At 46.6% G+C, this 576716-nt stretch overlaps 9 protein-coding genes, 2 long non-coding RNA genes, 5 other non-coding genes and 4 pseudogenes across 27 annotated transcripts; 10 read left to right on the plus strand and 10 right to left on the minus strand.

Annotated features, from left to right (window-relative positions):
* The first annotated feature begins 321 nt into the window (after positions 1 to 321).
* LOC140208511 (NACHT, LRR and PYD domains-containing protein 3-like) lies at positions 322 to 49251 on the plus strand. Its single transcript, XM_072277234.1, is given in 15 exon segments — positions 322 to 414; positions 23728 to 23820; positions 25216 to 25553; positions 30959 to 31130; positions 31231 to 31296; positions 32669 to 32835; positions 34565 to 34736; positions 34836 to 34901; positions 39112 to 40846; positions 42187 to 42273; positions 42429 to 42599; positions 46808 to 46978; positions 47134 to 47304; positions 48588 to 48755; positions 48911 to 49251. Coding segments are annotated over 14 exon segments (3630 nt in total). The 5' UTR covers positions 322 to 414; positions 23728 to 23759; the 3' UTR covers positions 48996 to 49251.
* An 18749-nt stretch (positions 49252 to 68000) lies between these two features.
* On the plus strand, positions 68001 to 68072 carry trnae-cuc (transfer RNA glutamic acid (anticodon CUC)). Its single transcript has one exon. It is a non-coding gene; the product is annotated as a tRNA-Glu (tRNA).
* Positions 68073 to 77022: 8950 nt separating this feature from the next.
* Positions 77023 to 77104, minus strand: trnas-uga (transfer RNA serine (anticodon UGA)). The gene has a single exon. It is a non-coding gene; the product is annotated as a tRNA-Ser (tRNA).
* A 79624-nt stretch (positions 77105 to 156728) lies between these two features.
* On the minus strand, positions 156729 to 425668 carry LOC140207837 (uncharacterized). The gene is made up of 4 exons (XM_072276392.1): positions 425086 to 425668; positions 224056 to 224748; positions 223721 to 223971; positions 156729 to 157349 (listed from the first exon to the last, which is right to left on the minus strand). The coding sequence occupies exons 1-4, from the start codon at positions 425666 to 425668 to the stop codon at positions 156900 to 156902; spliced, it is 1977 nt and encodes a 658-aa protein (XP_072132493.1). The 3' UTR covers positions 156729 to 156899.
* Positions 163281 to 169685, minus strand: LOC140208562 (uncharacterized). The gene is made up of 3 exons (XR_011888825.1): positions 169491 to 169685; positions 164636 to 164864; positions 163281 to 163312 (listed from the first exon to the last, which is right to left on the minus strand). It is a non-coding gene; the product is annotated as an uncharacterized lncRNA (long non-coding RNA).
* LOC140208514 (NACHT, LRR and PYD domains-containing protein 3-like) lies at positions 170632 to 197108 on the minus strand. Of its 3 annotated transcripts, XM_072277239.1 has the most exons (14): positions 197006 to 197108; positions 196652 to 196765; positions 190476 to 190627; positions 187737 to 187832; positions 184944 to 185225; positions 183450 to 183616; positions 181373 to 181544; positions 181219 to 181284; positions 175438 to 177163; positions 172552 to 172638; positions 172226 to 172396; positions 171904 to 172074; positions 171579 to 171746; positions 170632 to 171439 (listed from the first exon to the last, which is right to left on the minus strand). In XM_072277239.1, exons 4-14 carry the CDS (start codon positions 187744 to 187746, stop codon positions 171352 to 171354), a joined length of 3108 nt encoding a protein of 1035 aa, XP_072133340.1. In that variant the 5' UTR covers positions 187747 to 187832; positions 190476 to 190627; positions 196652 to 196765; positions 197006 to 197108; the 3' UTR covers positions 170632 to 171351. The 3 variants fall into 3 exon arrangements, 2 of the variants coding, with proteins under 2 accessions (XP_072133340.1, XP_072133341.1); XM_072277240.1 differs by lacking the exon at positions 196652 to 196765 and having other exon boundaries at positions 197006 to 197105; XR_011888804.1 differs by lacking the exons at positions 170632 to 171439; positions 171579 to 171746; positions 171904 to 172074; positions 197006 to 197108 and adding an exon at positions 173420 to 173525 and having other exon boundaries at positions 172308 to 172396; positions 196652 to 196997.
* LOC140208537 (uncharacterized) lies at positions 233146 to 288186 on the plus strand. Of its 5 annotated transcripts, none has more exons than XR_011888814.1 (4): positions 233146 to 233230; positions 244585 to 244655; positions 260446 to 260568; positions 288075 to 288186. XR_011888814.1 is itself a non-coding variant. In XM_072277283.1 (2 exons), the coding sequence occupies exon 2, from the start codon at positions 245132 to 245134 to the stop codon at positions 246185 to 246187; it is 1056 nt and encodes a 351-aa protein (XP_072133384.1). In that variant the 5' UTR covers positions 233146 to 233230; positions 244585 to 245131; the 3' UTR covers positions 246188 to 252019. The 5 variants fall into 5 exon arrangements, 1 of the variants encoding a protein (XP_072133384.1); XR_011888812.1 differs by lacking the exon at positions 288075 to 288186 and adding an exon at positions 260917 to 262488; XR_011888815.1 differs by lacking the exons at positions 244585 to 244655; positions 288075 to 288186 and adding an exon at positions 260917 to 262488 and having other exon boundaries at positions 233195 to 233230.
* On the minus strand, positions 262417 to 290458 carry LOC140208522 (NACHT, LRR and PYD domains-containing protein 3-like). Its single transcript, XM_072277262.1, is given in 10 exon segments — positions 262417 to 264124; positions 264271 to 264438; positions 264594 to 264764; positions 264920 to 265006; positions 265454 to 267191; positions 288068 to 288118; positions 288219 to 288390; positions 289308 to 289474; positions 290330 to 290440; positions 290443 to 290458. Coding segments are annotated over 10 exon segments (2769 nt in total). The 3' UTR covers positions 262417 to 264036.
* LOC140207390 (uncharacterized) lies at positions 273318 to 286830 on the plus strand (annotated as a pseudogene).
* Positions 311516 to 351279, plus strand: LOC140208518 (NACHT, LRR and PYD domains-containing protein 3-like). 4 transcript variants are annotated; one of them, XM_072277257.1, is made up of 12 exons: positions 311516 to 311794; positions 323247 to 323411; positions 331124 to 331215; positions 333015 to 333181; positions 338574 to 338745; positions 338843 to 338908; positions 343221 to 344976; positions 345589 to 345675; positions 345831 to 346001; positions 346157 to 346327; positions 346482 to 346649; positions 347798 to 351279. In XM_072277257.1, coding segments are annotated over exons 3-12 (2769 nt in total). In that variant the 5' UTR covers positions 311516 to 311794; positions 323247 to 323411; positions 331124 to 331205; the 3' UTR covers positions 347799 to 351279. The 4 variants fall into 4 exon arrangements, with proteins under 4 accessions (XP_072133358.1, XP_072133357.1, XP_072133360.1 ...); XM_072277256.1 differs by having other exon boundaries at positions 311517 to 311794; positions 346813 to 351279; XM_072277259.1 differs by lacking the exons at positions 311516 to 311794; positions 323247 to 323411; positions 331124 to 331215; positions 333015 to 333181 and adding an exon at positions 340436 to 340569 and having other exon boundaries at positions 338652 to 338908; positions 346813 to 351279.
* A 36239-nt stretch (positions 425669 to 461907) lies between the features above and the next one.
* Positions 461908 to 462090, minus strand: LOC140208770 (U2 spliceosomal RNA). Its single transcript, XR_011888925.1, has one exon. It is a non-coding gene; the product is annotated as a U2 spliceosomal RNA (small nuclear RNA).
* A 6653-nt stretch (positions 462091 to 468743) lies between these two features.
* On the plus strand, positions 468744 to 468878 carry LOC140208796 (U2 spliceosomal RNA; annotated as a pseudogene).
* A 5080-nt stretch (positions 468879 to 473958) lies between these two features.
* On the plus strand, positions 473959 to 474139 carry LOC140208856 (U2 spliceosomal RNA; annotated as a pseudogene).
* Positions 474140 to 481492: 7353 nt separating this feature from the next.
* On the plus strand, positions 481493 to 509747 carry LOC140208557 (uncharacterized). Its single transcript, XM_072277305.1, is given in 4 exon segments — positions 481493 to 481532; positions 489020 to 490686; positions 492759 to 492762; positions 507831 to 509747. Coding segments are annotated over 3 exon segments (2475 nt in total). The 5' UTR covers positions 481493 to 481532; positions 489020 to 489397; the 3' UTR covers positions 509013 to 509747.
* Positions 509748 to 511329: 1582 nt separating this feature from the next.
* LOC140208560 (uncharacterized) lies at positions 511330 to 544267 on the minus strand. 2 transcript variants are annotated; one of them, XR_011888823.1, is made up of 4 exons: positions 544127 to 544267; positions 542424 to 542526; positions 517896 to 518037; positions 511330 to 511761 (listed from the first exon to the last, which is right to left on the minus strand). It is a non-coding gene; the product is annotated as an uncharacterized lncRNA (long non-coding RNA). The 2 variants fall into 2 exon arrangements; XR_011888822.1 differs by lacking the exons at positions 511330 to 511761; positions 517896 to 518037 and adding an exon at positions 527592 to 528046.
* On the minus strand, positions 518299 to 527478 carry LOC140208542 (uncharacterized). Of its 2 annotated transcripts, none has more exons than XM_072277287.1 (2): positions 527210 to 527450; positions 518299 to 521349 (listed from the first exon to the last, which is right to left on the minus strand). In XM_072277287.1, the coding sequence occupies exon 2, from the start codon at positions 521024 to 521026 to the stop codon at positions 520154 to 520156; it is 873 nt and encodes a 290-aa protein (XP_072133388.1). In that variant the 5' UTR covers positions 521027 to 521349; positions 527210 to 527450; the 3' UTR covers positions 518299 to 520153. The 2 variants fall into 2 exon arrangements, 1 of the variants encoding a protein (XP_072133388.1); XR_011888817.1 differs by lacking the exon at positions 518299 to 521349 and adding an exon at positions 526231 to 526762 and having other exon boundaries at positions 527210 to 527478.
* LOC140208757 (U2 spliceosomal RNA) lies at positions 537775 to 537957 on the minus strand. The gene has a single exon (XR_011888912.1). It is a non-coding gene; the product is annotated as a U2 spliceosomal RNA (small nuclear RNA).
* A 347-nt stretch (positions 544268 to 544614) lies between the features above and the next one.
* On the plus strand, positions 544615 to 544805 carry LOC140208865 (U2 spliceosomal RNA). The gene has a single exon (XR_011888959.1). It is a non-coding gene; the product is annotated as a U2 spliceosomal RNA (small nuclear RNA).
* A 5820-nt stretch (positions 544806 to 550625) lies between these two features.
* Positions 550626 to 556267, plus strand: LOC140208546 (uncharacterized; annotated as a pseudogene).
* Positions 556268 to 561986: 5719 nt separating this feature from the next.
* On the minus strand, positions 561987 to 564347 carry LOC140208530 (uncharacterized). The gene has a single exon (XM_072277271.1). The coding sequence runs from the start codon at positions 564021 to 564023 to the stop codon at positions 562566 to 562568; it is 1458 nt and encodes a 485-aa protein (XP_072133372.1). The 5' UTR covers positions 564024 to 564347; the 3' UTR covers positions 561987 to 562565.
* Between the last annotated feature and the right edge of the window lie 12369 nt (positions 564348 to 576716).

A 576716-nucleotide genomic window follows, 5' to 3' on the forward strand; every position in this document is an offset into this window, starting at 1 on the left:
GATGACTGCACCCTCTGTCGATCTGTTTGCACGATACGCAAACACATATATCTAAACACGGCTACAAGCTCTGTGCTATATTCGCATGTTCTTATATTTTTTGTTGTTAGAATCTCAGCTGACGGCGAACGTTGCAAAATCTTGCAGAATTTCATGGACGCACATGTGTGTGAAAGTCACGTGAGCCCCTTTCCCGCTCCTTTTTCACCGCAGATCTGCCTTGTTCCCGAGGCTCCGCCCCCAGCTCTGATGACGTAAATTACAGTCCTGACTTTCCTTCAGTTCTGTGTTGGAGCGGGTCGGCGGCGGCGGATCGTCTGTAGGATGCAGATTGGGAGAGGATCATCACTCCCGGAGTCGAGAATCAGGGGGAAGGGTTCACTGTCCGAGCGTGAAGAGAGCACGTTCTCATCGGTGAGTATTGAGGCTGGTCCCGAGGGTGGATGTCTAATGTAAGGTAGTGAATGCAGTTAACTTCCCCGGATCTGGCAGCCTCTGTGCGCTCGCTGGAAGAACCTGCCGGGGTCGGTCTGTGTTGTAGGACCTTCAGAACATACCGACTGAGATGAGCCACCGCTCAGCCCCTCTTGTCCTGGTCCTAGGAGCGTGATGGGGTGGTGAAACCGAGACTGCACTCATCCATTGAGGTTTATCCCGGGAACATTTCCTCCATCACCCAGCCCCGCATCGGGTCCAAACCTCATCTGGATCGATAGCCACAGTCTACAATTGTTTTAAATCATTCCAGGGCCCGTCCACCTGTTGTGTTCTTGCAGACAGAGAAGGTTAAACCGGGTAATCGCACCTTCGGGACACTGTTCCATCTGCCTCAGTAGATCCACCTTTCACCCGTTCAGACAAGGCAGTGAGATCCAGATCTCTCACGACCTCTCGTTTTGGGTGGCCATCGTTGTGTTTATTTTTGTTGAATCCATGCCACCGTTCCGACTTGCCGAAGTGCAGCCAATGTTTCCGGTTTTTTAACCCCATTAAATGCGAAAAATAAGCCTTTTCGATGTATCTGGGCTTCTCGAATTTTCTAATCTTCAGTTAAGCCTTCCTTCAACGGGTGTTGCATATCATCCACACAGATCAATATAACAGCACATCGAGGTGATATAAGGTAAAACAATAACAGAGTGTAGCAAAGCGTTATGGTTACAGAGACAGTGAAGTGTGCATCGAGTTAGACGGTGAGATCCAGGGTCCAACTTATCATACTGGGGAATATTCAATGTGCTTACAACAGCAGCTTGAAAGGTTTCCTGGAGCCTGGTGCTGTGTGTTTTCAATGTTGTTTTAAATCTTCGACCCGGCTGAGAAGAGAGAATATCGAGGGTTATGAGGATCTTTGGTGTTGCCTGCTTTACTGTTGCAATGGGAAGTGCAGTCACAGTCCAGGGAGGGGAGTCTGGTTTCTGTCATGTCCTCAGCTATGCCCACAGTTTTCTGTAGTTCCTTTCAGTCAAATGTAGAGCAGCAGACTTATGAAGGCGTTATGTAGACGGATGGGATACTTTCTACGGCGCTTTGATAAGGTTTGGGGAGGGGCAATGTGCCTAAGCCAAAGTTATTGTTGTTTGATCGAGGTTTGTCATTTTAGGATCTCTTTCTATCCTATTATTCAGTAGCCGTACATTGCTGCATGGCCACCAGTGACTGTCCTTGATCCCTCACCCACATGGTTCCATCTCCTCAATCACTCACATCTTGTGCAACCTCTCTCCAGCCCGTGTGTACCCACCTCATTGAGGTACAGTGCTTCATCCAACATTTGACTTCATTGTGAAATATTATCTTGCATCTCCTATCTCACTGAGCTTTCCAGAAATCGTTTTTCGTTAGCTAGAACTACCAGAGGTTTAATTAAATGCAGCATCTGGTAGGGTAAGACGCACAAGCTACGAGCCACGGTTATGACCAGAAAAATTCTAGCATGGATAAAGAAGTAGTTGGTAGGTAGGAGATAAGGGGTGGGAAAAAAGCGAGTCTTTACCGTTTGAAAGAATCCAAGGTAAATTACACAGGTGCAGGTGGATGGGACATTGCAGGGATTGGCACGGACGGGCTGAAAGACCTGCTTCTGCGCTGTAGGAGAATGAATCGAAATTAGGCGTTTCACTAACGTCCCAAATGCTCAGAGGAAACATGTTGTCGGGCCCTGGAGGTTTATCCATCCCAATGCGCCTCAACAGAGCAAGCGCCTGTTCTGTAAACTGTATACAATCCGTGACTTGACGAACGTTTCCACACTTCTATCGTCTCTATATCTGTCTCCTCAGCACATGTAGACACGGAAAAGAAACACTGAAGGTCTTCCCCATCTCGTTTGGTTCCTTGCATAGTTTAGCACTCTGATTCTCAGAAGTTCTTTTGTCCAGTTAATCGGGCAGGAAGGGAACCACAGGTTTTTATTTTCTTATTTATCTTGCCACCAAGAAGTTTGTTACTCATGGAAATGTTTTGATCCCAGTAGTTCTTCACAAAGTCTACAAGAAAGATTCTTGGAATGAAAAGCTTTATCTATGTGATACATTTGTTGTCCCTGCGCCTGTTCTCAAAGGAGGGATGGGGGCGCTGGGAGTAGGAACCTCACTGAAACCTACCAGATACTGATGTTTCGATAGAGTGGACGGGTGAAGATGTTTTCATCAGCAGTGGAGTCTAGGAACTGAGAGCCATTCAGCTGTATCTAGAAAAATTTTCTCCTCCATCATTCTATCCAGTCGCAGGGGCCAAACTTGATTGTATTGTCAAATGTAGTTTTACGTTATTCAAAGGTACAGTAATTTGATAGAATTTTTAATAGCTTAACTAAGCAAAGACGAAAACTTCATTAATATCACCACAATATAATGTACTTTTTAAATAACAGATAACCGACGTTTGAAGCAGACTTATCGTATTGAACGAAGTGCTTTATTTTGGAACAGCTTCTGCACTGCTGAAGTTCCGTAGAGTTGGAACTACCAGCAGATTTACTGGATGCACCTCGACAGGGTTAAAACAGCAACTGGTATACTAGTTTCACCATTACAAATTGGCTGAGTGTTCAGTACTCACTGTGGTCATAATGAAACTCAGTAAATATGAGGTTGAATGTTGCTTCCTTTTTCGTTAAGTTCTGGTGGGTCTCTTCCTCAGTCACCAGGGAAACAGCCCACCAAAGCTTCAAGGAGTGTTGAGGATTTTTATCACTCTGTAGTCAGAGCCCCTTAGCGGAGAGACAGTGGCCTCAGGATTCAGTGTGGTTTCGAGGATTTACTGTCTGGAATATATGATGTCTGTGCTGGAATAAAGAGATGACTAATGAACGTTGGGATTGTATTTATGCAAATCTATTTAGAAGGTCACAAACATCTTGCAGTCAGTCAATATTTGTGAATTAAAAGAAGAGAAAAATCTCTATACTCTGTTTCCAAGGCTATATTTACTGCTCAATACTAAAATATAATTTTCCTGTTCCACTACGGGAAAAGTGGTGGCTAACTGACCTGGTGTAGATCCCATCCAATAATAAAATAATCATCAATATAATCAATTTATCTGTGGAGACAAACAGAAGGCAACAAAAGTTGTTAAAAAAGTAAAGGTACAGTCGACGTTTCAGGCCGAGGTTCTCGGCCTGAAACGTTGACTGTACCTCTTCCTAGAGATGCTGCCTGGCCTGCTGCGTTCACCAGCAACTTTGATGTGTGTTGCTTGAATTTCCAGCATCTGCAGAATTCCTGTTGTTTGTGTAAAAAAGTAAAGGTAAAATACCAAAGTAAACGAGCCAATAATATTAAGGAGGTTTCTAAATGTTTGTTCAGATACATTAAGTGTGAAAGAGAGGCATGGCTGGATATCAGAACGCTGCAATACGTTACCAGGGATGTAGTAAATGGGGACAAGGAATGGCGGACGAACTGAATAAGTATTTTGCACCAGTCTTCGTGCAGGAAGACACTAGCAGGATACCTGAAACTCCAGGTGTCGGGAACATCAAGTGTGTGATGTTACCATAGCTAGAGAGATATTTCTTGGGAAACTGAAACGTCTGAAGTTAGATATCTCACCTGAACTAGATAGCCTGACCGAGAATTCTAAAAGCGGGGGCTGCAGATATGGTGAGACATTAATAATGTTCTTTCAAGAATCACTAGCTTCTGTAATGGTTCCGGAAGACTGGAAAATTGCAAATGTCACTTCACCTTTAAGAAAGGAATAGGACAGAAGGGAACCCATATGCCAGTTTGTCTGACCTCAGTAGGTGGGAAGATATTGGAGTCGATTATTAAGGATGTGGTCTCAGGGTACTTGGAGACCCGTCATTAAATAGGTCGTAGTTGGCATGATTTCCTCAAGGGAAAATCTTGCCTGACAAATCGGATGAAGTTCTTTGAAGAAATAACAAGCATGATTGACAAATGCGAATCGGTTGATGCTGTGTATTTGGATTTTCAGAAGATCTTCGTTACGCTACCGCACATAAGGTTGCTTAACAAGTGACGAGATCACGGTATTACAAGAAAGATTCTGACATGGATAAAGCAGTGGTTGATTGGCAGGGAGAAAAGCGTGGGAACAAAAGAAACCTTTTCTGAATTTCTCCCAGAGACTAGTGATATTCCACAAGGGCCTGTGTTGGGACCGATTCTTTTACGTTATATGTCAAAGATTTGGACAATGGAATTGATGGCTTTGTTGCAAATTTTCAGACAGTATGAAGGTAGGTGGAGGGGAATGTGGTTTTGAGGAATTAGAAAGGCTACAGAAGGACATGGACAGATTAGGAAACTGATCAAGATGTGGAATACAGTGTCGAGAAGTGTATGGTCATGCTCTTTGTTAGAAGAAATGAAAGGGTTAGCTATTTTCTAAATACAGCAGAAAACGGAGGTGCAAAGGGACTTAAGCGTCCTTGTGCAGGATTCTCTAATGATTATTTTGCAGGTTGAGGCAAGGTGAGGAAGGCAAATGCAATGTTAGCATGTATTTCAAGTGGAAAAGAATATAAAAGCAAGGATGTAATGTTGAAACTTTATAAAGCACTGGTGATGCCGCACTTGGAGTGTTGTGAACAGGTTTAGGCCTCTAAATGTCGAAAGAAATGTGCTGAAATTGTATAGGGTTCAAAAGTTGTTCACGGAAATGATTACACGATTGAATAGCTTGTCGTATGAATAGCGTTTGATGGCTCTGGGCCAGTATTCACTAGAATTCAGAGGAATGAAGGCTGACCTTATTGAAACCTATCGAATGGTGAAAAGCCTTGATAGAGTTGATGTGGAGATGATGGTTCCTCTGGTGGGTTAGTTTACCTCAGAATAATAGGCGCCCTATTAGAACGGGGTGAGCAGGAATTTATTTTGCCATGGCATGTCCAATCTGTGGATATTTTTTTTTTTTTTTTTTTTTTTTGCACAGGCAGCTGTGGTGGCCAAATCGTTGTGTGTATTTAAGACAGAGTTTGATAGATTCCTGATCGTTCAGAGCATGAAAGGATAGATTCCTGATTGGCCCCTTAGCGGAGAGACGGTGGCTTCTGGTTCCAGTGTGGATCCAGTATGCTGTGAGCATTTACTGTTGGAATATACAATGTCTGTGCTGGAATGAAGAGATGATGAATGAATGTTGGGATTGTATTTTTTCAAATCTTTTTATAATGTCACAAACAATTGCAATCATTCAATATTTGTGAATCAAAAGAAAAGAAAAATCTCGATACTTTCTTTCCAGGGCTACATTTATTATTTAATGTTAAAAATATATCATTCCTGTTCCGCTACGGGAAACGTGGCAGCTAAATGACATGGTGTAGAACCCGCTCAACAATAATATAATCAACAACATGTCCAATTTATATGTGGAGACAAGCTGAAATGTATCCCGGGCCATTTTTGAACCACGGGCCGGAACACAACCTCGACCCCCGTCCAGACACAGGTTCCTCAGGTTACAATTCGGTCACGGGTTGGTGTAGGAGTGTTAGTGTTTGAACTGGGAATAGCTGAGACACCGCGGCACATTAGCGGCAGTAAAGAGTCCTGGGAGTGCTGGCCCATTCGTTATAATCCTGGGATGGGGGTCCAGGAATATGGAATTCCCACTGTTTGGATTTCCCCCGAGCTCACTGCTTCTACAGATGACATTGGGCATTCCTCCTTCCGCAATGAAGCAGACGACTCGGACAACAGTTTGCGAGGAATTCTGATTACACTATCCTGTGTGAGACAGGGGGTAGACTTGCGAAAATCTTGGGGGTGGGTTGGGATCCAGTGAGGACGGATCCTGGAATACCATACAGGTTTTGACACATATATAATGGAACCGTCTTTCAAGCTGCCCAGGCGTATGAAATGATGCGTTAGTATTAATGTTTTGTGCTCAGATGTTTGGCTCTGGAGTTCCTTTGGAAACAAGAAGAGAATGAGTTGCCATTCCTTCCCTCACAGTGAGAGGCTGTGAGTTAATGGGCTGTTCCATGATTGCAGCAGTAAACATGGACCCGGGGTTTAGTGTTCAATCCGTGTTTGGAAAGTCCCTCTTACTGTCCCCTGTCTGTCAGCTAGTGGGAGTCAAATAGAAACTAAAGAAGGAGAAGCTAAAGACAGACCAATTGATATTACAGAAGTAGCAGCATTACAATGGTGGGAACTACAGAGGCATGAGAGGGGAATTTGCCAGAATTGATTGGAAATGATGAGATGCCAGCAGAGCAGCAATTTGTGGGAAGTTGGAGGATTTGTCCTGACCGAGGGTCTCGGCCTGAAACGTCAACTGTATTTCTTCCTAGAGATGCTGCCTGGCCTGCTGCGTTCACCAGCAACTTTGAATGTGTTGCTTGAATTTCCAGCATCTGCAGATTACCTCGTGTTTGGGAACCTATATGCCAGTTTCTCTGACCTCAGTATTTGGGAAGATATTGGTGTCGATTATTAAGGATGCGGTCTCAGGGTACTTGGAGACCCGTCATAAAGTGGGCCATAGTCTACTGGATTTCCTCAAGGGAAAATCTTGCCTGATAAATCTGACGGAGTTCTTTGAAGAAATAACAAGCATAATAGACAAAGGAGAAGCAGTTGGTGCTGTGTATTTGGATTTTCAGAAGGTCTTCTTTACTCTGCCACATATAAGGTTCCTTGACAAGCGACGAGATCATGGTATTGCAAGACAGATTTTGGTATTCTTAAAGCAGTGGTTGATTGTAATGGGGCAAAGCGTGGGAATAAAATAAACTTTTCTGAATTTCTCCCAGTGACTAGTGATATTCCACAAAGGCCCGTGTTGGGACCGATTCTTTTACGTTATATGTTAAATATTTGGGCGATGGAATTGATGGCTTTGTTGCACAGTTTGCAGACAGTGTGAAGAAAGGTGGAGGGACATGTGACTTTGAGGAATTAGAAAGGCAACAGAAGGACATAGACAGATTAGGAAACTGGTCAAAAAGTGGAATACAGTGTCAAGAAGAGTATGGTCATGCACTTTGATAGACGAGATGAAAGGGTTAGTTATTTTCTAAATACAACAGAAAAATGAGGTTCAAAGGTACTTGGAGGTCCTTGTGCAGGATTCCCTAATGATTAATTTGCAGGTTGGGGCTGTGGTGAGGACGGCAAAGGCGATGTTAACATTCATTTCAAGAGGATTACAATATAAAAGCAAGAATGCAATGTTGAAACTTTATAATATCCAGGCCACACTTGGAGTATTGTGAGCAGTTTTGGGCTTCTTAACTTCGAAAGGAATGTGCTGAAACTGTATGGGGTTCAAAGGCTGCTCACGGAAATGCTTCCACGATTGATTGGCTTGTCATATGAACAGCGTTTGATGGCTCTGGGCCAGTGTTCACTGGAATTCCGAGGAAGGAAGGGTGACCGTATTGAAACCTATCGACTGGTGCAAAGCCTTGACAGAGTTTATGTGGAGATGATGGTTCCTCTGGTAGCAGAGTCTATGAGCAGATGACTCTACCCCAAAATAGAGGGGCGTCCTATCAGAACGGTGTGAGCAGGAATTTATTTTGCCATGGAATGTCGAATCTGTGGAAGTTTATTTTTCCCCCACAGGTAGCTGTTGTGACCAAATCTTTGTGTATATTTCAGACACAGGTTGATAGATCGCTGATTGATCAGGCCATGAAAGGGTGTGGTGAAAAGGTAGGAGACTGGGAATGACAGGAAACTTGGATCAGACATAATGAAATTGTGGAGTAGACTCGATGGGCTAAATGGCCTAATTCTGCTCCTATATGGTATGGTCGAATGGAGATAGAACATCCCATGGAACATAGAATAGTACATCACGGGAACACGTTCTTTGAAATCAAACCTGGAATCATTTTCCTGAACCGCCTTTTAATCCTCTCCATTTTTAACACATTTTTCTCATGTTAGGGGCTCAAACCTGCTAAGAATACTCTAAGGGTTGCCTCATCAGGACTTTATAAATTCTCAACAGTCCATCCTTTCTTTTATATTACAGTCCTCTTCAAATGAATGCAAAGATCGCATTTGCCTTCTCCACCATCAACTAAACCTGTATATTAACCTGTAAGGAAATTGCACAACCACTGCAACCCTCTTTGCAACTCAGTTGTTATTGTTTTTTTTTTTTGAATTTTGGGCCCAGCCTGTCCATAATCTCCACACAATTCAAATAGGAAACCTGCTTATTATTCTCATGTACCGAGGTGCAATGAAAACCCTGTTTAGCATCTCATCCATACAGATCAATAGAGCACAACAGGACATTCAGGTGATATAAAGTAAACAATAACAGAGTGTAACAAAGCATTATGGTTCCAGAGAAACTAAAGAGCAGGTAGCCATGTGGTGCAAGGTCGTAACAAGTTACATTGTGAGGTTAAAGTCAAACTTATAACCTCGGGGACCATTCACATATTTTCTGCTCCAGTTTGCCGCATTTCCATCTGTTATCTAACTCATTAATATCAATACCTGCAGCACTCCGCGAGTCTCATGCCTACGTTCGGAGAGACAACCATTTGCAAGCACTCTGTGGCTTCTGCACTCGCTTCATCCTGAATTCTAAGGACCTTTCCCTTTTGGACCAGCCTCCCATACAGAACTTTTTTCAAACGCCCTGTTAATATCAATGTAGGCAATGACACCCACATTACCTTCATCAAACTTCTTGATAACTTCCTCAAATATTTGAATAATTTGATTAGACATGACCTGTCAGGCTGACTATCTCTCATCAGGCCCGGTCTTTCGAAATTTTATAAATTCTGTTTATTAAAATACCTTCCAATGACATACCCAAGACTGATGTCAGGATCCAATGACAGACCCAAGACTGACGTCAGGATCCAATGACAGACCCAAGACTGATGTCAGGATCACGTGCCTATAATATCCCTTCTTACCTTTCGAGCCTCTCTGGCCTAAATGAGCAAAACCAGCTATCCTCCCATCCTCTGGCATATCACTCATAGCTCTGTACATTTTAAATGTCTCTGCCAGTGTTCGAGCAGTTTCTGCAGGCCTCCCACAGGGTCCGAGGTACACTTTGTCAGGCCCTGGGGATTTAACTTTTCTAATTCAGCAAGCACCTGTTCCGCAATCTGTATACAATCCATAACAAGATTAACGTTTCCCGATTTCTATATTCTCTGTATCTCTCTCCCAAATAAATACAGGCAAACAAAAGGTATTGAAGATCTACCCCATCCCTTTCGGTTCCTTGTCTAGATAGCACGCTGATCTTTTCTGACAGTTAATTGGGCAGTGAGAAATATTTGGCTCAATAAATTATTCTGCCACCAAATTGTCTGTATCCCTGGAAAAGCACCCATTACAGTTGTTGTTTACAAAGTTCACAAGAGTGATTCTGGAATAAAAAGTTTTATGTATGAGGAGCATTTGGTGTTTCTGGGCCTGTTCTCAATGGAGGGGTGGTGACTCTCGGAACAGGAACCCCAATGAACTCCAGAGGTCTAGATAGAGTGGATAGGGTCAAGATGTTTTCAACAGCAGGGGAGTCTAGTAACTGAGGTCACAATTTCAATCCATTCAATTGTACCTGGGGACCTTCCCTTCCATCATTCTGTCCAGTAGCCACATCTGAATTGAACCTGTATCAATGCCTGCGGTCGATCATTGATATAAGCTATTTGCAGACTCAAGAATATAATGGCATTTTAACCACTTAATTGAACAAACAATTAAACTTTATGGTTATCAACATGAAGCATTGTGTGACATCTTTTGTAAATATCCCATAGTTGCCATCTGGAGTGGATAGGCCGCATCCAACAACGTGGATTTGATTTTGGAACAGCTTCTGCACTACTGGAAGTTCTGTGGAGATGGAAATACCAACAGATTTACTGGATGCACCTCGAGACAGGGTTAAAACAGACATTGGAATCTTAGCTTCCCCATTACAAAATGGCTGAGGGTTCAGTATTCATCTTTGTCATAATGAAACTCAGAGCATGTGAGTTGATCCTTATTTCCTATTTTCAGTTAGTTCTGCTGAGCCACTTCCCCCATCACCAGGGTAACAGCCCACCAGAGCTGCAAGGAGTGTTGAACATTTTATCACTCTCTGGTCACCGCCCCTCAGTGACCTCAGAAACCGGTGTGGATGTCTGGATGCCTTGAGCATTCACTGTACGGAATATATGATGTTTCTATTGCAATAAAGAGATAACGAATTAATGTAGGGATTGCATTTATGCAAATCTCTTCAGGATGTCACAAACATCTTGCAGTCAGCAATATTTGTGCATAACAATGGCAAAAACCTGTACTGAGTTTCCAGTGATTTATTTTCAATTTTATATTAAAAGCATTTTCTTATTGTTTCACTGTGGGAGATGTGACGGTGAATTGCACTGATCCAGGTCCCGCTCCGCAATAAGTTAATAAATATATGTGCTCAACTGACCTGCTGGAGACAAGTTAAAATATATTCCCACCCACTGGTGACCCATGGTCCGGGTTCCCCACCCGGTTAAATCATTATCGGGTTCTAGCCCTGTTATGGGATGGAGCGGAGTGTTAATTTTAGAAGTGGGATTACACGAGACACTGCTGAATATTACTAACAGGAAAGAGTCCTGGGAGTGTTGGTGCTTGGGCTATAATCCTGGGATGGGACTTCCGGATTACGGAACTGGCACAGTGTTATCCAAAGAGATATTACATCTAAACATATCCTTACCTTCCTCGCTCGCTACCGCCTTCTTCCTTCAACAGGGATCACTCCCTCCACAATTCCCTTGTTCATTCATCCCTCCTCTCTAATCTCCCTCCATCCACTTATCCCTGCAAGCGGCCTGAGTCCTACACCTACCCGGACACCCCCTCCCTCACCTCCACTCAGACACAAAACAGTCCTTCCAGGTGAGGCAACACTTCACCTGCGAATCTGCTGGGCTTATCTATTGTGTCCCGTGCTCCCGATGCGGACTCATTTACATTGGTGAGTGCCGCCATAAACTAGGATTCCCTTTTGTTGAGCATCTCTGTATTATCTGGCACATGGGGGATTTCGCAGTGATCAAACAATTTAATTCTGATTCCTATTCCCACATCTCGATCGGTGGCCTCCTCTTGTGCCAAGATGAGACCGTCCTCAGAGTGGAGGAGCAACACCTTATATTCCATCTGGGTACCCTCCAAAATGATTGAATGAATATTAAATTATCCTTGCAGTAAACAATTCCCATCCTCCCCCAAAAAAAACTCCTCTATTCCCCAATCTGAACTTTAACTTACCCTCACGAAACTATTATTTCTCCCTGGATCCTCCCCCCGCACCCCCCCCCCCCCCGCTTCCCTTTCTCCTATTGACAAGTCTCTGATTCTTTCATCTCCAGCCCTTGACCTGTCCTACAGTTGCCTTCACCTGACACCTTCCAGCTCGCCTCTCTCCCCTCCCTTACCTTTTTATTCAGATATCTTCCCCCTCCTCCTCAGTAATGAGGAAGGCTCTTTGCCTGAAATGTCGACGGTTTACTCTTTTCCATAGATACTGCCTGATGTGTTGAGTTCCTCCAGTATTTTGTGTGTATTGTTTGGATTTCTAGCGTTTGCAGGCTTTCTCATATTTAAGTGTGGTAATTACCGTAACAATTGTTTAGGCTTTGTTGAGATTATATCTGGAATATGGTGTTAAAATTCTGCTCCCCATACTAACACATTTCGTTATGTAGACCAAAGAACAAACTGCCGGAGGAACTCAGTGGGTCGGGCAGCATCTGTGGAGGGAAATGGACCGTCAACATTTCGGGGCGAGACCCTCCCTCTGGACTGAGAGTGGACGGGAAATAGTCAGAGAAAAGAGGTGAGGGGTGGGGATGGGGCAAGAGCTGGGGAGTGAGAGGTGGATCCAGGTGAGGGGGAGGTGGGAAGGTGGAAATAATGATGGGTGGGAGGTGAGTAGTTGGGGCAACACGGGGTTGCCGAAGATGGATTTTAATTCCATGGAGGATTATCAAGGAGATTAGAGAGTATTTGTTTTAGAGATTCAGCAGACTGATCCCTGGAGGACGATGATGATCACTGATCGCCTTGACATGAAACAGGTCGGCAGATGTGTGCAGACTGAAGGGATCGAGGAAATGAAGATTGGGCAGGAACGTATGGCTGAGATGGAAGAGCAGCCGTCATCTTGTTGATGGTTGGAGGGGCTGACTAGCCAACTTCTGCTGTTTCTCACTTGATGTTTCAGTGTTCCTGTCCAGTGAGGCCCCAGAGGAATGTGAATAGAAATTAGTGTTTATGAACATAGAATTTGGTTGAATGAAACTTGCACAATATCCATTCAGGTCTGAATTGTGTGTCAGATGGGGATGGAAATCGAACCCATAACTCTGAGACGGGTTGGGGTGTGGAGAGCGATGGGGACGGCGAAAGTACCATGGAAACATTAAAAGAAATGTAGCTGGTGTAAATATGAAATAATGTATAAAATGCGGCAGGTAGGTCAAGCATCGTTTAGAGCATGGGGGGCATCACTGGTACAGTCAAAGCTATTTTCCCTAACGCAGTCTGCAATGCCGTTGATGCCCAGTCAAATAGACCAAGGATTGTTCCCCAGGGTTGGGGAGCCCAAAGTCAAAGGGCACAGATACAAACGAGCGTAGAGATCAGAGAGACCTGAGAGGTAATATCAGTACACAGAGCGAATGAGTATCTGGAACAGGCTGTGTAGTGTTTGCATCGTTGGTTATCTACCTCGGGTTCAGTATTTTCACCGTGTCTGGAAGTTCCCGCTCCTGTCGCCTGTCTTTGAGCAGCTGGAAAATAAAGAAATATTCAAGTTGTTCGAGACCTGAAATCAGATCCGAAAATGTTTGAAACCATTCCGACACAGGGAGTTGGAGCTGAAGCATTAACTTTTATCCTCTTTATCTGTAGTGTTTCTTGTATTTGCAGCATTTTCAAACATTACGTTGAAATGATTTAAGTCTCCTGGGAAATAGACTTGTGTAGGACGTTCAATTTAAATTCGTTCCCTTTCAGCACAGAAAGAGGGCTTTCGGCCCATCTAGTCTGTGCCTTCCTCTGCCTGAACCCATCCACATGCACCCAGACCATATCCCTCGATACCTCCTTCATCCATGTACACATGCAAACGTCTCCTAAATACTGCATTTGAAACCTGCATCCGCATTCGTGCCACCCTCTGAGTGAAATAGTTCCTACTTCGATTCCCTTTAGATATTTCACTTTTTACTCTAAGCCTATGACCACACTGAGCATGAAGGGCAAAAGCCTGCCAACATTCACCCTATTTACACCATCATAGGTTTGTTTACCTCCAGCAGGGGTTCCCAACCTGGGGTCCACAGATCCTCCCGTAAATGGTAGGGGTCCATGACAAAAAAAAATGTCTGGGAACCCCTGCTAGCATCTCCCCCCTCATTCTCCTGCGCTCCAAGGAATCAATAGATTATCCTGCAACCAGCTTGTCTGCTATTCATGGAAATGTGTACATAACAGTTTTACAAGAGTGATTCTGGAATGAAAGGTTTTATGTATGAGTGGCATTTGGTGTCTCTGGGCCTGTTCGCAATGGAGGGGTGGCGACTCTGGGAACAGAAACGTGAATGAAATCCCGAGGACTGGATAGTGCGAAAGGGGCAAGATGTTTTCAACAGTAGGGGAGTGTAGGATCTGAGTCACAACCTCAATCTATTCAGTTGTATCTGGGGACCTTCTCTTCCATCCTTCTGTGCAGTAGCAGGATCTGAATATCACCTGTATCAATGCCAGGGTTTGATCGAGGTTATAGGGTATTTGCAGACGCAAGAATATAATGGAATTTTTAACCACTTAATTGAACAAAGAAGAACACTTAATGGTTATCACCACAATGCATTGTGTGATGTCCTTATGTAAATATCCTATAGTGACATTTGGAACAGACCGGCCGCATCGAACAATGTGTTTTGATTTTGGACCAGTTTCTGCACTGCTGAAAGTTCTGTAGAAATGTAAATACCAACAGATTTACTGGATACACCTCGAGACAGGGTTAAAACAGCCATTGCAATTTTAGCCTGCCCATTACAAAATGACTGAGAGCTCAGTATTCATCGTTGTCATAATAAAACTCAGAGCATGTGAGGTTGAGTTCTTTATTTCCTATTTTCAGTTGGTTCTGCTGAGCCACTTCCTCCATCACCAGGGTAACAGCCCACCAGAGCTGCAGAGTGTTGAACATTTTTTATCACTCTCTGGTCACTACCCCTCAGTGGCCTCAGGAGCCGGCGTGGAGGCCCGGATGCCTTGAGCATTCACTGTCTGGAATATATCATGTTTATATTGCAATGTAGAGATAACTAATGAATGTAAGGATTGCATTTAAGCAAATCTGTGCAAATCTGTTTCGGATGTCACAAACAGGGGTCAACAGGGATCACTCGCTCCACAATTTCCTTGATCATTCATCCCTCCTCACTAATCTTCTTCCAGATACTTATCCCTACATACGGCCTGAGTACTACACCTACCCGTACACCTCCTCCCTCACATCCATTCAGAACCCGGAACAGTCCTTCCAAGTGAGGCAACACTTCACCTGCGAATCTGCTGGGATCATCTATTGTGTCCCGTGCTCCCGATGCGGACTCATTTACATTGGTGAGTGCCGCCATAAACTAGGATTCCGTTTTGTTGAGCATCTCTGTATTATCTGGCACATGGGGGACTTCGCAGTGGTCAAACAATTTAATTCTTATTCCCATTCCGAAGTCTCGATCGATGGCCTCCTCTTGTGCCAAGATTAGACCACCCTCAGAGTGGAGGAGCAACACCTTTATATTCCATCTGGGTACCCTCCAACCCGATTGCATGAATATTGAATTATCCTTCCAGTAAACAATCCCCCCCCCCCCCTCCACACACACACTTCTCTATTCCCCACTCTGAACTTTCATTTCTGCTCACCAGCCTATTACTTCCTCCTGGATCCCCTCTTTCCCTTTATCCTATTGACAACTCTCTGATTCTTTCTTCTCCAGCCCTTGACCTACCCATCACCTGAATTCAGCTATCACCTTCCAGGTCGCTTCTCTCTCCTCCCCGACCTTTCTATTCAGATATCTTCCCCCTCCTCCTCAGTAATGAAAAAGGCTCGTGGTCCAAAAAGACTCGTGGTCTGCCTGTTGTGCTGAATTTCTCCAGCATTTTGTGTGTGTTGTTTTGGATTTTCAGCATTTGCAAGCTTTCATCATGTTTAAGTATGGTAATTACCATAACAATTATTTGTGCTTTGTTGAGATTGTACCGGGAATATGGTGTAAAATCCCGCTCCCCATACTAACACGGGTTATACAGACCAAAGAACAAACTGCCGGAGGAACTCAGTGGGTCGGGCAGCATCTGTGGAGGGAAATGGACCGTCAACATTTCGGGCCGAGACCCTCCCTCTGGACTGAGAGTGGACGGGAAATAGTCAGAGAAAAGAGGTGGGGGTGGGGATGGGGCAAGAGCTGGGAAGTGAGAGGTGGATCCAGGTGAGGGGGGAGGTGGGAATGTGAAAATAGTGACAGGGGTGGGAGGTGAGTGGTTGGGGCAACACGGGGCTGCAGAAGATGGAAATTATTTCCATACAGGATTATCTAAGAAGTTAGAGAGTGTTTGTTTTAGAAATTCACCGGGCTGATTGCTGGAGGACGCTGAAGTCCCACTGATCGTCTTCACATAAAACACAGATCGGTAGATGTGTGAGGACCGAAGGGGTCGAGAAAATGAGGCTGAGATTGGAGAGCAGCCGTCATCTTGTTGATGGTTAGAGGGGCTGAATGGCCACCTCCTGCTGTTTCTTACTTGATGTTTCAGTGTTCCTGTCCAGTGAGGCTCCGGAGAATGTGAATAAGAATTAGTGTTTATAAACATCAAAGTGATTTCAATGAAATCTGAACAATTCTTGTTCGGGTGGGAATTGTGATTCATACCTGGATGGGAATCCAACCCGTAACTCTGAGAACCGATAGACGGAGAGATGGGGACGGGAAGATACAGAGGGAAAAATTTCAAAGTTAGCTGGTGTAAATATGAAATAATGTGTAAAATGCTGCACAAAAACTCAAGATGCTGGGGATCTGCACCAAAAACGGGACATGGTTGAAGCCATTCTGACGAACGGTTGTGAACCCAAATCGTTAACTTTGTTCCTCGGGAACTGGGCCTGTGCTTAGTCACTTGTTTTAAAATACTTAGAGGAAGAAACCACATTTCTCCCCTGCAAATTATCCTGGTACCACATTCCCAGTTATTCCCGGAAATATGTTCAGTACAACTGTTGCTCACATGATTCACAACAGTAATCCCTGTAATGAGAGGCTGTATGTACGACAAACATTTGATGACCCTGGACCTGTACTCTATGGAGTTCAGAAGTACAGAGGTGGACGGGGTCTTATTTAAACCGACGGAATGCTGAACAGCCTGGATCCAGTGGACATGGAGGGATGTTTCCAACAGATGGGGAGTCTGTGGTCTGAGAGGACAGCCTCCGAATAAAGAAGTTTCCCTTTAAAACTGAGATGAGAGAAACTTCTTCAGCCAAAGAGTGGTCAATGTGTGGACTTTGGTGCAACAGATAGTGATTGAGGCTGCCACTGGGTATATTTACGGCAGAGGTTAATATATTAATGATCATTTTTGTTAGCCAGAACTACTAGAGAATTAATTGAATACAGCACGAGGCATGGTGAAAAACAGCCTTTACAATTTTAGTTTCACCGTTACAAAATGGCTGCACTGTTAACCTTTGGCATAATGAAACTCGCCGCATACAATGTTCAGCTTGTTATTTCCCTTTTCGGTTTCTTTTGGCGAGCCACTTTCTCCGCTTCCAGGGTAACAGCCCACCAGAGCTGCAAGAAGTGTTGCATATTTGTTTTTATTTCTCTTTGGTCACCGCCTCTCAGCGTAGAGACAGTGGCCTCGGCAGCAAATGTAACAGAATGACAGTGGGAGGAAAGGTTGCTGTGAGTATTGACTGTATGGAATGTATACACCAGGGTCCCACTGAGCTCAGAACTAACAAACCGGTGGGGATGGGGGGACATTTACACAGTTTGGGGTGTTGCTGATATTTTGCAATCAGTTACTATCTGTGCATTAAAATGAAGAGGAAAAAAACTACAGTTACAGGAAATTTAAAGTAAAAAAAGTGAATGCTGGAAATATACAGCAGATCGCAGCACCTTGGACAGTCTAATTCTGTAACTGGGTCTTACACATTTCTCCTTTCACAGAAGTACCCTAATGTACTGAGTTTAAAGCAGTTTCTATTTTATAATTTTACATATTGTTCCTGCTACACTGCAGGGAAACATGACAGCCAACTGTGCTGGGCAAGATCCCGCCCAGCAATGATATTGTGATCAAATGTGCTCTGTTGAGTTGATGGAGACAAGCTGAAATTCCAAACAGCAGAAGAAGACAGCAAAAAGGAAAATATCGACCAGTTAGCCTGACCTCAGTGGTTGGGAAAATGTTGGAGTCAATTGTTGAGGATGATGTGATGGAGTACTTGGTGACACAGAACAAGATAGTATATAGTCAACATGGTTTCCTTCAGGGAAAATCCTGCCAGTCAAACCTGTTGGAATTCTTTGAGGAGAGTACAAGTAGGATAGACAAAGGGGATGCAGTGGATGTTGTATATCTGGACTTTCAGAAGGCCTTTGACATGGTGCCACACATGAGCCTGCTCACCAAGATAGGTGCCCGTGGTATTACAGGAATGGTACTAACATGGTTAGTGCATTGACTGATTGGTAAGAGGCAGCGAATGAGAATAAAAGGATCATTTTCTTGTTGGCCGCCAGCGACTAATGGTGTTCTGCAGGGGTTGGTGTTGGGACCACTTCTATGTATGCTGTATTTAAATGATTTAGATAATGGTATAGATCAGAGTCAGAATCAGGTTTATTATCACCGACATGTGATGTCAAATTTGTTAACTTAGCAGCAGCAGTTCAATGCAAAATATAATCTAGCAGGGGGAGAAATAATAAACAAAATAATAATAACTAAACGAGTATTACAATTACGGCATACTTATATTGAATAGATTTTTTTAAACAGTGCAAAAACAGAAATACTGTAAAAAGTGAGGTAATGTCCAAAGATTCAATGTCCATTTAGGAATCGGATGGCAGAGGGGACGAGCTGTTCCTGAATCGCTGAGTGTGTGCCTTCAGGCTTCTGTACCTCCTATCTGATGGTAACAGTGAGAAAAGGACATGCCCTGTGTGCTGGAGGTCCTTAAAAATGGACACTGCCTTTCTGAGACACCACTTCCTGCAGATGTCCTGCGTACTTTGTAGGCTAGTATCCAATATGAATCTGACTAGATTTACAACCTTCTTTTGGTCCTGTTCAGTAGCCCTTCCATACCAGACAGTGATACAGCCTGTCAGAATGCTCTCCACGGTACAACTGTAGAAGTTTTTGAGTGTATTTGTTGACATACCAAACCTCTTCAAATGCCTAATAAAGTATAGCCGTTGTCTTGCCTTCTTTATAACTGCATCGATATGTTGGGACCAGGTTAATCCTCAGAGATCTTAACACCCAGGAATTTGAAACTGCTCACTCTCCCCACTTCTGATCCCTTTATGAGGATTGGTATGTGTTTCTTCGTCTTACCCTTCCTGAAGTCCACAATCAGCTCTTTTGTCTTACTGACGTTGAGTGCCAGGTTGTTGCTGCGGCACCACTCCACTAGTTGGCATATCTCACTCCTGTACGCCCTCTCATCACCACCGGAGATTTTACCAACAATACCTGTGTCATCAGCAAATTTGTAGATGGTACTTGAGCTCTGCCCAGCCACACAGTCATGTGTATATAGAGAGTAGAGCAGTGGGCTAAGCACACACCCCTGAGGTGCGCTAGAATTGATCATAAGCGAGGAGTATATGTTATCACCAATCGGCACAGAATGTGGTCTTCTGGTTAGGAAGTCGAGGATCCAATTGTAGAGGGAGGTAAAGAGGCCCAGGTTCTGCAACTTCTCAATTAGGATTGTGGGAATGATGGTATTAAGTGCTGAGCTATAGTCGATGAACAGCATCCTGACGTAGGTGTTTGTGTTGTCCAGGTGGTCTAAAGCCGTGTGGAGAGCCATTGAGATTGCATCTGCCATTGACTTATTGTGGCGATAGGCAAATTGCAGTGGGTTCAGGTCCTGGCTGAGGCAGGAGTTCAATCTAGTCATGACCAACCTCTCAAAGCATTTCATCACTGTCGATGTGAGAACTACCGGGCGATAGTCATTAGGGCAGCCCACATTATTCTTCTTAGGCACTGGTATAATTGTTGCCCTTTTGAAGCAAGTGGGAACTTCGGCTCGTAGCAGTGAGAGGTTGAAAATGTCCTTGAATATTCCCGCTAGTTGGTTGGCACAGGTTTTCAGAGCCTCACCAGGTACGCCATCGGCACCTTCTGCCTTGCGAGGGTTCACTCTCTTTAAGGACAGCCTAACATCGGCCTCTGAGACAGATATCACAGGGTCATCAGGTGCAGCAGGGATTTTCACGGCTGTAGTTGTGTTCTGCCTTTCAAAGCGTGCATAGAAGGCATTGAGTTCATCTGGTAGCGAAGCATCGCCGCCATTCACGCTATTGTGTTTCGCTTTTAGGACGTACAGACCCTGCCGGAGTTGCTGTGCATCCGAAGTCGCTTCCTACGTCTTTCGAAATTGTTTTTTCGTTCTTGAAATAGCCCTCCCCAAACCATACCTGGTCCCTGCACAGGCCTGGGTTGCCAGACTTGAATGCCACAGATCTAGCTTCAGCAGACGACGTACCTCCTGGTTCATCCGTGGCTTTTGGTTTGGGAATGTACAGTCAGTCTTTGTGGGCCACACTCATCCACACAGGTTTTAATGAAGTCAGTAACAACTACAGCATACTCAAAGATGAATCCCTGAATACAGTCCAGTCCGCCGATTCAAAGCAGTCCTGTAGGGGCTCCTGTGGTTCCCTTGTCCAAACCTTCTTGGTCCTCACTGCTGGTGCCGCAGTCTTCAGTCTCTGCCTATACTCAGGGTGTAGAAGTACAGCCAGGTGATCAGACTTCCCGAAGTGAGGGCGTGGAGTAGCACAGTAGGCCTATTGATGGTGGTGTAACAATGGTCCAGTGTGTTGTTTCCTCTGGTATTGCATATCATCTGTTGATGGTAGTTGCTTGGTGATGTTTTTCAGACTGACCTGTTTAAAATCACCCAAAACGATATTTTGTTAAGCAGATTTGTCCCTCGCCATTTATGGAATTCCCAGCAGTTCAATATTGTAGTTAAAATTGTGAAGTGTTACGGATTTGCAAGAAAACATGCTTCTTTTAATGCTACATCTCACAATAATATTTAAAATATATGTTTAAAATCCGGCAGTATTTTTAGCGATCGGTCAATAACGTTGGTGTCTATTTCCCAGTTAGAAACCCAACACTTCTGGGATCAGCAAGAGTGAGATGCAGAGATATTTCGTGTTGCAACTCGGGGCTTCATTATGGCCAATTCTCTGTTTCCACAGCAAGCGTTACTAACAAGGCCATGAACCGAGCACTGTCAAAATGACTGTGGGGTAATCTAGACAGAACGTGTTAAGAACACTAGCTGTGAAGCACATTGCAATCGATGCACGTTAATTGCGGTTAGCCAATATTTTGGAACATGGCCTATAGCACGGTCTCATCAAGAATGATGAGTTCGGAGAAGGACATAAAGATGCGGAAGGTGCTGGCGTGGAGGGCTATGATTGAGATGAAGGAAATCTGGATGTCGAACCTGACCAGAGGGCTTAAAAAGAGGATTTTCATAGCAGTCATAGAGTCCATTCTCACGAACGGATGCGAGACATGGACACTCACCAAGACTATACTAAAGTCTGTAGATGGTTGCTATACACAAATGCTCTGAATGGCTCTTGACGTGAGTTGGCAACAGCACATGACGAACGTCGAGCTCTATGACGACCTACCGATGCTCACCACTAAAATCCAGGCGAGAAGACTGCAACTAGCGGGGCACTGTCTACGCCACCCCGAGCTACCTGCCAGCCTATCATCATATGGGAGCCCAAGCACGGGAGGATGAGCCCTGGGCGCCCTCCCAAGACTATGGTCAACATGCTGCTAGAAGACAGCGGCGCGGCTAATGTGGATGAACTGAACACACTGATGAGGGACAGGGAGAAGTGGAGAGTCCGTTATCGTGCCCGACGCCGGCCCCCTCGGCCTGAGTCGACGTAGTGGTAGTAGTAGTAGTAGTAGTAGTAGTAGTAGTAGTAGTAGTAGTATTAGTACTAGTCGTACTATAGCATGGCTGAATAGAATGAACAGAACTCCTTCACCAGGACATTCTCTAATAACGAAAAGAAAATGAATAGCACACAAAATCAATTTGCCTCACCAGGGGGAATATATTGAGGGGCGATGCAGCTTATGAGCCTGAGAAGCCATTACTTACAAAATCCAAATATTCTGGTAGCTTTTTATTTCCAGAAAAATAACATTAACAAATTGATAGATCGTTAACGCTGTTGCTAAGTTAAAGAGTGAATTATATCTATAGGCTTCAATGGGTACATTTAATGTCAGAGAAATGTATGTTTCTTCGCAAATATCCACGAGAACAGAGGAGTGCCCCAAAGTATGAATGACAGTCAAATGTTAGAAACTCAAAGACAACCCGCAGCTCCTCTCACTCACGCATAAACAGCAGCAAAACAACGACCGCCCCTCCCCACCAGCAAAAAAGCATCCGCACACTCCACCGAGCACTCAAGCGTTTGGCAAAGCATCAGTAAAGATACAGACAAAGCCTACTCGTTCACCCGGTAATTCGACATACCACAGGCTCTCTCTGTCCCTAATAAGGGATAAAAAGAGATGTCCCTGTTTCGCAGCGAGAGGAGAGACATAACAAACAACTCGCTGATTTCCGATGTTAAAAAAGTCAGTTGTGTTGCTTTTTCCGAGCTCTGTGCCCAAAGAACTCGAGTCCCTGGCACACAGTCATCTTGTTGCTTCTGATCCTCCATCTCCCACGACACACCAGTCATCAGAGGGAATGCAAATCATCCTTTCACTGTCAGGTTGAACGTTGTAAACATTATCTCCAGCACAAACTTATCCAGCCTGGAAATGTCAAAATTATCCCCAGCCTTGTCTTCAGAAAGTAGGAAATACTGCACAATATTTATTAATTTGAAGAACCCAGTCAATAACCGAGGTTTGAATTTGACTTCCACAGGTTCTGAACCACGATTAGCACCACTACAATTTGAATGTGCAAATTCCTAGTTTGGTAAATTAATGGACCGCGTGCAAAAGGAAAGGCGAACTCAAATACTCAAAGTTCACAGTCCCATCTGCAGCCTTTCATTGATTCCTGGAGGCAGATTTCATTACAGTAATCGCTGTCCCCCTCCCTCTTCAGTGGATCATCAGATAATAAACAAGTCATGCATTAAAATTTAACCAAATGCATTAAGTGTAATCATGATGCATGGTATCGCACTAGTCCACAGGATGAGCTGTTTTTTTTTAATATATATGAAGGTCAGATGTAAAGGTTGGTGAAGGTATAATCACTGTTAGTAGGCACAGATTTAATAAAGGCGAGGAAATGGTGCAAATCGTTTCATCAAAGCAAATTGCACAAAAATTAATCCACTGAGACTTTAGAAACCTTCTAACATCGCTCCTGTATTTAACTTCATGGAAACTTGCCAGTGACATCCATGTTAAAATGAAAGGAGAATCAGGTGTGATTAAGAAATCTGCGCAATTCCGCAACAAGAGGAATGGAAGTCGCATGGTCAGCAGGAGTGTTATGGGTTTCGCTGTTGTTACAGACGTCCGTTGATCATCACAGCGCCACCAGTGGTGGGAGGGTCAAAGCAGTGGGTACTGTCTGCTCAGACTCTCCAACCTGCATTGAAATTCCACCGATCCACAATTCGGTATGACACCACTCCGGGTCCATGCCACAGGACTGGTTCCTGAAACTTGTTCTTGCTTTGAACAGCGTGAGCAGATCAGCCGGTAATGCGGCCAACGTGGGTACTCCAGGGATTGTGTGATTGGGGGTGTGAATGTGTGCAGAAGGATCAGGCCATATCATGACTGCATTGGATATGAACATGTTACTGTCAGTGTGTAGCTGAATGGACATGGCAAAGTTCTCCTTTATGCCTTAATTGATGTCTGACCCGTCTGTTAATTTTGCTTGTTACAGAGAACCAGAAGCTGCCCACACTTATCCTCAAAATGGCTGAAGTAGCAAGTAAGGGAGGGGTTCCAGAAGCTACAACATCAGGAAAACAGATGGGTATGTAGGAATCATTTTGTTGACACCAAATTGGGCAATCTCATATTCAGCATCTGCTCTGTACCTGACATGTATATCTCAACTTCCCACACCGGTTCAAATCAATCATCAGAATTTCTTCAGATATAACCACTGCATCCAGATTTGTCTCATAAACAAATGTGGAGATGTCACAGTTATCTCCATAGTCAAAATCGCCATCTGAACAGCGCGGGTCCTGGCACTAATTCCAGTGACCCACAGGTCACTCCCTGCCATTTGGAAAGCAACCCATTTATCCCTACTTTATGTCATGTTGACCAACTAATTCCGTATCCATATAAATACTTTATCCCCAGCACCTGGTGGTTGAAGTTTCCCGATGAATCTCCAATGTGGGATGTTACTGAAAATCCAAATGCTCCACATTCTCTGGTCTCGCCTTAACTATTCTGCTAGTTGCATCACCAAGAACATTCCAGTGGATTCAGTCAGCTTAATTTCTCCTTTACAATTCATTGGTGGATTTGTTCGATCCTTTCAACTTTCTCCTGTCATAGTGTTTACTATGGCTGAACATTATTCACACCACTGAGGTCAAACTAACCAGAATACTGTTCCTAAATTTTACTCTAACTTTTTCTTATGCAATTTTAAGTATATCAAACCATTCAAACTGTCTCGGTTTACCTGTGCCTGTAAGGTTTTCGGGACACCATTTAGAGCAGCATTTACCCGCTGAAGGCAATTTTTTGAAGTAGGTAAATGCAGGTGGAATTACTGAGAACTGAGTGTCTCCAAAGCTGATCCATGTTGCAACTGCACACAATACTCGAACTACGACTCGCGAACGACCCCTACAACTCCAAAATGACATACCAATTTACCTATTCAACTGAGACGAGACAACCTGCAGAATCGGGAATTCTAAGCAACGCACACAAAATGCTTGAGGGGCTCGGCGGGCCAGACATCAGCTACGGGAAAGAGTAAAGTGTCGACGTTTTGGAAAGGGTCTTGGCCCGTAACATCGACTGTAGACAGATTTCCACAGTTGCTGCCTGAACTGTCGAATACTTACAGCAGTTTCTGTACGACTCTACTCACAGTTTGACTTATAAAATCCAATGTACCGAATATTTCTTTACAACCCCAACTGCACGTGACACCACTTTCAATAAACTAAAATCCCTGGCGTCATATCCATGTTCGTCAGTGCACTACTCACTACCCTGACTTTCACTGTGTAATTCCTTCTCTGATCTGTCCTTCCAAAGTGTAACACGTTTTTGTGTCTGTTTCAGATTGTGTTCGGCGACGTGCTGCACAAAAACCCCGTCTTTAGGATCCAGAGAGAAATTTGCTGTCCAATAGGTGTTCGATAATGTCTTTAATTTCCCCCATTTTCCTTCACAGGTCCGAGCTCAGTGATCACCGAGCTCCTGGCAAGCTGTGACGATTTCCAGCTGCTGCTGTTGATGGATTTCTACCAGGACAGGCTGGAGCAGGCGATGCTCCCGGATCCCAGTACAGATCCCTGGCGGCCGCTCAATGCTCACAGCGAGTGGAGCAGTTCACAGTTCTCTGACGCTGGAATAAACGAGTTTAAATGGAAATACGGCAGGAACTTTAGTTTCGGGAAGACTGTACCGTGTGACGGCAGGATGTCAGCGAGGACTGGGACATCATCAGGGGTGCACGGAGTGAGCCTGGCGTTAACGGCCGAGAATCAGTTCAGTGGAGAGGAACATCGGGTGAGTGGGAGGGAGAACGTGTTTGAATTTTCGCACATCACAGCACTGATGGGTGTCGGAACTCTGATTAATAGGGATATCAAAGCATAAGAACAAATCACAAATAAATATATATAATTGTTAAAAATGTTACTCTCAAGCAATGATTGAAAAGGTTGTAAATACCTCTGGCGGCGGCTCAATCATCAGAGCGAGGGGAGTATCTCACAATTCTGAGGTAGCAATAAACGAGTTTAAATGGAAGTACCGCAGAAACTTTTATTTCGGGAGGACTGTATAGCGTGACGGCAGGATGTCCATGAGAACTGGGGCGTCATCAGTGGGTGCCACAGGAGCTCGGGTGTGTTCTGTTCTGGGTGATGATAATTGTGTTACAATCTGTAACTGCAAGGCTTATTGAGAAAGTAAGGAGGCATGGGATCCAAGGGGACATTGCTTTGTGGATCCAGAACTGGCTTGCCCACAGAAGGCAAAGAGTTGATGTAGAAGGGTCATATTCTGCATAGAGCTCGGTCACCAGTGGAGTGCCTCAGGGACCAGTTCTGGGACCCTTACTCTTCGTGATTTTCATAAATCATCTGGACGAGGAAGTGGAGGGATGCGTTCATAAGTTTGCTGATGACACAAAGGTTGGAGGTGTTGTAGGTAGTGTTGAGGGCTATCAGCGGTTACAGCGGGACATTGCTCGGATGCAGAACTGAGTTAGAAGTGGCGGATGGAGTTCAACCCAGATGAGTGTGAAGTGGTTCATTTTGGTAGGTCAAATATGATGGCAGAATATAATATTAAAACATAGAACATAGAATAGTACAGCATATTACAGGCCCTTCGGCCCACAATGTTGTGCCGACCCTCAAACCCTGCCTCCCATATAAGCCCCCACCTTAAATTCCTCCATATACCTGTTTAGTAGTCTCTTAAACTTCACTAGTGTATCTGCCTCCACCACTGACTCAGGCAGTACATTCCACACACCAACCACTCTCTGAGTAAAAAACATTCCTGTAATATCTCCCTTGAACTCCCCACCCCTTACTTTAAAGCCATGTCCTCTTGTATTAAGCAGTGGTGCCCTGGGGAAGAGGCACTGGCTATCCACTCTATCTGTTCCTCTTATTATCTTGTACACCTCTATCATGTCTCCTCTCATCCTCCTTCTCTCCAAAGAGTAAAGCCCTAGCTCCCTTAATCTCTGATCATAATGCATACTCTGTAAACCAGGCAGCATCCTGGTAAGTCTCCTCTGTACCCTTTCCAATGCTTCCACATCCTTCCTATAGTGAGGCGACCAGAACTGGACACAGTACTCCAAGTGTGGCCTAACCAGAATTTTATAGAGCTGCATCATTACATCGCGACTCTTAAACGCTATCCCTCGACTTATGAAAGCTAACACCCCATAAGCTTTCTTAACTGCCCTATCTACCTGTGAGGCAACTTTCAGGGATCAGTAGCCCTGTATCCCCAATTAATTGTAAGGCACTTGGCAGTGTGGAAGATCAGAGGGATTTTGAGGTCCGAGTCCACAGAACACTCAGAGCAGCTGCGCAGGTTGACTCTGTGGTTAAGAAGGCATACGGCGTTTTGGCCTTCATCAATCGTGGAATTGAATTTAGGAGCTGAGAGGTAATGTTGCAGCTATATAGGACCCCAGTCAGACCCCACTTGAAGTACTGTGCTCAGTTCTGGTCACTTCACTACAGGAAGGATGTGGAAGCCATAGAAAGGGTGCGGAGGAGATTTACAAGGATGTTGCCTGGATTGGGGAGCATGCCTTATGAGAATAGGTTGAGCGAACTCGGCCTTTTCTCCTTGGAGTGAAGGAGGATGAGAGGTGACCTGATAGAGGTGTATAAGATGATGAGAGGCATTGATCGTGTGGAGAGTCAGATGCTTTCTTCCCAGAGCTGAAATGGTTGCTACAAGAGGACACAGGTTTAAGTTGCTGGGAAGTAGGTACAGATAAGATGTCAGGGGTACATTTCTTTTACGAAGAGAGTGGTGAGTGCGTGGAATAGGCTGCCGGCAACGGTGGTGGAGGCGGATACGACAGGGTCTTTTAAGAGACATTTGGATAGTTACATAGAGCTTAGAAAGACAGAGGGCTATAGGTAAGCCTAGTAATTTCGAAGGTAGGGACATGTTCGATACAACTTTGTGAGCCAAAGGGCCTGTGTTGTGCTGTAGGTTTTCTATGTTTCTATGCAAACAGTGTGAATCTGGGAATACTGCCATGTTGTAATGTGTAATCACTGAATAAACCTCCACTGGAAAAGGCAAAGGAAAGGCATCAGGTGTCAGCCGGTAATCCGCTGTAACTTTGGACACTGGCGGACTGAGGAGATGAATCACATCTTCTTTTCTGCGACTGTTCACTCTGTTATAAAAACCTTCTGACTTCTTTCTTCCTCTGTGATCGTTACTTGTCTGGTTTCTGTTTTACACCGTCAAATCCGATGAGGAATTATTTATGGATTTGGAGCCACGTCAAAGAAGCGGTCACAGACTAGCCAGGATCTCATTGAAACATAGAAATATAGAAAATAGATGCAGGAGTAGGCCATTCGGCCCTTCGAGCCTGCAACACCATTCAGTATGATCATGGCTGATCATCCAACTCAGAACCCTGTACCTGCCTTCTCTCCATACCCCCTGATCCCCTTAACCGCAAGGGCCATATCTAACTCCCTCTTAAATATAGCCAATGAACTGGCCTCAATTGTTTCCTGTGGCAGAGAATTCCACAGATTCACCTCTCTCTGTGTGAAGATGTTTTTCCTCATGTCGGTCCTAAAAGGCTTCCCCTTTATCCTCAAACTGTGACCCCGCGTTTTGGACTTCTCCAACACAGGGAATAATCTTCCTGCATCTAGTCTGTCCAATCCCTTTAGGATTTTATACATTTCAATAAGATCCCCCCGCCCCCACAATCTTCTAAATTCCAGCGAGTATAAGCCTAGTCGATCCAGTCTTTCATCATATGAAAGTCCTGCCTTCCCAGGAATCAATCGGGTGAACCTTCTTTGTACTCCCTCTATGGCAAGAATGTCTTTCCTCAGATTAGGGAACCAAAACTGCACACAATACTCCAGGTGTGGTCTCACCAAGGCCTTGTACAACTGCAGTAGTACCTCCCTGCTCCTGTACTCGAATCCTCTCGCTATAAATGCCAGCATTCCATTCTCCTTTTTCACCGCCTGCTGTACCTGCATGCCCACTTTCAATGAGTGGTGCACAATGACACCCAGGTCTCGTTGCACCTCCCCTTATCTAATCGGCCAGCATTCAGATGATAATCTGTTTTCCTGTTCTTGCCACCAAAGTGGATCACCTCACATTTATCCACATTAAATTGCACCTGCCATGCATTTGCCCACTCACCCAACCTATCCAAGTCACCCTGCATCCTCTTAGCATCCTCCTCACAGCTAACACTGCCACCCTGCTTCTTGTCATCCGCAAACTTGGAGATGCTGCATTTAATTCCCTCATCCAAGTCATTAATATATATTGTAAACAACTGGGGTCCCAGCCCTGAGCCTTGCGGTACCCCACTAGTCACTGCCTGCCATTCTGAAAAGGTCCCGTTTATTCCCACTCTTTGCTTCCTGTCTGCCAAACAATTCTCTATCCACATCAATACCATACCCCCAATACCGTGTGCTTTAAGTTTGCACAATAATCTCCTGTGTAGGACCTTGTTAAAAGCCTTTTGAAAATCCAAATATACCACATCCACTGGTTCTCCCCTGTCCACTCTACTAGTTACATCCTCAAAAAATTCTATGAGATTCGTCAGACATGATTTTCCTTTCACAAATCCATGCTGACTTTGTCCGATGATTTCACCGCTTTCCAAATGTACTGTTATCGCATCTTTGATAACTGACTCCAGCATTTTCCCCGCCGCTGATGTCAGGCTAACCTGTCTATAATTCCGCGGTTTCTCTCTCCCTCCTTTTTTAAAAAGTGGGGTTACATTAGCCACCCTCCATCCTCAGGAACTAATCCAGAATCTAAAGAGTTTTGAAAAATTATCACTAACGCATCCACTATTTCTTGGGCTGCTTCTTTCTGCACTCTGGGATGCAGACCATCTGGCCCTGGGGATTTATCTGCCTTTAATACCTTCAATTTACCTAACACCACATCTCTACTAACATGTATTTCGCTCAGTTCCTCCATCTCACTGGACCCTCTGTCCCCTACTATTTCTGGAAGATTATTTATGTCCTCCTTAGTGAAGACAGAACCAAAGTAATTATTCAATTGGTCTGCCATGTCCTTGTTCCCCATGACAAATTCACCTGTTTCGGACTGTAAGGGACCTACATTTGTCTTAATCAATCTTTTTCCTTTCACATATCTATTAAAGCTTTTACAGTCAGTTTTTATGTTCCCTGCCAGTTTTCTCTCATAATCTTTTTTCCCCCTGTCCTAATTAACCCTTTGTCCTCCTCTGCTGGACTCTGAATTTCTCCCAGTCCTCAGGTGTGCCGCTTTTTCTGGCTAATTTGTATGCTTCTTCTTTGGAATTGATACTATCCTTAATTTCCATTGTCAGCCACAGGTGCACTACCTTCCTTGATTTATTCTTTTGCCAAACTGGGATGAACAATTGTTGTAGTTCATCCATGCGACCTTTAAATGCTTGCCATTGCATATCCACCGTCAACCCTTTAAGTATCATTTGCCAGTCTATCTTAGCTAATTCACGTCTCATACCTTCAAAGTTACTCTTACCCAAGGGGCCTCGCACAATAAGATTGCAATCTAACTCTTCCTCATTGCTCAACACCCAGTCTAGAATGGCCTGCTCTCTAGTTGGTTCCTCGACATGTTGGTTCAGAAAACCATCCCGCAGACGTTCCAAGAAATCCTCTTCCTCAGCACCCTTACCAATTTGGGTCACCCAATCTATATGTAGATTGAAGTATCCCATTATAACTGCTGTTCCTTTATTGCACATATTTCTAAATTCCTGTTTAATGCCATCTCCAAACTCACTACTACTGTTAGGTGGCCTGTACACAACTCCCACCAGCGTTTTCTGTCCCTTAGTGTTATGCAGCACTACCCATATCGATTCCACATCCTCCAGGTTAATGTCCTTCCTTTCTATGGTGTTAATCTCCTCTCTAACCAGCAACGCTACCCCACCTCCTTTTCTTTCACGTCTATCCCTCCTGAATATTGAATATCCCCAATGTTAATTTGGTGGAGCAGATTCACTGTGAATGTGCCTCCATGTGCTCTGCACTCAGAGTGTACAGTCCATGTCCAGACAGGATCAGCACCCGTCCGGGTGACTGCTCAGTGTGATCCCGTTACAGAGCACATCATTTATTTCTCATTCTCTGTGTGAATCTGTCAGTCCCCAATAAGTTCACTGTTACTCTTCACAGAAAATCTCTGATCTTGCTGATAAGGGAGAGCGGGCAGACAGTTCTAAACTCCTCCTGAGCCTGGTGATGGAGAAAGGCTCCCGCGCCTGGAGGGTGATGTGGGAAACGGTTGTGAAAATGCGGAATTGTGTCCCAACGTTTGACGAAATACTGAAGGAAATACAGGAATATGGTGAGAAAATATCAGAGATTAATTTAAATTTTGGATCGCATCACAGCACACTTTACAATTTTACAAAAATGATTTCCTCAATTTGTTTAAATTTAATCAGGTTGTGATCCTTCCCATCGGCCAAGTCCCGCTCAACTTTCACTAAAGGGTCTCAATGAGCTGAACGGTAAGTGAACGTGCATTGAACATTGCAGAGTATAACACAGGAATAAGCCATTAGGCATATCATATTGTGCCAAACCAGCTAAGAAGTAAATCAAATGTACCCAAACTCTAATCTCTCCTTCCTACACCATGTCCATATGCACCTATCCTCCTTACATCCATTTGCCTGTCCAAACGTCTCTTAAAAGCTTCTAATAGTTTGCCTCTATCAGCTTATAAGGCAGTGCATTCCAGGCAGCCACAACTCTCTGATTTAAAAAAAAAAGCTATCCCTCACATCCCCTTCATTCTACACCCTCTCACCTTCAATATATTCCCTCTGGTAATAAACACTTCAACTGTGGAAGACCGATTCTCTCTCTCCAATCTATCTAAGCCTCTCATAATGTTGTCAACCTGTGTTAGAGCTCCCCTTGGCCTCCGATGGTCCAGAGAAAACAACCAATTTTTTCTCCAGCCTCTCGTGATAGCACATACCCTCTAAACCAGGCAGCTGTCTGAAGCCTCAACACCCCTCCGGTAGTGGGGTGATCGGAACGGTACGCAATGGCCCACATGTGGCCGAAGGAGAGTTTCTAAAATTGAAACTTGACGCCTGTTTCCACCAACGGTTGTAAATTGACTTAGGTAATGTTAAGTATCTCAAACCGTTCAAACTGTCTCGGTTCATCACTGCGTGTCAGGTTTCTGAGGCACCATTTGCCCGTTGAGGGCAAGTTTCTGAAGTAGCTAATCGCAGGTGTAATTACTGAGAACTGAATGCTTCCAAAGCTGATCCAAGATGGAACTGCACACAATAATCCAAATTAGACCTTGCGAATGACCCATTAAACTCCAACATAACATGCCAATTACTCTACTCAGCCGAGAAGAGATAATCTGCAGATTCCGGTAATCTAAGCAATGCACACAAACTGCTGGAGGAACTCAGGGGGTTAGGCAGCAGCTGTGGGAATCAACGTTTCGGGAAGCGTCCCGGCCTACAAAGTCGGCTGTATACACATTTCCTTAGTTGCTGACTGCCTGCTGAAATTCTCCAGCACCTTGTGTGTCTATCCTCAACAGTTAGATTTATAACATCAAATGTATCAAAGCTTTCTTTACGACCCTTTCTCCACATGACATTACTTTGAATGTAATTAAATTCCTTTGTGCTGTATCTACTTTCCTCACTGCACTGTTCAGTGCCCCGTCCCTCGCTGTGTAATTCCTTCCCTGACTTGTCCTTCCAAATTGTAACACATTTGTGTGCCTATTTTGGATTGTATTTGGTCACCTGCTGCACAGACACCCCGTCTTTAGGTTCCAGAGAGAAATTTTCTGCCCAATAGGTGTTGGGAAATGTCTTTAATTTTCTCCATTTTGCGTCACAGTTCGGAGCTCAGTGATCACCGAGCTCCTGGCAAGCTGGGACGATTCCCAACTGCTGCAGCTGACGGATTTCTACTGGGACAGGCTGGAGCAGGCGATGGAAGGAGGGGTGCACGGAGTGAGCCTGGTGTTAACGGCCGAGAATCAGTTCAGTGGAGAGGAACATCGGGTGAGTGGGAGGGAGAATGGGTTTGAATTTTCACACGTCACAGGACTGATGGGTGTCTGAACTCTGACTCATTGGATAATAAAGCATAAAAACATTTCACAAATGTATATAATTCTTAAAACTGTAAATGAGAAGCAATGATACCCCCAGAGGCAGCTGAATGTTCAGAGCGAGAGGAGCAGATAACAATTGAATGAGGTTGCAATAAATGTATTTAGATGGAAATAGAAACATAGAAAACATAGAAAGCCTACGGCAGAATACAGGCCCTTCTACCCACAAACTTGTGCCGAACAGGTCCCTACCTTAGAAATTACTAAGGTTACCCATAGCCCTCTATTTTTCAAAGCTCCATGTACCTATCCAGAAGACTCTTAAAAGACCCTATCATATCCGCCTCCACCACCGTTGTTGGCAGCCCACTCCACGCACTCACCACTCTCTGTGTTTAAAAAAAACTTACCGCTGACATCTCATCTGTACCTACTCCCCAGCACCTTAAACCTGTGCCCTCTTGTGGCAGCCATTTCAGCCCAGGGAAAAATCCTCTGACTATCCACACGATCAATGCTTCACATCATCTTATACGCCTTCATCAGGTTGACTCTCATCCTCCGTCGCTCCAAGGAGAAAAGGCCGGGTTCACTCAACCTGCTCTCATAAGGCATGCTCCCCAATCCAGGCAACATCCTTGTAAATGAGGCCACCAGATCAGAGCACTGTACACCAAGTGGTGTCTGACCAGGGTCCTATATGGCTGCAACATTACCTCTCGAATCCTAAATTCAAGTCCACAATTGATGAAGGCCAATATACCGTATGCCTTCTTAACCACATGGACAACATGCGCAGATGCTTTGAGCGCCCTATAGACTCGGACCCCAAGATCCCTCTGGTTCTCCACACTACCAAGAGCCAACATATTTGACCAACCAAAATGAGCCACTTCACACTTACCTGGGTTGAACACCATCTGCCAATTCTCAGCCCAGTTTTGCATCCTATCAATGTCCCGCTGTAACCTCCACACTATCCACAACACCACCAACCTTTGTGTCATTAAATATGGTAGGAACTTTTATTTTGGGAAGACCGTGCAGCGTGACGGCAGGATGTCAGTGAGAACCGGGACATCATCAGTGGGTGCCACAGGAGCTGGAGTGTGTTCTGTTCTGGGTGGAGATCACTCTGTTACAATCTGTAACTGTAAACAGTGTGAATCGGGGAATACTGTCATGTTGTAATGTGTAATCGCTGAATAAACCTCCACTGGAAAAGGCAAAGGAAAGGAATTATGTGTCAGCCGGTAATCCGCTGTATTGTTGGACACTGGCGGACTGAGGAGATGAATCACATCATCTTTTCTGCAATTTATCTGAGACTGTTCACTCTGTTATAAAAACTTTCCTGACTTCTTTATTCCTCTGTGATCGTTATTTTCTGATTTCTGTGTTACACCGTCAAATCTGGTGAGGAATTATTTATGGATTTGGAGCCAGGTCAATGAAGCGGTCACAGACCAGCCAGGATCTCATTGACTGGTGGACCAGGTTCACGGTGAATGTCCCTCCGTGTGCTCTGCACTCAGAATGTACAGTCCGTGCCCAGACAGGATCAGCACCCGTCCGGGTGACTGCTCAGTGTGATCCCGTTACAGAGCACATCACTTACTTCTCATTCTCTGTGTGAATCTGTCAGACCCCAATATGTTCACTGTTACTCTTCACAGAAAATCTCTGATCTCGCTGATAAGGGAGAGCGGGCGGACAGTTCTAAACTCCTCCTGAGCCTGGTGATGGAGAAAGGCTCCCGCGCCCGGAGGGTGATGTGGGACACCTTTGTGAAAATACGGAATTGTGTCCCAAATTTGGACAAAATACTGAAGGAAATACAGACATATGGTGAGATAATATCAGAGATTAATTTAAATTTGGATCGCAGCACAGCACACTTAAAAATTTTACAAAAATCATTTCCTCAATTTGTTTAAATTTAAACAGGTTGTGATCCCTCCCCTCGACCAATTCCTGCTCAACTTTTACTAGAGGTCCTCAGTAAGTTGAAAGGTAAGTGACCGTGCATTGAACATTGCAGAGTATAAGATGGGGATAAGCCATTCGGCCTATCACATTGTGCCGAACCAGCTAAGAAGTAAATCAAACACACCCAAACTCTAATCTCTCCTTCCTACACCATGTCCATATGCCTCCATCTTCCTTATATCCATGTGCCTGTCCAAACGTCTCTTAGAAGTCTCTAACAATTTGCCTCTCCCACCTTACCAGGCAGTGCATTCCAGGCAGCCACGACTCTCTGATTTAAAAAAAAAACTATCTCTCACATCCCCCTTAATCCAACCCCCTCTCACCTTCACTGCAGGCCCCTAGTGATAGACATTTGAACCCCAGGAAACCGATTCTCTCTGTCCACTCTGTCTAAGCCTCTCATAATTTTGTCAACCTGTGTCAGATCCCTCGGCCTCCGATGATCCAGAGAAAGCAATTCATTTTTCTCCAGCCTCTCATGATAGCACATGCCCTCTGAACCAGACAGCATCCTGGTAAACCTCTTCTGCTCCCTCTCTAAAGACTCAACATCCCTCCGGTAGTGGGGCAATCGGAACGGTACGCAATGGCCCAGATGAGGCTGAAGCAGAGTTCATAATGTTGAAACCTGACCTCTGTTTCCACCAACGGTGGTACTTTACGTCGGGCGGTTAAGTTGTTGAGCCACAAAGATCTGACCAGGTAAATGTTGGCACTGTGACAGAGAACACAGTGAGACACAGGGAAACGTGTTTGCTAGAGGGAGAGTTTTCAAAGGACACTTTGAGGAAAGAGGCAGAGAGCTGGCGAGTTTGACTAAAGTGGTCACACCGCTCTGGGACCTGCAACCACAGATCTCCACCGGAGTCTGGCTGGAGAAGGGGGTGATCCAGAGAATAGAAAAATAAACGCACCAAAAAGTCAAAACCTTCTCTTGCCAGCCACTGCCCCCTCCTGAACAGCCTCATCCTTAACCATTTTCTAAACTCCCCCAGTTCCTGCAGATTATCCTTTCTTAGAGTTGGGCGTCCGCTGAAGTTCCAGTCACAGAACAGTAATAATAGCATCACTTTAATTAGAAAAGCAGGTAACATCCCAACCGGTCTGTTCAACCACAGAGCAGCATATGAACACCGCTGTGTTCACATCTGCACTCCCCAGTACAAACACTGTTACAGTGTTAGAGAGGGTGAGATTGGGGGACAAATTCCTCAGCTCAGTCCACAGAAGCTGAAATTCATGACTGCCGGTGTTGTGTGATGGACACTGTGGAAGGGTCAAAGATGGGAATTAGGACAGAGAAACCGAGCGTTGTGGGATCGCGGCATGGAAGGTGCTAAGAACTGAAAATGTCTATAAATAATATTGCAATTAGTTGAATTGTGACCGTCTGGATGGGAAGCTCACTGCATCCATAAGCCCATCATGTCAGTGAAAATAGAGCCCGGGGCAGTGCATGAGCTCAGAGATTGTGAGGCTTCATCATTGCAGACTGAGTTGGATCACTCAACTGCATATTTAACAGAGGAGAGAGCGTAGGAAAGACAAATATCACAAAATTTATTAATATTGCATCAGCGCATGTTTTAACTGATTATTCGAAGCACTTAACAGAAATATAAGGAATCTCGGCCAGAACGCTGGTTCAGTCTCTCTCATTTACAATAACAAATCCCAAAGATAATAATTTAAATATGGGATCAGAGACAGACGAATCAGGAAGTTTACAAACTACTAACGTCTCTGTCACCTCTGTTAAAGCTGTTCTAGTCCACATCCGGTCAATGAAACCCCTCAGTTTCCCTGCACCATTGATTTGGTAAATCGCTACAAGATTCTTCTTCACTATTCCTCATGTTGTTTGCCGAGGGAACAGACACGACAGTGAAATTCCCACAACCATTTCTGAATACGAAACAGATACACTCCTTGATTATTGAAGAGCATCATACCTACCACTGTCACATTCTCTAAAGTAAATATGTACACAATCAATGTTTTCCTATGCTCCCAATCACAGCCAAATACATTGAATGGAGACCCACACACGCCTGACAGGGTCCTGTCACATTGTGAGACACCACACAACCAGGGCAGGGTCCAGGCACATTATGAGTCCCTACACATCGCTGGCAGAGTCCTGGCACATTGTGAGACCCCACGTGACTCTGACAGGGTACTGACACACTGTGAGACCCCACACACCCCTGACACGGTCCTGACATACTGTGAGACCCCACACACCCTTGACAGGGTCCTGACACATTATGAGACCTCACATACCACTGACAGGTTCCTGACACACTATGAGACCCCACACACCTCTGACACGGTCCTGACATACTGTGAGATGCCACACACCCCTGACAGGGTTCTGACATACTGAGACTACACACACCCCTGACAGTGTCCTGACACACTGTGAGACTACACACACCCCTGACAGGGTCCTGGCACACTGTGAGACCCCACACACCCTTGACAGGGTCCTGACACATTATCAGACCTCGCATACCACTGACAGGTTCCTGACACACTATGAGACCCCACACACCTCTGACACGGTCCTGACACACTGTGAGATGCCACACACCCTTGACAGGGTTCTGACATACTGAGACTACACACACCCCTGACAGTGTCCTGACACACTGTGAGACCACACACACCCCTGGCAGGGTCCTGGCACACTGTGAGACCCCACACACCCTTGACAGGGTTCTGACATACTGAGACTACACACACCCCTGACAGTGTCCTGACACACTGTGAGACTACACACACCCCTGGCAGGGTCCTGGCACACTGTGAGACCCCACACACCCTTGACAGGGTCCTGACACACTGTGAGACCCCACACACGCCTAACAGGGTTTCTGACTCACTGTGAGACCAGATCTTATCAGGGAGATTAATGCAAATGTACCCTTAGGAGGCAGCTAGGGACTGTATAAAGGAAATAGAAACAGTATATAACGTAGCGAAAGTGAGTGGGAAGTTAGTTAATTGGGAAGCTTTTAAAATCTAACAAAAGGCAACAAAAAGCATAAAGGAGGGATGAAGGCAAATGAGTTGAAATTATAGACTAACACACATAGAATGATGGAGAAACCCAACAGACCAGGAAACATCTATGGTGAAAGTACAGTCAACGTTTCGGGTCGAGAACATTCTTTTGCATAACTGTGGCGGACTGGAAGTCTCTACAAAGGCCAGCCAAAACTGCCCAACGCATCACCAGCACCCCTAGCCTTCCTTCCATCAGGCACGTATATACAGGAAGGCTTCAGAAAATGGCCAGCAGCATCAGGAATGATCCCACCTATCCCGCCTATGGGCTGTTTGCCCCTCTCCCACGAGGCTCCTGTCTGAACCACTTGAAGTCAGAGTGGCTCCTGTATCATAGGTATCTACATTGATTGTGTTTTTCATTGCGTTCTTAGTTTGAGTTTTTGGTGCTGCATCAGATCCGGAATAACAACTATTTCCTTCTCCTTTATACTTGTGTATCTTCAATCTTGAATCTGTTGAGCATTTGCAACACACACTCCTTAAGAGACACAAGACTGCAGATCTGCCGTCTCAAGCCATTTTCTGGAGGAATTCAGTGACCTGAGCAGCATCTGTGATGATGGAATGATGGAACGGGGAAGGGGGGGTGGCGGAATTGTCTGCGTTTTGTGTCAAAATGCTGACTGTCTCAATCTCCTGAACAAGACATGGACATTTTCTCCCCCAACCGCCCCTCCCTCCACCCCCCAATGTGCACGTGCTGATCAGCAAAGCAACTTCTTTGCATTTTGAATCAGTGACCCTGGGAGGGAAAGCTGTGATTCCCTGATCTGTTCCTTTGACAGAATGCCCATTTTCCTTTTCTCCATCTCCATCTGCTACATCAACACTGGGGATTAAAAGTTTCTTCCACAGGAACCATCATGTCTGTGGCGGTACTTGGGTTTGTCCAGTACGGGACAGTCGGGAGTCAGTAAACTACCAAGAAAAATAAAACGTTCACAGCACAATTAATGTGGAAATGTGATGATCTGGTGTTTATCAAGATCGCGCCTCTCTGTCTAGTTTGGGGTCTGTTAATCAAAATTTACTTCACTGTACGAACATCCATTGATTAATGCAATTAATGCAATAGTGTTGAGCTAACTCTTGCGTACTTAAATACTTAATTCTGAGTTGAGGCATCTAACAGTTTGTCCACTGTCTGTTCCCATGGAAGATGTTCAACAGAAACACAAGGAGACTCTGCGGGCACATACTGAAACACTGAGAGTGAACACGATCCTGATGAGGGAGAAGGTGAAGGTTTTCCAGCTGGTTGATCGATACGCTGAGCTCACGGTCATTTCTACTGTTCGAGATCGGAGACTGGTGGAACATGAGCTGCTGGCAAGAGGCAGAGACCACGAGGAGTGAAGAGTGAAACATCTCCGCAGAGAGCTGGAGAAACTCCGGACAGATCGGTTGTTCCAGAGCAGCTTTTCCCGGAGTAACTCCAAATCTGGGAGTTCGGCAGCAGTGGCCGGAGTTGCGGGGATTGGAAAAACAACAATGGTTCAAAAGATTGTTTATGACTGGGCCACAGGGAAAATATACCAACAATTCCAGTTTGTCTTCAGTTTCAAGTTCCGGGATTTAAACTCTATTAACTGCAGAATAAACCTGAGGGAACTGATTCTGGATCAGTATCCTCACTTTGGGAATTTACTCAGAGAGGTCTGGAAGAACCCAGAGGGATTGCTGTTTATATTGGATGGTTTGGATGAATTCAAACACAGAATCGATTTTGCTGACAGTCGGAGAGATACAGAACCCAAGCACCAGTGCTCAGATCCAGAGTGGTGGTGTGAAGTGTCTGACATTGTGTACAGTTTAATCCAGGGCAAGCTGCTCCCAGGGTGTTCAGTGCTGGTGACCACCCGCCCCACTGCGTTACATTTATTGGAAAAGGCTGATATCTGTGTCTGGGCTGAAATCCTGGGATTTTCTGGTGAGGAACGGAAGGAATATTTCATCAGGCATTTTGAAGATCAGACGGTGGCAGCAGCTGTTTTCAAACACGTGAAGGAGAACGAGATCCTGTACACCATGAGCTACAACCCCTCCTACTGCTGGATCCTCGTTCTGGCACTGGGCCCCTTCTTCACACAAAAAGTCAGGGACCCGCAGCGAGTTCCCAAGACCATCACCCAACTGTATTCCTACTATATTTACAACGTCCTGAAAAACCACGGCCGTGAGATAGAGAACCCCCGTGATGTGTTACTCAGGGTTGGTCAGATGGCCTTCAGAGGAGTGTTCGATAAGAAGATTGTGTTTACAGATGGAGATTTGATCAACTACAATCTGCAGCCTTCCCAGTTCCTGTCCGGGTTCCTGATGGAGCTTTTGGAGAGAGAGGATTCTGTCCGGAGTGTGGTGTACACATTCCCACACCTCACCATCCAAGAGTTTGTAGCTGCAGTCTCACAATTCCTGAATCCACATCCCGGGGATATTGTGAAATTCCTCACTGAAGCCCACAGCACGACAGATGGGCGATTTGAGGTATTTCTCCGTTTTGTTGCTGGTCTCTCCTCCCCAATGACAGCTCGGGGCCTGGAGGAGTTTCTGGGCCCATTTCCTCATGAAACAACCTGCCGGGTGATTGACTGGGTGAAGGAGGAGGTTAAACGCCAGAGTGGAAACAGCAGTGAAGCTGGTAAAAGGAGCCTCCTGAACACATTGCACTACCTGTTTGAGTCTCAGAATAGTGGACTGGCTCAGGCCGCACTGGGATCTGTGGAAACACTTTCATTCCGTGAAATGACACTGAATCCGGTTGACTGCGCGGTCCTGTCTCATGTCATCAGATTCTGTGATACAATAAAACTGCTGGACCTGTTTCGCTGCCACATTCAGTGTGAAGGAATCCAGCGGCTGGGACCCGGGCTGTACAAGTGCCAGGAGCTGAGGTATCTGAATTTATCTCTCAATCTGAACTGTGAAACTGTTCCATTGTGTTGTTTCAATGTAAGGAACTGTGACAAATGCCCAGGGTTCGGTCAGTAAATCCCCAACGACGGGACGGTTCTGTGGTTCCTTGTGAAGGGATGTTGGAGACTTCATCAGATCAGTGAACAACGACCATTGGTTTAATGGTAATAAATCACAGGAATGGCCGTGTTTCTCGCTGCCTGTGACACGTCCATCGACAATGTTCCTTCTCACTGTCACTGACACCCAGAGTGACACTGACTGCAGCAGGTGGGTCAGAGATTCACACCCCATTCCGGAGAAAGACAAACGTCCGTACAGACTCTACATCCACTTCTCGGTGTTTGACGGGAGACCATCACCGGTCTGCCCCAGCTTTACAACGTCTTCCCGGTCAGAGAAAAGAGACCATTAGCGGACCATCCCAGTGAGAGGGAGAGACTTACCTCTGTGAGATTATCCTCCTTCTGCCCTTCCCCGTGTGTGACTATCACCATCAGTCCACCTGTGTGACTATGTGCACGACCCCGCCCCAGATGTCCTCTGCTGATTATGGGCTCTTCAGCATACAAGCGACCTACCTCAGCATCCGATCCTCTTAAGCGATTTCTCTTCCCCAACCCTTTCCACTTCGCCATCCCCCTTCCTCCTGTGGGATCTTTCTTCCACATCCCCGCTTCAATATGTGGAATCTTCCTTCACCATCCCCTTCCTGCCAAGGTATATCTCTTCCTCACCCCGTTTCTCCTGTCGGATAGCTGTTCCCCATCCCCCATTCTCCTGTGGGATTTCTCTTCCCCATCCCCCTTCCTCCTGTGGGATCTCTCTTCCCCATCCCCCTTCCTCCTGTGGGATCTCTCTTCCCCATCCCCCTTCCTCCTATGGGATCTATATTCCCTATCTCCCTTCCTCCTGTGGGATCTCTCTTCCCCATCCCCCTCCCTCCTTCAAGTTCAGTCTTCCTATCCTTTTTCCTCAGGTGGGGTCTGTGGACATTTCCCCATTGACAAATCTTCACTGTGGGACTTACTCCCCTTCAACCCTGCATCTTCCGACCCGCTCACGTCAGGAACACTTTTCTAACCATTAGGGAATGGGACAGAATATGTGGAGTTTACAGGGTCACACCGACAGACTAAATTACTGACATTCGGTGAATACCCTGGAGCTGGGCAGTGAGGGACATTGACAGTGATGGGAACTCCGATCAGTGATTTACTGAAGGGTTTAATGTTTCCTGAAATATCCGAGTGAGAGAAATTCCCTCAGACCCACAGTTTGAATCACTTTGTTCATCAGTTTGTCTGTTTGTGTTTAGATTTGGGGAGAATAAACTGGGAGATTCAGGAGTGAAACCGGTGTCTGCGGCTCTGAGGAACCCGGAGTGTAAAATACAGAAACTGTGGTAAGTACCAGACTGTGGGAGACTGTGTTTACAGTGACTGGGTGTCTGACACTGAACATTAATGTGATCAGTAATTGTGTTACTGATAAACAGTGGGGATCTGTACCGTCTTCTGTCTCTATGTGTCCTTCACACTCACTCTCTTTTATCTGCAGGCTGGATGAGGTTGGTCTCACAGATTTTGGTGCTGAGGATCTCGCGTCTGCTTTCAGTACAAACCCATCACTGACGGAGCTGAACCTGAGTGGTAATAAACTGGGAGATTCAGGAGTGAAACTGGTGTCTGCGGTTCTGAGGAACCCGGAGTGTAAAATACAGAAACTGCGGTAAGGGCCAGACTGTGGGAGTTTGTGTTTATAGTCACTGGGTGTCTGAACATAGAACATAGAACATAGAATAGTACAGCACAGCACAGGTCCTTCGGCCCACAATGTTGTGCCGACCCTCCAACCCTGCCTCCCATATAAGCCCCCAACTTAGATTCCTCCATATACCTGTCTAGTAGTCTCTTAAACTTCACTAGTGTATCTGCCTCCACCACTGACTCAGGCAGTGCATTCCATGTACCAACCACTCTCTGAGTAAAAAACCTTCCTCTAATATCCCCCTTGAACTTCCCACCCTTTACCTTAAAGCCATGTCCTCTTGTATTGAGCAGTGGTGCCCTGGGGAAGAGGCGCCGGCTATCCACTCTATCTATTCCTCTTATTATCTTCTACACCTCTATCATGTCTCCTCTCATCCTCCTTCTCTCCAAAGAGTAAAGCCCTAGCTCCCTTAATCTCTGATCATAATCCATACTCTCTAAACCAGGCAGCATCCTGGTAAATCTCCTCTGTACCCTTTCCAATACTTCCACATCCTTCCTATAGTGAGGTGACCAGAACTGGACACAGTACTCCAAGTGTGGCCTAACCAGAGTTTTATAGAGCTGCATCATTACATTGCGATTCTTAAACTCTATCCCTCGACTTATGAAAGCTAACATCCCATAAGCTTTCTTAACTACCCTATCCACCTGTGAGGCAACTTTCAGGGATCTCTGGACATGTACCCCGAGATCCATCTTCTCCTCCACACTACCAAGTATCCTGCCATTTACTTTGTACTCTTCCTTGGAGTTTGTCCTTCCAAAGTGTACCACCTCATACTTCTCCGGGTTGAACTCCATCTGCCACTTCTCAGCCCACTTCTGCATCCTATCGTGTCTCTCTGCAATCTTTGACAATCCTCTACACTATCTACAACACCACCAACCTTTGTGTCTTATGGATCCTTGTCAAATGTCTTACTAAAATCCATATAAATCACATCCACTGCACTACCCTCATCTATGTGCCTGGTCACCTCCTCAAAGAACTCTATCAGGATTGTTAGACACGATCTGCCCTCACAAATCCATGCTGACTGTCCCTGATCAGAGCATGAATCTCTAAATGCCCAGAGATCCTATCTCTTAGAATCTTTTCCAACAGCTTTCCCACCACAGACGTAAGGCTCACTGGTCTATAATTACCCGGACTATCCCTACTACCTTTTTTGAACAAGGGAACAACATTCTCCTCCCTCCAATCCTCCGGTACCATTCCCGTGGACAACGAGGACATAAAGATCCTAGCCAGAGGCTCAGCAATCTCTTCTCGCGCCTCGTGGAGAAGCCTGGGGAATATTCTGTCAGGACCCGGGGACTTACCTGTCCTAATGTATTTTAATAACTACAACCCTTCCTCTCCCTTAATATCAACTCCAACCCTTCCTCTCCCAGAACATCAACCTCACTCATATTGTCCTCACCATCATCAAGTTCCCTCTCATTGGTGAATACCGAAGAGAAGTATTCATTGAGGACCTCGCTCACTTCCACAGCCTCCAGGCACATCTTCCCACCTTTATCTCTAATCGGTCCTACCTTCACTCCTGACATCCTTTTTTGCTTCACATAATTGAAGAATGCCTTGGGGTTTTCCTTTACCCTACTCGCCAAGGCCTCTTCATGCCCCCTTCTTGCTCTTCTCAGTCCCTTCTTAAGCTCCTTTCTTACTTCCCTATATTCCTCAATAGATCCATCTGAGCCTTGCTCCCTAAACCTCATGTATGCTGCCTTCTTCCTCCTGACTAGATTTTCCACCTCACTTGTTACCCATGGTTCCTTCACCCTACCATTCTTTATCTTCCTCACCGGGACGAATTTATCCCTTACATCCCGCAAGAGATCTCTAAACATCGACCACATGTCCATAGTACATTTGCCTGCAAAAACATCATCCCAATTCACACCCACAAGTTCTCGCCTTGTAGCCTCATAATTTGTCTTTCCCGAATTTAAAATGTTCCTGTCCTCTTTGATTCTATCCTTTTCCGTGATAACTATAAAGGCCAGGGAGCGGTGGTCACTGTCTCCCAGATGCTCACCCACTGAGAGATCTGTGACCTGACCCGGTTCATTACCTAGTACTAGATCTAGTATGGCGTTCGCCCTGGTCGGCCTGTCCACGTACTGTGACAGGAATCCATCCTGGACACACTAACAAACTCTGCCCCATCTAAACACTTGGAACTAATCAGGTGCCAATCAATATTAGGGAAGTTAAAGTCACCCATGATAACAACCCTGTTATTTTTGCACCTTTCCAAAATCTGTTCCTCTGTATCTCTGCTGCTACCAGGGGGTGTATAGAATACCCCCAGTAGAGTAACTGCTCCCTTCCTGTTCCTGACTTCCACCCATATTGACTCAAAAGAGGATCCTTGTACATTACTCACCCTTTCTGTAGCTGTAATAGTATCCCTGACCAGTAATGCCACCCCTCCTCTCCTTTTTCTGCCCTGTCTATCCCTTTTAAAGCACTGAAATCCAGGAATATTGAGAATCCATTCCTGCCCTGGAGCCAGCCAAGTCTCTGTAATGGCCACTACATCATAATTCCATGTATGTATCCAAGCTCTCAGTTCATCACCTTTGTTCCTGATGCTTCTTGCATTGAGGTGCGCACATTTCAGCCCCTTCTACCTTACTGTCTTTACACCGTTTATTCTGCTTATCTTTCCTCAAAGCCTCTCTGCATGTTAGATCTGGCTTTACTCCATGCACTTCTTTCACTGCTCTATCGCTCTGTGTCCCATCCCCCTCGCAAATTAGTTTAAACCCTCCCGAACCATGCTAGCAAACCTTCCTGCAAGAATATTGCTCCCCCTCGAGTTCAGGTGCAACCCATCCAATCTGTACAGGTCCCACCTTCCCCAGAAGAGATCCCAATGATCTAAAAATCTAAAACCCTGCTCCCTGCACCAACTCCTCAGCCACGCATTCAACTGCCATCTCCTCCAATTCTTACCATCACTGTCAGGTAGCACTGGCAGCAATCCTGAGAACGCCACCCTTGAGGTCCTGCTCTTCAACCTTCTGCCTAATTCCGGAAACTCACACTTTAGGACCTCATCCCTCTTCCTGCCCATGTGGTTGGTGCCAACATGTATCACGACTTCTGGTTGCTTTCCCTCTCGTACCAGGATGTCGTGCAGCCGGTCAGAGACATCCCGGACCCTGGCACCCGGGAGGCAGCAAACCATGCGGGTGTCCTTCTCACGTCCACAAAATCTCCTGTCTGCTCCCCTGACTATAGAGTCTCCAATGACGACAACTCTCCTCTTCTCCGTCCCACCCTTCTGCACCACAGGGTCAGACTCAGTGCCGGAGGCCCTGCCACCATGGCTCACACCTGGTCGGTCGTCCCCGCCAACAGTATCCAGGATGGTAAACTCACTATTCGGGGGAATGGCTAAAGGGGTGCTCTGCACTACCTGTCTGCTCACCTTTGCTTTCCCCCCCTCTGACTGTCACCCAACGACCTGCTTCCGACAGCCTAGGTGTGACTACCTCCCTGTAGCTCTCATCTACGACTGCCTCATTCTCCCTTATGAGTCGAAGGTCATCCAGCTGCTGCTCCAGATTCCTTACATGGTCTTCCAGATCGCCCAGCCGTATGCATTTCTGGCAGATGTGACTCTGCGGGAGAGGGGCGTTCCCCCAAGACTGCCACATCTCACATGAAAGGCACATCACCATCTCAGGAGACATTGTAAAAACTAACTGCGAGCTAGCTTGTCCTCCGCCTCTTCTCGTCGAAGACTCTCGTGTCGAAGCCTCAAAGCTCCACTCCTTCACTGGCCCACTCACGCTCTGGCCGCTTCTCTTGAGCTATCCCTCTATTTATCTGTTTGAGCTTTTCAAAATGTTTGGTCACCTGACAATCAGCTGCTTTCTGCTGAGTCTGAGCTATTCAAATCTTGATTGTCTAATCAACGGCTTACTGCTGATCTATTCAAATCTTGATTGACATGATTGCACAGACCAACTGCCAAAACTGCCAGAACCTCTCGAGTCAAAGCCTCAAAGCTCCATTCCGTCACTGGCCCACTCACGTCTGACACTGAACATTAATATAATCAGTAATTGTGTTACTGATAAACACTGGGGATTTGTACCGTCTCCTGTCTCTCTGTGTCCTTCACCCTCACTCTCTCTCATCTCCAGGCTGAGTAATGTCGGTCTCACAGATTCTGGTGCCGAGGATCTCGGCTCCGCTCTCAGTACAAAACCATCACTGACGGAGCTGAACCTGAGTCGTAATAAACTGGGAGATTCAGGAGTGAAACTGGTGTCTGAGGCTCTGAGGAAATCAAAGTGTAAAATACAGAAACTCGAGTAAGTACCAGATTGTGGGAGATTGTGTTTACAGTCACTGGGTGTCTGACACTGAACATTAATGTGATCGGTAATTGTGTTACTGATAAACACTGGGGATTTGTACCGTCTCCTGTCTCTCTGTGTCCTTCACCCTCACTCTCTCTCATCTCCAGGCTGGACAATGTCGGTCTCACAGAATCTGGTGTCGAGGATCTCGCCTCCACTCTCAGCACAAAACGATCTCTGACGGAGCTGAACCTGGGTGCTAATACTATAAGAGATTCAGCAGTGAAGCTGGTGTCTGTGGCTCTGTTGAACCCGGAGTGTAAAATACACACACTGCGGTAAGTACCAGACTGTGGGAGATTGTGGTTCCAGTTACTGGGTGTCAGACACTCAACATTAATAGAACATAGAACATAGAAAACCTGCAGCACAATACAGGCACCCAGAAAGCTGTGCTGAGCTCATCGCTACCTTAGAACTACCTAGGTTTTACCCATCGTCCGCCATTTTTGTAATTTCCATGTAGCCATCCAGGATTCTGTCAAAAGATCTTATCGTTTCCGTCTCCACCACCGCCACCAGCAGCCCATTCCACACAATCATCACTTTCTACGTAAAGAAACTTACTCGTGATATCTCCTCTGTACCTACTTCCAAGCACCATAAAACTGTGCCCTCTCATGTTAGCCATTTCAGCCCTGGGGAAAAGCCTCTGACTATCCACATGATCAATGCCTCTCATCATCTTATACAACTCTATCAGGTCACCTCTCGTCCTCCGTCGCTCCAAGGAGAAAAGGCCGAGTTCACTCAACCTATTCTCATAAGGCCTGCTCCCCAATCCAGGCAACATCCTTGTAAATGTACTCTGCACCCGTTCTATAGTTTCCATGTCCTTCCTGTAGTGAGGTGACCAGAATTGAGCACAGTACTCCAAGTGGTGTCTGACCAGGGTCTTATGCGGCTGCAACATTACCTCTCGGCTCTTAAACTCAATCCCACGATTGATGAAGGCCAATAAACCGTATGCCTTCTTAACCACAGAGTCAACTTCCGTAGCAGCTTTGAGTAACCTATGGACTCGGACCCCATGATCCCTCTGATCCTCCACACTGCCAAGAGTCTTACCATTAATTCTATATTCTGGCATCATATTTGACTTACCAGAATGAACCACCTCACACTTAACTGAGTTGAACCCCATCTGCCACTTCTCAACCCAGTTTTGCATCCTATCAATGTCCCGTTGTAACCTCTGACAGCCCTCCACACTATCCACAACACCCTCAACCTTTGTGTCATCAGCAAATTTACTAACCCATCCCTCCACTTCCTCATCCAGGTCACTTATAAAAATCACTGTGTTGGGGTCCCAAAACAAATCCCCAAGGCACACCACTGGACACCGGCCTCCACGGAGAATATGAGCCGTCTGCAACTACTCTTTGCCTTCTGTGGGAAAGCCAGTTCTAGATCCACAAAACAATCTTCCCTTGGATCCCATGCCTCCTTACTTTCTCAATAATGTGATCAGTAATTGTGTTACTGATAAACATTGGGGATTTGTACCGTCTGCTGTCTCTCTGTGTCCTTCACATTTCCGCCTCTCTCTCATCTCCAGGTTGCACAATATCAGTCTCACAGATTCTGGTGCCGAGAATCTTGTCTCCGTTCTCAATAAACTCCCATCACTGACGGCGCTGGACCTGAATGCAAACTTCCTCCATGTTGAATCTGTCCCCGCTCTCCGCCGCCTCATACTGACCCACCCGAGTCTGACGTGGATCCAGTGAGTGTTTGTGTTCATGTTCAATGTGATAAAGTATCAGGGGATCCGCGGGGTTTCTGCTGATATTTGTCTGTGAGTGTTGTAGAATGATGAACTCCAGTCCCCTCTCACTGACACTGCTATTTATTTCATTTTTATTCATCTATCTCTTTCAGCATGTGGAACAATCATGCAACTGGCGGGAGGGAGGAACTGGAGTCTCTGCAGAAACTCAGACCCGGAGTGAGAGTGCAATATTAGATCTGAATATGTGAACATCCGCGCCCACGGGATGGGGACGTTTTGGCCGATTTCCCGTCCTCCCCTTTAATGTTCACGCTCCGGGTTTAATTCCAAATGGTTCTAAAGGAACACGCTCCAGCAGAGCGCTCTCTGACTCAGAAGTTGTCCTGCAGTGACGTCCTTCTGCCTCCTGTATGGTGCAGCTGCTTCTGCCGTTTATCTGGGTCCGAGATCTTCCCCAAGTAGGACCCCGTGGAATTACATAGAAAGAGAACGGTGGTGGGGGGGGGGGGGGGGAGGCTCAGTCTGGGACATCGGTGTCCCGGGGTGGGATTATTCGGGGAGAGAATCCTTCTGCTCACTTTGCTGAGGACGGTGCATTCGGCAGTCTGGCTGATAAAATGATGTTAACTCGACAAATATCTCGGCGGTAACCCTCGATCTGCAGCGATATCGGACATGGCCCTGAAATGTGATTTTATAATTATCCGCGATGCAGAGTGACGCTGAGAAACGGGACTGATTATTCAACGTGTCATTCGTTGTCGCCGGTCAGTTAATTGTGTGTGACTCTGGGTGAGTCGGAAGCAGGTTATTTATTCCCGCACCGTCAGCAGCTCACACATTGTTTAATTTACATTTGTCATGATGAAATCAATAAATCTGTAACTTCCTGTCTTGGTGTCGGACTTGAGTCTCATTTGAGGTTTCTGCTGCCCCCTACACCCTGTGCAATCAACAGTGGGTCGGAGCTCCTCACACTGACACAGTAGCGTCTCAGCTCCAGACTGAGGGAGGTCGGACTGCGAAAGTCTGGGTGCCCAGGATCTCATCTCCACCCAACCCACTTCCTGGCTAACTGACCCTCTCCTGCCCCTCGCAGACAGTTAAAATTGACGTGATTCCACACTGTCAACGATTAATATCAGACGTGAGTCCACTGAGGTCCCAAGTACGGGAGGGATGGGGGATGGAACATCGGCGTTAAACACGGAGTAAAGCTCCCTCCACACCGTCCCATCGCACACTCCCGGTGTCAGACACAGAGTGAATCTCCCTCCGCACCGTCCCATCACGCACTCCCGGTGTCAGACACAGAGTGAATCTCCCTCCGCACCGTCCCATCACGCACTCCCGGGGTCAGACACAGAGTGAATCTCCCTCCGCACCGTCCCATCACACACTCCCGGGGTCAGACACAGAGTGAATCTCCCTCCACACTGTCCCATCACACACGCCCGGGGTCAGACACAGAGTGGAGCTGTGCTGACTGAGCTGGGAGAGATCGAGGCAAAACTACTGGATAAAGTTCGTGGAATACTTTGGAGGTGGCTCTAAAAGTCTCTTGGACAACTGAGTGAGTGACGGCGTTGGTGTGGAAGCTCGGTGTGGAGTTTTACTGCCGGTTTGGACTGGGTTTCTCGGCGGCTGCTAACTGCGTAGCTCCCAGCTGCGGCCGCTGGCAGCTCGCCAGGAAGCCGGTTCGCTCCATTGACATCGGGGCAACGTTCCTCCTCCTTTATCTCCCTGATTTTCGTCCGGTGTCAGAGCCGGAGCATCTGAAAGGACGTTTCGACCTCTCCCGGCCTGGGTTTCTGCAAGTCCGACGGAGCCTTTCCTGGCGCCGAGCCAGCGAGGAACTGTCGACTGCAAACTTTCCCGGTCAGTTATTGGATTCGTTCCAGGACTTCTAACCGACACCGCTGTAAAATTCGCGGACTAGAAACAGCTCCAGCATGCCGGACCGGTCTCCAGGGAGTCGCGGGCCTGCGGGGAGTTACGCAAGGGCGGCTGCCTCCCCGGCCTCGGACAACGCCCTGTTTCGGTCGGTGAAGGTGGAACGCGGGGTACAGTGTATTTTGCGCCCGGGAATGACACTAGAAAAATGTGCGGAGGCCATGGTGGACCTTGTGGGGAAAGGCGGCATTTTGGCCACCGAAAAGGAGCTCGGAAAGGCGGTGTTCTATCTGGCGAATGAAGAGCTAGTGCACCGGGCCCTAAGCAGGGGACTCACGGTAGACAACATCTTTTTACCGATGTAGCTGGTGACGGCCCCCACGCAACGTATCGTGCTTGGGCATGTTAAGCCTTTCATTCCGAATGAGGACCTGCTTCCCCCACTGGCCCGTTTAGGGTAAGTAAGGTCGGAGATCACTGCCATCCGACACAAATTTAAGAGACGCACCCTCCGCACTGTAATCTCTTTCCGGCGTCAGGTATTCATGCAGCTGGAAAGAGAGGACGATGTTGAGGGCCGGTTTACTGTCTGGCACGAGGGAGTAGATTATCAGGTGTACTGGAGCTCCGAGAGCCCACGGTGCCATGCTTGCAGGGAGGTGGGGCACTTTCGGAGGGACTGTCCTACCACCCGGAAACCGAGGGACCCCACTTCGGGCACCAGTGCCCCAGCTACCTCTGCCCCTGATCCTACTCCTGCGCGTGCACCTGCGCCTGCATCTGACCCTGCCCCCGCCCCTGATCCTACCCCGACCCCTCACCCTGCCCCTAACCCTGTCCCTACTCGTATGGTTGGGTCGGTCCCTGCTCCTCTCCCTGTGGTTCAGGTGGGGGACGGGGTGGAGTCTGTGCGGAGTAAGAAGGCAAAGAAGAAATCCAAACACACTTAGAAGTCGGCCTCTGAGGCCGCAGAGCTCACGCCCATTTGCCCTGAAGTGGAGCGTGGGGCTCGGGAGGTGCGCAAGCAGACGGGGAGATGGAAACAGAGAGCACCGCCCCATTGGTGAATCCTGCACCTGTCTGCTCCTCAGGCGTGAAGAGGAGAAGGGGATGTAGATGCGGGGGAGTCCCAGGAAGAGGTGGGAGTCCGGGCGGATGTTAGTTCGAAACCTGAGTCCCCAGATGTAGCCACCAGTCCTGGGGTAGCTGGTGTGGTTGTGCAAAAAGCTTGTGACAGCCCTGTTTGCACAAATGAGGCAGCCCTGGAGGCCTCCACCCAGGACTTACTAGTCAGCGCCTCCCTGGAGGCAGGTGAACCGAATAGTGTAAGAGGAGACGAGACAAAGCTCTCTCACTCTCAGCACCAGGCTGCTTGTGAATCCCTTGGACCAAAGGTGCCGGGTTCCCCTTTATACCTGCCCCCTGGGGAGGGCGATATTCTGTGCACGTCGACCCCAACAATAAGTGTCTTGCAGGGAGTCCCTGGGGATTGTCCCTCCACCGTCGCAAATGTGGATGAGGCTGATGCGACGGTGGAGCGGGCAGGTAAGAGCGAGGTACCCGCTGCGCAGTGTGGGTCACAAGCGCGGCCATCTATTGGAACATGCGGGGAGGCCGATGGGGATTCTGTCTGCAGTGAAGGGTTGGAGGGGGACTCCTTCGATAGTGAAACAATGGACATCCTCACCCCTCCTGAGAAATCCCCATTGATACCTGTAGAGGAAATTAAGCATATCATTCTCACCTCTGAGGGTGCCAAGCACCGGCCTCACCTAGCCTCGCTTCGCTGGCCCAGCATGCCGAGGCTGGTGAAGTCCCTGCGAGTCATCCTCAGACGGAAGGGAAAGGGGAAGAGGAATGCGGTGTCGGGGAACGGCAGACGGCAACTAAAATCTTTCCTGGATGACCTGGTAAGGGACATCAGAGGGAGAAGCAGCCTCCCTCCTACGGGGGATGGTGAGTCACAGGGTGGCGTTGGTACCGCTCGAGCCCGGAAAGCAAAAAGTATCCTTGCTTTCTTTCCGGACAGTGTGGTGGAGGGCGCCTCCGCTCTCACCGAAATGGACACAGCTGCTGAGGCCTAGTGTGCTCCCGCCATGAAGCTTACCATAGCTAGTCTCAATGTAAACGGCAGCAGGGGTCCTCTTCGCAGGCATAACAATCTCTCAGTTCTCAGAGATGGGCGGTATGCGGTGAGTTTCCTGCAGGAAACCCATACCATCCCTGGGGACGAGTCTGCTTGGCTCCTGGAGGGGCGGGGCGGGGTCTACATGAGCCACCTCAGCTCCAACTCTAGCGGGGTGGCGATCCTGTTGGCTCCGACCTTCCAGCCAGAAATCGAAAGGGTCCAAGACGTTGTGCCTGGCCGTCTGCTCCACCTGGCTGTGCGCTTGGATGGCGTACCATTGCACTTTATCAATGTGTACGCTCCGAGGTGCGGGGTGATGCAGACGCGCCTATTCTGTCAGCTGTCCACCCTGCTGAGCTCCATCGATCCTGGGGACTACGCCATCCTCGGGGGAGACTTCAACTGTACCCTCGAGGCGGAGGACCGCTCGGGCCTCCAACGCGACCCAGCATCGGCAAAAAAGTTAAAGGAGCTAGTCGGCTTCTTTGACTTGGTGGACAGCTGGCGGAATCTTCACCCCGACTCTAGCGCCTTCTCGAGAAGGTCTAGAGAGGGAGGTTCCAGGATAGACCACCAGTCTATCTGTCGGGCTTCTGTCTCCCGTGTGTCAGCGTCCTCCATGCGGCCAGTGTCGTGCTCGGATCATCACCTTGTGTGGATGGAATTTATTCCACTACACCCTCGGGTGGGATCCGGGTATTGGCATTTTAACAACCGGCTGCTGGAGGACAGCCGATTCCGGGATTCGTTCCGAGCGTTCTGGGTCTCCTGGAAGGAGAGGCGGAGAGAGTTCTGCTCCCTACGGCTGTGGAAAGCCCACATCCGGTTTTTGTGTCAGGAGTACACTAGGGGGTCGACAAAGAGGCGGGGCTCTGAGATTGAGCAGTTTGAGAGAGCATTGCTTGACCTGGAGTCCCGCCTCGGTCCGACCGCTGGAGACCAACAGCTGTGGCAGGAATACCAGGAGAAGAAGGACGCACTAAGGAACCTGCAGCTCCAGCGGTCCCGAGGTGCGTACGTGAGGTCACGGATCCAAATGCTGCAGGATTTGGACCATGGCACACCCTTCTTCTACTCGTTGGAGAAGTGGCGGGGAGTTCAAAAGCAGCTAGTGGAGTTGCTGGCTGCCGATGGCTCCTCCATCACGGACCCCGAAGGAATTAACAACGAAGTCCATTCATTCTATCGGTCCTTATTCTCGCCTGATCCGTCAAATGCGGAGGCGTGTAATGAGGCCTGGAAGGATTTGCCTAAGGTCAGCCCAGAGGACGCAGTGCGTCTGGATGCCCCCCTGACTCGGGAGGAGCTGTCCACTGCCCTTCCGCAACTCCGGAGGGGTAAGTCCCCTGGCTTAGAAGGACTGAGTGTTGAGTTTTATCGGGCTTTTTGGGATGTCCTGGGGGATGATTACAGCCTTGTTCTAGGGGAGAGCCTAGCCACCGGAAAAATGCCCCTCTCATGGCGAAGATCTGTTGTGGTCCTGCTGCCCAAGAAGGGAGACCTCCGCCTGCTAATGAACTGGCGGCCGGTCTCCCTCTTGTGCGCGGACTACAAGATCTTCGCCCGGGCAATGGCTAACCGTCTGGGTTCGGTAATTGGACAGGTGGTCCATCCTAACCAATCTTACACAGTCCCGGGCCGCTCCATCCTGGACAATGTCCACTTACTACGGGACCTGATCCACCTGCTCCAGGAGACTGGGTCCCCGGCAGCGTTTCTTTCTCTTGACCAGGCGAAGGCGTTTGACCGAGTGAACCACAGTTTCCTAGTGGGCACCCTGGAGGCTTTTGGGCTCGGACCACACTTTGTGGCCCGAGTTCGGCTCCTGTACTCTTCCGCAGAGTGCCTAGTTAAGATTAACGGATCATTGACAGGACCTATTCCCTTCCGAAGAGGAGTGCGTCAAGGGTGCCCCATGTCTGGTCAACTGAATGTGATCTGTGTCGAGCCATTCCTCAGCCTTCTTCGGCGAAGGCTGACAGGTCTGGTTCCGCGCGAACCGGACATGGAGGTCGTCCTCTCGGCCTACGCCGATGACGTACTCCTCATGATGACAGACCCCTGTGACCTGCGGAGGATGCGCGAGTGCCAAGATGTTTTCTCGGCGGCATCCTCCGCCAGGATCAACTGGGCGAAATGTTCCGGACTCTTAGTAGGCCAGTGGCAGGTGGACTCCCTGCCGGAGGAGATGAGAGCTTTTGAGTGGAGCACCAGACGTCTTCTCTATCTGGGAGTCTACCTGAGTCCTTCTGGGGAGACCTGGCTGGCGAACTGGCAGGACCTGGAGACAAAGGTCATGGCCCGGCTGGGGCACTGGTCAGGCCTTCTCAGGGTGCTTTCCTATCGAGGCAGGGTGATGGTCATAAACCAGCTGGTGGCCTCCATGTTGTGGTACCGGATGGTCACCTTGGCCCCCCCCTGCCCCTTTTGTCGCAAGAATGCAGATGAAGCTAGTGGACTTCTTCTGGGGTAACAGGAAACACTGGGTCTCTGCAGCGGTTCTGAGTCTCCCAGTAGGAGAGGGCGGACAGTCGCTGGTGTGTGTACGCACACGGCTGGCGGCTCTCCGCCTCAGGACTCTGCAGAGATTCCTGTACGCCGAGCACCCTCCCAGGTGGCACGTGTTGGCGACTTTCTTCCTCCGGAAGGGCCACTCTCTTCACGAAGATATGCAGCTACCACCGGCGGGCGTCAGCCGTGCTGCTTTGCAGAGGCTGCCCGGCTTCTATCAGGACCTACTGAGAGTCTGTAACATGGTTGCCTCAGGCCGGGAATCCCCTCCTCTGGCAGAGGGCGGGGTCCTGGCCGACCCCTGCCCTGCCTCAACGGATGTCGGTGCGGCTCAGGTGTGTGGATCGACTCAAGTTGAGCTGCTCGTCGGGCCCAGGCCCCGCAGCCTTACCCGAGAGACGAATCCACACAACTTGAGCCGTCTTTCATCGACACCCACAATCCCATTCAGGGATGCAGGCAGGAGGTACCTTTATGGGCTGCTGCTCCACACCCTCCACTTCCTAACATTTGTCCACCGTCCCGACACGTCATGGCGGTCGGTCTTTCCACCTGGAGGTGAGGGGGGTCCCCAATGGAAGTCCCTTTACAAGGGAGTCCTTCCCATGCACCTTGGGGATCTCGGTTGGAGGGTGCTGCATAAAGCGGTGCTTTGCAATAAGTTCTTTAGTTTGTACACGGATCTCCCAGCCGCGTGTCACTTCTGCGGGCTGGAGGAGACCGTGTACCATATGTACGTGGAGTGTGTGAGGCTGCAGCCCCTTTTCGCGTATTTGCGTGGGCTGCTTCTCGCCTTCTGGTTGCATTTCAGTCCCACCCTATTCATATATGGTCATCCAGTAAGGAGGGGGGCACAGAGGGATGAGGATGTCCTTGTCAACTTGCTCCTGGGGCTGGCGAAAATTGCCATCCGTGGCTCCTGGAAAAGGGTGCAGGAGGTTCTCCCCGGGCGGACTGCCTGGCTATGTTTAGGGGGTATGTTCGTGCCCGGGTGAATATTGAAAAGGAATACGCACAGTCCACGGCGACCGTAGAGATGTTCCGGGACCGTTGGGCTCCGCGGGGTGTAAATGCCATCATTGATGAGGATGGCAATATATTGGTTTAACATGTATTGTCTGTTTGTACTGTAGTAAATGTGTTAGTCACTGGTTTTGTAAAAATTTATAGCACCGACATTTGTAATAAAGAATTTTGTTTAAAAAAAAAGGGGTCAGACACAGAGTGAAGCTCCTTGCACATCGTCCCATCACACACTCCCGTGGTCAGACACAGAGTAAAGCTCCCTCCAAACAAAATCATCCATCACTCCCGGGATCAGACACAGCGAGGAGCTGTTCTGCTTCAGCAGGGAGAAATCGAGGAAAAACTGCTGTATTAAGTTCGTGAGATACTTTGGAGGTGGTTCGAAATGTCTCTTGGACATCTGAGTGAGAGGCTTGTTTAGTGTGGAAGCTTCGTTTGGAGTTTTTTTGCCAGTCTGGACTCGGTTTGTTGGCGGTTGCTAACTGCGTAGCACCCAGCTGCGGCCGCTGGCAATTCGCTGTGCAAACTTTTGCGTCCGGTTACTCTACTCACTCCAGGACTTTATAAACGGTACTGTCGCATATTTCTCGATTCGGACATAGTGCTAGCATGCCGGACCGGTACCCAGGGAGTTATGCAAAGCCGGTTTCCTCTCCAGCCGTGGAGAATACCCTGCTTCAGTCGGTGGAAGATGAAAGCGGGGTGCAATGTATTTTGCATCCTGGCGTTACTCTGGAACAATTTGCGGAAGTCATGGAGAACTTGGTTGGGAAAGGTGGTATTTTGGCCACCGAAAACGAGTTCGGGAAGGCAGTGTTTTATTTGAAGAATGAGAGTTGGTGCACCTGGCTCTCAGTAAGGTGATCACTGCGGAAAACATCTTTATGCAGATGGAGCTGGTGGCAGCTCCCACGCAACGAATCGTCTTCGGTCACTTCAAGCCTTTCTTCCCCAATGAGGACCTGCTTCTTGCACTAGCCCACTTGGGACAAGTAAGGTCGGAGATAAATGCCATCCGTCCCAAATTTAAGAGGCGCACCCTCCACATCGTAATCTCTTTCCAGCGTCAGGTATTCATGCAGCTGGAAAGGGAGGACGAAGTTGAGGGCCGGTTTACTGTCCGGAACGAGGGGGTAGATTATCAAGTGTACTGGATCTCCGAGCGCCCACGGTTCCATGCGTGCAGGGAGGTGGGCACTTTCGGAGGGACTGTCCAAACACCAGAAACCCGAGGGAGCCCACTTCGGGCACCAGTGCCCCAGCTACCTCTGCCTCGATCCGACTCCTGCGCGTGCACCTGCTCCTGCCCCTGATCCTGCCCCCGGCCCCTCACCCTGCCCCTACCCCTGTCCCTGCTCCTGCCCCTGCCTTTCAGGTGGGGGACGGGGTGGAGCCTGTGCGGGGCAAGAAGGCAACGAAGAAATCCAAACACCCTAAGAAGTCGGTGCCCGAGACCGCAGAGCTCACGCCCATTTGCCCTGAAGTGGAGCGTGAAGCACGGGGAAGTGCGCAGTTAGACGGGGCGATGGAAACAGAGAGCATCGCCCCATCAGTGAATCCTGCACCTGTGTGCTCCTCCGGCGTGAAGAGGAGAAGGGAATGTTCCCGCAAGAGGGCAGGAGATGTAGATGCGGGGGAGTCCCAGGAAGGGGTGGGAATCTGGGCAGATGTTGGTTCCAAACCTGAGTCCCCAGATGTAGCCACCAGTCCTGAGGTAGATGGTGTGGTTGTGCAGAAAGCTTCTGATAGCCCTGTTTGCACAAATGAGACAGCCCTGGAGCCCGCCACCCAGGACTTAGTAGTAAGTGCCTCCCTGGAAGCAAGTGTATCGAATAGTGTAAAGGGAGAGGAGACAAAGCCCTCTCATTCTCAGCATCAGGCTGCCTGTGAATCCCTTGGACCAAAGGTGCCGGGGTCCCCTTAATACTTGTCTCCTGGGTAGGATGATATTCTATGCACGCTGACCCATCAATTAATGGCTTGCAGGGAGTCCCTGGATACTATCCCTCCACTGTCGCAAATGTGGATGAGGCTGATGTGACGGTGGAGCGGGCAGGTAAGAGCGAGGTACCCGCTGCGCAGTGTGGGTCACAAGCGCGGCCATCTATTAGAACATGCGGGGAGGACGATGGGGAATCTATCTGCAGTGAAGAGTTGGAGGGGGACTCCTTCGATAGTGAGACAATGGACATCCTCACCCCTCCTGAGGAATCCCCATTAATATCTGTGGAGGAAATTAAGCATTTCATTCTCACCTCTGAGGGTGCAAAGCATCGGCCACAACTAGCCTCGCTTCGCTGGTCCTGCATGCCGAGGCTGGTGAAGTCCCTGAGAGTCATCATCAGACGGAAGGGAAAGGGGAAGAGGAATGCGGTGTCGGGGAACGACAGACGGCAACTGAAATCTTTCCTGGATGACCTGGTAAGGGACATCAGAGGGAGAAGCAGCATCGCTCCTACGGGGGATGGTGGGTCACAGGGTGTCGCTGGTACCGCTGGAGCCCGGAAAGCAAAAAGTATCCTTGCTTTCTTTCGGGACAGTGTGGTGGAAGGCGCCTCCGCTCTCACCGGGATGGGCACAGCTGCTGAGGCCTAGTGTGCTCCCGACATGAAACTTACCAGAGCTAGTCTCAATGTAAACGGCAGCAGGGGTCCTCTTCGCAGACATAACAATCTCTCAGTCCTCAGGGATGAGAGATATGCGGTGAGTTTCCTGCATGAAACCCATGCCATCCCTGGGGACGTATCCGCTTGGCTCCTGGAGTGACAGGGCGGGGTCTCAGTGAGCCACCTCAGCTCCAGCTCTCGCGGGGTGGCGATCCTGTTGGCCCCGACCTTCCATTCGGAAATCGTAAGAGTCCAAGATGCTGTGCCCGGTCGTCTGCTCCACCTGGCTGTGCGCCTGGATGGTGTACCATTGCATTTTATCAATGTGTACGCTCCGAGGCGCGGTGTGATGCAGACCCGCCTATTCTGTCAGCTGTCCGCTCGGCTGAGCTCCATCGATCCTGGGGACTGCGTCATCCTCGGGGGGGGGGGGGGGGAATTAGAACATAGAACATAGAATAGTCCAGCACAGTACAGGCCCTTCGGCCCGCAATGTTGTGCCGACCCTCAAGCCCTGCCTCCCATATAAACCCCCACCTTAAATTCCTCCATTTACCTGTCTAATAGTCTCTTAAACTTCACCAGTGTATCTGTCTCCACCACTGACTCAGGCAGTGCATTCCACGCACCAACCATTCTCCGAGTAAAAAACTTCCTCTAATATCCCCCTTGAACTTCCCACCCCTTACCTTAAAGCCATGTCCTCTTGTATTGAGTAGTGGTGCCCTGGGGAAGAGGCGCTGGCTATCCATTCTATCTATTCCTCTTATTATCTTGTACACCTCTATCATATCTCCCCTCATCCTCCCTCTTTCCAAAGAGTAAAGCCCTAGCTCCCGTAATCTCTGATCATAATGCATACTTTCTAAACCAGGCAGCATCCTGGTAAATCTCCTCTGTAGCCTTTCCAATGCTTCCACATCCTTCCTATAGTGAGGTGACCAGAAATGGAAACAGTACTCCAACTGTGGCCGAACCAGAGTTTTATAGAGCGGCATCATTACACCGCGACTCATAAACTCTATCCCTCGACTTATGAAAGCTCACACCCCATAAGCTTTCTTAACTGCCCTATCCATCTGTGAGGCAACGTTCAGGGATCTGTGGACATGTACCCCGAGATCCCTCTGCTCCTCCACACTACCAAGTATCCTGCCATTTACTTTGTACTCTGCATTGGAATTTGTCCTTCCAGACTGTACCACCTCAAACTTCTCCGGGTTGAACTCCATCTGCGACTTCTCAGCCCACTCCTGCATCATATCAATGTCTCTCTGCAACCTTTGACAATCCTCTGCACTATCTACAACACCACCAACCTTTGTGTCGTCTGCAAAACTGCCAACCCACCCTTCTACCCCCACATCCAGGTCGTTAATAAAAATCACGAAAAGTAGAGGTCCCAGAACAGATCCTTGTGGGACACCACTAGTCACAATCCTCCAATCTGAATGTACTCCCTCCACCACCACCCTCTGCCTTCTGCAGGCAAGCCTCTTCTGAATTCACCTGGCCAAACTTCCCTGGATCCCATGCCTTCTAACTTTTTGAATAAGCCTACCGTGTGGAACCTTGTCAAGTGCCTTACTAAAATCCACATAAATCACATCCAGTGCACTACCCTCATCTATATGCTTGGTCACCTCATGAAAGAACTCTATCAGGCTTGTTAGATACGATCTGCCCTTCAGAAATCCATGCTGACTGTCCCTGATCAGACCATGATTCTCATTCTCTAAATGCCTATAGATCCTATCTCTAAGAATCTTTTCCAACAGCTTTCCCACCACAGACGTAAGGCTCACTGGTCTATAATTACCCGGACTATCCCTACTACCTTTTTTGAATAAGGAGACAACATTCGCCTCCCTCCAATCCTCAGGTACCATTCCCGTGGACAACGAGGACATAAAGATCTTAGCCAGAGTCTCAGCAATCTCTTCCCTCGCCTCGTAGAGCAGCCTGGGGAAAATTCCATCAGGCCCCGGGGACTTATCTATCCTAATGTATTTTAACAACTCCAACACCTGCTCTCCTTTAATATCAACATGCTCCAGAACATCAACCTCACTCATATTGTCGTCACCATCATCAAGTTCCCTCTCATTGGTGAATACCGAAGAGAAGTATTCATTGAGGACCTCGCTCACTTCCACAGCCTCCAGGCACATCTTCCCACCTTTACCTCTAATCGGTCCTACCCTCACTCCTGTCATCCTTTTTTGCTTCACATAATTGAAGGATGCCTTGCGGTTTTCCTTTACCCTACTCGCCAAGGCCTTCTCATGCCCCCTTCTTGCTCTTCTCAGCCCCTTCTTAAGCTCCTTTTTTGCTTCCCTATATTCCTCAATAGACCCATCTGATCCGTTCTTCCTAAACCTCATGTATGCTGCCTTCTTCCACCTGACTAGATTTTCCACCTCACTTGTCACACATGGTTCCATCACCCTACCATTCTTTACCTTCTTCAGCGGGACAAATTTAATCCTAACATCCTGCAAGAGATCTCTAAACATCGACCACATGTCCATAGTACATTTCCCTGCAAAAACATCATCCCAATTCACACCCACAAGTTCTAGCCTTATAGCCTCATATTTAGCCTTTCCCCACTTGAAAATTTTCCTGTCCTCTCTGATTCTATCCTTTTCGATGATAATGCTAAAGGCCAGGGAGCGGTGGTCACTGTCCCCCAAATGCTCACCCACTGAGAGATCTGTGACCTGACCCAGTTCATTACTTATTACCAGATCTAGTATGGCATTACCCCCTGGTCGGTCTGTCCACATACTGCGACAGGAATCCGTCCTGGACACACTTAACAAACTCTGCCCCATCGAAACCCTTGGAACTAAGCAGGTGTCAATCAATATTAGGGAAGTTAAAGTCACCCATGATAACAACCCTGTTATTTTTGCACCTTTCCAAAAATTGCCTCCAAATCTGCTCCTCTGTATCTCTGCTGCTACCAGGGGGCCTATAGAATACCCCCAATAGAGTAACTGCTCCCTTCCTGTTCCTGACTTCCACCCATATTGACTCAAAAGAGGATCCTGTTACATTACCCACCCTTTCCGTAGCTGTAATAGTATCCCTGACCAGTAAAGACACCCCTCCTCCCCTTTTTCCGCCCTCTCTATCCCTTTTAAAGCACTGAAATCCAGTAATATTGAGAAGGCATTCCTGCCCTGGTGCCAGCCAAGTTTCTGTAATGGCCACTACATCATAATTCCATGTATGTATCCAAGCTCTCAGTTCATCACCTTTGTTCCTGATGCTTCTTGCATTGAGGTGCGCACATTTTAGCCCCTTCTACCTTACTGTCTTTACACCGTTTATTCTGCTTCTCTTTCCTCAAAGCCTCTCTGCATGTTAGATCTGGCTTTACTCCATGCGCTCCTTTCACTGCTCTATCGCTCCGGGTCCCATCCCCCTCGCAAATTAGTTTAACCCCTCCCGAACCATGCTAACAAACCTACCTGCAAGGATATTGCTCCCCCTCGAGTTCAGGTGCAACCCATCCAATCTGTACAGGTCCCACTTTCCCCAGAAGAGATCCCAATGATCTAAAAATCTAAAACCCTGCTCCCTGCACCAACTTCTCAGCCACGCATTCAACTGCCATCTCCTCCAATTCTTACCATCATTGTCATGTAGCACTGGCAGCAATCCTCAGAACACCACCCTTGAGGTCCTGTTCTTCAGCCTTCTGCCTAGTTCCCGAAACTCTCACTTCAGGACCTTATCCCTCTTCCTGCCTATGTCGTTGGTCCCAACATGTATCACGACTTCTGGTTGCTTTCCCTCTCGTACCAGGATGTCGTGCACCCGGTCAGAGACATCCCAGACCCTGGCACCCGAAGGTAACAAACCATGCGGGGTCCTTCTCACGTTCACAAAATCTCCTGTCTGCTCCCCTGACTATATCATCTCCAATGATGACAGCTCTCCTCTTCTCCGACCCACCCTTCTGCACCACAGGGTCAGACTCAGTGCCGGGGGCACTGGCACCGTCGCTCACACCTGGTCTGTCGTCCCCGCCAACAGTATCCAGGACGGTAAACTTATTATTCGGGGGAATGGCTACAGGGGTGCTCTGCACTACCTGTCTGGTCACCTTCGCTTTCATCCCTCTGACTGTCACCCCAACGACCTGCTTCCGACAGCCTAGGTGTGACTACCTCCCTGTAGCTCTCATCTTTGACTGCCTCATTCTCCCTTATGAGTCGAAGGTCATCCAGCTGCTGCTCCAGATACCGTACACGGTCTTCCAGATCGCCCAGCCGTATGCACCTCTGGCAGATGTGACTCTGCGGGAGAGGGGAGTTCCTCCAAGAATGCCACATCTCACATGAGATGCACATCACCGTTTCAGGAGACATTGTAAAAACTACCTGCGAGCTAGCTTGCCCTCCGCCTCTTCTCTTCGAAGCCTCTTGAGTCAAAGCCTCAAAGCTCCTCTCCTTCACTGGCCCACTTCAACTGTACCCTCGAGGTGGATGACCGCTCGGGCCTCCAACGCCACCCAGCATCGGCAAAAGAAGTTAAAGGAGCTAGTCGGGTCCTTTGACTTGGTGGACAGCTGGCGGAATCTTCACCCCGACTCTGGCGCCTTCTTGAGAAGATCTAGAGAGGGAGGTTCCCGGATAGACCGCCTGTATACCTCTCGGGCTTGCATCTCCCGCGTGTCGGCGTCCTCCATGCGGCCGGTGTCGTGCTCGGATCATCACCTTGTGTGGATGGAATTTATTCCTCTGTGCCCTTGGCTGGGATCCGGGTATTGGCATTTTAACAACCGGCTACTGGAGGATAGCCGTTTCCGGAATTCGTTCCGAGCGTTCTGGGTCACCTGGAGGGAGAGACGGAGAGAGCTCTGCTCCCTGCGGCTGTGGTGGGATGTGGGCAAAGCCCACATCCGGTTTTTTATGTCGGAAGTACAGTAGGGGGTCGACAAAGAGGCAGGTCTCTGAGGTTCAGCGGCTTGAGAGAGCGTTGCTTGGCCTGGAGTTCCGTCTTGGTCCGACACTGGAGACCAACAACTATGGCAGTAATACGAGGAGAAGAAGGACGCATTAAGGAATCTGCAGCTCCAGCAGTCCCGAGGTGCGTACGTGAGGTCACGGATCCAAATGCTGCAGGATTTGGACCGTGGCTCACCCTTCTTCTACTCGTTGGAGAAGTGGCTGGGAGTTCAAAAGCAGTTATTGGGGTTACTGGCTGCCGATGGCTCCTCCATCACGAACCCCAACGGAATTAACAAAGAAGTCCGTTCATTCTATCGGTCCTTATTTTCGCCGGATCCGTCAAAAGCAGGGGCATGCAATGAGGTCTGGAAAGATATGCCTAAGGTCAGCCCAGAGGACGCAGTGCGCCTGGACGCTCCCTTGACTCGGGAGGAGCTGTCCACTGGCCTTTGGCAACTCCGGAGGGGTAATTCCTCTGGCTTAGATGGACTGTGTGTAGAGATTTACCTGGCGTTGTAGGATGTCCTGGGGGTAGACTATACCCCTGTTCGAGGGGAGACCTTTGGCACCGGGGAAATACGTCTGTCATGGCGTACAGCTCTCGTGGTCATCCTGCCCAAGAAGAGAGACTTCCGCCTGCTAAAGAACTGGCGTCCGTTCTCTCTATTGTGCACAGACTACAAGATCCATTATGACCAATCTTACACAGTCCCGGTCCATTCAGGACAATGTCCATCTCGTCCGGACCTGATGAACCTGCTCCAGGAATCTGGGACCGCGGCAGCCTTTCTCTCTGTTGACTAGAAGACCGTTTGGCATCGCGGGGCATTAGCGCTGTCATGCACAGAAATGGAAAGATTTTCATTTAATGTCGTTTGTTTGCTAATTGTGTCTTATTTACTTTGTATATATTGTAGCATTGAATTTATAATAAAGACATTTTCTTAAATAAAGGTTGAGATGCCACAGAGATATGACACAGAGAGAAGCTCTCTCCGCACCGTCCCATCACACACTCGGGGGGGGGGGGGGTCCGACACAGAATCAAGCTCCTTCCACAGCGTCCCATGCCACACTCTTGAGTGAAAGATACAGAGAAGCTCCTTCCATACCGTCTCATGACACAGGGCCAGGTTCAGACACAGAGTGAAAGGTCCTCCGCATATTACCTTCCAAAGACCCGGGTCTGACAGCGAGTGAAGCTCCCTGTGCACTGTCCCATCTCACATCCCGATGTCCGTGTCACCGGAGTACTGATATGGCCCAATTGCGGAGGGAGAAACTTTGAAACGGGTCGAGAATTCACAGACTTTTATGCGACCCGTGATAGAGTGAAAGGAAAGCAATAAACGCACGGCCAAGCAGGGCCGTTAACTAAAACGCTCAAATCGAACGAAGCCTATACTGCGGATGAAGAGAACAACTAAATATAAAACTAATTCCGCTGGTCTTCAGAATCAGTTGACTCGACAGTCCTATTTCTCAGGCAAGGACGAATGCAAGCAGCGAGCGAAGCGTTGCTGTGCTGTGCTGTGCTCAAGTCTCGACAAGCACTCGACGGAACGAATTGAGTTAAATACTATCACAATGAAATAATAATTAGCAAACACTTGGATCTTCACGAGCACTATTGCCGTATCTGCTGCGCTGCCGAATCCGTGTTTGTGAGACGCCCCACCCGCACAAAGCGCAGCCCCTGAGGCGCCACAGCCCTACGCCCGCTGGAAGTCCCTGATGAGTGTCTTGTTCAAGAGGTCCCTCGCTGGGATCTAAGTACGTTCTTCTGAACCATACCTTTCCCAATCCACAAGTACCACGTGCCCAGCGAGATGCCAGGAGGCGCCGCACCGTGTAGACAACGGAACCAATTACCAGGGGAGGAGAAGGGGGAGGTGGGGTGACTGGGGCTAGGGGAGAGGTAGTAACCGACTTGAGCTGGGAAACATGAAATACTGTGTAGGTCTTCAGTAAAGCTGGTAGAAGCAATCTTTCCGACTCCTTGTTGACAGCCTTGTCTACTACAAACGGTCCCACTTAGCGCGGTACCAAATTGCCGCTCTCGACTTTCCTCGATGACAACCAGGCCTCCTCCACTGGTTTGAATGGCCTTACCTGTCGACGGAGCCGATCAGCCTGCCGGGAATGCTGTTTCTGGGCGTGCAGCAGAGAAGCCCTGGCTCGCCTCCATGGGCGCGTGTAGCGCTGGATCAGCTGTTCAATGATGAACTCCTACGTCAATCTCCCGATCAGGGAAGAGCGGGGGCTGGAATCCTTTCTGGCATTCAAAGGGAGACATACCCGTGGAGGAAGAATGGAGGTTATTGAGGGCGATCTCTGCCCAAACCAACTGGGAGCTCTAGGACGGGAGTTTGGAAGAGGCAAGGCAGCGCAGGGTTTCTCCAACTCCTGGTTCACTCTCTCAGTCTGACTATTGGATTGGGAGTGGAAAGCAGATGAGAGGCTGGCTGTGGCTCCTAAAAGACAGCAGAACACCTTTCAAAACTGGGAATTGAACGGAATTGAATTGAACTGATCAGACGTTACGTCCTGAGGAAAGCTGTGAAGACTGAACTCAGGCTGAACCATGAATGCGGCGAAGGGAGCTTGGGGACGGCAATGAAGTAGGCAGCTTTGCAACATCGATCCACAGCAGCCAAAACAGTGGTGTTTCCATTGAATGGGGTCCGCCCAGTGATGCACTCTACATAGAGGTGGGACCAGAGGCGTTGGGGCACTGACGGTGGACATACCAGGACCGCAGGACGTTGACGTGGTCTTGCTCTGAGCGCAGGTGGGACACGCAGATACAAAGTTGTGGACATCCTGGGACACTGATGGCCACCAAAATGTTCTCTTTATAAACTCCAGGGTCCGTTGAATTCCCCGCTGCCCATCCAGACGGGAGGAGTGACACCATTCCAACACTTTGGAAGGCACCGCAGTATGGACAAACATCCGGTTGGGAGGTCCCCCACCCCGGCAGTGGTCCCACTGTTATGCAGCCTCACCTCTGCCTCCCCAGATCACCCGCGAAGCAATACACAAGCGAAGAAGAACAGGCTCTGGATCGGCATGTCCTCGGATGCGTCGAACTGCCAAGAGAGAGCGTCGGCCTTGGTATTATTGTTGCCGGGACGATAGGTGAGGATGTAATTGAACCGTGAGAAGAAGAGAGCATACAAGGTTCGGCGAGAGTTGAGTCTCTTTGTATCCTGAATTTAGGAGCGGTTCTTGCGATCTGTTCAGACAAAGAAAGGATGGTCTGCCCCATCCGGCCAGCGTCGTCATCCTTCCAGGGCCTCCCTGACATCCAGAAGTTCCCAGTACCCAACATCGTAATTCCTCTCGGCCGGAGTCATGAAACGGAAAAGAAAAACACAAGCGTGCACCCGGCTATCCGCAGACTAGGGCTGAGAGAGGACTCGACTCGACTATGAATCGTTGTGATGTGTGGCTAAACTTGGGATCAGGGGGTATGGAGAGAGGGCAGGTACAGGGTTCTGAGTTGGATGATCAGCCATGATCATACCGAATGGCGATGCAGGCTCGAAGGGCCGAAGGGCCTACTCCTGCACCTATTTTCTATGTTTCAATGTTTGGTTGTTTCAGCACCGCCAAAGTAGTGAAACTACGCTTTAGCTCCGAAAATACTTGGTCGGCACCGTGTGTCCAATGCAATCCTGCCGATGTCTTCCCGGTGATGCATTTGTACGAACCGCGTTAGAGCCGGAATTCTGTATGAAGCGGCGATAAAAGTTTGCAGACCCAATGAAGCGCCGTACCTGTTTGACTGTAGATATTTTGGGCCACTGTTTAACTGCCTGAACTTTACTGAGGTCCATTTCAACACTGGCCAGGGTAACTTTATTGCCCAAATAGGACACTTGATCGAGAGCACGAACACTGATTCCTTCTCACCCATCACTGAAAATAAACCCGAGTGGATAACCTCACTTAGTCCATCACTGAATTGATTCCACAACCCACTGACAACCTTCAACGACGGTACAGCTCACTCATTTATTTATTTTAATTATCTATATTCTAAAATTTAATTTGCATTTTCCTTATTGGATAGTTGTCTATCGTTGAGCGTGGTATTTCGGCAGTTTCCCTGGTGGTCTAGTGGTTAGGATTTGGCGCTCTCACCGCCGCGGCCCGGGTTCGATTCCCGGTCAGGGAATTAGAATATTTCTAACTGTAATTTATTGCGTTTATTGTAACTTATCGTGTTTATTAACTTACTATCACAACAGCAGCATTTTTGTCTATGTTTCGTCTACATCCACCTAATTCAGGACCATAATACCATATGATACAGTAGAATTAGGCCGATTCGCCATTTCATGATGGATGATCCATTTTTTTTACTCAGCCCCATTCTCCCTGTATCCTTTTATGTGAAGTCAAGTCAAATCAATTCGCTTCTGTTGTCATTTCGACAATAAGCCGCTGGTACAGTACACAGTAAAAACGGGACCATGATGCTACGTAAAACAACACAAGACTACACTAGACTATGTGAGACAGCACAAGGCTACACTAGACTACATAAAAACAACATAAAATCTGCACTAGAATAGAGAACTGCACAGGACTACATAAAGTGCACAAAACAGCGCAGGGCAGTACAATAAATAATAAACACACAATACGCACAGTAGAGGACAAATTACAATATAATAATAAATGATGTAGATATCAGTCTAGTCTCTGAGTTTTGAGGAGTCTGATGGCTTGGGGGAAGAAACTATTGCACAGTCTGGTCGTGAGAGCCCGAATGCTTTGGTACATTTTGCCAGGTGGCAGGAGGGAGAAGAGTTTGTGTGAGGGGTGCGTGGGGTCCTTCGTAATGCTGTTAGCTTTGCGGATGCAGCGTGTGGTGTAAATGTCTGTCATGGAGGGAAGAGAGACCCCTATGAACTTCTCAGCTGACCTCACTGACCGCTACAGGGTCTTGCGATCCGAAACGGTGCAATTCCCCGAACCAGGCAGTGATGCAGCTGCACAGGATGCTCTCGATACATCTTCTGAAGAATGCGGTGAGAATGGGGGGTGGGAGATGGACTTTTCTCAGCATTCGCAGAAAGTAAGGACACTGCTGGGCTTTCTTGGCTATGGAGCTGGTGTTGAGGGACCAGGTGAGATTCTCCGCCAGGTGAACACCAAGAAATTTGGTGCTGTTAACGATCTCAACGGAGGAGCCTCCAATGCTCAGCAGAGTGTGGTCGCTCCGTGTCCTCCTGAAGTCAACAACCATCTCTTTTGTTTTGCTCACATTCAGAGACAGGTTGTTGGCTCTGCACCAGTCTGTCAGCTGCTGCACCTCCTCTGTGTGTGCTGACTCGTCGTTCTTGCTGATGAGACCCACCACGGTCGTGTCATCGGTGAACTTGACAATGTGGTTCGAGCTGTGTGTTGCAGCACAGTCGTGGGTCAGCAGAGTGAACAGCAGTGGACTGAGTACACAGCCCTGGGGGGCCCCCGTGCTCAGTGTGAAGGTGTTGGAGATGCTGCTTCCAATCCGGACTGACTGAGGTCTCCCAGTCAGGAAGTCTGGGATCCAGTTGCAGAGGGAGGTGTTCAGGCCCAGCAGCTTCAGCTTTCCAGTCAGGTGCTGAGGAATGATTGTGTTGAACTGAACTGAAGTCTATGAACAGCATTCGAACATATGTGTCTTTTTTGTCCAGGTGGTGGTGGAGATGGCGTTGTCTGTTGAACGGTTTTCCTGATCAATGATGAATCGTTCAACCTCTGCCTTAAATAAGCATACAGGCTTGGCCAGACTTTGTCTGTGGTAATGAATTCCACAGATTCACCATTTTGGCTAAAGAACTTACTCCTCATCTCTGTTCTCAGAGGATGTCCTCTATTCTGAGGCTGCGTCCTCTGGTCTTAGCCTCTCGCGCCATAGGAAACGTCCTCTCCACATCCACTCTATCAGGGCCTCTCACCATTCCATAGGTTTCAATGAGGTCGCTCCTCATTCTCTTGAATTCCAATGACCACAGGCCGGAGCCAGCAAACGCTCTTCATATGAGAAGACATTCAATCCTCGAATCATTTTCATGACCCTCCTTTGAACCCTCTCCAGTTGCAACACGTACTTTCTAAGATAAGGGACGCAAATCTGCTCACGATGCTCCGTGAGGCCTCATCAGTGCTTCATAAGGACTCTAAATCACATCCTTGCTTTTATATTGTATTGTGTTTGGAATGAAGACTGACATCGCATTTGCCTTCCTCACCACAGACTCAACCTGCAGAATAACCTTTAGGGAATCCTGCACAAAGACTCTCAATTCCCTTAGCCCCTCTGTTTTGTTTTGCATTTTCTCCCCATTAAAAAAAATGTCTACTCTATCACTTCATCTACCAAGGTGCATGTCCATATATTTCCCTGCACTGCATTTCATCTGCCATGTGTTTGACTGTTCTTCCACGGCCCTTCAGAGGATCCCATTTTGCTTTCGCTCTGAAGAACCTGTGTTTGCTGAGTGGAGTGATTCGACCATTCCTGGTGCCTGACCTGGAACTGTTGGAATGTTTCATTAATCAAGTTGTTTTAACGGGATCAAAGACTGTTTAATGACAATATTCTGTATCCATTTAGCGCTCGAGTAAGCCTCTTCATCTGATCTATTTGCCATCCATCTACATGTGCACCAGCCGGACAGGTTAATTAGAAAGAGGGCAGTCAACATGCCTGTGTCCATTCTGATTCTGACTACTGGTGATTGATCAAAGTCTTCTTGTTTACACGTTCGTCCCGGTGATGAAAGCACCACGTGATTCCACTGCTCTGCATGGCTCAGAAGAAGCGGAAAGTGAGTCAGAGACAATATCATTGCTCAGCAATATGGCAGTATCTCCATCGCCTGATCAGAGCGGTACTTGGCTTCGTAACCAAGCATTCTCATTTACCATTGACTTCCATGTCATGTCTGTCCAATGATAACTGTCGCATCCCACTGATAAGAGTCGTGAGGAAATTATAACCATCATGACCACCAGCGAGTCTCAGTTTCCCGCGGGAGGCCCATATTCATCCAACCCCCGGCCTTCGTGAAACTGTTATACCTGCCTAATCTACTTCTTCTGGCAGCTCATTCCACACATCCACAAAACTCTGTTAAAATGTTGCTGCACAAGTTCCTTTCAAATCTTCCCTTCTCACTCTAAATCCATCTCCCGAGTTTTAGTCTCCCCTGCACAGGGAAGACTTTTATTGGCCTTATCGCTGCCTTTCATCATTTAAATCGCATTCTCCTCATATTGTAATGAGCAAATGCCAAGCTTGAACAAACCTTTAATATAACCTGGTTCTTCCTGCCCGGACAACGTCATTGTATAACTTACTTCCACTCGTTCCAATTTGACGGGATATTTTCTCTAATACAGCGTCCGAAACTGTACATAGCACTCTATCCACAACCTCAACAACGAGCTATACAGCTGCATTGTAATGTCCCAACTTATGTTCCTTCCTGCTGCCCTGGACCAGGAAGGCCGGGGTGAGACAACGGCTTTTCAATATTCTATCGACCCGTGACGCCGAAATCAGCGAACTGTGCACTTGTGCCGCTGGGTCCCTCGTGTCAATTGCACTCCCTCATGCCCTGCCATTTACAGCACAAGTGCTTTGCAAATTCGATTTCCAAACTGCACTACATTATACTTACCTGCACTGGGATCCACTTGCCACACCTCCGCCCACATCTCTATCTGATCTACATACGCCTGTAATATGCAATAATCGTCAACAGCACCGCCTAAACTTGCGTCATGCAGAAACCTCCTGATCAGGACGTGATTTCACATCAAAATTGCCGACATGAAGGACCAATAAGGAGCAACAGCGACGACTGTGGCATACATCAAGTGTCCGATATCCAGCTGACTATCACACCTCCTGGTCTGCACTCTCCAGTTCCTTCCCAACTCTTGCCCCATTCTTAGCTCCCCATACTGGTCATCTACCCTCTACGGTCAGTTCAGCGTAAGTGTGTGGATCCGAAATGTGTGCCGTCTATTTCCGTCCACAGATTCTACCTGACCTGCCGTCCACTGTACCTGGAGAGATTTGTTCTATGTGTTAGATAAGAAGAGCATGAATTTGAAAAATATCCGATGTGCAGAATCAATAAACCTCAAAATAACTGTGTGAGGTCTTACAGACAGTAATTTTCAAGAAAACACGTTTGATCTTCTTCAGTACTCACTGCATCTCAATCCCTCGCCGATTAAACACACACAGAGATGCTGTCTCTCTGTAGAAGAGGGTGACCATACATTTCCCATATTGAACTCTAGTCCTAATCACTCAGTTTGACTGCATCACCTTGACTCATCTGGACGTGATCATCGCTGCTCAAAGCTCAGTGAGTATTGTCTGGTCCAGTCGGGTTTATTGCTGTGTGCCCAGGGACGGTGAGGTACAGGTACAATGAAAAACTTGCAACATCATTGCAGGCTCGAAGAGACAGAGACATAAATCATACATACAGACAGTCTCAATAAAGCCCGAAAGAGCTGTGCGAGGTCTTACAGACAATTACTTACAATAAATACAATGTATAATTTGATCTTCATCACTACTCACTGCACCTCAATCCCTCGCCTATTAAACACACTCAGAGATTCTGTCTCTCTGTAGGAGAGGGTGACCATACATTGCCCACATTGGACTCTAATTATAATTGCTCAGTTTGCCTACATCATCTGGACTCATCTGCTCAAATCTCAGTGAGTATTGTCAGGTGCAGCCGAGTTTATTACCGTGTGCACAGGGACCGTGAGGTACAGGTACAAGGAAACATCATTGCAGAAAGACAGTACGCAGAACATAAATTATACAATGCTGCATCATTAACAAATGATAGATATAATTGTGTACCATTTTCAGACCCGGACATGATTCCTCGACCAGACTATTGACATAGATTGGGAACAACTCATCTCCAAGCATCTGTCCCTATTATATCCACTGGGATAGCATCCGGCCCAAGAAAGGCCTGTCTATTGCTTTTCTTTAAACACCCAGACAACAGAAAGAAGGTCAGGCCTCTCGCCCTCTTCAGCCAGCCCTGGCATTCAATAAGATCATCCTGGCCCAAACTTACCCTCAATCCTCCTCTCCATTCCACACTTTCCGGTTAAAAGTCTTCCGCTGTTCTCCACCAAGTCTTCTTCCTTCTCCGTGGGTGAAAAGAGATAAACTTCTTTCTTCCGCCTTTAATTCGATGTACTCACTACGCCCCCAACTTTGGACAGATGCATACGGATATAAATGTCAATAAAAAAACGGGACATTGTTAAGTTTTGCTCAGGATTGACTGGACTTAAGGGAGGCAGAAGCAGTCAGGGTCTGCGGGAGAGAACAAGCCCCGGGTAAAACCATTTCCGCCATTGGTTAACACATTAGATTGACATCTGCACACACCAATTGGAGTAGGCAGGTTGCACATCATCTGAGGGGGGTTGGCTTGTGGGTTGTTGGCTGCTGACTGGTCCGTGCGCAGCCGGTGCACCGCATCAGGGACAACCTGCTCGGGTGATATTGATGGAAGATCAGCGAACCTGCCTGCGTCAGGCAATAGGCGGGGTCGCTCTCTGCCCAAGGGAGCAATGGAGAGTCTGTAGAGTGAGTGAAATGAACCGTTCCTGCTTGCACCAGTCTGCGCAGTTCAGCAACAGAGTCATAATCTCAACATCCCGCTCCCCCTCCACCTCGGCTGGACAGCAGTTCTTATTGAAATATGTGAATAGTTTATTGGTTCAAAATCCAAGCCTTTTCAGCTAATCGAATTTCACACGGTGGTCGTCTACTAACGGAGCACTGAACCAAAGTTCCGGGAACAGGTTTGTTGGGAAAACGCGAGTCCTTCATGCCCTTTCTCCTGTTCTCCCCGATATTTCATCAGCAGTTCACACCCTCTCTCCTACACTCTACCCCCGCTGTCTTGTAGAAGAATACCCATAAATTCCCACTCCAATCACGCAGCACTTTCACCGAACACCGACATTGCTCGCTAAACTTTTCCCTCAACTTGTGAGGAAACTATGGGTGTCAGAAGGAAATGAGCGAGAGAACGAGAGAGAGGGAGAGAGACAGAGAGAGAGAGAGAGAGAGAGAGAGAGAGAGAGAGAGATGTGCGTACCCGTGTGTGTGTGTGTGTGTGTGTGTGTGTGTGTTAGAGAGAGAGCGAGACATGGAAGTAAGACAGGAAAGAGAGGCACATCGTAGACATGGAAAGATTGATAAATGGAGGAGTGTGAAAGGCAGTGGGTGGGAGAGGGAGAGGTACACGGCAATTTCCCAATTTCATGTTCACATTGGGCCACTGTTTTCCGCACTGCTCTCTTGACCATCAGAGAGCAATATTTCATCCCAACAACAAAAAGTAGTGCTGACGAAGGGTCTCGGCCTGAAACGTCGACTGCACCTCTTCCTAGAGATGCTGCCTGGCCTGCTGCGTTCACCAGCAACTTTGATGTGTGTTGCTTAACAAAAAGTAGTGGATCTTTATGTCCCTTTATTCAAAGTCGGAAGCTGGTGGGCTCGTAAGTATTGTCACCCTTCGGACTGAGGAGGGGAAATGGTTCATGCGTTTACACATGACCGTCCAGCAGAGGGAGCAAGAGATGGCGACACGATACAGTTACTGATACCACTTCTCCCAGTTTCTTCAATTATAAAAGAAATTAACATTAAATTGGTGTCATTAATTCTTAAAATTCGTAACTTCGTGCTGCTTTGGATGCAAGAATTCTGCTCAGTGCGGTAAATCGTCCGCAGTCTAACTGAAGGAAGTAGGTTGGTGAACGAAGTGAGGCGCTTTGTATCCATACAGCTGTAGAACCCACCGACATCAGTCGCTCTGTTTCTACTCAAAATCAATCGTTAGACACTCGGTTGCGAAACAAAAACATCGTAGCTAAATACACTGTTTTGGCATGTCCATTTGGCTCGTTTCCTCCTGTCCCCACCCATCAGCAAGTAGATGTTTCATCGCACTTGTGTGTACACTAACATAAATTCCAGTTCACTTTGAAGTAATCACCAATTACGCGTAATACACGTCCCCCTCGATTAGATCCGTCACCAGATACGGGTGAATTAAATGACTGTCATTAAATTTTCTGCAGTAGGAGCTCACCGGGTCGACCAGCCTCTGAGGGTGTGGTGTGGAGGGGTGCGTGGAGGCTGTAAGAAGTATTTAATATTTTGCGTTGTAACACTGAATCAGGACCTCGGTAATCTGGTGTTGAACTGACAGAAATATGGGATGGTTATCAACTCCACAGCTTCTCGAATCTCCCCAGCCGAGGGAACAGGATTTATTGAAGAACGTGTTACCGGCTCCAGTGTTGCGTTGGAAATCAGTACATCGACATTCTGTCGGTAATGAAACTCGGATCGGGAAAGTGCCGCGTCGGGCAGAGCTTCCACCTCACAACCTGAGACACCCAGGAAAACTAATACCTGGTGCCATCCGTGTCGACGTTGTTCTTTTGCAGTTTGGAAGAATTTTGATCGGGAAGCGTCAGGATGGTTCACTATTGTCGCTCATTAATGAGCTGTACTTACTGCTGAGCGTGTGAGGCTGATGACGTGACGTAGCCGGACAACGGGCTGCAAAGAGAATATTTAGGCTCCGATTGGTTAGTTCAGCGAGGGGCTCAAACAGTATTTATTGCAGGAATGTGTGAGGTCATGTATTTCGGTGGGGTTGATATTAAATAAGGGACGATAGGTTGCGGTGAAACTATCAGAGGAAATTGTTCACGAAACAGAGATGGCGAGCCGGTGAGTGGATCAGGTATTTTTCAAAGCAGCTGCAGATTGTAGTTTATTTGAACTAGATTGGAAATTTGAAATAGAGAAACCATTGTCATATATTTGTACGGGGTTGCTGAGGTCGGCGCTGGTGCGGTGACGATACTTTTACTTCGCTTATTTGCTGAAGGGTGCAGTCGCACTGGAGAGGCTCGGAACAATTTGACTGACCCACCTCCCGTGATGAATGCACGTGCTCTAACGAACAACTGAATTTAAAACTTACTCTGTACAGTATAGAATTAGGGCTGAATCTAGGGTCATGGCTGAGACGTGCCGTCTAGGAAAATTAGTTCAAGTATGAGAAATTATCATTTAAAACCGAGTTAAACCGGAATAACCGCGCGTACCTTACTGATACCATAAAATACTCCACGAGATATGGTTGCGGATATTATAACACAGGATGCCACTTTACATAGGACATGAGTGCATTTCTGAAATATTAAGGACATCTTGGATTGTGAAAAAGGTAAAGACGACAGTTTGAAACGTGGTGAAGTGCAGCCATGATCATACCAGATAGCTGGACGGAAGCCATCTGTAACTGGCGTGGTCCCCCAGACTGGAAGGAACGTTCCAGAATTTTCTATTCAGCAGCTAATTAAACTCAAGGGACTGACCTCCCCGGTTGACGTTCGTGCAGAACGGCGATTAAAATGCCAGGACCCTATTATTAATTAAATGCCGTCAGGCTGACGAATAGTATCTTTGTCAGGAACTGTACTGCATGAAACCTCAGGGTTTGGGGCATCTGTAGTCAATGACACTGTTTGTCACTCGCCACACATTGCCCGCTTCTACCGCTTGCTGCCCGTGATCGGCAATATTTCCGGGTGCAGAGACGTACCGGAGATTTAATCAGGGGGATGCTACTGCTCTTGTAGCTGAGGGAGACGCTACTGCGCTTGCGTGGATTCTGCCAGAACTACAGTAATTGATTAAGGTCAGAGTCTGACAGAGGATGAGAAGACGTCACCATGTGTATCGTAGAGCGAAATGCTGGAGTCCGCTTCTCCCCGCTGACGCTGAAGAATCTGCTCTGCATATTTCATTCTTTCAGTTTTATGAGACGCAGAGAGTTTAAGCTGCCTCAAGGAGACTGATCAGAGTTGGATAGAAATGAACTCTTCACGCTGAGTAGAAATGCATTGGACTGAATTGTACTAAAGAGTGTAAAAGCCTAGAAAAGCCTAGTCTTTGCAGGCGTCAACTCAGGGAAGATGCGGCGCTCAGACAGCAGACAGAGGGTCAAATTTTATTGGCAGGTATTTGGATTTCTGTTCCTTCATAGCGCTGCGAGCAGGGCTCGAACCTGCGTGGGGAATCCCCATTGGATTTCAAGTCCAACGCCTTAACCACTCGGCCATCGCAGCTCCATCTATGTTAGTTACCCACCGCAGCATTGCAGCTGAAGCGAGGAATGAACGTGATTTATTTTCAGTAATGGAACTGATGAATCATCATTCCGATACGAATAGCATAATTGGACAGTTTTGGAATTTGTTTCAACACCGTTAGGTCAGAGTTTGAGTGTCAAGGAATAGCATTGGCGTCAGTGTCGTAAATGAAGGAGATTTCCACGGTTTGAGATAAAAGTCAAGATCAGAATCAGTTTTATTATGACGGACTTTTTTTTTTTAGTTTTATAGCAGTTTTATCTTGTAACACATATAGAATAATTATATAAGATCATAAGTCCATAAGACAAAAGACCAGAAACAGGCCATTCGTTCCATCGAGTCTGTCCCGCCATTGTCGTACAGCTGATTTATTATCCCCCTCAAACACATTCTATCGGACATTGGCATTGACAACCTTAACAATGAATAAGTTATCATCTTCTGCTTCTAACTCCCAATGCCTTGGTCTCCATAGCCGTCTGTGACAACTAATCCCTCAGCTGCACCACCCTCCGGCTAAAGATATTCCGTCTCATCCCTGTTCTAGACCATCATCGTTCTCTTCTGAGGCCCTGCTCTCCAATCCTAGATTGCCCTACGAAAGGAACCGCCCTCCGCACTTCTACTCCAAGTAGGCATTTCAAAATTCGATGAATTTCAATGAGATACCCTTGCAGTGAGCACAGACACGGAGCTATCAAAAGCGCCTCGTTTGAATGCGTTAACCCATGCGTTCCCGTGAACCTACCCTGGACCCTCCAAGTGTCTTCTGACCAGTATCCTACATCTGTCAACATTACATTGTTGCTTTTATATTCTACTTCTCCTGAACTGAATATTAAAATTGCATTTGCCTTTCTTTACCACTGACTAAGCCTGGAAGTAAACATTTAGGGAATATTGCACAAGGTCTCTTTGCACCTCTGATTTCTGAAAACTATCATCATTTAGAGACGTTTTTTAAATTTTTTTTCTTCCAATACGCATCACCATACTACACGATTATCAATTTGACAAATCTTCGTCCATTCTCCTCAACTGTCTTTGATCTCAAATGTGCTTTGAATCTTTTGAATTTTTGAACACGTTAAAGGTATTACCTGGCATATAATTTCCTTTTTTTTAGCCTCCCTTCCTTCTTCCAGAGTGGAGTGAAAATCGCAATTTTCCAACTATCAGGATCTATTCTAGAATGTAATGATACATGAAGAAGTACTACAAGTGCCTACAGAATCTCTTCAGTTACCACTTTCAGAACCCTGGGGTGTGGTGCAACTGGTCCCGATGACATATAACTTCAGACCTTTCAGCTTTACAGGCACCTTCTCCAGAATCATAACATCTACTCTCACTTATGCCCTCTGACACATGTTTATCGGTGCCACTATGCTGGTGTTTTCCACAGCGCAGCTGGAAGCAAAATATTCATTCAGTTCGTCCGCCTTTTCTTTTTCCCCCATTACTACTTCTTCCGTGTCATTTTCCAGCTTTCTGATATCCACTCTCGCATTCCTTTTATTCTTCATATGTCTGAAAAATGGCATTTTCTCCATTATTAGCCATTTAATCTTTACTATCATCAATTTTTATTTGCCTTCTTTTGATTTTTGAAAGCGACCCAAACCTTCAGCTTCCCACTAATGCATCCCAAAAGCCCTCACTTTTGCCTTTAATCTGTCTTTACTTTCCAGTGTCAGCCACTGTTGTCTCATCCTCCCTATCGAATATTTATTCTTATTTGTGATGCAGCTATCCTGCGCCTTTCCAGTTGCCCCCGGAACACCAGCCCTGCTGGATCTGCCGTTAACCCTGCTGGTGCCCCTTTCCAATCCATTTGGACAGCTCCAGACCTAGGTCGCTGTTGTTTTCTGCGAGTGACGGGGTCGAGGACTGTTATCCTCCCTGATTTTATTTCTGTGAGTGATGGGGTTGAGGGCTGTTATAGTCCCTGATTTTTAAATTTCTGCGAGTGACGTGGTCGGGAACTGTTATTGCTGTTGTTTTTCCATGCGGCTGACGGGGTTGAGGACTGTTATCGTCCCTGATTTTTTTTTCTGCCAGTGACGTGTTCGGGGACTGATATTGTCGCTATTTTTTTTTTTTTTTTTGCTGCGGAGGAGCAGGCACTTTGGGGTCTGCGAGATTTGTTTCTCTTTTTTTTTCGTGCTGGGGTTGATGTTTGTCCGTACATCAACATCCATGACCTCTCTCTATTTAATTGCTGTCTGGAGCAGACAAATATCAGAGTTGTATTGTACATGCAGGCTTTGACAATAAAACTAACCTTTTGAACCTTTTTATTCTCTTCACTCGTGCCACTGCAGTTCCTCTTACTGCAAAAAATACTCATACGTCTAATTTTAGCTTCTCATTCTCGGACTGCAGGATAAAATCGATCATATTACAATCACTACCTCTCAAGTATTCCTGTATATTAATCTAACTGGTCAAATCACAACGCAACACACAATCCACAATTGCCTTCTCCTAATGGGCTCAACCACAGCGTGTTTTTAATTAGCTATCCTGTAGGTATTGCGGAAATTACCTCTCTGGGGATCCAGCGCCCACTAGACTTACCCAAACCACCTGAAATCTTACAATGATCATCGTAATATTGCCGTTTTTACATGCCTTGTACGTCTCCCGTTGTCATTTGTACTCACAAAGTCGACAGCTCGAGGCCTGTATATAACTTCCGACCTCTGATCCTCTGTTACCTCTCTCTAAGGATTAAGATTATGAGGACACGCCGTCCCCTTTTTTATTGTTATTTGGTAATACATGCATTAAGAAATGATACAATGTTTTTTTCCAGAATGATATCACGAAAACACATGACAAACCGACTTAAAAACTAAAAAAAACCCACATAATTATAACATATAATTACAACAGTGCAAAGCAATATAGTAATTTGATAAGAACAGACTATGGCACAGTAAAAGTCTCAAAGTCTCTCGAAAGTCCCATCATCTCACGCAGACGGTGAACCTCCAGCGCCGCCAACTTGCCAATGCAGCATCCTGGAAGCATCCGACCACAGTCCGACTCCGAGTCCGTCCGAAAACTCCAAGCCTCCGACCAGCCCTTCGACACCGAGCACCGAGCACCATCTCTGCCAAGCGCCTCGACCCCGGCCCCGGCAACAGGCAATAGGCAAAGCTGAAGATTTGGGACGTCGTCTCCGGAGATTCTCGATCGCACAGTAGCAGCAGCAGCGAAGCAGGCATTTCAGAAGTTACTCCAGATGTTCCTCCGCGCTTCTCACGTCTGTCTCCATCAAATCCGGATTGTACACAGCGTCCTACTTAACAAATTCGATATTCATTCTGAACGGAATCGATTTATTTGCAATATATCACCATAAATTACACTAAAATAAAGGAAGTAGATATTTACAAAGGGAATTGTTAGCGAGTGTTCATGTGTTGAGAAATGCCTAAGCAGAGGGGAAAAGGCTCTTAATAAAATAAAAAAGATTTTCTATTTTCAGAATACTATTTCCACCACCCCACGCCACCCAACTCCCCACCCCGAGGGTAGTAATGGTGTTTGGTCTGGTGAAGGTCCCGAATGACGCACGCAGCCTTCTTTTGGCACCGTATTTCTAACATGCCCTCGATAGTGGCGAGGCGTGCCCGTGGTGGAACTGGCTGAGGATACAGCCCTCTGTTCCTTCTTCCGATCCTATGCATTGGAGCCCCGACCCACACCAGACTGTGACGCAACGACTGACAAAGCTCTCCACGTACGTCCATAGAAACTCATTTGATTCTTTGACGACGCTCTAAATCTCGTTAGTGAACAGTAATGGCGTCTGGTCCATGTCGGGACCAGGATAGATCCTTTGAGATGTTGACCCCCAAGAACCTGAAGATATTCACCCTTCTGAACCCTCAGTGAGGACTTGCGCTTGTTCTTCTGACGCATTAATTCTCACTTGACAGTTAATTCCTTGGTTTTACTGAAATTGATTAGGTTGTTGCTTCGACTCCACCCGACCAGTGTATCTATCTGAAGTTTGTACGCCTATTGGTGTCATTAGAAACGGGATTGCATGCTCAGTGAACACAAACTATGTGTTCCTTCAAGTTCCGAGTGGTTATCAGGGAAAACCACTGCCCCTCGGGTGCTTTACCCGTCCCAGTCATTCCTAAGCAGTACAGTAAACACATTGGCTGTTCCTCTGGTCTACCCGGTGTGAATGACTGTGAGTAGTCTGTTCTCCGTCGTTGCTGAAATGGTTCAGTATCTACAGAATGGAGCAACGAGAGGCGTCACGGGGAACGACACGCTTCATGACGGGTTTGCACATTTCATTGCAAACGCAAGATGGGCTGAGATTGACGTTCACGTGAATGGTTTTAGCTCGTTATGTTGTCAGATATTACTGGTATTCGACTCAGAGTTGGCTTATTATTAGTGATCACACCCGCAGCCTCCAATTGGAACACAACCTAGTCGTGGTTTGAAGGCTTGCGTGCCTCAGTAACCTGGACAGCGAAGCTGGCTGGCGTTAGGAGTTAATGCTGTGGCTCTTGGTCGGGTCACTCATGCCAAACAGGTCAAATGGTAGAGGGCAGATTGAGAGTGCTCCACCGGTCCTACAGTTTCGAGGTTTGAGCTCAGAGATAACAAGCCGAACTGGTCAAAGAAAAGTTTAGGGGAAAAAAAATGAAGAGTCCGTCTACACATGTATCCGTCGGTATTTCTGAAACGCTACCCGGGATTTGGCTGGCAATTGTGCAAACCGAGAGGAAGCTACTGACACGATGAATGAATCCCTGAACATCGCCGACTGACAGGGATGGAGGATCTTCATTGCTGCCGGGAAAAGCCAGCGGCGAGACTGGCAGTAAGTTATGAAATTATTCAGCTCCGCCACGGGGACAAGCCTCCGTTGTATCCAGGACGGAGATGGGAGAGAGAGTGGTAGGTGTAGAGGGAAGTGAGAGACGGGGAGGGGGGCGAGAGACGTGAGAGGCAGGAGAGGGCCTCCCAGGCGGCGCTGCGGGGAACCTCCTGCTAAACGCAGGCGCGGTGCCGACCGCAGCTGGCACAGGCGCTTCTCCTAATCGGGCGGCGGCGAGTTAGGGCTGATCCCGTGGTTGTGTAAATCGGGGGTTACATCGGGAAAGGGCCGGGCCCGAGCTTGCCGTCCGAAGCAGGGGTGCAGTGCCAGTTATTTAGGTGCCGGAGCTGTACAAGGGGTGATGATAAGTTCGTCTATATATATGTGTGTGTGTGTGTGTGTGTGTGTGTGTGTGTGTGTGTGTGTGTCTGTGATTATATATATATATATACGTGTATGTACACACTCACACATATGTATACATATGCATGTATATGTAACGCTCAGCTATATCGACTCGTATTTATCTCGGAGAAACCTTGTCCGCCGCCCAACCGTGTCTCCCGGTTGCGTCCTTCGCTGTGTAATAACACCTGGTACAAAGAATGTGTATAAAAATAAGTAACAGATTGGGTACGAGGGGGAGGTGGGGCATTAGCGGAAGTTAGAGAAGTCGATGTTCATGCTATCAGGTTGGAGGCTACCCAGACAGAATATAAGGTGTTGTTCCTCCAACCTGAGTGTGGCTTCACCTTTAGAGTAAAGGAGGCCGTCGATAGACATGTCAGAATGGGAATGGGATGTGGAATTAAAATGTGTGGCCACTGGGAGATCCTGCTTTCTCTGGCGGACAGAGCGTACATGTTCAGCAAAGCGGTCTCCCAGTCTGCGTCGGGTCTCGCCAATATATAAAAGGCCACATCGGGAGCACCGGGCACAGTATATCACCCCAGCCGACTCACAGGTGAAGTGTTGCCTCACCTGGAAGGACTGTTTGGGGAACCGCTAATGCCCCACCTCCCCCTCGTACCCCATCTGTTACTTATTTTTATACACACATTCTTTCTTTCACTCTCCTTTTTCTCCCTCTGTCCCTCTGAATATACCCCTTGCCCATCCTCTGGGTCCCCCCCCCCACATCCTTGTCTTTCTTCCCGGACCTCCTGTCCCATGAGCCCCTCGTATTCCTTTTGCCTATCACCTGTCCAGCTCTTGGCTCCATCCCTCCCCCTCCTGTCTTCTCCTATCATTTTGGATCTCCCCCTCCCCCTCCAACTTTCAAATCCCTTACTCACTCTTCCTTCAGTTAGTCCTGACGAAGGGTCTCGGCCTGAAACGTCGACTGCACCTCTTCCTAGAGATGCTGCCTGGCCTGCTGCGTTCACCAGCAACTTTGATGTGTGTTGCTTGAATTTCCAGTATCTGCAGAATTCCTGTTGTTTGCGTTAAGATAGATAGACAGTCAGATAGATAGACAGTCAGCTAGATAGACAGTCAGACAGATAGACAGATAGATAGATAGATAGACAGACAGATAGACAGTCAGCTAGACAGATAGATAGATAGACAGAGTGATAGATAGAGAGATAAATAGAATGAGAAATAGACAGATATACAGACTGATAGGTAGATAGACAGATAATTTTATCTTGAGTCAAATTAGGGTGGCTAATGTTCAGATACCAGAAAAGTTGTCCAAGCGAACCTTGTGGGAGGCAGGTCCATTAATTTGGGGTCTTGGCTGAGCTATTTAAACGATGTTTAATCGCGGTTAAGAGACAGGGTGAACAGCTATTGTCATGTTTTTTCTGCTCGGATTCTGTCAGGAAATTACTGGCCTGTGAGTCTGACGCCAGTAGTGGGTAAATTATTTCAAGGTACTCGAAGGGACAGTATATATGTGGTAGGTATTTCGATAGACACGACATTATTGTTGAAATTCAACGCGGCTTTGTGAGTGGTACGTCCTATCAAAGCAATTTTACAAACTTTTTTTCTAGGAGTTACCGGAAAATCTGATGAAGACGTGGCAGTGGATCGCGTTGACTGGGACATTAACAAGGCTTTTGACAAAGCCCACATGGGAGGTTAGTCCAGACGGTTCAGTCCCTTCCTTTCAGTGGGATGTAATAAACCGGATTCAACATGACTACGGTAGAAGCTTGAGAGTGAAGTTAAATGGTCGCCACTCTGAATGGAGACTTGACACTAATGGCGTGGTGCAGTGATCACCGCTGGCTCTGTTGTTAATGCAGACGTGTGGGATGTTGCACCCTGGGAGGACTGACCAGCGTAGGACGTGCACATGGAATAGTATGTCACTGAGGAGTGCAGTGGAACAAAGCAGTCTGTGAGTACAGACCAATAATTCATTGAGAGTGGCGCCGTAGGTAGTTTGGGTCGTAAAGCGGGGTTTTGGGAAGTTAGGCATTGATAAGTCAGACTATTCAGTTGCGGATGTAATTCTGAAGTTGCATTGTACGTTGGTGAGGCTCCCTTTGGAGTATTGTGTGGAGTTCTCATCAACTACCTGCACACAGAAATCACTGCGAGTGAACAAACACAGAGAAAGTTTGCAAGGTATTTGTCGAAACTTGAGGACCTGATTTCTAGTGAATGTTTGAAAAGGTTAGGTCATTGTTTTTTTTCCTTATTTTGAGCGCAGCAGAATCTGAAGAGATTACATAGCGGCACGCAAATTATGAGGGGTAAGCGGAAATAGGCTTCTGTCACTATTTGAGTGAGACTAAAACAATCGTTCATAGATTAGGGATGAACAGTAAAATATTAAAGGGAAAACTGATGGGGGGTTCTATTCTAAGAGTGGGGAGAGTGTGCAACTAGCTGCCAGCCAAAGTGGTGACGTGGATTTGATGTAACATTTCAGACAAATTTGGGTAAGTACGTGAATGTAACGGTATGGAAATCCCGGCAGAATTTGTCACGAACTGGATGGGTCCAGGTCTTTGTGCTGTGGTACACTATTTCTCTGACTCCTCTAAAATACATTGAATGAACATCGAATCCATTGTTTGTCATGCCCCGCGAAGAAAAAAGTGTGTTACCCAATGTCACAATGAGTAAAAATAGACTGAAACAAGCACTAGTTGTTTGTTCACGGTCCTGTAGCTAATCTGACTAAAGGGACATTAATTGGCTTAAGGGACATTCCTTCTGGTGTATAAGAGCTCACTGAACCAGCGCTTCTGGACAATTGGCACCTTTCGTAAAACTGATCGCCGCTTCTGGCAGACAATGGGATATCCAGCAATTTATTACATCGTCTCCATTTACTATCCCGTACTGGCAGCCGTTGGGATTCCAGGTAAGGTCGCAGAAATGCCGAGATGTGTGACATACTGTGGTCTTTAAATTATGCGCTGCTATTTAGAGCAGACGTTGTTTTGATGTTCAAGTCTTTTCATATAAAATCACTTAGGAAATAATGAAAAAGAAGCACGTTTCATCGATTTGTTTAAAATATGACTTACGTGACTTTGAAGCCATGATTATTTTTTCTTTGTTTTAATGTACTGTATCATAACCTTACACATTTATGTTTTGGAGGTAATTAAACGAGTCTGGTTCAGACGCTAATACACCGTGATTGTGTTTGATTCACGATGTCCTCGGCCTGGAATAGTTAATGTAGCTGTCCTGTGTATTCAGCCAAATGGTATCTGCTGTCCTGGTTGTCAGTTCACTGGAAAGTTGTTATCTGAAGGGTCATAGGAGATACAGGGGAAAAGTAAAATTACTCCAGAGAGAAAAATGTTCTATGGAAATACCCTGAATTTAGGATTGACGAGAATCCTAATTTATTTTGGAGGGATAGAGTTATGCAGCACAAAAAAGAGATATTTGATCCAAAGGTTCCATGCCAAATAAGATGCCGGGCGATGGTTCAGCGTTCGCCTCACAACCTTTCAAACGCTTCATAACCATTTACCCGTCCAACTGCCTTTTATCATTGGGCCTGCCGCAGCCACATCATCGCGCAGCATATTTCACCTAATTGTCTCATTTGTATACACGTTGCCCCTCAAATACCTATTGAGCCTTTCCCACTGTATTTATAGCCAGGCCGGCAGGATCAGAATTCCTCAACCCTGTAAAAATAGACTGGGTGAATTTATACTGTCTCTGTCCCTGGTGGTTTTCTGTGCTTCTGTGTGTTTAACTCCCATCTACCTGCGCTGCAGCGAATAATGCCCGGCTCCGATCAATCTCTCTCTGCAAAGCAGTTTCTAAAGTCCTGGAAACATTCTAGTAAATCGTTTCTGGACTAATTCAGTGTGAGTCTTTCCAACTATAATCTGTCCACAATGCTCACAGTTCTGTGTGTACAGGTGTAGCAGAGTCGTGCGCATTTGAATTTCCATCCAAACTTTTCTACTCAATTACTTCACTGATGAATCCTATCGATCCTGGTTTCATAACCACCCTGTCCACCTTATGTTCCACTTTCAGTGAATCATGTTCCTGAAATACACACACCTCTATTCTCGAGACTCCACGGAGCCCTAATGTTCACTGAGAAACTCCTACCTTGCTTATCTTCCCAAAAAAAACCCTCCATGTGTCCCAATTAAACTCCACCATTCCATTCTTTCAACAACTTACTGAACTGATGAAGATAACAACCTAATGCTTGATAGCTGACCTCGCTCTCCACTAGACAATCTATTTTGTTGTCGTCTGTAAATTTATTCCCCGGGTTTTGAACCAAGTCTCCGATATTGATGACACATGACAATTGGCCCAGCAAGAATCCTGAACAAATCACTATCAGCTAACTCGCGATCCCAGAAACAAATTTCCACCATGGTTTTCCTCTTCTACCATCAAGGATTATCATTATGGAACTGACGGCTTTGTGGCAAAGTTTGCGGATCATACGAAGACAGGTGGATGGGTGGGTATTGCTGAGGAAGCAATGCGATTGCAGCAGTTCATAGACATATTGGAAGAAAGAGCACAAAAGCGGCAGATGGAATGCAGTATTGGGAAATGTACGATAATGCATTTTGGTAAAACGAACAATAGTGTGGACTGTAATCTAAACGGCTCGATATGGACTACCAGCCTTACCACGCACGCAACGTCACACTGAGCAATCGAGATACATTATGAATAACTGTCTCACTCTTTCTCTCTCTTTTCTGAGTTAATTTAGCAGCGATTGTGATCCTGTCTCGCAGAAATTGTGGGCTTTCCAAATGTATCACTCGCTACCTCGTGGCCATGGCGGTTGCAGATCTGACGGTCGTTGTCCTTGGTGTTGTATTGAACAAAATCAATGCTCTCTATTTGTATGCTGATTTTCTGGTGAAACCCCCACTGTGTGGTGTGGAAATTATTCTGGGGATTGCAGCCATGGATTCTTCCGTTTGGCTGACTGTCGCTTTCACTTTCGATCGCTACGTCGCGATCTGCCTTCCGAAGCTGCGGACCCGATATTGTACGGAGAGAACAGCGACCGTGGTGATCGTGGTAGTGGCCATAGGTAGCTGTGTTCAGTCATTTCCATTTTACTTTGCAAGTGAACCAGGGGAGTGCATTCCCAAACCCGAGTACTATACATCATCCCTGTGGAGAGGTTACGAGCTATTTGACACAATCATAACCCCGTTATTACCAGTTGGTTTAATTCTGCTGTTCAATGTTTTAACCGCCAGATCTATTATAGCAGCGAATATGGTTCGCCGTGGACTTCGGAGCAATACTGACAACAAAAGTGATCCAGAGGTTCAGAACCGGAGAAAGTCAATGGTTTTGCTGTTCGCTCTATCTGCCAATTTCATATTATTGTGGATAACCAATATTGTGCACTCCATGACCTGGGCAGCGGTAAACGTGTTTTTCACTGACAAATATTACAACACGCCTATATTCATCCTACAAGCGTTCGGGGAAATGTTGATGTTGCTCAGCTCCTGCACCAACACGTGTATCTACGGACTGACACAGAGGAAATTCAGGGAGGAGCTGAAGAATGGGGCGAAGTATCTGTTTACACTAAATGGGAAGCTCTCTAAATAAAATGTAAATATAATTATCCCTAATTGTGTTTTACCATAATTATGTAGAATATTTTACTTCTGTATCGCTGTTCAGTGGCTGTTTCAGCTCTCGCTCTATAACTCATTGTGTTTTGCATGGAAACGAGACCAGGAGATTAAGCAGCAACAATGTGATTATTATCTTTGCGCACCACGTGACTATTCAGACCTATAACATTAGGTCAAAGTCCTCTGTGGTGGATGAAGAACTGAAACTCAGAACTAAGAATGACGAAGTTCAAATATCAGAGTAGTTTTATAGAATAAGTACACCGATGACCCGAGATGTGACAATGAACATACAAAAGCAGACAAAATGTACAAACCACTGTGCGTCTGTAGAAGTTTGTAAAAGTTTAAATGCCGAATCTGGAGAGGCTTATATGAATATACTTGTAACACAACCTCGCAATAGGTCGTCTCAAATCCAACCACATTACGTTACTCTGACCTCTGCTGACTTCTTTTCCATTCCGAATGAGGTCGGGTGTCACAACTGCAAATTTCCTTCCATAGATGCTGCCTGGCTTGCTTAGCTTTCTGTTGCGTGTAAAAAAAACACCTCGGCTGAATCCAAAACGCGAGCTGTACGTCAGGGTCTCTTATGCATTTGCTGATGTCAATGATGCCTATGTCACGTGCTAATCTTCAGTAGTATGACGTCAACACCTATTCATGTTGGGGGAGCGGGGTGTGACTGGGGACATCCCGTTCCCTTCACAAACACGTCATAAGGATTTCAGGAATTTATGACCATGTACGGGTTTCAGGCACCTGTAGGATCTCTACCCAGTGCCTTTCGTTGTTCCGTCTTTTTTCCCGCGTTTATGCAAACTCATTGGGAATATAGTACTGTGTCACTTAGTTTCCTTCCATTAAATCTGATCTAGCTATGTTGTAGTCCAGGAGTTTCCGAAACTTTTTATGTCATGTACTCCTATCATTAACAGAGGGATACGTGGACCCCAGAATGGAGACCTCTATTGCAGCAGAAAATATTCCTGTTCAGTCTTGCATTATGTTCACTGGATTTCAAAGCAGAGCATGCTCCCTTTTACATTTCCGTGAGCAAGGGACGGAAGCAATCTTTCATTGCCCTGTGACCGTTGCAGCTTTGTCACATATGGTCGTATAACTGTGGACCAGGGGAAAACATTGTATGTATTTTCCCGATTTATTTTGTAATTGAAACTGGTCCAAGTATTGTTTTGCAGCACCTGAGGTCAAAGTGTCCATCCATATCCGAACAAAGTACCCCGGCGATAAATACCCTAGACGAATCCTAAAGAAGAGCCGCAATCAGAAACATCGTCTGTTCATTCACCTCCAACATTTTGAGTGAATTTCGCCAGATATCCGTTATGTGCCTATTCTATTATATTTCAGATATAATCGGCATTATAATTGTTTGATTTTGAGAGCATTCTGTATGCAATCATTTATCACTGAGAGTGGCCACTTCAAGCGCATGGCTTTGCGGATTTCTCTGTACGGGTGTTATTCTCCGGCTCCGGGATGAACTAAATGCCTAGCAGTCTATGCTTAAGTAGCAGTGTTATCCTCTTACCAGGGAACTGACCCGGCAGCACAGAAGTCTTTGTAAAACACAACCACCTTGCTAATTCCTAGGATGTAATTAATACTCCAGGCTGTAAGTTCTTCCTACAAAGGATAATCCGTTTATATCTGCATTTTACCTGAGTTTTGAAGAATCAAGGGCGATCTTGTTCAAAATGCAGGTTTGAATTGAGACAGGAAATATGTTGAATAATTTTCATTTGTCTGTCACGCATGAACAAGAGACGTTTTTTGTATAAAATCTGATCTTAATTGGATTGTATTAACACAACGTACTCTGTAAGCCAGATCATTAAAAATGTTCCATGCGCGTTAAACAAACAATAAAACACCAACTGAAGTCAGAGCTCTAGCGAGCGTTTCGGCACTGGCATCAAAGGACTGTACACGCCGGCACAGATCAGCCATTACTGAGACCAATACTAACGGAGGCGTGTGAGGCCCTTTGGCCCACTGCTCGCGCAGTCTTCCTCTGTTCTGCCTGCCTCTCCTCTCCATTCGTATTGATGAAAGCTGGAAGCTGATATGAAAGAGAGCACACCGACTATGTGAATGACGTCAAATGCATTGAAAAATAAAGGTCAGGGGTCATTTCTGAAATGAATAGCATCCCTAGTTAATAAATGTTATGTAGGGGAGAACAAGGGTAACAAAATGCTAATCCAGCTGATTAGTATTTGGACAAGAAGGATCAGTCATGGACATGTCTGATGGGATTTTAATGCAAGCAAGTGCGGGGCGCTGTACATGGGGTTCTAATATAAGTGAAAATATGCCATTAATGACAGATCGTTAATAGAATTGTACACTATTGCTTTAAAGAGTATCTGTCCGCCTAAACATAGAGATCACAGACAGTGTGTACACAAGCTGGCAGGATGTTAAAAGCACAAATGACATGTTTGCCTTCAGTGGGACGGCCAGTGGGTGGAATAGTCAGGAGTTCATATAAACCTTTGGTAGAACTCCAGTTATAGTTTTCTATACAATACATTGTGATATAATACGTATAACATTACAGCACATTACAGGCCCATCGGCCGGCGACGATGTCCAGACGCTTCAATGTACTCTAAATTCAATCTAACCATCCGCGACAACACAGCCTACTATTTACATAGCCAATCTGCCTAACTAAGAGTTTTTAGATAATAATCCTCCACGCTATCGACGACTCAGTCAACTTTCGTCTCATCTGTAAAGCTTCAAATCCCCACTACACCAAACAAGTCGTTTTTAAATATCTCAAAGAGCAGTGGTTTCAGAACAGGTTCCCCTGAAGACAGCAATGGTCACAGTCCTCCAAGCGGAATAGTCTCCCACTACTAACATCCTCTGGTTTCTCCGCGAAAGCTAATTCGGTATCCACACAGCCACATTTTCTGGCTCGCATGCCTTCAGTTTTTATTAAGGACCCTACAATGGGGAACCTTATCAAGTGCCTTACTAACGTCCACAGGCACCACATCCACTGCTCTACCTTCATCAACATCCTTCGTCACATCATCAAAGAATTCAGCCAGACTCGTGATTCATGACCTGTTCCTTACAAAGCCATGTTGACTGTCCTTAAGCGGACTATATTTCTTCATGTACTAGTAAATCCTGTCTGTCCAATAATTCAGCCACGGCTGAAGTAAGACTCTGGTCTGTGGTTCTCAGTTTTAACTTCTCCCCATTTCCTGAAGAAAGGAATAACATTTGTCACCTTCCAATTGTCTGGTACTCCTGTGGCAAATTAGAATTTGAAAGAGTGCTTTACCAGTGTGTGACCGGGAAAACAAGGAATCAAACTACAGGACCAGTAGTTCAGGAAATCCCGTGACTTTCGGAGACGGGATTGCAGAATGTGAACTGTGAAAAACCACAGAGGAATAATCGACCGAATGTCATGTGTCTACTTGGAAGGATTTGTTGTGATGCGTCCGACCAACAGTCTCCGCGTTTTTCCGCATCGTGAGTGGCTCAATGATTCAATTGGGCACTCTGAGATCGGGCATCACATGACGAAACTGGCATGGCGGGTGCCTGGACTGTGGGCAATTCCATCATCTCAGTTATTCAGGCTATAAAAGAGAAATCTGGACCCCTTGTGAAGCTTACTGTGGGAAATATGGTGCTCCCGTTACTGCGTCACTGTGAAGAGATTCACCCTCAAACATAATGTCTGTTTCACTGTTAAATATAATGAAAATACTACCCCCTTGGTCCGAACATTCAGACATTTTGTTCGTATCTAACTGGCTCCAGTGCAAACCCTTCAGTTGCCCCCTGTTTCATGCGTTCCACGTAGTTACAGCATGTTTCAAAATGAAGTTACAAAATGTTTCCCATGATCGGGGAGCCTAGTACGAGGGGGCATGACTTAAGGATTGAAGGGCGCTCATTCAGAACAGAAATGCGAAGAATTTTTTTAGTCAGAGGGTGGTGAATCTATGGAATTTGTTGCCACGGGCAGCAGTAGAGGCCAAGTCATTGGGTGTATTTAAGGCAGAGATTGATAGGTATCTGAGTAGCCAGGGCATCAAAGGTTATGGTGAGAAGGCGGGGGAGTGGGACTAAATGGGAGAATGGATCAGCTCATGATAAAATGGCGGAGCAGACTCGATGGGCCAAATGGCCGACTTCTGAACCTTTGTCTTATGGTCTTATGGTCTTATTCTCTGCCCAACTGACTTGTCCAGTGATTTGCATTTTTTTCCTCAAATGCAACGCATGTTAACCTGTACATGCTGATTTGCACATAATTTACTGTCACTGTTGCAAAATATTTCCCTACACTCTAGTTGGAAAATTGTCTGAAATTTCTAGTTTTGGGAAAAACTCCCTCATATTTCCGGTATCACTCCCGAAATGATTTATTATCCAAATAGGTCATCGGAATTGAGTGCAGCGCTACTCTCGACAGTGGCAGGAGGAGAGCCATCCACCATGTGGGAAGTCTGATCCAAGTTCACAGTAGAACGGGGTTGAATGAGAAAGATTCAAATGTGTTGGAACTTCAACGAAACATATCTTTGTTTCCGGTTCAGTGATGCTTTATTATTGTCGGGGCCAAAACCAGACTGAAATGCTCCATAATCACAGACGCTTTATCGGCCCGCGGTGCTGGAGCCCAAGATGCCAAAAGCGTTTTCCGCATTGCTCCGTCTGGTCGCCATTTCTTTGCCGGGTGCTTTGCTGATTCGCCTCTGATATTGTCTCCAGCTGTTTGCATTCGGGTCTGATGACCTTGCTGTGTGGAATAGTGATTCTAAATTCCTGCAAATCTGCTGATATTTTATTATCATTCCTGAAGCTGAAATAGTCTGAATTGATAACGTGTGACAGCTTCTGTGTTATTTTGAGGTGCACCGCCGTTGTGAGACGTTGCGTTATTACAGGGTGGTCCTCATTCGTATAAAATCCATCGCTATTAGGAGCAGAAAATCAGAAGTGATGCTTTTTCGTTTATTTTGTGCTGAATTTTGTTCCTGAAGAAACTGTGATTCCAGATGATTTTCTTCTTTTTCACATTCTCTCCGACAACGGAATCTCCAAAAACACGTACGGCGTGAATTATTTCTGAATGATTCACTGGTCCGTGCGTCTCCATACATTTCAAATTTTCAAATATTTAAAACCCAATTAATTCAGCAGATGCTGGGAATCCAATGCGACACACACACGAAATGTGGGGTGAATTCAGCAGGGCGGGCAGCATTTATGGAAATGAATAAACTGTTGACGTATCGGGTCGAGATCATTGTTCAGGTCTGGAGAGTCAGGGGGAAGTCGTCAGAATAAAATGGCGGGAGGAGAGGAAAGTGATGGATGAAGCGAGGTGAAAGGCGAAGGGCTGGCGGTGAAGGAATCTGATAATGAGGACGGTGGAGTACAGGAAACCGGAAGCATTTTGGGACGCCGTGTGAGATGATAGGCGGGTGAGAATAGGCATGAACCCGGGGTGGTGAATAGAAGAAGAGCGCAGAGAGGGGAATCTTTTTTTTCTCGACGTTCATGCCACCAGGTTGGCTACCTAGACGGAAAATAAATTGTCGCTCCTCCATCTTGAGGGCAGCCACACTGTGGCACAAGAGGAAGCCATGAGCCGAAAATGTCGGAATGGGAATGGGAATCAGAATTAAAATGTTTGAACGCCGGGAAGCTCTGCTTTTCACGGATGGAGCGATGGCGCTGAACGAAATGAGACCCAGTTTATCACAGGTCTCAGCAACGTAGCGAAGGCCGCGCCAGAAGCCCCAGACACAACAGACGACCGCAGCAGATTCGCAGGTGAAGTGTTGCCTTACCTGGAAGGACTGTTTGCGACCCGGACTAATGGTGAGGGAGGAGATGAATGTGCCGTTGTGGCGCTTTGGGTGCCTGCAGGGATAAGCGCCGGGAGGGAGATCGGTGCGGAGGGCTGAATGAGACAGGGGTTCATGGAGGGAGCGATCCCTGCGGAAAGCGGAGAGATGGGGTTGAGAGGTAGTGATATCTTTGTTGGTAGCATCGCTATAAAAGTGGGATCGACCCGTCCACACTCACCAAGTCTCCCGCCAGTTTAACGGCGATGGAGTTCCTCTTGCTGTTACCTACCGCTCCACGGCGTTACAACCCTAAAATTCATAATTTCCGATTTCCACCCTCTCCAGACAAACTTATCGTTACCTCTCCATCACCGCCCCCGCCCCCCAACCACGCTCCGCTTTCCACAGGACGGCTTCCTTCGTTATTCCGTTTTGTTTCTGACCCTCACCATTCACCTCCCTGCCGGCGCTTACCCCTGCAAGCGGCCACAGCGCTACACCTGTCTACCCAACTCCCACATCACCACCAGTCTTTGTCCCCAAACAGCCCTTTCAGATGAGACAACAATTTGCCAACGAATCCACTGGGGTAGTCGGCGTGTGCAATGTTCCCGAAGCAGTCTTCTCTACATTGGCAAGACCCATCGTTAATCGGAGGACCACTTCGTCGAGCCGCTCAGCTCCAACCGCCGAAAAAAGATCTTCCCGCAGGCCAAGCATTTAAATTCCGATTTCTGTTCCTGTTCTGACATGTCGATCCTCAGCTTCCTCTCGTTCCACGATGAGACCATCCTCAGGATGGAGGAGCAACATCCTGTATGTTGTCTGGGCAGCCCCCAACCTGATGGCATGAATATCGATTCTCCTTGCGGTGGAAAGAATGATTACCCTTCCCCTGTTGTCCTATTCGCCAATCTGGCCTTTTACCTCTTCTCACCTGCCTATCACCTCCTTGTCAGTCCTCCCCAACTTCCCTTTCTCCTGTGGACCATTCTCCCGTCCAATCAGATTCCTTCCTCTCCATCGCTTTAGTTTTCCCGGCCACCAGGCTTGACCTATCACCGTCCAGCTATCCTTCCCCTCCTCCGTTACCTTTTCATTCTGGCGTCTCGCCACTTCGTTTCCGGTCCTGAAGAAGGGTTTCGGCCCCACACTTCGGCTGTTTATCCATTCCCATAGATGCTGCTTGACCTGCGGAGTCCTCTCGCAGTTTGTTTGTGTCGCTTTTAGTATTTTTGCTGTGAGGCATCGTGACGGAGGGTGCGAGTCAAACGTGTTATTACAATGTTTTTGAGCCATTGATGCCTCACTGCGTTTCAATAATGACGTTGAATTAAAAACCGGGTGGCCCGTAATGTCCCGGTTATCAATGACTCCGAAAACTTGTACTCAGATAAAGCGATTTAAAGGCCAGGAGCTTTCCATCCTTACAGCTACAAACACCTGGAACTCGTTACTCTCATAAACGTCAAGCTGTCATTGCTCTCACGATGTGATTTTGAGATGGTCATTGGTCTAATGATTCATTAGTAGATTTGTAGGTCTACAGTGTTGAATTTATCTTTCAGCTTTATGGCTCCGATTTGTGACTATCCCATTAACGAGCTGTATGTTATGAGGAAGTTTATTAGGTCGTGGTGTTTATAACACCAGAACGTTCAATGTGTTTTAACAGCAATATTGCAATGTGTTCCATACTTATTTTGTTTATCTTCGTACGTTTCCAGTGTTATAATTTGGGGGTTATGCCGCAGAATGTATGTGGTTCTAGTGTACTGTGTGCGATGCATTCGAGAGGCTACCGAGTGTTTCAGCCTCATTCACGAAATGAACAAAGTTGCAGATGACAATAGAGGAGGTTGGTCGGGATCCTCAGGGAAGAGTGAGGGACATGACGTGTTGAAACTAGAGAGTTGTGTCCATCCATCCAGGGAGAATTTGGAGCAACACGGATAATCATTGGACAACATTCCGACCTTCTTCTGGAAAGCAATAGAGAAAGACACTGGTCACATAGACCATCAGTGTCGAATCCTTTTCACAATGAGTGCCGGAGGAGAGTTCAACACCTCCTTCATCTGCTCCCTGAGCTTAGTCTGACAGACGAGGTAAAGAGCACAGATGTTGCAGCATGGAGCACAGTTGATTGAAAAATGAAGGTATCTTCAAACAATGTGGGACGCCCACTGCATCAGTCATCCTGTTCCCGATAGCCATCACCGATACAATGCCCACACAGGGTGAAATTTTCCGAGACGATCAGTAGTAAAACGAGGGACTTCCTGCTACTCCGCACCTCCGGGTCTCTGGAACTCTGACCATTGCTGGGACCCCAGAGTCAGCGGTGGACTCTACTGGCCAGTAGAACGATGGTGATGGTGAAAGGATTGAGCAGGGTAATAACAACCAATGGGGTAATAGTGATGGTGATGGTGAAAGGACTGAGCAGGGTAATAACAACGAATGGGGTAATAGTGATGGTGATGGTGAAAGGACTGAGCAGGTAATAACAACGAATGGGGTAATACTGATGGTGATGGTGAAATCATTGAGCAGGGTAATAACAACGAATGGGGTAATAGTGATGGTGATGGTGAAAGGACCGAGCAGGGTAATAACAACGAATGGGGTAATAGTGATCGTGATGGTGAAAGGATTGAGCAGGGTAATAACAACGAATGGGGTAATAGTGATCGTGATGGTGAAAGGACTGAGCAGGATAATAACAACGAAATGGATAATAGTTGAAAAGACTGAACGAAGGACATCCAGTACAGTGACACCTGAAATTGCCAACTCCGCAGGCAAGGCCACCCTATGTTAGAAGAAGAATATATATCTTGGACCATGAAGAACCAGAAAATGTTCTTTAAACGACTCAGTGAAGCCACAAAGATCAGAACCACAGCCGTCGTCCTCCCAGTTCAATACTAAGCGTTTAGATCCTGGAAGCAAATGCCCACAAATCTGGTCTGGTTGGAAAGTGGAGATAGTAGACATGAGATTATTTTACTAGTGACTTTTGTGGTTAGACACAAGAACGGTGGCTCTTTTGATTTAAAGCAAATTAAATACGTATTTTAAGCAACATACTTGGGATTGTGGTGATATAAATACTTGTTTTGATTTATGCAATTTACTTTGTTTATTTGAGCGTGGTTTATCGGAGGATGTAAGTAGTTGTGCGTTGTGTGTGCTGGGTCGGAGAAACGTTGTCTCGTTTGTCGGTGTGCAAGTGTGCAGTTAAATGACGACAAAATTAAGTTGACTTGAATAAGTGCTGGAGGAAGCTAAGAAATCAACCTCTGAACCCCACCCCGCAAAAAAGAGCCCACTTGACCCGCAGTAGAAGGCGATTTTGGATTCCCCAGTGGAGAAATGATAATGACAGAGACAACGTTACCAATAGAAAGTGGTTAAAGGGGAGAATGTAAGGCTGCCAATGTGGGGCATCCCGTTAGCATGGTGATTTTGGAGAGGTTACTATGTGCACACAGAAAACAGGAGAAAATGAAACTTTATATCCCGTTTCCTTGACACATGGGAATCATCTGCTGGTACAGACTTGCAGAACCACTCTGCGCTAGCAGTACAAACGGAAACTGCATAACGACATTTATCAGAGATTAAGGGAGCTAGGGCTTTACTCTTTGGAGAGAAGGAGGATGAGAGGAGACATGATAGAGGTATACAAGATAATAATAGGAATAGATAGAGTGGATAGCCAGCGCCTCTTCCCCAGGGCACCACTGCTCAATACAAGAGGACATGGCTTTAAGGTAAGGGGTGGGAAGTTCAAGGGGGATATTAGAGGAATGTTTTTTACTCAGAGAGTGGTTGGTGCATGGAATGCACTGCCTGAGTCAGTAGTGGAGGCAGATACAGTAGTGAAGTTTAAGAGACAGGTATATGGAGGAATTTAAGGTGGGGGCTTATATGGGAGGCAGGGTTTGAGGGTCAGCACAATATTGTGGGCCGAAGGGCCTGTACTATGCTGTACTATTTTATGTTCTATGTTCTATTATCAAAGACCGCTTATTCTGACATGCCGGCCTCTGATACATTCCTATTGTTCCGCCCGATACACTGAAACATCTCAGCCGAGCAATCACCAAAAGGTTCTTTCCGTGCTTAAAAGAGCAGGGACTCTTTCTTTCACCGGACACATCTATTATCGTCCAGAGGGCATAGTGGCAGAAGTGTTTTTGAGTGAAGAACAGAATGAGCGATTTAAATTGCCAAACCTAACCTCTCATATCACTGGAGCCATCAAACTCCCCGCAAATCCTGAACTACTTGGACCCGTGCTTCAGACTTTACAGGAGTTAAACTCACGCAGTGTATAACTCTGCCTAATACTAATGCTACTCGGCAACTTCATTCCGCTCAGGCTGGTTGAATAACATTTGCCCCTTACATCGATAAAACTAAGTTTGACCTGTCAGTGCGTCCTGCTTTGCCTGAGCATATTGCACAATTGTTGTTATTGAAGATACCTCCCTCCCTGTGGGCGATAAACAAAGATCATGTGGAACTCGTATATTCCGCCCCGCCTCACGAAGACCAGTGCTATACGATCCTCTGTACGGCAATATAATTTGTCACCGGCGGCAGGAGAAGTTATCAAGTCTGTCATTGAATCAGGAAGGTCTGGTACCAACCTATAGTCCCTGTAATTCTCCTAGTTTACCAGTTCCGAAAGCAGGTCGTGATAATGAGTGACGATTTGTACAAGAACTAAGGGCTATTAACAAGAAAGTTGTATACCTCTTCCTCCCACCGTAGCCAATACTAACGTCATCTCCATATTCCTGCCGCATCTGCATGTTTTTTTTTCTGTTATAGACCCTGTTCTGCCTTTTTCTCCATCCCTTTACATAAGGATAGTCAGCATTTGTTTGCTTTCACTTACAGTGCTGGACAGTGATCTGGGACCAGGTTGCATCATGGGTAAACTGACAGCCCCTGGGTTTATGCCGCAGCGGTCACAGGAGATTTAAACACCCTCCGGTTGCCAGGGCAAAGTAGAATTTTACAAAGTGCCGATTATCTGCTTATTCTCTCCCCTGTCCCCGTTAATTGTGAAAAAGATATTGTTGCTTTATTGACAAACCTGGCTGAAAAAGGACACAAAGTATCCCTCAATAGATTGCAGCTTTGTCAGCCCACTCTACAATATTTCGGACACACGCTTTCTCAAGGAACAGAGCAACTTACCAAAGAACGAATTGCCGCTTTTATTAATGCACCGCCTCCCTGCACCCGAAGTGAAATGCTTCCTGTTTTGGGAATGGCCAATTACTGTAGACATTGTATTCCTGAAGATCGAATGATGGAGTCTCCTCTTCGACGAGCCTCATTACCGAACATGTCTGCCGAAATACAGTGGACTCAGGAAATGAACACAGCCTTTCAAGCTCTTAACACCGCTTTGTCAACCCTCCCTGCTTTGGGCATATCTGACTATCCAGCTCTTTTCCAATTAATTGTAAATGAAGAGCAAGGATTTCATTAAAACCTGTGTGGATGAGTGTATGCCTGCTAAATCTTACTGATGAAGGTGTCTAGGACCTGACCTGCTGAGCTCTTCCACGATTTTTTATGTATTACTCTGATTTCCAGCTCTGCACATTTTCTCTTGTTTGTGATGAGACAGACGGCAATTAACGAAAGAAGGACATGAGCTGCATACAGACAACACAGTCAACCTCAGGTTATTACCATCTGTGGAATGCGATGGACTAGTCATTTAATCTTACCAGGTAGTTATGCTGTAGTCAGTAAGCCACTCAATCTGATTGGGTTTCAATGAGCCAAAACTGGAATGAATGTTTGGCAGTGTGGAGGATCAATAGACAATAAACAATAGACAATAGGTGCTGGAGTCGGCTATTCGGCCCTTCGAGCCAACACTGCCATTCACTGTGATCATGGCTGATCATCCACTATCAGTATCCAGATCCTGTCTTGTCCCATAACCCTTTGATTCCGCTATCTTTAAGAGCTCTATCCATCTCTTTCTTGGAAATATCCAGAAACTTGGTCTCCACAGCCTTCTGGGGTAGCGCATTCCATATATCCACTACTCTCTGTGTAAAAAAGTCTTTCCTCAACTCCGTGCTAAATGGCCTACCCCTTATTCTTAAACTGTGGCCTCTGGTTCTGGACTCACCCATCAGGCATGCTTCCTGCCTCCAGCGTGTCCAATCCCTTAATAATCTTATATGTTTCAATAATATCCCCCTCAGCCTTCTAAATTCCAGAGTATACAAGCCCAGTCGCTCCAATCTTTCGACATATGACAGTCCCGCCATCCCGGGAATTAACCTTGTGAACCTACGCTGCACTCCTTCAATAGCAAGAATGCCCTTCCTCAAATTTGGAGACCAAAACTGAACACGATACCCTAGGTGTGGTCTCACCAGAGCCCTGTATAGCTGCAGAAGTACCTCTTTGCTCCTATACTCAATTCCCCTTGTTATGAAGGCCATCATGCCATTACCTGATCAAAGGGATCTTGAGGTCCGAGTTCATACGCCACTCAAAGCTGCTGCGCAGGTTGACAGTGTGGTCAAGAAGGCATACAGTGCATTGCCCTTCATCAACTGTGGGACTGAGTTTAGGATCCGAGAAGTAATGTTACAGCTATATAGGACCTTGTTCAGACTCCACCTGGAATACTGTGCGCAGTTCTGGTTATCACACTACAGGAAGGATATGGAAACTATTAAACAAAGGTGCAGAGGAGATTTGCAGGGATGTTGCCTCGATTGGGGAAAATGCCATATAAGAATAGGTCGAGTAAATTTGGCCTTTTCTCCATGGAGCGACTGAAGTTGATTGGTGACCTTATGGAGGTGTATAAGATGTGAGGCACATTGATCGTGTGGATAGTCAGAGGGTTTGTCCCAGGGCTGAAATAGATAACTCGCGGGGGCACAGTTTTACGGTGCTTGGAAGTAGGCGCAGAGGAGATATCAGCGGTAAGTTTGTTACATCGTGAGTGGTGAGTGCGTGGAATGGGCTGCCCGCGACGGTGGTGGAGTCAGATACGACAGAGCCTTTTAAGAGACTCCTGTATGGGCACATGGAGCTTGGAAAACTAACGGGCTATGGGTAATCGGAGGAAACGTCTAAAGTAAGTACACGTTTGTGGAGTAGGTTTACTCCGTCTGCATGTTTCTAAGGCTCTTGGAATTGAGACTGTTATTGCGTTCACGTGGTGGTCGGAGATGGGATTTAATACTTCCGTATCATTGCAAATATTATTAATTAGAAATTGTTGAGTTACTAATAACTGGCCCATGGTGCGCAAATCTATTCTGCGCTCGAATAGTTACCCGTCGTGTCAACTTCCGTCAAACCTCGAGCGAGAATAATCACAGCTGATCGGTTGCAGGACAGACATCAGCGAGACGGAACTGGAAATGCAACAGAGGGAGTAGTGTTCCGTCAGAAAGCGGTACAGCACCTTGTAAAGTAATTCAGCGGCATTTTTTTTGGCTTGCCGCATCAGATAATCAATGTAAAAGGTACACTGTTCTAATCCTCAGACACGAGGTATCTGACCTTTTTATTTACCCTTGTGATGAACGGTAAGCATAGATGACTGAAATATTAATGAATATTTTAACCCACCGTATCTTACAAGCTGAGCGTCTCCGGTAATTTATGTTTCAATTCGAATTTCCAGTATCATTCTTTTTCACCAAAAATCGATTATACTTTCAGATAGAACTGAGTTAGTTCAGAGAGAGAGCGAGAGAGAGGGGGAGAGAGAGAGGCAGAGAGACAGAGAGAGAGAGAGAGAGAGAGAGAGAGAGAGAGAGAGAGAGAGAGAGACAGAGAGAGAGAGAGAGAGAGAGAGAGAGAGAGAGATCAAGGGAAATTTTCCCGTGGCTTTGGAAGTTCTCTGAAGTTTTGCATGCATTTATTATCAGTGTAGATATATGTTCCTACCTACTGCAATGCGGATTATTTTGTTCAGTAGAGCATCAGACAGGGAGAAGCATAGCACAGAAGGAGAGGGAAGGAAACAGACTCTCACGCGTCCTTGGGATGGGAACAGAGATGCAGACGGAGTTATGCGCGGACAAAGAGGGAGCAGTCGGCAGATGGAGACAGAAGTTAAAAAAAAAGAAAACAAAAACACATTTGAGCCGCTATGTTGCAGTCGGAACATGTCTCCCTCATGGTGAAACTCACCAATCTAAACTGGTGTAATGTATCAGTGTGGGAGAAGAACTAAGCGGGGGTGTTTATGGGGGATCACGTGCATCCTGAGAGAGATTGTGAATAAAATACTGGGAGCGTCACTAACAGAGAGAATCAGAAACAGTGGAGAGGATGGAGAGAAAAGACCGGATCCATCTTGACTGGACAATCCCGGAGCAAAACGCTGTGACCATCACCTGAAGGAAGAATGAGAATAACGGAGAGAATGAAAATAAAACGGGAGGGACTTGACTGGACCGTCCCGGACAGTTTCCGAGTTCTACAGAGCGTCCATCGGGGTCAATTACAGCTGCGATGATCCTTACACATTTGACATGAATGTGATGAGGGGCAAATGTCATTTCTACAGTATAGACAGCGAGTGAAATATATCACCACTAAATGCACGCGTATTTCAGAGCGCTCAGTTGTTAGCCGTGGTTCTGCCTATCGGCAAGTGGATAGCTTATAGAGGAAACATGACGATTGATTTAATTCCATTGCAGAAACCAGCTGGTTGCTCTATGATTTAACGAATTTGGGTAACAGTTTCAGCGGGTATTTCACCGCGTTCTTCAGCTGCTGTCTGAACTTGCTCTGAGTCACGGCGTAAATACACGTGTTGCTGCAGGAGCTGAGGATCTGCAGCATCGTCGCCGCGGACTCTGCGATGTAAATCGGATCAATGTCCGAATAAACGGTAATGTTTGCAATCCGTCGGTAGATATCAAATACCAGCCGCGTTAACCATAGGAATATAAAACTACCGGTTATACTGAATAGCAAAACGACCGATTTCCTGCGGTTCTCCATCTCCGGGTCCTTGTCTTCCTTTCCGTTGCTGCGGCCCCGGAGCCCCCTCCGGACTTTACTGGCGGAAAAGATCCGTCTAACTGTCAGAGAATTGAACAATAAAATCAGAATAAATGGCAGACAAGGCATGAAAATGCGATGAATAATCTGAAGTGCGGCCCACGAGGGGGACGTATAGAAGCTCGCTTTGGTCAAGCAGCCATAGGAAACTCCATTAATTATCAACGAAGACTCAAATGTAAAGTAGAAAGGGATACTTTCCAAACACCCCAGCACACTGACTGTCCCGATAACCACAGCCGCCGTTCTTTCGGTACAATATTTTGTTTTCAGCTTTTCACAACAAATGGCCACAAATCTGTCAAAGGTGAACGCGATTGTCAGCCAGACAGAGATCCCGGTGCTTGCTAAAAGTAGACAACAAACGACCCTACAAACGGGAGTCCTATTGAGAATAGAATACTTAAAGTATATGTAAACAGTCCATTTCAGCAGAGGGTCAGAGATAACGACCAGGAGATCGGCTGCTGCCATTCCCAGCAGGTAGCGAGTGATACATTTGGAGAGACCGCACTTTCCTCGGGCCAGGATGACAATCGCCACTACGTTCACTGCAAGAGGGAGGGAAGGAAGCAGAGAAATTACTGACTAGTCAGGGAAATAGAGCAGCAGTTTGTCAGAATCTAATTAGACCTTATATTATTTTTCTTCCAAGGTGGAAACCGAACCCAAAACACATGAAGCCGCTGACAGTGCGCATTATCGGCGCGACACAGAATTTGCCGCGAGTTTTGTAAATGGGTTAAGTCTGGGGGAATTTCCAAAAGCGACAGGATAGCGGCTTAAGTGCCCCATCGGCGCAGTAAGGGATTGACATTAAATATCAGCATCATTGCCTCTGAGCAGAACAGGAATGAAATGAAATCCACATCTGCACTTCCTTCTGCTCACATCTCTAAAATAAATGTGCCTTTCGCGTTGTCCCATCACCCAGTGACGCAATTCACAGGCAGTTCCTACCGACAGAACTACAGAGGGACGGCTGGTTCCCACACATGTAGTGCAGCCCGGTGTCCTCGTGTGCAGACATTTCAATTCACAGTTATTCCATGACATCCAGGCAGCATAAGGAGGCACCTTGGCTTCAATATGCAACGATGTCTGCTGCTAAAGCAATGGGATTAATATAGTCAGCGCCTTCCGCCCATGACTGAAATGCGGGCACTGGACAGGTGTCTGTGGAAACAAGTAGCGAGAGAAACACTTCAGCACATCGGAATGAACTCTCAGTTTCTGCTGTTTGCAGGTGTGACAGCGGTTTACCGGGAATTCCAACGGCTGAAATAACTGGGTGGTAAATGTCTTCAATCCGCCAGATTACCGGATATCCCATTTGAGTGAGGCAGTGAACGCTATTGCTCTGAATTCCACAGCTCGACAAGACACTCTGGGCTGACGTACTGCAACAGGCTCTGATTTATACCGGGGATCAATCTCCAGTGACAAGGTCCCACCTCTGCCCATTGTTACTGATCAAACAAATTACATCACCGGCAGTGTCTCAGCTTCAAATGCTGTGGGCATGTAACACGAACACGTCAATACCATTAACATTAACTCAGTCAGATCCCACTGTGTCATTCCATCCAATGCGCAATGAGACCAGCAGGTGAACAATAAGTGGCTTCATTCACAAAGTTTACACAGTTGTATTGGCAGTGGTCAGGACTGCTCTTATTTTCCAACCAGAAACTTTCACTGTGGTTCTCTTTCCACAAGCATTCCGGAATCGATGTTTCCAGCATTTGCGGCAATTTTCACTGTCACGCCTGCTGTTTCATCTACAAATAAATCCCGCTTCCCCTCAGTGTGCTCTGGATCCGGGGACACATGAAAATCCCTCTCAGTCTCCTCCTGCTGAACTCAGGTCAATGTCATTCACTTTCTTCTTTTCATTCAGCAGCTCCACTTTGGCCTGTCAGCTATTCAACCCACCCCATCCCGTCCCACTATGTGCCACCATATAAAACATACCCGCTGTGTACACAGTGAACACAGACACTCTGTCCAGTTCTCCATCAGGTATAAAACATACCCGCTGTGTACACAGACACTCTGTCCGGTTCTCCATCAGATATAAAACACACCCGCTGTGTACACAGACACTCTGTCCGGTTCTCCATCAGACATATAACATTCCCGCTGTGTACACAGACACACTGTCCGGTTCCCCATCAGATATAAAACACACCCGCTGTGTACACAGACACTCGGTCTGGTTCCCCATCAGATATAAAACACACCCGCTGTGTACACAGACACTCTGTCCGGTTCTCCATCAGATATAAAACATACCCGCTGTGTACACAGACACTCTGTCCGGTTCTCCATCAGATATAAAACACACCCGCTGTGTACACAGACACTCTGTCCGGTTCTCCATCAGATATAAAACATACCCGCTGTGTACACAGACACTCTGTCCGGTTCTCCATCAGATATAAAACACACCCGCTGTGTACACAGAAACTCTGTCCGGTTCTCCATCAGATATAAAACACACCCGCTGTGTACACAGACACTCTGTCCGGTTCTCCATCAGATATAAAACACACCCGCTGTGTACACAGACACTCTGTCCGGTTCTCCATCAGATATAAAACATACCCGCTGTGTACACAGACACTCTGTCCGGTTCCCCATCAGATATAAAACATACCCGCTGTGTACACAGACACTCTGTCCGGTTCCCCATCAGATATAAAACACACCCGCTGTGTACACAGACACTCTGTCCGGTTCCCCATCAGATATAAAACATACCCGCTGTGTTCACAGACACTCTGTCCGGTTCCCCATCAGATATAAAACATACCCGCTGTGTACACAGACACTCTGTCCGGTTCCCCATCAGATATAAAACATACCCGCTGTGTACACAGACACTCTGTCCGGTTCTCCATCAGATATAAAACACACCCGCTGTGTACACAGACACTCTGTCCGGTTCTCCATCAGATATAAAACATACCCGCTGTGTACACAGACACTCTGTCCGGTTCTCCATCAGATATAAAACATACCCGCTGTGTACACAGACACTCTGTCCGGTTCCCCATCAGATATAAAACACACCCGCTGTGTACACAGACACTCTGTCCGGTTCTCCATCAGATATAAAACATACCCGCTGTGTGCACAGACACTCTGTCCAGTTCTCCATCAGCCCTGGACGACATCAATGATTACGTCACTTGATCAACTTCCCCGGCATAATACTTATTTTCGATCAACTGAATTCGGAGATTTCCATGGTTCCCTCCATCTCTCAAACCATCTTCTCCACATCTGTAGTATCTGTGTGTGTGTGTGTGTGTTTACAAGCACCTATTACACATTCTTTTAAGCAAAGGAATAAAATTTCCGACTAGTGCCGTGGATTTTGAAGCGGTGAAGTAACGGAGAAAGGCGCTGCTGAATCTACCTGAGGAACGGTTGGAGGCTGAAATACTGCGGCGTTTAATTAGCTGTAGAAATATAATGGGCTGATAAGGCTGCATTCCCTGGCCTGTGGGTTACGAGCACCAAAATCAGCACGTTTCTGTCCAGTGTAAATACCGGCATGATATTTTCGATCATGTATAGATTCAACTCCGTAAACAGATGTCTTCATCTCCTGCTTATCATAAAATAGCTGTGTGCTTGGGATTATCTCCACAGTGCCCTGCTAGTAATTCATGTAATACCGCCAACAATGGCCACACACCAAATAAATTTAAATTAGAAACCATTATCACCACACACATACACACACACACACACACACACACACACACACACACACACACACACAACTCACAATTAGAAACATACACACACACATACACATTTTCTCCATCTCTCTCTGGAACACACAACTTCCTCAGTCTCTCATATATATCCTCCATCTATCTTTCTCTCTAACTCTCTCTCTCTCTCTCTCTCTCTCCCTCTCCCTCTCCCTCTGTCGATCTCTCCCCAGTTATTCGCCGATGGCCCTGCTCATGCCTTTATATCCCGTCACTGAACGCGTTAAACAATATATTTCACGGTTGGGTCTGCATATCATTCAAGGGACAGAACAAAAACCCGAAGTGACATTGAAACAGTCGCAGGTCCATGTTACAGAAACAGGAGATATTCACAGCAGAATGAGAGATAAAAAAGAGCAATAAGTTGGAAGAACATGGAGTAATAGCTCAGTCTGCTGGCGAGAAAAGGATTCATGATGCAATAGGTTTTAAGCAGATAATGAGGAGAGGATTGACATGAAATTCACGTAAATCACGGATTAGTGAGAGAGAACGACAGCAGTGCAGAGACAATCAACAAACGGGAGACATTCAGTCGGATAATACGAGAGTGTGTTTTCAGTCTCTACCTGCTTGTCGCAGGTATAGTGCGGTTCATACAGAACCCACCGATCTCAACGCACTGTGAGAGTGTGGGGTTCATTCTGTAGAAATCAGACCCTGTTACTGACTGAGAGGGAGTGGTTCGGTAGTTGTCACTCTCTGGTTCAGTTGGAGTGTATGCATTTCATTCTGTATCTGTCAGTCTCTGTTATAGTGTGAGAGTGTGGGTTTCATTCTGTATCTGTCAGTCTCTGCTACAGTGTGAGAGTGTGGGTTTCATTCTGTATCTGTCAGTCTCTGTTACAGTGTGAGGGTGTGGGTTTCATTCTGTATCTGTCAGTCTCTGTTACAGTGTGAGAGTGTGGGTTTCATTCTGTATCTGTCAGTCTCTGCTACAGTGTGAGAGTGTGGGGTTCATTCTGCATCTGCCAGTCTCTGCTACAATGTGAGAGTGTGGGTTTCATTCTGTTTCTGTCAGTCTCTACTCAAGCATTAAGTGAGTCGTCTCAATCCTGTACCTGTGAACCTCTGGTTCAGTCTGAGCGTGTGTATTTTTATCTCCATTTCCCGCTTCTCCTCAAATCTAGTAAATACTCTTAAAATAGATTTTGTATTCCGTGAGCTATTTTTAAAAGAAGAGTCTTCTGCAGATGGTTTGTAAGACAATGAGACCATAAAATATAAGAGCAGAAGCAGGCCATTCGGCCCATCGAGTCTGTTCCGCCATTCAATCATGAGCTGATCCAATTATTCCAATCATTCCAGCTCCCCTGCTTTCACTCCATATCCTTTGTGCTCTGGCTAATCAAGAACCTATCTATTTCTGCCTTAAATACACCCAATGACTTGGCCTCCACAGCAAATCGACAGATTTACCACGCTCTGACTAAGATAGTTTCTCCTCATCTCAGTTCTCAAAGTACGTCCTTCAATCTTGAAGTGGTGCCCTGTTGTCCCAGAATCCCCTATCATGGGAAATAACTTTTCGGTATCTCATCTGTTCAGACATTTTTAACATTCGTAATGTTTCTATGAGATTCCCCTTTCATTCTCCTGAACTCCAGGGAATACAGCCCAAGATCTGCCAGACCTTTCTCATAGGGTAACCCTTTTATTCCTGGAATTATTCTCGTGAATATTCTCTGAACCCTCTCCAATGTTAGTATATCTTTACCAAAATAAGGAGCCCAAAAACTGCACGCAATACTCCAAGTGTGTTCTCACGTGTGATTTATAGATCCTCAAGATCGCATCTCAACATCACACCTGCTTTTTTTATTCTATCCCTCTAGAAATTAGCGCCAGCATTGCATTCGCCTTCTTCATAACCGACTCAACCTGGAGGTTATCCTTTAGGATATCTTGCACAAGGGCTCTCAAGTCCCTTTGCATCTCTGCATTTTGAATTCTCTCCCCATCTAAATAACAGCCTGCCCGTTTATTTCCTCCACCAGAGTGCATGAGCATGCACTTTCTATCATTGTATTTCATTTGCCACTTCTTTGCCCATCCCCCTAAACTATCTAAGTCTCTCTACAGGCTCTCTGTTTTCACAACACTACCCGCTCCTCCACCTATATTTGTATTATCCGCAAATTTATCCACAAATCCATTAATACCGTAGTCCACATTATTGACAGACATCGCAAAAAGCAGCGGTCCCAGCACCGACCCCTGCGGAACTCCACTGGTAACCGGCAGCCAGCCAGAATAGGATCCTTTTACTCCCACTCTCTCTTTTCTGCCGACCAGCCAATGCTCCACCCACGCTGGTAGTTTCCCCTGTAATATCATAGGGTCTTATCTTGCTAAGCAGCCTTATGTGCAGCATCTTGTCAAAGGCCTTCTGAAATTCCAAGTACACCTCGTCTACTGCATCTCCTTTGTCTACCGTGCTTGTAATTTCCTGAGAGATTTGCAGTAGGGTTTGTCAGGCAGGATTTGCCTTTCAGGAAGCCATGTTGGTTTTGGCCTATCTTACCATGTGCCTCCAGGTACTCAGTAATCTCATTCCTAACAATCGATTCCAACAACTTCCCAATCGCTGATGTCAGGTTAAAAGGTCCATAGTTTCTATATGTTAAAATGGTGAGATGGACCATGCATTATGAATGATGACGTTTTACGGAGCAGCACATTCTGCGTAATAGAGTGATATGGCAAACAGACTGTTCGGCCCGACCTCATTCTGCACGTTATTCGTTGCTCAACCTCATCGAGCCAATTGGGCAGCGCCTGATCCATAAATTTCTACGGCTTGACAACACAAATTCTCAAATGTTGAATTAAAACAAATAAAATAAATAAATTAAATTATTTAAATAAATAAGTGCGTAACTATTTTCATAATTTAATCGAAATAAATCTCAGAATCAGCGCGTTTCATGTTCCAGCAGCATTTATATGAATACATTTCTCTCAGCAATTCTAAGTTGCTCCCTTCACCGTGTATCTCTGCACTCTTATGTTTGCCGGGTCTGTTATCCGTTCCACTGTGTGCACCAGAGTTTGAGTTTATTCGAGCGACGTCCCACTTAAATAATATAATATTCATTTCGATTTTCTTGTGACAGCTTCAGGCTGGTCTGCAATATGTCTTGTATATTTTTCATGGAGTGTGATGGGACGGTGCGGAAGGAGCTGCACTCTGTGTCCGACTCCGGGAGAGTGTGTGATGGGACAGTGTCGAGGGAGCTTCACTGTTTTCGGACATCCGTGATATACTGTATTTAATGAAGCAGCTAATGCTGTCGAGCCCCTGTCATCTATCGCGATTGCATTACTGTGCTGGACCTATGCCGGATCCTCGGAGATATTGTCGCCCGAGATTTTGACACTTCTCTCCGTGTCCACTGCTGAGCCATCAAGGAGGGTTGCTGTTTCCTGCCGGATTCCTCTTCCGGAATGCTGCCGTCAGTCCCGCAGTCATTCTGATGTTGTTGTGCGGGGTGTGCGTTTCCGCAGCAATTAAGTGGTCGGACCGGTCTTGGACGGTTCGCTGATAATCTCTAAAATGCTGATGGGTTTACTTTCCGTGTTAACCGGGGAGCTGCAAAGGGATAGGGAACATATATGGAGTGAAGAATGGGGATTTGCGTAATGGGGCATGACTGTGGAAAATAGAAAAAAAATGAAAAATAGAAAACCCACCGCACAATACAGGCCCTTCGGCCCACAATGCTGTGATATTACCCAGGGTTACCTATAGCTCTCTATTATTCTAAGCACGATGAACCTACCCAGGAGTCCCTTAAAATGGTTTGGAATAAATTTACATTTGAAATCGCTGCAAGTAGATATCCGTTAACCCGTGAGGACCTCAGCGCAGTGTATGATTCCACGTAGGTCATGCATGTGAAATGTTAACTTTGCTGGAGGGGTTTGGGTCCGGGTTAACGTTATGAAAATTTATGTTATGGACGTATTTACTCTGTACGATTATTTGCTTCGCTTGGTTAGAATTCCTGTCACGTAACACTCAGTATGTTTGTGCAGATCTATCAGTCCGAGGACTTGAGGTAATTGTGGACGCTTCAATATATTCGATACAATATCGTCAGGTTCCTGTTGTTCTCATCTGTTTGAAGGGGGTCATCTTGTTCTGCTACTTTAGGAAGAATTCCCTCATTCATTGTTTTGTACGGGTCAGGGAGATCCACTATTTGAACTCATCTGGAAATTTTGAGCTGAGTTATTCCTGGTTTTCTCTAGGGACAGAAGGCTGAATTAGGTGGAGGTTTCGGGAGATTATACATAGAAGCTATTTTTGGCATTGCATGGTTCTTATATTCTTATATTCTCTATCATTCAGATATATTTCAGAGACAATTTATCTGCATTCGGCACTGTGTTACTGCAAAGTGTTTTCTCGGAGAGAAATGTCAACATTCAATTTATTTTCAATGGTTTGTCCGTTTAATATTTCATCTAATAATCCCGATTTATAAAGCTGCGATTTTAAATTTCAGATAGTTTGCTGACATAATTCTTTCTACTGTTTGATGAGTTACCAGGCTGCGTCTCATGCTGAGAAGAATTGTGGTTCAGCGTTGCTATATTATCACCACCGCGCCATCATTGTGAGCAAATTCATCACTTTTTAGGAGTTTAAAATGGCACCTGATCGGCTGTTTACTTGTGTCATACCCTTGAGTGGTTTGTTCTTGAGAGGGGATTATCTTTTTTGTTTATTTAGTATATTTGCCGGTTTTAAGATTGTATCGGACATTGTATACGGAGAGAAAATAATGACTGTCATTACACTGTTCAACTAGACTCTGCATCCAGTATGCTCAAGCAGCTTTGTGCGCGGTGTTACATGCACAATGGGGCAAGGCACAGAGATACTGTGTTTATTTGGAGAATGGCCTGCCTGACGTGTTAGAATTTTGAATGTTTGAGTTGTATTCTGAGTCTCGTACATTGTTTGACTTCAATTCACATCGAAGTATATTCTGTATATTACGGTACCAGGGTCACGGTTTATTAGGGGGAGATCACTAATAATGCTGTGATGTGTGATTTTCATGTCCTCTTTGGCCCGAACAGTTATACAACTTCAACTAACGTGTTCTATCGGAGCCTTGTTTTATTTGTTTCATGTACCGTCAACTTTTGTTACTGTTGTGGGCAATGCCAGACTGCAATATAGATGCTTTATCGGCAATTTCTTTGCCGGGTGCATCGCTGATTCGCATTTGATCTTGTCTCCATCAGTTTGCATTCGGATCTAATGATCCTGACCTGTGGCTCAGTAATTCTGAATTTCACTGATTTTCTCAGATTCACAACTATTTATATGTATTTAATTGCGACTTCAGAAGCTGAATTGTCTGAATACAGTGCATTGGCCTTCATCAATCGTGGGACTCGGTTTAAGAGCCAAGAGGCAATGTTGCAGCTGTATAGGATCCTGGTCAAACGCCACTTGGAGTACTGTGCTCAATTCTGGTCGCTCACTACAGGAAGGACGTGGAAACCATAGAAAGGGTGCAGAGGAGATTTACAAGGATGTTGCCTGGATTGGGGAGAATAGGTTGTCTGAACTCGTCCTTTTCTCCTTGGAGCGACTGAGGATGAGAGACGAACTAATAGGGGTGTACAAGATAATGAGAGGCATTGATCATGTAGATAGTCAAAGCCTTTTCCCCAGGTCTGAAATGGCTAGCAGGAGAGGATATAGTTTTAAGGTGTTTGGAAGTAGGTACAGAAGAGAGGTCAGGGGTAAGTTTTTTACTCAGAGTGATGAGTACGTGGAATGGGCTGCTGGCGGTGGTGGAGGCGGAAACGATAGGATCTTTTAAGAGACTTCTGGATGGCTACATGGAGCTTAGTAAAATAGAGGGCTATGGGTGAAGCCTAGGTAGTTCTAAGGTAGGGACATGTTCGGCACAGCTTTGTGGGCCGAAGGGCCTGTATTGTTTTGTATGTTTTCTATTTTTTTTCGAAAGATAAAATATGACTAGTTCTTTATTATTTTGGGGTACACCACCGGTGTGAGGTCTTGTATTACGACAGGGTGCTTTGTCGTTCAGATAAATTCCATCACTGTTGGGAGCAGAAAACCAGACGGGATATATTTTCTTTATTTTTGTGCTGAAATTTATTCCTGCCACAATTTCTTCCTTTCACATTTCCCCCGACAAGTTAATCTCCTAAATCACATGCAGTGAGAAGCATTTATTAATGATTCTCTCATCCATGCGTCTTCAACCATTTCAAATTGTCAAAAAAAAATCTTCATATTTTAAACATGTGAAATTCAGCACATGATTGAATCCAAAACAACGCACAAAATGCTGGAGGAACGAAGCAGGTCAGACAACATCTCTGGACATGAATAAACAGTTGACGTTTATTCCATCATCCAGCCAAGACCTTTTTTTCAGGTCTGACAAGTAAGCGGGGAGACGCCGGAATAAATGGCGTGGGGAGGGAAAGGGTGATAGATGAAGAGAATTGTGTATAAAAGATAAAGCGTTGGAGCGGAAGGAAACTGGTACGAGAGGATAGAGGAGCACAGGGAAAACGGAGCAGGACGGGGACGAAGTGTGAGGTGATCGGCGGGTGAGAATAAACATGAGGCCAGAGCGGTGAACAGAAGTAGAGGGGAAGAGGAGGGATTTTTTTGACTGACATTCATGACATCAGGTTGTTGCTCCTCCGTCTTGAGTGCATCCTCACCGTGGCACAGGGATAAACCATGGACCGAAAATATCGGGTCGGGATTGGGAATCAGGATTCACATGTCTGGACACCAGAAAGCTCCGCTTTTCACGGCTGGAGCGCTGGTTGCTCGACGAAATGAAGCCCAGTTCATCACGGGCCTCGCCAATGCGGAAAAGGCCGCAACAGATCAGGTGAAGTGTTACCTCACCTTGAAGAATTGTCCGGGGGACCGGAATAGGAGGAGGTGAGTGGCAGGTGTAGTAGGCTGGCCGCTCCGGGAAAAGGACCGTGAGGGAGATCAGTCGTGAGGGACGGATGACAAAGGGAATCACGGAGGGAGCGATCCTTTCCGAAAGCGGAGTGATGAGGATGAGAGGGAGTGATATGTTTTTTTGAGCGACCCTTTAAAAATATGGTCGACCCATCCGCACTCACCTAATCTTCCCGTCGCCTGAACAGCGACAGTGTTCCTCTTGTCACTACGTACCACCCAATGTCACCCTGCATTCAACATATTCTACACTGACTGCTCCTTTTGTCCTTATCTACCACTCAATGTCACCCCGAATTCAACATATTCCACGCTGCAATTTCCACCATCCTACGAAGAAAGTTAAGCTTACCTCTCCCTCACCCCCGACTCTCCGCTTTCCGCATGGTTCAGGCGCAAAGATTTTTAATTCTGTCTGGGAAGTCTCCAACCTAATGGCGTGAATATTGGGTCTCCTACCGTTAATAACGCTCTCTCTCCGCTCTTGATCTATTCTCCACACTGGCCTCTTCTCACTTGCCTATCACCCCCTCGTGGTCCCCTCCTCCTTCCCTTTCTCCTGTGGTGCATTCCCCTCTCCCATCCGAGTCCTTCCTCTCCAGCCCTTTAGCTTTCCTGTCCGGCTGGCTTCTCCTATCACCTTCTTGCTATTCTCCTTCCCCTCCACCAGCTTTTCTATTCTGCCGTCTTCACCCTTCCTTTCCAGTTCTCAAGAAGGACCTTGGACAGAAACGCCAACTGTTTTATTTTTCCACTTCCGTGGATGATATCTAATCTGCTGAGTTCATCCTGCATTTTGCGTGTGCTGCCTTTAATTTTTGGTGGTGAGATATCGTGCAGGAACATCCGATTCAAATGTGTTACTGCAATGTTCTCTTTGAGCCAGTGATGCCTCGCTGTATTTCAATGTTGAACTTGCTTTAAAAATCTGTTCCCTATAATGTTCATGTTGCTAATGACTAATGAAACTTACACTCATATAAGGTGTTTCAGAGGCCGGGAACTTTCCATCTTTGCAGCTACAACAATTTGGAACTAGTTACTCTCACGAATCACTGTGTGATTTTGAGATGGTCATTTGTCTGATATTACATTGCAGGAAGACAGTGTTGAATTTATTTGTCAGTTTTACGGCTCCGAGTTGTGACTCGGAAAGGAAAGGCTGCACCTGCTTGAAACAATTGGGCTGCTTAAGGTACTGAAACCAAATGAACAGAGTTGCAGATGGCAAAGGATGAGACTGTATCAGGGCAGCGTGAGTGTCAGGAAGTGTTGAAACCAGAGAGTTGTGAACGTCCATTCAGGGAGTATCTGGAGCGACAGGATAATCAAAGGACAACATTCCATTGAAAGTAGAAGAGATGGATGCTGGTCAGATGAACCCTCAGTGCCAATTCCGTTTCCGAATGAGAGTGAGAGGAGAATTCAGCACCTGCTTCAGCTGCTGTCTGAACTTAGTCTGGCTGACGGCGTAAAGAGCGGTGTTTGTGCAGCAGCTCAGAAGTTGCAGCATGTAGCACAGTTCATTGAAAAATGAAGGTATCGTCAACCAATATGGGACGTCCACTGCATGAAGCATCCTGTTCCAGATAGCCATCACCCCATACAACGCCCATAACAGGATGAAATTTCCCGAGACGATCAGCAGTAAAACGAGGGACTTTCTGCGGCTCTGCATCTCCGGGTCTCTGGAACTCTGACCACGGCTGGGAGCCCGGAGTCTGCCGCGGGCTCTACTGGCCAGTAAAACGTGTGTGATGGTGAAAGCATTGAGCAGGATAACAACGAGAAATGGGATCACAGTCGAAATGACAGAACGTACGACATCGATTACTGTCCAAAATAGTGACTCAAGTAATTCCCATCTCCGCATGCAAGGCCACCATATGTTAGAGGAAGTATATATATCTTGGACCATGAAGAACCAGGAAATGTTCTTTAGACAACTCAGTGCAGTCACTGTGCTCAGAACCACAGCCGCCGTTCTCCCAGTGCAATACTTAGCGTTTAGATCCTGGAAGCAAATGGCCACAAATCGATCAAAGGTGAAGGCGACGGTGAACCAAACAGAGCAATCTGTGGTGGCCTGCAAAAGGAAGACGTGGGTTCTGCACACGCGGACATAAAACAGGAAGGAAAAGTCATCCGGAAAAGCCTTCGGAATTTTCATCAAGATGACGTCGAGGAAAACGACCGCTAGGTCAGCCGCTGACATGGCCAGCAGATAGCAGGTGACAGTTTTAGAGAGTCCGCACTTTCCCCGTGATAGTATGACTATCGTCACCACGTTCACTGTGAAAAGCAGGACAGAAATTATACATCAAACTGAGAGCATCGTTGTATAATTTGCTAAGAACAAAATCAAATACTTGCACGCGTCAGAGGTAGAAGAATTTATCGCGGATTGGATACAGTTTTTGGGTCAGTCAGGAATTAATATTCAATACGAATGCTAATTAGTGAAAGTGACGTATCCCACTGGACAGAAGACGCTTTGAAATCCGATATCTGAGTGAGGACAACAATGAGCGGATGTCGTTTGCATCATTTCTCTCCCCAAATAAAATATACAGTCTGAGAGAAGCAGCTAATATGAAGTTCAACATGAACCAAATTCAGTCGAACAAATGGAGCTGATACTTGCCCCGGTTCAGTGCAGTATCACCGATCTCCGCAAACGAGACTGCAGGAGGGTATGTTGCCTCCCTGGTGCATGGTTCAGGGATGTCTCTGAGCGGCTGCAAGACATTCTGGAGTCGGAGGGTGAACACTCAGTGGTCGTGGTGCACATAGGTACTAACGATATAGGTAAAAAACGGGATGCGGTCCTACAAGGTGAATTTAGGGAGTTAGTAGATAAATTAAAAAGTAGGAACACAAAGATAATAACCTCTGGATTACTACCAGTGCCACGTGCTAGTCAGAGTAAAAATAGGAGGATATTTCAGATGAATACGTGACTTGAAACATGGTGCAAGGGGGAGGGTTTCAAATTTCTGGGGCATTGGAATCAGTTCTGGAGGAGGTGGGAGTGGTACAAACAGGACAGTCTGCACCTGGGCTGGACTGGAACCAACGTCCTAGGGGCAGCGTTTACTACTGTTGTTCAGGAGGATTAAACTAACGTGGCAGGGGATGGGAACAAGTGCAGAGAGACAGAGGAGTGTAAAATGAGGGTAGAAGCAAAAAGTAGAAAGTTGAAAAGTAAAAGTGACAGGCCGGCAAATCCAGGGCAAGAACCAAAAAAGGCAACTTTTCAACATAATTGTATACGGGCTAAGTGTGTTGTAAAAGCAAGCCTGAAGGCTTTGTGTGTCAATGCAAGGAGCATTCGTAACAAGGTGGATGAATTAAATGTGCAGATAGTTATTAATGAATATGATATAGTTGGGATCACAGAGATATGGTTCCAGGGTGACCGAGGATGGGAGCTCACCATTCAGGGATTTTCAATATTCAGGAGGGATAGACATGAAAGAAAAGGAGGTGGGGTGGCATGCTGGTTAGAGAAGAGATTAACGCAATAGAAAGGAAGGACATTAGCCGGGAGGAAGTGGAATCGATATGGGTAGAGCTGCATAACATTATGGGGCAGAAAACGCTGGTGGGAGTTGTGTACAGGCCACCTAACAGTAGTAGTGAGGTTGGGGATGGCATTAAACAGGAAATTAGAATTGCGTGCAATAAAGAAACAGCAGTTATAATGGGTGACTTCATTCTACATATAGGGTGAAATAAATTGGTAAGGGTGCTGAAGAAGAGGATTTCTTGGAATGTATGCGGGATGGTTTTCTGAACCAACATCTCGAGGAACCAACTAGAGAGCAGGCCATTCTAGTCTGGGTATTGAGCAATGAGGAAAGGTTAGTTAGCAATCTTGTTATGCGAGGCCCCTTGGATAAGAGTGACCATAATATGGTGGAATTCTTCATTAAGATGGAGAGTGATATAGTTAATTCAGAAACAAAGGTTCTGAACTTAAAGAAGGGTAACTTTGAAGGTATGAGACGTGAATTAGCTAAGATAGACTGGCAAATGATGCTTAAAGGGTTGACGGTGGATATGCAATGGCAAGCATTTAAAGATCTCATGGATTAACTACAACAATTGTTCATCCCAGTTTGGCAAATGAATAAACCAGGGAAGGTAGTGCACCCGTGGCTGACAAGGGAAATTAAGGTTAGTATCAATTCCAAAGAAGAAACATACAAATTATCCAGAAAAAAGCGGCACACCTGAGGACTGGGAGAAATTCAGAGTCAAGCAGAGTAGGACAAAGAGCTTAATTAGGAAAATAAAAAAAAGATCATGAGAGAAAGCTGGCAGGAAACATAAAAACTGACTGTAAAACGTTTTATAGATATGTGGAAAGAAACGGATTGGTTAAGACAAATGTAGGTCCCTTACAGTCAAAAACAGGTGAATTGATCGTGGGGGACAAGGACATGGCAGACCAATTGAATAACTACTTTGGTTCTGTCTTCACTAAGGAAGACATAAATAATCTTCTGGAAATTGGAGACCGAGGGTCTAGTTAGATGGAGGAACTGAGGGAAATACATATTAGTAAGGGAGTGTTGTTAGGTAAATTGAAGGGATTAAAGGCAGATAAATCCCCAGGACCAGATGGTCTGCATCCCAGAGTGCTTAAGGAAGTAGCCCAAGAAATAGTGGATGCATTAGTGGCAATTTTTCAAAACTCTTTAAATTATGGATTAGTTCCTGAGGATTGGAGGGTGGCTAATGTTACCCGGCTTTTTTTAAAAAAAGAGGGAGAGAGTAAGCGGGGAATTATGGACCGGTTAGCCTAACATCTGTGGAGGGGAAAGTGCTAGAATCAGTTATCAAAGATGTGATAACAGCACTTTTGGAAAGAGGTGAAATCATTGGACGAAGTCAGCATGGATTTGTGAAAGGGAAATCATGTCTGACGAATCTCATAGAATTTTTTGAGGATGTAACTAGTAGAGTGGATAGGGGAGAACCAGTGGATGTGGTATATTTGGATTTTCAAAAGGCTTTTGACAAGGTCCCACACAGGAGATTAGTGTGCAAACTTAAAGCACACGGTAGTGGGGGCATGGTATTGATGTGGATAGAGAATTGGCTGGCAGACAGGAAGCAAAGAGTGGGAATAAACGGGACTTTTTCAGAATGGCAGGCAGTGCCTAGTGGGGTACCGCAAGGCTCAGTGCTGGGACCCCAGTTTACAGTATATACAAAGTCTTAGGCGAGGGAATTAAATGCAACATCTCTAAGTTTGCGGATGACACGAAGCTGGGCGGCAGTGTCAGCTGTGAGGAGGATGCTAAGAGGATGCAGGGTGACTTGGATAGGTTAGGTGAGTGGGCAAATTCATGGCAGATGCAATTTAATGTGGATAAATGTGAGGGTATCCACATTGGTGGCAAGAACAGGAAAACAGATTATTATCTGAATGGTGGTCGATGAGGAAAAGGTGACGTGCAACGAGACCTGGGTGTCATTGTACACCAGTCATTGAAAGTGGACATGCAGGTACAGCAGGCGTTGAAAAAGGCGAATGTTATGCTGGCATTCATAGGAAGAGGATTCGAGTACAGGAGCAGGGAGGTACTACTGCAGTTGTACAAGGCCTTGGTGAGACCACACTAGAGTATTGTGTGCAGTTTTGGTCCCCTAATCTGAGCAATGACATTCTTGCCATAGAGGGAATACAAGGAAGGTTCACCAGATTGTTTCCTGGGACGGCAGGAGTTTCATATGATGAAAGACTGGATCGGCTATGCTTATACTCTCTGGGATTTAGAAGATTGAGGGGGAATCTTATTGAAACGTATATAATTCTAAAAGGATGGATAGGCTCGATGTCGAAAGATTGTTCCCGATGTTGGGGAAGTCCAGAACGAGGGGTCACAGTTTGAGGATAAAGGGGAACCCTTTTAGGACCGAGATGAGGAAAAACTTCTTCACACAGAGAGTGGTGAATCTGTGGAATTCTCTGCCACAGGAAACAGTTAAGGCCAGTTCATTGGCTATATTTAAGAGGGAGTTATATATGGCCCTTGTGGCTAAAAGGATCAGGGGCTATGGAGAAAAGGCAGGTACAGGGTTCTGAGTTGGATGATCAGCCATGATCATACAGAATGGCGGTGCGGGCTCGAAGGGCCGAATGGCCTACTGTTGAACTATTTTCTATGTTTCTATGTTTTTATCATGGTAACAAACGGCCAAAGTCAATAAGGCAGAGGTTGACCGTTTCGATCGATTACCGTGGCTGCATGCAAAATGGTACTGGGGTCAATAAAATTCATAACATTTCATCTTGACATGGTTCGTTTAACCATATAACCATATAACAATTACAGCACGGAAACAGGCTATCTCGGCCATTCTAGTCCGTGCCGAACGCTTAATTTCACCTAGTCCCACCAACCTGCACTGAGCCCATAACCCTCCATTCTTTAGTGTCCAGATAGCTAACCGATTGAACTTTAAATGACAATATCGAACCTGCTTCAACCACTTCTGCTGGAAGCTCATTACACACAGCTACCACTATCTGAGTAAAGAAGTTCCCCCTCATGTTACCCCTAAACTTCTGTCCCTTAATTCTCAACTCATGTTCCCTTGTTTGAATCTCCCCTATTCTCAACAGTAAAATGCTATCCACGTCAATTCTATCTATCCCCCTCATAATTTTAAATACCCCTATGAAGTCCCCCCTCTTCCTTCTACGCTCCAAAGAATAAAGATCCAACTTGTTCAACCTTTCTCTATAATTTAGGTGCTGAAACCCTGGTAACATTCTAGTAAATCTTCTCCCTACTCTCTGTATTTTGTTGACATCTTTCCTATAGTTCGGTGACCAGAACTGTATACAATACTCCAAATCTAGCCTTTCCAATGCCTTGTACAATCTCAACATTACATCCTAATTCCTATACTCAATGCTCTGATTTATAAAGGCCAGCATACCAAAAGCTTTCTTCACCACCCTATCCACATAAGATTCCACCTTCAGGGAACTATGCACCATTATTCCTAGATCCCTCTGTTCTACTGCATTCTTCAGTGCCCTACCATTTACCATGTATGTCCTATTTTGATTAGTCCTACCAAAATGTAACACCTCGCATTTATCAGCACTAAACTCCATCTGCCATCTTTCAGCCCACTCTTCTAACTGGCCTAAATCTCTCTGCAAGCTTTGAAAACCTACTTCATTCTCCACAACTCCACCTATCTTAGTATCATCTGCATACTTACTAATCCAATTTACCACCCCATCATCCAGATCATTAATGTATATGACAAACAGCATTGGACCCAGTACAGATCCCTGAGGAACACCACTGGTCACCGGGCTCCAATCTGACAAACAGTTATCCAGTTATCCACCTCTACTCTCTGGCGTTGCCCATCCAGCCACTGCTGAATCCATTTTACTACTTTAATATTAATACCTAAAGATTGAACCTTCCTAACTAACCTTCCGTGTGGAACCTTGTCAAAGGCCGTACTGAAGTCCATATTGATAACATCCACCGCTTTACCCTCGTCAACTTTTCTGGTAACCTCTTCAAATATTCAATAAGATTTGTCAAATATGACCATCCACGCACAAATCCATGTTGACTGTTCCTAATCAGACCCTGTCTATCCAGATAATTATATATACCATCACAAAGAATACTTTCCATCGATTTACCCACCACTGACGTCAAACTTACAGGCCGATAATAGCTAGGTTTACTCTTAGAACCCTTTTTAAACAATGGAACAACATGAGCAATACGCCAATCCTCCGCTCCATCCCCGTTTCGAATGACGTTTGAAATATTTCTGTCGGAGCCCCTGCTATTTCCACACTAACTTCCCTCAAGGTCCTAGGGAATATCCTGTCAGGACCCGGAGACATATCCACTTTTATATTCCTTAAAAGTGCCAGTACTTCCTCTTCTTTAATCATCATAGCTTCTATAACTTCCCTACCTGTTTCCCTTAACTTACACAATTCAATATCCTTCCCCTTAGTGAATACCGAAGAAAATAAATTGTTCAAAATCTCCTCCATCTCTTTTGGCTCCACACATAGCTGTCCACTCTGATTCTTTAAGGGACAACTTTTATCCCTCACTATCCTTTTGCTATTAATATAACTGTAGAAACCCTTTGGATTTATTTTCACCTTACTTGCCAAAGCAACCTCGGATCTTCTTTTAGCTTTTCTAATTTCTTTCTTAAGATTTGTTTTACATTCTTTATATTCCTCGAGCACCTCATTTACTCCATGCTGCCTATATTTGTTGTAGATATCTCTCTTTTTCCGAACCAAGTTTGCAATATCCCTTGAAAACCATGGCTGTCTCAAACTTTTAAACTTTCCCTGCAACCTAACAGGAACATAAAGATTCTATACCCTCAAAATTTCACCTTTACATGACCTCCATTTCTCTATTACATCCCTCCCATAAAATAAATTGTCCCAATCCACTCCTTCTAAATCGTTTTGCATTTTATTAAAGTTAGCCTTTCTCCAATCAAAAGTCTCAACCCTGGGTCCAGACCTATCCTTCTCCATAATTATATTGAAACTAATGGCATTGTGATCACGTGCTCCCCAACACGTACCTGCCTCACCTGACCTATCTCATTCCCTAACATGAGATCTAACACTGCCCCTTCTCTACTTGGTACCCCTATGCATTGCTGCAGATAACTATCTTGCACACATTTTACAAACTCCAAACTATCCGGTTATTTTACAGTATGGGCTTCCCAGACTATGTGTGGAAAATTAAAATCTCCCACAAGCACAACTCTGTGCTTACGACAAATATCTGCTATCTCCTTACAAATTTGCTCCTCCAATTCTCGCTCCCTATTTGGTGGTCTATAATGCACCCCTATAAGTGTTACTATACCTTTTCCATTCCTCAAATCCACCCAAATATCCTCCTTAGACGAGCGCTCTAATCTATCTTGCCAGAGCACCGCTGTAATATTTTTCTCTGACAAGCAATGCAACACCTCCCCCTCTTGTCCCTGCGATTCTATCACACCTGAAGCAACGAAATCCAGGAATATTTAGTTGCGCAACCTTTGTGTTTTCTACTGATTTCGCTCCTGCGTTATCAAATCAGACGTTTCACAAAAAGGCACGGATCGAACAGTATATTATACTTGAACATCTCCTAAGTTCCTTTGTAAGGGCAGTGTTTCGGGTGCATAGAAAAGCTGAAAACAGTAGAGTACTGCAGTCTGATGTTTCAGATGGGAGTAATGCTGAGAAACACTCGGATATAGTTCCTGCGGAAACTGTCGGACGCTCATTGAGCGCCTCGGCCATTAGACCACAAGTGGAGTATATTTTGAGAGTGATTGAAAGCATTAATACCCAATGAACACACGGGTACACAATGAGAGTGTGAAAAGGCTGCAGAGAATCGAAACTGGCGGCATGAACAAAAAAACAAGAATATTTAGGTCAACCCAAAGTGTAAAATAAAATAATCAGGTAGGGGTCGAGAGTAAGGCAATGTGACCAACAGCAACTTAGGTACGGGTAGATTGAACGTGCAGTGAACGCACTGTGAATGGCTGGGGTGGTCTATTTCAATTTCCTCAAAGCCACCGGGTCAAGAAAATGACAACATTAGTGAACCAATAAGCACGAGTTTTAATGTGGCGGGATACAGGTTACGTAGTAACTTCACTCACTGAATAGATGGTTTTCATTAATTCTAAACCCATTGATTTTCCGTCTCACCCACTGTCGTCTTGCATTCAGTTGCAGATCGACCGTAATATCCCAAACTCTCTAACCTCCCACCGCACCCACCCCCGGACTGATCGAGCTGTTATTTCTGGGCCATTTTACTTCTTTCGCTAAGGTTAATAATCTGTGTATACTAATCTTCCTGATTTGTTCCACAGCTACTCTTTCTGCGGATAGAAAATGTTCGACTGGTTTGTCAGTGGTGCAGATGCCATGTACTGTGTTCGTTTAACCCTGTCAGAATTTGCAACCCGTGTTTTGGACTAACAAACCATAGAAATGCAGAATGGGCTATTTTTTTCTCTTCACTAATCACTATGTGCTCCGGGCTGAATACAGTGCGTGCCTGACCGGCCTTTAGCGAGAAAGTCAGACATGGCCCACGTCTTCGTGAGGAGCAGAGTCTGAAATGCCGCACAGATATTGGTCAGAGCTTCGGGAGGGGGACAGAGTGTAGATGAGACTTCTCTCTCTCTCTCTCTCTCTCTCGCCGAAGACAGGAATTGAATCGGGAATACGGGTTCATCGTGCCCGGTGACAGAGAGCATGAAAGTCTTTATTAGCCGAAGGCGTTTGATTCTACAGAGGAGGCGCTGATCTGTGGGGTTTACTTTGAATATTGAGTAATGGAGAGGACAGAGACTTGTACTGAGCCCAGAGTTAAAAACAAACAGGCAGATGAAGACGTCCATTGTAGCTGTGTGTGATATTTATGGAAGGTTAGTGCAGCGGGCAGGGATAGAGTTTGGAATCGACGCGAAGGTAAGTTTACATTCTCGATAAGTAAAAAACAACACAAAAAAAGAGAACGGCGCATATCTCTGAAAATCGGCGGTAATTGGTTCTGTCTACACGAAACGCTAGAGCAACTCAGCAAGGCTTGTTGACGACTTCCTAACCTACGACAGCGACCATCTAGAAGTTCGGGAGCAGCACAGCATGGGGATTCCGCTGCCTGGACATTTCCCTCTAAAATACGCCATTCAAAATCGAAATTCCCTCACAGTCTCTGAGTCAGGACCCTGGTACTGTCTCCCCAACAGCCATGCGGGATACCCAGTCCTCAAGTACATCAGCTGTTCCACAAGACAACTGGCACACCCGTTCTCAAAGACAGGTCGGGATAGATAATGCAATGCCGGGTCAGCTTGAGAAATTCACCGCTCTTGAGCAAGTAAAACTGAAATTGAATGTAAAGATTTGACAGCATCCTTAACTGTCGGAAAAGACAATAAGTCGTCAGTCTGTCACGGGCGTTTTCAACATTTACCGACTATAAATGCTGAGTTACGAATATATATCAAGCAAACAAAAAGGACAGTGTGTATTTGTGGGTAACATGGGGAGTAGTGGACGTGACATGCGTGTTGTTTGCGATAATAAGACCTTGGTACAGCTACCGCTCGAAATAGTTTCAACATGAGACTTCGACTTACCAGGGATGGCAACGACAGCAAGAATTGGATAGTAAATCGGCGCGAAGTCCAAGAGCGCAATGTGGATCCTTCGCGATAATGTGAGGTCATTTGAATGAGTTTTGAAGTTAGCATCCCCATTGAAACGTTCCGATCCATTGGTGTAACTTTCCACTGAACCGATCGCAGATTCCGACCCATTCTTGAACTGTCCCGCTCTACTCTCCAGGATCGGTGTGTCGGAACTCCGATTCCCAGGTCTGTTGAACAATGTCATTACCGGAGGCGTTGCTCGTACTGACAATCATTGTAGGCGACCCCTATTTGTACTAAAGAAGCACACTCCGATGACGCAATCAGACCCCGTGGATGTTCACTTAATTAATCCCAAAGCATGAACAGGTGCAGTTAACCCCTGCATAGACAGTGAAATAAAGCGGCAGGGATAGAGTGGAGGGAACAGTATGTAAGGAGCGGGGTTTAACGCCGGATGTCATTGTCATCTGGTAGAGAAAACTATCACCGGGACTGATACACCGAACATTTTCTCCAGACGGCTGGAGCATCAGATAGTTGTTTCTTTGTTTGTCTGTTTGGCTTGCGCCGTCTGTAGTCGGCTTGTATAAGCCATCGGTGATAAACTTTCTAAGGCTCAAGGTCGAGATCAAAACCTCAACTTTACAAACGTACAAACCGATAAAAAGCCACAACTTATAAAAAGAGAAAGGTTGGAAGCAATGTGGCGCCTTTGAAATTTCGATGTCGAAACATGATAGAGTATCTGGCGGAGAGTGATGCTCTAATGAAAATATATTGCATTCTCCGATTATAATTTATCTTGTACACTTGGATCTATACTCGGCATCATCCCCACCTCCCACCACGTTCACTTTTCATAAATTACGATGCCATTTAATTACATCTTTTAAATCACCAAGCGAGGGAGAAGTAACAATTTCTTGTCAATTACTTTGCACCATCAGAAGCTTCTGATTATATTTCTCCTCCCTGAATGGGCATTCTTTACAACGACGAGAAAATCTGCAGATGCTGCAAATCCAAGCAGCACACACAAAATGCAGAAGGAACTCAACAGGTCAGGCAGCATCTATGGAAAGGAGTGAATAGCCGACGTTTCAGGTCGAGATCCTTCATCGGGACTGGGAACAAAGAAGCCTGAAGTCCCACAGCAGCGGGCCGAAGAACGATAACTTCACTTTACCCATTCGATTCCCAAACATGTAATTAATTCTGTTCAGCAGCACTGTTCCCAACTTTGCATTAAAATGGACTGAGTTTTATTCTAATTGTCTTTGCTTGGAAAATCTGTGATTAATTTATGCATGGTTTATGTTGTTCCTTTTTTTGTGGCGAATGCTGTTTGAATGATGTTGCGTGCCTGTAATAACCGTGATACTGCCGGAAATAAGTTTATATTTGCAGCTGCGCATACACGTAGCTCTCCACACAACTTTAAGCTCAGATTGCTACTTCCGAACTGTCACATACCTTGAGACCATAAGATATCGGAGCACAATTAGGCCACATCGACTCCGCTCCGCATTCCCACCATGGGCGAGTCATGAGCCCTCTCAACCTCTATCACCAACTTTCTCCCCCGATACCTTTGACATCCTTACTTATCCGGAACCTATCAATCTCCGCTGTAAATATACCCGATGACCTCCCCTCGACAGTCGTCTGTGACAACTAATTCCACAGATTCAGCACCTGCTGGCTCAAGACATTCCTCCCTATCTCTCGTTCAAAGGGGCGGCCTTCTATTCTGCGTCTGTGCCCCGTCTCCTGGACTGCCCAACATCTGTGCCCCCTCTCCTGGACATCCCCACAATAGGACACATCATCCTCATCTCCACTCTAAGTTTCCAATATGTGATGGATTTCAATGGTTCCCCCGCCAACTTCCATTTGTTTTCTAAATTGTCAGTGAATACACGCTGTGACCCCTCAAATGCTCCTCATAGGCTAACTTTTTTCATTCCCTAGATCATTCTCGTGAGCCTAGTCTGGACACTTTCCAACGCCGGCCCATATTTTATTTGATTAACGGTTTCAAATTGCTCACAATACTCCAAGTGTGAAGAGTCCAATGACACCTATGATGCCGTACGGCAAGAGGTACAGCAGAACACGGGCAAGGACTGTAGGAGGAGAAACAGTTTTTTTTCAGTAAGACTACTGAAATATCTGCCATGTCACATCACGTACGATGCCTCTGCACCGTTACGTTATTTACTTTTTTATTTGTATCGTATATACATCTCATAATTTGTGAATTTATGTGTGTAACATTACTTCAGTGCTGAGAGTGTGTCACGGGTATTTTGTTGTGCACCGTGATCTGGAGGAACGCTTTCTCGCTTGGCAATACACATATGCACAGTTGAATAAGAATAACCTTGAACATAATTGTTTCCGTATTCCATGTACAGTAAATGAATGCTAACTTTTTTTTTGCCTTTCTAATCACCGACTCAAGCTGCAAGTTAATCTGTCAGAAATCCTGCATCAGGTTCACCACGTCCCTTTGCACCTGTGATTTCTGAATTTGCTCCCCGTTTAGACAACAGGCTGCGACTTCATTCAATTTCGCAAGTTGCGAGAGCATACACCTCTCTACACTGCATTCCATGTGTCGCTTCTCATCCATGTGCTATCACAGAATCTGTCTAAATCCCTCTGCAGACTTCCAGCTACCTTGAGCATTACCAGCCCTGCACCTATCTTTCTCTAATGCACCACCCTGACCACAAAACCATCATCTCCATGTTCAATATTACTGACATTTACCGGGAAACCCCTCATGAACATAAACCTCTCCAGAAGATCACATCTTCCAATTATCATTATTATTATTATTAATATTATTATATTACTACTAAAACTACTGCTACTGCATTTCCGCAGCTCAAGCTGGTAAAGCATCAGGTACGGGCTTAGCCAAGCACATTCATTTATCCATTGCTGGGAACTTCCGGGGTATTCTGGTGGTTTTTAGTATTGTGGCTTCCTGAAGATCCACATAAGTATTTCTAGGCCTAATTACCTGAATGCTATTGTGCAGTGATTCTGTGACGATAACAGTTGTAGGTATTTCTATTGGGACAATCTATGCCCTGTTCATGTTCCACAGTCTTTCAATTTTCTCTTTTAATTCAGATTATTCTGGTGCTTTCTACTTTTTGATTCCTGCAGGTTAAGTGTGTTTGGACTGACAGTATCGATTAAGTGAATTGTTCTTTCTGGTTTATTGTCTAACAATACAACTGAACGGTTATATCTTATCTATAATAATTGTTCAGGCGTAATGTAATTTGAAGGACTCAACTGCGTGACTTAAGCAGGCATGTGTGTTCAGTAGGATATGCTGTATTTTATTGTTGAATTTGGAAAATATGTTTAGCATTTAATTGAATCCACAAAAGTAAAGTGAGTTTGTTTATTATTTATTTATGGAGACAGAGAGTGGAACAGGCACTTCCGGCCCATCGAGCCACACACACCGCCCAGCAATCCACTGATTGAACCCTAACCTTATCACGGGACACTTTACAATGACAAATTAACCTGTCAATCGCTTCACCTTTGGTATGTGGGAGGAAACTGTAACACCTAGAGGATACCCACGCGGTGAAGTGGGGAACGTACAAACCTCTCACAGGCAGCAACAGGAATTGAATCCCCATCGCCTGTACTGTAAAGTGTTCTGCTAACCACTACGCTACCGTACCCAAAATATACAGCGTCCTCCAATAAATCCACTGTAATCGAATAACGCCAGGTAACAATCATTATGAAGCTCTCTGGACAGCTGATAATAACAGCACCAATCCTGCGACACAGGGCACTCACTAATACGGCTACCTACAGAATCGCTCTACGAGAAATGCCATGGCATCTGTCAGAATCTGTCCCTGCCTCAACTCGTAATCAAGGAGACATAGAAACATAGAAACATAGAAAATAGGTGCAGGAGTAGGCCATTCGGCCCTTCGAGCCTGCACCATCATTTATTATGATCATGGCTGATCATCCAACTCAGAACACCGCCCCAGCCTTCCCTCCATACCCCCTGACCCCCGTAGCCACAAGGGCCATATCTAACTCCCTCTTAAGTATAGCCAATGAACTGGCCTCAACTGTTTCCTGTGGCAGAGAATTCCACAGATTCACCACTCTTTGTGTGAAGAAGTTTTTCCTAATCTCGGTCCTAAAAGGCTTCCCCTCTATCCTCAAACTGTGGTCCCTCGTTCTGGACTTCCCCAACATCGGAAACAATCTTCCTGCATCTAGCCTGTCCAATCCCTTTAGGATTTTATACGTTTCAATCAGATCCCCCCTCAATCTTCTAAATTCCAACGAGTACAAGCCCAGTTCATCCAGTCTTTCTTCATATGAAAGTCCTGCCATCCCAGGAATCAATCTGGTGAACCTTCTTTGTACTCCCTCTATGGCAAGGATGTCTTTCCTCAGATTGGGGGACCAAAACTGCACACAATACTCCAGGTGTGGTCTCACCAAGGCCTTGTACAACTGCAGTAGTACCTCCCTGCTCCTGTACTCGAATCCTCTCGCTATAAATGCCAGCATACCATTCGCCTTTTTCACCGCCTGCTGTACCTGCATGCCCACTTTCAATGACTGGTGTATAATGACACCCAGGTCTCGTTGCACCTCCCCTTTTCCTAATCGGCCACCATTCAGATAATAATCTGTTTTCCTATTTTTTGCCACCAAAGTGGATAACTTCACATTTATCCACATTAAATTGCATCTGCCATGAATTTGCCCACTCACCCAACTTATCCAAGTCACCCTGCATCCTCTTAGCATCCTCCTCACAGCCAACACCGCCACCCAGTTTCGTGTCATCCGCAAACTTGGAGATGCTGCATTTAATTCCCTCATCCAAGTCATTAATATATATTGTAAACAACTGGGGTCCCAGCACTGAGCCTTGCGGTACCCCACTAGTCACCGCCTGCCATTCTGAAAAGGTCCCATTTATTCCCACTCTTTGCTTCCTGTCTGCTAACCAATTCTCCACCCACACCAATACCTTACCCCCAATACCGTGTGCTTTAAGTTTGCACACTATCTCCTGTGTGGGACCTTGTCAAAAGCCTTTTGAAAATCCAAATATATCACATCCACTGGTTCTCCCCTATCCACTCTACTAGTTACATCCTCAAAAAATTCTATGAGATTCGTCAGACATGATTTTCCTTTCACAAATCCATGCTGACTTTGTCCGATCATTTCACCGCCGTCCAAATGTGCTGTTATCACATCCTTGATAACTGACTCCAGCAGTTTCCCCACCACCGACGTTAGGCTAACCGGTCTATAATTCCCCGGTTTCTCTCTCCCTCCTTTTTTAAAAAGTGGGGTTACATTAGCCACCCTCCAATCCTCAGGAACTAGTCCAGAATCTAACGAGTTTTGAAAAATTATCACTAATGCATCCACTATTTCTTGGGCTACTTCCTTAAACACTCTAGGATGCAGACCATCTGGCCCTGGGGATTTATCTGCCTTCAATCCCTTCAATTTACCTAACACCACTTCCCTACTAACATGTATTTCGCTCAGTTCCTCCATCTCACTGGACCCTCTGTCCCCTACTATTTCTGGAAGATTATTTATGTCCTCCTTAGTGAAGACAGAACCAAAGTAATTATTCAATTGGTCTGCCATGTCCTTGCTCCCCATAATCAATTCACCTGTTTCTGTCTGCAGGGGACCTGCATTTGTCTTTACCACTCTTTTCCTTTTTACGTATCTATAAAAGCTTTTACAGTCCGTTTTTATGTTCCCTGCCAGTTTTCTCTCATAATCTTTTTTCCCCTTCCTAATTAAGCCCTTTGTCCTCCTCTGCTGAACTCTGAATTTCTCCCAGTCCTCAGGTGAGCCACTTTCTCTGGCTAATTTGTATGCTTCTTCTTTGGAATTGATACTATCCCTAATTTCTCTTGTCAGCCACGGGTGCACTACCTTCCTTGATTTATTCTTTTGCCAAACTGGGATGAACAATTGTTGTAGTTCATCCATGCAACCTTTAAATGCTTGCCATTGCATATCCACCGTCAATCCTTTAAGTGTCATTTGCCAGTCTATCTTAGCTAATTCACGTCTCATACCTTCAAAGTTACCCCTCTTTAAGTTCAGAACCTTTGTTTCTGAATTAACTATGTCACTCTCCATCTTAATGAAGAATTCCACCATATTATGGTCACTCTTACCCAAGGGGCCTGTCACGAAAAGATTGCTAATTAACCCTTCCTCTTTGCTCAGAACCCAGTACAGAATAGCCTGCTCTCTAGTTGGTTCCTCGACATATTGGTTCAAAAAACCATCCCGCATACATTCCAAGAAATCCTCTTCCTCAGCACCTTTACCAATTTGGTTCACCCAATCTACATGTAGATTGAAGTCACCCTTTATAACTGCTGTTCCTTTATTGCACACATTTCTAATTTCCTGTTTAATACCATGTCCGACCTCACTACTACTGTTAGGTGGCCTGTACACAACTCCCACCAGCGTCTTCTGCCCCTTAGTGTTACGCCGCTCTACTCATATCGATTCCACATCTTCCCGGCTTATGTCCTTCCTTTCTGTTGCGTTAATCTCTTCTTTAACCAGCAACGCCACCCCACCTCCCCTTCCTTCATGTCTATCCCTCCTGAATATTGAATATCCCTGAACGTTGAGCTCCCATCCCTGGTCACCCTGGAGCCATGTCTCCGTGACCCCAACTATATCATAATCATTAATAACAATCTGCACTTTCAATTCATCCACCTTATTACGAATGCTCCTTGCATTGACACACAAAGCCTTCAGGCGCTCTTTTACAACTCTCTTAGCCCTTATACAATTATGCGGAAAAGTGGCCCTTTTTAATGCTTGCCCTGAGACGTGTGTGAGAATATTGTTTGTGAATTTTATTTCGGCATTCAAATCGGTTGCGTCATCGACCAGGTTGAAGAAGCTCCCACTTCCCCTTCTGAGTAGACCACCGTGCAAATGGGTGTTGGACTTCCTAAACAACAGATCTCAGATAGTCAGTGTGCACAGCAACTCTCGCTTTCCTTATTTTTCAGAAATGGTGCTCCAGGTCCCGGACTGTGTGCTGAGTCCAGCGATGTACAAACTGCGCTCATCCCTGCATGAAAAGCACCCGAGTAATGGCGTTGTTGATATCGCAGATGACACGACAGTGGTGGGGTTCATCGTCAATAACAATGAGGAAGTAGAGGTGACCGCAGCTCACCGCCAGGCAGATAACTTCAGCCTCACTGTCAACAAGGCAATGGAGATGGTTATCGCCTTCGGGAGTCCCCGCACCACTCCTACCCCTCCAGAAATCTGCGGCACAGCAGTGGAAATTGTGTGTGGTCTCAAACGCTTTGGGATGCATATATTGTACAACCCCTCATGGTGCCAGGTAAAATCCTACGCAATTCAGAACGCTCATATACGCCTTTCCTATCTGAGGAGGACGGATGGTGTACATCAACCATCAGGACCACTGGCAGGTGTGTCGTGGAGGCCGATCCTGGCAGTAGTCTATTTGCCACGTATACAAACAGCCTGCTGAATAACTGTGTATCTCACCTCCGTCGTGGATCAGGCTACGGAGCTTCCACGCCACCATGACTGGACTCAGTAAATTACTTTCCCCATGCTGTAAAACATCAAAATTTCCACTCCACAGCGTACCTTCAAAACCGCAACATAGCTAGTATTTTACTATTTCCTGTCAGACACGTTATCCAAATAAAATAATGATACTGATAATATCATGATAACAAGAGAAATAAATGAATAATAAATATTGAGAACGTCAGCTGACGATCCTTTAAAAATGGGATCTCTAGTTTGTGGGAACAGGTCAGTGATGGGGCGAGTGAATCTGTGTGAAGTTATCCCCTCTAGTACAAGACTCTGAGTGTTAAGGGGTAATAACTGTTCGTGAACCTGGTGCTGTTGGTCCCGAGACTCCTGCAGCTTTTTCTGATGGTTATGGCGAGAACTGAACATCGCCTGAACGGCGAGCTCCGTGATGATTTATACTGCTTTCCAGCGCTCTGTTTAGATGTGCTCAACCTCGGGAGTTAGGCTTTTTCAGTGATGGACTGGGCCGTGTCGAGTACTTTTTGCAGGGTTTTCCGTTCACAGGCTCTGGTGATTCCATTCATCCGTGAAGCAACTGACTGTCCACCACACATTAATGTCAAAGTTTGAGATGTCATGGCCAGGAAATTATAGTTACCTGAAAGGCCGTGAATGTTGTCCACATGGACTTTCGCAAGGCCTTTTGCCAATGACCCGCTTGGGAGTTTGCTCAATCAGTCCCAATTGTCATTCAGAATGAGGTAGTAAATTTGTTTAGTCAGTGGCCTCGCCGGAATAGCCAGAGAGGGGTTGTAGATGGGTGTTTCTCTGACTGGAGGCCTGTGACTAGCGTTGTGCTGAACGACACTGCTTTGCGTCCATTGATGCAGGGCATCTGTATCAGCGATCTGGGTGATGAACCGGTAAACTGAATCAGCCAATTTGTGTATGACACCAAGACGTGAAAGGCAGTGGACAGCAAAGCGGGCTGTCAAAGCCTGCAATTTGGGAAAAGAAAATTCCCAAATATGGGAGATGGAATTTAATGCAGACAAGTGTGAGGTGCATCATATGGGTGGAAAAACCAGGTTAGGAGTTGTATGGTTAACAATAGGGAACTGAACTGAAGGGTGTGGTAGAACAGACCGATCGGTGAGTACAGATATATAATTCATTGAAAGTGCCATCAAGATTAGGTAGGATCGTAAAGACAGCTCTTAGCGCATTTGCTTTAATAAATTAAGGACAACACAGCAGATCTGCAAGACAGCTGTAAATACCTAGGGATCCTGCAGACGCATGGAAGCCACGATAAGGACACAATAAATAATGAAAAATCCAAGACCTCCAAAGAGTGAGACAGGTTGTAAAAGGTCAGCTGAATGGGAAGAGGAAGATCGGAGCCATCAATACATTCGCCCCAGCGGTTATAAGATACCCCGTCACAATATTGTGCTGGCCAAGGAGCGAACTGGAAGCTGCTGATATCAATACCCGGAGACTACTAACAAGACATGGAGGATTCTATCCAAAGTCCATCGTCGAGCGACTATACACCCACTGGAATAAAGGACGACGGGGACTTGGAAGTGTCAAGGCCACAGTCATGGAACAAATGAGAAACACCCATAAATATGTCAGGAAGATGGTCCCTGAGGCACCTGGGGGAATACCTCACACAGCAGGCAGGGGATATGGAAGTAGAAGAGGGTGAACCAGAGCCAGAGGACCAGAGGCCATGGAAGGACAAGCCGCTGCACGTGTGATGTCCCATCGCCAGATATCAGAGGCGGCTGACGTAAGCAAGTCCAGTCAATGACGAAATGGCCGGGCTGAGGGGCAGCACAGAGGCGCTACTCATGGCGGCACAAGAAGAGGAGCCGAGCACACGAAGTGTGTCGAAACCTGAAGAGCGAATGGATGGACAAACCTCTGGGCGTCCACAGCCTTTCACAGGGTCTTCTGAGAATCAACGCCTCTGGCAAAGATAGTTCCACATTCGACAGAGATCGATGACGTACCAGAGGACGAGAGGATTCCTGTTATTTCTGAAGGAGGAGCTAGGGAACTGAGGGCCAGTGAGCCTCATATTATAAGTGAGAAATGCATAGTAAGGATTCTGAAGAGCCGGAATGGGCGATAATGTCTCGCGAATTGAACTGAGTTTATGAGCAGGTGAACAAACAGTTAGAAGCATATATGGTGCTAGGCATTTAATACCCGAGCATTGGCAAGTCCCCGCAAGATGGTCTGCTCCAGGATGTTACAATACATAGTGTCCAGCAATTAACATCGTGCTAGGTGGCACAATGTGCTGGTGGGATGGGGGGTGTCATTATTTAGGATTGCAGGCCTGTGACCAGTGATGTGCGGCAGCGATCGATGTTGGGTCTTCGATAAATCTCTTTCCAGGTCCTAAATTATCGGTCCCGCCTTCAATACCAGGGAAGCATGACTTGCAAAAGGATTCACTGTTACAAAACAACCTCTGAAATAGAGTCTGTAAGGTTTCTGGCGGCCCAAAAGTATGACATTGTTTCATGTCAAAACAGCGGAGGTTTAGATGCGAACTGCTCGCGTTTTGGAATTTATGAATTGTATTGTCACGCTGAACACTGAAAGATTTAACAAAACTGGAAATTTTATTAACCAAAGTGAAAAAAAAACAAAACAGTAGAAATTACACATTCTTGTATAATTCAAAATAATTGAACCATAATGTCATCAGGCAAGGACGGTACGACGGAGCCCCGAAGGGTTAGCACCGCCACTTTAAATGCACTCCAGGGTACAAAGGAATCTGTGTCCAGCTAAGTAAAACCCCGACTCGTGACAAGCGTACAGGTAAACATTGTGATAAGCGACAAAAGTCCAAGCATACTGAATTGCGCACCCGCAAAGTCCCGAGGAAAGTTAATTGGTGCTACCCGAGGACAATGGCTACTGAAATGGAAACGACCGAAGACCCAACTATAACACGTTAAAACACGGAACAATATATTATAACTGCCATTATTAAAACTCAGGAAACACACGCCCAAAAAATTTTTTTTAAAAAACACACGAAACAGGAAGCAAGGTTAGAGCTGTCAGAATCCTCCGTCGACGACCCGAGATTGTGACAGAGCCCGTCCCCCTATGGTCGGCACCTGACAGCCCAGCACTACATAGAATGTACCACGGAATCCTGAAGTAAAGCCAAGATCCAAAATACCTCTGGTTCCTCCGGACCCTGTCAGTCCCAAACTATTGTATTGTCGGAGTCCCTTTTACTTCGTGAATTAAACAGTCTATGGATTGTGTAAACACTTGCACTGTCTAAGCTCCTAGGTGGAGTGTGTGACTTGGGATTCCGGGTCAATATCAATGTTTCAATGTGGATACAAGAAAGGTGGGATGAAATCTCATAGAACGGGAAGTTGTAACGGGTTAATTTTCCAAATGAATTTAATGCACTGATAAAGCGAGTCGCTAGTTTACGTGATTCTAGTTTGAGTGGAAGATAGTTATTTCAAAGCCAGATTGCTGACCGGAGCTTGGAAGTGAATTGAGCACCTCAGTCCCAAGCAGTATCAATGGGAAACTGTGTATACGGAAAGCCTGGTGTGTGAGATGCTCTGCGGTTTGTCCGGCTGATGGTACCTTGTTTAGAGGAATGAATCAGCAAGACCTGAAAAACCTATGGGGCAGAGCTGAAATAGTGGTGAATGAAAGTGACTGAGGCAGACTGGCAATAGACCAGGGGCGTGAAGGACAAGGTAGAGGAATGGGTGCTGCTCCGCACGACGGTTCCTCCAGTTTCCGGCAGTCGGCAGTATAAGTCAACGTCGATTGGATGAGCAAAAGCCAGGGTTTCCAAGGCGATAAGAGTGAAGACCATCGAAATCAGAATGAGGACAAAGATGAGCAAGTAAAACGGTCAGTTTTCGGGGGTGAGAATCCCTGTCCGCCACGGAATTAACCCAGTGAACTGTAAACACGGATGTCATCAGCCCCATAGTCTTTTCGCGGACAAATATAGGATCCACCTCGAAAACTCGGCTCCCTGTCTTTGCGTTGCCTTTAAAGTCTCCTGGTGAACCTATCTCCATTACAGTACCGGGCAGCGCTTTCCAATTCACAACCAGTTATTCTTTGTAAAACACATCGTGATGTTCAAGACACCATCAACCCCACTCCCGCATTCATCAGGCCCGGAAAGCAACAGATTTGGAAAGGCCATCGAAGAGGAAGAAAAATCGCTGCGGAACACAGAAAATGGGATAGAACTTCGGCGCTGATACAGGGTTTCGATTCGAAACGTCGACAATTACTTCACCCTACAGATCAAGCTCGATCTGACTCCTAATTGAGGTTGTATGCTGCCATGGAAATCTCGACCCTGGCCTGCGTATTGCGTCCGATAGCACGCATAGTACCTCAGGAAATACAAGGAAGTTCCCGGACTGTACCTTCTTGAGCAGCGGAGTTCACACTTTGTGCAGAGTCAGTTCAGGATGGATCGTACAAACAAAACAAGAAGCGTTTGAACGGGTGCGAATCGGATGACGGACCGGAGCACTGCTGAGAACGTGGAAATCTGCGGAGTCAGTGGGAGCTGGTGGAAGAAATATGGTGTTCATTGAAAGGTGGAAGGTTCATGGTGTCATGGAAAACCTATGGGGAAGCGGGCAACCCGTTGAGTTTGGTGGCGAGGTGTAGGGTCATTGGGAAATGTCGGTATGAGTAGGGTTAGTGGGCACTAGTCGGGATGTGTTGGGGTTGTTGTCCAGTGGGGAGGTATGGTTTCAATGGAACTATCACGAATGTGCTGTGGTAGAGGAAGCTGTTGGAGAGGAGGTTTCAGAACGGAACAGTTTGTCGAGGATTGGGTTAGTAAGCAATATATTTGGAGGTGTGTGGTTGGTAGAGGGTCTGGTGGAATGTAGGTCAATGAAGCGGCCGATGTGTGATTGCCCGATCAGGGGTTAATGTGACGGCGTAGCTGTTGGAACGATTAGGTCAGCGGAAAATCTGATGGGAAGGAATGGAGTCACTGTCATACGTCGATCATGAAGACGTAGATTCTGAAGGAAAGCTCAGTGAATTGCTGTGATAATTGGGCTTGTGTAAAACTTCTGGTGTCCGTGATTTCAGTGGCAAGGACCCGTGGTTATGGAATGGACTCATTGTGTTTTGCTCGACAAGGTTCCGTCTCACTGGGAAGAGATCTTACAGAGAGTTGAGGTCAGTGGGAGCAGGTGGAGGATGGGTGTGTTCAGTGTGAGAGCGTGTGTCAGTGGTGGAGGCTTGTGGAAATTTCTGGATCAATGGGTACCGGTAGCGTGCAAGGCGTTGGGGGATTGGAAGAGGCTTGTGGAGGAGTTGTGCTGTCTGTTTTGTTAACTGAAGCCGAGCCGAGGTCAATGTGTCTCGTTGCAAACATGAGTCGTCAGTGCTTGAATGTGGTACAAGAGGCGTGATTTCATTGGGATTCATAATACAACACTGCTCAGTCCTCAGTGTTGAATTTTAAATGCCATATTTCCCGTTACTCTATTACTCGTCCTGCATCACCTGGTTTTGCAACTCCAGACTTACTCAGCTCTTTATTAATGTTACGAGCAACAAAGTTCTGCTGCAACTGATCTCTGAGGAAATCCAGTGTAACTGTTCCACCTTCCAGAAAAAGGAAACATACCAGTGTTCTGTTTTGTTTCTGTACAGAAGCAGTTTCTATTATCCCAAGATATTTAATCTTTCTGACAGTCAATTGTCTTGCATCATCTTATATACCTTTTGGAAATCGGGACCTATCCCATTTGTTTATTCATCCACTGCATCATTGGAGGATTCTATCCCGTTTACTTCTTTTTTTTAGTTTTGGAAGCGATTTCACTTTAGAAATTCAAATTGTCGAAGTGACGACCGATAGAGACCCTTTGCGGCATTTTATTTCTCTGTTTGGAAAGCTGCTTTGATTCGAGGCGCATTATTTGTGTTTACCCGGTACTGACCATTCACAATGCGGCCCGTTGTTTCTGCGCTCCTTTTTTTTTAATATTCCCTGACAGATTCTCTCTCATCTTCCATCATTCAAGGATAATCTAACCTCTATCCTTCCGAACTTTTCATATAAATGAAAGTCAACTGATTTTAGCAATTGTATTGGAAAATTTTGTTTAATTGGCAAGAAAAGAAAGTTTAACATGAGTAGTAACACTTAATATTGTAATTTACCTTACTAAGGCAAAATTGGCAGGTATACGTTAGTTCCGCCGAAGATAATGTGAAATACCAAAAAGCATCCATCTTCATAACAATGAATGACTCATGACTGCCGCCTTCAGGAATAGTTGGAGTAGCGCTTGTTCCATTCATCCAGTGTGGTCACAGGCGACAGGTTCATTCTCCTGCTTCCATTTCATTTCATTTCCTTCAGCAGACTGGCAACAGCTACAGTTGTAGAATAAGTGGATCAGCTGCAGAACTTCCTGCTGAAACTTTGACAGTGTGGAATATAAACATCTATAAATCCACTTTGATTGTCCTACTCACGAATCATGGTGGAAATGTGTTTTTATTCCGTCATGCTGTTGGCATGTTTGAGTATCGAGGAATTTGTTCACAATTTAACAGCGTTTCTGGCAATTTGAATTAAGCTCAGTAAACCAATAGAATACCCCCCCCCCCCCCCCCGCCCACTTAGTTAGGAAAGCTAGTTCCAGAGGGACATGTGGTTGTATTTTCCAGTTGGGTCACTGGGGAGGTTCAGCTGTCTAAACCTACGGTCCGGCCTGGTCCAGCCCATCAAAAAGGTGAAGACATTCACTGCCTACTGATATCTACAAACACTGTACTCAGTTCATTTGTAATTAGGCTCTGTGATCGTTGCCGACCCTGTCAGCGATACCGCACCCCGTGACGGGAGGTATGGATCAATGACATTGGAGAGCAAGGAACGGGGAGAGTAAATACAGGAGAGCAAATAACTCCGGAAAATCTGAATTTCATTCATTTTATCTTCCTTCAATGCCGGATTAGAGATCAGATCGCCATTGCCAATATGATTATTATACAGTCTGCAGATTTGCTGAAAATCTATCAGTTTTAATTGCAACAAACACTCTAATGTAATGGGTTTACCTCTGTTGGCATCACAGTGATACTCGTTATCTCCAAACACTACTCCCGCGGATAAACTCTGAGAGAGGGTCTGCATTACCACCGACAGATCTTTTGATAAATTAGTTTAATGTTAAATAAGCATTCATGGCTAAATGAGATTTAGCCCCACTGGGCCATGACGCAGCACCATTAGAGATTGTTCTCGGCTCATTTTACTGGGTGATCATAGAAATATAATTATAAAAGAAGCAGCGGGAGAGCCAGCAGCTTCCAGTAGCCTCAGTAATACACAAGTGAGATACGGCTTTGTCTGTCAGAGACGGATTCTCACGTTTGGATCCAAATACGCAAATTCAAATGTCTGAATTTGAAAGCATTCATCAAATTGTGATTTCACCCAGAAGCAGATGGGAGTTCCGGATTGCTAAACTGAATTTACACCAAACACACCCTGTCTACACCATTTCGTTTAGAAAAGGCTAATGTGAAAGAAAGTCGGGTAACCTGTGCAACAATTTCGAGACGGTTGTGATATTTAAGCAGCTGGAAACTACTTGTTGATTACTTAATGTTTTTAAAGTGATATAGCAATTCTGGATTGTACAGTACGTTTCCAGACATCTCGAATTAGACGAAGGGGCAGCTGCATCGTTATGTACTCCATCAAACGGCCAGGTCAATGGGACATGGGGACTGATGTGTTGTCAAATTAGAGCAAAATTGGGCCGAGCACGATCACATCTCATTCACAGTGTGGGTTTCGATTTGTGCTGAAACTAGAGAAGTTCAGTCAGACAGGAAAAAAAGGCAAAAAAAAAAAAAAAAAACGTCTCCCAGTAAAATGGTGATTATAGTAAGGAAAATGAAACATTAACTAAATGGAAAACTCCGAACAATACAGAACGGGATTGGATGTCGCGATTGGCAGCCACGGCCAGATCACTCCAAAGGCTCAGGTAATGCAACTTCGAGAATGGATCGATGCGTTTTCAATTTTGGATACTTGGGTGTGTTAATGTGCAAGGTAAAACACATTTTACTGAAGGGAGATAAACAAACAACTGACAACTATATAGGACCCTGGTCAGACAGGACTCGGAGTACTGTGCTCAGTTCTGTTTACCTCACTACGGGAAGGATGTGGAAACCATAGAAAGGGTGCAGAGGAGATTTACAAGGATGTTATCTGGATTGGGGAGCATGTCATATGGAAACAGGTTGAGTGAACTTGGCCTTTTCTCCTTGGAGCGACGGAGGATGAGAGCTGACCTGATAGAGGTGTATAAGATGATGAGAGGCATTGATCGTGTGGGTAGTCAGAGACTTTTACCCTGGGCTGAAATTGTTGCCAAAGAAGGATACAGGTTTAAGATGTTGGGCAGTAGGTACAGAGGAGATGTCAAGGGTAAGTTTTTAACTCAGAGAGTGGTGAATGCGTGGAATAGGCTTCCGGCGATAGTGGTGGAAGTGGATAGGATTGGGTCTTTCAAGAGACTCCTGGATGGCTACATGGAGCTTAGAAACATAGAGGGCTGTGGGTAACCTGAGGTAATTTCTCACTAAGTACATATTCGGCACAGCTTTGTGAGCCAAAGGGCTTGTATTGTGCTTTAGGTTTTCTATGTTTCTGTGTAACTTATAACAGGAAATGAGAGTCTTTTACTGAAAGAAAGGGAAAGCTGAACTGTTGGGAACAAAAGTATTGTTTGAGGACAGGAACGTTTTCACAGAGTATAATTTGTTCATATGTTTGCAGAGCAGATGTGGATTTATTTTTTCACGACACACGCCGGTGATAATAAACCGGATTCTGATTCCGAAATGGGGAAGTTATTTGACTCTTTCTCCTGCGGGTACGGACTTCCAAACAATTTCAAAACTAAATTAGCGGGAGAGAGCAGAAGAACTTTCAACTGCCCTCTGAATCTGGTCTGGGTCACTCCGTAAATAAATGTATTTGTGCAAGTGCTGAAATTCTGAATCACAGAACCCCAAAACTTTCTCCATCTCTCGCATTGTATCCTGCTGATATATTTTGCATTTTGTTAGTCTCATTATACCTTTCTTTATGCTTAATATTCTGCACGTATCTAATCCGAAGATCATGTTTATAACGTCAGAAAATAGTTCAACTATTTGAATTAATTATGTCAGTTTTATTGACGAAGGAGCGTATAATTTCAAATCGCTCATGCATAAAAGGTATGCCAAGGTCTAATTCAGATTGTTGCTTTTGATTTGATTACCAATTTTAGTCCGTTTTAGTAAATGAGAGATCTACTGAAATTTGATTATCGCCACAGTAGTTTACGGCAGACACAATCTCAATGGTTCCTCACATGGCCTTAGATCACCTGGGGGGGGGGGGGGAGCCTCTGTGTCAGGATGCTGTTAGTTGAATATAGCTCAGCGTTTAACTCCATCATACCCACAGTTCTGAATGATAAACTATATAATCTGGGCCTCTGTACCACCCTCTGCAATTGGATCCTGGACTTACTAACCGGAAGACCACAATATTGGAAATAATACCACTTCCTCCACCACCCCCAACCCCGCTAATGATCAGCATGGCGCGCCTCTGGAGTGTGTGCTCAGCCCACTGTTCTAGTCCCTCTATACACACGACGGTGTGCTAGGTATAGTTCAAATACCGTCTATAAAATCGCTGATGACACAACATTGTTGGTAGAATCTCAGAGGGCGTACAGGAGCGAGATATACCAGCTGATTGAGCAGTGTCGCAGCAACAACAATGTCAGTGAGACGAAAAACCTGATTATGAAGTTCAAGAAGGGAAAGAGAAAGAAACACCAACGGATCCCCATAGGAGGGTCAGAAGTGGGGAGATTGAACAATTCAAAATTGCTGGGTGTTAAAGTCTCCCAGGGTCTAACCTGGTCCCAACATGTCGACAGAACAATTAAGAGGGGAAGACAGTGGCTATATTTCATCAGGAGTTTGAAGACATTTGGCTTGTCACCGGAAACACTCGAGAACATCTACACTCGTACTGTGGAGACCGTTCTGACAGGCTGCAGCAGAATAATTGAAGTTACAAAGAATTGTAAAATTAGTCAGGTCCATTTTGTTTTCTAGCCCCCACAGGATTCAAGACACCTACAAGGACCGGTGCATCGTAACCCAATGTCCATTACTAATGACCTACATCACCCAGGGCATGCCGACCTCCCATTACTGCCGTCCGGAAGAAGGTACAGAGCATGAAGGCACACGTTCAGCGATTCAGGAACAGTTTCTTCCCTTCTGCCAGACATTGAAACCACGAGGAAGCACTTGCTGTCTTGAGACAAATTAGCGTGGATCAATCCACAGATCCTGACAAAGTGTCCAGCGGACCCAGTGGGAAGCGAGAGATGAAATTGGACTGGCCTTGGTAAAGGAATTTTATATATCTTTAGCCATGGTTGAGATGCCGGCGGAATGGAGTTTTGGAGGATAGCTAAAGTTGTTCATGGATGACTGTAAGAAGTAGCTTGGTAATTATAAGCCGCTGAGCCGGACCTGACTAATATAGAACATAATAGGTAAATATAGGTAATATAGAACATAAAAGGTGACTAATATAGAACATAATAGGTAAATATAGGTAATATAGAACATGAAAGGTATACTTAGGGATATGAAAGACAGTGTCTGATTAAGGATTGCCAACAGGGCTCCGAGCGCGGTAGCTTGTGTCTAATTAATCTTATGGAGTTTTCCACGAAGTTTACCAGGCGGATTGATAAAGGAAGAATAGTGACGGGTCCGTTGATGTTTATTAACGATCGAGATGATAATGAGGTAAATTTGGTCAGTAAATTTGTGGATGATACTAAGGCTGGAAGCGTAATGGACAACGGGGAAGGTTGTTAAGGATAGCAGCGGGATCTTGAACATCTGGAAAAATAGGAAGAAGTTTACAGACGGAATATGCAGAATGAAGATGCTTTTTGAACACGGATTCTGGGTCTGCCCACAACGAAATGACACTTCTGGAGTGGGCGTCATGTAATGAACCAGATTTGATTACAGTAAAGGAACTCCTAATGAGACAATGAGCATAATATAATGGAAGAGGATTCATCCTGTGTTCTGAGAGAGACGAGCTAAAATTAGATGTGTCGGTATCATAGTGGAATCAAAATCAATTCAGAGGCATCCGGAAGTATCTGAGGAAAGGAAGGAGACAACAGCAGGGATGGTGGCAGAGCATCAGTGGCTGGAGTTTCAGCCAGCAGTTCAGATGGCGCAGGGTAGATTCCTCTATAAGAAGATGTGTTCTAAAGGGAGGATGAGGTACCCATGTCTGACAAAATAACTCGTGTCTCTGTTATTCCCCACGACAGCATTGAAGTGTTTATAAAAGCACAGACTGTTCTGTTTATTGAACTAAAGTGTCATTTTGAACGTCCAAATTATGGATTTGACGGCTCTAACAATTCAGCATTGCATTCAGTTAATGTCGGGTCTGCAGACCTCTCCAATCCCGGTGGTAGCGCTCCAGGAAGTCACAGACACGCGGTCAGTATGCCGAGTTGAGAGTTTGTACCGATCCGATAGGAACTGATCCACGTCCTTCCCCGTCTGCAGATCAGCCTTGATTTGATTCCCTGCTGCGTACAGACTCACATTCACGAGTCTTTAAAACGCACCTTCTCAGTATTAGGATTCTTTGCAGAGTTTGTGGGGATTTTGTGTACATCAGTTGTTGCAGCGTTTCTCTGTTTATGTATGGCAGTTCGGAAAAGAAACGTTTATTTTCCTTCCTCACCCTTCTGTAAAAGTCAGCAAAGAAAAAGATCTGAAGATAGGATATGAAAATACATACTGACTTTGATGATAGTCTTACTTTGAACCGGTAATTTCTGAAGTATCCTGTGATTCGAGCAACACAGGGATTCGTATTTTCATTGAAGATCGTTTAATAACTTGTCTTAATTTGATTTTGCGCAAACGGATAACTGAGTAGTTCATCCCTGTAGTTGCACACTTTGCCTCTTGATGGAAAATTAACAATTTAGTATCCAGACTAGGGGGCGGGCATTTAGACTTAAATGTAATATCAACGCGCCGAGTGTGCTCGGATATTCAGTCACTATCCGTGGTCAGTGATGATGGTGTATTGCTATTGACAGTAAAATTGTGTTAAATGACGAGTTTAAATATGAACATCGCTATTACGTCCAAGTTAGGACAGGAAATGTAACGACAGTGTTAGTTTAGTGAGGGAAGTTCTGAATGAGCAAGGAGATGATCTGCGCGGATATTCATGGAACTGATACAAACATTTCTAACATGATTGCCGAAGTTGAGGGAGCGAGCTCGTCTGTGTGGTCAGTGATCGGTCTGGATAGGCAGTGATAATACCAGAGTGGTCAGTGACGCGCCGCCAGCCTCGTGATTGTTCTGTTTACTGTGTGTTGAAATGATGGGTCACTCTGAATGAGGAAACCCTGCCAGCGATCTCACTCACGTTCGAGAAGCGCAATAAAATTAATCGTTAATCTTCACGCTCGATGGTGAAAGTTTTCTGTCATTCATGAAATACCTGAATTTGCAACATATTGTTTGCGTGAGGTCGCGGTAACCTGTCGAGTGCAGGAAATTGTTCGATATGAACAACTGGGGATGAAGGAAATCCCGGCTGACGTCATAAAGATTAATGCGAAGGTGTTTATTTTCAGCATAGCATGGGCGAGCAAACGCTGGTGGAAAGTGCTGGTACCGCAGGGGGACTCTACGTGCAATCTAAACATAGAGTAGAAGTTATGGTAAAGGACACAAAATTAATACTCCCCGTCGATACTCGTCAGGAAAGCGGTCTTTACAGTTGCAGTATTCACTGAAGGGAAGGGGAAATTCTGCTGCTGTTCTCCACACATAATGTTGATATTCTCATGTCTGTAAATAAGAATAAATTTCCCGAACTGAGAGAGATCGTATCCCATGGTGTGTGTGGTAGGCTGGGTGGAAATTTCTAAAGACACGGAGAAACACAGCACAGGAACAGGCCACTCGGCCCGTGTAGTCATGCTGAACTATTCTGCCGGGCCCCATCGACTTGTGCCACGACCATAGCCCTGCACGCCACTCCCGTCCATGTACTTACCCTAACTTTTGTTAAATATTGTAATCGATCCGGCGCTCGTCACTTCCTTTTTTTTTGATTTTTTTAATTTTATTTTTATTTGGATAATGAATTCACAAATATCATGTACTTTTTTCACACATATAACCTTTTCCAGCCTGTTCCACTCTCGCCACCCTCATGTTCCTCTTAATCATTTCACCTTGCACCCTTAACCGATGACCATAAGACCCACCCAACCTCAGTGGGAGATTGCCTGCTCGCACTTACCCTGTCTATACCCCTCAAAATGTTATACACCTATATATCAAATCTCCCATTATTCTCCTACGATCCAGGGAATAAAGTGATAACCTATTCAAGCTATCATAAATCTATCCTCAAGACCTGGAAACATTCTCGTAAAATGTCTATGAACTCATTCAATCTTATTGATATCTTTCCTTCAGACAGCTGAGCGTAACTGCGCACAAATTCGGGCTCACAAACTCCAAAATAACATCTCATCTCCAATACTCAATACCTTGACTTATGAAGGTCTATGTATGTACCAAAAGCTCTCTTTACGACCCTGTCGACCTGTGATGCCGCTTTCGAGAGATTATGGATCTCTATTCCCGGATCCCGCTGTTCCACCGCACTCATCGGTGACCGAACATTCAACGTGTAATTCATCCCAAAGTGCAACAGCTCGCAGATACCTGAATGAAATTCCATCCACCACTTTCCTGCCCATTTTGCCGGCTGGTCCATTGACCCTAAATGACCTTAATAGATCTGGGGAAGTCTGGCAAGTTTAGAACACACGCCAATGACATTAGGTCTGTGCTAAGTCTGAAGGAGCAAGCCGTTCCAGAGTTTTAAGTCTGTAGATCCCTATAGGTAAAACACCAAAGTATGTGCGCTGTATTTCCCCCGTATTTCCTGCACTTTGAAATCCAGCAACTTGTCTGTCCTTGCCATCCCCCGCGGCCAAGTTGGGGCTTCAATAAAAAAAAACTACAGCAATTGCACCCCGAATGGCGGACTGACATTTGCATTTCCACAAAATTAACATCAATTTTTTTCAAACTTCAGTTAACATTGAGATTGCAAGGTGTTTCTTGATCAGCGATATCCGGGAAACGAGACAAGAGCTTACCTCCAGTCTCGAACAGCGAACTGGGGGGACTGGGCTGTTAAACAGGAGAGGTTTCGGGAACACAGAATCGCACGCTGGAGCGGTGCAGTGCATCCGAACCAGGCGGACAGTGGGACTTGCAAGACAGAACTGCGGGCCACAAGGGCGTCACTGATCTACACTAACAAACGTAGGTCGTTCACTCGGTAAGAGAGGGGTATGTAAACGAGTGAATGCAGAAACTAAAAACGATTGAAAGGATCGTCAGTTGAGCTGGAGTGAAGAAACATGCGCGATAGTAAGGCGAGTGAGGAATGAGAAGACCACGTAATTACGCCGGTTCCCATTGGTGCGGAGTTTGCCTGCAATGACTGGTGAATTAGTTGGGCCAGTCTGCGAAACATCACTAATTCATCACATCCTCGCAGCAATGAGAGCCAGGGGATGTTTTATCGCGTCCTTCAGTTGCTCCCTGAACTTGGTCTGGGTGACGGCGTAAAAAGCCGTGTTTGTGCAGCAGCTCAGAAGCTGCAGCATCGAGCCCAGTCCTCGCAGAGAATCAGGAGGATGCAGCAACGCAGAGCAGCAGACGAAATTGCCAGAGATGACCAGCAGTAAAACGAGGGATTTCCTGCGGCTCTCCATCTGCGGGTCCCTGTCACCCTGTCCCTTGTCAGCACGCCGGAGTCTGCTGCGCCCTCTGCTGGTGACTAGAACATGCCGGACGGTTAGTCCATTCGTCAGGAGAACCAGCAGGAATGGGATTACAGGATGAGAAGGTAATTAAATAATTCCATTGGTATTGAGACGGTACCCATACAAATAAATGGATGAATTATCATTGCATAACGCCCTGGGAGCCGAAAATACCAGTAGGTGTTTCTTAAACAGCTGATTGCAGTCACTGCCCCCAGAATCACAGCCGTAGTTTTCCCTGTGCAATATTTTGTTTTCAGTTTCTGGCGACAGATGGCCACAAATCCATCAAATGTGAAAGTGTCGGTGAACCACACCGGACAATCGGTGGCGGCGTAAAGCAGGACGGCGTGGATATTACACACCGGTGTATCCGCAGCCCAGAGGAAAAGTTCCATTGATGCGGGATCCTGCTCAGTATTAGGTCCAGTGCAACGACCATAAGATCCGCCGCTGCCATGGCAACCAGGTAGCGAGTGACAACTCTGGAGAGACCGCACTTTCCTCCCGACAAGATTAAAATCGTCACCAGGTTCACTGCGAGGAGCATAGAAAATAATCAGCAGACACACATCAGGGAGCCTTCTCTGTGAGGTGGGCATACAATTTATCAGATTTGTTTTCTGTCATGTTAGTAAATCATTGCTCCTCAGGAAGTCTATAGAGAAAATTAACTACTAGATTCAAATCCTAGGTGAAATTAGCGAAAAAATCAAAGGCAAAATTTGCCGACAGATATCACCCAAGAGCAGCAGCGAATAACACAGATGAGGATCACTGATAATTTCGCAACTTCGGGCGTGTTTGGGGAGAAGACGTAAATGGGACATCAAACACGAACTCTACAGAAACTTAAATAACTTTCCGGAACAACGACTGCTTACATCAACGGCAGGCTTGCGCCACTGATCACTATACCCGCCGTCCTGCCGTGCAACAGTCTTTGGCACATATATATAGCTAGGGAGCCTGAGAATATGACACAGTCCCGTGTTGTCAACGTGGAGTGGAGAACCGGCTTGCAAATCTGGCGGGAGAAAACTATGTTGCGAATTACTGACAATTACAAAATGTCTCCCTGGTGTTTCCCGCTCCCTCCACTCTCCCTCCCGCTTTTCTCAACTATGAGCCCCTCTCCCTGATCCCTTCCCACTCTCAGTCCATAGCAGAGACCCGTATCAGAAACAGATTTGTCATCAACATCTTATGTCAAGAAATTAGTTATTCTTGCGGCAGTAGTACAGTGTAGTACATGCAATTACTACGGTACTGGGGAAAGGTCTCCGGCATCCTCGCTATATATAAAATACTGTCACCGATCATCCGATCTGCAGTAGCTCCAGTGAATTCGCTCAATGAGCGAGTGATTCGGAGAAGCGGAATCTATCTAAGTTTTACACTGATTCGCAGCTGCCGACCTAAAACTCGGAGAAACTGGTCGACTCCCTAGGACACGTTGAGCAGGAGATCTGACTTTGCGGCGGCGGAGGCTATGTTCACAGGCCGAAAGTTAACTGGGATGGTGATATTCCTATGATTTTTTTCCTCCAAGGTTCTTTATCCCCTTCAGTTACTCCTGCCCTTATTAAAGAGATTTTCCTCTGTTTCTCTGCATTTATTCCATTCCAGCTGAAATTTTACTTACCCACAATAATGTCCTCTTTTATCCCCAAAGCAATGCATCGCAGCCCATTAGTAATTTTTCAGTTTGCGGATTTTTGTGTTTTTCTTTTCGCTTCAGAACACCGACAGAGTTCACAGTCAACTGCAAACATCCACATAGTTAACAGCATTCTGAAAGACCCCACGCACCCCTCATACAAACTCTTCTCCCTCCTGCCATCTGGCAAAAGTCACCGAAGCATTCGGGCTCTCACGACCAGACTATGCAACCGTTTCTTTACCCAAGCCATCAGACTCCTCAATACCCAGAGTCTAGACTGACACCAACCTACTGCCCTCTACTGTGCCTATTGTCTTGTTTATTATTTATTGCAATGCCTGCACTGTTTTGTGCACTTTATGCAGTCCTGGGTAGGTCTGTAGTCCAGTGTATTTTTGTGTTGCTTTATGTGTTCCAGCCTAGTTTTTGTATTGTTTCCTTTTGCACCATGGTTCCGAAAACTTTGTCTCGTTTTTACTGTGTACTGTACCAGCAATTATGGTCGAAATAACAATAAAAACTGACTTTACTTGACTTGACTTGAAATGCTGACCATAATAAAATAATTAGTGATGAATGTTTTTGAATGGAATCAGTTTGTACAAAGACTACTCGAAATCACTGAGATCACTGTCAAATGCGCTGGCCGAGAATTAAAAGAGAACAACAGTAAGGACATTGGCATTTTATAATAGTGGAGTTCTAATTGTAGAATGACATCTGATACAGACATCGTTTGGCGGACAGTCAGAGGAGAGCGAATGATCACGAGAATATTTTAACGATAGTATAGTACAAATCGAGATGCCTTTCCTTTCTTTTTGAATAAAATGCCAATGGAATTCAAGTAAGAATTCTAAACCTCAAACGGAATTGCGCTATTCAGTCCATACAGCCAGCTACATTTTCTGCTGCACAATGTTATTCAGATGAATATTGTTTGAAATGACCACAGAATAAGAGAGTCGGGATTATAGTCACCATAATGTAACTTCTCTCAGGAGAAGACAGATAATGAGCCGTCTCTCTTTATCATTATTATAACCCAATTCTGAGAAAGCCTCAGAGTGACATTTGAAAAGCGAATGAAGGATTGTTTTAAATTACGTGAATTACCAGAGGAAAGGGCAGAGGTGGAACAATTCAGACATTTGCTCACAAATTCCGGTAATGCGGAGATGGAGCTGCAGCGGGACGAATGCCAGTGGTGAACCGTGAGGAAAGGATCACGGATTCCCTGGACACCCGGGGGTTTTAGAATAGACAGTCGGTTCTGGGAGAAGTGGGAAGGTTGGATGTTCTGTTCGATGACGTGGCAGGCACGTACGGAGCTGGGCGGTGCTGGGTGAGCGGTGACGTTGGCGGCTGGTTGATAGTCAGACCGGTTGTCTGCGAGAATAATCCGCACTTGGAAGTCAGATTGAATTCCGTTGCAAACACAAGGAGAGGAAGCAACTTGATTCAAAGCCGATATTTTCGAACGGAGGATGGAGCCACTGAAAGAAAGCAACGCTTCCAGAGGCAAAATATTAAACCTCGTTCATGAACTGATGTGAGCAACGGTTGAACGGAGTTTACCGAATGGATCATTGGCCATTGCACCCGCACAATTACAAGAGCCACAGTGAAGAGCATCGTTGCAGAATTTGAACTTTCGGAGATTTCTTACCTGGAGGGCACGACAGTAGCAATAATTTCAATTGGGTGATAAACATTAGAAAGCAGTTAGGTATTGTTTTATAGTTGAACTTTGGAGAGAGACTCACCGGGAAGAGCAATGATAGCGAGACCGGGGTAGTAAATAACTTGAATGACTTTTAATTTGTGCGTAATTCGAAGATCCAAGGTCAAAGTTGCAAAGATAAATTGAGCAGCCCAGACGATATTCTTCGGAATTTCTGCCACATTCCACTCTGCTGTTCCCGGTCTCTGCTCGATTACGGAACCAGAAAACCTTCCTTCCGCAGAGTGTGCTCTCCCTGTCCGCTTTGAAGATCAGCGAATCGCTGTGAGTGTCTGAGCGGCTGCTCAGTGAGAACTCTGTGATTCAGATGCTATTTAATAGGAGAGGGAAACTCTCTTGTGACGCCAGAATCCTTCGTGGATATCGGCATTTAATGAAATGACACATGCATTTAATTATTTCTGCATAGTTCCTGAGCAGCAGGTGTGGTGAGGCGCTGTTAAATAATTTCCAGCATTTCGAAACAATTTTGTAGATTCAGCGAAAATGAAGCTGAGTAAAATTCAAAGACAAAGATAACTAAAATGTGCAGTTTTTCGTTGAGAGGAAGATGAAATTTATTTCAAAAGCTTACTTTTGAATATTGTTAATGTGTCATAGTCTGGTCTGTGAAGTCCGCATTCCGGTTCACGGTTCGGTCCGTGGACTCAGGACTCTGGGTCTTCCAGTTGTCCCTTGTTTAGGTTGAGTTAATCATAGGCAACTGATTCCTATCTTGGGGCTTGGAATATCAGCAGCCTTGGGGTTGAGTGTGGGCTGCTGGTTTGTCTTGTCAAGATCCCCTGGGAGCAACCTCCCGGTGGAAGACCAGAACGGCCACTTGCCATCTTTAGGCCGCGGTGGGGAACCATCCCCTCATGGAGCCTTGCTGTCAGTAGTCGCAGCTGTCTTTGTGGTATGGATTCGGCCGTTTCCTGGGCCAGCTGAAGGGCCGTCAGCCACTCCGAGCTAGGTAAGGATCCGGCTGTTTCCGTAGCCAGCCGAGGTCGTTGGACGTAACTGCAACTCGGAGCAACCCCGAAGCAGGGATAGAACTGTCTATTGTTCTTCGATGTTTGTCTCTTCTTGCCTTCGCCTCTGTGGAGTAAGTCAGGCCGTTCTGCAGTTGCCCTGCAGGGGGATCTGTCTTGTCTTGTCCTCGCCTCCGTTGGGTAAATCAGGCCGTTCAGCCTTTGCCCTGCGGGGGGACATGTCTTGTCTTTGTCTCTATTAGGTAAGTCCGGCCATTCTGCCGTTACCCGACGGAGGGACCTGTCCCATCTTGGTGTGGAGATAAAGTTGAGTCCCGGCTTGTCTAAGGATAAGTCCCGGCTCTATGTCTATGTACTGTCCAGTCTCGTGTTCGTGTCGTGTTAAAGATGAGTCCCGGCTTTTCGAATGATAAGTCCCGGCTCTATGTTGATGTTCAGTTCCCAGTCTGTCTCTGAGCTCCAGCCTCCGAATTATCAGACTCCGCATTTCAAGACCCGAGACCCAGACCCCAGCCTCAAGTCCCAGACCCCAGCCTCAAGCCTCAAGACCCAGACCACAGCCTCAAGCTTCAAGACCCAGACCCCAGTCTCAAGCCTCAAGACCCAGACCCCAGCCTCAAGCCTCAAAACCCAGACCACAGCCTCAAGCTTCAAGACCCAGACCACAGCCTCAAGCCTCAAGACCCAGACCCCAGTCTCAAGCCTCAAAACCCAGACCGCATCCTCAAGCCTCAAGACCCAGACCACAGCCTCAAGCTTCAAGACCCAGACCCCAGCCTCAAGCCTCAAGACCCAGACCCCAGCCTCAAGCTTCAAGACCCAGACCTCAGCCTCAAGCCTCAAGACCCAGACCCCAGTCTCAAGCCTCAAGACCCAGACCGCATCCTCAAGCCTCAAGACCCAGACCACAGCCTCAAGCTTCAAGACCCAGACCCCATCCTCAAGCCTCAAGACCCAGACCCCAGTCTCAAGCCTCAAAACCCAGACCCCAGTCTCAAGCCTCAAAACCCAGACCGCATCCTCAAGCCTCAAAACCCAGACCCCAGCCTGAAGCCTCAAAACCCAGACCCCAGCCTGAAGCCTCAAGACCCAGACCCCATCCTCAAGCTTCAAGACCCAGACCGCATCCTCAAGCCTCAAGACCCAGACCCCAGTCTCAAGCCTCAAAACCCAGACCCCAGTCTCAAGCCTCAAGACCCAGACCACAGCCTCAAGCCTCAAAACCCAGACCGCATCCTCAAGCCTCAAGACCCAGACCCCAGCCTCAAGCCTCAAGACCCAGACCCCAGCCTCAAGCCTCAAGACCCTGACCGCATCCTCAAGCCTCAAGACCAAGACCACAGCCTCAAGCCTCAAGACCCCAGGACTCCAAGCCTGTCTCTAAGCCTCAAGACCCTAAGATGCCAAGCCTGTCTTCAAGCCTCAAAACCCAGACCGCATCCTCAAGCCTCAAGACCCAGACCCCAGCCTCAAGCCTCAAGACCCAGACCCCAGCCTCAAGCCTCAAGACCCTGACCGCATCCTCAAGCCTCAAGACCAAGACCACAGCCTCAAGCCTCAAGACCCCAGGACTCCAAGCCTGTCTCTAAGCCTCAAGACCCTAAGATGCCAAGCCTGTCTTCAAGCCTCAAGACCCCAGCCTCCAGTCCTGCAGTCATGTCATGTCCATGCCTGGTTCTAGGGCCCGAGCCCGAGGCAAGATCCCGGTTCTGGGTCCTTGTCCAATCTCTGGCTCTGCGTTCAAGCCCAAGTCTGCGTTCTTGTCCCTGCTTCTTATCTGTATCCTGTCACGTCCCTATTCTAGTCAAGCTCTGCTCCTGGTACTTCAGTGTCTGTGTCTTGCATTTGGGTCCGCCATCTACCAGCGCCTCCATTGTGACAGAATGTAAAAAAGAGTCACATAAGTATTTGGCTTAGAGAGACGGGGAGAGAGGGGGAGACAGGGGGAGTGAGAGGGAGATAGTGGGAGATTTACCTCCACCATACTTCTCACACTCAACGTCACCGTTCAGGTGATGGGGGAAAGAGAGGGAGACGGCAGAGAGAGAGAGAGAGAGAGAGAGAGAGAGAGACGGGAGAGAAAGCGCTCTGGGATAGAGAGTCTGGAGGGGGACTGAGAGTCTGGGGCAGACAGACGGGGGTGAGGAGAGAGTGGAGGACCCTGGAGGAAGAAAACCCTGTCTAATTTCCATCAGCAGATATATTTTAGTGATTCTATTATGGTTATTATTTTATGTTGTTTTTTCTGTGTATGCCTGCAAGAAACTGACTTGTTCGGCACAGCTTTGTAGGCTGAACTGCCTGTATTGTGCTGTAGGTTTTCTATGTTTCTATGTTCTATGCTTTTAGAATGAATCTCAGAGCTCTATGTGGTGACATGGATGTACTTTCATAATAAATTTGCTTTTAACATTGAAAGAGACTGTTGGAGAGAGAGAATCTGGGAGGGCAGAGAGAGAACGACTGGGGAGGGAGGAGAGTGAGACGGGGAGGGAGGAGAGTGAGACGGGGAGAAAGGCCAGTGAGGGAGAGGGAGAGACCAAGACGGGAGATAGACCAGGAGGAGAGGGAGATAAATCGTAGATGAGAGAGCAGCCGGGGTGAGGGAGAGATTTGGGATGAGACCCGGGATATAGAGACGGGGCGAGGTGGCGTGGGGGAGGGTAGAGAGACTGGGGGCCTAGAGAATGATAGAGGGTAGGAAGAGACGGGTGGGAGCAAGAGGGGCAGAGAGAGAAAGGGATAGGGACAGAAGGAGAAACGAAATAAAGGCTGGTGAGAGGGGCTGGAGGACAGGGTGGGGAGAGAGAGGTGGGGGAAGAGATAGAGAAGGAAAAGGGGACGGGGAAGAGAGGGGAGTGAGGGAGAGAGACGCTGAGGGAGTGGGTAATGGACGACGAAGAGGCGATGATGGTTTTACTCATCTCGTCTCCCCTCCTCACCTTTTCTTTCTCCCCTCCCCTCCTCAATCTGATCCCTCCCTCTCACCCCGCCCCCTGCTAACCAGCCCGCACCGATAGACCTCGCCTCCATCTTCTCCAGCGAGCCCGCGCCCACTCCTGCCTTTGACGGGCCTCAGTGACGTCACGTGCCCCACTGCACGGGACAGCCTGAAGGATTCGGGCCGAGCGGCCTGAGGGGGGGAGGGGAGGGAAAACAGTGAAGGCGGTATTTTGGAGATGGGAAGGGGTGGTAACGGTGCCAACCTCTTCCCGTACCTACATTCCTCCCCAGTGTTCCAGCTTCCTTGTTACGAGTCGCCCTGTCCCACCCTCGGCATCCTGTCACCCCTGACACACTCCGCTCTCTGTCCCCTCTTTCACCGCCCATCTCACCCTGGCTGGCGGCCGTTCTGTGATGATTACCATTGACAACTGCTCCCCCAGCATCGTAGAATGAAGCACACCCTTTTCCTCACCTTCCACTCACTTCCCTCCCTGTTTATTCAATCTCAACTCCTCATTCCTCCTCTCCTTTCCCTCGGTGCCCGCTGTTGCAATTCTCTATTTAACCTTCTGCCGACAGCCATTTTGTGACAGTGTATGACCCCCCCTCCCACTTCCTCCACCACGAAATGTGTCACTCCCTCACACTCATCATCTCGTCACCCTATTTCCCATCCCATCACCCGCAAACCCATTCCCGCATACAACTCGCTTTCCTCTCCCCACCACTTCTATGTTGTGCATGTGCACTTTCTGCTGGGTGGCCACCATTTTGCGATGTTAATTTCCGCCTCTCCTCGTCGCCCTCTCTCTCTCTCTCTCTCTCTGTTACCCAGTGAGTCACTCCCCAACTCTCCCCGTCACCCCAGACACCCTCCCCTCTCTGTCCCCTTGTCCTTTCTTCCGCCACCCACCACATCCTGGGTGGTGAACATTTCCATATGGGAAATTTCGCTCCCCCACCCGATCCCTTCCTTCCGTCGTTGAGTGAGTTTCTCCCCTCTCCCTCCGTTACGACACTCAACTCTCCGTCCCATCAGCCCTGACCGCGTCCTAACCCCTCGCTCTCCCTTTGCCCCTCGAGCACACCCCTCCCCTTTCCTGCCGTCCGTCTTATTAGCGAAGGAAATATCACCACCCACCCTTCATCCACTATTGAGTAAGTCACCCCTCCGCACTCCCCATCCTATTACTTCCCACCCTGTCCTATCAGCCCCCTGCCTCCCTTCAAATTCTATAACTTCCCCTCCCTCCCCGTCCCATCACTTCCCCTCCCTCCTCGTCCCATCAGTCCCGCTCCTTTCCTGACGTTTCACTCTTCCTCACCCCGACTTTATCTTCTTCATGTCGGCCACCAGTTTGTGACAGGAACTGTCTCCTCCCCTTTTCGTCCCCTATTGAGTCAGTGACTTTGCCACGGTCACCGTCTCATCAGTCCACTCCTCGTCCCGTCACTCCTCTTCCTCCCAATCCCCTCACCCTTCCTCCCCAAAATCCACAGTTATATGTGTATGTGTGAATATCTGAGATATATACATAAGTTTATTCAATGACAACATTATTAGAATTAAAACATATATACAATGCCTAAGACTATATAAAACACAAATTAAAATACTGTTATTACAATCAATAAGACACTCGATCCCCGTATTGTATCCACGGGCACCGCATGTTCCTTCGCCATAGATTCTGTGAGCGACAGAGGCCATTGTAAGGCAGTGTCTCACTCCATCCCTGGCGACCACATGAACCAAGGATTCGCCCATTTTAAATCAGCGCCTCCCTCCCTCTCTTATGCTCACTTCTACCAAAGCCGCCACTCCCTCCCCAGCAGACATTTCCAGTGAAGCGTCGGCCATTCGAGGTGTGGTGAGCAGCAGCAATAATTGCAGAGTTCAGCACCGACAGTCACTCTCGAAATTGCATTCAGCAACAGTGATGGACAAATACCCAGCATGCAGCTTATTGAAACTTCCTCCCAGTGTGAACACGGTAGTGTGTCACAAGGTTAGATGACTGAGCGAATCCCTTCCCACATTGAGAGCAGGTGAATGGTTTCTCCCCAGTGTGAACTCGCTGGTGTCTCTGTAGGCTTGATGACTGAGTGAATCCCTTCCCACAGTCTGAGCAGGTGTAAGGCCTCTCCCCAGTGTGAACTCGCTGATGTACCTTCAGTTGAGATGAGCAAATGAATCCCTTCCCACAGTCTGAGCAGGTGTATGGTCTCTCCCCGGTGTGAACTCGCTGGTGTGTCAGCAGATCGGTTGACCAAGTGAATCTCTTCCCACAGTCTGAGCAGGTGAACGGTCTCTCCCCAGTGTGAACTCGCTGGTGTGTCAGCAGATGGTATGACTGAGTGAATCCTTTCCCACAGTCTGAGCAGATGAATGGCCTCTCTCCAGTGTGAATTCGCTGATGTACCTTCAGTTTAGATGAGCAAGTGAATCCCTTCCCGCAGTCCGAGCAGGTGAACGGCTGCTCCCCTGTGTGAACTCGCTGGTGAGACATTAGGTCAGGTGATCGAGTGAATTCTTCCCAACAAGTTCAGCAGATGACCAGCCCCAGCCCAGGGTGAACTGACTGGTGTGTCCACAGGTGGGAAGACTGCCTGAATCCGTTCTCACACACAGAACAGGTGAATGGCCTTGTCCCAGTGTGAACTTGCTGATGTACCTTCAGTTGAGATGACCGATTGAATCCATTCCCACAGTATGATCAGATGAATGGATTCCCCTCTGTGTAAAATGACGGGAATGCCAGTCGGTCTGATGATCGAGAGAATCCCTCCCCACAGTCTGAGCAGGAGGGATGATTGAGTGAATGCATTGCTCCACTTCTTCCACTGTATGGTGCAACTGTAACGAAAACCAATCTCCCCCGGGATCAATAAAGTATGACTATGACTATTAAATATCTGGACAGAGACAGCAAAACTGGCGTGTTCTGTTCGAGATTCCAGTAGACAAATTCCTTGTCATTTTTAACCTGTAAAAAGATTTACAAAATCCATCAATTGGTATTGGAAAACCTTTCAGATGAGGTCACTTGAGTTGTCAAAGTGTATTCCTGCATCACACTATTACAGTGAAGTTCAACACAAGTTGGAGAGAAATCATCTTCTAACTGGGCACAGTGCTGGTATCTGGAATGACCATCAAACTCTCTGATGCTCTTCCTGTCTCTATAAGAATGGGGTATTTCTGCCGTCTCCAATCTGTGACCTGGCTCAGTTTGACTCTCTCCATTGGTATTATTCCCTGTTCCCACTGAGCTACTTGGAATCCTGGCCCCATGGTAACTGAAACACTCACACAAATAGCCAGCGGTCCATTCCACACGCCAACCACTCTCTGTGTAAAAAACTTACATCTGACATCCCCTTGGTATCTATTTCCAAGCACCTCAAAACTATGCCCTCTCATGTTAGCCATTTCAGCCCTGGGAAAAAACCTCTGGCTATTCAAACGATCAATGCCCCTCATCATCTTATACACTTAAAAAAGGCTCCAAACATAAACAAGAAAATTATACATTGCTTTGAGGATCTGTTAGAAGTATATAAAAGTATGAGGGTATAGATAGGGTAAATGCAAGCAGCTTTTTCCACTGAGGTTGGGTGGGATGACAACCAGAGTTCATGGGTAAGTGGGGAAGGTGAAAATTTAACAGGAACATTGAGGAAAGCTCTTTACTGAAATGGTCATGAGTGTGTGAAATGAGTTGCCAGCACAAGTGGTGAATATGAGCTCAGTTTCACCATTTAAAAGAAATTTGGATGGGAGCCTGGATGGTAGGGGTCTGAAGGTGAAAGTCCCACTGCAGGTAGTTGCAGTAGAGACCTTAAATGTTTTTTCCAGCATTGACTAGATGGACCAAATAGCCTGTTTCTGTACTGAACCTCTCCATGTTTCTATGACAGAGAAGCTGGACAAACTTGTTTGGAAGGGAAAAGGTCGGAGTGACAACGGAGCAGCAATGGCTGGAGTTTCTGGGAGCAATTCGGGAGATGAGTGATCGATACATCCCAAAGAAGTGGAAGCATTGGAAAGACAGGAGGACACAACTGTGGATGAAATGAGAAGCCAAAGCCAATATAAAATCCAAAGAGAGGGCAAACAAAAGGGGAAAAACTATTGGGAAACTTTTAGAAACCTGTAGAAGATGACAAAAACAAAAAGTCGGATGAGCTCAGGGTGTGGAATTATGATATTGTAGTCATTAATGAGTGTTAGTAGCACCCAACAGTCTGAGACATTTAGAGCTACAAAATATCCGGGGCCTCAATATCTCTTGAAACCCAAGGTTCCCTGCACCAGTTACCTTTCAACTTTTATTTTGGCAGGCACATACAAACTCTACACCCTCAAAATTTCACTTCAGAAGGCCTCCTACTTACCAAGTACTTCCTTGCCAGAAAACAGCCTGTCCCAAACCACACTTGCCAGATCTTTTCTGATACCATCAAAATTGACCTTTCTCCAATTTAGAATCTCAACCCGTGGTCCAGATCTCTCTTTTTCCATGTTTACTTTGAATCTCATGGAATTATGGTCACTAATTTTTGTCACCAGCCCTGGATCATTTCCTAACAGCTTATTGCACACTTCTACGTTGGGAATTCTATGTACTGATTAAGGGCATCTTTGTTTGTTGGCATGGTCTGCGATCACTCTACAAATTTGTTCCTCTAAATCCCTCAGACTGTTGGGTGCAACCAAGTCCCAATAATGGCTACAATATCATAATTCCTTGTCCTGAGCTCATCTGGCTTTCCTATGATGATTCTTGCATTGTGATATACACAGCTCAGCACATTCATCGCACCATGCTCAACCATTTGATTGCTGACTCTATCTGAGGTCTGAACACATCTGACTGATGTTAAGAAAACAAACTCTCCCTCATGGTCCCAAAAACAAAGGAGCTGATTGTGGACGACAGGAGGAATGGAGACAGGCTAACCTCTATTGACATCAATGGATCTGGGGTTGAGAGGGTGAATAGCTTTAAGTGCCTCGGTATAAACATCACTGAGGATCTCACATGGTCTGTACATACTGGCTGTGTTGTGAAAAAAGCACACCAGCACCTCTTTCACCTCACACGGTTGAAGAAGTTTGGGATGGGGCCCCAAATCCTAAGAACTTTCCACAGGGACACAATTGAGAGCATCCTGACTGGCTGCATCACTGCCTGGTATGGGAACTGTACTTCCCTTAATCACAGGAACCTGCAGAGAGTGGTGCGGACAGCCCAGCACATCTGTAGATGTGAACTTCCCACTATTCAGGACATTTACAGTGACAGGTGTGTAAAAAGGGCCCAAAGGATATTGGGGACCCAATTCACCACAACCACAAACTGTTTCTGCTGCTCCCATCCAGGAAACGGTACCACAGCAAAAGGACCAACAGGACATCATCTTCCACCAGGCCGTCAGACTGATTAATTCATGCTGATACAATTGCATTTCTATGTTATATTGACTGTCCTATGTACAAACTATTTATTATAAATGACTATAAATTACACATTGCACATTTAGACGGGGACATAATGTAAATATTTCTACTCCTCATGTATATGAAGGATGTATGTAATAAAGTCAATTCACCCTCCCCACTATCTGTTCTGTCATTCTGGCTCCCATTCCCCCTACAACTTATTTGAACCACATCACCCTCTCCCCACACTAGCACTAGCGAGCCTTACCACTGGGATATTAGTCCCCCCTCACCCCTTTGACTTTCCTCTGTCAGTGATCCCCCCGACAGTGTCTAAAGTGGGTCCACCTGTTGTTGTGCGGGACGGACACAAGATTACTCTGCGATGGCCATTTCACCTCATTCCCCTTCCCGACTCTCACCCAGTTTCCCGTGTCCCGCACCTGGGGTGTACCTCACCTCTCCTCATCTCACATGGGGGCAGAACAAAGGTGATTTTCTCAACAGCTGATGTCAAAGATTTTGTTCCCTCGGAGGGAAATGGAAATAAATCAGAAAGCGGACATTTACTTTGGGATTTGTTCCGCTTTGACGGAGAGAGGGACGCCAGGTTGATTCAGCGGGGTAACGCCCTCTCAGCTGGTCCACCTATACTATTGGTTGTAACCAGAGATTGACGTCGCTTCGCACCAATGGGAATAGCGCAGCTCCTGTATCCTCTGTTGACAGCGGTGGGGGAGGGGCTGGTCACGTGATTAGTAGCCCAGCCGTTGAACGGACAAAGCTCGAGCTCTCCAGCGCGCGGGTGACGTAAGACACGGCGCACGTGAGGACAGATCCCGGTGTGGGGGAGCCCATGTGTGACGTCAGGCGTGTGCGTGCACCTGTGTGACGTCACCTGTGGGGGAGCGCTCGTATTTAAAAACACCTGAATGGACGTTTCTGATGATTTCGGTGGGACAACAACATTAATCACGGGTTTCATCACTGAATCCAGTGTTGTGAGATGTAAAGTCCCCTGTTATGTGTCCGGCTGTGCCGTGTTGTTGGTGGAGTGGGCAGCCTGGTGTTTGTCTCGATTCGGGTCACAACACCAGAATTGCCAGCGGGGTCCACACACAGTGTATTAGTCAACAGAAAACCTCTCGTCCCTGCAGTCTCTGTCTCCTGGTAAACTCAACACCCTGACAATGTGGACCAGAGACACCCCTTCCTCTCAGAGTCAGGGGATCACTCAGACAGCTGATCACTGAGAGGAATTATATTTATTGGTCATTAAAGTTCACCCAGATTGGTTTGGACGGATTTGATGTGGAGTTCGGGGTGTCACAGTGAAAGGGCCGGACGGCTGAACTCTCTCCGTTGTCCAAACATCCTTCCAGGTGAGGCGACACTTCACCTGTGAATCTTCCGGGGTCGCCCGTTGTGTCCGCTGCTCCCGATGCGGCCGCCTCGACACTGGTGACACCAGACCCTCCGCAGTTGTGCGGGGTCGGGTTGTGTTTTTTTTGGGGGGGGGTCGATGTTAGTGTTCCCTTTTGTGCGGGAGGGGTGGGTTTTGGGGGTTGATGATCGGGATGCATTTCTTTTTGATGTAGGGGTGGGCTGGGAGTTTGATTTTTCTCTCTGAACGACTTTCATGTTCTTTCTTTGTTTCGTGGCTCTCTGGAGAAGAGAAGAAACTCTAGAGTTGTTTACGGATACCTGCTTGATAATAAATTACCCTTTGAACCATCCGCTTCAAGCAGGGCGTCTCCGTGTCCAAACATTTTCATTCCGATTCCCATTCCCGTTCCGACGTGTCAACCCACCACCTCCTCTTGTGCCAAGATGAGGCCACCCTCGGGGTCCAGGATCAGGACCTTATATTCCGTCTGGGTAACCCGCTCCCCAACCTGATGGCATGAATATCGATTTCTCCTTCCGGTGAACAAATCTCCCCCTCACCTCTCCCTCCCACTCCCTCTCTTCCTCTCTGACTTTCCACGTCCTCTCACCTGCTGATCACTTCCCTCTGGGTCCACTGCTCCATTCCTTTCTCCTATTCTCCACTCTCCTCTCCTATTAGATTCTATTTTCTTCAGCTCTTCAGCTATCCCACCTACCTGGCTTCACCTATCACCTTCCAGCGAGACATTTCCTCGCCCGCACCGATTTTATTCAGATATTTCCCCCATTTCATCTCAGTCCTGAAGGTGTGTTCAACTGGAAAGGTCGACTGTTGACTCTTTTCGATAGATGGTGCCCGGCCTGCTGAGTTCCGCCAGCATTTTGTTTGTGTTGCTTTGGATTTCCAGCGTCTGCAGACTTCGTCGTGTTTGTGATTTACCTCTCGTTGTCGATCCGGCCTCCGGCCACTGGTGGCGCAGCATGGACCTCCGGCCACTGGTGGCGCTGCATGGACCTCCGGCCACCGGTGGCGCTGCATGGACCTCCGGCCACCGGTGGCGCTGCATGGACCTCCGGCCACCGGTGGCGCTGCAGGGACCTCCGGCCACCGGTGGCGCTGCAGGGACCTCCGGCCACCGGTGGCGCTGCAGGGACCTCCGGCCACCGGTGGCGCTGCAGGGACCTCCGGCCACTGGTCGCACTGCGTGGACCTCCGGCCACCGGTGGCGCTGCGTGGACCTCCGGCCACCGGTGGCGCTACCGCGAACGTCCTGCCAAACGCATGCGCGGTGCCGAATGCCGCTGCCGTTGGCGGTTCTCCTGTTCGGGCGGCGATGAGTGGAAACAAATCTCGGGTTTGTGTGAATCGGGGCCGGTGGATCGGGAAAGTCCCGGGCCCGGGCTCTGTCTGCCGGCTGGAGCAGGGGTGCAGTGACAATCTTTTAGGTGTCGGAGCTGAACGAGCGGTGGTTGATAAGTTCGTGGCCTAAGTCAGAAGGCCTGAAGTTTACAGCTGTCGTTACATGTACGTGTAGTTCCGCTCTGTGAGTGATCATGCAGAAAGTTTGAAGTTAATAACTGTTGTGGTATTTCTGTGTCAGATAATTGAAAATTGACTGGTTTTCTAAAATTTACCCCTTCCACCTTAGGCCACGAACCTATCAATCACCCCTGGTATGTCGCACCCAGTGTGTGTACCTGCTCATTTCATGCACTGGGCAACTTCCTTACCCACTGAGCAGGTCTCTCTGTCTCTGTCTCTCTCTCTGTCTGACACACACACACACACACACACGTGTATGTATTTATGTACACATACACACACACATATGAATATGAATAGGGTTTCTTATAATGTCAAGCACTAAAGCAAGATGAAAGAAATATATGAATTCCAGAGCTCCACAGAAATATGGTGATAGTTAAGACATTAACAAACTTATAGCCTATCACTACATTTCTGTGTATAACTGGTACAATTAAACATGTAATACTTAATTTAATAATTTGACAAAGTATTGCACAGTTGTACTCACTAATTATCATAAAATATAATTATCAAGTAAGTAAAGTAACATTGTTTGCTTAGAAGCCATAGGGCTGTTAGTGAGTAATCCATGGACCACCACATATGTAGCCTTACTAATACGACTGAGTCAGAGCAGACAGCAGGGCCCACAGCGCTTAGCAGTGTTCCTAAGCAGGTATAAAAATAACAGAAATAAAGCAAGTAAGTTTTTTACAATTTTAGCCACCTAAAATGGAACCAAGTAATCAAGTATGAAAAAAGCTCGTCGACTGAACTATTGCTAAAGCTATGAATATTGCTGAATATCAGTATCAAAAGCGGAAGGTTGGTAACTCTGCCTCGTACCGTTTCTCTCACAGAAATGTTTGGACAGGAAGTGTATCTGTGAGTGTCGATACTGACAATATCCTCACACGTCGGGTATTACCTTGTTAGACCAATACAGATTCTGTTTAGTCTTTAAATATATAAAAAGTTAAAGAAGCTTGAATCTTTACATAAAGATCTATCCAATCTATATGAATAGAAAATATCGTATTTTTGAAGTGACAAATGTTAACGGGAGGAGAGCAGCCATTTGGGAGGTTTGGAAATGCGTTTCGTCTCGTTCATTGCCTCACTAATTTACTCTTTTTCCTATCAACACAAAGAGACAAACAGCCTCTTTCCAATCAACTGTAGTTGGTGGAGCTCGGCCAAGGGGTTGACCTGCTATTAATGATAGTTGAAATGACGTAAAACTAGCTTATAGCCTAGAAATGTCTTTTTTTTCCATTTGGCTTGTTAAAAAAAAAACTAAATTTATCCAGGTGTAGAAGAGGATTTTGGATGATTACCTTGAATATTTCTTCAAAATCAGGCTGAAGATAAGCAAGCAGTCAATTTTTCTTTCATTATTTTCAACTTTTAAACTTAGGTTTCGAAGTTCATTCCTTGCATAATATGGCTCCTTCCTGAAATCCAATGGCACCCATTGGAAAGAGCGGAAAAATGCTCACACTTGTGTTCAGGTATTTCCCAGCTTCCTGGGACAACGGGTCGAGCGAGGAGGAATTTCACAAATACCTAAATAAGAAACAGTCACAGCTCCAGGATTTCACAAAACACGATCAAATATCCTAATGTTATTAGAGATATTTTCCCCAACAGCCAACTGCCCCCTCTCCCCAAACCGTGCTTCCGTAAAATTCCCTCTATTTAATATGCAGCCGCTGTTAAATTCCCTGCTTGTTAATTTTATCTAACTCTATTTTTGTCTGTTTCTTAAGTTTAGCCAAGTAAGATGTTATCTGACCTCGCAAATATGCTTTGAGTGTATCCCATATAATCAATTTCGAAACATCTCCGGTATTATTAAAAAGAAAGACATCTTTTATCTGAAACTCTATAAATCTAACAAAGTCCGAACTTTGCAATAAATTTTCTGGAAAGCGCCAAGGCAAGTTTACATTACTAACATCATTTAACTCAAAAGTTAAGCTTAAAGGCTCATGGTCCGAGACTGCAATAGCATCATATTCACATTTCTGGACTTTTGGACAAAAATCGGAAATCAGCTATAAATTAATCAATTCTCAAATATTTGAATAGAAAGAATAATCTCTGTCATTAGGATGTAAATTTCTCCAGATTTCTATCAAACCATAATCAGTTAAAAAGGAATTAATAAGTGTTGCCGGATGACTCGGAAGCTGCTGATTGGTTGAACTCTTGTCAATCAAAGGGTTTAAACAACAGTTGAAGTCACCGCCCATCAGCAGCGTATATTCATTTAAGTCTGGTAATAAACCAAATACATTTTTAAAAAAAGGATCATCTACATTAGGTCCGTAAAGATTAACCAGGACAATTTTTCTATTACAAATTGTTCCTTTGATAATTAAAAATCTACCATTATTATCTGAAACAATGTGTCCTTGAATAAATAAACCATTAGATTTAATAAAACTAGATACCCCCTTTGTTTTATTTTGACAAGTAACATGGTATTGAAGGCCCTTCCATGTTTTAAAAAATCTATTTTGATCACCCGTTCTGATATGCGTTTCTTGAGCAAAAATTATATCGGGCTGGAATCAATTAATAACTTTAAATGTCTTCTCTCGCTTGATAAGGTGATTCCAGCCATGTACATTCCAGCTAATAATGTTTATCTGTTTAAGTACCATTGGATATTATTCTTAAACACGACAGTACACACATACCATCGTGGGCTAATCAAAGATGGTGGTGATGAACATAACCAAATAGAAAACACACATAATGGGAAAAAAATACAAAAAGTGTGTGCGGAAAAAAAATCCCACAATAAACCCTAAAATACAAAAATACCACCAAACCTCCCACCATCCCCAAAGAAGGAAATCCGGCAAAAGAGAGAAAAAGCCGGAACGCATCCAAGAAAAGAAAAGAAACATAAGAACGGAATTCGGCGTGCCGCTGAATTTAAATAATTCCTTTGATTGGTTGTGTGGAAAACAGCAGAAATGGATGTCAGAGACTTTCCGAAATCACCAGACCTGGTGACTGAAGTTTGCTAAAAGGTATGAGTTGCGGGACATTGCTAAAGAATTGAGAATTGAGGTAAAGAAGGGTGTGAGGAAGGTAGAAATTCAAAGGAAAATAGTTGAATATTATATAGATAAGGGAACATTCGATGAGGAGGCGTTAGAGTTGTTCGTGGAAGGTGAACCTACCGAGGATGAGCTTCAGCTTCTGTTGGAAATAGTGAACAGGGAGCATGAACTGAAATTAAAACAGCTCGAGAGAGAAGCCAGAGAGGCAGAGAAATGGATAGAGGAAGCAGCAAGACAGAGAGAAGAGGCAGAAAGACAGAGACAACTGGAGAGGGAGAAATGGCAACGTGATGTTCACGTGGCAGAAAGGCAGAGACAGTTTAAAAGGGAGAGGTTGCAGCAAAGAGGTTTAGTGTCGGACCCTGATGATTTTTACAGCTCGGAAGGGCTAGTTTTGTGTGATGAATTTAAAAGTTGTGTTCCTGATGAGGTCAGGGCATATCCTGTGGTAGAGGATGCCCCTACCTTGAAGGGGTCTGTTGAGAAAGCAGACGAAGAAGTTTTAACCCACGAGGTTGAGTTTACTCCAGAAAAGAGTTGGCCAGAGAATAGCTGGGAGGTTCGAGATGACGTTGATTTGAAACTGGGACAAGTGATGACAGCCCAGAAGAGGCAGTTGTTCCGATTGCCTGTGTTCAGGTTGTGGAGTACCTGTGGATTCACAGGATACTGAACCTTGTGTTGAAACTCAGTTAAGGTCTGAGGTGTCTGACTTGGTTGGACAGGAAAGCAGTTTTTGTGTGTCAGATGATCTTGGTTCAGTGGGTAAGGGGTTAACCTTGGTACCAGTGGAAAGTGAGGATTCTCAGTCATTTATAGTAGACCGCAAAGTGGAACCTGGTGAGGTCAATGTTGCTGGAAAAAATGGCAAAAGTGCTGTTCCTGGACTTTCGGATAAGATGCTGGAAAAGGTTGGAGTGGTTGCACGACCTTTGACCCTGCTTGCAGGAGAAAGGCCTGCGGAGACAGGATGTGCTAGTTTGTTGGATTTTGTTTGGACATTTGAGCACCTGCAAGGTCATGCTGTTATTCAGGGTACTGTGATGGAAACACGGCGTAGTGAAGGTCGGAGAAAGTTGATAAAGAGATTGTTTGGCCTCTTTCATATTCTCATCAGCCTGATGATGATGCTGAATTTGGTAAACAATGGAGGCATGTTGACAGCTCTCCAAGATAAGAGTGTTTCAGCAATTCAGCTAATGAGCAATAATAATAATAAGGGTCCTGATGAAGGGTCTCGGCCTGAAACGTCGACCGTACCTCTTCCGAGAGATGCTGCCTGGCCTGCTGCATTCACCAGCAACTTTGATGTGTGTTGCTTGAATTTCCAGCATCTGCAGAATTCCTGTTGTAATGAGCAAAGCTGCTGTTGAGGCCTACAGCAAGACCAAAGGTTTAAATTATGATGTGTCAGAGACGTTTCTACCTTCCAGATTTCAGCAGGACTTAGAGGGTAGTACAATTGATAAGGGTAAGGTGCATAAAGAAGGTTTGTCTTTGTTGAGAAAAGAATGTATCGAGGAACAGAAGCGAGATTCTGGAATGGTGGCTTTAAGGGAGATGGCTCTCTGGCTCTCACAGGAGAGGAAATTCAGAGAGAGTCGGTGGGATGTTACCTTTAAGATGGGGTGTTGACGAGGAGGTGGAGACCAGCCACTGTGCCCACAAGTCACGTGGTGGTTTTGGAAGGTTACAGGGCTGAAATGTTAAACATGGCTTACAGTATGCCTTTAGGTGGATGTCATTGTGTGAGAAATGAGGAAAATTGGGACGAGGGGGTTCCCCTCTTCTTATTTAGTGGTGGAGATTCGATTCAGAAGGCATTAATTTGTTGGAGCCTGTGTTCGGTTACAGGCCAAAAGGACCTTTGACCCTACTCAGAGAATTCTAGAAGGGATGTAGTAAGCTCTGTGACTTTGCCAAGGAAAGTTTACAAAATGGTTGAGTCAAAATAAGAACAACAGGAATTCTGCAGATGCTGGAAATTCACCAGCAACTTTGATGAGTCAAAATAAGACACTTGTTTACTGAAATTGCAGCTGTGAGAAGTATTGAAGTACAAACTGGAATCGTGGAATCTGATAATGGAATGGAAAAACATGCTTTCCCACTGAATCTAGACTCAGCAAAATGCCAGAATTCCATCGTTTTGGGAAATACTACTGATCAGGTCCACCAGTTGGACCCAAAACTGAAAAAACAAGGAAAAGGACTGACTGGTGTTTTGAACTGGGGCACAGGTGCAGTGAATAACATCATTGTGAATTCAGCCCAGCCCATGAAACGGCATCGTCACAGAGTGAACTTTGAGGAAAGTAAAATGATTGAAGAAATTAAGAACAGGAAAGAAGAAAGAAAGAGAATGGATGACTGTATTGATAGAGTGGGGAAAGCTAAATACCTTATTAAGAGTGACTTGTTAAAGGGACACCGGGGTGTTCCTTTAACAGAGAGGGTTAAAGAGATATCGGCATTTGTGACACCATCTGGACTGTATGAATACAATGCTTTACACTTAGGGATGAAGAATCCTCTAGAAGCATTTCAAAGAATGATCAATTCTGTGCTTAGAGGTTTAGGAAACACAGGGACTTATATCAATGATTTAGTGGTCTGGAATGACACGTGGGAAGAGCAGATTGCAGCTGTAGAAAAACGGTTTGACAGACTTTCCAAGGCCAATCTTCCGGTGAACCTGGCTAAAGGTGAGTCTGGCCTTGCCACAGTTACATCTCTGGGTTATGTGCTGGGACAAGGCCACCTGGCTCCTCTACAGACCACGGTTCAAGCTATTGCTGAAGTTCCTCTTCTGACCGATAAGACAGCTTTGAGAAGGGTTGGGTATTCCCTTCTCCTGCCCCCCTCCTAAGACAGCAGCAGCTAAATGCATCACACTTCCAGGAATGGCAGATGTGCAATAGTCCTACCCCCCCCCCCCCATCCATATATTATTAATTTTGGACTGCACTCCTGAGGTTTTCGAGTTTATTTTATGTATATATTCTTTGTCATGCTGCAAAACGTTGAGCTGCTAAACTGTGTTTCATTGCTCCACAACACCTGCTTCTAAAGGTCAAAAATTATACTGGTGCCTAAGAAGAGTAGTGTGAGCTACCTGAATTACTATCATCCAGTCGCGCTCATATATACGGTGCTGTCGTGATGCAAAAGTTGGTCATGGCTGGAATGAACTCTTGGCCTATCGCCACAATGCCTACGGCAGCTACGACCACACAGGCTCTCCACGCCACCTTACGTCACCTGGACAATACAAACACCGGTGTCAGGATGCTGTTTATTGACTATAACTCTGCGTTTAACACCGTCATTACCACAGTGCTGATTAAAGAGCAGCAGAACCTGGGCCTCCGCATTTCTCTCTGCAACTGAATCCTTGACTTTCTAACGGGTAGACTACAAATTGTGCAGCTGACCTATCCACCTCCCTCACAATAAGCACTGGTGCACCTCAAGATTGCGTGCTTAGCCCACTGCTCTACTCTCTCTACGTTCTTTAGACTGAGCTCAAATACCATCTATAAAGTTGTGGATGATCTGACCCTTATTAGCAGACGCCCAGATGGTGACCAAGGTGTGTGCAGGAGCACAATATGCCAGCTCGTTGAGTGGTGTCGCAAAAACAACATTGCTCTGAACGTCAGTCAGACCAAAGAAGTGATTGTGCACTTCAGAAAGTGTGGGACATACCAGTCCACAATGAGGGATCAGAAGTGCAGAGAAGAGCAATTTCAAGTTCCTGAGTGTTAATTTCACTGAGGACCTAATCTGGTCGCAACATATAAAGAAGCTATAAAGAAAGGCAGCGGCTATATTTCATTAGGAGTTTGAGTACGTTTGGCATGTCGCCTAAAACACATGAAAACTGCTACAGATGTACCGTGGCGAGCATTCTGACTGGATGCATCAGGATCTGGTATGGAGTCACGGGATCATGCTGCACATTATCAAAGCAAGGTGCAGACAGCTGTTAAATTAGCCAGCTCCATCTTGGATACCAGCCTCCGCAGTGTCCAGGACATCTTCAAGGAGGGGTGTCTTAGGAAGGCGGCGTCCATGATGAAGGACCCCCACCACCCAGGACATGCCCTCTTCTCATTGTTACAGTCAGGAAGGAGGTCCAGAAGTCTGAAGGCACACACTCAGCGATTCCAGATCAGCTTCTTCCCCTCTGTCATCCGATTTCTGAATTGACTGCGAACCCATGAACATTACCTCACTACTTTTTTACTTCTGTTTTTGCAGAACTTGTTTAACTATTCAATATACATACATGCACATACTGTATAGATTTTTATTTGTTGTCATGTATTGCATTTTATACCCACCACAATGTTAACTAATTCCAAGACATATTCTATTAAACCTGATACTGATTCTAATGAGAGAAGTAAATTAAACAGTGTAAACTTCTAACATGCGGGATTAAATAAGCTGTTCCCGATTCACTCACAGTCACACACAATTAACTGACCAGCGACGTCGAGTGACCGGTTGAATAATCAGTCCCGTTTCTCACCGTCACTCTGCATTGGGGACCCGATGATTATAAAATCACACTTCAGGGCCGTGTCCGAGATCGCTGCAGATGCAGGGTCACTGCCGAGGTCTTTGTCAATTTAACATCATTATACTGACTGCACTGCTGAATGTATCATCCTCAGCAGAGTGACCTTCTCGCCAGATAATCAATCCAGGGACTGATGTCCTTTACTGAGCTTCGCCCCCGGATGCCTCCTGACTGCCTAATTTCCCAGGGTCTCCTTTAGGAAGAAATCCGGACCCAGGAATCCGGTGGAAGCAGTTCCGTTGGAATTTCATGACTGTGATAAGGAGTGGAGCTGGAGTCCTTTGGAATGGTTGGCTATCAACCCGGGAGCATGGCGATTAAAGGGGAGGGCAGCGAATTGGACAAATGTCCCCATCCCCTGGGCGGGGATGTTCACAAATTCAGATGTTCACAGGATCACTCTCAGTCCAGGTCTAGATTCCTGCAGAGAGCTCAGTTTCTTCCTCCGGCTCTCACTGAACTGATTTCTCACCAGCCTGAAACAGATGGAATGAAGAGGAAATAAACAGATTACACAACAGTGTCAGTAACAGGAGACTGGGGTTAATGTTTCAATAATGTTTCCCGCAGATCTGTGGATGTTTTATCACATTGAACATTAACACAGACTCTCACCAGATCCACTCCAGACTCGTACGAGTCAGTAAGAGGCGGCGGAGAGCGGGGATTGATCGGTCTGTGAGCGAGTTCAATCCCAAATCCAGCCCCGTCAGTGTTTGGTTTGCAACGAGAGCGGAGAGGAGATTGTCGGCACCAGAATCTGTGAGACCAATACAGTTCAGCCTGGAATTACGAGAGAGGGAGGGTGAATGACACAGAGAGACAGGAGATGGTACACATCCCTAGTGTTTATCAGTAACACAAAATTACTGAACACATTAATGATCAGTGTCAGACACCGAGTGACTGTAAACACAATCTCCCACAGTCTGGTGCTTACCCCAGTTTCTGTATTTTACACTTTGGGTTCCTCAGAGCCGTAGACACCAGTTTCACTCCTGAATCTCCCAGTTTATTTTTATTCAGGTCCAACGCCAACAGTGATCGGTTTGTACTGAGAGCAGAGACGAGATGCTCAGCACCAGAATCTGCGAGACCGACGTCAATAAGCCTGCAAATATAAGAAAGATGGTAAAGCACAGGTAGACAGGAGACGGTTCAAATCCCCAGTGTCTATCAGTAACACAATTACTGATCATATAAATATTCAGTGTCAGAAATCCAGTGACTGTAAACACAATCTCCCACAGTCTGGTACTTACACCAGTTTCTGTATTTTACACTCCGGGTTCCTCAGAGCCGCAGACACCAGTTTCACCCCTGAATCTCCCAGTTTATTTCCGTTCACATCCAGCTCCGTCAGTGATTGGTTTGTACTGAGAGCGGAGACGAGATCCTCGGTACCAGAATCTGTGAGACCGATATTCTCCAGCCTGGAGATGAGAGAGAGTGAGGGTGAAGGACACAGAGAGACTGGAGACGGTACAAATCCCCAGTGTTTATCAGTAACACAATTACTGATCACATTAATGTTCAGTGTCAGGCACCCAGTGACTGTAAACACAATCTCCCACAGTCTGGAACTTACCACAGTTTCTGTATTTTACACTCCGGGTTCCTCAGAGCCGCAGACACCAGTTTCACTCCTGAATCTCCTAGTTTATTCTCCCCGAGTCTAAGCACAGACAGACAAATTGATGAACAAAGTGATTCAATCCGTGGGTCTGACGGAATTTCTCTCACTCGGATATATCAGGAAACATTAAACCCTTCAGTAAATCACTGATCGGAGTTCCCAGCACTGTCAGTGTCCCTCACTGCCCAGCTCCAGGGTATCCACCGAATGTCAGTAATTTAGCCTGTTGGTATGACCTTGATAACTCCACACATTCTGACTCATTGGCCGACTGTGAGCAAAATGTTCCTGATGTGAGAGAGTCATAAGGGACAGGGTTGAAGGGTGGGAGAAAGTCCCACAGTGAGGAAGATTTGAGAATGGGACCGTGTCGATGGGAGATGGTGGAAGCGACCCCACCTGAGGAAAAGGGATAGAAAGACGGAGCCAGCAGGAGGAAGGGGAATTGGGTAGAGTGATCCCACAGGAGGAAGGGGGATGGATAGGAAAAATCAAACAGGAGGAAGGGGGATGAAGTAGAGCGATGCACCTGAGGAAAAGGGATAGGAAGAGAGATCCCACAGGAGGAAGGAGGATGGGAAAGAGATATCCCTAAGGGAAGAAGGGGAATGGAGAAGAAATCGCACAGGAGGAAACCAACGGGAAAAGATAACCCCTCAAGACGAGAGGATGCAGAAATAGATTACATGGGGGGGATGGGTCTGAACTGATCCCACGATCGAGAGGAGGTGCCCGCATGGGGACTGGGTATCTGGTGGTCACACAGGTAGACTGGTGGTGATAGCCGGACACAGGGAAGGGCAGGGGAGGACAATCTCACCGAGGTAATTATCACCCTCTCTCTGAGACAGTCCGCCGTCCCTCTCTTGTCCCTCACCGGGAAGGGGATTTGAAGCCTTGGTGCACCTGTCGCATTCAGTGTCTGTCTGGGTATTAGTAACATCGAGAAGGAACATTGTCAATAAATGTGTCACAGGCGGCGAGAAACAGCCATTCCAGTCATTTACTACCATTAAACCAATGGCCGTTGTTCACTGATCTGATGATGACTCCAAAATCTCCTGAGGAGGAAACTCAGACCTTTACTTTCCTTAGGAAATTACTGACCGACCCCCTGGTAATTTCTCAAAATTCTTCACAATCTGTTATACTACAGTTTTACCCAAATCCATTTACAAACCCCATTTCCAGAAAAGTTGGGGTATTTTCCAAAATGCAATAGAAACAAAAATCTGTGTTATGTTAATTCACGTGAACCTTTATTTAACTGACAAAAGTACAAAGAAAAGGTTTTCAATAGTTTTACTGACCAACTTAATTGTATTTTGTAAACATACACAAATTTAGAATTTGATGGCTGCAACACACTCAACAAAAGTTGGGACAGAGGCATGTTTACCATTGTGTTACATCACCTTTCTTTTTAATAACACTTTTTAATCGTTTTGGAACTGAGGATACTAATTGTAGTAGATTTGCAATTGGAAATTTTGTCCATTCTTGCTTGATATTAGACTTCAGCTGCTCAACAGTCCGTGGTCCCCGTTGTCTGATTCTCCTCTTCATAATGCACCATACATTTTCAATAGGAGATAGATCTGGACTGACAGCAGGCCAGTCAAGCATACGCACTCTGTGTCTACAAAGCCATGCTGTTGTAGCCCGTGCAGAATGTGGTCTGGCATTGTCCTGCTGAAATAAGCATGGACGTCCCGGGAACAGACTTCGCCTTGATGGCAACATATGCCTCTCTAAAATCCTAATATGCACCTCAGAGTCAATGGTACCTTCACATACATGCAACTCACCCATGCTGTGGGCACTGATGTACCCCCATACCATCACAGATGCTGGCTTTTGCACCTTTTGCTGATAACAATCTGGATGGTCATTTTCATCTTTGGCACAGATAACTCAACGCCCGTTTTTGCCGAAAACTAACTGAAATGTGGACTCATCTGACCACAGCACATGGTTCCACAGTCTTTCGGTCCATCTGAGATGAGCTCAGGCCCAGAGAACTCGCCGGCTTTTCTGCATAGAGTTGATGTATGGCTCCTCTTGCGTAATACATTTTCCAGTTGTATTTCTGGATGCAGCGACAGACTGTGTTGAGTGACTATGGTCTTCCAAAGTACTCCCGAGCCCAGGTGGCTATAATTGTCACAGTAGCATGACGGTTTCTTAGGCAGTGCCGCCTGAGGGCTCGAAGATCACGGGATTTCAACAGTGGTTTCCGACCTTGCCCTTTACTCACTGAGATGTCTCTGAATTCTCTGAATCTTTTCACAATATTATGTACTGTAGGTGTTGAAAGACCTAAATTCTCAGCAATCTTGCGTTGAAAAATGTTCCCTTTGAACTGACTAACAATTCTCTCATGAATTTTGGCACAAAGGGGTGAGCCACGACCCATCCTTGCTTGCAACGTCTGAGCCTTTGATGGACGCTACTTTTATACCCAGTCATGATACCTCACCTGCCACCAATTAGCCTGCTTAATGTGGAGTCTTCCAAACCGGTGTTACTTGAATATTCGGTGCACTTTTCAATCTTATTTTAACTCTGTCCCAACTTTTGTTGAGTGTGTTGCAGCCATCAAATTCTAAATTTGTGTATATTTGCAAAGTACACTTAAGTTGGTCAGTAAAACTACTGAAAATCTTTTCTTTGTACTTTTGTCAGTTGAATAAAGGTTCACCTGAATTAACATATCACAGATTTTTGTTTCTATTGCATTTTGGAAAATATCCCAACTTTTCTGAATATAGGGTTTGTACATTGAAACAACATAATGTAACGGTTTCACAGCTCAGAGTGAGAGTTAAATGGAATTACCCCAACTCCTGGCACTTGTGCAGCCCGGCTCCCAGCCGCTGGATTCCTTCACACTGAATGTGGCAGTTCCACAGGTCGAGGTGTTTTATTCTATCACAGAGCCCGAAGACATGAGACAGGACCGTGCAGTCAATCGGGGCCAGTGTCATTCCACTGAATGAAAGTGTTTTCACAGATCCCAGTGTGGCCTGAGCCAGTCCACGATTCTGAGACTCAAACAGGTAGTGCAATGTGTTCAGGAGGCTCCTTTTACCAGCTTCACTCCTCGTGTTTCCACTCTGGCGCTTAACCTCCTCCTTCACCCAGTCAATCACCCGGCAGGTTGTTTGATGAGGAAACGGACCCAGAAACTCTTCCAGGCCCCGAGCTGTCATTGGGTTGGAGAGACCAGCAACAAAACGGAGAAATACCTCAAAACGCCCATCTATCGTGTTGTGGGCTTCGGTGAGGAATTTCAGGATATCCCCGGGATGTGGATTCAGGAATTGTGCGATTGCAGCTACAAACTCTTGGATTGTGAGGTGTGGGAATGTGTACACCACACACCGGGAAGAGTCCTCTCTCTCTAAAAGCTCCATCAGGAACCGGGAAGGCTGCAGATTGTAGTGGATCAAATCTTCACTTGTAAATACAGTCTTCTGCTCGGACACTCCTCTGAAGGCCATCTGACTGACCCTGAGTAACACATCATGGGGTCTCTCAATCTCACGGCCGTGGTTTTTCAGGATGTTGTAAATATAGTAGGAATATAGTTGGGTAATGGTCTTGGGAATTCGCTGCGGGTCCCTGACTCTTCGTGTGAAGAAGGGGCCCAGTGCCAGAGCGAGGATCCAGCAGTAGGAGGGGTTGTAGCTCATGGTGTACAGGATCTCGTTCTCCTTCACGTGTTTGAAAACAGCTTCTGCCACTGTCTGATCTTCAAAATGCCTGATGAAATATTCTTTCCGTTCCTCACCAACAAATCCCAGGATTTCAGCCCAGACACTGATCTTCGCCTTTTCCAATAAATGTAACGCAGTGGGACGTGTGGTCACCAGCACTGAACACCCTGGGAGCAGCTTGTGCTGGATTAAACTGTACAGAATGTCAGAGACCTTGCACTGGAATTCAGGATCCGTGCAAGCGTACTGAGATTCTGTGTTTCTCCGACTGTCAGCAAAATCGATTCTGTCCTTGTATTCATCCAATCCATCGAATATAAACAGCAAACTTTCTGGGTTCTTCCACAGTGTTTCCAGAACATTCCTCAGGTAAGGGTAAAAAAACAGCACCAGGTTCGAGAGGTTTATTATACAATTGATAGTGTTTAACTCTCGGAATTTGAAGGTGAAGACAAACTGGAATTGTTGGTATATTTTCCCCATGGCCCAGTCATAAACAATCTTTTGTACCATTGTTGTTTTGCCGATCCCCGCGACTCCAGCCACTGCAGCTGAACTCCCTGCTTTGGAATTACTGTGGGAAAAGCTGCTTTGGATCAGCTGATCCGACCGGATTTTTTCCAGCTCTACATGGAGATGTTTCTTTCTCAATTTTTCATGGGTTCTGCCTCTTGCCAGCAGCTCATGTTCCACCAGTCTCCGATCTCGGACAGTAGAAATGACCGTGAGCTCAGCGTATCGGTCAACCAGCTGGAAAACCTTCACCTTCTCCCTCATCAGGATGGTGTTCACTCCCAGTGTTTCAGTTTGTGTCCGCAGAGTCTCCTTGTGTTTCTGCTGAACATCTTCCATGCGAAAAGAAGTAAAATGATTACCACATACATTTGTCAAAAAACACAACTTGAAAACTGCAACTGGATCTCTGTACTAATATTTCAAGAATTGGAAGTTTCTATGGATGACAGTGTTGACTATAAAACCTGGTTCACGGGCAACGGACACAATGGTAATCAACCACCGAGAAAATACCGGAGTTGTACAATCTGATCGTCAGCAAACAGTGAAGGTTAACTTTCCTTCTGATTTTTTTAAATTATATCCCACCTGCCCAAGTTATTGTACATGTGGGTTTTACAGAGCTTCTTTCTGATGCCCAGTGCTTCCTTAAATATCATCACTAATGACTCCACAATCTCGTTCATGACAACACTTTCCTACGAACCACTGTGACGTTCTGGTGTTCTCATCCCTCGTCCTTCATCATCCTCAACCTGTCTGAAAATACCCGTCCCTTAACTCTCAGCAACCCCCCATCAGGCAACAGCACACTCATCTTCCTGCACTGAGATCGCTCACTAATGTTTTGAATTAACAGTGTTTACTCACAGACTATTTATGCTCGTCACGGTCTCTGTAATCTGTCCCAGCAAGGCCACATTGGCTCCATCAGTTCAGACACGCTGCTTCTCCACACATTCCACTGACAGCCCTGGATCTGAACTCTAATGTACTGTACTTTTCCTCAAACTCCTCAGACTCTCCCAGAACTTCCTTAATTATACTAGTTGTTATCTGGGATATTGCACACGCCAGTTGGGACAGAATGTGAAAAATACATGTGAGGTGAATTTCTAGAGAAAATTCATATGGAATATTCCAGGCAACTATGGATATGAGCTCACTGGCAAAGATCCACTGCAGAGGAAATCGAACGAGCTTGTATGTTATGAGGAATTTCAGCTGACAGATGCATTTACTTTCTCTCTTTGGCCGATAAGCTGGTCAGCTATTGGGATGCATTGCAATGTAATAAACAAAAACCGATAAAGAAGGAAAAAACAGTCTTACAGTTTGCAAAATAATTTGGAGACATTTAAAACCGAGATGAACGAAAATATCATAAGCATCTATTTTCTCCCATCAATCAAGTTAGCAGAACTGTGGTCAATTGCCTTGCATGGTTGATAAATAGTTGTACAAATTGAGTCGTTAGGAAGTGAATGTATTTTCATGGGCACTGGGAGTCTGAGAGGTGGTCTATATTGATTTGGATTTCTTTACTTGCTCGCTGATTTATTTGGACCATGGCTCTCTCCTATTCCCCTTCTGATTTCCGTCTCTGAAACTGCACCTGGTTGCACAATATCAGATTATAAGATCATAAGATATAGGAGCAGAAGTAGGCCATTCGGCCCATCGAGGCTGCTCCACCATTCAATCGTGGGCTGATCCAATTCTTCCAGTCATCCCCACTCCCCTGCCTTGTTCCCATACCCTTTGATGCCCTGGCTAATCAGGAACTTTTATATCTCTGTCTTAAACGCACCCAATGACTCGGCCTCCACAGCCGCTCGTGGCAACAAAGTCCACAGATTTTTACCACACTCTGACCAAAGTAATTTCTCGGCAAATTACTTTGTTATTGTTTAACATGTTCACCAGCGTCAAGTTAGAATCCCAGCTCCTGCCCATTAACGTAATGAACAATAAACAAGAGTAACAAATCTGAGAGGACATCTCCATCAAAATATTTACTTTTTTTTAGGAGAGTGTTCATCTATTTAACTGTGAAGTGAAAGCCATCTTATAAACGAACTTAGTTCCTTCTTTTCTGAAATAGGTGAGTCCACTTTGATTCAGTTATAACACAGGCCACTGAAGAGTCAGCAGAGATAGTGGAGTAGATCAATCAGACAGAGATGTTAAGAGTGTCGAAGGATCCGGGGATTCTGATTTCCCCAAGATAAACAGGGATCGCTTGGAGAGGGGGTAAAATTTAAAGTGCGTTGAAGAGAGGTTACTTTGACAAAGTCATTTAGACAGTAATACCTGACAAGGGCAGATCTGGCCTGCTCTTTTTTGTAGCCAAGGCATTTTAGATAGGTTAATAATGAAGCTGAGCTTCACAGCAGTCAGGGAAAGGAATAAAGGTGGATTGGATATACATTCATAAAGGAGGAATGATTTCGAGTGTATATGACAGCGGAGACGATTGAAGGTAATTGTTCATCCAGTAAAACAGGGCCATGTGGAAGTGAATAGCGGGAGATTGGGGCCAATATGTCCCCGTGGGCTGGAAAAGGGCAAGTTGTAAGGAAGTTTGAACATCAAAGCATCTACTAATAAAGAGAGGCATTCTCAGATGTAGAGAATTAAAAAAATAGATTATTCTGGAAAGAGTAGAGGAGAATACGAAAGGAATTATGAGAGCAGTCTGGGATATGACATGATGATGCTTAAGAAAACCGCAAAAGTGTTTTGTGAATATATTAAAGTCAAGAGAGGTTCATTGTATCAGGACACTCTAGGAAGTACATGGTACTTCCCTGTGTGTTAAGATCCAGCCAGGGCTGTCGGCAGTTTTACGGTGCACCAACAACCTACACGGTCGTAATGTGGATTAAATGAATTATAGTTTAATATTCGAGCAAACTGTACTGAGTGGGACTCGGGCTGAAGGAACTGCTTCATTAGGTTTGGAGATACAGCACAGTGACAGCCCCTTCCAGCCCAGGTGCCCATACCGCCCAATTACACCAATTCGGCCAGCTGACCGACTGACCTGTACATCTGGACATGGACTTACTGGGAATAGTCTACATGGCTTCATGTGTGTAGGACATGTCTAATCAATCTTATGGAGGATTTCTTTTCCTAGGCAGTAACCAGGAGAGTTGATAAAGGAAAGGTAGTCGATGCTGTCCACAGAGACTTTAGTAAGGCATTTGACCAGATCTCGCATGGGAGATCGGTCATGAAGGTTCAGTCGCGCAGCGTTCAAGATGAGTTAATAAATTGGATTAGGTGTTGACTTTGTGGGATCAGCCAGAGATTGGCAGTTGATTGTTGCTTCTCTGACTGGAGGCCTGTGACTGGATCCTGCAGGGATCGGTGTTGGGTCCGTTGTTGTTTGTCACCTATATCAAAGATCTGAATAATACTGTAACTAGCTGGATCAGCACATTAGCGATGAAATCAATATTGTGGGTGTGACGGACAGCTGGGAAGACTGTCATGACTAGCAGAGGGATCTGGAGTATATGGGATGCAGATAGAAATTAATCCAGACCTGCTCGATGAGTTTCACTTTGGTAGAACCATCCAGGTTCCTACACAGTGAACGGCAGAGCCCCAAGGAGCAAGAGGATCCGGAATACAGGAGCATAATTCACTGAAAGTGCTGTCACAGGGAGATAGGATCAAATAGAAAACTTTTGGACCTCATAAATCGAAGTATTGACATGGGATGCTATGTTGAAGTTGTATAAGATATTGGTGAGGCGCAATTAGCATTATTGTGTGCATCTTTAGTCACCTGCCTACAGAGCAGATCTAAATGAGGTTGAAAGAATACAGAGAACATTCATAAGGCTATTGCTGGGTCTGGAGGACCTGAGTTATAACGAAAGGTTTATTAGTTTAGGATTTTATTCCTTGGAACCTAGAAGACTGAGGGGAGATTTGACAGAGGTATACAAAATTATGAGCAGTATGAATAGGGAAAATGCAAGCAGGTTTTTTCCACTGGGATGGGTGTGACTACAACCAGCGGCTATGGTGAACTTTTAAAGGGAGCGTTCGGGAAAACTTCTTCGCTCAGAGGATCACAGTGCATAGAACGAGCTGCCAGCTGTCAATTGCTATGTGTAGGTACCTGAGTGATGCTTACGGCTGGATAGTCCAAATAGTGAACTAAATTATTTGCACAAAGTCGTTGGAAATGGTCTGAATTGTAGCGAGAACTCTGAATGCCCATCAGCAGATAGTTATTTCCGGACAAGACCATTCCTTTTCACAGACACTTACACCTGGACACCCAGTTTCTGCAATCTGTGAACGATCGCAGTCCAACATCATTTCTGTCGAGTAATCAGCTTGAAACGTTCATTTCATCACTCACCCTTCAGTTGCGAGGATAGCTCACAAAAGCCTCCGGCGATATTCGTGTATTCAAATGGATCAGGACCTGATGACATCGAAAAGCTTTCATGAAACCTTGTTAAATCAGGAAAGTTTCAATCGGATTTAGGGCAGAGTGTATTATTTCACTGTACCGAGTTCCTGGATTTCCTTCAGTATCTTCTCCAACTTTGGTAACTCCTTCCTCATTTCCACAAAGGATTCCCACAATACCCTCCGGGCCTGAACGCCTTTCTCCATCACCAGACTGAGGAGGAGTGTACAACTCTCCGTCCGGTTTCCCCACTCCACGAGCTCAGTGACTTTCTGTAAAGAACAACAGTGAAGAGCGGGCGGAGACACAGAATGAAGAGGAAAATATCTGCTCACTGATAGGACATTCAATTAGTTACACGGCCTAAAAGCATACGAACACCCACCGGTCCGACTCCTGGTCCTTTCTGTAAATCTATGGGTTCAGACATTAGAACCAAAGCAAGAAATGAAGACATCTATATTCCAGTATTATTGCCGCGGTGTGAGGTAATCTCCTCTGCCAAATTCGTTCATAACCCCACTGGCCCTGTTACATGGTTGTGTTGCAGATGTCAATGTGAGGTAGACCTTGGGGCATTAACCCGTCGATTACAGCTCGTTACAATTCTACTGCTGCTGCACAACCCATTGGCCCATGGACCAAGAGCTTTGCGCTGCTCTCTGGTCTGGGTCTCTCTCTATTAGTATTATGGAATTGACATGGACATGCTCAGTGTGACCATTCCGTACCTACAAGTACTTCCGGTGAAGACCCCTATTGATGTATACCACAGTTGGAAAGTTGAGAATGTTCCATTTTTTTGGATTGTGTCTCAACTAGTCTCTGGGACAATTCGCAAATTCCTGTTTAGTGTATTCACTGTCCTAGAAGATCCTTCCGGTTGACCTGGGCTGATGTGCCTTGACCTAATGTGAATCCACCGACTTAGTTCTCAGATTCTATACCATTAGTGCATTCACAGTGTCCTGGAAAAATGGAGCTGGTGAAACACAGCGACGTTTTACTGGCAGCAAACAAAACTCTAACTACTCTATCAATTACAATCCTTCTGAACTACGATTACTTCAATCAGCAACCTGTAATGTTCAGTTGTGAGTTGCTATTGTTGAACCGACTCTACGATCTGGCACGTGTGGCGATTCGGCGAGCTAATGTCTCGGTTGTACACGTCCGCCACGGGCATCGCTGGTGTGAACTTTGGGTCGTATCGAGGCGGGGGTCCTTGTGCTTAAATGATGAAAATGGATTGATGATTGACTATTGCTGCAGTGAAATTATTGGACAAACGAAGAGTCAGGACACGGGCCCGAGAGCGAGGAATAAGCATGTTCAACCGGCTGGCCATATTGAAATGGTTCAAATGTTGCCAACAGGAACGGGAACGAAAGGCGGGCCGATGTCTAGTTCGCTGCTCACGGGGTTTAGTCACCTCTGCAGCTGGTATCTGGGCTAGAGGACCAGCTCCAGCAGTGAATCTGGCTCCGTGGCCGAGTAATCACTTTCCATTTTGGTGATCTCTATGCTTCACGTGCTGAGTGTAAATTGTTTACTTTTGGTGCGTGGACGACCTGCTCTGTCTTATATTTCCACAGCCTGAGTGTTTGACTGTCTATATTGTATGAGTTTTTATTTATAGGTTATATTATATATATTTGATACTTGTAAAAAATGGAACCTCAAGGTTGTATGCTGTAGACAGACTTTGGTAATAAATGTTGTTTGAAGCTAATAAATGTTGTTCGAAGACAATTGGATAAGCACGCGAAAGGAAAGTTTTAAAGCCATATGGCACCTTTTCATGGTGTGTGATTCGAATTCTAGGGCCATGACATTTCAGGCATCTGGCTGTGTACGGGAGTGATGTGACAATATCGATGTGGTGGGCAGGGTGTCCATCTACAAATGACAGCAGAAAAATGGGCATTTGCATCGTTGTTGCGGAGAAATGAATCTAATCCAAATATGACCAAAGGTCTTGATGGATGCTTCAATCAGACTATAATTTCTGTATCTGATTCACTAAAACCCATTTCCTTTGGCACTGTTGAGTGCAGCACATTTGGGTGGATGAATTGAGATTGAACCAGTGATTGAACAGTTGCCAGTGCTCACCCCAGTAGTTTTAGTCCAGTGGTTTAACAATAAACGGAACCCAAACTGTTCCTCCCACTCACCTCGTGTTCAAGTCCACTAAAATGTCGCTCCTGTCTCAACTTCAAGCTGAGTCCTTCTACTCCTTTTTCCATTGCAGGTTTCAGTCCCTTCCAGTAGAAATTTGTCAGATGGAGCAGTTGATAATCGTCGAACTGTGCCAGGACATCTGAGAACGTATGTTTGGGATCTGGGGATAGAAATGTGGGAAATACAGTACTGTGCAACGTGGAGCGGAAAGCGCGTTGGTAGATCCAGCGGGGAGCGAACGATGTTGGGAATAGTGTATGTGGAGCGCTGCAGGAGTGGAGTGGGATACGTGGCACAGAAAATGGGAGGGGTGTGGGACATGTGGTAGAGAAGGAGTGCCAAGGGTGGAGTGTAGCACGGGTGCAGACACGTCCCCCACTGAGATACCTGAGACGGCCATTTTGTTCCACACAATTGGCTTACTGGCCATTACAGAATCTCTCTCTGATCTCTCTCCTTTACCTTTTTCAAACCATGGGTCCCCTCTCCCTGTCACTTTGCACATTCAGTCCACTCTAGAAACCCGAATTAGAGTCAAGTTTATTATCACTCATACAGGTCACACATTTTTATTTCTTTTTTTTTTTGGCGGCAGAACGCTCCTATGCATAAAATTGCTACAATATTGTACAAACATCTTTAGCACCCGAGCTATATCTATGTCCTTAACAATTCTGCACAATGCTGTCTGTACCGCCAACACAAGAGGCCACATTCACGTTGGAGGAACAACGCCTTATATTCCGTCTGGGTAGCCTCCAACCTAATGGCATGAACATTGACTTCTCTAACTTCCGCTAATGCCCCACCTCCCCCTCGCACCCTATCCGCTATTTATTTATATACACACATTCTTTCTCTCTCTCTCCTTTTTCTCCCTCTGTCCCTCTGACTATACGCCTTGCCCATCTTCTGGTGTCCCTCCCCCCACTTTTCCTTCTCCCTGAGCCTCCTGTCCCATGATCCTCTCATATCCCTTTTGCCAATCAGCTGTCCAGCTCTTGGCTCCATCCTTCCTCCTCCTGTCTTCTCTTATCATTTTGGATCTCCTTCTCCCCCTCACACTTTCAAATCTCTTACTAGCTCTTCCTTCAGTTAGTCCTGACGAAGGGTCTCGGCCTGAAACGTCAACGGTACCTCTTCCTAGAGATGCTGTCTGGCCTGCTGCATCACCAGCAACTTTTACGTGTGTTGTTTACAAGATGTTGCCTGGATTGGAGAACGCGCCTTATGAGAATGGGTTGACTGAGCTTGGCCATTTCTGCTTGGAGCCACCGAGGTTGAGAGGTGACCTGATAGAGGTGTATATGATGTTGAGAGGCAATGATAATGTGGAGAGCCAGAGGCTTTTACTCAGGGCTGAAATGACTAACAGGTGTGGCCACATGTACCACACCCACACATTTCCCCTCTCCTCTGACCACCCGTCACATTTTCCCTCCTCCCTCTCGCATTTTGCAAACACATAACCCTCATATTTCACTCACCCGTTCCTTGCTGGGGACTTGACAATTCCGTGTTTAATGAGCTTCCGAGCTGACAGACAGTCGCCTCACTTGTGCTGGTTCCAGGGTCCTGCTCAGTGTCTCTGACGTCACTGTCTCTGGGCTGAATTTGTTCCACTTCCGCTGCGGCCGGACCGCATTCAACTGGGACATTGCTCTCAATCTGACCCTGCTTTGGTGCATTGTTTCCCGTGTCCCAATCATCTTCCCTCGATGAGCGGCCTGGTAAAAACCTCCCGAATACTTTCCATAACCAAAACCCACCTAAAATAAATGATGAATTGCAGTTTATACTAGAGTGATCTAGAACCGAGCAGACCAAGAATTCACAATGGGTGACGACAATAAGAACATGAGACAAAGGGTCAGAATTAGGACATCGATTCTGCTCCACCATTCAATCATGGCTGGTCTTTTCCCCCTCATCAACCCCATTTCTCGGTTTTCTTCCCGTTACCTTTGATACCGTGACCAATCAAGAACCCTCAGGTCCCTGCCTTAAATACACCCAAAGACCTGGCCTCCACAGTTGCCTGTGGTAACAAATTCTACAAGTTCACCACCCCCCTGCAAAAGAAATTTCTCCGCGTCTCTATTTTAAAAATATGCCCCTCTATTCTGAAGCTGTGTCCTCTTATCCCAGACTTCCCCACCATGGGAAGCATCCTTTCCACGTCTACTCTCTCTAGTCCTTTCAACATTCAAAAGGGTTCAATGAGAATCCCCCACCCCGACCCACAACTTTCTAAATTTGAGCGAGTACAGACCCAGAGCCATCAAACGATGGAGCCAAGACTGGTTGACCCGATTTGGAGTGGGACTGTACAGGTGAATGTGAACCGTTCTTCCTGCCAGGTGACCATCCCGAAAGCCGGTGACCAGACATACTCACTCCCAGAAAAAAAGAACAGGATAGACACAGTAATACTGGTCACTGGCTGCGCAGTAACTAAACACACTGATGTCCAGGGGATCTTAATGGAACGGTGTCAGGTGATACTGGGAAATATCACTGAGATTATTTTCCACAAGCAAAACTCTCCCCTCCCCGGGTCACAAACTGTCCAGTCACCTGTGTCACATACAGATCAGCCTCCTGATTACCCACTGCCCAATCCCCTGGATCACATACTCTCCGTCCGCTGTGTCAAAGTGTCTGGTCCCCTGGGTCACAAAGTGACCATTACCTCTAATCTCACACTGTCCGGTCCCCTGAGTCACAGACTGATCATTGCCTTGAGTCACACACTGTCCTGTCCCCAGGGTCACACACAGATCACGCAGATTACAAACAGTCGGATCCCCTGGACAACATCCTCTCCGTACGCTTTGACATACAGTGTGCTGTGCCCTAGATCACAGACTGACCATTGCTTTGACACACGCACTGTCCAGTCCCGTGAGGAATCTTTCCATCACAATGATATCCATCCTGTGCCCTACCTACCTGTATGAACATCTCCAGGTAATCGTGCATCTGTACCCTTTGTTCCCCCCCCGCCCCCACAATACTTTTCAAGTCCCTACAATTTACCATGCAACTCCTGTCCTGGGGTAACTTTACAAAGTGAAACCATTCCTTGGAGCACTTTCCATGTTCGTCTCAGTCTCCTTGTAAATTTACATAACCCCAATTCCCAACAATTTTGCTGCCATCTGCAAACTAATGAACGACATTAATTTTATCTGCCAAACCTTTAATATAAAGAGCAAAAAGTGGACACGGCACCAATCCACACCAGTGGACACAAGCCTCCAAACTGAATAGCACTCTATTATTAACCGTCTGATCCCTTCCACCTCGCCCGTTCCATATCCAATTGTCTGGCTTGCCCGCAAGGACATGAATACGGTGACATACATATACCTTGATGATAAATTCAGTGAATTTTGATCTTTCAATACTCCTGAGATTACAGGTAGACAATGTGTGGAGTCGATAGTTAGCATATTTGCCGTCATTAGCTGCAGCACAGAATACAGGAGCAGAGAGATCTTCTGACAAGTTTATAAACTGTTGGTTGGACCAGTTGCAATAACACGTGCGGTGCTGGTAACAATACTACAGGAAGGATGCATTAGTACTGGCGAGAGTGCAGATTGAAAATTTCAATTACAAAAGATTGAATCGGATGAGAACGTTTTCTTTCTCAGAGAAAATCATTTCCCTCCATAGATGCTGTCTGACCTGCTGAGCTCTTCCATCATTTTGCGTGTAACCCGCTCTAGTTCCCCTCTTGAAACTCCACGGCGTTCACTTTAATCCTACTCACCAATGCCATTACTTTGTCCCAATAGCCTTCTTTGATTCCATGTTTGTCTTCTGCTCTTTTGTATTTCCAGTGCCAGATCAGCATTGAAGCTCTTTAACCGTATTTTGAGAAAACAACGTTCACCATTTGTCCACAGCCCAGACATTCATTGGGGTATTAAAACACTGAAGCAGACCACACATTTATTTACAATCATCTGTCTCCTGATCCTCAGCTATCCCCAACGCTGGCAATGTTCTCAGTTCGGCTACCGATCTCCTGCTCCTTTCACTCAGGTGAATCTTTGCGCGGTGAGCGGAGTGATTCGACGATTACCGGTGTCACGTCGCTGCACTTGAACTGTTGGACTGATTCATTACTCAAAGCTTCTTTACCAAGGGATTCAGTGACCTTGTTTGATGTAACTTTTCTGTGCCTGTTAGCATTTATGTAAGTTTCGTCATCTGAACTATTGTGCACAAGAGCGACAGAAGTTTAATTATAAAGATCCTAGTGAACGTACCTGTAGCCATTCTGGTTCTGACTGACGATTGTGATTGTCGTCTTCTTGTTTACACTTTGGTCGCGGTGCAGGACAGCTCCACCTGCTGGTGATGCCCTGAGTTACACAACAAGCAGACAGTGAGTCAGTGAGATTACGATTACTTTGCAAATATGACACTATCTCCATCCCCTCTTTCAGAGCAGCAGTTGGTTTAGGGCCAACCATCCTCGTTTCCATCAACTTCCGCACCATATCTGTATGTCTGTCCAGTGATATCTGGCGCATCTACAGAAGGAGTCACAGAGCAGCAGATCACGAATACAGACCATTCAGCCCAAAGAGACCCTGCCGACCACAGTGCCCACCGAGATAGTCCCAACTTCCTGCGTTGGACCCATTTCCATTTTGGCCTCTTGACTCCAGCTACACATCCCAACTGCTTCTGGAATTACACAATTGTGCTGCCTCATCCACTTCCTCTGGCAGGTCCTTCCACATGATCACCAACCTCTGCATGTAACCGTTGCCGCTCGAGCCGCTTTTGGAATGTATTTACCATTCCTTGCGGCGCACCACTCGTTACCCACCTCAACCCCGAGAGGAAACCGTCAAACACCACTCTTTGCTTGCTACCTTCAAGATAATACTGAATCCATCTAACTTTCTATCTGTGGACTGCATGGGACCTTATCTGCCAGCCGAACCTGCCAGGTGGCATCTTGTGAAAGGTTTTGCGGAGACCCAAAGTACAACATCCACTTCCCTACTCTCATTGATACTCATCTTCAAAATCTTAAGAAGTATTGTCGAATACAACTTTCCATGCACAATCCCAAAGTGACTCCTGATCAGACTCTGTCGATTGAAATGTCGGTGCATGACTGTCGCATATTGTGGAAAATTATCTCTGGCACCTCCCCTACACTTTTCTCCACTCAGCATCAAAAAGCCAAAGTGGCAACCCGAAGTAAGATAATGTTTCTCCAAATGCTCAAAAATCCTGTCCCCAGCTATCTGTTCCAAGAGTTTGCCAATCACCGATGTAACACTCAGTGCTCTGTAATCCCCAGGATTATAGATATTACATTTATTGAATTAGGGAACAAACATTTGCCATACTCCAATCCTGCATTACTACTCCTTTGGCCAGAGAGAGCACAAAAATTATTGTCAATGTTTCTGTGAACTCTTCTCTCACTTCCTGTAGTAACGTGGTGTATATTGGAAGTTTCAACAGCACCTCTTGTTTTTAACATTGCCGTGCTCCTATGACAACGTCACAATAACTGTCCATCTCCTTGGTAACTCTGAAGCAAAGCATTCATTAGGCAACTCACCTATTACCCCATCCTCCAGGCACGTATCCATCTTCACTCCTGAGTAGTCCTACCCTCAACCTATTTATCCTCCTCTCCTTCACCCACGTGTAGAACACATTGGGGCTTTCCTTGATCCTGCTTGCCAAGGAGTTTACAAGTCCCCTTCGACCTCTAAATCCTTTCTTACCTCCTTCCTGGCTCCCTTATAATTATCTAGCACCTTTCTTAAATGTTGCTTCCTAAACCTGAATAATGCTTCAGTTTTCCTCTTACCTAAATGTCCGTTATCCCTTGTGAACCATGGTTCATTTGTATAAACATTATTTCCCTGCCTGTGGGACAGATTTATCCAGAACCCCATGTAAATGTTCCTGAAATAATTTCCAGAGTTCCATTCTGCATTTCCCTCAGAAAATGGTTTCCCAATTTACTTTTCCATGATTCTTCGCACACCATTGTAATTATCCGTCCACTAATTCAATACTGTTTCGTATCGCCTCCTACTATCTTTGACCAAGTTCATGATAAAAGTTGGAGTGTTGTGTTCACTATTTCAAAAAGGTCACCCATTGTGACATCTGCCTAATACTAGGTACAGTATGTTTTTTCCTCAAGTTGGCCCATTCACAGACTATGTCAGGAATCCTTCACAACACATTGTGCCACATGATCCCCTTTTGGAATTAGGAGGTGGGAATAAACATCAAGAAAGTTGAGGTCAACAATGATAACAACTCTGTTGCATTTGCTCGTTTCCAAAATCTGTCAAGTTATCTGCTCCTCATTATTCCAGTGGCTTTGTGGAGGCCTATAGAATACTTCCAGAATGATACTGCCCGTACTTTTTCTGACTTTCACCTATACGGGGTCTGTCGATAGGCCCTACATGATGTCCTCTGTTTCTGTAGCTGTGATACCATCCCTGATTAGCAATGACATTTGTCCCCGTTTCATCTCCCTCCATATGCATTCTGAAACATCTAAACCCTGGAGCACTAAACAGCTAATCCTGCCCTTGTAACGGTCAAGTCTGTCTAATTGCGATAACATGTACCATCCATGTACTAAACCATGTTCTAAGTTACTCTCATTCTCAATGCTAATTGTATTGAAGTAAACACACTGCAAACCATCCAACTGACCAAATGATGCCCTGTCCAAAGCCGATCCTTCCACAGTCAATCTGAACATTGCATCTCTCCTTAGATCAGCCGCTCCATCATCTGACCTAACATTTTGGTTCCCATCCCACAACGACTGTGTTTAATCCGACTCCAGCAACTCCAGCAAACGAGGCTGCAGGGACACTAGTTCATCTCAAGCACTTTTAGGCTTCTTCGGTCTCAGTCCAGCTATTTCCTACCTTCCTTGGTACAGAAATGCAATCTCTAAAGAACCAGTGTTTGAGTAAATAAAACTCATCAAACTTTCTCCTCACTGAATCAATGGAAACTCCGAGTCAGATGGGTTCTCTCCAGTTGGTGCTCTCAGTCCTCGGCCCGGTTCATTGGTGCTGTTACCTCATCTTCAGTTGTGGTTTTCTCCCAGTCGTGGGCTTTCCTTCCAATAAATCTTTCAGCCCAGGTCTAACTTTAACCAGAGAGATAATGAAGCATGTTAACAATACAAAGGATAACAAAGCATTAAACTCATTGAAATTTAAATCTTGAACGCATATATAATTATCCAAGTGAAGAAATTTATAACTGTCCCTCACACTTAAAAAAAAACTGACATGGGATACAAAAGAACACACACAAAATCCCGGAGGAACTCATCAGGCCAGGCAACATCTGTACGTCGACTCTGCTCTTTTCCTTAGCCGCTGCCTGGCCTGCTGAGTTCCTCCAGCATTTTGTGTGTGTTGCTTGTATTTCCAGCATCTGAAGATCTTCTCTTGTTTGTGATGGGATACAAAGAAGTCATCACTCAGCCATGGTATAAGATGCAAGTAATAATACATAGGAGTAGGATTAGATGATTGGATCATTCTCGTCTGCTCCACAATCGATCATGGAGGATTTTATTTCCCAACACCGTATTCTTGATTCCCTGCTATAATTCTCAACCTATTTAGCAAACCAGAACATGAATATACCCAACGATAGCCTCCACCACCTTCTGTGGTAAAAGATTCCACACATCACCCAACCTTTGACTACAGTAATTTCTCTCATCTCAGTTTTAAAGTGAAGTTTCTTTATTCTGAGGCTGCACTCCCAGATCCCAGACTCTCCGTCTAATCAAGACACAATCTCCATTCTCATGTATCCATGCTTGGTGTAAATAATCACCTCCGCCCTAACTCCTCCCCCCCATTAATCCCCAACCACCATCCCTCTGAACACAGGCCCAGGGCCATCAAATGCTCCTCATGCATAAAGCTCATTATTCCTCACCTTATTCTTGTGAACCTTGTTATCAATAACTGTACTGAACACATTCCAGGATTAGCAGGACAATTGGTACCACTATAACTGACTGGGAAAAGCTCTGGTTTCTCTACTCTTTGACCAACTCTCACAAAATGAGAGCTGCTGCACTGGACCATTTTCAGGAGATTTAAAGTGTTCCAGGGTGAATGTATTAAAGAGAAACTGGAATCACGAGAAACGCTCAGCAGGCAGGGCTGTGGGAAGAGGGACAAAGTTAACGATTCGGTTTCCTAATCTTTCGTTAGAATAGATTCAAACATTATTCAGTTTTTGGTGGACATTCTCGGGTTGTTTTCCTTGGAGCGGCAGGGACTAAGGGGAGATGTGATAGAGGTTTATAAGATCATGAAGGGCACAGATAGGGTAGACAGAATCAGAATCTGGTTTATCATCACCGGCATTTGACGTGAAATTTATTAACTTAGCAGCAGCAGCTCAATGCAATACATAATCTCACAGAGTGAGAGAAAAAAAATAATAAATGAAATAAAACATAATAATAAATAAATAAATCAATTACGTACATTGAATAGATTGTTTAAGAATGTGCAAAGACAGAAATACTATATATTAAAAAAAATGTGAGATAGTGTCCAAAGCTTCAAAGGCCATTTAGGAATTGGATGGCAGAGGGGTAGAAGCTGTTCCTGAGTGTTTGCCTTCAGGCTTCTGCACCTCCTACCTGATGGTAACAGTGAAAAAAGGGCATGCCCTGGCTGCTTGAGGTCTTCAATAATGGACGCCGCCTTTCTGAGACACAGCTCCGTAAATATGTCCTGGGTACTAGTGCCCAAGATGCAGCTGACTAGATTTACAACATTCAGGGATTCTATTTGATAGGTTTCAACCCAGTTTCCCAGTTGCACACAGCACCATTTCACAACAGACTGAACTCATTCCAAGGCAACGTACTAAAAAGCTGCCAATGAAATGAACACTCAATGGATAAAGATAATCTGTGGAAAGATAATATTTCAGGTTTAACACCCTGTGTCAGAATGGCTTTGAACAATTTCTGAGTTGATTTCAGGTCTCCAGCATCTTGAGTGTTTCTTTCATTTCCAGCTGCTCACAGACAGGTGAGAGTGAGTGGGAATTTCCAAACACGGTGAGAATACTGAAGCTGGGGTCAATAACCAATGATGCAAGCACTGAACAGCTCATTCCAGTTACTCACTACCTCTGTGTATTGAGACTACCTCTCAGGTCTCTCCGATCTTTCTGGTCTTTTGTATCTGTGCCCATCGGCTGGGAAACGAATCCAGGTGTATGTGACTGGGCAGCAAAGGTTTACAGACTACGCAAGGAAAAAATAGGCTTGACTGTACCAGTGATGTCCACCTCCATGGCACTCTAAACAATATTTCGAAGAATGCAACAGAAGCCAGCCAGGAAAGTTAACAGCCTCAGAGCTGAGTGGTGTGCACATTAACGCATTGAATCTTCACAGCCATGGCCAACACTTCACACATCCAGGCTGCCGGTCCCACATGCTTCAAATCAACCGCCACCATGCCTGTACCAAAGAACTCTACACATCGAGAACAAAGCGACTACTGCCCGGTGGACCTGACACCAATCAGCATTGAGTGCTTTAAACGGACATCAAAAACCCCTTCCCTCTTTCACTGGGCATTCACCAATATGCTTTCCGACCGAATGGCTCTATGTCAGATGACAAAGCATCTCTCATTCACCTTGGCCTGACACATCTAGAAATCAAAAACTTTTGTGTCAGAATGTTGCTTCTGGATTTCAGTTTGGCATTCAAACTATTGTCCCATTGACCTTGCTGAACAAATTCCTCCTCCTCCGTCTAAACACAGCACTGTGCAACTGGGTGGTGGACTTCCTAACCAACAGACGACAGACAGTCAGGGTTCACATATGGTCCTCCCTTCCCATCATACTCAACTGTGTGACCCTCAGCCTTGTGCTGGGACCACAACTGTACACACTGCTCACACACAATTGCAAATCTAAACTCCCGAGCAAGGCCTACCCGACATCAGGCACACATACACATAATGATGCTGCAAAAATGCCAGTAATATCATTAAGGGCCCCATGCACCTTGGTCATGGATTGTTTGTCACATCCATCAGGGAAGAGGCTACGCAATATCCATGCCAGGATAATCAGCCTCAAAACAATTATTTTACCTCAGCAGTAAGCTTGATCAACACCTGCACTCATTAACCCACCTCTCTACACATCCACTACCACTAGTTTAAAATTTCCTGACCTGAAGGAGTCGAGTAAAGCTAATATCGTTTGGCAGTATTGGAGAGGATCGACGATTATTGACTCTTCATTCAAGAAAGAGTGATCTGCATGAGATAGCCTCTGCTAAAGCAGAAAACGTTGCGCACTGTCTATTCTACAGAGGGAACGGACAGTTCCTTTCAACTGTTTTATTTTCGTCATCGTGAATCCTGAGCGCAAGCAGGTATCGGCTGGGACCAGTAGGAACATCAGCTCCTCAAAGAATGTTTTACTTCAAGAACGCCTCTCCTAGTTGACTGTATAAATCTCTTGGACTTTCAAATTTACCATTCTAAGAACTGTGTTCCAATTTACCTCTTTAAGACTGTGTTCGCATTTACCGCTTTAAGAACTAATACTGAGTTTGGCGGTTTGTTAAATGGCCGCACAGCAGTTTACTTCTGGTTAAGGTTTTTGTTTGTTTATTTTTTTTTATTAATGTCGAGCAGAGTTCAATAAATGTTTGTTTGTTTATAAAACCTGACTGATTTCTATATTTATTGTTGCCGGTCACATGACAGAGTCACCATATGTCCAGGCACTCCTGTGCCAAACGCCACCTTATGGACATACAATCATTATTTTTAAGCTATCATACTGTATGTATACTGTTTTTTTTATTATTAATGTGGTCTCTATCGTTTTTCTCTGTCTTGCTTTGGATCCACAGTAACAATTATTTTGTTCTCCTTTACACTTGTGTACTGGAAAGACATTAATCAGTTTTGAATCCTGAACCCTGGGGAAAATACCACGACCAACAACATTATCTATATTCTCTCTTGCTTTTATAAACTTCTACAGTGTCACCCTCATTCTCCTGTGGAATCAGGATATATCTCGGCCAACCTCTCCGTATTACTGGGCCCTCTAGTCCATGCAGCATCCTCAACAATCTCTTCTGTACCCTCTCCAGTTTGATAATCTCTTTCCTACAATAGGGTGAACACAACTGTACTCGGTGTAGTCTCAACAACAATTTATATAACTACAATATAATGTCCATAATCGAGAACTCAATGCCGTGCCTGATGGAGACCAGCATGATTAAACCTTCTTTTCGCCCTTCTATACTTGTATGTCCACTTTCAGTGAACTGTATACTTGTACTGCCAGGTCGCTCTGTTCCACAACACCCCGTGCTCTCCCATCCACTATACCAGTCCTACCCTGGTCTGATTGTCCATGTTGCACCATCTCCCATTTCTCAGCCCATCTCCATAACTGACCTAAGGACCCCTTGAAACTGATTGTGACCTGTTGCAATCTGAAGCAGACTCCCGAATATTGTGTCATACTTGTTAACCATGCCATGTAAATTCATGTCAAATTAATGGCATGATCAATGAGTTACAGAGGTCTCAATACTGACACACACTCCACTCGTCACAAGCCCCATTCATTAAATATGTTTTCATCATCAGACTCTGGTCTGACCGTCCTCTGCAATCCCCAGTGAATCCCACGTGCCCCAACCTTTCAGATCTGCTGGCATGCAGGATCTTGCCAGAGGCTTCACCTTTACCAAAGTCCACATGGACAACATCACTACCCAACTTCATTTATCCTTACAGTTCTCTTCAAAAATCTCTAGTATACTTGACAGACATGACATCCCACTGAGTGGTGCAGACGGTGATTTCCCCACAACCAGAGTCCAAACGCTGTAACTTCAGCTTCACTACAGACTGAGGAATTCCGATCCCAGCTGTACAGTTACCAACCTGGACTGAAGCCTGTATACTGCAATTTCCATATCTCCGAGACTCCATCCTAATATCATAACCCACACACAAACTCCCCTGGTACGCTTTATTTTTTTGTACAATTACCAATCTGGACTGCAGCCTGTGCATTGCCAGTTCTATATTCTCAGAGACTCCTTCCCAATATAACTCGCACACAGACACCCCTGGGATGTATTGGTGCCGGCAATTTGCCGCGGTGTTCCTGCCATTTCCGATTCACAAACTAAGGTGAAACTGGAACCCAATGATCCTCTGCCGAGGCCGGGGCTCAGGCAGGTTCACCGTTCAGTAGATTGTGAGAGGATGCAGATACACTTAAACTTGTCCCTAGCAGCTAAACTGAGCACATTTGATCACCATCTGAGTGCTGTGTGGGATCTTACCCAGCACAGCTGGCTGCCATGTTTCCCACAGTGTAGCAGGAACAAAATGTAAAATTATCAAATAGAAAATGCTGGGAACTGAGTACATCAGGCTACATCTGTGAAAAGAGAAATAGTGAAAGACCCAGTTTCAGAAGTGGGACTCTCCAAGATGCTGTAGATCTGCTGAGCGTTTCCAGTGTTTTCTTCTTCTTGCTTTAAATTGCAAACAGCTGTAGTTTTTTGTTTCCCCCCTCTATTTATTGCACAAATATTAACTGATTGCAAATTGTTTGGCACACCCCGAACTGCTCAACAATTTTGTGTAAATGCCACCTTCACCCCCACCAGTTTGTAAGCTCTGAGTACATTCCGACTCTGGTGTAATACATCCCATACAGTCAATGCTCACAGCATCCTTTCCTGCCACTGTCATTCTCTTGCATTTGCTCCTGAGGCCACTGTCTCTACGCTGAGAGGCGGTGACCACAGAGATATGAAAATCTGCAACACCCCTAGCAGCTCTGACGGGCTGTTACCCTGGAAACGGAGGAAGTGGCTCACCAAATTTAACCGAAAAAGGAAATAACAAACTCACCACAGATGCCGTGCGTTACATTATGACAAAGATTAACACTGCAGCCATTTTGTAACAGTGAAACTAAAATTATAACGGCTGATTTTACCCTACATCGCGCTGTATTCAGTGACACCTCTTTGAAAACTCAATGTGGTAAAAAAAAACACTTCACAATGTAGGAAAAGTTTACAAGAAAGATTGCTGAAATATATTGAGATACATACTGGACAGAGGATGAACAAGTTGGTTGATACATATCATTCAAGTGATGGGATACAGGTTCCCCCGGTGCAACTCAACGGATGAGTTTCGTCCCAGCATCACCACCTGAGCCCCTCCTAGGATCAGAGCAACAGGTACTGAGCACGGCTCATCTCAGGCGGGTCGGTGTAAAAGTCCCAGAACCCGGACCGACCCCGGCAGGTTGCATCCAGGAAGCGCGACGAAGCCGTCAGTTCGGGGAAGTTAACGGGCCTCACTGCCCAATATCAGGCCACGCCCCACGGGACCGACCTCAGTTCTTACCGATGGGAAATTTTTGGTCTCGTTCCCCACTCAGGACCGGCCTCAATACTCACCGAAGGGAGCTTGATTTCTTTGCCCCGCAGACAAGTGAGCCGTCCACAGCTTCCCACCAACGATCCGATTCTACACAGCACGTAAAGAAAACCAACCGCCCATCCGGGGGTTGGAGTACTTGCTAAATGATAGCCGCGTCATCAGTGCGTGGGCGGGGCCTAGGAAGCAAAACTCTGCAGATGCTACTGATATGCGTCGAAATAGGAGTGGGAAGCGGGATCACGTGATGTGTTGAGCGACTCCCACCTGAAACGGTGACTCTGCTCCTCGCCCCTCACACGCTGCCCGACCCACTGCCGCATTTTCCACATTATTTCATATTTACACCAGCTACATTTTTAATATTCCCTCTTCACCTTCCCCGTCCCCATAGCTCCATCCACCCATTCCCCAGCTCTCAGAGTTACGGGTTCAATTTCCATCCCGTTCTGACACACAGTTCAGACCCAAACAGGAATTGTGCAGGTTTCATTCAAATCACTTCCATGCTTATAAATACTAATTTTTATTCACATTCCACCGGCCTCACAGGACAACAACACTAAAACTTCATGTACGAAACATCAGGAGGTGGCAACTCAGTCCCTCAAGTAATCAACAAGATGGCGGCTGCTCTCCCATTTCAGCCACATGTTTCTACCTGATCCTTATTTCCTCGATCCCTTCGGTCTTCACACATCTGCTGATCTCTGTTTTATGTGAAGACGATTACCGACTCTTCATCGTCCTCCAGGAATCAGGCTGGTGAATCGTTATAACAAATACTCTCTAACCTCTTTGTTAATCCTCTATGGAATTAATTTCCATCTTCTGCAGCCCCGTGTTGTCCCAACCACTCACCTCCCACCCCTGTCACTATTTCCACCTTCCCACCTCCCCCCTCAGCTGGATCCACCTCTCACTCCCCAGCTCTTGCCCCATCCCCACCCCTCACCTCTTTTCTCTGACTATTTCCCGTCCACTCTCAGTCCAGAGGGAGGGTCCCGGCCCGAAATGTTGACGGTCCATTTCCCTCCACAGATGCTGCCCGACCCACTGAGTTCCTCCGGCAGTTTGTTCTTTGGTCTGTATGACTCGTGTTAGTGTGGGGAGTGGGATTTTACACCATATTCCAGGTACAATCTCGACAAAGCCCAAGTAATTATTATGGTAATTAGTTCACTTAAACACGAGGAATTCTGACAAACGCTGGCAACGGAAAGTAACACTTACAAAATGCGAAAAGAACTTAGCACATCAGGCTAAGAGTGTGGAAAAGAGTAAACAGTCGACATTTTGACAAAAAAAGCCTTCTTCGTTCCTGAGGAGGAAGGGGGAAGATATCTGAATACAATTGGACGGGGAGGAGAAAGAGACGAGCTGGAAGGTGATAGGTGAAGTCAAGTGATGGCAGGTCAAGAGTGGAGGAGAATCAGAGACTTCTCAATAGGAGAAAGGGAAATAGGTGACCCAGAGGAAGTTATAGGCCGCTGAGGAGAAATGAAAGCATGACAGTACAGAGTGCGAAATAGAGATGTTTGGGGGGGGGGCGGTATTTGTTTACAGGAAGGAAAATTCAATATTCATACAATCAGGTTGGAGGGGCCTCAGATGGAATATAAGGTGTTGCTCCTCCACCCACAGGGTGGTCTCACCTTGGCACAAGGTGAGGCCTTAGATCAAGACATCGGATGAGGTATCAGAGATCTGTCTCTGACAGAGAAGGAGAGAGAGAGGAAGAGAGAGAGAGAGAGAGATGAGGAAAGGGGACAGAAGTGTCAGAGATAGACCAACTTATACCCAATAACTCTTGCAATAAATTCAATATACCTTTGACCTCCCTCGCTGCATACTGTACCTCAGTCTCTCACCATTTAAAAGACACTCAGTGTTTCTGTTTCTCCTGCAGAAGTGGGTAATCTCACATTTCCCACTTTGGGCTCCAGCTGAGCTGATGCTCCCATTCACATCTCCTGCCTCCGTTACCCCCGAAACATCACAACAAAAGACAGAGAACATAGAACAGTACAGCACAGAAACAGGCCCTTCGGCCCACAATGTTGTGCTCAGCCAATTCAATTAGTGATCAAATGTCCAAATCAAGTAATTCGTTCTGCCTGCACAATGGCCACAATACTTCTATTTCCCTCTCACTCACGTGCCAACCTAAACATCTCTTGCAAGTTCCCAATATATCTGCCTCGACTACTACCCTAGGGAGCACATTTGAGCCACACCACTCTCTGTGGGAAAATAAACCTGCCTCTCACATTTCCTTTGAAAATACCCCATCCGGCATTAGACATTTCAACCCTGGGAGAAAAATATTTTCTCTCTCTTCTACCTATGCCTCTAATAATTTTATAAACCTCATTCAAGTATCACCCCAGCCTGCACCAGTCTAGAGAAATGGACTTGCGTAGAACACTCAATTTAAATTCGTTCTCCTACAGCACAGAGTTTGTCCAACCTCTCATTATAGTTCATGCCTTTCAACCAATATCCACCCACCCCACTGGAAACTCTGCTTCGTTGCAGAACGAGGAACATCCAGCTCTATCTGTAGAAGCATAAAGCTGGGCCAAAGCCAAAGCCAAAACTCTGCCAGTTCCATAATCCTAGATTCCTCATCCCATGATTATAGAAGCATCAACACTCCCAGGACTCTTTCCAGTCGGTAATATGATGCAGTATCTTGGCTATTCCTCGTTCTAAAATTAACACTCTTCCCCCATCCCACAACAGAACTGGAACATGATGATGCTTGAACTGGGCGGGGAACCTGGCCCATGGTCACCAGTGAGTGGGAATATATTTCAATATATAACATTGGAGAAAGATAGGAACAGACAAGTTAGAAAAGCGTTTAATTGGAGTAAGGGGAATTATGAGGCTATCAGGCAGGAAACTGGAAGTTTAAATTCGAAACAGATGCTCTCAGGGAAAATACGGAAGAAATGTGCCAAGTGTTCAGGGGATATTTGTGTGGAGTTGTGCATAGGTACATTCCAATGAAGCAGGAAAGTTATGGTAGGGTACAGGGACCATGGTGTACAAAGGCTGCAATAAATCTAGTCAAGAAGAAAAGAAAAGCTTACAAAAGGTTCAGAGAGCTAGGTAATGTTAGAGATCTCGAAGATTATAAAGCTAATAGGAAAGAGCTTAAGAAGGAAATGAGGAGAGACAAAAAGGGGTCATGAGAAGGCCTTTGCGGACCGGATTAAGGAAAATCCCAAGGCAGTCTAGAAGAATGTGAAGAGCAAGAGGATAAGACGTGAAAGAGTAGTACCTATAAAGTGTGACAGTGGAAAAGTATGTATGGAACAGAAGGAAATAGCAGAGCTACTTAATGAATACTTTACTTCCGTATTCACTATAGAAAAGGATCTTGGTGCTTATAGTGATGACTTGCAGCAGACTGAAATGCTTGAGCATGTAGATATTAAGGAAGAGGATGTGCTGGAGCTTTTGGAAAGCATCAATTTGGATAAGTCACCGGGACCGGAAGAGATGCACCCCAGACTACTATGGGAGGTGAGGAATGAGATTGCTGAGCCTCTGGCGATGAACTTTGCATTATCAATGAGAACAAGAGAGGTTCCGGAGGATTGGAGGGTGGCTGATGTTGTTCCTTTATTCAAGAAAGGGTGTAGAGATAGCCCAGGAAATTATAGACAGGTGAGTCTTACCTCAGTGGTTGGTAAGTAGATGGCGAAGATCCTGAGAGGAAGGATTTATGAATATGAGGAGAGGTATAATATGATTAGGAATTGTCAGCCTGGCTTTGTCAAGGGCAGATCGTGCCTTACGAGCCTGATTGAATTTTTTGAGGATGTGACTAAACATATTGATTAAGAAAGGGCAGTAGTTGTAGTGTATATAAATTTCAGCAAAGCATTTGATAAGGTGCCCCATGCAAGGCTTATTGAGAAAATAAGGAGGCATGGGATCCAAGGGGACATTGCTTTGTGGATCCAGAACTGGCTTGTCCACAGAAGGCAAAGAGTAGTTGTAGACGGGTGGGATAGTCAGACTGGCTGGTCATGTCTAATCAAATTATTGAGATTTCTGAGGACGTTATCAAGTAGCTTGATGACGGGGATGTGGGAGCCATTGCCTACTTTGACATTAACAACCTGTTTGATAAAGTTCTGCATGAGAGTCTGGTCCAAAAGGGAAAAGTCCTTAGAATTCAGGATGAAGCAAGTGGAGAAGCCAGGCAGTGCTTCCAGCTGTTTGTCTCTCTGAATGTAGGCATGAGACTCGCGGGGTGCTGCAGGGAAAGCGACTGGGTGATTGGCATTCATATTAATGATTTAGATAACAGATGAAAATGCGGCAAACTGGAGCAGCAAATACCTGGATTATACCGAGATGAGGATGCAATAGACAGCGAGAAAGACTACCGAGGGCACATGGTGCTCTGGACAAGCTGGGAAGTTAGGTTACAAACTAGCAGAGGACATTTAATGCAGAATATAGTGGGCTGTTACAATTTGGCAAGAAAAAAAAACAGGAAATGACTGACACAGTGAATGCCAATGTTCTGGAGTGTGTGACAGAACAAACTGACATGGGATTACAGATGACACCACAGTAAGTTGTATCCAGAAGCTACCAATGCAAGGCACACTCAAACGATAAAGAACCACTAATAAACAAAAGGGAAAATAACTGACTTCACATCATGTGGCATGAGCTTCATTATTACAAAGGTTAACACTGCAGTGAATTTGTAACTGAGAAACAAATATTGTAATGGCTGATTTATCTTGCGTTGTGTTTTATTCCATTAACCCTGTGATAGCTCTAGCTAATTCAGCGAACTTTATTTGAGTATGAGAACCGAATTCAGGAGAATACTGCGAAGCTAATGACACTTGAAGAGGACATTGAAGATACAATTAAACTCTGCAAAGAGTGATCTTTATCCAATGATAAAATGCTGAAAAGGATCATCAGTCTCGAAAATAGAAACAGGAGAAGTAACATGCGAATCCTGGGTCTTGAAGAATCAATTGAAGGTGCTGACCCTACAAATTTTTTGCAAACTTTCTGAATCAGCTTTTCCCTGCTTTATTCACTTCCGAGCTGACTTAGAAGCCATTGTCCTTGGCGGCGAAACCCAGCTCGGTCGGACTAGCCTTTCATGAATTTCAAATTAAGGACCTTTTAATTTGCCATACCCAGAGAGAAGGAATGATCGATTTCCAAAATTACAAGGTTAGATTTGTGGAAGACTATTCGCCTGAAGTTTTGGCTGATTGCATGAAATATAAACAAGTTATGTTGGAATCTTATAATAAAGGATATAAACCATCCCTTCAGTTCCCCGCACGTCTGAGTATTGTTTTGAAGAACGGATTGCGAAAAAGAATAAGTTCAGTTGAAGATGCAAAAGAGTTTCTAAAGGATGAAGTCTAACACTTATATTTCTTATTTGATCAAATTTTTTCTTCTGTTAATATGAATTTGAAATAAGGTTTTATTAAACTCATGTTTTCGCTGTTCATATATTGTCTTTTGTTATATATTTTTTTGATACTACTTTATTTTATCCCGTTTTGAGGCTTTATTTTAATATAGCTTTCTTTGAATTTGTTTGAAGTGATCCTTTCATATTTTTGAATACCGAGTTATTTTACTTTTTATGTTGTGTCTTGGTAGGGACATAATGACCTTGCAGGACTGGAGTTTTTTTTTCTGTCAACGGGATTTTTGGGGGCCGGTACTTAGTTCTCAGCTCGCTGACTGTCTATTGGTCAGCTTTCTCGCTTTGGGTAGGGGAGGCGGTAGGGCCTATTTCTCTCTGGGAGCTCTGTTGGGTTGAATGTATGATTGTTCATTTGAATACCTTACTTTACCGTTTGCTTTCTAGTTTTAATAACTTATGGCCAGATCTTTTAATTACTTGTTGATTGGTATTTAAAATGGTTCAAAATATTAACCTGTTTAGTTTGAATGTGAAAGGGCTGAATCACCCCACCAAAAGGAACAAAGTGTTTGCTTATATTAAAAAAAATAAAAGCACCCATTATTTTTTTTTACAAGAAACACACATACACAGCTGTGATACCTTACGTTTTTTTTTTACTGAGTGGAAGGGTATGCAATTCCAGTCTTCGTTTAAGGGAAAATCACGTGGAGTTTCAATTTTTGTAGATAATACAGTTTCCTTTATTCAGCATAAAGTTGTTTCGGACCCTAATGGTCGATTTGTTATTGTATCAGGGAGTTTAGACAGTAAGTTGATTGTTTTTGCTCATGTTTATGCCCCCAACATAGATGATCCAGGATTTTTTGAACGTCTATTTTCATTTTTGCCAGATTTGTGTACTTACGCCCTTGTGATGGGACGAGACTTTAACAGTTGGTTAGATCCAGTATTAGATCGCTCATTTATTAAACCAGCCACACTTAGTATATCAGCTTTGTTTATCCAATCTTTTCTAACTAAATGTGGTATAGTTGATGCTTGGCGGTTTCTGCATCTGACGGACAGGGAGTATTCTTTTTTCTCTCATGTCTATCATTCTTATACTGGGATTGACTTTGTTTTTATTGATAGTCAAATGATTCCATTAATTCGATCAATTGAATATAAAGAGATTGCTATCTCTGACCACTCTCCTGTAATTCTATCTTTAAATCTTCCTGGTACTATCCCCATGTGTAGATTTTGGCGATTTAATTTAACTCTGTTATCCGATGAGGATTTTTAAAAAATTTATGGAGAATCAAATTACCCTTTATTTTTGAAGAAAATACATTGGAAGAAGCGTCTAGCCTTATTAAATGGGATACTTTTAAAGCATACATCCGGGATCAATTATTTCTTATACTGCAAACATCATTAGAAAAGCTAACAAAGAAAGAAATGAATTAGCCAATCAGTTAAAGCAACTGGACCATAAATATGCTTCGGTACCTGATCCTGAAACATATAAGAGACGTATTGAAACTAAAACTAAATATGATCTTCTTATAACATATCCAATTGAAAGCCAACTTTTAAAAGATACAAGACAACTTTACATTCATGGACATAAAACTGGTAAGCTACTGGCTAATCAATTGAAGCGATTTTCAGCCAAGCAGCAAATTAAAGAAATACATAAAATTAATGGGGATATGACAACTGACCACCTTGTAATTAATGACACTTTTAGAGAATTTTATTCTAAATTGTATAGTTCTGACTCTGTTAATGATAATATTGCAAAGAATAATTTTTAGATCAATTAAATATTCCTAATCTTTCGTTAGATGATCGTAGGCAATTGGATCAACCTATTTCCCAGGATGAAATTGCTCAGGCTATTTGAGAATTGCATTCTGGGAAATCCCCAGGACCCGGTGGATTCTCTGGAGAATTTTATTAGGGTTTTTCCTCCTTGCTTCTACCACATTTATGTTCTACCATTAGAGGAAGGAAGACTACCGCAGTCTTTTTACGGAGCTTCCATTTCGCTCATTCTCAAAAAGAATATGAATCCTACTGAATGTTCTTCGTATAGACCTATCACTTTACTCAATTTTGATACTAAAATTTTATCTATAGTGTTGGCCCACAGACTTGAAGATATATCTTGTGCATGCACCGGTCGTGCATGCAGCCTGGTACAGCCGTTCCGATCTATTCTTACTTTCTTCTTCTTACTTTTTAATTTACGTTATCTTTTGTATTTTTTTTCTCACGGTAACACGTCGAAGCTGCACGCTACCTGACATGCTGGTAGAGAGAGTTTTCTTTGGGTTTTCTTTAGCACTGGAAATGGTTACATCCCGACACGCCGGACAGAAGCAAGGTCGCATTGTATATTTCATGGACCAGCAAACACCGGCCGGCTTAGCGAACAGAGCGGCGGCCACCCCTGCTGAAATCCGGAGGAAAACACACAGAGGGGGATCACAAAGCCAAGGAAAGAGGACCGGGTCGAGACAACAGAGACTTTTGGAGAAGAGGAGTTCGGTGGGTAATACCGTTCCGGCTGACCGGAAGTGCACTGAGAGCAGTAAGCGTAAAGGAGTTCGGTGCTTACTGATCTGGCTAACAACGGATAGTGCAATCCGGGGTATATTATGATTGAGGAATGTGTTTGCAGACTGGATATTGAACTTTTTACTGTTGGACTTCGGCCACATTCCACCATGATACAACACTTGGCAGCACGGGAGGTCGTTCCTGCCCGTGGCCATCGAACATGCAGCTCCTCCCGTGGAGGGTCAGACACCCTGAGCCAATAGACTGGTCCTGGACTTATTTTCCATCTGGCATAGTTTGCATTCTGTTGTTTGATTGTTGGGGTTTTTTGTATTGCTATATTTACGCTCAATTCTTGGTTGGTGCGGCTGTAACGAAACCAAATTTCCCTCGGGATTAATAAAGTATATCTATCCATCTATCTATCTATCTATATTGATAGGATGCAAAACTGGGCTGAGAAGAGGCAAATGGAGTTCAACCCAGATAAGTGTGAGCTGGTTCATTGTATTAGGTCAAAGATGATGGCAGAATATAGCATTAATGGTAAGACTTGGCAGTGCGGAGGATCAGAGTCAAGTCAAGGCACTGTATATTGTCATTTCCACCATAACTGCTGGTACCGTACACAGTAAAAATGAGACAATGTTTTTCAGGACCATGGTGCTACATGAACAATACAAAAATTACACTGAACTACATAAAAAAAACACACAAAATTACACGAGACTCCAGACCTACTGAGGACTGCATAAAGTGTGCAAAACAGTGCAGGCATTACAATAAATAATAAACAAGACAGTAGGTTGGTGTCAGTCCAGGCTCTGAGTATTGAGGAGTCTGAATACTTGGGGGGAAAAAGAACTGTTACATAGACTGGTCGTGAGGGCCTGAAAACTTCGGTGCCTTTTGCCAGGTGGCAGGAGGGAGAAGAGTTTGTATGAGGGGTGCATGGGGTCCTTCACAATGCTGTTTGCTTTACGGATGCAGTGTGTGGTGTAAGTGTCTCCAATGGTGGGAAGAGAGACCCCGATGATCTTCTCAGCTGACCTCAGTATCCACTGCAGGGTCTTGCGATCCGAGATGGTTTCCGAACCAGACAGTGATGTAGCTGCTCAGGATGCTCTCGATACGTCCTCTGTAGAATGTGGTGAGGACGGAGGGTGGGAGATGGACCTTCCTCAGCCTTCACAGAAAGTAAGGACACTGCTGGGCTTTCTTTGCTATGGAGCTGGTGTTAGGGACCAGGTGAGATTCTCCGCCAGGAGAATCTTGGGGTCCGAGTCCATAGGACACTCAAAGCTGCTGCGTAGGTTGACTCTGTGGTTAAGAAGGCATACGGTGCATTGGCCTTAATCAACCATGGGATTGAATTTAAAAGGCAAAGGGTAATGTAGGACTCTGGTCAGACCGCACTTGAAGTACTATGCTCAATTCTGGTCGCTTCGTTACAGGAAGGCTGTGGAAACCATAGAAAGGGTGCAGAGGGGATATACAAGGATGTTGCCGGGTCTGGGGAGCATATCTTATGAGAATAGGTTGAGTGAACTCGGCTTTTTCTTCTTGGACCGACGGAGGATGAGAGGTGACCTGATAGAGGTGTATAAGATGATGAGAGGCATTGATCGTGTGGATAGTCAGAGGCTTTTTCCCAGGGCTGAAATGGTGGCCACAAGAGGACACAGGATTAAGGTGCTGGAGATTAGGTACAGAGGAGATGTCAGGGGTAAGTTTTTTTACACAGAGAGTGGTGTGTGGAATGGGCTACAATAGGGTCTTCGAAGAGACTCCTGGACAGGTACATGGAGCTTAGAAAAACAGAGCGCTATGGGTAACCCTGGGTAATTTCTGAGGTAAGAACATGTTCGGCACAGCATTGTGGGCCGAAGGGCCTCTATACTGCTGCAGTTTTTCTATGTTTCTACTTTCTATTCACATTCCTCCGGGCTCACTGGACAGGAACACTGAAACACTAAGTGAGAATCAGCAGGAGGTGGCCATTCAGCCCCTCGAACCATCACCAAGATGGCGGCTGCTCTCCCATCTCAGCCACATGTTTCTGCCCGATCCTCATTTCCTCGATTCCTCCGGTCTGCACACATCTGCCGGCCTCTGTTTTATGTGAGGACGATCACTGAGTCTTCACCACCCTCTGTGGTGGGGATTTACAGACATTCACCACCCTCAGAGTGGAGACATTTCCCCTCATCTCAGTCCCGGACAGTCCACCCCCATTTTCAGAGACTGGGATCCCTGGTTCAACCGGTAATGATATTGTGCATTTCAATGTCTTCATCTCTCAGTCCTCGATTCTCTAAATGAAAGGGTTATCACATTTGATCCTTCTTCATATGATGACCCCACCACTCCAGGGATCAGTCTGGTGAATCTTCATTGCACTCTCCATAACAAATCCTCTCCAACCTCTTTGTTAATCCTCTATGGAATTAATTTCCATCTTCTGCAGCCCCGTGTTGCCCCAACCACTCACCTCCCACCCCCGTCACTATTTCCACCTTCCCACCTCCCCCTCACCTGGATCCACCTCTCACTCCCCAGCTCTTGCCCCATCCCCACCCCTCACCTCTTTTCTCGGACTATTTCCCGTCCACTCTCAGTCCAGAGGGAGGGTCTCGGCCCGAAATGTTGACGGTCCATTTCCCTCCACAGATGCTGCCCGACCCACTGAGTTCCTCCGGCAGTTTGTTCTTTGGTCTGTGTGACCCGTGTTAGTGTGGGGAGCGGGATTTTACACCATATTCCCGGTACAGTCTCAACAAAACACAAATAATTGTCACTTTGCCCGGACCATTGGCCCCGCTTGCAGGGCAACAGTCTGCCGGTGTTTGCCCCCCAATGTGGTGAATCGCCACCACCGTGGGCTCAGACATTTCCACAGATGAGCCCCTCCTGTCCCCACCGGGACAAACATCCTGTCCGCCCCCTCTCTCACCGTCTTCATCCTCTCCCTCCCCGGGGAACCGGCATCAAACCGACGGGCCGAGCGGTCTCCTCCTACCTCTCAGCGACACATCAGACTCCGGCCGCAGGAGACGCTTCACAAACGCCCCAACTTCCCTCGGAGGGAAATGGAAATAAATCAGAAAGCGGACATTTACTTTGACGGTTGTCCCGCCGTGACGGAAAGTTCGGGAGACCGTGTCGGCGGAGGTAACGCCCTCTCGGCTGGTCCGCCTCCGCTATTGGTTGGAAGCAGTGATTGACATCGCCTCGCACCATTGGGAATAGCGCAGTGCGTGACTCTGTTGACAGCGGTGGGGAGGGGCTGCTCACGTGATTAGTAGCCCAGCCGTTAAACCGACCAAGCTCGAGCTCACCAGCGCGCGGGGCACAAAAGGCCCCGGATGATCGGTTGAGGTGAGAAGGGATCTCCGGGTTGGGGGTCTCACCGGGCGGCGTTTCCAACACCGACTTCGGGTAGTTGCTGTGACTCCGGACTCCGTGACCCGCAATCCCGGGACAGTCCTGCTCTCTTCCCTCTCTCTCAGCCCCACCATCCGTACACGGGCCCCGGGGAGCTTCCGGCTGATGAGGGAATGGGAACCGATGGGTCTCTCAGACAGAGCTGAGCTCCAGCTGTCTAAATGCAAGGATCGGGAACTCGGAGAAAGGGAACAAAATCTTTTACATCAGCTGTTGTGAAAATCACCTTTGTTCTGCCTCCAGTCACAAACCAGAGAAAATCTGCAGATGCTGGAAATCCGAGCAACACACACAAATTGCTGGAGGAACTCAGCATTAGTACTCTTTTCCATAGATGCTGCCTGGCCTGCTGAGTTCCTCCAGCATTTTGTGTCTGTTGCTTGTTCCACCCCCTCTTGTTCTGGACTTTCTACCTGTGAGAACATGTTTTGTCCCACTCTCTCTGGGTACATAATGATATCAAACACCTTTGTCCTGGGCAACAAGTAGCTTTCACATCACAAATGTGCCAGACTCCAATGAGACAGACTACTGCCCTTCCCTTCATATTCATTGGCATTGCCATCACTGAGTTCACCACCGTCAGTCACCTGGGGGAGGGTTCAGGGGAAATATTTATGTACAATACAGAAACTGGTGTTACCTCTGTGTATTGTGGTGATGCAAAAGTTGCTGGAGAATTTGCAAGTGGGAAGAAGTGGAGTGATATTTGGAAATCTGACTTTTTATAGCATTATTTAGCAAGCAAATCAGATATGGACAGTGTGCAATTGCTCCAGTGAGAAAATCCTTCATTACCTGCTACAGACCTGTTACATACGTTGTGTGAGATTGCAGATCAAAATTATTACTGACAGTGATTTGCTAGCTGTTAAAATGAGTACCTCTATATATAAAATTCAGTGTGCACATGTTGTGTCTCCACTTTAAGGAGTTGGGGCTGGAAATGGATGAATTCCGTATCATCCGGGAGTCGGAGGGGGTGGGATAAAGAGAGGTGAGTTACACCCAAAGTGCAGGACGCAGGAAACTGGGTGAGAGTCAGGAACGGGAATGAGGTTAAATAGCCATCGCAGAGTACTCTTGTGGCCATCCCCCACAACAACAGGTAGGCCATAGATAGGGTGCAGAGGAGATTTATAAGGACTTTGCCTCGACAGGCGAGCGTGACTTATGAGAATATGTTGAGTGAACTCGGCCTTTTTTCCTTGTAGTGACGGAGGATGAGAGGTGACCTGATAGAGGTGTATGAGATAATGAAAGGCATTGATTCTGTGGATAGTCTGAGGCTTTTTCCCAGGGCTGAAATGGCTAGCACGAGAGGGCATAGGTTTAAGGTGCTTGGAAGTAAATACAGAGGAGATGTCGGGGATAAGTTATTCATGCAGAGAGTGGTGAGTGCGTGGAATGGGCTGCCGGCGGCAGTGGAGGAGGCAGAAACAATAACGTATTTTAAGAGACTCCTGGATGGGTACATGGAGCTTAGAAAAGTAAAGGGCTCTGGGTAAGCCTCGGTAGCTCTAAGGTAGGGACATGTTTGGCACAGCTTTGTGGGCCGAAGAGCCTGTTTTGTGCTGTAGGTTTTCTATGTTTTTTTATGTTCTATGTATTCTACCACTTTAGAAACTGTTGGGGGGAGGAGATTACGTGGCAGAGGAAAGTCAAAGGGGTGATAGGGGATTTGCTAGTTACGGCAACAGAACTAGAAGGGGACTGATATCCTAGTGTTAAGGCTTGCTTGTGCTGGTATGGTGGGTGGGGGGGTGGTGTTAAACCAAAGTTGTAGAGGGGATGGGAGCCAGAATGCCAGGTAATAGAGAGGGTGAATTGAATTGACTTTCTTACTTACATCCTTCACATGCATGAGGAGTAAAACTCTGTGTTGCATCTCCATCTAAATGTGCAATGTGCAATTTATAGTAATTTATAATAGAACAGGACAGTCAATATAACATAGAAATACAGTTGTATCAGCATGAATTAAGCAGTGTGATGGCCTGATAGAAGAAGCCTGTTGGTTCTGGCTTTTATGCTGCAGTACTGTCTCCCGGATGGTAGCAGCTTGGAACAGTCTGTGGTTCGGGTGAGTAGGGTCCCCAGTGGTCCTCTGGGCCCCTTTTACACACCTGTCCCTGTAAATGTCCTGAATCATGGGCAGTTCACAACTACAGATGCGCTGGGCTGTCCACACCACTCTCTGCAGGTTCCTGCGATTGAGGGGAGTACAGTTCCCAGACCAGGCAGTGATGCATCCAGTCAGGATGCTCTCAGTTGTGACTCTGTAGAAAGTTCTTAGGATTTGGGGCCCCATTTCAGACTTCTTCAACCGTCTGACGTGAAAGAGGCACTGTTGTGCCTTTTTCACTACACAGCTGGTATGTACAGACCACATGAGATCCTCGGTGATGTGTATGTCGAGGAGCTTAAAGCTGTTCACCCTCTCAACCCCAGATCCATTGGTGTAAATAGGGGTTAGCCTGTCTCCATTCCTTCTGTCATCCACAATCAGCTCCTTTGTTTTTGTGGCAATGAGGGAGAGGTTGTTTTCTTGACACCAGGCAAATGCTGTTCAGACCTCAGGACATGGAATTGTGATCTTGTTGCCATGACTGGGGCTTGTTTGCACCCAACAATCTGAGGAATTTGGAGGAACAAATTAGCAAGAGAGATCGCAGAGTACGCCAATGCTTGATATACTAAGCGATTATAAATTTCCATAGATTGACGTGACTCCCATATGTAAAAGGACTAGATGGGGTAGAGTTTGTCAGATGTGCCATTAATCAGCACATAGAATTCCCAGCATAGAAATGTGCAATAAGCTATTAGAAAATATTCCAGGGCTAGTGACAGAATATTAGTGTATGGGAACACTTTGCATCTAGTGATCATAATGCCATGAGATTCCAAGTTAACATGGAAAAAGAAAGGACTGAACCATGGGTGGAGATTCTAAATTGGAGAAAGGTCAATTCTGATGGTATCAGAATGGATCTGACAAGTGTGGACGGGCTGTTTTCTGGCAAAGGAGTACTTGGTAAGTGGGAATTCTTCAGAAGTGAAGTATTGAGGGTGTAGAGTTTGTATGTGCCTGCCAAAATAAAAGTTGAAAGGTAACTGGTGCAGGGAACCTTGGTTTTCAAGAGATATTGAGGCCCTGGATATTTTGTTCCTTCAAATGCCTCAGACTGTTGGGTGCTACAAAGACTCATTAGTGACTACAATATCATAATTCCACACCCTGAACTCATCTGACATCTTTTTTAGTCATCTTCTGTTGCTTTCTAAAAGCTTCCCAATAGATTTTGCTCTTTTGTTTGCCCTCTCTTTGCTTTTTATGTTGGCTTTGGCTTCTCATTTCATCCACGGTTTTGTCCCCCTGCCTTTCTAATGCTTCCACTTCTTTGGGATGTATCGATCACTCAGCTCCCGAATTGCTCCCAGAAACTCCAGCCATTGCTGCTCCATCATCATTCTTACCAGCTTCCCCTCCCAATCACGTTTGGCCAGTTCAGTACAGAAACATGCCCACTCTGGACCATCAGAATGGTAATCTGTATGAGGAGACAAAATATATGGGGGAGATTTTAAATATTATTTGTGCATCCATGTTTACTCAGGAGATGGACACAGAGTCTATAGAAGTGAGGCAAAATGGCATCAACTTCATGGACCCTGTACAGATTGCAGGGGTGGAGGTGTTTGCTGTCTGAAGGCAAATTAGTGTGGATAAATCCCCAGGGCCTGACAAATTGTTCCCTGGGACTCTGCGGAAAACAAGTGCAGAAATTGTTGGGGCACAAGCACAGATATTTAAATAATCCTTAGTGACAGTTGAGGTACTGGAGGATTGGAGGACAGCCAATGTTGTTCCGCTGTTCAAGAAAGGCTCTAAAAATAAAGTAGGAAATTATACGTCAATGAGCTTGACATCAGTAGTGGGAAAGTCATTGGAACGTATGTGCAGGAACCAGATATGTAAGTATTTGGATAGATAGATTAAGGATAGGCAGCATGGCTTCGTGCATGGTAGGTCATGTCTATCCAATCTAATAGAGTCTCTCGAGGAAGTTGTCAGGAAAGTGGTTGAAGGCAAGGCAGTGGATGTTGTCTACATGGACTTTAGCAAGGCACTTGACAAAGTCTGATATGGGAGGTTGGTCAAGAAGGTTCAGTCACTCAGCATTCAAGATAAGATAGTAAATTGCATGAGACACTGGTTTTGGGAGAAGCCGATGGTTGCCTCTCTGACTGGAGGCCTGTGACTAGTGGTTTGCCACAGGAATCGGTGCTGGATCTGTTGTTGTTTGTCATCTAGATCAGTAATCTGGATGATAGTGTGGTTAACTGGATCAGCAGATTTCTGGATGACACTAAGATTGTGGGTGTAGTGGATAGTGAGGAAGGATATAATGGCTTGCAGTGTGATCTGGACCAGCTGGAGAAATGCAAAATGGAATTTAATGGAGACAAGTGCGAGGTGTTGCATTTTGATAGGACCTGGGTCTTACACAGTGAATGGTCGGGCACTGAGGAGTGCTGCAGAAGGAAGGGATCTGGGAATACATGTCCATAATTCACTGAAAGTGGTGACACAGTTAAATAGGGACGGAAAGAAAGATTTTGGCATATTGGCCTTCATGAACCAAAGTACTGAGTGCAGGAGATGGATGTTATGTTCACACTGCACGAGACATTGGTGAGGCCTAATTTGGAGTGTTGTGTGCAGTTTTATCACCTACCTACAGGAAAGATGTAAAAGAGGTTGAAAGAGTTCAGAGAAAATTCACAAGGATGTTGCCAGGTCTGGAGGACTTGGGTTATAGGGAAAGTTTGAACAGGTCAGGGCTTTATTCCTTGGAATGTAGAAGATCGAGGGGAGATTTGATGGAGGTGTGCCAAAATTATGAGGGTTATAGATGGGGTAAATGCAAGCTGGCTTTTTCCACTGAGATGGGGTGGGACTACAACCAGAGGCCATGGATTAAGGGTGAAAGGTGAAACATTAAGGGGAACATGAGGGGAAAGTTTTTCACACAGATGGTCATCCAGGTGTGGAATGAGCAGACAGTCCAACTGGTGCATGCGAGCTCAATTTCAACATGTAAGAGGTTTGTATAGGTACCTGGATGGTCGGGGTACAGGGGTAGACAGTTTAAATAGTTCAACATAAACTAGATGGGCCAAAGGGCCTGTTTCTGTGTTGTACTTTTCTATGACTCTGTGACAAGAACATGAAATAATACTAATATTCATTTAATTCCTTTTAACAGCTGTGCAGACCAACCATTCATCTGGGCAGAAAATGTTTTCATGGCTTTAAAACTGTGGCACTTTAAACTGACAGTAGATAAAAGAAAATCCCAGCCGTACGTCAACAAAGGGGGAAACCCATTCATCTGCTCAGACAGTGGGAATGGATTCAGTCGGTCATCTCAACTGAAGGTACATCAGCAAGTTCACACTGGGACAAGGCCATTCACCTGTTCTGTGTGTGAGAAGGGATTCAGTCGGTCTTCCCACCTGTGGACAAACTGGTCAGTTCACTTCGAACAGAGGCTGATCATCTGCTGAAGTTGTGGGGAAGGATTCACTCGGTTATCTGACCTAATGGCTCACCAGCGAGTTCACACCGGGGAGCGGCCGTTCACCTGCTCAGACTGTGGGAAGGGATTCACTGTGTCATCTCAGTTACTGAGACACCAGTCAGTTCACACCGGGGAGTGGCCATTCACCTGCTCAGACTGTGGGAAGGGATTCACTCAGTCATGTAACCTGAAGGTACATCAGAGAGTTCACACTGGAAAGAGGCCATTCACCTGCTCAGTCTGTGGGAAGGGATTCACTTGCTCATTTAATCTGAAGGTACATCAGCGAGTTCACACTGGGGAGAGGCCGTTCACCTGCTCAGACTGTGGGAAGGAATTCACTCAGTCATCTCAACTGATGGTACATCGGCGAATTCACACTGGAGAGAGGCCATTCACCTGCTCAGACTGTGGGAAGGGATTCCCTGAGTCATATCAACTGAAGGTACATCAGCGAGTTCACTCTGGGGAGAGGCCGTTCACCTGCTCAGACTGTGGGATGGGATTTACTCAGTCATCTCAACTGAAGGTACATCGGCGAATTCACACTGGGGTGAGGCCATTCACCTGCTCAGTCTGTGGAGAGGATTTCACAAAGTCATCTGCTGTACTGAGACACCAGTCAGTTCACACTGGGGAGAGGCCATTCACCTGCTCAGTGTGTGGGAGGGGATTCGTAGAGTCATTTGAACTGAAGGTGCATCAGCGAGTTCACACTGGGGAGAGGCCGTTCACCTGCTCAGACTGTGGGAAGGGCTTCATTCAGTCATCTCATCTGAAGGCACATCAGCGAGTTCACACCGGGGAGAGACCGTTCACCTGCTCAGTCTGTGGGAAGGGCTTCACTTGCTCACCTCATCTACTGAGACACCAGTCAGTTCACACCAGGGAGTGACCATTAACTTGCTCAGTCTGTGGGAAGGGATTCAATTGGTCATTTCACCTACTGACACACAAGGAAATGTTCGTTCACCTGCTCTGTCCGTGGGAAGGGATTCATTCAATCATCTCAACTGAAGGAACGTCTGCGTGTCCACACTGGGGAGAGGCCGATCACCTACTGTGAATGTGGGGAAGTACTCGTGGTGGACATGGACTGTGCCTTTAAATGAGAGAGAGAGAGAAACTGTCTACAGTACTGCTGCCTGCTTCCTGGTTGCCATGGTGAGAGGGAGGCGGAGTTATGTGATGGACAGTTTGATGTTCACAGTTGCTTCCTGGTTGCCATGGTGAGAGAGAGGCGGAGTTATGTGATGGACAGGTCGATGTTCACAGTTGCTTCTTGGTTGCCATGGTGAGAGAGAGGCGGAGTTATGTGATGGACAGTTCGATGTTCACAGCTGCTTGGTTGCCATGGTGAGAGAGAGGCGGAGTTATGTGATGGACAGTTCGATGTTCACAGTTGCTTCTTGGTTGCCATGGTGAGAGAGAGGCGGAGCTATGTGATGGACAGTTTGATGTTCACAGTTGCTTCTTGGTTGCCATGGTGAGAGAGAGGCGGAGTTATGTGATGGACAGTTCGATGTTCACAGTTGCTTCGTAGCGTGTTTATTTAATCAAGGTCAGATGACTCTCCCAGAGACACACAGTGGGACACCGGTTACGGTGACCGGTCAGTGAAAGGAGGCCAGTGACAGAGGAGTCACTGGGTGGAACTTTCGAGTGCCCACAAGCGTGGGTTGAGGATCGATCAGGGTAATTGATCAGTGGGTATCACGGTGTGTGGAAGGGCTGACCCTGTGGAGGCTACCGGTGTGTCTACCCTTGCCTGGGAGGTAGCTCACCCTCGAAGACGGTCCCCTTAGCGATAAGCTGCGTTTGGCTAACTCAAGAGTGGATTTGGAGCCTGACGACGGAAGATCAATGGGACCTGTTTACTCGTTCTTCTCCTAGTGTGGTTTTCACCTTGGATTACAAATACCCCATTCTCTCTCTCTCTCACACCAATTGAACTGAACTTCCTTACATTACCATTGTAAGACTTTAACTCTTGTCACCCGAGCTTTAACGAGTTTGGGAATTATATTTACACACAAGTATATGCATAACACTGCTAACTTTTGATTTACCTGGTTTAAGTTACTATATTAAGTAGTTACTAATATATAGTAGTTTTTAATATCAAAACCAGACTCCAGGTGTGCTCTATTGCTGCTGGTTCATTTAAACCGCTGCATTTACGTAACATAATTGGGGCCTGCGTCCGGGATATGAACAAATTGTTTGGGGGCTGAATTAATTGATTAATGATCGATCTGATTGGGGAAATCCCCTTTGATTTGTCTGAGTGGAAGATCAGCAGCAATGGAGGTTGATGGGTTTCTGACAAAGACAACTCCTGAAGCATTGGATGGCGCAAAGAGGGTTGTGCTGTTGGAAATTGATCAGAAATTAAAACTTCAGGTGAGCACTAAAATGAGGAAGGCTCAGATACAGACATTAATAGTGGAGTATTATGTATCTAAGGAAGTGTTTGATGGATATGTGACAGGGGAGTATTGTGTATCTAAGGAAGTGTTTGACGGAGATGTGACACTGGTGTATTATGTATCTAAGGAAGTGTTTGACGGAGATGTGACGGGAGTATTATGTATCTGAGGAAGTGTTTGACGGAAATGTGACAGCGGAGTATTATCTATCTAAGGAAGGTTTGACGGAGATGTGTCAGCGGAGTATTATGTATCTGAGGAAGTGTTTGACAGAGATGTGACAGCGGAGTATTATCTATCTAAGGAAGGTTTGACGGAGATGTGTTGGAAATGTTTGCTGAAAGTAAACCTACTGAGACTGAGCTTCAGCTCCAGTTAGAAAAATTAAAGAGAGAGGCTGAGGATAAGCAAAGACAGCATGAGTTACGACTAAAACAGTTTGAGGCTGAGGAAGCGGACAAACAGAGGAAAGAGGCAGAAAGACAGAGGTGGTTCGAGGTGGAGAGATGGCCGCAAGGAGGTCCAGTGCCAGACCTTGGTGAGAGGTTTAGTGCCCGTTGAGAAGTTAAGTTGGTACCTCCATTTGATGAAGCAGAAGTTGATGAGTCCTTCTTGCATTTTGAAAAAGTGGCTCAGAATCGAAGGTGGCCGAAAGACAGCTGGGTTGTTATGTTACAAAGTGTAATTCAGGGGAAAGCCCAGCAAGCGTATTCTGCCCTAACACTTGAAGAGGCAGCTAATTATGACTCAGTGAAAGAGGCTGTGCTCAAGCCTTATGAGTTGGTTCCGGACGCTTACAGACAAAAGTTTAGAGATTTGAGGAAATCTGGCAACCAAACATATGTGGAATTTGCCAATGAGAAGTCTGTGTACTTCAATCGTTGGTGCACCTCTGTTGGGGTAAATGAGGATATTAACAACTTGAAAGAGTTGGTTTTGATCGAAGAATTCAAAAGGTGCGTCCCTGATGACATAAAGCTGTATTTAGATGAAAAGGATGCTGCCACTTTGCAGGAGTCTGCTAGATTAGCAGATGAGCTTGTTTTGACCCACAAGGTGAAGTTTACCTCGGATGAGAGCTTCCAAGAGAGTAGCTGGGATGACCAGGGTAAACTAGAAGTGGAAGCTGGGACTAGTGATGAAAGCCTGGAAGAGGAGGCAGTTCCAGTCGCCTGGGTTCAGGTTGTTGAAGCATCTGTAAATCCGCAGGATGCTGAGCATTGTGTTGAAGCTCAGTTAAAACCTGAAATGTCTGATTTGGTTGGAAGGGAATTCAGTCCTTTTGTGAAGTCTGGATTGGTTTCAGGACCCTTGGTCTTGCTGAGGGAACAGTGGTTTGATGAGAAAGTGGGTGTTATTCTGTTAAATTGAGTTTTGGAATTTGAAAATAAACAACGGGGTTGTTTTTTCAAGTTTGTGGTTTGGAGAGACAGGGCTTGGAGATCTCTCAAAACAAAGTGGAGTGTTATTTTGACCAGGAGAGACCATCTGCGGATGTTGTCATAGGAACATACGGAACCAAAGGTCTTGGGGAATGGAACAAATGATTTGTTTGAAATTTGGGTTGAGCATCAATCCAGGGTATTGATAAGTGACTCTCACAAGCAGACACACAGTGGCAGTGGGTGGAAGCCGTTGCAGAGAAGTGGGGAGGAAGGTTTGAAACAAAGAACCGAGTGACAAGGGGTCACTGTTTGGACTCTCCCAACAGCCCACAAGGGTGGGTTTGGTTATTGATTCCAGCGAATAGGAATGTGTGATTGTCACATAGTTTGATCCACTGGAGTGGGTCTTTCTGGTTGGGGAATAACATTTGTGAATACCACTTCTGTTTTACCCTTGCCTGGGCGTGGTAGTCCACTGGAAGACGGTATCCCTGTGGTAAATCACTGCTGGAGTTACTTCGTACGTCGTGGAACTGGACAAGTGGCTATCACGTTGTGTGACTGGGGCAACCCTGTGGAATCTACCTGTGTGTGTTACCCTTGCCTGGGTGGTAGTTCCCCCCGAACACGCTACCCCTGTGATAAGCTATCTTTTGGTGATGATGCATAAGTGGATTCTGGTTGAGTAACCTGTGGTCACCACTTTGGGATGACCTGTAGCTGAATTCGGGCGTGGTGTTGTGGTAACCACGTGTCGAAAGGATATTCCGTGAAGATCACTGTAGGAGATACTTCGTGTGTGGATCTGGGAACGACAGAGATAAAACCTGCAGCTATTTTTATCCAGTTTATCATCGAGGAAAACAATGTAATTGCCTTCTCTTGACATTCACCTTTGGGATACAAAGGTAGGGCTCTCAGTACCATTGACCTCTGTTTCAGGACTGCCGCAGGTGAAGTTTCGCCGAAGCCTTACTTGAAGTATGTGTCTGATATGAAGAAGGAGCTGCAAAGGCTTATGAGTTGGCTGGGGAGGCAGCTGCCAAGAAGAATCGGAGAAATAAGAAGAGGTGTGACCAGAAAGTGAAGTTCTCCCAACTCCTGCCGGCAGACCGAGTCCTCGTAAGGAATTTGGGATTTCCTGGGAAGCACAGGTTGGCTGATCGCTGGTCGGGCACACCCTATCTGGTGGAGAGTCAGTTGCCCAACTTACCGTTTTCCAAGTGCAGCCCGAGGATGGGAAGGGGCCGGTCAAGATTCTCCATCGGAATCATCTGTCGCCCCTGGGGTGAGATGTACAGATGGAACGGGAGCCCCAGGTGCCGGCTACAACCAGTACTGGGACTCTGCGTCCACGTGGGATGGAGGAAGAGCCCACACCGGGAGAGACGGGCCCGCTCAGAGGAGGATGATGACTCGGACAACTGGTGCATGTGGCTGTTCGCTGAGGCCCCCATGATTGAGGGGGAGGCTCCTGGCCCTTCCCCCACTGGGTTAGACGGGGTAAGGGTGGCTACTGATGGGCCGTCAGGGGTACCACAGGGCGTTGGAGAGGATGATGTGGGGCCCAAGTGAGAGATAGAGGGTTCCGAGGTGCAGAGGGGTTTGGGTGACCGCTCGCAGGAGGGTTCGCCTCATAGTTTCCATGAGTCTCCTGTAATGTCCGAGGTGGAGGAGTTCGAGGAGGGAGTACACAGGTCACAGAGAAGTAAGGACCCCCCACATAGGTTGGCCTTGATAGCGCCCAGGGAACAGGGTGTGATCTCCACTGTTTCGGGGAGTTATGTCACTGCTTTCTGCACTTGGGTTGGGCTCTGTGTTTTGCAGGAAGGGTTGGCAAATTATCTGAGTGTCATGAGGACATGACTGAATTCTGTGGGGGGAGAATGTAGGCTCTCATTACCATTAACTGTGGTGTTAGCTGTTCAGGCTAACAGAATGGCTTCTCTGTAATGTCACTTAATGCTGTCATGGGTTTCTGTAGCCGAAATGTTTGAGTTAGATTATTTAGATTATGAGGACACTCAGTCCTCGTTTATTGTCATTTAGAAATACATGCATTAAGAAATGATACAATGTTCCTCCAGAGTGATATCACAAAAAAAAAGGACAAACCAAAGAATAACACTGACAAGACCACATAGTTATAACATATAGTTACAGCAGTGCAAAGCAATACCATAATTTGATGAAGAGCAGACCATGGGCACGGTAAAAAAAAGTCTCAAAGTTCCAATCGACTCCCGATAGCAAGCGGCAAAAGGGAGAAATTCTCCCTGCCGTAAACCTCCATGTGCTGACAACAGCCGATGCATTGGAAGCATCCGACCACAGCCAACTCTGAGCCTGTCCGAAAACTTTGAGCCTCCGACCAGCCCCTCCGATACAGCCTCCTGACCACCATCCTCTGCCGAGCGCTTCGACCCCACCCCGGCCACCGAGCAACAAGCAAAGCCGAGGATTCCGGGCCTTCTCCTCCAGAGATTCCAGATCACACGGTAGCAGCGGTAGTGAAGAAGGCATTTCAGAAGTTTCTCCAGATGTTCCTCCGTGCTCTCACGTCTGTCTCCATCAAATCAGGATTGTGCACGGCACCCGACTTGACAGATTACAGGTATCACCACCGGAGTGGCTGCTGCACGCTGCGTCACGCCGCCATCTTCTCCTCCTCCTGCCGATACGGGTGGAACTAATCACTGGAGAATTGTTATGCTATCTTGTATGTCTGAGCTGAGTGGGAGTTCGCCATCTTTTTCGGGAGGCGAGCGAGGAGGCCGGACGTGTGAGGAGCGGACAGCGGTTCCAGGGTGACGGATACTGGAAGTCGGCGGTTCGGACGGTGGCCGAGGGCTCAAAGGGTTGTTGTGGATGGAACCGGAGGTGTGAGCTCCAACGTATTAAAACATTATGTGCACAAACTGATAAACTTACTGCTTTGGTGCCTTTAGGTTATGTGTTTCTACTAACCCATCACTAAGAAATAACAAAAACTGTAATTACTTACTTGCCTCTGGTGTATTGTCTGATATTTGTGTTGGGAGCGTTACACCGTATTTACACCGAAGTATTGCACTCGTGGCAGGGCGACGGCTGTTCACCCTAGACGAACGGGGGTAAATTGGGGCACAGACATTACACAAACATCTCTCATCAATTAACCTGAGGATTGAACTGAACTTCCTTACATAACATTGCTAACTTTTGATTTGCCTGGTTTAAGTTACTATATTAAGTAGTTACTAATAAATAGTGGTTTTTAACATTAAAAACAGACTCCAGGTCTGCTCTATTGCTGCTGGTTCATTTAACCCGTCACGGGGTACGTAACAAGCCTCTCCTTCTCTAATGTCAGGATGAATTTTATCATATTGAGATCACTTGCCCTGAAGGGTTCTTTGAACTTAAGTGACCTAATTAATTCTGGTTCATTACAACACCCAATCCAGAATAGCTGATCCCCAAGAGGGCTCAACGATGAGCTGCTCTAAAAAAGCATCTTGTTGGTATTCTAGGAATTCCTCCTCTTGAGACCAATACCATCCTCATTTTCCTAATCACCTGCATGATAATCCCCCATGTAACATTGCCCTTTTGGCATGCATTTTCTATCTCCCATTGTAATTTGTGGAAAACATACTACTGTTTGGAGGTCTCTATACAATTCCCATCAGGGATTTTTTTTTTTACATTTGCTGTTCCTTAATCCACCCACAGAGATTCTACACCTTCCAACCCTATGCCACGTCTTTCGAATGATCTTATTTAGTATTTTACCAACAGAGCCACACAACCCCACTACCAGCTTGTTCTTTCAAGAAACATATAAGTATCTGGGAAACAAGAGGACCTGCAGATGCTAGAAATCTAGAGAACTACACACAAAGTGCTGGAGGAGCTCAGCATGTCAGGCAGCATCTATGGATGGGAATCAACATTTCGGGCCAAGATGCTTCATCGGGACTCTTGATACCCACGTATTTGGAATATCAACAAGCAAAGACAATAGAAAGTAGTGTGAAATAGGGAAAACCTTTGACAAAATTTAGTCAAGGCTTAAAAAAAACCTGCCAAACCGAGATCAATTGTTAACAAATACAACAAAGGCAATAAACACTTTCATCAATACCGACATTGACTTTTTTTAATGAAAATATTTCAATCAGTAAAATTTACAAAGATAAATAAGAACTGAAATGACAACTTCAGAAAAGACTATTTACACTCAAACCCACTTAGATTAACACTACCTTGGACAGATGGAGGAAGAGAAATAACACACTTGGAAAAAAAAAATCACACAACAGTCAGATAAAACTTCGGAGTATATATTTTCACGAAAACTGAACCGGACTTAACAGTCTGTGTGTATATATGCAATTGTGATAAGAAATACAGACCAGAAACTTAAATGAGAGGCTAACTCAGAAAAATGAATCATCACTGTGGAAGAAAAGATCAACCAGATGTTGACAAGGAAGCATCAAACACCTGACTGAGAGTTGGAGATCTCTTCCCAGAAACAGAGGGGTTCCTTGCAGAAATACAGGACAAGGTGGTTAAGAAAAATAAGAAAAAAATCAAAACTATATGCAAACGTTGTACGATACAAACAAGCAAGGCAATAAATGCAGGGAATAACAAGAGAAATCAGACACAATTCAACACATTCCAGGATCCTGCAGCAGTTGAACTCAATTTGATTACAATCAAGTGGCAAATATCATTCACCAGAATCTTGCTTTAAAATACAAACTTATGAATGACCTTCATCACTTCATTAAGGCAAAATATATTCGAGCCTGATCCAGTTTTAGAGTCAAAATCTCACAAAGTATATGATAATCAATACATTATTTCAGATAGGGCAATCCATAATAACCATCCGAATATAATATTACAGGATAAACAAGCAGGAACAACTCCCTCAATAGATATAACCATTCCCACCACACACATGTGCCTCGACCAGTGGAGCACCTCACACTGGGATCTTTTTTTTTAAATTACTTTATTTACAATTTTCAATTTTACAAAGACAAAATGTATTGAAGATAAAACAATACCAAGGAAATACAGTACCAGGTGGAGCACGGACAAAACAAATTGAAAACAGAAAACAAAAAGGCTGCCAGACAATTTACAAGATTGCTTAAATAAACTTTCAGAAAAGGAGTGGACACAATAGTAACATCACGGTTTATCTGCAGCAGAAATGTTTAGGTTATGACTGGAGATAACAGGGTTTTGGAGTGCGGGGCTATCCAATGACAGAAATGTTCTCTCTTGTGAGCCTGGAAGAGAGATTTTCGTGGTCTTTTGCTGGGGAGAGATGAGAAGACGCGAATGGAGAGAGTGGGCTCTTTTTCTTTTTTTTTTGTTTTCTTTGCTAACGCTATAGCCAAAGTCAGAATTATAAAGCTCAATCGTTTAATCACATATTGTGTACTGTTTGTTATTTCAGGGAACTGATTTGTAACAGGGAAGACATCGCACAGCATCCACCCAAATGAGATTTCTTAAGCTTCGTTGGGCTGGGGGGGCTATCACCCCCTATATTAAGCTGCTAGCTGAAGCAATAGTTACATTTGACAAGATGACTGAGTGAATCGCTTCCACATTCACAGCAGGTGAACAGCAACTCCCCAGTGTGAACCTGGTAGTGTGTCATAGGGATAGATAACTGAATGAATCCATTCCCACATTCACAGCAGGTGAATGGCCTCTCCTCAGTGCGAACTCAATGATGCAAATCTGGTTGATTTGGCTGAGAGAATCTCTTCCCAAAGTCTGAGCAGCTCATCGGCCTCTATCCAGTGTGAACTCGCTGGTGTCTCTGCAGCTGAGATGACTGAGTGAATCCCTTCTCACACACTGAGCAGATGAATGGCCACACCCCAGTGTGAACTGACTGGTGTGATTGCAGGTGAGATGACCGAGTGAATCCCTTCCCACAGTCTGAGCAGGTGAATGGCTTCTCCCCGGTGTGAACTCGCTGATGTACCTTCAGTTGGGATGAGCAAGTGCATCCCTTCCCACACACTGAGCAAGTGAATGGCCACTCCCCGGTGTGAACTGACTGGTGACTCAGTAACTGAGATGACAAAGTGAATCCCTTCCCACAATCCGAGCAGGTGAAGGGCTGCTCCCCAGTGTGAACTCGCTGGTGTGCCATTAGGGTGGGTAACTGAGTGAATCCTTTCCCACAGTCCGGGCAGGTGAACAGCCTCTCCCTAGTGTGACCTGTCTTGTGTAACAGTAGGTCGGATGACTGAGTGAATCCCTTCCCACAGTCTGAGCAGGTGAATGGCCTCTCCCCAGTGTGAACTCGCTCATGTACCTTCAGTTGAGATGACCGAGTGAATCCCTTCCCACAGTCTGAGCAGGTGAACGGCCTCTCCCCAGTGTGAACTCGCTGATGTACCTTCAGTTCGGATGACTGAGTGAATCCGTTACCACAGTCTGAGCAGGTGAACGGCCACTCCCCAGTGTGAACTCTCTGATGTACCTTCAGTTGAGATGACCGAGTGAATCCCTTCCCACAGTCTAAGCAGGTGAATGGCCACTCCCCAGTGTGAACTGGCTGATGTACCTTCAGTTCGGATGAGCAAGTGAATCCCTTCCCACAGTCTGAGCAGGTGAACGGCCTCTCTCCAGTGTGAACTCGTTGATGTAACTTCAGTTTAGATGAGCAAGTGAATCCCTTCCCGCAGTCCGAGCAGGTGAATGGCTTCTCCCCGGTGTGAACTCGCTGATGTACCTTCAGTGGGGATGAGCAAGTGAATCCCTTCCCACAGTCTGAGCAGGTGAACGGCCTCTCTCCAGTGTGAATTCGCTGATGTACCTTCAGTTGGGATGACCAAGTGAATCCCTTCCCACAGTCTGAGCAGATGAATGGCCACTCCCCAGTATGAACTGACTGGTGAGCCATTAGGTCAGATGATCGAGTGAATTCTTCCCCACAAATTCAGCAGATAACCAGCCTCCGCCCAGTGTGAACTGAATGGAGTGTCCACAGGTGGAAAGACCGACTGAATCCCTTCTCACACACGCAACAGGTGAATGGCCTTGTCCAGTGTGAACTTGCTAATGTACCTTCAGTTCAGAGGACTGGCTGAATGCATTCCCTCTGTCTGATCAGATGAATGGGTTCCTCCCTGTGTAAAATGATGGGAATGCCAGTCGGTCTGATGATCGAGAGAAACCCTCCCGACAGTCTGAGCAGGAAGGATGGTCGAGTGAATTCCTTGCTCCACTTCTTAAATATCTGGACAGAGACAGCAAAACTGGCGTGTTGTGTTCGAGATTCCAGTAGACAAATTCCTTGTCATTTTTAACCTGTAAAAAAAGATTTACAAAATCCATCAATCAGTGTTGGACAACCTTTCAGATGAGGTCACTTGAGTTGTCAAGGTCTATTCTGGCATCATATTGTTACAGTGAAGTTCAACACAAGTTGGAGAGAGAAATCATCTTGTAACAGGGCACAGAGCTGGAATCTGGAGTGACCATCAAACTCTCTGATGCTCTTTCTGTCTCTATAAGAATGGGGCATTTCTGCCATCTCCAATCTGTGACCTTGCTCAGTTTGACTCTGTCCATTGGTATTATTCCCTGTTCCCACTGAGCTGCATGGGTTCCTGGCCCCACAGTAACTGAAATACTCACACAAATAGCCGGCAGCGCATTCCATGCACCCACCACTCTCTGGGTAAAAAACTTACCCCTGGGATCCCCTAGATTTCTATTTCCAAGCACCTTAATCTATGCCCCCTCGTGTTAGCCATTTCAGCCCTGGGAATAAACCTCTGGCTATCCACACGATCAATGCTCTCATCATCTTATACACCAAAAAAGGCTCCAAACATAAACAAGAAATTATACATTGCTTTGAGGATTTGGTAGAAGTATACAAAATTTTGAGGGTATAGATAGAGCAAATGAGAGTAGCTTTTTCCACTGAGGTTGGGTGGGATAACAACCAGAGGTCATGGGTCAGTGGGGAAGAATAAAATTTATCGGAAACATTTGGAAAAGCTCTTTACTGAAATGGCCATGAGAGTATGGAATGCACAACTGGTGAATATCAGCTCAGTTTCACCATTTAAAAGAAGTTTGGATGGGAGCCTGGATGGTAGGGGTATGGAGGGCGATGGTCCCGGTGCTGTTAGTTTCATTAGACAGATTAAATGTTCTTTCAGCTTTGACTAGATGAGCCAAATATCCTGTCTCCGTACTGAACTTCTCCATGTTTCTATGACAGAGAAGATGGCCAAACTTGTTTGGAAGGGAAAAGGTAGGAGAGAGAATGAAGCAGCAATGGCTGGAGTTTCTGGGAGCAATTCAGGAGCTGAGTGATCGATACATCCCAAAGAAGTGGAAGCAGTAGAAAGGCGGAAGGACACAACTGTGGATGAAATGAGAAGCCAAAGCCAACATAAAAGCCAAGGAGAGGGCAAACAAAAGAGCAAAAACTATTGGGAAGCTTTTAGAAACCAACAGAAAATGACTAAAAAAAAGATGGATGACCTCGGGGGTGGAATTATGATATTGTAGTCATTTAACAGTCTTGGTTGCACCCGATAGTCTGAGGCATTTAGAGGAACAAAATACCTGGGGCCTCAGTATCTCTTGAAAACCAAGGTTCCCTGCACCAGTAACCTTTCAACTTTTATTTTGGCAGGCACGTACAATCTCTGCACCATCAAAATTTCAATTCTGTAGGCCTCCCACTTACCAAGTACTCCTTTGCCAGAAAACAGCCTGTCCCAAACCACACTTGTCAGATCCTTTCTGAAACCATTAAAATTGAACTTTCTGCAAGTTAGAATCTCAACCCATGGTCCAGACCACTCTTTTTCCATATTTACTTTGAATCTCATAACATTATGATCACTAAATTCTGTCACCAGCCCTGGATCATTTCCTAACAGCTTATTGCACACTTCTACGTCGGGAATTCTACGTACTGATTAAGGGCACATTTGACAAACTCTACCCCAGCTACTCCTTTTACAGTATGGGAGTCCCTGTCAATATATGGAAAGTTAAAATCATTTACTGAATCAACCTTTGTTTCTTAGCATGGTCTGCGATCTCTCCACAAATTTGTCCCTCAAAATCCCTCAGACCGTCGGGTGCAAACAAGTCCCAATAATGGCTGCAATATCATAATTCCCTGTCCTGAGCTCATTTGGCTTTCCTACGATGCTTCTTGCATTGTGATATACACAGCTCAGCACATTCATCGCACCATGCTCAACCATTTGATTGCTGACTCTGTCTGAGGTCTGAACAACATCTGACTGGTGTCAAGAAAACAAACTCTCCCTCATTGTCACAAAAACAAAGGAGCTGATTGTGGACGACAGGAGGAATGGAGACAGGCTAACCCCTATTGACATCAATGGATCTGGGGTTGAGAGGGTGAACAGCTTTAAGTTCCTCGGCATAAACATCACCGAGGATCTCACATGGTCTGTACATACTGGCTGTGTTGTGAAAAGAGCACAACAGCACCTCTTCCACCAGAAGCTTGGGATGGGGCCCCAAATCCAAAGAACTTCCTACTGGCACACACATTCCAATAACTTTCCCACTACTGATGTCAGGCTCACAATGTATAATTTCCTAGTTTATTTTTAGAGCCTCTCTTGAACAGTGGAACAACATTGGCTGTTCTCCAATCCTCCAGTACCTCACCTGTCACTCAGAATGATTTAAATATCTGTGCTTGTGCCCCGACAATTTCTGCACTTGTCTGCCGCAGGGTCCTAGGGAACAACTTGTCAGGCCCTGGGGATTGATCTACGCTAATTTGCCTTCAGACAGTAAACTCCTCCATCTCTGTAATCTGTACAGGGTCCATGAAGTTGATGCAGATTTGCCTCACTTCTATAGACTCTGTGTCCATCTCCTGAGCCAAAAAAACATCTCTCACATCTATTTTGTCTCCTCATATTGATTACCATTCTGATCTTGCAGAGTATTAATTTTTCCCTTGCAATCTTTTCGCACTTAACATACCTGCAGAATCCATGAGCATTCTCCTTCACTTTGTCTGCTGAGGCAGCCTCATGTCTTCTTTTATTTCTTTCATAAGTGTTCACTTGAATTTCCTGTATCTCACAAGTACCCCATTTGTTCCTATCTGCCTGTACCTGGTATGCACCTCTTTTTTATTGATCTGGGGGAGGAAAGCCAAAGGGGTGATGGAGCTGCATGGTGGGAGGTGGGGGTAGAGGGGGGGGGGAGTTAAACTAAAGTTGCAGGGATAATGGGAGCCTGAACAACAGAACAGATAGTGGAGGGGTTATGGAGACAGATGTTGTTCAGTCCTCAGACAAATTCAGGAATGAGAAACGTTGAGCATGGTGCAGTAAATATGCTCAATCCTGTATATTTCAATACAAGGAGCAACGTAGGAAAGGCGGATGTGTTCAGGGCATGGATCAACACCTGGAATTTAGATACTAGGATCTGGCAACTGTGGACTGGTACAGGCTGCTTTATGGAAAAGGTGTGCTTGGTAAATGGGAGGCCTTCAAAGCGAAATTTTCAAAATACAAAGCGGGTGTGTGCTTGTCAGAATAAAAGGTAAAGATAGAAACTGTAGGGAACCTTGGTTTTCAAGAGATATTGAGACCCTGGGGAAGCACAAAATGGAGTTGCGTAACAGGGATAGGCAGGCAGGTTCTTATGGAGTATAAGGAGTGCAAGAGAACACATAAGAAATAAATCAGGATGGCGAAAAGAAGGCATGAGATTCCCCTTGCAGAAAAGATGAAGGATAATTATCAGGGATTCTGAAGGTAGATTAAGAGCAAAAGGATTGCAAGGCACAAAGTTGGTCCTCTGGAAGACCGGAATGGCAACCCATATGTGGATGGGGGAGATCTTAAGTATTTTTATCATCTCTATTTACTCAGGAGATGGACAAAGATTGTATTGGAGTATGGAAGAGTGGCATTAAAATCGTGGACACTGTACAGATTAAAGAAGAGAAGTTATTTCGCTGTTCAACATAGAACACAGAACATAGAAATCTGCAGCATATTCCTGGCCATTCAGCTGACAATGTTGTGCCAAGCATGTAACTTTCTCTAGAAACTGCCTAGAATTTCCCCAGCGCATAGCCCTCTATTTTTCTAAGCTCCATGTACCTATCTAAGAGGCTGTTAAAAGACCCTATTGTATCTGTCTCGACAACCGCTGCTGGCAGTGCATTACATGTGTAAAAATAACTTACCCCTGACATCCCCTCGGTATCTATTTCCAAGCACCTTAAAACTATGCCCCTCGTGTTAGCCATTTCAGCCCTGGGAAAAACCTCTGGCTCAATGCCCCTCATCATCTTATACACCTAAACAAGGTTCTAAATATAAACTAGAAAATTATACATTGCTTTGAGCATTTGTTAGAAGTATGCAAAATTATGAGTGTATAGATAGGGTGAATGCAAGCAGCTTTTTCCACTGAGGTTGGCTGGGATGATAACCAGAGGTCATGGATAAGGGGGGAAGGTGAAAATTTAACGGGAACATTTGGAAAAGCTCTTTACTGAAATGGTCGTGAGAATGTGGAATGAGATACCAGCACAACTGGTGAATATGAGCTGGGTTTCACCATTTAAAAGAAGTTTGTATGGGAGCCTGGATGGTAGGGGTATGGAGGGCGATGGTTCCGGTGCAGGTAGTTGCATTAGACAGGTTAAATGTTTTTTGGCATTGACTAGAAGGGCCAAGTAGCCTGATTCCGTACTGAACTTCTCCATGTTTCTATGACAGAGAAGATGGCCAAACTTGTTTGGAAGGGAGTAGGTAGGAGTGACAACGGAGCAGCAATGGCTGGAGCTTCTGGGAGCAATTCGGGAGCTGAGTGATCGATACATCCCAAAGAAGTGGAAGCATTGGAAAGGCAGGAGGACACAACTGTGGCTGAAATGAGAAGCCAAAGCCAACATAAAAGCCAAAGCGAGGGCAAACAAAAGAGCAAACACTATTGGGAAGCTTTTGGAAACCAACAGAAGACAACTAAAAAAAAGTCCGATGAGCTCAGTGCGTGGAATTATGATATTGTAGTCATTAATGAGTCTTGGTTGCACCCAACAGTCTGAGGCATTTAGAGTAACAAACTAACCAGGGCCTAAATATCTCTTGAAAACCAAGGTACAATATGATAATTCCCCGTCCTGAGCTCATCTGGCTTTCCTACGATGCTTCTTGCAGTGTGATATACACAGCTCAGCACATTCATTGCACCATGCTCAACCATTTGATCGCTGACTCTATCTGAGGTCTAAACAACATCTGACTGGTGTCAAGAAAACAAACTCTCCCTCATTGTCACAAAAACAAAGGAGCTGATTGTGGACGACAGGAGGAATGGAGACAGGCTAACCCCTATTGACAATGGATCTGGGGTTGAGAGGGTGAACAGCTTTAAGTTCCTCGGCATAAACATCACCGAGGATCTCACATGGTCTGTACATACCAGCTGTGTTGTGAAAAGAGCACAGCAGCACCTCTTTCACCTCAGATGGTTGAAGAGGTTTGGGATGGGGCCCAAAATCCAGAGGTCTTTCTACAGGGACACAATTGAGAGCATCCTGACCGGCTGCATCACTGCCTGGTATGGGAACTGTACTTCCCTTAATCACAGGAACCTGCAGAGAGTGGTGCAGACAGCCCAGCACATCTGTAGATGTGAACTTCCCACTATTCAGGACATTAACAGAGACAGAGGTGTAAAAAGGGCCCAAAGGATATTGGGGATCCAATTCACCAAAACCACAAACTGTTCCTGCTGCTCCCATCCAGGAAACGGTACCACAGCAAAAGGACCAACAGGCTCCGGGACATCATCTTCCACCAGGCTGTCAGACTGATTAATTCATGCTGATACAATTGCATTTCTATGTTATATTGACTGTCCTGTGTACAAACTATTTATTATAAATGACTATAAATTACACATTGCACATTCAGACGGAGACATAATGTAAAGATTTCTACTCCTCATGTATATGAAGGATGTATGTAATAAAGTCAATTCACCCTCCCCACTATCTGTTCTGTCATTCTGGCTCCCATTCCCCCTACAACTTATTTGAACCACATCACCCTCTCCCCACACTAGCACTAGCGAGCCTTACCACTGGGATATTAGTCCCCCCTCACCCCTTTGACTTTCCTCTGTCAGTGATCCCCCCGACAGTGTCTAAAGTGGGTCCACCTGTTGTTGTGCGGGACGGACACAAGATTACTCTGCGATGGCCATTTCACCTCATTCCCCTTCCCGACTCTCACCCAGTTTCCCGTGTCCCGCACCTGGGGTGTACCTCACCTCTCCTCATCTCACATGGGGGTAGAACAAAGGTGATTTTCTCAACAGCTGATGTCAAAGATTTTGTTCCCTCGGAGGGAAATGGAAATAAATCAGAAAGCGGACATTTACTTTGGGATTTGTTCCGCTTTGACGGAGAGAGGGACGCCAGGTTGATTCAGCGGGGTAACGCCCTCTCAGCTGGTCCGCCTCTACTATTGGTTGTAACCAGTGATTGACATCGCTTCGCACCTATGGGAATAGCGCAGCTCCTGAATCCTCTGTTGACCGCGATGGGGAGGGTCTAGTCACGTGATTAGTAGCCCAGCCGTTAAACCGACAAAGCTCGAGCTCTCCAGCGCGCGGGTGACGTAAGACACGGCGCACGTGAGGGCAGATCTCGGTCTGGGGAGCTCATGTGTGACGTCAGGCGCGTGCGTGCACATGTGTGACGTCACCTGTGGGGGAGCGCTCGTATTTAGAAACACCTGAATGGACGTTTCTGATGATTTCGGTGGGACAACAACATTAATCACGGGTTTCATCACTGAATCCAGTGTTGTGAGATGTAAAGTCCCCTGTTATGTGTCCGGCTGTGCCGTGTTGTTGGTGGAGTGGGCAGCCTGGTGTTTGTCTCCATCGGGTCACAACACCAGAATTGCCAGCGGGGTCCACACACAGTGTATTAGTCAACAGAAAACCTCTCGTCCCTGCAGTCTCTGTCTCCTGGTAAACTCAACACCCCGACAATGTGGACCATAGACACCCCTTCCTCTCAGAGTCAGGGGATCACTCAGACAGCTGATCACTGAGAGGAATTATATTTATTGGTCATTAAAGTTCACCCAGATTCGTGTGGACGGATTTGATGTGGAGTTCGGGGTGTCACAGTGAAAGGGCCGGACGGCCGAACTCTCTCCGTTGTCTAAACATCCTTCCAGGTGAGGCGACACTTCACCTGTGAATCTTCCGGGGTCGCCCGTTGTGTCCGCTGCTCCCGATGCGGCCGCCTCGACACTGGTGACACCAGACCCTCCGCAGTTGTGCGGGGTCGGGTTGTTTTTTTTGGGGGGGGGGTGGGGGGTCGATGTTATTGTTCCCTTTTGTGCGGGAGGGGTGGGTTTTGGGGGTTGATGATCGGGATGCCGTTCTTTCTTATGCGGGGGGTGGGCTGGGAGTTTGATTTTTCTCTCTGATCGACTTCCATGCTCTTTCTTTGTTTCGTGGCTCTGTGGAGGAGAACAAAAACTCAGTTGTTCACGGATATTTGCTTTGACAGTAAATTAACCTTTGAACTATCCGCTCCGAGCGGGACTTCCCGGTGTCCAAACATTTTCATTCCCATTCCGATTCCCATTCCCGTCCCGACGCGTCAACCCATCGCCTCCTCTTGTGCCAAGGTGAAGCCACCTCAGGGTCCAGGATCAGCACCTTATATTCCGTCTGAATACTCCCTCCCCAACCCGATGGCATGAATATCGATTTCTCCTTCCTTTGAACAAATCTCCCCCTCACCCCTCCCTCCCACTCCCTCTCTTCCTCTCTGACTTTTCACGTCCTCTCACCTGCTGATCACTTGTCTCTGGGTCCACTGCTCCATCCCTTTCTCCTGTTCTCCACTCTCGTCTCCTATTAGATTCTATTTTCTTCAGCTCTTGACCTTTCCCACCTACCTGGCTTCACCTATCACCTTCCAGCGAGACATTTCCTCTCCCGCCCCGATTTTATTCAGATATTTCCCCCATTGCATTTCAGTCCTGAAGGAGGGTTCAACTGGAAACATCGACTGTTGACTCTTTTCGATAGATGGTGCCCGGCCTGCTGAGTTCCGCCAGCATTTTGTTTGTGTTGCTTTGGATTTTCAGCATCTGCAGACTTTGTCGTGTTTGTGATTTACCTCTCCGTTGTCGCTCCAGCCTCCGGCCACTGGTGGCGCTGCATGGACCTTCGGCCACTGGTGGCGCTGCATCGACCTCCGGCCACTGGTGGCGCTGCATGGACCTCCGGGCACTGGTGGCGCTGCAGCGAACCTCCTGCTAAACGCATGCGCGGTGCCGAATGCAGCTGCCGTTGGCGGTTTCCTGTTGGGGCGGCGGTGAGTGGAAACAAATCTCGGGTTTGTGTGAATCGGGGCCGGTGGATCGGGAAAGTCCCGGGCCCGGGCTCTGCCTGACGGCTGGAGCAGGGGTGCAGTGACAATCTTTTAGGTGCCGGAGCTGTACGAGGGGTGATTGATAAGTTTCTGGCCTAAGTTAGAAGGCCTGAAGTTTACAGCTGTCGTTACATGTACGTGTAGTTCCGCTCTGTGAGTGATCATGCAGAAAGTTTGAAGTTAATAACTGTTGTGGTATTTCTGTTTCAGATCATTGAAAATTGACACGTTTTCTAAAATTGACTCCTTCCACCTTAGACCACGAACCTATCAATCACCCCTGGTATGTCACACCCAGTGTGTGTACCAGCTCATTTCATGCACTGGGCAACTTCCTTGTCCCATTCATGTAATGAGCAGGTACACAAATTGGGTGTGACATCGTATATATATGAATAGGGCTTTTTATAATGTCAAGCACTAAACCAAGATGCAAGAAATATATGAATTCCAGAGCTCCACAGAACTTTACAACTCCTCCCTTGGAGGATCAGACACCCTGAACCGATAGGCTGGTCCTGGACTTATTTCATAATTTACTGGCATAATTTACATATTACTATTTAACTATTTATTACTATTTTTCTATTACTATTTATTATTTCCGTGACTATTATTTCCGAGGACTGAGAGCACCAACTGGAGAGAACCCTTCTGACTCAGGGTTTCCATTAATTCAGTCAGGAGCAAGTTTGGTGAGTCTCATTTACTCAAATACTGGTCCTTTAGACATTACATATCTGTACAAATTAAGGTAGGGAATAGTTGTGGTGAGACTGAATGTGCCCAGAAATACCAGTTATGCCTCTGTCAGACCCAGTTGCAATCACTCCAGGTCTGGTAATGTACTGTCAGTATCCCAGCTCTTTAAAGTCACTCACGTTCCCTCAGTGTTTGTTCATTTGAAGAACTTGCATCTTCTGAAGTAGCTTTTGGTCTGTTCTGAGTGTGGAGAGAGAAAGAGAAATAATTGTTTGAAATGACTTGTTGCAAACTCACTCCCCATACCCTGTGCATTCTCAACCAGATTATTGATTTAGATGACATGTAGCAATGGGTGTAACCCTGGGGAACTCCACGAGGCGTGGGCCTGGACTCCAATAAACAGCCTCCCATCATCACCATCTGCTTCCTCCCATCTAGCTGTTCCCAGACTCTGGGCTCTGTGACAAAGCCCAGGTCCCTCCTTTCTCTGCCAGTGTAAAGTCTCAGGCCATCCGGTTCTGTAGCACCGTTTGGTGAATTGTAATCATCCTAGTGGATATCTCTGTTACCTGTGCTGAGTGTCAGTCAGCGCTCCAGCTGTATTATTGGCCAATTCTTCCAGAGCGGCTGCTGAATTAATTATTTCCCTGGAATTTCTGGCTCCCCCACAGGAGGGGAAGGCAACCATCCCCAATCCGTTATATGCCTTCGTTGCCTATTCCATTGGGGGTGATCCAGGATCCTCCAGTGTGACACACGGTCGGCCAAACAGCAGCGACCACTCCAACCCTCGTCCCGCCCTGGAGGACCCGTCCGGTCGGGTGTGGCTCCGTGCCGCTGCCCTGTTCTTTCTCCCGACAGCCAGGGATAGGCCCCGTTTTCCTGATTGATTCCTGGGATGGCAGGACTTTCATATGAGGAAAGACTGGATCGGCTAGGCTTATACTCGTTGGAATTTAGAAGATTGAGGGGGGATCTGATTGAAACGTATAAAATCTTAAAGGGATTGGACAGGCTAAATGCAGGAAGATTGTTCCCGATGTTGGGGAAGTCCAGAATGAGGGGTCACAGTTTAACGATAAAGGGGAAGCCTTTTAGGACCGAGATGAGGAAAAACTTCTTCACACAGAGAGTGGTGAATCTGTGGAATTCTCTGCCACAGGAAACAGTTGAGGCCAGTACATTGGCTATATTTAAGAGGGAGTTAGATATGGCCCTTGTGGCTAAAGGGATCGGGGGTATGGAGGGAAGGCAGGTACAGGGCTCTGAGTTGGACGATCAGCCATGATCGTACTGAATGGCAGTGCAGGCTCGAAGGGCTGAATGGCCTACTCCTGCACCTATTTTCTATGTTTCTATGTTTTTCCACAAACCCAGTAAGTTCCATTTACTGGTCCAGGGGTATGATATGTTTGGTTCTTGGTACAGTCACTACCTCCCACTTCGTAGGGTGCACTCTCACTGTGGTTACACCAACAAGTGGTACTGACCACTGCTGGAGAGGTAACTCGTATCCCCAGCCATAGCCTGGAGGGGACCGACGACTCCGTCCCTCAAAGCAACACCTTCATCAACATAACACGGTGTCTGGCCTTCCAGACCTGGATATGGTGCAATTGATAATGCCACCATTACGGCTACCAGAAAACACCATGACTGAATTTACTTCACTGGTATTCAGGGGCACCACTGACATGGGGTTCGTAGTCTTACCGTGCTGGGGAATTTCGGCACATACCCAATGTGCTCCCCGCTCCACTTGCTTAGCGTAGGTGTGGCAGAGGGACAGGAAAGTGTGAACCTGGGGGCTCCCGAGACAGGGGCAGGTCCCCTTCGGGTCATTAAAGTCAGCATTAGCCAGTACGGTTTTCAGTCCTTATCAGTCCGGCCAGTAACGTGTTTACAGTCCATTCGACGTACCCTCCGGAGCGGCCCTTCCCCCTTCACTGCAGTAGGTGTTGTCAGTGGCACTCGGTACAGTCCTTTCCACCTCGGTCCCAACACCTTCCCATCCCAGTTCTTCAGCAGGACAAAATCTCCAGGCTGGATGGTGGGGTCGTCCTCTCGGTAGGCCTGTCGTACCTGGGAACGCAAGCTTTGCAGAGTTTTAGTTAATTTGCACAAGTATTTTCCCATCTCCTCCCCCAAGGTCTGTATATCCAATGTTGCAGGTACGTTCTCAGGGAGGAGCGGCAAACGAGGTCGGGGTCCCCATGGGGTTCTCATTGGCTTCCCGTAGATAATTTCTGCAGGTGACAACCCCGTCTTACTTGATGGCGTGATTCTCATATGGAATAGGGCCAAGGGGAAAACCTCCAACCAGGTCAGTCCAGTTTCTTGTGTCAGTTTGGCCAACTTATCTTTCAAGGTACCATTGGCTCGTTCCACTATGCCGGCTGCTTTCGGATGATGGGTGCAGTGGAACTGTGGTTTTATAGCAATTTCTTTACAGATTTCCTCATTTATTTTGGCAACAAAATGTGGCCAATTGTCCGAGCTTATCATTTCTAAACGTCCATAGCGAGGAATTAATTCTTTCAGGAGTATTTTCACAACGCTCATAGCGGTATTATTAGTTGTAGGAACAGCTTCAGTCCATCTGCTAAATACATCTACTATCACTAAGCAACACTGACAACAGTGTACTCTAGGTAATTCTGTAAAATCAAGTTGTAAACAAGAAAAAGGTCCACGAGGCAAGGAGGTAGTTCTGGAACCACGTGGCATCCCCTTTCCAGCATTCATTTCTTTTTACAAATTGAGCGTGCTGTGGCTCACTCTTCAGCTAGTTTCTGGAGATCAGGGTGCCGCCAAGATGGTAATAATGTATTAAGCATTCCCTCCTTGCCCAGGTGTGTACAATTATGTACATAATCTATCAGAATAGGTGAGAACACAGAGGGAACACAGACCTGTCCTGCAGGGGTCACCCATAAATTGGTCTGAGGTTCAAGGTGGCAACCCATTTGGGACCACAGTTTGCGTTTTCCTTCAGGGGCGTCCCCATGGAACTTATGTATTTCCCCCATGTTTGGCATGTGTCTGATTGGAGCTTGCTGGGTTCCCGAGGCTACTAAAAGTGTGGGGTTCAGGGCTGTCTGTTCGGCCGCTGCATCAGCCATAGTATTACCCTTAAATATGTCATCAGATTCCCCAGTGTGGGTTGCATATTTAATAATAACCAAAGCTCGAGGTAACTGTGGAGCGGTGAGTAACTTGTCTGCAAAGGAAGCATTACTAATGGGGTGGCCAAAGGAAGTCAGGAATCCCCAAAGCCCCATAGTCAGTGCATAACGGGAATCTGTGTAAATGTCTGCCCTTTAGTCTGTTGCTAGGATACAGGCACGAGTTATAGCAAACAGCTCAACCTTCTGGGCGGAGACAGCTGCTTCCATTACTTCACTGTCCGTCACTATCACATCGTTTCCCTGCTGGATCCACAAAAGAGCTTCCATCCTCATAGAATGTTGCCTCGGGCTTGAGGGGGTATTGCGGAATGGATGGGAGAGTCTGTCCTTCTTTCACGGTGATCTGGACAGGGGGCAGTTGGTGCGGCCGACTTCATGGCCTGAAATTGCCCAGAGATGGGGTACAACGTCTTGGGTTCAGTCAAAATTAAAAGAATGTCTTACCTTCACCTTCAACTCCTTCCAGTATCGGAGTTGGCCGGTGGCCAAGCCTTGTTATTCACCATCGGTGCTGGAGGCTTGTTTCGTCAGGGTGTAGGCAAGGAACCCGAGGCTCTTTGGCTTGAACCCAGGGAAAACCCTAACGGTGGTATGGGGAACCACCAGTCCTGTCTTTCGCCAAAGGAAATCCGGAACTTCGGCCAGTAATGCACAGTCCTCTCTTCCTTTAACATCTCCAATCACCATGCCTGGGAACTTCTGTCCCTCGAGGGGTGCATAATATTAGCTTTCCTCAGTTGAGCACCCCTTAGGGTCATAGCCCAGGGTCACATGAGGGTTGGCCGCTGGCAGAAGGGGTTCAAATGCAGTGGAGTCCAGATAAAGTGCCCACCACTGAGAGGTCGGAAACTGGGGAAGCTGTTGGTTGTTCGCTAGTCCCAGGGAGACACCCTTGTCCGTGCATAGAATCTCGACTTCCAGCGGACTGAGCAAGTCTCTCCCTGCTGGATTACACCCCAGACTGGTGGTGACTGTAAATGAAACCTCACACTGGAATTCCACCTGCAGTGGCTGGGTACGTGAATACGTATGTTCCGTGCCTTCGAACCCAGACACAGTGATTGTAGCGTCTGATGGCTGGAATCCCTTTTCCAGTACTATTTCCTGATCGAGAGTGGTTGTGGTGGCCCCCGTAAATGGAATTGGAATTGCAGCAACTTGCAATATTTCATTGGGTTTTCCTGAGGGGTGGTACTCACAGCAGGAAGCGTCCTTGCTTGTCAATTTCCAAACAGTTTTTGTCCCTATCTGTCCCTTGGTAGGTTTGTGTTCCCATTTCTGATCCCCAGATAAAGCCCGCTTGCATCCTTCTACCCGCTGAACATATTCAGGTCTAATATTAGTTCCTTTCGGGGTTGATCGGAATTCGAAAGCCGGGTCCCAATAATATGTCAAAGCTCGTCACATTTGATTTTGATCATTGTCAGGCCGATCCATATTATTTGTTTTAATCACGTTGGCTAACTTAGTTGGTAAGCATTGGAGCAGAAAGGCATTAAACTGGGGGGACGGATTTCCATCATTGAAGGCTTGGTCTCCTGCGAAAGTGCTGCAGCAGGCCAGAAATCGCTCCCAATAGTCTGGTCCCCATTCCCCAGGCTTAGGTTTGCATTCAGGTACTTTAGTGATGTTTACAGGTTGCTGGAGAGCCCTTTCCAAGGCTTGAATAATCTGGTCTGTCTGTTCATTCTGATTGTGGTTTTCCACCTGTAACTCCTGATAGGTTTGGTATCTCAATTCTACTTTCCATTTCTGCCCCTCATTAGCTGGGAGAAACACGTAGCAGAGACCGAATGAATCTTCCCGGGTCACATTAAACATGTGTGTAGTACTGCGGACATACTGAGCAAACTGTGCTGGTTTTTCTTTTCTATCTGGGGCTGAATCATGATCATTATCATTTCCTGAGGCTTCCAGGGTGCGTACACAGGAATCACTGAGGACTGTCCCTCCTGCTCGTGGATTAGGCAGCATTTGGGTCGGCAATCGTCTTCATGGAGCCATTAACTCTGGGGTTTTATTGGATTCTTCCCTCCCTGTCTCGGAATAATCCTTGGTATTCCCATTCTGGATCTCAGGGCATAGAGAGCCTCCCCTTCCCTGCCGCTGCTGTTTTACCTGAGCAGCCACCGTATCTGAGTACTGGGAGGATTGGGGTTCAGGAGCACTGGGTGCACTTGGCCCTTGGTAAGGTGGGGGGTGCCCACTCCTCATCACGGTCACTGTCCTGACACAGGGTTGGTATGCCAGACATGGGTTCAGGATCCCTTGTTTCCCAAACAGTTCGAACTTCAGACTGATGTTCCTGCCCTTCTCTGCTACCTAGGCCACCCTTGGTTTGCTTATGTTGTTTTTCCTGCTCTCGTTTTCGGTGCCCATCCACCCATTCACGCTCTGCTTTTAGCGTCTCCCAACCTTTGGCGTTCCTTCTGCAGTACATACCTCTATCCCTTTGTCACATGCATTATCCCTCCAGCTTGCTGATCATATACTGTTCCACTTTACACCTGCCTTTTCCTTCCATTCCCTTTTCAACAATTTCCACTTCTCTCCACAGTTCTTTTTCCATATCAGACTTACTGTTTGTTCTCACGAGGTAATATGCCAGGTTCCCCCCTCCCCCCGGCACAGTGGCCACGTTTTGTTCCACAATTTCTTATTCAGCGCCGCACTCAACATTTGCAAATCTTTTTTCCTTGTCCGGAAAACTCTCACACAGATTGTGTAGGGCTGCTCCTGGCCTGCTCGTATCAATCGACTGCAGTTGACCCGTGTTCTCTAAGTAATTTACCCGGCACAAAGCCTCCAGCTCAATTAACAATCAGATAAATTCACCCGGCTGGCATCCCCTGATCAATTGATAAACTTACACGGCACGTCTGCCTCCTGCCCACTTTGTAAAATTTAGCCAGTACTGCCTCCTGCCCATTTGGTAAAATTTCTCCCGACAGATTCTTTCCCGATCCCATCAAGGTTATATGATCAGTCTCAGGCGAGGGACCATACCTCCAAAGGAACTAACGGAGAGAGACAAAAGGTAAAATACCTATTGGGCGCCCGGTCGGTCTCCACAGTCCCCAGAGTGGTCCAGCCGCTAACTCAGCCCATCTGCTTGGCACTCCCCATACTGGGATCCTGTTCGTGATGCCAAATGTTAAAGTTGAATCTGAATAAAACTTGGGAGACCAGCTTCTTATCGTCACCACAGTTTATTGTGCATTCTCCTGCAGGAGTTTGAGACCCATTTGTCAAAGGGAAGGCACGTAAGCACTGCCACCGTCTGACAAGTGGACTGACTTAGGTTACAGCCGTATATTTATACATAGTAAGCCCCATACATTACTTTTGGAGGATGGTATTTGAACTGGTACACCCACCAAGTCTGTTGGTGCAAAACTTAATTACTTAGATAAGAGAGTTTGCTAAATCAAGGTTTTAATTACATATTGCTATATTGTCCAGTCCTTATCAGGTATTCCCTTTGCAAGGCCCTGATTTAATTACAGAGAGATGTTCATTCCTGTCCTTGTCGGTGAGTCCTCCTCCCTTTACTCAAATGAGCATACAATGTATAATATTATCAGCTAAAGAGGGTGCAAGGTATAATGTCGTCAGCTCTCAGTGCATCTCTCTGCAAGCTGCAGAGAACCAGTAATGAGCCTGTCTTAGCTAACCGCAGAAGACAGAGTTTACTTCAGTTCAAAAATTCCTATTCAGTCCCAGTTATCCTTGCAGCCAGAGGTTACATAGGATCAAAATGATTTTTTAAATATATCCTCAATTCCTCAGGAGGGTTCAGGGGAAATATTTATGTACAATACAGAAACTGGTGTCACCTGTGTGTATTGTGGTGATGCAAAAGTTGCTGGAGAATTTACAAGTGGGAAGAAGTGGAGTGATATTTTGAAATCTGACTTTTTGAAGCGTAATTTAGCAAGCAAACCACATATGGACAATGTGCAAAAGCTCTGGTGAGAAAATCTTTCATTACCCGTTACAGGCCTGTTACATAGGTTGTGTGAGAGTGCAGATGGGACTCGATCAAACCCAGAAGAGATCAAAGTTCTTATCGACAATGATTTGATAGCTGTTAAAATGAATACCACTCTATATAAAATTCACTGTGCACACTAGGTAGAAAAAGCACAATACTAGATTTATGTGCACACTGGTCATTACAAATTAGAGGGGACATTGGTGGGAAGGTGGGGAGACCTCCAGTGTCACTGATGCCCTCACCTACAAGATGTACATCCAGCTGCAGCTTGTAACCCTGCAGTTTAAGGGGTTGGAACTTGAAATGGATGAATTCCGGATCATCCAGGAGCTGGAGGGGGTGATAGATATGACATGAAGAGAGGTGAGTTACACCTGAAGTGCAGGGCACAGGAAACTTGGTGAGAGTCAGGAAGGGGAATGAGGTTAAATAGCCATCGCAGAGTACTCTTGTGTCCATCCCACACAACAACAGGTGGACCACTTTAGAAACTGTTGGGGGGATTTACCTGGCAGAGGAAAGTCAAGGGATGATAGGGGATTCGTTCATTAGGGGAACAGAACAAGAGGGGACTAATATCCTAGTGGTAAGGCTCGCTAGTGCTAGTGTGGGGAGAGGATGATGTGGTTAAAATAAGTTGTTGGGGGAATGGGAGCCAGAATGACAGAACAGATAGTGGAGAGGGTGAATTGAATTGAATTGACTTTTATTACATACATCCTTCATATACATGAGGAGTAGAAATCTTTACATTATGTCTCCAGCTAAATCAGCAATGTGTAATTTATAGTAAATTATAATAAATAGTTTGTACATAGGTCAGTCAATATAACATAGTTATGGAATTGTATCAGCATGAATTAATCAGTCTGATGGCCTGGTGGAAGATGATGTCCCGGAGCCTGTTGGTCCTTTTGCTGTGGTACCGTTTCCTCGATGGTAGCAGCAGGAACAGTTTGTGGTTGTGGTGATTTGGGTCCCCAATATCCTTTGGGCCCTTTTTACACACCTGTCTCTGTAAATGTCCTGAATAGTGGGAAGTTCACATCTACAGATGCGCTGGGTTGTCCGCACCACACTCTGCAGGTTCCTGTGATTAAGGGAAGTACAGTTCCCATACCAGGCAGTGATGCAGCCAGTCAGGATGCTCTCAGTTGTGTCCCTGTAGAAAGTTCTTAGGATTTGTGGCCCCATCCCAGACTTCTAAAACCGTCTGAGGTGAAAGAGATGCTGTTGTGCTCTTTTCACAACACAGCCGGTATGTACAGACCATGTGAGATCCTCGGTGATGTTTATGCCGAGGAACTTAAAGCTGTTCACCCTCTCAACCCCAGATCCATTGATGTCAATAGGGGTTAGCCTGTCTCCATTCCTCCTGTCGTCCACAATCAGCTCCTTTGCTTTTGTGACAATGAGGGAGAGTTTGTTTTCTTGACACCAGTCGGATGTTGTTCAGACCTCAGACAGAGTCAGCAATCAAATGGTTGAGCATGGTGCGATGAATGTGCTGAGCTGTGTATATCACAATGCAAGAAGCATCGTAGGAAAGCCAGATGAGCTCAGGACAGGGAATTATGATACTGTAGCCATTATTGGGACATGGTTGCACCTAACAGTCTGAGGGATTTAGAGGAACAAATTTGTAGAGAGATGGTAGACCATGCCAAGAAACAAAGGTTGATTCAGTAAGTGATATTAACTTTCCCTATTTTGACTGGGGCTCCCATACTGTAAAAGGACTAGATGGGGTAGAGTTTGTCAAATGTGCCCTTAATCAGTTCATAGAATTCCCAACGTAGAAGTGTGCAATAAGCTGTTAGGAAATGATCCAGGGCTGGTGCCAGAAAGTAGTGATCATAATTCCATGAGATTCAAAGTAAATATGGAAAAAGAGAGGTCTGCACTACGGGTTGAGATTCTAAATTGGAGAAAGGTCAATTTTGATGGTATCAGAAAGGATATGACAAGTGTGGTTTGGGACAAGCTGTTTTCTGGCAAAGGAGTATTTGTAAGTGGGAGGCCTTCAGAAGTGAAATTTTGAAGGTGTCTAGTTTGTATGTGCCTGCCAAAATAAAAGTTGAAAGGTAACTGGTGCAGGGAACTTTGGTTTTCAAGAGATATTGAGGCCCTGGACATTTTGTTCCTCAAAATGCCTCAGACTGTTGGGTGCAACCAAGACTCATTAATGACTACAATATCATAATTCCACCCCCGTGCTCTTCTGACTTTTTTTTTTAGTCGTCTTCTGTTGGTTTCTAAAAGCTTCCCAATAGCTTTTGCTCTTTTGTTTGCCTTCTCTTTGGCTTCTCATTTCAGCCATGGTTGTGTCCTCCTGCCTTTCCAATGCTTCCACTTCTTTGGGATGTATCGGTCACTCAGCTCCGGAATTGCTTCCAGAAACTCCAGCCATTGCTGCTCCATTGTCACTCCTACCTTTTCCCTTCCAGACAAGTTTGTCCAGCTGCTCTGTCATAGAAACATGGGGATGTTCAGTGCAGAAACAGGCTATTTGGCCCATCTAGTCAATGCTGAAAAAACATTTAAGGTCTCTACTGCAACTACCTGCACTGGGACTTTCGCCTTCAGACCCCTACCATCCAGGCTCCCATCCAAATTTCTTCTAAATAGTGAAACCGAGCTCATATTCTTCACTTGTGCTGGCATCTCATTCCACACTCTCATGACCATTTCAGGAAAGAGCTTTTCCAAATGTTCCTGTTAAATTTTCACCTTCCCCATTTACCCGTGACCTCTGGTTGTCATTCCACCCAACCTCAGTGGAAAAAGCTGCTTGCATTTACCCTATCTATACTGTCATAATTTTGTATACAGTATTTCTGGCAAATTCCCACAGCAATGTATAATTTCCTTGTTTATGTTTAGAGCCTTTTTTAGATGTATAAGATGATGAGGGGCATTGATCGTGTGGATCGCCAGAGGTTTTTTCCCAGGGCTGAAATGGCTAACACGAGGGGGCATAGTTTTAAGGTGCTTGGAAACAGATACCGAGGGGATGTCAGGGGTAAGTTTTTTACACAGAGAGTGGTGGGTGCGTGGAATGCACTGCCGGTTATTGTGTGAGAGTGTTTCAGTTACTGTGGGGACAGGAACCCATGCAGCTCAGTGGGAACAGGGAATAATACCAATGGAGAGAGGCAAACTGAGTCAGGTCACAGATTGGAGATGGCAGAAATGCCCCATTCTTATAGAGACAGGAAGAGCATCAGAGAGTTTGATGATCATTCTAGATACCAGCACTGTACCCAGTTAGAAAATGATTTCTCTCTCTAACTTGGGTTGAACCTCACTGTAACAGAGTGATGCCAGATCACACCTTGACAGCTCAAGTGATCTCATCTGAAAGGTTGTCCTACACCCATTGATGGATTTTGTAAATCTTTTTACAGGTTAAACACGACAAGGAATTTGTCTACGGGGATCTAGAACACAACACATCAGTTTTGCTGTCTCTGTCGAGGTATTTAATATTTGATATCACTCAATCATCCTTCCCGCTCAGACTGTGGGGAGGTATTCACTCGATCATCGGACCGACTGGCATGCCCGTAATTTTAAACAGGATCCAATTAATCTGCTCAGACAGTGGGAGTGGATTCATGCGGTCATCTCAACTGAAGGTACATCAGCAAGTTCACACTGGGACAAGGCCATTCACCGTTTCTTGGTGTGACAAGGGATTCAGTCAGTCATCCCACCTGTGGACACACCAGTCAGTTCACATTGGGCAGAGGATAGTCATTTGCTCAGTTTGTGGGGAAATTTCACTTGGTTATCTGACCAAGTTCACACTGGAGAGAGGCCGTTCACCTGCTCGGTGTGTGCAAAGGGATTCACTCAGTCACCCACCTACAAGCACACTGGTCAGTTCACACTGGGGAGTGGCCATTCACCTGCTCGTACTGTGGGAAGGGATTCACTTAGTCATCCACCCTAATGTCTCACCAGCGAGTTCACACCGGGGAATGGTCATTCACCTGCTCAGACTGCGAGAAGGGATTCACTTGCTCATCTGAACTGAAGGTACATCAGAGAGTTCACACTGGAGAGAGGCCGTTCACCTGCTCAGACTGTGGGAAGGGATTCACTCAGTCATCTGAACTGAAGGTACATCAGAGAGTTCACACTGGGGAACGGCCGTTCACCTGCACAGACTGTGGGAAGGGATTCACTCAGTCATTTAAACTAAAGGTACATCAGCGAGTTCACAGTGGAGAGAGGCTGTTCACCTGCTCAGACTGTGGGAAGGGATTCACTCAGTCAGCCCACCTACAAGCCCACAGGTCAGTTCACACTGGGGAGAGGCCGTTTACCTGCTCGTACTGTGCGGAGGGATTCACATTGTCATCTCAGCTATTGAGACACCAGTCAGTTCACACCAGGGAGAGGCCATTCAACTGCTCAGTCTGTGGGAAGGGATTCACTCGGTCATCCCACCTACTGAGACACCAGTCAATTCACACTGGGGAGCGGCCATTCACCTGCTCAGACTGTGGGAAGGGATTCACTTGCTCATCTCAACTGAAGGTACATCAGGGAGTTCACACTGGTGAGAGGCCATTCACCTGCTCAGACTGTGGGAAGGGATTCACTCAGTCATCTGAACTGAATATACATCAAGGAGTTCACACTGTGGAGAGGCCGTTTACCTGCTCAGACTGTGGGAAGGGATTCACACGGTCATCTGAACTGAAGGTACATCAGAGAGTTCACACTGGGGAGTGGCCATTCACCTGTTCAGACTGTGGGAAGGGATTCACTCGATCATCCCACTTACAAACACACCAGCGAGTTCACACTGGAGAAAGGCCGTTCACCTGCTCAGTCTGTGGGAAGAGATTCAGTCAGTCATACAACCTACAGAGTCACCAACGAGTTCACACTGGGGAGCGGCCGTTCATCTGCTCAGAATGTGGGAAGGGATTCACTCGGTCATCCCACCTACAAGCACACCAGCGAGTTCATTCTAGGGAGAGGCCGTTCACCTGCTGAAGCCTGAGTTATACCTCTGCATAGGTTCTACAGTGTAGCCTACGCAGTAGCCCATGCAAGTGGCCTATGCCGTTGTGAGCATTTCTACTTATGCATTCGTGTGTCTTCGTCGCTCTGCCAAAATGCTAGTTGGCTTTGGGCTTTCTATCCCACTGTTTTGAATTGACTCGTGTTGAGCTGGAAATGATGGCGACTGCTGAGTATATCTTGTTGGAGTCGGAGCTAATAGACGTTGAACAGAAGTTACTTTTATTGAATTTACTGCAACGCAGAGTTTTTCCATTGTGCATTCCACGACGTCCAAACCGGTTTGTCAAAATTTCTTTCCACGAATTTGATGCCATTTGCAAGTCTTCATAGTCTGCTGACAAAGTGTGGTACAAATGTACATATTTTCTGACTTCCTCACTTAATCTCTCCTCGATTAGGTCCATTTTCCAACGTCGAAGCAACAGGAAATGCACTGCTACCAAGCGGACCAATCACAGATCCTGCGGTCTGCATCGCCGTGACACGTAGTTACATTTTTGGGAAGGTGCATGTTAGGCTACGGCGTATGTTACGGCCCAGCGTGCCACATCAAGTATGCGTCTACGCGGAGCCTGTGACGTAGCTTTGATGGAGAAGTACAACTCAGGCTTCAGTATGTTGGAAGGGATTGACTTGGACATCTCAACTACAGAGACACCAGCGAGTTCACACTGGGTAGAGGCCAATCGCTTGCTCAGACTTTGGTAAGAGAATCTCTCAGCAAAATCAACTTAATGTACATCATTGAGTTCACACTGGAGAGAGACCGTTCACCTGCTGTGAATGTGGGAAGCGATTCACGCAGTCATCTAACCTTATGTAACTCTCGCTTCGGCTAGTAGCAGGGGATAGTCCCGCAGCCCGGCCAAAGTTAAGAAATCTCATTTGGGTGGATGCTGTGTGATGTGTCCCCTGTTACAAATCAGTACTGTACCCTGAAATAAGAAACAGTCCACAATATGTGATAAAACGATTGAGCTTTATAATTCTTATTTTGACTATATGGTTAGTGAAGTAAACAAAAAAAATGGAAAAACAGTCCACTCTCTCCAGTTGCATCTTCTCATCTGTTCCCAGCAAAAGACCATGAAAATCTCTCTTCCAGACTTACAAGGAAGAATATTTCTGTCATTGGATAGCTCCACACTTGAAAACCCTGTTATCTCTAGTCGTAACCTAAACATTTCACTTTTTGTGTTTGCTCTGTTCATGACATCCTCGTTAGACATTCATTTTGTCCATGATATTCTTTGCATCATATTGAACATGTGATCAGGAAAGAGGAGTCAGAATGCACGGTAATTATGGGAAAGATTGAAGGGAAGAAATCAAGAGGAAGACAAATGATGATGGAGACAGCAGCCAGAGAATTGGAATGGAATACCAATGAATTGATCCACTTGACCCGAAACAGGAGTGTGTGGGCCATGGCAGTCAAAGCTCAAGCTGGGCTTGGCACCTGATGATGATGATAATGAACCTAAACATTGCTGCTACAGACAAACCTCAGCAGTGAAACAGTGTAGAGAGGCCATTACGTTAGCAGTGAAACCTTACAGCATGTTACTCTTATGACACACTACCGGGTTCACACTGGGGAGGAAGTTTCAATAAGCTGCTTGCCAGATGTTGCTGAATGCAATTTTGAGAGTGACTGTCGGTGCTGAACTCTGCAATTATTGCTGCTGCTCACCACACCCAGTTCTGCACCCTGGTCACTGGGCATGGGAGGAGTTTCTTCTACACATTCACCTTTAATGGTACTAGATCTGTGACAAATAAATCAGTTCTATTTTAAACACTGTCTCCAGTACTTAGTGAATTTATAACACCTAGTGTACAGTAGAGAGTCAACTCAGGCCGGCTGGACACTGCCAGTGATTCTGTTCCACGACAGTCCTTTCAAATGCACCCCTGCTGTTCACCCCTGGTTTTCCCTGTGGATGAGTTCCAAATAGTCACCACTCTGTGGGTGAAGAGGTTTCCCTTGAATTTCCTGCAGACTGAAGAAGTGGAGGTGACTGCAGTTGTGTCTGCGATGTTCTTCACCCCTCTAATCTCTGGGCTGAGGAAGAATGACATTGGTAGTTAACCTCCTTATTCAGGGCTCATTTCCACGTTATGGGTCATTTCCCCTGCTTCTAAAGGGTTGTTGAAAACACCCTGTCCTCTAAAGACTGAAAGCAGAATGGGAAACCATTAGTTGGATCTTCAACAAAGAAGGGTCAGAAACCAGAGGGGGGTCTGCACAGGGCAGAGTTTGGGGCTCTGGACAATGGTCGGGGTAAGAACGTATGATGAGGAGAAGGGAATCAGCAGTGGGGTGTCGAGGTCCGAAATGAAGATCTGGGATCCGCCAACCACCAATACGAGCCTTCGTGGATGATCTGACCATCACTACGGAGTCAGTGCCCGGTGCTGTGTGGATTCTGAAGGGGCTGGAAAGGGTGATGAGGTGGGCAAGGATGTCCTTTAAGCCTGTAAAATCAGGATCTGTAGTGCTGGAGAAGGGGGAGAGCACAGGAGAAATTTCTCTATTGAGGACATTCCAACCCCTACCATCACAGAGAATCCTGTTAAAAGTCTTGTGAAGAGGTTTGATGCAACACTCAGAGATAAGGCAGCAATAAGGAACACCTGTGGGGAGTTTGAACAATGGCTGCCAGAGGTGACAGGACTGGCCTTCCAGGGCGGATTAAGACATGGATTTACCAGCACGGTATACGACCCAGAATCCTCTGGCCACTGCTTCTCTGAGTTTCCAATTCCCACTGTTGCTGAATTAGAGAGGGCAGTCAGCCGGTTCCTGCGAAGATGGCTGGGTTTACCAAGGAACATCAGCAGCATCGCTCTGTACAGGAGTAACTGCAAACCAAGGCTCCTCCTGAAATCCATCGAGGAGGAGTTGAAGGTTTTGTGAGCAAGAGAGGTGCTGCAGTTTCGGGAATCTTCAGATCCACAGGTTGCCGGAGCAAGAGTGGTGGTGAGAACTGGAAGAGAGTGGAGAACGGAAGCTGCGGTGGGAGAAGCTGAGGCGCAACTGCGTCACAAAGTGCTGGTGGGGGCAGTCGCCAAGGGGAGAGTTAGACTCGGAGGCCTTGAAGTCCCCCAGTTTGACAAAGTACAAGGAAAAGAGTGACGAGAACTGGTCCAGAATGAAGTAAGGGCAGCTGTGGAGGAGGAGAGGACCAGCAGAGCGGTGGCAATGAAACAACAAGGAGCCTGGACCAAATGGGAGCAGGTGATGGAGTGAAAGATCACGTGGAATGATCTCTGGAAGGTGGATTCACACCGCATCAGGTTCCTTATCCAGGCTGTTTCTGCCGTCCTTCCTAGCCCGTCCAACCTGCACTGCTGGGGCCCTGCAGAACGACCAGCTTGCCCCCTCTGTGAGACGACCGGTACGCTGGAGCACATTCTGTGCTGCTGCCCCAGAGCTCTTGCTGATGGCTGTTATCGGTGGCGGCATGACCAGGTCCTCCGGACAATTGCGGAGACAATCTGCAACACCCTTAACATCTGCCAGAAAACAAGTCCGGTCAAGAATACCATCTGCTTTGTCAAAGAGGGGGAAAGACCAACAGACACCAGAAAGCAACCGGGTTGCTCTTCACTGCGCAGGACTGGAGCTAAAAGCAGACCTGGGAAAACAGCTGCAGTTTCCTCCCCACATCACAGAGACTACACTGCGGCCCGACACTGTGTTGTGGTCTGACTCACTGAAGCACGTCCCTATGCTGGAGCTTACCGTGCTGCGGGAAGAACGCATGGAGGGGGCCCACGAGCAGAAACGAGCCAAGTATGAAGATCTGAAGAACAACTTGCAGAGAAGAGGCTGGAGAGCAGAGTGCTGGCCCGTGGAGGTCGGGTGTCGTGGCTTTGCAGGCCAGTCGCTCTGCAAAGTACACACTGCACTTGGAATCACGGGAGAGAGAAGAAGGAGAGCCATTTCTACCACCATAAATGCGGCAGAGAAAGCGTCAGGATGGCTCTGGATAAAGAGGGCAGATCCATGGGTAGCTGCTAGGACACAGGGATCCCCGGCTGGGTCGCCTGGGCGAGGGTGTATGATGTTGAAAGACCCGAAACACCTGACGACCCCAGGTAACATCACTGATGATGTGTCCCAGCTTAGCATCAGTCAGATGTTTCTGTGAGAAGAAGGTGGGCGGATAATACTGATGGGTTTGCTGCGCTTGCTAACACCCTTGCTAAGCTGGGACCTCCCATAAACTGGGATGATCGCCTAGATAATACTGGCGAGAAATGGGGAAGTAAGATGGCTAGACTGTTGTGAGAAATAAATTTTCCATCAAATCAAGGTTCTCATACCGATGGCTATTGGCTGCTGGCCACAGCCTTGCGCCAACAGTTGGAAAGGACCCGTGAGGTGGAACAAGAAAGAGATACGTTGAGGGATGACGGAATGCTGTGAAGGAGAGGTGCTCAGTCATGATTGAGGTGGTGAGGACCAGTCAGAATAGGGCGCAGGAAGCTGAGGAGAAGGGAATTCAGATGGCATGTAGGCTAGTGCAAATTAAACATCAGGAGGCGGTTCGCCGCCAGAATTATACCCCCGATGCCGTGAAGATAAGATCAATGTTGTTACCCAAGGGAGATCCAGATACCTGGGATGGGGATATATGGTATAATGATAATGATAATGGGTCCTTTGGTGAGGGGGAAACTGCTTTTCCCCCAGAACCATTGCAGGCTCGGCCTGCTGTGATGACTTCTCAAAAGACTGTACCCGGGCAGCCGGGAGTACAGACTCTCGAGTATAATGATAAGGAGCTATCTGAGATGGCTGCCCGTTTTAAGCAAAGGTCTGGGGAGTCGCTAGCAGAATGGTTACTCCCCTTGTGGGATGATAGAGGGGCTAGTATAACCTTTCATCCTGAAGAACAAGCGAGGCTAGGGTCTTTAACCTCGAATCCCCGTATTAACACTGAGTTACGCCAATCTCCCCGTGCGGATAGGTTCTTTTTTCAAGTGTTGGATGCTGTTAAGAAGGTATTCGGCACCCCCTTGATTGGGATTCACAGGTACAGGGGGACTGGGAGACTGCCGCTGAAGGCATTCACCGCTGAAGACAACAGGCCCTGGTCAATAGGATGTCTGGGGACTGGGACGCACAGTGGCGACGGGGTCGAGATCCCGACCAAGAGGAATTCACCGGAGGGATGTACACGAGATTGGTGCGGTCAGCCGCCCCATCCATTCAGGGTGTGGCTCTTGCATTATTGGGGCCCTCAGTTCAGGAGGATGTGGAGGACGTGACTAATGCCTCGGCGAACCTTTCGGACTTGCAGGTGGTTAAACCCCAAGTCCGTTCCACACGGCTAACGAATATTGGCGGTGGGGAGGAGGTACTAATGGTACCAATGGGACTAGGAAACCCGCCCTGACGCGCAGGGGAGATGTTCACTACCCTTTTGAAAGCAGATGTCAGTAAGGAGAAGATTGACGGGGTGCCGACTAGTGTATTGTATGCTATGTATCGTGAGCACATGAAAGCTGGGAAGACGCCAGTGGGCCCTCCTGCTCCTCCTGCCTTCTCACTGTACCCATCGTCAGCTGGATTGCAGGATGTAGTGAAAAATGGCCATACAGGAGGAGACCGGAAAATGACGGCCTCCCAAACCCTCCCGGACCTGCGGGGGGGGGGCGTTTGGGGTGGCCGGGTTCCCCCGACATGTAAGATCCATTCGTTGTGGACCCGGGGGACCCTAGGCCTTATGTACCATTATGTCCATTGGGCTAAGGGAAATTATCAACGGACTGTTGCTCTGGTCGATACTGGGGCAGAACATACTGTGATCCCGGGAGACCCCGATAAGTGGAGGGGACCCGAGTATAATATTGAAGGGATGGGGGGTGGGGGTAGTGCCCTTACTAGGGCCCAGGAAGTAACGGTACGAGGAACGATTGACAAAAACGTCCCGCGTTCTGTGTCTGTCCTAATTGCTGTAACCACCGAGCGCATCTTCGGAATGAATGCGTTACGGGGAGTGCAATTGAAGACATCGTTAGGGACCTTTAGTTTTGGGATCCGCAGCATGCGGGTGTAGTCGGGAGGGCAAAATGGGAGCCCCTGATTATCCCTCCACCGACGCAGTTAGCGTCGGTTCCACAATACCGGATCCCGGGAGGTCACAAGGAAATGACTGAAACTATTGCCTCCTTGAAGCAAGCTGGGGTTATTCGACCCGCCACGTCCCCGTACCATAGCCCGCTCTGGCCGGTAAAGGAACCAGACGGGTCCTGGTGAATGACTGTTGACTGTCGACAATTGAATCGATACTCTTCCCCGTTGAGTTCTGCTGTGCCCGACATAGTGACGCTGGTAGATGATATTTCGGATGATGCAGATGGTCGATGTATGCTGTTATTGATCTGGCCAGCGCCTTCTGTTCGATTCCCTTGGAGGAGGAATCACAGGAGCAGTTGGCTTTCACCTGGAACGGTCGGCAATATCCCTTCACTCGTTTGCCACAGGGACCTGTCCATAGTCCGACCTCATGCCGCGGGATAGTGGCAGGTGATCTGGAGACCTGCGCACTGCCCCCTAACGTCGGAGTTCACCACTACATCGATGATGTCATGTTGCAGGGACCGGACGGGGAGGGTGTCGCAGAGGCGCTGCGGTCCCTGTTACAGTGTGTGCGAGAGAGGGGATGGGCTGTGAATGAAGATAAGGTTCAAGGTCCCAGTCAATCCCTGACGTTTCTGGGGATCCACTGGCATGCTGGGGAGAGGATTATACCGGAAAAGGTACGAAATAAAATACAAACCACAGCTACTCCCGCTAATAAACAAGAAGTTCGGCGCTTTATGTGGTTATTGGTATATTGGAGAAGACATATTCCCGAATTGACTCTCCTACTGAAACCACTGTACGCGGTCACTCGTAAGAAGAGCAAACTCACGTGGGGAGATGAGCAAAAGGAGGCATTCGAGCAGTCCAAAATGGCAGCTGAACAGACTCTTCCCCTTTCACCTCGGGTCCCGGGGGCCCCGTATGAATTACGGTGTCTGTTCATGATAACGTGGCCGTGTAGAGTCTGTGGCAGCTGCAGAATGGGAGGAGGGTGCCCCTCGGGTTCTGATCACGCACTATACCGGAGGCTGCCGGACGACATACCCCGTTAGAACGACAGCTCCTGGCTTGTTATTGGGCCCTGGTGGAAATGGAGTCCATCACGGGATCAGACTCCACGGTGTTGCGACCTGATTTGCCTATTATGTCCTGGGTGCTCGCCCCAGATGCGAAGGTGAGGCAGGGCCGTGCACAGCAGTCATCCATATCGAATTGGAAATGGTATATACAGGACCGGGCCACTAAAGTATCCGAAGGAGTCAGCCGTCTTCAGGAACAAGTAGCCAGATGACCTATGACAGCGGGAACCGAGAAAGAGAAGGCGGCTCCCCCTCTCGAACCCTCCCCCATTCGATGGGGCCGGCCGTACGAGGAATTGACATCGGGTGAAAAGGCTGGTGCCTGGTTTACGGACAGCTGGAACCGTTGGGTGTGAGAGGGCCAACCGTGGAAGGCCGCTGCCCTGCGACCCTCGGACGATTCTCAGTTAATACAAGAAGGAGAGGACGGATCCAGTCAGCTGCCGGAACTTGTGGCGGTTACCCTGCCCTCTTCCCTCCCCACCAAGGAAATTAGGATATATACCGACTCGTTGGCGGTGGCTAATGGAATGGCTGTCTGTATGGTGAGCTGGCAGATGCACCAGTGGGCAGTTCATAATAAACCTATCTGGGGCAAGGAATATTGGCAGCAGGTATGACAAGAGGTGCGGAGGCGCGATATTTATGTGTATCATGTGAATGCCCACCAGGAGGACATTACGACGCTCCACAATAATCAAGTAGATGGCTTGGCTGCGGTATCTGCTATTACAGTGCCTCTAGTTAGATGGGCCCACGAACAGTCCGGCCGTCCCGCGGAGAAGGGGACGCGAGAGTGGGGACAAGACCTTTGACGGTGGATGACTGTCGGACTACTGTGTCGGAATGTCCTATCTGCCAGCAAGTCAAGTCTCGCTCTGTCCCGGGTGGACCTTTCGGCCATATTAAGAGAGGCTCCGTACCCGGCGAAAGTATGTCAGATTGATTACATTGGACCCCTGCCCCCACATAAGAATGATAAATATGTCTTGACAAAGGTGGACGCTTATTCTGGATTCCTGTTGGCCAGACCCTTTCCTAGTACCAGTCAGGAGTCCACTATTCCGGGGTGGAATACCTGTTGTTACATTATGGCACATCCGAGGAAATACAGTCAGATAATGGATCCCACTTTACAGGGCAACAGATCCAGGATTGGGAGAAAGAGCAAGGTATTTATTGGGTCCACCATATACTTTATTACCCCCAAGCAGCTGGCTTGATTGAACGATTTAATGGACTTCTGAAGCAGCAGATTCGATTGATGACCCCCACCCACACTATGAAGGGGCAATGTATGTGTTGACAATGGTGAACATTCATTCTGGATTCCTGTTGGCCAGACCCTTTTCCAGTGCCAGTCAGCAGTCCACTATTCATGTTCATGCCATCAGGTTGCGGAGGGGGTACTCAGCCGGAATATAAGGTGCTGATCCTGGACCCTGAGGGTGGCCTCATCTTAGCACAAGAGGAAGCGATGGGTTGACAGGTCGGAACAGGAATGGGAATCGGAATGAAAATGTTTGGACAGCGGGAAGTTCCGCTCGGAGCGGATAGTTCAAAGATTAATTTATTATTAAAGCGGGTATCCATGAACATCACCACGAAACAAAGAAAGAGCATGGAAGTCGATCAGAGAGAAAAATCAAACTCCCAGCCCACCCCTACATCAAAAAGAACGGTATCCCGATCATCAACCCACAAAACCCACCCCTCCCGCACAAAAGGGAACAATAACATCGACCCCCGCCCCCACCAATAAAAACAACCCCACCCCGACCCCGCACTTCAACCCCCAACTCTCCCCTCCCTCTCCCTCCTCTCTCTTCCCCAGCCATGCCCCCCCTCCCCCTCCCTCCTGATCTCTGTCCCTCTCTCCCCGACCCCGACCCCCAACTCTCCCGTCCCTCTCTCCGTCTCCCCTCCCTCTCCCTCCTCCCTCTTCCCCGGCCATGTCCCCCCCTCCCCTCCCTCCTGATATCTGTCCCTCTCTCCCTGACCCCGACCCCGACCCCCAACTCTCCCCTCCCTCTCTCCGTCTCCCCTCCCTCTCCCTCCTCTCTCTTCCCCGGCCATGTCCCCCCACCCCTCCCCTCCTGATCTCTGTCCCTCTCTCCCCGACCCCGACCCCGCACTTCCACCCCCAACTCTCCCCTCCCTCTCTCCGTCTCCCCTCCCTCTCCCTCCTCTCTCTTCCCCGGCCATGTCCCCCCATCCCCTCCCTCCTGATCTCTGTCCCTCTCTCCCCGACCCCGACCTCGCACTTCAACCCCCAACTCTCCCCTCCCTCTCTCCATCTCCCCTCCCTCTCCCTCCTCTCTCTTCCCCGGTCATGTCCCCCCATCCCCTCCCCTCCCTCCTGATCTCTGTCCCTCTCTCCCCGACCCCGACCCCCAACTCTCCCCTCCCTCTCTCCGTCTCCCCTCCCTCTCCCTCCTCTCTCTTCCCCGGCCATGTCCCCCCATCCCCTCCCTCCTGATCTCTGTCCCTCTCTCCCCGACCCCGACCCTCCCCTCCCTCTCTCCGTCTCCCCTCCCTCTCCCTCCTCTCTCTTCCCCGGCCATGTCCCCCCATCCCCTCCCCTCCCTCCTGATCTTTGTCCCTCTCTCCCCGAGTCCCCCCGTCCCTCGACACTCCCCACCGTTCACGGTTTACGGTTCCCGGTCTCCGGGTCCCCCCTTATCCCATCCCCCTCTCTCCCTCCCCCTCTCCCTCCCCCCTTATCCCATCCCCCTCCCCCCTTATCCCATCCCCCTCCCCCCCTTATCGCATCCCCCTCTCTCCCCCTCTCATCCCCTCTCTCATCCCTCCACCTCTCTCTCCCCTCTCTCAGGCTTTATCCCTCTCTGTCCCTCCTCCCTTCATTCACACTCTCTCATTCCTCTCCATTTTCACCTTTCTCCCCCTCTCCCTTCCAATTTCTCTCTCTCTCTCTCCCTTGTTCCCCTCCGCTCTTCCTTTCGTTTTCCTGCCTTCCTCTCGCTGCTCTCCTCCTTTCCAGTCTCTCTCTCTCCGTCCATCCCCCCCGTCCGTTATCTCTCTCTGTCCCATCACTGTCCCTCCCCACCCCATTCTCTCTCTCTCTCTCCCTCTCCCTCCCTCCCTCCCTCCCTCCCTCTCTCCCTCTGCGACAGACCATCGCCTGCCTGGTCGCGAATGTGATCTGCGCTCTCGCCTGCCCTCCCGCCGTCATCCTGTACTCGCTGACCGTCCGGGTCTTCCCCTGCATCGGGTACTGCTACACCGGGTGCCGGATGGTGAGTGTTCCGCACCCCACCCCCCGCCCCGCACACCCAATACACTGGCGAACCAGCCCTCAACACCCCCTCAACCCCCGGAGATCTCCACTCGGCCTTCCCCTCTCCCGCGACGCTTTCCTCCCTCCCGGTAGCGCTCCCTCCCTCCACGCCAAGCTCCCTCAGAACCCCCCCTCCCCTCCCCCCCGTCCCTCCCTCCGCCACTTCCCCCGGCAGCTCCTTCCACAGACGGGCCACCCTCTAGGTGAAAAAGTTTCCCCTCAGGCTCCCCTATTAAATCTCTAAAACCTGCGCCCTCTGGATCTCGATTCCCCGACCCTGGGGAAATGTCTGTGTTCGTTCACCCTGTCTGTACCCCTGGTGGTTTTACACACCCCTGTCAGGTCACCCCGACACTCCCGGGAATAAATTCCCAACCCGCCCGACCTCTCTCCGTAACTCAGTCCCTCCAGTCCCGGCGACATCCCCGTAAATCCCCGGGATCTCCGGTCTCCTGTTCCCGGTGTCCGATCCGGCGATGGCGGGGATGCCGAGCATCGCCTTCACCGCCCCGTCTCCCCGTCACCCCACTTTCAGGGAACCGTCACCCGAAACCTGGTGTGTTCCATCACCACTGTCACCCCCTCTCCGTCACCCAAAACCTGTCACCCCTGTCACCCCTCTCAGTCACCCAAAACCTGTCACCCCTGTCACCCCCTCTCCGTCACCCAAAACCTGTCACCCGTCACCCAAAACCTGTCACCCCTGTCACCCCTCTCCGTCACCCAAAACCTGTCACCCCTGTCACCCCCTCTCCGTCACCCTAAACCTGTCACCCCTGTCACCCCCTCTCCGTCACCCAAAACCTGTCACCCCTGTCACCCCCTCTCCGTCACCCAAAACCTGTCACCCCTGTCACCCCCTCTCCGTCACCCAAAACCTGTCACCCGTCACCCCCTCTCCGTCACCCCACTTTCAGGGAACCGTCACCCAAAACCTGGTGTGTTCCATCACCACTGTCACCCCCTCTCCGTCACCCAAAACCTGTCACCCCTGTCACCCCCTCTCCGTCACCCAAAACCTGTCACCCCTGTCACCCCCTCTCCGTCACCCAAAACCTGTCACCCGTCACCCCCTCTCCGTCACCCAAAACCTGTCACCCCCTCTCCGTCACCCAAAACCTGTCACCCCTGTCACCCCCTCTCCGTCACCCAAAACCTGTCACCCCTGTCACCCCCTCTCCGTCACCCAAAACCTGTCACCCCTGTCACCCCTCTCCGTCACCCAAAACCTGTCACCCCTGTCACCCCCTCTCCGTCACCCAAAACCTGTCACCCCTGTCACCCCCTCTCCGTCACCCAAAACCTGTCACCCCTGTCACCCCCTCTCCGTCACCCTAAACCTGTCACCCCTGTCACCCCCTCTCCGTCACCCAAAACCTGTCACCCGTCACCCCCTCTCCGTCACCCCACTTTCAGGGAACCGTCACCCAAAACCTGGTGTGTTCCATCACCACTGTCACCCCCTCTCCGTCACCCTAAACCTGTCACCCCTGTCACCCCCTCTCCGTCACCCTAAACCTGTCACCCCTGTCACCCCCTCTCCGTCACCCCACTTTCAGGGAACCGTCACCCGAAACCTGGTGTGTTCCATCACCACTGTCACCCCCTCTCCGTCACCCTAAACCTGTCACCCCTGTCACCCCCTCTCCGTCACCCTAAACCTGTCACCCCCTCCCCGTCACCCCACTTTCAGGGAACCGTCACCCGAAACCTGGTGTGTTCCATCACCCCTGTCACCCCCTCTCCGTCACCCAAAACCTGTCACCCCCTCTCCGTCACCCTAAACCTGTCACCCCCTCTCCGTCACCCAAAGCCTGTCACCCCCTCTCCGTCTCCCCACTTTCAGGGAACCGTCACCCGAAACCTGGTGTGTTCCATCACCACTGTCACCCCCTCTCCGTCACCCTAAACCTGTCACCCCCTCTCCGTCACCCTAAACCTGTCACCCCTGTCACCCCCTCTCCGTCACCCAAAACCTGTCACCCCTGTCACCCCCTCTCCGTCACCCAAAACCTGTCACCACTGTCACCCCCTCTCTGTCACCCTAAACCTGTCACGCCTGTCACCCCCTCTCCATCTCCTCACTTTCAGGGAACCGTCACCCGAAACCTGGTGTGTTCCATCACCACTGTCACCCCCTCTCCGTCACCCAAAACCTGTCACCCCTGTCACCCCCTCTCCGTCACCCAAAACCTGTCACCACTGTCACCCCCTCTCCGTCACCCTAAACCTGTCACCCCTGTCACCCCCTCTCCGTCACCCAAAACCTGTCACCCCGTCACCCCCTCTCCGTCACCCAAACCTGTCACCCCTGTCACTCCCTCTCCGTCACCCAAAACCTGTCACCACTGTCACCCCCTCTCCGTCACCCTAAACCTGGTGTGTTCCATCACCACTGTCACCCCCTCTCCGTCACCCAAAACCTGTCACCCCCTCTCCGTCACCCAAAACCTGTCACCCGTCACCCCCTCTCCGTCTCCTCACTTTCAGGGAACCGTCACCCGAAACCTGGTGTGTTCCATCACCACTGTCACCCCCTCTCCGTCACCCAAACCTGTCACCCCTGTCACTCCCTCTCCGTCACCCAAAACCTGTCACCACTGTCACCCCCTCTCCGTCACCCTAAACCTGGTGTGTTCCATCACCACTGTCACCCCCTCTCCGTCACCCAAAACCTGTCACCCGTCACCCCCTCTCCGTCTCCTCACTTTCAGGGAACCGTCACCCGAAACCTGGTGTGTTCCATCACCACTGTCACCCCCTCTCCGTCACCCAAAACCTGTCACGCCTGTCACCCCCTCTCCGTCTCCCCACTTTCAGGGAACCGTCACCCGAAACCTGGTGTGTTCCATCACCACTGTCACCCCCTCTCCGTCACCCTAAACCTGTCACCACTGTCACCCCCTCTCCGTCACCCAAAACCTGTCACCCCCTCTCCGTCACCCAAAACCTGGTGTGTTCCGTGAAGAGAAAGCTACATTCCTGAGACAGGAGTTACCAGAGATTTCTCTTCACTCCCCCCAACACTTGTAAACACATCTCCCTCTCCCACACTCCCCCTCTCTCCCCACCCAACGCGCTCCTTCCCTCTCCCCCGACTTTACCCCCATACCCAAACAGCTCTTCTCCTCCTCCTTCTTACTGGCCATCTCTCCCTCTTCACTCCCCCCCTCACTATCTCTTCCCCTCTCACCCCTCCCTCGGAACTACCCCTCTTCTCTCTCACACTCTCAACTCTCCCACACTCTATATCTCCTCTCTGCTCAGCTTTGTCTTTCACCCCCCTTTCCCCCTTTCCGTCTCTCACCCCCTCTCTCCCCTCTCCCTCGTTCACCCCTCTCTGTCCCTCACTCTTCTCGATTTCCCACCCCTCTCCCTCTTTTACCTCGTTCACCCCTCTCCGTCTCTCCCCCCCCCCGTTCTCCACCTTTCCCTCCCTGTCCTACCTCTATCTCCTGCCTCTCACGTTTCCCTCCCCCCTCTACCCTCTGTCTCCCACCGCTCCCTCTCCCCCCGTCTGACTCTCCCGCTATCAACTATTCCCTGCCGCCTCTCCTCTTTCTCCCCATCTCTCTCCCACCCACCCCCTCTCTTCCTCACCCATCGCCCCCCAGTCTGGGTCTCCCACCTCCGCCTACTCCACACTCCCGCTCCCAACCCTACCCCCATCCCCCTCTTTTGTCTGTCTTCCCCGGCCCGAGCCCTTCTCTCTCCCTCTCTCACCCCATGTCTCCCTCTCTCCCTCTGGCAGAGGTCTGTGAGCGGGGTGACGGTGATTTTGCTGGTGAACTGCCTGGTCTCCCTGGTGATGTCTGTCCTCACGGCCATCGTCAACTGCAGGAACCTCGAGTGCTGTGCCGCACGGCCTCCGGTGGTGAGTGGGATCTTCCTGTGCACCTGGGGGGGGTGGGCGGCGGGGGATGGGACGTGGGTAGAAGAGATGAGGGGAGATGGAAAGCGGGTCGGGAGAGACAAGAGGGAGCAAGAGAGCAGGAGAGGTAGAGAGATGGGGGCAGAAAGGGAATGAAAGGGGTGGGGAGAGGAGGATAGGCTGGGGAGAGAGAGAGGTGGGGGGAAGAGATGGAGGGACAGAGGGAGTGGAGAGAGGGGACGGAGGGAGAGGGAGGCTGAGGGAGTGGGTAGTGGATCCCGTCTCCTCTCCTCACCTTCTCTTTCTCCCGTCCCCTCCTCAATCTGATCCCTCCCTCTCCCCCACCCACAGAGAATGGTGGTGATCCACGCTAACCAGCCCGCACCGCCGGATCTCGCCTCCATCTTCTCCAGCAAACCGGCGCCCACCCCAGCCTCTGACGGGCCGCGGTGATGACACGTTTCCCGCTCCACGGGACAGCCCAAAGGATTCGGGCCGAGCGGCCTGAGAGAAAAATCAAGGCGGGATTTTGGAGACGGAGTTGGGGGGGGGGTTGGTGGGTAATATTCCTGTGGTCACATTCCTCCCCGTGGGTACCCCCCAGTTCAAGCTCCCTTGTTACAAGTCGGTCTGTCCCACCCTCGCCATCCGGTCACTCCTGAAACACTCCGCTCTCTGTCCCCTCTATCACCGCCCGTCTCACCCTGGCTGGTGGCCATTTTGTGATGGCTGCTATTGATAACTGCTCTCCCAGCATCGTAGAAATAGTCACACCCTTGTCCTCATCTCCCACTCGCTTCCCTCCCTGTTTATTCAATCTCAACTCCTCATCCCTCCTCTCCTCCCCCCCACCCTCAGCTCTCCCAACTCTCCATTTAACCTTCTGCAGACAGACACTCAGTGACCGGGTGTGACCCTCCCTCCCACTTCCTCCACCACGAAGTGTGTCACTCCCTCACACTCACCATCTTGTCAACCCCTTTCCCATTCCATCACTCACAAACCCCTCCTCTCCCTCCCCTCGCTTTCCTCTCCCCACCACCTCGATGTTGTGCACTTTATGATGGTCGGCTGCCATTTTGCGATGCCAATTTTCGCCTCTCCTCATCGCCGCTTCTCTCTCTGTTACCCAGTGAGTCTCTCCACTACTCACCCCGTCACTCCTGACACCCTCCCCTCTCTGTCCCCTTGTCCTTTCTCCCGCCATCCACCACATCCTGGGTGGTGAACATTTTCCGATGGGAAATTTCCCTTCCCTCCGTCGTTGAGTGAGTATCTCCCCTCTCCCTCCGTTACGACACTCAACTCTCCGTCCATCAGCCCTGACCGCGTCCCGACCCCTCGCTCCCCCTTTCCCCTGTCCGCACCCCCTTCTTCTTGCAGCTCGTCTTATTTGCGAAGGATCGTAACCACCCACCCTTCCTGCTCTATTGAGTAAGTCACTCCCTAGACACTCCCCATCCTGTTCCTGCCCACCCTGTCCTATCAGACCCCTCTCTCCTAGTCCTGTAACTTCCCGTCTCTTCCCGTCCCATCACTTCCCCTCCCTCCCCGTCCCATCAGTTTCCCTCCTTCCTGGTCACACCACTCCCACTCCCTTCCTGTCGTTTCACTCCTCCTCACCCCGTCTCAAACCACCAGTTTGTGACAGGAACTTTTACCCCTTTTCGTCCCCTATTGAGTCAGTGACTTCGCCACGGTCACCGTCTCATCAGTCCACTCCTCATCCCCTCACTCCTCTTCCTCCCAAACCCCTCACCCTTCCTCCCCAAAACCCACATGTATATGTGTATGTGTGAATATCTGAGACATATGCACATTAGTTTTTTCAATGAGAAAATTATTAGAATTCAAACATACATGCAATACCCAAGACGATATAAAACACAAATTAAAATACTGTTATTACAATCAATAACACACTCGATTCCGGGATTGTATCCACGGGCACCGTATGTTCCTTCGCCATAGATTCTGTGTGCGACAGTGGCCATTGTAAGTCAGTGTCTCACTCCATCCCTGGCCGCCACATTAACCAAGGAACACACACAAAAATGCTGGTGAACACAGCAGGCCAGGCAGCATCTCTAGGAAGAGGTACAGTCGACGTTTCGGGCCGAGACCCTTCATCAGGACTAACTGAAAGAAGAGATAGTCAGAGATTTGAAAGTGGGAGGGGGAAGGGGAGATCTGAAATGACAGGAGACGACAGGAGGGGGAGGGATGGGGCCAAGAGCTGGACAGTTAATTGGCAAAAGGTATACAGAGATGGAGGAGGGGGAGGGTCATGCGACAGGAGGCCTAGGGAGAAAGAAAGGGGGAAGTGAAACCCACTATAGTGAGAGGCACAGAGGGAGAATAAAGGGAGAGAAAAAAATGGGGAAAAATAATAATGATAATAAATAATAAATAAGGGATGGGGTACGAGGGGGAGGTGGGGCACGTGTGAGTGAGGCGAGGGACAGAAGGATTATACAGATCAATAGTGGCTGAGAGGATCGTGCAGGAGGGAGGGCTTCAGGGTTTTAGATAATTGGGCTTTGTTCCAGGGAAGGTGGGATCTGTTCCGACGGGATGGTTTACACCTGAACTGGAGGGGTACTAACATTCTTGCAGGAAAGTTTGCTAGGGCTGCTTGGGGGGGTTTAAACTAAATCTGCAGGGGGCAGGGATCCAGAATGTGAGAGAGGATAGCGAGATGAAATATAAAGGACAGGTGGGGACTACACGGTTCCGGAATGCGAAGTGTGAAGTAGAGAAAGGTGAGGCGGAACGAGTGATAAGGAGGATACATGTGCAGAGGGATGGTCTGACGGAGCATGGAGTTAAATGCGTGAGCTGCTGACGTGCGGGAATAAATAAGCTGCTCCCGACTCAATCACAGTCACACAGAACTAACTGACCGGCGACAACGGGTGACCGGTTGAATAATCAGTCCCGTTTCTCACCGTCACTGTATCGGGGAACCGATGATTATTAAATCACACTTCAGGGCCGTGTCTGAGATCGCTACAGATCCAGGGTCACTGCCGAGGTATTTGTCAATTTAATATCATTATATCAGCCAGACTGCCGAATGCACCGTCCTCAGCAAAGGGAGCAAAAGGATTCTCTCCCGGGATAATCCCACCCGGGACACCGGTGTCCCAGACTGAGCCCCGGACCCCGGGCTCTTCCTGTCTGTGTAATTCCCCGGGTCTCACGTGAAGGGGGGGGGTCTCAAACCCGCACATCTGGCGGAAGCAGCGCCACTGGACAGGAGACGGAAATACGTCAGTACGGGCACGCAAAGATCGACGCAAAGCGCGAGCACGGAACTAGCTCCGTTAGAACGGTTGGGAATTAAACCTGGCGCGCGGTCATTAAGGGTAAGGGGAAGGTGGGGGGGCGGGGCGGGAGTTAAAGGGGAGGGCGGGGAATCGGCCAAAATGTCCCCATCCCGCGGGCGGGGATGTTCACACATTCAGATGTTCACACGGACACTCTCAGTCTGGGTCTGGGTTCCTGCAGAGATCTCAGTTCCTTCCTCCCGGTCTCACTGAACCGATTGTACCACAGCCTGAAACAGATGGGAGAATAAAGATGAAATAAACAGATTACACAACAGTGTCAGTAACAGGGGACAACACTCACAGACAAATATCACCAGAAAACCCGCGGATCTGCTGATATTTTATCACATTGAACATTAACACAGACACTCACCCGATCCATTTGAGACTCGGGAAGGTCAATATGAGGCGGCGGAGAGCGGGGACAGATCGGTCTGTCAGCGAGTTTGATACCAGGTTCAGCACCGTCAGTGATGGGTTTGTACTGAGAGCGGAGACGAGATCCTCGGCACCAGAATCTGTGAGACCGACACGGTCCAGCCTGGAGATGAGAGAGAGTGAGGGTGAAGGACACAGAGAGACAGGAGACGGTACAAATCCCCAGTGTTTATCAGTAACACAATTACTGATCACATTAATATTCAGTGTCAGACACACAGTGACTGTAAACACAATCTCCCACAGTTTGGTACTTACCCCAGTTTCTGTATTTTACACTCCGGGTTCCTCAGAGCCGCAGATACAAGTTTCACTCCTGAATCTCCCAATTTATTATAATTCAGGTTCAGCTCCGTCAGTGATTGGTTTGTACTGAGAGCGGAGACGAGATCCTCGGCACCAGAATCTGTGAGACCGACCTCACACAGCCTGGAGATGGGAGAGAGTGAGTGTGAAGGACACAGAGAGACAGGAGACGGTACAAATCCCCAGTGTTTATCAGTAACACAATTACTGATCACATTAATGTTCAGTGTCAGACACCCAGTGACTGTAAACACAATCTCCCACAGTCTGGTACTTACCCCAGTGTCTGTATTTTACACTCCGGGTTCCTCAGAGCCGCAGACACCAGTTTCACTCCTGAATCTCCCAGTTTATTCCGCCCGAGTCTAAACACAAACAGACAAATTGATAAACAAAGTGATTCAAACCGCGGGTCTGAGGGAATTTTTCTCACTCGGATATTTCAGGAAACATTAAACCCTTCAGTAAATCACTGATCGGAGTTCCCATCACTGTCAATGTCCCTCACTGCCCAGCTCCAGGGTATTGACCGAATGTCAGTAATTTAGTCTGTCGGTGTGACCCTGTAAGCTCCACATATCCTGTCTCATTCCCCGATGGTTAGAAACGTATTCCTGGAGTGAGAGGGCTGAGAGGGGCAGGGATGAAGGGGGAATAGGGATGGGGTAGAGAGATCCCACAGGAGGAAGGGGGATGGCATTTGTCACAATTCTTTACTATCTGATTCACTACAGTTTTACCCAAATCCCTTCACAGTGAAACAACACAATGGGACAGTTTCACAGTTCAGAGTGAGAGATAATTCAAGTTACCTCAACTCCCGGCACTTGTGCAGCCCGGGTCCCAGCCGCTGGATTCCTTCACATTGAATGTGGCATTTCTCCAGGTCGAGGTGTTTTATTCTATCACAGAGTCCGATGACGTGGGACAGGACCGCGCAGTCAATCGGGGTCAGTGTCATTCCACTGAATGAAAGTGTTTTCACAGATCCCAGTGCGGCCTGAGCCAGTCCAGGATTCTGAGACTCAAACAGGTAGTGCAATGTGTTCAGGAGGCTCCTTTTACCAGCTTCACTCCTCGTGTTTCCACTCTGGCGTTTAACCTCCTCCTTCACCCAGTCAATCACCCGGCAGGTTGTTTGATGAGGAAATGGGCCCAGAAACTCCTCCAGGCCCCGAGCTGTCATTGGGTTGGAGAGACCAGCAACAAAACGGAGAAATACCTCAAATCGACCATCTGTCGTGCTGTGGGCTTCAGTGAGGAATTTCAGGATATCTCCGGGATGTGGATTCAGGAATTGCGTGACTGCAGCTACAAACTCTTGGATGGTGAGGTGTGGGAATGTGTACACCACGCTCCGGGCAGAATCCTCTCTCTCCAAAAGCTCCATCAGGAACCCGGACAGGAACTGGGAAGGCTGCAGATTGTAGTTGATCAAATCTCCATCTGTAAACACAATCTTCTTATCGTACACTCCTCTGAAGGCCATCTGACCAACCCTGAGTAACATATCACGGGGGTTCTCAATCTCACGGCCGTGGTTTTTCAGGATGTTGTAAATATAGTAGGAATACAGTTGGGTGATGGTCTTGGGAACTCGCTGCGGGTCCCTGACTCTTTGTGTGAAGAAGGGACCCAGTGCCAGAGCAAGGATCCAGCAGTAGGAGGGGTTGTAGCTCATGGTGTACAGGATCTCGTTCTCCTTCACGTGTTTGAAAACAGCTGCTGCCACTGTCTGATCTTCAAAATGCCTGATGAAATATTGCTTCCGTTCCTCACCAACAAATCCCAGGATTTCAGCCCAGACATCGATCTTCGCCTTTTCCAATAAATGTAACACAGTGGGACGGGTGGTCACCAGCACTGAGCACCCTGGGAGCAGCTTGCCCTGGATTAAACTGTACACAATGTCAGACACTTCACACCACCACTCGGGATCTGGGCACTGGTGCTTGGGTTCTGTATTTCTCCGACTGTCAGCAAAATCGATTCTGTGTTTGAATTCATCCAAACCATCGAAAATAAACAGCAATCCCTCTGGGTTCTTCCAGACCTCTCTGAGTAAATTCCCAAAGTAAGGATACTGATCCAGAATCAGTTCCCTCAGGTTTATTCGACAGTTAATACTGTTTAAATCTCGGAATTTGAAACTGAAGACAAACTGGAATTGTTGGTATATTTTCCCTGTGGCCCAGTCATAAACAATCTTTTGTACCATTGTCGTTTTCCCGACCCCTGGGACTCCGGCCACTGCTGCCGAACTCCCAGATTTGGATTTACTCCGGGAAAAGCTGCTCTGGAACAACTGATCTGTCCGGAGTTTCTCCAGCTCTCTGCGGAGATGTTTTTCTCTCCACTCCTCGTGGTCTCTGCCTCTTGCCAGCAGCTCATGTTCCACCAGTGTCCAATCTCGAACAGTAGAAATGACCGTGAGCTCAGCGTATCGATCAACCAGCTGGAAAACCTTCACCTTCTCCCTCATCAGGATCGTGTTCACTCTCAGTGTTTCAGTTTGGGTCCGCAGAGTCTCCTTGTGTTTCTGTTGAACATCTTCCATGGGAACAGACAGTGGACAAACTGTTAGATGCCTCAACTCAGAACTCAGTATTTAAATACACAAGAGTTAGCTCAAAGCTATTGCATTAATTGGATTCTTCAATGGATGCTCGAACAGTAAATTTGATAAACAGACCCCTGACTGGACAGAGAGGCCTGGTCCAGATAAACACCAGATCATCACATTTCACAATTAACTGTGCTGTGAAGGTGAGTATTACCCTGGTAGTTCACTGACACCCGACTGTCTCGTACTGGACAAACTCCCAATACTATCACAGCTGTCATTTATTCCTGTGGAAGAAACTTTTAGTCCCCAGTGTTGATGTGGCATCTGGAGATGGAGGAAAGGATAGTGGGCATTCTGTGAAAGGAACAGGTCAGGGAATCATAGCTCCCCCTCCCCTCTCATCGTCACCCTGTCAGGGAGGTGTGGGCGCTCACAGTGTGTCAGGACCCTGTCAGGGGTGTGTGGGATTTCACATGGTGTCAGGAACCTGTCAGGGGTGTGTGGGGTCTCACAGTGCGTCGGGGTGTGTGGGAGCTCACAGTTTGTCAGGACCATATCTGGGGTTTGTTTAGTCTCAAAGTGCATCAGGAATCTGTCAGGGGTGTGTGGAGTCTCAGTGTGTCAGGATCCTGCAGGTGTGTGTGGGGTCTCACAGTGTGTCAGGACCCTCTCAGGGGCGTGTAGGTTTTCACAGTGTGTCAGGATCCTGCAAGTGTGTGTGGAGTCTCACAATGTGTCTCACAATGTGTCACAACACTGTCAGGAGTGTGTGGGGATCTCACAGTGTGTCCGGACCCTGTCAGTTGAGTGTCGGAATCTCACAGTGTGTCAAGACCCTGCCAGGTGTGGGGGGGGGGGGGTCTCACAGTCTCAGCATTTTGCCAGGGGTGTATGGCGTCTGGCAATGTGCCAGGACCCTATCCGGTGTGTGTGGGGGTCTTAGAGTGTGTCCTCTCCCTCTCATGTGTGTGTGGGGTCTCACAGTGTGTCAGGACTCTGCCAGGGGTGTGTAGGGTCTCAGAGTGCATTAAGGGTGTGTGGGTTCACACAGATTGTCAGGACCCTGTCAGGGGTGTGTGGGGTCTCAGTGTGTCACGACACTGTCAGGAGTGTGTGGGGTCTCACAGTGTGTCAGGACCCTGTCAGGGGTATGTGGGTTTTCACAATGTGTCAGGACTCTTTCAGGTGTGTGTTGGGTCTCAAATTGTGTCAGTACCTTGTCAGGGGTGTGTGGGGGTCTTACAGTGTGTCAGGACCCTGCCAGGGGTGTGTGGGGATCTCACACTGTCTCAGGATTTTGTCACGGGTGTGTGGCGTCTGGCAATGTGTCAGGACCCTATCCAGTGCGTGTGGGGGTCTTAAATACTGTGTTCTCTCCCTCTCGTGTGTGTGGGGCCTCACAGTGTGTCAGGAACCTGTGAGTGGTGTGTGGGGTGTTACAGTGTGTCAGGACCCTGTCAGGTGTCTGTGTGCTCTCACAGTGTGTCAGGACCCTGTTAGGGGTGTGTGGGGTCTCAAAGTGTGTGAGGACCCTGTTAGGGGTGTGTGGGGTCTCAAAGTGTGTGAGGACCCTGTCAGCGGTGTGTGGCGTCTCACAGTGTGTCAGGACCCTGTCACGGGTGTGTTGGGTCTCAAAGTGTGTCAGGACCCTGTTAGGGGTGTGTGGGATGTCACATTGTGTCAGGATCCTGTCAGGGGTGAGTGGGCTCTCACAGTGTGTCAGGATCCTGTCAGGGGTGAGTGGGGTCTCACAGTGTGTCAGGAACCTGTTAGAGGTGTGTGGGGTTCCACAGTGTGTCAGGAATCTGTCAGGGGTGTGTGGCGTCTCACAGTGTGTCAGGAACCTGTCAGTTGTGTGTGGGGTCTCACTGTGTGTCCGGACCCTGTCAGGGGTGTGTTGGGATCTCACAGTGTGTCAGGATCCTGTCAGGGGTGTGTGGGGATCTCACAGTGTGTCAAGACCCTGTCAGGGGTGTGTTGGATCTCAAAGTGTGTCAGGATCCTGTCAGGGGTGTGTGGGGATCTCACAGTGTGTCAAGACCCTGTCAGGGGTGTGTTGGGTCTCAAAGTGTGTCAGGACCCTGTTAGGGGTGTGTGGGATGTCACAGTGTGTCAGGACCCTGTCAGCGGTGTGTGTGTGGTCTCAGAGTGTGTGAGTATCCTGTCAGGTGTATGTGGGTTCTCACAGTGTGTCAGGATCCTGTCAGGGGTGAGTGGGGTCTCACAGTGTGTCAGGAATCTGTTAGAGGTGTGTGGGGTTCCACAGTGTGTCAGAAATCTGTCAGGGGTGTGTGGCGTATCACAGTTTGTCAAGACCCTGCCAGGGGTGTGGGGGATCTCAGACTGTCTCAGGATTTTGCCAGGGGTGTATGGCGTCTGGCAATGTGTCAGGACCCTATCCGGTGCGTGTGGGGGTCTTAGAGTGTGTTCTCTCCCTCTCATATGTGTGTGGGGCCTCACAGTGTGTCAGGAACCTGTGAGGGGTATGTGAGGTGTCACAGTGTCTCAGGACCCTGTCAGGTGTGTGTGTGGTCACACAGTGTGTCAGGACCCTGTCAGGTGTCTGTGGGGTCTCACAGCGTGTCAGGACACTGTCAGCGATGTGTCGGGTCTCACAATGTGTCAGGACCCCAACTTGGTTGTGTGGGGTCTCACAGATTGTCAGGACCCTGTCAGGGATGTCTTTGGTCTCACAGTGTGTCAGGAACCTGTCAGGGGTGTGTGGGATCTCACACTGTGTCAGGACCCTGTCAGAGGTTTGTGGGGTCTCACAGTGGGTCAGGACCCTGTCATGGGTTTGTGGGGTCTCACAGTGTGTCAGGACCGTGTGTTAGGGATGTGATGTTGAGGCTCTATAAGGTGCTGGTGAGACCTCACTTGGAGTACTGTGGGCAGTTTTGGTCTCCTTATTTAAGAAAGGATGTGCTGAAGTTGGAGAGGGTACAGAGAAGATTCACGAGAATGATTCCGGGAATGAGAGGGTTAACATATGAGGAACGTTTGTCCGCTCTTGGACTGTATTCCTTGGAGTTTAGAAGAATGAGGGGAGACCTCATAGAAACATTTCGAATGTTAAAAGGCATGGACAGAGTGGATGTGGCAAAGTTGTTTCCCATGATGGGGGAATCTAGTACGAGAGGGCATGACTTCAGGATTGAAGGGCGCCCTTTCAGAACAGAGATGCGAAGAAATTTTTTTAGTCAGAGGGTGGTGAATCTATGGAATTTGTTGCCATGGGCAGCAGTGGAGGCCAAGTCATTGGGCGTATTTAAGGCAGAGATTGATAGGTATCTGAGTAGCCAGGGCATCAAGGTTATGATGAGAAGGCGGCGCAGTGGGACTAAATAGGATAAAATGGATCAGCTCATGGTAAAATGGCGGAGCAGACTCGATGGGCTGAATGGCCTACTTCTGCTCCTTTGTCTTATGGTCTTATGCTCTTATGACCCTGCTAGGGGTATGTAGGGTCTCACACTGTGTCAGGATCTTGACAGGTGTTTGTGGGGTCTCACAGTGCGTCAGGACCCTGTCAGTTGTTTATGGGGTATCTCAGTATTTCAGGATCCCTCCATGGGTGTGTGGGGTCTCACACTGTGTCAGGACTCTGTCCGCGGTGTGTGGGGTCTGACAGTGTGTGAGGAACCTATCAGGGGTGTGTGGGGTCTCACAGCGTGTCAGGACCCTGTCAAGGGTGTGTGGGGTCTCACAGTGTGTCAGGACCCTGTCAGGGGTGTGTGGCATCTCACAGTGTGTCAGGACCTTGTCAGGGGAGTGTGGGGTCTCGCAGTGTGTCAGGACCCTGTCGGGGGTGTGTGGGGTCTCACAGTGTGTCAGGACCCTGTCCGGTGTGTGTGGGGTCTCACAGTTTGTCTGGATCCTGTTAGTAGTGTGTGGAGTCACACAGTGTGCCAAGACCGTGTCAGTAGTTTGTGGGGTCTCACAGTGGGTCAGGGTCTCACAGTATGCCAGGACGCTAACTATGTTCTGTGGGGTCTGACAGTGAGTCAGTATCCTGTCAGGTGTTTGTGGGGTCTCACAGTGTGTCAGGACCCTGTCCGGGATTAGTGGGGATCTCACAAGTGTGTCTGGATTCTGAAAGGGGTGAGTTGGGTCTCAAAGTGTATCAAGACCCCGTCAGTAGTGTGTGGCATCTCACGGTTTGTCAGGACCCTGTCAGGGGTGTATGGGCTTTCACAGTGTGTCAGGACCTTGTCAGGCGTGTTTCGGGTCTCACATTGTGTCAGGACCCTATCAGTGATGAGTGGGGTTCTCATAGTGTGTCAGGACTCTGTCAGGGGTGTGTTGGGTCTCAAAGTGTGTCAGGACCCTGTAAGGGGTGTGTGGGATGTCACAGTGTGTCAGGACCCTGTCAGTGGTGTGTGTGGTCTCAGAGTGTTTCAGGATCCTGTCAGGGGTGTGTTGGGTCTCGCTGAGTGTCAGGACCATTTCAGTGGTGTGTAGGGTCTCACAGTGCATCTGGGTGTGTGGGAGCTCACAGTTTGTTAGGACCATGTCAGAGGTGTGTTTATTCTCAAAGTGCGTCAGGAATCTGCCAGGGGTGTGTGGGGTCTCACAGAGTGTCAGGACCCTGTCAGTAGTGTGTGGGGTCTCACAGTGTGTCAGGAACCTGCCAGGGGTGTGTGGGGTCTCACAGTGTGTCAGGACCCTGTCAGTAGTGTGTGGGGTCTCACAGTGTGTCAGGACCCTGTCAGGGGTGTGTGGGGTTTCACAGTGTGTCAGGAATCTGTCAGGGGTGTGTAAGGTCTCACAGTTTGTCAGGACCCTGTCAGGGATTAGTGGGGATCTCACAGTATGTCAGGATTCTGAAAGGGGTATGTTGGGTCTCAAACTGTGTCAAGACCCTGTCAGGGTTGTGTGGGGCCTCGCAGTGCATCAGGACCCTGTCAGGGGTGTCTGGCGTCTCGCAGTGCGTCAGGACCCTGTCAGGGGTGTGTGGCGTCTCACAGTTTGTCAGGACCCTGTCAGCGGTGTATGTGGTTTCACAGTGTGTCAGGATTCTGAAAGGGGTTTGTTAGGTCTCAAAGTGTGTCACGACCCTGTCAGGGGTGTGTGGGGTCTGACTGTGTGTCAGGACCCTGTCAGGGATGTGTGGGGATCTCACAGTCTGTCAGGGCCCTGTCAGGGGTGTGTAGGGTCTCACAGTTTGTCAGGACCTGTCAGGGGTGTGTTTAGTCTCAAAGTGCGTCAGGAATCTGCGAGGGGTGTGTGTGGTCTCGCAGTGTGTCAGGACCCTGTCAGCGGTGTGTGGGGTCTCACTGTGTGTCAGGACCCTGTCAGGGGCGTGTGGGGACTCACAGTTTATCAGTGCCCTGTTAGGTATGTGTTGGGTTGCACAGTGTGTCAGGACTCTGTCAGGGGTGTGTAAGGTATCACAGTTTGTCTGGATCCTGTTAGTAGTGTGTGGAGTCACACAGTGTGTCAAGACCGTGTCAGTAGTTTGTGGGGTCTCACAGTGGGTCAGGGTCTCACAGTATGCCAAGACGCTAACTATGTTCTGTGGGGTCTGTCAGTGAGTCCGGACCCTGTCAGGTGTGTGTGGGGTCTCACAGTGTGTCAGGACCCTGTCAGGTGTTTGTTGTCTCACAGTGTGTCAGAACCCTACCAGGGGGGTGTGGGGTGTCACATTGTGTCAGGAACCTGTCAGTTGTGTGTGGGGTCTCATTGTGTGTCTGGACCCTGTCAGGGGTGTGTAAGGTCTCACGGTTTGTCAGGACCCTGTCAGCAGTGTGTGTGGTCTCACAGTGTGTCAGGAGCCTGTCAGAGCTGTGTGGGATCTCACAGTTTGTCTGGATCCTGTTAGTAGTGTGTGGAGTCACACAGTGTGTCAAGACCGTGTCAGTAGTTTGTGGGGTCTCACAGTGTGTCAGGACCCTGTCAGGGGTGTGTGGGGTCTCACAGTGTGTCAGGACCCTGTCAGGTGTGTGTCGGGTCTCACAGTGTGTCAGAACCCTGCCGGGGGGTGTGGGGTGTCACAATGTGTCAGGACCCTATCCGGTGAGTGTGGGAGTCTTAGAGTGTGTCTCTTTCATGTGTGTGTGGGGTCTCACAGTGTGTCAGGACCCTGTTGTGGCGGGGGTGGGAGCGTGTCTCACAGTGTGTCAGGAACCTGTGTGGGGTCTCACAATGTGTCAGCACCACAGCTGCGTTGTGTGGGGTTTCACAGTGTGTCAGGGAACAGTCAGGTTAGTGTGGGGTCTCACAGCGTGTCACGATCCTGCCATGGTTGTGTGGGGTCTCACAGTGTGTCAGGACCCTGTCAGGGGTGTATGAGGTCTCACAGTAGGTCAGGACCCTAACTACGTTCCGTGGGGTCTGACAGTGAGTCAGATCTCGTCAAGGGTGTTTGGGGTCTCTCAGTGGGTCAGGACCCTGCCAGAGGTGTGTGGGGTGTCACACTGTGTCAGGACCCTGCCAGAGGTGTGTGGGGTGTCACACTGTGTCAGGACCCTGCCAGAGGTGTGTGGGGTCTCACACTGTGTCAGGACTCTATCAGTGATGAGTGGGATTCTCATAGTGTGTCAGGACTCTGTCAGGGGTGTGTTGGGTCTCAAAGTGTGTCAGGACCCTGTTAGGGGTGTGTGGGATGTCACAGTGTGTCAGGACCCTGTCAGTGGTGTGTGTGGTCTCAGAGTGTTTCAGGATCCTGTCAGGGGTGTGTTGGGTCTCGCTTAGTGTCAGGACCCTTTCAGTGGTGTGTAGGGTCTCACAGTGCGTCTGGGTGTGTGGGAGCTCACAGTTTGTTAGGACCATGTCAGAGGTGTGTTTATTCTCAAAGTGCGTCAGGAATCTGCCAGGGGTGTGTGGGGTCTCACAGTGTGTCAGGACCCTGTCAGTAGTGTGTGGGGTCTCACAGTGTGTCAGGAACCTGCCAGGGGTGTGTGGGGTCTCACAGTGTGTCAGGACCCTGTCAGTAGTGTGTGGGGTCTCACAGTGTGTCAGGAATCTGTCAGGGGTGTGTAAGGTCTCACAGTTTGTCAGGACCCTGTCAGGGATTAGTGGGGATCTCACAGTATGTCAGGATTCTGAAAGGGGTATGTTCGGTCTCAAACTGTGTCAAGACCCTGTCAGGGTTGTGTGGGGTCTCGCAGTGCGTCAGGACCCCGTCAGAGCTGTGTGGGATCTCATAGTTTGTCTGGATCCTGTTAGTAGTGTGTGGAGTCACACAGTGTGTCAAGACCGTGTCAGTAGTTTGTGGGGTCTCACAGTGTGTCAGCACTCTGTCAGGGGTGTGTGGGGTCTCACAGTGTGTCAGGACCCTGTTGTGGCGGGGGTGGGAGCGTGTCTCACAGTGTGTCAGGAACCTGTGTGGGGTCTCACAATGTGTCAGCACCACAGCTGCGTTGTGTGGGGTTTCACAGTGTGTCAGGGAACAGTCAGGTTAGTGTGGGGTCTCACAGCGTGTCACGATCCTGCCATGGTTGTGTGGGGTCTCACAGTGTGTCAGGACCCTGTCAGGGGTGTATGAGGTCTCACAGTAGGTCAGGACCCTAACTACGTTCCGTGGGGTCTGACAGTGAGTCAGATCTCGTCAAGGGTGTTTGGGGTCTCTCAGTGGGTCAGGACCCTGCCAGAGGTGTGTGGGGTGTCACACTGTGTCAGGACCCTGCCAGAGGTGTGTGGGGTCTCACACAGTGTCAGGACCCTGTCAGTTGTGTGCGGGGTCTGACAGGGAGTCAGGACCCTGTCAGTTGTGTGCGGGGTCTGACAGGGAGTCAGGACCCTGTCAGGGGTGTGTGGGGTCTCATACTGTCTCAGGATTTTGTCAGGGGTGTGTGGCATCTCGCAATGTGTCAGGACCCTATCCGGTGCGTGTGGGGGTTTTAGAGTGTGTCCTCTTCATCTCATGTGTGTGCGGTGTCTTACGATTTGTAAGGAGCCTGTCAGGGGTGTGTGTGGTCTCACAGTGTGTCAGAATCCTGTCAGGGGTGTGTGGGTCTCACAGTGTGTCAGAATCCTGTCAGGGGTGTGTGGGTCTCACAGTGTGTCAGGACTGTGTCAGTGGCTTGTGGGGTCTCACAGTATGTCAGGACGCTAAATAGGTTCTGTGGGGTCTGACAGTGAGTCAGGACCCTGCCAGGGGTGTGTGGGTCACAGAGTGTGTCAAGACCCGTCAGGGGTGTGTGGGGTCTCATAGTGTGTTAGGAACCTGTCAGGGGTGTGTGGGGATCTCAGTGTGTTAGGACCCTGTCAGGGGTGTGTGGGGATCTCACAGTGTGTCAAGACCCTGCCAGGGGTGTGGGGGGTCTCACACTGTCTCAGCATTTTGCCAGGGGTGTATAGCGTCTGGGAATGTGCAATGTGTCAGGACCCTATCAGGTGCCTGTGGGGATCTTAGAGTGTGTCCTCTCCGTCTCATGGGTGTGTGGGATCTCCTAGTGGGTCAGGAAACTGTCGGGGTGACTGGGGTCTCACACTGTGTCAGGATCTTGACAGGTGTGTGTGGGGTCTCACAGTGTGTCAGGACCCTGTCAGATGTTTGTGGGGTATCTCAGTATTTCAGGATCCCTCCATGGGTGTGTGGGGTGTCTCACACTGTGTCAGGACTCTGTCCGGGGTGTGTGGGGTCTGACAGTGTGTGAGGACCCTGTCAGGGGTGCGTGGGGTCTCACAGTGTGTCAGGATCCTGTCAGCGGTGTGTGGCGTCTCACAGTGTGTCAGGACCCTGTCAGGGGTGTGTGGGGTTTCACAGTGTGTCAGGAACCTGTCAGGGGTGTGTGGGGTCTCGCAGTGCGTCAGGACCCTGCCAGGGGTGTGTGGGGTCTCACAGTGTGTCAGGATCCTGCAGGTGTGTGTGGGGTCTCACAGTGTGTCAAGACCCTGCAAGGGGTGTGGGGGGGGGGGGTCTCACACAGTCTCTGCATTTTGTCAGGGGTGTATGGCATCTGGCAATGTGTCAGGACCCTATCCGGTGCGTGTGGGGGTCTTAAGAGTGTGTTCTCTCCCTCTCATGTGAGTGTGGGGCCTCACAGTGTGTCAGGAAACTGTGAGGGGTGTGTGGGGTGTCACAGTGTCTCAGGACCCTGTCAGGTGTCTGTGGGGTCCCACAACGTGTCAGGACACTGTCAGGGATGTGTCGGGTCTCACAATTTGTCAGGACCACAACTGGGCTGTGTGGGGTCTCACAGTTTGTCAGGACCCTGTCAGGGATGTCTTTGGTCTCACATTGTGTCAGGAACCTGTCGGGGTGTGTGGGATCTCACACTGTGTCAGGACACTGTCAGCGATGTGTGGGGCCTCACAGTTTGTCAGTATGCCGTCAGAGGTTTGTGGGGTCTCACGGTGGATCAGGACCCTGTCATGGGTGTCTGGGGTTTCACAGTGTGTCAGGACACTGTCACGGGTTTGTGGGGTCTCACAGTGTGTCAGGACCCTGCCAGGGGTGTGGGTTCTCACACTGTGTCAGGACCCTGTCAGGGGTGTGTGGGGTCTCACTGAGTGTCAGGACTCTTTCAGTCGTGTGTAGGGTCCTGCAGTGCTTCGTGATGTGCGGGAGCTCACAGTTTGTCAGGACCAAGTCAGGGGTGTGTTTAGTCTCAAAGTGCGTCAGGAACCTGCCAGGGGTGTGTGGGGTCTCACTGTGTGTCAGGACCCTGTATGGGGTGGGTAGGGACTCACAGTCTGTCAGGACCTGTCAGGGATGTGTGGGTCTTCACGGCGTGTCAGAAGCCTGTCAGGGGCATGTGTGGTCTCACAGTTTGTCAGGCCCCTGTTAGGTATGTGTTGGGTTGCAAGTGTGTCAGGACCCTGTCAGCGGTGTGCGTGGTTTCTCAGTGTGTCAGGACTCTGTCAGGGGTGTTTGGGGTCTCACAGTGTTTCAAGACCCTGTCAGAGCTGTGTGGGGTCTCACAGTTTGTCTGGATCCTGTTAGTAGTCTGTGGAGTCACACAGTGTGTCAAGACCGTGTCAGTAGTTTGTGGGGTCTCAGAGTGGGTCATGGTCTCACAGTATGCCAGGACACTAACTATGTTTTGTGGGGTCTGACAGTGAGTCTGGACCCTGTCAGGGGTGTGTGGGGTGTCACAGTGTGTCAGGACCCTATCAGGTGTTTGTGGGTCTCTCAGTGTGTCAGAACCCTTCCAGGGGTGTGTGGTGTCTCACACTGTGTCAGGATCTTGTCAGGGGTGTGTGGGGTCTCACAGTGTGTCAGGACCCTATCCGGTGAGTGTGGGGGTCTTAGAGTATGTCCCTTTCATGTGTGTGTGGGGTCTCACAGTGTGTCAGGACCCTGTCAGGTGTTTGTTGTCTCACAGTGTGTCAGAACCCTGCCAGGGGGGTGTAGGGTGTCTCATTGTGTCAGGAACCTGTCAGTTGTGTGTGGGGTTTCACTGTGTGTCCGGACCCTGTCAGGGGTGTGTGGAGATCTCACAGTGTGTCAAGACCCTGCCAGGGGTGTGGGGGGTCTCACACTGTCTCAGCATTTTGCCAGGGGTGTATGGCGTCTGGCAATGTGTCAGGACCCTATCCGGTGCGTGTGGGGATGTTACAGTGTGTTCTCTCCCTCTCATGTGTGTGTGGCGTCTCACAGTGTGTCAGGACCCTGCCAGGGGTGTGTGGGGTCTCACAGTGTGTCAAGACCCTGTCAGCGGTTATTGGGGTCTCACAGTGTGTCAGGATCTTGTCAGGGGTGTTTTGGCTCTCAGAGTGTGTCAGGACTCTGCCAGGGGTGTGTAGGGTCTCAGAGTGCATCAGGGGTGTGTGGGTTCACACAGATTATCAGCATCCTGCCAGGTGTGTGTGGATCACACAGTGTGTCAGGACCCTGTCAGGTGTGTGTCGGGTCTCACAATGTGTCAGGACCCCAACTGGGTTGTGTGGGGTCTCACACTGTGTCAGGACCCTGTCAGCGACGTGTGGGGTCTCACAGTGTGTCAGGACCCCGTCAGAGGTTTGTGGGATCTCACACTGTGTCAGGACCCTGTCAGCGATGTGTGGGGTCTCACAGTGTGTCAGGACCCCGTCAGAGGTTTGTGGCGTCTCACAGTGGGTCAGGACCCTGGCATGGGTGTCTGGGGTTTCACAGTGTGTCTGGACACTGTCACGGGTTTGTGGGGTCTCACAGTGTGTCAGGACCCTGCCAGGGGTGTGGGGGTCTCACACTGAGTCAGGACCCGTCAGGGGTGTGGGGGTCTCACACTGAGTCAGAACCCATCAGGGGTGTGTGGGGACTCACTGTGTGTCAGGACCCTGCTAGGGGTGTGGGGGTCTCACACTGAGTCAGGACCCGTCAGGGGTGTGTGGGGACTCACTGTGTGTCAGGACCCTGCCAGGGGTGTGTAGGCTCTCAGAGTGCATCAGGGGTGTGTGGGTTCACACAGATTGTCAGCACCCTGCCAGGGGTGTGTGGGTCACACAGTGTCAGGAACCTGTCAGGGGTGTGTGGGGTCTCAGTGTGTCAGGATCCTGCAAAAGTGTGTGGGGTCTCACAGTGTGTCACGACACTGTCAGGAATGTGTGGGGTCTCACAGTGTGTCAGGACTCTGTCAGTTGTGTGTTGGGTCTCAAAGTGTGTCAATACCTTGTCAGGGGCGTGTGGGGTCTCACAGTGTGTCACGACGCTGTCAGGAATGTGTGGGGTCTCACAGTGTGACAAGACCCAGTCAGGGGCGTGTGGGTTTTCACAGTGTGTCAGGACTCTGTCAGTTGTGTGTTGGGTCTCAAAGTGTGTCAGTACCTTGTCAGGGGTGTGTGGGGATCTCACAGTGTGTCAAGACCCTGCCAGGGGTGTGGGGGTTCTCAGACTGTCTCAGGATTTTGCCAGGGGTGTATGGCGTCTGCCAATGTGTCAGGTCCCTATCCGGTGGGTGTGGAGGTCTTAGAGTGTGTCACCTCTCTCTATCGTGTGTGTGGGGCCTCACAGTGTGTCAGGAACCTATGAGCGGTGTGTGGGGTGTCACAGTGTGTCAGGACCCTGTATTGGGTGTTTGTGGTCTCACAGTGTGTCAGGACCCTGTCAGGTGTCTGTGGGGTCTCACAGTGTGTCAGGACACTATCAGGGATGTGTTGGGTTTCACAATGTGTCAGGAGCCCAACTGGGTTGTGTGGGGTCTCACCGTTTGTCAGGACCAAGTCAGGGGTGTGTTTAGTCTCAAAGTGCGTCAGGAATCTGCCAGGGGTCTGTGGGGTCTCACAATGTGTCAGGAACCTGTTAGAGGTGTGTGGGGTCTCACATTGTGTCAGGATTCTGTCAGGGGTATGTGGTGTCTCACAGTTTGTCAGGACCCTGTCAGCGGTGTGTGGGGTCTCACAGTTTGTCAGGACCCTGTCAGGGATGTCTCAAGGTGCATCAGGAATCTGCCAGGGGTGTGTGGGGTCTCACAGTGTGTCAGGACGCTGTCACGGGTGTGTGGGGTCTCACTGTGTGTCAGGACCCTGTATGGGGTGGGTAGGGACTCACAGTCTGTCAGGACCTGTCAGGGATGTGTGGGGCTTCACGGTGTGTCCAGACTTTGTCAGGGGTGTGTGGGGATCTCACAGTGTGTCAGGACCCTGTCAGGTGTGCGTGGGTATCTCACAGTGCATCAGGGCCCTGTCAGGGATGTGTAGGGTCGCACAGTGCATCAGAGGTGTGTGGGATCACACAGATTTTCAGGACTCTGCCAGGGGTGTGTGGGGTCTCACAGTGTGTCAGGACCCTGTCAGGAGTGTGTGGGGTCTCACTGTGTGTCAGGACCCTGTAAGGGGTGTGTAGGGTCTCACAGTTTGTCAGGGCCCTGTTAGGTATGTGTGGGGTTGTACAGTGTGCAGGGCTCTGTCAGGGCTGTGTAAGGTCTCACGGTTTGTCAGGACCCTGTCAGGGGTGTGTGGGGTTTCACAGCGTGTCAGGAGCCTGTCAGGTGAGTTTGGGGTCTCACAGTGTGTCAGGGCCCTGTCAGGGGTGTGTGGGGTTTCACAGTGTGTCAGGACCCTGTCAGGTGTGCGTGGGTATCTCACAGTGCATCAGGGCCCTGTCAGGGATGTGCAGGGTCGCACAGTGCATCAGGGGTGTGTGGGATCACACAGATTTTCAGGACCCTGTCTGGTGTGTGTGGGGATCTCACAGTGTGTCAGGATCCTTTCAGTGGTGTGTAGGGTCTCACACTGTGTCAGGGTGTGTGGGAGCTCACAGTTTGTCAGTGCCACGTCAGGGGTGTGTTTAGTCTCAAGGTGCATCAGGAATCTGCCAGGGGTGTGTGGGGTTTCACAGTGTGTCAGGACCCTGTCAGGTGTGCGTGGGTATCTCACAGTGCATCAGGGCCCTGTCAGGGATGTGCAGGGTCGCACAGTGCATCAGGGGTGTGTGGGATCACACAGATTTTCAGGACTCTGTCAGGAGTGTGTGGGGTCTCACAGTGTGTCAGGACCCTGCCAATGGTGTGTTTGGACTCACAGTGTGTAAGGAAACTGCCAGATAATGTTTGGGGTCTCACAGTATGTCAGGATCCTGTCAGGGGTTTTTTGAGTCTCACAGGGTGTCAGGACCCTGCCAGGGGTGTGTGGGGTCTCACAGTGTGTCAGGACCCTGTAAGGGGTGTGTAGGGTCTCACAGTTTGTCAGGGCCCTGTCAGGAGTGTGTGGGGTCTCACAGTGTGTCAGGACCCTGTAAGGGGTGTGTAGGGTTTCACAGTTTGTCAGGGCCCTGTTAGGTATGTGTGGGGTTGTACAGTGTGCAGGACTCTGTCAGGTGTGTGTGGGGTTTCACAGTGTGTCAGGAGCCTGTCAGGCGTGTTTGGGGTCTCACAGTGTGTCAGGGCCCTGTCAGGGGTGTGTGGGGTTCTCAGTGTGTCAGGATCCTTTCAGTGGTGTGTAGGGTCTCACAGTGTGTCGGGGTGTGTGGGAGCTCACAGTTTGTCAGTACAACATCAGGGGTGTTTTTAGTCTCAAAGTGCGTTAGGAATCTGCCAGGTGTGTGTGGGGTCTCACAGTGTGTCAGGACCCTGTCAGGGGTTTGTGGGGATCTCACAGTGTGTCAGGATCCTTTCAGTGGTGTGTAGGGTCTCACAGTGTGTCGGGGTGTGTGGGAGCTCACAGTTTGTCAGTACAACATCAGGGGTGTTTTTAGTCTCAAAGTGCGTTAGGAATCTGCCAGGTGTGTGTGGGGTCTCACAGTGTGTCAGGACCCTGTCAGGGGTTTGTGGGGATCTCACAGTGTGTCAGGATCCTTTCAGTGGTGTGTAGGGTCTCACAGTGTGTCGGGGTGTGTGGGAGCTCACAGTTTGTCAGTACAACATCAGGGGTGTTTTTAGTCTCAAAGTGCGTTAGGAATCTGCCAGGTGTGTGTGGGGTCTCACAGTGTGTCAGGACCCTGTCAGGGGTTTGTGGGGATCTCACAGTGTGTCAGGATCCTTTCAGTGGTGTGTAGGGTCTCACAGTGTGTCGGGGTGTGTGGGAGCTCACAGTTTGTCAGTACAACATCAGGGGTGTTTTTAGTCTCAAAGTGCGTTAGGAATCTGCCAGGTGTGTGTGGGGTCTCACAGTGTGTCAGGACCCTGTCAGGGGTTTGTGGGGATCTCACAGTGTGTCAGGATCCTTTCAGTGGTGTGTAGGGTCTCACAGTGTGTCGGGGTGTGTGGGAGCTCACAGTTTGTCAGTACAACATCAGGGGTGTTTTTAGTCTCAAAGTGCGTTAGGAATCTGCCAGGTGTGTGTGGGGTCTCACAGTGTGTCAGGACCCTGTCAGGGGTTTGTGGGGATCTCACAGTGTGTCAGGATCCTTTCAGTGGTGTGTAGGGTCTCACAGTGTGTCGGGGTGTGTGGGAGCTCACAGTTTGTCAGTACAACATCAGGGGTGTTTTTAGTCCCAAAGTGCATCAGGAATCTGCCAGGTGTGTGTTGGGTCTCACAGTGTGTCAGGACCCTGTCAGGGGTTTGTGGGGTCTCACAGTGTTAGGACCCTGCCAGTGGTGTGTTTGGACTCACAGTGTGTAAGGAAACTGCCAGATAATGTTTGGGGTCTCACAGTATGTCAGGATCCTGTCAGGGGTTTTTTGAGTCTCACAGGGTGTCAGGACCCTGCCAGGGGTGTGTGGGGTCTCACAGTGTGTCAGGACCCTGTCAGGAGTGCGTGGGGTCTCACTGTGTGTCAGGACCCTGTAAGGGGTGTGTAGGGTCTCACAGTTTGTCAGGGCCCTGTTAGGTATGTGTGGGGTTGTACAGTGTGCAGGACTCTGTCAGGGGTGTGTGGGGTTTCACAGTGTGTCAGGAGCCTGTCAGGTGTGTGTGGGGTCTCACAGTGTGTCAGGGCCCTGTCAGGGGTTTGTGGGGATCTCACAGTGTGTCAGGATCCTTTCAGTGGTGTGTAGGGTCTCACAGTGTGTCGGGGTGTGTGGGAGCTCACAGTTTGTCAGTACAACATCAGGGGTGTTTTTAGTCTCAAAGTGCGTTAGGAATCTGCCAGGTGTGTGTGGGGTCTCACAGTGTGTCAGGACCCTGTCAGGGGTTTGTGGGGATCTCACAGTGTGTCAGGATCCTTTCAGTGGTGTGTAGGGTCTCACAGTGTGTCGGGGTGTGTGGGAGCTCACAGTTTGTCAGTACAACATCAGGGGTGTTTTTAGTCTCAAAGTGCGTTAGGAATCTGCCAGGTGTGTGTGGGGTCTCACAGTGTGTCAGGACCCTGTCAGGGGTTTGTGGGGATCTCACAGTGTGTCAGGATCCTTTCAGTGGTGTGTAGGGTCTCACAGTGTGTCGGGGTGTGTGGGAGCTCACAGTTTGTCAGTACAACATCAGGGGTGTTTTTAGTCTCAAAGTGCGTTAGGAATCTGCCAGGTGTGTGTGGGGTCTCACAGTGTGTCAGGACCCTGTCAGGGGTTTGTGGGGATCTCACAGTGTGTCAGGATCCTTTCAGTGGTGTGTAGGGTCTCACAGTGTGTCGGGGTGTGTGGGAGCTCACAGTTTGTCAGTACAACATCAGGGGTGTTTTTAGTCCCAAAGTGCATCAGGAATCTGCCAGGTGTGTGTTGGGTCTCACAGTGTGTCAGGACCCTGTCAGGGGTTTGTGGGGTCTCACAGTGTTAGGACCCTGCCAGTGGTGTGTTTGGACTCACAGTGTGTAAGGAAACTGCCAGATAATGTTTGGGGTCTCACAGTATGTCAGGATCCTGTCAGGGGTTTTTTGAGTCTCACAGGGTGTCAGGACCCTGCCAGGGGTGTGTGGGGTCTCACAGTGTGTCAGGACCCTGTCAGGAGTGCGTGGGGTCTCACTGTGTGTCAGGACCCTGTAAGGGGTGTGTAGGGTCTCACAGTTTGTCAGGGCCCTGTTAGGTATGTGTGGGGTTGTACAGTGTGCAGGACTCTGCAGGGGTGTGTGGGGTTTCACAGTGTGTCAGGAGCCTGTCAGGTGTGTGTGGGGTCTCACAGTGTGTCAGGGCCCTGTCAGGGGTTTGTGGGGATCTCACAGTGTGTCAGGATCCTTTCAGTGGTGTGTAGGGTCTCACAGTGTGTCGGGGTGTGTGGGAGCTCACAGTTTGTCAGTACAACATCAGGGGTGTTTTTAGTCTCAAAGTGCGTTAGGAATCTGCCAGGTGTGTGTGGGGTCTCACAGTGTGTCAGGACCCTGTCAGGGGTTTGTGGGGATCTCACAGTGTGTCAGGATCCTTTCAGTGGTGTGTAGGGTCTCACAGTGTGTCGGGGTGTGTGGGAGCTCACAGTTTGTCAGTACAACATCAGGGGTGTTTTTAGTCTCAAAGTGCGTTAGGAATCTGCCAGGTGTGTGTGGGGTCTCACAGTGTGTCAGGACCCTGCCAGGGGTGTGTGGGGTCTCACAGTGTGTCAGGACCCTGTCAGGAGTGCGTGGGGTCTCACTGTGTGTCAGGACCCTGTAAGGGGTGTGTAGGGTCTCACAGTTTGTCAGGGCCCTGTTAGGTATGTGTGGGGTTGTACAGTGTGCAGGACTCTGTCAGGGGTGTGTGGGGTTTCACAGTGTGTCAGGAGCCTGTCAGGTGTGTGTGGGGTCTCACAGTGTGTCAGGGCCCTGTCAGGGGTTTGTGGGGATCTCACAGTGTGTCATGATCCTTTCAGTGGTGTGTAGGGTCTCACAGTGTGTCGGGGTGTGTGGGAGCTCACAGTTTGTCAGTGCAACATCAGGGGTGTTTTTAGTCTCAAAGTGCATTAGGAATCTGCCAGGTGTGTGTGGGGTCTCACAGTGTGTCAGGACCCTGTCAGGGGTTTGTGGGGATCTCACAGTGTGTCAGGATCCTTTCAGTGGTGTGTAGGGTCTCACAGTGTGTCGGGGTGTGTGGGAGCTCACAGTTTGTCAGTACAACATCAGGGGTGTTTTTAGTCTCAAAGTGCGTTAGGAATCTGCCAGGTGTGTGTGGGGTCTCACAGTGTGTCAGGACCCTGTCAGGGGTTTGTGGGGATCTCACAGTGTGTCAGAATCCTTTCAGTGGTGTGTAGGGTCTCACAGTGTGTCGGGGTGTGTGGGAGCTCACAGTTTGTCAGTACAACATCAGGGGTGTTTTTAGTCCCAAAGTGCATCAGGAATCTGCCAGGTGTGTGTTGGGTCTCACAGTGTGTCAGGACCCTGTCAGGGGTTTGTGGGGTCTCACAGTGTTAGGACCCTGCCAGTGGTGTGTTTGGACTCACAGTGTGTAAGGAAACTGCCAGATAATGTTTGGGGTCTCACAGTATGTCAGGATCCTGTCAGGGGTTTTTTGAGTCTCACAGGGTGTCAGGACCCTGCCAGGGGTGTGTGGGGTCTCACAGTGTGTCAGGACCCTGTCAGGAGTGCGTGGGGTCTCACTGTGTGTCAGGACCCTGTAAGGGGTGTGTAGGGTCTCACAGTTTGTCAGGGCCCTGTTAGGTATGTGTGGGGTTGTACAGTGTGCAGGACTCTGTCAGGGGTGTGTGGGGTTTCACAGTGTGTCAGGAGCCTGTCAGGTGTGTGTGGGGTCTCACAGTGTGTCAGGACCCTGTCAGGGGTTTGTGGGGATCTCACAGTGTGTCAGGATCCTTTCAGTGGTGTGTAGGGTCTCACAGTGTGTCGGGGTGTGTGGGAGCTCACAGTTTGTCAGTACAACATCAGGGGTGTTTTTAGTCCCAAAGTGCATCAGGAATCTGCCAGGTGTGTGTTGGGTCTCACAGTGTGTCAGGACCCTGTCAGGGGTTTGTGGGGTCTCACAGTGTTAGGACCCTGCCAGTGGTGTGTTTGGACTCACAGTGTGTAAGGAAACTGCCAGATAATGTTTGGGGTCTCACAGTATGTCAGGATCCTGTCAGGGGTTTTTTGAGTCTCACAGGGTGTCAGGACCCTGCCAGGGGTGTGTGGGGTCTCACAGTGTGTCAGGACCCTGTCAGGAGTGCGTGGGGTCTCACTGTGTGTCAGGACCCTGTAAGGGGTGTGTAGGGTCTCACAGTTTGTCAGGGCCCTGTTAGGTATGTGTGGGGTTGTACAGTGTGCAGGACTCTGTCAGGGGTGTGTGGGGTTTCACAGTGTGTCAGGAGCCTGTCAGGTGTGTGTGGGGTCTCACAGTGTGTCAGGGCCCTGTCAGGGGTTTGTGGGGATCTCACAGTGTGTCAGGATCCTTTCAGTGGTGTGTAGGGTCTCACAGTGTGTCGGGGTGTGTGGGAGCTCACAGTTTGTCAGTACAACATCAGGGGTGTTTTTAGTCTCAAAGTGCGTTAGGAATCTGCCAGGTGTGTGTGGGGTCTCACAGTGTGTCAGGACCCTGTCAGGGGTTTGTGGGGATCTCACAGTGTGTCAGGATCCTTTCAGTGGTGTGTAGGGTCTCACAGTGTGTCGGGGTGTGTGGGAGCTCACAGTTTGTCAGTACAACATCAGGGGTGTTTTTAGTCTCAAAGTGCGTTAGGAATCTGCCAGGTGTGTGTGGGGTCTCACAGTGTGTCAGGACCCTGTCAGGGGTTTGTGGGGATCTCACAGTGTGTCAGGATCCTTTCAGTGGTGTGTAGGGTCTCACAGTGTGTCGGGGTGTGTGGGAGCTCACAGTTTGTCAGTACAACATCAGGGGTGTTTTTAGTCTCAAAGTGCGTTAGGAATCTGCCAGGTGTGTGTGGGGTCTCACAGTGTGTCAGGACCCTGTCAGGGGTTTGTGGGGATCTCACAGTGTGTCAGGATCCTTTCAGTGGTGTGTAGGGTCTCACAGTGTGTCGGGGTGTGTGGGAGCTCACAGTTTGTCAGTACAACATCAGGGGTGTTTTTAGTCCCAAAGTGCATCAGGAATCTGCCAGGTGTGTGTTGGGTCTCACAGTGTGTCAGGACCCTGTCAGGGGTTTGTGGGGTCTCACAGTGTTAGGACCCTGCCAGTGGTGTGTTTGGGCTCACAGTGTGCAAGGAAACTGCCAGGATTGTTTGGGGTCTCACAGTGTGTCAGGATCCTGTCAGGTGTGTGTGGGGTCTTGCAGTGTGTCAGGACCCTGTCTGGGGTGTGTGGTCTCTCCATTCAACGTATTCAGTGAAAGTAGGAAGAGTAGGAAAACATTGATTGTTGAAAAATATACTTTAGATAATGTTGCAGTGGTAGAAATAATGTTCTTCAATAATCAGGGAGAAAATCTGTTTCATGTTCAGAAATAGATGTGGGAATTTCATTGCCGTGGACTGTTCCCTCTGCAAACAGTGTGAAGAACAGTGCAGAACAAGTTTGCAGCGGAATTGTAGAGAGTTACTGAAGCCTTCGTGCAGGGAAAGGTGGGGTTTTGATTGTCTGAATGTGGACTGGAAAAGCATTAACACAGGTGACAGCAACGTGATTAGTTTGAAACCTTTCTCTGGTACCATTTAAAGATTAACATCTTTGGAACTTGTTCTTGGAAATGAGACAGGCTGCATGAGGGTTGTGGCCGAGATTCTTTATGTTTCTGTTCAAGGGCTTTGAGTAATCAGTTAAAACATGGGCTACTGTAAGATTAATAATTTTCACGATATCTGTCTTTCCTTCGCTCTCTCCGCTGTTAAATGTGGCATTGTGTGATCCAACTCAGTCTGTGATGATGAAGCCTTACAATCTCTTGAGCCCATGCACTGCCCCGGGCTCCATATTTACAGACACGATGTGATTATGGATGAAGTGAGTTTCTTATCCAGACGGTCACAATTTAATTAATTGCAATATTATTTATAGATATTTTCAGTCTTTCCCACCTTTCTTGCCGCGATCGCACAACCCTCAGTTTCTCTGTCCTAATTCCCATCTCTCACCCTTCCACAGTGTCCATCACACAACACAGACACACATGAATTTCAGCTTCTGTGGACTGAGCTGAGGATTTTGTCCCGAATCTCAGCCTCACTGACACTGTCTCCTGATGGAATTCCCAGGATTATTGAGTGGGAAATTAAACTGGATGACTGTAGCAGTGTTTGCACTAAGGGAGTGCAGATGTAACAGAGTGGGGTTCATTTGCTGCTTTGGGGTTGAACAGGGCAGTTTGGGTGTTACCTGATTTTCTCATTAAATTGTCATTGTAATTCTGTGTCGAGATTTCAATGGACTCCCGGTTCTGAAAATGATGACCTGTAGGATCTGAGGGAGTTTAGCAAAGTAATTTAGGATGAGGGCTGTACCGGGGGTTGGGTGGTTGTAGGGAAGTAATTTCACCTTTCGGAGTCAGAAATTTCCCATGGTTTTGCTCCTCAGATTGTCCTCTTCTCCATTCTGACCCCAGTGGAGGGATCTGTAGTTGCAGGACCCAGAAAGGTGTGATCCCTTTCAGCAAACTCACCAACTCTCTAGTTGTTCCTCATGCTGTCCTGTGAAAACTCTCCCTCCAGAAAACATTTTTCCATGTGTCTCTCTGTGCGCTGTGTCACGGTGGAACATTTACCTGATCAAATCCCCATGGCTCAACAACGACATGACCCCACACTACATCAGCCAGTGATGGTAACAGCGGTTTCTTCACTTACCTTTCAGCTCTCTGGGAATCTCCGGGACGGGTCGCTGGACCGGAACACAACCTGTCCGGATTTAAAAATAATTTGACACATTTCAGTTCCTCAAATTATAAATATGTAATGCTTGAATCCAAAATTAAATTTATCTCTGATATTATCTCACCATGTGCCTGTATTTCTTTCAGTATTTTGTCCAACTTTGGAACACCAATTCGCATTTTGACAAAGGTTTCCCACATCACCCTCCGGGCGCGGGAGCCTTTCTCCATCACCAGGCTCAGGAGGAGTTTAGAACTGTCCGCCCGCTCTCCCTTATCAGCGAGATCAGAGATTTTCTGTGAAGAGTAACAGTGAACATATTGGGGACTGACAGATTCACACAGAGAATGAGAAGTAAATGATGCGTTCTGTAACGGGATCACACTGAGCAGTCACCCGGACGGGTGCTGATCCTGTCTGGACATGGACTGTACATTCTGAGTGCAGAGCACACGGAGGAACATTCACCGTGAACCTGGTCCACCAGTCAATGAGATCCTGGCTGGTCTGTGACCGCTTAATTGACGTGGCTCCAAATCCGTAAATAATTCCTCACCAGATTTGACGATGGAAACAGAAATCAGAAAATAAGTATTGCAGATGAAAAAAGAAAAGAGGAGAGTTTTTATAACAGTGAGCAGTTGCAGAGAAGTTGCAGAAAAGGTGATCTAATTCATCTCCTCAGTCCGCCAGTGTCCAACATGACAGAGGATTTCTGGCTGACACCTGACGCCTTTCCTTTGCCTTTTCCAGTGGAGGTTTATTCAGTGATTACACATTAAAACATGACAGTATTCCCCGATCCACACTGTTTGCAGTTACAGATTGTAGCACAATCATCTCCACCCAGAACAGAACACAGTCCAGCTCCTGCGGCAAGCACTGAGGCTGTCCCGGTTCTCACTGACATCCTGTCGTCACGCTGCACGGTCTTCCCAAACCGAAACCTCCCATCATATTTCCATTTAATACTGGAAGCCCACACAACTGTTACCTGCTCAACTCGCTCTGAACATTGAGCATCTACCCACCAGTCTGCGGAGTACTTTCATCCCTTTCTATCACTGGTTCAGATTCACATCTTTGAGATTGTATGTACAGTATTTATATCCCAGTTTTAATGTTATCTATTTAATATCCGATGAGTCAGAGTTCAGACACCCATCAGTCCTGTGATGTGTGAAAATTCAAACACATTCTCCCTCCCACTCACCCGATGTTCCTCTCCACTGAACTGATTCTCGGCCGTTAACGCCAGGCTCACTCCGTGCACCCCTCCTTCCATCGCCTGCTCCAGCCTATCCCGGTAGAAATCCGTCAACTGCAGCAGCTGGAAATCGTTCCAGCCTGCCAGGAGCTCGGTGATCACTGAGCTCGGCCCTATGAATGAAAATGGGGAAAATTAAAAAATTACTGACCCCATATTGAGCAGCAACTTTCTCTCTGGAACCTAAAGGTCACCAAATACAGTCCGAAATATATATATCGGGGGGTGGGGAGAGGAATGGGCACAGGCCGGGGGTGGGAGGGGGGTATAGGAGGGGTTATAGTTCTATCTGTTGAAGGCTGCTCTTTCGTCTCCCCAGGAATATACCTCTCTGTTTGGAAAGGACTCTGCTTATTCCTGAGAGTATCATAACCCATCACCATCATTCTCCTGGTACTGCCCATCACCACCGCTTTGCTCTGGCTTACTGTCTGCCTGCCTGGTCAACCTCTTCCTCGGCAAGTCTCTGGGATATCTCACAAAATGCTGGAGGTACTCAAAAGGTCAAGCAGCCTCTATGGAGGAGAATGAACAATCAACGTTTCGGGCAAGGCCCTTCATCGGACTGGAAATGAGGGGACAGAAATTCTAGATATTGCCACATTACTTTCTATTCTTTGTGGTCCTGATCCAAAACATCAAATGCTTATCCCCCTCCATGGATGCTGCCTGACCTGCTGAGTTCTGCCAATATTTTGTGTTTCTTTGTGTTGCCCAAAACTTTCAGCATCTGCAGAATGTCTTCTGGAGTAACTCGCTACTTTAATCACAATCTGCGAGAGGAGCAGGAACAGACAGTAAACGTACCCCTTGCACGTGTGACTGTGCTTACCCCTGAGATGTTAATTCTCTCTCTGTCATCCCTCCGCTCAGTCCTTTCACAAATATTTGTGAATTGCTGATATTGAATTAAACACAGACACAAAGTCTAAGCAATATTTATAAATTAAAATACTTCACCAACGTACCTGTGTTCTTTCTCGATGTTGACGTCACTGGAACTCCTCCCCTGCTCGCACCTTGAGCCATTTTGAGGACAGATGTGATCAGTTTTTGCTGCTCTATAACAAAACAAAATTAACAGGAGGGTCAAACATTAATTCAAGTGTAAAGGGGAACACTGTTTTGATTTTAAACTGAGGCAAACACTGCCAAACATCTTGGGCCTGTCCACTGAAGCCTTGACACAGCCTGATCCACCTGCTCCCATCTATTTCCATGGATTGTACACTGTGCCGGGACTTTCCGGTGTATCTACACGCTATATTGCAGACAATTCCCTTTTAGGAACCAGTCTTGTGCCCTGGACTGGGAGTGATGTGTCAATGGGAAGGCAAGGCAGGCTGAGCAGACAGCGCCCACTGCTTTGGTCCTCCTACCACTGGTGGCGCTGTGGTGAATAATGGACAGATATTACAGCAGTGTGGGTTGAAACCTTTCTGCTGACCAATGGGACATCTATTCCTCTCGTCACTGAATTATACAGATATCTCAATCACACCTGATTCTCACTGTCTCATTTCAGTTTAACATCACCTGGTAATGACACCAATGGCAATATATGGTCTGAGTCTACATAGAAAAACTCTGACATCCTGAACAATGCAATCTCACCCATAACATCGTGACATGCAAACACGGGGCAATGTGCAGATGCTGGAAATTCAAGCAACACACATCAAAGTTGCTGGTGAACGCAGCAGGCCAGGCAGCATCTCTAGGAAGAGGTACAATCGACGTTTCGGGCCGAGACCCTTCGTCAGGACTAACTGAAAGAAGAGTGAGTAAGAGATTTGAAAGTGGAGGGGGAGGGGGAGATCCGAAATGATAGGAGAGGACAGGAGGGGGAGGGATGGAGCGAATGGCTGGACAGTTGATTAGCAAAAGGGATATGAGGGGATCATGGGACAGGAGGCCTGGGGGAAAGAAAAGGTGGGGGGTGACCCGGAGGATAGGCAAGGTGTATAGTGAGAAGGGGTACCTCCCCGTTGTACCCCATCTGTTATTTACTTATATACACACGCATTCTTTTTCTCTCTCTCCTTTTTCTCCCTCTATCCCTCTCACTATACCCCTTGCCCATCCTCTGGTTCCCCCCTTCCCCCTTTTCTTTCTCCCTAGGCCTCCTGTCCCATGATCATCTCATGTCCCTTTTGCCAATCAACTGTCCAGCTCTTGGCTCCATCCCTCCCCCTCCTGTCTTCTCCTATCATTTACGATATCCCCCTCCCCCTCCCACTTTCAAATTTCTTACTAGCTCTTCTTTCAGTTAGTCCTGATGAAGGGCCTCGGCCCGAAACGTCGACTATACCTCTTCCTAGAGATGCTGTCTGGCCTGCTGCGTTAACATCGTGATATCTTGTTCAGAATCATGACATTTTCTCCAGCAGGATTTTAAGATCCATATTATCACCTAAACCCCGGTCAAGATTTCTTTGAGCATTTACCTTGCTATTACCAGACTGTTACATCGCACCTTGTTAAAGACAATGTAGACACGCTATACATACAAAACAGCAAGTTGCCAAAATATCTTTAACATAATTAAAACAAAACCGCTAGAATTGTTCGACAAGACAGAGAGTATGTTAATATTTCAGATGGAAGACCCTGTATCGGAGCTGAGCCTGTCTGTAGGAGCCATTGTATCTGTTCTCTATCTGCATTAGAGTCTGTGTTGCGTATTAATGATGTTTGTTTTCGTTTCTCAATCTGTTCCACAACACTCCATGCCCCTCCATTCACTATACCGGTCCCACCCTGGTCTGACTGTCCGAAAGCACCAACTCTCACTTGTTCAAGTTGAAAACCATTCGCCATTTCTCAGCCCGTCTTCTGAACTGACCAAGATGTCTTTGAAATTCATTGTAACCTGTTGCAATATCAACCAGACGCCCGAATTTAGTATCAAACTTGCAAACTGTGCCATGTACACTCATATACAAATCAATGGCATGAATAAAATTAACGAGGTCTCGACACTGACAGGCACATCCCACTCGTCACAGGCCTCCATTGGCTAAATCCATCTTCAATCATCACCCTCTGCTTCTTGTTCTCGATCCCGGTGTGAATCCATCTGCAAACTCCCCATGAATCCCATGTGACCTATCCTTCCATATCAGCTGCCATGCGGGACCTCCTTCCAGACTTTTCCAAAGTTCAGATGAACAATATCACTGCCCTATTTCATCAATCCTCATAGCTAGCTGTTCAAAAATCTCCAGAATACTTGTCAGATTTGATGTCCCACTGGGTGGTGCAGACGACAATTTCCCCATAACCAATGTCTAACCGCCCAAGACTTCACCTTCACTGCAGACTGAGGAAATTCCAACCTGTCGAATTACCAACCTGGACTGAAGCCCGTATACTGCCAGAGTCACCAGCCCAATATTATAACCAATACAAAGCCGCTTTGGTGCCAGCGATTTGCCGTGATGTTCCTCCCATTTCCGATTCAAAAACTGAGATGGAACTGGAACCTAATGACCCTCTGCCGGGGCCGGTGGTCAGGCTGGTTCACCGGTCTGTACATTGTCAGAGGATGCAGATACACTTCAGCTTGTTTCCAGCAACTAAACTGAGCACGTTGGTCACAATGTCATTGCTGTGTGGGATATTGCCATGTTTCCCCTCAGTGTAGCAGGAACAAAATGTAAAATTATAAAGTAGAAAATTATGGGAACTCAGTACATCAGGTTACATCTGTGAAAGGAGAAATGGTGGAAGACCCGATATCTAAACTGGGACTGTTCAAGAAGCTGTCGATCTGCTGGGCATTTCCAGTATTTTCGTCTTCTTACTTCAAATTTCATGCAACTCTAGTTTTATTCCACCTCCTCATTTTAATGCACAGATGGTAACTGATTGCAAAATATCAGCAATGCGCTAAAATGTAAATACCACCCAACTCCAATCAGTTCGTTATTTCAGAGTTCATTCTGACCCTGGTGTAATACATCCCATACAGTCAATGCTCACAGCATCCTTTCCTCCCACTGTCACTCTGTTACATTTGCTCCTGAGGCCACTGTCTCTACGCTGAGAGGCGGTGACCACAGAGTGATAAAAAGTACAACACTTGCTGCAGCTCTGACAGGCCATTACCCTGGAAACGGAGGAAGTGGCTCACCGAAAATAACCGAAAAATGAAATAACAAACTCAACATCAGATGCTGTGAGCTCCATTATTACAAAGATTAACACTGCAGCCATTTTGTTACTGGGAAACTAAAATTGAAATGGCTGCTTTTACCCTGCCACATGCTGTGTTCAATTAAACCTCTGGTAGCTCCAGCTATCAAAAACCTAATCCTGGAAAAGATGTAAAACAAATCTTCACAATAAAGACAAAATTTAGAAGAGTGTTTGCTGAAATATATCATTGCAGCAATGGGACGCAGGCTGGACTGAGATTGAACAAGATGGTTGATATATATCATTGGGATACAGACTGGACAGAGGTTCAACCAGATGGGCAGGGAATGAGCAGATGGAACCAGGTGGGAGAAGGAATCAAGTGCACTCTCCGGTGGTCGTCCAGTAATACACAGATACTGAAATAATAGTACACACTACTAGATAACAGATTCCAATATAACAAAGCCAGAACAAACAATAGCCCTGGAGGAACGTTGTTTCGTTTTTACTGTGTACTGTCCCAGCAGCTTATGGTCGAAATGACAATAAACTTGACTTGACTAAGAAGTTCAGTATATGTATCAATGCTCCGCAGAAAGTATCCCATCCCCATACCTCACATCTTAATACGGCTACTATCTACTGCTATTTCTTTAACTGAATGAAATAGCAGAGAACTGTGGACACAGCTGAGCACATCATAGAAACCAACCTCCCCTCCATGGACTCAGTCTACACTTCCCGCTGCCTCAGTAAAACAGCCAACATAATGAAAGATCCCCACAACCCTGAACATTCTCACTTCTCACCCTCCCATCGGGTCGAAGATTAAATGGAACAGAAACATACGACCAGTTTCAAGGACAGTTTCCATTCTGCTGTTATAAGCGAACTGAATGTTCTCCAGCATATTGACCTGACCTCACAGTCTAAATCGATGTGACTTTGCACCACATATCTACCCACACTGCACTTTCTCTTTTAAAAAATCTGTTTATTACTATTAGCCAAAATTAATACGAGTACATCAAAGAACGCTTACAATGTCTCAAGAAAAAGAACATTAAAGATTGTAAAAATTTTGGTAATGAAAAAAACCTACTAAGCGAGAGAAGTGGGAAAGAAACCCCATTAGGTGTTCAATCCCGGCGCCATGCGTCACACAAAAAGCTTCTGAAGATGAACATCAAACCGCCAGCAAAAAAAAGTACCAAAATTTACAATTAGATCGTGGAGGAAATCTATCAATTAACTCAAATGATAATAACGAGCAAATGAACCCCATCTTTTCTCAAAAACATTGATAGCTAGAAGGGCCATTTTGTTGAAGTGGAAGGAAACATCAGCTCCCACTTTGTCACAATGGTTCTCTCAAGTGACGCTGTGTCTTAGTTTGGAGACAATTAGAAGTGGAACCTTTGCACTGCAGTTTATCTGTAACCATCATGATTTGTTACACCCTGGTATCGTTTTAACTCAGTGTACTACTGTAACGTATTGATCGATGTGCATAATACCGAAGACACGATTTTCACTGTACCTCTGTACATGTAAAACAATATAAAGATTCCCTAACTTAATCGCGTGGAACTGTTAGTCAGCCTGAGTTGCTCCTTTGGAACTTCTGGAGGGAGTGTACACATTTCCGAGAAACCCAGATAAATGAAAAAAAGACTTAATTCTCGCATTAATAGGGCCAGATATCTGGAAACATTGTCAGCATCTCGGCAAGTCGTTGCAATGGAAAGAAGATGGAAATAAACTTCCCACATCCCCGAGAGGACGTGAGAGATCCGGATCTCACTGTCCTGTCTGAACGGGGAAAGATGAAACTACTCATACACGTGGATCAGTGTCCCGAGGGTGCGATTCCTCTGTTTAACCCTCGTGTCTGCAAGAACACAACAGGCCGAACGGCCCCTTCCAGTATAAAACAATTATCGACCCCTGGCATCGATTCAGGTGAAGTTGGGATCCGAATCCGAGCCTGGTGATGCAGATAAAGTTCCCCAAGTACAACTCACCGGATGGGTTTAATCCCGGCATCAGCACCTCATCCGCTCCTGGGACCAGAACCCCAGGGTCTGAGCGGCGGCTCATCTCAGGCTGTGCAGTGTGAACGTCCCACATCACGGACGAACCCAGGCAGGTTATGTCCAGGAAGCGGGACGAGGCCGACAGTTCGAGGAAGTTAACAGGACTCTGCCCAACATCAGATCACCCCTCCACCACCCGGAATCGGCTTCAGTACTCACCGATGGGAAATTGTCGGTCTCGTTCACCCTAGTGACCGGTCTCAATACTCACCGATGGGAACTTGCTCTATTTGCCCCGCAGACAGCGAACCGTCCCCCAGCTCCCAGCCGACGATCCGCTTCAACAGAGAACGGAAAGAAAACCAGTGCCCATCCGGGGACTGTGAGGGCGGGGGCGGGGCCTCGGAAACGGGGCGGGACTTCTGAAGCGAAAACCCCGCAGATGCCGCAGATCTGCGTTTGAAATAGGAGCAAGACACGGGATCACGTGACGGGTGGAGGGACTCTCGCCCATCACACGCTGCCCGACCTACCTGCCGCATTTTACACCAGCTACAGTTTTAATTTTTCCCTCAGAACCTTTGCTGTCCCCATCGCTCCACGCCCCCGGTTTTCAGAGTACGGGTTCGATTCCCATAGAAACATAGAAAACCTACAGAACAACACAGGCCCTTCGGCCCACAAAGCTGTGCCGAACATATCCCTACCTTAGAACTACCTAGGCTTACCTATAGCCCTCTATTTTTCTGAGCTCCATGTAGCCATCCAGGAGTCTCTTAAAAGTCCATATCGTTTCCGCCTCCACCACCGCCGCCGGCAGCCCATTCCACGCACTCACCACCTTCCGTGTAAAAAAAACTTACCCCTGACATCTCCTCTGAACCTGCTTCCAAGCACCTTAAAACTGTGCCCTCTCCTGCTAGCCATTTCAGCCCTGGGACAAAGCCTCTGTCTATCCAGACGATCAATGCCTCTCATCATCTTGTACACCTCTATCAAGTCACATCTCATCCTCTCACCCGGGTGCCAAGGTCAAGGATGTCTCTGATCGATTGCATGACTTTCTGAAATGGGAGGGTGATCAGCCAGATGTCGTGGTGTACATCGGTACCAATGACATAGCAACAATGAGTGAGGAGGTCCTGGAGAGTGAGTATAGAGAGCTTGGTAGGAAGTTGAAAAGCAGGACCTCGAGGGTGGTAATCTCAGGATTGTTACCTGTGCTAGGTGCCAGTGAGGGTAGGAATAGGATGATCTGGAGGATGAACAAGTGGCTGAGGAACTGGTGTAGGGGGCAGGGTTTCAGATTTTAGGATCATTAGGACCTCTTCTGAGGACCTGTACAAGAGAGACGGGTTACACTTGAACTACAGGGGAACCAATATCCTTTCAGGGAGTAGTGCTATTGGGGAGGCTTTAAACTAGATTTGCAGGGGGATGGGAACCAGAGTGTCAGAGCTGACAGTGAGGCTGGGGTAAAAATAAATGATGTTAAAGGTTTAAGCAAATCCGCTAATAGAAAAGTTGTGAGTGGTGGTAAAAATCTTCTGAGGTGTATATATTTCAATGCTAGGAGTATTGCGGGGAAGGCAGACGAGTTGCGGGCGTGGATTGACACGTGGAATTATGACATTATAGCAATTAGTGAAACTTGGCTACAGGAGGGGCAGGACTGGCAGCTTAATATTCCAGTGTTCCCATGTTTCAGATGTGATAGAGGCAGAAGAATGAAAGGTGGGGGGCGGGGGTAGCATTGCCTGTCAGAGAAAATGTTACAGCAGTGCTCAGGCAGGACAGATTAGAGGGCTTGTCTCCTGAGTCCTTATGGGTGGAGCTGAGAAACAGGAAAGGTATGGCCACATTAGTGGGCTTGTATTATAGACCACCCAATAGTCAGCGAGAATTGGATGAACAAATCTGCAGAGAGATAGCAGGCAACTGCAGGAAACATAAAGTTGTGGTGGTAGGGGATTTTAATTTTCCATATATTGATTGGGACTCCCATACTGTTAGGGGTTTAGATGGTTTAGCGTTTGTAAAATGCGTTCAGGAAAGTTTTCGAAACCAATATATAGAGGGACCAACTAGAGGGGTTGCAATATTGGATCTCCTGTTAGGAAACGAGTTGGGACAAGTGATGGAAGTCTGTGTAGGGTAGCATTTTGGTACCAGTCATCACAACACCATTAGTTTCAACTTGATCATGGACAAGGATAGATCTGGTCCTAGGGTTGAGGTTCTAAACTGGAAGAAGGCCAAATTTGAAGAAATGAGAAAGATCGTAAAACGTGGATTGGGACAGGTTGTTCTCTGGCAAGATTGTGATCGATAAGTGGGAAGCATTCAAAGGAGAAATTTTGAGAGTGCAGAGCTTGTATGTTCCTGTCAGGATTAAAGGCAAAGTGAATAGGAATAAGGACCCTTCGTTCTCAAGGGATATTTCAACTCTGATAAAGAAGAAGAAAGAGTTGTATGACATGTATAGGAAACTGGGAGTAAATAAGGTGCTTGAGGAGTATAGAAAGTGCAAGAAAATACGTAAGAGGGAAATCAGGAGGGCTTAAAGAAGACATGAGGTTGCCTTGGCAGTCAAAGTGAAGGATAATTCAAAGAACTTTTACAGGTATGTTAAGAGTAAAACGATTGTAAGGGATAAAATTGGTCCTCTTGAAGATCAGAGTGGTTGGCTATGTGCGGAACCAAAAGAAATGGGGGAGATCTTAAACGTTTTTTTTGCGTCTGTATTTACTAAGGGAACTGGCATGAAGTCTGTGGAATTAAGGGAAACAAGTAGTGAGATCATGGAAACTGTACAGATCGAAAAGGAGGAGGTGCTTGCTGTCTTGAGGGAAATTAAAGTGGATAAATCCCCAGGACCTGACAGGGTATTCCCTCGGACCTTGAAGGAGACTAGTGTTGAAATTGCAGGGACCCTGGCAGATATATTTAAAATGTCAGTGTCTACGGGTGAGGTACCGGAGGATTGGAGAGTGGCTCATGTTGTTCCGTTGTTTTAAAAAGGATCGAAAATTAATCCTGGAAATTATAGGCCGGTATGTTTGACGTCGGTAGTGGGTAAGTTATTGGAGGGAGTACTAAGAGACAGAATCTACAAGCATTTGGATAGACAGGGGCTTATTAGGGAGAGTCAACACGGCTTTGTGCGTGGTAGGTCATGTTTGACCAATCTGTTGGAGTTTTTCGAGGAGGTTACCAGGAAAGTTGATGAAGGGAAGGCAGTGGATATTGTCTACATGGACGTCAGTAAGGCCTTTGACAAGGTCCCACATGGGAGGTTAGTTGGGATAATTCAGTTGCTAGGTATACATGGAGAGGTGGTAAATTTGGATTAGACATTGGCTCAATGGAAAAAGCCAAAGAGTGGTGGTAGAGAATTGCTTCTCTGAGTGGAGGCCTTCGACCAGTTGTGTGCCACAGGGATCAGTGCTGGGTCCATTGTTATTTGTCATCTATATCAATGATCTGGATGATAAGGTGATAAATTGGATCAGCAAATTTGCTGATGATACAAAGATTGGAGGTGTAGTAGACAGTGAGGAAGGTTTTCAGAGCCTGCAGAGGGACTTGGACCAGCTGGAAAAATGGGCTGAAAAATGGCAGATGGAAATTAATACAGACAAGTGTGAGGTATTGCACTTTGAAAGGACAAACAAAGGTAGAATATACAGGGTAAATGGTAAGGCACTGAGGAGTGCAGAGGGATATGGGAATACAGATACAAATTTCCCTAAAAGTGGTGTCACAGGTCATAGAGTTGTAAAGAGAGCTTTTGGTACATTGGCCTTTATTAATCAAAGTATTGAGTATAAGAGCTTGAATGTTATGATGAGGTTGTATAAGGCATTGGTGATGCCGAATCTGGAGTATTGTGTTCAGTTTTGGTTACCAAATTAAAGGAATAATATTAATACGTTTGAAAGAGTACAGAAAAGGTTTACAAGGATGTTGCCGGGACTTGAGAAACTCAGTTACAAAGTAAGGTGAATAGGTTAGGACTTTATTCCCTGGAGAGTAGAAGAATGAGGGGAGATTTGATAGAGGTATATAAAATTATGATGGGTATAGACAGAGTGAATGCAAGCAGGCTTTTTCCACTGAGGCAAGGGGGAGAAAAAAAACAGAGGACATAGGTTAAGGGTGAGGGGGGAAAAGTTTAAAGGGAATATTGGGGGGGGGGCTTCTTCACACTGAGAGTGGTGGGAGTATGGAATGAGCTGCCAGACAAAGTGGTAAATGTGGGTTCTTTTTTAACATTTAAGAATAAATTGGACAGATACATGGATGGGAGGTGTATGGAGGGATATGGTCCGTGTGCAGGTCAGTGGGACTAGGCAGAAAGTGGTTCGGCACAGCCAAGAAGGGGCAAAAGGCCTGTTTCTGTGCTGTAGTTTTTCTATGGTTTCTATAGTTTCTCTGTCGCTGCAAGGAGAAAAGGTCGAGTTCACTCAGCCTATTTTGATAAGGCATGCTCCCCAATCCAGGCAACATACTTGTAGATCTTCTCTGCACCCTTTCTATGGCTTCCACATCCGTCCTGTAGTGAGGCGACCAGAACCCCTAAGTGGGGTTTGACCAGGGTTCTATATAACCGCAACATTACCTCTCGGGTTCTAAGTTCAATTCCACAATTGATGAAGACCAACACACAGTATGCTTTCTTAACCAAAATGTCAACCTGACCAACCTTTTTGAGTGTCCTGTGGACTCGACCCCAAGATCCCTCTGATCCTCCACACTGCCAAGAGTCTTACCATTAATGCTATACTCTGCTATCATATTTGACCTACCAAAATGAACCACCTCACACTTATCTGGGTTGAATTCCATTTGCCACTTCTCAGCCCAGTTTTGCATCCTATCAATGTCCCGCTGTAACTTCTGACAGCCCTCCACACTATCCACAACACCTCCAACCTTTGTGTCATCAGCAAACTTACTAACCCATCCCACCATTTCCTCATCCAGGTCATTTATAAAAATCACAAAGAGTAAGGGTCCCAGAACAGATCCCTGAGGCACACCACGGGCCACCGACCTCCATGCAGAATATGACCCATCTACAACCACTCTTTGCCTTCTGTGGGCAAGCCAGCTCTGGATCCACAAAGCAATGTCCCCTTGGATCCCATGCCTCCTTACTTTCTCAATAAGCCTTGCATGAGGTATCTTATCCAGTATGACACACAATTCAGGCCCGAACATGAATTGTGCAGGTTTTATTCAAATCACTTCTATGTTTATAAACACTAATTTCTATCCACATTCCTCAGGCCTCACAGGACAGGAAAACTGAAACATCAAGTATGAAACAGCAGGAGGTGGCCATTCAGCCCCTCGAACCATCAAACAAGATGGCGACTGCTCTCCCATCTCAGCCACATTTTTCTGCTTGATCCTCATTTCCTCGATCCCTTCGGTCTCCACACATCGGCTGCCCTGTGTTTTATGTGAGGGCGGTCACTTATCCTTCATCGTCTTCCAAGAATCAGTCTGGTGAATCTCTAAAACAAACACCCTCTGACTGTGAAGAAAATGCTCCATGGAATTAAATTCCATCTTCTGCAGCCCCGTGTTGCCCCAACCACTCACCTCCCACCCCGTCACTATTTCCACCTTCCCACCTCCCCCTCACCTGGATCCACCTCTCACTCCCCAGCTCTTGCCCCATCCCCACCCCTCACCTCTTTTCTCGGACTATTTCCCGTCCACTCTCAGTCCAGAGGGAGGGTCTCGGCCCGAAATGTTGACGGTCCATTTCCCTCCACAGATGCTGCCCGACCCACTGAGTTCCTCCGGCAGTTTGTTCTTTGGTCTGTGTGACCCGTGTTAGTGTGGGGAGCGGGATTTTACACCATATTCCAGGTACAATCTCAACAAATCCCAAATAATTGTTACGGTAATTACCATACTTAAACACGATGGAAGCTTGTAAATGCTGAAAATCGAAAGCAACACACACAAAATGCTGGAGGAACTCAGCACAACAGGCAGACCACGAGCCTTTTTGGACAACGAGCATTTTTCATTACTGGGGTTGGGGGGGTGTAAGATATCTGAATGAAAAGGTCGGGGAGGAGAAAGAGGCCAGCTGGAGGGTGACAGGTGACGTCAGGTGATGGGCAGGTCAAGGGCTGGAGATAAAATAATAGGAGTGTTATCAATAGGAGAAAGGGAAGGAGGGGACCCAGCAGGAAGTCATCGGCTCGTGAGCAGAAATGAAAGTTCAGAGTGGGGAATAGAGAAGTGTGTTGCGGGGGTGGGGGTGGGGGAGTTTGTTTACTGGAAGGAGAATTCAATCAGGTTGGAGGATACACAGACTGAATATAAGGTGTTGCTCCTCCGCCCTGAGGACGGTCTCATCTTGGCACAAGAGCAGGCCATTGATCGAGACGTCGGAATGGGAATCAGAATTAAAATGTTTGATCACTGCAAAGTCCCCCTTGTGGGACATGATACAGAGATGCTCGACAAAACGGTCTCCCAATTTATGGCGGGTCTCACCAATGCAAATGAGACCGCATCGGGAGCACGGGACACAATAGATGATCCCAGCAGATTCGCAGGTGAAGTGTTGCCTCACCTGGAAGGCCTGTTTTGTGTCTGAATGGAGGTGAGGGAGGAGGTGTACCGGTAAGTGTAGCACTCAGGCCATTTGTAGGGATAAGTGGCTGGAGGCAGATTAGTGAGGAGGGATGAATGGACAAGAGAAATGTGGAGGGAGTGATCCCTGTTGAAGGAAGAGGTCGGGGTTGCAGCGAGGAAGGTTAAAATAAGTTTAGTTGTAAGATCTCTGGAGATGGTGGAGGATGCAGAGGCTTAAAGAGCGGTAGGTAAGGACAAGGGGAATTCTATCACTAGGACGGCTGTAGGAAGATGGGATGAGAACTGATGTACGGGAAATGGAGTTGATGCAGCAGAAGAAAGCATCAATAGCGGAGGGAGGACAGCCACACCCTGGAACAGATGCAGCGGAAGCATTGAAACTGAGGAACGGGAAGAGCATTTTGCAGGTGCTAAGTTGGGAAGAGGTATGGTCGAGATTATCATGGGAATCAGGAGGTTTATAGAAGATGTTGGTTGACAATCCGTCTCCAGAGATGGAGACAGGGAGATCAGGAAAAGGGATGAAGTGTCAGAGATGGGCCAACGTATACCCAATAACTTTTGCAATATATTCAATGTATCTTTGACTTCCTTTCCTACCTACTGCACCTCAGTCCCTCACCATTTAAACCACATTCAGTGTTACTGTTTCTCCTACTGAAGTGGGTGATCTCACATTCCCCACACTGGGCTCCGGCTGACCTGCTGTTCCCACTCACTCCTTTACCCCGAAACCTCTCGGCAACAGACACAGAACATAGAGCAGCACAGCTCAGGAACAGGCCCTTCGGCCCAAGTGTTGTGCCGAACCAATTAAATTAGTAATCAAATATCCAACTGAAATAATTCTTTCTGCCTGCACAATGCCTACAATCCTTCCATTTCCCTGACATTCACGAGCCAATCTAAACACCTCTTACAAGTCCCCAATATATCTGCCTCTACCACCCCCCAGGCTGCATATTCCAGCCACTCCACTCTCTATGGGGAAAAAAAACTTGCCCCTCACATCTCCTTTGAAAATACCCCAACTAATTTAAATGCATGCCGTCCGGCATTAGACATTTCAACCCTGGGGGAAAGATATTGTCTATCTACTTTAGCTATGCTTTTCATAATCTTATAAACCTCTATCGAGTCTCACCCCAGCCTGCACCACTCTGCGGAAACAATCCAGGTTTTACAGTGGAATGATTTAAGTTTCCTGGGACATGGACTTGTGTAGAACACTTAATTTAAGTTAATTCTACTACAGCACAGAGTATGTTCAAACACTCGTTACAGCTCATGCCTTACAACCAATCTCCACCCACCTGACTGGAAACTCTGCTTCATTGCAGAAGGAGGAACATCCAGCCTCATCTGCAGAAACACAAACCTAGGCCAAAGACAAAGCCCAAACACTGCCAGTTCCGCATTTCTGAAGTCCCATCACAGGATTATAGCCCAAGCACCAACATTCCCGGGACTCTTTCCTGTCGGTAATATGCTGCAGCATCTTGGCTATTCTCAGTTCTAAAATTAACACTCCCCTCCATCCCATAACAGCACTGGAACCTGGTGATGCGTTAACTGGGCGGGGATCCTGGGCTGTGCTCACCAGCAGGTGGGAATATATTTTAATTTGTCTCCAGCAGGTAAGTTTGGCACATTTGTTCATTATGTTATTGCCGAGTGGGATCTGGAGCAGCGCATTTCGTGCGACATTTCCATAGTGAAACAATAACAAAATGCTTTTAATGTAAAATTGAAAATAAGTCACCAGAAACTCAGTACAGTTTTTTTTTTTGGTTTTTGATGGACAAATATTGACTGAATTCAAGATGTTTGTGGCATCCTGAAGAGTTTTGCATAAATGCAATCTCCGCATTCAGTATTTAACTCTTCATTCCAACACAGGCATCATATACAATATTCCATACAGTAAATGCCCAACACATCCCCGCCTCAACACCACCTCCAGAAAACGCTGTCTCTCTGCTGAGGGGCAGTGACCAGAGAGTGACAGAAACGTTTAACACTCTTTGCAGCTCTGGCGGGCTGTTACCCTGGTGATCGAGGAAGTGTCTCAGCAGAACTAACTGAATTTAGGAAATCAGGAACAACCTCACATGCTCTGAGTTTCATTATGACGAAGATGAATACTGAGTTCTCAGCCCATCTGTAATGGGAAAACTTAAATTCCAGTGGTTGTTTTAACCCTGTCTTGAGGTGCATCCAGTAAATTTGTTTGTAGTACGCAATCACAGAAGAGTATTGACAATGATCGGTGTCATCTGTCTTGTAAAGATATTGTCTGGGAGAAGACAATGGTAAAGCACTCCTGTTGCAAAAATTGCCGAACACTCATTATCATAGAAAGACCATGATCACCTATATCATAGCAATAAAAGGAATATAAGCTGGCAACTTGTTAGTGCAAGTGGTTTAGATGGGACATTCGGGTGGGTTTCTGAAATTAATATGTATATTGTCCAACAAGAGCAGAAGCTGTACTCTATCTGGCGTTGGGCAATGAACCTGGCCGGCTGACCTATCTTTCAGACAACACAGTTGCCACAACTGCTGAAGTTTTACGATAGCTACAGATAAGGACAAGCATGGAGCTTGTGAAAGACTATTAAAGCGGAGCAGGTTACATTACCAGAGCGTCGTGCAGGAATTAGAGAGAGTTAAGTAGAATCAGTTGTTTTTGGGCAAGTCAATACCGGACATGTGGAGTGTGTTTGAAGTCTAACTACACAGAGTACAGGACAGGTATGTTCCAGTCAGAAGGAAGGACAAGGATAGCAAGGTAAGAGAACCGTGGATGTCGAGGGAGATCATGAATGTAGTGCAGAATAAACAGGAAAAGTAGATAAAACTGAGGAAGCTAGCATCAAACGGGGACTTGCAGGATTATAAAGAAGCCAGAAAAGAACTTAGGAGGGGAGTTAAGAAAGCCAGGAGAAGCCACGAAAAGTCTTTGGTTAGTAGGATTAAAGAGAATCCCAAGGAATTGTGTACATACATCAGGAGAAGAGGATAACAAGGAGGAAGTGGGACCACACAAGGCTAAAGTGGCTGGTGGGGAGGCGTGGGGGGAACACTTGCTTGGGTGTGAAGGATGTGGCTGAGGTCCATAATGAGTTCGTTTAATCAATATTTAACAAAGAGAAGGACGTGGAGGATATGGAGATCATTGGCAAGAGTATTAAAATGCTGAGACATTTGGAAGTATAGGAGGAGGCAATGCTGGGTAACTTAAATAGCAATAAGTTGGATAACTCCCTCATACCTGATAGAATATACCCCCAGGTAATTGATAGGAAAGTGAAGAGACTGCTAGGGCCTTGAGCAATATCTTTGTATCCTCCATAGCCACAGGCGAGGTCCTGGAGGACTGGTGAGAAGCTAATGTTGCTCCTTTGTTCAGGAAGGAAATCAGGGATAATCCTGGACACTACAGACCGGTAAGTCGCACGTCGTCGGCAGGGAAGGTAACGAAGAGTATTTGTCTAATTAGGGAGAGCCAGCATGGCCTTCTGTGGGGAAAATTGTGTCTTACAACATTGATTGATTTTATTGATAAGGTGATGACGATGATTGATGAAGGTAGAGCTATGATTGTTATTTCAACACATCTCAGAAAGGCATTTCGCAAGGTCACACATGGGAGGCTCACCCGGAAGGTAAGGTACATGGGATCAGTGGTGAATTGGATTTAGAACTGGCTTGCCCATTGAAGACAGAGGGTGGTGGTCGAAGGGAACTATTCCAGCTGTTCCGCAGATTCAGATATATTTAACCGATCTGGCTGAAAATGTACACCGGTGTGGATAGCACAGATGACTGGCGTACAATACAGCGGGACGTACTGTAGATTAACTGCAATATGGGCAGAGAAATGGCAGATGGAGTTATTCCAGGCAAACGTGAAGTGTCGCACCTCGGTAGGTCAAATAAAAAGAGACAGTAGACTGTTAAATGCAAGACACTTAACAGGGGCTGATAAGCAGAACGATGTTGTGATTCAGATCAAAGCTCACTGAAATTGGCTATGCAGGTTCATTAGGTGATTACGAACGCATATGGAATGCCTGATCTTATTACTCGAGGTATTGAGTTCAAAAGTCAGGGAGTTATGTTGCAACTGATAAATCTCTAGTCAGGCCACACCTGGAGTATCGCAAACTGTTCTGGTTATCTGACTCTAGGAAGGATGTTGAGGCTTTGGAGAGAATGCAGAAGAGGTTTACAAGGATATTGCCCAGATTGTAGGGCATGTGGTTGTACAAACTTGAGTGGTTTTCTCTGGAGCGGGAGAGTGTGAGGTGAAATTTGATAGAGGGTTATAAGACCATGAGAGGCATAAATAGAGTAGGTAGACAGGATCTTTGTTGAGTGGCTGAAATATATAATACCATAGAATATGTAGTTAATGTGAGAGGGAGCGAGTCCAGAGAAGAAAGGCAACGTCTGTGTAAAAGACAAGTACGTTTACACAATCTGGGGGCGCCAAGAATGAACGCTTTTGTGATGGTAGAAGCGGATACAATAAGAATTTTTAAGAGACTCTTAGATCAGCACATGAATGTGAGGAAAATAGAAGAATATGGATATATTGAATGCATAATGGATTACTATAGATGGCCATTTGATTACTACTTTACCTGCCTTCCAGAGAGTTGTGTACATTGTTGCCCGAAGGGTCTGTCCCTGTGCTATACTATTCTATCTTCTGTGTCTATGTTATATAATATTGTTACAGCTACAATGCTTCAATGCGATTTTCAGTTCACTGTGCTGTTTTAACATACCGAGCTCCAGAACCGTCAGCACTTTGTCCAAATTTGCCAGCCCATTCCTCATTTCCACAAAGGATTCCAACATCACTCCCTGGGGACGGAGGGATCCCGACAGAAGGAGGGAGAGCGGGGATGAAGGTGGTGTGAGAGGGGGCGGACAGGATGTTTGTCCCGGCGGGGACAGGAGGGGCTCATCTGTGGAAATGTCTGAGTCCATGGTGGTGGCGAGCAGAGGGATTTACCACACTGGGGGCAAATACTGGCAAACTACTGACCTGCAAGTGGGGCCAAAAATCCGGGCAAAGTGGATTGGAGTGGTTTTGGAGAACACGGGTAGATCGGCCCCACATTTTATTGAATGACAGGACGGACTGGAGTGGCCGAGTGGCCTGGTCCTGTTCCTGCTGTCTGTGTGTTTAAGGAGAAGGTATAACCAGACAGTTCTTGGGCCTGCAGGATGTCCCAGTGTGTGTGTTGTAACTTAAGGACCGGTGCTTGGAGACCAGTTGTTCCCAAACTGTGTCAACAATTTGGCTGAGGGACAAAATTCAGCATTTCCAAGTCTGTTGTTGACACAAAATGCATATTTATATATTAATCATGACATAAAATGTGTATTTGTACTCAGCTAATGAAATAAAAATTCATATTTGTGGATTGTTAATGACATAAAGCCTATATTTCTATATTATTAATGACAGAAAATTGTATAATTGATGTTCTGTGTGTTATCTGCATGTAGTTTCCTGTGCTGCTGCTGCAAGTCAGTGTTTCTCTGTCCCTGTACCTTCCCGTACTTGTGCACTTGGCAATAAATTCAACATGACATGAGACAACTCAGAGAAATTTGATTAATAATGATCATGTTGGCAACTCAGCAGGTCGAAATTAAAGGGACAGTACACTGTTAAATGAAAGATCCTGGATAATGTCGATGATCAGAAGCATCTTGGAGTCTAAGTTCATCGCTCCCTGAAAGTGGCCACACAGATTGATAGAGTGGCTAAGAAGGCAAATGGTATGCTTACCTTTATTAGTCAAAGCATTGAGTTCCAAAGTCAGGAAGTTATGTTGCAGCTTTATAAAGCAGTATTCGGCCTCAGCTGGAGTATTTCATACACTTCTGGTCACCCCATTCTAGGAAGGATGTAGGGGCTTAGGAGAGGGTGCAGAAGAGTTTTGCCAGGATATTCTCCGGATTAGAGGACTTGAGCTATAACGAGAGTTTGGACAAACCCATTTTTTTTTCCTCTGGAGCCCTGCAGGCTGTTGCTATACTCGCAGAAGGAATGTAGGAGTAGGATACTTATAGATAGAGGAGACAGACAGTATCTTTTTCCCAGGTTTGAGATGTCTTAAACAAGAGACCATGCATTTGAGGTGAAAACGGGTGATTTTAAAAGCGATGTGAGGGAGAAGCTCTTCCACACAGAGAACTGTGAGTAGCTGGAATGTGCTGTTTGGGTAATGGTAGATGCAGATACATTAGAGGCCTTGAAGAACCAGTTACACAGGCAGATTGAAGTGAAGGAAATGGAAGAATATAGACACTGTGTAGGCAAAAAAGATTAGTTTAGTTGGATGTTTATTAGTATTTTTTTTCCGAAAGCAACAGACACAGCGTGTTGGAGAAACTAAGTAGGTCAGGCGGCATCTCTGGGCAATAGTCAACCGTTGACGATTCAGGCTGAGGCCGTTCTTCAGGACTGAAATGGAAGGAGAGAAGTCAGAATAAATAATGGTGGGGGAGTGGAGGAAGTAGTACAAGGTCGCAGGCGATTGGTGAAGCAAAGATCTAGAAAGTTGATTGGTGAAAGAGATAAAGGGCTGGGGAAGGGGTAATCTGATATGAGAGGGGTAGAAACCATGGATAGAAATGAAGGGGGAGGAGCACCAGAGGGAGGTTATGGGCAGGTAAACAGATATTGGGGAATGGTGAGGGAGGGGGTGGGCAGTTACCGGAAATTCGAAAACTCGAAGTTCATGGCGACAGCTTGAAGACTGCCCAAACGGAATACAGTATGAAGTGTTGTTCCTTCAACCTGAGTCCGCCCCCATCGCGGCAGCAGAGGAGGTCATGGACTGACATGTCGGAATGGGAATGGGAAGTGGAATTAAAATGGGTGGCCACAGGGAGATCCCTCTTTTTTTGACGAAGCAGTCTCCAGTCTACGTCGGGTTTCACTGATACACAGGAGGCCACACCAGGAGCAACGGATACAGTAGATGACCCCAACGGGAGAAATACTGATTTCTCCTTCCGATGATCAAAATTTTAACCTCTCCCCTTTCCCTATTCTACACTCTGACCTTTTACTTCTTCTCGCCTCCTACTAATACCCTCTTCACTCCTCCCCCCGTCACATTCTCCTGTTACCAGAGTACTGTGAGTGTTACTTTAAGAGCGCCTGAGTAAGGCGGGACTATGACGTCAGTCACAGGCTGCAGCAGCCGGCTGCGGACGAGAGAGAGAGAGAGAGAGAGAGAGAGAGAGAGAGAGAGAGAGAGAGAGAGAGAGAGACAGAGAGAGACAGAGAGAGAGAGAGAGAGAGAGACAGAGAGACAGAGAGACAGAGACAGAGACAGAGACAGACACTGACTGACTGTTGGAACTTCAGCTTGTCACTGCTATGGTTTGGAACTCTCTGATGCCCAAAAGATTGGATTGATTATCGGCACGCAGTGCACAATTGATGTGTGACTGTCTCTTCGTATAATCCATTTGTGTGGATTTCCTGGAGTAACCTGTGGTATCACTTTTGTTGGCTCTTTACCTGGAATCAGGGTGTTAAGTGAAGACGATACTCTTGTGACTGTCACCTGGTGATTTCTCTAAGTAGATTTCGGAACGATTCAACGGACAAGATCTTCAACGATTGTTATTTCACTTACCAGCGTGGAACCTGTGATTCTTCGTATCGCCTTCTCTCTGCGTACCTCTATGTGGATTACAAATCTCTCTCCCATCATCTGTTTTACTTTGCCATCTGAATCTTAAGACTTTAAGAATTGTTCCTAAACTTGATTGTTTGTAAGCCCTGGGCCCCCTTCTCCATCACTTTCTCCTATTGTCCATTCTCTTCTCCTTTCAGATTCTTTCTTCTCCAGCACTTTCCCACCCACCTGATTTTCCTTATCCCCTTCCAGAAGGCCTCTTTGCGCACCCACTACCTTTTAATTTAGGCATCTCCCCTCTTCAGTCTGAGTCCTAAAGAAGGGGCTCGGTCCGAAATGTATCTGTTTACTCTTTTCCGTAGGTACTACCTGACCTGCCGAGTTTCTCAAGAATTTTGTAAGTTTTCATTTTATAGAGGATTAACAAAGAGGTTAGAGAGTATTTGTGATAGGGAATGCACTGAAGATTCGCCAGACTGATCCCTGGAGTGGTCGGGTCATCATGTGAAGAAAGATCAAGCGCGATAAGCCTTTAATTTAGAGAACCGAGGATGAAGGAGTGAACACATTGAAATGCACAGCATCATTAGCGGTTGAACCAATGGAAAAAGGGGCTGTCCGGGACTGAGATGAAGGGAAATGTCTCCACTTCGAGGATGGTGAGTGAGTGTAAATCCCCACCACAGAAGGCAGTAAAGGTTCATGATCATCCTCACATAAAACAGAGGCCGGCAGATGTGTGGAGACCGAAGGGATCGAGGAAATGAGGATTGGACAGAAACATGTGGCTGAGATGGGAGCGCAGTCGCCATCTTGTTGATCGCTCGATGGGCTGAATGGCCACCTCCTGCTGTGTCTCACTTGGTGAAGGTAAACTTTCACTGTCCAGTGAGCCCGGGGGAATGCGATTAGAAGTTAGTGTTTGTAAACATTGGACTGATTTGATTGGAACCTGCACATTTCCTGTCTGGGTGTAAACTGTATGGTGGACTGGTATGGGGACTGAACCCATAAATCAATGCCCTAAGGAAGGAGAAAGGGAAAAGGTACGGAGGAATAATTTAAAAATGTAACTGGTGTAAATATGAAATAATGTGGAAAATGCGGCAGGTGGGTCATGCAGCGTATGAGGGGTGAGGAGCAGACTCACCGGTTTAGGAGGGAGACCTTCAGCACGTCACTCGATCCCGCTCCATTTTCTCATTTTACCGCAGATCTGCGGCATCTGCGGGTTCGTTTCTCGTGGTTGTGCATTTCAATCTTTCTTCCGTTCAGACAAGGCTATGAGATCCAGATCTCTCACGTCCTTTCGCTGTGGGTGGGCATTTTTTTTTTCTTGACTCATTTCAATGTTACGAGCTGCGGTGCATCTAATGTTCTCCAATGTACGACAGTATGTATGGGATAATTAAGCCTTTTCCATTGATCTGTGTGTCTCAAAAATGTGTACACTTTTCAAAGCTACAAACAAGGTTGTCTAATATTTCCACAAAATTAAAATGGGGGATCGGTTTACTGCTATTATTATGTTTTTTTAAATTTTTGAACGACCCTATGCTCTATGGTCTATGGTCTATGCTGTCCCTTCTAACCTCTTTGCTCTGCCTACAAAACCCCCGCCCCGGCTCTGAAGACGCGGAGCTCACATTGCGCATGCTCAGTTTCGGATGTTGGGTGGCTGCCTTTCCGTTCTGTGTTGAAGCGGAACGTCGCGGGGAGACGGGGGAAGGATTGTTGTCTGCGAGGTTAGTACATCAAGTTCCCATCGGTGAGGATTTGAGGCCGTTCCGAGCGGGCATGTTCGAATCCCGTTAACTCACCCGAACTGGGGATCGGTCTGGGTTCCCGGAGAGAACCTGCCGGGGTCGATCCGGGCTGTGTGGCCTTCACACCGAACCGTCTGAGATGAGCCGTCGCTCAGTCCCTGCTGCTTTAGCCCGAAGAAAGGGTAAGGTGCTGATGCCGGGACTGCACTCATCCGTTGAGTTGTACCTCCATCACCCCGCGCGGTATCAGATCCAAACTTCTCCTGGTACGATGCCTGGGGTCAATAACTGTTTTAGATAATTCAGGGCACGGGAAGCGGCCATTCGGCCTGTTGTGTTCCTGCAGCCGGAGGTTAAACGGAGTAATCGCATTTGCGGGACACTGCTCCGTGTCTATGAGTAGTTTTATCTTTCGTCAGTTCAGACAGGGCAGTGAGATCGAATTTGTGACGTTCCCTCTTTTTGTGTGGGCAATTTTTTTCTTGACTCCATTCCACAGTTACGACCCGCCGAAGCGCAGCGAACATTTCCGAGTATATAACCGTTTTCATGCGATAATTAGGCCTTTTCCATTTGTCTCTTCCTCAAAAATTTGTACACTTCGGTGGAATCGCCCTCCCGAAGTTCCAGAGCTGAAGCTTAGTCTGTGTAATATTTCCACACAATTAAATGGGGAATGGTTTATTATTGTCATATACCGCCGTACAGTGAAAATCTTGTCTTGCATACCACCCACACTGATCAATACAAGAGCACCAGGCGTGATTGATAAGTTCGTGGCCTAAGATAGGAGGAGACAATTTTAGAAAACTTAGCACTTTAATTTTTCAACATAGCCCCCTCCTATTTTACACACTTAGACTGTTGGTCGTGGAGCATACGGATCTTGGACCTCCAGAAAGTGCCGACAGCATGTTTGATTGATAAGTTCGTGGCCTAGGGTAGACGGGGATGAGTTATACAGCTCTCGTTACAGGCATGTGCAGGTCAACTCTTTGAGTGATTATGCAGAAAGTTTGAAGTTAATAATTCATTTCCTTCTACCTTAGACCACACGAACTTATCAGTCACCCCTAGTATATTAGGTAAAACATTAACAGAGTTTAACAGAGCTTTATGGGTACAGAGAAAGTGTACTGCAGGTAAACATATGATGCAGATTCACATGAAGTTACATCGTACCGTGCTGAGAAATATTCAGTTGACTCATTACAATGGAATGGAAGCCGTCCTTCAGCCTGGTGGTGTGCTTTCTGTTTCCTTTCAATCTTCAATCCGATGGGTGGTTGAAATTGAGAATGTCTAGGGTTCTGGGAATCTTCGATTATGTTTCCTGATTCACTGAGGCAGTGGGAAGTATATAGAGAGTCCATGGAAAGGAGGCTTGTTTCTATGGCGTGCTCAGCTGTGACCACAGTTATCTGCTCTTTCCTGCAGTCAAATGCAGAACAGTAGCCGTAGGAAGTTGTGAAGTATCCGGATGGGATACTTTCTGTGGTGCATTCAGGGGCAAAGGGTGCATGCAAACGTTCTTGTTGTTTGCTATAGCTTTGACATTTTAGGATTATATATATATATAGTATGTACTATTAATTCAGTATCTGTGTAAAGCTGGAGGACCATCAGTGATTGTCATTGATCCCTTCTCCCAGCTAGTTCTATTTGACCATTCCGTGCCATTTTATTCAAAATCTGTCCAGCCTGTATCTCACCACGTCACTGATATATGTCAACCATCTTTCTTCTAAGCCTTGTCTCATTCTGAAGTATTGTACTGCATTTTTACCTCACTGAGCTTACAAGGAGCTGTGTTTTGTTCAGTTAATTGATGTTTAACATAGAAACATAGAAAATAGGTGCAGGAGTAGGCCATTCGGCCCTTCGAGCCTGCACCGCCATCTATTATGATCATGGCTGATCATCCAACTCAGAACCCTGCCCCAGCCTTCCCTCCATAACCCCTGACCCCCGTAGCCACAAGGGCCATATCTAACTCCCTCTTAAATATAGCCAATGAACTGGCCTCAACTGTTTCCTGTGGCAGAGAATTCCACAGATTCACCACTCTCTGTGTGAAGAAGTTTTTCCTAATCTCGGTCCTAAAAGGCTTCCCCTTTATCCTCCAACTGTGACCCCTCGTTCTGGACTTCCCCAACATCGGGAACAATCTTCCTGCATTTAGCCTGTCCAATCCCTTTAGGATCTTATACGTTTCAATCAGATACCCCCTCAATCTTCTAAATTCCAACGAGTACAAGCCCAGTTCATCCAGTCTTTCTTCATATGAAATTCCTGCCATCCCAGGAATGAATCTGGTGAACCTTCTTTGCACTCCCTCTATGGCAAGGATGTCTTTCCTCAGATTAGGGGACCAAAACTGCACACAATACTCCAGGTGTGGTCTCACCAGGGCCTTGTACAACTACAGTAGTACCTCCCTGCTCCTGTACTCGAATCCTCTCGCTATAAATGCCAGCATACCATTCGCCTTTTTCACCGCCTGCTGTACCTGCATGCCCACTTTCAATGACTGGTGTATAATGACACCCCGGTCTCGTTGCACCTCCCCTTTTCCTAATCGGCCACCGTTCAGATAATAATCTGTTTTCCTATTTTTGCCACCAAAGTGGATAACTTCACATTTATCCACATTAAATTGCATCTGCCATGAACTTGCCCACTCACCCAACCTATCCAAGTCACCCTGCATCCTCTTAGCATCCTCCTCACAGCTAACACTGCCACCCAGCTTCGTGTCATCCACAAACTTGGAGATGCTGCATTTAATTCCCTCATCCAAGTCATTAATATATATTGTAAACAACTGGGGTCCCAGCACTGAACCTTGCGGTACCCCACTAGTCACCGCCTGCCATTCTGAAAAGGTCCCGTTTATTCCCACTCTTTGCTTCCTGTCTGCTAACCAATTCTCCAACCACACCAATACCTTACCCCGAATACCGTGTGCTTTAAGTTTGCACACTAATCTCCTGTGTGGGACCTTGTCAAACGCCTTTTGAAAATCCAAATATACCACATCCACTGGTTCTCCCCCATCCACTCTACTAGTTACATCCTCAAAAAATTCTATGAGATTCGTCAGACATGATTTTACTTTCACAAATCCATGCTGACTTTGTCCGATCATTTCACCGCTTTCCAAATGTGCTGTTATCACATCCTTGATAACTGACTCCAGCAGTTTCCCCACCACCGACGTTAGGCTAACCAGTCTATAATTCCCCGGTTTCTCTCTCCCTCCTTTTTTAAAAAGTGGGGTTACATTAGCCACCCTCCAATCCTCAGGAACTAGTCCAGAATCTAACGAGTTTTGAAAAATTATCACTAATGCATCCACTATTTCTTGGGCTACTTCCTTAAGCACTCTAGGATGCAGACGATCTGGCCCTGGGGATTTATCTGCCTTCAATCCCTTCAATTTACCTAACACCACTTCCCTACTAACATGTATTTCGCTCAGTTCCTCCATCTCACTGGACCCTCTGTCCCCTACTATTTCTGGAAGATTATTTATGTCCTCCTTAGTGAAGACAGAACCAAAGTAATTATTCAATTGGTCTGCCATGTTCTTGCTCCCCATAATCAATTCACCCGTTTCTGTCTGCAGGGGACCTACATTTGTCTTTACCAGTCTTTTCCTTTTTACATATCTATAAAAGCTTTTACAGTCTGTTTTTATATTCCCTGCCAGTTTTCTCTCATAATCTTTTTTCCCCTTCCTAATTAAGCCCTTTGTCCTCCTCTGCTGAACTCTGAATTTCTCCCAGTCCTCAGGTGAGCCACTTTCTCTGGCTAATTTGTATGCTTCTTCTTTGGAATTGATACTATCCCTAATTTCTCTTGTCAGCCACGGGTGCACTACCTTCCTTGATTTATTCTTTTGCCAAACTGGGATGAACAATTGTTGTAGTTCATCCATGCGATCTTTAAATGCTTTCCATTGCATATCCACTGTCAATCCTTTAAGTGTCATTTGCCAGTCTATCTTAGCTAATTCACGTCTCATACCTTCAAAGTTACCCCTCTTTAAGTTCAGAACCTTTGTTTCTGAATTAACTATGTCACTCTCCATCTTAATGAAGAATTCCACCATATTATGGTCACTCTTACCCAAGGGGCCTCTCACGACAAGATTGCTAATTAACCCTTCCACATTGCTCAAAACCCAGTCCAGAATAGCCTGCTCTCTAGTTGGTTCCTCGACATGTTTAATTGAACACAGCACGAGGCAGGGTAAACACAACCATTAAGCCAATAAATTCTAGTTTCACTGTTACAAAATGGCTGCAGTGCTAACTTTTGTCACAATTGAAACTCAGAGCATATTATATTGAGTTTGTTGTTTCCTTTCTCGATTATTTTTGGCGAGCCACTTCCTCCGTTTCCAGGGTAACAGCCCTGCGGAGCTGCAAGAAGTGCTGCACATTTTTATCACTCTGTGGTCACCGCTTCTTAGCGTAGAGACAGTGCCCTCAGGAGCAACTGCAACAGAATGATAGTGGGAGGAAAGGATGCTGTGAGCATTGACTGTATGGGATGTATTACACAAGAGTAGGAATGAACTGAGAACTAACAAATCGGTGGGGGTGGGTCTGGCATTACACTATTCTGTTGAACAGTTTTGGGATCCCCAAACGTTTTGCAGTCAGACAATATCTGTGCAGTAAAACAGAGAGAAAGGAAAAAAGACAATGTACTTTTGCAAGAGTCTTAAAGTAAGATGGACCATCAGGTTCATTTCTCCTTAGTTTGTGAATCGGAACTGCCAGCAACACCACGGCAAATCGCTGATGCCAAAGCATCAGTGGGCAGTGCCTGTGCAGGTTATAATATTGGGATGGAGTCTCTGAGAATGTGGAACGGACAGTATATTGGTAATTCTACAGCTGGAATTGAAATGCCTACAGTCTGCAGTGACGCTGAAGATCGGGGCAATTGGACGTTGGTTGTGGGGAAATCACTGACTACCCCAGCCAGTGAGATGTCAGGTCTGTCAAACATTTTTTAGTTTTACAATACATAACTATTTTGACCGAGCTCGATGACAGTAAGCGGAGGGCGACGATTGAAGATGGATTGAGCAAATAGAGGCTTGTGAGAAGTGTGATGGGTGTGTCAGTAATGATAGTGGGAGGAAAGGATGCTGTGAGCATTGACTGTATGGAATGTATTACAGCAGGGTCGGAATGAACTGATATCCAACCAATTGGTGGGGGTGGTGATTGAATTTCCACAAACCTGTTGAACAGTTTTGGGGTGTCCCAAGCATTTTGCAATTTTAATATCCGTGCGTTAAAATAGAGAGAAAATACTATTGTTGCAGGAAATGTAAAGAAAGAAGAGAAAATACTGGAGTCGCTCAGCAGATCTTCAGCATCTTGGACGGCCCCAGATCTCAAACTGGGTCTTCCGCCATTTCTCCATTCACAGATGTAGCCTGACTTCCCAATATCTTATATTTTACAATGTTACATTGAAAGCATTTCGTTCCAGCTACCCTGAGGAAGACATAGCAGCCACCGTGCTGAGCAGGATCCCACTCAGGAATAAGATAGAGAACAAATGAGCTCCAGTTAGCTGCTGGAGACAAGTGGGTGCATCCGCATCCTCTCACAATCTACAGACCGGTGAACCAGCCTGAGCCCCGGCCCAGGAAGAGCGTCGTTAGGTACCCGTTCCATCTTAATTTGTGAATCAGGGAAATCACGGCAAATCGCCGGCAGCAAAGCGTCCCAGGGTAGTCTGTGCGGGTTACAACATTGGAATGGAGTCTCTGAGATTATAGAACTGGCAGTATACGGGCTCTACTCTAGGTTGGTCAGCTGGGTTGGAATTTCCTCAGATTGAAGCGAAAAGGGTGATCGGAGAGTTTGGACTTTGGTTGTGGGGAAATCACCGATTATACCAACCAGTGGAACCTAGCCTGCCAAGTATTTTGATGTTTTAGAAAGAGATAACAATTTTGACCCGGCTCGATGTCAGAGAACACAGGATGATAACTGATGATGGATTTAGCGAATGAAGGCTTGTGACGATGATGAAGCGTGTGTCGGTATTGAGATACATTACTCATGACATTGACTTGTTTATGAATGTACATGGCACGGTTAGCAAGTCTGCTACTAAGTTAGGGAGTCTTGTTGATATTGCAACATGTTATAATGCATTTCAAAGAGATGTTAGTCAGTTATGGAGATAGATTGAGAAATTGCAAATGGTTTTCAACTTGGACAAGTAAAAGATAGTGCATTTTGGACAATGAAACCATCGTGGGCCTGTTATGCTGAATGGAGGGTCACCGAGTGATGTGGAACAGAGTGAGCTGGGATTACAAGGGTAAAGTTCTCTGAAAGCGGATGTGCAAGTATAGAGGGTGGAAAAGAAGGCTTTAATCATGCTGGCCTTCATCAGTCAGGCATTGAGTTTTGGATTACAGACATTATATTGCAGTTATATAAATAGCTAGTGAGGATACACCAAGCAATCTGTACAGTTGTGTTCACCCTATTGTAGGACAGATATTATCAATCTGGAGAGGGTGCAGAAGAGATTATTGAGGATGCTACCTGGACTAGAGGGCCTAGTTATAGGGAGAGGCTGGCCGAGCTGGATCTTCATTCCACGGAGCACAGGAGAATTTGGGTGACATTGTATGTTTATAAAATCAAGAGGGAGAATGAAGTCGATAACCATCTCCTTTGTCTTGCTGACATTGGGAAAGAGGTTATGTGACTGTTTTCTCTGCCTGACATATCGTTATTGTTACCGATGAGCCTCATTGCACAGTGCCATCGGTGATTTTATTTTTCAATGTGGCTATTGGGTGTTTGGCTCAACAGACACGTGTGAGCAGAGTGTACACAATGGGCTCAGCTCACAGCCGAGTTCAGGATAATGGGAAGGGACGAGCGGTTGTGCAATCTGACTGTCTGCGGTCTGGTGGCTGGGAAGCCCAGCATCCAGTTGCGCAGTGGTGTAATTAGATGGCTGAGAAGTAATTTGTTCACCAAAGTCTGTGGGACAATGGTGTTACATGCCGAACTGAAATTCAGAAACAGCATTCTGACACAAGTGTCCCTGTTTTCTATGTGTGTCAGGCCAAGGGGAATGACAAACGTTATGGCATCTGCCCTGGAGAGATTCTGTCGGTAAGTTTATTGGTGAGTGCCCAGTGAGCAAGGATTGGAGTTTTTGATATGTGCCATTATCAGGCGTTCAAAGCACTTAATGCTGATTGGCGTCAAGTCCACTGGGCAGCAGTCGTTTTGTTCTGAGTGTGGAGAGCTCTTTGGTACAGGGATGATGGTGGCTGATTTGAAGCATGAGGGAACAGCAGCCTGGATGAGTGAAGTGTTGGCGATGGCTGTGAAGACATCAATGCGCTGATGTGCAGACTGTATGCGAGCTCAGCCTGGATGTCTTCTGGCCCGGCACCCCTGCAGAGTCCGTATTACGTCTGCTATTACAGACATTGACTGCTCAGCTCACAGGGAATAATTTTCGTGTCTGGTTTGTGTTGTGCCTCGAAGCAGTGTTTAGAGCACCAGGGAGGGAACGTTACTGGTACGGTTAAGGATATTTTCCCCTTACGTATTCTGTAAAGCCCTTGATGCCTAGCCACATACACCAGGGTTCGTTGCCCAGGGTTGGGAGTTTGATCGAAGGGACCTGAGAGTTAATCTCAATACACAGAGCAAATGAGAACCTGGAATGAGTTATCCAGTGTTTTCATCGTTGGTTATCTACATCGGGTTCAGTATTCTCTCCGTGTTTGGAAATTCCTACTTATTCTCACCTGCCTGTGAGCAGCTGGAAATTAAAAAAACACTCAAGATGCTGGAGACCTGAAATCAAATCAGAAATTGTTCAAAGCCATTCCAACACAGGGTGGTAGACCGGAAAAATTACCTTTCGACTGATTACCTGTTGAGGTTTTATTTCATTTCTAGCTTTTTAGCACATTGCTTTGGAATGATTGAAGTCTCTTGGGAAACAGAGTTGCGTGGAACTGGGAAATTGGATTGAAAACTATCAGATGGAATTTAATACAGATAAGTGAGGGGTGTTACATTTTGGCAGGGAAAACGAGGCTATGATTTACTGATTGAGTGGTAGGAGGTCTGGGATGTGGGACAAAACAAATTGACATTGGAACACAGATCCATAATTACTTTAAGGTAGCAGAAGAGTCAGACAGTGTCTTAAAGAGATCCCAGGTTGGAAGCCCCTGTTGGAGATATACAAAAGTATTGTAGTATAAACAGCATGAATGCAGGTAGGCGTTTGCCCATCAGGTCGGTTGAGGTCATGGATTTAGGGCAAAAAGTGACACATTTAAGGGGAATCTGAGGGGGAACTACTTCATTCAGAGGGTGGTGCGAATGTGGAAACAGCTCCCAGCCGAATGAGTGATGAAGGTTGAATTGTAGTATTTGAGAGATGTTTGGGTAGGTGCATGGATGAGGGAGATATAGAGGGCTATGGTCTGGGTGCAGGGGGATTGGACCACACCGAACATGGCACAGACTGGATGGGTTAATAGTCCTGCCTGTGCTGTAAGGGCTCTCTGAATCTCAGTTGAAACATCTACACATAATCGACACCTGTTGCAGACGGATCGTATCCAACAACGTGCTTTTATTTTGGACCAGCGTCTGCGCAGCTGGAAGTTCTGCAGAGTTGGAACTAGCAGGAGATTAGCTGAATGCACCTCGACAGGGTCAATACAACCGCTGGAATTTTAGTTTCATCGTTACAAAATGGCTGAATGTTCAGTTCATCTTTGCTAGAATGAAACTCAGATCATGTCACATTGCGTGTGTTATTTCCTTTCTCGGTTACCTTTGCGAGCCACTTCCTCCGTCGCCAGAGCAACAGCTCACCAGAGCTGCAAGGAGAGTTGAACATCTTTATTGCTCTCTGGTTACTGACTCTCAGCGGAGAGAGAGTGGCCTCAGCAGCCGGTGCTGATACGAGGATGCTTTGAGCATTAACTGTGCCGGATGGATGATGTCTGTGTTGGAATGAAGAAACAACTAGTGATTGTAGGGATTGCATTTGTGCAATTCTGTTCAGTGTGTCAAACATCTTATAGTCAGTCAGTGTTTTGGGCATCGAGAGAACAGAAAAATCTCCAGTACTGTTTCCAGTGCTATATTTTCAATTTTATATTTAAAACACTTTGTTCCTGTTACACTACGGGGAAAGTGCCAGCTAATTGAGCTGGGCTATACTGCACTCAAGAATAAAATAATGAGCAAATGTGCTCAATGTAACTGAGTTGAAATGTATCAAAACCCTCTTTGTAACCCAAGGCCTATGTTTCCCGTCTGATCCCCGTCCAGACAAAGGATCATCAGGCTCCAGTTCTGTCATGGGTTGATGTCGGAGGGTAAATTTTAGAACTGGGATTAGCTGAGACACTGCCACATATTACCGCCAGCAAAGAGCCCTGGGAGGGTTGGTGCTTGAGATATAATCCTGCGATGGGGGCTCCAGGAATATGGAACTGGCAGTGTTTGGGCTTCGGTCTACGTTGGTGCTTTTACAGATGCGGCTGGATGTCCCTCCTTCCGCGGTGAAGCAGACGTCTCCGGGGATTGGATATTGTAGCGTGAGTTTCTGAGTGTGAGATGTGGAAACACTCTGTGTGAGATGTGGAAAAGATGTGCGAGGCTCTCGGTGTGGGCTTTGACCCACTGAGGTTGGATCCTGGGATATCACACATGTGTTCACCCAGATAAAAAGAATCAGGGGATCAAGTTGTCCGGGTTTATGAGATGTTGAGCGAGTATTTCTGTTCTGTGCTCAGATGTTTGGTTCTGAAGTTCCTTTGGACACAAAGCAGAGAATGAGTTCACATTCCATCCCTCAAAGGGAGTGGCTGTGATTAAATGCACTGTTTTGTGTTTGCACCAGTAAAAATAGACCGTGGTTTCAGAATTCAATTCATATTTGCAAATTACCCCTCACTGTCACCTGTCTATCTGCTGGTGGGTGTCAAAGAGAAACTCAAGATGCTGAAGATAGAACAGAAAATGGAACAGTACATCACAGGAACAGGTGCATCCGCCACAATGGTGTGCCAAACCAGATAAAAAGTAAATCAACCCCCCCCCCAAAAAAAATAATGACACCTACCTACACAATGTCAATATCCTCTCAATCTTCCTCACACCCATGTGCCTACCTAAACATCTCTTAATAGCTTCCAATGTGTTGGCTTCCACCACCATAACAGACAGCGGATTCCAGGCATCCACACCTCTCTGAGTAGAACAACTTACCCTAACATTTCCTTTGCAACTACTCCCTCACACCTTCATTGCATGTCCTCTGGTATTAGACATTTCTAAACAGTGAAACAATACTCCCCGTCTACTCTATCTATGTCTTTCATAATCTTATAAACCTCCATCCGATCTTCCCTCAGTCCCTACCACTCCATGGAGAACAACCCAAGATTTTCCACTAAAAACTGGATGATGTTTGAATCCATTCTGATGAAAGGTTTGGAAACCAAATTGCTAACTTTTTTCCTCTCCCCACAGCTGTTCCTTACCTGCTGAGTGTTTCTCGTGATTCCAGTTTCTGTGTGTTACATTCACCCTGGAACATTTTAAATCTCCTGCGAATGGACCAGTGTCCCAGCACTCGTTTCGTGAGAGTTGATAGGAGAGTAAAGAAACCAGAGCTTTTCCCAGTACATTGTCCTGGGGCCAATCCTCCTGTTTTCCTGGAAATGTATTCAGTAACGTTGTTGCTACCAAGGTTCACAAGAATAATCTGAGCAATGATAAGCTTTATGTAGGCGGAGCTTTTGATGACCCCGGGCCTGCTGTTCAGTGGAGTTCAGAGGGATGGTGGTTGGGGTTTGGTGGTGGTGGGCGGGGGGGGGTGGAAGTTAGGGCCAGGGGTGATTATTTACACCAACTGAATAACAGCAAGTCTGGATGCAGTGGGAATGGAGAGGGTGTCTTGATTAGACGGAGAGTCTGGGATCTGAGAGTGCTGCCTCAGAATAAACAGACTTCACTTTAAAACTGAGACGAGAGAAATTACTTCAGCCAAAGGTTGGTTCATCTGTAGAATTTGATGCCACAGAGGGTGGTGGAGGCTATCGTTCGGTATATTCATGTTCTGGATTGCTAAATAGGTCGAGTGTTATAGCAGGGAAGCAAGAATATGGTTTTGGAAAAAGAATCCTCCATGATTGATTATGGAGCAGACTGGAATGACCGAATCACCTAATTCTACTCCTATGTATTATAACTTGTATCTTATAACATGACTGAACGATGACTTCTTTGTATCCCATCACAAACAAGAGAAGATCTTCAGATGCTGGAAATTCAAGCAACACACACAGCAGACCAGGCAGCATTTATGGAAGAGAGTAGAGTCAACGTGCACATGTTGCCTGGTCTGATGGGTTCCTGTAGAATTTTCTGTCTGTTCTTTTGTATCCAAGACAGGCTATGTAAAGTGTAAGGGACAGTTCCAGATTTCTTCACTCAGATCATGATATCTGTATACAAGATTTAAATTTCAGGTTAATGCTTTGTTCTCGTTTGTGTTAGTAACATATTTCATTATCTGTCTGGTTAAATTTAGACCTGCGGTGAGAGGTTTATTGGAAGAAAAGCCCACGACTGGAAGCGAACCACAACTGAAGATGAGGGAACAGCAAGAATTGAACCAGCCCGAGGACTGAGAGCATCAACTGGAGAGAACCCTTCTGACTCGAAGTTTCCATTAATTCAGCCAGGAGAAAGTTTGGTGAGTCTCATTTACTCTAACATTGGTCCTTTAGACATTGCACTTCTGTACCAAGGAAAATAGGAAATAGCTGGAATGAGACTAAATAAACCTAGATGTGCCAGTTATGTCAGTTGCAATCATTCCAGATCTGCTAATATGCCGTCGGCATCAGCTCTGTGAAGCCACGCACATTCCCTCATATTGTTTGCTCATTTCAAACTTGTCACTTCCGATTTTTCCTTGCTTTGTCTGTGAAATGCGTTTAGAATTTCTTCCCTCTATTAGACGCCGCAGTTGTTTCCTGCTGTAGTGATAACAGAAATGTGGAATTACCATGACTACTACTACATCGACTCAGGCCCAGGGGGCCGGCGTCAGGCACGATGACAGACTCCCCACTGCTCCGTCTGCCTCATCAGTGTGTTCAGTTCACCTACATTAGCCGTGCCGCTGTCTTCTAGGACCGTGTTGACCATAGTCTTGAGAGGGCGCCCAGGGTTCATCCTCCCATGTTTCAGCTCCCATATGATGACTAGGCTGGCAGGTAGCTCGGGGTGTCGTACCATGAACTGCAGCAACATGTCATTAATTCCCCCGTCTATTGCAAGCTGCAATGATTTACTTGCCCTCGAGTATATCGTCGTGCAAGCCTCTGCTAAGAGCAAACCCTCTTGAAGCCAAATGTCCCAGCACCACATTTCATTCAGTCCTAACTAGCAACAGCCAACCAATAAATAATACTTACATACCCTGGCGTCATAAACTATTTTTTTTTACCAATAAATTGTCAGAATCTGTGCTCAAGCAGACGTAGGTTTTGCAATGTTCCCATCTGACCCTGTAGCAAAGACACAGGTTCCATCTGACTTGAGATGAACGAATGTCCACGCAGCCAGGACTGCTACAGCTGCCGGAGTCGGTTTAAACTCAGTCGTTGAGGGATGGGAAGCAGCCTGTTGAGTCAGATGATGAAGCCGTTGATATTAAGGAAGATGCAATGTTCAGAGAGACTGCGGAAGGATTAGCTGTGGATAGGGCATCATGTAATGAAAAGCAGCATCAGTTTCCCCTCCCCCTCCCCCGACTCCCCTTCTCACTCTCCTGTTTTTTTTACCAGTATTAATCACGGGAGTCAGGAACTCTTTCTGCTCACAGACCAGTGAAAGTAAAGCCTTTGATTCCATTCAGAGCCCAGTTTCTTTATAAAGAGTGGTGTTGAAGTGTTTTCCAGATGAACATGGGGGAATGTGTAACGGAAGTTTGAATCAGATCAGCAGCAGCTTCGGAAAGCCGAGTGGTCCACTTATGCATTTGGTGCGTTGATTAGAAAAGTTCTGACAGTTTAGTTAGTGTAAGCCAATATAACTTCTGCATATTAATTATATTGTGGAACTGAATAGAAACACTACATTGATTAGGTATATACATGGATATTTATGAGTTAGTGTTGTACCGCAGCGGGTTGCGGATCGACCATGACTCATTCGGTGAGCTGGCCAGCACGGTACGGGACCGAGGGCCAGGCTCCCGCGGTCTCTGTCACTGACTCGACAGTCTCCCCATCTACCGCGCGCTCCAGCTCACCACCCCTCCCACTGCCCACGCGCGCCCTCTGGCGGAGCGCCGTCACCCTCGCGCTCCCGTGCTGACGCTGCGCGTGCCCGGTATCTCCCGTGAAGTGACGTGAGATTTACTTGTCTCTCATTGGTGACAGCAAATGCCAATTTAGCATACCAACCAATGGGAATATGGGGTTTGTCATTAAGGAGTTCCCTCTCTAGACCCCGCCACTTGTTTCCTAAACTGACTCTTGGGAAAGATCCAACAAGCTTGTTGCTTCAATGCCGCTCTTCCTCGCCATGGAGTTAGAGGAGCTGCAAGGGCGACGGATTGAAGAGGGAGAACAGGGGGTTTATCTCCTCTGAAGTGGCGAGGACGAAGGCTTCAATACATTTGTAGCGGACACCGGTAAAGTGTTGACCAGCAAGTGCAGTGTGCAGGGGGTGGGGGGGGGGGATATTGAGAGCAAGTCACGATCTTTCTCTATGACACAACGGGCTGCAGGGACTCAGTGGCTGCCTTTTGTTTGAGCTGGCTGGGTTTAAACAGCGGAGTAAACAGACCCACCTTGGGCCAGCAGCCTGTCCCAGTAACACTCACAACACGACTGTCCCAGTGGGCGCTGTGGGGACAGATGTTTGGAGTATGGTTTCTCCCTGTCTGCATCAGCAATTTATCTGAGGGACAAAATGCAACATTTACAAGTCTGTTATTGACTGAAAACATTTGTATTTATTCTGTATTTTGCTTATGATACAATCATTGTCCAACTTATGTTCCGTTAATCGTCATTCAAAACATACATGAAAACCCATGACTACAGCCAAATACAACAGCGTTACTGCACACCGAGTCTTCTTGTTGGAAACTGCCTCGGTAAGATCCCTCGAGGGCATAGCCATTGTCTGAGTAATATTATCTATCCATCGTAGTGTCTGTCATCCTCTCCTTCTTGTTTTGCCTAACATGAGAGTCTTCTCCAAGGAATCCTGTCTTCTCATGATGTGGCCAAAATATTTCATCTTCTCAAGCCTCCTAGTGAGCAGTCTGGCAGTGTTTCTTCAAGTATTGACTTGTTGGATCTTCTGGCTGTCCAACGAACTCTTCACACTTTTCTCCAGCATCCAAGTTGAAAGGCGTCGATTCTTTTGTGTTCAGTCCAGCTCTCACAGCCACACATCACAACTAGAAATACCATAGACTTGACTCTACGGACTTCGGAGACAATGTTATGTGTCTGCGTTTCAGTATTTTTTCTAAATTCCCATCGCTGCCCTCCCCAGGAGTAAGCACCGATTAATTTTCTAGCTGCATTTACCATGTATAGAAACTGTTGAGCTGAGGAAGACAAAATCCATCACTGCTTCCACTTCCTTTCCACTTAATACGACGGAGTTAATAGGACTGCCTGGTTTTCTTAATATTGAGCAAGGAGCCAGCTTTCTTCTTTCACTTTCATTCGAAGCTTCCTCAGATCCTCCTCACTTTCAGCCATTAGAACAGTATCACCTGCATATCTGAAGTTGTTTATCTTTTGTCTGGTAATTTTGATTCCAACATTTTGAGTCCTCTAGACCAACATTCCTCATGATGTGTTCAGCATATAGATTAAATAAGTAGGGTGACAGAATGCAGCCTTGTCATACTCCTTTCCCAATCTTGAACCAGTTTGTTGTTCCGTGGTCAGTTCTGTTGCTTCTTGATCTCCGTACAAGTTTCTCATAAGGCAGATCAGATGCCCAGGTATCCTCATTTCTTTAAGGATTTGCCATAGTTTATTATGGTCCACACTGTTGTAGGTTTTAGATTCATCATTAAAACATAGATAAATACTTTTCTGGAATTCTGCTGATTTCTCTATTATCCAGCATGTGTTAGCAATTTTGTCTCTGGTCCCTCTGCCTTTTCGAAAACCAACTTGTACATCTGGTTGTTCTCGTTCCATACGTTGCTGTAGTCTTGCTTGCGTGATCTTTAGTGTCACCTTGCCACCGTGTGAAATTGCTCGGTAATTTGAACAATCCTTTACATTGACCTTCTTGGGAATTGGGATATAAACTTTTATTTTCCAGTCTAAAGGCCATTGTTAGGATTATCAGATCTGCTGGCAAATTGCATACAACACTTTTACAGCAACATCTTTTAAAGTTTTAAACAATTCAACTGGACCCCTGTCACATCCTGCAGCCTTTTTATTGGCGTAAATACGAGGAATTCTGCAGATGCTGGAAATTCAAGCAACAGACATCAAAGTTGCTGGTCCTGACGAAGGGTCTCGGCTGTACCTCTTCCTAGAGATGCTGCCTGGCCTGCTGCGTTCACCAGCAACTGTGATGTTTGTTGCCTTTTTATTGGCAATGTTTTCTATCACCCATTTGACTTCACTTTCCAGAATGTCTGGCTCTAGATTGTCGAGGGAGTCATTGCTGGTGTCTTCGCTGTTGGGATATTTTCTGTACAATTCTTCTGTGTATTCCTGCCATTTCTTTTTGACATTTTCTGGTTCTGTAAGGGCCTCCCCTTCTTTGCCTTTTACTATACTTATTTTTGCATGAAATGTTCCTTTGATTTCTCTAATCTTCTTGAATAGATCTCTTGTTTTTCCAGTTCTTTGGTTTCTTCATCTTCTTTGCATCAGTCTGTTAAGTAAGTTTTCTTATCTCTCCTTTGTCTTCTTGAACGTTGTGTTCATTTGGAGGTATTTGTTCCGATGTCCTTCACTTCTCTTCGCTGCTCAGCTTTCGCAGAAATCCATTTAGCTTTCCTGGTCTTCTTTTTGTTTGCAATGCTCTTCTGGCTTCTCTCTACCAGCTTCACTGCATATTCTTGAGGGATGCTATCAACATCAAACCTTACTTTACCTTGGTTTTCCTGGTGCTCTGCAGTTTCATTTTGAATATTGCATTGAATATTGGTCTGAGATTGTCGCAGAACGGGGGCATTGTGGAGTATGGGTGCACTGTTCGCTCAATACGGCAACATGGGGTAGTGAAGATGTGTTTACCACGTCGTCCTTCAACAGTCAGGGTACTGAGTGCTGGATTTGGGAAATTATTTTATTTATTTTTTTATTGAGATACAGTGAGCCGCGCTGCCCGTTAGGTCCCCCGAGATCATCTGGAGGAAACCCATGTGATCACAGTGAGAACCTGCAAACTCTTACAGGCAGCGGTGGGAATTGCAACTGGGTCATTCAAACTGTAAAGACATGTGTTAACCACTATGGGACCGTTGAATCAGTCGTTGGTGAGACTGTGTTTGTGGTACAAAGTATAGTTCTTGCCGCTATATGTTTCAAAAGGCTTGGGTAAAGTGGAAAGAGTGCAGAGACGATTTGCGAGTCTGTTGTCAGGGCCAGAAGGCCTCAGTTCTGGGGAGAGGATGACCACTCTGTTTTTACTCCCTGGAAAGTAGGAGACTGAGCAGCAATCTTACAGAAGTGTTTTAAATTTGAAGGGCAGAGTAAAGCATGGTTTATACTTCTGCATTAACTGGACGCTGTAACCTACGCAAGTGGCCTACGCGCATTGTGAGCATTTATACTTGTGCGTTGGTGTATCTGTGCAGCTCGGCAATTCCCGCACGTCACGCATGTGCACTCACCCGCCCACACAAGGCTTCATGGTCATGGTAGTGTCAGGGTAAACAAGACGCGAGCGTCTTTTTTCGTGCGAAATGTGTCCTCCATAATTTAGAACCATAGAAACCATAGAAACTACAGCACAGAAACAGGCCTTTTGGCCCTTCTTGGCTGTGCCAAACCATTTTCTGCCTAGTCCCACTGACCCGCACACGGACCATATCCCTCCATACACCTCCCATCCATGTATCTGTCCAATTTATTCTTAAATGTTAAAAAAAGAACCCACATTTACCACCTCGTCTGGCAGCTCATTCCATACTCCCACCACTCTCTGTGTGAAGAAGCCCCCTCTAATGTTCCCTTTAAACTATCACCCCCCACCCTTAACCCATGTCCTCTGGTTTCTTTCTCCCCTTGCCTCAGTGGAAAAAGCCTGCTTGCATTCACTCTATCTATACCCATCATAATTTTATGTACCTCTATCAAATCTCCCCTCATTCTTCTACGCTCCAGGGAATAAAGTCCTAACCTATTCAACCTTTCTCTGTAACTGAGTTTCTCAAGTCACGGCAACATCCTTGTAAACCTTCTCTGCACTCTTTCAACCTTATTACTATCCTTCCTGTAATTAGGTGACCAAAATGGAACACAATACTTCAGATTCGGCCTCACCAATGCCTTATACAACCTCATCATAACATTCCAGCTCTTATACTCAGTACTTTGATTAATAATGATTAATAAAGGCCAATGTACCAAAAGCTCTCTTTATGACCCTATCAACCTGTGATGTCACGTTTAGGGAATTTTGTATCTGTATTCCCAGATCCCTCTGTTCCACTGCACTCCTCAGTGCCTTACCATTAACCCTGTATGTTCTACCTTGGTTTGTCCTTCCAACGTGCAATACCTCACACTTGTCTGTATTAAACTCCATCTGCCATTTTTCAGCCCATTTTTTCAGCTGGTCCAAGTCCCTCTGCAGGCTCTGAAAACCTTCCTCACTGTCTACTACACCTCCAATCTTTGTATCATCAGCAAACTTGCTGATCCAATTTACCACATTATCATCCAAGATCATTGATATAGATGACAAATAACAATGGACCCAGCACTGATCCCTGTGGCACACCACTAGTCACAGGCCTCCACTCAGAGAAGCAATTCTCTACCACCACTCTCTGTCTTCTTCCATCGAGCCAATGTCTAATCCAATTTACCAACTCTCCATGTATACCTAGCAACTGAATTTTCCTAACTAACCTCCCATGCGAGACCTTGTCAAAGGCCTTACTGAAGTCCATGTAGACAAGATCCACTGTCTTCCCTTCATCCACTTTCCTGGTAACCTCCTCGAAAAACTCCAATAGATTGGTCGAACATGACCTAACATGCACAAAGCCATGTTGACTCTCCCTAATAAGCCCCTGTCTATCCAAAAGCTTGTAGATTCTGTCTCTTAATACTCCCTCCAATAACTTATCTACTACCAACGTTAAATTTACCGGACTATAATTTCCCGGATTACTTTTCGATCCTTTTTCAAACAACGGAACAACCTGAGCCACTCTCCAATCCTCCAGCATCTCAACTGTAGACACTGACATTTTAAATATTTCTGCCAGGGCCCCTGCAATTTCAACACTAGTCTCCTTCAAGGTCCGAGGGAACACCCTGTCAGGTCCCAGAGATTTATCTACTTTAATTTTCCTCAAGACAGCAAGGACCTCCTCCTTTTCGATCTGTACAGTTTCCATGATCTCACTACTTGTTTCCCTTAATTCCATAGACTTCATGCCAGTTTCCTTAGTAAATACAGATGCAGAAAAAACTATTTAAGATCTTTCCCATTTCCTTTGGTTCCGCACATAGCCGACCACTCTGATCTTCAAGAAGACCAATTTTATACCTTACAATCCTTTTGCTCTTAATATACCCTGTAAAAGCTCTTTGGATTATCCTTCACTTTGACTGCCAAGGCAACCTCATGCCTTCTTTTAGCCCTCCTGGTTTCCTTCTTAAGTATTTTCTTGCACTTCTTATACTCCTCAAGCACCTTATTTACTCCCTGCTTCCTATACATTTCATACAACTCCCTCTTCTTCTTTATCAGAGTTGCAATATCCCTTGAGAACCAAGGTTCCTTATTCCTATTCAATTTGCCTTTAATCCTGACAGGAACATACAAACTCTGCACTCTCAAAATTTCTTCTTTGAAGGCTTCCCACCGACCGATCACATCCTTCCCAGAGAGCAACCTGTCCAATTTCGGAGGTCTGTAAGGCTTTATGGAAAGCATTACAACCAGAGTTCCTTCCCTGCCCTTCAGTCGCCCAATGGGAAGCTATTGCAGCGTAGGATGACATGCGATACAATGAAGCGGACCGATCACAGTTGTTGCGTTCTGTGTTGCCGCGACGCGCGATTGAATTTTGTGAGAGGTGCGCGTCGCAGCAATGCAAGCTGTCGCGTGGGGGTCCTTATCAAATTTGCGTAGGGTTTGCGGTGACGCAGAGCTTACGGCGACGCGTTGACGCAGAGTATAAACCAGGCTTGACTGACTCACTCTTTTATTTGTGTACTTCAGATCATCGCCAGCAGGTGGTGCTTTCTTCCACCCAGACGGCGGACAAGCAGCCGACAATCAACCAACGTCATTCAGAGTCAGAATGGACACAGGTATGTTCACTGGGCTCTCTGTCATTAAAACTCTGGCATCATTGTACACGCGTAGTCAAATCATCAATAGTTCAGAGGAATAAACTTGGGCGCTAAAGGGGCACAGCAAAACGTGCCATTAAACGGGGTCATTGACCCTACCGGTAAAGCGACCTTGAGCACTGGAACAATTCACCAGGTCCAGCGCAGGGACCTAACAACGGGAATGGTCGAATCACTCCGCTCACCGTGCAGATCTTCACCTGAGTGAAAGGGGAAGGAGCTCCTGAATAAGGTGGGTATGGGTGAAACTCAGACAGGAATACAGCAGCGGGCAATGTATCTGTCCAGGGAACAGACAGAATTTCCGTCAGTATTTGTTACATCCTGATGTGGGAAATGCCTTCAACAGACAGTGAGAAACAGATGCTGTTTTCTGTTTGGAAGGCCAGTGGTGAATTCCCCCCGGATTTCCGGGTTGTTGCTCAATGGAGCTGAGGGGAGTTCTCGGTGTGTTTTCTGCGGCCGAGTTAAGGAGCGTTATATTGTGGGAGAACGGGCTGGGTGCGGGAGACAGTGACAGAGAAATTTTAAACAGGGAATCTGAGTGGGCTACGGAGGCATTGAATGTCCTTGGTGAATAAGATTAAAGTAAAACAAGAGGGTAAGTAGTGAGGGCAGCACACAAAATGGTGGAGGAGCTCACAGGTCAGGCAGCACCTATCGAGGGAAAGGAACAATCGACGTTTCGGTTTGAGGAATCTTCAGCGGAGACTTTGTACATTGATTTCAGTGTTGTCTTGGCCACATCAAATAGAGCAGGAATGGAGGAGCATTCTTCTGGGTGAAGGTCTGTGACCAGTAATCTCCGCAAGGCTACTGGCTCGCTATGTGTCATGTGTGATGTAAATAACTTAATAATAAACTATGTATTACTCAAAATGATTAAATAGAAAGAATCACGTAGGTGGATTGATTCGTCGATTAACCAACTCGGCGGAGTTGTGTGAATTTGGGACTGTTGTCAAAATGTTCAGCATCCAATGAGAAATATGAACAGAAAGTCACCGAGTACAGTTAATTCGGGCAAATGTGAGGAGTTGCACCTTGGGAGATCAAGTTTGCTAGCGATGTGCACAGTGAATGCTGGGACCGTTAGGAAGGCTGATGAGTGGATGGGTCTTGTGATGGATGGGCATAGCTCCCTGAAAGTGGGAACACAATTGGCAGCGTGCTAACGATGAGTTGATGTGTGAGTACGTAATTTTTAAAGTTGTGCTGTAACTGGATGAACTGTGGTTAAGAGACAATCTCAGTATTGTGCACAAATCTGGTAGCCATATCATGAGAATGATGTAGAGGCTCTGGCGAGGGTGCAGGTGAGTTTCACCCTGATTACAGAATATTGGCTTCTGGGAGAGGTCGATCAAGCTTGGATTCCTTTCTCTGGAGCGTCGGAGTCTGAGACCGCTATCTCAGAGAATTCATAAATTTATGAGGGGCAAAGCAAAGTTCGATAGTCCATGACTTGGTGCAAATATCAAGCACTGGAGTGAATAGGTTCAAGGTTAGAGGGTAAAGTTTAAAGGGGATTTAGGATGCATGTTTTCCACAGAGAGTAATCGGTGTCTGGAATGAGCTGCCGAGGGAGGGACTGGAAACAGATACTCAGCAGCATCTGAGAGGGGTTTGAACTCATGAGTAGGCCGGGAACGGAGGGATATTGACCATGTTCCTGAAGATGGGATTGGTTTAAATTGGCATCGTGTCCGCATACACATGGTACACTCAAATATTTTACGTTCTATGACTGACTACAGATCTGAATTCCGCAATCTCGGCCTTCCTGTCAAATTGTGAGGATCACCAACTGTTCCAGTTGACGAGATTCTACATGGAGCGACTGGAGCAGGCGATTGAGGAGGGTGTGGAGGGAGTCAGCTTCATGTTAATGGGCGAGGATCACTTCACCGGGCCAGAGTATCACGTAAGTGGTAGGAACATAGACTGAGTTTAGATTCTACTGAATCAATCACAGACTGACAGAACCAGTGTAATGTTACCTCTGGGCTATGAAAGTCCTGCAATGCTTGTGGTCAACATCAAGAACAGAGTTTTTGTTTGCAGAAACCAACCCAGGCCTCTGTTAATATTACTGAACACATTCATTTTTAGACAGGTTAGGATACAGACAATGATTGACAGGTGAATTTGGTGACGTGACACTTGATGGACATTGCAAGTGGACAGAGAACCACTGACATCACATCATGTTCCCAATGCTCGACCTTAATGGCCATTCAGCAGACTCTCTTGATTACTCCCGGGTTTCCCACAAATCAAATATATATTAACTTATTTCTCAGCTCATTTCTCGAGTCTACCTTCAACTCCATCATCAATTGAACAGGCAGGACTGAATATCGTCTCTCTTTTCAACTACTGACCCTCTTTCATTTGATCAAATATTCCAACAATCCTCATGGTTCAGTTACCTTCTGTTCCTTGTCACTGTTCCATGTTGAGTTTGTAATTACCACAGTTCCTGTTAGCACTAGGAACTGCAAAATAATATCACTGAAAATCGTCCAAGCATCTGCAGATAACACAGAATTACCAAGAAATGTCTTTCCAATGGTCCTCCTGTTACTGGGACACATTCACCTATTGCTCACCAGACTGAATTTTAGTGAAGAGCCACATATTATCCCCAACGCTAACATTCCACATGCGACAGCTGACAATTTCAATCCAACCTTCCCTCTCTGTATTACTACCATTTGACTTTGGTCTCTCTGACATGCACAAAAGTCCTGTAATTACTGTCTGCTCCTCACTGCTAGTTCCCAGCTGTAGGCTGACACTGGACTCATCATGGAGCCGGGCAGTTAATTGTGAACCTGCTGCGGTCACCAGAGATTCCCCCTGGGAAAATCAACAGTGACTCTGTCATAGTTTGACTTAGCCATAGTCATCGAACTCTACAGTACAGCAACAGGCTCTTCGGCCCATCAGGTCCACACTGACCTATTATATGCCTAGTTGCATTGATCTGCACACCGACAAGAGACATCCATGCCACTTTCATTCATGTACTTAAAGTAAATTGTTTTTAAATGATCAAATCGAATGCACATGTACCACTTCCGATGGCCGCTCGTTCCATACTCTCACCAGCCTCTGAGTGAAGAAGTTCTCCCTCAAATTTCCTTTCATCTTTCATCCTTAATCTATGGCCTCTAATTCGAGTCTCACCCAACCTCAGTAACAGATGCCTATTTGCATCTACTCTATCTATACCTTTTATAAACTTTTATACCTCTATCACATCTCTCCTCGTCCTCCTACACCCTATGGCAGTCCTAACCTATTCAAACTTTCCCTCTACCTCAGGCCCTCAAGTCCTGACAACACCTTGTAATTTTTTCTGCACTCGTTCAATCTTATTGATATCCTTCCGAGAGGTAGGTGGGCTGCGTGCGGGTCGGTGGGACTAGGTGAGGTTAAGCGTTCGTCACGGACTAGAAGGGCTGAGAAGGCCTGTTTCCGTGCTGTAATTGTCATCTGGTTATATGGTTACATTGCTCCCAATTAGCCTCTGCAACATGAATTTCAACATAATATCCCAACTTCTGTATTCGATATTTTGATTTAAGAAGGCCCATATCCTAAACGTTTTATCAGGACATCTACCTTTGACAACACTTTTAAGCAATTTTGGATCTGTATTCCCTGATATCTTGGTTTTACCGCACCGCTCATTGCCAAACCACTCAATGTCTTAATGCTATCCTAGTTTGTCCTCAAATAGTGCAACACCTCACACTTGTCTTCATTAAATTCTATCTGCCGATCTCCACTCCACCTTCTTCCAGCTGTTTCAGGTCCCGCTGCAAACTCTGATAAACTTCCTCGCCGTTACTACCTAGATGTTATCCACAGATTTACTGACTCAGTTTACCACATTATCATCCAGATCCATGAAGCACACCACTAGTCATAGACCTCCAGTCAGAGAATCTCTACTGCCTCTTTTAGATTCTCTCATGAATCCAATATCTAAACTAACTTACTACCATGTCATGAATGCCAAGCGACTTAACCTTATTAACCAGGCCCCCATGAGGGACCTTGTCAAAGGCCCTGCTGAAGTCCATGTAGACAACGTCCCTCACTTGCCTTCACTGCTCCCCTGGTAACATCCTCGAGAAACCATAAGATTGGTAAGACAAGATATACCAGGTACAAATCAGTGATGACTATACCTGATGAATCCTTGTCCATCCAAATACTCATACCCAGTCCCTTAGAATACCCACCAATAACTTTACCACCACTGTTGTCAGGCTCACGACCCTATAATTCCCCAGCTTATTTCTACAGCCTTTTCAAACAGCAGAACAACATTATCTACCCTCCAAAACTTCTGCATCTAACATTTTAAATATCTTTACTGGAACACCTGCAAGCTCTGCACTCGCCTCAGACAAATTATGAAGGAAAACCCTGGGGATTTACCCTCCCTAATCTGCCTCAAGACAGCAACCACCTCCTCCTCTGTATAGAGTCCATGATCTCACTGCAGTTCCGCCTCACTCTAAAGATGCTATATGTCTCCTGAGTAAATATAACTGTAAAAAATCCATTTTAAGTCTCCCCCATCTACTTCAGCTTCAAGCATAAATGCCCACTCTGAGCTTCAAGCATAAATGCCCACTCTGAGCTTCAAGCATAAATGCCCACTCTGAGCTTCAAGCACAAATGCCCACTCTGAGCTTCAAGCACAAATGCCCACTCTGAGCTTCAAGCACAAATGCCCACTCTGAGCTTCAAGCACAAATGCCCTCTCTGAGCTTCAAGCACAAATGCCCACTCTGAGCTTCAAGCAGACCAATTTAGACCGTTGGAATATTTTTGTTCTAAATACATTTGATGAAGGATTTGGGGTTCTCTTTTCCCTTGTCTGCTGTAGCAAACTCAGGCTGTACTTTCGCCCTCTTGATTTCCTCCTGTAGTAACTCTTGCATTTCCTGTCCTCATCAAATGCCTCATTTGATCCTTTGAGCCTATACTTGTGATATGCTCAGGGCCTTGATATCTCTTTTTAAAAAAAAAAAATAAAGAAGAAGAAAACAACATTCCCTAAACGAAGATACCCTTGTCTTTTATTCTGTCGGGAACATTCAAACTCTTCATTTGTGGTCATTTCTGTATTTGAACTCGGTACTCTCAAAATATAGGTTTTGGAGGCCCTACACTTACCAAGCACATCTGTACCAGAAATCAACCAGTCCCAATCCACTTTCATCAGATCCTTTCTGGTACCATTAAAATTGGCTTTTCTCCAATTTAAAGTCTTAACCCAAAGACCAGACCCATCCTTTTCCATAATGATTGTTAAACTGATGTTATTATGATCACCAGATCCAAAGTGTTCTCCTGCACACTCCTCTATTGCTTGCCCTGTTTTGTTCCCTAATAGGGATTCCAGAATGCACTCTCTCCAGTTGTGACCTGAATATATCGATTACAGAAACTTCCCTGGACACATTTGACCTACACTATCCCATCCAGCCCTTTAACCCAGTGAGTCAGTCAATAAATGGAAAGTCAATTGTCTACCATCAGAATCTTATGTTTCTTGTTTCTGTGAACTCCCTGCACGTTTGTTCTTCTAAATCCCATTGATTATTGGGTGCTCTATAATATAATCCAACTAACATGGTCATCCCTTTCTTAATCCGTAGTTTCACCTATGTAGTCTCATTGGACCAGCTATCCAGTTTGTCCTGTCTGAGCAATGCAGTGACATTTTCTCTGACTAGTTATGCCACCCGTCCCTCTGTAATCCCTCCCACTCTATCGAATCGTGTCTAATGCAACGGAACACTGGAATGCTGAGCTGTTAATCCTGCACCTCCTCCAACCAAATCACAACAATGGTTACAATGCTGTAATTCAATGTGCTGATCCACATGCTAGGCCGATCTGTCTTTCATACAGTACTCCTTGCATTGAAATAATACGTATTTTGGGAAAAACGATTCTCATCCTTTAGTTTCCTGACTTTGTATGTTGGCTTAACAACATCTTTCCCACACAACCACTCCACCATCCATGCTAGTTCCTCACCCCCTGCAACTCAAGTTTGACACCTCCCCTCTCTCCATGCAGCGCTAACAACCCTTCCCACAGGGGTATCAGTCTGCCTCCAGTTCGGGTGTAAAACGATCACGGGTGTCCAGGCCACAACTTCCTTGGAAGAGAGCCCAAACATCCAAACATCTGAAGCCCTCGGTCATGCACCATCTCATCAGCCAGACGTTAAACTGTATTATCGTCCTATTTCAGTCCTCCCCAGCATGGGGCACGGGTAGCAATCTTAAGAACACAACCCTGGAGTTCCTGCACTTCAGTTTAGCATCTAACTCCATGAACTCACTTTGCAGGACCTCATCACACTTACTACTCTTGTCATTGGTACCAACGTGGACCATGACCTCTGGCTGCTCACACTGCCCTTAAGAAAGTTTCAGACTCGAACCGAGATATCCCTGACACACCATCCAGAAATATTGTTCTCGTCAACAGAATCTCCAGTCTGTTTTCCTAACCGCGGAATTCCCCCTGTTAGTGCAGCTCACGCTTCTCACTCGTTCTGAGTCACAAAACCAAACTCGGTATCAGAGGCTTAATGACCGTGGCTTTCCTCTGCTAGGTCATACCCCGAAACAGAAATCTGTATACCTGTTACAGAGGAGTTTCCTGCAGTGGCTGCCTCTCAGTTACCTGTGTCCTGCGCCTTAGGTATAGCTCCATCCCTGTATAGCCTGTCAGTCAACCTCTCATCCTCTTGAATGATCCTGGGTTCAACCAGCTCCAGTTCCAATTCCTGATCACAGTCTGTAAGAAGCTGCAGCTGGATGCAATTCCTGAAGGTGTAGTTATCTGGGACACTGGCGGTCTCCCTGCCTTGCTACACGCAGTATGAAGAGCATTCCACTATCCTGCCTGGTATTCTCACTGTTCTAACCGTGAAAAGGAAGGGAAAATACTATCCAAAATCTACCTAAAGCCTCCACCTTGCCTCACTGAACCTTCTCTGACACAAAGCCTCAACTCCCCACTCTATCCCTGGCTCACTCACACTGTGTCTACTCCACTTAAAACTTGCCAAGCGGATGTTTCCCGACAATCTGTGGCGTTGAGAAGGACATGACTGACCCCGCTCACTTCTTTTAAATTCTTTCCCCCACTATGAACACTTCAGTGGCTGTTACTGATCTGTGGCGAGTAGAATGTGCTGGGTCAGTCCATGTTCAGGGTAGATTTGTACCCATCCCTCCGCTCCTCAATATATTCCCCATTGTTCATTACAGAGCGTGACTGAGTTGGCGGAGAAGGGAAACCGAGCGGGCGCTTCCAAACTCCTCCTGGATCTGGTGATGGAGAAGGGCTCCGGGGCCCGGAGGGTGATGTGGGAATCCTTTGTGAAACTACACCACCATTTACCGAAGCTGAGCAGAATATTGAATGAAATACGGGAACGTGGTACGGTGAACAATACACTGTGTGTCACAGATGTAAATGCTGATGAATTTACAGTATTACACAGAACAGACTTCATGCAGGTTAATCTGTTGAACAGGTGACAGCCAGTTCGCCTACATGGACACTGAGCGGGGTGTATCTGAAGTGCCGGTGCATCTGAAGGGTAAGAGATGGAACGGAAATCTCAAAGTCTTTATTTCACTCTGACAGTCTGAATACCTGTATTTAGAGGCCGGTTTAGAGACTGCCAGAGTCGGGAAGACAGGTTTTTGTTGCTGTGGCTGAAGGACAGAAAGCGATTTTCATTTGTCACAACACCCGACACCTTCCGGGTCTCAGGCTGTGCACCCAGAGGCCTCTACGAGTTTGATAAACAGACATTCCAGTCAGTCAGAGATGAAACCACGGCGTTCCCCTTTCTGTAGGGCCGAATATCCTGGGATCTGACAAAACTGAAGGCAAACCATTCCCATTGGAACATCCAACTTCAGCAAGGGAAATCCCATACCTCCGATCCAAAGCGAAGCCGAGAGTTGTTGTTATTCCTCCAAAGCCCACAAGACGTAGCAGCAGAATTAGGCCATTCAGCCCATCAGTCTGCTCCGCCATTCCATCATGGCTAATCCCAGATCCCAGTCAGCCCCATACACCTGCCCTCTCGCCATATCCTTTGATGCCCTGACCGATTTGGAACTTCTGCCTTAAATATACCCATGGACTCGGCCTCCACTGCAGTCTGTGACAGAGCATTCCACAGATTCAGTACTCTCTAGCTAAAATGAAATCCTCCTTACCTGTTTTAAAGCATCGCCCCTCAATTTTGAGGCTGTGCCCTCTAGTTCTGGATATCCACCCTGTCTGGTCCTTTCAACATTTGGTAGGTTTCAAACACATTCCCTCGTATTCCGCAAAATTCCAGTGAGTATAGGCCCAAAGTTGCCAAAACACACCTCATATGTTAACCCCTTCATTCCCAGAATCATCCTCTTGAATCTCCTCTGGACCCTCTCTAATGACAACACATCTTTTCAGAGGTATGAGGCACAAAACTGTTGACAATACTCCAACTGCGGCCTGAATACCGTCTTGTAAAGGCTCAGCATTTATATTAGATGCATCATCGAACATTTACAACACTCTATTCCATCTGCCACTTTTTGCCCATTCTTCCAATTTGTCTCAGTCCTGTTGCAATCGCACTACCTACCCCTGCACCTATCTCTGTATCATCCTCAAACTTTCATTCCATCGTCTACATCATTGACAAACAATCTGAAAGCCAGTGGTCCCAATACTGATCCCTGCGGAACAGCACCAGTCAATGGCAGCCGACCAGAAAAGGCCCCTTTTATTCCCACTCGCTGCCTGTCAGTAATTCCGCGACACATGCCAGTATCTTTCCTGTGACACCATAGATTTTTATCTGGTTAAGCAGACTCATGTGCAGCACCCTATCAAATGCCTTCTGAAATTCCAAGTAAATGCCATCCACTGACTCCTTTGTCCACCCTGCTTCTGACTTCCTCGATGAATTCTAACAAAACCCACGCTAACTTACTTTGTCATTAGTCTCCAAGTACCTTGAAATCTCAACCTTAATAGGAGACTCCAACTCTTTCCCAATCACTGAGGTTTGGCTAACTGGCCTATAATTTTCTTTCTTTTGCCCTCTTCCCTTCTTAAAGAGTAGAGGTACAATTGCAATCTTCCAGTCCTCCAGGACCATGCCCGAATCAAGTGATTCTTCAAAGTTCATGACCAATGCATCCGTCAACTCTTCAGCATCCTCTCTCATGACTGTGGGATGTAGTCCATCTGGCACAGGTGACTTTGCACCTTAAGAGCTTTCAGTATGCCAAGAACTTTTTAATTTGTAATAGAATGGCACTCACTCCTACTGCCTGTCACTCGCAGACCACTTCACGCTGCTAGCGTCTTGCACAGTGAAGATATATGTAAAGTACACATTAAGTTATTCTGCCATTTGTTTGTCCACCATTACTATGTCACCAACATCATTTTCCAGTGTTCCAGTATCAACTCTCACTTCCTTCTTACTGTTTATATAACTGAAAAAAGTGTTTAGTGTTTATTATCCTGCTTTATATTATTGGCTTTTCTGCCCTCATATTTCATCTTTCCCCTTCTTATAGCTTTTTTAGTTGCCTTTTGTTGGATTTTAAAAGTTTTCTATTCATCCAACTTTCCCTCACGTTTGTTGTCTTGTATGCCCTTTCCTTGGCTTTTATGTAGTCTTTAAATTCCTTTGTCAACTATGGTGGCCTATACGTGCCACTTGAGAACTTCTGCCTCCGTAGCCCATATCTATCCTGCAACTTGTGACCTGTTCCCGGAAGCTTCAGCCATCTCAGCTCTGCCGTCATCTCCACTGGTATCCTTCTCCAATCTACCTGGGTAAGCTTCTCTCTCGTGCCTCTGTAATTCCCTTTATTCCATTGCGATACTGATACTGTAAGTTATGCTTCTCCCTCTCAAACTGCAGAATCAATTCATTCATTCATTCAAATGATGATCACTACCTCTTAAGGGTTCTTTTACATTAAGCTCCCTCATAGGATCAGGGTTATTGCACAACACCCAATCAAAGATAGCCCTTCCCTGAGTATTGCTAAGCACAAACTGCTCTAAAACGCTAACTCATCGGAATTCAGTAAAGTCCCTCTCTTGCGATCCAACTCCTGAAGTTTGTTTGATTTTCTTATTCCGCGAGCATATTGAAGTTCCCCATTACAATTGCGTCATCACATTTATTACATGCCTTTTCCAGCTCCCTTTGCAATCTCAACCCCACACCTTCGCTACTATTTGCAGGGCAATAAAGGATTCCCATAAATCTTTTTTTTTTAACCGTTGCGGATTCTTATGTCCACCCACAAAGATTCAACATTCTCTGACCCTATGCCATCACTTTTCTAAAGATGTGATTCTATCTCGAACCAACACAGCTACAATACCACCGCCTATGCCTTCCTGCCTGTCCTTTCGACAAGACGTACATCCTGTACCGTTAAGCTCCCAACTGTGGTCTTCTTTCAGCCACGACTCAGTGATGCCCGCAACATCATACCGACCAATCTCTAATTGCGCCAAGCGTTCGTCCAGCCTATTCCGAACGCTGTGCGCATTTAAATACAATGCGTTCAGTCCTGCATCTGCGTCCTTTTGAATTTAGTCTATGTGGTCCAATTGAACACTTTGCTCTGTCCAGATTTGAACCCAGTCATTGGCTTGTCCTTCCTTACATTCATGTTACACCCATCGTCTACTTGTAAACCTGCTGGTTCATCCACAACTCTATCGTCCGAGTTCCAATCCCCCTGACATTTTAGCTTAAAACACTCCCAACAGCTCCAGTAAATCTGCCCGTAAGAATATTGGTCCTCATCGGATTCACGTGCAGCCCATCCCTTTTCTACAGGTCTTACCTGCCCCAGAAGTGGTCCCAATTATCCAGAAATCTGAATCACTGCCCCCTGCTCCAAATCTTCAACCACAATTTCTCTGCCACCTCATTCTACTCTTATTTCCACTGTCAGGTGGCACAGGCAGCAATCCTGAGATGACTACATTTGAGGTCCTGCTTCTCAGCTTTTTACCTAACTCCCTATGTTCTGTTTTCCAGACCTCCTCCCTTTTCTCTTCCTATGTCGTCGGTACGAACGTTTGCCCCGACCTCTGGCTGCTCAACATCCTTTCTCAGGATATTGTGGACGCGTCCAGAAACATTTCGGACAAAGGCACCTGAGAGGCGAAGACCATCGGTGTTTCCATTTTCTGTCCACAGAATCGCCTCCCTGTCCCCCTGACTATAGAGTTCCCTATTATCGCTGCCATCCTCTTCAGCTTCCTGCTCTTCCGCACATCATCGGGGAATTGCCTGAGGTCATGTACCAGCTCCTCAGAGAATAAGAGACAGTAGACTAGTGCGGGGTGTGTTACATTGAGACTGGTACAGCCTGGAGAAGGAAACAGAAATAGTGTTCCTTTTCTGTGGCTCAGTACTGACAGCGTAATCCTAAAGGACTGTCAAGAACATGGGGTCCATTGTGAGAAAGGTAAAAGTCAGTAGAGCAAGTAGATGCCCCCCTCCCCCCACTGTTACCGTCTGCAGTGTTGCCCAGTTCAGCAGAAGCTGAGCAGTGAAAGCGGTGAAACCAGCCGCTCCACACAACACTCTCCTCTCCAGAATCATGTGTGCACTTGGTGCTCGCTGGAACACCGGGGAATCTGCAAACTACGAACAGAGGGGAGAGGGGAGCCTTTCACAGTGAAACTGAATCAGATCAGAAATGTTTCTGGGCCATCGTTCATTCTCAGACACTCTTAGCTCTGACCTCCCAATTTTACCCAAACAATGCCTTTAACAAGTTTTTTTATTTTTATTGAAGAAAAACTGTTGTGTGCTCCATGTTCATCAGATTGGGCATTGACAACCTATTTCTGTCCATCCAAAGATGTTCAGCAGAAACACAAGGAGACCCTGCGGGCACAAACTGAAACACTGAGAGTGAACACGATCCTGATGAGGGAGAAGGTGAAGGTTTTCCAGCTGGTTGATCGATACGCTGAGCTCACGGTCATTTCTACTGTCCGAGATCGGAGACTGGTGGAACATGAGCTGCTGGCAAGAGGCAGAGACCACGAGGAGTGGAGAGAAAAACATCTCCGCGGACAGCTGGAAAAAATCCGCACTGATCAATTATTTACGAGGAGTTTTCTGCAAAAATTTAAAAGATCTGTCTTTGGAAACAAAACAGGCATGTCCGCAGCAGTGGCCGGAGTCCCGGGAATCGGGAAAACAACAATGGTACAAAAGATTGTTTATGACTGGGCCACGGGGAAAATATACCAACAATTCCAGTTTGTCTTCAGTTTCAAATTCCGAGATTTAAACTCCATTAACTGCAGAATAAACCTGAAGGAACTGATTCTGGATCAGTATCCTTACTTTGGGAATTCCCTGAGAGAGGTCTGGAAGAACCGGGAGGGATTACTGTTTATATTCGATGGATTGGATGAATTCAAACACAACGTCGACTTTGCTGACGGTCAGAGAGATACAGAACCCAAGCACCAGTGCCCAGATCCCGAGTGGTGGTGTGAGGTGTCTGACATTGTGTACAGTTTAATCCAGGGCAAGCTGCTCCCAGGGTGTTCAGTGCTGGTGACCACTCGCCCCACTGCGTTACATTTATTGGAAAAGGCAGACATCGGTGTCCGGGCTGAAATCCTGGGATTTGTTGGTGAGGAACGGAAGGAATATTTCTTCAGGCATTTTGAAGATCAGACGGTGGCAGAAGCTGTTTTCAAACACGTGAAGGAGAACGAGATCCTGTACACCATGAGCTACAACCCCTCCTACTGCTGGATCCTCGCTCTGGCACTGGGCCCCTTCTTCACACAAAGAGTCAGGGACCCGCAGCGAGTTCCCAAGACCATCACCCAACTGTACTCCTACTATATTTACAACATCCTGAAAAACCACGGCCGTGAGATTGGGAACCCCCGTGATGTGTTACTCAGGGTTGGTCAGATGGCCTTCAGAGGAGTGTCCGCGAAGAAGATTGTGTTTACAGATGGAGATTTAATCAACTACAATCTGCAGCCTTCCCAGTTCCTGTCCGGGTTCCTGATGGAGCTTTTGGAGAGAGAGGATTCTGCCCAGAGCGTGGTGTACACATTCCCACACCTCACCATCCAAGAGTTTGTAGCTGCAGTCGCACAATTCCTGAATCCACATCCCGGGGATATCCTGAAATTCCTCACTGAAGCCCACAACACGACAGATGGGCGATTTGGGGTATTTCTCCGTTTTGTTGCTGGTCTCTCCTCTCCAATTACAGCTCGGGGCCTGGAGGAGTTTCTGGGTCCATTTCCTCATCAAACAACCTGCCGGGTGATTGACTGGGTGAAGGAGGAGGTTAAACGCCAGAGTGGAAACACAAGGAGTGAAGCTGGTAAAAGGAGCCTCCTGAACACATTGCACTACCTGTTTGAGTCTCAGAATCGTGGACTGGCTCAGGCCGCACTGGGATCTGTGGAAACACTTTCATTCAGTGGAATGACACTGACCCCGATTGACTGCGCGGTCCTGTCTCATGCCATCGGACTCTGTGATACAATAAAACAGCTCGACCTGGAGAACTGCCACATTCAGTGTGAAGGAATCCAGCGGCTGGGACCCGGGCTGCACAAGTGCCAGGAGTTGAGGTAACTTGATTTATCTTTCACTGTGAGCTGTGAAAATGTTCCATTGTGTTGCTTCAATGTTAAGGGATTTGGTTAAAACTAGCAAAATCAGATTGTGATGAATTGTGACAAATGCCCGGGGATCAGTCAGTAATTCCCCAAGGACAGGAGGGTTCTGTGGTTCCTTGTGAAGGGATGTTGGAGACTTCATCAGATCAGTGAACAACGGCCATTGATTTAATGGTAGTAAATCACAGGAATGGCCGTGTTTCTCGCTGCCTGTGACACGTCCATTGACAATGTTCCTTCTCACTGTTACCAACACTGACTGCAGCAGGTGGGTCAGAGATTCACACCCCCTTCCCAGTGAGGGACAAGAGACCGTCAGCAGACTGTCCCAGTGAGAAGGAAATAAATACCATTGTGAGATTGTCCTCCCCTGCCCTTCCCCGTGTGTGACTATCACCATCAGTCCACCTGTGTGACTGTGCTGACTACCAGATACCCAGAACCCATGGGCGCATCTCCACTCCCGATTGTGGGCCTCAGTTCAGACACACCCCTCCCGTACAATCTGTGGAAATATCCGCCGTTTGAATCACTTTGTTCATCAATTTGTCTGTTTGTGCTTAGACTTGGGGAGAATAAACTGGGAGATTCAGGAGTGAAAATGGTGTCTGCGGCTCTGAGGAACCTGGACTGTAAAATACAGACACTGGGGTAAGTACCAGACTGTGGGAGATTGTGTTTACAGTCACTGGGTGTCTGACACTGAACATTATTGTGATCATTAAATGTGTTACTTATAAATACTGGGGATTTGTACCATCTCCTGTCTCTCTGTGTCCCTCACCCTCACTCTCTCTCACCTACAGTCTGGACAAAGTCGGTCTCACAGATTCTGGTGCCGAGGATCTCGCCTGCGCTCTCAGTACAAACCCATCACTGACGGAGCTGAACCTGGGTTTTAATAAACTTGGAGATTCAGGAGTGAAACTGGTGTCTGCGGCTCTAAGGAACCCGGAGTGTAAAATACAGAAACTGTGGTAAGTACCAGACTGTGGGAGATTGTGTTTACAGTCACTGGATGTCTGACACTGAACATTAATGTGATCAGTAATTGTGTTACTGATAAACACTGGGGATTTGTACCGTCTCCTGTCTCTCTGTGTCCTTCACCCTCACTCTCTCTCATCTCCAGGCTGGGCGGTGTTTGCCTTAAAGACTCTGGTGCCGAGGATCTCGTCTCCGCTCTCAGTACAAACCCATCACTGACGGAACTGGACCTGGGTTTTAATAAACTGGGAGATTCAGGAGTGAAACTGGTGTCTGCGGCTCTGAGGAACCCGGAGTGTAAAATACAGAAACTGTGGTAAGTACCAGACTGTGGGAGATTGTGTTTACAGTCACTGGGTGTCTGACACTGAACATAATGTGATCAGTAATTGAGTTACTGATAAACACTGGGGATTTGTACCGTCTCCTGTCTCTCTGTGTACTTCACCCTCACTCTCTCTCATCTCCAGGCTGGACAGTGTCGGTCTCACAGATTCTGGTGCCGAGGATCTCGTCTCCGCTCTCAGTACAAACTCATCACTGACGGAGCTGGAGCTGGGATTAAATTCGCTGACAGACCGATCTGTCCCCGCTCTCCGCCGCCTCATACTGACCCTCCCGAGTCTGGAGTGGATCTGGTGAGTATTTGTGTTAATGTTCAATGTGATAAAATATCAGCGAATCCGCGGGTTTTCTGGTGATATTTGTCTGCGAGTGCTGTTGAAACATTAACCCCAGTCCCCTGTTACCGACACTGTTATATAATCTGTTTATTTCGTCTTTATTTCCCTGCTGTTTCAGGCTGGGGAACAATGAGTTCAGTGAGACTGGGGAGAAGGAACTGAGATCTCTGCAGGAACCCAGACCCGGACTGACAGTGACTGTTGGAACATCTGAATGTGTGAACATCCCCGCCCGCGGGATGGGGTCATTTTGGCCGATTCCCCGCCCTCCCCTTTAACTCCTGCCCTTACCTTTAATGGCCGCGCGCCGGCTTTAATTCCCAACGTTTCTGACGGAGCTGACTCCTGTTCAGCGCTCTGTGACTTCGGAAGCGGTCCCTCAGTGACGTATTTCCGCCTGTTGTCCAACGGCACAGCTTCCGCCGGATGTGCGTGTTCGAGACTCCCCCACGTGAGACCCCGGGGAATTACACAGACAGGAAGAGACCGGTGGCCGGGGCTCAGTCTGGGACACCGGTGTCCCGGGGTGGGATTATCCCGGGAGAGAATCCTTTTGCTCCCTTTGCTGAGGACGGTGCATTCGGCTGTCTGGCTGATATAATGATGTTAAATTGACAAATACCTCGGCAGTGACCCTGGATCTGCAGCGATCTCGGACACGACCCTAAAGTGTGATTTTGTAATCATCGGTTCCCCGATGCAGAGTGACGGTGAGAAACGGGACTGATTATTCAACCAGTCTCTCATTGTCACCGGACAGTTAACTGTGTGTGACTGTGAGTGAATCGGGAGCAGCTTATTTATTTTCGCACGTCAGCAGCTCACACATTGTTTAATTTACATTTGTCCTGATGAAATCAATAAACCGCTGTAACTGCCTGTCTTGGTGTTGGACTCGAGTCTCACTAGAGGAGAAACAGTGACCTGGGGTTCCTGCTGCCCCCCGCACCCGGTGTACTGCAAGAATGGGTCTGAGCTCCTCACACTGGTACAGCAGCCTCTCAGCTCCAAGCTCAGGGATGTCAGTAAAATAGTGTCTGGTCCCCAGGATCTCTTCACTCCCCATCCCCATCCAGGCTGACCACTGCTTCCTCATTCCCCAGATACTTACACTACCCTGACCTCCACCTCCCTGCGCACTCTCCTTGCTCTCGCAGAAAAAAAAAACGACAAAGGAGATCAGAAAATGCAAACACGGGGAAATCTGCAGATGCTGGAAATTCAAGCCACACACACAAAATGCTGGTGGAACTCAGCAGGTCCGGCAGCACCTATAGGAAAAGGTACGGTTGACGTTTCGGGCCGAGACCCTTCGTCAGGACTAACTGAATGAAGAGATTTGAGAGGAGGAGGGGGAGATTCAAAATGATTGGAGAAGACAGGAGGGGGAGGGATGGAGCTGAGAGCCAGAAAGATGTTTGTCAAAATGGATACAAGGCTGGAGAAGGGAGAGGATCGTGGGATGGGAGGCCAAGCGAGAAAGAAAGGGGGAGAGGAGAGGCAAGGAGTTATAGTGAGAGGGACAGAGGGAGAAAAAAGAGAGGGGAAACAAAAGAAAAAAACATAAAAGATTATAAATAAATAAATAAACAAGGGATGGTGTAGAAAGGGGTGGTGGGGCATTAACGGGTTTGAGAAGTCAATGTTCATGCCATCAGTTTGGAGGCTACCCACTCAGAACATAAGATGTTCTTCCAACCTGAGTATGGCTTCATCTTGACAGGAGAGGAGGCCGTGGACAGACATACAAGAATGGGAAGGGGACGTGGAATTAAAATGTGTGGCCACTGGGAGATCCTGCTTTCTCTGGCGACAGAGTGTGGGTGTTCAGCGAAACGGTTTCCCAGGCTGCGTCGGGTCTCGCCGATATATAGAAGGCCGCATCGGGAGCACCGGACGCAGTATATCACCCCAGTCGACTCACAGGTGAAATGTCGCCTCACCTGCAAGGACTGTCTGTGGCCCTGACTGTCCCATCACACACTCCCGGGGTCGGACACAAAATGAATCTCCCTCCACTCCATCCCATCACAAACTCCCGGGGTCAGACACAGAGTGAATCTCCCTCCGCACCGTCCCATCACACACTCCCGGGGTCAAACACAGAGTGAATCTGCCTCCACACCGTCCCATCACAGACTCCCGGGGTCAGACACAGAGTGAATCTCCCTCCGCACCGTCCCATCACACACTCCCGGGGTCAAACACAGAGTGAATCTGCCTCCACACCGTCCCATCACAGACTCCCGGGGTCAGACACAGAGTGAAGCTCCCTCCACACCGTCCCATCACACACCCCCGGGGTCAGACACAGAGTGAATCTTCCTCCACACCGTCCAGTCTCGCCCTCTCGGGGTCAGACACAGAGTGAATCTCCCTCCGCACCGTCCCATCACACACTCTCGGGGTCAGACAGGGAGTGAAGCTCCCTCCACACCGTCCCGTCACACACTCCCGGGGTCAGACACAGAGTGAATCTCCCTGCCCACCGTCCCATCACACACTCCCGGGGTCAGACACAGAGTGAATCTCCCTCCCCACCGTCCCATCACACACTCCCGGGGTCAGACACAGAGTGAATCTCCCCCCGCACCGTCCCGTCACACACTCCCGGGGTCAGACACAGAGTGAATCTCCCTCCCCACCGTCCCATCACACACTCCCGGGGTCAGACACAGAGTGAATCTCCCTCCGCACCGTCCCATCACACACTCCCGGGGTCAGACACAGAGTGAATCTCCCTCCCCACCGTCCCATCACACACTCCCGGGGTCAGACACAGAGTGAATCTCCCCCCACACTGTCCCATCACACACTCCCGGGGTCAGACACAGAGTGAATCTCCCCCCACACCGTCCCATCACACACTCCCGGGGTCAGACACAGAGTGAATCTCCCTCCACACCGTCCCATCACACACTCCCGGGGTCAGACACAGAGTGAATCTCCCTCTTCACGTCCCATCACACACTCCCGGGGTCTGGCACAGAGTGAAGCTCCCTCTGCACTGTCCAATCTTGCCATCTCCTGCCCAGACATGGAGAAAAGGTCTCTGTAGAGTGAAATATATCAGCTAAATTCTCAAGTTGAAACGGATTAGTGAGGACACTCTCAGCTCGTAGCACAGGGACCACGGCCCCCTCCCCCCCCCCCCACACACACACCAGAGGAATCTCTGTAGAGAAGGTCAGAGGGGCAGGAAGAGAAGTAGTGTAACGAAGGGGTGCACGGAGTGGGCAAAGGTGTGAGGGGGCACACACGGGCAGGGGAGTACAGGTCGATATTAGAACCCCTGCAGTTAACAATCACATTTGATTTCTAGGGTCCAGAAGTAGCTGAGGATGAAATCGAAGATGAGGAAAATTTTGCAAAACCGGGACCCCACCCCTTCCCGTCCTCTCCCACCATCCGCACTCCTAGGAGGACGCGGTCCCTTCCAGTCCGCTCACACGGGGCACGCTCCCAATCAAACTCCACCCTTGCCTATTCATCCCCATCGCCTGAACTCCAAATGGACCCCACCCCTTCTCATTCCTTCCCATCTTCCGCACACCCAATGGACCCAGTCCTTGCCGTTCACTCCCAATGGGACCCACCCCTTCCCGTTCACACCCAATGGGACCCACCCCTTCCTATTCACGCCCACTATCTGCCTCCCAATGGGGCTCCTTCCAGTTCATTTTCAACGGGTCTGTGAACCTGGAAACTGGCGGGGACGCCCGAATTCCGTGTTTGACAGAACTCAGGGCGGCGTTTACGGAATTTGACATGGACGCCGATGGGTTTATTAGTTACAAGGAAAGTCGAGGGTCGTGTGGATGTTGACGACTTTGCAAAACGGACTATGTTCCTTCTCCTGGCGGAGGAGGTGGATATTATCGGACTTCAGGAACTTCTGCACACCTTCCTGAAGATGGTAGGAGGTGAGGGAGGTTTATGGTGTGAAGGGATCCAGGAGTGTCCACATTAACTGTTTGAAGAGTTACAGGAGAGTCATTTATCATTGATGGTTTGTTTTGAAGAGAGAGAGAGAGAGAGACAAAGAGTGATGGTTGGACTGTCACGGGAGCTAACTTTGGAGATAACACTGAACAGCTCGAAGGTGCTCGACAGGACATTATTGATGTTAATTCCAAGGACTTGTTGCTTGCTGACATGTCCTCACAGACAAAGGTAGGAGGGACTCTTTGAATGACAGGTGATGCTTAGCACAGGGAAATAAATAGGAGGTCAGATAATACAAACCTCAGACACATGATCGGGACACTAAATGAGCTTTGTGGTGCCCACAGAGAAAGTGGGTTTCTGGAGGACCGATCAGGCAGATCGATCCAAGTGCTCTGCCAGTGAAGATTCAAAGGCAAGACCGGTGGGGAGTTGTCTATGTATCCGACCCTGGCCTGGGTAGACAGCTCAACCACACCGAAGTACGGTCCTCTTTGTTGTTAGTTCACAGTCAGTGACTTGTGAAGGATTTCGAGGACAGCAAGAAAATCGACGGCAACAGCTCACCTCAAGACTCAACTCTCTCTCTCTCTCTCTCTCTCTCTCTCTCTCTCTCTCTCTCTCTCTCTCTCCATCGCCATTCAACTAAATTCCACGAACGGAACTGAACTTTACTCAATATCGTAAGACTGTATCTTTTTACCCCTAGACCTAAAGAAGCTTGGTTTTTCACACGTATATATATTCCACACTTACTTACATCTACTTATTGCTACCCTGTTTGATTTATGTTCACTTAGTTTTCTGTATTGTGTAGTTATTAATAAATATTATTAGTTTCTAGCAATACTAGACTCCAAAGTGGTTTCTATTTCTGCTGGTACTTTATTCCTGTCATGGGGTACGTGACAAAATTGGGGCCTATGTCCGCGATATGAACAAATCGGTCGGGAGGCTGGTTTGAATTGATTGGGAAAAATCCCTTTTGATTTGGAATTTTGATTTGGTTGTGTGGAAAAACAGCAGAAATGGAAGTTTCGGGATTTCTGGAACCGCCAGACCCCGTGTCCGTGAAGAAGGCTAGAAAATATGAGTTGCGGGATCTTGCTAAAGAAGTGAATGTAAAGAGAGGTATGATGAAAGCAGAAATTCAAAGGAAAATAGCTGAATATTATGTCTCTATACAGACACTTGAAGAGGGGAAGTTAAGGAGGTTTCCTGTAGTGAATGAGGAGGTGGAGGTACACCTGGAACAGTTAAAGTTAGAGAGGTTGAAATTGTAGATGAGAGAGGCAGAGAAACAGAGAGCGTTTGAAAGGGAGGGATGGCAACAGAACGCTCAGGTGGTGAACCGTGAGGAGGAGTTTAGTGTCAGTCGGGAAGTTAGGTTAGTGCCTCCATTTGATGAAGCAGAAATTGATAGGTATTTCCTACATTTCGAGAAGGTGACCTGTAATCGGGAGTGGCCGCGGGAGCAGTGGGCGGTGTTACTACACAGTGTGGTAAAGGGAAAGGCCCAGCAAACATATGCAGCCCTGTCTCTTGAAGACGCAAAAGATTATGATAAAGTGAAGGTTGCTGTGTTTAAGGCTTATGAGTTAGCCCCGGAGGCCTACAGCCAAAGGATTCGAGGTTTGAGAAAATCCTGGAACCAAACGTATCTGGAGTTTGCCCATGAGAAACGCGTATACTTTCATCGGTGGTGTGCTTCAAAAGAGGAAAATGAGAATACTGGTAACTTGAAGAATTTAATATTGCTTGAAGAGTTTAAAAACTGCGTCTCGGCGGAGATAAGGACGCACTTAGATGGAAAAGGGGCAGCGACACTCAGAAAATGCTAAGTTAGCAGCCGAATATGCCCTAACTCATAAAGTTAAGTTTTTCCCCACTGAGATTAACCCACAAGGGAGTAGAGATAATCCACAGGCTAAACCAGAGAGTAAACCGGGGATTAGTGATAAAACTAAGGAGGAAGGGAAGCAGTCGGGGAGAAAATTTCCCAGTTTTAAGTGTTACTCTTGTGGAAAACCTGGCCATGTGGCGTCAAATTGTTTTGCTACGAAAAGGGGAAAAGGAAAGGAGAAAGAGAAAACCCCAACTGCCGGCGTTCAGGCGGTTAAAATATAAGAGGGACTCGAGAGATTTATTTAAGAAGGGTTTGTGTCTGTGAAGGAGGGGTCAAACCCAGTCCCGGTTAGAATATGGAGAGGTACTGGAGCTTTCCAGTCACTGATATAAAATAATGTTTTGGAATTCGGTGCTGAGACAGACACTGGGAAAGTAAACATCTTTAAGGGCCTTGGAAAAGGAACAGAGGTCGTGCCTTTGCATAAGATAATCTTGAAATGTGACTTGGTAACGAAACCAGTCAGAAAAGGGGTCCAATCTGAACTACGGATAGACCATGTTGATATCTTACTCGGTAATGACTTTGCAGGTGGGGATATTTATCCAGCAGTTCAGCTCACAAGTAAGCCTGCTGCTGCTGAGGACCCGCCCAGAGACGCTGATGTGTATCCCGCATGCGCAGTGGCACAGAAAGGCTGCTGCTGATAATATTGATTTATCCGAGACTTTCCTACCGTCCTTATACCAACAGGATTTAGGGATAGTAAGGCTGAGGAAAGCAAGGAGGAGAGGAAAGACCTGTCCTTGTCAAGGAAGGAGTTCATAGAGGAGCAAAATAAAGATCTAGAAATTGTGGATTTAAAAGAGACAGCTCTCCCTGAGGAGGAAATTCAGAAAGAAACAATGGGGTATTATCTTAAGGATGGGGTGTTGATGAGGACGTGGAGACCAGCCACTGTGCCTGCCATTGAGGATTGGGCTATTGTGCACCAGGTGGTGGTTCCAAAGGTTTGCAGGGTTGAAATTTTAAACCTGGCCCGTAAGATGTCTTTAGGGGAACATTTTGGAGTAAAAAAGACGGTGCACAGGATCATGAGGGAGTTTTATTGGCCTAACGTGAGGAAGGATATTGTCAATTACTGTAGAGGGTGTCATACGTGTCAGGCGGTGGGAAAACCTAACCAGGCCATTCCAAAAGCCCCACTTCGGCCAATACCTGCTTTTGGTGAACCTTTTCCCGGGTCATAGTGGATTGTGCAGGCCCTTTGCCAAAGACTGCAGCTGGTCACCAGTATTTGTTAACAATAATGTGTGCTGCATCTAGGTTTCCGAAAGCTGTGCCTCTCAGAAACGTCCTGGTCAAGACTGTGGTAAAAGCACTCAGCAAGTTTTTTGCACTGGTAGGTTTACCCAAAGAAATTCAATCCGACCAGGGCAGCAACTTCAATTCAAAAATGTTCCAGCAAGTAGTGCCTGAGCTGGGAGCTCAACAGATTGTGTCATCTGCCTACCACCCGGAGTCTCAAGGGGCTCTGGAGAGGTTTCATTCCACTTTAAAAACTATGATTAAGACCTACTGCCATGAGAATGAGAAGGGTTGGGATGAGTGGATACACTTACTACTTTTTGCTGTGAGGGACACTATTCAAGAGTCCCTGGGGTTCAGCCCGTTTGAACTCATTTTCGGCCATAGGCCCAAAGGACCTTTGCCCCTGCTCAGAGAGCAATGGTCTAACCCAGACGTGTGTGTCGGCGTGTTAGACTATGTTTTAAAATTCCGAAAAAAGGCTTAACAAGGCCTGTGACCTTGCCAGGAAGAATCTGCAGCACTCCCAAATTAAAATGAATCAGTGGTTTGATAAGAGAGCGAGGGAGCAAGTGTTTGAAGTGGGAAACAAGGTACTGGCAACACACATCAAAGTTGCTGGTGAATGCAGCGGGCCAGGCAGCATCTCTAGGCAGAGGTGCAGTCGACGTTTCAGGCCGAGACCCTTCGTCAGGACTAACTGAAGGAAGAGTGAGTAAGAGTCAGTAACAAAGTACTACTGCTTCTTATGACCAACCCCCTCCAAGCAAAATTCCATGGGCCATACTGCATAGTGAAGAAAATTGATTCTTTGAATTACGATATTGAAATTCCTGACAGGAGGAAGGCCACGCAGTTTGTTCATGTTAATATGTTGAAACTGTATCATGAGTCTGAGGTGGTACCAGTAGGTATGACCACGAAAACAAGGGGGGGGCTGAGGAATTTGATAAAGAGGAGAAAAATCATTTCACTAAACTGAGTATCGTGTCCACGAGACTTACAAATTCCCTTATCTTAAAGAACCTTACTGATAAGGTTGGTCACACACAACCTTCAGGAATTCTGCAGATGCTGGAAATTCAAGCAACACATATCAAAGTTGCTGGAGAACGCAGCAGGCCAGGCAGCATCTCTAGAAAGAGGTACAGTCGATGTTTCAGGCTGAGACCCTTCGTTGGCCATTTGGGGCCTGCACAAAGAGAGCAATTGCAGGAGCTCATTAAGAAACATAAAGATTTATTTCCTGACAAAGCAAGACGATCCATCGGGGCAGTGCATGATGTCATTCTGAATTCAGCTCAGCCCATTAAACAGCATCCTTACAGAATGAACTTCAGGAAAAAATAGAGAAGTTGAAAAAGAGATCGGGTACATGCTAGCAACCGGTATTATTAGGCCATCTACCTCAGACTGGGCGTCACCATGCGTCCTTGTACCTAAGCCGGACGGTACCATGAGATTCTGTACTGACTACCAGAAAATTAATGCCATAACCAAGACGGATGCTTATCCTATCCCCAGAGTGGATGACTGTGTTGATAAAGTGGGAAAGGCTTAAGTACCTCACGAAGATTGATCTGTTGAAGGGATACTGGTGTGTTCCATTGACCGACAGGGCCAGAGAGATCTCAGCGTTTGTTACACCCTCAGGGCTGTATGAATACAATGTTTTGCCCTTCGAGATGAAAAATGCACCAGGGACATTTCGGAGAATGACCAATTCGGTGATTAAAGGGTTAGAAAACACAGAGGCCAGTATTGATGACCTGGTGGTCTGGAGTGACACATGGGAAGAACATAATGCAGCAGTAGAGCAACTGTTTGATAGACTTTCCAAGGCCAATCTTACGGTGAGCCTGGCTAAAAGTGAGTTTGGCCATGCCATGGTCACATATCTGGGGTATCCGCTGGGCCAAGGCCAGCTTGGCTCCCAGGCCAAGCTTCAATCGATTGCTGAAGTTTCTGTTCCAACTAGCAGGAAAGCTTTGAGAAGGTTTTTAGGGATGGTTGGGTATTATCGAAAATTCTGTAAGAACTTTGCTGGCATTGCTCTCCCCGTAACAAAGCTCTTAGGGAAGAGTGAAAGGTTTTCATGGAGTGATCTTTGCCAGGAGGCGTTTGAACATTTGCAAACCATCCTGTGTTATCAACCTGTGCTCAAAGCGCCGGATTTCTCGAAGCCATTCTCAATCGCCACAGATGTTAGTGATGAAGCTGCTGGGGCAGTACTGTTACAGAAGGGTGTGGATCATATTGAACACCCAATAGCTTATTTCTCAAAGAAATTTAATGTACACCAGAAAAATTATTCAACTGTTGAAAAGGAGTTAAAGTTTATACTTGCCCTGCCAAAAGACCTCTTTTGATTTACACAGATCACAATCCGCTGATATTTTTAAATAAAATGAAAGATAAAATAGGAGGTTGTTAAATTGGAATCTAGTATTGCAGGAATTTGATTTGGTAATAAAACATGTAAAAGGTACTGATAACATCATAGCTGATTGCTTATCCCGATGTTAAGTTGAAAACTGTACACATTTTTGCTTTGTCATCTGCTGTTTTTTTTTTCCCTGTATTGTTTAAAACCCTGTGATGGACATTTAAACAAAAAAATCGTCTTCGACATTTTTTTCCCTTGAGGAAGGGGAGCGGGAGGGGATCCAGGACTGCCCTATTAACTGTTTGCAGAGAGACATTTATCATTGATGGTTTGTTTGGAAAGGAGCGAGAGACAGAGTTATTCACCACCAATATGTTGCTTTTGAAAAGAGAGAGAGAGACGAAGATTAACGGTTGGACTGTCACTTTAAGGCATTGGAAGTAACTTTGGATTTTTACTGAGTTTGGAGTTGGAGACAGCACCGAGCAGCTCGAAGGTTGCTATGGTGACCGAAGGCTGGTTGTTGATGTTACTTTCAAGGACATGCTGCCTGCTTGCACTCCTTTACAAAGGCGGGAGGGACTCTTTGAATGACAGGTGATGCTCAGCCTGGTGAAATAAATGAGAGGTCAGATAATACAGACCTCAGGACACATGATCTGGACACTGAATGAGTATTGTTGGCCGCAGAGAAAGTGGGTTTTGGAGGATCGATCAAGCGGATCGATCCAAATTGCTATTCCATCGGTGAAGAAGGGGTTGACTGGTGGGGAGTTGTCTATGTGGCCACCCTCGCCTGGGTGATAGCCCCACCACAGAAAACCAGTGCCCCTGTTAAAGTCACAGTCGGTGAATTGTGAAGGATTTCGGAGGACGACGAGAAGATCGACGGCATCAGCTCACCTGAAGACTCAACTCACTCTCTCTCTCCCTGTCTCTCTCTCTCCCTGTCTCTCTCTCTCTCTGTCTCTCTCTCTCTCTGTCTCTCTCTTTCTCTCTCTCTCTCTCTCTCTCTGTCTCTCTCTCCATCACTACTCAACTAAATACCACGAACTGTACTGAACTTTACCGAACGTCGTAAGACTGTATCTTTTTACCCCTAGACTTAAAGAAGCTTGGTTTTCATACACAAATATTCCACACTTACTTTTATATATAATCATTGCTAACCTGTTTGATTTATCTACATTTATATTACTGTATTGCGTAGTTACTAATAAATATTAGTAGTTTATAGCAATACGAGACTCCAAAGTGTTTTCCATCTCTGCTGGTTCTTTATCCCCGTCACGGGGTACGTGACAGTGTTAAGAGAGACTGGGCTAGGGATAATGACAAGGGACGAAAGAGACAGGAAAGGAGATGGGAAGGGAGCGAGACAGGCGAGAAGATGACGGGAAAGGGAGAGGGCGAGAGAAGACAGAGAGAGAGACGGAGGGGAGAGAAAGATAGGAGGAAAGGCATGCCATGGAGCCGTACTGGGGGAGAAAGAAACCAGGGAGAGAGCGAGAGACAGGTGAGAGAGTGGTCGGGAAGGGAGGCTGGGGGAGGAAGAGAGAGACTGGGTAAAAGCAAGAGGCAGATTTGGGGATAGAAAGAATGGGTAGAGGAAGAATCTCAGAGATAGAGACTAGAGGGGAGAGTGGAGAAGCGAGACGGGAGAGAGGCCAGTGAGGTAGGAGAGAGCAACGGGGACAGTGTGATCGGGATAGAAGGATCTTGGGTGGAGAGAGAGAGGACGGGATGATGAGAGATTTCGGATGTGTAGAGAGGCCGGAGTTGGGGGAGGGCTAAGAGAGTGCTGGGGAGAGACGGGTGGGTGGGGAAGACAGACTGGAACGGAGTAGAGACAGGGAGAGAGCGAGACTGGAAAGAGACAGAGTGAGGAGAGACAGGGCACTGTGTACGGCGGGAAGGGGGAGAACGAGTCTGGGGAGAGCGAGATGGGGGTGTAAAGAGAGACTGCGATGAGAAAGAGACCGGGGTTTGGCAGAGAGACGGAAGAGAGAAACTGTGAGCGCGGGAAAAATTCTGTGATGATTGTGTGTGGGGAAGTGGAGTCAAAATCCAGAAAAAAAAATGTACCGTGAGGGGCTAGAGGCTTTCAAACACGCAGATTGCAGATCCTCCATTGTAATGTGTTCCCAAATCACCCAAACCTTTCCGTCTTGGTGACTCCTCCCACTGAGCCCACTCCTTCCAACCCGCATCCACGATCTCCCTCACTCCAAACCTTCTTAGCGATATTTAAAGGGAAAAACGATAACGACGGAGATAACGTTATCAATGGATCGGGGTGAAAGGGGACCCTGTAAGGCTGCAATTGTGCGGCATCACGGCAGCATAGTTATTTCCGCGAGGTTACCAGGTGCAGGCAAAAACTAAGAGGAAACATAACTGACTGTATTTCCCGTTTCTGACTGTATTAATGATAAGACTCTTGGCAGTGTGGAGGTTCAGAGGGATCTTGGGGTCCGAGTCCATGGGACACTCAAAGCTGCTGTGCAGGATGACTCTGTGGTTAAGAAAGCATACAGTGCATTGGCCTTCATCAATCGTGGGACTGAGTTTAAAAGCCGGGTGGTAATGTTGCAGCTAGAGAGAACCCTGGTCTGACCCCACTTAGAGCACTGTGCTCAGTTCTGGTTGCCTCACTACAGGAAGGATGTGGAAACCATAGAAAGGATGCAGAGGAGTTTGCTAGGATTGCCTGGATCAGGGAGCATGCCTTATGAGAATAGGTTGAGTGAACCCGGCCTTTTCTCCTTGAAGCGACGGAGGATGAGAGATGACCTGACAGAGGTATATAAGATGATAAGAGGCCTTGTTCGTGTGGATAGTCAGAGGCTTTTTCCCAGGGCTAACATTGCTAGCACGAAAGGGCAGAGTTTTAAGGTGCTTGGAAGTAGGTACAGAGGAGTTGTCAGGGGTAAGTTTTTTTTATGCAGAGAGAGGTAAGTGCGTGGAATGGGCCGCCGGCGATGGTGGTGGAGGCAGATACAATAGGGTATCTTAAGAGACTCCTGGAAAGGTACACGAGCTCACACAAATAGAGGGCTAAGGGTAACGCTAGGTAATTTCTAAAGTAAGGAGATGTTCGGCACAGAATTATGGGCCGAAGGGCCTGTATCGTGCTGTAGGTTTTCGATGTGTCTATGTATTTCCCGTTTCCCTGACAGATGGCAATCTTCTGCTGGAATAGTCTTACAGGACAGCTCCGCGCTACCATACAGATGTAAGCACCCTCTTAAACTGCCTGACGATGCTTATTATCAACGGCAGCTTATCCTGACATGCCAACCCCTGATACATTTACACTGCACCGCCCGATACACTGAAACATCTCAGCCGAGCAATCACCAAAAGCCCCTTTCCGTGTGTAACAGAGCAGAAACTCTTTCCTTAACCGGACGCATCTATAATGACCCAGAGGGCGTAGTGGCAGAAGTGTTTTTGAATGCAGAACAGAATGAGCGATTTAAATTGCCGAACTCAATTCCTCATGTCACTAGAGCCATCAAAACCCCCGCAACTTCTGAACCGCTGGAACCCGTGCTGCAGACTTTTCAGGAGTTAAGCTGAACACAGCGCATAAATCTGTTCAGTACTAATGCTTCTCTACAACTTCATTCCGCTCAGGTTGGATGTATAATATTTCCCTCTTCATCGTTAAAACAAAGTTTGACCCGTTTGTTCCCCCTGCTTTGCCTGAATATGTCGTACACGTGTTGCTTTCGCAGGTACCTCCCTCCTTGTGGGCGATTCCCAAAAATCACGAGGAACTTGTACATTCCGCCCCACCACTCAAAGATTTATGCTATTCTACCCTCTATACTTCAGTATGATTTTTGACTGGAGGCAATGGAAAGTATGAAACCTGTCATAAAAGCACTTTTCGATCAGGAAGTGTTACTACCAACCTGTAGTCCCTGTAATTCTCTTATATCACCAGGTCATGATAATGAATGACTGTTTTTTGCAATACTTAAGGGCGATTATCAAGATAGCACGTCAAGGGTTTACTAATGGCAATTTAACAGAACGACTCGGGGCCGCAGACAACCCACTGCATGGTGTTCTGCACAATTACCAGCAGCTGTAAGAGACATGATTGGCTGTCTAACAGCGGTCACCGACACGACAATTAGATAACATACAACATAGAAAACTACAGGACATTACAGGCCCTTCGGCCCACAATGTTGTGTTCACCATATGACCTACTCCAGAAACTGCCTTGTATTTCCCTGGCGCATAGACCTTTAGTTTTCCGAGTTCCATGTGCCTATCTGAGAGGCTATTGTATTCGCTTCCATCACCGCCGCCGGCAGTGCATTCCACGCACCCAACACTCTCCGTGTGAAAACTTAACTCTGACATTCCGTCGGTACCTATTTCCAAGCACATTAAAAGTACACCTCACGTGTTAACCATTTCATCCCCGGGAAAGAAGCCTCTGGTTATCCACACGATCAACTCCCCTCATCATCTTATACATATAATCATGGTAGAAACGTCCAATCCTATTAAATTGGATCTCCCTGCTGAAGTGTGCAGGCCCGAAACATTGACTGTTTACTCTTTCGTATAAATTCTACTTGGCTTGCTGAGCTCCTTAGGATTGTGTGGGTATTATTTTGCTTTCCAGCTTCTGCACATGTTCTCATATTTACGATTAGACTCGGACAACAGTCAACAACATAAGAACCTGCGCTGCAGACAAGAGACAAAACTGACCCCAGTTCATTACCAGCTCCGGAATGCTCTGGTTTTATCATTTAATCTGGCCAGGCAATTATGTTGTAGTCTTTAAGCCACTCAATCTGATTGGGAGTTAAATTGGCCAAGACTAGAATGAAGCCGGAAATGGGACATAATCCTTACGTATCATTGGAAATATTATTTATGATAAGCTTTGAGTTGGTAATAACTGACGCGAAGTGCATTGATCTATCGTGCGCTCGAAAAGATATTGGCCGTGACATCTCTTACTTCCGTCAGCCCCGGGCGAGGAGGATCACCGGTGTTGTATAACGCTGATCGGTGGCAGGGAAGACATCAGCATCACGGCACTGGAAATGCAACAGAGTGAGTAACGTTCCGTCAGAAAGCGGTACAACATCTTTTAAAGCAATTTTAATTCGGATTTCCAGTGTCACTCTTTTATTTTTCAGACATCGATAAACCTTCCAGTTCGTTCGAGAGAGAGAAAAAAAAGCACAAATAACTTCTTCTTCTTGCTCTGGAAGTTCATTAAATTTCAGTGTACGCTTATTATCAATATAAATATATGTTCCTGCAATGAGATTTATTTTGTTCAGTACCAGACAGAAGGTGTAGTCAGAGAGAAACAATGAACGGCCGGGGAAGGAAAGAAGCAGACTGTGACGAGGCCTTGGGATGTGAACAGAGATGAAGCCGGAGATATGCAGGGACAACATGGGAGCAGGTCGAGACAGAGACACAGAGAGAGAGAGAGAGAGAGAGAGACACACCACCCCCCCACCCCCCGCTATGTTGCAGTCTGATAACGTTTCAACGTTCCCCTCACCGGTGTAGGAGAAGGAGTAAGCGATGACAACGTGAGAGATATTGTGAGTAAAACACCGCCAACATTACTAAACAGGATAAATCAGAAACAACGGAGAGAATGGACAAAAGGGAGCGGATTCTTCCTAAATAAACGCTGTCAGATGTAATGGAGATGATTAAAATAAAACTGGCGGGACCTGACGATAGACCTTCCATCGGGGTGAATTACAGCTGAGGCGATCCTTACTTATTTCATATCTGATGAAGGACACATTTCACGTGTACGGGGTAAACAGCCAGTGACATATATCACCACAAAATGCAGGCGTATTTCAGAGCGCTCAGTTGTTACCCGTGGTCCTTCATATCGGCAAGTGGACAGCTTATGGTGGAAACATGGTGTTTGACTTAAATCTCCTGCAGAAACCAACAAGTCGCTCTATGATTTAATGCATTTGGGTAACAGTTTCAATGGGTATATCACCGCGTTCTTCAGCTGCTGTCTGAACTTGCTCTGAGTCACGGCGTAAATACAAGTGTTGCTGCAGGAGCTGAGGATCTGCGGCATCGTCGCCGTGGAGTCTGCGATATAAATCGGATCCGTGTCCGTGTAACGAGAGATGTTTGCAATCTCTACGTAGATATCAAATACCAGCCGCGTTAACCATAGGAATATAAAACTACCGGTTATACTGAATAGTAAAACGACCGATTTCCTGCGGTTCTCCATCTCCGGGTCCTTGTCTTTCTTTCCGTTGCTGCGGCCCCGGAGCCCCATCCGGACTTTACTGGCGGAAACAATCCGTCTAACTGTCAGAGCATTGAACAATAAAATCAGAATAAACGGCAGACAAGGTATTAAAATGCGATGAATAATCTGAAGTGCGGACCACGAGGGGGACATATAGAAGCTCTCTTTGGTCACACACCCATAGAAAACTCCATCAATTGTCATCAACGGATCTAATGTAAAGTAGAAAGGGATACTTTCTGAACAGCCCAGAACACTCACTGTCCCGATAACCACAGCCGCCGTTCGTTCAGTACAATATTTCGTTTTCAGCTTTTCACAACAAATGGCCACAAATCTGTCAAAGGTGAACGCGACTGTCAGCCAGACAGAGACCCCGGTGCTTGCTAAAAGCAGACAACGAACAACCCTACAAACGGGAGTCCAATAGAGGAAGGAAGACCAAAAGTATATGTAAACAGTCCACTTCAGCAGAGGGTCAGAGATAACGACCAGGAGATCGGCCGTTGCCATTCCCAGAAGGTAGCGAGTGATACATTTGGAGAGATCGCACTTTCCTCGGGACAGGATAACAATCGCCACCAGGTTAACTGCAAGAGAGGGAAAGAAGCAGAGAAATTACTGACCTGTCATGGCAATAGAGCAAAATTATAACAGTATTAGACTTGATATTGTGTTTTTTTTTCTCTGCTACAAATGGTGGAAACCGGACCAAGAACATATGAAGCCACTGACATGTGCAATATCGGGGTGACAGAGAACTTGTTGCGAGTTTTGTAAATGGGTTATATCTGGGTGAAGTCCCACACCGCCGAGATGACAGCTGTCTAAATGCACCCTCGGCCGCAGTAAGGGATGGGCATTAAATACCAGCATCACTGGCTCTGAGCAGCACAGGAATGAAATGAAATCCATACCGGCAGTTCCCTCTGATCACATTTCTAAAATAAATAAGCCATTCAGGTTCTTGCATCACCCAGTCACGCAATTCACTGACGGACAGAACAGAAGGTCGGCCGGCTCCCACGAATGCAGTGTAGCCCGGTGTCCTCCTGTACAATTTACAATTATTCCATGACATCGAGACAGCGGAGAGGATTTCAGTCACAGGAAGCATCTCGGCTCCAATATGGAGCGCTGCCAGCTACGAAAGCAATGGGATTAATACTGTCATCGCCTTCCGCCCATGACTGAAATGCGGGATCTGGGCAGGTGTCTGTGGAAACAAATAGCGAGAGAAACACTTCAGAACATCCGAATTAACTCTCAGTTCCTGCCGTTTGTAGGCGTGACAGCGGCTTACCGGGAATTCCAACGGCTGAAATAACGGGGTAGTAAATGTCTTCAATCCGTAAGATTACTGGATATCCCATTTGAGTGAGGCAGTGAACGCTATTACTCTGAATTCCACAGCTCGGCAAGACACTCTGGGCTGACGTACTGCAACAGGCTCTGATTTATACCGGGGATCAATCTCCAGTGACCAGGTCCCACCTCTTTACATCACCGGCAGTGTCTCAGGTGTAAATGTTGCGGACGTGTAACACGATCACGTCAATATCATTGACATTACCGCATTCAGATCCCTCTGTGTAATTCGACCAGAATGTGTAATGAGACCAATAAGTGAGCAATGAGGATCTCTGTTTACAACATCCCACAGTTGTATTGGCAGCGGTCACGACTGTTTCCATCTTCCCACCTGAAACTTTCACTGTGGTTCTCTTTCCACAAGCATTCCGGAATCGATGTTTCCAGCATTTTCTGGACTTCTCACTGTCATGCCTGTTGTTTCATCTACAAATAGATCCGCTTTCCCTTCAGTGTGCTCTGGATCCCGGGACACATGAAAACCCCTCCCAGTCTCCTCCTGCAGACTTTCATTTTATTTTTACTCAACAGCTAACCCATCCCATCCTGTCCCACTATGTGCTCTCAGATATGAAGCATACCCGCTGTGTACACAGACACAGACATTATCAGACCTGGAGGACAACGATGTTCACGACATTTTGATCAGCTTTTCCATGATTCTGTTTATTTCCTATACTTTGAAGTCCAGAGCTGTCCATGTTCCGCTCCACCCCCCACCCCCATCTCTTAAACTGTTTTCTCTGTTGAATCTACCAGCGGAACAGTTGGATGCTGAATACTTCGGCGTTCAATTAGCCGTAGGAATATAAGACCTATGGGTTACGAGAGCAACTAGCAACACGTTTGTCTCTGGTGTAAATACCGGCATGATTTAACAGAATATTTTCTGCCAAGTATAGATTCCACTCGGTACACAGAGGTCTTCATCTGCTGCTTTAGCATAAAAAAAATACCCGACTCCGTGTCATTCCCTACGAGGTACCCTCGTAGATATAAATGCAGGACCGCCAGGTAAGGTCACATCATCAACTAAGGTCATATTGAAACCATTATATTCACCTAGACATACTCAGACACATACACTTCTTCTTCGGTTGTCCATCGAAATCCGATGACGACGTTCACTCCATTAACGGTGAGATCTTTGATGACTATACAGTCCTATCCTGGACCCACAAGCTCTATTGCAGGTGGGACGTGTATATGTGGTAGTTGTGCCAATCATGGCTGCATTTCTCCTGGCTCACTTCGGCTGTCTTCTGGTTGTTCATTCCATCTCCAGAATACCAACCCCGTCCCATAACAGCTGTCGCCACGTGTTACGGTCAGCAGCAACATCCTCCAGGTCCTCGGGTCTGATCTTGCACTTCCTTAAAGAATTCTTCATCTGATCCTTATAGCGCTTCTTCGGCCCTCCAGCTGAGCGTCGACCATGATGTAGCTGACCGTATAACACTCTGCGGGGTAGCCGACACGGGGGCATCCTTATCACGTACCCCAGCCACTGCAGCTGACGCTGGGTGATCATGGCCTCGATACTCCTGCAGTTGGTCTTTACAAGTATTTCAGTGTGAGGCACCCACACACGCCAGGTAATTCCCAGAATGTGCTGGAGACAGCCGATGTGGAAGCGCTCCAAGGACTTGATGTGACGGCTGTAGGTTACCCAAGCTTCACGGCTATAAAGGAGGGTGGTGACACAGACCGCTTGGTATACAGCGACCTTTGTGGAGAGACGAAGGCTCCTGTTCTGAAAGATACATATATTATATATATACATATATATACACACACACACACACACACACGGACTAGAAGGGCCGAGGTGTGTACACACACACACACACACACACACACACACACCTCGGCCCTTCTAGTCCGTGCTGAACTCTTACTCTCACCCAGTGCCAGCGACGTGCACCCAGCCAATAACCCTCCATTCCTTTCCTGTCCATATATTTATCCAATTTAACTTTAAATGACAATATCGAACCTGCCTCAACCACTTCTGCTGGAAGCTCGTTCCACACGCTACCACTGTGAGTAAAGAAGTTCCCCCTCGTGTTACCCCTAAACTCTTGCCCTTTAACTCTCAACTCATGTCCTCTTGTTTGAATCTCCCCCACTCTCAATGGAAAACGCCTATCCACGTCAACTCTATCCATCCTCCTCATAATTTTAAGCACCTCTATCAAGTCCCCCCCCTCAACCTTTTACACTCCAAAGAATTAAAACCTAACTTGCTCTGACTTATTCTTAGACGAAACAGCCTTGCATCAAATGGTCGCCAATAATGGACAACACGCCTCTAAATGAGAACAAAAGGCCATTCCCAAACATATCAGACAGATTGCCAAACTGTGGAATTTAGCTTCAATAAGTGGCGCATTCACCTAGTAGTCACAAACCATAGAAACCATAGAAAAAACTACAGCACAGAAACAGGCCTTTTGGCCCTTCTTGGCTGTGCCGATCCATTTTCTGCCTAGTCCCACTGACCTGCATATGGACTATATCCCCCCATACACCTTCCATCCATGTATCTGTCCAATTTATTCTTAAATGTTAAAAAAAAGAACCCGCACTTACCACCTCGTCTGGCAGCTGATTCCATACTCCCACCACTCTGTGTGAAGCCCCCCCCCCACTAATATTCCCTTTAAACTCTTCCCCCCTCACTCTTAACCCATCTCCTGTTTTTTTTTCTCCCCTTGCCTCAGTGGAAAAAGTCTGCTTGCATTCATTCTATCTATACCCATCATAATTTTATATACCTCTATCAAATCTCCCCTCATTCTTCTACGCTCCAGGGAATAAAGTCCTAACCTATTCAACCTTTCTCTGCAACTGAGTTTCTCAAGTCCCGGCAACATCCTTGTAAACCTTCTCTGCACTCTTTCAACCTTATTTATATCCTTCCTGTAATTTGGTGACCAAAACTGAACAGAATACTCCAGATTCGGCCTCACCAATGCCTTATACGACCTCATCATAACATTCCAACTCTTATACTCAATACTTTGATTAATAAAGGTCAATGTACCAAAAGCTCTCTTTACGACCCTATCTACCTGTGACCCCACTTTTAGGGAACTTGTCTGTATTAAACTCCATCTGCCATTTTTCAGCCCATTTTTCCAGCTCGTCCAAGTCCCTCTGCAGGCTCTGAAAAACTTCCTCACTATCTACTACACCTCCAATGTTTGTATCATCAGCAACTTTGCTGATCCAACTTACCACATTATCATCCACATCATTGATATAGATGACAAATAACAATGGACCCAGCACTGATCCCTGTGGCACACCACTAGTCACAGGCCTCCACTCAGAGAAGCAACTCTCTACCACCACTCTCTGGCTTCTTCCATTGAGTTAATGTCTAATCCAATTTACCACCTCTCCATGTATACCTAGCGAATGAATTTTCCTAACTAACCTCCCAGACGAGTCTGAGATCACATTAACTCCACTGTTAAAATAGTATTCTGCTAGACAAATGATGCTTTAAAGATCAAACATGATGCATTAACTTTTGAATATTTCTACCTTAAAGACATAGGAGAATTAGGCCTTTCAGCCCATTGCGCATTTCATTATGGCAGATCCATTTCCTTCTCAGCCTCATTCTCCAGCCTTCTCCCGATAAAGTACTTGTCAATAAAAATGCACTTTGCGGCCTGAATACAAGTAGACTGAGTATTCCGTTAATATTCTTGTCAATTTCTTGATTAAACAATTCAATTCACAACTTATTAATTACATAATGTTTAGCAGTGAGTTCACAGCAGGCTGTACGTAATAAATACTATTTTCAATAGAGAGGACAGTTTTCTTCACAAGAAAGCAGGTGAACGTGCTGATTGGAAATACTTTGGGCAAAATAGAAGTTCTCCTGAAATTGGTATTTAACTGTTATTGGCATAGTCAGCTGGGTTCTTTCTCATTGACAATTCGTGTTCACGGTTGCCCCAAGTGTAAATGAGGTACGGCGCCACAAATGGAGCGCACACACACACAGTCTCTCTCTTTCACACACACACACACACACACGCGCTCAGACAAATAAATGCCAGTGCAAGTATTAAATTATTTGCCTATTTCTCCGTCCGTTCCTTTCTCTTCCCTCACTGAACCCGTTAAACAGGGTACTTTACGACCAATCGTATCATTGATAAAGGGACAGAAGGAACAGAAGAGATATTTAAACAGCCGCAGTTGCAGAAACTAGAGGAAGAAAATGAATCGTGAGTTGGGAGAATATAGCGTAATTGCTCAGTCTGCCGGAGAGCAAAGTAGTTATTATGCAGCAGGCTTCAAGCTGAAAATGAAGAGAGAGTTTATATGCATTTCACATGAAATGAATTTGAGAGAGAGAACGACAGCAGTGTAGAGACAATCAACCAACGGGAGACATTCAGTCGGATAATATGAGAGTGTTGGTTTAAATTTCTACTTGATTGTCGCCGGTATACTTTTGAAGGGTCGTTCATTTTGTAGCCACCTGTCTCTGGTTCAATGTGAGAGTGCGGGGTTCATTTTGTAGACATCAGTTCCAGGTTCAGATTGAGAGTGTGTGTCACTCTCTGGTTCAGTGTGAGAGCATGTATTTCATTCTCTATATGCCAGTCTCTGCTGCAGCGTGAGATTTTGAGGGTTATTCTTTATCTGTCAGTCTATGCTCGAGAATTACGCGTGTGGTCTCAGTCCTGTATCTGTGAGCCTCTGATTCAATGTGAGCGGGTGTATTTTCCTCGTTCCTTCCCGCTGTTCCTCAAATTCAGTAAATATTCTTAAAATAGATTAATGCTCCTAAAATGATCTTAAAATAGATTAAGATAGATTCTTCAATACTCTTAAAGTAGATAAATGCTCGTAAAATAGATTGTGCATTCGCTGAGCTATTTTTAGAAAAATCTCCTGCAGTTGGTTTATGTAAAAACACAGATTCTGTATTCCCTGAGCTATTTTTAGAACAAGAGTCTCCTGCAGTTGGTTTGTGTTAAAATTGTGAGAGAGACAGTGCACCGATGAATGATGACGGTTGTACGGAGCAGTACATCCTGTGTAATAGAGTCATATGCCAAACAGACCATTCGGCCCAGCATCATTCTGCATGCGATTCGTTGCTAAAACAAATACAGCCAATCGAACAGCAACTGATCCGTAAATTTCTATGGTTCGGCAAAAAAAATCTGTGACTTTGAATGAAAATAAGGAAAATAAAAGAGTTTGTGAGCGGGAATGCGAGGGAGGCTCAAGTTTCACATTTGGGATCATCCAGAGCTACACACCGCAGCACGCGCTTGATCGAAGAATCCTGAGTGTGACGTCACTGATTACGTCACTGCACAGCTGGGAGTGTTCCCCTCGTCAGGGACAGGGTGTGCGGAAGTGTTGCTCCTGTGCTACAGGATGGAGTGTCCTATATTACACCCATCAGTGCAGAAGAACGAGATCAATGGGGGTGAGTGGACAGAAGAAGATGAATGGACTCATATTACAACGTGAATACAATCCCTGGACATGTTGGGATCGTGGGAATAGTGGAGCACAGGAACAAGCCCTTTGACTCATTACTTCTGCGCTCAACAAGATACCTAATGAGACTTAACTCTGTTGACTGTACATGATCCATCTCCATCCATTCACTGCATGCTCATGGGCTAAGCCAACAACTTTATAAACAACAATGTATTACCGACTGCCACACTGACAGATTTTGCAGGCACCCTCCATCATCTGTGAAAAAAAAACTTGTCCCGTGCATCTTCTCTAAGCTACTCTCCTTTCACGTTATATACCGGCCATCACGCACTTGATATTTCTATCTTGGCCACAACAATTCACCTTCTAGGCCTCTGATAACTTCTATCACCTTCTGCCAGGCCTCCCTCAGCCTCTGCTCAGGAACGGGAGGTCGAGGGACCATCCAACAGTGCTCTCGTTGACAGACCAGAAGTGGAAAGAGTGAGCAGTTTCAATTTCATTGGTGTTAACCTCTTTCAGGATCTATCCCGGGCCCAGATATATTGATGCAATCTCAAAGAGAGCACGACTGCAGTACTAGTACATTCAGAGCTTGAGGGGAATTGATATGTCGCCAAAGACTATCACAATGGGCGGCCATTGGGAGCAAGGGTGGACCCAAATGCAAGACACATCTTGTGAGGTTACTTAGCTTTAGTTTATTGTTTGATATCAGGACAGCTAGGCAGGAGCAGGAGTAGCGAACTGGACAAGAACTGCGGACTACGACTAGGCTGGGACCAAGGGTCTGGGCTAGGACTCAGACTCGGACCACAGAACCAGGCATGGACCATGGAAACAAGAGCCTCGGTCTCGGGAGAGCAGGTACATGGAACCATGGACACATACACAGAGCACAGAGTCGGGACCCCTCCTTGGGTACAAGACATAGGACCGGGACTTGCAAACAGAGCAGAGAGCCGGGACCCCTCCTTGGGTACAGGACATACGGCCGGGACTTGCAAACAGAGCAGAGAGCCGGGACCCCTCCTTGGGTACAGGACATACGGCCGGGACTCATGACCCTCCACGGGACAATTGCACGAAGGCCTGACTTACCCCAAGGAGGCGAGGACAAGACACGACAAGACATGACCCCCCGCGGGGCAACGGCAAAACGGCTTGACTTACCACACGGAGGCGAGGACAAGACAAGACGCGACTCCCCGCGGGGTAACAGCAAGACGGCCTGACTTACCCCGCGGGGGCGAGGACAGGACAAGACCAACACGAATGAACACCAGACAGTACCTATCTAGCTCCGGTGATGGAACTAGACCAAAGTGCAGACAGGGGCTGCAGACCAGGGCTAGAGGCGAGAGGGGCAGAGACGGGGTTCAACAGGAGCGTAAGGACAGGAATCACAGACCGGCAGGGCCAAGACTTGACTCGGAACTCAGACGCCGCCGGGGACGGGACGCGGACGTGGTGCTTGGAACCTCCGAGTAGTGCAGAGCTCTCAACTCGGCCCGGGAACAGTAGACAGCGGCTCGTAATTCTCCCCGGCGGGTTAACTGACGGACCCACCTTGATGAGGAAACTTTGCAGGCTCGCTTCGGCGAGGTAACTGGACAGGGTTGCTCCTGTGAGGAAAGGCGAATTACCGACACTCACTTCGGGTCGAGACAAGGCTTACTGCAGCCAGATGACATTGGCACGCCATGACTTTGCAGACGTTCCCGCACCAAACTGTTGAAGGCCGGAGACTATAAACTACCGGTTCAGCTGAGCGTTAATTGCCTCTAATCACCAAAGTCGAGGGACACTGGAAAACAGGGAATCAACGGTCCGGATCGTAACATAAACAAGCTAAATTTAAAGGGACCCCGATCCGGACCATGACAAACTCTCGCACATTTCGATCCGTGGAGAGCATTCTAACTGAAAACATCACCTTCCGCTATGGAGCGGCCACTGCACAGGATGAGAATATTCTGCGGAAAGACGCGGACTCGGAAGGCTGCATCATAGGCACCAGACTCCCAAGCACCCAAGACACCTTCAAAAGACATTGCCTCAAAAAGCTGTATCCGTCAGCAAAGAGCTCCCCCCACTCCCCCCACCCCTCTCCCTCGCCTGGAGTGCACAGGGTCCCGACGACACCCCATACCCTCCCTCACTTAGAGGGTACAGGAGCCCGATGACAACCCCATCCTCTCCCTCGCCAGGAGAGCACAGGGGCGCGACGACATCCCCACCCCCTCCCTCGCCTAGCGGGTACACGGGGCCCGACGGCACATCACCCCCTCCCTCGCCTAGCGGGTACAGGGGCCCGACGGCACATCACCCCCTCCCTCGCCTAGCGGGTACAGGGGCCCGACGGCACATCACCCCCTCCCTCGCCTAACGGGTACAGGGGCCCGACGGCACATCACCCCCTCCCTCGCCTAGCGGGTACAGGGGCCCGACGGCACATTCTCAGCGTTTCAGGAGCAGCTTCTTCCCATCGCAATCAGATTGTTGAATGGAGATCGATCAGTTGGTAAAATCTTCCTCTGTATTTTTCTCTTTCATCCTGCAGTATAAACTTAATTTATTTCTGTACATACTGTAGTTTTTGCATTGGACAGCTTAACTCCTCCGTTAACTCCTCCTGCGAGTGAGGAGTGAGGGACATCGGACACTCAAAGCCCAGATGTCGAAGCAGGAAGATATTGGAGCAGAGCCAGGCACAGCTGGACTGTGGCTCCCAATTCTTTTCTTATCAAGTTAGGATGGACGTGGACGTCTCCGTCATGTAGCCGAGAATATTCCTGGGAATATTTCCACCGGTAAGAAACCTCAGACCCAGGTTTGACTGGAAAAGCTGTTATGACTCGTCCTGCAGCAGAGAAGCCGAAGAAGTGTACAAAGGTTGCTGTAAATCTCGTCAAGAAGAAAAGAACTTTCAAAAGTTTCAAAAAGCTAGTTAATGACAGAGAGCTAGAAGATTATAAGGCTAGCAGGAAGGAGCTCAAGAAAGAAATTAAGAGAGCCAGAAGCGACCATGAGAAGGCCCAGGGGGACAGGATTAAGGAAAACCCCAAGACATTCTAGAAGTATGTTAAGAGCAAGAGGTTAAGAAGCGAGAGAATAGGACCAATCAAGTGTGACAGTGGAAAAGAGTGCATGGAACCGGAGGAAATAGCAGAGGCGCTTAATGGATATTTTGCTTCAGTATACACTGCAGAAAAATGATCTTGGCGATTATAGTGATGACTTATAGCGGACTGAATAGATTGAGCAGTAGATATTAAGGAAGGGGATGTGTCGGAGCTTTTGGAAAGCATCAATTTGGATAAGTCACCAAGTCTTGTAGAAAGCCTACAGCAGCAATGTTCCCCAAATCACCCAACGTTACATCGACGATTGCATTTTTGCTGCTTCTCGCACCTGTGCTGACCTCGTCGATTTATTCAACTTTGGCTCCAACTCCCACCCTGCCCTCAAATTCACTTTCGACACCTCTCTTCTCTTTCTTCATCTCTGACTCCATCTCCGGAGACAGTCTATCCACTGGTATATTTAACAAACCTACAGACTCACAGCAGTCCGGAGGGTACCTCTTTCCACCCTGTCATTTGTACAGAACACCACCCCTTCTTTCAGCTCCTCCGTCCCCGCTGTATCTGCTCTCAGGTTGAAGCTTTTCATTCCAGAGCAACTGAAGTGTCCTCCTTCTTCAAAGAAGGGGGTTTCCTCTCCTCCAACATTAACGCTGCCTCACCCACATCTCTCCCATTTCACGCACATCTGCCCTTACACCACTCTCCCGCCGCCCCATCACGGATAGAGTTCCTCTTGTCCTCACTTACCACACCACAAGCCGCATTCAGCACTTAATTGCACGTAACTTCTACCACTGCCGATGTGATCCCACTACCAAGAACATCTACCCATCCTCATATAGACCCCGACCATTTCTGCTTTCTGCGGGGATGACTCTCTATGTGACTCCCTTGTCCCTCCCCACTGATCTTCCTCCTGGCGCTTATCATGGCAACTGGAACAAGCGCAGCATCTGCCCTTACACGTCCCCCCTCAGGGCCCCAAACAGTCCTTCTAGGTGTGGCGACACTTCACCTGCGAGTCTGTTGGGGTCATCTACTGTATCCAGCCGTTGAGAACTTCTGCGTATCAGTGATACCCAGCGTGGATCGGAAGGCCTCTCCCCCTCGTCAAGCACCTGCCATGAAAAGCGGTGGGCTCCCATTTCAATTCTACTTCCCATTCCCATTCTGACACGGCAGCCCGTGGCCTCCACGACCGCCAAGGCGGTGACACACCGGTTCGAGCACCGACACCTTGTATTCCGTCAGGGTAGCCTCCAATATTATGGCATGAACATCGATTTCTCTAACGTCTGGTCATTGCCTACACCCGCCCCCCCCCCCACCCCGACAAACTCTTCACCATTCCGCATTCATGTCTCCGTTTCACAACTTTTCCTCTAACCTGATCATCCCCACCCCCTGGTGCTCTCCCCTACCCCCCCCCCCACCACAAACTGTTCACCATTCCGCATTCATGTCTCCCTTTCACACCTGATCATCCCCACTCTCTGGTGCTCTCCCCTACCCACCCCACGTCCCTTTTTTCCATGGACTCTCTCTGCTCGATTCAGATTGCTCCTTCTCCAGACCTTTATTTCTTTCACCAATCAACTTCCCAGCTCTTTATTTCACCCCTCCCTCTCTCCCGGTTACATCTATCAACTGCCAATTTAACTATTCCCCACCCAGCCACAGCTTTTTAATCTGACTTCTCCCCTCCCTTTCCTGTACCGATGAAGGGTCTCAGCCCGAAACAAATGGCTGTTTACTCTTTTCCATAGATGCTGCCTGGCCTGCTTAGCTTCTCTGGCATTTCGTGTGCGTTGCTTTGGATTTCCAGCATCTGCAGACTCTCTGGTGTTTGGTATATCCGTTTGAATTTATTGACCCGCGCCTCCACGGAGCGGACGAAAAGGCCGGCATAGCTCGGACCCATGCGAGTGCTCATGGCCACACCTTTTGTTTGCAGGAAGTGGGAGGATCTAAAGGAGAAATTATTGAGAGTGAGGACACGCTCCGCCAGACGGAGGAAAGTGATGGTGGAATGGAAGTCGTTGGGTTTGGTGTCCAGATAGAAATGGGGGAGCTTTGGGAGCATCCTGGTGAGGGATGATGTGTATAGGGACTGGATCTGGGCCAGGGCACCTGAAAACATTGAACAGATCCAAAGCTTGTGAGCTGTCATGGATGCGTATAGGAAGGGAATGAACCATGGGGCATGAAACTGAGCCAAGTTATACAGATATGAATTCAGAGGGGCGGAACAAGCTGTAACAGGCATGTTTGAGGCTATTGGGTACGAGGTAGAAGCGGGAGACGCCGGGGGCGGGAACTGTGAGGGTGTTACAGTGGAAGTTGATCCCCAGAGCTAATAAGGTCAGTGATGGTATGGAGACAATGGCCTGGTGCTCCGTGTTGGGGTCCCGTTGGAGGAGTAAGTAAGAGACGGTGTCTGAGAGATGTCGCTGGGCTTCCGTAAGGTAGATCCGTCTGAAAGCAAATTAACCTGTCTGAATTTTAAAGCAATAATCAAGCACTGATTGCACCTGAAATTAGAAGTGAATTCCGGATTTGCTACACGTCAAGTTATAAATATTCTCGTAGCGATAACTAAACGGGAATGACTGCTAATCTAACCTTTCTGCAACCTTGTTGTTGGAGAGAGCAACGTGAAGCAAAGTGACACAACATACTGAGGAAATTCGAGAGAATTTTGGTATTCAAGTAATTGGGAACGACTGGTTACTAATTCAATTTTTTTAAAGAGAGATGGCAATTCTGGATTGCACAGTATGTTTCCAGAAATTCCGAATTAGACGAACGGGCAATTTAAACGTTGGGACTCGATCATAATATGTCGCTCTAGTGATTGGGACGTTTGTGTAAAGTGATTTGGAATGGCGTTAAATTGTCCGCTAAAATGGGCATAGTTCACTGTCAGCACGTCACATTTGTTTTGTGTTAATACTGCGTAGATAGACTTAAGAAAAAACAACTGAATTGAATTGGGTATATTTCTGACATCCTTCGTAAAAAGAGGAGCAAAATTCTTTACGTTTTTTTCCGTCTAAATGTGCAATGTGAAATTATGGTAATTTATAATAAATGGTGTGTAGTACAAATATTAGACAATCTGTACTGTTCTTGCATATTTTAATATAACGGCGGTCAATGTTTTCCGAGAACAAGGACAGACGTCCGGATTTCCAGACGCGTCACGCTCTTTTCACGATAGCCTGATAACACATGCAGCGTGACAGAGAGAGACCAGAGTGATTGTGATCGAGCGAGAGGGAGGCATCGAGCTTTTGGAAATACTGTACAATGTGAATTTCGCGTCACAAACGAGCACACAGAAATATTTAAATAACCTGTAAAGGAAAATTCGGTTAAGGAAAAAAGATTGGGGAATGACGTTTTTGACTCGAGATTTACAGTTTAAAATCAAAGAACAGGTGTTGAAGACTTGAGAAACTGACGTGATGTGACGTGGAATCAAAACAAGTTCCAGTAGATCATGAAACTACAGCAGCAGAATTAGCCGTTCAGTGAATCGATTCAATTATATTGTGCGCTTCGACGTTTGCTGAAACTGGAAAGGTTCAGCTAGACAGAGAAAAGAGCAACAAATCTCCCGGTTACATGCTGGTATAGTAGGCAAACTGGAACATTAAATAAAGGGAAAACTCTGAACAAGATGGAAAGAGAACGGATGTCGAGATGGCAAACGCGACTGGGTCACTCCAAAGGTTTGGATAATGCACATTTCCAGACTAGATCTCTTTTTTTTTCAATACCGGATATTACAGCGATATAATGCGCAAGGTAAAACACATTTTTCAGAAAGGAAATATCCAAGCAATCTAATCTATATTAAAAAGTATTTTTTTTCTGAAATGACGGAAAGGCGGAACTGCTGGGAACAGCAATGTTTTCCGGAAGTTCAACTTATATTTGTTGAAATGGGAAAATTATTTCACCCTTTCAACTGAGCGGTACAGACTTCTAAAATGTTTCCAAACTAAAATAGCAGGGTAGAGTAGAACAATTTTCAACTGCTCTCTGAATTTTGTCTGGGTCACTCCGTAAATAAATGTATTCGTGCAGCTGCTGAAATTCTGAATCACAGAACCCCAAAACTGTGCCTGAAAAAGCCGAATAGACATTTCCAGGTCCGTGTAGAGGCATCGCATGAGAATGAAGACCAGAGTGGTTGTCGCCCAGCAGAGAAGGAAACTCGCCGACAGGCTGAAGAGCAGAATGATGGATTGTCTCCGACTCTCCATCTCCGGATCTCGCTGTTTCCCGAAATTTCCCCGTCCCTTGAGCCGCCGCCGGACTCTGCTCGCCGCCAGTATCTGTCTGACGGTCAGAGCATTGAGGGTCAAAATGAGGAAGAAAGGAAGTAGCGGATTCAACAGACGGTCCACCCAATAAAACCCCTCAAACCCTTCGGTGAGAGGAAGTGCGGGTCTACCGAAACAGACCCAGTTACCGTTCAAAAAACCTGTTGTTTCCATATATAGGAAGTAAAAGGGGATGTTTTTTTAAACAGAAACCAATAGATACTGCGCCAATCACCAAATCCGCAACTTTGGGGGTGCAGTATTTTGTTTTAAGTTTAGCAGAACAAATGGCCACAAAGCGATCGAAAGTGAAGGCGACAGTGAACCAGACGGAGCAATCCACGGCCACGTGACACATGACGTAGTGGACAAGGCAGAACGGAGCGTTGTCCAGGACTCGGTAAAGTCTGAACGCTTCACCCATCCGGTAGAACAGGACTTCGATCATCAACACCATTAGATCCGCCGCAGCCATCGCCACCAGGTAGCGCGTAACACGTTTGGAGAGACCGCATTTTCCTCGGCAGAGAATGATGATTGCCACAAGGTTAACTACAGTGAAACAAAAAAAAACAGAAATAAGAATAAAGAAAATCAAGCGCATTTTGCATAGAAATACAGCCATGATTTGTTCACTTGAAATAACATCCATCGTTTATCCTTGCGGACATTATCAGCGGAAGTAAAGAACACCTGTGTTTATGCGGTTTGTTTGAAAACCTGACCGCAGCATAAAGCGCTTTACAGTAAGTAGCACATGCTGCATTATCTCCTCACGATCACAGATGCAGCAGCGATGAGTAGAGTCCAGGAATGATAGAGCACAGAAACGCGCCCTTCGGCCCAATATCTCCATGCCGACCGACATGGCCATCTGAGCCGGTCCCGTTTGTTCGCTTTTGGATCACCTCTCTCTAAGGCTTTCACATTTGTCAGACTGTCCAGGAGTATTTTAAATATTATTAATGACCCTGTAAACACCGATTAAGATCACATCAGCAGTAGCTGAGAGCAGCGTGAGGTCTCTGCTTCTGCATAAGTAACCGAAAGGTACTTACCCGGGATACCGACAATTTTAATCACTGTGTAACAAATAGTCCTCTCATCAAGCATTGTTAATCCAGACTGTTAGTATTTACAGTTCTGTTCGGAATGTTCCCGATTTCTAAATGTTATAAAAGTTGTAAATAGCCAGTAAACAAACTCAAACAGTTATATCAAAGCCCAAATAGCAGATTTCTTTTGCGCCTACTGGGTAAAACTCTTCACCGATCACACGTTGCTGAGAGTCCACCGCGTCTGAATGTTTCCGTCCTAAATGTAGCTGAAGCACAGAATGATATTCTTTTATAAAATAATCGGTTACAAAATGATGAAAACAACTCGTACATGGACTGGTGCTAATTACTGCTAATTAGCAATTATTTCTCTACTGCCAATGGGGAAATAACACGCCTTATTTCATTGAACTGGACGCAACACCAGTCTTAAAGCCTCAAGAGACGGTCGATGCTGGGATTGCAACACCAAGTACGATGTTGTCAAACTAGTCCGTGTAATGACAGGACATTATCTGAGCATCGCTGGTGGCGACAGTAGTCTGTAATCCTGTTGTTGAATCCACCTCATCAGCGCTGATTCCACTCCAACATTGCGAGTGGAGTCTCTGTCTTGTTATTTCTCTGTGATGGCGCACCTTTAATATCATTCACTTACTCTGCTCCGGTGATTTATTTCTGGAGATTTTTCATTAACATTATTTTTTTTTCTGGCGCAAACCCTCAGTGTTTGCACGGTTACCGAGTCAGTAGCAAACACAGATGTTGGGAAGTATGCAGAGCGAAATCCAAACCAATGACCCCAGCATTACAGACGTTATCGGCTGCTGTATCAAAGACAGAGAAAAATAGAAAGCATTGTATCAACACCAGTTTAAATGCAAATAAGTAACAGTAACGACATTACAGTCACCAGAGGATTTTCGAAGTTGGAATTCAGAAAGAAATTGATTCAGGGGAAAATTGCGTATTAAGCTGTTAAAGTTACGTATGTCAGTGTGTACCTCTTATATATCCATAAGACCATAAGACCATAAGACAAAGGAGCAGAAGTCGGCCATTCGGCCCATCGAGTCTGCTCCGCTATTTTATCATGAGCTGATCCATTCTCCCATGTAGTCCCACTCCCCTGCCTTCTCACCATAACCTTTGATGCCCTGGCTACTCAGTTACCTATCAATCTCTGCCTTAAATACACCCAATGACTTGGCCTCCACTGCTGCCCGTGGCAATAAATTCCATAGATTCACCACCCTCTGGCTAAAAAAAAAAATCTTCGCATTTCTGTTCTGAAAGGGTGCCCTTCAATCCTTAAGTCATGCCCTTTCGTACTAGACTCCCCCATCATAGGAAACAACTTTGCCACATCCACTCTGTCCATGCCTTTCAATATTCCAAATGTTTCTATGAGGTCTCCCCTCATTCTTCTAAACTCCAAGGAATACAGTCCAAGAGCGGACAAACGTTCCTCATATGTTAACCCTCTCATTCCCGGAATCATTCTAGTGAATCTTCTCTGTACCCTCTCCGACGTCAGCACATCCATTCTTAAATAAGGAGACCAAAACTGCCCACAGTACTCCAAGTGAGGTCTCACCAGCACCTTATAGAGCCTCAACATCTCATCCCTGCTCCTGTACTCTATTCTTCTAGAAATGAATGCCAACATTGCATTCGACTTCTTCACTACTGACTCAACCTGGAGGTTAACCTTAAGGGTATCCTGTACGAGGACTCCCAAGTCCCATTGCATCTCAGAACTTTGAATTCTTTCTCCATTTAAATAATAGTCTGCCGGTTTATTCCTTCTGTCAAAGTGCATAACCATACACTTTCCAACATTGTACTTCATTTGCCACTTCTTTGTCCATTCTTCCAATCTATCCAAGTCTCTCTACAGACTCTCCGTTTCCTCAGCACTATCGGCCCCTCCACCTATTTTCGTATCGTCAGCAAACTTAGCCACAAAGCCATTTATTCCATAATCCAAATCGTTGATGTACAACGTAAAACGAAGCGGCCCCAACACGGACCCCTGTGGAACACCACTGGTAACCATCGGCCAACCAGAATAGGAGCCCTTTATTCCCACTCTCTGTTTCCTGCCAATCTGCCAACGCTCTATCCACGTATGTAACTTTCCCGTAATTCCATGGGCTCTTATCTTGTTAAGTAGCCTCATGTGTGGCACCTTGTCAAAGGCCTTCTGAAAATATCTTATAACGAATACGTATAACATTTCCTACTCGTGCTGTGGAGTTTGAAACGGTAAAGTGACGGACAAAGCCGATGTTGAATCCACCTGAGGGACATTTAGATACTGAAACACTGTTTTGTTCAATTAGCTGTAGGAATACAATAGGCTGCTAAGGCTACCATTCACTGTCCTGTGGGTCAAGAGCACAACCATCAACACGTTTCTCCCTGGTGAGAATACCGGCATAATTTAACAAAATACTTTCTGCCATCTATAGATTCCATTCCGATTCTTCTCATGGTTGAACCTAAAAATGCCCGTATCCTTGGCATTCCCTTCGCAGTGCCCTGCAGAAATAAATGCAGGGCCGACAAATAGGGCCACACCATCCCATAAAGACAGAGTAGGTAGGCTTTGGTTCCTGAGGCTTCAGCGAGCAGAGACTGACGAAGAGCTTCACTCCAAGTGAGGTAAGACCGGGTAAGTTCCTTTAATAAATGTAATTACCTTAGGAGTGGGGGTAATGCAGGCAGCAGTTAGGGCAGTTGAGTGCTCCGTTTACAGGATGTGGGAAGTCAGGGCGAGCACAATCGTCCCTGATTGCTGCACCTACGAAAGGCGCATCCAGCTGCAGCTCCTCACAAACCGAGTTAGGGAACTGGAGCTGGAGCTGGATGAACTTCGGATTATTCCGGAGGCAGAGGCAGAAATAGAGAGGAGCTACAGGGAGATAGTCACCCCTAAGAGTCAGGAGACAGGTAGCTGGGTGACTGTCAGGAGAGGGAAGGGGATTAGACAGAATGAGTACAGCACCCCTGTGACCGTTCCCACCAATAATAAGTATATCATTTTGGAGACTGTTGACGGGGACGACCTACCAGGGACAAGTTGCAGTGGTCGCGTCTCTGGCACCGAGATGGGACCCTCAACTCAGAAGGGAAGGAGGAAAAAGAGGAGAGCAGTAGTGATAGGGGATTCGATAGTTAGCGGGACAGATAAGAGGTTCTGTGGAAGAGATCGAGAATCCCGGATGGTCTGTCGCCTCCCTGGTGCCAAGGTCCGTGATATCTCCGATCGAGTTCTCGGTATTCTCAAGTGGGAGGGTGAGCAGCCGGATGTCGTGGTCCATGTAGGGACCAACGACGTGGGTAGAAAGAGTGAGGAGGTCCTGAAAGGTTAATTTAGGGAGTTAGGTGACAAGTTAAAGAACAGGACGTCCAGGATAGCAATCTCAGGATTGCCACCAGTGCCACGTGCAGGCGGGTTTATAAATAGTAAGATAGCACAGATCAACACGTGGCTGAAGACATGGTGCAGGACGGAGGGCTTCAGATTTACAGATAATTGGGCAGTTTTCCAGGGAAGGTGGGACCTGTTCTGGCGGGACGGTCTACATCTGAACTGGAGGGGGACAAATATTCTTGCAGGTAGGTTTGCTAGAGTGGCTCCGGTGGATTTAAGTTAGATACGAGTGGGCAGGGGAACCAGAGTGTACGAACAGATGTAGGGGAGAAGGAAGAAAAAGTAAATAGTAAAGTTGTTTGCACAGTTAGTGATAAACAGAGAGTATGACGTGGAAAATTTCTTAAATGCATTTATTTTAATGCTAGGAACATTATAAGAAAGGGGACCGAGCTTAAAGCGTGGATTGATACCTGGAAGTATCATGTGGTAGCTATTAGTGAAACATGGTTACAGGAGGGGTGTGATTGGCAACTAAATATTCCTGGATTTAATTGCTTCAGGTGTGATAGAATCCGAGGGACAAGATGGGGAGGTGTTGCATTGCTTGTCAGAGAAAATACTACAGCGGAGCTCTGGCAGGATAGATTAGAGGGCTCGCCTAGGGAGGCTATTTGGGTGGAATTGAGGAATGGGAAAGGTGGTGTAACACTTATGGGGTGTATGGGACCACTTATGGGACCACCAAATGGGGAGCGAGAATTGGAGGAGTAAGTTTGTATGGAGATAGCAGATATTTATAGTAAGCACAAGGTTGTGATTGTGGGAGATTTTGATATTCCACATATAGACTGGGAAGCCCATACCGTAAAAGGGCTGGATGGTTTGGAGTTTGTAAAATGTGTGCAAGATAGTTTTTTGCAGCGATACATAGAGGTATCAACGAGAGAAGGAGCAATTTTGGATCTCCTGTTAGGGAATGAGATAGGTCAGGTGACGGATGTTTGCGTTGGGGAGCACTTCGGGTCCAGTAATCACAATGCTATTTGTTTCAATATAATTATGGAGGAGGATAGGTCTGGACCCAGGGTTGGGATTTTTGATTGGAGAAAAGCTAACTTTGAGGAGATACGAAAAGATTTAGAGGGAGTGTATAGGGATAATTTGTTTTATGGGAAGAATGTAATATGGAAATGGAGGTCATTTAAAGATGCAATTTTGAGAGTGCAGAATCTTTATGCTCCTGTTAAGTTGAAAGGAAAGGTTAAAAGTTTGAAAGGGCCATGGTTTTCAAGGGATATTGAAACCGGGTTCGCAAAAAGAGAGACATCTACAATATATATAGGCAACATGGAGTAAATTAGGTGCTCGAGGAATATAAACAATTTAAAAATAAACTTAAGAAATAAATTAGAAAAGCTAAAAGAAGATATGATATTCCCTAGGAACTTTAGGGAAGTTAGTGTGGAAATAGCAGGGGCTCTGACAAAAATATTTCAAATGTCATTAGCAACGGGGATAGTGCCGGAGGATTGGCGTATTGCTCATGTTGTTCCATTGTTTAAAAAGGGTTCTAAGAGTAAACGTAGCGATTATCGGCCTGTGAGTTTGACGTCAGTGGTGGGTAAATTGATGGAAAGTATTCTTAGAGATGGTATATACAATTATCTGGATAGAGAGGATCTGATTAGGAACAGTCAACACGGATTTGTGCGTGGAAGGTCACGTTTGACAAATCTTACAGAATTTTTTGAAGAGGTTACTAGGAATGTTGACGAGGGTAAAGTGGTGGATGTTGTCTAAATGGACTTCAGAAAGGCCTTTGACAAGGTCCCACACGGAATGTTGGTTAGAAAGGTTCAATCGTTAGGTATTCATATTGAAGTAGTGAAATGGATTTCGTGTGGCTGGATGGGAGACGCCAGAGAGTGGTGGTGGATAACTGTTTGTCAGATTGTAGGCTGGTGACCAGTGATGTGCCTCAGGGATCTGTTCTGGGTCCAATGTTATTTGTCATATATATTAATGATCTGGATGATGGGGTGGTAAATTGGATGAGCAAGTATACTGATGACACTAAGATAGGTGGAGTTGCGGATATTGAAATAGGTTTTCAACGCTTGCAGGGAGATTTAGGTCAGTTAGAAGAGTGGGTTAAAAATGGCAGACGGAGTTTAATGCTGATAGATGTGAGGTGCTACACTTTGGTAGGACTAATCAAAATAGGAAATACATGGTAAATACGAAGAATTCTGCAGATGCTGGAAATTCAAGCAACACACGTCAAAGTTGCTGGTGAAGCAGCAGGCCAGGGAGCATCTCTAGGAAGAGGTACAGTCGACGTTTCGGGCCGAGACTCTTCGTCAGGACTAACTGAAGGAAGAGCTAGTAAGAGATTTGAAAGTGGGAGGGGGAGGGGAGATCCAAAATGATAGGAGAAGACAGGAGGGGGAGGGATGGAGCCAAGAGCTGGACAGGTGATTGGCAAAAGGGATATGAGAGGATCATGGGACAGGAGACCCAGGGAGAAGAAAAGGGGGAGGGTGGGAAAAACCCAGAGGATGTGCAAGAGGTATAGTCGGAGGGACAGAGGGAGAAAAAGGAGATACATGGTAAATGGTAGGGTATTGAAGAATGCAGTAGAACAGAGAGATCTAGGATTAATGGTGCATCGTTCCCTGAAGTTGGAATCTCATGTGGATAGGGTGGTGACGAAAGCTTTTGGTATGCTGGCCTTTATTAATCAGAACATTGAGTACAGGAGTTGGGATGTAATGATGAAATTGTACAGGGCGTTGGTGAGGCCAAATTTGTAGTATTGTGTACGGTTTTGGTCACCGAATTATAGGCAAGATGTCAACAAAATAGAGAGAGTATAGAGAAGGTTTTCTAGAATGTTACCTAATGTTACAGAATGTAAAGGTTTTCATCATCAAAGTTACAGAGAAAGGTTGAACAAGTTGGGTCTTTATTCTTTGGGAGGTAGAAGGTTGAGGGCGGACTTGATAGAGGTATTTAAAATTATGAGGGGGATAGATAGAATTGACGTGGATAGGCTTTTTCCATTGAGAATGGTGGAGATTCAAACAAGAGGACATGAGTTGAGAGTTAAAGGGCAAAAGTTTCGGGGTAACACGAGGGGGAACTTCTTTACTCAGAGAGTGGTAGCTGTGTGGAACGAGCTTCCAGCGGAAGTGGTTGAGGCAGGTTCGACGTTGTCGTTCAAAGTTAAATTGGATAGATATATCGACAGGAAAGGATTGGAGGGTTATGGGCTGAGCGCAGGTAGGTGGGACCAGGTGAGAGTAAGAGTTCGGCATGGACTAGAAGGGCCGAGATGGCCTGTTTCCGTGCTGTAATGCTTATATGGTTATATGTATGGTTACATGGTTATAAATCCATATTAAAAACCATTATTAGCAGACACACACACAAACACATACACACAGACATACACACACTCACACACACACACACACACACACACACACACACACACAAACATACACACACACACAGACACACACACACAAACACACACGCACACACGCACACACACACACGCACACACACACACACACACACAAACACACACACACACACAGACACACACACACACACACACACACACGCACGCACACACACACGCGCGCAGGCAAATGAACGTCAGTACATTTATAAATTCTTTGTCGATCTCCCAGTTCATGCCTTTCTCTTCCCAGTCAGAACGCGTTGAACACGGTGTTTCACGGTGGAGTCAGCATATCGATGAACGGATTGATGAAACAGAAGCGACACTTAAACAGCTGCAAGGCCATGTTGACTCTGATGACTGTGCATGACCCATCTCCTTTCATTCATTGCAAACTCATGTGCTTTGATTCAATATTAACCGTTATGGGAAGGTAGAGGTTATATCTCAAAAGACGGCAAACCAGTAACATCAGCTCCAATGTTGAAGTAAATATTTGAGGAGGGAAGTGGAAACACTTATGGATTAAACAAAAAGGTGAAGGCTCAGTTACAGATTCTCCCGGAAGGGAGCAGGAAGGCTCGTGAGTGAGTCAAACTAGAATCAGGCTGGGTGGTGAAAGGCAATCCAGGAATCCAGATGTAGAGGTAGGGAACAGAAAAACCAGCAAACTGTGTGCGTACAGACTCAGTCATGACAGAGCAACAGGATCAGGAGTTGGCAAAGGTACAAAGAGGAGAGCAATCTGAGGAGATTGGGAAATATCGATGGATACAGGCACGGAATTGGATTGTAATTAATAATGGTAAATTTGTGGTGCCAGAATGGGAAAGAAACCAGGTGATATATTGGCACCATCACATTGGTGGGCATCCAGGATCAGATAGAACTATGGAACAGCTGAAGAATCTGTGTTGGTGGCCGAAGTTGCGAGGAGATGTACAACATTATCGTAAAGATTGTTTGATTCGTGCCCAGTAATAACCCAGGTAAATCGGCTGGAGAAGCAGTTTTAAGGCCCGCCGAGTAGAAGGACCATGTGTTAATTTGTAGGTTTATTTTGTTGGATCTTCACCTCCATCCCCTGGAAGACTGAAATATATCCTCGAGGTAGTGGATGCGTTCACCAAGTGGATCGATGCTTTCACAACTAGACAATGAAAACCGCTGGCGTTACAGCCAGGATTTTGTCCGAGAGAGTCGTTACCCCATGGGGATTGCCAAGGACTCTAGAATCAGATCATAGTCCCCGCTACACCGCACAGGTGACACAAAATCTAATGAAACTGTTTGGGGTAAAACAGAGGCTCTTTTTCCCCAATCGACCACAACACTGCGATTGTTGAACGGATGAACTGGACTTTAAAGACAATGTTGTCTAAAATGACTAAACGGCTTATGGGTCACTGTCTTACCCTCTGTTCTTATGATAGTCCTCAGCACAGAAGCATCCTCTCCTGCATTTACACGTTTTAAGTTGACGATCAGGAGAATAAGTAAAAGGGTTAGTTTTCCTGCTTGGCTGGATTTATCACAGACCGAGTACGATAGCATTGGAAAGGACAAATTCAAGCAGCAATTAATTGACTCTATTAAGGAGGCCCATTATAATGCCCCCCATAATACGTGATGGAAGAAACGGCAGAGCGAAGCTTGTTTTGAGGTGCGAACAACACCGCGGGCTTTGGAAATAGGACAGAAGGTTATGATATCACTACATCAGCCGAGCCCCTTCACACCTTCGCGATTTGTCCGGACAGAGCCGGTCCATCAGTATATCCAATCCAGACTTCTCCGTATAATTTGGGTTGATATCATATTAACCAACTCAAACCCCTTGGAGATAGTCAATATCCTCTCGTAGCTGAGTTCCAGAAAACATGTTGTCAATGGGATGTTGTGGACCGAGATGAGATGATCCTCTTAGATTTATGTTTCAGGCAATCGACGGTGATGGGGATGAAGGGGCAGTTGTCCCCTCAGTGAGTTGGACAACCACTTCCAGTTTGTACCCGGAGGATAATGATAGTTCACATCTTTGCACTCGCCCAAGACAAGGCGGAGACAATGAAAGAGAGAAACAGATGGGAGAACGTGTTTATTATGTGGTCTTCTGCAAATAAACTGGGGGATAATTGGTCTGTTATAAATGGATTTTAATAAGGCCTTATTTGGGCCTTATTAGGACCATTCATAACGTCAGAAGGTTTGGTATCCAGGGAAAGCTGGCTGGTTGATTCAGAACTGACGCTCACAGAAGGCAGAGGATAGTTGTGGATGAAGCGTTTTCTCTCTGGATGTCGGTGACCAGTGGAGTCCTGCAGGGATCTGTTCTGAGACCCCCGGCTTTCTGTGTATCTATGAATGATTTGGATGAGGAGGTGGGCGGGTGGTTTATTGTATTTGCAATGATGTGGAGGGAGGTTGGTGGAATTATGAAGAGTATAGAGTTTGTCACAGATTACAACAGGACAGTGACAGGACGCAGGGCAGCGCTGAGAAGTTACAGATTGAGTTCAACCCGGAACGTTTGAAGTGATTCACTTTGGAAGGATGAATTTGAAGGCAGAAGTGATACTTTCTCGAGACGCCGAGGGCCACACAATAGTACGAGTTCCACAATGGAAACAGAGTGATGAGACTCTCTCCAATAAGGGGAGGGCCGCTCATCGGTACGCATTCGGTACAATAGGCACGGAGCGGTGCACTGCAAGAGCAGAAGGAAGGGTGATTGACAGGAGAGCTTGACCACATCCGCTGTTCTGCACTTTCTTATAGTGACGCTCGAAAGGTAATATACCTGACAGTAAATCAGGAGAAAAAAAAAAGAAAACTTAATGGTAAATAGTAGAACAGCCTGGGAACCTGCGGATTGTTCAGAGATTGTACTTGCTATATTTGTTCAAACAGAGAATGGATAGAGAAACAGTGGTAGAATTCTGGCAGGTTTGAGAATATCTTTAAAGTTAAATAGACTGCATCGCACATCGCGGGTGTGGCAGGGTCAAGTCATTGACTGGCAGAGATCAGGTTCCTGCCGAACGGCCCATGTGTGCGCTGGAAAACATTGCTCTTCAAACTGTCCACAGCCCTCGCTAACTTCCCGAAGACACGTTCTCTTTTCGACCACAGGTCTCTGGAATATCGCTGTGGATATTTAAAACTGTTTGGAGGAACTTACGTGCAGTGTATTTTATTGTAGCACGTGTCAGCTGTCACTGTCAATTCCATCACTCAAACCACAGAAGTGCCTGGAGCGAAAGAAAGAAAAGAATGAGCGAATGTTCCCCTTTATTAAAGAAGTGTTCTCCATTTCACCTGCCAGAACAAACACCTTCCCTCAATTTCAGAAGCGAATGTGCACATTCAAATATTACAAAATTAATTGACTTCAAGATGAATGCCTGTTTTAAAGCAACAATGATATAAAAATATGCTGTGAAAACAGCTGAAGCCAGGTGTCATGGAAACCAACAGTGAAAAAAAGCGCTTCATATTTTGTTTTAAAGTAATAGACTCCCATGAGGAGTCAAATTCATGACACGGGGGCAGTGAGTAAAAATAGTTTAACGTAAGTGTTTATGCAGTTGGTTGTCACTAATGTCCCTGACGTGATAGCCACGCTAATTGCCTCAGTGGAATTGCTCTCACCTCAATAAAACTCTGCTAAACCGATCCCCAGTCTATCTGAACAGCTGAAACGTTCCGTACAACTGAACGCTGTTTCTGACGGAATATGGGATATCCGGCGATTTACTACATCGCGGCCATTTTCTTTCCCACACTTGTAGCGGTTGGTGTCCCCGGTAAGATGCCGGAGCTGGTTACTTTATGTACGGTGCCGTCGTCTTGCTGTTACTCTGCTGCGGGATCCGCACTGTTACTGAGCACAGATGCGACTGTCGGCTGAAACGTGTTTCCAGAATGGAGGGTTCAGGCATCCGATTGTTTTATTTTCATTTTCCATACTTCGATCGCAATGTCTTCTTCCTTTGTCAATTAAGTTGGAGCCGATATTGTCACTGTTTCACAATTTCACCTCGCTAGGCTTTCTGAGGTGATGCTGGTCTCTGGTTTTCTAGGTCCGAGTCTCTATCAGTGCAGACATTTCGACCTTATAACAAATGGCAGCTTATTTAAATGACGGTCCAGTCTATATTCAACACGTAGGTCTGTTCTTCTGTAAGTCAGTAAATGAGAACTCGGGCTTCATATCTCCTTGACTCCACTTTGTTACCGCTACAAACAATCCCTTCAGCTATTTCACCTCTAATAATGGAAATGGTGTCGTTTACAGGAGCGATCGACTGCTCACCGGTACGTGAGTCGTGGAACTCTGATGCCTCTTTGTAAACTGTGGGAAAGTCGCCAATCCACCGACACTCACATCCGTCATTGTCCTCCAGCCGGAGTGCAGCGAAGGAGACCGCACACACTGGATTCCCGCTTTCCACTTCCAAACAGACCATACCCTGCGTCGCATCGGTAGAATGGGGGCATTCAGGGAGCTGATCATATTTGTATTTTGTTTCCAAATTTCTTGCAGTTAACTTAACGGCGATTGTGATCCTTTCTCGGGGAAAATGCGGACTTTCCAAATGCATCACCCGTTACCTGGTTGGAATGGCAACAGCGGATCTGATGGTGGTTATCGTTGTTGCTTTAGTGGATCAGACCAACAATATCTACCTTTATTCCAGATCCCTGCTCATCACTCCTGTATGCGCTCTGACAGTTGTATTTCGGATCATAACGACGGACTGTTCTGTTTGGTTCACGGTCAGTTTTACCTTCGATCGCTTCATCGCAATATGTTGCCGAAAGCTGCGGGAGCGATACTGCACCGAGAGAACAGCAACGGTGGTTATCGTGACCGTGGTTATAGTGAGCTGCGGGAGATGTGCCCCGGCTTACTTTGTCGTTGAACCTTACGTCATCATTGACAACACGCCGTGGCGGTGCACCGGCACATCTGAATACGCTACTTCACCCGTGTGGAGAGCATACCAATTACTGGGGAGTATTTTAACACCATTGCTACCAATCGGCTTAATCCTGGTGTTTAACGGGTTAACCGTAAGACATATCGTTCTGGCAAATCGAGTCCGCAGAAGGCTTCGGCACAGCAGCGACAATCAGAACGATGCCGAGGTGGAAAAACGCAGAAAATCGATGATTTTGCTGTTTTCTGTATCAGCTAATTTCATATTATTTTGGATGCCCTATGTAGTCCATTCCCTGAAATGGCAAGTGCAAAACTATTTTTACCAGGACAGATATTTGAGTTCCCCGGTATACATCCTACAGCAATTTGGGTTAATGTTGCAAATGCTCAGCATGTGCACCAATACTTGTATCTATACACTGACACAGGGGAAATTCAGAGAAGAGCTGAGGAATGGAATGAAGTATGTGTTTACATTAAATGGCCATCTGTATAGATAACACCCGCCTCCAATGACAATTCAGCGGAGTTTTCAAATAAAGCCGTTTCACAATGAACAGGTTTGGCAAATATGTCATAAACTCAAACAATCATATGTCTGGTCATCCCGAAATTGTAGAATTGGCGGAAGATTGCTGACTTCATACAGTTCGGGTATGGAGCAATACAAACGTTCAATGCTGCTGGCGTGATTGTTACAATGGTTGAGGTATGTTGCAAACTATCGCAGACACTCGACTGTCACAAGGGCAGGGATGGCTGCAGGACTTTCCGTGTTTTAGATGTTGAAAAATGGGCAGGGTCGGGTAACAGAGTGCAAAGGGAGTGCGAAGGCAGATCAGGGATATTAAGGCAGATGCAGAAAGGGAGGACAACGTGGAGCGTTCGTTTGTTAATAGACTGTAAGACGAACACAGAAACATGAAGGGCGCGATCTCCCCATTTGGAGTATTCTCTACAGCCGCCCACCAGATTAACAAAAAGAACTGCAAGGGGAACAGTGAGGAACCGATCGGGAGGGGAACATCGACATGTGTCATGCTATTGGCACGGGTAAGTGAAACTTCCACAATATTCTTTGTCACCTCCCCGGGGTAAAATGTTTAGCTATGGCATAATTTCTCAGTTGTGTCCAGGAAGGTTTTATGTCACTATAAGTAGACAAGCGGATAGCGAACAGTCCATACAGGATCTAACATTAGAAAAGGAAGTAGGTCGAGTGACAGATCTCTCTGCGGGTCAGCACTTCAGAATGATAGGGCAGAACTCCCCGACATTTACCTTTCACGGAGATAGGATCAGGGAGCATGGAATGTATTTAATTTGGTGTCTCCGATGTATGGTGCTACCTGGCAGCTGCTTGGGAACGTAAATTGGGAAATAGTATATTCAGGGAAATGCGCAACAGATCTGTGGTGATTGTTGAGGAAACTCTGACCTGGAGTTCAGTATAGGCTTGTCTCATTGACACAGAGGAAGGATGTAAAGTAACCCTGGGTGACAAAAAAGTTGGAACAACTCGTCAAGAGGAATAAAGAAAAATACTTAAGATTTAGGAAGAAAGGATCGGGCAGGGTTATGGCGAGGCACAATGTATACAGGAAAGAATTTAACAATGGACTTAAAGGAGCTAGAAGGGGGCTTGAGAAGTCCTTGGCGGAGTTGCTCTGTGAAGAGCAGGAGGAGACTGGAGAGAGTGTGGGCAGATCAGAGGAAAACTCGTGTCTGGAGTCCAAGGAGGCAGTGAAGCTCCTCACTGAACACATTGATGAATGTGAACACAGCGTAAAAAGGCAGATACGCCAGGTCATCCCGACGCTGAGACAGACGAAGCGCTGGAAACTTGGAAAACATTATGATGGATGATTTCCCGATACCGGAAGGGATAGAGTCCGGGTAATTTTGGAAGGCGAGCGAAGTTGCTGCAGAGCTTTTGGACAGGATATCTGTGTCTTCGCTAGCCACGGAAGTAAACCTAGATGACTGGAGGGTGGAAAATGTTATTCATTTGTTGACGAAAGATAATAGGGATACTTCTTGGAATTATAGACCAGGGAGTTTTACATCAGTAGCGGGAAAACTACTGGAGAAGATTATTGAAGAGGAAATTAATGAGTATTTGGAGAAACGTAGTCAGGCTACGGAGAATCAACATGGCATGTTGTCTTTTCTGATCCAGATTGAATTATTTGAAAAAGTGAAAATAAAACAAACAGAAGAATCAGAACAGTCGATGTGGGTGCATTAATTTTGTTCAGGCGTTTGATCAGTTCCCCGTTGTAAGCTCAATCGGAAAGTCAGTAGACATGGGATCTGGCGAATCCTGGCTGCGTTGATTCAGAAATGGCTTCCTCACAGAAGGCAGATGATGTGGTAGATAGAGTGAATTCTGACTCGAAGTCAAAGGGTAGCCGTGCTCCGCACAGAGAGTCAAAATTTCGGTACACTTTACAACTCTATTTCGAGTCTGCGGTTACAGTGCTCTATGAAATAGGACAGAGGGAATAACCGATTTAATCCGACCACACAGCAGCACCTGGATAATTTATAGAATTAGGGCTGGCGATGTAAGCAAATCGCTGAGCGATTCCCTGCACCGGCGCGTTTTATGAACCGACCTGTCATTTACATATTACAGGAGAAATGCTACAATGACTTTAAAACATCTTTTCCAATCGAGCCCTACAACTTAAAGCCAGCATTTCAAAGTGTTCAGCAGCAGCTTTTGGTGCTCATTAAAATAAGCAGCCTTCCAAAATGCCGATTCCAAATTCCCAGTTCAAGTACACACCAATTTTTCCCAATGCCAATTTACCTCTGAATCGTGGTTTCATCGTATCGGGTGTAGATACGTTCATATTTCCATCCATTTAACCCTGAATCTACATGGCCGGTGTTGAATCCATGTCTCCCTCTGAAATCAATAATAAATGAAACACACTAAAGTACACAAACTAAAAACGCAGCGAAGGCAAAACAAATATCCAGGCTCACATTTTTCTTCTTTCAAAACCATCGCAGACAATTGGAGAATATAGAATAAACAATTTCCAAAGCCTCCATCTTCTCGTGCTATAACCATCCATCTTACTCAGACTCCATGCTTCAGTGTGTGCAAGGACAGAGGGCTAGAGCAGTATCAATGACTTTGTAGATTGGTCGGTGCAGTGAGACACTAAAAGTTCTAACCCAGACATACAGTCAGACAGCCACAGGAGAATACTGCACAGAAAAAGGATCTTCAGCCCATCAGATCGGTGAGGAACTATTTAAATTGCCTACTGCCATCGACTGCATCCGGACCGTGGCCATCTATATCCCAGTATTTATCCAATCATCTCTTAAATGTTGCCATCGACATCTCAATTCCCATTTGCGTGGGCAGCACTGCCTACACTCTGATGTCAGCACTCTCTACACTCTGACGTCAGCACTGTCTACACTCTGACGTCAGCACTGTCTACACTCTGGGTGAAGAAGTTTCCCCTCATGTTCCCCTTAACCATTTCACATTTCACCGTTCGCCCATGATCCAGTTGTATTCTCGCCCAACATCAGTGGAGAATGCCCGCTTGCATTTACACTCTCTTTAGGTCTCATAATGTTGTATACCTCAATCAAATCTCCCCTCAGTCCTCTATCCGCTCGGGAATAAAGTGCAGATGTCTGTAATCAACACACATCAAAGTTGCTGGTGAACGCAGGAGGCCAGGCAGCATCTCTAGGAAGAGGTGCAGTCGACGTTTCAGGCCGAGACCCTTCGTCAGGACTAACTGAAGGAAGAGTTAGTAAGGGATTTGAAAGTTGGAGGGGGAGGGGGAGATCCGAAATGATAGGAGAAGACAGGAGGGGGAGGGATGGAGCCAAGAGCTGGACAGCTGATTGACAAAGGGGATATGAGAGGATCATGGGTCAGGAGGTCCGGGAAGAAAGGCAAGGAGGGGGGGAACCCAGAGGGTGGGCAAGGGGTATAGTCAGAGGGACAGAGGGAGAAAAAGGAGAGTGAGAGAAAGAGTGTGTGTATAAAAATAAGTAACAGACAGGGTACGACGGGGAGGTGGGGCATTAGCGGAAGTTAGAGAAGTCGATGGTCATGCCATCAGATTGGAGGCTACCCAGACGGAATATAAGGTGTTGTTCCTCCAACCTGAGTGTGGCTTCATCTTTACAGTAGAGGAGGTCGTGGATAGACATGTCAGAATGGGAATGGGATGTGGAATTAAAATGTGTGGCCACTGGGAGATCCTGCTTTTTCTAGCGGACAGAGCGTAGGTGTTCAGCAAAGCGGTCTCCCAGTCTGCGTCGGGTCTCGCCAATATATAAAAGGCCACATCGGGAGCACCGGACGCAGTACATCACCCCAGCCGACTCACAGGTGAAGTGTTGCCTCACCTGGAAGGACTGTTTGGGGTCCTGAATGGTGATAGGGGAGGAAGTGTAAGGGCTTGTGTAGCACTTCTTCCACTTACACGGATAAGTGCCAGGAGGGAGATCAGTGGGGAGGGATAGGGGGGGACGAATGGACAAGGGAGTCGCGTAGGGAGCGATCCCTGAGGAATGCAGAGGGGGCGGGGTGAGGGAAAGATGTGCTTAGTGGTGGGATCCCGTTGGAGGTGGCGGAAGTTACGGAGAATAATATGTTGGACCCGGAGGCTGGTGTGGTGGTAGGTGAGGACCAGGGGAACCCTATTCCTAGTGGGGTGGCGGGAGGATGGAGTGAGAGCAGATGTACGTGAAATGGGGGAGATGCGTTAAGAGCAGAGTTGATAGTGGAGGAAGGGAAGTCCCTTTCTTTAAAAAAGGAAGACATCTCCCTCGTCCTAGAATGAAAAGCCTCATCCTGAGAGCAGATGAGGCGGAGACGGAGGAATTGCGAGAAAGGGATGGCGTTTTTGCAAGAGACAGGGTGAGAAGAGGAATAGTCCAGATAGCTGTGAGAGTCAGTATGCTTATGGTAGACATCAGTGAATAAGCTGTCTCCAGAGACAGAGACAGAAAGATCTAGAAAGGGGAGGGAGGTGTCGGAAATGGACCAGGTAAACTTGAGGGCAGGGTGAAAGTTGGAGGCAAAGTTAATAAAGTCAACGAGCTCTGCATGCGTGCAGGAAGCAGCGCCAATGCAGTCGTCGATGTAGCGAAGGAAAAGTGGGGGACAGATACCAGAATAGGAACGGAACATAGATTGTTCCACAAAGCCAACAAAAAGGCAGGCATAGCTAGGACCCATACGGGTGCCCATAGCTACACCTTTAGTTTGGAGGAAGTGGGAGGAGCCAAAGGAGAAATTATTAAGAGTAAGGACTAATTCCACTAGACGGAGCAGAGTGGTGGTAGAGGGGAACTGATTAGGTCTGGATTCCAAATAGAAGCGTAGAGCTTTGAGACCTTCCTGATGGGGGATGGAAGTATGTAAGGACTGGACATCCATGGTGAAAATAAAGCGGTGGGGGCCAGGGAACTTAAAATCATCGAAAAGTTTAACAGCGTGAGAAGTGTCACGAACATAGGTAGGAAGGGATTGAACAAGGGGGGATAAAACCGTGTCGAAGTATGCAGAAACGAGTTCGGTGGGGCAGGAGCAAGCTGAGACAATAGGTCGGCCAGGACAGGCAGGTTTGTGGATCTTCGGTAGGAGGTAGAAACGGGAAGTGCGAGGTGAGGGAACTATAAGGTTAATAGCAGTGGATGGGAGATCCCCTGAGCGGATAAAGTCGTGTTCTCTTCGCGCCCGGAGAGTGAACCCTCCCCCTGACTCCCAACTCTGGGTGTGATGATCCTCTCACAATCCGGATCCTACAGACGATCCGCCGCCGGCGACCCGCTCCAACACAGAACTGAAGGAAAGTCAGGACTGTAATTTACGTCATCACAGCTGGGGGCGGAGCCTCGGACACAAGGCAGGTCTGCGGTGAAAAGGGAGCGGGAAAAGGGCTCACGTGACTTTCTCAAACATGTGCGTCCATGAAATTCTGCAAGATTTTGCAATTTTCGCCGTCAGCTGAGATTCTAACAACAAAAATTACATAAGAACATAGCACAGATCTTGTAGCTGTGTTTAGATATACAAAGATGACAGATCGTGCAGCAGTCGACTAAGCACGCAACCTTCAGGTGTGTCTGTGTTAACTCTGTTACGGACCCGTAACGGGTTAAATGAACCAGCAGCGATAGACCACATCTGGAGTCTGCTTGTGATGTTAAAACCATTATCTTTATTAGTGTCTACTTAATATAGCAACTTAAACAAGAATGATCAAAAGTTAACAGTGTTATGAGTATACATACGTTTCAATATAACTCCGACACTATTGAGGTCGGGGCGGGGTGGGGGGGGGGGGAGGTGGTACAAGGCTTAAAATCTTGAGATGGCAAGGAATGAGAGTTCAGTTCATCCACAGATTACAGGATGTGAGAGAGAGATTTGTAGTCCAAGGTGAATGTCGGGAGAAGGCCTTTATGTCGTAATCCACAGTTTCCACGTTGGTAAAACAGGAAACAATCGCCGTAGATTTTACCCGTCGTCGTTCCAAATCCACTGACGAATCATCACCAATAGTAGCTTATCACAGGGGTACCTTTAAAGGGAACTAGCACCCAGGCAAGGGTTAACACATAGGTAGATTCCACAAGGTTGCCCCGATCACACAACGTGATGGCCACTTATCGATGTGCTGGGTCGATACTCAACCTACCCTTGTGGGCTCTCGGAAGTTCCAACCTGTGACCCCTCAGTCACTGGCTTCCTGTCATCGTCCGACTGCAACTGCGACTGACCGTGTGTGAGTGAGTGTCCTTGCTTCAATCAAAACAAGCTGCAGAGTCCCATAACTCCGCACCTCTCTCTCTCTCTTACGGCTGATTTACAGTGTGTGTCAAATGTACGCCGTAGGTACGGCGTAGTGGCGCACCCTACGTAAACGCTACGCATACTCTACGCCGTAGCCTTATAACCATATAACAATTACAGCACGGAAACAGACCATCTCGGCCCTTCTACTCCGTGCCGAACTCTTACGCTATGCTAGTCCCACCGACATGCACTCAGCCCATAACCCTCCATTCCTTTCCTGTCCATACAGCTGTCCAATTTAACTTTAAATGACAACATCGAACCTGCCTCAACCACTTCTGCTGGAAGCTCGTTTTACACAGCTACCACTCTCTGAGTAAAGAAGTTCCCCCTCATGTTACCCCTGAACTTTTGTCCTTTAACTTTCAACTCATGTCCTTTTGTTTGAATCTCCCCCACTTTCAATGGAAAAAGCCTATCCGCGTCAACTCTATCTATCCCCCTCATAATTTTAAACACCTCTATCAAGTCCTCCCTCAACCTTCTACGCTCCAAAGAATAAAGACCTGACTTGTTCAACCTTTCTCTGTAACTTGCAGATGAAACCCAGGTAATATTCCAGTAAATCTTCTCTCTACTCACTCAATTTTGTGCATTAAAGTGTGTACCTTCCTTGCGGAACATTACTGGCCACTGTCTCCCAGGCAGAATTCCCTCCTTCTATTATCTAATCTGCCTTCTATTGATAAGCCAATTCTGAGTGTACGCAACCAGCTTTCGCTCGATCCAATTTCGTCTCACTTTCTGAATGTGCCTATTATGCATAACCCGGTCACATACTTTACAAAATTAATACACACCGAATCGACTGTTCTGTCTTCATCTGCGTATATTTTTTTCACTTTTTCAAGGAATTCAATCAGGCTCATAAGAGGCTACCTGCTCCCACAAAACCATGCTGACTGTTCCCATCCAGAACACGTTTCTCCAGATATTCATAAATCTCCTCTCTAATAATCCTCTCCAATAGCTTCCCCACTGCTGACGGAAGACTTACTGGCCTGTAATTCTCAGGACTATCCCTAATGTATTTCTTCAACAAAGAATTAGCATTTGTCATCCCCCAATTCCCTGGTAGTACTGCTGTGGCCGGTGAAGACGCAAATATCATATCCAAAAGCGCAGTAATACCTTCGCCCGCTGTCTCTAATTACCTGAGGTATATACCTTCTATCACTGGAGAATGGTTTATTTTTAATGTTTTACAAAGCTTCCAACGCATAATTCTTAACGTAGGCATGTCCCAGTACACGCGAGATCACATTCATCAAGGTCGCTCTCACTGGTGAATACCGAAGCGTAGTATCATTAAAGACCTTCACTGCCTCTTTGCAAGCCAGGCACATGCTTCCTCTTTTATCTCTGATATGTCCCACCCTCTCTCTCGTCACCCTTCTGTTCTTTATGTACCTTAATGCGATCTCCATGGCATTCTCATGTCCCTTTCTAATCTTCTAAATTCAGTTAATTTCCTTCATGGCTACCTTGTGACTTTCTATAGCCTTGCCTGATCTTTACTTCCTGAATCTTAAGTATCTTTCTTTCTTTTTCTTGACGAGGCGTTCCGTAATTTTTTCAACCATGGTTACTTTACACTACTTTCCGTTCCTCGCCTCAATGAGGCAAGCCTATTCTGAACCCCAATCAACTGTTTCATTAACAATCATTTGTTGCCTATCTCAAGGAGACACCATTTCCCAAATTCGGCTCCAAGTGCCTACCTAATAGCACCAATTAACTATATTCAATACTGTCAGCTCCTAGCCCAATGTAAGGTTATGGTAAATGTCGAATAGTTGACACGCGAGGAGATTTGTGTCATTTTCTGGTACTAGATCCTGAATGGACTGTTTTCTAGTCCACCTGTCCGCTTATTGAGAAATTCTGCCATATCTAAATCTTTTGACCTGAGGAAGTGCCAATGAATATTAGGGAAGTTTAAGTTGTCTGTGAGAACAACCTTGTTAATATGGTACCTGTCCAAAATCTATCTCCCGATCAGCTCCTCACCGTCTCTGATTTTTATTTTTTGTTTTGTTTTGGAGATAGTGTGCGGGGTGTGTGGTTTCTACAGGATACTCCCAAACGAGTTGTTGCTCCCTTTCTGCTTCTGAGTTCCAATCACAGTCTAGCAATAGACAGTCTCTCCACTGTTTCTTCCCTTTCTTCAGCAGTGTTACACCCTTACTCTCCATGTGTTTCAAAGGCATTCGCTTTACTCTCTTTTACCCGTCTCTGTCAGTTTTGAAACGTCTGAACCCGGGTATGATCGGAAGCCATTCCTGCCCTTGTGTTTGTCAAGTCTCTGCGATAATTTGGAGTAAATCAACCAATATAGCAATCACGCCAGCCCATTGAACGTTTGCCCAGTTTCCTGCCTTATCCGCATGAAGTATACAACCTTCCGTAATTTTGCAATTTTTGGATGACCAGGCAAACGATTGTTTGAATTCATGAGCTACGTATTTGTAAGTGTTTTATTAGAAAGCTCCGTTGATTTGCAATCGGACGTAGACATTATCTGCACAGATGGCCATTTAATGTAAACACATACTTCATTCCATTCTTCAGCTCTTTTCTGAATTTCCTCTGTGTCAGTGTATAGAAACAAGTATTGGTGCACATACTCAGAATTTGGAACATGAACCCAAATTGTTGTAGTATATATACCGGGGAACTCAAATATCTGTCCTGATACATATAGTTTTCCGGTTGCCATTTCAGGGAATGAGCTAAATAGGGTATCCAAAATAAAATGAAATTAGCTGATATAACAAACAACAAAATCATTGATTTTCTATCTCGGTATCCTGCTGATTTCCCCTGCTGTTCCGAAGCCCTCTGCGGACTCTATTTGCTGCAATGATATGTCTTACTGTTAACCCATTGAACACTAGAATTAAGCCGATTGGTAGCAACGGTGTTAAAATGCTATCCAGCAATTCGTATCCTCTCCACGCGGGTGAGGTAGTGTATTCATATGTAAGGGCGCAACGCCACGGCACGTTGTCAATGATGACGTAAGGTTCAAAAACAAAATAAAATGGGACACTTCTCGCGCAGCTCACTATTACCACAGTCACGATAACCACCGTTGCTGTTCTCTCGGTGCAGTATCGCTCCCGCAGCTTTCGGCAACATATTGCGATGAAGCGATCGAAGGTAAAACTGACCGTGAACCAAACAGAGCAGTCCATCGTTACAACCCTAAATACAAGTGTGAGAGCGCATACAGGAGTGATGAGCAGGGATCTCGAATAAATGTAGATATTGTTAGTCTGATCCACTAAAGCGTAAACTAGAACCACCATCAGATCAGCTGTTGCCATTCCAACCAGGTAACGGGAGATACATTTGGAGAGTCCGCACTTTCCCCGAGATAGGATAACAATCGCCGTTAAATTAACTACAAGACATTTGCAGGAAAAAAAAAAGCAACAAAGAATTATCGTTAGCTGCAACTGTCTGAATATTCACCATTCTTCTAATGCTATGCAGGATATAGTTTTTTTTGGAAATCGAAAGCAGAAATCCAGTGTGCGCGGACTCCGTCGGTGCACTCCGGCTGGAGGACAATAATGGACTGGAGTAGCAGTGGGTTGGCGATCTTCCGACAGCTTAGACAGAGGCATCTGATTTCCACGATGGACATACCGCTGAACGGTCGATCTCTCCATAAACAATAACATTTCAATTATTAGATGTGAAACAGCTGAAGGGTTTATTTGTAGTGAAATTAATGAGGTTCAAAGCATAACTTATAATTTAGTGATTATAGAAGAACTAACCTCCTTGTCGATAGTCGACTGGACAGTCATTTGAAGAAGATGCCGGTCTGCAAAAGGAACCGCTGTCGCTTAAGAAAGCCGAGCAAGATCAAACTATGAAATATCGGCAACAACGTATTTGACAAAAGAGAAAAAAAAAAATCATCATAACGGAAAAATATGGGAACTGAAACTGGGGGCAGCATTTGTGCTCAGTAAAAATCCAAAGAGAGCAGCGGAACAAAAACAAGACGACAGCACCGTACATATAGTAACCCGCTCCAGTATCTTACCAGGGACACCGATCGCTACAATTGCAGGATAGAAAATGGCCGCGATGTAGTAAATCGCTGCATATCCCATATTCCGTCAGAAGCAGCGTTCAGTTATACGGAACGTTCCAACTGCTCATATGGACCGGTGATCGGTTTTACAGAGTTATATGCAATTCAGAGTAATTCCACCGAGGCAATTAGTGTGGTTATGACGTCAGTCACATAAGGGACAACCAGCTACAAAACACTGATATTAAAGTGGTTTTCTCACTCCGAAACCGTGCCATAAATTCGTCTCCCCAAGAGATTTTACAGGTTATTAACTTTACAAGAGAAGATAACATGAACGTTACCAATATAATTTCCGAGACATCAGCCTTCAGCAGTCGTGGAAGATTGTGGTTTCAGAATCTGGCCTTGCAATCGGGCTTTCAGATAACAGGGCAAGTGGCCGGATCCCGGGTTGATGAGGAAGATCTCCTGGCAATTCTTCCAAAGATTTTCGGGCTTTTCGCTTGTTGATGCTGCCGTTCTATAAATCGCCGCCAAGACATCCATCACGTTGACGCTCCCTTTACAGCTACCTCGCTTGGATTGTGTTCGCCCTTTTTTAGCAGAATAGAGTGCAGGGAGCATTTACAAAGATGTTCTGTCGAATAGGGTTTTATTTCCTAAAGCAGATCTGAGGCGTATGACTTTATAGAATTGCATAAAATCATGATGATGTTCAGACACAGTCAATGTGCACTGTATCGTTTTCTCCATGATGTTGTGGCATATTAAGTAAAGGGAGTAGGTTTAATTTCAGAGGGCAGAGATGTAGTTGGAATTTGAGGGACATTTTATAACACAGAGTACGGACTGTATCTGGACCGACTGACAAAGGAAAGGGGTGATACAGTGTGATTAACAATACTTAAAGGACAACTGGACAGATTAATGAAATGAGAGTGGTTCAGAGAGAAGTGAATCAACACGGACGAACGGAACCAGCTCAGATGGCCATGTTGGTCTTCATAGAGATACTGGGCCGAACCACTCTTTTCTGTGCTCGATGATTCCTGAACTCTGCTCTACATAGCTACTGCATTCTGTGAACGTGAAGGGATAATTTGATCATTGCGGCTGTAAAGCAGTTAGACTGCGTTTCAAATAATCTGCATAATCACAGCTGTATTCCTACTCCTCGCGATAAAGTCCATCAGTGATGAACCCACGTAGTTATTTCAAGCAGACAAAATACGCTTTGCATTTCTTCAATAAACGCGATTTGATGTTTTTAACTGCTTGTTTTTGATTTATTTTTGTTTGTTTGTTTCACTGCAGTTAACCTTTTAGCAATTGTCATTCTGTGCGGAGGAAACTGAGGTCTCTCCAACTGTGTAACGCGCTACCTGGTGGCGATGGCTGTGGCTGATCTGATGGTGGTGATTATCGAAGTCCTGTTATACCTAATGGCTGAAGCATTCGGAGTTTACACTGTCCTGGACAACGCTCCGTTCCGCCTTCTTCACTGTGTCCTGTGTCACGTGGCCGTGGATTGCTCCGTCTGGTTTACTGTCAATTTCACTTTCGATCACTTTGTGGCCATTTGCTGGACTAAATTTAAAACGAAATACTGCATCCCCAGAATCGCGGATTTGGTGATTGGCGTAGTACCCATGTCTTCTGTTTTTAAAATATCCCATTTTCTTTCCTGTACATGGAAGCAGCAACAGTTTTAGTGAGAGTTAATTGGGTCAGTTTTGGTAGACCCGCCCTTCCTTTTTCGGAATCGTTTGATGGGTTTTATTGGGTGAACCGTCTGTTGAATTCGTTAGTTTCTTTCTTTCTCATTTTGACCCTCAATGCTGTGACAATCAGACAGATTTTGGCGGCGAGCAGAGTCCTCAGGGGGCTCAAGAGACGGGGAAATTGCGGGAAACAGCAAGATTGGGAAATGGAAAGCTGGAGACAGCCCATTATTCTGCTTTTCACTCTGTCGGCGAGTTGCTTCTCTATTGGGCGACAACCAGTCTGGAATAATTCTCATACGATGCCTCTACACAGACCTAGAGATGTCTATTTGGCTTTTTACAAGCACAGTTTTGGGGGTACATACATGGTAAATGGTAGGGCATTGAGGAATGCCGTAGAACAGAGGGATCTAGGAATAATGGTGCATAGTTCCCTGAAGGTGGAATCTCATGTGGATAGGGTGGTGAAGAAGGCTTTTGGTTTGCTGGCCTTTATAAATCAGAGCATTGAGTATAGGAGTTGGGATGTAATGTTAAAATTGTACAAGGCATTGGTGAGGCCAAATTTGGAGTATTGTGTACAGTTCTGGTCACCGAATTATAGGAAATATGTCAACAAAATAGAGAGAATACAGAGATTTACTAGGATGCTGCCTGGGTTTCAGCACCTCAGTTACAGGGAAAGGTTGAACAAGTTAGGTCTTTATTCTTTGGAGTGTAGAAGGTTGAAGGGGACTTGACAGAGGTATTTAAAATTATGAGGGGGATAGATAGAGTTGACATGGATAGGCTTTTTCCATTGAGAATAGGGGAGATTCAAACAAGAGGGCATGAGTTGAGAGTTAGGGGGCAAAAGTTTAGGGGTAACACGAGGGGAGCATCTTTACTTAGAAAGTGGTGGGTGTGTGGAACGAGCTTCCAGTAGAAGTGTTGGAGGCAGGTTTGATATTGTCATTTAAAGAAAAATTGGACAGGTATATGGACAGGAAAGGAATGGAGAGTTATGGGCTGAGTGCAGGGGCTGGGAGTAAGAGTTCGGCACGGACTAGAAGGGCGGAGATGGCCTGTTTCCATGCTGTAATTGTTATATGGTTATATGGTTCTGTGATTCAGAATTTCAGCAGCTGCACAAATACATTTATTTACGGATGACCCAGACCAGGTTCAGAGAGCAGCTGAAAGTTGTTCCTCTCTCCCACGCGAATTTAGTTTCCAAAATATTTAGACGTCTGTACCGCTCAGATGAAGTGCTCAAATAATTTCTAATTTCGAAAATAATCCCACACTTGCTCTACAAACATATTAACAATTTCAACTTCCAGTAAACCTTGCTGCTTTCAATGAATACCATATTTGTTCCCAACGTGTCTGCATTGGCTTTCTGTCTTTGAAAGCATCTACCTGTCATACATTAAGTTGCCTGGCGATTTCCTTTTTGTGAAATGTTATTTACCTTGCACACTATAACACCTAAAATCCGATATTCAAATTATGTACTGTAGATCCATTGTCGAAGTGTGCATTACACGAATTTTTGGAATAATCGAGCCGTGTCTGCCGATCTTTACATCCATTCTCTTTCTCTCTTGTTCAGTTCTCTCTCCCTTCAGTTAATGTTCCGGTGTGCCGACTGTACGAGCACGTTTCTGGGAGATTTATTACACGCGTTCTGCGGGCTGACGCTTTCTAGATTGAGCACAAGTCGACGCCCGCAATGTGATTGAGATCATAATATTGCTTCTGCGAGCTTCACTGTAACTCGACAACACATCAGTACATCTTCCCTATTGGCCTGACGGTATTTACATCCAGAAATTATTTTTCCATTGCTACAGCTGTTTTACAGCACGGCCCCTTTAAAGTAAAATTGTCGGATATGAGAAATATTGGACACAATTTTAGACTTTACATTTTTTTTGTATTCCACTAGTTTAAAATTCTATATCTTCCTAATTCCTACATTGAGGGTGAGCCATTGTTATGTCTGTAACACAAGCTATCTCCTTGTTTTATACGTTTCAAGATTTGTGACTATTTTTGTGGGAATGCTGTACTGTAATAGTTTCGAACTCTGTCTTCGATTGCCGTGCCATGTGTCCCAAGGAGCTGGGATGTAAACAATTAGAGCGAATTGATGGCTCTGGGCCTGTACTCGCTGAGTCCAGAAGAATGCGGGGAGATGGCATTATTTTCCATTGAACAGTGAAAGGTCTGGATGAACACGATGTGCAGAGTGGGTTGAGTCTACCACTAGAGGACGCAGCTCAGAATTGAAGGACGTCCATGTAGAACAAGGATGGGGAAATTTTTCTTCAGCCAGGAGGCGGTAAATCTGGAAAATTGTTGCCGCAGACGGTTATGCAGGCCATGTCATTAGGTACATTTAGGGAGGTCATTAATAGTTTCTAAAATAATCAGGAAATAAGAGGTTACGGGGAGAAGACAGAAGAATGTGGACGAGAGTGATTCCTTTCTTCCTCATTTTGACCTTCAATGTTCTGACCGTCAGAGAGATTTGGCCAGCGAGAGAAGTCCGCAGGGGGCTCAAGGGACGGGGAAATTTCTGGAAACAGCGAGATCCGGACATGGAAATTTCGAGACAATCCATCCTTCTGTTTTCCACCCTGTCGTCAGGTTTCCTTCTCTGTTGGACGACGAGCACACTTGTGTCCATTCTCATGCGATGCCTGTACACAGACCTGGTAATGTCTATTCGGTTTTTTCAGGGACAGTTTGGGGTTCTGTAATTCAGAATTTCATCAGCTGCACAAATACATTCATATATAGTGTGACCCAAACCAGGTTCAGAGAGCAGCTGAAAGTCGTTCTTCTCTCCCTCGCGAATTTAGTTTCCAAAATATTAAAAGTCTGAACCGCTCAAGTGAAATGATCTCTTGTGGTCTCCTGTTCAACTGTTGAATTTCAAAAAAACGCCAGGCGACATTCTGTGTGATAGTCCTGTTGGAGCTGAATAAACACACAATCATTCTCCAATTTATACACCGTTTTCGTTGACAAGTTAACGAAGAAGTCCGGAACTCATTTTTACTTTTAAATGCGATCAACGTTTGATTACTTACTTAACCTGTAGGCAAATGTTTACCGCACTTGTTCCCAGCCTAGGAAATCAGTCTCTGACAGACAAAACCGTGCCTCACATTTGCATTTCTGAGGAAAATAATTCTGAAGTGATGAAGCCACTGGAAGCGTCTGGGCTGTCCCGCTGCTCGTTTTGTATATCCACTTGCACGATCACCCGGTAAAATGAGCGGGGCAGAATCTGTAGTGGCGCTACATAATGGCACTATGGGGCTTAATGTCACTTAGCGAAGAATGTTCATTTGAGCAGAAGATCTGTCAGTGGTGATGCGAAACCTCTTTTTGAGTTCATCTTCAAGGATACTATCTGGATTTAGGGAATGTCAGTGTGATGCCAATAAAGTTATACCCCTTTTATTCGAGTTTTTTTTCCGCGGTTGATGCTGCCTGAAATAATTATTACCAACAGATAACTGATCTCATATCCGGCCTTGAAGGCAATTTAAACAACTTAAATCTCGATTTTCCGGAGTCGTTAGCTCTCTCGCCGTTACGTTTCCTGCTCCTTGCTCTTCAATGCTACTGTTTTAGCCCTTAATCCATTTCCCACATCACAGTTTGCGCAATCGCTGACAAGGTCGACAATAATCACAAGTAATAATAGAAAATGCCTCTTCATATCAGTAAGCATTGAAAGTCGTCAAGTTATTTTTCACCTGGAAAAGGCTGGACCAGTGACTGACACTTCCGAAGTTCCCCAGTGAACTTCAAGTGTCCTTTTGCAAATAACTTCCCAAACTAATTAGAAGGGGAATTTTATTCTATTTAATTGATTTCAAATTTCCAAAAAACATTTTGGGTTTGGAATGCATTCTCCAATGCTCAGGTGTGCTAACGGAATGATGTCAGGAGCATTTCCGCCATAGTTCGTGAATCGGGTGGTCAACGTGGACTTATAGATGTTTATGTTCCGCAGTGTGAAAATTGAAGAAGGAAGTTCCTGCAGCTGATCCACTTGCATGTGCTTCCGGTCGGCTGAATTCAAATGGATGAAAGAGAACGTGCCCACCACTCGTAAACTCGTTGGGCAAATAGAACAAGTGTTACTCCAACTACTCCGGGAGGCGGTAGTCGTGTTTCATTTATTCATATGAAGAAGACTGGTTTTCGGATTGGTCATCGTCTTTAGTAGAGCTAACCTGTAACTTTAAATTTCGCTTTTGCAGGGTAAATCAGTGCTACGCTTTACAATATACACTAATATTTTTTGCTAATTAACAGTGAAACTTCAACATTGAATGGTAACAGCGTCGGCTTTCTGTTATATGGGAAGATTGGAGCGACAGTTTAGACTATCGGTCGAAGATGGAGAACTGTAAGGGAACCTGAGAACCAGAACACTAAGCAGGTTTATTATCGCCGGTATGTGTCGTGAGATTTGTTAACTTAGCATCAACAGCTCAATGTAATACATGATAATATATAAAGCAAGAAGATAATTACATAAATCACCATCGACTTTACTTCAAACTTCCACCCAGCCCTCAGATTCACTTGGTCCATCTCGGACACTTCTCTCCCCTTTCTCGATTTCTCGGTCTCCATCTCTGGAGACAGACTGTCCACTGACATCTTCTATCAACCCACTGACTCTCATAACTACCACAACTATACTTCTTCCCACCCCGCCACATGGAAAAATGCCATTCCCTATTCCCACTTCCTCCGTCTCCGCCGCATCTGCTCGCAGGATAAGGCTTTCCATTCCAGGACATCTCAGATATCCTCTTTCTTTAAGGATCGTGGTTTCCCTTCTGCCGTCATCAATAATGCCCTCAACCGCATCTCCTCCATTTCCCGAACTTCGGCCATCACCCCATCCTCCCGTCACCACAACAGGGACAAAGTTCCCCTTGTCCTCACCTACCAACCCACGAGCCTCCGGATCCAGCACGTTATCCTCCGCAACTTCCGCCACCTTCAACAAGACCCCACCACTAAGCACATCTTTCCCTCTCCACCCCTCTCCGCTTTCCGCAGGGATCGGTCCCTCCGAGATTCCCTGGTCCACAGGTCCCTCCCCACGGATCTCCCACCCGGCACTTATCCCTGTAAGCGTAACTGCTACACCTGTCCCTACACCTCCTGTCTTGCCACCATTCAGGGCCCCAAACAGTACTTACAGCTGAGGCAACACTTCACTTGTGAGTCTGTTGGTGTCATAAGACCATAAGACAAAGAAGCAGAAGTCGGCCATTCAGTCCATCGAGTCTGCTGCGCCATTTTATCATGTGCTGATCCATTCTCCCATTTAGTCCTACTCCCCCGCCTTCTCACCATAACCTGTGATGCCCTGGCTACTCAGATACCTATCAATCTGTGCCTTAAGTACGCCCAATGACTTGGCCTCCACTGTTGCCTGTGGCAACAAATTCCATCGATTCACCACCCTCTGACTAAAAAAAATTCTTCGCATTTCTGTTCTGAATGGGTGCCCTTCAATCCTTAAGTCATGCCCTCTCGTAGTAGACTCCCCCATCATGGGAAACAACTTTGCCACATCCACTCTGTCCATGCCTTTCAACATTCGAAATGTTTCTATGAGGTCTCCCCTCATTCTTCTAAACTCCAAGGAATACAGCCCAAGAGCAGACAAACGTTGCTCATATGTTAACCCTCTCATTCCCGGAATCATTCCATTGAATCTTCTCTGTACCCTCTCCAACGTCAGAACATCCTTTTTTTAAAAAAAGGAGACCAAAACTGCCCACAGTACTCCAAGTGAGGTCTCACCAGCGCCTTATAGAGCCTCAACATTACACCCCTGCTCCTATACTCTACTCCTCTAGAAATGAATGCCAACATTGCATTCGCCTTCTTCACCACCGACTCAACCTGGAGGTTAACCTTAAGGGTATCCTGTACGAGGACTCCCAATTCCCGTTGCATCTCAGAGATTTGAATTCTTTCCCCATTTAAATAATAGTCTGCCCGTTTATTTCTCCTGCCAAAGTGCATAACCATACACTTTCCAACGTTGTACTTCATTTGCCACTTCTCTGGCCATTCTTCCAATCTCTCCAAGTCTCTCTGCAGACTCTCCATTTCCTCAGCACTACCGGCCCCTCCACTTATCTTCGTATCGTCAGCAAACTTAGCCACAAAGCCATCTATTCCATAATCCAAATCGTTGATGTACAATGTAAAAAGAAGCGGCCCCAGCACTGATCCCTGTGGAACACCACAGGTAACCGGCAGCCAACCAGAATAGGATCCCTTTATTCCCACTCTCTGTTTCCTGCCAATCAGCCAACGCTCTATCCACGTATGTAACTTTCCTGTAATTCCATGGGCTCTTATCTTGTTAAGTAGCCTCATGTGTGGCACCTTGTCAAAGGCCTTCTGAAAATCCAGATATACAGCAACTACTGCATCTCCCTTGTCTAGCCTACTTGTAATTTCCTCAAAAAATTGTGATATGTTTGTCAGGCAGGATTTTCCTTTCAGGAATCCATGCTGAGTTCTGCCTATCTTGTCATATGCCTCCAGGTACTCTGTAACATCATATTGACAATCGACTCTAACAACTTCCCAACCACCGATGTCAAACTAACAGGTCTATAATTTCCTTTTTGCTTCCTTGCCCCTTTCTTAAATAGCGGAGTGACATTTGCAATCTTCCAGTCCTCCGGAACCATGCCAGAATCTATCAACTTTTGAAAGACCATCGCCAATGCCTCCGCAATCTCCACAGCTACTTCCTTCAGAACACGAGGGTGCATTCCATCTGGTCCGGGAGATTTATCTACCTTTAGACTATTCAGCTTCCTGAGTACGTTGTCTGTCGTAATTGTGACTGCGCACACTTCTCTTCCCTGCCACCCTTGAGTGTCCGGTATACTGCTGATGTATTCCTCAGTGAAGATTGATGCAAAATACTCGTTCAGCTCCTCTGCCATCTCCTTATCTCCCATTACAATTTCTCCAGCATCATTTTCTATCGGTCCTATATCTACTCTCACCTGTCTTTTACTCTTTATATACTTGAAAAAGCTTTTAGTATCCCCTTTGATATTATTTGCTAGCTTCCTTTCATAGTTAATCTTTCCCCTCTTAATGACCTTCTTAGTTTCCTTTTGTAAGGTTTTAAAAACTTCCCAATCTTCTGTCTTCCCACTAATTTTTACTTCTTTGTATGCCCTCTCCTTTGCTTTAACTTTGGCTTTGACTTCTCTTGTCAAACACGGTTGGATCTTTTTCCCATTCGAAAACTTCTTCGTTTTTGGAATATACCTGTCTTGCACCTTCCTCACTTCTCACATAAACTCCAGCCACTGCTGCTCTGCCGTCTTTCCCGCTACTGTCCCTTTCCAGTCAACTTTGGCCAGTTCCTCTCTAAAGCCACTGTAATTTCCTTTACTCCACTGAAATAACGACACATCAGATTTCGGCTTATCTTTTTCAAATTTCACAGTGAACTCAATCATGTTATGATCACTGCCTCCTAAGGGTTCCTTCACCTCAATCTCTCTAATCACCTCCGGTTCATTAGACAATACCCAATCCAGTACAGCCGATCGCCTAGAGGACTCAACAACAAGCTGTTCTAAAAAGCCAACTCGTAGACATTCTACAAATTCTCTCTCTTGAGATCCAGTGCTGAGCTGATTTTCCCAACCCACCCACATGTGAAAATCCCCCACAATTATCATAACACTGCCCTTCTGACAAGTCTTTTCTATTTCCTGCTGTAATTTGTAGTCCACATCCCTGCAGCTGTTTGGAGGCCTATAAGTAACTGCCATCAGGGTCCTTTTACCCCTGCGATTTCTTAGCTCAACCCATAAAGACTCTGCACCTTCCGAGCCGAGATCACCTCTTTCTAATGATTTAATATCATTTCTTACCAATAAAACCACGCCTCCTCCTTTGCCTACCTTCCTATCCTTCCGATACACCGTGTATCCTTGGACGTTCAGCTCCCAGAGACATGCATCCTTTAGCCACGTCTCAGTGATGGCCACAATATCATACCTGCGAATCTGTAGATCTACGACAAGATCATCCACCTTATTTCTTATGCTGTGTGCATTTAAGTATAACACCTTAAGACCAGTATTCGGTACTTTTTGCTTTGATTTCACTGCAACTTTATTGCACTGCAACTCATCCCAATGGCTGCAAATTTACCCCATCACCTGCCTGTCTTTCCTGACATCTTTACTGCTCACTATCTTAGATTTATTTCTGTTTTCTCCTTCCTCTGCTCTATCATTTCGGTTCCCATCTCCCTGCCAAATTAGTTTAAACCCTCCCTAACAGCTCCATTAATCTTTCCCGCCAGGATATTGATCCCCTTCGGGTTCAGGTGTAACCTGTCCATTTTGAACAGGTCATACTTCCCCCAGAAGAGATCACAATTATCCAAGAATCTGAAGCCCTGCCCCCTGCACCATTCTCTCAGCCACGCATTCATCTGCCTGACCCTACTATTCTTGCCCTCGCTAGCACGTGGCACAGGTAGCAATCCCGAGATTACTACCCTGGAGGTCCTGCTTCTCAGCTTCCTTCCTAACTTCTGGAAGTCTCTCTTCAGGACCTCCTCCTTTGTCCTATCTATGTCATTGGTACCAACATGTACCAAGACAACTGGCTGCTCGTCCTCCTCCTTCGGAATATTCTGGACCCGATCCGAGACATCCCGTACCCTGGCACCCGGGAGGCAACACACCATGCGGGTATCTCTGTCAGGCTCACAGAATTCCCTGTCCATTCCCCTGACTATGGAATCCCCTATGACTACCGCATTTCTCTTCTCCCTCCTTCTCCCCTGCACAACAGCGCCAGGCTCAGTGCCAGAGACCCGGTCACCGTGGGCGTCCCCTGTCAGGTCATCCCCCTCAACAGCATCCAGAACAAGATATGTGTTGCTGAGGGAGACAGCCACAGGTGTGCTCTCCACCATCCGGCATTTCCCTTCCCTCTCTTCACAGTGACCCAGTTTTCTGACCCCTGTAGCCTACGGATGACTACCTCCCTGTAGCTCCTGTCTATCACCTCTTCACTTTCCCTGATAAGCACTAGGTTATCAAGCTGCAGCTCCAGATCCCTAACACGGTCTCTGAGGAGCTGCATCTCGGTGCACCTGGCGCAGATGTGGCCATCAGGAAGGCTGGAGGTCTCCCAGGATTCCCACTTCTGACACCCTGAACAAAGCACTAACCCTGCAGGCATGCTATTTCATTCTACAGAAATGAAACAGGAAAAAAAAGTCTACTCACCCACTTACCTCCCTAAACAGACGAACTTTTTTAAACCGTTGGCTCGTACCGTTAGCTGTGAGAGCCCTGCTGTTCCTGTCTGTCCGGGCCGATTCGCCAAGGGGGGTGAAAAAAAGAGTTGGTGCTTCGCTCTCGCTTCTTCCCGTTTACCGCCGAAGCCCATTGAAGCCAAAGCCCTACACTCTGCTCCCACCCACTACGCTGCCCGCTGTATAGGGTGGTCTTCTTTTTAAACTCTCCGCGCTGTCCTGTTACGACACACGCCTGCACAGTCTCGTCCTTCTTGCACTCGAAGAAGTTTTTTAAACAAAACAGCCTTCTTTCAGAATTCAGCTCCCACGATGCTCTGTAGTCCCGATCCTCTGATGTCTTTTGAGGAAGTAGTAACTAAATACTCTCTCGTATTCACATTTCTTGCAATATCTTCAGGTCAGACACTTCTTACAAAAATATTTAAGTAATTTTCCATATATACAGGATTCTGACCTGTTAGATATTACGTATTTTAAAAATGAAACCTTTTGTGAAAGGTTTTATTGGGAAAATTTATAATTTATTGTTACAACAGCATAATTATCCTTCACTTAAAATTAAGCAAGATTGGGAGACCGAACATAACATGACCTTGCTAACAGCAGACTGGTTGCGAATATTGCAATTGGTTAATTCTTCTTCGGTCTGTGCCTGTCACTCTTCAATTCAATTTAAAATTGTACATCCTTACTATTTGACAAAGGAGTTTTCTAATGTTGATAATCAGTGTGATAGATGTAAAACCGAGACAGCTATATTGACACATATGTTTTGGTCGTGTTCTGTTTTGAATCATTCTTGAAAATCTATTTTCTCTACAATTTCTAAAGTTTTAAAAATTAATTTACAACTTAATAAGTTGACAGTTTTGTTTGGTATAATTCCTCAACATATTCATGGTATTTCTTTCTCAGACCAGCATGTAATTGCATGCATTACATTATTGGCCAGAAGGGCTGCTCTGTTGAAATGGAAAGATGCTTCTGCTCCTACCTTGATGCAATGGATCTCACAGGTGATGCTGTGTCTGAGTTTGGAGAAAATTGGAAGTCGAACTTTTGAGCCTGGATTTGATTTTGAGAAAAGATCAGGTTCATTTGCTCGCTGCCATCATCTGACCTGAGTTTCATTCCGAATTTTGTTTGAATGGATTTCAGTTGGCGGGTTGATGGTTTTTTTTCTATGGAAGCTCGGATGACGTAGAGCTCCGAGGTTGTGCTCCTAATGTTTTTTTAGTTAGTAGTTTTTTTTTCTTTCTTTTTCTTTAAAAAATATTCGTAATACTTTATATTTTATTATTATTGTTGACATAATGCTTAATTTTGTTAACCAATTATTTGGTAATTTAATTCGTTGTACATATTAATATATTGACTTGATTACCTTACTGTACTTTGTGTCGATCTTTAATAATGATTAATAAAGATTTTTAAAATGAACAGTGGGACTTTGACGACAGAACAGTGAGTCACAACGATGGCGCTGATCTACACCAACAGAACGTAGGTCGCTCCACTGGGGAAGAGAGGTGGATATAAACGGGTGAATGCAGGAAAATAAATCGATTGAAATGATCGGCAGTGAGCCAGAGTGAGGAATCATGCGCGATGGGAAAACTGGCGAGGAATGAGATGAGCAAGGACAACGCCGGGCTCCATTGGTGCAGAGATTGCCTGCAATGAGTGGTTAATTGATTTGGCCAGGCAGGGAAACATCACTAATTCGTGACATCCTCGCAGCAACGAGAGCCAGGGGATGTTTTATCGCGTCCTTCAGTTGCTCCCTGAACTTGGTCTGGGTGACGGCGTAAAGAGCCGTGTTTGTGCAGCAGCTCAGAAGCTGCAGCATCGAGCCCAGTCCTCGCAGTGAATCAGGAGGATGCAGCAACGCAGAGAGAACCGACAGCCGGTTCCACGCAGAATACACAGTGAACGGTGCCCACAGCAGGACGAAATTGCCAGAGATGATCAGCAGTAAAACGAGGGATTTCCTGCGGCTCTCCATCTGCGGATCCCTGTCACCCTGTCCCTTGTCAGCGCACCGGAGTCTCCTGCGCCCTCTGCTGGTGACTAGAACATGCCGGACGGTTAGTCCATTCGTCAGGAGAACCAGCAGGAATGGGATTACAGGGGTGAGAAGGTAATAAAATAAGTCAATTGATATTCCGACAGATAAAGAGAAATAATACACGGTATCTAGACAAATAAATGGAGCGATCAGCACTGCATAATACCGTGAGAGCCGAAAATACCAGTAAATGCTCCTTAAACAGCTGATTACAGTCACTGTCCCCAGAATCACAGCCGCAGTTTTCCCGGTGCAATATTTTGTTTTCAGCTTTGGGCAACAAATGGCCACAAACCGGTCAAAGGTGAAAGTGACGGTGAACCAGACCGAACAATCGGTGGCGGCGTAAAGCAGGACGGCGTGGATTTTACACACGGGTGTATGCGCAGCCCAGATGAGAAGTTCCAGTTCCACGTAAATATTCGGAATCCTGCTCAATATCACGTCCAGGACAACAACCATAAGATCCGCCACTGCCATGGCAACCAGGTAGCGAGTGACAACTCTGGAGAGACCGCACTTTCCTCTGGACAAGATTAAAATGGTCACCAGGTTCACTGTGAGGGGGATAAAAAAAAATAGTGGAGACACATCCGGAAGCGTTCTACATTATCATACAATTTATTGGATTTGTTTTTTTGTGTCTAGTCACATGAGTAAATAAATGCTCCTCGGGAAATCTATCAAGAAAATCAATTGTTAGAATCAAATCGTTAGTGAAGTCAGTGAAAAATCAACCGTAATATTTGCGGGCCAATATCACACAGGAAACAGCAATGAATAACACAGATAACGATCACTGATAATTGGTAACTTTGTATATGTTGAAGGGAAAGATGTAAATAGAACTTCAAATAGGAGCTCTACAGAAACTTACAATCAATTAGATAAATTTCGGCAAGAATAACTGTTTAGATCAAGGGCAGACTCCCTCCCCTGATCATTATACACTACTCTGCAAAAGTCTTTGGCAAACATATATTTAGTAAGGTAGCCTAAGCGTTTTGCACAATACGGTATTGTCAACGTAGAGCGGAGAACCACGTTGCAGACCTGGCGGAAGAAAGCGATGTTGAAGTTTATTGTCAATTACAGAATGTCTCCCCGGTGCTTCCCGCTCCCTCCCCTCTCCCTCCCGCTTTTCCCAACTACGATTCTCTCACCCTGACCGCTTCCCACTCTCAGTCGACAACAGACACCCATATCAGAATCAGATTTAACGTCACCATCTGCAGTCAAGAAATCAGTTCCTCTTTTTTGAGGCAGCAGTACAGTGGATTACATACAATTACTATGGTTCTGTGGAGAGGTGTCGTGCATAAAGTACTGTCACTGATCATCTGTCAGCAGTAGCTCCGGTGAATTCGCTCAATGTGCGAGTGATTCCGAGCAGCGGAATCCATCCAAGTTTCACATAACCCATTAAACAATTTGAAGCTGCTGCCCTAAAGCTCGGAGAAGCTGGTTGACTCTCTGACACGTTCAGCGGGAGACCAGATTTTGCTGCAGCCGATGTTACGTTCGCAAGCCGACAATTAACTGGGCAAATGATATTCCTTTGGAATTTTTCTTCCACGGTTCTCTATCCCCTTCAGATACTCCTGCCCTTATTAAAGAGATGTTCTTGCATTCCTTTGCATTTAATTTCATTCATGGTAAAAAAATCACTTCCCCGCAATAATGACCCTCTTTCATCTCCGAAACAATGCATCACTGTCAGAATTTCACGGCCTGTTCGTAATCTTTCAGTGTGCAGATTTTGTTTCTGTCGCTTCAGAACACCGACCGAGTTGACAGTCAAATGTAAACGGCGACGATAATAAAATAATCAGTTCAGAACTGTTTTGAATTGCAATCGGAGAATGGAATCAGTTTTGTACCAGGACTACTCTAAATTACTGAGATCACAGACAATTCTCGCGGGTCAAAATTTCAAAGATAAAACACACACAGAAAGGACAAACACGAGGAAATCTGCAGATGCTGGAATTTCAATCAACACACATAAACATTGCTGGTGAACGTAATTTTCAACAGAAAGGACAATGGCATTTTATAATTGCTGAGTTCCAGCATAGAATCAAATCTGATACAGATATCGATTGGAGGCAGATCGTCAGAGGAGAGCGAATGATTGTGAGAATATTTTAAGGATACTATAGTAAAAATGAGATCCCTTTCCTTTTTATTTTGTATAAAATGCCAATTGAATTCAAGGAAAAATTCTGAACTTCGAACTGTATTGTATATAGACAACTACATTTTCTGCTGCATAATGTTATTCAGATGAACATTGTTTGAAATGACCAGAGAATGAGAGAGTCGGGAGAAGTCACCATAAGGTAAATTCTCACAGGAGAAAACAGATAACAAGCCGTCTCCCTTTATCATTATTATAACCCAATTCTGCGAAAGCCTCAGAGTGACATTTAAAAAGCGAATGAAGGATTGCTTTAAATCACGTGAATTACCACAGGAAAGGACAGAGGTGGAACAATTCAGACATTTGCTCACAAATTCCGGTAATGCGGAGATGGAGCTGCAGCGGGACGAATGCCAGTGGTGAACCGTGAGGAAAGGATCACGGATTCCCTGGACACCCGGGAGTTTTAGAATAGACAGTCGGTTCTGGGAGAAGTGGGAAGGCGGGATGTTCTGTTCGATGACGTGGCAGGCACGTACGGAGCCGGGCGGTGCTGGGTGAGCGGTGACGTTGGCGGCTGGTTGATAGTCAGACCGGTTGTCTGCGAGAATAATGCACGTTTAGAAGTCAGATTGAATTCCGTTGCAGACACAAGGAGTTTCAAGCAACTTGACTCAAAACCCGATATTTTCGAGCGGACAATGGAGCGACTGAGAGGAAGCAACGCTTCCAGAGGCAAAATATCAGAACCTCGTTTATGAACTGATGTGAGCAACGATTGAACGGAGTTTACCGATTGGATCAATGGCCATCACACCCGCAGATTTACAAGAACCACAGTGAACAGAATCGTTGCAGAATTTGAACCTTTGGGGATTTCTTACCTGGAGTGTGCGACAGTATCAATAATTTCAAATGGGTGATAAATATTAGGAAGCAGTTAAATATTGTTGTATAGTTGAGTTTTGGAGAGACACTCACCGGGAAGAACAACGATAGCGAGACAGGGGTAGTAAATCACTTGAATGACTTTTAATGCGTGCGTGATTCGAAGATCCAAGGTCATCCATTCATGCTTCGCAAAGATAAATTGAGCAGCCCAGAAGACATTGTCCCGAGTTTCTGCCACATTCCACGTTTCTGTTCCCGGACTCTGATCCATTACGGAACAAGCAAACCTTCCTTCCGTAGAGTGTGCTCTCTCTGTCCCGCTGTGTGGATCGGCAAACCGCTGTGAGTGTCGGAGCGGCTGCTCAGTGAGAACTCAGTGATTCCGATGCTATTTAATAGGAGAGGGAAACTCCCTTGTGACGCCAAAACCCTCCGTGGAAATGACGATATTGGCATCTAATGAAATGGCAGATGCAGTTGACCCTTTCTGCACAGCAGCTGCGTAGCAGGTGTGGAAGTGTTGTCAAATAATTTCGAACAATGAAGTTTTATGTGTTCATAATTTGTTTATTAAAATATTCAGTAGAGTTAGCAAAAACTGAGTCAGAGTAAAATTCGAAGTTAAGGGTAGAATAAAATGTGCAGATTCTTTCATTAAGTTCCTTTAAATAAAACAGGTATTTGTTTCAAAAGCTTGCTTTTCATATATTCCGAATGAAAAGCAGGGTGGCATAAGTATTTGGCTGAGAGAGTGAGACGGAGAGAGAGATAGCGAGAGGGGGAGAGAGGGAGAGAGACACAGGCAGACAGACAAAGAGGGGGGAGGAGAGAAAGAGAAAGGGAGAGAGTGAGAGAGTCAGAGTGAAAGAGAGAGACAGAATGAGAGAGAGAGAGAGAGAGAGAGACTACAGAGGGAGGGAGAGAAGGAGAGAGCTTGACAGAACGTTCTCCCATCTACAGAAGTTTTTGAGTTTTTTTAATTGACAGATCAAATCACTTCAAACTAAAAATGAAGGATAGTCGCTGTCTTGCCTTCTTTATAGCTGCATTAATATGTTGGGACCAGGTTAGACCCTGAGAGATCCAGACACCCAGGGACTTGAAACAGCTCACTCTCTCCACTTCTGATCCCTCTATGAGGATCGGTATCTGAATCTTTTCCTTACCATTCCTGAAGTCCACAATCACCTCTTTCGTCTTACTGATGTTGAGTACAACGTTGTTGCTGAGACACCACTCCACTAGTTGGTATATCTCGTTCCTGTGTGCCCTCTCGTCTCCATATTATATTCGACCAACAATGGTTGTATCATCAGTGAATTTACAGATGAGCAATGCCTAGCCATACGGTCATGGGTGCACAGAGAGTAGAGCAGTGGGCTAAGCACACAGTGATGGGTGTACAGAGAGTAGAGCAGTGGGCTAAGCACACAGTGATGGGTGTACAGAGAGTAGAGCAATGGGCTAAGCACACAGCCCCGAGGTGCACCAGTGTCAATCGTCAGCGTGGAGGAGATATTATCACCAATCCGCACAGACTGTGGTTTTCCAGTTGGGAATTCGATGATCCAATTGCAGAGAGAGGTACAGAGGCCCAGGTTCTGTAACTTCTCAATCAGGATTGCGGAATGATTGTGTTGAATGCTGAGCTATTGTCACCAAACAGCTTCCTGCACAGGTATTTTGATTGTCCGGGTGGTCTAAAGCCGTATGAAGAGCCATTAAGATTGAATCTGCCGTTGTCCTGTTGTGGCGATAGACAAACTGCAGTGGGTCCAGATGCTTGCTGAGACAGGAGTTCACCCTAGCCATGACCAACCTCTCAAAGCATTTCATCACTGTAGATCTGCGTGCTGCCGGGCGATAGTCATTAAGGCAGCTCTCATTAATCTTCCTAGGCGCTGGTATAATTGTTAATTTTTTTTTTGAAGCAGTAGGAAATTCCGCCCGTAGCAGTGAGAGGTTGAAAATGTCCTTGAATACTTGCTCCCGCCAGTTGGTTGGCACAGGTTTTCAGAGCCTTTCCAGGAATTCCACCGAACCTTTCGCCTTGCGAGGATTCACTCTCTTTAAAGACAGACTAATATCGGCCTCTGAGACAGAGATCACAGCATCATCGGGTGCAACCAGGATCTTCACAGCTGTAGTTATATTCTCCCTTTCAAAGCCCGCATAGAAGGCGTTGGGTATATCTGGTAGTGAAGCATCGCCGCCATTCATACTGTTGGGTTTCGCTTTGTAGGAAGTAATGTCTTCCAAACCCTGCCAGCGTTGTCGTACGTCAGATGTCGCCTCCAACCTCGTTGGAAATTGTCGCCTCGCCCTTGAAATAGTCCTCCGCAAATCATTCCTGGTTTTCTGGTACAGACGTGGGTCGCCAGATTTGAATGCCACAGATCCAGACTTCAACAGACGACGTTCCCTCTGGCTCATCCACGGCCTTTGGTTTGGGATTGTACAGTAATTAATTGCAGGCACGCACTCATCCACACAGCTTTTAATCAGGTCCATAACAACTACACTATACTCATCCAGATTCGAAGATGGATCGCTGACTACACCGATTCAAAGCAGTCCTGTAGGCGCTCCTGTGCTTTCCTTGTCCAAACCTTCTTGGTCCTCACGACTTGTGCTGCAGTCTTTGGTCTCTGCCTGTACTCAGGGAGTAGAAGTACAGCCAGGTGATCAGACTTTCCGAGGTGAGGACGTGGAATAGCACGGTAGACGGTGGTGTCAGAGTGGTTCAGTGTGTGGTTTCCTCCGCTGTTGCAAGTGATCTGTTGATGGTAATTGCTTGATGAGTTTTTTTTCAGTCTGGCCTGGATAACATCCCCCAAAACGCTGGTGAAGGCGTTAGGGGGCGCTGTTTCCTGCATGTGGATTACATTCCTACTTCCTTATGCCACCGAAAGTAGGGTTCACACCATTTCGATTTTTGACTGAAATGTCTGTTCTCTCTCTTCTGTCTAAAAACCTGGAAACGGGTAAAGTGATGATCATTCGTCTTAAACGAGGTCTCCACTGACACACAAGCCGCTTGACCCGTCTCGTCCCCTCACAAATGATCGAGTGCAACGGTCTGACTTTCAGCAACATCTTCATTTCACTTCTCAAACCGGTCAAAGAAGCAGGTAGCAGATTTGACCCAATCTACATCGCTGGCACTTCGGCAGTCTTGGGCAATATTTGGGAGGAGATCATCAAGTATTAGCCCCTATTATTATTCGTATACCTATCTCTGAATTCCACACGTATTCTCACCTGTACTTCCTGCTGACGACTGGGTGTCCTGGTGTGATATCCCAAGTATTATGGATTGCCCCACCCGTGATAATGGATCGGTCGTCATGTTATTGTCGGACTTTGTCTGTAAAACAGGATGAGGATTGTATGTGTAGTAATGTATGACACCTTTTATGAATTTGCCTTTTAAAGCAGGATTTTGGTGAATGAAGTTTGCCACGTGATTGTGTCTGTGTAAGTGACCAGATGGCAAGCTCCCGCGTGGGAGGTTGGTCACGAAGGTTCAGTCGCTCGACATTCACGATGACGTAGTAAACAGGGTGAGACATTGGCTTTGTAGTTGGATCCAGAGAGCGGAGGTGGAGTGTTGTATCTCTGACTGGAGGCCTGAGACTTGTACAGTGCCGCAGGGATCAGTGCTGGGTACGTTTTTGTTTCTCGTCTATATCAACCATCTGAATGATAATGTGGTTTACTGGAAATTTGCGGATGACAACATGATTGGAGGTGTAGTGGGTAGGAAGGGAGGCTATAATGACTTACGGCGGGATCTGCACCGGCTCGAGAAATGAGCTGACAAATGGCGGATAGAATTTAATACAGACAAACGTGAGGTGTTGCTCTTCGGTAGAACTAACCGGGACGGTTGGACGGAGGGGCACTGAGGAGTGCGGTAGAACAAAGGGAGCTGGGAATACAGGTCCATAGTTTGTTGAACGTGGCGTCACAGGTAGATAGGGTCGTAAAGAAAGCTTTGGGCACATTGGCCTTCATGTCTTAAAGAGTTAAGTACAGGAGATGGGATGTCACGCTGAAGTAGTATGATACATTTCTGAGGAAATTTACAAAGATGTTGCCGGGTCTGGAGTTCATGCTCTTCCATTGGTTAACAGTTTCTTCTGTCGTGCTACTTCTTTCATTTTCCATCCTTGTGCCTTAATTTAATTTCAGTTCCGTGTACTTCTTATCAGAATAGTATATGTTCGTTGGAGTGGTTAATCATGTTTCCGTTAATGAAAATATTTCCTTAGAAGTTTTATCTGACTGTTGTGTAAAGTATTTATGTCTTATTCTGTTCATCCTTCTTTCCTGGGTGGAGTTGATGTAAGTGGGTTCGAGTATACATGGTGTTTTTCAAAATTCCTCATATCAGTCCATATTTTCCTTTGTAAGATTTCCAGATAGGTTTCAGACCAAGATATTATGCGATATATGTGTTATACACGTCAATATGTATTATTTTGTTTTTCTCGGCTTAAGCTGATAAAACCAGAGGGACGGGCACACTTGTTTCTCAATTGCTCAGAACTTTCCGACTATTCTAATGGTGGTTTGTATTGTGCTTCTCTGGAGATTTACTGACATACTGCTGTGTGAGGATGGTGACGGGTGAGGAGGATGGGGGAGATGGAGGAGGTGAGGAGTGTGGACAGAGGAGAGGAGATGGTGAGGGAGCTACACACACTCAGACAGGGGAGTGGGAAGTTCCATTCTCTCTGACCCAAACACAGTAACCAAGGCAGCACAAGGGGAGGGTCTGAGGTTTCCCATTCTCGCTCCGTTCGCCAGTTCCTCCTGTTCCCGAGCTGCGGTGCGAGTTTCTGCTGCTCTGAATGGAACCTGTCACGCGTCACTGTTCCGTCCACATCTCGTCTCCGACTGACAGTGATCCTGATATTCACTGTCTTTCTCTCTCTCTCTCTCTCCCTCTCTCTCTCTCTCTCTTCTCTCTCTCTCTCTCTTTAACTATCATTTTTCTTTTTTTACTCTGACTCTCTGCCTCGGTCTCTCTCTCTCTCTCTCTCATTCACTTGAATTCTGTGTGTGCCTCTCTATCTCTCGCTCTCTCGGTTTTACTCTCTCTCACTCTCTCCCTCGGATTTGCATTCTGTTGTTTTTTCTGTCTCTCTCCTGTATTTGTCTGCCTGTCCGACTGTCCCTCTCTCTTTTTTTATTTCTCACTGCCTCTAAATCTTTCTCGATAACAATCCGTCTCTCTCTCCTCGCACTTCGTCCCGTGGGAGAGTCTTGAGTTTGGGATTGAGAGAAAGGGACAGCGGCATCAGGAAGAAAGCGGGAGAAAGGGAGAGAGTCTGAGAGAGAGAGAGAGAGAGAGAGAGAGAGAGAGACAGAGACAGAGAGAGAGAGAGAGACATAGAGACATTTACCCCCACCACACTTCTCACATTCAACATCACCGTTGAGGTGATGGGGGGAAGAGGGAAAGATGACAAGGAGACAGACGGAAGAGAAAGAGCTCTGGGGTAGAGAGTCTGGAGAGGGATGAGAGTCTGGGGCAGACAGACGGGGGTGAGGAGAGAGTGGAGAGGGACCCTGGAGGAAGAAAACCCTGTCTGATTTCCATCAGCAGATATATTTCATTGATTCTATTATGGTTATTATTTTATGTTGTTTTTTGTGGATGCCTGCAAGAAAATGACATGATCGGCACAGCTTTGTGGGCCGAAGGGTCTGTATTGTGCTGTAGGTTTTCTATGTTCTATGTTGACTGACTCTCAGAGCTGTATACGGTGACATAGAAGTATTTCTAAAATAAATTTGCTTTTAACTTTGAAAGAGACTGATGGAGAGAGGGAATGTGGGAGAGAGAGAATCTGGGAGGGCGGAGAGAGAGCGACTGGGGAGGGAGGAGAGTGAGACGGGGAGAAAGGCCAGTGAGGAAGAGGGAGAGACCAAGACGGGAGATAGACCAGGAGGAGAGGGAGAGGAATCGTAGATGAGAGAGCAGCCGGGGTGAGGGAGAGATTTGGGATGAGACCGGGGATATAGACACGGGGCGAGGTGGCGTGGGGGAGGGAAAAGAGACTGGGGGCCTGGAGAGTAAAAGAGGGTAGGAAGAGACGGGTGGGAGCAAGAGGGGTAGAGAGAGAGATGGGGACAGAGGGAGAAACGAAAAAAAGGGTGGTGTGAGGGGCTGGAGGACAGGGTGGGAGAGAGAGGTGGGGGAGGAGATGGAGAGGGAAAAGGGGACGGGGGTAGAGGGGAGTGAGGGAGAGAGACGCTGAGGGGTGGGTAATGGACGACGCAGTGGCGATGATGGTTTTACTCATCTCGTCTCCTCTTCTCACCTTTTCTTTCTCCCCTCCCCTCCTCAATCTGATCCCTCCCTCTCACCCCGCCCCCTGCTAACCAGCCCGCACCGACAGACCTCGTCTCCATCTTCTCCAGCGAGCCCGCGCCCACTCCTGCCTTTGACAGGCCTCGGTGACGTCACATTCCCCACTGCACGGGACAGCCTGAGGGATTCGGGCCGAGCGGCCTGAGGAGGGGAGGGGAAAAATCAAGGCGGTATTTCGGAGATAGGAGAGGGTGGTAACGTTGCCAAGCTCGTCCCGTAGCTACATTCCTCCCCATGGGTAACCTCAGTGTTCCAGCTTCCTTGTTACGAGTCACGCTGTCCCATCCTCGGCATCCTGTCACCCCTGAAACACTCCGCTCTCTGTCCCCTCGCTCTCCCCTCTATCACCGCCCATCTCACCCTGGCTGGCGGCCGTTCTGTGATGGTTACCATTGACAACTGCTCCCCCAGCATCGTAGAAATAGTCACACCCTTTTCCTCACCTTCCACTCACTTCCCTCCCTGTTCATTCAATCTCAACCCCTCATCCCTCCTCTCCTTTCCCTCGGTGCCCGCTCTCTCGACTCTCCATTTAACCATCTGCCGACAGCCATTTTGTGACAGTGTGTGACCCTCCCTCCCACTTCCTCCACCACGAAGTATGTCACTCCCTCACACCCACCATCTTGTCAGCCCCTTTCCCATCCCATCACTCGCAAACTCCTTCCCTCCCTCCCCTCGCTTTCCTCTCCCCACCACCTCGATGTTCTGCATCTTATGCCGGCTGGCTGCCAGTTTGCGATGCCAATTTTCGCCTCTCCTCATCGCCCTCTCTCTCTCTCTCTCTCTCTGTTACCCAGTGAGTCTCTCCCCGACTCACCCCGTCACTCCTGACACCCTCCCCTCTCCGTCCCCTTGTCCTTTCTCCCGCACCCATCACATCCTGGGTGGAGAACATTTTCTGATGGGAAATTTCGCTCCCTCAACCAATCCCTTCCCTCCGTCGTTGAGTGAGTCGCTCCCCTCTCCCTCCGTTACGACACTCAACTCTCTGTGCCATCAGCCCTGATCGCGTCCCGACCCCTCGCTCCCCTTTTCCCTTCCACACCCCTCCCCTTTCTTGCAGCTTGTCTTATTTGCGAAGGAACGTCACCACCCACCCTTCCTCCAGTATTGAAAAAGTCACTCCCCCCACACTCCCCATCCTGTTCCTCCCCACCCTGTCCTATCAGACCACTCCCTCCCGTCCCATTACATCCTCCCTCCCCTTCCCATCACTTCCTCTCCCTCCTCGTCCCATTTTCCCTCACACCCCGCCCCATTACTTCCACTCTCTCCCTGTCCCATCAGTTCCCCTCCCGCCCCGTCCTATCACTGCCCCTCCCTTCCTGTCGTTTCACTCCTCCTCACCCCGTCTCTATCTTCTCCATGTCGGCCACCAGTTTGTGACAGGAACTCTCGCCTCCCCTTTTCGTCCCCTATTGAGTCAGTGACTTCACCATGGTCACCGTCTCATCAGTCCACTCCTCATCCCATCACTCCTCTTCCTCCCAAACCCCTCACCCCTCCTCCCCAAAACCCACAGTTATATGTGTATGTGTGAATATTTGAGATAGATACACTATTTTATTCAATGACAAAATTATTAGAATTAAAACATACGTGCAATGCCCAAAACTACATAAAACGCAAATTAAAATACTGTTATTACAAACAATCCCGGGATTGTATCCACAGGCATCGCATGTCCCTTCGCCATAGATTCTGTGAGCGACAGTGACCATTGTAAGTCAGTGTCTCACTCCATCCCTGGCGACCACATGAACCAAGGATTCGCCCGTTTTAAAACAACGCGTCCCTCCCTCTCTTGTGCTCACTTCTACCAAAGCCGTCACTCCCTCCCCAGCAGACATTTCCAGTGAAGCGTCGGCCATTTGAGGTGTGGTGAGCAGCAGCAATAATTGCAGAGTTCAGCACCGACAGTCACTCTCGAAATTGCATTCAGCAACAGTGATGGACAAATACCCAGCATGCAGCTTATTGAAACTTCCTCCCAGTGTGAACACGGCAGTGTGTCACAAGGTTAGATGACTGAACGAATCCCTTCCCACATTGAGAGCAGGTGAATGGCCTCTCCCCAGTGTGAAATCGCTGGTGTCTCTGTAGGCTCGATAACTGAGTGAATCCTTTCCCACAGTCTGAGCAGATGAACAGCCTCTCCCCAGTGTGAACTCGCTGATGTGCCTTCAGTTGAGATGAGCAAGTGAATCCCTTCCCACAATCTGAGCAGGTGAACGGCCTCTCCCCAGTGTGAACTCGCTGGTGTCTCTGTAGGCTCGATGACTGAGTGAATCCCTTCCCACAGACTGAGCAGGTGAACGGTCTCTCCCCAGTGTGAACTCGCTGGTGCCTCTGTAGGCACGATGACTGAGTGAATCCTTTCCCACAGTCCGAGCAGATGAATGGCCTCTCCCCAGTGTGAACTCGCTGGTGTACCTTCAGTTCGGATGACTGAGTGAATCCCTTCCCACAGTCTGAGCAGGTGAATGGCCTCTCTCCAGTGTGAATTCGCTGATGTACCTTCAGTTTAGATGAGCAAGTGAATTCCTTCCCGCAGTCTGAGCAGGTGAACGGCTGCTCCCCTGTGTGAACGCGCTGGTGAGACATTAGGTCAGGTGATCGAGTGAATTCTTCCCAACAAGTTCAGCAGATGACCAGCCCCAGCCCAGGGTGAACTGACTGGTGTGTCCACAGATGGAAAGACCGCCTGAATCCGTTCTCACACACAGAACAGGGGAATGGCCTTGTCCCAGTGTGAACTTGCTGATGTACCTTCAGTTGAGATGACCGATTGAATCCATTCCCACAGTCTGATCAGATGAATGGATTCCCCCTGTGTAAAATGACGGGAATGCCAGTCGGTCTGATGATCGAGAGAATCACTCCCCACAATCTGAGCAGGAGGGATGATTGAGTGAATGCCTTGTTCCACTTCTTCAGTTGTATGGTGCAACTGTAACGAAAACCAGTCTCCCACAGGATCAATAAAGTATGACTATGACTATTAAATATCTGGACAGAGACAGCGAAACGGACGTGTTGTGTTCGAGATTCCAGTAGACAAATTCCTTGTCATTTTCAACCTGAAAAAGATTTACAAAATCCATCAATCGGTGTTGGACAACCTTTCAGATGAGATCACTTGAGTTGTCAAAGTATATCCTGGCATCACACTATTACAGTGAGGTTCAACCCAAGTTGGAGAGAGAAATCATCTTCTAACAGGGCACAGTGCTGGTATCTGGAATGACCAACAAATTCTCTGATGCTCTTCCTGTCTCTCTAAGAATGGGGCATTTCTGCCATCTCCAATCTGTGACCTGGCTCAGTTTGACTCTCTCCATTGGTATTATTCCCTGTTCCCACTGAGCTGCATGGGTTCCTGGCCCCACAGTAACTGAAACACTCACTCAAATAGCCGGCAGTGCATTCCACGCACCCACCACTCTCTGTGTAAAAAACTTACCCCTGACATCCCCTCGGTATCTATTTCCAAGCACCTTAAAACTATACCCCCTCGTGTTAGCCATTTCAGCCCTGGGAAAAAAACCTCTGGCTATCCACACGATCAATGCCCCTCATCATCTTATACATCTAAAAAGGCTCCAAACATAAACAAGAAAATTATACATTACTTTGAGGATTTGTTAGAAGTATACAAAATTATAAGGGTGTAGACAGGGTAAATGCAAGCAGCTTTTTCCACTGAGGTTGGGTGGGTAGACAACCGGAGTTCATGGGTAACTGGGAAAGGTGAAAATTTAACAGGAACATTGAGGAAAGCTCTTTACTGAAATGGTCGTGAGAGTGTGGAATGAGTTGCCAGCACAAGTGGTGAGCATGAGCTCAGTTTCACCACTTAAAAGAAGTTTGGATGGGAGCCTGGATGGTAGGGGTCGGAAGGTGAAAGTCCCAGTGCAGGTAGTTGCAGTAGAGACCTTAAATGTTTTTTTCCAGCATTGACTAGATGGGCCAAATAGCCTGTTTCTGTACTGAACCTCTCCACGTTTCTATGACAGAGAAGTTGGATAAACTTGTTCGGAAGGGAATAGGTAGGAGTGACAACGGAGCAGCAATGGCTGGAGCTTCTGGGAGCAATTCAGGAGCTGAGTGATCAATACATCCCAAAGAAGTTGAAGCATTGGAAAGGCAGGAGGACACAACTGTGGATGAAATGAGAAGCCAAAGCCAATACAAAACCCAAAGAGAGGGCAAACAAAAGGGGAAAAACTATTGGGAAACTTTCAGAAACCTGCAGAAGATAATGAAAACAAAAAGTCGGATGAGCTCAGGGTGTGGAATTATGATATTGTAGTCATTAATGAGTGTTAGTAGCATCCAACAGTCTGAGGCATTTAGAGCTACAAAATATCCGGGGACTCAATATCTCTTGAAACCCAAGGTTCTCTGCACCAGTTACCATTCAACTTTTATTTTGGCAGGCATGTACAATCTCTGCACCCTCAAAATTTCTCTTCAGAAGGCCTCCCACTTACCAAGTACTCCTTTGCCAGAAAACAGCCTGTCCCAAACCACATTTGTTAGATCTTTTCTGATACCATCAAAATTGACCATTCTCCAATTTAGAATCTCAACCCGTGGTCCAGATCTCTCTTTTTCCATATTTACTTTGAATCTCATGGCATTATGATCACTAATTTCTGTCACCAGCCCTGGATCATTTCCTAACAGCTTATTGCACACTTAAACGTGAGGAATTCCACGTACTGATTAAGGGCACATTTGACAAACTCTACCCCAGCTAGTCCTTTTACAGTATGGGAGTCCCAGTCAATATATGGAAAGTTATAATCACTTACTGAATCAACCTTTGTTTCTTGGCATGGTCTGCGATCTCTCTGAAAATGTGTTCCTCTAAATCCCTCAGACAGTTGGGTGCAACCAAGTTCCAGTAATGGCTACTATATCATAATTCCCTGTCCTGAACTCATCTGGCTTTCCTACGATGCTTCTTGCGTTGTGATATACACAGCTCAGCACATTCATCGCACCATGCTCAACCATTTGATTGCTGACTCTATCTGAGGTCTGAACAACATCTGACTGGTGTCAAGAAAACAAACTCTCCCTCTTTGTCACAAAAACAAATGAGCTGATTGTGGACGACAGGAGGAATGGAGACAGGCTAAGCCCTATTGACATCAATGGATCTGGGGTTGAGAGGGTGAACAGCTTTAAGTTCCTCAGCATAAACATCACCGAGGATCTCACATGGTCTGTACACACCGGCTGTGTCGTGAAAAAAGCACACCAGCACCTCTTTCACCTCAGACGGCTGAAGAAGTTGGGGATGGGGCCCCAAATCCTAAGAACTTTCTACAGGGACACAACTGAGAGCATCCTGACTGGCTGCATCACTGCCTGGTATGGGAACTGTACTTCCCTTAATCACAGGAACCTGCAGAGAGTGGTGCGGACAGCCCAGCGCATCTGTAGATGTGAACTTCCCGCTAATCAGGACATTTACAGAGACAGGAGTGTAAAAAGGGCCCAAAGGATATTGGGGACCCAAATCACCACAATCACAAACTGTTCCTGCTGCTCCCATCCAGGAAACGGTACCACAGCAAAAGGACCAACAGGCTCTGGGACAGCTTCTTCTACCAGGCCATCAGACTGATTAATTCATGCTGATACAATTGCATTTCTATGCTATATTGACTGTCCTATGTACAAACTATTTATTATAAATGACTATAAATTACACATTGCACATTTAGATGGAGATGTGACGTAAAGATTTCTACTCTTCATGTATAGGAAGGATGTATGTAATAAAGTCAATTCAATTCAATTCACCCTCTCCACTATCTGTTCTGTCATTCTGGTTCCATTCCTCCCACAACTTATTTTAACCTCATCACCCCTCACCCCACACTAGAAGCATTACCACTAGGATATTAGTCCCCTCTTGTTCTGTTCCCCTAACTAGTGAATCCCCTATCACCCCTTTGACTTTCCTCTGCCAAGTAATACCCCCAGCAGTTTCTAAAGTGGTCCACCTGTTGTTGTGCAGGATAGCAGCAAGAGTACTCTGCGATGGCTATTTAAACCCATTCCCCTTCCTGACTCTCACCCAGTTTCCTGTGTCCTGCACCTTGGGTGTAACTCACCTCTCCTCATGTCATATCAATCACCCCCTCCATCTCCTGGATGATCCGGAAATCATCCATTTCAAGTTCCAACTCCTTAAAGTGCAGGGTTACATCTTGTAGGTGAGGGCATCAAGGACACTGGAGGTCTCCCCACCTTCCCACCAATGTCCCCTCTCATTTGTAATGACCAGTGTGCACATAAATCTCGTACTTTGCATTTTTTTAACGCAGTGACACCATGTGCACAGTGAATTTTACCTGGAGAGGTATTTATTTTAACAGCCAGCAAAGCACTGTTGATAACAACTTTCATCTCCTCTGGGTTCGATCGAGTTCATCTGCATTCTCACACAACCTATGTAGCAGGCCTGCAACAGGTTATGAAGTATTTTCTCACCACAGCTTTTGCACATTGTCCATATATGTTTTGCTTGCTAAATTACACTTCAAAAAGTCAGATTTCCAAATATCACTCCACTTCTTCCCACTTGTAAATTCTCCTGCAACTTTTGCATCACCACAATACACACAGGTAACACCAGTTTCTGTATTGTACATAAATATTTCCCCTGAACCCTCCTGAGGAATTGAGGATGTATTTTATAAAATCATTTTGAACCTTTGTAACCTCTGGATAAAAGAATAATTGAGACTGAATAGGAATTTTTGAACTGAAGTAAACTCTGTCTTCAGCGGTTAGCTAAGACAGGCTCATTACTGGTTCTCTGCGGCTTGCAGAGAGACACACTGCGAGCTGATAACATTATACCTTGCACCCTCTTTAGCTGATAACATTACACATTGCACCCTCTTTAGCTGATAACATTATACCTTGCACCGTCTTTAGCTGATAACATTACACATTGCACCCTCTTTAGCTGATAACATTATACATTGCACCCTCTTTAGCTGATAACATTATACATTGCACCCTCTTTAGCTGATAACATTACACATTGCACCCTCTTTAGCTGATAACATTACACATTGCACCCTCTTTAGCTGATAACATTATACATTGCACCCTCTTTAGCTGATAACATTATACATTGCACCCTCTTTAGCTGATAACATTACACATTGCACCCTCTTTAGCTGATAACATTATACATTGCACCCTCTTTAGCTGATAACATTATACATTGCACCCTCTTTAGCTGATAACATTATACATTGCACCCTCTTTAGCTGATAACATTACACATTGCACCCTCTTTAGCTGATAACATTACACATTGCACCCTCTTTAGCTGATAACATTACACATTGCACCCTCTTTAGCTGATAACATTATACATTGCACCCTCTTTAGCTGATAACATTATACCTTGCACCCTCTTTAGCTGATAACATTACACATTGCACCCTCTTTAGCTGATAACATTATACATTGCACCCTCTTTAGCTGATAACATTACACATTGCACCCTCTTTAGCTGATAACATTATACATTGCACCCTCTTTAGCTGATAACATTATACATTGCACCCTCTTTAGCTGATAACATTACACATTGCACCCTCTTTAGCTGATAACATTATACCTTGCACCGTCTTTAGCTGATAACATTATACATTGCACCCTCTTTAGCTGATAACATTATACATTGCACCCTCTTTAGCTGATAACATTACACATTGCACCCTCTTTAGCTGATAACATTACACATTGCACCCTCTTTAGCTGATAACATTACACATTGCACCCTCTTTAGCTGATAACATTATACATTGCACCCTCTTTAGCTGATAACATTATACATTGCACCCTCTTTAGCTGATAACATTACACATTGCACCCTCTTTAGCTGATAACATTATACATTGCACCCTCTTTAGCTGATAACATTATACATTGCACCCTCTTTAGCTGATAACATTATACATTGCACCCTCTTTAGCTGATAACATTACACATTGCACCCTCTTTAGCTGATAACATTACACATTGCACCCTCTTTAGCTGATAACATTACACATTGCACCCTCTTTAGCTGATAACATTATACATTGCACCCTCTTTAGCTGATAACATTATACCTTGCACCCTCTTTAGCTGATAACATTACACATTGCACCCTCTTTAGCTGATAACATTATACATTGCACCCTCTTTAGCTGATAACATTACACATTGCACCCTCTTTAGCTGATAACATTATACATTGCACCCTCTTTAGCTGATAACATTATACATTGCACCCTCTTTAGCTGATAACATTACACATTGCACCCTCTTTAGCTGATAACATTATACCTTGCACCGTCTTTAGCTGATAACATTATACATTGCACCCTCTTTAGCTGATAACATTATACATTGCACCCTCTTTAGCTGATAACATTACACATTGCACCCTCTTTAGCTGATAACATTACACATTGCACCCTCTTTAGCTGATAACATTACACATTGCACCCTCTTTAGCTGATAACATTATACATTGCACCCTCTTTAGCTGATAACATTACACATTGCACCCTCTTTAGCTGATAACATTATACATTGCACCCTCTTTAGCTGATAACATTACACATTGTACCCTCGTTGAAAGGAAGGAGGACTCGCCGATAAAGACAAGAATGAACATCTGTCTGTAATTAATCAGGGCCTTGCAAAGGGAATAACTGATAAGGACTGGACAGTATATCTGTCTGTAATTTAAACCTTCATTTTTTGAACTCTCTTATCTAAGTAATTATGTTTTGCACCAACAGACTTGGTGGGCGTACCAGTTCAAATAACATCTTGCAATAGTAATGTATGGGGCTTACTATGTATAAATATACGGCTGTAACCTGACTAAGTCAGTCCACTTGTCAGATGGCGGCAGTGCTTACGTGCCTTCCCTTTGACAACTGGGTCTCAAACTCCCGCAGGAAAATGTACAATAAACTGTGGTGATGATAAGAAGCTGGTCTCCCGAGTTTTATTCAGATTCAATGTTAACATTTGGCGTTACGAACAGGATCCCAGTACGGGGAGAGACAAGCGGACAGGCTGAGTTTTATTCAGATTCAATGTTAACATTTGGCGTTACGAACAGGATCCCAGTACGGGGAGAGACAAGCGGACAGGCTGAGTTTTATTCAGATTCAATGTTAACATTTGGCGTTACGAACAGGATCCCAGTACGGGGAGAGACAAGCGGACAGGCTGAGTTTTATTCAGATTCAATGTTAACATTTGGCGTTACGAACAGGATCCCAGTACGGGGAGAGACAAGCGGACAGGCTGAGTTTTATTCAGATTCAATGTTAACATTTGGCGTTACGAACAGGATCCCAGTACGGGGAGAGACAAGCGGACAGGCTGAGTTTTATTCAGATTCAATGTTAACATTTGGCGTTACGAACAGGATCCCAGTACGGGGAGAGACAAGCGGACAGGCTGAGTTTTATTCAGATTCAATGTTAACATTTGGCGTTACGAACAGGATCCCAGTACGGGGAGAGACAAGCGGACAGGCTGAGTTTTATTCAGATTCAATGTTAACATTTGGCGTTACGAACAGGATCCCAGTACGGGGAGAGACAAGCGGACAGACTGAGTTTTATTCAGATTTAACGTTAACATTTGGCGTTACGAACAGGATCCCAGTACGGGGAGAGACAAGCGGACAGACTGAGTTTTATTCAGATTCAATGTTAACATTTGGCGTTACGAACAGGATCCCAGTACGGGGAGAGACAAGCGGACAGACTGAGTTTTATTCAGATTCAATGTTAACATTTGGCGTTATGAACAGGATCCCAGTACGGGGAGAGACAAGCGGACAGACTGAGTTTTATTCAGATTTAATGTTAACATTTGGCGTTATGAACAGGATCCCAGTACGGGGAGAGACAAGCAGACAGACTGAGTTTTATTCAGATTCAATGTTAACATTTGGCGTTATGAACAGGATCCCAGTACAGGGAGAGACAAGCAGACAGACTGAGTTTTATTCAGATTCAATGCTAACATTTGGCGTTATGAACAGGATCCCAGTACAGGGAGAGACAAGCAGACAGACTGAGTTTTATTCAGATTTAATGTTAACATTTGGCGTTATGAACAGGATCCCAGTACAGGGAGAGACAAGCGGACAGACTGAGTTTTATTCAGATTCAATGTTAACATTTGGCGTTATGAACAGGATCCCAGTACAGGGAGAGACAAGCGGACAGACTGAGTTTTATTCAGATTCAATGTTAACATTTGGCGTTATGAACAGGATCCCAGTACAGGGAGAGACAAGCGGACAGACTGAGTTTTATTCAGATTCAATGTTAACATTTGGCGTTACGAACAGGATCCCAGTACAGGGAGAGACAAGCGGGCAGACTGAGTTTTATTCAGATTCAATGTTAACATTTGGCGTTATGAACAGGATCCCAGTACAGGGAGAGACAAGCAGACAGACTGAGTTTTATTCAGATTTAATGTTAACATTTGGCGTTATGAACAGGATCCCAGTACAGGGAGAGACAAGCGGACAGACTGAGTTTTATTCAGATTCAATGTTAACATTTGGCGTTACGAACAGGATCCCAGTACAGGGAGAGACAAGCGGGCAGACTGAGTTTTATTCAGATTCAATGTTAACATTTGGCGTTATGAACAGGATCCCAGTACAGGGAGAGACAAGCAGACAGACTGAGTTTTATTCAGATTTAATGTTAACATTTGGCGTTATGAACAGGATCCCAGTACAGGGAGAGACAAGCAGACAGACTGAGTTTTATTCAGATTTAATGTTAACATTTGGCGTTATGAACAGGATCCCAGTACAGGGAGAGACAAGCAGACAGACTGAGTTTTATTCAGATTCAATGTTAACATTTGGCGTTATGAACAGGATCCCAGTACAGGGAGAGACAAGCAGACAGACTGAGTTTTATTCAGATTGAATGTTAACATTTGGCGTTATGAACAGGATCCCGGTACAGGGAGAGACAAGCGGACAGACTGAGTTTTATTCAGATTCAATGTTAACATTTGGCGTTATGAACAGGATCCCAGTACAGGGAGAGACAAGCGGACAGACTGAGTTTTATTCAGATTCGATGTTAACGTTTGGCGTTATGAACAGGATCCCAGTACAGGGAGAGACAAGCGGACAGACTGAGTTTTATTCAGATTTAATGTTAACATTTGGCGTTATGAACAGGATCCCAGTACAGGGAGAGACAAGCGGACAGACTGAGTTTTATTCAGATTTAATGTTAACATTTGGCGTTACGAACAGGATCCCAGTACAGGGAGAGACAAGCGGGCAGACTGAGTTTTATTCAGATTCAATGTTAACATTTGGCGTTATGAACAGGATCCCAGTACAGGGAGAGACAAGCAGACAGACTGAGTTTTATTCAGATTTAATGTTAACATTTGGCGTTATGAACAGGATCCCAGTACAGGGAGAGACAAGCAGACAGACTGAGTTTTATTCAGATTTAATGTTAACATTTGGCGTTATGAACAGGATCCCAGTACAGGGAGAGACAAGCAGACAGACTGAGTTTTATTCAGATTCAATGTTAACATTTGGCGTTATGAACAGGATCCCAGTACAGGGAGAGACAAGCAGACAGACTGAGTTTTATTCAGATTGAATGTTAACATTTGGCGTTATGAACAGGATCCCAGTACAGGGAGAGACAAGCAGACAGACTGAGTTTTATTCAGATTTAATGTTAACATTTGGCGTTATGAACAGGATCCCAGTACAGGGAGAGACAAGCGGACAGACTGAGTTTTATTCAGATTCAATGTTAACATTTGGCGTTATGAACAGGATCCCAGTACAGGGAGAGACAAGCAGACAGACTGAGTTTTATTCAGATTCAATGTTAACATTTGGCGTTATGAACAGGATCCCAGTACAGGGAGAGACAAGCAGACAGACTGAGTTTTATTCAGATTCAATGTTAACATTTGGCGTTATGAACAGGATCCCAGTACAGGGAGAGACAAGCAGACAGACTGAGTTTTATTCAGATTCAATGTTAACATTTGGTGTTATGAACAGGATCCCAGTACAGGGAGAGACAAGCAGACAGACTGAGTTTTATTCAGATTTAATGTTAACATTTGGCGTTATGAACTGGATCCCAGTACAGGGAGAGACAAGCAGACAGACTGAGTTTTATTCAGATTTAATGTTAACATTTGGCGTTATGAACAGGATCCCAGTACAGGGAGAGACAAGCAGACAGACTGAGTTTTATTCAGATTCAATGTTAACATTTGGCGTTATGAACAGGATCCCAGTACAGGGAGAGACAAGCAGACAGACTGAGTTTTATTCAGATTCAATGTTAACATTTGGCGTTATGAACAGGATCCCAGTACAGGGAGAGACAAGCGGACAGACTGAGTTTTATTCAGATTCAATGTTAACATTTGGCGTTATGAACAGGATCCCAGTACAGGGAGAGACAAGCGGACAGACTGAGTTTTATTCAGATTTAATGTTAACATTTGGCGTTATGAACAGGATCCCAGTACAGGGAGAGACAAGCAGACAGACTGAGTTTTATTCAGATTTAATGTTAACATTTGGCGTTATGAACAGGATCCCAGTACAGGGAGAGACAAGCAGACAGACTGAGTTTTATTCAGATTCAATGTTAACATTTGGCGTTATGAACAGGATCCCAGTACAGGGAGAGACAAGCAGACAGACTGAGTTTTATTCAGATTTAATGTTAACGTTTGGCGTTATGAACAGGATCCCAGTACAGGGAGAGACAAGCAGACAGACTGAGTTTTATTCAGATTCAATGTTAACATTTGGCGTTATGAACAGGATCCCAGTACAGGGAGAGACAAGCAGACAGACTGAGTTTTATTCAGATTCAATGTTAACATTTGGCGTTATGAACAGGATCCCAGTACAGGGAGAGACAAGCGGACAGACTGAGTTTTATTCAGATTCAATGTTAACATTTGGCGTTATGAACAGGATCCCAGTACAGGGAGAGACAAGCAGACAGACTGAGTTTTATTCAGATTCAATGTTAACATTTGGCGTTATGAACAGGATCCCAGTACAGGGAGAGACAAGCAGACAGACTGAGTTTTATTCAGATTTAATGTTAACATTTGGCGTTACGAACAGGATCCCAGTACAGGGAGAGACAAGCAGAGAGACTGAGTTTTATTCAGATTCAATGTTAACATTTGGCGTTATGAACAGGATCCCAGTACAGGGAGAGACAAGCGGACAGACTGAGTTTTATTCAGATTCAATGTTAACATTTGGCGTTATGAACAGGATCCCAGTACAGGGAGAGACAAGCGGACAGGCTGAGTTTTATTCAGATTCAATGTTAACATTTGGCGTTATGAACAGGATCCCAGTACAGGGAGAGACAAGCAGACAGACTGAGTTTTATTCAGATTTAATGTTAACATTTGGCGTTATGAACAGGATCCCAGTACAGGGAGTATCAAGCAGACAGACTGAGTTTTATTCAGATTTAATGTTAACATTTGGCGTTATGAACAGGATCCCAGTACAGGGAGAGACAAGCAGACAGACTGAGTTTTATTCAGATTCAATGTTAACATTTGGCGTTATGAACAGGATCCCAGTACAGGGAGAGACAAGCAGACAGACTGAGTTTTATTCAGATTTAATGTTAACATTTGGCGTTATGAACAGGATCCCAGTACAGGGAGAGACAAGCAGACAGACTGAGTTTTATTCAGATTTAATGTTAACATTTGGCGTTATGAACAGGATCCCAGTACAGGGAGAGACAAGCAGACAGACTGAGTTTTATTCAGATTCAATGTTAACATTTGGCGTTATGAACTGGATCCCAGTACAGGGAGTATCAAGCAGACAGACTGAGTTTTATTCAGATTCAATGTTAACATTTGGCGTTATGAACAGGATCCCAGTACAGGGAGAGACAAGCAGACAGACTGAGTTTTATTCAGATTTAATGTTAACGTTTGGCGTTATGAACAGGATCCCAGTACAGGGAGAGACAAGCAGACAGACTGAGTTTTATTCAGATTTAATGTTAACATTTGGCGTTATGAACAGGATCCCAGTACAGGGAGAGACAAGCAGACAGGCTGAGTTTTATTCAGATTTAATATTAACATTTGGCGTTATGAACAGGATCCCAGTACAGGGAGAGACAAGCAGACAGACTGAGTTTTATTCAGATTTAATGTTAACATTTGGCGTTATGAACAGGATCCCAGTACAGGGAGAGACAAGCGGACAGACTGAGTTTTATTCAGATTCAATGTTAACATTTGGCGTTATGAACAGGATCCCAGTACAGGGAGAGACAAGCAGACAGACTGAGTTTTATTCAGATTCAATGTTAACATTTGGCGTTATGAACAGGATCCCAGTACAGGGAGAGACAAGCAGACAGACTGAGTTTTATTCAGATTTAATGTTAACATTTGGCGTTATGAACAGGATCCCAGTACAGGGAGAGACAAGCGGACAGACTGAGTTAGTGTCCGGGCCACTCTGGGGCTGCGGAGACCGACCGGGCGCCCAATAGGTATTTTACCTTTTGTCTCTCTCCGTTAGTAACTCACCTCTCTTCATCTCACATGGGGGTAGAAAAAAGGTGATTTTCTCAACAGCTGATGTCAAAGATTTTGTTCCCTCGGAGGGAAATGGAAATAAATCAGAAAGCGGACATTTACTTTGGGATTTGTTCCGCTTTGACGGAGAGCGGTAACGCCCTCTCGGCTGGTCCGCCTCGGCTATTGGTTGTAACCAGTGATTGACATCGCTTCGCACCAATGGGAATAGCGCAGCTCCTGTCTCCTCCGTTGACAGCGGTGGGGGAGGGTCTAGTCACGTGATTCGTAGCCCAGCCGTTAAACCGAACAAGCTCGAGCACCGCAGCGCGTGGGTGACGTAAGACATCGCGCACGTGAGGGCAGATCCCGGTGTGGGGGAGCCCATGTGTGACGTCAGGCGCGTGGGTGCGCCTTGTGACGTCAGCTGTGGGGGAGCGCTTGTATTGAAAAACACCTGAATGGACGTTTCTGATGATTTCGGTGGGACAACAACATTAATCACGGGTTTCATCACTGAATCCAGTGTTGTGAGATGTAAAGTCCCCTGTTATGTGTCCGGCTGTGCCGTGTTGTTGGTGGAGTGGGCAGCCTGGTGTTTGTCTCGATTCGGGTCACAACACCAGAATTGCCAGCGGGGTCCACACACAGTGTATTAGTCAACAGAAAACCTCTCGTCCCTGCAGTCTCTGTCTCCTGGTAAACTCAACACCCTGACAATGTGGACCAGAGACACCCCTTCCTCTCAGAGTCAGGGGATCACTCAGACAGCTGATCACTGAGAGGAATTATATTTATTGGTCATTAAAGTTCACCCAGATTGGTGTGGACGGATTTGATGTGGAGTTCGGGGTGTCACAGTGAAAGGGCCGGACGGCCGAACTCTCTCCGTTGTCCAAACATCCTTCCAGGTGAGGCGACACTTCACCTGTGAACCTTCCGGGGTCGCCCGTTGTGTCCGCTGCTCCCGATGCGGCCGCCTCGACACTGGTGACACCAGACCCTCCGCAGTTGTGCGGGGTCGGGTTGTTTTTATTGGGGGGGTGTTGATGTTATTGTTCCCTTTTGTGCGGGAGGGGTGGGTTTTGGGGGTTGATGATCGCAATGCCGTTCTTTTTGATGTAGGGGTGGGGTGGGAGTTTGATTTTTCTCTCTGAACGACTTTCATGTTCTTTCTTTGTTTCGTGGCTCTCTGGAGAAGAAAAGAAACTCAAGAGTTGTTTACGGATACCTGCTTGATAATAAATTAACCTTTGAACTATCCGCTCCTAGCAGGACTTCCCGGAGTCCAAACATTTTCATTCCCATTCCGATTCCCATTCCCGTTCCGACGTGTCAACCCATCGCCTCCTCTTGTGCTAAGATGAAGCCACCTCAGGGTCCAGGATCAGGACTTTATATTCCGTCTGGGTACCCCCCGCGCCCCAACCCGATGGCATGAATATCGATTTCTCCTTCCGGTGAACAAATCTTCCCCTCACCCCTCCATCCCACTCCCTCTCTTCCTCTCTGACTTTCCACGTCCACTCACCTGTTGATCACTTCTCTCTGGGTCCACTGCTCCATCCCTTTCTCCTATTCTCCACTCTCCTCTCCTATTAGATTCTATTTTCTTCAGCTTTTCAGCTTTCCCACCTACCTGGCTTCACCTATCACCTTCCAGCGAGACATTTCCTCGTCCGGACCGATTTTATTCAGGTATTTCCGTCATTTCATCTCAGTCCTGAAGGAGGGTTCAACTGGAAACGTCGACTGTTGACTCTTTTCGATAGATGCTGCCCGGCCTGCTGAGTTCCGCCAGCATTTTGTTTGTGTTGCTTTGGATTTCCAGCATCTGCAGACTTTAAACATGAGGAATTCTACAGATGCTGGAAATTCAAGCAACACACACCAAAGTTGCTGGTGAACGCAGCAGGCCAGGCAGCATCTCTAGGAAGAGGTGCAGTCGACGTCCTGATGAACGGTCTCGGCCTGGAACGTCGACTGTACCTCTTCCTAGAGATGCTGCCTGGCCTGCTGCGTTCACCAGCAACTTTGATCTGCAGACTTTGTCGTGTTTGTGATTTACCTCCCTGTTGTCGCTCCGGCCTTCCGGCCACTGGTGGCGCTGCATGGACCTCCGGCCACTGGTGGCGCTGCACGGACCTCCGGACACTGGTGGCGCTGCATGGACCTCCGGACACTGGTGGCGCTGCCGCGAACATCCTGCTAAACGCATGCGCGCTGCCGAATGCAGCTGCCGCTGGCGGGTCTCCGATTCGGGGCGGCGGTGAGTGGAAACATCCCCGGGTTTGTGTGAATCTGGGCCGCTTAAATTCGGAAAGTCCCGGGCCCGAGCTCTGCCTGACGGCTGGAGCAGGGGTGCAGTGCCAGTTTTTTAGGTGCCGGAGCTGGACGAGGGGTGATTGATAAGTTCGTGGCCTAAGTCAGAAGGCCTGAAGTTTACAGCTGTCGTTACATGTACGTGTAGTTCCGCTCTGTGAGTGATCATGCAGAAAGTTTGAAGCTAATAACTGTTGTGGTATTTCTGTGTCAGATAATTGAAAATTGACACGTTTTCAAAATTGACTCCTTCCACCTTAGGGTAAGAACCTCGATGTCACACCTAATCAGTCTACCAGCTCATTTCATGTACTGGGTAACTTCCTTCCCCCATTCATGTAATGAGCAGGTACACAAATTGGGTGTGGCATATATAAATGAATAGGGCTTCTTATAATGTCAAGCACTAAACCAAGATGAAAGAAATATATGAAATCCAGAGCTCAATAGACAATAGGTGCAGGAGTAGGCCATTCGGCCCTTTGAGCCAGCACCGCCATTCACTGTGATCATGGCTGATCATCCACAATCAGTATCCAGTTCCTGCCTTAACCCCATAACCTTTGATTCTGCTATCTTTAACTGCTCTGTCCATTTCTTTCTTGAAAGCATCCAGAGACTTGGCCTCCACTGCCTTCTGGGGCAGAGCATTCCATACATCCACCACTCTCTGGGTGAAAAAGTTTTTCCTCAACTCCGTTCTAAATGGCCTACCCCTTATTCTTAAACTGTGGCCTCTGGTTCTGGACTCACCCATCAGCGGGAACATGTTTCCTGCCTCCAGCATGTCCAATCCCTTAATAATTATAGATGTTTCAATTAGATCCCCTCTCAGGCTTCTAAATTCCAGAGTATACAGGCCCAGTCGCACCAATCTTTCGACATATGACAGTCCCGCCATCCCGGGAATTAACCTTGTGAACCTACGCTGCACTCCCTCAATAGCAAGAATGTCCTTCCTCAAATTTAGAGACCAAAACTGCACACAATACTCCAGGTGTGGTCTCACCAGGGCCCTGTACAGCTGCAGAAGGACCTCTTTGCTCCTATACTCAATTCCCCTTGTTATGAAGGCCAACATGCCATTAGCTTTCTTCACTGCCTGCTGTACTTGCATGCTTGCTTTCAGTGACCGATGTACACAGAAATATAGTGACAGTTAAGACATTAACAAGATTATAGCCTATCAAACATCTGAACAGGGATACAAGCCTGACTTCGAAGGACCATTACTTTCAGAACTGCATTTGGAGCCGGTTAGAAAATTTGAATTAGATGCAGGCGAAACACAGCTTTTGTTAGTTTTACTGTTATCAATGACTTGTATGTTATCCTTGTTACACTCCTCAGCTTGTTTACGGAAGAAAGAAGTTAACATTGTTTGCTTAGAAGCCATAGGGTTGTTAGTGAGAAAAATTTACTTTTGTATCAGCGAGTAATCCACGGACCACCACAGATGTAGCCTTACTGATACGACTGAGTCAGAGCAGACAGCAGGGCCCACAGCGCTTAGCAGTGTTCCTAAGCAGGTATAAAAATAACAGAAATAAAGCAAGTAAGTTTTTTACACTTTTAGATATCTACATTGGAACCAAGTAATCAAGTATGAAAAAAAAACGTCTAATGAAGTTTTGCTAAAGCCACGAATATTGCTGAATATTAGTATCAAAAGTGGAAGGTTGGCAACTCTGCCTCGTACCGTTTCTCTCACAGAAATGTTTGGACAGGAAGTGTATCTGTGAGTGTCGATACTCACAATATCCTCACACGTCGGGTACTACATGGTTAGACCTATACAGATTCTGTTTAGTCTTTAAATGTATAAAAAGTTAAAGAAGCTTGAATCTTTACATAAATTATTGTCGTATCTATACGAATAAAAAATATCGTATTTGGAAGTGATAAATGTTAATAGGGGAGGAGGGCAACCATTTGGGAGGTTTGGAAATGCGTTTCGTCTCGTTCATTGCCTCCCTAAGTTACTCTTTTTCCTATCAACACAAAGAGACAAACAGCCTCTTTCCAATCAACTACAGTTGGTGGAGCTCGGCCAAGGGGTTGATCCGCTATTAATGATAGTTGAAATGATGTAAAACTAGCTTATAGCCTAGAATTTTTTTTTCCCCATTTGCCTTGTGAAAAAAACTAAATTCACTTTATCCAGGTGTAGAAGAGGAGTTTGGATGATTACCTTGAATTCTTCATCAAAATCAGGGTGAAGATAAGCGAGCAGTGAATTTTTCTTTCATTATTTTCGGCTTTTAACCTTAGGTTTCGATGTTCATTTCTTGCTTAATACAGCTGCTACCTGGAATCCAATGGTACCCGTTAGAAAGAGCGGAAAAACGCTCACACTTGTGTCCAGTCGTCCCTCGGCTGGAGAGAGACGGAGGATCTGTAAAATGGCGGGAGGCTACAGCAGGGCATGCTGGGAAAACAACGGGTCGAGCCAGGACGAACTTCACAAATACCTCAATAAAAAACAGTCACAGCTCCAGGATTTCACCAAAAACAATCAAATATCCTATCCTAATGTTATTAGTGGTATTTTCCCCACCAGTCACCACCCCCTATCCCCAACCCCCGCCTCTGTAAAATTCCCCCTATTTAATATGCGGCCGCTGTTAAATTCCCCGCTTGTTCATTTTGACGTTTTTTTACCGAGGTGCCGGAGTGGTGCCCCGGTGAGCTCCGGCAGCACTGCACCCCTGTTTAGATCCAAGTAAAATGGACCCGGGGATCAAGCTGCCCGGGTTTGTGAGGTATTGAGCCAGTATTTCTGGTCTGGGATCAAATGTTTGTTTCTGGAGTTCCTCTGGAAGCAATGCTGTTAATCTGAGGAGAGAATGAGTTTGTATTCCATCCCTCACAAGGACAGGCTGTGATTAAATGGGCTGTTCTGTGTTTGCACCAGCAGAAATAGACCTGGGGGGGTTTCAGTGTTCAAACTGTGTTTGGAAATTCCTCCACGCTGTCACTTGTCTGTCAGACAGTGGAAATCAAACAGAAACTCAAGTTGCTGGAGATCTGCACTAAATTCTGAACCCATTCTGACAAAAGATTGTGAACCTGAATCGTTAAATTTGTTTTTCTCCCCACAGCAGTTCCTTTCCTGTTGAGCGACTCTGGTGATTCCAGTTTCTTTTTATTAAATTCACTCTGGAATGGTTTAAATTTCCTGATTGTCTGTTGTACTTGGGAATGTGTTCAGTGCAGTTGTTGCTGACAAGATTCACATGAATAATCTCAGGAATGATCAGCTTTACATATGAGGAGCATTTGATGGTTATGGGGCTGTGCTCAGTGGAGTTCAGACGGGGTGGTGAAAGGGGAGGTGGTTAAGTAAACCTACTGAATGCTGAAAAGCCTGAATACAGTGGACATGGAGAGGATGTTTCCATTAGACGGAGAGTCTGTGATCTGACAGCACAGTCTCAGAATAAAGACGCTTCCCTTTAAAGCTGAGATGAGAGCAATTTCTTCAGCCAAAAGATGGCTGATCTGTGGAATTTGTTGCCACAGAGGGTGGTTGGAGGCTGCACTTGGGTATATTTAGGGCAGAGATTAATATATTCATGATTGCAAAGTAGCCTCAGGGTTACAGGAGGAAGGCGGGAATATGGTGTTGGAATAAATCTCAGCCGTGGTTGAGTGATGGAGCAGACTCGATGGATCGAATCACCTAATTCTGTTCCTGCGTCTTATATCTTAGCGATGACTGAACGATGACTCCTTCCTATCCCTTATCAGGTTCTGTGACGTGTCAGGAATAATTACAGATTTGTTCACTGAGATCATTATATTTGTCTTCAATGTTTAGATTTCAGTGAGCAGAAATATTTTGTTCTCCTTTGTATTGTTAACATGTTTCATTATCTTTCATTTTGAAGTTAGACCTGCGGTGAGAGATTTATTGGAAGAAAAGCCCACAACTGGAAGAGAACCACGACTGAAGATGAGGGAACAGCAGCAAGTGACCCAGCCCGAGGACTGAGAGCACCAACTGGAGAGAACCCTTCTGACTCAGGGTTTCCATTGATTCAGTCCGGAGCAAGTTTGGTGAGTCTGATTTACTCAAACACTGGTCCTTTAGACATTACATATCTGTACAGAGTAAGGTAGGGAATAGTTATGGTGAGACTGAATGTGCCCAGAAATACCAGTTATGCCTCTGTCAGACCCAGTTACAATCACTCCTGGTCTGGTAATGTACTGTCAGTATCCCAGCTCTTTAATGTCACTAACATTCCCCCAGTGTTTGCTCATTTGAAGAACTTGCATCTTATGAAGTAGCTTTTGGTCTGTTCTGAGTGTGGAGAGGGAAAGAGGAGTGTTTATATTACTATCTTGCAAAAAGAAGTAATTGTTTGACATTACTTGCTGCAAACTCACTCCCCATACCCTGTACATTCTCAACCAGATTATTGACATTGATGACAAGTAGCAATGGGTGTAACCCTGGGGAACTCCACGAGGCGCGGGCCTGGACTCCAATAACCAGCCTCCCATCATCACCATCTGCTTCCTGCCATCTAGCTGTTCCCAGACTCTGGCTGTGTGACAATCACAATGTTAGCAGCAAGATTAGACAGAGATTAATATAAAGAGAGATTTGTTGCTTCCTGGTGCGTGGAATGCACTGCCTGAGTCAGTGGTGGAGGCAGATACAGTAGTGAAGTTTAAGAGACTACTAGCCAGGTATATGGAGGAATCTAAGGTGGGGGCTTATATGGGAGGCAGGGTTTGAGGGTCGGCACGACATTGTGGGCCGAAGGGCCTGTACTGTGCTGTACTATTCTATATTCTATATCAAGACAGAAACACCTCCTCCTCCATCATCTGTATAGGGTCCATGATCGCATTGCTGTTTCGCCTCACTGTAAAGACGCTGTATGTCTCCTGAGTAAACATAAATGCAAAAAATCCATTTTAAATCTCCCCCACCTACTTCAGCTTCATGCATTAATGCCCTCTCTGAACTTCAAGAAGACCAATTTTGCCTTTTGGTATACTTTTGTTTTGAATATATTTGATGAAGGAGTTGGTGCTCTCCTTTTCATTATCTGCTGGAGCAAAATCGTGCCGTACTTCAGCCCTCTTGATTCCCTCCTTTAGTAACTCTTGAATTATTTATACTTATCCAGTACCTCATTTGTTCTTTCCTGCCTATACTTGCTATGCACTCCTTCACCAGGGTCTCAATATCTGTCAAAAACCAAGGTTCCCTAAACATGTTAGCCCTGCCTTTTATTCTGTCAGCAACATTCAAACTCTGTACTGGTCGTCATTTATGCATTCCATCTCTGTACTCTTAAAATATCAGTTTTGAAGGCCTCACACTTACCAAGCACAGATTTGCTCGAAAACAACCTGTTCCAATCCACGTTCACCAGATCCTTTCTGATACCATTAAAATTGGCCCTTTCTCCAATTTAGAACCAGACCTACCCATTTCCATAATGATCTTTAAACTAATGGTATTATGATCACTAGATCCAAAGTATTTACCTGCACAGACCTCTGTTACCTGCCCCGTCGTGTACCCTAATAGTATTTCAGTCTATAGTTATGACCTCAATATATTGATCAAGGGAAATTCCTTGAACACATTTTACCAACGATATCCCAAACAGCCCTTTAAAGTATGGGTGTCCCGGTCAATAAGTGGAAAGTTACAACCATCTAGCATCATAACCTTCTAAGTTGCCTGTGATTTCTCAAACAATTTGATCCCCCAAATCCTATTGACTATTGGGCACTCTGTAATATAATCCCATCCCTTCCTTATTGTTCAGTTTCACCCATAAGGCCTCAGTGGATGAGCTTTCCAGTTTGTCCTGTATGAGCAATGCAGGGACATTTTCCCTAACTAGTGATGTCACTTGTCCTTCTTTAATCCCTGCCACTCAATCAAATTGTGTCTAACGCAACAGAACCCTGGAAGACTGACCTGCCAGTCCTGCACCTCCTCCAATCAAATCACATTAATGCTTGCAATACTGTAATTCAATACGCTGATCCATGCTCTAAGCTCATCAGCCTTTCCTACAATACTCCTTGCAATGAAATAATACACATTTGGGAACATTTGTTTCACCATGTTCTTTCTTTAGACTCCTGACTTTTTATGTTGGATTAACAGCATCTTTCCCACACAACCACTCCACTATCCACTCTGGTTCTTCATCCCCTTGCAGCTCAAGTTTGACACCTCACCCCATCCCGATGCAGTGTTAACAACCCTTCCCGCAAGGGTATCAGTCCCCCTCCAGTTCGGATGCAAAACGATCATGTCTGTCCAGGTCCCATCTTCCTTGGAATCATCCAAACATCTGCAGCACTCCACAATGCACCATCTCATCAGCCACACGTTAGACTGTATTATATCCTATTTCAGGCCTCACTAGCATGTGGTATGGGTGGCAATCCTGAAGACACAACCCTGGATGTTGTGCACTTTAACCTATCACCTACATCCATGAACTCACTTTGCAGCACCTCTTCACCCTTCCTGCCCTGTCATTGGTGCCGACGTGAACCTTGACCTCTGCTCACACTACCCTTAAACATGTTTCAGACTGGATGCGAGATTTCCCCGACCATGGCAACACACCATCCAGAAATCTTGTTCTCATTAATAGTGATGGCAGTCACTGCTGCTTCCCGTCACTCACGGGCCACAGTGAAGAGATATGCAAAGTATGCATTAGCTATACAGGACCCTGGTCAGACCCCACTTGAGCTCAGCTCTGGTCACTTCACTACAGGAAGGATGTGGAAACTATAGAAAGGGTGCAGAGGAGATTTACAAGGATTGGGGAGCATGCCTAATGAGAATAGGTTAAGTGAACTCAGCCTTTTCTCTTTGGAGCGGTGGAGGATGAGAGGTGACCTGATATGGGTGTATAAGATGATGAGAGGCATTGATCGTGTGGGTAGTCAGAGGCTTTTTCCCAGAGCTGAAATGGCTAGCACGAGAGGGCACACAGATTTAAGGTGCTTGTAAGTACAGAGGAGATGTTTTTTTACGCAGAGTGGTGAGTGCATGGAACTGTAGTGGAGACGGATATGAAGGGGTGTTTTAAGAGACTTCTGGATACATGGAGCTTAGAAAACTAGAGGGCTATGGGTAACCTTAGGTAATTTCTAATGTAAGTACATGTTCAGCACAGCATTGTGGGCTGAAGGGCCTGTATTGTGCTATAGGTTTTCAATGTTTCTATGTTTCTAAAGTTCACCTGCTATTTCTTTGTCTTCCATTACTAGCTCACCAATATCATTTTCCAGTGGACCAATATCAACTCTCAACTCCATTTTTTCTTTTTATGTAACTGAACAAAAACATTTGTTATCCTGCTTGATATTATTGTCTAGTCTCACCTCATATTTCATCTTTTCCCTTCTTATAGCTTTTTTAGTTGCCTTTTGTTAGATTTTAAAAGGTTTCCAATCATCCAACTTCCCACTCAGTTTTGCTTCCATATTGACACTCACTCACTCACGGACTAATCACAGGACACACAAAAGGTGAACAGTATAGATCACCAGCATTTCATCCGAAGTTGCACTGGTGATGTTGCCTAGCTGGGTAACGAAACATCTGCAAGTGAACAAGCCAGCTCAGCGAGCCACTAAACAGGATCTGGGTTATTACACAACACCCAATCTAAGCGAGCCTTTCCCCAAGTAGGCTCAAGCACAATCGCAATAAATCCCCTCTCCTGCGACCCGACACCTTAAGTATGCTTGATTTTCCCATTCCCCTTGCATATTGAAGTTCGTCAGTACAAATGTGTCATTACCCTTATTACATGCCTTTTCCCTTTGCAACTCAAACCCACATCTTGGCGACTATTTGGAGGCCTGTATATGATTCCCATAATGTGCTTTGTTACCCCTGTAATTTCTTATCTCCACCCACAAAGAGCCAACGTCCTCTGACTTTATGTCCCCTTTTTCTGAAGGTGTAATTCCATCTCGAAAACATAGCCAATGTCTTCCTGCCTGTCCTTTCGAAACAAAGTATATCCTTTGATGTTAAACTCCCAAACAAGATCTTCTTTCAGCCACAACTCAGTAATGGCCACAACGTCGTACCAACCAAAATCGAATTTTGCCTCTGTGGTACAATTTAACACTTGGCTGTGTCCACATTTAAACCTGCTGGCTCATCTTCAGCTCTATCATACTGGTTTCCATTGCCCTGTCATATTAGTTTAAAACACTCCCAACAGCTCCAGTAAATTCGCCTGCAAGAATATCGGACCCTGCTGTAATCCCTGCCCCTTGCTGTATTCTTCGGCCACACACTTATCTGCCACCTCATTCTATTCCTATCCCCACTGTCGGGTGGCATAGGCAGTGATCCCGACATTACTACCTTTGAGTTCCTGCTTCTCAGCTTCCTTCCTAACTCCCTGTGTTTTGTTTTCCAGACCTCTTCCCTGTTCTCTTCCTATATCATTGGTACCAATATTTATCATGACTCGTGACCTTTCCTTTTCAGGATATTATGGACGTGTCCAGTAACGTTTCGGACCCTGGCTCCTGAGAGGCAAAGTAGCATCGGTGTCTCCTTTTTGAGTCCACAGAATCGCTTACCTCTCCTGCTGACTATAGAGTCCCGTATTACTGCTGACATCCTCTTCAGATTTCTGCTGTTCCGCGCAACATCCGGGAGTTGCCTGAGTTCATGTCCCAGCTCCTTGGAGCATAGGATACCGCAGAGGTGTGGTGGGGCTTATTGCCTGAGTTCATGTACTAGCTCCTCAGAGCAGAGGAGACTGTAGAGGTGTGGTGAGGGTGTATTGCCTGAGTTAATGTAACAGTTCCTCGGAGAAGAAGAGACTGTAGACTACTGCGGGGTGTGTTACATCGTGACTGGCTGAGCTTGGAAAAGGAAATGGAAATAATGTTCCTTTTCTGTGGCTCAGTACTGACAGTTTCAACCTAAAGAAGTGTCGAGAGTATCCGCTCCATTATGAGAAAGTAAAAGTCAGTAGAGCAAGTAAATTGCCCCCCGACCCCCACTGTTACCCTCTGCGGTGTTGCCCAGTTCAGCAGAAGCTGAGCAGTGAAAGCGGTGAAACCAGCCGCTCCACACAACACTCTCCTCTCCAGAATCACGTGTGCACTTGGTGCTCGCTGGAACACCGGGGAATCTGCAAACTACGAACAGAGGGGAGAGGAGAGGCTTTAACAGCGAACCTGAATCGGATCAGAAATGTTTCGAGGCCATCGTTCATCTTCAGACGCTCTTATCTCTGATCTCCCAATTTCACCCAAACAGTGTCCTTAACAATTTCTTATTATTGGGGTAAATACGTGAGTGTTCAGTGTTCATCAGATCAGGCATTGACCACCTATTTCTGTCCATCCTAAGATGCTCAACAGAAACACAAGGAGACTCTGCGGGCACAAACTGAAACACTGAGAGTGAACACGATCCTGATGAGGGAGAAGGTGAAGGTTTTCCAGCTGGTTGATCGATACGCTGAGCTCACGGTCATTTCTACTGTTCGAGATCGGAGACTGGTGGAACATGAGCTGCTGGCAAGAGGCAGAGACCACGAGGAGTGGAGAGAGGAACATCTCCGCGGACAGCTGGAGAAAATCGGGATTGCTCATCTGTTTGAGAATAGTTACTCACATAGTTTTTGGGACAAAATGAAAAGATTCTTCACACAATCAACTTCGGGATGTTCAGCAGCAGTGGCCGGAGTCCCAGGGATCGGGAAAACAACAATGGTACAAAAGATTGTTTATGACTGGGTCACGGGGAAAATATACCAACAATTCCAGTTTGCCTTCAGTTTCAAATTCTGGGATTTAAACTCCATTAATTGCAGAATAAACTTGAAAGAACTGATTCTGCATCAATATCCACATTTTGGGAATGCCCTGAGAGAGGTCTGGAAGAACCCAGAGGGATTGCTGTTTATATTCGATGGATTGGATGAATTCAAGCACAGAATCGATTTTGCTGACAGTCAGAGAGATACAGAACCCAAGCACCAGTGCCCAGATCCTGAATTCAAGTGCAAGGTGTCTGACATTGTGTACAGTTTAATCCAGGGCAAGCTGCTCCCAGGGTGTTCAGTGCTGGTGACCACACGTCCCACTGCGTTACATCTATTGGAAAAGGCGAAGATCAGTGTCTGGGCTGAAATCCTGGGATTTGTAGGTGAGGAACGGAAGGAATATTTCATCAGGTATTTTGAAGATCAGACGGTAGCGGCAGCAACCCCTCCTACTGCTGGATCCTCGCTCTGGCATTGGGTCCCTTCTTCACACAAAGAGTCAGGGACCCAGAGCGAATTCCCAAGACCATCACCCAACTATATTCCTACTATATTTACAACATCCTGAAAAACCATGGTCGTGAGATTGACAGTCCCCTGATGTGTTACTCAGGGTTGGTCAGATGGCCTTCAGAGGAGTGCTCGAGAAGAAGATTGTGTTTACAGGTGGAGATTTGATCAACTACAATCTGCAGCCTTCCCAGTTCCTGATGGAGCTTTTGGAGAGAGAGGATTCTGCCCGGAGCGTGGTGTACACATTTCCCACACCTCACCATCCAAGAGTTTGTAACTGCAGTAGCACAGTTCCTGAATCCACATCCCGGGGATATCCTGTAAAGGGATTTGGATAAAACTGTAGTGAATCAGATTGTGAAGAATTGTGACAAGTGACCAGGGGATCGGTCAGTAATTCCCCAAGGACAGGAGGGTTCTGTGGTTCCTTGTGAAGGGATGTTGGAGACTTCATCAGATCAGTGAACAACGGCCATTGGTTTAATGGTAGTAAATCACAGGAATGGCCGTGTTTCTCACTGACTGTGACACGTCCATTGACAATGTTCCTTCTCAGTTGTACAAGGCCTTGGTGAGACCGCACCTGGAGTATTGTGTGCAGTTTTGGTCCCCTAATCTGAGGAAAGACATCCTTGCCATAGAGGGAGTACAAAGAAGGTTCACCAGATTGATTCCTGGGATGGCAGGACTTTCATATGAAGAAAGAATGGATGAACTGGGCTTGTACTCGTTGGAATTTAGAAGATTGAGGGGGGATCTGATTGAAACGTATAAGATCCTAAAGGGATTGGACAGGCTAGATGCAGGAAGATTGTTCCCGATGTTGGGGAAGTCCAGAACGAGGGGTCACAGTTTGAGGATAGAGGGGAAGGCTTTTAGGACCGAGATTAGGAAAAACTTCTTCACACAGAGAGTGGTGAATCTGTGGAATTCTCTGCCACAGGAAACAGTTGAGGCCAGTTCATTGGCTATATTTAAGAGGGAGTTAGATATGGCCCTTGTGGCTACGGGGGTCAGGGGGTATGGAGGGAAGGCTGGGGCGGTGTTCTGAGTTGGATGATCAGCCATGATCATAATAAATGGTGGTGCAGGCTCAAAGGGCCGAATGGCCTACTCCTGCACCTATTTTCTATGTTTCTATGGTTCACTGTTACCGACACTGACTGCAGCAGGTGGGTCAGAGATTCACACCCGCTTCCCAGTGAGAAGGAGATAAATACCATTGTGAGATTGTCCTCCCTGCCCTTCCCCGTGTGTGACTTTTCTCACTACCAGATACCGTGAGCGCATCTCTTCTGGGCCTCTTTTCAGTCTCACCCCTCCCGTACAATCTTTTTCTGTAACCCCTCATCTTGTATGATTATCGTTTCCCCCCGAGTCCTCCTGTGAGACAACTCATCCCTATCCCCCTTCCTCCTGTGGGATCTTTTCCCCAATCCCTTCCTCCTGTTGGATGTCTTCCCCATCCCCCTTCCTCCTGTGGGATCTCGCTTCCCCATCCCCCTTCATCCTGTGGGATCTCTCTTCTCCTCCCCCTTCCTCATGTGGGATCTCTCTTCCCCATCCCCCTTCATCCTGTGGGATCTCTCTTCCCCATCCCCCTTCATCCTCTGGGATCTCTCTTCCCCATCCGCCTTCCTCCTGCTGGATCTCTCTTCCCCATCTACCTTCCTCCCGCGGGATCTCTCTTCCCCATCCGCCTTCCTCCTGCTGGATCTCTCTTCCCCATCTGCCTTCCTCCCACAGGATCTCGCTTCCTCATCCGCCTACCTCCTGCAGGTTCTATCTTCCTATCCTTTTGCTTGGCTGGAGTCCCACCACTATCTCCCATCGACACTTTCCCATTCACAAATCTTCCTCACTGGGGGACTTACTTCCATCCTTCAATTCTTGCAGGTAGGTTTGCTAGAGAGGCTCTAGTGGATTTAAACGAGATACAAGTGGCGAGGGGAACCAAAGTGTAGGAACAGATGTAGGGGAGAAGGAAGAAAAAGGAGATAGTAAAGTTGTTTGCACCATTAGTGATAAACAGAGAGATAGAGGTGGAAAATTACTTAAATGCATTTATTTTAATGCTAGGAGCATTGTAAGAAAGGTGGATGAGCCTTGAGCATGGATTGATACCTGGAAGTATGATGTTGTAGCTATTAGTGAAACATGGTTGCAGGAGGGGTTTGTTTGGCAACTAAATATTTCTGGATTTCATTGCTTCAGGTGTGCTAGAATCAGAGGGACAAGAGGGGGAGGTGTTGCTTTGCTTGTCAGAGAAAATATTACAGCAGTGCTCTGGCAGGATAGATTAGAGGGCTCGTCTAGGGAGGCTATTTGGGTGGAACTGACGAATCGGAACGGTGTAGTAACACTTATAGGGGTGTATTCTAGACCACCAAATGGGGAGCAAGAATTGAAGGAGCTAATTTGTAAGGAGATAGCAGATATTTGTAGTAAGCACACGGTTGAGAGTGTGGGAGATTTTAATTTTCCACATGTAGACGGGGAAGCCCAGACTGTAAAAGGGCTAGATGGTTTGGAGTTAGTAAAATGTGTGCAGGATAGTTTTTTGCAGCAACACATAGAGGTACCAGCTAGAGAAGGAGCAGTGCTGGATTTCCTGTTAGGGAATGAGATAGGGCAGGTGACGAAGGTATGTGTTTGGGAGCAATTCGGGTCCAGTGATCACAATGCCATTAGTTTCAATATAATTATGGAGGATAGGTCTGGACCGAGGGTTGAGATTTTTGATAGGAGAAAGGCTAACTTTAAGGAGATGCGAAAGGATTTAGAAGGAGTGGATTGGGACAATTTGTTTTATGGGAAGGATGTAATAGAGAAATGGAGGTCATTTTAAGGTGAAATTTTGAGGGTACAGAATCTTTATGTTCCTGTCAGGTTGAAAGGAAAGGTTAAAAGTTTGAGAGAACCATGGTTTTCAAGGGATATTGGAAACTTGGTTTGGAAAAAGAAAGATATCTACAATAAATATAGGCAGCATGGAGTAAATGAGGTGCTCAAGGAATATAAAGAAGGTAAAAAGAATCTTGAGAAAGAAATTAGAAAAGCTAGAAGAAGATACGAGGTTGTTTTGGCAAGTAAGGTGAAAATAAATCCAAAGTAAATGCAAAGGGTTTCTACCGTTATATTAATAGCAAAAGGACAGTAAGGGATAAAATTGGTCCCTTAGAGAATCAGAGTGGGCAGCTATGTATGGAGCCAAAAGAGATGGGGGAGATTTTGACCAATTTCTTTTCTTCAGTATTCACTAAGGAGAGGATATTGAATTGTGTATGGTAAGGGAAACAAAGAGGGTAGTTATGGAAACTATGATAATTAAAGAAGAGCAAGTACTGGAGCTTTTAAGGAATATAAAAGTGGATAAGTCTCCAGGTCCTGACAGGATATTCCCTAGGACCTTAAGGGAAGTTAGTGTGGAAATAGCAGGGGCTCTGACAGAAATATTTCAAATGTCATTAGAAACGGGGATGGTGCCGGAGGATTGGAGTATTGCTATATATGGTATATATAATTATCTGGATAGACAGGGTCTGATTAGGAACAGTCAACATGGATTTGTGCATGGAAAGTAATGTTTGACAAATCTTATTGAATTTTTTGAAGAGGTTGCTAGGAAAGTTGACAAAGGTAAAGCGGTGGATGTTGTCTATATGGGCTTCAGTAAGGCCTTTGACAAGGTTCCACACGGAAGGTTAGTTAGGAAGGTTCAATCGTTAGGTATTAGTATTGAAGTAGTAAAATGGATTCAGCAGTGGCTGGATGGGAGACGCCAGAGAGTAGTGGTGGATAAATGTTTGTCAGATTGGAGGCCGGTGACTAGCGGTGTGTCTCAGGGATCTGTACTGGGTCCAGTGTTGTTTGGCATATACATTAATGATCTGGATGATGGGGTGGTAAATTGGATGAGTAAATATGCAGATGATACTAAGATAGGTGGAGTTGTGGATAATGAAGTAGGTTTTCAAAGCTTGCAGAGAGATTTAGGCCAGTTAGAAGAGTGGGCTGAAAGATGGCAGAGGGAGTTTAATGCTGATAAATGTGAGGTACAACATTTTGGTAGGACTAATCAAAATAGGACATACATGGTAAATGGTTGGGCATTGAAGAATGCTGTAGAACAGAGGGATCTGGGAATAATGGTGCATAGTTCCCTGAAGGTGGAATCTCATGTGGATAGGGTGGTGAAGAAAGCTTTTGGTTTGCTGGCCTTTATTAATCAGAGCATTGAGTATAGGAGTTGGGATGTAATGTTGAAATTGTACAAGGCATTAGTAAGGCCAAATTTGGAGTATTGTGTACAGTTCTGGTCACTGAATTATAGGAAAGATGTCAATAAAATAGAGAGAGTACAGAGAAGATTTACTAGAATGTTACCGGGGTTTCATCACCTAAGTTACAGAGAAAGGTTGAACAAGTTGGGTCTTTATTTTTTGAAGCGTAGAAGGTTGAGGGGGGACTTGATAGAGGTATTTAAAATTATGAGGGGGATAGATAGAGTTGACGTGGATAGGCTTTTTCCATTGAGAGTGGGGGAGATTCAAACAAGAGGACATGAGTTGAGAGTTAAAGGGCAAAAGTTTAGGGGTAACATGAGGGGGAACTTCTTTACTCAGAGAGTGGTAGCTGTGTGGAACGAGCTTCCAGCAGAAGTGGTTGAGGCAGGTTCGATGTTGTCATTTAAAGTAAAATTGGATAGCTATATGGACAGGAAAGGAATGGAGCATTACGGGCTGAGTGCGGGTCAGTGGGACTAGGTGAGAGTAAGCATTTGGCATGGACTAGAAGGGCCGAGATGGCCTGTTTCCGTGCTGTAATTGTTATATATCGTTATATGGTTAACCCTACCCCTCTGGAGTCTCTCACATCAGAAACATTTCTCTCATCGGGAAATGAGGCAGAATATGTGGAGTTCACAGGGTCACATCGACAGACTAAATTACCGACATTCGGTGAATACCCTGGAGCTGGGCAGTGAGGGACATTGATAATGATGGGAACTCCGATCAGTGATTTACCGAAGGGTTTAATGTTTCCTGAAATATTCGAGTGAGAGAAATTCCCTCAGACCCACAGTTTGAATCACTTTGTTGATCAACTTGTTTGTTTGTGTTCAGACTTGGGAGGAATAAACTGGGAGATTCAGGAGTGAAACTGGTGTCTGCGGCTCTGAGGAACCTGGAGTGTAAAATACAGAAACTGTGGTAAGTACCAGATTGTGGGAGATTGTGTTTTCGGTCACTGGGTGTCTGACACTGAACATTAATGCGATCAGTAATTGTGTTACTGATAAACACTGGGGATTTGTACCGTCTCCTGTCTCTCTGTGTCCTTCACCCTCACTCTCTCTCATCTCCAGGCTGTGGGATGTCGGTCTCACAGATTCTGGTGCCGAGGATCTCGTCTCCACTCTCAGTACAAACCCATCACTGACGGAGCTGGACCTGAGTGGTAATAAACTGGGAGATTCAGGAGTGAAACTGGTGTCTGCGGCTCTGAGGAACCCGGAGTGTAAAATACAGAAACTCTGGTAAGTACCAGACTGTGGGAGATTGTGTTTACAGTCACTGAGTGTGTGACACTGAACAATAATGTGATCAGTAATTTCTTTATTAACCTTTTTATTGATTTAAAAGTATAAATACAGTAAAGAGGAGAATTAGTTCAAGTATATATATCAGTAACAATATAAACCAAGATTAAGATAGACATTGTCAAAGTCATAGATATTAAACTAGTATAATATATAATAAAAGAAAATGAAAATAACAATTCTCCTCTTAACCAGTTTATGAAGAGAAAGGAAAAAACATTGGGTTTTAAATGAAAAGGGAAAAAAAACACTACACTATAACAAAACAAAAAAAGGGGGACTGGGCATCTCATTTTGAGGATACGACCCAAAAAGAGAGAGAGAGAGAGAGAAAGACTTTCTGATCAAATCTAAAACTTCGATTAAAAAAAGATCGTAAGAGTAATAAACCAAATTAAATGAAAATATTGGATAAAAGGTCACCATATTTGCTCAAATTTAAAGGATGTATCAAATGTCCAACTTCTTATTTTCTCTAAACTTAAACAGGACATAATGGAGGAGAGCCAGTAAATGACTGTAGGTGGATTAGAATCCTTCCACTCCAATAAAGTGGCTCTCCCAGCCGGTAAGGTCGAAACGGCTATCATACATCGAGCGGAAACAAGAATATTTCGTAAGCAAATTAGGTTGTAGATCCAGATCCAAGACTTTTGATAGTGTTTTAAAAACATCTCTGCAAAAGTTATCTGGCTTTATACAAGACCAATACGTATGAGTTAAAGCATCCAGCTCAATATTACATCTGTCACAAGTAGGATTAATACTGGAGAAAATATGCGCTGGTTTATCCTTTGACACATGGGCCCGATGCACTACCTTGAACCGTATCAAGGAACGACAGGCACAAATAGATGAGTTGTTAACCAAATGAAAAGTTTTACTCCATTGATTATCTGAAAATGACTCTTTATCATTAGATATCATTCGTGAACTCGATAAGCATTTATAGATTAAGCTAACAACCTTTTTTGAAATGGACTCTCCAGGAGGCGCTCATGGTGTGAGGTACATTTTGGCTTCGCTCCATTCCCTTTACTTCTTTTACCCGTAACCACCCTTATTTAATCTGTTTATACCTACACTAATAGGTTTATAACACAAATATATCTTTGAACTTTGATTTTAACTCGCTGGAAATGTGAACCAGAGGACGAGAAGTTAAAAATGGGAAAGACTCCAACAGCAACGGGAAAAAAAAGATGGCGATCCTAAAGCATCTAAGCAAATACCAATAACTTTTGAAATAATGTCGAATCTTCTAGATGAAAAACTTAATCAAAGATTTGCTGTGTTTGAAGAAGTTTTGAAGATGATTCAAGATGACATTAGATCGTTTAGATGTGAAATTGATCAACAGCAAACTAGAATTTCAGAACTGGATGCTGCCCGTTGGCAGAGGACAAAAGATTGAAGCCCTGGAAAAAAATCTGGCTTCAACATCCCATGTTGGAACGTTATAAATCCAAGATTATTGATCTCGAAGATCAATCCCGATGACAGAACTTGCGGATAATCGGGCTTCCCAAAGATATCGAGACGGCCGATCCTACCAAATACTTTTCTCAATTTTTAATGGATGTGTTTGGTTCAGAGGTTTTGGAGGCCCCTCCATTGCTCGATCGCGTGCACCATACATTGCGCCCCAAACCTTCCAGAGAATTTAAACTGAGACCCATTATTATTCTGTTCCATTATGCTCACATGAAGGATCGTGTGGTGCGAGCTGCGTAGCGGAAAGATATGATCGAATTTCAAAGTTTCAAATTTTGCCTCGTTGAAGATTTCAGTCCTGAAGTTCTGAGGGAATGGATAGCTTTTAAACCACAGATGTCAGAATTTTATCAAAAAGGCCTTAACCAGCGTTGCTGTTTCCAGCACGTTTGAAAATAGTTCTTGCCGATAACTCTCGTCGTCTGTTTAAATCTCCGGATGAAGCTCAGTTTTCTTGACAATCAGCATTCCTCTGCTCCGGACTAATTAACGGACTGTTGTTTATTCTCTTTGTTCTTACATGCTGGTTTTTTCAGTGGATCCAGATCCAAAACTTTTGATAGTGTTTTCAAAACATCTCTCCAAAAGCTTACAGCTTTGGATTTTTATAATCTGAGGGCTTTTGCCCTGGGTTTGTAGGGTAGGTATTTTTCGTATTTTCGGATAAGTTTTCTTTCTTTACTGATTCTGTATTTTATTTATTCTTTTTTACTTTTTATTTTTCTTTCTTTGAAACTTTATAGGCCTATATCCTTGCTAAATGTGGATTCCAAGATATTTTCAAAATTACTGGCAACTAGACTGGAGAAAGTATTGCCTCCAATTATTTCTGTTGACCAGACTGGATTTATTAAAAATCATTATTCCTTCTTTAATATTAGGAGATCAATGAATATTGTTTATACTTCTTCATCCAGAACTCCAGAATGTGTCATTTCACTGGACACTGAGAAAGCTTTTGACAGAGTCGAATGGACATATTTGTTTAATTCGCTTGAGAAATTCAATTTTAGTCCGATATTTATATCTTGGATTAAACTGATATACCTTACCCCCTTCGGCATTTACCAATAATCAAAGATCTCCCTTTTTTCAGTTATTTCCTGGTACTCGGCAGGGTTGCCCTCTTTGTCCATTATTATTTGATATTGCCCTGGAACCTTTAGCTATTGCTATTCCTGACTCTAATATATTTGGCATTACCCGCAGGAATGAGATACACAAACTATCACTATATGCAGATGATTAATTACTATATATCTCTAACCCTGAGAAATCCATTCCGGCAGTTTTAGCTCTGCTTCCTCAGTTGAGTAACTTTTCCGGTTACAAATTGATTAATAAGAAGCATAAGGACTTATTGAAGTTCAATTTTTTTTCCTAAATCCTTTTTTAATACTGTTGATTCCAAAAGTTCCTCATATATGGCAGAATAAAAATCTCAGATTAAGTAAAAAATACTTACGTAGAACATAGACATAGAACATAGAATAGTACAGCACAGTACAGGCCCTTCGGCCCACAATGTTGTGCCGACCCTCAAACCCTGCCTCCCATGTAAGCCCCCCATCTTAGATTCCTCCATATACCTGTCTAGTAGTCTCTTAAACTTCACTAGTGTATCTGCCTCCACCACTGACTCAGGCAGTGCATTCCATGTACCAACCACTCTCTGAGTAAAATACCTTCCTCTAATATTCCCCTTGAACTTCCCACCCCTTACTTTAAAGCCATGTCCTCTTGTATTGAGCAGTGGTGCCCTGGGGAAGAGGCGCTGTCTATCCACTCTATCTATTCCTATTATCCTCTACACCTCTATCATGTCTCCTCTCATCCTCCTTCTCTCCAAAGAGTAAAGCCCTAGCTCCCTTAATCTCTGATCATAATGCATACTTTCTAAACCAGGCAGCATCCTGGTAAATCTCCTCTGTACCCTTTCCAATGCTTCCACATCCTTCCTTTCGTGAGGTGACCAGAACTGGACACAGTACTCCAAGTGTGGCCTAACCAGAGTTTTATAGAGCTGCATCATTACATAGCGATTCTTAAACTCTATCCCTCGACTTATGAAAGCTAACACCCCATAATCTTTCTTAACTACCCTATCCACCTGTGAGGCAACTTTCAGGGATCTGTGGACATGCACCCCGAGATCCCTCTGCTCCTCCACACTACCAAGTATCCTGCCATTTACTTTGTACTCTGCTTTGGAGTTTGTCCTTCCAAACTGTACCATCTCACACTTCTCCGGGTTGAACTCCATCTGCCACTTCTCAGCCCACTTCTGCATCCTATCAATGTCTCTCTGCAATCTTTGACAATCCTCTACACTATCTACAACACCACCAACCTTTGTGTCGTCTGCAAACTTGCCAACCCACCCTTCTACCCCCACATCCAGGTCGTTAATAAAAATCACAAAAAGTAGAGGTCCCAGAACAGATCCTTGTGGGACACCACTAGTCACAATCCTCCAATCTGAATGTCCTCCCTCTACCACCACCCTCTGCCTTCTGCAGGCAAGCCAATTCTGAATCCACCTGGCCAAACTTCCCTGGATCCCATGCCTTCTAACTTTCTGAATAAGCCTACCGTGTGGATCCTTGTCAAATGTCTTACTAAAATCCATATAGATCACATCCACTGCACTACCCTCATCTATATGCCTGGTCACCTCCTCAAATAACTCTATCAGGCTTGTTAGACACGATCTGCCCTTCACAAAGCCATGCTGAATGTCCCTGATCAGACCATGATTCTCTAAATGCCTATAGATCCTATCTCTAAGAATCTTTTCCAACAGCTTTCCCACCACAGACGTAAGGCTCACTGGTCTATAATTACCCAAACTATCCCTACTACCTTTTTTGATGGGGGACATTTTGGCCAATTCCCTGCCCTCCCCTTTAATGGCTGCACGCCAGGTTTAATTCCCAACCGTTCTAACGGAACTGGCTCCAGCCTGAAGCTGTCTGTCGTTCGGAGCATTCCCACAGTGATGTATTTCCGCCTCCTGTCCAGTGGCACAGCTTCTAGTGGATGTGCGGGTTTGAGACTCCCCCACGAGACCCCGGGGAATTAGACAGGAAGAGCCCGGGGGCCGGGGCTCAGTCTGGGACACTGGTGTCCCGGGGCGGGATTATCCCGGGAGAGAATCCTTTTGCTCCCTTTGCTGAGGACGGTGCATTCGGCAGTCTGGCTGATATAATGATGTTAAATTGACAAATACCTCGGCAGTGACCCTGGATCTGCAGCGATCTCGGACACGGCCCTGAAGTGTGATTTTATAATCATCGGTTCCCCGATGCAGAGTGACGGTGAGAAACGGGACTGATTATTCAATCTGTCACTCATTGTCACCGGTCAGTTAATTGTGTGTGATTCTGAGTGAGTCGGGAGCAGCTTATTTATCCCTGCACATGAGCAGCTCACACATTGTTTAATTTACATTTGTCATGATGAAATCAATAAACCACTGTAATTTCCTGTCTTGGTGTCGGACTCGAGTCTCACTAGAGGAGAAACAGTACCCTGGGGTTACTGCTGCCCACCGCACCCGGTGAACTGCAATAATGGTGTGAGCTCCTCACACTGGTACGGCAGCGTCTCAGCTCCAGGCTGAGGGATGTCAGTCTGATAGTGTCTGGTCCCCAGGATCTGTTCACTCCCCATCCCGGCTGACCACCGCATCCTCTCACGCCAGATACTCGCACTATCCTGATCCCCACCTTCCTGCGTGCTTTCTTGCTCTCACAGTCAAAAACAATAAAGGAGATTGGAAGCTCATATACTGTATAATATCGGACCCACGTCCACCAAGGTCGCAAACAGAAGGGAACAGAAGCAATCAACACGGGCTGAAGCTCCCTCTTTACAGACCTGGCACACAAACCCGGGGCCAGACAGAGTCAAGCTTCCTCCGCACAGACCCAGCTCACACCCCCACAATCAAAGCATCTCATAATCTTATACACCTCTATCAGGCCACCTCTCATCCTCTGTTGCTCCAAGGAGAAAAGGCCAAGTTCACTCAACCTATTCTCATAAGGCATGCTCCCCAATCCAGGCAATATCCTTGTAAATCTCCTCTGCACCCTCCCCATGGTTTCCATATCCTTCCTGTAGTGAAGCGACCAGATCTGAGCCAGTACTCCAAGTGGGGTCTGACCAGTGTCTATATAGCTGCAACATTACCTCTCGGCTCCTAAATTCAATGCCACGATTGATGAAGGCCAATATACCGTACACCTTCTTAACCACGGAGTCAACCTGCACAGCTGCTTTGAGCATCCTATGGACTCGGACCTCAAGAACCCTCTGATGCTCCACACTGCCAGGAGTCTTACCATTAACACTACCTGTAAAAGTACAACGAAGGAATAGGGAAAAAGCCTAAGGTGGTTAATGCGTACGGATAACTGCATTCTACTCTTTATTTGTTGTTTGATCTCCCCAAGGGGAGGTGCAGCATTCCGAGGGGCACTGCAATACTGGGTCGATGCACGGAGTGGACGAAGGAAGCCCCTATTCCATCTTCCTGTTCCAAAAATCAATGTAATATATGGTCCCAGATAAGGGACGCATCAGATTTTAAACTGATAAGAACTGATTTTTTTGAAAAATATACTTTATTCAGAAATATTACAAAATAAAATTATTTGCAAAAAAACATTTGTTGACCCTAAGTCCTTATACAATAAATAAAGTTATTTACAATAAATCATGTGTTTACTCTGTCCTTATTCAAAATAAAGATGTTTACAATAAATCATTCATTGACTCTCATTCCTTTACTGATGTTCCATTACAGTCTATACCTTTCCACATTTCCAGCCACTCCTGTAGCACGATGTTGATTCATCTATCCACACCACTGAGGAGAGGAATACTCTTCGCCACCCGACTCCTCGCACTCCCGCGCGCGGGTGACAAACCGAAAACTGTGGTCCTTCTCCACCCGGCTTTTGCGGTGGCTGCACCAAGTTTGAGTGCATCCCCCAGCACGTGATTTATAATTTAAATTTTTAATATTTACTATCGATTTGTACTCCAGGGAGCACGAAGAGCAGAATCAAATATCGCTGTGATGATTGTACGCTCTAGTATCAATTGTTTGGCAACAATAAAGTACTCCTGCAGCTGAGAATGTGCCAGTCGGCAGCACATTCTCCCACGGACATCTCCATGTGCTGGTAAATCATCAATTTTCGGGCCGACCGAAGAGCGTCCTTCACCGAGTTGATGATCTGACAGCAGCACCGGATGTTGGTCTCCGTGTGCGTCCCCGGGAACAGCCCGTAGATCAGAGAGTCCTCGGTTACGCAGCTGCTGGGGTTGAAACATGACACCGTCCCTTCCGTCATCCTCCACACCCTCTCTGCGAACTGACAGTGTGCGAAGAGGTGGGTCACAGACTCCTCCTCACTGCAGTCCTCCCGTGAGCAGTGGGGAGCGGAGACGATGTTCCAAGCCTACAGGAGGGATCTGACTGGGAGGGCCCCTCTCATCGCCAGCCAGGCAAGGTCCTGGTGACTGTTGGTGAGGTCTGGCGATGAGGCATTTTGCCAGATGAACTGGACGGTCTGCTCAAGGAACCACCCCACTGTGTCCATCTCGTCCTTCTCCTGCAGTGCCTGCAGGACATTACGTGCCGACCACTGCCTGATGACCCTGTGGTCAAAGGCGTTCTCCTGGAAGAACTTTTCTATGAAGGACAGGTATGGCAGCAACGACCAGCTGACGGGGGCGTTGCGCGGGAGTGGGGCCAGACCCATCCTTCCTAGCCCGGGTGACAGGTAGAACCTGGGCACATAGTGGTACTTGGTGCCCACATACCTGGGTTCTACACACAACCTGATGCAGCCACACACGAAGCTGGCCATCAGGGTGAGGGCGACATTGGGGACGTTCTTGCCCCCGTTGTCCAGGGACTTGTGCATGACGGTCCGTCTCACCCGCTCCACCTTGGATCCCCAGACGAATCTGAAGACAGCTCGGGTGATTTCCGAGCTGCAGGAGCTGGGGACGGGCCACACCTGCGCCAAGTACAGCAGCCCTGAGAGCACCTCACACCTGATGACCAGGTTCTTGCCCGTTATCGACAGGGAGCGCCCTCCCCACAGTCCCAGTCTCTGTTTCACCTTGGCAGTCCGCTCCTGCCAGTTCTTGTTGCACGCCTCAGCCCCTCCAAACCAGATCCCCAACACCTTCACGTTGTCAGACCTGATGGCGAAGGGGACATTGGATCGGTCCGGCCAGTTGCCGAATAGCATAGCTTCGCTCTTCGTGCGGTTGACCCTGGCCTCCAACACTAGCTCAAACTGTTCGCAGATGCCAATCAACCTGCAAACTGACCTCGGATCAGAGCAGAAGAGGGTGACGTCGTCCATGTACAGGGAGGTTTTCACTTGGGTCCCTCCACTGCCTGGCAGCATCACCCCTCTTATGCCCTCATCCCTCCTGATGGCTTCGGCAAAGGGTTCAATGCAGCAAACAAGACAGGGGAGAGAGGTTTCCCACCCATTGACCTGGACTGCACTACAGATGTCTATGTCGAGCAGTCTGATCTGATTCCGGATTCCCTCCCCAAAACCAATTTTGGAGAGCACATCCGCCATGTACGTGTGCAATATCCTGTCGAAGACTTTCTCCTGGTCCAAGCTGACCAGGCAGGCGTTCACCCCCGTCCTGCACATCGGCGATGGTGTCCCTCAGCAGCGTGAGGCTGTCTGAGATCTTCCTGCCCGGTACAGCGCAGGTTTGGTCCGGGTGGATCACCTGTCCCAGAGCAGACTCGACCCTGTTGGCAATGGCCTTCAACAGGATCTTGTAGTCCACATTCAGGAGAGATGGGTCTCCAATTCCTGATGTCCTCCCTTTCCCCCTTCTGCTTGTAGATGAGGGTGATCGTGCCCTTCCTCATGGACTCTGACATACTGCCGGCCAGAAGCATAGCGTTGTACACTTCCAGCAGGTCTGGGCCCATCCAGTTCCACAGAGCCGAGTACAACTTAGCCGGTAAGCCGTCGCCTCCGGGAGTCTTACCCGACCCAAAGGAATGGATGGAGCCTGTCAACTCGACCAGAGTCAGTGGCTGATCCAGACTCTCCCGCTTGCCGTCGCCTAAGACCTGCGTGATAGATGACAGGAAGTTGCGGGAGGCTGTGGATTCTGTGGCCTTTTCATCGTACAGACCGGCATAGAAGGACCTGCAGATCCTCAGTATGTCATTCTACGAGGACACGACTGAGCCGTCCTCTTCCTTAAGGTTGAGGATCACAGAGCTCCCCTTGTGCACCTTCTGGAAGAAGCCTGAGCACGTCTCGTCCTGCTCCACGGTTTGGACCCTTGATCAGTAGATGATCTTGGAGGATTCGGCGGCAAGGTGCTGGGCTTTCGGGCTCTTCACCTCTCGCAGTTCCTCCCTGACATCCACCCCCTTCGACTGCAGAAGGAGGAGTTACTGCAACTCTGTCTGGAGTTTACGCAGTTCCATATAACCATATAACAATTACAGCACGGAAAGAGGCCATCTTGGCCCTTCTAGTCCACGCTGAACTCTTACTCTCACCTAGTCCCACCGACCTGCACTCAGCCCATAACCTTCCATTCCTTTCCTGTCCAATTTAACTTTAAATGACAACCTCAAACCTGCCTCGACCAGTTCCCTCTGCTCCTGGCTTGCTTTCTGGATACCCTTGCGTATGAAGAACTTCTTGATGTTCTCCTTGGTGGCTTCCCACCAGAGAACTGGGGAATCAAAGGTTTTCAAGGTTTTCCAACCTGTGTACTCCTCCTCTAGTCCTACTTGTAGCAGAAAGAGTGAAGATGTATCAATTAGTCGGCCAGGCAGCATCTCTAGGGAGAGGTACAGTCGACGTTTCAGGCCGAGACCCTTCCTTCAGTTAGTCCTGACGAGGGGTCTCGGCCTGAAACGTCGACTGTACCTCTTCCTGGAGATGCTGCCTGGGCTGCTGCGTTCACCAGCAACTTTGATGTGTGTTGCTTGAATTTCCAGCATCTGCAGAATTCCTCGTGTTTGTGCATCAGTTAGTGATCTCCAAACTGAGTTGGGTCTCACTGATGTAGAGGAGGCTACACTGGGAGGAAGAGTGATTATGAAAGAGGTGTAGGGATAGATGTAACACTTATTGTGGTTGCAGGGTGTTTGGCAGACGAGAGTCACAGCGAGAGTGATCCCTGTGATAAATGGAGACAGACGTGGAGAGGAAGATGTGCCTGGTGGTGAGATCCTGGTGGAGATAGTGGAAATTGCAGAGAATATGTTGAATGCAGAGCTTCAGTGAATGGCAGATGCAGAAAAGGTAATCCTATCGTTATTATGTCGTGGAGGGGACATGGGGAGAGGGCAGACGTGCAGGAAATGGAGGAGTTACGGGTGAGTTCTGTATTGATTGCAGTGGGCAGGAAACCCCTTTATTGATTGAAAAAAGATTTCTTGGATGTCCTAGCATGAAAAACCTCCTCATAAAATCAGATGCAGCAGAGACAAAGAAACTGAGAGAAGGGAATAGTATCCTTGAAAGTGACAGTGTGAGCAGAGTTTCCATAGGTCCATTTAATGTCAGAAAGTAACTGTTGTGGACAAGGTAACTGTGGGAGTCAGTAGGTTTGTTAAAGAGGCCAGAAGGTAATCCGTTTCTGGAGACACAGAGAGACAGATCAGGAAAGGGGAGTGAGATCATGAAAATGGACCAAGCAAATTTGAGAGAGGGGGTGTATGTTGGTGGGAAAGTTGACAAATCTGACGACAACATGAGGAAATCTGCAGATGCTGGAATTTTAAGCAACACACATAAAAGTTGCTGGTGAACGCAGCAGGCCAGGCAGCATCTCTAGGAAGAGGTACAGTCGACGTTTCAGACCGAGACCCTTCGTCAGGGCTCACTCCAGACTAAGTCTGACGAGCTCCACACGGGAGCTGGAAACAGCATCAATGACGTCATCAATGTGGTGGAGAAAGTTTTACCTGTCTACCTTTGAACGCTCCAAAAACAGCCCAAAATTTTAAAACAACACCAAATTACTTCACTATACTCAATGCGGCACTAGCCAAAGGGCAGATTACAAATCATTTCCTTACTCAATGAGAAAGGTTCAATCTTCTTCCATGGTGTCAGGTAGTTTCTTTGCATCCCAATCGCAGTACTCTTGGCAACTCACAGCAGGCTGGTCCCAGGGTAACTCTGTAACCCAAAATCATAGTCATACTTTATTGATCCTGGGGGAAATTGGTTTTCATTACAGTTGCACCATAAATAATAATAAAACCATAAATAGTTAAATAGTAATATGTAAATTATGCGAGGAAATAAGTCCAGGACCAGCCTATTGGTTCAGGGTGTCTGACCCTCCAGGGGAGGAGTTGTAAAGTTTGATGGCCACAGGCAGGAATGACGCTCTGTACTGCATCTCGGTGGAATGAGTCTCTGGCTGAATGTACTCCTGTGCCCAACCAGTACATCATGTAGTGGATGGGAGACATTGTCCAAGATAGCATGCAACTTGGACAGCATCCTCTCTTCAGACACCACCGTCAGAGAGTCCAGTTCCATCCCCACAACATCACTGGCCTTACGAATGAGTTTGTTGATTCTGTTCACACAAAATAATCTGCAGATGCTGGGGTTGTTGATTCTGTCGGTGTCTGCTACCCTCAGCCTGCTGCCTCAGAACACAACAGCAAACATGATAGCACTGGCCACCACAGACCCGTAGAACATGCATCATAAAGACCTGTGGCTAGTACATTCTGCCCAGGAGATGTGCCCTGGCACTGAAGAGCAATCTCCCTGTTCAATCACAGCTACACTACCATTTAAAAGAAAATGATTAAAATAAATTTGAGAAACTTCAGCCTTGCAAACAGCCAAGCTTTAAAGTTCCCAAACCACAGCGGGAGAAAGGCAAAGAAGTCAGAATGTTACAGTGCTGGTTATTTAACATTCTGTAATCTACAACTTAGTATTCTTCTATCACACCAATAGTGTTGAACGAATAGGGTTCACTGCATAGGGTTATTGAAACGCTAATCTGTGGCTGGTCCTGCAAAAAAAAAATTGCTCCCCAGGGATGGACGAAAGGAACTGGGATAATAATCTCACGACAGAATGGCAATCTTTTGAAATAAAATAAGTGCTGGGAATACTTGCCACTTCAGTCAGCATTTTGCAGAGAAGTAGAGCAAATGTGTCAGGTTAATGGCTCTTAGAACTGATGAAAGATCACTGCCATGATTAAGAATCACATCTGAATCATTAACTGCTTCTTTCTCTACAGAATGCTGCATTACCACCAAATCCTTTTCGGCATTTTATGCCTCTTTTCCCCAGATTTCCACCTTTTTTTTTCCTCCTTGGAGACGTAGTAAGTGATACAAGCCATAGGTTGGAGAATGTTGTTAAATGCTGGATGGAGCTGGACAAACTTAGGCAAATACGGAATGTTCATAATTACTTCCGGTATTTGGCTGGTGGGATACGGCAGAAAGGCCTTCGGATGTCAGGAAAGTAGTATACCCACATTCTCCCGATTATCTCCGATTTCTTAATGGAACCAGTTCTGGTCAACAAGCTTTCTTTACCAATGAAGTCCAGCCGGACGGTTAGATTATTTTCTGTGGAAATAATCCATTGACTGCAATGCCGTTATTTGCCACATGCCAGCTCACACTTAAATATTGTCCGAGTTGCAACCCTACCCCCTCCCTTTCATCCGACTCTATCCCGTCCCTCTCCCTGACCAACTCAACTACCCATCGTCCCCCATCAAACGACCTCACTTACCCCATTTACAACCCTCTCCTTCTTCGCAATCCCCAGCCATCGCTTCCACCCGATGTTCCTAGCCACCCTCCTCCCGTTTCCGGAGGACCCCTCCCCAATCACCTGCCCCGCCAGGCTCGCCAAACGACCCGGCCGCAACTTCGCTTCTCTCGCTGCAACGCCTTCCGTAAACGTCATCACGCTTGCACTGACATCAGACGCTAGGGGGCGGGCAGAACTGCTGAGGAGGAGGAGTTTGCATACAAACCAGGGCCGCCTCTCTCATTTGGTTGGCGGAATATCCGCTATTTTACATGATCAGCTGTATTCCGAAAGAGATTTCGCGACAAGGGAGAAAAATACAACTTATGTCAAAGACTGAGCGAAATTACACCAAACCTACTTCAAAAGTTGAAGAGAGGTAGGATAAATCGGTGTCCTGTAGACAGTCGGTCCAACTTAATAGAGGGAAGACTAGCAAGATCTGAAAGGGTCTGGACATTTGTGGTATCGCTTCTCGGCCTTTTGGCTAAGATCAAGTGTAGTATCTGTTCTTATCAGACCAGAAGGCGGAGGAGGAGGAGAGTTCGCGCTGACGCAGGGGTGGATCCTAATGCTGATTGGCCTCCAATCTAACACCCCATACCAGCGACGACAGCAGTGAGTTAGAAGATGGCAGCAGCGAGCAGTACATCAGCTCGAGGCCAGGGTATCAAGAACACTGTCAGGCTGACAGTGCGAGACCGGAACGGGGGCACCGGCTTCACCCGAGAGACCTTCATCCGGAAGGTCTTGCTGGATTGCTGCGGATTTACGCCCGATGACATCTACTGCGTCCAGGACTTCGCAGGCTTCTTCGATGTCACTTTCCGGCAGGCTGCAGGGTGGCAGAAGCTGTACCAGCAGCTTCAGCTGAAGGGGACAGAGGCGCCGCTGTCGCTGCTGAAAGCACAGCCCCTCTTTGCAACGGCTACGCAACAGGAAAGGACAATCACGGTGCACATGTTCAACCCGCACGTGCCAGTGGTAGATGTCCTTACGTTCCTCGCTCGGTATGTGGAGAGCGTAGGAACACCAGCGGACGTGAAGGACGGGCTGGGAATCTGGACCAGCAAACGGCAGGTGAAGGTGAAGCTGAGGTTGGATTCCAACGGCGGCATCATCCACCCCCCCTCCGTCTTCGCCATCGGAGGGAACCGAGGGTACATGGTGTACGCGGGACAACCCAGGGTGTGCCGAAACTGCGGCAAGGAAGGGCACATCGCAGCCCAGTGCAGGGTGGTGATGTGCAAGAACTGTAAAATGGAAGGCCACCTGACCAAAGACTGCACGCAGGCCAAGGCCTGCAACCTCTGCGGACAGGCCGGCCACCTGTACAGAGCCTGCCCGAAGCGTGGGGGCACCTACGCACAGGCGACCAGGGGAGGTGCTGGCCCTGAAAGGGCCCAGGCTGATGCGGACGTACCCGCCAGCGCTGCAGATGAGGCACCCGACAGGACGGATGACGAGACCAGGGAGGAAGGTGCAAGCACCCCAAGACCTGCCACCCCACTGCAGACCCTCCAGGACCAGGCAAACGACGAGCAGGAGTCCATGGAGGAGGGGAGAGCGGAGGCGGAAACCGAATGGAAGGTCGTGAAACGAAAAAAGACCCAAAAGGCGGCGGCCAAGCGACAGAAGGCGGAGCAACGCCAGAAAAGGGCAGGGAACCACGCAGCCCCTGGTACCCTGTCCTCTTCAGAGGAGGAAGGAGTTGGGGGAGGCCAGCAGCCCCGGCGGAAGAAGCGGCTGGCAGAACAGGTGGAGAGGAGGAGAGAGAGGGGAGAAAGTCTGCTGGCCACCCCCCAAGTACAGGAGGCGGAGAGCAGCAGACGCACAGAGCTCCGGGAATCCGGGAGCAGAGCTACGGCTGGTACCCAGCAGCCGGAAGGGGAAGCAGCCCAGGAAGTCAGCAACCCCCCGGGCCCAGACCCAGAACCAGAACGGCCACACACGGAGGAGTACTACCAGCAGTACCTGAGCCCACAGGAGGTGGAAAACTTCACAAAGGCGGTGGGGATGAAGGCTCAGGATGGCAAGAGCGAGGACGGAGAGCAGCCAAAATAAAAGACTTAACGATGGCAGACCTTAAATTGGCGTGCTTGAATGTGCGAAGTTTGAAGAGTACTGGGCGATGCGTCAGCACGCTCCAGTACCTGGACACTGTAAAGGCCGATGTGACCTTCCTCCAGGAGTGTGGACTACCACATCTCCGTAACTACCGGAGGTGGTCACGGTGGTGGAAAAAAGGTTTGTCGGTGTGGTCGGGGGGCAACGATTGTCGCGCTTCCGGCCTGGGGATTCTGCTGCGGGGAGGCAACTTCTCAATCACCCAAGTTAAAGAGGTGGTTGCGGGGCGCCTCCTGGTAGCAGACGTCAAATACCGGGGCACTCCGCTCCGGCTGATCAACGTGTACGCCTCCCCCGTGCGGAGCGAGCGGCTGGCCGTCTTCGAGCAGCTCCCACAGCTGCTGGTGACGACCCAGCCGGTCGTTCTGGCCGGAGACTTCAATTGCACCATTGATGCGGCTGGAGGACCCGGCAGTGCCGACGGCAGGCTAGACAGTACCTCTAGACTCCTGAGGGAAATGGTGAAGACAGCCAAGCTGCGCGACGCCTTTGGCACCCCCACAGGTGGAGCACAGCCGCAAGCCACCTGGACACGATCGGACGGCTCAGCCCGCTCCCGGATCGACTTCCTCTTCCTGTCTGAGTCCCTCACGGTCAGGTCCACCGACGTCACGCCGGTGTTCTTCTCTGACCACTGCCTTCTGAGAGCCACCTGTCACTTACGGGAGGACCAGAAGGCAGGCAGGGGGACGTGGAAGCTGAACGTAAAGCTGCTGACCCCAGAGAACATCGAGGAACTAGAGAGGGAGTACACAGGTTGGAGAACCTTGAAAGCCTTCTTTGATTCCCCGGTTCACTGGTGGGAAGCCACCAAGGAGAACATTAAGAGGTTCTTCATCCGCAAGGGTATTCAGAAGGCAAGGCAGGAGCAGAGGGAACTGCGTAAACTCCAGACAGAGTTGCAGCAACTTCTCCTTCTGCAGTCGAAGGGGGTGGATGTCAGGGAGGAACTGCGAGAGGTGAAGGGCCGGCAAGCCCAGCACCTCGCCGCCGAATCCTCCAAGATCATCTTCCGATCAAGGGTCCAAACCGTGGAGCAGGACGAGACGTGCTCACGCTTCTTCTTCCAAAAGGTGCACAGGGGGAGCTCTGTGATCCACAACCTTAAGGAAGAGGACGGCTCAGTCGCGTCCTCGCAGACCGACATACTGAGGATCTGCAAGTCCTTCTATGCCGGTCTGTACGAGGAAAAGGCCACAGAATCCACAGCCTCCCGCAACTTCCTGTCGTCTATCACGCAGGTCTTAGACGACGGCAAGCGGGAGAGTCTGGATCGGCCACTGACCCTGGACGAGCTGACAGGCTCCATCCGTTCCTTCGGGTCGGGTAAGACTCCCGGAAGCGACGGCTTACCGGCCGAGTTGTACTCGGCTCTGTGGAACTGGATGGGCCCAGACCTGCTGGAAGTGTACAACGCTATGCTTCTGGCCGGCAGTATGTCTGAGTCCATGAGGAAGGGCATCATCACCCTCATCTACAAGCAGAAGGGGGAAAGGGAGGACATTAGGAATTGGAGACCCATCTCTCTCCTGAATGTGGACTACAAGATCCTGTCCAAGGCTATCGCCAACAGGGTCAAGTCTGCTCTGGGACAGGTGATCCACCCGGACCAAACCTGTGCTGTACCGGGCAGGAAGATCTCAGACAGCCTCGCGCTGCTGAGGGACACCATCGCCTACGTGCAGGACAGGGGGGTGGACGCCTGCCTGGTCAGCTTGGACCAGGAGAAAGCCTTCGACAGGATATCGCACACGTACATGGCGGACGTGCTCTCCAAAATGGGATTTGGGGAGGGAATCCGGAATTGGATCAGACTGCTCTACACAGACATCCGTAGTGCAGTCCAGGTCAACGGGTGGGAAACAGACAGCTTCCCCATCAGGTCTGGAGTCAGGCAGGGCTGCCCCCTCTCCCCTGTCTTGTTTGTCTGCTGCATAGAACCCTTTGTGGAAGCCATCAGGAGGGATGAGGGCATAAGAGGGGTGACGCTGCCAGGCAGTGGAGGGACCCAAGTGAAAACCTCCCTGTACATGGACGACGTCACCGTCTTCTGCTCTGATCCGAGGTCAGTTCGCAGGTTGATTGGCACCTGCGAACAGTTCGAGCTAGCGTCGGGGGCCAGGGTCAACCGCACGAAGAGCGAAGCCATGCTCTTTGGCAACTGGCCCGACCGATCCAGCGTCCCCTTCACCATCAGGTCTGACCACGTGAGGGTGTTGGGGATCTGGTTCGGAGGGGCTGAGGCGTGCAACAAGAACTGGCAGGAGCGGACTGCCAAGGTGAAACAGAAACTGGGACTGTGGGGAGGGCGCTCCCTGTCGATAACGGGCAAGAACCTGGTCATCAGGTGTGAGGTGCTCTCAGGGCTGCTGTACTTGGCGCAGGTCTGGCCCGTCCCCCACTCCTACAGCTCGGAAATCACCCGGGCTGTCTTCAGATTCGTCTGGGGATCCAAGATGGAGCGGGTGAGACGGACCGCCATGCACAAGTCCCTGGACAACGGGGGCAAGAACGTCCCCAATGTCGCCCTCACCCTGATGGCCAGCTTCGTATGTGGCTGCATCAGGTTGTGTGTAGAGCCCAGGTATGTGGGCACCAAGTACCACTATGTGCCCAGGTTCTACTTGTCGCCCTGGCTGCGAAGGATGGGTCTGGCCCCACTCCCGCGCAACGCCCCAGTCAGCTGGTCGTTGCCGGCATACCTATCCCACGTAGCAAAGTTCTTCCAGGAGAACGCCTTTGACCACAAGGCCATCAGGCAGTGGTCGGCACGAAGTGTCCTGCAGGCACTGCAGGAGAAGGACGTGATGGACACAGTGGGGTGGTTCCCTGAGCAGACTGTCCAGTTCATCTGGCAAAATGCCTCATCGCCAGATCTCACCAACAGGCACCAAGACCTCGCCTGGCTGGCGGTGAGAGGGGCCCTCCCAGTCAGAGCCCTCCTGTATGCCCGGAACGTCGTCTCCGCACCCCACTGCCCACGGGAGGACTGCAGTGAGGAGGAGTCTGTGACCCACCTCTTTGCACACTGCCAGTTCGCAAAGAGGGTGTGGAGGAGGATGGACGGGCTAGTGTCACGTTTCATCCCCAGCAGCTGCGTGACAGAGGACTCTCTGATCTACGGGCTGTTCCCGGGGACGCACACGGAGACCAACATCCGGTGCTGCTGGCAGATCATCAACTCGGTGAAAGACGCTCTTTGGTCAGCCCGAAACTTGGTGATCTACCAGCACATGGAGATGTCCGTGGGAGAATGCTGCCGACTGGCACACTCTCGGCTGCAGGAGTACGTGCTGAGGGACGCACTGAAACTTGGTGCAGCCACCGCAAGGGCCCGGTGGGGAAGGACCACAGTATAGGTTTCCCCACCCGTGGGAGTGGGAGGGGTCGGTGGGCGAGGAGTATACCCCTCAACAATGAGATGCTAAGCTGAACTACTGGAGTGCCACATGGGTGGCCATAAACACGGGTATTTTACTGAGTATAATGGAAACGTATGTAAAGGATGAAAAGTTATTGAATGGTTTACTGTATATATTTATTTTTGAATAAAGTATATTTTGAAATAAAAAAAAAAAAAAAATCTGTTCTTATCAGTTTAATATCTGATACGTCCCTTATCTGGGGACCATATATTAAATTGATTTTTGGAACAGGGAGATGGAATAGGGGCTTGCTCCGTCCACTCCGCGCATCGACCCGGTATTGCAGTGCCTCCGGGAACGGTGCACCTCTCCTCGGGGAAACTAACAACAAATGAAAAATAGAATCCGGTTGTCTCTATGCTTCCTGTTTCTGCCTCGTACTTTTCGCAGGCTACATTTGTTTTTAATGAGGGGACACAGCAGCTCAAAGGCAACCATGGGAAAATGGCAACAGAAACAGCACGCACACAATTTACAGCAGTCGTGGATAAAGTCAGGTCGGCAGTAAAACATACGCAGACGATTAATAACGAACGTGGGAATAAAGTACACACACACACATCCAAGGGAAAAGTCAATACGATGCCCGAGCCCCTTCACTGTACAGGCACGGCTCAATGCTATCAGGGACAATCACCAACCCTATTCAATGCACAGCTTATCAACAATTTCCTCCAGCGCTGTTCCACGGTTCTCAGCCTGGAATGAAGCAGAGTGGTCCCTCGGAAATGGCAAAGAGAGCGTCCAGCCCTTCTCATGCAGGAAGGCTGAAGTGCCCGGCCCAGGTAATTCACAGGAACGCTAACGGCTCGGTGCCGGCAGGGTTAAGCTGATTACAAGGCCGGTGGTTAGGTGTGCAGTGATGGGCGAGGAGGGGTCAATCCTTGATTGGCAGGGGGCGTGTCTTCTGACCAGGCGTGGGCGGTGCTGTCACGTGACAGTCAGCACAGTCCACCCCTCGGCAGCCTCGCCACTCGCCAGGCGTTCCCGCAGTGAAAAGGAAAGGAATACATCTTACTCTATTTATAAGGTGAACGCTATATCTGACTATACAGAACTAAAGAAAGACAGACGTGCTCATAAAAATTTGGCAGACAACATAATATACACACAGCGATGATAAATAACGAGAATGAGTGCAATCGCCCAGTTGCCCACCACCCCACCGCCACAAAGCTCCTTCCACAGGGTGCAGAGGTCAGGGTTGGGGATCCATGTCCATGTACAGCTGCCTGCGCGTAAAACGGGGAGGGCTTGTCTCCAGCCCTTGCCTCTGCCCCCACTGCATCTATTCAAGGAGGGTGATACCATCCCGCACGGTCCTCCCGTTAGCTGGTGTCATGAGGGGCAGGATCACTGACTATATCGGGGTGCGCGGTGGTGACCAGGTATCCTGCGACGGTACCGGTCACCCGAGTGTTTTATAAAAATTACGGTCGCAGGCTCCCTGGTAGATGCCGTTGACCAGCGCCCACTCTCTAACAACCCGGGTGCCCTGACTGACCGTACCCCATTGCGGGCGCCGGTGTAGATCCCACTCCAGGAGGGTGGGGTATCGGACCCTCACAGCGGTCACCACCCGATCCCACAGGGTAGAGCCTACCCGGATCTTCGGCTGCGGCGCCCGTGGGGCGTAGTTGATCAGACAGGCTCCCCGGGGCGCTCGCCTCTTGATCAGAGAGGCTCATGTTGGGGCCCCCCTCATCCCACAGCCGGAGCAGCCCCGCGGCCAGGTGCTCGCAACGTGGGTCCAACTGCTCGGGCCAGTCCACCGGTTTACCGTGGTCCGCCAGGCCTCAAATCCCTCTCTCGTCGGTCCAGCCGGGAATCCTACGCTCGGTGCCTGTACTGGCCATTTTGCCCCTGTTCCAGAACACTTTCCCCACGCAGCGCCAGTGAGGAAACAGATTCTGCAGGTCTCAAAGTCAAGGGCTCTGGGCTCACAGTCTGGGTAGTGAAGGATTTTATTTACAGAAGGCAAACGGGGGAAAATGGCAACGGAAGCAACACGCGCACAACTTACAGTAGTCGGATCAGCAATAAATCACATTAAATCGCGTGGGGACAAAGTAAACAACCACCCTTGACTTTGTGCAGGCGCGGCTCTTCTGCTTAGGGACAATATCCACACTCCCAACCCTATTCAAAGCACAACTCACGGACAGCAGGGTGGTCCCTCGGAGGCAGCACAAAAGAGAAAGGGTCACGCACACGTGGGCTGCTTTATAGGTCTGGAAGCTCCAGCCCAGGTGATTCACAGGGAAGCCAATGGCTCGGTGCCAGCAGGGTTAAACTGATTACAAAGGCCAATTACCCGAGGCCAAGTACAAGGCTAATTAACGAGGCCAATGGTGAGGTGTGCATTGATGGACGAGGCGGGGTCAAACCTTGATTGGCAGGTGACGTGTTTCCGGCCAGGTAAATGGGCAGAGCCGTCACGTGACGGTCCCGACCCCCCCCCCCCCCCGAGTCCAGATGCCAACTGCGTTTCATTGGCTTTGTATCTGGAGTCGGCACAATGACAAAGCTGCGTCCGGTCTGATCTAATCACTCAATTCAGACCCAAACAGGAAATGTGCAGGTTTCATTTAAATCCCTCCATGTGTATGAACACTAATTACTATTCACATTCCTCCAGCCTCACTGGACAGGAAACATCAAGTGAGAAACAGCAGGAGTTGGCCATTCAGCCCCTCTAACCATCAACAAGATGATGGCTGCTCTCCCATCTCAGCCACATGTTTCTGCCCGATCCTCATTTCCTCGATCCCTCTGGTCTGCACACATCTGCCGGCCTCTGTTTTATGTGAAGACGATCACCGAGTCTTCACCGCCCTCTGTGGTGGGGATTTACAGACATTCACCACCCTCGGAGTGGAGACATATCCCCTCATCTCAGTCCCGGACAGTCCACCCCCTTTTTCAGAGACTGGGATCCCTGGTTCAGCCGGTAATGATGTTGTGCATTTCAATGTGTTCACCTCTCAGTCCTCGATTCTCTAAATGAAACGGTTATCACATTTGATCTTTCTTCATATGATGACCCACCACTCCAGGGATCAGTCTGGTGAATCTTCATTGCACTCTCTATAGCAAATACTCTCTAATCTCTTTGTTAATCCTCTATGGAATTAATTTCCATCTTCTGCAGCCCCGTGTTGCCCCAACCACTCACCTCCCACCCCCGTCACTATTTCCACCTTCCCACCTCCCCCTCACCTGGATCCACCTCTCACTCCCCAGCTCTTGCCCCATCCCCACCCCTCACCTCTTTTCTCGGACTATTTCCCGTCCACTCTCAGTCCAGAGGGAGGGTCTCGGCCCGAAATGTTGACGGTCCATTTCCCTCCACAGATGCTGCCCGACCCACTGAGTTCCTCCGGCAGTTTGTTCTTTGGTCTGTGTGACCCGTGTTAGTGTGGGGAGCGGGATTTTACACCATATTCCCGGTACAGTCTCAACAAAACACAAATAATTGTCACTTTGCCCGGACCATCGGCCCCGCTTGCAGGGCAACAGTCTGCCGGTGTTTGCCCCCCAATGTGGTGAATCGCCACCACCGTGGGCTCAGACATTTCCACAGATGAGCCCCTCCTGTCCCCACCGGGACAAACATCCTGTCCGCCCCCTCTCTCACCGTCTTCATCCTCTCCCTCCCCGGGGAACCGGCATCAAACCGACGGGCCGAGCGGTCTCCTCCTACCTCTCAGCGACACATCAGACTCCGGCCGCAGGAGACGCTTCACAAACGCCCCAACTTCCCTCGGAGGGAAATGGAAATAAATCAGAAAGCGGACATTTACTTTGACGGTTGTCCCGCCGTGACGGAAAGTTCGGGAGACGGTGTCATCGGGGGTAACGCCCTCTCGGCTGGTCCGCCTCCACTATTGGTTGTAACCAGTGATTGACATCGTTTCGCACCAATGGGAATGGTGGAGCTCCAGACTCCTCTGTTGACAACGATGGGGGAGGGGATGGTCACGTGATTAGTAGCCCAGCCGTTAAACCGATAAAGCTCGAGCTCACCAGCGCGCGGGGACGTAAGACACCGCGCACGTGCTGACAGATCCCGCTGTGGGGGACCCATGTGTGACGTCAGGCGCGTGGGTGCGCCTGTGTGACGTCACCTGTGGGGGAGCGCTCGTATTTAAAAACACCTGAATGGACGGTTCTGATGATTTCGGTGGGACAACAACATTAATCACGGGTTTCATCACTGAGTCCAGTGTTGTGAGATGTAAAGTCCCCTGTTATGTGTCCGGCTGTGCCGTGTTGTTGGTGGAGTGGGCAGCCTGGTGTTTGTCTCGATTCGGGTCACAACACCAGAATTGCCAGCGGGGTCCACACACAGTGTATTAGTCAACAGAAAACCTCTCGTCCCTGCGGTCTCTGTCTCCTGGTAAACTCAACACCCTGACAATGTGGACCAGAGACACCCCTTCCTCTCAGAGTCAGGGGATCACTCAGACAGCTGATCACTGAGAGGAATTATATTTATTGGTCATTAAAGTTCACCCAGATTGGTTTGGACGGATTTGATGTGGAGTTCGGGGTGTCACAGTGAAAGGGCCGGACGGCCGAACTCTCTCCGTTGTCCAAACATCTTTCCAGGTGAGGCGACACTTCACCTGTGAATCTGTGAATATATATATGAATAGGGCTTCTTACAATGTCAAGCACTAAACCAAGATGAAAGAAATTTATGAATTCCAGAGCTCCACAGAAATGTAGTGATAGTTAAGACATTAACAAGATTATAGCCTATCACTGCATTTCAGTGTGTAACTGGTACAATAAAACATATAATACTTAATTTAATAATATGACACGGTTGCACTCACTAATTATCACAAAATATAATTAGCAAATAAAGTAACGTTGTTTGCTTAGAAGCCATAGGGTTGTTGGTGAAAAAATTTTACTTTTGTATTAGCGAGTTCTATGTCAATGCATCGGATGACAGATTTACGAGTGAAGTCGAATATTGAAAGGAAAGGACAGAGAGGTCGTGGAGGGCTATCATCTAGTTATCACAACGCCATAAATACAACTTAAGTATACCAACGATGGGCTTGCTCTGCGGCTTGAGATACTAAACAGAAGAACGGCACTTTATTCACAAAATCCTCATAGCCCACAGTGACTGTGCACTGATCCCAGCAATGGAACCCGCCACTGCAGCCCCACAGTGCACTGTGTACAGATTGCAAAGCTACGAAATTGTATGTGAATAGCCTCCCCTCCCCCAACTCCGCTCTTTCTGCGTCACCAGCAGACTGGGACATCTCACGTCTCGCTGCCTCTGCCAGGCCATTAAACTGTGAAGAACTGTGGTCAGGGACTGATTTCTGGGGTACTCCAAACGATACCTCCTTCCAGTCTGAAAACGACCCACTCATCCGACCACACACAACCGGCAGTTTATCGGTCTCCAAAGAGAAAACCTAATCAGGTACTCCTGAGGGTCAATACCATTGCTGGCTCCTAGTTTACCACCGTCAAATGCCAGGAGGGACATAATAATCAGAAAGTCTCCAGTCACAGCCGTGTAAATAAAATGTGATCTTAGTAGGTGTGTGGCACATGCTCAGAATGCAAAGGAGACAGACAAACTGAGCCAAGTCACAGACTGAGGAAGGGGAGGAATGATCCATTTTGATACCGAGAGGGAAGCAGAACGTTTCTTATTGTGCCTGATGCCGGAACTGTAGCTAGTTAGAAGATGAAATCTTGTTCCTCCAAATTGTTTTGAGTTGTGACAGTGTTTTACCAGAAGGCACCATGGAGACTAAAATTATCTCAGTTGAAATGTCCTTCACCCACTGACGTGCTTTGTAAACTTTTAGCAGTGTAGAAAAGTCAAAGGATTTGTGTATGGGAATCACAGCCACAACAGGTACTTACTGTCTCTAGTGAGTTCACAATAAATAGAGGCCACATTTCTGTCGAGAGTGAGCAAAGAGTTTTACTCAATCTTCACAGCTGCTGCAACACCAGAAACTTCACATCAGGGAGGAAGTTCAAATTAGCTCCGTGTTAAATGTTTAACCATCACGGTGACTGAAGGCAGCTGCAGGTTCATGAGGGACTGTTACCGTCAGAATCTGCAGTTCTTGCGGCTGCTCATCGCACCCAGGACTGAACCCTGGTCACTGAGCATTGGAGGAGTTCGTTCTGCTGATAATTAGCCTGAAAGTAGACTGATGTTTAATGTTGTGGATCTGTGAAAGATAAATCGGTTCTGTATCAAATCCCGTGTCTCAGGTACTTACTGTCTCTACCACACTCACAATGTACACGAGAGAGGCCACTCGGCCCATCTGGTCCCTGCCCATGTTTCTGTTCCATATCAGTATTTTAAAATCCATCCCTGCCGTTCCCCTCTCACTCTCCCTGTGATGACAGGTTGCAGCTAGTCACCACTCCGTGGGATAGCAGACTTCCCTTGAATTTCATAGAATCATAGAAATCAATAGCACAGTACAGGCTGTTCGGCCCACAGTGTTGTGCCGACCATGTAACCTACTCTCCAAACAGCCTAGAGTTACCGTCGCACATAGCCCTCTATTTTTCTAAGCTCCACGTACCTATCTATTCTCTTTAAAGACTCAATTGCATCCGCCTCCACCACCATCACCGGCAGTGCATTCCATACGCCCACCGCTCTGACTTCTGTCTTGCAAATACTTTCAAACACCTTAACGCTCTGCCCCCGAGTGTTCGCCATTTCAGTCCAGGGAAAAAGCAACTGGCTATTCCACGACCAATGCCTCTCATGATTTTATACACCTGTACGAATTCCCTGCATGATTTTCTCCAGTTTGAATCAGATGATGAGCTCACTGTAGCTTTGACATTCCTCAGGACTCTGGACTAAGGGGGTTAAATTCCTTCTCCGCTGCTCTTTTCAACATTTCGTGTCATTTTCAGTAATTACAAAGACAGTTGGGTTGTTGCAATGCGCCTGTGAAGTCCGACAGCAGACTAGCGAGTGAATGTTCGATGGAGCAGAGTCAGAAACTAGAGTTGGCATCCTGAGTCAGATCTTTGGGGCTCCAAAAGGAAATGGGGCCTATCATTTACAAGGACGAGGAGGAAGTGAATCAGACCGGCAGCATGTGGCTACAAATGAAGGATTAGAAACATCTGGAAACTGGTTAACTGAAAAAAGTGTGGTTAAATTCTGCAAATTACTGGTGGAAATCAACAGATCAGACAGCAAATGTGGAGAGGAATAAATAGACAACGATTAGGCCGAGCTCCTTCAGAATGCCTAGACTGTGTGCTCCTCTGCTTAGTTGCTGCCTGAACTGCAGAGTTGCTTCAGCATTTTGTGTGTGTGCGTCTCTGCATTTCCAGTAACAGCAGAACCCCTTGTGTTTTATATCTATATTTTTAAGAGGATTGTACTTTGGCATTAGATACATGTTGATATTGAGTATATTGTTTACGGGAGCCGCTTTCTGCGTTAAAACAGTTGCTGAGTATTCTATATACACAAAAAAACTGAGGTGGACAAGGAACTAGTGCTTGCAGAAACGATTAATGGCACCGGGATGACCCATAAGGGCCTGCGTTAAAAATTTCGCCGGCGCTGAAGCATTGATCAAATGCGCAGGCGTCAAGGTTGATGACGTTGGTGAATATCACGCATGCGCGTAGTACACAAAGGCCTCGGGATCACGGCTCCAGGATCGGGCGCAGGTAAGCGAGAATCTCGGGGCGATGCTGTGACTCCGGACTCCGTGACCCGCAATCCCGGGACAGTCCTGCTCTCTTCCCTCTCTCTCAGCCCCACCATCCGTACACGGGCCCCGGGGAGCTTCCGGCTGATGAGGGAATGGGAACCGATGGGTCTCTCAGACAGAGCTGAGCTCCAGCTGTCTAAATGCAAGGATCGGGAACTCGGAGAAAGGGAACAAAATCTTTTACATCAGCTGTTGTGAAAATCACCTTTGTTCTGCCTCCAGTCACAAACAAGAGAAAATCTGCAGATGCTGGAAATCCGAGCAACACACACAAATTGCTGGAGGAACTCAGCATTAGTACTCTTTTCCATAGATGCTGCCTGGCCTGCTGAGTTCCCCCAGCATTTTGTGTCTGTTGCTTGTTCCACCCCCTCTTGTTCTGGACTTTTCTACCCGTGAGAACATGTTTTGTCCCACTCTCTCTGGGTACATAATGATATCAAACACCTTTGCCCTGGGCAACAAGTAGCTTTCACATCACAAATGTGCCAGACTCCAATGAGACAGACTACTGCCCTTCCCTTCATATTCATTGGCATTGCCATCACTGAGTTCACCACTGTCAGTCACCTGGGGGAGGGTTCAGTGGAAATATTTATGTACAATACAGAAACTGTTGTTACCTGTGTGTATTGTGGTGATGCAAAAGTTGCTGGAGAATTTGCAAGTGGGAAGAAGTGGAGTGATATTTGGAATTCTGACTTTTTAAAGTGTCATTTAGCAAGAGAAACACATATGGACAATGTGCAAAAGCTCTGGTGGGAAAATCCTTTATTACCCGTTACAGGCCTGCTACATAAATTGTGTGAGAGTGTAGATGAACTCGATCGAACCCAGAGGAGATCAAAGTTCTTACTGACAGTGATTTGCTGGCTGTTGAAATAAATACCTCGCTATATAAAATTCATTGTGCACATGTCACTGGTTAAAAGAATGCACAGTATAAGCTTTATGTGCACACTGGTCATTACAAATTAGAGGGGAGATTGGTGGGAAGGTGGGGAGACCTCCAGTGTCCCTGATGCCCTCACCTACAAGATGTGCATCCAGCTGCAGCTTGTAACCCTGCACTTTACGGAGTTGGAACTTGAAATGGATGAATTCCGGATCATCCAGGAGTCGGAGGGGGTGATAGATATGACATGAAGAGAGGTGAGTTACACCCAAGGTGTAGGACACAGGAAACTGGGTGAGAGTCAGGAAGGGGAATGAGGTTAAATAGCCATCGCAGAGTACTCTTGCTGCCATCCCACGCAACAGCAGGTGGACCACTTTAGAAACTGTTGGGGGGATTACCTGGCAGAGGAAAGTCAAAGGGCTGATAGGGGATTCGGTATTTAGCGGAACAGAACAAGAGGGGACTGATATCCTAGTGGTAATGCTTCTAGTGTGGGGTGAGGGGTGATGAGGTTAAAATAAGTTGTAGGGGGAATGGGAACCAGAATGACAGAACAGATAGTGGAGAGATTGAATTGAATTGACTTTATTACATACATTCTTCCTATACATGAGGAGTAGAAATCTTTGTTACTTTTATGTCTAAATGTGCAATGTGTAATTTATAGTAATATATAATAAATAGTTTGTACATAGGACAGTCAATATAACATAGAAATGCAATTGTATCAGCATGAATTAATCAGTCTGATGGCCTGGTGGAAGATGATGTCCCGGAGCCTGCTGGTCCTTTTGCTGTGGTACCGTTTCCTGGATGGTAGCAGCAGGAACAGTTTGTGGTTGTGGTGAATTGCGTCCCCAATATCCTTCGGGCCCTTTTTACACACCTGTCTCTGTAAATGTCCTGAATAGTGGGAAGTTCACATCTACAGATGTGCTGGGCTATCTGCACCACTCTCTGCAGGTTCCTGTGATTAAAGGAAGTACAGTTCCCATACCAGGCAGTGATGCAGCCAGTCAGGATGCTCTCAATTGTGTCCCTGTAGAAAGTTCTTAGGATTTGGGGCCTTATCCCAAACTTCTTCAACCGTCTGAGGTGAAAGAGGTGCTGTTGTGCTCGTTTCACAACACAGCCGGTATGTACAGACCACGTAAGATCCTTGGTGATGTTTATGCCGAGGAACTTAAAGCTGTTCACCCTCTCAACCCCAGATCCATTGATTTCAATAGGGGTTAGCCGGTCTCCATTCTTCCTGTCATCCACAATCAGCCCCTTTATTTTTGTGACAATGAGGGAGAGTTTGTTTTCTTGACACTAGTCAGATGTTGTTCAGACCTCAGATAGATTCAGCAATCAAATGGTTGAGCATGGTGTGATGAATGTGGTGAGCTGTGTATATCACAATGCAAGAAGTATCGCAGGAAAGCCAGATGAGCGCAGGACAGGGAATTATGATATTGTAGCCATTATTGGGACTTGGTTGCACCGAACAGTCTGAGGGATTTAGAGGAACCAATTTGTAGAGAGATGGTAGACCATGCCAAGAAACAAAGGTTGATTCAGTAAGTGATTTTATCTTTCCATATATTGACTGGGACTCCCATATTGTAAAGGGACTAGATGGGGTAGAGTTTGTCAAATGTGCCCTTAATCAGTACATAGAATTCCTGATGTAGAAGTGTTCAGTAAGCTGTTAGGAAATGATCCAGGGCTGGTGACAGAAATTAGTGATCATAATGCCATGAGATTCAAAGTAAGTATGGGAAAAGAGAGGTCTGGACCATGCGTTGAGGTTCTAAATTGGAGAAAGGTCAATTTTGATGGTATCAGAAAGGATCTGACAAGTGTGGTTTGGGACAGGCTGTTTTCTGGCAAAGGAGTACTTGGTAAGTGGGAGGCCTTCAGAAGTGAAGTTTTGAGGGTGTCTAGTTTGTATATGCCTGCCAAAATAAAAGTTGAAAGGTAACTGATGCAGGGAACCTTGGTTTTCAAGAGATATTGAGGCCCCGGATATTTTGTTCCCCTAAATGCCTCAGACTGTTGGGTGCCACCAAGACTCATTAATGACTACAATGTCATAATTCCACACCCTATGCTCAGCTGACTTTTTTTTTAAGTCATCTTCTGTTGGTTTCTAAAAGTTTCCTAATAGTTTTTGCTCTTTTGTTTGCCCTCTCTTTGGCTTTTATGTTGGCTTTGGCTTCTCATTTTAGCCACGGTTGTGTCCTCCTGCCTTTCCAATGCTTCCACTTCTTTGGGATGTATCTGTCACTCAGCTCCTGAATTGCTCCCAGAAACTCCAGCCGTTGCTACTCCGTTGTCACTCCTACCTTTTCCCTTCCAGACAAGTTTGGCCAGCTTCTCTGTCATAGGAACATGGAGGACTTCCGTACAGAAACAGGCTATTTGGCCCATCTAGTTAATGCTGAAAAAACATTTAATCTGTAACGCAACTATCTGCACCGGGACCATCGCCCTCCATACCCCTGTCATCCAGGCTCCCATCCAAACTTCTCTTATTTGTGAAAAAGAGCTCATATTCACCACTTGTGCTGACATCTCATTCCATACTCTCACGAGCTTTTCCACATGTTCCCATTAAATTTTCACCTTCCCTACGTACCCATGACCTCTGGTTGTCATCCCACCCAACCTCAGTGGAAAAAGCTGCTTGCATTCACCCGATCTATACCCTCATAATTTTGTATACTTCCAACAAATCCTCAAAGCAATGTATAATTTCCTTGTTCATGATTAGAGCCTTTTTGAGGTGTATAAGATGATGAGGGGCATTGATCACGTGGATAGCCAGAGGTTTTTCCCCAAGGTTGAAATGGCTAACATGAGGGAGCATAGTTTTAAGGTGCTTGGAAATAGATACTGGGAGATGTCAGGGGTAAGTTTTATTACACAGAGAGTGGTGGGTGCGTGGAATGCACTGCCAGCAGTGGTGGTCGAGGCAGATACAAGATGGTCTATTAACAGCCTCTTTGATAGGTACATGGAGCTTAGCAAAATAGAGGTCTATGTACTAGGGAAATTCTAGGCAGTTTCCAGAGTAAGTTACATGGTTGGCAGAATATTGTGGGCTGAATGGCCTGGAATATGCTGTAGATTTCTATGTTCTATGTTGAACAGCGAAATAACTTTGGCTATCCTACAATCCTCTGATAATCCCCTGTCACTAAGGATGATTTAATTATCTCTGCTAGGGCCCCGACAATTTTTGCACTTGCCTCCCATAGGGTTTGAGGGAGCACCTTATCATGCCCCGGAGATTTATCCACCCTAATCTGCCTCAGGATGGCAAACATCTCCTCTTCTTTATTCTGTACAGGGTCCACGATTTTAATGCCGCTTTTCCACACTCCTGCAGACCCTGTGTCCATCTCCTGAGTAAATGGGATGAAAAATATATTTGAGATCTCCCCCATCTGCTTTGCTTCCACACGTGGATTGCAATTCTGGTCTTCCAGAGGACCAACTTTATGCCTTGCAATCCTTTTGCTCTTAAGCTATTTCCAGAATCCCTGAGGATTATCCTTCATCTTTTCTGTGAGGGGAATCTCATGCTTTCTTTTAGCCATCCTGATTTATTTCTTATGTGTTCTCTTGCATTTCTTATACTCCATAAGAACCTACCTGCCTATCCCTGTTCTGCAACTCCATTTTGTGCTTCACCAGGGTCTCAATATCTCTTGAAAACCGAGGTTCTCTACAGTTTCTATCTTTACCTTTTATTCTGACAGGCACATACCCGCCTTGTACTTTCAAAATTTTGCTTTGAAGGCCTCCCATTTAATAGGCAAACCTTTGCCATAAAGCAGCCTGTCCCAGTCCACAGTTGCCAGATCCTAGTATCTAAATTCCAGGTGTTGATCCATGCCCTGAACACATTCGCCTTTCCTACGCTGCTCCTTGTATTGAAATGTACAGGGCTCAGCATATTCACTGCACCATGCTCAACTTTTTCATTCCTGTCTTTGTCTGAGGTCTGAACAACAACTGTCTCCACAACCCCTCCACTATCTGTTCTGTTATTCAGGCTCCCATTCCCCCTGCAACTTTAGTTTAACCCCCCTTACCCCCACCTCACACCATGCAGCTCTATCAGCCCTTTGTGCTTCATCTCCCAGATCAATAAAAAAGAGGTGCATACCAGGTACAGGCAGACTGGAACAAATGGGATACTTATGAAGTACAGGAAATTCAAGTGAACACTTATGAAAGAAATAAAAGAAGGCATGAGGTTGCCCCAGCAGACAAGGTGAAGGAGAATCCTCGGGGATTCTGCAGATATGTTTAGAGCAGAAAGATTGCAAAGGAATAAATTAATCCTCTGGAAGATCAGAATGGTAATCCATATGAGGAGACTAAATAGATGTGGGAGATTTTTTTCTGCATCTGTATTTACACAGGAGATGGACACAGAGTCTATAGAAGTGAGGCAAAGCAGCATCAACTTCATGGACCCTGTACAGATTACAGAGATGGAGGTGTTGGCTGTCTTAATGCAAATTAGCGTGGATCAATCCCCAGGGCCTGACAAGTTGTTCCCTGGGACTCTGCGGCAGACAGGTGCAGAAATTGTCGGGGCCCAAGCACAGATATTTAAATAATCGTTTGTGACAGGTGAGGTACTGGAGGATTGGAGAACAGCCAATGTTGTTCCACTGTTCAAGAAAGGCTCTAAAAATAAACTAGAAATTATACGTTGGTGAGCCCATCAGTAGTGGGAAAGTTATTGGAATGTGTGTGCAGGAGCCAGATATAGAAGTATTTGGATTGATGTGGACTGATTAAGGATAGGCAGCATGGCTTTGTGCACGGTAGGTCATGTCTAACCAATCTTATAGAGTCTCTCGAGGGAGTTATCAGGAAATTGGATGAAGGCAAGGCAGTGGATGTTGTCTACATGGACCTTAGCAAAAGCACTTGACAAAGTCTCATATGGGAGGCTGGTCAAGAAGGTTTAGTCACTCAGCATTCAAGATGAGATAGTAAATTGGATGAGTCACTGTCTTTGGGAGAAGCCAGTGTGTGGCAGTAGATGGTTGCCTCTCTGACCGGAGGCCTGTGACTAGCGGTGTGCCACAGGGATCAGAGCTGGATCTGTTGTTGTTTGTCGTCTGTATCAGTAATCTGAATGTTAACATGGTTAGCTGGATCAGCAAATTTGTGGATGACACCAAGATTGGGGTGTAGTGGACAGCGAGGAAGACTGTCATGGCTTGCAGTGCAATCTGGATCAGCTAGAATAATGGGTTAAGAAATGCAAAATGGAATTTAATGGAGACAAGTGTGAGGTGTTGCATTTTGGTGGGACCAAGGTCTTACACAGTGAGTGGTCAGGCACTGAGGAGTGCTGTAGAAGGAAGGGATCTGGGAATACATGCCCATAATTCACTGAAAGTGGTGTCACAGTTAAATAGGGACAGAAAGAAAGACTTAGGCAAATTGGCCTTCATCAACCAAAGTACTGAGTACAGGAGACGGATGTTTTGTTGACATTGTACAAGACAATGGTGAGGCCTAATTTGGAGTATTGTGTGCAGTTTTGGTCACCAACGTGCAGGAAAGATGTAAGAGATGTTGAAAGAGTTCAGAGAAAATTCACAAGGATGTTGCCAGGTCTGGAGGACTTGGGTGAAAGGGAAAGGTGGAACAGGTCAGGACTTTATTCCTTGGAACGTAGAAGATTGAGTGGAGATTTGATGGAGTATATGACAATTATGAGGGATATAGATAAGGTAAATGCAAGCTGGCTTTTACCACTGAGATTGGGCGGTACTACAACCAGAGGCCATGGGTTAAGGGTGAAAGGTGAGATGTTAGGCGCACATGAGGGGAAACTTCTTCACACAGACGGTCATCCGGGTGTGGAATGAGCAGCCAGCACAAGTGGTGCATGCGAGCTCAATTTCAACATTTAAGAGGTTTGCATAGGTACCTGGATGGTAGGGGTATGGGAGTGGGTAGTTTAAATAGTTCAGCACAAACCAGATGGTCCAAAGGGCCTGTTTCTGTGTTGTAATTTTCTGTGACTGTGACAAGAACCTGAAATAATACAAAAATTCACTCCAAGTCCTTTTAACAGCTGTGCAGACCAACCATTCATCTCAGCAGGAATTGTTTATATGACATTAAAACTGTGGCACTTTAAGTTAATAATACATAAAAGAAAATCCCAGATGCATGTCAAGAAAGACTATTTGCGTGAGACTGTTTCAGTTACTGTGGGGCCAGGCACCCATGCTGCTCAGCAGGAACAGGGAATAATACCAATGGAGAGAGTCAAACTGAGCCAAGTCACAGATTGGAGACGGCAGAAATGCCCCATTCTGATAGAGACAGGAAGAGCATCAGGGAATTGATGGTCATTCCAGATACCAGCACTGTGCCCAGTCAGAAGATGATTTCTCTCTCCAACTTGGGTTGAACCTCACTGTAACTGTGTGATACCAGATCAAACCATGGCAACTCAAGTAATCTCTTCTGAAATGTTGTCCTACACCGACTGATGGATTTTGTAAATCTTCTTACAGGTTAAAACGAGAAGGAATTTGTCTCCAGGAATCTCAAACACAACACGCCAGTTTTGCTGTCTCTGTCTGGATATTTAAGAAGTGGAGCAAGGGATTCAATCGGCCATCCTTCCAGCTCAGACTGTGGGGAGGGATTCACTCGATCATCTGACGGACTGGCACTCCCGTCATTTTACACAGTGGGAATGGATTCAGTCGGTTATCTCAATTCAAGGTACATCAGCAAGTTCACACCGGACAAGGCCATTCATCTGTTCTGTGTGTGAGAAGGAATTCAGTCAGTCTTCCCACCCTTGGACTCACCAATCAGTTCACACTGGGCAGAGGCTGGTCATCTGCTGAATTTCTGGGAAAGGATTCACTTAGTTATCTGACCTAATGGCTCACCAGCGAGTTCACACTGGGGAGAAACCGTTCACCTGCTCAGTCTGTGAGAAGAGATTCACTCACTCTTACACCCTACAGAGACACCAGCGAGTTCACACTGGGGAGAAACCATTCACCTGCTTAGAATGTGGGAAAGGATTCACTCAGTCATCCCACCTACAGAGACATCAGCGTGTTCACACTGGGGAGAAGCCGTTCACTTGCTCAGTCTGTGGGAAGGGATTCCCTCAGTCATCCACCCTACAGAGACATCAGCAAGTTCACACTGGGGAGAAGCCGTTCACCTGCTCAGTCTGTGGGAAGGGATTCACTCAATCATCCAACCTACAGAGTCATCAGCGAGTTCACACTGGGGAGAAGCCGTTCACCTGCTCAGAATGTGGGAAGAGATTCCCTCAGTTATCCCACCTACAGAGTCATCAGCTAGTTCACACTGGGGAGAAGCCGTTCACCTGCTCAGTCTGTGGGAAGAGATTCACTCACTCATCCAACCTACAGACACATCAGCGAGTTCACACTGGGGAGAAGCCGTTCACCTGCTCAGTCTGTGGGAAGGGATTCACTCAGTTGTCCCAACTACAGAGTCATCAGCGAGTTTACACTGGGGAGAAGCCGTTCACCTGCTCAGAATGTGGGAAAGGATTCACTCAGTCATTCAAACTACTGGCACACCAGTCAGTTCACAGTGGGGAGTGGCCATTCACCTGCTCAGAATGTGGGAAAGGATTCACTCAGTCGTCCAAACTAATGGCACACCAATCAGTTCACACTGGAGAGAGGCCATTCACCTGTTCAGACTGTGGGAAGGGTTTCACTTGGTCATCCGACCTACAGAGTCATCAGCGAGTTCACACTGGGGAGAAACTGTTCACCTGCTCAGACTGTGGGAAGGGATTCACTAGGTCATCCTACCTACAGAGACATCAGCAAGTTCACACTGGGGAGAAGCCGTTCACCTGCTTAGAATGTGGGAAGGGATTCACTCAGTCATCCCACCTACAGAGTCATCAGCGAGTTCACACTGGGGAGAAGCCGTTCACCTGCTTAGAATGTGGGAAGGGATTCACTCAGTCATCCACCCTACAGAGACATCAGCAAGTTCACACTGGGGAGAAGCCGTTCACCTGCTCAGTTTGTGGGAAGAGATTCACTCAGTCATCCACCCTACAGAATCATCAGCGAGTTCACACTGGGGAGAAGCCGTTCACCTGCTCAGAATGTGGGCAAGGATTCACTCAGTCATCCCACCTATTGGCACACCAGTCAGTTCACAATGGGGAGTGGCCATTGTTATGAATCCCTAGATTTTGTTTGCTGTGGACTGTCATTCTGAGAGAGAGAGAAAGAGTAAGAATGGAAATCAGTCTGACTTGCATCTTGTTCACATCACTCACAGCTTGTTTAGTTTTAACCGAGGACACAGACACTCAGAGTCAGACGGAGATGAAGGAGGAAAAATGGAAGGATCGGAACAAGGGAACCAGTGGCCAAGGGTCACTGTTTCGAACTTTCCTCTGCCCACAAGGGTGGGTCAATTATTGATTCAACATACGTTGAATGTGTGGTTGTCACCTCATTTGATCCATAGGAGTGGATCTGATTTGGGGTATCCTGTGAAGACCACTTATGTGTTAACCCTTGCCTGGGTGTGGTGTGGAAATTCACTTGAAGACGATACCCCTTGTGAAAAGTCACTTTTGGTGATAATTTGTATGTGGATTTGGAACAACGATGGATAAAATCTACAGCGACTGTTCTCTCGTTTTACCACCATGGATGCTGTGGAATTCAACGTTATTGCCTTCTCTCAACATTCACCCTGGATTGCAAATATCCCTCTCTCCTCAACTATTCTGTGGTTGAACTGAACTTTCATAGTTTACCATCTGAACACTCCAAGCCTTGAGTTATATTTACCCACATATATACACATAACACTGTTCACTTTTGTTTAGGACTCATTTCTAAAGCGTTACAGGGACAAAATTGGGGCCTGCATCCGATATAGGAAAAGATTTGGAGGCGTATAGATTAATTATCGATTTCATTGGAGAAATCCCTTTTGATTTATTTGTGTGTGGAAAATCAGCAGCAATGGATGTTGATAGATTTCTGGAAGCACCAACCTCTGAGGCATTAAAGGACACCAGAAGGATTGAATTGTTGAGTATTGCTAAAAGGTTAAAACTTGCTAAGGTGAAATCGACAATGAGGAGGTCACAGATGCAGAGGATAATAGCTGAACATTATGTATATGAGGGTGTGTTTAAAGTGGAGGAGTTGGAGGTGTTTCCTGAAAGTAAACCTAGTGAGCTTGGGCTCCCGTACAAGTTAGAAAAATTAAAGATGGAGGCTGTGGAAAGGCAGAGGCAGGTTGAGGCTGCAAAGGCAGGAAAACAGAGAGAAGAGGCAGAAAAACAGGAAGGAAGCAGAAGGACAGAGGCTGTTCGAGCTGGAAAAGATAGAGAGATTGCAGCAAAGGGGTCTAGCGTTAGACTCTGGCGATAAGTTTGAGGCCAGTCGGGAAGTTAAATTGGTACCTCCATTTGACGAGGCAGAGGTTGATAAATACTTTCAGTATTTTGAGAAGGTTGCTCAGGGTTTAAAATGGCCAAAAGAGGGTTGGCCTATTCTCTTACAAAGAGTAATTAAGGGGAAGGCTCAGCAAGCCTATTCTGCTTTGACAGTTGATGAAGCAGCTGATTATGACATGGGAAATAGGCTGTGCTCAAAGCTTACGAGTTGGTCCCAGAAGCATACAGGCAAAAGTTTAGAAATTTGAGGAAATCTGTGAACAGGACTAATATGGAATTTGCTTATGAGAAGTTTGTGTATTTTGACCGCTGGTGCACATATAAAAATGTAAATGATGATTTTAACAGCTTGAAAGAGTTGGTTTTAATTGACGAATTCAAAATGTGTGTCCCTGATGACATAAAGATGTAATTAAATGAAAAGGATGCTGCCACTTTGCAGGAGTCTGCTAGATTAGCAGATAAGTTTGCTTTAACTCATAAGGTTAAGTTCACCCAGAATAAGAGCTTCCAAAAGAGTAGCAGGGATAACCAGGGTAAACCAGAAATTAAAGCTGGGACTAGTGACAAGACTAAGGATGAAGGGAAGCAGTTGAAGGAGAAATATTCTGGTCTTCCTTGTTACTATTGTAAGAAAGCTGGTCATATGGTGGCTAATTGTTCTGTCCTGAAGAAGGAAAAGGAGGCAGTCCCACATGCCTGTGATCAGTATGTTGAAGCACCTATAAACCCACAGGGTTCTGAACATTCTGTTGAGGCTCAGTTAAGGACTGAGAGGTCTGACTGAGTTAAGAAGGGATTCGATCATTTTATGTCAGATGGGTTTGTATTAGTAATGGAAGGGTCAACACCGCTACCAGTGAAAATTCTTCGAGATACTGGGACTTCTCAGTCACTTATATTAGTTCGGTGATGAGACTGACACTGGTGAGGTAAATCTTATTAAAGGCATTGGGGGCAGCATTGTTTCTGTGCCATTGCACAAGGTAACTTTACAGTCAGGGTTTGTTTCGGGACCTGTTAGGATCGGATTATGCTCCAGTTTACCGGTGGAAGCTGTTACTTTGCTGTTAGGGAATGACCTGGCAGATGGTAAAGTTGTTCCTGCAGTGCAGTTGACAACTAAGCCAACCACTGACGACCCACAGATGGATTTTAACATTTGTCACAGTAACTCAAAGTATGGCTAAAAAGTCTGCCAATGCAGACGGTTCTGTGCAGCATGATTCTGATACCTCTGATTGCCAAAATCAGGTTGACCAGGATTCAGGTTATGATGACTTGTCAGGGACCTTTCAGCCTTCATTGTTCCAACAGGATTCAGGTAGTAAGTCTGATGAGAAAGATTTATCCCTGTCTAGGAAGGAGTTTATAGCAGAACAGAACCGAGACCCTGAGATTGAAGCTTTATAAGAAACATCTCTCTCAGATGATGAGATTAAGAAAATGTCAGTAGGGTATTATCTCAAGGATGGAGTGTTAATGAGGAAGTGGAGGCCACCTGCTATACCTGCGAGTGAGGAATGGACAATTATTCACCAAGTTGTAGTTCCTGAATTTTATTGGACTGAAATTTTAACTTTGGCCCACAGTATGCCCTTAGGTGGCCATTTTGGAGAGAATAAAACTGTAAACAGGATTATGAGAGAATTTTTCTGGCCTAATTTGAGGAAAGATGTTGTGACCTTTTGCAGATCCTGTCACACTTGTCAAGTTGTGGGTAAACCTAATGAGGTCACCCCAGTGACCCCACTCCGGCCTATACCTGCATTCGGAGAACCCTGTTCCAAATTTATAGTGGATTGTGTTGGCCCATTGCCAAAGACTAAAGCTGTCCATCAGTATTTGCTAACTATTATGTGTACTGCATCCAGATTCCCAGAGGCAATACCTCTCAGAAATATTAAAGCTAAAACTGGCGAAGGCTCTAACAAGTTTTTTACTTTATTTGGTTTGCCTTAAGAAATCTAGTCTGATCAAGGAAGTAATTTTACATCTGGATTATTCCAGCAGGTAGTTTATGAACTGGGAGCTAAACAAATTACATCGTCTGCGTACCATCCAGAATCACAAGGGGCTTTAGAAAGATTTCATTCTACCCTCAAAACAATGATTAAGACATACTGTGTTGAAAATGAAAAAAAAACGGGATGAAGGAATACATTTGATTTTGTTCACCGTAAAGGTTGATTTATACTTGTGCATTCGGGATACGCTGTATCCTACACCATAGGCCTGATTTAATTTTTGCGTAGCCCTACGCTGTAGCGAGCATGCGTAGTTGTGTCTGCATCGCTCTGCACTTCACCACCAAAACGCAAGTTGGCGGTGGGGTTTCTCTGACACTGTTGAGCTTCTTCGTGAGAGACATGGACGAGTAAATGCATTTCAAATATTTTCGGATGTCGGCAGGTAGATTTGACGATTTGGTTCATTGTCTCCAACCATTTATTTTGCATCAGTGTACAGACATGGCGGAGAAAAGCAACCGGAAATGCAATGCTACCAAGCGAACCAATCACAGTTGTTGCGGTCTGCATCGCCGCGACGCGTGAGTTACTTTTTTGAGGAGGTTCACGTTACCCTGTGGCGTAGGGTACAGCGTGGGGACGGCGTAGGGTACATAGTGCCTATGGCGTACACTTGACGCACAAGTATAAATCAGGCTTAAGAGAGTTGGTACAGGAATCACTGGGCTTTAGTCCATTTGAACTTGTATTTGGTCATAGAGTGAGGGGACCTTTGACCTTGTTAAAGGAACAGTGGATTGATGGGGATGTATATGTTAACTTGTTAGACTGTGTTTTGAAGTTCAAAAATAAACTACACCAGGCCTGTAGTCTAGCGAGACAAAACTTAGATTTCTCAAAACAAAGTGAAGTGTTGGTTTGATAAGCGGACCAAAACAAAAGAAAATACAAGGTGGGGGATAATGTGCTTGCCTTATCTCCAATGTTGACGATTCTACTTCAAGCGAAATTCAATGGACTGTATGAAATAGTCTCTCAAATTAATGATGTGAATTATGTTATTAAAACACATGACTGACGTAAACTAACACAGGTGGTACACATCAATATGATAAAGCCTTATTCTGGCAAGCAGGCACCATCGGTGAGTGTTGTCAAACATATAAATTTGACAGCCCTGAGAATGAAACAATTGACTCGTCTGAGACTTTTCACAAGCCAAACATGGTCCCAGTTAGGCTAATGAACTCGGTCGTTCTCAAAAACGTGGACAACAAGTTGGCTCATCTGCAGCCAAAGCAACAACAACAGCTGAAGGAATTAATTCTGAGTTTTAAAGTTTTATTTCCCAATGTTCCCAAGCAAACCACGGTCGCAGTACATGACGTAGATATTGGTCAAGCCAAACCGATTAAACAACACCCATATCGCATGAATGTAGAAAAGTGTAAATTGGCTGAGCAAGAAATTTAATATATGCTGAAAATGGTATTATCAGGCCTTCAACATCAAATTGGAGCTCACCCTGCGTTATTGTGCCCAAACTTGACGGTAGTGTTAGATTTTGCACTGATTATAGGAAGGTAAATGCAGTAACAAAAACAGATGCCTATCCTATCCCTAGGGTGGATGATTGCATTGATAAGGTTGGAAAAGGTAATTTCTTACAAAGATTGATCTGTTGAAAGGGTGTGGTGTGTTCCATTGACGGACTGAGGTAGAGAAATTTCTGCATTTGTGACACCTTCTGGGTTGTATGAATACAATGTTTCGCCATTTGTAATGAAATATGCTCCAGGAACGTTCCAGAGAATGATTAATTCTGTAATTCAAGGGTTAGGACACACAGATGCCTATATTGATGACTTAGTCACAGGGAGTGACACTTGGGAAGAGCATATCTCTGCTGAAAAGCTGTTTGACAGGCTTTCCAGGGCCAACCTTACAGTTGACTTAGCTAAGAGTGAATTTGGCCATGCCACTGTGATCTGTCTTGGCTGTGTTGTAGGTCAAGGCAAGTTGGCTCCTGTGCAGGCAAAATCCAGGCCATTTCTGAAGTTCCTATTCTGACTGTGTGATGAAGGCCCGTCACTGATTACAGATGTCTCATGGCACACTCAGTAAAACACTCAAAGGGTCATCCACACACATTATTCCCTCTGTTATTGTGGTGAGTGCACGCGTCACAATAAATCAACAGTCACAATTTTACACTCATCCCCAGCAGTAATAGGTATGAAAAAAAGAAACACACTATGTCACAGCTTTATTATCTCAGGTGAATTTATTCATAGTCATCTTTCCAATAAGTGTTTTGCTGAAGTGTCATGATAATCTGACGTCTCTCTCCTCCACAGTCACTGGGTCTGAAACAGAGCTGCTGCATAGAGCTGTCTTATATAGAGGCAGCAGCAACCTGCACAGGTGTGCTGATGGTGGAGGATACCATCTTTACCTGGGACAAGGGTTATGTTACCTAATTACTCATCTTGTGGTAAAGTTTTGGGGTTTATACAAGTTATTTAACCGGGAAATGGTGAATCCTGTGATGAAGTATATGTGTTTATTGTGAGAACTGGTGGTAGAGTTTCAGATTGTGTGAAATGGAAGATAATTGAGTTAATTAGCTTTTGGTTAGTCTCGGGGGATTGGCTTAGCTGTTATAAGCCTCAGGTTACCAAGGCTTTGGGTCGTTTTTTTTTCTGTTTAGTCTGAGGGTGGCTGTTAACCAGACAAGTGACAATTGCAAGCTGTGTGTGTGTGTGTATATATATATATATATATATATATATATATATATAATATAGTATTTTTTTTTAAAAAATTTCTTGTTTTCATGTGGACATCCAAGTTTTTGTTTCTCCACTATTTTTGTAAATAAAAGCACCACAATCTATTTTTGCCACTCAAGCCATCTTGTTATTTTTCTTAGACAGTTGACCCACAGTTTTTGTGACAGACTGGTAAGAAGGCTCTTGGAAGGTTTCTGGGAATGGTTGGATATTATCGTAAGTTGTGTAAGAACTTTCCTGATATCGCTCTTCCTCTGACTAATCTCCTGAAGAAGGGTGAAAAGTTTGTTTGGACCGAGACTTGTCAGGAAGCATTTGATCAATTGAAAGTTATTATTTGGGATTAGGCCAATCAATGTAGTGTCATCAGCAAATTTAATTAACAGATTGGAGCTGTGGGTGGTGACACAAGTCATGGGTGCACAGAGAGTAAAGGAGGGGGCCAAGGATTCAAGCCTGTGGGGCATGTGTGCTGAGGGTCAAAGAGACAGAGGTGAGGGATCCCTCTCTTACCACCTGCCAGCCATCTGACAGGAAGTCCAGGATCCAGCTACACAAGGCAGGGTGAAGGCCCAGGTCTCTGAGCTTCTTGTCGATACTTCACAACTTCGTATGGCTAAAGCTCTGCCCATGACTGCAAGGAACTGCAGAGAACTTTGGTCTCATCTGGAAACATCATAGAAACAAGCCTCCCCTCTATGGACTCTTCCTACACTTCCCCTGCCTCGGGAAAGCAGGCCTTGTACTCAAAGATGCCCACAACTTTGGACATTATTGCTGCAAACCCAAACCTCCATCGGGGAAGAGATGCAAAAGCCTTAAAGCGCGTACCACCAGGCTCATGGACAGCTTCCTGTCTGCAGTTCTAGGCCAAATTAATGGTCTCCAGTCCAATAAAATGGACTCGACCTCACAATGTAACTCGACGTGACCCTGCCCCATATGTCTATCTGCACTGCACTTTCTCTGCAGCTGTAGCTCAGTACATGATAAGTCCCCATTTTAATTGTGTGGAAATATTAGACAGACTGAGCTTCTGCTTTGGAACCACAGAGGGAAAGTTAACTGAACTGATGAACACCAATAAATAGAAAAGGCTTCAATCTCGCATTACGATCTGCGGTAACTGGGATCAGGTGACCGGTGGTGGGTCTCCCAGACCAATTATCAGAATCAGGTTTAATAGCACTGGCTGATCTTATGTAATTTGTTGTCTCTACAGCAGCAACAGAATTTAATTCATAACAATAGATTTTTACCTTTGATTTAAAATAAGAATATACATATTAAATAGTTAAATTATATAAGTAATACAAAATAAAATTAAAATGTAATACTGTAAACTACTTTAATTGTGTGGAACTATTTGACTGACTGGGTTGTTGCTTTGGAAATTCTGGAGTGAAGCTGAACTAAACTGTACACATTTATGAAAAGCTCAGATAAATACAAAAGGCTAAGTTCTCATATGAATGGGTCAGACACCCAGAAACATTGGCTGCCCTTCAGCAGGTAAAAACAGTGGAATGAGGCCTAGTCCCAGGCCTCGGCCCAGTAGTTATGGTCTGAGGTCTGGGACTTGGTGAGAGTAAGCATTTGGCACGGGCTAGAAGGGCCGAGATGGCCTGTTTCCGTGCTGTAATTGTTATGTGGTAATATGGAAACATGCTGAAAATATTGCAGAATAAAACATTGTCCACCCACAACGAGAGGACATGACAGATCCGGATCTCACTGCCTTGTCTGAACGGGCGAAAGATGAAGTTACACGTACACTCCAGCAGTGACCGGCAGATGCTGCAGATCTGCAGGAAAACGTGAACAGGAAACGGGATCATGTGCTGGTGGAGGGTCTCCCACCTGATCCGGTGACTCTGCTCTTCGCCCCTCACACGCTGCCCGAACCATCCGCCACATTTCCCACATCATTCCATATTTACACCAGATACATTTTTACTTCTTCCCTCCAAATCGTCCCTGTCCCTTTCCCTCCACCCCAAGGTCACAGAGTCACGGGCTCGATTCCCATCCTCGTCCAACACACAATTCAGACCCAAACCGGAAATATGCAGGTTTCATTTAAATCCGTCCATGTTTGTAAACACTCATTTCTATTCACATTCCTCCAGCCTCACTGGACAGGAACACTGAAACATCAAGTGAGAAACAGGAGGTGGCCATTCAGCTCCTCTAAGATGATGGCTGCTCTCCCATCTCAGCCACATGTTTCTGCCCGATCCTCATTTCCTCGATACTTTCGGTCTCCACACATCTGCCGGCCTCTGTTTTATGTGAGGACAATCACTGAGTCTTCACCACCCTCTGTGGTGGGGATTTACAGACATTCACCACCCTTGGAGAGGAGACATTTCCCCTCATCTCAGTCCTGGACAGTCCACCCCCTTTTTCAGAGACTGGGATCCCTGGTTCAGCCGGTAATGATGTTGTGCATTTCAATGTGTTCACCTCTCAGTCCTCGATTCTCTAAATGAAAGGGTTATCGCATTTGATCTTTCTTCATATGATGACCCCACCACTCCATATTCCTGCCTTCCTCCTGTTATCCTGATGCTAGCTCCCAAGAAGAAATTAATCTCTGCATGAATACACTCAATGACAGCCTCCATCACCATCTGTGGCCACTAATTCCACTGACGAGTCACCCATCTTCATCGCGGTTTGAAAGGGAAGCTTCTTTATTCTGAGGCTGTGCTGTCAGATGACAGACTCTCTAATTAGTGGAAACATCCTCTCCATGTCCAGTGTATCCAATCTTTCCAGTATTCAGTAAGTTTACCACCATCTCCCACAACTCCACTGAACACAGGGCTAACAAATGCTCCTCATACATAAAGCCCATCATTCCTGAGATTATTTGTGAATCTTGTTAGCAGCAAATGTACTGAAAGCATCTCCAGGAATAACAGGCAGATTGGTATCAGAATAATTGACAGGGAAGAAACTGTGTTTTTTCAGTGTTCAGCTATCACTGAACGAGCGCCTGTGCACAGGTCCATTTCCAGGACACTTTAACCATTCCAGGGTGAATTTAATAAAACGAACCCGGAATTACTATAAACACTCAGCAAGTGAGGAGCAACTGTGGGGAGAGGAACAAAATTAACAATTCAGGTCCACAACCTTTCGTCAGAATGACTTCAAACATTTTCCGTTTTTAGTACAGATCCCCAGCTTCTTGAGCTTCTGTCGAATTTCCACTGCCTGATAGACAGGTGACAGTGAGGAGGAATTTCTAAACACAGATTGAGCCCTGAAACCTCGGGTCCATTTTTACTGTTGTAAACACAGAACAGCCCTTTTAATCACTGCCTCTCCCTGTGAGGATGGAATGGGAACTTGTTCTCTCCTCAGATTAACAGTCATTGCTTCGAATCCAACTCCAGCACCAAACATCTGATCCCAGAACAGGAATATTCACTTATGACCCCACAAACCCAGGCAGCGTGAACCCTGGGTCCATTTTACCTCGGTAAGCAACTGTGAACCAACATCACAGGCAAGGCCACACAGCTGAATCTGCCACTTACCCACCCCGAGAATCTCAAACATCATCCCCGCGTCTCACACGGTGATTTGCCACAACCAATATCCAGCCACCCAACTGGAAACATCTGCTTCATTGAGGAAGGGGGAACAACCAGGGCTCAGTCTGGTGAATCTTCATTGCACTCTCTATAACAAATACTCTCTAATCTCTTTGTTAATCCTCTATGGAATTAATTTCCATCTTCTGCAGCCCCGTGTTGCCCCAACCACTCACCTCCCACCCCCGTCACTATTTCCACCTTCCCACCTCCCCCTCACCTGGATCCACCTCTCACTCCCCAGCTCTTGCCCCATCCCTACCCCTCACCTCTTTTCTCGGACTATTTCCCGTCCACTCTCAGTCCAGAGGGAGGGTCTCGGCCCGAAATGTTGACGGTCCATTTCCCTCCACAGATGCTGCCCGACCCACTGAGTTCCTCCGGCAGTTTGTTCTTTGGTCTGTGTGACCCGTGTTAGTGTGGGGAGCGGGATTTTACACCATATTCCCGGTACAGTCTCAACAAAACACAAATAATTGTCACTTTGCCCGGACCATCGGCCCCGCTTGCAGGGCAACAGTCTGCCGGTGTTTGCCCCCCAATGTGGTGAATCGCCACCACCGTGGGCTCAGACATTTCCACAGATGAGCCCCTCCTGTCCCCACCGGGACAAACATCCTGTCCGCCCCCTCTCTCACCGTCTTCATCCTCTCCCTCCCCGGGGAACCGGCATCAAACCGACGGGCCGAGCGGTCTCCTCCTACCTCTCACCGACACATCAGACTCCGGCCGCAGGAGACGCTTCACAAACGCCCCAACTTCCCTCGGAGGGAAATGGAAATAAATCAGAAAGCGGACATTTACTTTGACGGTTGTCCCGCCGTGACGGAAAGTTCGGGAGACGGAGTCAGCGGGGGTAACGCCCTCTCGGTTAGTCCGCCTTTGCTATTGGCTGGAAGCAGTGATTGACATCGCCTCGCACCATTGGGAATAGCGCAGCGCGTGACTCCTCTGTTGACAGCGGTGGGGGAGGGTCTGGTCACGTGATTAGTAGCCCGGCCGTTAAACCGACCAAGCTCGAGCTCACCAGCGCGCGGGGCACAAAAGGCCCCGGATGATCGGTTGAGGTGAGAAGGGGTCTCCGGGTTGGGGGTCTCACCGGGCGGCGTTTTCAACACCGACTTCGGGTAGTTGCTGTGACTCCGGACTCCGTGACCCGCAATCCCGGGACAGTCCTGCTCTCTTCCCTCTCTCTCAGCCCCACCATCCGTACACGGGCCCCGGGGAGCTTCCGGCTGATGAGGGAATGGGAACCGATGGGTCTCTCAGACAGAGCTGAGCTCCAGCTGTCTAAATGCAAGGATCGGGAACTCGGAGAAAGGGAACAAAATCTTTTACATCAGCTGTTGTGAAAATCACCTTTGTTCTGCCTCCAGTCACAAACAAGAGAAAATCTGCAGATGCTGGAAATCCGAGCAACACACACAAATTGCTGGAGGAACTCAGCATTAGTACTCTTTTCCATAGATGCTGCCTGGCCTGCTGAGTTCCCCCAGCATTTTGTGTCTGTTGCTTGTTCCACCCCCTCTTGTTCTGGACTTTCTACCCGTGAGAACATGTTTTGTCCCACTCTCTCTGGGTACATAATGATATCAAACACCTTTGCCCTGGGCAACAAGTAGCTTTCACATCACAAATGTGCCAGACTCCAATGAGACAGACTACTGCCCTTCCCTTCATATTCATTGGCATTGCCATCACTGAGTTCACCACCGTCAGTCACCTGGGGGAGGGTTCAGGGGAAATATTTATGTACAATACAGAAACTGGTGTTACCTGTGTGTATTGTGGTGATGCAAAAGTTACTGGAGAATTTGCAAGTGGGAAGAAGTGGAGTGATATTTGGAAATCTGACTTTTAAGCGTCATTTAGCAAGCAAATGACACATGGACTGTGTGCAAAAGCTCTGGCAAGAAAATCCATCATTACCTGTTACAGGCCTGCAACTTAGGTTGTGTGAGAGTGCAGATGAACTTAAACAAACCCAGAGGAGATCAAAGTTCTTATAGACAGTGATTTGATAGCTGTTAAAATGAATACCTCTCTATATAAAATTCACTGTGCACATGTGGAAAAATTGCATAATACAAGCTTTATGTGCACACTGGTCATTACAAATTTGGGGGGAGATTGGTGGGAAGGTGGGGAGAGCTCCGGTGTCCCTGATGCCATGACGTACAAGATGTGCATCCAGCTGCAGCTTGTAACCCTGCAGTTTAAGGAGTTGGAACTTGAAATGGATGAATTCTGGATCATCCAGGAGTTGGAGGGGGTGATAGATATGACATGAAGAGAGGTGAGTTACACCCAAGGTGCAGGACACAGGAAACTGGGTGAGAGTCAGGAAGGGGAATGAGGTTAAATAGCCATCGCAGAGTACTCTTGTGTCCATCCCCCACAACAACAGGTGGAGCACTTTAGAAACTGTTGAGATTACCTGGCAGAGAAAAGTCAAAGGGGTGATAGGGGATTTGTTAGTGAGGGGAACAGAACAAGAGGGGACTAATATCCCAGTGGTAAGGCTCGCTAGTGCTAGTGTGGGGAGAGGGGGGGGTGTGGTTAAAATAAGTTGTAGGGGAAATGGGAGCCAGAATGACAGAACAGATAGTGGAGAGGGTGAATTGAATTGAATTGACTTTATTACATACGTCCTTCATATACATGAGGAGTAGAAATCTTTACATCTCCATCTAAATGTTAAAAGTGCAATTCACAGTAATTTATAACAGATAGTTTATACATAGGACAGTCGATATAACATAGTTTACAATTGTATCAGCATGAATTAATCAGTCTGATGGCCTGGTAGAAGATGATGTCCCGGAGCCTGTTGGTCCCTTTGCTGTGGTACCGTTTCCTGGATGGGAGCAGCAGGAACAGTTTGTGGTTGTGGTGAATTGGGTCCCTAATATCCTTTGGGCCCCTTTTACACACCTGTCTCTGTAAATGTCCTGAATAGTGGGAAGTTCACATCTACAGATGTGCTGGGCTGTCTGCACCACTCTCTGCAGGTTCCTGCGATTAAGGGAAGTACAGTTCCCATACCAGGCAGTGATGCAGCCAGTCAGGATGCTCTCAATTGTGTGTCCCTGTAGAAAGACCTTTGGATTTTGGGCCCCATCCCCAACTTCTTCAACTATCTGCGGTGAAAGAAGTGCTGCTGTGCTCTTTTCACAACACAGCCGGTATGTACAGACCATGTACATGAAAGATGGCAAATGGAGTTTAATGCTGGTGAGTGTGAGATGCTACATTTTGGTAGGATAATCAAAATAGGACATACATGGTAAATGGTAGGGCATTGAAGAATGCAGTAGAACAGAGGGATCTGGGAGTAATGGTGCATCATTCCCTGAAGGTGGAATCTCATGTGGATAGGGTGGTGAAGAAAGCTTTTGGTGTGCTGGCCTTCATAAATCAGAGCATTGAGTATAGGAGCTGGAATGTAATGTTAAAATTGTACAAGGCATTGGTAAGGCCAAATTTGGAGTATTGTGTACAGTTCTGGTCACCGAATAATCGGAAAGATGTCAACAAAATAGAGAGAATACAGAGATTTACTAGAATGTTACCTGGGTTTCAGCACCTCAGTTACAGAGAAAGGTTGAACAAGTTGGGTCTTTATTTTTTTGGGGCGTAGAAGGTTGAGGGGGGTCTTGACAGAGGTATTTAAAATTATGAGGGGGATAGATAGAGTTGACGTGTATAGGCTTTTTCCATTGAGAGTAGGTGAGATTCAAACAAGAGGACATGAGTTGAGAGTTAGGGGGCAGAAGTTTAGGGGTAACATGAGGGGAGTGGTAGAGTGTGGTAGCTGTGTGGAATGAGCTTCCAGCAGAAGTGGTAGAGGCAGGCTCGATATTGTCATTTAAAGTAAAATTGGATAGCTGTATGGACAGGAAAGGAATGGAGGGTTATGGGCTGAGTGCAGGTTGGTGGGACTAGGTGAGAGTAAGCATTCAGCATGGACTAGAAGGGCTGAGATTGCCTGTTTCCATGCTGTAATTGTTATATGGTTATATGTGAGATCCTCGGAGATGTTTATGCTGAGGAACTTAAAGCTGTTCACCGTCTTAACCCCAGATCCATTGATGTCAATAGGGGTTAGCCTGTCTCCATTCCTGCTGTAGTCCACAATCGGCTCCTTTGTTTTTGTGACAATGAGCGAGAGTTTGTTTTCTTGACATCAGTCAGATGTTGTTCAGACCTCAGACAGAGTCAGCAATCAAATGGTTGAGCATGGTGCGATGAATGTGCTGAGCTGTGTATATCACAATGCAAGAAGCATCGTAGGAAAGCCAGATGAGCTCAGGACAGGGAATTATGAAGTTGTATCCATTGTGGGGACTTGGTTGCATCCAACAGTTTGAGGGATTTAGAGGAATAAATTTGTAGAGAGATTGCACCATGCCAAGATGCAAAGGTTGTTCCAGTAAGTGATTTTAACTTTCCATATATTGACTGGGACTCCCATACAGCAAAAGGACTAGATGGAGTAGAGTTTGTCAAATGTGCCCTTAATCTGTAATTTGAATTCCTGACGTAGAAGTGTGCAGTAAGCTGTTAGGAAATGATCCAGGGCTGGTGACAGAAATTAGTGATCATAATGCCATGAGATTCAAAGTAAATATGGAAAACGAGAGGTGTGCACCACGGGTTGAGATTCTAAATTGGAGAAAGGTCAATTTTGATGGTATGAGAAAGGCTCTGACAAGTGTGGTTTGGAACAGGCTGCTTTCTGGCAAAGGAGTACTTGGTAAGTGGGAGGCCTTCAGAAGTGAAATTTTGAGGATGTAGAGTTTATACATGCCTGCTAAAATAAAAGTTGAAAAGTTACAGGTGCAGGGAACCTTGCTTTTCAAGAGATATTGAGGCCAGGATATTTTGTTCCTCTAAATGCCTCAGACTGTTGGGTGCTACCAAGACGCATGAATGACAACAGTATCATGATTCCATGCCCTGAGCTCACCTGACTTTTTTTTTTAGTTGTCTGCTTTTGGTTTCTGAAAGTTTCCCAACAGGTTTTGGGTAAGTTATTGGAATGTATGTGCAGGAACCGGATATATACTGTAAGTATTTGGATAGGTGTGGACTGATAAAGGATAGACAGCATGGCTTTGTGCACGGTAGGTCATGTCTATCCAATCTTATAGAGTCTCTTGAGGAGGTTATGAGGAAAGTGGTTGAAGGCAAGGCAGTGGATGTTGTCTACATGGACTTTAGCAAGGCACTGGGCAAAGTCTCATATGGGAGATTGGTCAAGAAGGTTCAGTCACTCAGCATTCAAGATGAGATAGTAAATTGGGTGAGTCACTGTCTTTGGGAGAAGCCAGAGTGTGGTAGCACATGGTTGCCTCTCTGACTGGAGGCCTGTGACTAGTGGTTTGCCACAGGGATCAGTGCTGTATCTGTTATTGTGTGTCATCTATATCAGTAATCTGGTTGATAGTGTGGTTAACTGGATCAGCAAATTTGTGGATCACACCAAGATTAGTGGTGTCGTGAACAGCAAGGAAGACTATCATGGCTTGCAGTGCAATCTGGATCAGCTGGAATAATGGGATAAGAAATGCAAAATGGAATTTAATGGAGACAAGTGTGAGGTGTTGCATTTTGGTTGGACCTAGGTCTTACACAGTGAATGTTAGGGCACTGAGGATTGCTGTAGAAGAAAGGCATCTGAGAATACAGGTCTGTATTTCACTGAAAGTGGTGTCACAGTTAGATAGGGATGGAAAGAAAGATTTTGGCACGTTGGCCTTTTTGAACCAAAGTACTGACAACAATAGATGGATGTTCTGTTGACTTTGTACAAGACATTGGTGAGGCCTAATTTGGAGTATTGTGTGCGGTTTTGGTCACCAACCTACAGGAAGATGTAAAAGAGGTTGAAAGAGTTCAGAGAAGATTCACAAGGATTTTGCCAGGTCTGGAGGACTTGGGTTATAAGGAAAGATTGAGCAGGTCAAGACTTTATTCCTTAGAATGTAGAAGACCGAGGGGAGATTTGATTGTGATAGAGGGGTATAGATAGGGTAAATGCAAGCTGGCTTTCTCTACTGAGATTGGGCGGTACTACAACCAGAGGCCATGGGTTAAGGGTGAAAGGTGAGATATTAGGCGCACATGAGGGGAAACTTCTTCACACAGACGGTCATCCGGGTGTGGAATGAGCAGCCAGCACAAGTGGTGCATGCGAGCTCAATTTCAACATTTAAGAGGTTTGCATAGGTACATGGATGGTAGGGGTATGGAAGTGGGCAGTTTAAATAGTTCAGCACAAACCAGATGGCCCAAAGGGCCTGTTTCTGTGTTGTAATTTTCTGTGACTGTGACAAGAACCTGAAATAATACAAAAATTCACTCCAAGTCCTTTTAACAGCTGTGTGGACCAACCATTCATCTCAGCAGGAATTTTTTATATGGCGTTAAAACTGTGGCACTTTAAGTTAATAATACATAAAAGAAAATCCCAGATGCATGTCAAGAAAGACTATTTGTGAGAGGGTGTTTCAGTTACTGTGGGGCCAGGCATCCATGGGGCTCAGCAGGAACAGGGAATAATACCAATGGAGAGAGTCAAACTGAGCCAGGTCACAGATTGGAGATGGCAGAAATGCCCCATTCTTATAGAGACAGGAAGAGCATCAGAGAATTTGATGGTCACTCCAGATACCAGCACTGTGCCCATGCAGAAGATGATTTCTCTGTCCAACTTGGGTTGAACCTCACTGTAACAGTGTGATATCAGATCAAACCTTGGCAACTCAAGTAATCTCATCTGAAATGTTGTCCTACACCAATTGATGGATTTTGTAAATCTTTTTACAGGTTAAAAACGAGAAGGAATTTGCCTCCAGCAATCTCAAACACGGCACGCCAGTTTTGCTGTCCCTGTCAAGATATTTAAGAACTGGAGCAAGGGATCGACCATCGTTCCTGTTCAGACTGTGGGAAGGTATTCTCTCAGTCTTCTGACCGACTGACATGCCCATAACTTTCCAAGGGAAAGGCCGTTCACCTGCTCAGATAGTGGGAATGGATTCACTCGGTTATCTCAATTGAAGGTATATCAGCAAGTTCACACTGGGCAAGGCCATTCATCTGTTCTGTGTGTGAGAAAGGATTCAGTCGGTCTTCCCACCTGCGGACACACCAGTCAGTTCACATTGGGTAGAGGCTGGTCATCTGCTGAATTTCTGGGAAAGGAAAAAGGATTCACTCAGTCATCTAACCTAATGGCTCACCAGCGAGTTCAAACTGGGGAGAAGCCATTCACCTGCTCAGTCTGTGGGAAGAGATACACTGATTCATCCATCCTACAGAGACATCAGCGAATTCACACTGGGGAGAAGCCATTCACCTGCTCAGAATGTGGGAAGAGATTCACTCAGTCATCCGACCTACAGAGACATCAGCGAGTTCACACTGGGGAGAAGCCGTTCACCTGCTCATTCTGTGGGAAGAGATTCACTGATTCATCCACCCTACAGAAACACCAGCGAATTCACTCTGGGGAGAAGCCGTTCACCTGCTCAGAATGTGGCATGAGATTCACTGATTCATCCCACCTACAGAGTCACCAGCGAGTTCACACTGGGGAGAAGCCGTTCACCTGCTCAGTCTGTGGGAAGGGATTCACTCAGTCATTCACCCTACAGAGACATCAGCAAGTTCACACTGGGGAGAAGCCGTTCCCCTGCTTAGAATGTGGGAAGAGATTCACTAGGTCATCCAGACTACTGGCACACCAGTCAGTTCACACGGGGCAGAGGCCGTTCACCTGCTCAGAATGTGGGAAGAGATTCACTTGGTCATCCTGCCTACAGAGTCATCAGCGAGTTCACACGGGGGAGAAGCCGTTCGCCTGCTCAGAATGTGGGAAGAGATTCACTTGGTCATCCGATCTGCAGAGTCATCAGCGAATTCACACTGGGGAGAAGCCGTTCACCTGCTCCGAATGTGGGAAGAGATTCACTGATTCATCCCACCTACAGAGTCACCAGCGAGTTCACACTGGGGAGAAGCCGTTCACCTGCTCCGAATGTGGGAAGAGATTCACTTACTCATCCAACCTACACAGTCATCAGCGAGTTCACACTGGGGAGAAGCCGTTCACCTGCTCAGAATGTGGGAAGAGATTCACTAGGTCATCCGGACTGCTGGCACACCAGTCAGCTCACACGCGGGAGAGGCCATTCTCCTGCTCAGTCTGTGGGAAGAGATTCACTAATTTGTCCACCCTACAGAAACACCAGCGAGTTCACACTGGGGAGAGGCCGTTCACCTGCTCAGAATGTGGGAAGAGATTCACTCAGTCATCCGACCTACAGAGACATCAGCGAGTTCACACTGGGGAGAAGCCGTTCAACTGCTCAGTCTGTGGGAAGAGGTTCACTGATTCGTCCACCCTGCAGAAACACCAGCGAGTTCACACTGGGGAGAAGCCATTCACCTGAACAGAATGTGGTAAGAGATTCACCCGGTCATCCCACCTACTGGCACACCAGTCAGTTCGCACTGGGGAGAGGCCGTTCACCTGCTCAGAATGTGGGAAGAGATTCACTCACTCATCCAACCTACAGAGTCATCAGCGAGTTCACACTGGGGAGAGGCCGTTCACCTGCTCAGACTGTGGGAAGAGATTCACTCAGTCATCCCACCTACTGGCACACCAGTCAGTTCACACTGGGCCATTGTTATGAATCCCTAGGTTTCATTTTCTGTGGACTGTCATTTTAAGAGAGAGAGAGAGATTAAGAATGGAAATCAGTCTGACTTGCAGCTTGTTTACATCGCTCGCTGCTTGTTTTAACCGAGGACACAGATACTCAGAGTCAGATGGAGATGAAGGAGGAAAAATGGAAGGTTCGAAACAAGGGAACTGGTGGCCAAGGGTCACTGTTTAGAACTTTCCTCTGCCCACAAGGGTGGGTTAATTATCGATTCAGCGAACATCAAATGTGTGGTTGTCACCTCATTTGATCCATAGGAGTGGATCGGATTTGGGGTATCCTATGAAGACCACCTATGTGTTAACACTTGCCTGGGTGTGGTGTGGTAATTCACTTGAAGACGATACCCCTTGTGACAAGTCACTTCCTGTGATAATTCGTAAATGGATTTGGAACGATGACGGATAAAATCTGCAGCGACTGTTCTCTCGTTTTACCACCATGGAAACTTGAATTCACGTTATTGCCTTCTCTCGACATTTACCCTGGATTACAAATATCTCTCTCTCCTCAACTGCTCTGTGGTTGAACTGAACTTTCATAGCTCACCATCTCAAGACTCCAAGCTTTGTTTCCCCCGAGTTCAATAGTTTGGGAGTTATATTTACACACACGTACGCATAACACTGTTAACTTCTGTTTATCTTGCTTAAAATACTATATTGTTAGTAGATGCTAATAAAGATAGTGGATTTAACATCAAAACCAGACTCCAGGTGTAGTTTATTGCTGCTGGTTCGTTTCTAGAGCGTTATGGTTCATAAAAAAATGGGGCCTGCATCCTGGATATGAACAGATTTGGGGGTGTATAGATTACTAACCAACTTCATTGGTGAAATCCCTTTTGATTTATTTGTGTGGCAGAAGCAATGGATGTTGATAGATGTCTGGAAGCGCCAACCTCTGAGGCACTAAAGGACACCAGAAGGATTGCGTTTTGAGTATTGCTGAAAGGTTAAAACTTGTGAAGGTGAAATCGACAATGAGGAGGTTACAGATGCAGAGGATAATAGCTGAACATTATGTATATGAGGGTGTGTTTAAAGTGGAGGAGTTGGAGGTGTTTCCTGAAAGTAAACCTAGTGAGCTTGGGCTCCCGTACAAGTTAGAAAAATTAAAGATGGAGGCTGTGGAACGGCAGAGGCAGGTTGAGGCTAGAGAGGCAGTAAAACAGAGAGAAGAGGCAGAAAAACAGGGAAGAAGCAGAAAGACAGAGGCTGTTCGAGCTGGAAAAGATAGAGAGATTGCAGCAAAAGGGTCTCGCGTTAGACTCTGGGGATAAGTTTGAGGCCAGTCGGAAAGTTAAATTGCTACCTCCATTTGATGAGGCAGAGGTTGATAAATACTTTCAGCATTTTGAGAAGGTTGCTCTGAGTTTAAAGTGGCAAAAAGAGGGTTGGCCCATTCTCTTACAAAGTGTAATTAAGGGGAAGGCTCAGCGAGCCTATTCTGCTTTGACTGTTGTTGAAGCAGCTGATTATGACATAGTGTAACAGGCTGTGCTCAGTGCTTATGAGTTGGTCCCAGAAGCATACAGGCAAAAGTTTAGAAATTTGAGGAAATCTGTGAACCAGACTTATATGGATTTGCTTATGAGAAGTTTGTGTGTTTTGACCGCTGGTGCACATATAAAAATGTTAATGATGATTTTAACAGCTTGAAAGATTTGGTTTTAACTGAAGAATTCAGGAGGTGCATCCCTGATGACATAAAGACGTATTTAAATGAAAAGGATGCTGCCACTTTGCAGGAGTCTGCTAGATTAGCAGATGTGTTTGCTTTAACTCATAAGGTTAAGTTTACCCAGAATAAGAGCTTCCAAAGGAGTAGCAGGGATAACCAGGGTAAACCAGAAATTGAAGTTGGGTTTAGTGACAAGAGTGAGGATGAAGGGAAGCAGTTGAAGGAGAAATATTCTGGTCTTTCTTGTTACTATTGTAAGAAAGCTGGTCATATGATGGCTAATTGTCCTGTCCTGAAGAAGAAAAAGGAAAAGGAGGCAGTCCCACATGCCTGTGATCAGTATGTTGAAGCACCTATAAACCCACAGGGTTCTGAACATTCTGTTGAGGCTCAGTTAAGGACTGAGAGGTCTGAATGAGTTAAGAAGGGATTCGATCATTTTATGTCAGATGGGTTTATATTAGTAATGGAAGGGTCAACCCCGGTACCAGTGAAAATTCTTTGAGATACTAGGGCTTCTCAGTCACTTATATTAGACAGTATTCTAAAGTTTGGTGATGAGACTGACATTGGTGAGGTAAATCTTATTAAAGGCACTGGGGGCAGCATTGTATCTTTTCCATTGCACAAGGTAACTTTACAGTCAGGGTTGGTTTCAGGACCTGTTAAGATCGGATTATGCTCCAGTTTACCGGTGGAAGATGTTACTTTGCTGATAGGGAATGACCTGGCAGATGGTAAGGTTGTTCCTGCAGTTCAGTTGACAACTAAGCCAACCACTGACGACCCACAGATGGATTTTAACATTTATCCTTCCTGCACAGTAACTCGAAGTACAGCTAAAAAGTCTGCCAATGCAGACGGTTCTGTGCAGCATGATTCTGATACCCATGATAGCCAAAGTTGGGATTCAGGTTATGATGACTTAAAACAGAGATCATCTTCCTTTTTCCCTTCTGCTCCACGGAACCAGACCCAATGCTAGAGACCGCATCGCCGTGGTCGTCCTCTGTCAGGTCATCCCCCTCAACAGCATCTAAAACGAGATAACAATTACTGAGGGGGATGGCCACAGGGGTGCTCTCTGCTATCTGAGCTCTTCCCATCCCTTCCCTGACAGTCACCCACTTATCGATCTCCTGCTCACGTTCCATTATAAGCTGTAGATCATCAAGCCGCAGTTCCAGATCCCTAACACGTTCTCTCATCAGCTGCATCTCAGCACACCGGGCGCCGATATGGCCGTCTGGGAGACGGGAAGATTCCCGGAATTCCCACATCTTACACCCAGAGCAAAGTACTAACCCTGCAGACAGGCTCTGGTACATGTTTGTATGTTCAGTAAACATATTCACTGCTTAATTGCCTGGAGGAGGGAACGAGATGGGAAATGTCCAAATCTGCTGATAACACAGAAGCAAAGGAAGGAAATCTAATGACGACGTTCTGGTTCTGCATCAAGTAATTCAAAAGGCAGATTGTATTTTGGCCTTCACCGCACAGGGAGTGGAGATTATGTAACGGGCCTGTGTAGCTACTATTGCACAGGGTGTTAGTGAGGCCACATCTGGAATTCTATGCACAGTTTTAATCCCCAAGCAGAAAGAAATCTTAGAGTAGCTATGGAGCCAGCAGTGCAGTTTTACCAGTGTATTACATGGGATGATTTACCAGCAGAGGTGAGATGATTTGGCCCTGAAATTTAGAACATATTCACAAACGATAGGGTATTTATGAAGCATCTTCATAGAGTATCATATGATCAATCCGTGCACAGTACATAAGCTGTGGATATATGTTTTTACTATTGTGTTTTTGTGTTGCTTTGGAGCCGGAGTAATAACTATTTCGATCTCATTTACACTTGTCTGTTGGAAATGGAATTAAACAACCTTGAATCTTGAATAAACATTTCAGCAGTCTGCAGCGTCACATTTCTGTCTCTCAGCGTTACTGCGGCAGAGCACCACCCGGTGACAACAGAGTCCACAAATCAGGGGCTCCTGTTATTGTGGCAAATCACCACCAAGTGGAAGTGCTGTCCAGAAAAGAGAGAGGTTTACAGCAATAAGGAGGGGTGTAGGGGGCTGGAAGCCAACTCTGCAAGTGGATGAAGTTCTAGACCTGCCCCAAACCACTCTCCTCACCACTAGACAGGGTCCCAAACAGGGGTCATCTACTGTTTCCAGTTTTCCACGTGTGTCCTCCTCGACATTAGTGAGACCCAATGTACTCTCTGCATTCTGCACTCTGTCCCGATGAGATTCTGCAGGTGTTGGAGATGCAGAGTAAGAAACACAAGATGTTGGAGGAAGTCAGGAGGTCAGGTAGCTTCTATAGAGGGGGATAAAGCAAAACAGAGATTTCCTGCCGAGACCCTTCATCAGGACTGGAAGTGGGGAGAAGCTGGAACAAGATGATGCGGGGAGTGGAAGAGTCCAAGCTGGTAGATGGTAGGTGAAGCCAGGTAAGAGTGAAGGTGAGTGGGTGGGGGAGGTGGGAGATGAAGTGAGACGCTGAGAGGTGGGAGGTGGAAAATGCAAAGGACTGAAAAGAAGGAATTTGATAGGATAGGAGAGCGGACCATGGGGAAAAGAGGAAGTAAAAGAGGAACCAGAGGGAGACGGTCCACAGTGGAGAAGAGAGAAGTGGGGAGACAGAATGGAGGAGACGGGTGTGTGTGTTGATGAAAGGAAAAGGAAGAGGTAGAAGTTAAAGATATCGATGTTCATGCCATCGGGTTGTAGACTACCCGGATGTAATATGAGGTGTTGCTCCTTTAACCTGAGAGTGGACTCATCGAGTTAGTTAAACGATGAACCGGAAGGGAGAGCGGATTAATAATTTTCCCCTGGCATCCCTATTAAATCAATCCTCTCTCACCTTGAACCAGTGCCGTCTGGTTGTTGGTTCCACAAAAGTGGGGAAAAGGACTGCGCACGTTCCCCAGTTCTGGACACTCAGGGTTTGGAACACTTGCATCATGTCAGCCTCAATCTCCTGCACTTCAAGGTGTGAAGTCCCAACCTGCCCAGCCTCTCTCCAGAACTCAGTCCCTCGAGTACCGGCACCATTCTCGTAAATCTCTCCTGCACTCATTCCAGCTTGACGTCCTCTCTCCTACAGCAGAACCACCAAAACTGAATACAATAATCCAGGGTGTAAACACGAGAAAATCTGCAGATGCTGGAAATTCAAGCGACACACAGAAAATTCTGGTGGAACGCAGCAGGCCAGGCAGCATCAATAGGAAATAATCCAGGCGTGGATACCCTCACGATACCTTAACCCTAATGCAACCGCACTAGCCTCTTCAGTCCATGAGCCATGAGATGTGAGACAGAGGCTGCTCAGCCAATCGAGTCTGTTCCACCATTCCTTCGTGTCCAATTGATTATCTCTCTCAACCCCATTCTCCTGCCTTCTCCCCATAATCTTTCAACATCCATTTAAAATACACTCACTGACTTGGCCTCTGCTCCATCTGTGGCAATGAATTCCAAAGATTTACCACTCCCTGACTACAGAAATTCCTCCTCATCTCTGCTCTCAGTGGATGCTCTATACATTGAGGCCGTGGCCTCTGGTCCCAGACTCACACAGCGTAGGGTGCATCTTCTTCATAGCCACTCTGTCCAGGCCTTTCAATATTTGATAGGTTTCAATGAGATCCCCTCTCTTTCTTCTGGACCAGTGAGTACAGGGTCAAAGCCGTCTAACGATCCTAAGTTAACCCTTTCATTCCTAGAACCTTCATGAACCTTCTCCAGACCCGCTCCAATACGAGCACATCTTTTTCTCAGACAGGAGGTCGGAAACTGCTCACAATACACCAACAGCGAACTGACCGATGTGTTATAAAGCTACAGTGTCACATCCTTGCTCTTATATGTTAACATTACCGTTTTCATCTTTTATCAACTCAATCTGCAAGCAAACCTTTCCGGACTCCTGCTCAAGGACTCCCAAGTACCTATGCACCTCAGATTTTTGAATTTTCTCCCATTTATTTTTTTTTCCAACGCCCTTATTCCTCCTACCAATTGTACGTGAGCATATATTTGCATACACTGTATTTCATCTACTACTTAGTTGCCTGTTATCCAAACCTATCGAAGTCCATCTGCAGACTCCCACTTTGCTCTAAACTACCTGCCCTGTACCTATCTTTGTATCAACTGCAAAGTTCGTCACCAAGGTATCAATTCCGTCATCCATATCATTCAGATTTAACATGAAAAGATGCAGTCTCAATACTGACCCCCATGGAACACCATTAGTTAGTGACAGCAAAACAGAATTGCCACATTATTCTGACTCTTTCTCCCTGGTCAGTCAGCCAAGCTTCGACCCATACAAGCACCTTTCCTGTAATTCCATGCGCTGTGATCTTGTTAAGCAACCTCACATGCAGCACCTTAGAGATACAGAAAACCTACAACACAGAACAGGCCCCTTGGTCCACAAAGCTGTGCCAAACATTTCCTTACCCTAGAACTACCTAGGCTTACCCATACTCCTCTATTTTTCTAAGCTCCATGTACCTATCCAGGAGACTCTTAAAAGACCCCATCGTTTCCACCTCAACACTGTCTCTGGCAGCCCATTCCACGCACTCACTACTCACTGCATAAAAAATTTACCCTTTATATCTCCTCTGTACCTACACCCATGCACCCTAAAACAGTGCCCTCTTGTGTTAGCCATTTCAGCCCTGGGGAAAAAACCTGTCTGTCCACACAACCAATGCCTCTCCTCTTCTTATACACCTCTATCAGGTCACCTCTCATCCTCCGTCACTCCAAAGAGAAAAGGCCGAGTTCACTCAACCAACTCTCATAAGGCATGCTCCCCAATCCAGGCAACATCCTTGTACATCTCCTCTGCATTGCCCTTTTGGGATGCATTTTCTATCTCCCATTGTCATTTGTGGACTACATACTTACTTCAGTTTGGAGGTCTCTACAATTCCCATCAGGGATTTTTTTGTTTTTTACATTTGCTGTTCCTTAATTCTACACCTTCCAACCCTATGCCACCTCTTTCCAATGATTTTATTTAATATTTTACCAACAGAGCCACACAACCCCACTACCAGCTTGTTCTTGGCTTGGTCTTTCAAGAAACAAAAGTATCTGGGAAACAAGAGGACCTGCAGATTCGAGAAATCTAGAGAAACATAGAAAATAGGTGCAGGAGTAGGCCATTCGGCCCTTCGAGCCTGCACCGCCATTTATTATGATCATGGCTGATCATCCAACTCAGAACCCCGCCCCAGCCTTCCCTCCATACCCCCTAACCCCCGTAGCCACAAGGGCCATATCTAACTCCCTCTTAAATATATCCAATGAACTGGCCTCAACTGTTTCCTGTGGCAGAGAATTCCACAGATTCACCACTCTCTGTGTGAAGAAGTTTTTCCTAATCTCGGTCCTAAAAGGCTTCCCCTCTATCCTCAAACTGTGGCCCCTCGTTCTGGACTTCCCCAACATCGGGAACAATCTTCCTGCATCCAGCCTGTCCAATCCCTTTAGGATTTTATACGTTTCAATCAGATCCCCCCTCAATCTTCTAAATTCCAACGAGTACAAGCCCAGTTCATCCAGTCTTTCTTCATATGAAAGTCCTGCCATCCCAGGAATCAATCTGGTGAACCTTCTTTGTACTCCCTCTATGGCAAGGATGTCTTTCCTCAGATTAGGGGACCAAGACTGCACACAATACTCCAGGTGTGGTCTCACCAAGGCCTTGTACAACTGCAGTAGTACCTCCCTGCTCCCGTACTCGAATCCTCTCGCTATAAATGCCAGCATACCATTCGCCTTTTTCACCGCCTGCTGTACCTGCATGCCCACTTTCAATGACTGGTGTATAATGACACCCAGGTCCCGTTGCACCTCCCCTTTTCCTAATCGGCCACCATTCAGATAATAATCTGTTTTCCTATTTTTGCCACCAAAGTGGATAACTTCACATTTATCCACATTAAATTGCATCTGCCATGAATTTGCCCACTCATCCAACCTATCCAAGTCACCCTGCATCCCCTTAGCATCCTCCTCACAGCTAACACTGCCACCCAGCTTCGTGTCATCCGCAAACTTGGAGATGCTGCATTTAATTCCCTCATCCAAGTCATTAATATATATTGTAAACAACTGGGGTCCCAGCACTGAGCCTTGCGGTACCCCACTGGTCACCGCCTGCCATTCTGAAAAGGTCCCGTTTATTCCCACTCTTTGCTTCCTGTCTGCTAACCAATTCTCCACCCACATCAATACCTTACCCCCAATACCGTGTGCTTTAAGTTTGCACACTAATCTCCTGTGTGGGACCTTGTCAAAAGCCTTTTGAAAATCCAAATATACCACATCCACTGGTTCTCCCCTATCCACTCTACTAGTTACATCCTCAAAAAATTCAATGAGATTCGTCAGACATGATTTTCCTTTCACAAATCCATGCTGACTTTGTCCGATCATTTCACCGCTTTCCAAATGTGCTGTTATCCTTGATAACTGACTCCAGCAGTTTTCCCACCACCGACGTTAGGCTAACCGGTCTATAATTCCCCGGTTTCTCTCTCCCTCCTTTTATAAAACGTGGGGTTACATTAGCCACCCTCCAATCCTCAGGAACTAGTCCAGAATCTAACGAGTTTTGAAAAATTATCACTAATGCATCCACTATTTCTTGGGCTACTTCCTTAAGCACTCTAGGATGCAGACCATCTGGCCCTGGAGATTTATCTGCCTTCAATCCCTTCAATTTACCTAACACCACTTCCCTACTAACATGTATTTCGCTCAGTTCCTCCATCTCACTGGACCCTCTGTCCCCTACTATTTCTGGAAGATTATTTATGTCCTTTTTTCCCCTTCCTAATTAAGCCATTTGTCCTCCTCTGCTGAACTCTGAATTTCTCCCAGTCCTCAGGTGAGCCACTTTCTCTGGCTAATTTGTATGCTTCTTCTTTGGAATTGATACTATCCCTAATTTCTCTTGTCAGCCACGGGTGCACTACCTTCCTTGATTTATTCTTTTGCCAAACTGGGATGAACAATTGTTGTAGTTCATCCATGCAACCTTTAAATGCTTGCCATTGCATATCCACCGTCAATCCTTTAAGTGTCATTTGCCAGTCTATCTTAGCTAATTCACGTCTCATACCTTCAAAGTTACCCCTCTTTAAGTTCAGAACCTTTGTTTCTGAACTAAACACAAAGTGCTGGAGGAGCTCAGGCAGCATCTATGGATGGAAATCAGCATTTTGGGCCAAGACCCTTCATCGGGACTCTTGATACACACGTATCTGGAATATCAACAAGCAAAGACAATAGAAAGTAGTGTGAAATAGGGAAAACCTTTGACAAAATTTAGTTCAAGGCTTTAAAAAACCTACCAAACAGAGCCCAATAGTTAAATACAACAAAGGCAATAAACATTCTCATGAATACAGACATTGACTTTTTTAATGAAAATATTTTGTCCTATTTCAATCAGTAAAATTTACAAAGATAAATAAGAACTGAAATGACAACTTTAGAAAAGACTATTTACACTCAAGCCCATTTAGATTAAAATAACCTTGGACAGAAGGAGGAAGAGGAATAACACACATGAAAAAAAAAATCACAACTGTCAGATAAAACTTCTAAGTATATAAACTGAACAGGATTCAGCACTCCATGTGTGTATCTGCAATCATGATAAGAAATACAGACCAGAAAACTTAAATGAGAGGCAAACTGAGAAAAATAAATCATCATTATGGAAGAAAACATTAACCAGAGTATGACCCTCCATGGGAGACATCCCAACGATCTGAGCAGACGGGATGGTGACAGGGAAGCATCGAGCACCTGACTAGAGTTGGAAACCTCTTCCCAGAAACAGAGGGGTTCCTTGCAGAAATACAGCACAAGGGGGTTCACAAAAAGAGAAACAAAATCAAAAACACATACAATACAAACAAACAAGGCAATAAATGCAGCAAATGCCGAGAAACCAGACACAATCCAACACATTCCGGGATCCTAAAGCAGTTTAACTCAATCTGATTACATATGAAGGCACAATGAAGTGGCAAATATCATTCACCAAAATCTTGCTTTAAAATACAAACTCATGAATGACCACCATAACTTCATTAAGGCACCATAAATTCCAGCCTGATCCAGTTCAGGACAGAATCTCACAATTTATATGATAATCAATACATTATTACAGATAGGATAATCTAAAATATAAACATCTGGATATAATATTACAGAATAAACAAGCAGGAACAACTCCCTCAATAGATATAACCATTCCCAACACACACATGTTCCTCGATCAATGGAGCACCTCACCACAGGCGTTGTTTGTGTCATCAGTCAACCGAATTATTTTCCCTGTCAATCAGCTTCCAAATGTTGCTACTCTGTCATTCGTTGCCCCACCCCGTTGCTGATTCCCTTCTCCTCATCATACATTCTTACCCTGACCATCGTTCAGAGCCCCAAACTCTGCCCTGTGCAGACCCGCCTCTGGTTTCTGACCCTGCTTCATTGAGCATCCAACTAATGGTTTCCCATCCTGCTTTCAGTCTTCAGAGGACAGTGGTGTTTTCTAACAACCCTTTAGAAGCAGGAAAAATGACCCATAATGTGGAAATGAGCCCTGAATAAGGAGGTTAACTCAGCCCAGAGATTTCAGGGGTGAAGAACATCTCAGACAGAACTGCAATCAGCTCGACTTCTTTAGTCTGCAGAAAATTCAAGGGAAACCTCTTCACCCGCAGAGTGGTGATTGGAACCCATCCCACAGGGAGAGCAAAAGGGGAACAACAGGGGAGGATTTAAAAGGACTGTTGTAGAACAGAATCACTGGCAGTGTCCAGCCAGCCTGAGTTGACTCTCTACTGTACAAGGTGTGTTATAAATTCACTAAGTAATGAAGACAGCGTTTAAAATAGAACTGATTTATTTGTCTCAGATCCAGAATATTAATCTCCAGTCCCATTAAAGGTGAATATGCAGCAGAATAAGCTCCTCCCATGCCCAGTGACCAGGGTGCAGAACTGGGTGTGGTGAGCAGCAGCAATAATTGCAGAGTTCAGCACCGACAGTCACTGTTGAAATTGCATTCAGCAATGGTAATGGACAAATATCCAGCAGGCAGCTTATTGAAACATTCTCCCCAGTGTGAACTTGCTAGTGTGTCACAAGGTTAGATGACTGAGTGAATCCCTTCCCACATTCACAGCAGAAGAACGGCCTCCCCCCAGTGTGAACTCAATGATGCACCCTTGGTGAAGATGGCTGAGAGAATCTCTTCCCAAAGTGTGAGCAGGTGATCAGCCTTTAACCAGTGTGAACTCACTGGTGTTTCAGTGGATGAAATGATCGTGTGAATGCCTTCCCACATTCACAGCAAGTGAATAGTCACTCCCCAGTGTGAACTCGCTGGTGACTCTGTAGGTTGGATGATCGAGTGAATCCCTTTCCACAGTCTGAGCAGGTGAACGGCTTCTCCCCAGTGTGAACTCGCTTGTGTGTCTGTAGGTTGGATGACTGAGAGAATCTCTTCCCACAGTCTAGGCAGGTGAAATCCCTCACTGCAGTGTGAACTGACTGGTGACTCAGTAGGTGAGACGATGTGGTGAATCCCTTCCCACAGTCTGAGCAGGTGAACGGCCTCTTCCCAGTGTGAACTGACTGGTGTGTTTGTAGGTTAGCTAACTGTGTGAATCCCTTCCCACAGTCTGAGCAGGTGAACGGCTTCTCCCCAGTGTGAATTCGCTGGTGTGTCTGTAGGTTGGATAACTGAGTGAATGTCTTCCCACAGACTGAGCAGGTGAATGGCCTCTCTCCATTGTGAACTGACTGGTGTCTCCGTAGGTGAGATGCCTGAGTGAATGCCTTCCCACAGTCTGAGCAGGTGAACAGCCCCTCCCCAGTGTGAACTCGCTGGTGACTCTGCAGGTGGGATGACCGCGTGAATCCCTTTCCACAGTCTGAGCAGGTGAATGGCTTCTCCCCAGTGTGAACTCGCTGGTGTCTCTGTAGGTTGGATGACTGAGAGAATCTCTTCCCGCAGACTGAGCAGATGAAATCCCTCACTTCAGTGTGAACTGCCTGGTGAATCAGAAGGTGAGATGATATGCTGAATCGCTTCCCGCAGTCTGAGCAGGTGAACGGCCTCTCCCCAGTGTGAACTCTGTGATGTACCTTCAGTTTGGATGAGCAAGTGAATCCCTTCCCACAGTCTGAGCAGGTAAACGGCTGCTCCCTGGTGTGAACTCGCTGGTGAGCCATTAGGTCAGATGACTGAATGCATCCTCCCCCACAAATTCAGCAGATGACCAGCCTCTGCCCAGGATGAACTGACTGATGTGTCCACAGGTGGGATGAGCAACTGAATGCCTTCTCACCCACAGAACAAATGAATGGCCTTGTCCGGTGTGAACTTGCTGATATATCTTCAGTTGAAATGACTGAGTGAATCCCTCCCCACAGTCTGAGCGGGCGGGACGATCAAGTGATTCGCTTGCTCTACTTCTTAAATATCTGGACAAGAACAGCAAAACTGGTGTGTTGTGTTCAAGATTCCTGTAGATAAATTCCTCGTCATTTTTAACCTGTAAAAAGATTTACAAAATCCATCAATGGGTGTCGGACAACATTTCAGATGAGATCACTTGAGTTGCCAAGGTGTGATCTGGCATCACACTGTTACAGTGAGGTTCAATCCAGGTTGGAGAGAGAAATCATCTTCTAACTGGGCACAGAGCTGGTATCTGGAGTGACCAGCAAATTCTCTGATGCTCTTCCTGTCTCTATCAGAATGGGGCATTTCTGCCATCTCCAATCTGTGACCTGGCTCAGTCTGACTCTCCCCATTGGTATTATTCCCTGTTCCCACTGAGCTGCATGGGTTCCTGGCCCCACAGTAACTGAAATACTCACACAAGTAGCCGGCAGTGCATTCCACGCACCCACCACTCTCTGTAAAAAAACTTACCCCTGTCATCCCCTCGGTATCTGATTCAAAGCACTGTAAAACTATACCCCCTCATGTTAGCCATTTCAGCCCTGGGAAAAAACCTCTGGCTATCTACATGATCAATGCCCTTTATCATCTTACACATCTAAGAAAGGCTCTAAACATAAAGAAAGAAATTATACATTGCTTTGAGTATTTGTTAGAAGTATACAAAATTATGAGGGTATAGATAGGGCAAATGCAAGCAGCTTTTTCCACCGAGGTTGGGTGAGACTACAACCAGAGGTCAGGAGTAAGTGGGGAAGTTGATAATTAAACAGGAACATTTGGAAAAGCTCTTTACTGAAATGGTTGTGAGAGTGCAGAATGAGATGCCAGCACAAGTGGTGAATATGAGCTCAGTTTCACCATTTTAAAGAAGTTTGGATGGGAGCCTGGATGGTAGGGGTCTGGAGGGCGATGGTCCCAGTACAGGTAGTTGCATTAGACAGCTTGAATGATTTTTCAGCATTGACCAGATGGGCCAAATAGCCTGTTTCTGCACTGAACATCCCCATGTTTCTATGACAGAGAAGCTGGCCAAACTTGTCTGGAAGGGAAAAGGTAGGAGTGACAACAGAGCAGCGATGGCTGGAGTTTCTGGGAGCAATTCAGGAGCTCAGTGATCGATACATCCGAAAGATGTGGAAACATTGGAAAGGCAGGAGGACACAACCGTGGCTGAAATGAGAAACCAAAGCCAACATAAGAGCCAAAGAGAGGGCAAACAAAAGAGCAAAGACGATTGGGAAGCTTTTAGAAACCCACAGAAGACGACTAAAAAAAAGTCGGATGAGCTTGGGGTGGAATTATGATAATGTAGTCATTAATGAGTCTTGGTAGCACCCAACAGTCTGAGGCATTCAGAGGGACAAAATACTCGGGACCTCAATATCGCTTGAAAACCAAGGTTCCCAGCACCAGTTACCTTTCAACTTTTATTTTGGCAGACATGTACAAACTAGACACCTTCAAAATTTCACTTCTGAAGGCCTCCCACTTACCAAGTACTCCTTTGCCAGAAAACAGCCTGTCCCAAACCACACTTGTCAGATCCTTTCTGATACCATCAAAATTGACCTTTCTCCAATTTAGAATCTCAACCCCTGGTCCAGACCTTTCTTTTTCCATATTTACTTTGAATCTCATGGCATGATGATCACTAAATTCTGTCACCAGCCCTGGATCATTCCCTAACAGCTTATTGCACACTTCTACGTCGGGAATTCTACTTACTGATTAAGGGCACATTTGACAAACTCTAACCCATCTAGTCCTTTTACAGTATGGGAGTCCCAGTCAATATATGGAAAGTTAAAATCACTTACTGAATCAACCTTTGTTTCTTGGCATGGTCTGCGATCTCTCTACAAATTTGTTCCTCTAAATCCCTCAGACTGTTGGGTGCAACCAAGTCCTAATAATGGCTACAATTTCATAATTCCCTGTCCTGAGCTCATCTGGCTTTCCTGCGATGCTTCTTGCATTGTGATATACACAGCTCAGCACATTCATCGCACCATTCACAACACGCTGGAGGTACTCAGCAGGTCGGGCCGCATCCGTGGAAATGATCAGTTAACATTTCGGGCCATGACCCTTCGTCAGGACTGAAGAGGGTAGGGGCAGAGGCCCAATAAAGAAGGTGGCGGGAGGGTGGGGAGGAGAAGGCTCCAGGCTCAACCATTTGATTGCTGACTGTATCTGGTGTCTGAACAACATCTGACTGGTGTCAAGAAAACAACCTCCCCTCATTGTCACAAAACATGCATCATTGCTGTCGCAGTTTATGTTCCACTGGATGCTGATGCTAAAGCAGCCATGAAAGACCTCAGTGCTGCTATTAGCAAGCTGCAGACATTGCATCCAGATGGAGCTTTGATTGTCGCTGAGGACTTTAATCATTGTAACCTGTGTACTGTGCTTCCAAGATTTTACCAAAATGTATTATGCACCACCAGGGGTAATAAAACCTTAGATCATGTCTACACAAATGTGGCTGATGCTTGCAAACTCACTACCCTCCCCCACCTGGGAAAGTCCGACCGTCTTTCATTGTTTCTGCTTCCCAAGTATAGCCCGGTCATTAAACGTGTGAAACCCACAATGAAGACTATTAAGATCTGGCTGGAGGGGGCTGACTCTGCTCTTCAGCACCAATTCCAGCACACAGAGTGGAGCACGTTTGCTGCCCATGCCACCACAGACTCTCAGATTAACATTGATTTATACACCAACTCTGTCCTTGAGCACATCAACAAGTGTGTAGATAGAGAGACATCACTAAAACAAATAAAAGTTTTCCCCAGTCAGAAACCATGGATGAACAGAGAGGTTCACCTCCTGCTCAAAGCCTGAGATTCAGCCTTCAGGTCTGGAGACCAGGAGGCTTACAGCTCAGCCAGGGCCAACCTGAGGAGGGGAATCTCTCAGGCTAAACACATTTACAAACAGAGAATCGAGGAGCATTTCAACTCCTCTGACCCCCAGCCCATGTGGCATAGCATACAGGTCATTACAGACTTCAAACCTCCTAGTACTGTGCCCCCTTCCAGCTCTGCTACCCTCCCTGATGAGCTCAATTACTTCTACGCTCGCTTTGATCGAGGGAACAAGGAGGTCACCCTCAAAGCGGATCTCCCACCTGGTGAACTGTCTCTCTCACTTTCCACCTCCGATGTTTGTGCCACCCTGAGCAGGGTGAATGTACGGAAGGCAGCTGGTCCGGATGCAATACCTGACCATGTGCTCAGAGTCTGTGCAGGGCCGTTGGCCGGGGTCTTCACAGACATTTTTAATCTGTCCCTGGCCCAGGGTGTTGTCCCCATAAGCTTCAAGATCACCACCATCGTGCCAGTGCCGAAGCATTCCACTGCCACGAGCCTGAATGATTTCCACCCAGTTGCACTCACCCCCATCATTGCAAAGTGCTTTGAGAGACTGGTTCTATCACATCTGAAATCCTGTCTGCCCACTATCCTGGACCCCCATCAATCTGCCTATCGCACCAACATGTCAACAGAGGACACCATCTCCACGGCACTTCACTCTGCCCTGACCCACCTGGACAACCCCAACTCTTACGTCAGAATGAGGTTCATTGACTTTAGTTCAGCATTCAATTCTGTAAGCCCCTTCAAGCTGATCACCAAACTTTGCCAGCTTGGTATCAGCTCATCCCTCTGCAATTGGACCTTGGACTTTCTGACTAACAGACCCCAATCAGTTAAGTTAGACAACCTCTCCTCCTCCACTCTCACCCTGAACACCGGCGTGCCTCAAGGCTGTGGGCTGAGCCCTCTTCTGTACTCCCTTTTCACCTGTGACTGTGTTCCTGTACATGGTTCTAACTCCATAATCAAGTTCGCAGATGACACCACGGTGGTTGGCCAGATCAGAGGGGATGACGAGACAGCCTACAGGGATGAGGTCCAGCACTTGGCTGCGTGGTGTGCCAACAATGATCTGGCCTTTAACACCCAGAAGACCAAGATCATTGTGGACTTCAGGCATGTTAGGAGCCACACTCCCAATCTACATCAATGGAACTGTATTGGAGCGTGTATCAAGCTTCAAATTCCTTGGTGTCCACATTTTCGAGGATCTCACCTGGTCCCTGAACTCCTCCATCTTGATCAAAAAGGCGCAACAGCGTCTTTACTTCCTGCGGAGCATCAATAAAGCTCACCTCTGTCCCAGGATATGACAGACTTTTACCACTGTACCATTGAGAGCATACTCACCAACTGCATCTCAGTGTTAAACCATAGAAACCATAGAAAGTACAGCACAGAAACAGGCCCTTTGGCCCCTCTTGGCTGTGCCAAACCATTTTCTGCCTAGTCCCACTGACCTGCGCACGGACCATATCCCTCCATACACCTCTCATCCATGTATCTGTCCAATTTATTCATAAATGTTAAAAAAAGAACCCACATTTACCACCTCGTCCGGCAGCTCATTCCATACACCCACCAATCTCTGTGTGAAGAAGCCCCCCCTAATGTTCCCTTTAAACTTTCACCCCTCACCCTTAACCCATGTCCTCTGGTTTTTTTCTTCCCTTGCCTCAGTGGAAAAAGCCTGCTTGCATTCACTCTATCTTATACCCATCATAATTTTATATACCTCTATCAAATCTCCCCTCATTCTTCTACGCTCCAGGGAATAAAGTCCTAACCTATTCAACCTTTCTCTGTAACTGAGTTTCTCAAGTCCCGACTACATCCTTGTAAACCTTCTCTGCACTCTTTCAACCTTATTTATATCCTTCCTGTAATTTGGTGACCAAAACTGAACACAATACTCCAGATTCAGCCTCACCAATGCCTTATACAACCTCATCATAACATTCCAGCTCTTATACTCAATACTTTGATTAATAAAGGCCAATGTACCAAAAGCTCTCTTTACGACCCTATCTACCTGTGACGCCACTTTTAGGGAATTTTGTATCTGTATTCCCAGATCCCTCTGTTCCACTGCACTCCTCAGTGCCTTACCATTAACCCTGTATGTTCTACCTTGGTCTGTCCTTCCAACCAGAGACATCCCTTCCTCTCAAAGTCAGGTGATCACTCAGACAGCTGATCACTGAGAGGAATTATATTTATTGGTCATTAAAGTTCACCCAGATTGGTGTGGACGGATTTGATGTGGAGTTCGGGGTGTCACAGTGAAAGGGCCGGACGGCCGAACTCTCTCCGTTGTCCAAACATCCTTCCAGGTGAGGCGACACTTCACCTGTGAATCTTCCGGGGTCGCCCGTTGTGTCCGCTGCTCCCGATGCGGCCGCCTCGACACTGGTGACACCAGACCCTCCGCAGTTGTGCAGGGTGGGGTTGTGTTTTTTTTGGGGGGGGTCGATGTTATTGTTCCCTTTTGTGCGGGAGGGGTGGGTTTTGGGGGTTGATGATCGGGATGCATTTCTTTTTGATGCGGGGGGTGGGGTGGGAGTTTGATTTTTCTCTCTGAACGGCTTTCATGTTCTTTCTTTGTTTCGTGGCTCTCTGGAGAAGAAAAGAAACTCAAGAGTTGTTTACGGATACCTGCTTGATAATAAATTAACCTTTGAACTATCCGCTCCTAGCAGGACTTCCCGGAGTCCAAACATTTTCATTCCCATTCCGATTCCCATTCCCGTTCTGACGTGTCAACCCATCGCCTCCTCTTGTGCTAAGATGAAGCCACCTCAGGGTCGAGGATCAGGACCTTATATTCCGTCTGGGTACCCCCCGCCCCCCAACCCGATGGCATGAATATCGATTTCTCCTTCCGGTGAACAAATCTCTCCCTCACCCCTCCCTCCCACTCCCTCTCTTCCTCTCTGACTTTCCACGTCCTCTCACCTGCTGATCACTTCTCTCTGGGTCCACTGCTCCATCCCTTTCTCCTATTCTCCACTCTCCTCTCCTATTAGATTCTATTTTCTTCAGCTTTTCAGCTTTCCCACCTACCTGGCTTCACCTATCACCTTCCAGCGAGACATTTCCTCATCCGGACCGATTTTATTCAGGTATTTCCGTCATTTCATCTCAGTCCTGAAGGAAGGTTCAACTGGAAACGTCGACTGTTGACTCTTTTCGATAGATGCTGCCCGGTCTGCTGAGTTCCACCAGCATTTTGTTTGTGTTGCTTTGGATTTCCAGCATCTGCAGACTTTAAACATGAGGAATTCTACAGATGCTGGAAATTCAAGCAACACACACCAAAGTTGCTGGTGAATGCAGCAGGCCAGGCAGCATCTCTAGGAAGAGGTGCAGTCGACGTCCTGAGGAAGGGTCTCGGCCTGGAACGTTGACTGTACCTCTTTCTAGAGATGCTACCTGGCCTGCTGCGTTCACCAGCAACTTTGATCTGCAGACTTTGTCGTGTTTGTGATTTGCCTCCCTGTTATCGCTCCGGCCTTCCGACCACTGGTGGTGCTGCATGGTTTTCCGACCACTGGTGGCGCTGCACGGACCTCCGGCCACTGGTGGTGCTGCACGGACCTCCGGCCACTGGTGGCGCTGCCGCGAACATCCTGCTAACGCATGCGCGCTGCCGAATGCAGCTGCCGCTGGCGGTTTTCCGATTCGGGGCGGCGGTGAGTGGAAACATCCCCGGGTTTGTGTGAATCTGGGCCGCTTAAATTCGGAAAGTCCCGGGCCCGAGCTCTGCCTGACGGCTGGAGCAGGGGTGCAGTGCCAGTTTTTTGGGTGCCGGAGCTGGACGAGGGGTGGTTGATAAGTTCGTGGCCTAAGTTAGACGGCCTGAAGTTTACAGCTGTCGTTACATGTACGTGTAGTTCCGCTCTGTGAGTGATCATGCAGAAAGTTTGAAGTTAATAACTGTTGTGGTATTTCTGTGTCAGATAATTGAAAATTGCTAGGTTTTCAAAATTGACTCCTTCCACCTTAGGCTAAGAACCTCGATCTCACACCTAATCAGTCTACCAGCTCATTTCATGCACTGGGTAACTTCCTTCCCCCATTCATGTAATGAGCAGGTACACAAATTGGGTGTGACATATACAAAATGAATAGGGCTTCTCATAATGTCAACCACTAAACCAAGATGAAAGAAATATATGAATTCCAGAGCTCAATAGACAATAGGTGCAGTAGGCCATTCAGCCCTTCGAGCCAGCACCGCCATTCACTGTGATCATGGCTGATCATCCACAATCAGTATCCAGTTCCTGCCTTATCCCTATAACCTTTGATTCTGCTATCTTTAACTGCTCTGTTCATCTCTTTCTTGAAAGCATCCAGAGACTTGGCCTCCACTGCCTTCTGGGGCAGAGCATTCCATACATCCACCACTCTCTGGGTGAAAAAGTTTTTCCTCAACTCCGTCTAATGAAGTTTCGCTAAAGCCACGAATACTGCTGAATATTAGTATCAAAAGCGGAAGGTTGGCAACTCTGCCTCGTACCGTTTCTCTCACAGAAATGTTTGGACAGGAAGTGTATCTGTGAGTGTCGATACTCACAATATCCTCACACGTCGAGTACTACATGGTTAGACCTATACAGATTCTGTTTAGTCTTTAAATGTATAAAAAGTTAAAGAAGCTTGAATCTTTACATAAATTGTTGTTGTATCTATACGAATAAAAAATATCGTATTTGGAAGTGATAAATGTTAATAGGGGAGGAGGGCAACCATTTGGGAGGTTTGGAAATGCATTTCATCTCATTCATTGCCTCAGTAAGTTACTCTTTTTCCTATCAACACAAAGAGACAAACAGCCTCTTTCCAATCAACTACAGTTGGTGGAGCTCGGCCAAGGGGTTGATCTGCTATTAATGACAGTTGAAATGATGTAAAACTAGCTTATAGCCTGGAAATGTGTTTTTTTTCCCCCATTTGGCTTAAAAAAAATAAATTCACTTTATCCAGGTGTAGAAGAGGATTTGGGATGATTACCTTGAATATTTCATCAAAATCAGGCTGAAGATAAGCGAGCAGTGAATTTTTCTTTCATTATTTTGGACTTTTAACCTTAGGTATCGTTGTTCACTCCTTGCTTAATACAGCTGCTACCTGGAATCCAATGGTACCCGTTGGAAAGAGCGGAAAAACGCTCACACTTGTGTACAGTCGTCCCTCGGCTGGAGAGAGACTGAGGATCTGTGAAATGGAGGGAGGCTACAGCAGGGCATGCTGGGAAAACAACGGGTCGAGCCAGGACGAACTTCACAGATACCTAAATAAAAAACAGTCACAGATCCAGGATTTCACCAAAAACGATTCACTAAGGAGAGGATATTGAATTGTGTATGGTAAGGGAAACAAAGAGGGTAGTTATGGAAACTATGATAATTAAAGAAGAGCAAGTACTGGAGCTTTTAAGGAATATAAAAGTGGATAAGTCTCCAGGTCCTGACAGGATATTCCCTAGGACCTTAAGGGAAGTTAGTGTGGAAATAGCAGGGGCTCTGACAGAAATATTTCAAATGTCATTAGAAACGGGGATGGTGCCGGAGGATTGGAGTATTGCTATATATGGTATATATAATTATCTGGATAGACAGGGTCTGATTAGGAACAGTCAACATGGATTTGTGCATGGAAAGTAATGTTTGACAAATCTTATTGAATTTTTTGAAGAGGTTGCTAGGAAAGTTGACAAAGGTAAAGCGGTGGATGTTGTCTATATGGGCTTCAGTAAGGCCTTTGACAAGGTTCCACACGGAAGGTTCAATCGTTAGGTATTAGTATTGAAGTAGTAAAATGGATTCAGCAGTGGCTGGATGGGAGACGCCAGAGAGTAGTGGTGGATAAATGTTTGTCAGATTGGAGGCCGGTGACTAGCGGTGTGTCTCAGGAATCTGTACTGGGTCCAGTGTTGTTTGGCATATACATTAATGATCTGGATGATGGGGTGGTAAATTGGATGAGTAAATATGCAGATGATACTAAGATAGGTGGAGTTGTGGATAATGAAGTAGGTTTTCAAAGCTTGCAGAGAGATTTAGGCCAGTTAGAAGAGTGGGCTGAAAGATGGCAGATGGAATTTAATGCTGATAAATGTGAGGTACAACATTCTGGTAGGACTAATCAAAATAGGACATACATGGTAAATGGTTGGGCATTGAAGAATGCAGTAGAACAGAGGGATCTGGGAATAATGGTGCATAGTTCCCTGAAGGTGGAATCTCATGTGGATAGGGTGGTGAAGAAAGCTTTTGGTTTGCTGGCCTTTATTAATCAGAGCATTGAGTATAGGAGTTGGGATGTAATGTTGAAATTGTACAAGGCATTAGTAAGGCCAAATTTGGAGTATTGTGTACAGTTCTGGTCACTGAATTATAGGAAAGATGTCAATAAAATAGAGAGAGTACAGAGAAGATTTACTAGAATGTTACCGGGGTTTCATCACCTAAGTTACAGAGAAAGGTTGAACAAGTTGGGTCTTTATTTTTTGAAGCGTAGAAGGTTGAGGGGGGACTTGATAGAGGTATTTAAAATTATGAGGGGGATAGATAGAGTTGACGTGGATAGGCTTTTTCCATTGAGAGTGGGGGAGATTCAAACAAGAGGACATGAGTTGAGAGTTAAAGGGCAAAAGTTTAGGGGTAACATGAGGGGGAACTTCTTTACTCAGAGAGTGGTAGCTGTGTGGAACGAGCTTCCAGCAGAAGTGGTTGAGGCAGGTTCGATGTTGTCATTTAAAGTAAAATTGGATAGCTATATGGACAGGAAAGGAATGGAGCGTTACGGGCTGAGTGCGGGTCAGTGGGACTAGGTGAGAGTAAGCATTTGGCATGGACTAGAAGGGCCGAGATGGCCTGTTTCCGTGCTGTAATTGTTATATATCGTTATATGGTTAACCCTACCCCTCTGGAGTCTCTCACATCAGAAACATTTCTCTCATCGGGAAATGAGGCAGAATATGTGGAGTTCACAGGGTCACATCGACAGACTAAATTACCGACATTCGGTGAATACCCTGGAGCTGGGCAGTGAGGGACATTGATAATGATGGGAACTCCGATCAGTGATTTACCGAAGGGTTTAATGTTTCCTGAAATATTCGAGTGAGAGAAATTCCCTCAGACCCACAGTTTGAATCACTTTGTTGATCAACTTGTTTGTTTGTGTTCAGACTTGGGAGGAATAAACTGGGAGATTCAGGAGTGAAACTGGTGTCTGCGGCTCTGAGGAACCTGGAGTGTAAAATACAGAAACTGTGGTAAGTACCAGATTGTGGGAGATTGTGTTTTCGGTCACTGGGTGTCTGACACTGAACATTAATGCGATCAGTAATTGTGTTACTGATAAACACTGGGGATTTGTACCGTCTCCTGTCTCTCTGTGTCCTTCACCCTCACTCTCTCTCATCTCCAGGCTGTGGGATGTCGGTCTCACAGATTCTGGTGCCGAGGATCTCGTCTCCACTCTCAGTACAAACCCATCACTGACGGAGCTGGACCTGAGTGGTAATAAACTGGGAGATTCAGGAGTGAAACTGGTGTCTGCGGCTCTGAGGAACCCGGAGTGTAAAATACAGAAACTCTGGTAAGTACCAGACTGTGGGAGATTGTGTTTACAGTCACTGAGTGTGTGACACTGAACAATAATGTGATCAGTAATTTCTTTATTAACCTTTTTATTGATTTAAAAGTATAAATACAGTAAAGAGGAGAATTAGTTCAAGTATATATATCAGTAACAATATAAACCAAGATTAAGATAGACATTGTCAAAGTCATAGATATTAAACTAGTATAATATATAATAAAAGAAAATGAAAATAACAATTCTCCTCTTAACCAGTTTATGAAGAGAAAGGAAAAAACATTGGGTTTTAAATGAAAAGGGAAAAAAAACACTACACTATAACAAAACAAAAAAAGGGGGACTGGGCATCTCATTTTGAGGATACGACCCAAAAAGAGAGAGAGAGAGAGAGAAAGACTTTCTGATCAAATCTAAAACTTCGATTAAAAAAAGATCGTAAGAGTAATAAACCAAATTAAATGAAAATATTGGATAAAAGGTCACCATATTTGCTCAAATTTAAAGGATGTATCAAATGTCCAACTTCTTATTTTCTCTAAACTTAAACAGGACATAATGGAGGAGAGCCAGTAAATGACTGTAGGTGGATTAGAATCCTTCCACTCCAATAAAGTGGCTCTCCCAGCCGGTAAGGTCGAAACGGCTATCATACATCGAGCGGAAACAAGAATATTTCGTAAGCAAATTAGGTTGTAGATCCAGATCCAAGACTTTTGATAGTGTTTTAAAAACATCTCTGCAAAAGTTATCTGGCTTTATACAAGACCAATACGTATGAGTTAAAGCATCCAGCTCAATATTACATCTGTCACAAGTAGGATTAATACTGGAGAAAATATGCGCTGGTTTATCCTTTGACACATGGGCCCGATGCACTACCTTGAACCGTATCAAGGAACGACAGGCACAAATAGATGAGTTGTTAACCAAATGAAAAGTTTTACTCCATTGATTATCTGAAAATGACTCTTTATCATTAGATATCATTCGTGAACTCGATAAGCATTTATAGATTAAGCTAACAACCTTTTTTGAAATGGACTCTCCAGGAGGCGCTCATGGTGTGAGGTACATTTTGGCTTCGCTCCATTCCCTTTACTTCTTTTACCCGTAACCACCCTTATTTAATCTGTTTATACCTACACTAATAGGTTTATAACACAAATATATCTTTGAACTTTGATTTTAACTCGCTGGAAATGTGAACCAGAGGACGAGAAGTTAAAAATGGGAAAGACTCCAACAGCAACGGGAAAAAAAAGATGGCGATCCTAAAGCATCTAAGCAAATACCAATAACTTTTGAAATAATGTCGAATCTTCTAGATGAAAAACTTAATCAAAGATTTGCTGTGTTTGAAGAAGTTTTGAAGATGATTCAAGATGACATTAGATCGTTTAGATGTGAAATTGATCAACAGCAAACTAGAATTTCAGAACTGGATGCTGCCCGTTGGCAGAGGACAAAAGATTGAAGCCCTGGAAAAAAATCTGGCTTCAACATCCCATGTTGGAACGTTATAAATCCAAGATTATTGATCTCGAAGATCAATCCCGATGACAGAACTTGCGGATAATCGGGCTTCCCAAAGATATCGAGACGGCCGATCCTACCAAATACTTTTCTCAATTTTTAATGGATGTGTTTGGTTCAGAGGTTTTGGAGGCCCCTCCATTGCTCGATCGCGTGCACCATACATTGCGCCCCAAACCTTCCAGAGAATTTAAACTGAGACCCATTATTATTCTGTTCCATTATGCTCACATGAAGGATCGTGTGGTGCGAGCTGCGTAGCGGAAAGATATGATCGAATTTCAAAGTTTCAAATTTTGCCTCGTTGAAGATTTCAGTCCTGAAGTTCTGAGGGAATGGATAGCTTTTAAACCACAGATGTCAGAATTTTATCAAAAAGGCCTTAACCAGCGTTGCTGTTTCCAGCACGTTTGAAAATAGTTCTTGCCGATAACTCTCGTCGTCTGTTTAAATCTCCGGATGAAGCTCAGTTTTCTTGACAATCAGCGTTCCTCTGCTCCGGACTAATTAACGGACTGTTGTTTATTCTCTTTGTTCTTACATGCTGGTTTTTGCAGTGGATCCAGATCCAAAACTTTTGATAGTGTTTTCAAAACATCTCTCCAAAAGCTTACAGCTTTGGATTTTTATAATCTGAGGGCTTTTGCCCTGGGTTTGTAGGGTAGGTATTTTTCGTATTTTCGGATAAGTTTTCTTTCTTTACTGATTCTGTATTTTATTTATTCTTTTTTACTTTTTATTTTTCTTTCTTTGAAACTTTATATGCCTATATCCTTGCTAAATGTGGATTCCAAGATATTTTCAAAATTACTGGCAACTAGACTGGAGAAAGTATTGCCTCCAATTATTTCTGTTGACCAGACTGGATTTATTAAAAATCATTATTCCTTCTTTAATATTAGGAGATCAATGAATATTGTTTATACTTCTTCATCCAGAACTCCAGAATGTGTCATTTCACTGGACACTGAGAAAGCTTTTGACAGAGTCGAATGGACATATTTGTTTAATTCGCTTGAGAAATTCAATTTTAGTCCGATATTTATATCTTGGATTAAACTGATATACCTTACCCCCTTCGGCATTTACCAATAATCAAAGATCTCCCTTTTTTCAGTTATTTCCTGGTACTCGGCAGGGTTGCCCTCTTTGTCCATTATTATTTGATATTGCCCTGGAACCTTTAGCTATTGCTATTCGTGACTCTCCTAATATATTTGGCATTACCCGCAGGAATGAGATACACAAACTATCACTATATGCAGATGATTAATTATTATATATCTCTAACCCTGAGAAATCCATTCCGGCAGTTTTAGCTCTGCTTCCTCAGTTGAGTAACTTTTCCGCTTACAAATTGATTAATAAGAAGCATAAGGACTTATTGAAGTTCAATTTTTTTTCCTAAATCCTTTTTTAATACTGTTGATTCCAAAAGTTCCTCATATATGGCAGAATAAAAATCTCAGATTAAGTAAAAAATACTTACGTAGAACATAGACATAGAACATAGAATAGTACAGCACAGTACAGGCCCTTCGGCCCACAATGTTGTGCCGACCCTCAAACCCTGCCTCCCATGTAAGCCCCCCATCTTAGATTCCTCCATATACCTGACTAGTAGTCTCTTAAACTTCACTAGTGTATCTCCCTCCACCACTGACTCAGGCAGTGCATTCCATGTACCAACCACTCTCTGAGTAAAATACCTTCCTCTAATATTCCCCTTGAACTTCCCACCCCTTACTTTAAAGCCATGTCCTCTTGTATTGAGCAGTGGTGCCCTGGGGAAGAGGCGCTGTCTATCCACTCTATCTATTCCTATTATCCTCTACACCTCTATCATGTCTCCTCTCATCCTCCTTCTCTCCAAAGAGTAAAGCCCTAGCTCCCTTAATCTCTGATCATAATGCATACTTTCTAAACCAGGCAGCATCCTGGTAAATCTCCTCTGTACCCTTTCCAATGCTTCCACATCCTTCCTTTCGTGAGGTGACCAGAACTGGACACAGTACTCCAAGTGTGGCCTAACCAGAGTTTTATAGAGCTGCATCATTACATAGCGATTCTTAAACTCTATCCCTCGACTTATGAAGGCTAACACCCCATAATCTTTCTTAACTACCCTATCCACCTGTGAGGCAACTTTCAGGGATCTGTGGACATGCACCCCGAGATCCCTCTGCTCCTCCACACTACCAAGTATCCTGCCATTTACTTTGTACTCTGCTTTGGAGTTTGTCCTTCCAAACTGTACCATCTCACACTTCTCCGGGTTGAACTCCATCTGCCACTTCTCAGCCCACTTCTGCATCCTATCAATGTCTCTCTGCAATCTTTGACAATCCTCTACACTATCTACAACACCACCAACCTTTGTGTCGTCTGCAAACTTGCCAACCCACCCTTCTACCCCCACATCCAGGTCGTTAATAAAAATCACAAAAAGTAGAGGTCCCAGAACAGATCCTTGTGGGACACCACTAGTCACAATCCTCCAATCTGAATGTCCTCCCTCTACCACCACCCTCTGCCTTCTGCAGGCAAGCCAATTCTGAATCCACCTGGCCAAACTTCCCTGGATCCCATGCCTTCTAACTTTCTGAATAAGCCTACCGTGTGGATCCTTGTCAAATGTCTTACTAAAATCCATATAGATCACATCCACTGCACTACCCTCATCTATATGCCTGGTCACCTCCTCAAATAACTCTATCAGGCTTGTTAGACACGATCTGCCCTTCACAAAGCCATGCTGAATGTCCCTGATCAGACCATGATTCTCTAAATGCCTATAGATCCTATCTCTAAGAATCTTTTCCAACAGCTTTCCCACCACAGACGCAAGGCTCACTGGTCTATAATTACCCAAACTATCCCTACTACCTTTTTTGATGGGGGACATTTTGGCCAATTCCCTGCCCTCCCCTTTAATGGCTGCACGCCAGGTTTAATTCCCAACCGTTCTAACGGAACTGGCTCCAGCCTGAAGCTGTCTGTCGTTCGGAGCATTCCCACAGTGATGTATTTCCGCCTCCTGTCCAGTGGCACAGCTTCCAGTGGATGTGCGGGTTTGAGACTCCCCCACGAGACCCCGGGGAATTAGACAGGAAGAGCCCGGGGGCCGGGGCTCAGTCTGGGACACTGGTGTCCCGGGGCGGGATTATCCCGGGAGAGAATCCTTTTGCTCCCTTTGCTGAGGACGGTGCATTCGGCAGTCTGGCTGATATAATGATGTTAAATTGACAAATACCTCGGCAGTGACCCTGGATCTGCAGCGATCTCGGACACGGCCCTGAAGTGTGATTTTATAATCATCGGTTCCCCGCTGCAGAGTGACGGTGAGAAACGGGACTGATTATTCAATCTGTCACTCATTGTCACCGGTCAGTTAATTGTGTGTGATTCTGAGTGAGTCGGGAGCAGCTTATTTATCCCTGCACACGAGCAGCTCACACATTGTTTAATTTACATTTGTCATGATGAAATCAATAAACCACTGTAATTTCCTGTCTCGGTGTCGGACTCGAGTCTCACTAGAGGAGAAACAGTACCCTGGGGTTACTGCTGCCCACCGCACCCGGTGAACTGCAATAATGGTGTGAGCTCCTCACACTGGTACGGCAGCGTCTCAGCTCCAGGCTGAGGGATGTCAGTCTGATAGTGTCTGGTCCCCAGGATCTGTTCACTCCCCATCCCGGCTGACCACCGCATCCTCTCACGCTAGATACTCGCACTATCCTGATCCCCACCTTCCTGCGTGCTTTCTTGCTCTCACAGTCAAAAACAATAAAGGAGATTGGAAGCTCATATACTGTATAATATCGGACCCACGTCCACCAAGGTCGCAAACAGAAGGGAACAGAAGCAATCAACACGGGCTGAAGCTCCCTCTTTACAGACCTGGCACACAAACCCGGGGCCAGACAGAGTCAAGCTTCCTCCGCACAGACCCAGCTCACACCCCCACAATCAAAGCATCTCATAATCTTATACACCTCTATCAGGCCACCTCTCATCCTCTGTTGCTCCAAGGAGAAAAGGCCAAGTTCACTCAACCTATTCTCATAAGGCATGCTCCCCAATCCAGGCAATATCCTTGTAAATCTCCTCTGCACCCTCCCCATGGTTTCCATATCCTTCCTGTAGTGAAGCGACCAGATCTGAGCCAGTACTCCAAGTGGGGTCTGACCAGTGTCTATATAGCTGCAACATTACCTCTCGGCTCCTAAATTCAATGCCACGATTGATGAAGGCCAATATACCGTACACCTTCTTAACCACGGAGTCAACCTGCACAGCTGCTTTGAGCATCCTATGGACTCGGACCTCAAGAACCCTCTGATGCTCCACACTGCCAGGAGTCTTACCATTAACACTACCTGTAAAAGTACAACGAAGGAATAGGGAAAAAGCCGAAGAAGGTGAATGCGTACGGATAACTGCATTCTACTCTTTATTTGTTGTTTAATCTCCCCGAGGGGAGGTGCAGCATTCCGAGGGGTACTGCAATACTGGGTCGATGCACGGAGTGGACGAAGGAAGCCCCTATTCCATCTTCCTGTTCCAAAAATCAATGTAATATATGGTCCCAGATAAGGGACGCATCAGATTTTAAACTGATAAGAACTGATTTTTTTGAAAAATATACTTTATTCAGAAATATTACAAAATAAAATTATTTGCAAAAAAACATTTGTTGACCCTAAGTCCTTATAGAATAAATAAAGTTATTTACAATAAATCATGTGTTTACTCTGTCCTTATTCAAAATAAAGATGTTTACAATAAATCATTCATTGACTCTCATTCCTTTACTGATGTTCCATTACGTTCTATACCTTTCCACATTTCCAGCCACTCCTGTAGCACGATGTTGATTCATCTATCCACACCACTGAGGAGAGGAATACTCTTCGCCACCCGACTCCTCGCACTCCCGCGCGCGGGTGACAAACCGAAAACTGTGGTCCTTCTCCACCCGGCTTTTGCGGTGGCTGCACCAAGTTTGAGTGCATCCCTCAGCACGTGATTTATAATTTAAATTTTTAATATTTACTATCGATTTGTACTCCAGGGAGCACGAAGAGCAGAATCAAATATCGCTGTGATGATTGTACGCTCTAGTATCAATTGTTTGGCAACAATAAAGTACTCCTGCAGCTGAGAATGTGCCAGTCGGCAGCACATTCTCCCACGGACATCTCCATGTGCTGGTAAATCATCAATTTTCGGGCCGACCGAAGAGCGTCCTTCACCGAGTTGATGATCTGACAGCAGCACCGGATGTTGGTCTCCGTGTGCGTCCCCGGGAACAGCCCGTAGATCAGAGAGTCCTCTGTTACGCAGCTGCTGGGGTTGAAACGTGACATCGTCCCTTCCGTCATCCTCCACACCCTCTCTGCGAACTGACAGTGTGCGAAGAGGTGGGTCACAGACTCCTCCTCACTGCAGTCCTCCCGTGAGCAGTGGGGAGCGGAGACGATGTTCCAGGCGTACAGGAGGGATCTGACTGGGAGGGCCCCTCTCATCGCCAGCCAGGCAAGGTCCTGGTGATTGTTGGTGAGGTCTGGCGATGAGGCATTTTGCCAGATGAACTGGACGGTCTGCTCAAGGAACCACCCCACTGTGTCCATCTCGTCCTTCTCCTGCAGTGCCTGCAGGACATTACGTGCCGACCACTGCCTGATGACCCTGTGGTCAAAGGCGTTCTCCTGGAAGAACTTTTCTATGAAGGACAGGTATGGCAGCAATGACCAGCTGACTGGGGCGTTGCGCGGGAGTGGGGCCAGACCCATCCTTCCTAGCCCGGGTGACAGGTACAACCTGGGCACATAGTGGTACTTGGTGCCCACATACCTGGGTTCTACACACAACCTGATGCAGCCACACACGAAGCTGGCCATCAGGATGAGGGCGACATTGGGGACATTCTTGCCCCCATTATCCAGGGACTTGTGCATGACGGTCCGTCTCACCCGCTCCACCTTGGATCCCCAGACGAATCTGAAGACAGCGCGGGTGATTTCCGAGCTGCAGGAGCTGGGGACGGGCCACACCTGCGCCAAGTACAGCAGTCCTGAGAGCACCTCACACCTGATGACCAGGTTCTTGCCCGTTATCGACAGGGAGCGCCCTCCCCACAGTCCCAGTCTCTGTTTCACCTTGGCAGTCCGCTCCTGCCAGTTCTTGTTGCACGCCTCAGCCCCTCCAAACCAGATCGCCAACACCTTCACGTGGTCAGACCTGATGGCGAAGGGGACGTTGGATCGGTCCGGCCAGTTGCCGAATAGCATAGCTTCGCTCTTCGTGCGGTTGACCCTGGCCTCCGACACTAGCTCAAACTGTTCGCAGATGCCAATCAACCTGCAAACTGACCTCAGATCAGAGCAGAAGAGGGTGACGTCGTCCATGTACAGGGAGGTTTTCACTTGGGTCCCTCCACTGCCTGGCAGCATCACCCCTCTCATGCCCTCATCCCTCCTGATGGCTTCAGCAAAGGGTTCAATGCAGCAAACAAGACAGGGGAGAGAGGTTTCCCACCCATTGACCTGGACTGCACTGCAGATGTCTGTGTCGAGCAGTCTGATCTGATTTCGGATTCCCTCCCCAAAACCAATTTTGGAGAGCACATCCGCCATGTACGTGTGCGATATCCTGTCGAAGACTTTCTCCTGGTCCAAGCTGAACAGGCAGGCGTTCACCCCCGTCCTGCACATCGGCGATGGTGTCCCTCAGCAGCGTGAGGCTGTCTGAGATCTTCCTGCCCGGTACAGCACAGGTTTGGTCCGGGTGGATCACCTGTCCCAGAGCAGACTCGACCCTGTTGGCAATGGCCTTCAACAGGATCTTGTAGTCCACATTCAGGAGAGATGGGTCTCCAATTCCTGATGTCCTCCCTTTCCCCCTTCTGCTTGTAGATGAGGGTGATCCTGCCCTTCCTCATGGACTCTGACATACTGCCGGCCAGAAGCATAGCGTTGTACACTTCCAGCAGGTCTGGGCCCATCCAGTTCCACAGAGCCGAGTACAACTTAGCCGGTAAGCCGTCGCCTCCTGGAGTCTTACCCGACCCAAAGGAATGGATGGAGCCTGTCAACTCGACCAGAGTCAGTGGCTGATCCAGACTCTCCCGCTTGCCGTCGCCTAAGACCTGCGTGATAGATGACAGGAAGTTGCGGGAGGCTGTGGATTCTGTGGCCTTTTCATCGTACAGACCGGCATAGAAGGACCTGCAGATCCTCAGTATGTCATTCTACGAGGACACGACTGAGCCGTCCTCTTCCTTAAGGTTGAGGATCACAGAGCTCCCCTTGTGCACCTTCTGGAAGAAGAAGCCTGAGCACGTCTCGTCCTGCTCCACGGTTTGGACCCTTGATCGGTAAATGATCTTGGAGGATTCAGCGGCAAGGTGCTGGGCTTTCGGGCTCTTCACCTCTCGCAGTTCCTCCCCGACATCCACCCCCTTCGACTGCAGAAGGAGGAGTTACTGCAACTCTGTCTGGAGTTTACGCAGTTCCATATAACCATATAACAATTACAGCACGGAAAGAGGCCATCTTGGCCCTTCTAGTCCACGCTGAACTCTTACTCTCACCTAGTCCCACCGACCTGCACTCAGCCCATAACCTTCCATTCCTTTCCTGTCCAATTTAACTTTAAATGACAACCTCAAACCTGCCTCGACCAGTTCCTTCTGCTCCTGGCTTGCTTTCTGGATACCCTTGCGTATGAAGAACTTCTTGATGTTCTCCTTGGTGGCTTCCCACCAGAGAACTGGGGAATCAAAGGTTTTCAAGGTTTTCCAACCTGTGTACTCCTCCTCTAGTCCTGCTTGTAGCAGAAAGAGTGAAGATGTATCAATTAGTCGGCCAGGCAGCATCTCTAGGGAGAGGTACAGTCGACGTTTCAGGCCGAGACCCTTCCTTCAGTTAGTCCTGACGAGGGGTCTCGGCCTGAAACGTCGACTGTACCTCTTCCTGGAGATGCTGCCTGGCCTGCTGCGTTCACCAGCAACTTTGATGTGTGTTGCTTGAATTTCCAGCATCTGCAGAATTCCTCGTGTTTGTGCATCAGTTAGTGATCTCCAAACTGAGTTGGGTCTCACTGATGTAGAGGAGGCTACACTGGGAGGAAGAGTGATTATGAAAGAGGTGTAGGGATAGATGTAACACTTATTGTGGTTGCAGGGTGTTTGGCAGACGAGAGTCACAGCGAGAGTGATCCCTGTGATAAATGGAGACGGACGTGGAGAGGAAGATGTGCCTGGTGGTGAGATCCTGGTGGAGATAGTGGAAATTGCAGAGAATATGTTGAATGCAGAGCTTCAGTGAATGGCAGATGCAGAAAAGGTAATCCTATCGTTATTATGTCGTGGAGGGGACATGGGGAGAGGGCAGACGTGCAGGAAATGGAGGAGTTACGGGTGAGTTCTGTATTGATTGCAGTGGGCAGGAAACCCCTTTATTGATTGAAAAAAGATTTCTTGGATGTCCTAGCATGAAAAACCTCCTCATAAAATCAGATGCAGCAGAGACAAAGAAACTGAGAGAAAGGAATAGTATCCTTGAAAGTGACAGTGTGAGCAGAGTTTCCATAGGTCCATTTAATGTCAGAAAGTAACTGTTGTGGACAAGGTAACTGTGGGAGTCAGTAGGTTTGTTAAAGAGGCCAGAAGGTAATCCGTTTCTGGAGACAGAGAGAGACAGATCAGGAAAGGGGAGTGAGATCATGAAAATGGACCAAGCAAATTTGAGAGAGGGGGTGTATGTTGGTGGGAAAGTTGACAAACCTGACGACAACATGAGGAAATCTGCAGATGCTGGAATTTTAAGCAACACACATAAAAGTTGCTGGTGAACGCAGCAGGCCAGGCAGCATCTCTAGGAAGAGGTACAGTCGACGTTTCAGACCGAGACCCTTCGTCAGGGCTCACTCCAGACTAAGTCTGACGAGCTCCACACGGGAGCTGGAAACAGCATCAATGACGTCATCAATGTGGTGGAGAAAGTTTTACCTGTCTACCTTTGAACGCTCCAAAAACAGCCCAAAATTTTAAAACAACACCAAATTACTTCACTATACTCAATGCGGCACTAGCCAAAGGGCAGATTACAAATCATTTCCTTACTCAATGAGAAAGGTTCAATCTTCTTCCATGGTGTCAGGTAGTTTCTTTGCATCCCAATCGCAGTACTCTTGGCAACTCACAGCAGGCTGGTCCCAGGGTAACTCTGTAACCCAAAATCATAGTCATACTTTATTGATCCTGGGGGAAATTGGTTTTCATTACAGTTGCACCATAAATAATAATAAAACCATAAATAGTTAAACAGTAATATGTAAATTATGCAAGGAAATAAGTCCAGGACCAGCCTATTGGTTCAGGGTGTCTGACCCTCCAGGGGAGGAGTTGTAAAGTTTGATGGCCACAGGCAGGAATGACGCTCTGTACTGCATCTCGGTGGAATGAGTCTCTGGCTGAATGTACTCCTGTGCCCAACCAGTACATCATGTAGTGGATGGGAGACATTGTCCAAGATAGCATGCAACTTGGACAGCATCCTCTCTTCAGACACCACCGTCAGAGAGTCCAGTTCCATCCCCACAACATCACTGGCCTTACGAATGAGTTTGTTGATTCTGTTCACACAAAATAATCTGCAGATGCTGGGGTTGTTGATTCTGTCGGTGTCTGCTACCCTCAGCCTGCTGCCTCAGAACACAACAGCAAACATGATAGCACTGGCCACCACAGACCCGTAGAACATGCATCATAAAGACCTGTGGCTAGTACATTCTGCCCAGGAGATGTGCCCTGGCACTGAAGAGCAATCTCCCTGTTCAATCACAGCTACACTACCATTTAAAAGAAAATGATTAAAATAAATTTGAGAAACTTCAGCCTTGCAAACAGCCAAGCTTTAAAGTTCCCAAACCACAGCGGGAGAAAGGCAAAGAAGTCAGAATGTTACAGTGCTGGTTATTTAACATTCTGTAATCTACAACTTAGTATTCTTCTATCACACCAATAGTGTTGAACGAATAGAGTTCACTGCATAGGGTTATTGAAACGCTAATCTGTGGCTGGTCCTGCAAAAAAAAAAATTGCTCCCCAGGGATGGACGAAAGGAACTGGGAGAATAATATAACGACGGAATGGCAATCTTTTGAAATAAAATAGGTGCTGGGAATACTTGCCACTTCAGTCAGCATTTTGCAGAGAAATAGAGCAAATGTGTCAGGTTAATGGTTCTTAGAACTGATGAAAGATCACTGCCATGATTAAGAATCACATCTGAATCATTAACTGCTTCTTTCTCTACAGAATGCTGCATTACCACCAAATCCTTTTCGGCATTTTATGCCTCTTTTCCCCAGATTTCCACCTTTTTTTTTCCTCCTTGGAGACGTAGTAAGTGATACAAGCCATAGGTCGGAGAATGTTGTTAAATGCTGGATGGAGCTGGACAAACTTAGGCAAATACGGAATGTTCATAATTACTTCCGGTATTTGGCTGGTGGGATACGGCAGAAAGGCCTTCGGATGTCAGGAAAGTAGTATACCCACATTCTGCCGATTATCTCCGATTTGTTAATGGAACCAGTTCTGGTCAACAAGCTTTCTTTACCAATGAAGTCCAGCCGGACGGTTAGATTATTTTCTGTGGAAATAATCCATTGACTGCAATGCCGTTATTTGCCACATGCCAGCTCACACTTAAATATTGTCCGAGTTGCAACCCTACCCCCTCCCTTTCATCCGACTCTATCCCGTCCCTCTCCCCGACCAACTCAACTACCCATCGTCCCCCATCAAACGACCTCACTTACCCCATTTACAACCCTCTCCTTCTTCGCAATCCCCAGCCATCGCTTCCACCCGATGTTCCTAGCCACCCTCCTCCCGTTTCCGGAGGACCCCCTCCCCAATCACCTGCCCCGCCAGGCTCGCCAAACGACCCGGCCGCAACTTCGCTTCTCTCGCTGCAACGCCTTCCGTAAACGTCATCACGCTTGCAATGACATCAGACGCTAGAGGGCGGGCAGAACAGCTGAGGAGGAGGAGTTGCATACAAACCAGGGCCGCCTCTCTCATTTGGTTGGCGGAATATCCGCTATTTTACATGATCAGCTGTATTCCGAAAGAGATTTCGCGACAAGGGAGAAAAATACAACTTATGTCAAAGACTGAGCGAAATTACACCAAACCTACTTCAAAAGTTGAAGAGAGGTAGGATAAATCGGTGTCCTGTAGACAGTCGGTCCAACTTAATAGAGGGAAGACTAGCAAGATCCGAAAGGGTCCGGACATTTGTGGTATCGCTTCTCGGCCTTTTGGCTAAGATCAAGTGTAGTATCTGTTCTTATCAGTTTAATATCTGATACGTCCCTTATCTGGGGACCATATATTAAATTGATTTTTGGAACAGGGAGATGGAATAGGGGCTTGCTCCGTCCACTCCGCGCATCGACCCGGTATTGCAGTGCCTCCGGGAACGGTGCACCTCCCCTCGGGGAAACTAACAACAAATGAAAAACAGAATCCGCTTGTCTCTATGCTTCCTGTTTCTGCCTCGTACTTTTCGCAGGCTACATTTGTTTTTAATGAGGGGACACAGCAGCTCAAAGGCAACCATGGGAAAATGGCAACAGAAACAGCACGCACACAATTTACAGCAGTCGTGGATAAAGTCAGGTCGGCAGTAAAACACACGCAGACGATTAATAACGAACGTGGGAATAAAGTACACACACACACATCCAAGGGAAAAGTCAATACGATGCCCGAGCCCCTTCACTGTACAGGCACGGCTCAATGCTATCAGGGACAATCACCAACCCTATTCAATGCACAGCTTACCAACAATTTCCTCCAGCGCTGTTCCACGGTTCTCAGCCTGGAATGAAGCAGAGTGGTCCCTCGGAAAAGGCAAAGAGAGCGTCCAGCCCTTTTCATGCAGGAAGGCTGAAGTGCCCGGCCCAGGTAATGCACAGGAACGCTAACGGCTCGGTGCCGGCAGGGTTAAGCTGATTACAAGGCCGGTGGTTAGGTGTGCAGTGATGGGCGAGGGGGGGGTCAATCCTTGATTGGCAGGGGGCGTGTCTTCTGACCAGGCGTGGGCAGTGCTGTCACGTGACAGTCAGCACAGTCCACCCCTCGGCAGCCTCGCCACTCGCCAGGCGTTACCGCAGTGAAAAGGAAAGGAATACATCTTACTCTATTTATAAGGTGAACGCTATATCTGACTATACAGAACTAAAGAAAGACAGACGTGCTCATAAAAATTTGGCAGACAACATAATATACACACAGCGATGATAAATAACGAGAATGAGTGCAATCGCCCAGTTGCCCACCACCCCACCGCCACAAAGCTCCTTCCACAGGGTGCAGAGGTCAGGGTTGGGGATCCATGTCCATGTACAGCTGCCTGCGCGTAAAACGGGGAGGGCTTGTCTCCAGCCCTTGCCTCTGCCCCCACTACATCTATTCAAGGAGGGTGATACCATCCCGCACGGTCCTCCCGTTAGCTGGTGTCATGAGGGGCAGGATCACTGACTATATCGGGGTGCGCGGTGCTGACCAGGTATCCTGCGACGGTACCGGTCACCCGGGTGTTTTATAAAAAATTACGGTCGCAGGCTCCCTGGTAGATGCCGTTGACCAGCGCCCACTCTCTAACAACCCGGGTGCCCTGACTGACCGTACCCCATTGCGGGCGCCGGTGTAGATCCCACTCCAGGAGGGTGGGGTATCGGACCCTCACAGCGGTCACCACCCGATCCCACAGGGTAGAGCCTACCCGGATCTTCGGCTGCGGCGCCCGTGGGGTGTTGTTGATCAGACAGGCTCCCCGGGGCGCTCGCCTCTTAATGAGAGAGGCTCATGTTGGGGCCCCCCTCATCCCACAGCCGGAGCAGCCCCGCGGCCAGGTGCTCGCAACGTGGGTCCAACTGCTCGGGCCAGTCCACCGGTTTACCGTGGTCCGCCAGGCCTCAAATCCCTCTCTCGTCGGTCCAGCCGGGAATCCTACGCTCGGTGCCTCTACTGGCCATTTTGCCCCTGTTCCAGAACACTTTCCCCACGCAGCGCCAGTGAGGAAACAGATTCTGCAGGTCTCAAAGTCAAGGGCTCTGGGCTCACAGTCTGGGTAGTGAAGGATTTTATTTACAGAAGGCAAACGGGGGAAAATGGCAACGGAAGCAACACGTGCACAACTTACAGTAGTCGGATCAGCAATAAATCACATTAAATCGCGTGGGGACAAAGTATACAACCACCCTTGACTTTGTGCAAGCGCGGCTCTTCTGCTTAGGGACAATATCCACACACCCAACCCTATTCAAAGCACAACTCACGGACAGCAGGGTGGTCCCTCGGAGGCAGCACAAAAGAGAAAGGGTCACGCACACGTGGGCTGCTTTATAGGTCTGGAAGGTCCAGCCCAGGTGATTCACAGGGAAGCCAATGGCTCGGTGCCAGCAGGGTTAAACTGATTACAAAGGCCAATTACCCGAGGCCAAGTACAAGGCTAATTAACGAGGCCAATGGTGAGGTGTGCATTGATGGGCCAGGCGGGGTCAAACCTTGATTGGCAGGTGACGTGTTTCCGGCCAGGTAAATGGGCAGAGCCGTCACGTGACGGTCCCGACCCCCCCCCCCCCCCGAGTCCAGATGCCAACTGCGTTTCATTGGCTTTGTATCTGGAGTCGGCACAATGACAAAGCTGCGTCCGGTCTGATCTAATCACTCAATTCAGACCCAAACAGGAAATGTGCAGGTTTCATTTAAACCCCTCCATGTGTATGAACACTAATTACTATTCACATTCCTCCAGCCTCACTGGACAGGAAACATCAAGTGAGAAACAGCAGGAGGCGGCCATTCAGCCCCGCTAACCATCAACAAGATGACGGCTGCTCTCCCATCTCAGCCACATGTTTCTGCCCGATCCTCATTTCCTCGATCCCTTCGGTCTCCACACATCTGCCGGCCTCTGTTTTATGTGAGGACGATCACTGAGTCTTCACCGGCCTCTGTGGTGGGGATTTACAGACATTCACCACCCTCGGAATGGAGACATTTCCCCTCATCTCAGTCCCGGACAGTCCACCCCCTTTTTCAGAGACTGGGATCCCTGGTTCAGCCGGTAATGATGTTGTGCATTTCAATGTGTTCACCTCTCAGTCCTCGATTCTCTAAATGAAAGGGTTATCACATTTGATCTTTCTTCATATGATGACCCCACCACTCCAGGGATCAGTCTGGTGAATCTTCATTGCACTCTCTATAACAAATACTCTCTAATCTCTTTGTTAATCCTCTATGGAATTAATTTCCATCTTCTGCAGCCCCGTGTTGCCCCAACCACTCACCTCCCACCCCCGTCACTATTTCCACCTTCCCACCTCCCCCTCACCTGGATCCACCTCTCACTCCCCAGCTCTTGCCCCATCCCTACCCCTCACCTCTTTTCTCGGACTATTTCCCGTCCACTCTCAGTCCAGAGGGAGGGTCTCGGCCCGAAATGTTGACGGTCCATTTCCCTCCACAGATGCTGCCCGACCCACTGAGTTCCTCCGGCAGTTTGTTCTTTGGTCTGTGTGACCCGTGTTAGTGTGGGGAGCGGGATTTTACACCATATTCCCGGTACAGTCTCAACAAAACACAAATAATTGTCACTTTGCCCGGACCATCGGCCCCGCTTGCAGGGCAACAGTCTGCCGGTGTTTGCCCCCCAATGTGGTGAATCGCCACCACCGTGGGCTCAGACATTTCCACAGATGAGCCCCTCCTGTCCCCACCGGGACAAACATCCTGTCCGCCCCCTCTCTCACCGTCTTCATCCTCTCCCTCCCCGGGGAACCGGCATCAAACCGACGGGCCGAGCGGTCTCCTCCTACCTCTCAGCGACACATCAGACTCCGGCCGCAGGAGACGCTTCACAAACGCCCCAACTTCCCTCGGAGGGAAATGGAAATAAATCAGAAAGCGGACATTTACTTTGACGGTTGTCCCGCCGTGACGGAAAGTTCGGGAGACGGAGTCAGCGGGGGTAACGCCCTCTCGGCTGGTCCGCCTCCACTATTGGTTGTAACCAGTGATTGACATCGTTTCGCACCAATGGGAATGGCGCAGCTCCAGACTCCTCTGTTGACAGCGGTGGGGGAGGAGCTGGTCACGTGATTAGTAGCCCGGCCGTTAAACCGACCAAGCTCGAGCTCACCAGCGCGCGGGGCACAAAAGGCCCCGGATGATCGGTTGAGGTGAGAAGGGGTCTCCGGGTTGGGGGTCTCACCGGGCGGCGTTTTCAACACCGACTTCGGATAGTTGCTGTGACTCCGGACTCCGTGACCCGCAATCCCGGGACAGTCCTGCTCTCTTCCCTCTCTCTCAGCCCCACCATCCGTACACGGGCCCCGGGGAGCTTCCGGCTGATGAGGGAATGGGAACCGATGGGTCTCTCAGACAGAGCTGAGCTCCAGCTGTCTAAATGCAAGGATCGGGAACTCGGAGAAAGGGAACAAAATCTTTTACATCAGCTGTTGTGAAAATCACCTTTGTTCTGCCTCCAGTCACAAACCAGAGAAAATCTGCAGATGCTGGAAATCCGAGCAACACACACAAATTGCTGGAGGAACTCAGCATTAGTACTCTTTTCCATAGATGCTGCCTGGCCTGCTGAGTTCCCCCAGCATTTTGTGTCTGTTGCTTGTTCCACCCCCTCTTGTTCTGGACTTTCTACCCGTGAGAACATGTTTTGTCCCACTCTCTCTGGGTACAGAATGATATCAAACACCTTTGTCCTGGGCAACAAGTAGCTTTCACATCACAAATGTGCCAGACTCCAATGAGACAGACTACTGCCCTTCCCTTCATATTCATTGGCATTGCCATCACTGAGTTCACCACCGTCAGTCACCTGGGGGAGGGTTCAGGGGAAATATTTATGTACAATACAGAAACTGGTGTTACCTGTGTGTATTGTGGTGATGCAAAAGTTGCTGAAGAATTTGCAAGTGGGAAGAAGTGGAGTGATATTTGGAAATCTGACTTTTAAGCGTCATTTAGCAAGCAAATGACACATGGACCGTGTGCAAAAGCTCTGGCAAGAAAATCCATCATTACCTGTTACAGGCCTGCAACATAGGTTGTGTGAGAGTGTAGATGAACTTAAACAAACCCAGAGGAGATCAAAGTTCTTATAGACAGTGATTTGATAGCTGTTAAAATGAATACCTCTCTATATAAAATTCACTGTGCACATGTGGAAAAATTGCATAATACAAGCTTTATGTGCACACTGGTCATTACAAATTTGAGGGGAGATTGGTGGGAAGGTGGGGAGACCTCCGGTGTCCCTGATGCCATGACGTACAAGATGTGCATCCAGCTGCAGCTTGTAACCCTGCAGTTTAAGGAGTTGGAACTTGAAATGGATGAATTCTGGATCATCCAGGAGTCGGAGGGGGTGATAGATATGACATGAAGAGAGGTGAGTTACACACAAGGTGCAGGATACAGGAAACTGGGTGAGAGTCAGGAAGGGGAATGAGGTTAAATAGCCACCGCAGAGTACTCTTGTGTCCATCCCGCACAACAACAGGTGGAACCACTTTAGAAACTGTTGAGATTACCTGGCAGAGAAAAGTCAAAGGGGTGAGAGGGGATTTGTTAGTTAGGGGAACAGAATAAGAGGGGACTAATATCCCAGTGGTAAGGCTCGCTAGTGCTAGTGATGGGGGGAGGGGTGGTGTGGTTAAAATAAGTTGTAGGGGGAATGGGAGCCAGAATGACAGAACAGATGGTGGAGAGGGTGAATTGAATGGAATTGACTTTATTGCATACATCCTTCATATACATGAGGAGTAGAAATCTTTACATCTCCATCTAAATGTTAAAAGTGCAATTCACAGTAATTTATAACAGATAGTTTATACATAGGACAGTCGATATAACATAGTTTACAATTGTATCAGCATGAATTAATCAGTCTAATGGCCTGGTAGAAGATGATGTCCCAGAGCCTGTTGGTCCCTTTGCTGTGGTACCGTTTCCTGGATGGTAGCAGCAGGAACAGTTTGTGGTCGTGGTGAATTGGGTCCCCAATATCCTTTGGGCCCCTTTTACACACCTGTCTCTGTAAATGTCCTGAATAGTGGGAAGTTCACATCTACAGATGCGCTGGGCTGTCCGCACCACTCTCTGCAGGTTCCTGCGATTAAGGGAAGTACAGTTCCCATACCAGGCAGTGATGCAGCCAGTCAGGATGCTCTCAATTGTGTCCCTGCAGAAAGACCTTTGGATTTTGGGCCCCATCCCCAACTTCTTCAACCATCTGAGGTGAAAGAGGTGCTGTTGTGCTCTTTTCACAACACAGCCGGTATGTACAGACCATGTACATGAAAGATGGCAAATGGAGTTTAATGCTGGTGAGTGTGAGGTGCTACATTTTGGTAGGATAATCAAATTAGGACATACATGGTAAATGGTAGGGCATTGAAGAATGCAGTAGAACAGAGGGATCTGGGAGTAATGGTGCATCATTCCCTGAAGGTGGAATCTCATGTGGATAGGGTGGTGAAGAAAGCTTTTGGTATGCTGGCCTTCATAAATCAGAGCATTGAGTATAGGAGCTGGGATGTAATGTTAAAATTGTACAAGGCATTGGTAAGGCCAAATTTGGAGTATTGTGTACAGTTCTGGTCACCGAATAATAGGAAAGATGTCAACAAAATAGAGAGAATACAGAGATTTACTAGAATGTTACCTGGGTTTCAGCACCTCAGTTACAGAGAAAGGTTGAACAAGTTGGGTCTTTATTTTTTTGGAGCGTAGAAGGTTGAGGGGGTCTTAACAGTGGAATTTAAAATTATGAGGGGGATAGATAGAGTTGACGTGTATAGGCTTTTTCCATTGAGAGTAGGTGAGATTCAAACAAGAGGACATGAGTTGAGTGTTAGGGGGCAGAAGTTTAGGGGTAACATGACAGGGAAGTTCTTTACTCAGAGAGTGGTAGCTGTGTGGAATGAGCTTCCAGCAGAAGTGGTAGAGGCAGGCTCGATATTGTCATTTAAAGTAAAATTGGATAGCTATATGGACAGGAAAGGAATGGAGGGTTATGGGCTGAATGCAGGTTGGTGGGACTAGGTGAGAGTAAGCATTCAGCATGGACTAGAAGGGCTGAGATGGCCTGTTTCCATGCTGTAATTGTTATATGGTTATATGTGAGATCCTCGGTGATGTTTATGCCGAGGAACTTAAAGCTGTTCACCGTCTCAACCCCAGATCCATTGATGTCAATAGGGGTTAGCCTGTCTCCATTCCTCCTGTAGTCCACAGTCAGCTCCTTTGTTTTTGTGACAATGAGAGAGAGTTTGTTTTCTTGACACCAGTCAGATGTTGTTCAGACCTCAGACAGAGTCAGCAATCAAATGGTTGAGCATGGTGCGATGAATGTGCTGAACTGTGTGTATCACAATGCAAGAAGCATCGTAGGAAAGCCAGATGAGCTCAGGACAGGGAATTATGAAGTTGTATCCATTGTGGGGACTTGGTTGCATCCAACAGTTTGAGGGATTTAGAGAAATAAATTTGTAGAGAGATTGCACCATGCCAAGATGCAAAGGTTGTTCCAGTAAGTGATTTTAACTTTCCATATATTGACTGGGACTCCCATACAGCAAAAGGACGAGATGGAGTAGAGTTTGTCAAATGTGCCCTTAATCTGTAATTTGAATTCCTGACGTAGAAGTGTGCAGTAAGCTGTTAGGAAATGATCCAGGGCTGGTGACAGAAATTAGTGATCATAATGCCATGAGATTCAAAGTAAATATGGAAAACGAGAGGTGCACCACGGGTTGAGATTCTAAATTGGAGAAAGGTCAATTTTGATGCTATGAGAAAGGCTCTGACAAGTGTGGTTTGGAACAGGCTGCTTTCTGGCAAAGGAGTACTTGGTAAGTGGGAGGCCTTCAGAAGTGAAATTTTGAGGATGTAGAGTTCATACATATACATGCCTGCTAAAATAAAAGTTGAAAAGTTACAGGTGCAGGGAACCTTGGTTTTCAAGAGATATTGAGGCCAGGATATTTTGTTCCTCTAAATGCCTCAGACTGTTGGGTGCTACCAAGACGCATGAATGACAACAGTATCATGATTCCATGCCCTGAGCTCACCTGACTTTTTTAGTTGTCTGCTTTTGGTTTCTGAAAGTTTCCCAACAGGTTTTGGGTAAGTTATTGGAATGTATGTGCAGGAACCGGATATATACTGTAAGTATTTGGATAGGTGTGGACTGATAAAGGATAGACAGCATGGCTTTGTGCACGGTAGGTCATGTCTATCCAATCTTATAGAGTCTCTTGAGGAAGTTATGAGGAAAGTGGTTGAAGGCAAGGCAGTGGATGTTGTCTACATGGACTTTAGCAAGGCACTGGGCAAAGTCTCATATGGGAGATTGGTCAAGAAGGTTCAGTCACTCAGCATTCAAGATGAGATAGTAAATTGGGTGAGTCACTGTCTTTGGGAGAAGCCAGAGTGTGGTAGCACATGGTTGCCTCTCTGACTGGAGGCCTGTGACTAGTGGTTTGCCACAGGGATCAGTGCTGTATCTGTTATTGTGTGTCATCTATATCAGTAATCTGGTTGATAGTGTGGTTAACTGGATCAGCAAATTTGTGGATCACACCAAGATTAGTGGTGTCGTGAACAGCAAGGAAGACTATCATGGCTTGCAGTGCAATCTGGATCAGCTGGAATAATGGGATAAGAAATGCAAAATGCAATTTAATGGAGACAAGTGTGAGGTGTTGCATTTTGGTTGGACCTAGGTCTTACACAGTGAATGTTAGGGCACTGAGGATTGCTGTAGAAGAAAGGCATCTGAGAATACAGGTCTGTATTTCACTGAAAGTGGTGTCACAGTTAGATAGGGATGGAAAGAAAGATTTTGGCACGTTGGCCTTTTTGAACCAAAGTACTGAGAACAATAGATGGATGTTCTGTTGACTTTGTACAAGACATTGGTGAGGCCTAATTTGGAGTATTGTGTGCAGTTTTGGTCACCAACCTACAGGAAGATGTAAAAGAGGTTGAAAGAGTTCAGAGAAGATTCACAAGGATTTTGCCAGGTCTGGAGGACTTGGGTTATAAGGAAAGATTGAGCAGGTCAGGACTTTATTCCTTAGAATGTAGAAGACCGAGGGGAGATTTGATTGTGATAGAGGGGTATAGATAGGGTAAATGCAAGCTGGCTTTCTCTACTGAGATTGGGCGGTACTACAACCAGAGGCCATGGGTTAAGGGTGAAAGGTGAGATGTTAGGCGCACATGAGGGGAAACTTCTTCACACAGACGGTCATCCGGGTGTGGAATGAGCAGCCAGCACAAGTGGTGCATGCGAGCTCAATTTCAACATTTAAGAGGTTTGCATAGGTACCTGGATGGTAGGGGTATGGAGGTGGGTAGTTTAAATAGTTCAGCACAAACCAGATGGCCCAAAGGGCCTGTTTCTGTGTTGTAATTTTCTGTGACTGTGACAAGAACCTGAAATAATACAAAAATTCACTCTAAGTCCTTTTAACAGCTGTGTGGACCAACCATTCATCTCAGCAGGAATTTTTTATATGGCGTTAAAACTGTGGCACTTTAAGTTAATAATACATAAAAGAAAATCCCAGATGCATGTCAAGAAAGACTATTTGTGAGAGGGTGTTTCAGTTACTGTGGGGCCAGGCATCCATGGGGCTCAGCAGGAACAGGGAATAATACCAATGGAGAGAGTCAAACTGAGCCAGATCACAGATTGGAGATGGCAGAAATGCCCCATTCTTTTAGAGACAGGAAGAGCATCAGAGAATTTGATGGTCACTCCAGATACCAGCACTGTGCCCATTCAGAAGATGATTTCTCTGTCCAACTTGGGTTGAACCTCACTGTAACACTGTGATACCAGATCAAACCTTGGCAACTCAAGTAATCTCATCTGAAATGTTGTCCTACACCAATTGATGGATTTTGTAAATCTTTTTACAGGTTAAAAACGAGAAAGAATTTGCCTCCAGCAATTTCAAACACGGCACGCCAGTTTTGTTGTCCCTGTCAAGATATTTAAGAACTGGAGCAAGGGATCGACCATTGTTCCTGTTCAGACTGTGGGGAGGTATTCTCTCAGTCTTCTGACTGACTGACATGCCCGTAACTTTCCAAGGGAAAGGCCGTTCACCTGCTCAGATAGTGGGAATGGATTCACTCGGTTATCTCAATTGAAGGTATATCAGCAAGTTCACACTGGGCAAGGCCATTCATCTGTTCTGTGTGTGAGAAAGGATTCAGTTGGTCTTCCCACCTGTGGACACACCAGTCAGTTCAGACTGGGTAGAGGCTGGTCATCTGCTGAATTTCTGGGAAAGGAAAAAGGATTCACACAGTCATCTAACCTAATGGCTCACCAGCGAGTTCACACTGGGGAGAAGCCATTCACCTGCTCAGAATGTGGGAAGAGATTCACTGATTCATCCATCCTACAGAGACATCAGCGAATTCACACTGGGGAGAAGCCATTCACCTGCTCAGAATGTGGGAAGAGATTCACTCAGTCATCCGACCTACAGAGACATCAGCGAGTTCACACTGGGGAGAAGCCGTTCACCTGCTCATTCTGTGGGAAGAGATTCACTGATTCATCCACCCTACAGAAACACCAGCGAATTCACTCTGGGGAGAAGCCGTTCACCTGCTCAGAATGTGGGAAGAGATTCACTGATTCATCCCACCTAGAGTCACCAGCGAGTTCACACTGGGGAGAAGCCGTTCACCTGCTTAGAATGTGGGAAGAGATTCACTAGGTCATCCAGACTACTGGCACACCAGTCAGTTCACATGGGGGAGAGGCCGTTCGCCTACTCAGAATGTGGGAAGAGATTCACTGATTTGTCCACCCTACAGAGACATCAGCGAGTTCACACTGGGGAGAGGCCATACACCTGCTCAGAATGTGGGAAGGGATTCACTCGGTCATCCAACCTACAGAGTCATCAGCCAGTTCACACTGGAGAGAAGCTGTTCACCTGCTCAGAATGTGGGAAAGGATTCATTCGATCATCCAAACTATTGGCACACCAGTCAGTTCACACTGGGGAGAAGCCATTCAGCTGCTCAGAATGTGGGAAGAGATTCACTGATTCATCCAACCTACAGTGTCATCAGCGAGTTCACACTGGGGAGTGGCCATTGTTATGAATCCCTAGGTTTCATTTTCTGTGGACTGTCATTTTAAGAGAGAGAGAGAGAGAGAGATTAAGAATGGAAATCAATCTGACTTGCAGCTTGTTTACATTGCTCACTGCTTGTTTAGTTTTAACCAAGGACACAGATACTCAGTCAGACGGAGATGAAGGAGGATAAATGGAAGGATCGAAACAAGGGAACTACTGGCCAAGGGTCACTGTTTAGAACTTTCCACTGCCCACAAGGGTGGGTTAATTATCGATTCAGCGAACATTGAATGTGTGGTTGTCACCTCATTTGATCCATAGGAGTGGATCGGATTTGGGGTATCCTGTGAAGACCATTTATGTGTTAACACTTGCCTGGGTGTGGTGTGGTAATTCACTTGAAGACGATACCCCTTGTGACAAGTCACTTTCTGTGATAATTCATAAATGGATTTGGAACGACGACGGATAACATCTACAGCGACTGTTCTCTCGTTTTACCACCATGGATACTGTGGAATTCACATTATTGCCTTCTCTCGACATTTACCCTGGATTACAAATATCCCTCTCTCCTCAACTGCTCTGTGGTTGAACTGAACTCTCATAGTTCACCATCTCAAGACTCCAAGCCTTGTTTCCCCCGAGCTCAATAGTTTGGGAGTTATATTTATACACACGTACACATAACACTGTTAACTTTTGTTTATCTTGCTTAAGTTACTATATTGTTAGTAGATACTAATAAAGATAGTGGATTTAACATCAAAACCAGACTCCAGGTGTAGTCTATTGCTGCTGTTTCGTTTCTAAAGCGTTACATTTCATAACAAAATTTGGGCTTGCATCCGGGATATGCACAGATTTGAGGGCGTATTGATTAATTATCGATTTCATTGGAGAAATCCCTTTTGATTTATTTGTGTGTGGAAAATCAGCAGCAATGGATGTTGATAGATTTCTGGAAGCGCCAACCTCTGAGGCACTAAAGGACACCAGAAGGATTGAGTTGTTGATTATTGCTAAAAGGTTAAAACTTGCTAAGGTGAAATTGACAATGAGGAGGTCACACATGCAGAGGATAATAGCTGAACATTATGTATATGAGGGTGTGTTTAAAGTGGAGGAGTTGGAGATGTTTCCTGAAAGTAAACCTAGTGAGCTTGGGCTCCTGTACAAGTTAGAAAAATTAAAGATGGAGGCTGTGGAAAGGCACAGGCAGTTTAAGGCTAGAGAGGCAAGAAAACAGAGAGAAGAGGCAGAAAAACAAGGAGGAATCAGAAAGGTAGAGGATGTTCCAGCTGGAAAAGATAGAGAGATTGCAGCAAAGGGGTCTAGCGTGAGACTCTGGTGATAAGTTTGAGGCCAGTCGGGAAGTTAAACTGGTACCTCCATTTGACTCTGTCCAACTCCAGCACATTTTTCCTGAAATGAGTCCCTACACTGCTCATAATTGTCCGTGTGGTTTAACCATTGCCTGAAAACATCTCAACAATATATCCTTATGGATAGACCTCTCGTAATGAATGGTAGCATCATATTTACATAACTAATGGTGAATGGCCAGGGTGAAGAGTAGAAGGAAAGGCTATGGGCAGTGATTTTTTTTTTAACTGCAAGGAGAAATCGATATTCGTGCCTTCAGGTTGGAGCTGTGCAGCTGGAGTATTATGTGTTTCTCTTCAACCCTGAGGCTGTCAAATTGAGCAACTCCAGCCATTGCTATTCTGCCATCATCCATGCTAGTGTCCCCTTCCAATCAACTTTGGTGAGCTCTTCTCCCATGCCTCTGTAGTTCCCCGCACTCCACTAATAATGATGCATCTTCTCGTACCTTTCCCCTCTCAAAGTGCAGGGTGAATTGTAACATGTTATGATCACCAAGTCCACGTTTCCTTTACCATAAGCTTCGTAATCAAATTTGGGTCATTACACAACACCCAATCCAGAATTAACTTTTCCCTAGTGGGCACAATTACAAGCTGTTCAAAAAGGAGTCTCATTGGTATTTTCCAAATTCCCTCTCTTGAGATCAAGCACCAACCTGATTTTCATAATCTACCTCCACCATCCCACTCATGGACTGTTTGCCCCACTCCCATCTGGGTAGACGACGCAGCATCCTCACCAGGACGGCCAGCCTCTGGGACAGCTACTTTCTCCAAGCAGTAAGGCTGATAAATGTCTCTACCCAACTAACCCACCCATTCCACATCACCAAACACATCTACTTTATAATTTCCTGTCTGTCATCTTATTTGCAGACATCCCCTGCCGAGCGTCACTTTATGGACATCCAATCAATCCGTGCACAGTATATAAGCTGTGGATATATGTTTTTACTATTGTGTTTTTGTGTTCCTTTGGATCCAGAGTAATAACTATTTTGATCTCAGTTACATTTTTCTGCTGGAAATGGAATTAAACAATCTTGAATAAACATTTCAGCAGACTGCAGCGTCACATTTCTGTCTCTGTGTTCCTGCAGCAGAGCGCCACCTGGTGACAATGGAGTCCACAAATCAGGGGCTCCTGTTATTGTGGCAAATCACCACCGGGTGGCAGTGTTGTCCACAAAAGGGAGAGGTTTACAGCGATAAGGAGGGGTGCAGGGGGCTGGAAGCCAACTCTGCAAGTGGATGAAGTGCCAGTCCTGCCCCAAACCACCCTCCCCACCACTAGTCAGGGTCCCAAACAGTCCTTCCACATGAGGCAACTTTTCAACATCGTGCCTGTTGGGGTCATCTCCTGTTTCCAGCTTTCCAGGTGTGGCCTCCTCGACATTAGTGAGACCCGATGTAGTCTCTGCATTCTGCACTCTGTCCCGATGAGACTCTGCAGATATTGGAGATGCAGAGTAACAAACACAAAATGTTGGAGGAAGTCAGGAGGTCAGGTAGCTTCTACAGAGGGGGATAAATCAAAACAGAGATTTCCTGCCGAGACCCTTCATCGGGACTGGAACTGGGAGAAGCTGGAACAAGATGATGCGGGGAGTGGAAGAGTCCAAGCTGGTAGATGACAGGTGAAACCAGGTAAGAGTGAAGGTGAGAGGGTGGGGGAGGTGGGAGATGAAGTGAGACGCTGTGAGGTGGGAGGTGGAAAATTCAAAGGACTGAAAAGAAGGAATCTGATAGGATAGGAGAGCGGACCATGGGGAAAATAGGAAGTAAAAGAGGAACCAGAGGGAGACGGTCCACAGTGGAGAAGAGAGAAGTGGGGAGACAGAATGGAGGAGACAGGCGTGTGGGTTTGATAAAAAGGAAGAGGTAGAAGTTAAAGATATCGATGTTCATGCCATCGGGTTGTAAACTACCCGGATGTAATATGAGGTGTTGCTCCTTTAACCTGAGAGTGGACTCATTGAGTTAGTTAAACGATGAACCGGAAGGGAGAGTGGATTAATAATTTTCCCCTGGCATCCCTATTAAATCAATCCTCTCTCACCTTGAACCGGTGCCGTCTGGTTGTTGGTTCCACAAAAGTGGGGAAAAGGACTGCGCACGTTCCCCAGTTCTGTACACTCAGGGTTTGGGACACCTGCATCATGTCAGCCTCAATCTCCTGCACTTCAAGGTGTGAAGTCCCAACCTGCCCAGCCTCTCTCCAGAACTCAGTCCCTCGAGTACCGGCACCATTCTCGTAAATCTCTCCTGCACTCATTCCAGATTGACGTCCTCTCTCCTACAGCAGAACCACCAAAACTGGATACAATAATCCAGGTGCGGATACCCTAACAATACCCTAACCCTAATGCAACCTCACTAGACTCTTCTTGAGCCATGAGATATGAGACAGAGACTGCTCAGCCAATCGAGTCTGTTCCACCATTCCTTCGTGTCCAATTGATTCTCTCTCTCAACTCCATTCTCCTGCCTTCTCCCCATAATCCTTGAACATCCTTTTTAAATATACTCAATGACTTGGCATCTCCTCCGTCCATGGCAATGAATTCCAAAGATTTACCACTCCCTGACTCAAGAAATTCCTCCTCATCTCTGCTGTCAGTGGATGCTCTATACATTGAGGCCGTGGCCTCTGGTCCCAGACCCACACAGCGTAGGGTGCATCTTCTTCATAGCCACTCTGCCGAGGCCTTTCAATATTTGATAGGTTTCAATGAGATCCCCTCTCTTTCCTCTGGACCAGTGAGTACAGGGTCAAAGATCTTAAGTTAACGCTTTCATTCCTGGAATCATTCTCGTGAACCTTCTCCGAACCCGCTCCGATATGAGCATATCTTTTTCTCAGATGGGAGGTCGGAAACTGCGTGATCTGACCAATGTGTTATAAAGCTCCAGTACCACATCCTTGCTCCTATATGCTAACGTTACAGTTGTCATCCTTAACTCAATCTGCAAGCAAACCTTTAGAGACTCCTGTTCACGGAGTCCCAAGTACCTATTTCTGATTTTTGTATTTTCTCCCATTTATTTTTTTCTCTCCGTCTTTATTCTTTCTACCAATTGTACATGACTGGACACTTGCATACACTGTATTTCATCTGCTACTTCGTTGTCTGTTCTCCAAACCTATCAAAGTCCTTCTGCAGACTCCAGCTTTGCTCTAAACTACCTGTCCCGTACCTATCTTTGTATCAACTGCAAAGTTCATCACCCAGGTATCAATTCCGTCATCCATATCATTCAGATTTAATGTGAAAAGATGTGGTCTCAATACTGACCCCTACGGAACACCATTAGTTAGCGACAGCAAAACAGAATTCTCCACATTATTCTGACTCTTTCTGCCTTGTCAGTCAATCTTCGACCCATACAAGCATCTTTCCTGTAATTCCATGAGCTGTGATCTTGTTCAGCAGCCTCACATGCAGCGACTTAGAGACATAGAAAACCTACAACACAGTATACAGGCCCTTCGGCCCACAAAGCTGTGCTGAACATGTCCTTGCCCTAGAATTACCTAGGCTTACCCATACTCCTCTATTTTTCTAAGCACCATGTACCTGTCCAGGAGACTCTTAAAAGACCCTATCAATTCCACCTCAACCACCGCCACTGGCAGCCCATTCCACGCATTTACTACTCTCTGCATAAATTTACCCTTGATATCTCTTCTATACCTACATCCACGCACCTTAAAACAATGCCCTCTTGTGTTAGCCATTTCAGCCCTGGGGGAAAAACCTGTCTGTCCACATGATCAATGCCTCTCCTCATCTTATACACCTCTATCAGGTCACCTCTCATCCTCTGTCACTCCAAGGAGAAAAGGCCGACTATTTACACTCAACTCCACTTAGATTAACACTACCTTGGATGGAAGGAGGAAGAGAAATAACACACATGAAAAAAAAATCACAACCTGTCAGATAAAACTTACAAGTATATATTTTCATCAAAAATGAACAGGATTGAGCACTCCATGTGTGTATCTGCAATCATGGTAAGAAATACAGACCAGAAAACTTAAATGAGAGGCAAACTGAGAAAAATGAATCATCACTATGGAAGAAAAGATTAACCAGTGGAATGAGTATGACCCTCCATGGGAGAAATCCCAACGATCTGAGCAGACCAGATGGTGACAAGGAAGCATCGAGCACCTGACAGAGAGTTGGAGACCTCTTCCCTGAAACAGAGGGGTTCCTTGCAGAAATACAGGACAAGGTGGTTCACAGAAAGAAAAAAAAAATCAAAAACACATACAATACAAACAAACGAGGCAATAAATGCAGCAAATGCCGAGAAACCAGACACAATCCAACACATTCCAGGATCCTCTAGCAGTTTGAATCAATCTGGTTACTTATGAAGGTACAATCAAGAGGCAAACATCATTCACCAAAATCTTGCTTTAAAATACAAACTCATGAATGAGCACCATAACTTCATTAAGGCACCATAAATTCAAGCCTGATCCAGTTAGGGACAGAATCTCACTATTTATAAGATAATCAATACATTATTACAGATAGGATAATCCAAAATAAACATCCAGATATAATATTACAGGATAAACACACAGGAACAACTCCCTCAATAGATAAAACCATTCCCACCACACACATGTTCCTCGACCAGTGGAGCACCTCACCACAGGTATTGTTTGTGTCATCAGTCAGACAACCAAATTATTTTCTCTGTCAATCAGCTTCCAACGTTTCCACTCTGTCATTCGCTGCCACACCCCACTGCTGACTCCCTTCTCATCACACGTTCTTACCCCGACCATCGTCCAGAGTCCCAAACTCTGCCCTGTGCAAACCCGCCTCTGGTTTCTGACCCTGCTCCGTTGAACATCCAACTAATGGTTTCCCATTCTGCTTTCAGTCTTTAGAGGACAGGGTGTTTTCTAACAACCCTTTAGAAGCAGGAAAATGACCCATAATGTGGAAATGAGCCCTGAATAAGGAGGTTAACACAGCCCAGAGATGAGAGGGGTGAAGAACATCTCAGACAGAACTGCAGTCAGCTCGACTTCTTCAGTCCGCAGAAAATTCAACGGAAACCTCCTCACCCACAGAGTGGTGACTGTTTGGAACTCATCACCCTAGGGAGAGCGAGAGATGAACAACAGGGGAGGATTTAAAAGGACTGTCATGGGACAGAATCACTGGCCGGGTCCAGCCAGCCGGAGTTAACTCTCTACTGTACACTAGGTGTGTTATAAATTCACAAGGTACCGGAGACAGAGTTAAAATAGAACTGATTTATTTGTCACAGATCCAGAATATTAAACTCCAGTCCCACTAAAGGTGAATATGTAGAAGAAACTCCTCCCATGCCCAGTGACCAGGGTGCAGAACTGGGTGTGGTGAGCAACAGCAATAATTGCAGAGTTCAGCACCTACAGTCACTCTCGAAATTGCATTCAGCAACAGTGATGGACAAATATCCAGCATTCAGCTTATTGAAACTTTCTCCCCATTGTGAACCCGGTCATGTGTCAAAAGGTTAGATAACGGAGTGAATCCCTTCCCACATTCACAGCAGGTGAACGGCCTCTCCCCAGTGTGAACTCAATGATGCACATTTGTTGGAGATGGCTGAGAGAATCTCTTCCCAATGCCTGAGCAGGTGATCAGCCTCTACCCAGTGTGAACTCGCTGGTGTCTCAGTAGATTAGATGACTGAGTGAATCCCCTCCCACAGTCTGAGCAGATGAATGGCCTCTCCCCAGTGTGAACTGTCTGGTGTGCCAGTAGTTTGGATGACTCTGTGAATCCCTTCCCACATTCCGAGCAGGTGAACGGCTTCTCCCCAGTGTGAACTCGCTGATGTACCTTCAGACTGGATGAGCAAGTGAATCCCTTCCCACAGTCTGTGCAGGTGAATGGCCTCTCCCCGGTGTGAATTCGCTGGTGTCTCTGTAGGTCAGATGACCGAGTGAATCCCTTCCCACAGTCTGAGCAGGTGAACGGCCTCTCCCCCGTGTGAACTGACTGGTGTGTCAGTAGTTGAGATGCCTGAGAGAATCCCTTCCCACAGTCCAAGCAGGTGAATGGTCTCTCTCCAGTGTGAACCCTCTGATGTACCTTCAATTGGGATGACAGAGTGAATCCCTTCCCACAGTCTGAGCAGGTGAACGGCCTCTCCCCAGTGTGAAATCGCTGATGTACCTTCAGATTGGATGAGCGAACGAATCCCTTCCCGCAGTCTGAGCAGGTGAACGGCCTCTCCCCAGTGTGAACTCGTTGGTGACTCTGTAGATGGGATGACTGAGTGAATCCCTTCCCACAGTCTGGGCAGGTGAATGGCCTCTCCCCAGTGTGAAATGACCGGTGTGTCAGTAGGTGAGATGCCTGAGTGAATCCCTTCCCACAGTCTGAGCAGGTGAATGGCCTTTCTCCGGTGTGAACTCTCTGATGTACCTTCAGCTTGGATGCCTGAGAGAATCCCTTCCCACAGTCTGAGCAGGTGAATGGCCTCCCCCCAGTGTAAACTGATTGGTGTCTCAGTAGGTGAGATGCCTGAGTGAATCCCTTCCCACAGTCTGAGCAGGTGAATGGCCTCTCCCCAGTGTGAACCCTCTGATGTACCTTCAGATTGGATGAACAAGCGAATCCCTTCCTACAGACTGAGCAGGTGAACGGCTTCTCCCCAGTATGAACTCGTTGGTGACTCTGTAGGTGAGATGACCGAGTGAATCCCTTCCCACAGTCTGGGCAGGTAAATGGCCTCTCTCCAGTGTGAAATGACCAGTGTGTCTGTAGGTGAGATGACTGAGTGAATCCCTTCCCACAGTCCGAGCAGGTGAACGGCCTCTCTCCAGTGTGAACCCTCTGATGTACTTTCAGTTGGGATGACAGAGTGAATCCCTTCCCACAGTCTGAGCAGGTGAACGGCCTCTCCCCAGTGTGAACTCGCTGATGAACTTTCAGATTGGATGACTGGGTAAATCCCCTCCCACAGTCTGAGCAGGTGAACGGCCTCTCTCCAGTGTGAACACGTTGGTGACTCTGTAGATGAGATGACTGAGCGAATCCCTTCCTACAGTCTGAGCAGGTGAACGGCCTCTCCACAGTGTGAACTCGCTGGTGAGCCATTAGGTCAGATAACCGAGTGAAACCTTCCCCACAAATTCAGCAGATGACCAGCCTCTGCTCGATGTGAACTGACCGGTGTGTCCACAGGTTGGCAGACTGACTCAATCCCTTCTCACACACAGAACAGGTGAATGGCCTTGTCCCAGTGTGAGCTTGCTGATGTACCTAAAGTTGAGATGATCGAGTGAATCCCTCCCCACAGTCTGAGCAGGAAGGATGATCGAGTGAATCCCTTGCTCCACTTCTTAAATATCTGGACAGAGACAGCAAAACTGTCGTGTTGTGTTCGAGATTCCCGTAGACAAATTCCTTGCCATTTTTAACCTGTAAAAAGATTTACAAAATCCATCAATGGGTGTAGGACAACATTTCAGATGAGATCACTTTAGTTGCCAAGGTGTGATCTGGTATCACACTGTTGCAGTGTAGTTCCTCCCAAGTTGGAGAGAGAAATCATCTTCTAACTGGGCACAGTGCTGGTATCTGGAATGACCATCAAATTCTCTGATGCTCTTCCTGTCTCTCTAAGAATGGGGCATTTCTGCCATCTCCAATCTGTGACCTGGCTCAGTTTGACTCTCTCTATTGGTATTATTCCCTGTTCCCACTGAGCTGCATGGGTTCCTGGCCCCACAGTAACTGAAACACTCTCACACAAATAGCCTTGGTTAACATGCAGTTGGGATTTTCTTGTATGTACTGTTAATTTAAAGTGCCACAGTTTTAACGCCATGTAAATATCTCCAACTCAGATGTATGGTTGGTCTGCTCAGCTGTTAGAAGGAATTAGAGTAAACATTAGTATTATTTCATGTTCTTGACACAGAGTCATAGTAAATTACAACACAGAAACAGGCCCTTTGGCCCATCTAGTTGGTGCTGAGGCTTTTCAACTCCCTACTCCCGTACCCCTAACATGCAGGTACCTATACGAACATCTTAAATGTTGAAATTCAGCTCACATGCACCATTTGTGCTCATTCCACACCCGGATGACCATCTGTGTGAAGAAGTTTCCCCTCATGTTCCCCTTAATGTCTCACCTTTCACACTTAATCCATGGCCTCTGGTTGTAGTCCCACACCATCTCAGTGGTAAAAGCCAGCTTGCATTTACCTCACCAATAACCCTCAAAATAGTGGTATACCTCCATCAAATCTCCACTCAATCTTCTATGTTCCAAGGAATAAAGTCCTGATCTGTTCAATCTTTCCTTATAACCCAAGTCCTCCAGACCTGGCAACATCCTTGTGAATTTTCTCTAAACTCTTTCAACCTCTTTTACATCTTTCCAGTAGGTAGGTGATAAAACTGCACACAACACTCCAAATCAGGCCTCACCAATGTCTTGTACAATGTCAACAAAACATCCATCTCCTGTACTCAGTACTTTGGTTCATGAAGGCCAATATGCTAAAATCTTTCCTTCTGTCCCTATTTAACTGTGACACCACTTTCAGTGAATTATGGACATGTATTCCCAGATCCCTTTCTTCTGCAGCGCTCCTCAGTGCCCTAACATTCACTGTGTAAGACCCAGGTCCTATCAAAATGCAACACCTCGCACTTGTCTCCATTAAATTCCATTTTGCATTTCTACAGCTGGTCCAGATCAGACTGCAAGACATTATATTCTTCCTCACTGTCCACTACACCCCCAATCTTAGTGTCATCCAGAAATCTGCTGATCCAGTTAACCACACTATCATCCAGATTACTGATCTAGATGACAAACCACAACAGATCCAGCACCGATCCCTGTGGCACACCACTAGTCACAGGCCTCCAGTCAAAGAGCCAACCATCTACTACCACACACTGGCTTCTCCCAAAGACAGTGTCTCATCCAGTATGCTGCCTATCCTCAACCAATCTACATCTATCCAAATACTTGTATATCCATTTCCTGCAGACACATTCCAATAACTTTCCCACTACTGATGTCAGGCTCACCAACGTATAAATTCCTAGTTTATTTTTAGAGCCTTTCTTGAACAGCGGAGGATCATTGGCTGTCCTCCAATCCTCCAATCCATCACCTGTCACGAAGGACGATTTAAATATCTGTGCTTGGGCCCCGACAATTTCTGCACTTGTCTGCCGCAGGGACCCAGGGAACAACTTGTCAGGCCCTGGGGATTGATCCACACTAATTTGCCTTAAGACAGCAAGCACCTCCACCTCTGTAATCTGTACAGGGTCCATGAAGTTGATGCTGCTTTGCCTCACTTCTATAGACTCTGTGTCCATCTCCAGAGTAAATACAGATGCAAAAAAAAATCTCTCCCATCTATTTTGTCTCCTCATGTGGATTACCATTCTGATCTTGCAGAGGATTAATTTTTTCCCTTGCAATCTTTTCGCACTTAACACACCTGCAGAATCCTTGAGGATTCTCCTTCACCATGTCTGCTGGGCAACCTCATGCCTTCTTTTATTTCTTTCATAAGTGTTCACTTGAATTTCCTGTATTTCATAGTGTCATGTGTGACACCAAGCAGAGGTACCGGACGGATGATGCTAATGAGAGAGATAAGAAAGACAATGGAGAAACATTCGAAATGCTAATAAGAGAGAAGAGAGGAATTAACAGGAAAAAAACACAATTCAGATATTGACAGACCAGTTGCTTTGAACCTGAACTGTTTGAAGTTTGATAGACAGGTGATACCCCAGCAGGGGGATAAAAGGAACAGGTTTGCTAAGGCATGACACACCATGAAACCCTGAAAAGAGCAGTGTGCCCCAACAAGTTGGTGAGTGTTTGGAGGGCCGGTTCACGGGAACTGACCAGAGGCTCACAGGGTGTAAAGGTACGATAGGTGGGAACCTGGGGTGTGTGTCCACCCTTGCCTGGGTGCCGGGTTCACCGCGGAAGAATGATCATATCCGGAACGGAGGGGTCACAGTCGGTGACCACAGTGGGATTAGAAGACATCAAAAGGTCTGCCCGAAACCAACTGCGAGACATCAAAAGGTCTGCCTGAAACCAAATTGCATCTCTCTCTCTCTCTCCAACGGTACTGCGAACTGCACTAAACTGAACTGAACTCTGCTTCACTTAAGACTGATCATTTTACCCCTAGACTGCGATAGAGCTTGTTTGATTCCTATTACCCTAGTTCTGTGTATATGTGTGTATTATCATTGCTAACCTGTTGCATTTACATCCTTACGATTAGTGTACTGTATTACTTATTTCTTTAATAAAACTTTATTAGTTCCTAGTAATCCAGACTCCAACGAGTGTTCCATTTCTGCTGGTTTGGCAACCCAGTTACGGGGTACGTAACAATAAGTACCCCATTTGTTCCTATCTGCCTGTACCTGGTATGCGCCTCCTTTTTATTGATCTGGGAGAGGAAAGCCAAAGGGGTGATAGAGCTGCATGGTGGATGTGGGGGTAAGGGAGGGTTAAACTAAAGTTGCAGACGGAATGGGAGCCTGAATAATAGAGCAGATTGTGGAAAGGATGGAAAGCCAGGAATGAAAACGTTGAGCATGGTGCAGTGAATATGCTGAGCCCTGTATATTTCAATACAAAGAGCAGTGTAGGAAAGGCGGATGTGTTCAGGGCATGGATCAACACCTGGAATTTAGATACTAGGATCAGGCAAAGGTGTGCTTGATAAATTGAGGCCTTCAAACAAAATTTTGTAAGTACAAAGTGGGTATGTGCTTTTCAGAATAAAAGCTAAAGATAGAAACTGTATCTCTTGGTTTTCAAGAGATATTGAGACCCTGGTGAAGCACAAAATGGAGTTGCATAACAGGGATAGGCAGGTAGGTTCTTATGGAGTATAAGAAATGCAAGAGAACACATAAGAAATAAATCAGGATGGCTAAAAGAAAGCATGAGATTGCCCTCGCAGAAAAAATGAAGGATGATCTTCAGGGATTCTGGAGATAGATTAAAAGCAAAAGGATTGCAAGGCACAAAGTTGGTCCTCTGGAAGACCGGAATGGCAATCCACGTGTGGAAGCAAAGCAGATGGGGGAGATCTTAAATATTTTTTTCCATGTCATTTACTCAAGAGATGGACACAGTGTCAATGAGAGTGTGGAAAAGCGGCATTAAAATCGTGGGTCCTGTACAGATTAAAGAAGAGGAGATGTTTGCTATCCTGAGGCAGATTAGGGTGGATAAATCTCCGGGGCATGACAAGGTGCTCCCTCGGACCCTACGGGAGGCAAGTGCAGAAATTGTCGGGGCCCTGGCAGAGATAATTAAATCATCCTTAGCGACGGGGGATTATCAGAGGATTGTAGGATAGTCAAAGTTATTTCGCTGTTCAACATAGAACATAGAAATCTACAGCATATTCCAGGCCATTCAGCCCACAATGATGTGCCAACCATGAAATTTACTCTAGAAACTGCCTGGAATTTCCCTTAGCGCATAAAACTCTATTTTTTTCTAAGCTCCATGTACCTATCTAAAAGACCCTATTGTATCTGCCTTGACCACCTCTGCTGGCAGTGCATTCCACACACCCATCACTCTCTGTGTAAAAAAACTTACCACTGACATCCCCTCGGTACCTATTTCCAAGCAGCTTAAAGCTACGCCCCTCCTGTTGGCCATTTCAGCCCTGGGGAACAACCTCCGACTATCCACACGATCAATGCCCCTCATCATCTTATCCATCTAAAAAAGGCTCCAAGCATTAACAAGGAAATTATACATTGCTTTGAGGATTTGTTAGAAGTATACAAAATTATGGGAGTATAGATGGGGTAAATGCAAGCAGCTTTTTCCACTGATGTTGGGCGGGACGACAACCAGAGGTCATGGGTAAGTGACTTCCCCATTTATACAGCACAATACAGGCCCTTCGGCCCACAATGCTGTGTCAAACATTACTTATTTTAGAAATTCCCTAGAGTTCCCCATAGCTCTGTAGTTTTCTACGCGCCATGTACCTATCCAGGAGCCCCTTAAAAGAACCTAACGTATGCGGCTTCATCACAGTTACCGGCAGCCCATTCCACGCACTCACCACTCCGTGTAAATAACTTACCCCTTGTGGTGATATCACGTGTCAGGACGTGACTGGACAGAGTTCTGAGCATGCGCAGAAATGAAGAATGATAGAAAAGCATGGCAGTGTAAAACGTGGTTTTGTTGCTGTTAAATAAAAGTTCAATTTTGCCAGAATATGGTTTGTTATTAGTAACCCACGGTACGTATAAAGAACACAACACCCCTGACATCTCCTTCGTACCTACTTCCAAGCACCTTAAAACTATGCCCTCTCTGCAGATTTTCTCTTGTTTGTGATTGGAGGTAGAACAACGGTGATTTTCTCAACTGGTGATGTAAAAGATTTTGTTCCCTTTCTCTGAGTTCCCAATCCTTGCATTTAGACAGCTGGAGCTCAGCTCTGTCTGAGAGATCCATCGGTTCCCATTCCCTCATCAGCTGGAAGCTCCCCAGGGCCCGTGTATGGATCGTGGGGCTGAGAGAGAGGGAAGAGAGCAGGACTGTCCCGAGATTGCAGGTCACGGTGTCCGGAGATCACAGTAACTATCCTAACTACCTCCACCAAGAGTTTCTAAAGTGCTCTTCCTGTTGTTGTGGGGGTGGCAACAAGAGTCTTCTGCAATGGCTGTTTACCCACATTCCCCTTCCTGACTCTCACCCTGTTTCCTGTGTCCTGCACCTTGGGTGTAACTCACCTCTCTTCATGTCATATCTATCACCCCCTCCGACTCCTGGATGATCCAGAATTCATCCATTTCAGGTTCCAACTCCTTAAAGTGCAAGGTTACAAGCTGCAGCTGGATGCACATCTTGTAGGTGAGGGCATCAGGGAGGTGTAAAAAATGTGGAAAAATCTTGTGCTGTGCAATTTTTTGCCTGGTGACAACGTGTGGGCACTAAATTTTATATTTTGAGCTATTCATTTTAACAGCTAGCAATCACTGTCAATAAAAACTTTGATGTCCTCTAGGTTTGATCGAATTCATCTGCACTCTCACATAACCTATGTAGCAGGCCCGTAGCGGGTAATGAAGTATTTTCTCACCACAGCTTTTGCACATTGTCCATATGTGATTCTCTTGCTAAATGATGCTTGAAAAAGTCAGATTTCCAAATATCACTCCATTTCTTCCCACTTGCAAATTCTCCAGCAACTTTTGCATCACCACAATACACACAGGTAACACCAGTTTCTGTATTGTACATAAATATTTCCCCTGAACCCTCCCCCAGGTGACTGACGGTGGTGAACTCAGTGATGGCAATGCCAATGAATATGAAGGGAAGGGCAGTAGTCTGTCTCATTGGAGTCTGGCACATTTGTGATGTGAAAGCTACTTGTTGCCCAGGACAAAGGTGTTTGATTTCATTATGTACTCAGAGAGAATGGGTCAAAACATGTCCCTGTTATTTGGAACCTGATCTTTTGATGGTGGGGCTGAGAGAGAGGGAAGAGAGCAGGACTGTCCCGGGATTGCGGGTCACGGAGTCCGGAGTCACAACATCGCCCCGAGATTCTCGCTTACCTGCGCCCGATCCTGGAGCCGTGATCCCGAGGCCTTTGTGTACTACGCGCATGCGTGATATTCACCAACGTCATCAACCTTGACGCCTGCGCATTTGATCAATGCTTCAGCGCCGGCGAAATTTTTAACGCAGGCCCTTATGGGTCATCCCGGTGCCATTAATAGTTTCTGCAAGCACTAGTTCCTTGTCCACCTCAGTTTTTTTGTGTATATAGAATACTCAGCAACTGTTTTAACGCAGAAAGCGGCTCCCGTAAACAATATACTCAATATCAACATGTATCTAATGCCAAAGTACAATCCTCTTAAAAATATAGATATAAAACACAAGGGGTTCTGCTGTTACTGGAAATGCAGAGACGCACACACACAAAATGCTGAAGCAACTCTGCAGTTCAGGCAGCAACTAAGCAGAAGAGCACACAGTCTAGGCATTCTGAAGGAGCTCGGCCTAATCGTTGTCTATTTATTCCTCTCCACATTTGCTGTCTGATCTGTTGATTTCCACCAGTAATTTGCAGAATTTAACCACACTTTTTTCAGTTAACCAGTTTCCAGATGTTTCTGATCCTTCATTTGTAGCCACATCCTGCCGGTCTGATTCACTTCCTCCTCGTCCTTGTAAATGATAGGCCCCATTTCCTTTTGGAGCCCCAAAGCCCTGACTCAGGATGCCAACTCTAGTTTCTGACTCTGCTCCATCGAACATTCACTCGCTAGTCTGCTGTCGGACTTCACAGGCGCATTGCAACAACCCAACTGTCTTTGTAATTACTGAAAATGACACGAAATGTTGAAAAGAGCAGCGGAGAAGGAATTTAACCCCCTTAGTCCAGAGTCCTGAGGAATGTCAAAGCTACAGTGAGCTCATCATCTGATTCAAACTGGAGAAAATCATGCAGGGAATTCGTACAGGTGTATAAAATCATGAGAGGCATTGGTCGTGGAATAGCCAGTTGCTTTTTCCCTGGACTGAAATGGCGAACACTCGGGGGCAGAGCGTTAAGGTGTTTGAAAGTATTTGCAAGACAGAAGTCAGAGCGGTGGGCGTATGGAATGCACTGCCGGTGATGGTGGTGGAGGCGGATGCAATTGAGTCTTTAAAGAGAATAGATAGGTACGTGGAGCTTAGAAAAATAGAGGGCTATGTGCGACGGTAATTCTAGGCTCTTTCGAGAGTAGGTTACATGGTCGGCACAACACTGTGGGCCAAACAGCCTGTACTGTGCTATTGATTTCTATGATTCTATGAAATTCAAGGGAAGTCTGCTATCCCACGGAGTGGTGACTAGCTGCAACCTGTCATCACAGGGAGAGTGAGAGGGGAACGGCAGGGATGGATTTTAAAATACTGATATGGAACAGAAACATGGGCAGGGACCAGATGGGCCGAGTGGCCTCTCTCGTGTACATTGTGAGTGTGGTAGAGACAGTAAGTACCTGAGACACGGGATTTGATACAGAACCGATTTATCTTTCACAGATTCACAACATTAAACATCAGTCTACTTTCAGGCTAATTATCAGCAGAACGAACTCCTCCAATGCTCAGTGACCAGGGTTCAGTCCTGGGTGCGATGAGCAGCCGCAAGAACTGCAGATTCTGACAGTAACAGTCCCTCATGAACCTGCAGCTGCCTTCAGTCACCGTGATGGTTAAACATTTAACACGGAGCTAATTTGAACTTCCTCCCTGATGTGAAGTTTCTGGTGTTGCAGCAGCTGTGAAGATTGAGTAAAACTCTTTGCTCACTCTCGACAGAAATGTGGCCTCTATTTATTGTGAACTCACTAGAGACAGTAAGTACCTGTTGTGGCTGTGATTCCCATACACAAATCCTTTGACTTTTCTACACTGCTAAAAGTTTACAAAGCACGTCAGTGGGTGAAGGACATTTCAACTGAGATAATTTTAGTCTCCATGGTGCCTTCTGGTAAAACACTGTCACAACTCAAAACAATTTGGAGGAACAAGATTTCATCTTCTAACTAGCTACAGTTCCGGCATCAGGCACAATAAGAAACGTTCTGCTTCCCTCTCGGTATCAAAATGGATCATTCCTCCCCTTCCTCAGTCTGTGACTTGGCTCAGTTTGTCTGTCTCCTTTGCATTCTGAGCATGTGCCACACACCTACTAAGATCACATTTTATTTACACGGCTGTGACTGGAGACTTTCTGATTATTATGTCCCTCCTGGCATTTGACGGTGGTAAACTAGGAGCCAGCAATGGTATTGACCCTCAGGAGTACCTGATTAGGTTTTCTCTTTGGAGACCGATAAACTGCCGGTTGTGTGTGGTCGGATGAGTGGGTTGTTTTCAGACCGGAAGGAGGTAGCGTTTAGAGTACCCCAGAAATCAGTCCCTGACCACAGTTCTTCACAGTTTAATGGCCTGGCAGAGGCAGCGAGACGTGAGATGTCCCAGTCTGCTGGTGACACAGAAAGAGCGGAGTTGGGGGAGGGGAGGCTATTCACATACAATTTCGTAGCTTTGCAATCTGTACACAGTGCACTGTGGGGCTGCAGTGGCGGGTTCCATTGCTGGGATCAGTGCACAGTCACTGTGGGCTATGAGGATTTTGTGAATAAAGTGCCGTTCTTCTGTTTAGTATCTCAAGCCGCAGAGCAAGCCCATCGTTGGTATACTTAAGTTGTATTTATGGCGTTGTGATAACGAGATGATAGCCCTCCACGACCTCTCTGTCCTTTCCTTTCAATATTCGACTTCACTCGTAAATCTGTCATCCGATGCATTGACATAGAACTCGCTAATACAAAAGTTAAATTTTTTCACCAACAACCCTATGGCTTCTAAGCAAACAACGTTACTTTATTTGCTAATTATATTTTGTGATAATTAGTGAGTGCAACCGTGTCATATTATTAAATTAAGTATTATATGTTTTATTGTACCAGTTACACACTGAAATGCAGTGATAGGCTATAATCTTGTTAATGTCTTAACTATCACTACATTTCTGTGGAGCTCTGGAATTCATAAATTTCTTTCATCTTGGTTTAGTGCTTGACATTGTAAGAAGCCCTATTCATATATATATTCACAGATTCACAGGTGCAGTGTCGCCTCACCTGGAAGGATGTTTGGACAACGGAGAGAGTTCGGCCGTCCGGCCCTTTCACTGTGACACCCCGAACTCCACATCAAATCCGTCCACACGAATCTGGGTGAACTTTAATGACCAATAAATATAATTCCTCTCAGCGATCAGCTGTCTGAGTGATCCCCTGAGTCTGAGAGGAAGGGGTGTCTATGGTCCACATTGTCAGGGTGTTGAGTTTACCAGGAGACAGAGACTGCAGGGACGGGAGGTTTTCTGTTGACTAATACACTGTGTGTGGACCCCGCTGGTAATTCTGGTGTTGTGACCCGAATCGAGACAAACACCAGGCTGCCCACTCCACCAACAACACGGCACAGCCGGACACATAACAGGGGACTTTACATCTCACAACACTGGATTCAGTGATGAAACCCGTGATTAATGTTGTTGTCCCACTGAAATCATCAGAAACGTCCATTCAGGTGTTTTTAAATACGAGCCCTCCCCCACAGGTGACGTCACACAGGCGCATCCACGCTCCTGACGTCACACATGGGTCCCCACAGCGGGATCTGCCCTCACGTGCGCGGTGTCTTACGTCACCCACGCGCTGGAGAGCTCGAGCTTTATCGGTTTAACGGCTGGGCTACTAATCACGTGACCAGCCCCTCCCCCACCCCTGTCAACAGAGGAGTCTGGAGCTCCGCCATTCCCACTGGTGCGAAACGATGTCAATCACTGGTTACAACCAATAGTGGAGGCGGACGACCCGAGAGGGCGTTACCCCCGCTGACACCGTCTCCCGAACTTTCCGTCACGGCGGGACAACCGTCAAAGTAAATGTCCGCTTTCTGATTTATTTCCATTTCCCTCCGAGGGAAGTTGGGGCGTTTGTGAAGCGTCTCCTGCGGCCGGAGTCTGATGTGTCGCTGAGAGGTAGGAGGAGACCGCTCGGCCCGTCGGTTTGATGCCGGTTCCCCGGGGAGGGAGAGGATGAAGACGGGGAGAGAGGGGGCGGACAGGATGTTTGTCCCGGTGGGGACAGGAGGGGCTCATCTGTGGAAATGTCTGAGCCCACGGTGGTGGCGATTCACCACATTGGGGGGCAAACACCGGCAGACTGTTGCCCTGCAAGCGGGGCCAATGGTCCGGGCAAAGTGACAATTATTTGTGTTTTGTTGAGACTGTACCGGGAATATGGTGTAAAATCCCGCTCCCCACACTAACACGGGTCACACAGACCAAAGAACAAACTGCCGGAGGAACTCAGTGGGTCGGGCAGCATCTGTGGAGGGAAATGGACCGTCAACATTTCGGGCCGAGACCCTCCCTCTGGACTGAGAGTGGACGGGAAATAGTCCGAGAAAAGAGGTGAGGGGTGGGGATGGGGCAAGAGCTGGGGAGTGAGAGGTGGATCCAGGTGAGGGGGAGGTGGGAAGGTGGAAATAGTGACGGGGGTGGGAGGTGAGTGGTTGGGGCAACACGGGGCTGCAGAAGATGGAAATTAATTCCATAGAGGATTAACAAAGAGGTTAGAGAGTAATTGTTATGGAGAGTGCAATGAAGATTCACCAGACTGATCCCTGGAGTGGTGGGTCATCATATGAAGAAAGATCAAATGCGATAACCCTTTCATTTAGAGAATCGAGGACTGAGAGGTGAACACATTGAAATGCACAAAATCATTACCGGCTGAACCAGGGATCCCAGTCTCTGAAAAAGGGGGTGGACTGTCCGGGACTGAGATGAGGGGAAATGTCTCCACTCCGAGGGTGGTGAATGTCTGTAAATCCCCACCACAGAGGCCGGTGAAGACTTGGTGATCATCCTCACATAAAACAGAGGCCGGCAGATGTGTGGAGACCGAAGGGATCGAGGAAATGAGGATCGTGCAGAAACATGTGGCTGAGATGGGAGAGCAGCCATCATCTTGTTGATGGTTAGAGGGGCTGAATGGCCACCTCCTGCTGTTTTTCACCTGATGTTTCAGTGTTCCTGTCCAGTGAGGCTGGAGAAATGTGAATAGAAATTATTGTTTATACACATGGATGGATTTAAATGAAACCTGCACATTACCGTTTTGGGTCTGAATTGTGTGTTGGACCGGGATGGGAATCGAGCCTGTGACTCTCTGACCTGGGGGTGGAGGGAAAGGGACAGGGAAGATCTGGAGGAAGAAGTAAAAATGTATCTTGTGTGAATATGGAATAATGTGGGAAATGCAGCGGATGGGTCGGGAAGCGTGTGAGGGGCAAGGAGCAGAGTCACCGGTTCAGGTGGGAGACCCTCCACCCGTCACGTGATCCCATTTCCTGTTCACGTTTTTCCACAAATCTGCAGCATCTGCCGGTCACTGCTCTAAGTGTCTGTGTAGCTTCATCTTTCGTCCATTCAGACAAGTCAGTGAGATCCGGATCTGTCACGTCCTCTCGTTGTGGGTGGACAATGATTTTTTCTGCAATATTTTCAGCATGTTTCTATATAACCACATAACAATTACAGCATGGAAACAGGCCATCTCGACCCTTCTAGTCCGTGCCGAATGCTTACTCTCACCTCGTCCCAGGCCTTTGCCCATAACCACTGGGCTGAGGCCTGGGACTAGGCCTCATTCCACTGTTTTTACCTGCTGAAGGGCAGCCAATGTTTCTGGATGTATGACCCATTTATGTGAGAATTTAGCCTTTTGTATTTATCTGAGCTTTTCATAAGTTAAGTTAGAGTTTAGTACAGTTTTGCTAAGCTTCACTCCAGAATTTCCAAAGCAATAACCCATTCGGTCAAATAGTCCCACACAATTAAAATAGTTTATTACATTTTTTAATTTTGTACTACTTATATAATTTAACTATTTAATATGTATGTTCTTATTTTAAATCACAATGGTTATAACCCATTGTTATGAATTAGGTTCTATTGCTGCCGCAGAGACAACAAATTACATGACATCTGCCGGTGCTATTAAACCTGATTCTGATAATTGGTCTGGGAGACCCATCATCGGTCACCTGATCCCAGTTACCGCAGATCGTAATGTGAGATTGAAGCCTTTTCAATTTCTTCGTGTTCCTCAGTTCAGTTAAGTTTCCTTCTGTGGTTCCAAAGCAGAAGCTCAGTC

Source organism: Mobula birostris, chromosome 13 (assembly GCF_030028105.1).
Source record: "Mobula birostris isolate sMobBir1 chromosome 13, sMobBir1.hap1, whole genome shotgun sequence".
Lineage (NCBI taxonomy): Eukaryota > Metazoa > Chordata > Chondrichthyes > Myliobatiformes > Myliobatidae > Mobula > Mobula birostris.

Bases quoted from the DNA above. Each gene is read 5' to 3' on its own strand.
- LOC140208537 (XM_072277283.1), top strand. From the start codon at position 245,132: ATGTCTCACCAGCGAGTTCACACCGGGGAATGGTCATTCACCTGCTCA.
- LOC140208530 (XM_072277271.1), bottom strand. From the start codon at position 564,023: ATGGCTCACCAGCGAGTTCACACTGTGGAGAGGCCGTTCACCTGCTCA.
- LOC140208514 (XM_072277239.1), bottom strand. The intron at 183,617-184,943 runs GTGAGTGAAATA...TTCTATCCCCAG, and splicing joins AAGTCCCCAGCAAGGAACGG to ATCCCAAACATACGTTCTCA. The intron at 172,075-172,225 runs GTAAGTACCAGA...TTATATTTGCAG, and splicing joins TGTAAAATACAGAAACTGGT to GCTTATTGACGTCGGTCTCG.
- LOC140207837 (XM_072276392.1), bottom strand. From the start codon at position 425,668: ATGTCTCACCAGCGCGTTCACACAGGGGAGCAGCCGTTCACCTGCTCA. The intron at 224,749-425,085 runs ACCTTGTGACAC...CTCGATCATCTG, and splicing joins GGGATTCGTTCAGTCATCTA to ACCTAATGGCTCACCAGTCA. The intron at 157,350-223,720 runs GTTCACACTGGG...AAGGTACATCAG, and splicing joins ACCTGCAATCACACCAGTCA to CGAATTCACACTGGAGAGAG.
- LOC140208518 (XM_072277256.1), top strand. The intron at 345,676-345,830 runs GTAAGTACCAGA...TCTCACCTACAG, and splicing joins TGTAAAATACAGACACTGGG to TCTGGACAAAGTCGGTCTCA. The intron at 346,328-346,481 runs GTAAGTACCAGA...TCTCATCTCCAG, and splicing joins TGTAAAATACAGAAACTGTG to GCTGGACAGTGTCGGTCTCA.
- LOC140208542 (XM_072277287.1), bottom strand. From the start codon at position 521,026: ATGGCTCACCAGCGAGTTCACACCAGGGAGCAGCCGTTTACCTGCTCA.